The sequence below is a fragment of the Felis catus genome, chromosome C2 (genome assembly GCF_018350175.1).
Source record: "Felis catus isolate Fca126 chromosome C2, F.catus_Fca126_mat1.0, whole genome shotgun sequence".
In the NCBI taxonomy this organism is placed as follows: domain Eukaryota; kingdom Metazoa; phylum Chordata; class Mammalia; order Carnivora; family Felidae; genus Felis; species Felis catus.
This window is the reverse complement of record NC_058376.1, coordinates 893,228-1,456,141: the sequence shown is the minus strand read 5'-3', so window position 1 is coordinate 1,456,141 and position 562,914 is coordinate 893,228. Positions and strand designations below refer to the sequence as shown.

General features: G+C 54.9%; 6 protein-coding genes and 4 long non-coding RNA genes across 58 annotated transcripts in view; 5 read left to right on the top strand and 5 right to left on the bottom strand.

Annotated features, from left to right (window-relative positions):
- Window positions 1-10,249, bottom strand: part of POFUT2 (protein O-fucosyltransferase 2) — a 10,409-nt gene extending 160 nt beyond the window's left edge. The window contains exons 1-9 of the mRNA XM_023238628.2: window positions 9,984-10,249; window positions 8,377-8,627; window positions 6,068-6,212; window positions 5,374-5,484; window positions 3,636-3,702; window positions 2,847-2,972; window positions 1,992-2,172; window positions 1,661-1,784; window positions 1-947 (exon numbers count right to left, since the gene is read on the bottom strand). The exon at window positions 1-947 is cut by the window's left edge and continues 160 nt beyond it. Coding sequence (XP_023094396.1) covers window positions 794-947; window positions 1,661-1,784; window positions 1,992-2,172; window positions 2,847-2,972; window positions 3,636-3,702; window positions 5,374-5,484; window positions 6,068-6,212; window positions 8,377-8,627; window positions 9,984-10,234 — 1,410 coding nt within the window. The 5' untranslated portion in view covers window positions 10,235-10,249 and the 3' untranslated portion in view covers window positions 1-793. The remainder of the gene's footprint in view (window positions 948-1,660; window positions 1,785-1,991; window positions 2,173-2,846; window positions 2,973-3,635; window positions 3,703-5,373; window positions 5,485-6,067; window positions 6,213-8,376; window positions 8,628-9,983) is intronic.
- Window positions 10,250-13,541: 3,292 nt separating this feature from the next.
- Window positions 13,542-18,488, top strand: LOC109503261. The gene is made up of 3 exons (XR_002162139.3): window positions 13,542-15,516; window positions 17,481-17,573; window positions 18,198-18,488. It is a non-coding gene; the product is annotated as an uncharacterized LOC109503261 (long non-coding RNA).
- An 86,221-nt stretch (window positions 18,489-104,709) lies between these two features.
- On the top strand, window positions 104,710-196,106 carry COL18A1 (collagen type XVIII alpha 1 chain). Of its 5 annotated transcripts, XM_023238617.2 has the most exons (42): window positions 104,710-104,843; window positions 104,934-105,028; window positions 156,545-157,089; window positions 163,838-163,924; window positions 165,486-165,545; window positions 167,345-167,474; window positions 171,602-171,672; window positions 171,922-172,041; window positions 172,571-172,597; window positions 173,825-173,887; window positions 173,995-174,081; window positions 174,481-174,534; window positions 174,673-174,831; window positions 175,598-175,660; window positions 176,500-176,526; window positions 178,589-178,720; window positions 179,236-179,298; window positions 180,443-180,469; window positions 181,227-181,262; window positions 181,784-181,855; window positions 182,151-182,186; window positions 182,442-182,531; window positions 183,094-183,123; window positions 183,204-183,230; window positions 183,453-183,515; window positions 183,799-183,873; window positions 184,563-184,589; window positions 184,795-184,848; window positions 185,111-185,185; window positions 186,535-186,603; window positions 187,050-187,092; window positions 187,623-187,685; window positions 191,253-191,296; window positions 191,523-191,645; window positions 192,113-192,266; window positions 192,351-192,424; window positions 192,896-193,027; window positions 193,397-193,429; window positions 194,291-194,542; window positions 194,837-195,034; window positions 195,365-195,483; window positions 195,667-196,106. In XM_023238617.2, the coding sequence occupies exons 1-42, from the start codon at window positions 104,833-104,835 to the stop codon at window positions 195,878-195,880; spliced, it is 3,924 nt and encodes a 1,307-aa protein (XP_023094385.2). In that variant the 5' UTR covers window positions 104,710-104,832; the 3' UTR covers window positions 195,881-196,106. The 5 variants fall into 5 exon arrangements, with proteins under 5 accessions (XP_023094385.2, XP_023094383.2, XP_023094382.2 ...); XM_023238615.2 differs by lacking the exons at window positions 104,710-104,843; window positions 104,934-105,028 and adding an exon at window positions 145,008-146,433 and having other exon boundaries at window positions 192,899-193,027; XM_023238614.2 differs by lacking the exons at window positions 104,710-104,843; window positions 104,934-105,028 and adding an exon at window positions 145,008-146,433.
- Window positions 123,574-127,096, top strand: LOC109503259. Its single transcript, XR_002162137.3, has 2 exons — window positions 123,574-125,613; window positions 126,982-127,096. It is a non-coding gene; the product is annotated as an uncharacterized LOC109503259 (long non-coding RNA).
- Window positions 148,062-160,498, bottom strand: LOC109503260. Its single transcript, XM_045036497.1, has 3 exons — window positions 159,756-160,498; window positions 149,119-149,253; window positions 148,062-149,001 (listed from the first exon to the last, which is right to left on the bottom strand). Exons 1-3 carry the CDS (start codon window positions 160,187-160,189, stop codon window positions 148,905-148,907), a joined length of 666 nt encoding a protein of 221 aa, XP_044892432.1. The 5' UTR covers window positions 160,190-160,498; the 3' UTR covers window positions 148,062-148,904.
- Window positions 177,544-222,014, bottom strand: SLC19A1 (solute carrier family 19 member 1). Of its 25 annotated transcripts, none has more exons than XR_006584728.1 (11): window positions 216,906-217,633; window positions 215,311-215,456; window positions 214,552-214,787; window positions 209,780-210,551; window positions 209,510-209,702; window positions 206,927-207,039; window positions 191,229-199,259; window positions 188,582-191,100; window positions 187,032-188,014; window positions 181,001-186,793; window positions 177,544-180,317 (listed from the first exon to the last, which is right to left on the bottom strand). XR_006584728.1 is itself a non-coding variant. In XM_023238625.2 (6 exons), exons 2-6 carry the CDS (start codon window positions 214,738-214,740, stop codon window positions 198,987-198,989), a joined length of 1,569 nt encoding a protein of 522 aa, XP_023094393.2. In that variant the 5' UTR covers window positions 214,741-214,787; window positions 220,615-220,786; the 3' UTR covers window positions 198,841-198,986. The 25 variants fall into 25 exon arrangements, 3 of the variants coding, with proteins under 3 accessions (XP_023094393.2, XP_044892430.1, XP_044892431.1); XR_006584721.1 differs by lacking the exons at window positions 214,552-214,787; window positions 215,311-215,456; window positions 216,906-217,633 and adding an exon at window positions 211,380-213,180 and having other exon boundaries at window positions 177,544-178,012; window positions 178,315-178,404; window positions 179,640-180,317; XR_006584730.1 differs by lacking the exons at window positions 215,311-215,456; window positions 216,906-217,633 and adding an exon at window positions 221,868-222,014.
- Window positions 222,015-239,784: 17,770 nt separating this feature from the next.
- LOC123379834 lies at window positions 239,785-262,265 on the top strand. Its single transcript, XR_006584710.1, has 2 exons — window positions 239,785-239,987; window positions 257,432-262,265. It is a non-coding gene; the product is annotated as an uncharacterized LOC123379834 (long non-coding RNA).
- On the bottom strand, window positions 239,921-242,154 carry LOC123379833. Its single transcript, XR_006584709.1, has 2 exons — window positions 241,840-242,154; window positions 239,921-241,359 (listed from the first exon to the last, which is right to left on the bottom strand). It is a non-coding gene; the product is annotated as an uncharacterized LOC123379833 (long non-coding RNA).
- A 21,093-nt stretch (window positions 262,266-283,358) lies between the features above and the next one.
- On the bottom strand, window positions 283,359-354,846 carry LOC109503256 (nascent polypeptide-associated complex subunit alpha, muscle-specific form-like). The gene is made up of 7 exons (XM_045036448.1): window positions 354,654-354,846; window positions 350,636-350,708; window positions 287,498-287,649; window positions 287,064-287,327; window positions 286,175-286,830; window positions 284,834-284,897; window positions 283,359-283,705 (listed from the first exon to the last, which is right to left on the bottom strand). The coding sequence occupies exons 1-7, from the start codon at window positions 354,844-354,846 to the stop codon at window positions 283,608-283,610; spliced, it is 1,500 nt and encodes a 499-aa protein (XP_044892383.1). The 3' UTR covers window positions 283,359-283,607.
- Window positions 286,337-562,676, top strand: PCBP3 (poly(rC) binding protein 3). 21 transcript variants are annotated; one of them, XM_045036487.1, is made up of 18 exons: window positions 286,337-286,469; window positions 338,075-338,117; window positions 372,802-372,837; window positions 495,394-495,459; window positions 499,515-499,608; window positions 532,163-532,317; window positions 533,474-533,497; window positions 534,313-534,345; window positions 534,670-534,786; window positions 535,699-535,830; window positions 536,675-536,803; window positions 539,952-540,095; window positions 543,615-543,656; window positions 552,772-552,850; window positions 553,573-553,632; window positions 556,928-556,980; window positions 560,668-560,837; window positions 561,925-562,676. In XM_045036487.1, the coding sequence occupies exons 6-18, from the start codon at window positions 532,249-532,251 to the stop codon at window positions 561,959-561,961; spliced, it is 1,089 nt and encodes a 362-aa protein (XP_044892422.1). In that variant the 5' UTR covers window positions 286,337-286,469; window positions 338,075-338,117; window positions 372,802-372,837; window positions 495,394-495,459; window positions 499,515-499,608; window positions 532,163-532,248; the 3' UTR covers window positions 561,962-562,676. The 21 variants fall into 21 exon arrangements, with proteins under 21 accessions (XP_044892422.1, XP_023094376.1, XP_023094377.1 ...); XM_023238608.2 differs by having other exon boundaries at window positions 495,394-495,523; XM_023238609.2 differs by lacking the exon at window positions 499,515-499,608.
- Window positions 562,677-562,914: the final 238 nt, after the last annotated feature.

The following is a 562,914-nucleotide window of genomic DNA, read 5'->3' as shown; positions in this document are numbered from 1 at the left end:
CTTTGGACCACGGCCTGGGTGGGTCACCCGGGGCTCCCGGCCAGAGGGGATGTGGTGGTGACCACGCTGACGGCCTAGAAAGGGTTTCTGTGCAGCGTGACCCCAAGGCCCTTCTGAGGCCACAGCGATGGTGCCCCTCGTCCCCGGGCCCACCGCGCCCACCACGAGGCTGTGCCAGGGGCGTCCGCCCTCACACGCTCACAGGCGGCCAGGGCTCCTCTCTGCGAGAACCCGACAAACCGCTGGAGACTTCCAAGGAACCTTCCAGCACTCTGAGCGGGGGACAACAGGCCTCAGACCTGGTCCGCAAGGCCGCGGTTCACTTCCCGCCAACCCGTGGGTGGCTTCAGGTGGGCGAGAGGGCGGAAAAAACAGGACCAGCAGGCCGACGCCACGCCAGGTCCAAAGGCACGGCCACCCCGGCCCCCGGGACGGGAGCTGCCCGCACGCCACATCTGTACCACTCGCTGCCGGACGTCCCTCCAGACCCAGGAAACGAGGCCCGGCACCTTCTCCCGTCACGAGGGCCTTGCTGGCAGGCGGAGACCCGGTTTCTTGCCCGACCAAAGCCCCCGGCCACGGGTGGCCGACGGCGGGAAGAAACACCCAGCACAGACACACGCCGTGGCTCACGTGGCTGTGGGCTGCGTCCGTGACCCTGAAGAGGGCTTATCTGGTAGCCTGGCCGGTCGGACAGGGGCAGGAGCCACCCGAGGGAACTCGCGTGGTCAGAGAGAGCCCGAGAGTTCGCGTGTAAGGCGAGTCCAGGAGGTGGGGTCCACGGGGTGCCGGCTCAGTAGGCGACCTTCCAGTGCGTGGGCTGCTCGCACGCCTCCTCCAGGTCCCCACAGAACCGGTTGTACGTCGTCCGGGGGTCGAGCCCTAGGATCTCTCTCTCCTCGTGGATCCGGAAAGAAAACGTGGAGACCGAGGTCCCGATGAAGAACCTGCGAACCAGAGGTCACGAGAGGCGCGTGAGCGAGCTCACCCCCCCCAGCCCTGCCCGGCCTCGTGAGTCACCGTTGCCCAGGGGCCACAGGCCTGGCTGGGGCGGGGCTGGGGTGGGGGTGTGCTGCGGAGAGGCCCCAGGTCCTGCACGGGCGCCGACTTGAGTCCCCTGCAGGATTCTGGCTGCTTGAGGTGGGGGCTCAGAGCTGGGCTTGGACCTCTGAGGGCAGACAGGCGTCCCCACGCCATCTGCTCAGCACGGGGGAGGCCCCGGCCCGCAGCCCGGCAGGCACAGTTGGGACCAACCGGGGCATACGCCAGGTGGCTCCGAGGGTCCTGCAGACGGAAACTAACCTCCTCTCGGTTTCCCACCCCCCGCGGAGCGTGTGCGTCCCAGCCCTGCTCTTCCCCGGGGGCAGGCCTGCCTCTCGGGACAGTGACACAGAGCCCGCCCTCCCTTTCCGGAGGCCCTGTGTGTGCTCCTCGGTGACACGTGTGATCGAGGAGGTCACCGAGTCCAGAGGAGCAGGACCTCGAGGTGAAGGGACGCACAGGAGGGTCTGGGACAGAGCGCCGCGACGGGACCGGGGAGGAAGCCGGCGGGTGAGGACCGGACGGGGAGCACGACCCTCCACGCGGGGCCGGGGAACGGGGGGCCGCCCGCCAGAGGCTGAGGGGCGCGGGGCGCGGCGGGCGCGGCGGGCAGAGGCACCTGGCGTGCGAGCAGATCCACTGGTCGATGATGGCCACGCCACCGTCGCGGTACAGCTCCAGCTCCTCCCACGTGGGCTCGAACCTCACCATCTCGGGCAAGAGCCGTCTCAGCTCCTCGTGTTCTGCGGAGCAAAGGAGGGCGGACGCGCTGGGGTCGCGGCTCCCGGACGCGTGTGCTGCGCCGGCTCCGCACGGGCCGGCGGAAACGGGCAGGAGGACCGGCCGCGGGAGCCGCCGCTGCCCTCCCGGCTCGGGCCGAGGCTCGCGCGCGGGCCCGGGCCTGCCGCGGCCTAACCGGGGGCAGCGGACGCGGAGCCGGAGCCACGTACCCTTCCTGACGGCGTCCGTGGCCACGAACACCTTGTCCAGCTGGTGGGTCTTCATGAGGCCGCGGATCTTCTTCACGGCCCCGTCCAGACTGGGCACGTCCTCTCTGTGGCCCCAGATGAAATCTTTCCTCCTCAGGTGAACCGCGAGGTACGGACCCCCTAGCGAGGACCCCAGCTTGACCTGGCAAAGGACGGGGACCGCTGAGGGACCTGCGTGCGGCTGGCACGCGGGACACGGAGGGGACACGTTGTCCGTGTGGCAGCACCACGCTCCGCAGGCGTCGGCCCAGATGTCTCTCCAAGACCGCGAAGTGACTAATTACCACAGACCCTTTAACTGAGCGAAACAAAAAAGGTAAAGGAAACCCTGGAAAAAAGTACAAAACTAGGGAAAAGGGTCTATTCGCTACGGTGCTTTTCCAGTAAACATCACGTAACGACTGAGGGATCGCTGCCGGAACGGTGCCGCTCCACGCGCGGCCGGCCCCGTGGACAGCGCCACTCGAACGCGCTCCCGGGAAGTGCTCAGCAACGACGCCCGCTGGAGACAGCCACGTGTCATTTGTTGAAAACGAGTGACATGAAAACCACACCTTCAGAAAAAACTTTCTAAAACAAGGGTGACCCTTTCGGTGAGTCTGGTTTGGCCGCTCTCAGAAAAACCTCGCCTTTTCTTTCTCTGTTGTCCTCACGTCACGAGGGAAACGCTGACCGTCCCCGTCCGTGTTCGCCGCCCGGTTTTACTCCCGGAACTCGAGGAACTCCGGCGGAAACGGAACCGGGCCCTGGGCCGGCGCTGGGACAAGGGGACCCTCCTGACGCACATCCCCGAGCGAGAAAGCGTGGGGGCGCTACCTTCATCTTGGTCCAGTCCTCCTCGAAGGGGATCCTGTCGGCTTCGTCCGTGGAGTTCAGGTACTTGCTCCTGAACTCGTCCCCCACGGCCCGCAGGTGCTTGGCGAACACCATGCTCCGCCGGGTCTGCGGGTGCAGAGAGCAGCGCCCCGCTGAGTGCCCCACCCCGTCGGCCCCCGGCAGGCGCCCCGAGCCCCACCCGCATCCCGAGGCCGGCCCGAGAGTCCGAGGGGGCGCCGGATGCCGGGGACGCCGAGCCGACACTCTCGGAGGTCAACTGGGGACGGGCTCCTAAGAGGGTCTGGCGGTGACGGGTCACCAACCGGCAAAAGGCCGGACCGCGAGCGACCGGGACCATCACCACGGGCACAGGGTGAGATGCTCGGACAGGCGCCCTGCCTGGGGGGCGGGGCTCGGGTCAAGAGAACGTGGCCGGCCGGAGGGAGTCGGCAGTCTCACAGCTAACAGGGGACCACGGTGCCGACGGGAGGCGGAGAGCCACGAGGGCGGCCGTGACGAGGCACCTCTCTGCTTTGGAGACGACCTGCTCAGGGGGCACCCGGCTCAGGGAGCGGGGGTCTCTCCGGGGTCCTCCGGACAGGTGCCTAACCTCTACCCGGCTCCCCGCGGGAGCTCTATGCCTACGTCTACACAGGGCAGACCTCTGGAGCAGGGCAGGCATGGAACCCACTTCCTCAGGCTCCTGCCGCGTCAAGGCGACAGGGAGGCGCACGCGCCCAGCACGCACACAGGCCAGTCAACAGCACGGCAGGTGCGGGCGGCACTCACGTCCCAGTACTCCTTCCCGCCGTAGTGGTCGTGCAGAAGGTTCTCGGCTCTGTCCAGCATCACTGACCTGTTTCCAAACAAGAGAAAAAGCGTTTAATTTTAAGACAATTCTATTCGCCTGCTCCAGGGATTGTCTGGGAAGGAAGCCGGGAGCCCACCGGGACACGCCTGGGCCGGAGACCTCCACACACGCTCCTGCGGGAGACCGTGAGCACCGTGAGGGGTCTCTCCTGTCCCAGCCACCGCACTGGGGGTCAGCAACCCCGCTGTCACCACTGACGAAAGAAACACCACAGACAAAGCGAGCAGGTGGGACTAGTCAGCGGTTCTGGTAAAACAGAGCCCCGGAGACAGCTCACACAGGAGCACAGAAATGGCTCGATTTTGTAATTTTGGAAGATCTGCTATGTAACTGGCCACATGTGGAAGACAAAACCGCGTGATGACAGATACCACAATCGTGTGGTCAGTCAGACCACACTCCTGTTTAAAAAAAAAATCATTTTAACAACACAGGGCTCGGTGCCCCTCAGCACGTCTGCTTTTCAAGCCCCGAACTAGCACCTTTTTCACAGAACACTCAACTCCTTCCTTGCACAACGAGGGACAACGAGGGACAGAGCGGCCCCTTCCCGAGGCGATCAAAGAATCCCCAGTGTCAGAGCACACAGAAGGGACACTCCAGAAAGGGCCGCGTCCACTCCAGCCTGGACAATGCAGGACACAAGTCTGGGGAAAGGCGACCAGCCTCCTCCTCTCTCCTGGTCCCCAACCGTGCGTCCTGAGTGGTACGGGGCACCGGGGAGGCCACAGCCCCTCCTCTGACCACCGTGAGGTCCGGCTCCGAGAAGGCTGCGCGGGAGACCTGACCGCAGGCGGGACGGGAGCCCTCCAGGACCAGGCTGCAGTGGGCCATCTCGAAACCTCCCGAGCCTGCCACTCCTCTCCCGTCCCTGTTCTCACCCTGCTTCAGCCACGCCGGGCGGTCACCGGGACAGGTGAGGCAGGGGAACGAGTAAGGTCCGCGCTCTCTTCCAGTCGGGCCTGCAGCCTCCGGGCCATGCCGCCCTCGCCTCGCTGATGTCTAGCTCCACCCTTGCCTCAGACAGGAGAGCCAGACCCCTCCACCGCCTGCACCGGGACTGGAGACCCTCCCATCAGCTCCTACCGTGAAGTGGCTGAGAAGCCCGTGCGAGGCTGTACTGGCAGCACAGACCCCCAGAACACGGGTACAGCCAACCTATACCCGGGCCCTCCCCGGGGACGCGCGACCGCCTCTGCCCCAGCCCCACCTCGCTGTGGAAGGACGACCAGGTGCAGGGTGGGGACGAGCTCCACCTCTCCAGTGACCCTGCACAGGCCAGGAGGGCCTCTGATGCCAACAGGACAGTGTGCAGGCACACACAAGTGCATACACGCATACGATATGTGCACGTGCAGCACACATCCACGTGCACATGCACACACACACACATGCACGCACAGCGCACACGCAGCACACATCCACGTGCACATGCACAGTGCACACGCGACACATGTATGCAGGCACACACACATACACACAGTGCACATACAGCACACATGTACACACGCACCCACACACATGCACGCACTGTGCACACAGCACATGTGTGTGCACATTGTGCACACGCAGCACGCACAGCGCACCCGCAGGCACACCCACGCACGCGCTCGCCCATTCACTGGCCGGCCACGAGCGGACCCTGCAGGCACGTACCTCGCTGACGTGTTTCTCAAAAGCACAGGCGCCATGATTGAAGCCGAGCCTTGAACGGACAAACAGGAGACGTTTAAAGCTCTTGTCTCTTCGTAACCCCAAAACCATCCTCTGGAAAACAAGATCCCCGGTGCCTCCGTTCGTTGGTTTTCACACAGGAAACCAGTAAACCCCAGATGCACGTGTGTACGGCTCAATCTAGGCAGACCCGGCGATCTCGCGGTGAAAACCTCCCGCTCGTGATCACAGGTAGTGGCGTTCCGGTGAAAACTTATAAAGAACCATAAATCTCAGCGGACTTGAGCAGACCGGTGGGGCTCCATCTGGACGGCTGCCGGGGGAAGGGGGTGGTGGGGGGGCAGCTTCACGGTGCCAGAGGCCCGGCGGTAACAACCCTACGACGGCCGTGCCCCTCCGAGGGGCTCCCACAGCAACGAGTTTCTAGAACCCGGGTATTCTGGTGCTTCACCCACAGGTGCTGCCGAGGAGACAGCCCCTCCTTGGGGAAGTCTTCCGATGGCTGCTTCCGTCTGGGTGACCAGACTGCCATCTCCCCGGCCGCATTCAAATGCGCTGAACGCAGCTTAGCTGTGTCAAGGTGGCCCGGGTCCCCACGTCTGTAACCGGGGATGGGGGCCGCTGCACAGGCCAGGCGGGGAAGGGGACCCTCCCGCCGGGGGCCCAGCGGCCGCACCTGTAGTACTCGTGCTTGTCTTGTGCATAGAGCAGCGGGTCAATGCAGGGCCGCTCGTCAATCTTCTCCTCCCAAGTCCCCTCCTTCCACCCCTCCGCGTAGCTTTGCAGGACGAACACCTGGTCAATGAAGGGCCCGCCGGACTCTGGAAGAGGCCAAGAACTGACAGTGAACAGGAACCGGAAGCACACGTGTGGGCACGTGTCGGACGGCCGCTGGTACAGACAGGGAATTACTGCTTTACTTAATCCCACCTTCTCCCTGCAGGGCTGCAGAAAGCTTACAGAAGCAGAGACAGGACACAACAAGGGACAACAGGGACGAGGTCCCTAGAGTGGGTGAAAGGGGCTGCCTCAGGGCAGTGGAGCTCGTCCAGGCCCTGGCCGCTCCCAGGGGCCCCTCTTACAGCAGCGGGACCTGCCCTCGGCGCTCAGCCCTCCTCTGCCGCACCCCCCAACCCAGTCCTCACGACGGCCACTGGCCCCACACACTCTGTCCACCCTGCTGTCCCTCAAGCACGTCGGTGTGCCCCCTTCCCACGGCCCCTGTATGGGCTGTCCCTGCGTGGACCATCCTCGCCTGGACCGCTCCCCTTCAGGGCTCACACTGGACCCCTGTGACACCATTCAAATCGCACCTCCCGGGGACAGCCTCCTGCCCCACACCCCACCCCACCCCACCCTCTTTTTGTCCGCATGACACTTCACCGCCTTGGACACCGCGTGCTTCAATTACTTCTTCATCTGCCTCCACGCCCCCACAGGAGCTCCAGGAGAGGAGGAGTCTGTGTCCAACCTCCCCACGGCCCACCGCGCCCACCCGGACCCAGGACATGCCTGCCACACCCATAGTGCTTCATCAAGACGTGCCCGGGGTGGATCGATGGAGCCCAGTCACGAGACAGCCGCATCAAGAGGAATTCTGGCGTCTCTTCCACATTTCCCTTGCTCGGGGGCCGCACTGCTGGCGGGGCCTGGCCCCAGCCCTCCTGGGGCTCCTCTCGCAGTGACGGGAAGGGAGGTGGCACCGAGAGGCTAAGACGCCCGGTGCCCTGGTGCACATCCTCAATCCCTGCCCCCCTCTGCAGTGAGAAAGGGTGGAACAGTCGAGGCCAGCCGGGCGGGGTGGAGGCCAAGCCGTCCGCCTGCTCCGCGGCACTCAGGGCTCTCCAACTTCCTGTCCCCTCTGCTTCGGCTCCAGGCTTGGGGCCTCCAGAGCCGCAGGGTGGGCAGCAGCCCTTCCGCCCTGCACACCCACTCTCCCCGCCCCCCTCCCCACCGCTGAGCACGCTCTCACGTGGCTGAGGCCCGGCCCTGTCCTGGTGTCCACCCATCAAGAAACCCTCAGGCCACAGCCCTTCGTGGAGGTGAAGGGCAGTTTCTCTGGGAGGCTCCATGACCTGTGGGTCAGACGAAGGCTGACGCTGATTCCCAGACTAAGTCGAGTCAGACTAAACACCCAGCTGCATCTCTCGTCTTGGCTCTGAGAGAGATGCATTCCAAGAAGACGTTTTACAAGCCTCAGTTTGCTTCTTGCCCGTGAGTGAAGATATCAGAAAACACGGCCTATGTTGTTCCATGGCCGCAGCACTCCCAGGACTGACCCCGACACAGGAACGTTCCAAAGTGACCAGGTCTGCCGCGCAGGGAGAAGTGGAAAAACGAAGACGTGCCAGCCGCAGCCGTACGCTCCAGGGCCGACGCAGCAGGAGCTCCACAGACCATGGCACCCGCTCACGACGGCCTGCGCCTCCCTCTGCCAGACTAAGGTGGCAGCAGAAACTTGGCAGTGCCTTTTTAAGCTTAGGTCTAAAGAAAGCAATGCTAAGCTGTAAATACTCTCATTCTAAGAATATTTCCAGCTTCTCTCTCTTAAAAAAATGAAACAGACCGAGCAGGCCTAAGTGGAACGAGACGTTATGACGAGCGCTGCAGGGAGGCCCCAGGGTCAATGCCTGCCTGCCTGCCGTGTGGCGTCCTGCTTCCCCATCTTGCTTCCCCTCGGGGACACAGGGCCCTCCCTGCACACGAGCACGGCCTGCTGGGGCCATGCCTGGCCTCCGGACCAGCAGCCACAGCTCTGAGCGCCCTCCGCTGGCTCGCCAGCCGCCCCGGCTTTCAGAGACAAGGGGACACACAGCTCACGGAGATCTATCTCCCGAGATAAATTAGAGGAAGACCAAGGTCACCGGGAGCGCGGAATCGGGAAACAGAAGCAGGCCCCCCCTGCAGAGCGAGTGTCACCACAACGGGTGTGCCACACACAGCGGGCTGGCTGGTGCTCCTGCACCACCACCTCGGCGGCCTCACCTGCGATGAACTGCTCGTACTCAACCACGGGGATGTTTCTGTTCAGACTCGGAAGATCAAAAAAGTCGGACCACGGAATCCGGACCTGGTGAATGTCCGGGCTCTGCCAGTGATAGAGGCGGCCCCAGGGGGGCAGCACCAGCACCCACTCCTCGGTCTTCAGCAGCGTCTTCAGCAGGGAGGCAACGCGGATGTAGACGTCCCTGCGGAGATTGAAGCCCTCTGGGGGGTTGACGTCATACAGAAGATACCTAGAAGGGAGGGGCAGGAGCCAGGTTCTTCCCCGCTGAGGCTTCTGGACACAAAGCCCAGAGGCGCCCCCAATGCCTATGGGGCAGGATCTGGGCGCTCGGAGCGGCTGGTAGTTCACTGTCGCCGCCAACTCCTTTCTGTACAACCAATTACTTCTAGAGCCCGTGAGTAGGAACGGCACGCATCTTAGCAGCCTTTAACGGCCGGCAGTAATTCAGTGAGACCGGCAGTCTTACCAACCAGAGCCTGAGGATCAGTCCTCCAGCGGTACCCAGACGTTTTGGTCTACCGACCCCTTCACACTCTTCACAATTACTGAAGACCCCACAGGACTGTTGTTCATGTGGGTTACATCTACTCATCGTGCCAGTGTTAGAAGTTACGAATTTAAAACGCATGTATTATTCACTTGAAATCATGATAATAAGCTATTATGTGATGTGGTTCTTAATATTTTTAAATGAAAAACAAGTATATTTTTCTAAACAAAAAGAATTAGTGAGAAGAATGACAATGTAATTTTTGTAACTCTTTTTGGTCTAGCGATAACTGGATTTTCACATCCGCTTCCGCATTCAACCTGTTGAGCTATCGAAGGTCAGATGGCCTCAAGAAAACCCCCACTGTAGACTCACGAGAGAACGACTTAAAAAGGTGGATAAATAACATCCTGATGTTCCTACCAAAATGGCTCTGACACCTCAGGGCTCCCTGGACACACTTCGAGAACCACCGCACTACTGAAACACCTCTCCCTTCTTGGCACTGGTTTTTCCACAACTTCCCTTACTACCGATGAAACTGTGTTGTAACGCCCAGCTTGAGCCTCCAGATCTCCCCAAGACCACCCACAGAGGAGGGAACCCCTTTACCACCTCCACATCCAGCATGCAGTGCACGGTCTGTTTCGTCCAAACCCTCAGTAATTGCTGGACGGCACAGACACTTGTTTTTTTGAATCCCTGAGACTTTTATCTAGGGAACATCCACCAACTGGATGGAGCCTGGAAGATTCCGTGCAGATAAACAAGGCCGAGCTCTTACGAACATCTGACTCGGGTCTCCTCCAACCCAGGGCAACAACCCGCATCATCTAACAGGGGCGCCCGGGCCTGCCCCTTAAGGCTCACCCACAGCCAGCCCTTCCCGGGGCTCCGGAGGCCCAGCAGCCCGGGGCAACCCTGACTCGCGCACGGAGGCTGAAAACCCGGGGAGGGTCAGAGGGTAACGGGGTGAGGGGGTGAGGGCGCTGGAGGCTCCGCCCCGCGCCCCACCGCACCGGCCCGCTGTCCTCGGTCCCGATCCCCGCCCCCCCCGACCACAGGTGCCCCGCCACGGGAGTCCCACGCTTTTACCGTCTGCGGGACGCCGCCCCCGACAGGATGTCGGCCGCCGACTGGCCGGGCCAGAACTCCTCGCCCGAGGCCGAGGCCGGCGGCCAGGACACCGCTCCCAGCAGCAGGAGCAAGACGACGCCGAGCGCCGCCATGGCCCCAACGGCCACACACTTCCGGCGGCCGCGCTCCGCCCCGGAAGCGCACGCACGCCCGTCCCACCGGAGCGCGTCTCCTGAAGCCTTGGCAACGCCACGAGCGTCTTGCGTCATCCCGCGGATGGGAGTCTCCCGGACGGAAGATGCTGGGAGGTGCGTCCGGGAGCGCTGACGTCCTCGCCTGCGGGCCGCGTGGAGTGGAGACCGGGGCGGGGGCGGGGCTATGGGCGGGGTCAGAGGACCTGTGGGCGGGGCCTCGCGTCCGCGAGCGCGTAGTCTGGGGCCACGAGAGGGGTGGAGGCCCGGACGGGGCCGGACTTGTGGGCGGGGCCAGAGGACCTGGGGGCCGGTCGAGTCTGTGGGCGGGGCTGCGCGGACGTCCTCGCCTGCGGCCCTGCGAGGTGGAAGCCGGGGTGGTGCCGGACCTGTGGGCGGGGCCAGAGGGCCTGTGGGCGGGGCCGCGCCGCGTGGAGCGCAGTCCCAGGCCGGGTTTGGCAGGCGTTCTCAGCCTCTGATCAGCGACCGGGGGGGGGGGGGTGGAGGGGGGGGGCGCAGCCTTCGGGCTTCGGGCGGACAAGCCGCAGGACTGACCCGAGGGCCGCACGGCTGGCTAGGTACGACACCCGAGCCGCAGACCCGCCAGGCGCGGTGACCCGCAGAGCGGGCGATGCTCGGGCGGTTTTCGAGATGACAAGGTGTCTCTTAAAGGGAGAGGGTGGAGTGGAGGCCGTCAGGGTGGGTGTCTCACTGTGGAAAACCACAGTGCAAGGGCTGCAGAGTGTCCCCTTTGTGTTTGAAGAGCACAGCACATTCGAAGGGATGGGGTCGAAGCTGAATATGAGGGAGCCGGGACTTGGCGGTCACCAGACAAGCGGCTCCTGTGCCCTGACCCCTATTCAGCCCAGGTCTGCACCCCAGGTGCAGACTCTGCGGTGGTGGAGCGCAGGGGTCCCCTCAGGAACCTCATTCCAGGGCGAGGGGCCTTGCTTCGCCGCCCCTCACTGCAGCCCCTTCCTTCGCCAGCACCGCCACCCCTGCCCCGGGAGTAAGTGCCCAGAGCCCCTGCGCTGTGACAGGTGCTTAACTCCTGGTGGCTCCTGCGCGAGGGGGACCGGTGGGGGAACTGGAGCCTCTGTAGTTCCTGGCATGAAGTGCACCCTTCCGTGCCCAGGGGGCAGGCCAGCCTCAGCCCCTGCCAGCAGCGAAGGGACCTGGCGGAGAGGCGGGGCGGGCAGTGAGGGAGGAAGGAATGGTAGGAAGATGGGGACTGCAGCTCCTGCCGGCGCTGCCCCGGCTGCAGGCTCCTCCTTGCGTGGAGTCACTACACGTCTTTATTGTTCCGGACACTCTTAGTTGGAGGTGTCTAGCAGCAGGTGGGTCTGCCGGCTGCCCCTCCGCGTGCAGACCACACCCCAGGGCACTGATTTGTGCCGCAGGAGGGGCTTAGTAAAGACATCTGAAAACATACTTTTTTTGTCTTTCAGTTTATTTATCTTGAGAGACCGCGAGCAGGGGAGGGGCAGAGAGGAGAGAGAATCCCAAGCAGGCTCTGTGCTGCCACCTCAGCGCCGAACTCGAGGCTCCATCTCACCAACCGAACCGTGAGATCGTGACCCGAGCCGAGCCGAAATCAAGACTTGGATGCTTAACCGACTGAGCCACTCGGTGTCCCAAAACGTTTTCTTAAAGGAGTTTTTATCATGAGTTTTCAAGCATTCACGGAAACAGGAGGACGTGAGGGCCTGCATGCCCACCTCCAGATTCAACACTTTCTCAGCCCGCCACACTTCTCCAACCCTTTCTTCTTGTTTTTCCTATACTGTTTTAAAGGAAATGATTGACATCAAGTTGTCTCATTTCAAATATTTCCACATGTGTCTCTAAGAAATAGGACAGTTTTTCACACAGCCACAATATCATTATCCCACCTAAAAATTTATTGATTTTGCTGTAATATCATGAAAAATACTGTCCGCATGCGTGGGTCCCTAGTTGTTTCAAATGCCCTTTATTACAACAGATGTGTTCCAATTAGGATCAGGGTTGTCCAGAGACAGAAACGATAGAACATAGAGATATATCTGAGGACACTTATTACAGGAATTGGCTCCCTGGGTTGTGGAGGCCCGAGGCCTCGCGTCTGCAAGCTGGAGCCCCGGGAAAGCTGGTGGCGTTGGTCAGTCCTGCCGTCCAAAGGCCTGAGAACCGGGAGCTCCACTGCGTGAGGCAGGAGAAGACGGATGTCCCAGCTCAATAGGGAAAGAGAATCCGTGCTTCCTCCTCCTTGTGGTTCTATTCAGGCGCTTGAGGCACTGGGTGAGGCCCACCCACCTTGGGGAGCACAATTTTACTGGGTCTACCAATTCAAATGCTAATCTCTCCCGGAAACTTCGTCACAGACACACCCAGAAATGGATTTTTTACCAGCTCTGTGGGCGCCCGCCCTTAGCCCAGTCTAGCTGACACATAAAATTAACCACCACAAGCTCCTGGTTTTAATTGGCCCCCTGGCAGCTCAGCCCCCCTTTCCCCTCCCTCCCTCCTCTCCCGTCCCCTCCCCTCCTCCCTCTCCCTCCCTCTCCCTCCCTCTCCCTCCCTCTCCCTCTCTCTCCCTCCCTCTCCCTCCCTCTCCCCTCCTGCCTGTGCTGATTAACCCCTGGATTCTGTTCCTTACTGGGAATGACGCTGGAGAGGTTTGTGAGTTTTTCATTAAGAGAAAAAGGAAATCTTTGTTAAAAAAAAAAAAAAAGTAACTGAATTCCTTCTTGCCCTGCACATCCGGAGTCATAGTTAAGGTTTCCTGCCTCAGTGTGAAGTCAGAGCGCGCACGCCATCCCCCCACAGTGCACACTGGAGGGGACTTTGCCGCCAGAGGGCAAGAGAGCCCTTTGCCAGCGGGAATGGAGGCGGAGGACAGCCGCCCCTGCTCCCTGGGCCTGAGGGAGGGGCTGGGAGGTGCTGTGACTGCCAGAAACAAGGCCAGGCCAGGCCAGGCCAGGCCACGTCCTGCTCCTGCCCAGGGCCCCTCCAGCTCCCCTCAATGATGAGCCCCAGGAGCTGGCCCTGAGGGGGAGCAGAAGGAAGCCCTTGGCTGGGGTCAGCAGGTGTGGTGTGTGCGTCCTGGGGTCTCACCTGTTAAAGCCCCCATCTCAGGTCTCGGGAGGGTCAGTGCTGGACACCCCGGGCCCCAGCCTTGAGGCGGTGGAGACACGGAGGCCAGGAGTCTCTGAGGAGGGACGTAGAGAGTCTCCTGAAAGCCGGGAGTCCAGGCAAGGCCTTGCCAGAGCCGACAAGGAATAGGGGGAAGGGGCCGCCTGGCCCCCACTCTGGTCGGTGGGATGGGGTGGGGTGGGTGGGGTGGAATGGGAGCAGGGAGTGGGGCTGCCAGAGGTCATCAGTGCCCCTCTGTGGCCACAGCAAATTTGCAGTAAAGTAGCGAAAAGCTGTGAACCCCTCACGTGGAGATGTGGGAGGCAGACACGGGCTGGGGAGACAGCAGAGGGGGGTGCAGGTGTGGACTGGGGCCAAGAGCCACCCTGAGGAGTGGTTCTCCTGGGGAGCCACAGACGCCTCAGGGCACACAGCTCTCGCACGATGGACGCCCTGCTTGTCCACGCGAGAGGTGAGTTATCAGGATCCCCGTGCCGGAAGCTTCTGAGCCAGTGCAGAACCCCACCTCCTTGCTCGGGACAATTTCCTGGCAACCAGGGATTCAGAAGCAGGGGATTTCTGGTTAGGCCATGAGCCACAGGGATATTTTTCACAGGAGCTTCTGGGGGCCGCCTGCCAGGACTGCCCTCAAGGGACACCAAGTGACCGAGACATGAGGGCGTGCTGACTCCTGCGGTCAGCACATGGGCCCAGTTTCCCCTCGTGACCTGCCCACAGCGGGGCCCACCGCCTCAGGTGGTGGCTCACCAGGACCTGTGGAAGGGCCAGTCCAGGGGGTCCCAGGGGATGCGGGCCACCTGGCCCTGAGGCAAGGCCACAGCCTTTCCCCTGGGGGTGCACGGGGCACCTGATCTGGTCCTGCTGCCCGGGACACAGCCCCGCGGCCTCCCGTGGGGGCAGCCACCAGTCACCCTCACGACTCAGGTCACGTGGGGTGGGGAAGGCCCAGGGTGGGGGCCGCCCACGGGGGTGCTGCCTGGAGGCTTCCCCGGGGCTGGGGTCCCCTGGCTGGCCTGTGCATGGGATGTAAGGGCATCTCCCTTCTCAGGGGAATGAGGGGAGGCTTGGCTGAGAGTAAAAGTCAGCGCCTATGCAGCCAGCAGGGTCCTGAAACCGAGGGCGCTGTGAGGAGTCTAGGCTACCGCGGGAAAACAAAACTCGGGCCTCCCCAAGGCAGGTGACCCAGAAAGTCCTTCAAACATACTCTGGGTCCCTAGTTTTTGTCTCCAAATACTTCAGCTCCTTGTCTGTGCCGTCAGGGGTGGGTTTTCTGCTGGGGGTGAACCTGGCAAACAGCTGCTGTCCTGGTGGGAGCTCTCCTCTGCGAGCTGGGGTCCCCGGAGGCAGGCCCCCCCAGAGGCAGAGTCCCCCGGAGGCAGGGCCCCCCCAGAGACAGGGTCCTCCGGAGGCAGGGCCTCCGCAGAGACAAGGTACCCCGGAGGTAGGGCCCCCCCTAGAGACAGAGTCTCCCGGAGGCAGGCCCCCTCCCAGAGGCAGGTCCCCCCAGAGATAGGGTCCTCCAGAGGCAGGGCCCCTGCAGAGACAAGGTACCCTGTAGGTAGGGCCCCCCTAGAGACAGATTCCCCCGGAGGCAGGGCCCCCCAGAGACAGGGTCCCCCGGAGGCAGGCACTGTGGGAAGGTGCGTGAGTGTGAGCAGGGGCGGCAGGGCCACGGGTTGGGGGCCAGGACTGTGGGAATTGTCCACAGCCTTTCTGGAATCAAAACACTGGCAAATGTCAAAAAGTGCGTAATTTGTTTTACTGAAACAGGCTGCTTATTTATGTTTGGAAGGCCGGCTTCAAGGACCCGTCTGGGCCCTCCTTAGATGATAATGTCAACAGAAACACAAACAGATGGGGGGTGGGGCGGTCTGGGGGCTCCTCGGAATGAAGTGCAGACAGGAATTCGTGCTGGTCGCAGGCAGAGAAACTCCACGTGACCCCTGCTCTCTGGACCTGGCCACCGCGGTGAATGTTCCCAGCTGAGTTCCAGAACTTGCAGAGAGCAGATCGGATCCAGCCCAAGAGAACCGGAAGGGGGTGGGCTGTCCTTTATCCCGTGTTCCCTCAGCCTGATGGGCGGTAGCTGGGGTGCAACCCCCACCCCCACCCCGACGCCCAGGGTGGCCGTGGATTCAGGCAAGGCCCCGCCGCTGTGGCCGCGGCTTGTCTCGCTCCCTCCCTCACCCCAGATGGTGTGGCTGATGCTGTCCCTCTGTGTCACGGTGAGTACCCCATACCCTCCGGTGTGTCCCCTCCTGCGGGCTTCCCTTCTTAGCCAGGTGGTGACTCCACTCCCCAGCCTCTTCTGTGCCCCTTCGGAGGGTCCAGGCTCCCCTCAAGTTTCCCGCTTTTCAACAAAGTGGTCACAAACACACAACCCAGGTGGGAGCCGCCCTCCCATCTCTCCGGCTCCGCGGAAGGCAGAGGGCACACAGGCTGGTGGACGTGACATCTTCTTTTCAGAAGCACAGGCAGAGGCACGTGATCATTTCCTGCGAAAGGTGTCCTGTCTTTACTGACATGAAATGCTACTGTCGGCGTTTCTTCAATTCCCACAAATATATGGTTCTGTCTCTGGTCTTTGGGTCCTGACCCGCGGACCCGCCCTTGACACGGTCCACTACCTAGGATGGCTTTATCACCAGTTCCTTTTCTGTGTCCTTTTAAACACACCTCTCAGCTAATCTTGTACATTTTCTCCGTCACATAAAGTTTAGCGGTAGCTGCAAGAAACCAGTCCTGGTTTCGCACTGAGCGTATGGGCACATTTGGGAAAATCGACACTGATGTGCCGCAGAGTCCTGCTCAGGAATGGGTCTTGTGACTTATTGGGATCTCAGTGAACTTGTCTAGTTTTCTTTTATGTCAGATTTGCTCCTTCTCGGTTTATTCCTGGGTTTTATTGCTGTCGCAAACGGCACCCTTTTCCCCATAAAATGTTATAATTATACAGCGTTGTGTTTTTTTTTTTAATTTTTTTTTAAACGTTTATTTATTTTTGGGACAGAGAGAGACAGAGCATGAACGGGGAGGGGCAGAGAGAGAGGGAGACACAGAATCGGAAACAGGCTCCAGGCTCTGAGCCGTCAGCCCAGAGCCCGATGCGGGGCTCGAACTCCCGGACCGCGAGATCGTGACCTGGCTGAAGTCGGACGCTTAACCGACTGCGCCACCCAGGCGCCCCTAATAAATACTACATACTGACCTTAAAATTGGCCGCGTTGAATTCTAACGGCTTGCCGTTGATTCACCAGTTTGGATTTTTCTGGTCAAACAGTCCTATAATTATGCAGATGGTTGTCGTTTTATCTCTGCCTTTCTAGTACTTGTACACCGTATATATTTTCTCGTATTATTACGTCTATTGGGAGTCCACGATAAAATCGGGCACCTCCGTCTTGTTTCTGACTGCACGGATGGTTCCAGCCCAGGGGTCTGCAAACGAGTGCCAGGGGGTCGGATCCGGCCCACGTTGCCTCTTTTCCTAAACGAAGTTCCACTGGCACGAAGCCGCTCCTGCCCGTTTACGAACAGGGTCACGGCTGCTTTCGTGCTTTTGTGCCGCGACGGTGGCGTTGAGTGGTTGGGACGGAGGCCAGCTGGCTTGGGAGTCCTCAAAGGCTTGCCCTCTGACGGTTTGCCCGGGTCTGCTGGGCCCCCACTCTGGTATCCATGAGCGTTAGCCGGCTGTCCTACTATTCTTTGCTTCCTAAAGGTCTCGTGGTTGTACACGCTCGAAATCCAGTAATGGATACTCAGTTTTGCCACGTGCTTTTTGGGGAGCTGCCCCGTCTTTGGAGATGACCAGAGATTTGCCTCTTTTTGATCTCTTAATAAAACGCACTGTACTGTGATGTCGTACGTGTTGTCTGTACCGTTGACTCACGTTGCGTTCCTGAGATGAGCCACACTTGCTCCTGGCGTGTTGGATTCTGCTTGTCGGTGCTTTTATTTGGGGCAGTTGTGTCCTAATGGAAATAATATGTCCCTATCAGCGAGCGCGTGCGTGTGTTATCCCCACCGCTGGTTTTTGGCTAACCGTGTGGAATGAATTGTGATGCTTCCGCCTCTGTGTGTTTGGGAGCAGGTATCTCTCGGTAACAATTCAAGTGGATCGAGTTCTTACTATGCAACGGTCACAGTTGTACCCGTTTCACGTGCGTTCGATCTTTATTTTGCAAACCAGCCGTCAACGAGGTACTATTTTCATGTTCGTGGACGGACGAGGAACCTGAGGCACAGTGCGTCTGAGTAGCCCGCGCGAGGTCTCACCCTGCTGGTAAGACGGGAAGGTGGGATCCGAACCCAGCAGCTGGTGTCCGGAGACCCCGATCCTAAGCGCGGGTCTCCCACCTCTCCGCTGTGGAGATTATTCCTGAACGGTGGTGGAGACACAATGAAGCTGCCCGTGCCTGGTGCCTGTTGAAGGATAAACCTTTGGATATTTTTTGTCTGCTCCTGCCGCCCCGCCCCAGCCATTGGACTAATTACATTTCCTCTTTCTACCCGAGTCACTTTGTACTTCGAAAATGTATTTCCTGGGAAAATCATCCGCGTAATCCAGCTTTTAAAACTTACCGCTAGGAACTGGAAGGTGATAGTTTTGTAATTAAAAAAAATCCCCCCATTCTCTTTTCCCCCTTTGTTGTGGGGGATAGTGTGTGCCCTAGGCGTGGCCCTCTGTCACCTCCTCCCGTGGAGGCTGGGCGGCAGGGGCAGGAGCGGGCGCTCATTGTGAAGTGCAGGCCGCGGAGCCCCAAGCGGAGCCCCAAGCGGAGCCCGCAGAGGCATGCACCCCCCCCGCCCCCCCCCCGCCCCCCCCCCGCAGAACCTGGAAGGAAAATTGCCGTAATTACGGAGTTATTTGTGTTCTCCACCTTTATCCCCATTGCCTTTATTCCAGGGATTAGCTCGTAACTTGGTTTTCGCGCATCCAGGTGACAATGTGTCTGATGACACAGAAGAAAGATCACCAGCACAAAGTCACTGAACACTTCAAAATGATGACACGAATGCATTTTCAAGAATAACCCATCTCAAATTCTGTGGCGGGGCGCCTGGGGCGTTCGGTGCGTTGAGCGTCAGACTCTTGACTTCGGCTCAGGTCCCGATCTCAAGGTTGTGGGATCCGGCCCCACGTGGGGCTCTGCTCTGAGGGTGCAAAGCCTGCTTGGGGTGCCCACTCCCTCCCTCTCTGCCCCTTCCCCGTTTGCTCCTGTGCACACACACTCGCACACAATCCCTTTCTGTAAAATAAAAGTACAATTTAAAAAGTGGTGTGGAACGTCCCCTTCTCTGAGTTTGGTTAATTGATGGGAACGTGCTTATCGCGAGAGGCACATAATAAAGTTACACGCCCAACACCAGCTCAAACTCTGGGAACATCTAGTTCAGGGGTGATACTAACACGCTGGGAAGCCCTGATCTGGACAAGGTCTCCCCAGAGGTGAGGCGGCCCTGGAGCGTGTGACCCTGGAGCGTGCGGCCCCAGAGCGTGTGCGTGCGCATGGGGCCCCGGGCACAGTGCCGGAGGCAGACGCAGTTTGCAGGCCTCTGCTTCCCGCAGGAGCCGCTGGGCGGTGGGCGCCACATCCTGGCCCTTCTCAGTGGGAACCTTCACCATGTCTGTGCAGGTATTTCCAAAGGGGCTTAGAGTCAGAGCCCCAAATAGCACCTGGGGATGTGGGGTGCCGGGGTGATTCCACAATCAAAATGGAGCTTGTGTCAAGCATAGAATATTGAAGCGCAGCAAGTGAAGCCAACGCCTGGGGAGGCTCCCCGAGTCCCAGCTGGGCTGGTGAGCGCGCGGGGAGGCCCTTCTGAGCCTCTTCAGACCCTCGGAAGGTGGGCACCCGCCGCCACGCGTTGGGGGGCCCTTTGGCTGCAGCCACAGGACTACTTCTGGATTTAAGAGGCAAACAGCCAGTGGGGAGGGAGCCAATGAAATCTGGGGTCGCCCCCGATGCTCCCTTAGCCTCAGTATCTCTGTCTGTCTCTCTCTCTCTCTCTCAACTCCTGATCCCACCAGGCTGCTGAGCAAGGTGCACATTTTCTGAATATAAGAAGCTTCTGGAGGTCAAGATCTGGACCCCAGACTCCTCAGAGGTCTGGATCCAGGCTTTACACTCACACCCGTGCTGCCCACTGACCTTCCTGGGACCCCGCGGCCCCTCAGAATGACGACGGTCTGGATCTGGGCGAGACTTCCCACAGCCGGCCAGTCCACCCGAATCCCCTGGAGCCATCTGAGAGCACTCCCGTCAAGGCCGCAGCGATGTCCACGTCTGATGGGACGGTGCCCAGCAAACCACAGCTTCCTATCTTTGTCTCACGGAACTGGGGACGCCTGGGGCATGAGAACATCGGAAGAGCTCCTTTGAAGGCTGACAGCCACCCTCCCGCGGCCAGGGGATGGTCGGCGCCCTGGGAACCTTCTCTCTCCTGGAATCCGTCCCCAACCCCAGCGTCTGACCTGCCCCTGTTCCCCCGGGCCGGGCCCATCAGCCCCTCCCTTTCTGTCAGGCCCAGACTCCTCTCCGCCTTGCTCATGCGCCCGGGGAGCCCCTGGCCCCGAATGCCCCCCACCCCATCCTGCAGCCGATGCCCCTGGAGAATCTGAGGACCGCCAGATGGGACCCCCGCCCCGCCCCGCACACCCCGGCACCCCCTCCTGGCTCCCGTTCCTTCGGCCGCTAGCTCCCTCGCTGCTGACCCCTCTCTGCTAGTTGACCTCCCCCCACCAGCTCTTCTGCCTTGAGCCTGGCAAACAGAACCAGAAGGTGCTTCGCGCCCGCCCTCCACAGCCCGGCCCCGGTCCCCCGTTGTCCCCTCCGCTCTCCAGCTGTGCTCCAGCCCTACGTCACCCGCCCTGGACGGTCAGCGGCCACTGCCATGTTCTAAATCTCCTGGGAGTTCACCCCCCCCCACCCCCCCAACCGCTTAGTTTCCGCCATTTTATTTGGTTTGGGAGAGGGCTTCCCCCTCACGCGGGGCTCCCGCCCTGTGGCCACACCAGTGCTGCCCAGTGCACCGCTCCTGCCCCCTCACGGCGACCTTGTGGGGGGATGTCATGGGGACCCACACGAGGTCCCAGCCCCCTGCCTCAGCCCCGCCCGCAGGCTCACTGCCCCATCTTCCCGGGACTCCCACGCCCAGCCTCCCGGACCGCAGCGTCTTTGACTTCGGGGCAAACGCTGACCCAACCGCGTGGCTTTCCCTGGGTCCTGGGAGGCTCGGCTCCGACCAGGCCCGACAGCCGGGGGCAAGGTTTGGCCCTCGTCCCCACGGAGGCCCACGCTGCCTCTCACAAGTGTGCAGGCCTCAGTCTCCCCTTCTCCGGGACCCGCTGGCTCTCAGTGGCCTTCAGTGCTGTCCGGGCCCGGCACTGGCGTTCTCGGTCATGGAGTCAGCCGGGCGCCGCGGGGGGCCAGGGTTCTCCCTCGGCCCGGGGGTGCCAGGCTTCTCTCAGTGGCCCCCACGGCGGTGACCCTGCGTGGCTGGGCAGCTCAGACCCGCCAAGGAAGGCACGATCCTGCCTGTACCTGTGCTGGGCGACGGGGAGGGGATCAGCGGGACTCTGGCGGGGGGAGAGGGGATTTGGGATTTCTCGCAGCCATTAAAATATTTCCTTGGGGCGGGGGGACGCTGGGGTCCTGAAGCGCAGCCTCACAACAGCCCTGCAAATGGCAGGACAGACTGAGAACGTGTTTCTAGGCGCTTTTATCTCCAAATATGCGGCGGAGCGGCTGTCCTCCCACTCACAGGAAGTGGCTCAGCCGTGGCCAGGAAACGGTCTCCCCAGCCGTACTTGGGGCCATGATGTGACCCTGGGGACCGTCCCCAAATGCGGGCCTCACACCCTGGAGCGTGGACAGGCCCCTCTGGCCGGTCCCGAGGGAAGCAGCTATCACCCTGGTCAGAGGTGGACGGGCGGAGCAGGGCCTGCCTGGCCAGGGCCAGATGTACGGTCTAGAGGCAGGTGGGGAATCCATCACCGTCTCGGAGTCTGCAGGCTGGATGGCTTTTCCTGACATTCCCGTAATCCCGTAGCAACCCCCCGAACCAGCTCACGTCCCTGGGACTGGCCAGCAGACGCGGGGGAGGCCGGCTGCCGTCCACAGAGCGCTCGGGGCAGCTCCAGGCGGGCCCAGGGGACAGGCACGCCCAGAGCCCCACGTCCCGGGGGGCCCTGCCTCTGCCCATCCCTGTGATGTGGGGCAATGTCAGCCAACCTCTCGGGGCCCCTGAGTGGGAAGAGGTGGAGGTGGCCCCTCGCGGTGTTCTTGGGAAGCAGGCACACAGTAACAGGTGCATCCCTGACAGAGGCTAGCATTTAGGGACACACAGAGGTCCCGCTGTGGCATCCGGCCCGCGGAGCCCAAATCACGACTGCCTCCTTCCCCACCGTTTCGGGCACCCGTGAGCTCCTGCAAAGGTCCCCCGATTGTCTGGCGCTAGGAAGGCTGGCGAGTGCCTGTCCAAAGCAACGTGTCACCCCGGAGCCACCGGACTGGCAGAGTCAGCCCCGTGCAGGGGGCAGGCCTGCCCGGCCCACGCCACGCCTGCTTATTAGGAAGGTTTAAGCAGGGCACCGCGGCCACAACTAGCCCCTTGCCGTGAGGGTGTTAGGTGCGTCCTCCTACCCCAGGCGTTCCCTCTAGAAGGTGTCATCGGCCAAGTTGTGTTCCCAAGGCCCACAGGTTGAAACCCTGGCCCCCAGCAGCTCACAATGTGGCCGTATTTGGAGGAATGGTCTGCAAAGAGGAGGTCAAGATAAAAAAGATCGCTGGCATGAGCCCTGACCCAGTCCGACGGGAGACCACAACACAGACCCGCAGGAGGGACGACTCGGGGAGGAGACGGAGGACCCCGTCAGCACCGTCACGTCGGACATCCAGCCCTCAGGGCGCAGGGAACGAATGTCGGTGTCGGAGCCACTGGGTCTGTGGTATTTGTTACGGCCGCCCTCGCTGACTGATGCAGATGTCATACGTGTTTTGGTTCGCTGTTGACCTTAACCCTCAGCCACCGCACATTCGGCCAAAACGGGCGCGAGCTGTGCATCCGGGTCAAGGCGGCCTCTGGCGTCACAGGCCAGGCCTCCGGCAGAGGTCTCCTGGGCAGGCGTCCTGGGCTCTCACCTCGGTTTCCCCCCGAAGCAGTAATAACTTCCTGGTCTGGAGGGTTTACACGTTTTTACCCACTGGATCCTCTGAGCCTCATCCTGCACACTGTGGATGGGAAACCGAGGCAGGCAGAGATGTTCTGTCCTCCAGGTCACACGTCTGTGCGAGTGGCAAAGCCAGCCCGGTAATCTGCCCTACGTAGTGAAAGGTGCTAGGAGCGTTCGTTGAAATAAGGCCTGAACGGCGCCTGGGGGGCTCAGCCAGTTAAGCACCCGACTTTGGCTCAGGTCACCATCTCGCCGTTCGGGAGTTCGAGCCCCGTGTCGGGTTCTCTGCTGTCAGTGCGGAACCCACTTCGGATCTGCTCTCTGCCCTCTCTGCTCCTCCCCGACTGTGCCGTCTCTCTCTCTCTCTCTCAGAAATACTAAATAAATATTAAAAAAAAAAAAAGTCCTGAACAAATAAACTGGGCAAAATGATCACCTGTGAAATCGGCCACTGGGTGCGGCGTGAATGTCCCGGCGGCCTTTCCTGCAGGGAAGGGCTTGTGAGGCGTGGTCCCAGCTCCCCGCCCGCCAGGCCCCCCAGCAGGGCCCCCCACGCCTGCCCGGCCCGGGGCCCCACGGTCCACCCTCGGTGGCCGTGCTTCCGATGCCTGACGCCACTGTGTCCCTTTTGGTCTCAGAACCTTCCCTTCCGGCCAGAGAACCTTCCTCCGCCTCGACAAGGAGGCCGGGGACATGGCTTTCTAGCAGGAAGCTGCTGTCGAGCCCCCCGAAGGTGGTGAGTCGAGAGCCTTAAGAGACCCCCAGTCCCGGGGCCACCTTTGTCCTCAGGTGCACCTGGTTCCCAGCACCCAGCCCCCGGCCGGTCCTCACGACCTCCTCCTCCAGACCCCACGTCAGGCCTGTGAACTCTCACAGCACGGATCTGAGGACACCTGTACGGCCGGCACTTTTAAAGCCGTTAACGGGCTCGGGGCGCCCCTCCTGGGCTGACGGCTGTGTGGACGCGCACCTGTTCCAGTCACTGCCGCGTCCCCTGCGGCGGCAGCAGGGGCCAACCGATGTGGGCGATGGCAGCGTGTGTCTGTGGAAGGCAGGGGGGCCCTTGCTGCAGGGCTCAGCTTGCCTGAAGTGGCTTTCCTCACCCTCCCAGACACGTCGGTCCCCCAGCGTCCCCGCGCACCGCTCAAACCTGGAGCCCTTTCTGCGCGGATCTCCAGGGACCGTGCGTCCAGAACCGTGACGGGTGCAGCATCGTCCCTGCCTTCAGCTAACAGCTGGCCTGCCCCGTTTTCGTGGGTGCTGGTGGAAGACACGGGATGGCTGGGTCAGAGGCCAAGAACGGTTTATTAGGCACGCCTAGGACAGCCACCAGGGAATCCTTGTGACCGTTCCCTGAGCCCGATCCCACAGGTGAGGACGTGATGAAGGACAGTGACACGGGCGTGTGCAGCGGGCGGCTGTGTCACAAGAGAGAAGCCGGGATCGGGGGGCCTGACTCTTGTGGAGGGGTGCCCTGGAAAGGGCATCAGTGTCACTCACGGGTCACGCAGAGCCCGAGAGGCCCGTGGCCCCGAGCAGGCGTCTGCCACACGGCGGTGTAGACCGCGGAACGGGTTGGTGTCAGCCTAGCACAGGGTCTCGCAGGGCTGTGTCGGCCGCCTCGATGAACGACGGCCTCTCCCACTCCTGGCCCGCGGTGCCTCCGACCCGGCCGTCCCCACGGGCGTGCCGTGTGGGAAATCCCTTCCCCCATCGCCCCAAGCCCGACCAGGGCAGCGGTGCCCTCTGTGCTCGGCCTCACGTACAGAATCATCCACACTGAGCTCCAGGCCTCTCTAGCCACGCACCCTCCGTGCCTCCTGGGGTCTCGGGCTTCTGTTTTTCCACGGCGCCCCGGCCTGACTGCCCTGTACCCCAGTGAGGACGGGGAACACACGGCTTAGAAAACAGCATAGACGTGGTCAGATTCACGCATCTTTAAAAATTACACGTGGGAGTCCACGTGTGCGTGTCACACACGCATTCAAGAACTTGCACTTTTCTGGGTCTTGCCCAATCAGCAGCTCACAGCAGGCTGGAGGCAGGGGCCCCCGAGCCACGGGACAGGTGTACCATTTCAGTCACGTGTCAGGTACGTGGATGGGACTCATGGACGTGGTGTTCCAGTCATGTGTCAGGCACACGGACCCTGGGCGTAGTTAAAAACCACCTTTGTTTTTCAGTTTCATTACTCTTTGAGCGTTGTTCCAAAGGGACCATTTTTCTCATGCTCCAGTTTGAAAACTGGAGCTGGGATCTAGGACTTTCTAGTCATTGTGAGTCCTGCAATTAATGCAAGATGTTTATGTCATGTCATCGGTCCCCAGGGAGGGCACATCCCACGTAGGGGACAAAGCTGCACGTGCTGAGGTGTAGACAGTCTCCTTGGCTCCTGCTGTGCAAACTCCTTTGATTCCTCGGGGGAGACTCAGACCAGGTCCTCAGGTCACCGGCCGAGGGGTCACATGACAGACTGCACTGTCCCAATGAGAGCCTGATTCGTAGGCTCGGCTTGGGAGGTGGCTGTCCCCGAGGGCCGGGGCATGCATCCCAGCCCCCAATCTTCTCCAAGGAGCCCGCCGACCCGCCACTCGCACCCAGCCATGCCTTTCACTAGGGGCAGAGGCACGGGGTGGGGGTCCAGCAGCCTGTTCTCGGCCTCTGCAGGGAGGACTCCTCTAAGGAGACCGTGCAGTTGCATCTGGGCAGCTGCTGACTGTCCTGGGGCCACGGCACAAGTGTCCAACCCAACACCCTGTTGCAATTACCGCTGTGATCTCAAAAAATTTCACAGTTCTGACTCCATGTGGAATTAATTTGATAACTGGCAGAGACAGGAGTCCTTTGTAAAATATGTTTGCGAATAATTAGCTGGTGTCTCCAGTCTGGAGCCGTGGTTACGGGTTGGGGTCTCATCCACGAGCCAACAGCCTGGGGTCCGGGGAGAGACGCGGGGTCCCACACTGACCGCCAACCTGGGACCAGGGCAGGGCTGGGTGCGAGCTACAGTTAGGCGTCGTTCCTGCCCTCCCAGAACTGCCCGAGGGGCGGCCAGGAGGGGCCAGGCAGTGGGGCAGGACGTGTAGACTCAGGAGCAAGGCCGCTGTGAGCCACTTGTGGCTGTGAACCCTGCGCTGGGGCTCGGCCAGTTGGACCCAGCCTCCGGGAGTTGGGTCCTAGGCGGGAGGCCCGGGGACAGCGGGACACTGACCATCGGGCTCTGCCGGGCATGGTGGCCGTGGTGTGGGTGGTGGGCAGGTGGACCTGAGCCCTGCCGCAGGGGACGTACAGATAAGCACGTGGGGCTCCGCCTCCCCGGTGGGAGTCCACACGGCCTCCTGCCCCCCACGCCAAAGCCGTAGATCAGGGCTCTGGGAGGGCGGTGGGAATGTGGGTTTTTAAGAAGTCCTTGAGGAGAGTCTGACCACCAGGGAACTGAGGGCTCAGTTACCAGGCGGGTTAGGGGCTCCTCCTGGGTCTCTGAGGCTACCCCAATCCAGCCCATGAGTCTTTGGGTCCAGCAGGGGCCTAGGCGTGGTGTCCCTTCCACCGTCTGGGCCACCTCGAGTATGTCCTGTGGACAGTGACACAGGAAACCTGCTTGGCCTCTGGGGAGTGGTCCTAGGAGCCAGAACCTGGCCGTGCAGACGGGCAGGGGGGTCTCCGGCTGCAGGGCACGATGTCAGAGCCCTGGACGACCAGTGCTGGAGCCTGGGTGCTGGAGCGGGGCCCCCACGTGGGAGTTCAGGGTGGGCTTGGTCAGTGGCAGGGAGCAGGTGAGGGTCACGGTCGGGGCAGACTCCGTCAGCTCCCTGCTGGTGCAAGGGCAGCGCGGCAGGTGCTGGCTCCGAGGTCCCCGGCTCCGTGCTCCTGTGCGGGGGCAACAGCTCCCCCCTCGTCCCCATGTCTGCGGAGGCCCCGACCCGGGTCCTGGCCCCCGCCTCCCTGGGGGCCTGCGGCTCTGCTGTCTGTGAAGACGGGCGGGTGTGAGCAGGTCCAGACAGCAGCGGCTGGGGGGTGAGCACTGGAAACCAGCCACAAGAGGGGCCGCCTTTTAAAGTGATTTTCACGACAATTTCAAATATCGTCACAAAGTTGCAAGAAGAGGGTGAGGAATGCCGTATATTCCGGCCTGGAGACCTCTTCAAGTTTGCCAGTCGTCCCAAGAATGTCCTTCACAGCAAGACGGCACCGATGCCCAGTTACCACAGCTCCGCGGCCCCTCGGTCTCTCCCTGACTCCGGGACCACAGCATGTTCAAGACGGACGTGTCCCCAGCCTGGGCCGCCCGGTGTTTCCTTGACGACGCCCGATTGTTCCCAGGACGCTGGCTCCTCCGGGTGCGCCCTATGCCCGTTCCTGGTAGGTTGCTCCCTGACTGTCTGATGAGTGTGGGGTCTGCAGGGGGCTCCCCTGGAAAGCCGGCCCCTCTGTGTGATTCACAGGTTCATTCCTCTCTTACGGCCTGCTGGCCTCTTCTGATGGTTGATTTGTTTGATTATTACGATCGTGGCTGTCAAATAACGACTTTCTTTTTTTTTTTTTTAATTTTTTAATGTTTTTATTTTCATGAGAGAGAGAGAGAGACTGAGCCCAAACAGAGGAGGGGCAAAGAGAGAGGGAGACAGAGTCCCAAGGAGGCTCCAGGCTCTGAGCCGACAGCAGACAGCCCGATGCAGGGCTCGAACTCGTGAACCACGAGATCATGACCTGAGCCGAAGTCAGACGCTTCACCGACCGAGCCACCCAGGCGCCCCAAATAGTGATTTTCTAATTCCATCACTTATTGGCTGGAATTCTACTCTGAGGAATTTCTTAATTATTCATTAATTAAGTTTTCTTGATGACATGCATTTATTTTTATTTATTAATTACATTTATTTATGTCAATAGAGACTCACGGCGCCCCATTTCATGCAATGGACTGTCGCCCGCTATTGTCCTCATTGACTCGACTCTGATGCTCCAATCTGCCCAGCGGGAGCCCCCTCAGGCCCGTTTCTGTGTGTTTTCCACAGGCACCTGCTGTTAAGGCACTTCCTTGCCTTCCCCCCACCCACCCCAGCCTCCCAGGCTTCTCTCCACAGCCCCCAGCACCTCACCACCCCCTGTACCTTCAGTCTCCCCACCCCATGCCCGGTTGTCCTGTCTGCAGGCCCCCTCCCCCCAGGCCATCTTCCTGCCCCAGCTGGAGGCCCCGCCATCCCCTGGACCCCTCCCTGCCACGGGGGAAGAAGGGGGCTTGCCTCTCCCTGACAACAAGGGGAGCCTGGGGACCCGAGGGCAGAGGTCCCTCAAAGGGACCGAGCCCTGGGCCCTGCTGGTCCCTCGGTCAGCTCTCAGGCTGGGCGACAGGGGCGGCTGGAGGCTGGGGCTCCAGCCCGCTCTTGGGGTCCCACATAGGGGGAGGCAGGCCGAGCACCATGAGGCCATCGAGGGGCTCCCACGGACCCCAGACGGCTCTGCAGGCCCTCAGCTGCTTTTCCGCCTCAGGCCCTGGGACTCGGCCCCACCCCCGAGATTAAAATGATCCACCTGTGACTGTCCCGGCAGCTCTGAGCAGCTACCGGAAATCACCACGCGGATGAACGTCTTGGCCTGGAAATGTCCCACTAGGAGAGAGGGGCCCTTGCCGCAGCCGGTGTCCCCTGCTCCCCTGCAGGTCTGGGGACACGGCTTGGGTGACCGGGGGCCCCAGATGCTGATGTGACAAGTCAGGGAACTCTTGCGGCTGGGGCCGGCCGGGCAGCCAGACAGCCGGGCCCTTTAGCTTCTCTGTGCCGCCACAGCTGCTCAAGTGCACAAAGGGGCCTTGTTCTCAGCCGTCACGTGCTCCCAGGCCCCACTCCAGACCTCCTTCGGGACATGATTAGGTGTGGGAACTATTTCCCCTGGGGCTGCATTTGACATTTGCCATTCATCCCCGAGGCGGCGTCTGGACCGCAGAGGCCCTCCCTGGCCTCCCCCAGCCCTGGCTGCCCGTAGACGGTCTAGGAGACGCCACTGCTGACCTGAGCACAGGCCGTGGCTCGGTCCGGCCATCGTCACCCTACGGTTCAAGTCTGTGGCAGGAGCAGACCGAGATGGAGCTGGGTGACAAGTACAACCACACGCACGCGCACACACGCGCCGAGAACAGGTGCACGCACGTGTATGTGACACCACACGTGCGCACACACCAAGAACACATGCGTGCACGTGTACAGGACAGCACACACGTGCACACACATGCACATGCAAACACACCAAGAGCATAGGCGTGCACACACACAGACGCACCACGGCACACACGTGCACAAACACAGGCACAAATATACACACAAATGGACCGTTCCATACAGAGGGGTGAGGGGCGCACACACACATCGGCACACACGCACGCACGGCTCCATCAGCCCCAGCGAGCTGCGATCTTGGCAAAATCAGGAGGCTTGTGTCACCCTCGTCCCTTCTCAACACTGATTCCCTCTCAGCCCTGCTCTGTGCCAGGGGCTCAAGGGGCTGAGGTGGGTCCCCGCTCTCAGGAGTGGGATCCGAGATGCTGTCGGGCCGACAGGAAGGAATGTTCTGCAGCCGCTGGGGTGGGGCAGGAGAGGCAGGAGCTCCATGAGCTGCCAGCCTCCCCTCGGTGTGGATTCCGACACCGTCCCGGGTGACCACGGGGCCCGGAGCACATTGTTGGAGCTGTCCACCAAAACCACAATTACGCAGCCAGCCGAGAGCCTGGCGCTGCGTGTTTACAGCGCTCCCGGGTAACGGAAAAAGGCTGTTGTAAACATTGCAGGAGAGTTGCAAAATTGAGCTCTTCAGCATCCAGAGCGTGGGATGGGGCATTCCGTGGTGTGCGAGGGCCCCGGGGCCGGAGCCCCGGGAGGGTAGCATCGCTGCCGGGGCATGGCCCTCAGGACCGGGGGAGTCCCTGCCGCCACCCACAGATGATACTTGCCGGCCACCGCTACCCGGCGTAGCGAGTTACGGGGGACGAGGGTGGTGGGCAGGGATGGGCCACGGATCCGGTCGTGCCTGCCCCCTGATGCCCTTGAGCGATGGCCCCCCAGCAGCCCCCGCCCACTATCCGAGCCCCCTCCCCTCCCTCCGTTGGAGGCTTCTCGCCCGCTGGCAACAGGGCGTTTGCTTGCTCGTCCTCGGCCCGTGGGGGCCAAGAAGTTCCCCATCCGTGTTCAGCCCCTAGGACCTGTCATCGAGACCTTTTAAGGGAAAAGTATCTTTGTGGATCTGGATGAGCTTGACGAGGGGATCGTCCTGGGGCCCCTGGCGCGTCCTCAGCACCCTCGCGAGCGTCCTCCTAAGAGGGAAGCGCGGGGGACACACCGGGGGAGGAGGCCCCGTGGCCGCAAAGACGAGATTGGAGAGGCGCGGCCACAGGCCTGGGAATCAGGGCAGGCAGAGGCGGCCTCCCTGGAGCCTCTTGGCCTCCAGGCCCTGGGGGAGTCGCCCCCTCTGTTTCAGCCACGGTGTAGGGTCCTTTCCTGCAGCGGCCACCGGCCCCCAACAGCGTCTCACCTCAGAGCCCAAGGGACACATTTTGATCGAATTCCTCTAAAACCTAGGGTGACCAGACAAGCGGATATTCAGGCTTTGAGGGGAAAGGTCACCTGACTGTTCAGCAAGGAAATTAATCGCTGATAACCAGACCTGATTTCTGAAGTTTCCCCAAATACCTGGTTTTCCTGGACTTTTTAGTCCTCTCTGCACCGACCAGGAAACTAAAACAGGGCAACAGTTTGTGAGCAGCCCGGCAGCCGGTGTTTTCTCCGGTTAGACCAGCGCCGAGAGACCCCCGGGTCGGGGCCCCAGTCCAGGCACCGAGACTGACCCTGGGACACCCACCTGGCTTCGTGGACAGGCCTTCTGCACCTGGGGGGCCAGGCCAGGGACCCCAGCTCGTTGAAATCCACTCGGGGTGGGTATCTGAGTCCCTGCCCAGCCCAGCATCACGTCCCTCACCTGCTTGTCCTCAAACAAGGGAGAAAATGGGTCCCAAAAGGGACAGCGACCTGGCTGAGGTCGAACAGCTGCTCCAGAGAACCAGCCACCTCTCATCCATGGGCTGCCCCGCCCTCCGAGGGCTCAGGACTCCCAGACACTTCCAGAAAGGCCCAGGCCTGCAGTGACGCCAGCCTGGGGCAGGGACCGGAGGGGGCCGTCCTCAGCTGGATGTGGGGCTGTGCTCCCAAGCCAAGTGCCGTGCTGGGCAATGGAGCTGCTCCAGGGACACGCACGCACACACCTGCACAAAAACACGTGGAACACACACACGTACGCACGCTGACACGAAAATCACGTACGCGCATAGACACGTGTGTGTGGATGCGTTACAGACTCCTGTGCGTACCTGTACACGCGCCTGCAGACCAAACACACACTCGGCACGTTCACAGGGGTGGAGGCGGGTGCGAAGGACGCTCCAGGCTGAGCAAGAAGAAGACAGGTATGTGGGGTGGGGGCCGGGGCAGGTTAGGTCACATCAGGAGGCCCCGTGGGCCTGCGATCGGCCAGACCCCCGACTTCCTGGGTGCCACCAGCTGGCTGGGTGCCCTGGAGGAGAAAGACCGGATCCCGCGTGGGGTGAGCACCCCCGAGCCCTGGAGGCCCCCCTCGCAGCAGCCCACTCACTCCCGATTCATGGCTGGGCAACCCTGCCTGTCCCAGGGCCAGCAGAAGGACAGAAGACTAAACGGTTTGGTCCACTTCTCATTTCCCGAAAAATCCTTTCTGCCAAAATAGATGTCTATCAGCTGCTCGGTGGACCGGAGGAGCACCGGTCTGCGGCAGAGACGGAGGTGAAGTTGCAGACCGTGGGCGGGATGGGGCGGCTCACCAGCACTGGCTCCTGTGAGCCGTGCCGTTGCCTGCGTGGCCGGAGGTGGCCTCCCTGGGGTGCGCAGGAACCCCAAGGGCCTTGGAGTCGCCAGAGAACTGGAGGGGCGGGGCTCGCACACCAACCCTCCACGGCACCAGCTCTCGCTCCCCTCTGGACGTGCTCTGCTGGGGCTTGTAGACCCTGGCCTCAGAGCCCAGACCGTCTCAGAGGCCCTGCCCCCCACTGCCCCGCACCCCAGATGGAGCACAGGAACGGAGCATGGGCCCACCATTCCTAACCAGTCTGCAACTCGGGGGAGTCCCCGGGGACAGGGGTTCACAAACACACAGGTAGAACCCAACACCAGCCAGCCCAGAACTCTAGCCGCATGATGTTCCCCGAGATGGTTCTGTGTGATCCCTCCCTGCCCTTCCTTCAATGGGGCAGGCGGGCCGGTAGCAGAGGACTTGGGCACAACCTGACCCTGACGCTCAACTCTATGAAGTCAGCTCTCCCTGTACGCACACGGATGTGACAGGCAGTCTTAACCAAATTCCCAAAGGTTTTTGATGCAACCTGATAATCAGAAATAGTAAGTAAATGGGAAGAAACAAAACAGTTCTGAAAAATCACTAAGAAAGCCAAGAGGATATTAAAGGAGAACAAAGTTGGAGGACCGACACTACTGACTTCAGGACTCGCTGTAAAGCTACAGTGATCAAGACAGTGTGGTGGTGGAGAAAGGACACACAAATCGGTCCATGGGACAGAACGGAGAACCCAGAAGGAGAGCCACACGGAGACAGCCGACGGATCCCTGACAAAGGAGCAAAGGCAATCAAGGGGGCAAAGAGTCTCTTCCACGAGGGGCGCTCGAAGGGGAATCTGGACACAGACCTTACACTCCTCACAACAGTTCACTCACAACGGATCGCAGACCCAAACGTAGAATGCAAAACTATCGAACGCCTGGAAGATGACACAGGAGAAATCCTCGGGACCTTGGACAGGGGGACGACTTTTTAGATACAACACCAAAGGTACAACCTAACTGATAAGCTGGACTGCGTCAAAATGTAAAATCTCTGTTCTGCGAAAGACACTGGTAAGAGATGAGCAGACAAGCCGGAGACTGGGAGAAATATTTGCAACACGTTTACCTGATAAGATATATCCAAAATACACAAACACTTAAAACTCAGCCACAAGAAAATGGACGACACAGTCTGTGTGATCGCTCAGTGTGCCCCGGTCCCCACGATGTTAAGTGTAAACCCTTCTTAGCTCCAGGGCACGAGTGGAGCTGGCCAGGGGGCCTGCGGACGGGGCGTGCCGGCCCTGGAGCTGCCCGAGCGTCCTCTGCACCCCTGGGTGCAGCTGGAGGTGCAGCGCCTGCCCCACCCAGACAGAGCAGGAGTGGCACGGACGCGCTCTTAGAAGGCCCTCAGGGAAGGTGCTGGAGCGGTCAAGGACGGCCCTACACCACCTGGAAACCGCCCGGATGTCCGTCCTGTGGCGCAGGAAGCCCCGGGCAAGATCCCGAGGCCACAGGTCCGCCAGCCGAGATGCTGCAGTCCCACCGGGTGCCTGGAGGGCGCCGTGGCCGGCTGGGGGGACCACCTCCTGCTCCCGTCTGGTGCCCTCCCCCCCCAGAGCCCGCTTTTTCCCAGTGGCGCACCTGTGCTACAGGCAGGTGGGAACGGGATTGCTTGCCACTCGGGGGGAGCACGCTGTCCTTGGACACTGAGGACCTAATTTTGAGGAGGAGGATGCAGGACGCCATCCTGGAGGTGGAGAAGGACAGACCTCCCTGACGGTCACGGCCACAAAAGCTAACAGCTGCAGGTTTTGTCCTGTGGACTCACCCTGTTCCACTGGAGGGGATTTCTGTCGGTCCACGAGGACCCAGCTAAGCCTGGTTGCCACTTCTGCGCCCCAGATGGGACTCTTCTCTTCCAAGCAGGACCCGCAGAGGCTGGGCGTTCCCCAGGCCAGACTCCCCCGGCCCTGGCCTCTCAGGTGCCACCCCTGTAGAGGGGCCACCAGGAGAAGAAGGGGGCCGAGGCACCAAAGACTGTCATTTCAGGCTGGCCCAGGGAGGAGCCCACTGGAGAGGGCTGTCCCAGAAGGGGATCCCCGTGGCCTTCAGGGGGATCCCATCCCACTTGAGTGCCATCACCGGGCCGGTTTGGTAGGCTCAGCCTCGCCCCCAATCAGGCTGGGTACCGCCGGGCTCGGTAATGCCCCGTGGACGGTCCCCTGGGGACCACGGTGCCTCTTGTCCCCCTGAAAAGCTCTGAGGTCCTTGAACAGAGCTGCACACTTCTCAAGTTTGAGATGGCAGCAGCCGCTGTCCTCACCCCAGGGGACGTCCCGCACCCCCAGGCGTCTCCCCGGGGCCGGGGGTCCCACCTCGAGCTGGGGCAGCTTTCTCGTCACCCGCAGTGGCTGCTGGGCCGGGCTGGTGGTCTGTCGTGGCTGCCCAGGGCTCTCGGGGGCCCCGCTCCCACACTCAGGCTCTCGGGACGTCGGGACCTCCCGGGCTCCCCAGCATCCGCCTTTGCTTACACGGTCTTGCCCCACGCCCAGATCCCTGCCCACGGTGCCCTCCTGGTGCTCCCCCAGCCTGGCTCTGCCTGCATCCAATGGCCCCTGGGACCCCAGTCCAGGCGACTGCCCTCCTGTCGGGGGCACGTCCCTGGGGGCTGGGGGTCAGAGCTGCACCTGGGCTGCTTGGGGTTTCGGGGAGGCGCCGTCCCGCCCACCGTGGTAGGGCCTCCCCTGCACCTCCTTCCGAAGCGGGATCCCAACCTTCCTCCCCGGCTGGCAGCCGGCCCACGCCTCCCGCAGAAGGGTGCAGGCAGGTGTGCAGGAGGACCAGGTGGGGGGGCAGGTGCAGGGACGTGCAGCCCCCAGCGTCACCCACAGCTCACTACTGGGGGCACCCGGGCTTACTCTTGGTGGGGCGTCTAACATGGGGACCCCCTACACCACACACCTGCCTGGAGAGAGTGTGTGCCCTTGGGTCTCAGCCAAGCGGTGTCCACCAGTGGGAGGAGAGGGCCTGTCCTTTCACAGTGACACCCCCCTCCCCCCAGCATGCCAGGAGGAAACAGGACGGGGTCTCAGGTGGGCCTGGCTGAATGGGGAGGGAGGCTCAGCGGGGCTGAGGCCTGGTCGGCCCGAGGGGTTTCAAAGGAGGGTGGTGAGGTCGGGGCTGTGAGACCGGGCATCAGGCCCCCTCCCACCCCCACCCTTGCTCCCACCTCAGGCCTCAGCCCTGTCCCCCCTCACCCATCGCCCCTGCCTCCTCAGGCTTCACCCCTGTCCCTCTTCAGGCCTCACCCCTGTCTGCCTTCACCCATCACCCCTGCCCCCTCGGGCCTCACCCCTGCCCCCTTGGGCCTCAGCCCTGTCCCCCCTCAGGCCTCACCCCTGTCTGCCCTCATCCATCACACCTGCCTCCTTACACCTCACCCCTGTCCCCCCTTCACCCTCTGCCCCTTCCCCTCAGGCCTCAGCCCTGCCCCCCTGCACCCATCACTCCTGCCCCTCGGGCCTCAGTCCTGTCTCCTCTCACCCATCACCCCTGCCTCCTCAGGCCTCACCCCTGTCCCTCCTCAGGCCTCACCCCTGTGTGCCCTCACCCATCACCCCTGCCCCCTCGGGCCTCAGCCCTGTCCCCCCTCAGGCCTCACCCCTGTCTGCCTTCACCCATCACCCCTGCCCCCTCGGGCCTCACCCCTGCCCCCTTGGGCCTCAGCCCTGTCCCCCCTCAGGCCTCACCCCTGTCTGCCCTCATCCATCACACCTGCCTCCTTACGCCTCACCCCTGTCCCCCCTTCATCCTCTGCCCCTTCCCCTCAGGCCTCAGCCCTGTCCCCCTGCACCCATCGCTCCTGCCCCTCGGGCCTCAGTCCTGTCTCCTCTCACCCATCACCCCTGCCTCCTCAGGCCTCACCCCTGTCCCTCCTCAGGCCTCACCCCTGTCTGCCCTCACCCATCACCCCTGCCCCCTCGGGCCTTAGCCGTGTCCCCCTTCAGGCCTCACCCCTGCCTCCTCAGGCCTCACCCCTGTCCCCCCTCAGCCTTCTCTCCTGTGTCTATTTGGCACTATGCATGCTCCAGGACCCTTTCAGTGTCTGTGTGCACCCCTGACGGTTCTCCTGGGCCAGTTTTCCTGACAGTTTTCCAGGATGGCGGGTCCCTCCTGGCCTGGAGGCTCGTCGCTGCCCCCTGTCCTGCATGGCCATCTGGACGGGGGTGACCAGGCATCCCGCAGACCCTGGATGACAGGGCCCTTGATGAGTGGTGTCTGAGTCAGGCCGAGGTCGGAGGGCACCAGACGCCTGACCTTCCGAGGGCACAGGGACACCTCACAGAGGAGCACGCCGTTCGGGTCACGCGCAGAGAGATATGTTATTGCCGTGTGTCAATACCATCGTCTTATAACCCTTTGTGTTTCATTTTCCACATTTGAGACGTCATTCTGAACAAACAGGCTTTGCCAGACGGCCAGAGGCTGTGGCACCGAAAGGCCTAAGAGGCCGTGGTCTGGCCGGACGTGGGCAGTGACCCGCGGGCAGAACCAGCGCCTCCCCTCCCCCGCCCTCCCACCGGGGCCTGGTCGCCGGGAGGAAGGAAGCCGGTCTGAGTGCAGGCCTGACCAACTCCGAGCTGGGCGTTCTCCTCGGGGCCCTGGTGCCGGCCCGTCCGAAGGCCGGTCAGGCAGGCTATTCTGGGAGCTGGTGCAGAGGCCCCAGGAGCTCCTTATAAGGCTCCTTCGGCAGCGTGCTGCGGTCTGAACCCGAGGTCTGCCCCGCCACCCCGGCCTACAGCCCGACCCGAGTGCACGGAGCCCCCACTGCCTTTCCCCGACTGCTTCCTGGGGTCCAATTTCCTCCTGTCTCCAATGATGCTCTCCTGAGATTTCAATGAATCTAACCAACATCTCGGCCTTGGGGGGACTTGGGAGAGAATTGGGGAGCAGAGCTGGCTTTCCACTTCCTTATATGATGAAGTTCTTGGTCCTGGCTGAGTCACCGGCGTTTGGGGACTCGGCCATGGGAGCCAGTGATTCTGAATTATTTTTAGACACTCTTACCGGAACACCTGGGTTGGGCCCAAAAATACATGTATTTTAGTAGTTCAAAAATATAACTTTACAGCTAGTCATCCAATGGGGAGACAATGCCCAGCAAGATGTTTCCGGAGGCTGACGGGCCTGTGCTTCCTCCTCGCCCAGCCGTGCGGCCACCGGGAGGACCTGGCTCTGTCCAGCTGTGTCCCCAGGCAGACGCACACCTGCCCCTGCCACCCTTCCTTCAAAGGGAATCGGGAGAACGACTAGGTGCTAGAAACGTGGGCCCGGGACCAGACCGCAGCCGTCTTTCCCCCCAGAAGGCCAAGGCCAGGCACCTGGCGGGCGTTCTGGCGGCACTGAGTGCCGAATGCGCACCAACGAAACAATGAAGGAATGCACCAGCGAGTGAGCAGCTGTGCCAATGGCCCGGCCCGAGTCACCGGTACATGGAGCCAGCCGGGCCCTGCCAGGACCGGGGGGCCCGGGGCCGGGGGGCAGGCCGGCTGCGCAGGGCCTGGGACTCGGGGTGAGGACGGCAGGAGAGGGCTGGCGTGCTGGCCTCACCAGGACTGCAGGAGGCAGGCATCACAGGTCCCCGGGACACAGCAGGTGACAAGGAGCGTGGCCCTTCCCCCACCACTGTGAGGGCCTCTGCCCCCGGGCCTCGGCTGTGGTCCCTGACTCCACCGAGCTGGTTAAGACTGGTTAGGACTGGTTAGGACGCAGCCCCTGCAACGGCACTTGCCCCTGCCCCGGCTCTCTTGGCTCTCCCAATTCCCTTTGGAATTGGATCCAGCTTCCTTCCTGTGGGCTCAACCCCTGCACATCGAGGCTGTCCCGTCCCTCCCTCCCTGGCCTTGACCGTGAATGACGGTGGAGAGAGTCTGCTCTCCTGTGCTTTCATGGTGTCAGATCCCCTCAGCATAATCCATAATGTTCTTCTGAGATGCCCTTTTAATCACGCACATTGCCGCCGTGCTGGCTTTGTGACGTGAGCAGCCTCGGCCCCAGCCCTGCCCTGGAAGGAAACCCTCGGCCTGCAGCTCCTGGCGACAGGGTCCCCGTCTGCTGTCCCGGAGCTTGGCACACAGTAGGTGCTTAGCAAGGATTTTAGTGGAGGCTAAATAGAGGCCGGCCTTGCTGAGAAGCTGGCCCTGAACGTGTCTTTCTGGGACGACCACCAAAGGGGAAACACAGCATGAGAGGCCCGGAGAATCAGGCAGGCCCTGGCCCCCAGCTGCAGGGAGGTGGTCTGGGCTAGAGGGTCCCCGCCCCAAGCCGCTGAAGGGGTCCCGCAGGCCAAGGGCTAGAGGGACGCCTCTCCCTTCTAGATCACAGACTGCCACTCTTATTCCCCAGAGACCAGTGCTGGTCGGGGCCACTGGGGTCTCCGGCACCTTCTCACCTGCTTTTGCAGGAATATTCCACACGATCTTTCCCATGGCCTGTGCCTCTCCCACCCACTCACCCAGTCAGTCTCCAGGGGGATGTGGCTCCCAGGTCTGCACCAGCCGCCCCTGGGCCGCCCCTCACCAGCTACTCAGAAACAAGCCCCATCCCACCCCCACCCCCTACAAACTGCCCTGTTGGTTTGCTCGACCACTGACCGCAGGCCATCGCTGCCCGAGAGGCCGGAGATGGCGGTGACTGGGGGGGCCTGCGGGCAGGTTCAGATGGCCGAAGGTGGTGGGGGCAGCTCGCACTCGAGGTTCAGGCAGGGAGAGGGTGGAGCCAGGGGAACAGACCCGGAGGACTGAGGGGGCATCCTCGCAGACCCTGGGCAGGACAGGCACAGACCCAGGGTTTCCGAGGGTCGGGTCTCAGGAAGTCAGGGACATCCTGGAAGCAGGACTCTGAGTGCAGGGGACCTTCTGAGTGTTTGAGCATGTGCTGACTCAGTGCGGGAAGGCGGGAGCAGGAGCCCAGGAAGAGTAGGGAGGGGCCGGGTGTGGCTCAGGAGAAAGGAGCTGGGGGCACAGATCAGGGTGGTGGGGGTAGGAGGGGTGGGGCAGTCAGATTCCGGAAGGATCTGGGAGATCCAGCATCATGGTTTGCTGATGGCTTGATGGGGTGTGGGGGAGGTGGGGGAAGGAGAGGGTGTGGGTACAGTGGTCCTGACTGGCCGTGGTGCCCACAGGCTGTGTGTCCTGTGGGCCTTAGTTGCCATGAACTATGGTCCCCCATGGGCTGTGGGTCCCCTGTGGGCTGTGAGTCCCCCGTGAACTGTGGTCCCGTGGGCTGTGGGTCCCCCATGAACTATGGTACCCTGTGGGTTGTGGTCCCCTGTGGGCTGTGATCCCCCGTGAACTGTGGTCCCCCGTGGGCTGTGGTCCCCCATGAACTGTGGTCCCCTGTGGGTTGTTGCCCCCTGTGGGCTGTGGTCCCCCATGAACTGTGGTCCCCCGTGGGCTGTTGGTCCCCCATGAACTGTGGTCCCCTGTGGGTTGTGGTCCCCTGTGGGCTGTGATCCCCCGTGAACTGTGGTCCCCCGTGGGCTGTGGGTCCCCCATGAACTGTGGTCCCCTGTAGGTTGTGGTCCCCTGTAGGTTGTGGTCCCCTATGGGCTGTGGTCCCCCATGAACTGTGGTTCCCCGTGAGCTGTGGGTCCCCCATGAACTATGCTACCCTATGGGTTGTGGTCCCCTGTGGGCTGTGGTCCCCCATGAACTGTGGTTCCCCGTGGCACCCCTGTACATGTCGTGGTTGGGACTGCTGTCTCCCTGTGTCCTTCAGGCCCTGAAGCCCAAGCCCATCCAGAGCAGGCCCTGCCCCGGGACACCTCGCTGAGGTGGCAACCCTCACCCTCCAGGGGCCTGCTCTGGTGTTTCAAGAGGCAGAGCTAAGATTAGAGAACGCCATCCCCCAAAGATGCCCAGCAGCCTGGCCGTCCTTGTAGGCTTTTTCTGAATCACTCGCTTGCGTCAACCAGGCAGGCGTGCCCCCAGGAGCCATAAGGCCACGTTGGCCTTGAAAGTGGGAGGAGGGGGCTGGTGTTGAAAGGGGCTCTGTCCTCCACGGGGGCCTCGGCCCCAGAACAGCACACAGGGGCTTTGTTCTCCAGTCCCCGGGAGACCCCTCCTTCAGCTGGGGATCGTGGGGCGTCTGGTGGGACGGGACGCATCTCTCCAGGCCGCGGTGCGGGCCAGCTGGGCCCCTCCCGAAGTCACCGCCCGAGAATCAGCCCGTCTGCCGGCCGCACCCCTCGCCCAGAACCCTGGCCTCGGGGCCGTGCCCGTCTGACCCCTCCCTGCCCCTGCCAGTGGCCAGGCCAGGTCGTGCAGCGCACAGAACACACGCGGGTGGCAGCGGGGGCGCTGCTGGAAGAGCCACATCAGCCACGGCCTGGGCGGGAGGGCCAGCGCTCTGTCTTTCCCTGGGAGCTCTTTTCCTCCCCAGATCTCAGTGGTTTCTGAGGTTTCTTCAGGACACGCGCTGGGCTCTGTAACAAACATCGTGTTAAGCCTTAGCAGAAGGGCCCTGCTGGTCGGGTCCCCAAAATGCTACAGCCCCTATGTCTGGACCCCAGCCCCTACCCCGGCCCCCCCACCCCTCTGCCCCACACCGGTATTATTCAGAACCCTTTCCCCCAAGAGCAGGTCACATCTTCCCTAGGGGTGCTGCCTGGGGGCAGTGCAGGGCATTGTGGGAGAGGGGTGCAGGTGAGGGTCAGCAGGGGGATGCCCAGGTGAGACCTGGGGGCAGGGGTCCAGGGGAAGAATGGTGGGGGGGGGGGAAATGCAGGTGCAAATGTCCTGAGGCAGGAAGGAGAGACTGTAGGAAGAAGGAGGTCTGTGGAAGCCTGGAGGAGAGGCCAGAGCGGACTGCCAGGTGAGGAGCCCTGGAGACCCTGGGGTGTGTCCTCAGCAGGGCAGGGAGCCACTGGAAAGACCCGAGCACTCTGATGCTGGTGGAGGCCTGTGGCAGGGGGGCAAGAGTGTATGGGTCCAGCAGGGGGGTGAGTGGGGTTGGGGCCAGGTGGAGAGCAGGGAGGCAGGGTGGAGGGGCGTCCTTGGAGGCTGAGTGCACGGGCCGGACTACATGTGACAGAGGGAAGTGGGGGGTGTCTGCCTCGCCTGGGGGCTGGGCTCTGGGCGTGTGGAATTACAGGGCCCTGGGAGGAGGGGGTCAGGGGAGAGATGGGGCGTAGGTTTTAGACACCAGTGGGGTGTCTAGGCCGAGCTGCCCTCTGAGCCGGGGGCTCTACGGGGTCCAGGTACAGGGAAAACTTCGGCCCACAGGATGAGGGTGAGGTCGTGAGGTTCCGGGGTCCCAGACGTGCAGGAAACCCCCGACACCAAGTCTCGGTTTCTCCATCTGTGAAATGGAGGTAACAATGCCGGACTTTCTAGCCCTCTAAGGAAGGTGTGATTAAATGGGGTCAAGTTTCTGACAGCCCTGGGCCGTGTGGCTCATGGCAGGGGCTTCACCCCTGTTATGCCCTCCCTGACCTCTGCCCGGCAGGTCCTCTCCCCTTCGGCGCTGAGCCCAGAGCCCCCGGGGCTGCGGCCGGCCCGAGGCACCTCTGAGACGCCGGCCCGGTGAGGGTCCCTTCCAGGTGGGCGCTCGGCCCGCAGACGGGGCGGGTGGTGCAGCCGGTCCGACGGTGGCCGGGGTCAAGGAGGCTCGAATCTGGGGAGATGGTGCGTCTTCGAGAAACAGGAAATGAAGAAAACCACGTCTTCCCGACACACAAAGACCCCTTTGACATGAGACTCCGTGGCAACGTGTAGGACCCAGCGAGGCATTTTGCTCCTGGAAGGACATTCCTGATATTAGAGGGGAAAAAAAATGCTTTGGGACCCGGGGCTTTTCAGGCGTGAAGAATAATCATCTCATTGTTACTGAGCGCCAGGGAGTGGGAAATATTTTCAGGTACAATCGGCCAAATTACGCCTTGCGGCTCTTGGAAACACGAAATCCCCGTGGACAAGCCGTAAGTCTCCTGGGCCCACAGATGAGCCGCGGGTGTCACTTCAGCGTCACTGTCCTGAATTCCACAAGAACCAGCTAACTCCCCAGGGAAAGCGGTCATTGTCCTCAGCGCGTGTTGTTGGGAAGATCCCGTGAACCTCTTTGTGCTGAAACAGTGCTAGCCTCCCAGGCGGGCGGCCAAGACGTGGGGCTCCGCGTGCCCCGCCGTGGGTCCCTCACGGGGCCCTCGCCACCAGCCCCTTGCTGTTCACGAGCCTTCGCCAGCTCTCCCTGAGACCCTCTCCCGCCCGGATCCCGCGGGGCTCCCGTCCCCCACCCCCGTCTCCTGGCGCCCCCCGTCTTTCCTCGCCTCTCTGCTCCACATGCTTGAGGAGCTGGGCAGGCCCCCGCGGGACGACTGGCCACCGTGCACCCTCCTCGTGTCCCTCACGGTCGGACCGGAGTCGGGGGAATCTGGCCAGCACGCTGCAGAGCGGGGCGCCCTCTCGTCACGTCCAGCGGCAGCTCACGGTGTCATTTGAGCCCGGTGCTCTGACTCCTACCGCCCCGTCAAGTCCCTGTGTCCCCCGCCCCGCTTTCTCCCTCGGAAGCCCCTGGCAGGGAGTTGGGCCCCCACCTGCGGAGGGGAGGAGCCTCGGGGAGTGTGTGGCACGTGTTAAAACCAAGGGTGACAAGTACGGGTTTGGGGAGATACTTTCAGGCTGTGCGGCCAGCTCGCTTCTCCCGCCAACTTGGCCCCCGGCGCCCCAGAACCAGGGAGAGTTTGTTCTTCCTGCACATCCGTCTATCCCTCGCCCCACGACCCTTCTATCCGAAGCACTGAGGATGCCTCCAGTGTGTGCGTGTCCATCCTATGAGGAGTTCGTGTTCCGTGAAAGCTGACGCACACACAGATCTGCACGACCGCCGGGGCCGCACCCCGAAGTGCGCCTCCTCTGACCCGGGACCCCCGCAGTGCGGCCCGTCTTCCCCGTTGGAACCCGTCTTCCGGAGGTGCTGGGGGCGGGGGCTGCCTCAGGGCCTGCCTCGGACTCCGGGGTCTTTGATGGGTTCGGAAAGCTGGTGTTTTACAGTTTGTCCAGCTTTGTCTTGCCGTGCGGTGGCAGCGAACTTCCTCAGCTGGGCCGGAGCTTAGCCCACGCCGCGGTCCTGTGGGGTCACACGCTCGTCTGGCCCCAAATACAACACGACCCAGGACCGAAAAGGCACACCGATTGTGGACCGAGCCCCCTGAGCAGGCAGATACCTTTGGACCTCTGACCTCCCCCGGCCTGGATGGGCCTCACAGGCTGCCCTGCCCTGGGGGGCTCTGAACCACGCCGGGGACGGGCTTGGCTCAGGAAGGCACGAAACCGGGCTGGTGAGGGCAGTTTGGAGCCCCCACCGCCCAGGCTCTGAGCCGCGGCCTCAGGCCGGGCGCCGCGGCTGTGATGGAGCACTAGGTGACCCTGCACCGGCCAGAGGGGACTCGAGAGGGCTTCTCTCCCGGGGACCCGGGAGCACCGAGGGTGGGGGTGGGGGAGGCCTGGGCCCAGGGAGCCGGGGCCCATTCTGGGGGCCGCAGCCCTCGTGTTGGCTTCCATCCACAGAGAGTCACCCCATCCCGCCGGGCTCCCGCGGCCCTGCGGGGGCCCTCCCTCCTCCGGTCAGCGGAAGGCACTTGTCCCGATGCCCACGTGCTCGGGGCTCCTTCCAGGCCCAAGCTCCGGAGGACGGGCCCACCTTCTCCCCAGCACCACCCCGGCTCCCCAAGGGCTCTGCTGGGTCGGGTGGAACACACCTGAGCCCCTTGGCTCTCTTCGAAACGGGGGCGCTGCTGTTAACTGAAGGGGGTGCTCCCCTGAGGGGGGCGTCGGCCCAGGAGCAGGACAGAGGCCCAGACCCCCCCTCCCCCCAGCCCCCCGTTGCTCTGTGTCCAGTAGGGGCAGGTGGCTCAACGGGACAATGAGGCCAGAAAGAAAGAAAAGCAAGGGCCAGGGGGCAGGGAGGGGCGGGGATCAGGAGGGGGTGGTTGTCACGGCCCGTGGCCCATGTTACTCTGGTTGACTGTGCCGGCTGAGGACGCACCTCTGACCTCGCTGTTCCCTGAGTGCCCGGCCACGGCAAGGGAGAGGACAAGGCCACAGGGGCGCAGGGGAGCGGCCGCAGCAGGTAAGGTGCTGCCTCAGACTTGGAGAAAACAACTTTTCTTTTAGAGAGAAGAATGCCTGGGGCGCCTGGGGGGCCCAGTCGGTTGGGCGTCCGACTTCGGCTCAGGTCATGATCTCGCGGTCCATGGGTTCGAGCCCCGCGTCGGGCTCTGTGCTGACAGCCCGGAGCCTGGAGCTGCTTCGGATTCTGTGTCTCCTTCTCTCTCTGCCCCTCCCCTGCTCATGCTCTGACTGTCTCTGAAAAATGAATAAACCTTAAAAAAATTTGTTTTGGTCTTTTGCATTAATTTTGATGTTTAAAATATTCTGTTAAAGTATTGCTTGTTTTGATGACTGAGATTTTTGACATCTTTCCCCTTAAAATCTGCCTCCAGGCAGGTGTGGATGTGTGTCTCTCTCTGTGCACACATGTGTATGTGTCTGTGCACGTGTGTGCCTGTGTGTGTGCGCATGCATGTGCATGTGCATGCGTGTGTGTTGGTGTGTGTGTCCATCTCGTGCCCTACGGGGACGTGGAGGGTGGGGACAGCCCTGAGCCCAGAGCTGGAGGCGTGGCTTCTCTCTTGTTCCTGATGAACAGGGACGGGGTGGCTGACCCGCCAAGGTGCAGGAAGAAAGTGTGGGCCTCATCCACATTCAGGCCCCGCTGGGACAGACAGGCAGGCTGCCCCACTGTGTGCAGGGCTGTTGGCTTTATCGTTTGCCCTCTCCCTCCCTCCCCTCCCCTCTCCCTCCCCTCTCTTCTCCCTCCCCTCCACTCCCCTCCCCTCTCTTTTCCTCCCCTCCCCTCTCTCTTCCCTCCCCTCTTCCTCCCCTCTTCTCCCTCCCCTCCCCTCTCTTCTCCTCCCCTTTCTTCTCCTCCCCTCCCCTCCCTTCCCCTCCCCTCTCTCTTCCCTCCCCTCTCCCTCCCCTCTCTTCTCCTCCCCTCCCCTCCCCTCTCCCTCCCCTCCCCTCCCCTCCCCTCCCCTCTCCCTCCCCTCTCTTCTCCTCCCCTCCCCTCCCTTCCCCTCCCCTCTCTCTTCTCTCTTGTCTCCTCTCCCTCCCTCCTGGCCTCCTGTTACCTGTGGCAGTCCTCATGCCCACAGGGAGGCCCAAGGCTCTGGATGAGGAGGCCAGCGAGGAGTGGAGGCAGCCCTGGGTGCTGGCAAGTTCGAATGGTGGGGTACAGACTCGGGGTCAAGGACTCACAGTGGGCAGTGCCCCCATGACACAGCAGCTCCAGCCCTGAGGACGGGAGGTGACACTGCTGTCCCCTGGCACGGGGCTGCAGGCCAGGACTAGGCTCAAGCAGGGGAAGCTGCTGAGTCTGTCCCGAGTCCCATTCTAGCCAACTTTTGCAGACTTGGGCAGGTCCCTTCGACATGTGGCCTCCGTTTCCCAAGGACACAGCGTGGGCCAGGGTGGGGAGGGCTCCCTGCCTGGCGGGCAGGATCCTTCCTCATAGTGCAGACGTCCCCCTGCCGTGGGGCCCGGCTAGGAAGGGGGCAGCTGCGGTTCCCCGGGTGACAGCAAGCGCCCAGCCCGGACGATACAAGGGCTCCGGCACGTGGGGAAGATGCTTCTCCTTGGTCCTGGTGGGGAAGGAACCTGGGGGGGACGGAGGCTGAGCTCTGGCTGACCGGGTTCTGGGCTGAGGCCGGGCCTCCCTCCATCAGGATGCACCCGGTGCCTACAGGTGAGCCAGACCCTGAGCCTGGGCTGAGGCCTGAGAGCCCGACGCCGCCTCCCATGGTCCCTGCGGTCGACTCTGGTCCGGCCCTGAGTGTAGGATGCAGCGTTGGGGCCCGTGCAGAAGCTGGGCCATCTGGGGCTCTGGCTTTGGGGGTTATGCCAGCGTGGAGGCAAATTTCCTGAGGCTGCAAGGGAATGCAACGTCTTTCAAAAGTATCTAGAACTGGGCTGATGTCTCTGGGGAGTCCCTACCCACCGGGATGCAGAGAAACCTGAGCGAAATTAACAGGCATGCGAAGCTTCAGCTGTTTGGGTTTGATTTAGCAATGCTGGGTACTGCTCGAACCTTCAGATTCCCCCGTCCCCTGTGCCCACTCGGCACAGCCGGATCTTCCGTCCTACAGCTCGGAGGTGACCCGTTTGTCTCCTCCACGGACAGCAGGTCCCCTGGAACCGAGGTGTCGGGACCTGGGGTCAGGTGTGGACCAGAGTTGTCCCGGGGTCCGGTCCCCTGGTGTCAGGAGCTGAGGTCCCTCCCGGGCATTTCTTACCCTCGAAGTCCCCACTGGCCCTGCGTTAGGGCTGTAAAGGAGGAACCCTCTGGAATCTCAGATACGTAAGAGACTGCAAACCACCCCACGGAGACACCAGCTTCCTGCTGCCGAGCAGCCTGGAGAAGTGTCGCTGGCCGCGGTGTTTTGTGCCCAGCATGTTTCGGGGCCATGTAACCTGCCTTCCTTCCACAAGCTGGGACACTTCCTCATAAGACAAGCTTCGAGGGTCAGAGCAAACCCCTCTTTGTGGCTGCCACAGAGCCACCCCCTGTCTGCAGGAAATCCAGTGGGGGGCTGGGCGGGGGAAGCGGACCGTGTGTCCGGGACTGAGTTCCATTTTTTCTCTGCATCTTCCCCATAACTCAGAGCCTGCACATCGGATAATAAGACACCGCGTTTGTGGAGGGTCCTGTTTGTTCGCATGCTCATCAGACCTGCATCGCTGACTCCCGCCTGTGAGGGCGGCACCAGGCCCGGGGCCCCTGCAGGCGCGACCCTGCGGACCCCAGGCCGAGACGCTGGCCTCTCCTCTTGGGTCCCCCGAAGCTGGGACTCTCACAGCTGTTTCCCGGGAGCTGCCCTGCCAGGCCAGGCCACAGCCCGAGCTCACCTCCTCCCACCTGCCTCCCGGCCCGGCCCAGCACCCCAGACGTGCCTGTCCACCACTTTGCATTGGCTGTTCCCTCCCTGCAGTGCTGTTCCCCCAGCAATGCGGGCCCCTGCCTCACCTTCTCCAGTTGCCCCTGGGGCTCCTCGGGGAGGCCCCATGACGACCCGTGTAGAATTCCGGAGTCCAGAGACCATGACGGGTGAAGGATACGACCAGCGGCTGCCGGCCTGTGGGTGTGAGGGTGGGTGTGAGGGTGGGTGTGAGGGTGCCGCCTTCTGCATGGCCGAGGGAGGGAGGTTCGCGGGGGTGGGGCTGGGGGGGCTGGGGGAGGCTGGGGCATCGCGGAGGGAGGGTTCGCGGGGGTGGGGGCCTGGGCGGTTACGTTATGATTTGAAAGCATGCCCCTTCTCCCTCAGGAGTGAGTGGTGGCCGATTCACCCCGCCAGGCGCTTGGCGGTGGATTCCATGGCACAGGGTCCTCTGGCTGGTCCGATTTTCACAGAATCCGCCCCAGAACCTCTGCATCTGACTCCGCTCGCAGAGAAGGGGTATAGTCATGGGTCTTCTCGGGTCATCAAAGCACCTCGATTTGTGTTTGGGAACTCGCACTTTCTGAGAGAACCGTGCGTGGACCTGGGCTGTGTGACGGCGAAGCCGTGGCTCCCACCCACCGCGCCCCTGCCCACCCTCCACCCCTGCCCCTGCCACCCCCTGTGCCCCCACCTGCCTCCCCCATGCCCCCCCAGCCCCCCAGCACCTGTCCCCTCCCACCCGGCACACTCACCCCACCTGCCCCTCTGCTGTGGACAGCTCTCAGCTTTCCCCCCCAGGCTGTTCCCTGCCGACTGAGACTCCACTGTGAGTTTTACCCCATTTGTGTTGGTTTTTGTCTCCACGACTCCCATTTCTTGGACTGAATCATGGCTGCAAGAGAGTGTCCCAGCTTCGCCACCCGCCCGGGCACCAGCGTGTGTGGGATGTAGGGTTTCAGGCTCCCAATCACTCCCGAGAGGCTCTTTCTTGTCCAGGGGAACAGACAGGAGCTGGGTTGGGGAGGCAGCATGTGGGGGTCCTCCGTGAAGTCTCCTCTCGTCCCTGCCTACCGCCCAGCTCGGGGTCTGCGACCCACCCCCCACTGCCCGCGGCATACGTGGGGCCCATCCCCCCTCAGGGGCAAATGCTGATCCCGTCCTGCTTTCCAGGCGGACGGTTCCAGAAGGGCTGAGCGGAGCCAGCCTGTGCCTCCGAGGGACCTCGGAAGAAGCCCCACAGGCCCCAGGGACGGCAAGGGGTGGGGGGAATGAAGGACAGCAGGTGCCAAGTGGCAGGGCAGCCCACAGGCGAGGAAGCTCGGCGTCTCCGTGGCCCAGAGGGAGTGACTCCGTGACTCTGACCCCATGGGGTGAGGTGGGGTGGTGGGGGCAGGAGCCGGCCTGCAGTGAGGACCCCTACCGGCAGCCGGCGTACCTCACCCCTGCGCAGGACCCCGGGGTGAGTTCTCAGCGCCCGTCAGAGCCGCCCATTCAGAATGGCCCGGGAAACCCCGGCAAGGTTCGGGAGGGAGGAACACTCCGGAGGGTCCGATGGTGCGGTGGCCCCTGTGGTCTTGAGTGCGTCCCTGCCCCCAGCCCCTCTGCGGCCCAGGCCAGGTGCCCGCTCGTCACAGACCGGCCTGAGGGATGGTGGGCGGCCCGCCACGAGCCCCCGCGGGCCCGACTGCCGTCCGCTCACATCTTGGGTGGCAGCCTACCGCGGTCCTGATTCTGCCACATGACACGCCCAGGTGTCCTCCCTCAGACCCCACCACGCATTGTGACCCCAGGATTTCCTAGCTGGTTTTCCTTAGCTGCTGTCACACAGCTCCGAGCCTCCGGGCAAAGGGACCCACAGGGTTTTCCGGTTGGAGATGCTCATCTGGCCCATCCTGGCCCTTTGCTTGCCAGCGCGGGGCCTCGACCCTCCGCGCACACCGTGCTCCCCCCCCCCCCCCCCCGTGGTCCCAGCGCCCCGCGGAGATAGGCTTCCAGTAAGGGAGCAGGGGCTTCCTGGAGGAGGGGGTGCTGGGCGGGACCTTGGGGGGAAGGCGCCAACTCTGTGGGACCCTCTGCTCTCGTGGGCACGTGCAGCAGTCACGGCCCCTCTGGCCTCCGTTGTCCAGTGGACCGGCCATCTCCCCACGGTCCACGTGGTCTGGACTGGCTGCCACCAGGCGCCCCGCCCCTGAGGGTCAAGACCCCTCCCGTGGCTGCTGTTCTGCCGCCTGGCTCTCCAGGCACGGGTGCCGGGAGCCCCCAGGACACAGGCCTTGGCCAGCCCGGCTCGCTCACCTTGTGCTGCCCCCAGACTTCCACGTCCACAGGGTGTTCCCCGCGGTGGGGACAGGTGCGACTCCCACGCCCCTCCGGCAGTGAACCGCTCCTGCACTTGGCGAAGACCCCCAGGGGACGTCAAGTGCTCTCTGGTCAGCCTTAAATCTGTGATGTGTCATCAAGGCTTCCAGACAAATGGCCCCGAGTACAGTGAGTCAGGTCGTCTCCCCTCGAGGCGCGACGTTTAGAAGGCTCTGTGGTTTTCACACCTGGGAGGAAAGAAAAGACAAATCCCCCAGGTGTGTCCGTTGTTCCAAAAAAGGGGAGATTCGTGGCCGCAGGTATGTCTGGAAAGCCTACCACCTGCACAAACCTTCTTGTGGAATTTGCCAGGAATGTTCCGTGTGGCGGTGCCTAGCGGCTGGAGGAGGGTCGGCTGGGCCCAGATGGAGACCTGAGAGCGTCAGCCGGCGCGGTGCGGGCGGGGACCCGGCGGGGAGGCAGCCGGCCGGCCAGCGCCCGTCTCGGAGCCCCGGGCGCTCGTGGACCCGCTGGCCCCGGTGACCGGGGCGGGTGCTACGGCCTCAGCGTTCCGGCCGCCGTGAGGACAGGACAGGCGTGCGTCGACGTGGGACGGCTTGTGACACAGCAGGCAGCTAACACGCCCGAGGGGCTACACGCGTGCACACACATACATGCACGTGCACGCACACACACGTGAACACACGCACGCACACGCACGCACACACATGCACACGCGCACAAGCACATGCGCCCACTCACACATACGCAGACACATGCACGCACACATGTGAACACGTGCGCACACATGCAATGCACACGCGTGCACGTGCACACACGCACATGCACATGGACGCGCACACACACGCACACGCGCAGGGTCTATGTCACACAGACCCGCCCTGCCCTCCTGTGGGTTCACAGGACTCGAATGTATGGAAACACACGTGTTTGAAAGAAGAGAGGGCACCGTACCCTTGGTTCTAGGCGGTTCTGGGCCCACGTCGGCCCAGGGGCAAGATGGGGCCGAGGAAGCGCGTCCACTCTTTTCTCCTGGTGCCTAATTCGTTGCTGCCGCTCACCTGGTTCATCAGCCTTTTCCTCCTCAGTCCCTTTCAGTGGTTTTCTTATCAATGCTCACGTGCCTCCTTACACATGGTCACGCCCAACTGGTCCCCGCTTAGAGCAAAACCGTGTCTCGGGTAAGCACATCACGTGGGCGGCAGCTTAGACGCTGGTCACGTGGCCGCTTTGTTTCGGCTTCGAGAAAAACCGCAGTGGGTGGCAATGGGGCAATGGGAGTGGGGTGACGTTCCCGTGGGCCCCGTGAGGACGCACGGAACGTGAGTGACCGGGAAGGGGCCTCCCCAGCCCTGCCGGCCCCCAACCTCCGGCCACCAGAGCGTCGAGCAGCATGCTTCTGTTGTCGACAAGCCACCTGCCCACATGGGGCACTTTGTCACAGCAGCCTGAGGGGACCAGGGCCATTCAGGGAAACGGTTTTGTGCATTGTAATAGCATCTGAGCTCCTGCACATTCCTACTTCTAAGCTGAAGGAAAGGGAGCGGTTACGAGCTTACAAGTCATTCACAAAATGTTTGAGGACCCACATCAGGGAGCGAGATACCCAGAGCGGTGCAACATGCCCAGCCTTCTTACCCCATAGGACGTTCCCTAAGCCCGTAGGAAAGACTCCAGATCTGACGTTTAAAACGGTGAATATTAGCACTGGGAAAAGCCATGTGGGGTTTATTAAAGATGGGGAAGGGGTGCCCGGGTGGCTCAGTCGGTTAAGCGTCCGACTTCAGCCAGGTCATGATCTCGCGGTCCGTGAGTTTGAGCCCCGAGTCAGGCTCTGGGCTGATGGCTCAGAGCCTGGAGCCTGCTTCCGATTCTGTGTCTCCCTCTCTCTCTGCCCCTCCCCCGTTCATGCTCTGTCTCTGTCTTGTCTCAAAAATAAATAAACGTTAAAAAAAATGTAAAGACGGGGACTCGGTTTGGCCCCCTAAAAACTCTGCCGTTGGTAGACTTCATTGGTTTGAGGAGAAAGCGAGCGGCGCGTACGGGCCCCTGCCCCAGCCTCGTCCCACTGCGGCCCCGCGTCGGCCTGGAGGGCTCACCCCACCCAGAGCACACGGACACCTTGCTGGAAACCCAAGTCCACGGCTCCCGGCACGCGTCCCCCTTCGTGCCCCACACTCTGCGGGTTTTGACAAACATCCGCCAGTTTGGCTCCTGCCTGTTAGGTTGGAGATAAAACGGGGCCTGACAGACTGAGTGTGGGGCTAATAACCTCTGTTGCATTTTTCCTCCCGAAAACATGAACCTTGGAAGGAAACGTTTCAACAACCGGCCGCTGTTCTGCATTCTGGGCGCGTCCACGAGCGCGTTATCTTATCTGCTCGGGCTGTGTTGCCAGTTTGCAGGCGGGCAGCTCAGGGCTGTTTCTTCCTTCTGAGAGTAAGCTAATACTCCAAACGGAATCTTCGGTTCAGACTGCAGCTTGGCCTCCTGGGAGCGTTTCAGGCCTCCCGTGTGAACACAGGCACCCCCGTCCGTGCGCTGGCTCGTCTGTCCGTGCCTTCTGCCCAGGTGCCCGTCACCCCGCAGACCGAGGGCTCGGCCCCACGTCTTCTCAGAAAGCACGAGCGGAGGTGAGCTGGCCGCCGCGGTCAGAGCCAGCACAAGGCGCACACCCTTGTCACCTCCGGTCCCACCCCCTGTGGCTCGGGGCCGTCCCAGGACCGGAAAGGGGGAGGAACAGACAGCGGGAGGAAGAAACCAGCAAGTGGGGGACCCCCCTTTCATCCGAGAAGTCGACGGCCCCGCTGTCCCTGGGAACTTAATTTTTGCTCTTAAAACTTGCTGTTTTAATACTAGCATGGACACCAAAATCGTAAAATGTGCCATCTGTCTGAAAATTCCTGTATCGTTGACATCATTTCCTCCGTGAAAATCGCAAGCCGCGTACCACGCTTGAGTGGCTGTTCTTTCAGAGTCGTTTGCTCCCAGCATACCTGAGGTTGACACAGAAAAAGTATTTAGACACGGAAATGATGTTTTTCTCCTAATTGTTCCAGTCGCCGGAAGCTTGGGAAGCAGTCCGTCTACGGGGGCAGGTGTCCCGTTCTCAGAGGACCCCCGGGCATGACACCGTCCTGACACCAGTCCAGGTTCGCCCCCGTGGCACCTTCCCAGGGGACAGCAGCCGATGCTGCGCGTTGCCCGGGGACTTTTGACCCGCCAGCGGCACAGGTGGGGGGACAGGCTGGGCCACACTCACCCTGCCCCTCGATCTGCCCCTCCACAGCTGGCACATTTAATCTTCTCTGGGGATGGGGAGGAGATACACTGGAGACACCTTTGTCCGTGAGGCCCCAGGAGCTCGTACCGGGATCACCCCAGACTCCAGAATCCGTTCACATCTGCCCAACTCTCAATCCGCCCCTGAGACCCGGAGGCACCCTGCCACTAGGCATTCTGGAGCACACACGCGTGCACACACCCGGCCGCCTGCCCTGATCCGGCGGTGCCTAGTTTACGTCCGCACACGTGCAGACCCAGCCCCTCTCTCTAAGCCAGTCTGTTGGCCATCTCCAGAGGGACCCTTCTTACTAAAGCCACCCTTCTGTGGATTCCTTCAGGCTGCAGCACCACAAGCGTAGGTGGAGAGCCGTTGCGTCTGCAGAAAATCCACAAGAATCTGTAGATAAATGCTTAGGATTGAAAGTGAATGTAACATAGACACAGAGTTGGGGCGGTGACAAAAATGTTTTAGGATGAGTGGGAAGGTTGCACAATTCTGTGAATATACTAGAAAATGTTGAATTTTATACTTTAAGTGGACGAATTACACGGCGTGTGAATTATATCTTAATAAAGTTGTTATTTTAAGAAGTGAATTTTGCAAGGACACTGGATACAAAATAAATACACAAAAGGCCCGTTGTATTTATATAGACCTGCGACAAATAATCAGGGAAATAAAAAGAGAATTTTAGGGGCGCCTGGGTGGCTCAATCAGTTGAGCATCTGACTCTTGGTTTTGGCTCAGGTCGTGATCCCAGTGTTGTGGGATCAGGGTCCGGTCTGAGTTTGGAGCCTGCTTAAGATTCTCTTTCTTTCTCTCTCTGTCTCTGTCTCTCTCTCTCTCTCCCTCTGTCCCTCTCCCCTGCTTGCTCGCTCTCCCTCTCTAAAATAAAAAATAAAATAGGGGCGCCTGGGTGGCTCAGTCTGTTAAGCGTCTGACCCTTGATTTTGGCTCAGGTCATGATCTCACGGTTCGTGAGTTCTGCGGTGGCTCAGGGCCTGCTTGGGATTCGGTCTCTCCTTCTCCTTGCCCCTCCCCTGATTATGTGCACGCTTTTTCTCTCAAAATTAATAAATAAACAATAAAAAAATAAATAAAATAAAATAAAAAGACAATGTCAAAGTGACATCATCTCCATAGCATCAAAAACATATCATCTGTAATGAGTCCAATGAAAGGTTCTGGAAACTATAACACATTTATCAAGTAGGTTTAGGAAGACCCAAAGACAGGAAAGGAGATGGTGTCTTTATGGATTAAAAGACAAATGTTACAAAGTCATAAAATTGGTCTAGAGATGCCATGTAATCTCAGCTAAAATCCCGGTGTGGGGTGGGCTGGGGGGGAGGCACACTGCCAGGCTGATTCTAAGGGTCACGTAGAAATACAAAAAGGCAGAATGGCCAAGACAACCACGCCGGAAGACCGAAGAGAGGGTCTACACCACCGGTACGAAGACTTGATACAAAGCTTCGGTCGTGAACATTGGGCTACAAATAGACGAAAGAAATGGAACGAAAGGTCCAGAAACAGACACACATGTATGGGATGCGTGCTTCGCAACTAGTGCGGATTATAGAGCAGGAGAGAAGGAAGGTCTCTAACCAGTAGCCCCAGGTTAACGGATACCCATTCAGAAAATGAAACTCGTACCACACACAAAATATCCGTTCCCCAGCTGGCCTGTGCGTGTACACATGAAAGTCAAGGCCCAGACGCTTCCAGAACGTGATGTGTGTGTGAGTCCCTGGAAAGCCTCAAGCCGTCAGGAGTGACAGTCCTCTCAGGAAGCACTAAGGCCCTGGGCGAGGGAGGAAGCGAGGCGCGGGCTGCCCTTCCTGTTCTCAGAGCCTGAGACGCACCTGTCTCTGCTCACTTCTACATCGCCCGGATGAGTGACTCCTGAATTTAAAAACGAGGTGTGCCTGAGTGCATGCCATGTACACGCACACACATACACACACACATGCTCTGCACTGGTACACACACTCACATCCGTGTGCACACACACAAGTGTCACTCACCTCTGTGTTAGAGTGGCCCTGGCACGAGGCAGGCTGGAGACTCCCCAGTTTCAAACCGGAAATCCTACATCCCGGGTCAGTCCCCAGCCCCAGGGCGGGCCCATGGCTCTGGGTAGGCTGGGACGGTTGGTGGCCTGGCTGGGACCGAGGCGGCTTTCCCAGTGCACACAGCACACGCTAGACTCTTCTGTGCGCCCGCACGCTTCGAAGTTAGTGAGGTGCTGTCGCCGTTTTAAGGGACCGACCGGTTCTCCTGCCCCATTTCTGCCCCAGGAAAGCCCCGGTGAGGAGGTCGAGGGAGGCCCAGCGGACTGACGGAGTGGGGCTGAGCCACATGTACTTAGTGCACCCTCGCTCGGCCAGGACAAGCCTTGAAGAGTTGGGGCTTCTCTGGGCCCCCCCGGGCCCTCTGGGCAGGCGCGGCGTGTGTGCCGGGAAGCACGTCCCCGGGGGCCAGAGCCGCCCCCGGCACACTCCCTGGGCCTGGGACAGCCACGGCCGGTTGCGCTGCCCCTGCCCCACCGGGGCCGGTGCCCCTGCCCCACCCACGTGTCTGACGGGGGTTTCTCCGGTGGGGGGGGGTGTGCTCTGGGCGGGGTGCTCCCTCACCCCCTCCTCCCCTCCCTCGAGCCTCGATGGCTTCCCCTGCACGGGGCACCTGCTGGGGCAGGTCTGGCCGCACTCCCGTCGCGTGTGTGAGGTCAGAGAGGGAGCCAGGGCACAAAAGGTGAGGGGGTCGGCACCTGGGAAACAGCGTGCAGGGGAGCGGCCAGGGACACGGGAGCGAGGCCTTGTCCGCCCCCAGTTCTCCAGGACTTCTGGCCACACCGACCCCCGCTCCAAAGACCAGTCCTGAACGTCCTCAGGATGCGGCTGACAGTGGAGCTCCACCGATGCCACGTCCCCCGATGCCGCAGGTGACTGATGTCCGTGTCCCAGGTCTGGGGACACAGGGAGTCCTCCAGCCAGGCCCCCCGAAATCGAGCCACGTTGCACCCTGCGGGGCAGTGGCTCGCTCTGGGGCATCTCGGGGCAGCCGAGCCCTGCTCACACCCCCAGAGGGGACCCAGGTGGGGGGCGAGACGTCCCAGCCCAAACATCCAGCAAGGTCTCTGGCTGACCCCATGCAGGACACCAGCCGGACATGGGTGGCAGCTGGAGGCAATGTGGCCGGACAAGTGCGCATAGAGAAATCAGAGTGTAGGAGCAGAGTGTTATCCAAGGCGGAGGTTGCTAGAAGCCGGGAGCAGAGCAGAGGCCTCAGGTCCAGAAGCTCAGCTGCTGGGGGCCAGCGACGTGGGGACTGTGCGTGGGGACGTGGTGGGTGAGCTGGCTGCGCTCGGTCCCCTTGGCTCGCGCCGGCTCACGGCTTCGGCAGCCTGAGGGTGGGGACACGTCCGGACTCGTGCTGGACACCCGCCAGCCACGGCTCTTCCCCGACGGCAGGCAACCGGAGGCCCCGACGTCCTCGGGGCACATGGGGCCACAGGGTTCCCCACAGTGACAGGCCCGGGAGGGGCGGGAAATGGGCCTGGGCCGTGGGGACCAGGGCAGGGAGCAGAGCTCGTCTGGGGCAAAACAGGCAGGAGGGCAGGGCTCAGGGCACCTCGCGGGCCCCTCACTCTGTCCGGGGAGGCCGTGCTACCAAAATAAGAAACTCAGCCAACTTCTGCGAGTGTGGGTTAAAGACCCTCCGGCCCGGCATGCGGGATGCCGAAACCTCACACTGGACCTGCCTTCAGCTCACACCAGGGCCTCCAGAGCACTGTGGATCTGAGGCCAGCGGAGGCCCGGCCTCCCTGACTCCCCGCTGCCCACCCGCAGCAGAGCCCTGGGGTCAGGGGAAGATGTCCCCTCTCCTCCCCCTGGCCCCGGAGCCTGAGAGAAGGGAGCCCTTTCGTTGCGGGGGGGGGGGGGCACTCAGCCTGTGTGGGGCCTTGACGGGCCAGCTCACCTCTGCACCCCGCCCCCACAGGAGCCCTGGGGGGTTAACCTGGGCCCACGGTGTCTGGGGGAAGAAGGGCCCAGAAGGCGCACGCATGGCCCACCCTTCCTGCAGGGGCAGGAGGGCTTATCTGCCCCTCCCAGGACCACTTCCTTCCTCCCACACCGGTGACCCCGGGGCCCGGCCTTGGAAAATCTGACCAGCTGACGACAGCAGACCTCCCCCTTCCATACATCGGGAGGCTTACGCCCTGATCCCACTCACTAGCATCTGGGACCCATTTCCTGCCGGTCCACACCGCGTGCCCTGGGCCACAGCCAGCTGGCCCGTCCAGACCCTCCGTCAGTCCCTCGCCCGTTGGCCTGCACGGAAGCCACCCAGGCCAGGTCCCGCCTTCTCTCCAGAGTGGCTGCGTGGTGTGGAGACCCCGTGGGCCTCACAGATCTGCCAGAAAACACACACCGGAAACCGCCGCTCGCGGGGCTCGTGGGCAAGAGGCCCGGCCGACCCACTTGGCTGGCAGACAGGACAACCGTCCCGACCCAATGTCCCGGCTCCGCTCCCCTCCCTCTCTCTGTCCCCCTCATGGCCCGTCCACAGCCGGCCATCCGCACAGGGTCCTCAGCTGCCTCGCTCGGCTCAGCCCTGCAGCTCCGTCCTGGGTGTCAGGCAGTCGCCTCCGCCCGGTGCTCGTCCACGCCTCGTCCACGCCTCCGCCCGTCCACGCACGGAGCTCGTCCACACCTCTGCGGCTACAGGAGCTGCAGGTGGGTGACCCTCAGCCGGGGTGGCAGGGCCACATCGTCCTGACCCGGCAGCCCGTGTCAGTCACCCCCAGGAGGGGCAGGGGTGGGGTGGGCACATGGCCCCAAGTGGCCCTGGCAGTGGTCCCCTGTCATCACCTGTGTACCTTATACATAGTCATGCGGTTTACACGCACCAACACGCACACGTGGTCAGGTTAAGATGAGGTCACGAGGGAGGGCTCTAATCCAGTGTGACCGAGTCCGGAAAAGGACAGATTCCGGCAAGAGACAGATGTGCAAGAGGCCTGGGACCAGCACGTGAACACCAGGCAGAGACCGAGCGATGTGCGCACGGGCCAAGGAGCCCCGAAGATTTACCAGAAGCCACGGGAGAGCGGGGAGCAGACTCGGCCTCCCGGCCGTTGGAGGGAAGCCGTCCTGCCCACACCTGACCCCGGCCTCGGGCCTCCGGGACACTCAGGCCGCCCGGTCTGTGGGGCTTTGTTACAGCTCTAGCAAACTCAGGCGTGGACGTGCACGCACACAAGCACGCACGCACGCACACAGACACAAGCAGGGACACGCACAGGCACACACGCACAGGCACACGCGCACACACAACACGTTAGCGTTCAGAAGCCCTGACGTCACCTTCTGGTGGAGCTGGGCTCACGGCCGGCTGGCCTTGTTTCGCCCGTTTGACTTTTCTTATTTTTTAATTTTTTAATGTTTATTTTTGAGAGAGAGAGAGAGAGAGAGAGAGAGAGAGAGAGAGCATGGCAGGCAAGGGGCAGAGAGAGGGGGAGACACAGAACCTGAAACAGGCTCCAGCCTCCGAGCTGTCAGCACAGAGCCCGACACGGGGCTCGAACCCTGAACCGCGAGATGATGACCCGAGCCGAAGTCGGACGCTCCACCGACTGAGCCACCCAGGCGCCCGCCCATTTGACTTTGAACAGTTACGTACTCGTCCTGAGCCTCAGTTTTCTCATTTGAACGTGGGAAAAATAATATCCCTCCCTCGTAGGGTTGTTTCAAAGAGATCACAGGGCTCCGTCCAGGCACCCTGAGGGCCACACTGCCTCCTGGTCATCCCTCACATATCTGGAGAAGTCTCATCAGTCTGGAAATTAAACGGTACACTTCCAAATAACGTAGAAACGATCTTGAACTGAGTGGCCGTGAAAATACAACGTGTGATGACCTACAGAATGCAGCACAGGAGGCCGGTGGCTTGACGAGCTTGTGTTAGAAACCCAAAGAGGCTTCCTGTCTGGGATCTAAGTTTCCACCGTGAGAGGCTGGGGAAAGAGAAACTAAATCCAAAAAGTGAAGGAAATAATAAAATAGTGGCAGAAATTAATGAACTAGAAAACAAACAGAAAAATGTAACAAAGTGAAAATTGATTTTTTGAAAATTTGTAAACATTGGGGCGCCTCGGTGGCTCTGTCGGTTGAGCGTCTGACTCTTGATTTCGGCTCAGGTCGTGATCTCATGGCCGTGGGTTCGAGCCCCGCATCAGGCCCCACAGTTGTCAGCACAGAACCTGTTTGGGATTCTCTCTCTCCCTCTCTCTCTCTCTGCCCCTCCTCTGCTCGTGCTCTTTCTCTCTCAAAATAAGTAAATAAAGCTTTAAAAAATTAAAGAAAAGAGAATTTGTAAGGACTGAAAATGCTGTAGCAAAACTGATCAGGAATAAGAGACAGAAATCAAGAGCAGAGAAGGGAGGTGGGCTCAGCCCCTTCAGAGGTGACAGGACGGTGGAGAGGTGTCGGCAACAACCTTATGTCAGTAAATCCAACAACCGTGGTGGATGAAATCGTGAAAAGGGCAGCTTCCCAAAACTGATAGCCATGAAACAGGAAGTCTGAACGGCCCCATGTTTTGTTTTCTTTAATTGAGTTTATCATCAAAACTTTCTACGAAGAAAACTCATATCCAGATGGCTTCCTTGGCGAGTTTGATCAAAGATTGAGGGAAGAAATATTATCAATCCTACACACGCTCATTCGGAGAACGGGAGAGGGAACGATTTGCAGCTCATTTACACGGCGGGCATCACCCTGGGACCACGTCTGACAAAAGATGAGAAAAGAAACTAAGAGATCGATGTCCTACATAGATACTAAATGCCAAAGAAAATGTTAGCAAACCAAATGCAGCAAAACATGAGAAGGATAAATCACATAGCGGACCAAGCACGGTGTAACCCAAGAACGCAAGATTAGCTCGATGCGCAGAAATTGACGCAGAATAAAGGAATACTGCAGAAAAGTCCACCAATGAGAAGTCAGCACCCACTATGATAAAGGTGCCGCACAGACCAAGAACGGAACGGAGCCTCGGCTACCGCAGACTTCCACGGAACTCCTGCCATTCTGTCAAATTTAGTGGTGAAGTTTGGGAAAGAGCAGGGCCGCCTGCTGTGACCACTCCTGTTCCACGTTGTCTGGGAAGCACGGCCAATGCAATAAGACAAGACGAGGAAATCGGAGGCGTATAATCTGAAAAGCGCCCGCTCCTGAGGGGTTGTCTTTCACCCAAACCCACTCCCACCTCCGGGTGGCGTCGCTGGGCTAAGCTACTTTGCCCACTGACTCCCGTCTCTGCTCCGCCAACGCAGCGCCAGAGAGAGGCCACAGGGACACAGGGACAGACGGGCAAGTGCCCGGGGGAAATGAAACCCCGCGTGCGCCCCCGCATGGCACGCTCCATGGGAAGGGACGTAGGGGGGCGCTGACGAAGACGGGATGCGTGACGTCTCCCAGCTACTCCCCGCTGGTTCTATAAACTCTCCAGGGAGGGGCAGCGTGAGGGCCACGGGACAAGATGTAGAGGAGGAAGGTCTTCATGGAAAGCTCCCCCTCTATTCTTGCAGCTTTAATTTTCTTCAAGTTTACTTATTATTTCAAAATAAAACACTGGGGGAAAAATAAGAACAGTTAATTGGTGGGGGGAAAAAAGTCACCGTTTCTTTCCAAGGGAAGTGACCGCATGTTCACAACCACACCGAGCAAGGCCCCGACTCAGTTATGAAGCTGTTTTGCTGTCAGATATGCTGAGGCTGCACATTTCCAAAGCTGACCTTAGCTCCCCGGGTTGCACTTTTTCCAATCAGATGTTCTTTCACAGAGAAAGAATGTCCAGTTCTGCACTTGACTCTCGCTGATGCTTTCCTGATGAGCACTGCTGTGCCCTCGCGGCTCCAGCCCGCCTCTGTCTCTGCAGGAAGTTAAGAGCCCTCGCTCGCTGAGCACGTCGAGTGCGTGTGGCAGGCACCTCACAGGGCACGGGCATGTCGCGAGCCCTGCAGATGAGCTCTCTGCCCTTGGGCAGCCTCGGTCTGGTGGGCAGAGGGTCCCGTTCGTCTCCCGTTGGACACGGAATGAGCAGCCAAGATCACCGGGTCCTGTGGTTTCCGAATGTCCCATCCATCACGTAAACAACGACACTGGTGTGAGGGAAGCTCACTATAAATCACAAAATAGATGGTTCCAGCTGAGTGGGGGAGCTGGCCACGCCTCCGTGTGGTTCCACGGCCCCTCGAGGGAGCCCCATCACTTCAGGGCACGCGTGGGCAGCCACAGACGGGCCCAGGACCCCAGGAAGGGTCCGGTATTCAGAGTCGCGTCCCCTCTGCCCTCGGCCGCTGCCCAAATGCCATGCGACCGTCAGGCTCGTGGAGCCCAGTGGCCCCCTTCCCAGACCCTCCTGGCCTTCCCTGGAGTCCCGTCCTCAGCCGACTAAAGCCTAGTCTGCCCCCTCCTCTCTGCCCGGGGGAGTCCCGTGGGGGGTCCCGCAGGCTACCTGCCCCCCTCCCCCCAACACACACACCAGCCAGGGAACAGCGGGACAAAGCAGACTGTTCACGGCTGCAATCACCACGGCGCGGGAAAGAGGAGGCTCCCAGTGTGCGCGACCCTCCCGAGCTGAGTTACAAGCTTCCCGAGAGGCTCTGAGGCAGTGGAGACCTTGGCCTCTCGGAGGAGGGGTGACGGACCGGTCACTAAGCGCTCGCTCACACGCTCCCCTGCATTTATGAGGCACCTACCGGGCGCTGGATCGCGGGAAGCCTGGGAGACCCCGGGGGTCAGGCGACAAGGGTGTGAGAACATGGTGACGGCTGGGTTCAGGCTAGGAAGGGGGCAAATGGGGGCTCCTCTGATGGGGGTTGGGATGGCCCTCCAGGGAGGTGACGTGGCCAGGAGACCCGAGGACACAAAGATCAGGCACCAACTTTCCCAGCAGAGGGACAGCGGGGGCACAGGACTCCCTTTATCAGGAAGACAATCCCATGAGCTTGAAGTGATTGTGAAATTTACTGTATGCCTAAAACCTAGAGAATAGAAAGGAATATTTTAGCAGAAAGCACAACAAAGGGGGGCAGGCCCTATCGGGCGACAAGCACCCCAACACTCAGAGTGGAGCCCCGTCGTCCGTGGGGTCGCACAGAGAAGTCGGCATTCCGGGGTATCGTGGTGTTGGCTGTCCCTGAGCGCTCCGCCCCACTGCCCCTCGAGCCTGGGGTGCAGTGGGACACTGTGTGAGCGTCTCAAGGCCAGAAAGAGGCTCGGGGCTGCTGTGGGCCTAACGGACACCGGGAGGGACAGAGTGGACCCGCCCAGAAAGTGCCCACACGGTACCACGGGGTTCTGTTAGAACCTGGGGTAAGCGGGAAGGCGGTCCTTACCGACGCCCCACCGGGTCCCTGGAGCCTGTGGGGCTGGACCTCACAGGGCAAAGGGCTTTGCGGACCTGATGAAGGTCAGCCCTGCAGACGGGGGATTGTCCTCGTATGATCGCGGGGTCGTCGTGGGAGGGCGGTGGGCGCAGGGGGGCAGCAGAGGCGGCCAAGCCTCCGGAAGCTGACAAAGGCAGGGACAGAGCCCGTCTGGAGGCTGCGGGGGCACCGCCTGCTCGGCGCAGGGAGGCTGACCTTGGATACGCTGTCCAGTAGCAACCGTGTCGTGTTTGGTGGCCCGTGTGTGCCCACTCGCTGTGGCGGCTGCGGGAAACCCGTACAAACACCGGAAGCAAGCCCTTGGGGGGAACCGAGAAGGTACGACGGGAAAATGTCACACGAGGCACGTCTCGATCCCACGGCAGAGAAGCCGTCGGCGTCTGTGAAATAGGGCAGAGCTGGGCCACCACTCCGTGCGCCAGGGCTGGGGACGTCCCTCCACGGCGCAGGCCGTGACGCAGAGGATGAGGGCCCACGGGCGTCACCCCGGACACCCCGTTCTGTCCCTGGCCACACCTCTGACCCCAACAGGCCCCCACCGGAGGCGGCCGCAGACCATCGCGCCTGCCCGGCAGCAGACACAGCAGGTGGCGAGGGAGGGGACGGGGCTCTGCTGTTCCCACCGTGGGTGCCCCAGGAACCCTCCCGGACTGCTTGGGAGGCTGCGGGGGCCTCCAGCTCCTGGGCCGGCTCTCTCAGCCGCGTGCTTGCAGCGGCAGAGGTGGTTCCAGGGGCCCAGGACGCACCCTCACCTCTCACCCTCTGAGGTCAAGGCTTTGAGGACAGAGGAGGGACTCAGAGGGGGCTCCCCCACGTGAGGAGGGAGAGGCGCGGGGACGAAGCTCTGGGTCCGCAGGTTGTCTGGGTCCGTCCTGCTGCTGGGGGCCAGAGGACACGGCCCTGCAGGGCGGCCAGGGGCAGGGGCTGCGGAGTGAGAACGTCTTCAGGTGACAGCCACCAAGGGCGGAGCCGCTCGCTGAGGGAAGGAGCAGATTTTTGTTCCTCGAAGTTTCTTTGAACGTATTTTTCCTTAAAAACACTGATCCGATTTCAGATGGAAGGAGGTCAGGATATGACACCCCAGAAGACGTCACTTTGTTATTTTGAGCCGAGGGCGGTAAAGAAATCGCAAACGCAGGGGCGCTCTCTGCCCCCTCCTTTCTGCCTAAAAGTAGGGCACGCATTTCCCGTTGGTGAAGAAAATGTCCTTTGTAAAAAGGTGTCCTCAGGAGAGGACCCTTCGACTTGAGTCTGTGTGAAGAAGCTTACTAAACATCTTATTGTTTTTAGGTTTATTTATTTACTGTGAGAGAGAGGGAGAGCGCGTGTGCAAGCGGGGGAAGGGGAAAGAGAGAAGGCCCCAAGCAGGCTCCGCAGTGGGACCGTGGAGTCAGACACGGGGCTCGAACTCACGAACTGTGAGATCGTGACTTGAGTCGAAATCAAGAGTCAGACATTTAACCGACTGAACCACCCGGGGGGGGGGCCCACTAAACATCCTATTTACCATACATTTCCCACTCACTTTTCCTCAACCGCCCCTCTCCCCACCCCCACCCCCTCCACCCCCACACACAAAGCCCCGGCTCTCTTTTCTGGAAGCATCACCCTTTGTTAAAATGGCATAAGTCCCCCTCCCAGGCCTAACCCCCTCTTTGGAGTTTTCACTTCTTTTCTCTGAGGTCCCCCACATGCATATAAAATAAACCTTTTCTCCTGTTAATCTGGCTTTTCTCATTTTAATCAGCAGGTGTCAGTTACAGAACTTAAGAGGGTAGATGAAAGGGTTTTTTCCTCCCTCTCCTACAGGGTGTTTAGAGGCCAACCACCTCCTGGCGCTCTTCTAGCTCCCAGGCACCCACACAGGGTCTGTGTTACTTTTAAACTCTAGGAAGTGCTCAAAACTTTCTTCCGTTTCCTTAACAATCACTGTGGCCGACTCCCAGGCCAGGGAGCAGGGTGTCCCACGAGCCGCTGTGCTAACAATGCTGGCTGTGCCCGCAGAAATTCTGCCAGCTTGTCTTGACCCACAGAATGCGCTTCTCGAATGTTGGAGGCCGCTTCGTCGTCCCAAAGGACATCATGCCATGTGTCTGGAAGTTCAGTGTGAACTTTCACAGGAGGTAGTAGAAGAAAGCCGGGCAGTGCAGTGCGTGAGCCCTTCCGGGACGCCCTGCAGTCGGGGTGCGCATTCTCGGTCAGCTCGTCCCCCTCCGGGCCCAAGTCACGGCTGGCCGGTGTCCTTCCTTCCTGTGGTTTGATGAAAACTCCCGCGCACACGGGGCCGCGGCTGGGGGGACGGGATTCGTTGGGTGTTCACATTGGCGTGTCATGAAAGGAGCCAGCCCCGTTGGCGTTTCTTCCCAAAGACAGTGTGGCCGGAAGGGCAGTGGGGCCGCCGGGAGGAGCCCTCACCACCCTTCTCACCCAGCTGGGGAGGCGGGCAGCCACCTCGGGGGCTCGGGTCCCCGCGGAGGCCGGCTGTGCCCACCCGCGACCTCCCTGCCTCCCCTGCCGCCCGGGGCCCCGCTCCTCCCGCCGGCCTTCCCGGTCAGCAAACGCACCCTGGGCCACGCGGGACCCGGCGGGGCCACACCGGCTTGGCCAGGGGGGGAGCTCTGAGGCAAATGCAGATTTGCTCCCTCCTGGAAGAAGGAGCCCCAGCCCTCCCTTCTTTCAGAATGTCTGGGTTCCCTGTCCGGACGTGTGTAAATCTCTTTAATGGCTACGTCAGCCTCTGGCCAGCCTCCCGACTCAGGAATGTTCCTCAAGGCCTGGAAGCCAGCCCTTTGAACTGTAATCTGCAGGGAGATAGCACCCCCTCTCCTGTTTCCTGGGAGGGGAAAGGCTAACGCATCGCCTGACTCTCCGTTGCAAAACCTCCCTATCGACAAGAGCCAGGGTTTGGTCTGAGCTTGTGCTATTGTAGCAGATTGCCCGCGGTGTGGATCCCCCTCTGGCTCGATGCTCGTTCAGCGATAGAATCGTGTTCCTTCTCTTCTGCCTTTCTGGAGAAGTGTTCTGATCGGGGAAGACATTGGTTCTTAATTCTATTTCCCAGTAGAGCCCTGGTGGGAGACACCGTGGGAGGAGAGACGATCGAGGCAGCCCCGGGGCCAGGTGGCCTCTCACTCCCTTGCCCCTCAAGCCTGGGCTGAGCAGCTCCCGCCTGCCAACCCTGGCTACTACACTAGTCCTTGTAAACGGCCTTTTGTCAAAATCCCCTCCCCCGCTGGGTGTGTCTGCCTCGGCCAGGCACCCATCCGTCCACCAAGGGACCACCTTCTGGTCATTGTGTGGGCTGCATTCGGTCCTGGTGGTCAGGGACGGCCCAGCGGATGGGAGGCCACACAGAGGGCCGTGGGTCCCAAGGTCCAGGGGGCGGCTACGGGTCTTCCCCCTCAGCCACCCAGGCGCACACCCTGCAAGGCCGGACCCCACCCTGCCCCGCCCCAGCCTGCTGGGCTCACACACCAGGCTCAGGCGGCAGACTGCGGGACCCCAGAGACTGGGACTCTACCTTGTGCCTTACTGTCCTCAAGGGCAGACACGTGTCTTTTTTTTGTCCCGGGGCCCTTTTCCCATGCTGGTGGGTTAGCAGTTTAGACTAGCTGTCTGCACGGCGGGGTGCAGTGCTCCAGGCCCAGCCAGCCCCCCTGCCCATCCGGGACAGGCCCCAGACCCTCCCTCCCTAGGGGCCCCCCTCACTTCCTGAGGTCTTTGGTTGTGGGGAGGTCATGGGGCAGAAGGCGGAGACGGGGATCTTTGGTGGCAGAAGGACCACTCCACAGCCTGACCCTGGGAGCCAACCGCAGTGGCTTCCCACGCTCGCACGCACGCATGTGGGTCTGGGATGAGTGGCTGGCCAGGGCGCCCCCTGGACCGGGTGTCTGGGGAGCTGGCCTGGAGGACCCGGCCGTGGACGGAGGGCACCGTGGCCACCCTCGGCCGGAATGGGTAGAGAGGACAGAAGCCTCTGGAGACGTTGCAGATGTTGGGTGGGCCTGGGGTTCCCACGGAACTGGGACGTGGGCAGGGAGCCAGACGGGCTCTCAGTCTTCAAGGCCAGGACGAGGTGGCCGTCTGGACCCCAGCCCTGCGCCCCGTGTGAGAAGGGCCTGGACTGCACCCTCCCATGCCAGGCTGGGCCACGCACCCCCCGATGCCCTGTTCCCAGGCCCCCTGTCCCGTCGGGACCACTGCCCTGAGCCCGGTCAGCCTGCAGCTGACCCACAGCCTCCCGCCTCCCCCACCCCCCCGGGACCTCCCCAGATGGGCACAGGTGACCGGTATAGCCGAGGACTGGGCGGGGGTCGGGTAGATGGAGTCCGTTTTTGACCCCCCCTTTCTCAACGAGCTGATAACACCCCACGGTCCCTGTTGACGTCTAAGCAGCTGTGGGCCTGAGGGGGTTGCCGTCATCAGCAGGGAGGAGGCCCCGTACTCGTGGGGCCAAGCCCCCCCATCTCCCCTGCCCGCTCTCCCAGGCCTCTGACAACGTGGCAGGACTGATGTGCGCCCCACAGACAGACCCTCCCCACATCTGAGTCCACACCAGGCCTTCGGGCACCAGGAGCAAAGCAGATGGTGTGTGGCCTGTCCCTGCCCCTTGAAATCCCCACCCGCGGGGTCCTCTGTGGTCAGGTCACGGATGGAAGAGTCCCCCCCAGTGGCAGCAACACCCAGGAGTCCAGCTTCTCCTATGGGGGACGAGCCCCGAGCACCAGGAGAGCCAGACCAGGGAGGGCGCTATGCTTCCGGAACTCTAGAGATCCCGTGAAAACTCTCCCTGAGCCCCTCAAGATAAGAGGGAGCAAACAGACCACACCACCCGGTCCCGGGGTGTCTGCCACGGATGCTGGGGATCAAAGGCACAAGCGGAGCTCGACCACGAGGCAGCACGTGGTGGGAACGTTCTTATCTTCCTATCGTTGCCGCACCAGCGAAGCTCACGTGGAGGGCGCCCCCGTGGGCCCCAGGACGTGGACCGTTCCCACCGGGCGGCTCCTGTGTCCCCGGGCCGGCATCCGACAGACCCGGTCCTGCCTTGGGCTCCCCTACGGGCCTTCCAGGGCCATCTCTTCTGACTCGCACTGGGTGTCTTTCAGGTTAACGCTCTGTCCTGGGCAGGGCCAGGGTCTCCCCACCTGGGGTGGTGGGCGGCAGGCCCCTTGCTGGCTCTCAGCCCCCTCTCCCCCTGCGTCTCTGCAGCCAGGGAAGGGTTTGTCTGGGGGGGGGGGGGAGGGGGGCAGGTGGCTGCCCACGGCCCTTGTGTCTCCCCCCCGGGGGTCTGGTGCAAACGCTGAGTCCCGGCTCCGCCAGGACTCGGGGCCCAGAGCCCCAGAAGCCCCACAGGCCCCTCCTCCTGGCGTGGATACCGGCCCACGGAAACCTGGCTGCCTCCGCCGGCCTGGGACGGGCTTTGCGGAGAAGGGAATGCTGGGCAGGCCAGGGCCGGAGACCACGGGGGCCGCGGCTTCCACGGGAAGGGGGCTGCAGGCAGCAAACGCAGGAGCAGGAACATACTGGAAAACGCTTCCCAGTATCCTCGGTGCTGCTCTTCAGAGAGCACGGTGAGCGAAGGTGACCAGCCGTGACAGAACCATGGGGAATGCGGCTCCGGGGGGCCCGGCCGTGTCCTCGCACGTTCCGTGGAATGAGCACCCCTGCATGCTCTCCGAGAGGGAGGCACTCGCTCACCGTCCTGCGTCTCTCGTGGGCGCAGGTGGCCCGGTCCCCGCCAGCAGGCCCCTGGGGAGCGAGGCTTGGCTGTCAGAGCAAGTCCCCATCACCGCGCCTCTTGAGGAACACGACAGGGGCCGGGGTCCTCCTCCCGATCCCCAGACGCCCTTCCCCCAGGCGGCCCTGGACCAGACCCCGGCCACCCGGCACCCTCCGCGCCCCACACCGGCCCCTCGGCCTCCCCGCTTGGCCGCGGGCCTTCCTGGCGCTGGCCACCTCCCCTCTGCCCCACGCCTTCTCCGCCCTGGCCTCTCGGGGCCCGGCTCCTGTGCCTTGGGAACGGCGGTCGGGGCGCATCTAATTGATCGTTAGAGGACGCGCTGACGGGCTGATTTTGTGTGTCGGCCCGTGTCGCTAAAGATGCTCCAGGGACGGGGCCGCGTCTCGGGGCCCCGAGTAATGGGGGAGAGCTGGAACCGGGCCGCTGGGACTTTGGCCGGCCTCCACCTCATTGTTCATGCCTCAGCTCCTGCTTCCTCTGCTTCTAAATGAGCAGAAGTTGTTGGGGTCTGTTTACCCCATCAGAGTTCACATGGCCCGCGTGAGTCATACCGCGGCCACTTCCTCCTGGACGCGATCCCCAAATCCCCACTGTTCGCTCGAGGAGGCCAAGACACCGCCATCTGTTCAGAGCACAGAGTCAAGGAGCCATCGGAGCCCAAAGGATCTATGATTCAGCACAATCCCCGAGAGTTACTCACCAGCCCTGAGTCACCTCGGCCGTGACGCCTCGCGTCCACCGAGCTCCCTCGCCGCCGAGTCCTGCCGGGCACCGTGCGAACCGGCCTCGGCCGCCTCCGCCCCCAGGACCTCCCGGTCCCTCGAGAAGAAGCTGGCGGGGCTCCCAAAGCCCAGTGGCGGCCAGGGTGGGGCTCGGCGGGGGCCGCGAGCCGGGACCCGGTGCCGAGTGAGGGGCGCTCCCTCCCCGCGCCCCCCCCCACGCCACCTGAGAGGGGCCCCCGCGGCTCACGTCGTCGTCTCTCGGGCTGCCGTCCCTCAACCGCTCTGTGACTCGCGCCACGCTGTGGTACGGCGGTGGTTTGCCGTGCGCTGCGTGGCGCCCGTGGCGAGGATGTGCCCCAGCTGCCCCCTTCCACGGCCAGTTCAGGCTGGGCCGCGCTGCCGGGTCACCTCGCGCGCAGGGCGCCTCCCGCGCAGTGGAGACGCCGCCATAGGGGACGAGCTTGAACTTTTCAAGCAGTGATGACGTCTGCTGGAGCGCTGAAACCGTCGACTGGCCCACCGCCCCGGCGGCTCCGCGTCCTTGCCGACACCGGCACCCGTCACTCTCTCGGGGCTTAGGCGTCCCCGTAGGAAGGCATGTCATACTTACTTTGCGTGTCCCTGACGACCAACGAGGTCGGGTGCCGTTCTGAACGTTTTCTGGCCCCTCTGCTGTGAAGGCACGAAGTCCGTGGGCGTGTCTCTCGTGGGCTGTGGACTTGATCCCTCTGGATTCCTGAGAGCTCCCTGTATGTTCTTAATCCACGTCTGTCCCTGGTGCTGTGACCCCTTCTCTCCGGTGACCGACCCCTCGCTCTGCAAGTTCACGCTTTCCGTGCAGGCCTCGTAGCGAGTCTGTCCACGTGAGCGATTGCACGTTTCCCGAGGCCACATTCTGAAATCCCACCTCTCACCTCTGAGCACCCGGGGTTGATGTTTCAGTGCCATGTGGGGGGGGGGTCAAGGTTCTCTTGCCCTCCATAGGCGTCCCACCGCTGGGCACCCCCTGCTGCGGAGACCCCCCCCACTGTCCCCTGTGGTGTCGTGGACCCACCCACACCTCCATGTGGCCCCCCAGCGCTCTTTCCACCGGTGTGAACTTTGTATGCTCACGTGCCTTTTCTTTTTTTTTCTTTTTTTTAATGTTTTTATTTATTTTGAGATAGAGAGACAGAGTGTGAGTGGAGGAGGGGCAGAGAGAGGGAGACACAGAATCCAAAGCAGGCTCCAGACTCCGGAGCCCACGGTGGGGCTCGAACTCACAAACCGTGAGATCGTGACCTGAGTCCAAGTGGGACGCTTAACCGACTGAGCCACCCAGGTGCCCCCTCACGTCCCTTTTCTTACATGCTTCCCGCATTTTTTTCAGATGCAACCCCTTGGAGCAGAATATTGTTAGATTTTTCGCTCTTTGAACCCAGCCTGGCAATCTTTGAGAGTGTTTTGTTTATTTGCATCAACGGAATCTCTAACACAGCTGGGGTCACAGCCCCCATCCTACACCCCACTTGGCCGTATTCCCGCCTGTTCAGTGGCCCTTCTCTCCTCCTCGACTGTCCTCTTTTTACTGTATTGACCACCTTCTCGGTTCGTCCATATTCTCCTCCGCGAGCTTGCCTGCTGTACATTTTGTGCTGTGTTCTTAGTGGTTCCTTTCCAGAGTAGCCAACACTTCCGTCCACTCCCAGACGACGTCAGGACCTTTGAACTCTTGAATTGCGTTTATTCCCGGAGGTGGAGGGAACGACACCCCCCAAAGACGTCTATGCCCTAATCCCTAGGACCCACAAATATGTCCCGTTACGCAGGAAGGAGACGTTGCGGACGTAATGAGGTTACGGACGTTAAAATACAGAGATTATCCTGGATTACCCAGGTGGCTTCAGTCGAAGCACACGAGCTCCTGAGAACAGAGGGCTTCTCGAGCTTCCGCCAAGACGTTCAGGGCGGGAGGACCGGACGTGCGTAGCCGGCTGGAGGCGGAGGGGACCGGGACGGGGAGCCTGGCGGGCTTCCGGAGCAGGAGGCGACGGGGATGCCAGCCCTACGAGGACGAGGCCCGGAGCTCTGCCGGGACGGACACGAGCTCGGACGCGGACTCTGCCCCAGGGCCTGCAGACGGGAGCCCAGGCTGGCGGGGCCTTGACTCCGGCCGCGTGAGGGGCCACGCGGAGGACCCGGGCGAGCCCCAGGCCTCGGCCCCAGGAAGGCTGAGATAGCAGACTCCTTTTGCTTCAAGCCCCTGGGCTTGTGGTGGTTTCTTCCGCAGCAGCGGAAAACTAACTCCTCGCCCTCCTTTTCTGCTACCAGGGCCGTGGAGGTGAATCCCACACACACTTTAAACCCGCCAGACATTCTTCCTCCCCGTCTTCGGTCGGTGCTCTCGTGTCTGCTCGCCGCCCTGCGCGGCCAGCCCCTCCTCCGCTCCTGTGCTGCGTGGCTTCCGTCCCTCTTCCTTCCGGGCGGCTTCCTTGGGAATAAGCCTGACTGCCAGTTTGTTGGGGACAGATTCTGTGTTCGGCTGTCTGGAAATACCTTAATTTTGCCTCCGTTTGTGCAGGATGTTTTTGCTGGGTGCAAGATACTTGCAGATAATAACGGTATTATTGGCTCAGGGCCCAAAGAATGAAAGGAATACCCATGAGTCCATCTGGATTGAAATAACGATTGCAAATATGAATACATGAGCGAGAGAGGCAACCATTCCCTAAAGTAAATGCCAAAGAACAAGTGTAGAAGGAATGAGGGAGTAGAAAACTCGCCATCGTGACCCTGCTGTAGGATGGCCGGAGCTAAGACCCACCGGTAAATGCTGAAGCCAGGGTACTTGTTGGCTTGAGTGAGAGCCTCCCGGACAGAGATCACGTGGCCTCTGCCGCGGGGGAAGGGCCCCGCGGCTTCCTTCGCACAGACGTGTGCAGAGGGAACCGGTGCCTTCGTGCTGGGCAAACCACTCGGTGCCACCTCACCCGGGGGACCGAGGCGAACATCGCCGTCGTCAGTCATGCTGACGACCCGTCCCCCGGACACGACGTGTTGGTAAGAACGTGTTCCCAAAGCCCCAGACCCCACCGAAATCACGAGGAAACGCCAGACAAGCCCCAACTGAGGCTCATTCCACAAAACACCTGGCCGGTATCTTTCGAACGTCAAGGTCGTGAAGGACAGAGAGACAGAGACACTGTCCCACGCTGTGGAGACTGAGAAGGCCCGACAAGGACACCATGTGTGACCCGGGGACAGGGAAAGGACGTGAATGAAACACCAGGGGGATCTGACTCTGGCTTATTTCTTATAAGGCGTCAGTGGTAGTAAGTCAGTGTGGAGCATGGTGCCACGGTTATGTAACCTGCTAACGTAAGAGACACTCAGACGCGTATTCTTTTTAACAGTAACGTCTAAATTCACCTCAAAGTAAAAAGTTAAGCAAAGAAGTTCAACCTTTTTTTTTTTTTTTTTTTTTTATTTTGGGGATAGAGAGAGACAGAGCATGAATGGGGGAGGGGCAGAGAGAGAGGGAGACACAGAATCGGAAACAGGCTCCAGGCTCTGAGCCATCAGCCCAGAGCCCGACGCGGGGCTCGAACTCACTGACCGCGAGATCGTGACCTGGCTGAAGTCGGACGCTTAACCGACTGCGCCACCCAGGCGCCCCTAGAAGTTCAACCTTTGACGAGCCTCGGTTGGAACTTCTTTTTCCTCGACGTTTCAAGGAACCCGTTCCATTGCCTTCTGTCCTGCATCGTGTCCTGAGGACAGTTGGCTGAAAGTGTTGCTCTTCTTTGAAAGGAGGAAGCGTCTCCTGCTTTTAAGATTTTCTCTTCGTCTTCGGTTTTCAGTCGGGCTCTGATGTGTGTGGGTGTCCTTTCTTCGAATTTGCCCTGGTCCCGTCCACTCACTGACACGCAGCGGTCGGCTGGCTGGGGACTCAGCCTGCCGCACAGCCTCCCCCTCCTCCATCAGACTGGCCCCGGGCAGGATCTAACGGTGGGGGCAGGGGCACCAGACGGACACGTCCAGCCTCTGCTGACGCAACGTTCGTTGACACCCTACTGGCCAGAGAGTCGCAGGGCCAGCCAGCATCGGCGAGGGGACCCCGCGTCACGCAGCAAAGATGGGCATCCAGGGCCGGAGAGTGGGAGCCATCACTCCAATCCGTACGCCTGGCTCTCGGTCCCTTGCTGCCCACCACAGACCCAGGGGTGCCCGGGAACCCACAAATGACAACTGGCCGGGTGCAGGGGCGGCTGTGGTCTCTTCATCCCCCGTGGCCCCCAGCAAAGCAGGTGTTACTAAATGCCCCCATCATACGGAGAAGTTAGGTCACGTGCCCACGGCACACGCCTGTTTGGAGCAGGGCCTGGACACGGCAGTCCCACCCAGGGCTGCTCCCTCAGCCGCTACATTCTTCCAGGTGCTTCGCAGACGGGGGCCCGGCCCCAGAGCTCTGTGTGGGTCACACCCGAGCCGGCCCATCGAGAAGGGGCACCCACTGCATCCAAGTCCAGGGGTACTACCCCCCTTCACCCCCACTTCCGCTGCCCTTTATCAAACCCAGATGCAGACGGTAATGTGTGGATTTCTGCCCCCTCGCGGGCCACGAGTCCACGGGCCCGAAGGGCAAAGTCAGCAAGATCTGAGAAGGGATGGGGCTCCTTTCAACCCTCACTCCCCCAGTTCTGTGTTCATCACCCCCACCTGTCCTGGGCCTGTCCAGGGGCAGAGCCCTGGAGCTGGGTTTGGCTGGATGCCTCCCCAAGGGGGTCCCTGCTGATGGATGGGGGGCTGGGGTGGTGCTGGTGGGCTCAGTGGGGAGTGAGTGCCTGGAGCCCCCGGGGCTGAAGCCAGAGAAGCCTGCAGAATCGAGGAGGCTGGGTGGGCCACAGCCAGGTGCTCCGGAGCCCGGGCCTGACCGCCTGTGGGGTGAGGGCGTCTGTCAGCCCCCCTTACCCACATCCCATGCCCCGGTGCTCCGGGCTGCTGCGCCTCCTGCCGGCAGTCCGGCCCAGGACGGGGGCGCCCAGGTCCTTGGTGCACAAAGTCAAACTCAGCCTTACGTGGGGAGGGAGGCAGGGCCGGGCGGCTTTGAAGAAATCCGAAGACCCCCGGGAGGGTCTTGGTCTCCGGGAAGGCTCCCCAGCCCCAGCCAGGGACAGGGAGCTGGAAGGACTCCCTCCCGCCAGGAGCCCACAGCAGAAGGGTCACTGGAAGTGGGTGTCATCCAGACGGACCAGCGCCCCCCACGCCGGGAGCTCTGCTGCCCACTCCTGCCCCCACAGGGGCACGGGGAGCCCGGCTCACAGCTCAGCCCCGTGCGGCCTCCGGGCGCATCTTAACAGCAGAAGCCCCCAGGCAGCCCGGGAGACCACATCTGACCACAGGAGGCCAAAGGTGCCGGCTCGCAGGGTCAGAGGTAGGTGATTTCTTGCTGCATTTCTTTCCGGGGGGAGGGAATTGGCTGCAGCTGCCCGGAGTGCGCTGTTAGGTGCCCGCAGGCTGCCTTTGTTACGGTGACAGCCGTGTGTCCTTCGATCTCTGTTTTCGTTCTCTGTTACATCATCTCAGCTCCCGGGGATGGAGCCACCTTCTGGAACCGTTAGCTGCTCTCGCTGCTGTGGACCCCACCTTGGATGCGGACGGTGATGAGTCTGGGGGCTGTCTTCTTTCCCACCACACGACCTGACTCCCCACCAACCCCAGATTCTCCTGACAATGGTGCAGTGGGCTGGGAAAGCAGGAGACGAGGATCGAGTGTGTGTGTGTGTGTGAGTGTGCACCTGTGTGAGTATGCACAGGAGTGTGCACGTGTTTGTGCGTGAGCATGAACGTGTGTGGTGTGTGTGTGCAGTTGTGTGTGCACTTGTGCGTGTGTGCACTTGTGGGTGCCCGCATGAGTACAAACTTGTGTGAGTGTGTGCACTTGTGTGAGTGTGTGTGCTTATGTGAGTGTGTGTGCGAGCATGGACTTGTGTGATGTGTGTGTGGCATGTGCACGCGTGTGCACTTGTGTGTGAGTGTGCATGAACACGAACTTGTGTGAGTGTATGTGCACGAGCGTGCACTTGTGTGTGGGTGCACTTGTATGTGCACGCGTGAGTACGAACTTGTGTGAGTGTGTGTGCTTATGTGAGTGTGTGTGCGAGCATGGACTTGTGTGATGTGTGTGTGGCATGTGCACGCGTGTGCACTTGTGTGTGTGGGTGTAGTGTAGATGGAGGGACCGTGGGACACCAGCCGCTCTGTGTGGCTGTCACTCGCCCTTAGGGGAGGTGACCCATCCGTGGGACGGAGCCCATAGGCCTGGACCCCCTGCTCCCATAGGGCCACCGGGAAGAGCCCCAGGGGTTGGGGCTCAACAAGCCGGGCTCATACTTGTCAAGACACGGAGGTGACATCAGGCCTGCGGGGTGCGGGGCCCTTCCTTGGAGCTAGTGGGCTTCCGGCCCTTGTCGTCCAGAGGGAAACAGCAGATGGGGGGCTTTGGGCCAGGGTCGCCCCGGGTCGGAGGAACTCACACTCAGAAGTAAAAACTGGGAGACTGGCCCCGGGTTCTGAGGGCCCGGTGGTGGAGTGGGGAAACGTCCTGAGGTTTGTGACCTCCCTGGAAAATCCCACCTCAGGACCTACATTTGGGGAAGAAGGTGGGGGGCTCGTTTTCCTGCCTCCATTAATCATGAATCCTTGGTTTATTGTTGTAGTCTTTCCCTGACATTTACTTGTTGAGGGAAAATAAACATTAAAACATTTGCTTTGTTACAAAATAAAAGCTGTATTCCAGGAAATATTCCAGGAAGGTGACTTTGAAGGCAAGCCCCCCCCCGCCGCCTCCCCCCAGCGCGCACTCTGCTCGGGACATCAGCAAGCCCAGCCCCTCCTGTGCCTCGTAGAGACCCAGGGAAAGAATAATCCTCACCAGCAAACAGATGCGTCAACCCCAAAGCCGGACACTCACTGAAAATGTGATGAACCACCCAGAGAATCCCAAGCCAGTTCCCGGGGGTCGAGGGGTCGTGCGGTCCTGGGGTCCAGGGTCCCCACGGCTTTCACAGGGACAGCAGAGAGGGGCTGCTGGCCCTCAGCACTCTGGGCGTGGCGGTCGGACAGCTGTCGGGACCCAGCGCCCACAAAGCCAGCCCGTACGGAGGGCCGACCCGCCAGCTTCCCCCAGACCCTCCGGCCCCACCTGCCTGGCCCGGCCTGCGTGAGCCCACCGTCCGCACCTGCTCTGGGGCGGCCCCGGCGGGGGAGCCCCTGCCGCTCAGCCGACGGGACCCTGCATTCGCACGCTCAGTGAGGATGTCAGGACCCAGTTCCCAGGACTTCTGCGAGTGGGGAAACGCCCGTGCCGTGAACGCCGTGCCGACTCCATCCTGTGAGTCACGAGTAGCCCCCGTTCCGTGGCCTGAAGGCCTCAACTCAGCTCCCGAACCGGGACGCCCGGCTCCACAGCTCTGGTCCCACATTCGGAGCGCCAACCAGCCCCTCAGACCCAATAGACCCACGCCGAGCCTTGCCTCTGACCTTGAGCCCTGGGTCTGCTGTGTCCTGACCATACAGTCGTGGGCACGTCCCTCCCCTCACGCCCAACGCCCCATGCGGGGGTGAGGTGAGCAGATGTGGGCACCCGAGGCTAAGCAGGGCACGAGTACACCTTGGCGAGCGCAGAGCCCCCGAGGGGGCGACCTCACTCCATAGTTGCCAAACCACCGCCCCAGACTCCCGCCTCCCCGGACTCCCACCATGGGCGGCTCCTCCGTGCACTCCCCATTCCCCTCTGTGCCTTCTCCATTTCTGCTTCGGGGTCATGGTGCCCCACAGGCCCCAGACTCGACCTCAGCCTAAGCTCTCCCTCTATCTGCCATCCATCCGTCCGTGTCCGTCTATGTATCTGTCATCCGTCTGCCTTCCTGTCATCGTCGGTCATTGTTCATGCACCGCCACCTGCCTGGCCCGGACGCTGTCCTCCTTGTACCCTCGCCCTGTTGGGGCTCATCTCTTCCCAAGCACAGACCCGGGGATGCTGAGGAATATGGTTGACAGGCACTGGGACAGAGTGACGGCGGCCAGATGCGCCGGTCCTCTCCGGGTGTTCACAACTGCTCAGGGTCCCCGGGCCGCAGACCCCCGGGTTCCTGCCGCCCCTCGCCTCCCCCTCCTCTCCCTCCATCAGACACGTCAGTCAGGCCCCCTTCCCTCTGCTGTGCCCACCCCTGCCTCCTCGGCCCGTCCCCGGAACAGAACGGAGGCTCCACAGGCACGTCGGTGGCAGGAAGACGCGGAGACAGGAAGCGGGCCGGGTGAGGTCGGGGCACAACTCAAGAAAGCAAAGACAATGGGGTGTCTGGTGGCCCGGGGTCCGTCACGCGGGACACTCGGACTCACTGCACAGAAACCCTGCCTGGTGTGTGGGGACCTGCTTCCACCGTGGGGACATGCCGCCCGCACCACCCGCCCCATCCCCCGTCCTCCGTGTCAAGTTCAACCTCATGGGGGAGTACGCTCCCCTTTCCAAAGCCAGCTGCCCCAGCTGCCACCGTGTAGGCGGGAACAGGGGTCCCCGGGGCTCTGAAAGCCAGGCTCTGGAGGCTGTGGGTGTGCGGGACGCCAGGCCTGGGAGCCACGGCTCCAGTGGCCACAGGAGGGGCCACTGGGGGTCTCCATGAGTGAAGACCAAATGCTCAGCAGTCTGATGTGGCTCATGAACTGGTCCAGCATGTGAACCTGGCAACGGAAGCCAACGTGCCTCATACACCAGACACTCTCCCACATATGGGGCCGGGAGACGCTCCAGCCTTCCACCTGTCACTGACCCCTAGTCCCCACAATGGCGGGAGATCAGGGGGAAGGAAGGACACACAGCCTTACCCCAAAATCAGAGATAATCCGTAAGTCCACCGACACAGGGGTTGCTTCAAAACCCTGTCGGGGCCAACCCCATCCATTCCGGGTTAACTGGGAGGAAGGCTGACCCATCCCCCCACGCAGCCTGCCCCCGCGTGTCACTGTGGTCCTGTGTGGCTTGGTCCAGATCTGGAGACTCCCCGTGATCTCGATGAGTCACGAACAGTCTCAGAAGAGCCTGGAGACCCAGCGTGCAACACACAGTGGGTTTCCACCCTTAGCAAGAAGTGGTGGATGGAGACGCACACTCGGCATCAGTCAGGGGCTCTGTGCGACACAACGAGGTTTTAGCACCACCTCCGAGGTGAGCCTCTCTGGGGCGTGGATCGCCCCATCCTGGGGAGACGACCTCACCTCGGCCTGCGCGGTCTTCGGGGGCCCTCCCTCCGGTCCAGGGTCCGCGGCCCTGGCTCCACAGTGGGCACCTCGTCAAACACGCCAGGGCCCCTTCCCTGCAGGTGGGCCAGCACCAGTGGGTTTCAGCTCCCGCGTTCCACGGTGGCGCCGGGCCCGAGCGCGATGGCCAAGCTGGCTCTTGGCTTCAGGAAGGAAGGAATTTGTCAAGAGCAATCCGTAGAGGATCCCGGCAGGAGGAGGGTCCAACACCGCAAAGGGAGCACAGGCCGAGCAGCCCAAGGCTACTTTGCCTGGAGGGGGGGTGTCAGCCCTCCCGCTCCCCACTGCTCCATCTGTGAGGGTGGATAGTCCCTCCCAGAGTTCCCAGGAGGGTCAGTGAGGTGAAGTCCATACCCAGCACGTGATGGAAATTCCAAGAGTCAAAGAAGCTATTTTCATGCCTAAGAGGCAAAGTTTTTTGGAGGAATTCAAACAAAAAGACCAGACAGGGGTCAGAAATCTCTATCACCGAAGCCGGGGTGTCTGATTTCTCTAACTCAATTCCCAGCAGTGCCGACAGACACGTGGGGAGCCGTGCGGGCATTAGAAAGCCCAGAAACGCTGAACGATGAAGAACGTGTGCTCAGAGGCCCTACCCTCCTCTTGGGGCGGTTGGCCTGGGAGTCCTGGGAGCTTCGGATAAACGGAGGTTCGGGCACGTGCACACCTGGGGAGGTGGGTGTGGGGAGACGGGATTCTGTCCGGTTGTCCCAGGACGGGCCTGGGTGTCGTCGATCCGTCCACAGCTCCTGGTTGAATGAGCTTTCTGGTTTCCTATTCCCGTAACAAAATGTGCTTTCTCGGTAAAGACAAGAGAAAACTTATGTTCTAAAACACACACGACTCGAAAAGCAGGGAAAAAAGTGCCCGTCATCTTCTAAGGGCTCCTTTCAGCTGGGCCCGGGAAACCCTGCCTTCTGGGAGTCATGTGCTGCGGGCGGGGGGGACCAGTGCGGCCAGGGCAGGGACACTAACCGTCAGGCAGCCTGCCGCGCGGCCGACTCCTCCTGCAAGGAACTCCGGCCTCATTTTCATTTCTTTCTCGCCGAAGGCTTTCACTACAGCTACCTCCTAATTCTCTGCCCCCGCCGTATGCTGCCTCCGGGCCATGGACGTGGCCACAAAAGTCCACGTGGCAGGCGGGGAAGCGGTAGTCAGGACACCGGGGGACGGACGGCAGCCTGCCCCTTGGGGTTTCTGGCGACTGTGGGCGAGTCATGGTGGTAGGACTCAGTTTCCCAGGGGGCAGCTTGGGGGGGCCGCCGTAGACCATTTGCAGGGTCGGCCTGTGCAAAAGGGTGCGTGGACGCTTCTGAGGCCACTCAAAGCCTGATAAAGATACACGAGGAGCTGAAGATACAAAGGGAACTAAGGAAAGAGATGAAGTAGAATTAGATGAGATGAGATGCAGACTGAGAGGGGATGGGGGTGGGGAGGGGGGTGGGGACGGGGTGGGGATGGGGTGGGGATGGAGATGGGGGTGGCGTGGGGATGGGGGTGGGGTTATGGGACTGAAGACGGGACCAAGGAACAAGGCGAAGGCAGAGACGGGGGCAGGTGCAACCAGGGGAGTCTACTTCAGGGCCATCCCTACTGGTAGGGATACTGTCAGGCTTTCGTCCTAGGTGGGAGCGCACGCAAATTGAAAGGGAGCCGACTTTGTCCTTGGAGCCTTTCTGGCTGAAGCTACGGAGGCCCAAGGGTGAGGGGTCCGAGGCCGCTCCCGTCTCGTCCCCGTCCCAGTCTCCTCTCCGTCCCCATCTCCATGCTCTTGAGGGGCCCCTGCTCAGACGTGCCCCTCGGGGTGGATGGTCCCCGCAGAGACCACGCCTGTCTCCAGAGACGCTTGTGGACGCTCATGATGCCTTGCTGGGGGTGGTAGTTCCGGAGGGGTCTGCGAGCCTCGGAGGCTGGTGGTGAATGAGCCGAGAGCCCAGCCGTGCAGACTCAGGTGCAGGCAATCGGGTCCGTGCCTGGACCGTTCTCTTTCTCCATCAGTGGGAGACAATTTTGTTTTGAAAATTGGAAACACGAGTCGAGGGGCTAGTTCCCATATCGAGGCCGGTTTTCCAGGTTCCGCCTCTTCGTGCGTCGATCCCTGCGGATCCCGACAGTCAGCCTGGCAGTGGGGAGGGGCCCGAGACCCGTGGCACAGGCGCGAGTTTCAAAGGCACAGAAGTATTTCTCCAAGGAGGCATTAGTTCCATGAAAGCCAAATTCCAAGCCCTGGCCCTGCTCTGGGCCCCCACCCTCCCCGGGATCCCGCCAGGCACGGCCCCCACCGGCATCGGTGGCTTCCTCTGAGCACCGGCACAGCAGGGGCAGGGGCATCCTTTCAGAAGGAATTCTCCAGCCCGCAGATCAGGGCTGGGAGAGGTCACGCAAGCTTCCAGGCGGGTGTGCGAGCAGCCAGGCGGCCACCTGAGCCGAAAGTCCCCTGTGGGCTCGCAGCTGTGGGCTGGGTCCCGGGCACACCTGGCCTACCCTCGGGGGCACTTTCATAGGAAGGTGAAATATGTAGCGTTTCTGTCTTGTGTCCACACGGCAGCTCCATTGAGTAGTCTGCAGATAAGAGATGTTCCAAAGGACGGTCCAGGCAGGAGCCACACGGAAGCGTGGACGTCTTCGTGCAGAGAAGTGGGAGGACCTCACCGACTGACTCCGGCGAGGCCCCGTGTGCTATCTCTCCCATCTAATGTGGCACTAAAATAGCCCGAGTCACTGTGACCCTGAAAAAGTCCCAACTATTTTTAAATTAGCTGTCCCAAGGGCAAGTGGCAGATGATTCATGGTGACAGATCTTCTCTTTGTGTCCCTTCTGACCCCAGCATCCGGGATCGTGCAGCCTCGTGGGGAGGCCTGATGGGACTTGAGCTCAACACCACCAGCTAGGTCTCACCTGGGGGGACACTCGCCTCGACTTGCACGAAAGACCAACCGGAGGAGGACGCCCGGCCGAGCCTGGCCCCCTCGGCCTCCCGAGGGCAAGGCGTGGCTGGGGAGCGACTTCCGGAGAACCTGAGCGAAGAGTCCGTTTACTTAGAGCAGCGGCTGCAGTGACACGAGGAAGCTGTCAGCCACCAGAGTTCCTGCATCAGAATCGAGGCGGGGCCCAGCCGCCAGGCCCCAGCGGGCGCTGATGTCTTCCAGAATGTGGGCTCCGTGTTCCTTCTGATCTCAAGGAAAATACCGTCAATCTCATTATTGCAAAGTTCTGTATTTGCGAATCGGCTAGGGCTTCCTCGTAACCACGGAAGCGGCGCTGTGGTTCTTTCGCGGCCGTTCCTGGACACGTGTGGAGTGGCGGAAACACGAGTCCCCGCAGGCGGCTCCCGACGGAGGCCAAACCGGCCACGCCCTGGCTTCTTCTTCCAGAATGTGTCCTGCTCACTGTGTGCCTCCTGCCGGGTTCTTTGCATTTTTGCCCACGGCTCCCTTGTTTTCCGTGGCCCCAGGCGCCGGGTGGGGGTGAGGGCAGGGTCTGGAGCGCAGGAAGGCTGTGAGGTGCCTCAGGAGCGAGCGAGTCAGAGAAGCTTCCTCCAGGCGGGGGTCCCGGGCTGGTGGCTGAGCTCGGTGGGAACCAGCTGACAGTAGCTACTCAGTAAGGGGTCTTCCAACAACGGCACTTCGGATGGGTCGTCCACCGGTCAGTCGACGCAGATGTGACCAGAGGCTCATAGGAAACTGACCCTGTGTCTCCGCCAGGAGTGACGGTCCGGTGTTCGCTGATTCCGTGTTGGAACTTGGGCCCGCAAGTAACTGAGGCAACTGTGCTGTGAAATTCTGTAAACCTCACAGGTCTCAGTCTTCAGTCAGATTCAACATTTCGTGTTCTATTGCACTTTGACCACCCAGGTGTCTTGAAGCCGGAGGCCTGACGGGGTCCGCCCTCCGGTGCTCCGGGGTGCCCGCCCCCTACGGAGGGTGGCCGCGGCTGCGACTGGGCCAGCGGAGAACGGGGTCATGCGACACATGGGAGCTTCTGGTGTGGGCGAGTGTTTGAGCACGTGCTATGTTCTCGCTGAGACGCAGACACCTTGGGGCGGGCGGGCTGTGGCCCCAGGCACCTCCAAGCCCACATGGGCTCCCTGTCGGTGCTGGAAAGTTCTAAAGCAACGACTGAGGTGCTCACCAAATCAAATCGAGCACAAAAGAAATGAGAAATTTACCCCTCCTTCTGGGCCCAAAGAGAGAGTTCACATGTCAGATTATTCATGGTCCTCGGGAATGCAGACTTTTTCTGAAAACGGTGAGGCGTCTGGGCGGATGTGAACCACCTACAGACAGTGACAGGGGCCAGCCACGGGTGGTGCCAAGAGCTGGCAACCACTGCTGCCCGTGCTGACCTCCCGCGTCTGCCGGACACTGTCCCTGGGCCCCAGGGAAGGGGGACGTCCGGGCCGTGTGCAGCCTTCCGGCCTCCTGACCACGGGCCGGCCTCGTCCCCATCGAAGTATATCCACCCTCCGAGAACGGCTTGGCTAATTGTCCTTAAAAGGAGCCTCCCTGTCGACCCAGTCTTGGGAATCCCAAGCTGGAGGTGGAGGCAGGAATCCAGGCCCTAGGAGAATCCAGGCCCTGGCCCCAAGGGTCTTCTCTCCTCGAGGTCATGGCTTCTTCTGGCTGTGAGGAATTCTGGGTCTTTCCTAGGGCAGTCCAGCTAAGTCGGGCGGGATCGTCCCGGGACAGGAGGAGACCAGGGTCCACCTCCGAATGCCCTGTCCTGCCTTGCAGCTGTGGGGAGCGGAAGGGGCGCCGGAGCCCAGGAACTGCTCAGGGAGTGTGCAAGAGCGTGAGCTGCCCCTGCCTCCCCTTTCTTTCCGGCTGCAGCGCGCAGAGCTGGGTTCCCCCACAGCCCTTGGACCAGGACGCTCCCTCCCACCACCCACACTTGGCCGCTGCTGGCCGCGCTTGTTACCTTGTTGTTTTAAGCCACGTGACGAGTGTCCCCGGCACCGGTGGGGACCGCGCTAGCCTTCCTCTGACCCCTTGGTCCCGCCTCCGTCCCTGCCGCCCACCAGCATGGGTGCCGCCCATGGGGTCCATTCCTTTGCCTTCCTTCCTGCTTGCTGTATTGCATATTGCATTTTTTTAAAAAAAGGTGTTTTCTGTTTTAGCTGTTTTAACCGTATGGGAAGGGCATCACGCCGTAGGTGACCTCTGAGTCTATTTTCTTAACACGCGGTCTAGCTGCTGTGCACCACGGGGTGCGCGTCGCCGTGTCCTGATGGCCGCGCGCCGGTCCGTCGTGTCCTGATCTCAAAGGCTCTCCCGCGGGCTGTTCTCGGGCTGTGGCTGCTGTGAGGACACCCACCCACGTCCCTGTTACAGAACGAAGGTGTAGTTAGCAGTGGGGTGCGGGGCCCGGGCTCAAATTCAGGAACAGCATCGCACCGCTTCCCCCAGCGGCTGTGCTGCTCCAGCTCCCGGAGGGAGACGGGAGACGGCGTGGCCTCTTCAGGTCTTTAAGTTGTCTCCAAAGAAACGGGCCTGAAACGGCCCTGCTCTCCCCAACCACGCACAGTACCGAGGGTCTCACGGGCTTTGCACACGATGTCTCCGTGCTGGTTTTCCCGACTGCTGGTTGGCACACACGCTCCAGGCACCCTGGCACAGCCCTCCTTCAGGTGTGGTGTCGCGAGCATCTTCTCCCGGTTACCACCCGTCTCGCAACTGTCTTCAGGGCGTCCTTAGACTCACAAGGCCTCCCCCGTGACACGGCCAAGTGTGCTGACCTTTCCTTTCCAGGTGAGTGGCTCCCACCCCCTGCCACAGTCTCCCTTCGCCTTCTGCATCCGGTCCACGCTGGAGGCCCGGGGATGGCCTGCACGCTGCCTCTTGCCCTTTGGTTTCTGATGGGTCCAGCCCCAGGGAGGCACAGCAAGAGTGGAGACCGGGAGCCGTGAGTTTGCGTGTGGCTTCCCGGGTCCTCCTGCTCATCCCTGAAGTCCATGAGACCCTCCGCCAAAGGCCACAGCTCCATAGGGGCCCACTCCTCAGACCTCCCTCTGGATCCCAGCAAACGGGCCTCCCTGCCCCTCGGGTGCGGGCACCCTGTACTGGGTCCCTTAAACCCTGCCCCCACCTCAGCGAAAAATCTCTTTTTTAAAATTCTCCACGAGGGGCGCCTGGGTGGCTCAGTCGGTTAAGCGTCCGACTTCGGCTCAGGTCACGATCTCGCAGTCCAGGAGTTCGAGCCCCGCGTCGGGCTCTGGGCTGAGTGCTCAGAGCCTGGAGCCTGTTTCAGATTCTGTGTCTCCCTCTCTCTCTGACCCTCCCCCGTTCATGCTCTGTCTCTCTCTGTCTCAAAAATAAATAAACGTTAAAAAAAATTTTTTTTTAAATAAAATTCTCCACGAAATCTCCATTCTGAGCATGGCCTCCGTCTCTCACCAGGACCCTGACTGGTACAACATCCAAACTTTGTGTGCCATGTTTATGTAATCTTTTCCAACCCGATGTCTAAGAGAGTCCTGTATTTTTCTACCCAGAATTTACTGTTTGGTTTTTGACATTTGCGTCCTCAATCCATAGGAACTTCTTCCTATCTTTTCCATATGAATAGCCATCTTTTCCAGCTCCATTGGCTGAGGGGTATCCTCTCTCCCATAGACAAACCATGTCCTCACACTTATGTCTCTTTCTGTGTTCTCTTTCCAATCCTGGCACCCAGTTGTCTATTTTTGCAATAACCTCATATCACCTCAATTACCACAATTTCATGGTGATCCCAACATGTGGCAGGGCAACTCCCCTCCCTCTTCAGAAATGTCCTGTTTATACCTGTTTTTTTTATTCTTCTGAACAATTCTAACATGTTCTGTGAAATACCTTGTTAGGATTTTGATTAAAAAATGCATTAAATTGGGGTGCCTGGGTGACTCCGTTTGTTAAGCATCAAACTCTTGATCTCGGCTTAGGTCTTGATCTCAAGGTTATGAGTTCAAGCCCCATGTTTGGCTCTGTGCTGAGTGTGAAGCCTACTAAAAAAAAAATGCATTAAATCTAGACATCGATTTGGGGAGAATTGTCATTTTATAGCATATGTCCTATCCATGAATATGGTATACCATTCTATTTATGTTTTTGAAAAATTTTTCTTTTTTGTTTCAAAAAATTTTTAATGTTTACTTATTTTTGAGAGACAGAGAGTGGGGAAGGAGCAGAGAAAGATGGAGACACAGAATCTGAAGCAGACTCCAGGCTCTGAGCTGTCAGCACAGAGCCTGACATGAGACTTGAACTCATGAACCCCCAGATCATGACCTGAGCTGAAGTCAGCGCTTAACCGACGCAGCCACCCAGGTGCCCCCAAAAATTTATCTTAATGACATTTTATCATTTCCACTGTAGACGTCTTCACATCTTTTGTTAGATTTATTCTTAAATACTTGATATTCTGTGATTCTAGTAAATGTGTTTTCTCTTTATTTCTTTTTTGAGGATTGTTTGTAACTGGTATGCAGAAATCCAGCTAACTATTGTATATTAATATTATATCTAGTTACTGCACTAAGCCCTTTTTTTAAATTTATGTCTATAGATTCTTTTGGGTTTTAATCATAGCACCTGAAAATAATGGCAGCTTTGTTTCCTCTTTTTCAATTCTTGATGGTGTCACACTGAATGGGGCAGTTATAGGGTAGGGGCTTCAAATTCATACAGAAGGACCTTTCTGGCAATAAAAGCAGCACAAGACAGAGGGGACTGCCTCCATCAGTTGTGTTTTCTTCATGAAAAAAGCGTGAGTCAAGTTGGGGGTACCAATTTCTTGGGAAGCCAGAAATAGGCCGGGACACGAGGAAAGGCAGGTCTAAATGACACCAAATGCAGTTTACAGATTACAAGTAAAGTAAATAAAACAAGAACACATATCAAACCTACGTGTGGTGCCCCAGCCATGCTCAAATAAGAATGAAAATAAAAGTGGAAGAATTCAACACTAGAAGTTCCTGACAGAAGAACAATAAAACTAAGGAAGGTAAGAGGAAGTGTGGTTGATAAGGAAGAGGTTCAGGCCCTGTACGTCTCATCCAGAAGGACAAGCTGCTCATCTCCTTATAAGTCCTCCTCACTGTCACTAGTGACCTTTCTACATGTGGAGGTTTAGACCTCTTCAGTTGGTCCCTGTCAGAATAAAACTGCAACTTCTTAGCAGGAGCCACGAAATTCTGTGAAACCCAGGCTCTGTGCTGGTCTGCAGCCCGGGCTTCGAATGGACCGCCTCACACCAGGCCTGGCCCTTGGCAGACATCTGGAACACATGTGGTTTTTAATGGTTCCTGGGGTGTGTTTTAATCAGGAATGGTAAGAAAGGCCGCCATGGAAATGACTGTCATGAGGAGGAAGTTTATACCCACAGGTCCCGAGAAACAGGAAGCAGGCTACTCAGGACCCACGAGGAGCCCCAGGGTCAGTGAGCAGGCAGAGGAGGTGAGGGGAAAATGGGCAGGAGTTTTATTATGGTTTCCGTAGGAGGGCCAGGTGAGGCGGGGTCAGCTTTCAGAAGTTTGGCTAGCTTGAGTAATTTCAGCAGGCCCTAGGGCATAGGGGCTGTCCCTGGTTGTCTGGTCCCTGGTCCTGGGGTGACAGGGGGCAGGCGGACAGCGGCCCAGAGTACGAGAGCCCCACTGAGGAGGCGGTGGGGGGTGTGGGCTCTGAATCGGCTGGTTTGCTCCCGGGGTCAGCACTCGTTAACTCTAGGAGGATAGTCCCTCTGGGGTCAGCAAGGCCCAGATGTCAATGCATCGGACATAGAAACGGTACACACACGCACAGGCCCGTCCTCCCTCACCCACGGCAGCTCCTGTCTGGGTGACCTCGGGTGGGAAGTGGTCTACCACCAGCTCTGGCCTGAACCGCATGAGGCTGAGGGGCCCCCATGCCTCGTGCCTCTGCCCCTTCCAGACGCCCTTCCTTCTCTCTTCCTTCGTCTCTCCCCCAGGCTGCCCCGCCTGGGTCAGTGTGCTCTCCGAGACCCAGGTCAAGCACGACCCCTTGGATGGAGCCTTCCCAGCCACGACCAGCTGCCCTTCTGTGTGGTCTCTGTGTTACAATGTCTGGTGGCCCTGGTCTCCCGTCCAGAAGTATAGCTTCTGTCACAGGTGTCTGGGCCTAGACAGCGAGTTACCCAACCCCCTACCTGTCTACGACCTTACTGCAACACCCGCCACTCGGTCGTGGAGTTCTGTGTGAGTCTCTCCTAACAGACCGTGAGGGCCTGGAGATGGGGGTCCGTTCTGTTTCACTCCCGATCTCGGTGGCGTAGAGTCGGGAGACTCAGTAAATATTTGCCGAACGACAGCTGAAATGCCGAATATAATCCTTTGAGGTGCTCCCCTCCCCTCCTCGTTGTGAGGGAAGGGGTGTGGGGTGCCGGGGCAGCGCCCAGGTAGAGGGGGTGGAGGCAGAGAGGCCCCGCCGGTGCCACACGCAGAGGTCCTGTGCCCCGTGGAGTTTGTGTGCGTCCACACTTCCCTGCGGCATCGTTCACTTCCGTGTTGTTCCGTTTAATTTAATACGGAAGACGTTTCCCACACACGCCACAGGCCTTGTGCTGGGGGGGGTCTCAACGCTGACTGGCGCCCCCATTCCCAGACGTGCCCTCGCTTCCCATGTGACGGTTGGCAATTTGAGTTTCTCATGTGTTGTGTGTGAACAGTGTCATTCTGAACCTATTTTGTGTGCGTCTCAGGGGGCATCTGAATCGCTTCCTTCTGACTCAGCCCAGGCATGAGGTTACGGGGTCAGAGGATCTCCACATTCCTACGGCTCCTAATGTAAGTTGCCAAGTCGTTCTTGAAAGAAGGAAGAAAGAAGGAGAGTAGGAAGGAGGGAAGGAAGGAGAAAGAAACCAGGCCACACGGCCCTCGGGGAAGGTCATTCGGATTCTGGGTGTGGGCAGAGAGAGACTGCGTGCCCTAAAAGGAGGGTTTGAATTTGGAGCAAATATGAAAACAACAGAAAACAGTCACCCGTGCACACTTACGCACGTGTGTTCGCACAGGGTCCCCACGCAAGCATGCCCCCCACGTGCACACGCGTGGCCCTCTGATCACACGGTTTCACGTATCCCTGCATGGAACTCAGGCAAGCACCTCGGCCGTGTGCCATGTCCCCGTGGGGACCCTGGGAGCAGTGGCCGGGGCACCAGCAGGCCACGGATGCCACGGACTGCAGGTGGATTGCTCGTTTGTAGGTGAATTCACAGTTCTGCCCCTGAAGGTGGGGGGGGGGTGGTGACTGTAGGATCGGTAGTGGGGAGGGTGAGGCCCAGCGGTCCCCAAGGGGAAAGGGGTCACCGTTTACTTGGGGGTTCTGAAGCCCAGTGTCCCCCGCCAGGGCCACCTCGGTGGCCAGAGGGCGTCGTCCCTCACCCTGTCATTTGTAAGGGGCCAGCCTGACGGATGTTCTCTCACAGCTGCTGTATTGGTCTGTTCCTGAAGCCATGCGTGTGGGACCCTCAAGCAGGTTAACTGTCGGTGCCCGTGGTTCCTGGTCCAGGTCCCGCCAGCGGCTGGGTGCGTCTGTCACCAGCACACGGGGTGGAGCCCAAACACCCGGAACGGCGAGGAGAGTGGATCCAGAGAAGTTCGTACCTTCCAAACACAGCGTGGCCCGTTGGCCATGGGTCCCCCGCGGGCTCCCTGTCACCGCGTTGCTACAGCTCCCAGACTGTGACCTGGGGCTGGCAGCTCCCCTGGCCGGCTCCCTGTTCCTTCTGCCAAGATGAAATTGGGGCGACCTCGGGGCATCTCTAAGGGGATCTTTGCACTGACTTGTCAGAGGCAGACGGGGCCCTGCTGCGAGCATCTAGCCTCGCACACGGCGTCAGGACAGCGCGGTGACATCAGCAAAGGTGCAGACTCTTCTAGAACCAGGAGGCAGACAGAGCCCCAGTGAGTCCGAAGCAAAGCTGGCTGGGAGGAAGCCCCAAGCCCTGGAGACCTCCAGGCCCAGGTCTCTCCTCCACCCACCGGGCCTGCCCTTTTCCTTCCTTCATCCAAAGAAACCCCCAGAGCAGGGCTGAGGCAGAGAGAAGAAAAGCCTGACAGAAAACAGGAAAAGGGGAAGCAGATGGAGGAGCCAGCCAGGGCTCAGAGGAAGGGGGCACCATGGGCAGGGGAGGGGAGGGGGGGCTCAGAGGAAGGGGGCACCATGGGCATGGGAGGGGGGGGCTCAGAGGAAGGGGGCACCATGGGCAGGGGAGGGGAGGGGGGGCTCAGAGGAAGGGGGCACCATGGGCAGGGGAGGGGAGGGGAGGGAGCGGGGGAGGAAGGGGCACAGTGGGCAGGGGGGAGAGGGGGGGCTCAGAGGAAGGGGGCACCATGGGTGGGGAGGGAGTGGGGGCTCAGAGGAAGGGGGCACCATGGACAGGGGAGAGGAGGGAGGGGGCTCAGAGGAAGGGGCACCATGGGCAGGGGAGGGGAGGGAGCGGGGGAGGAAGGAGCACAGTGGGCAGGGGAGGGGGGCTCAGAGGAAGGGGCGCCATGGGCAGGGGAGGGGAGGGAGGGGCTGGGGGGGATGGCGAGGACACAGGGCCAACCACCCTGCTGAGCTCCGTCCCCACCCATCCCTCTCCCCGGTGACTGGGGGCCAGGAGCGTTCGGGGCCATGGCTCCTGAGGGCACAGGAGGCGACCTGGTCTGGATGCCGCTCTTCAACCGAGAACTTTCCCGGAGGGGCCACACTCTAGCTCAAAAGTCGGTTCGCATGTGCAATTCCGGTCTCACGGTTTTTAGTTACTCCCACGGTGAGAGGCGGCCAAGGTCAGAAGCGTGTAAGGCGCAGATGCAGAGTTCGAAGGGCAGCGACGTCAAAATCGCCCGAACATGCCCCTGGGTCCTCAGGCCGCTCCGGGAGAGAGGGAGGCAAGGATCCCAGGCAAGGAGGCGATGGCTGGAGTGACGGCACTGAAACGGCCGGCCGTCGCGGGCAGACCAGCTGCCCCGGGGGCCCTGCGGACATCTGGTGGACCACGGGGCTCAGCGACAGCCCGCACGGGACGCGGAGGAGCCGGGAAGCCCTCAGGCGGAGGGCAGACGCTGGGGGTGCGCTCATCCCCCCGGGTGGGCCCCAAAGTGGCCAGGCCCTGGGCGTCGGTTGCACCTCCCGCCTTGAGAATTAGAAGCTTCCCGTTCCCGTGAGTTTCTCAGTTATGCCTCATCACGGCCTCACCCCATGTGCGTGGACACTCGCGTATCATCTTTGCTCTTTGAGCTTTATAAAGTTTCCCCCGCACGTCTTCGGCCGAGGCCCATCGTGTTGGTGCACGTTCTCCGTGTCACCGAGGACGCGCTAAGGAAAGGGTGGGGAGTGGGTCCGAGGCGGCCAGGCACACGTGCGTGGCTCCTGTTCACACCTGCATGGTATTCCAGGCCTGGCCAGCCGGCTGGCTGCTTAGTTTTCCCCGTCAGCCTTCTCGTGCGTGCCGCGGCGTCCGCCCGCGTCCAGGCGCTTCTCCGGGTGGTGTTTCCAAACCTCCCGCCGCAGTTATTTTCATGCTGCCCCAGGGCACAAACGTACAGCTCACGCCAACTATTTTGAAGCAACCCTGCCCTCACAGTGTGCCGTGCGTGCTGACATCGCGATCCTATTCCCTGTGACTTGCTGTCGCGTCGTCACCACCATCGTAGACGCTTGCGTCCCACTCCGTTGGTTTAGTCACTCCCTAACGGGTATGCGGTTGGAAAACACGGCTCCGGGCTGCAGAGTAGGAGTGGCCTCGCAGCGTGACTGGGTGTGCAGAGCTTTAATTAAAACGGGCACGCAGAGGTGCCTGTGTTTTTCCACATCAGTGCCGGGGGATCTGGGGCTTTCTACTCTGTTTAGTTCATGTCTCTGACCCTCTGCCAAAACCACGCTGTCTTACTTCTTGTTGCTTTTACTACCTGTTGAACTAGCAGGGCCAACCCCCCACCTGATGCTTCTAGAGTGTCCGGCAATTCTTGGACGTGTGTTCCTTCGTACAAATCCTAGATTTAATTTCTGCCGTTCCATGTTTGGCATTTTATTCGAATTACGCTGAAATCGAACATCAATCACGTCAGAGACGGTAGCGCTTCACTTACTGTTACCGGTTTGTAATAACGGACGTTGTAACGGATACGGATGAACAGCCAGGTGAAGAGGTGCGCAGGGTGAGGTCTGGGAGGGTCGCTGGAGCCGGGGTGTGCACCCTCCGGCACTGGGATGCGAGCGTCAGGGCGGCAACTTTCCGAACCCTTTTGTCTCGGGTTTTGCGGGATTGCTTGAATCACTGGCCATTGACGGCTGGCTCAGCCTCCGCGTCCCCTCAGCTCGGCTCTGGGCTCCTCCGGGGACATCCCCCTGGGCCCTCCAAGAGCCACCTAATTAGCATAAACTCAGGCGGGGCTCAAGGGGCTTGTGATGAGTAACGGAAGGTAACCCCAGCCCAGGGGGTTGCGGGGTTTTAGAAGCTCTGCCAGGAGCCGGGGGCAGAGAACAAGGCAGGTGAAGCTCCTTGTGACAACCCCCCTCCCCCCCAAGCCCCTCTGTCTTCTCTGCCGGCTGGGTTCTCCTTCCCGCCCCACCGCCACTGCCCCCAAATCTAGGACCCCCCCTTGCCTGTGGCTCGACGGGGGACATTTGAACTTCTGAGGGTGGTTCCTGCTCTGGGTCCTGATACGTGATCCTCCTAAAGCACAAAGGTGAAGTCGCCTTTTGCTTGTTACTTTACTTTTTGAAGTTTAAATAAAATTCGCTAATTTTGGCCCCCACCACCGCCACCACTGCGCAAGGTGCCGCCTGATTAATCCCCAGCTACTACTGTTGATGGTGCCACGTGTGGTCGAGCAGGGCAACTAGCCGCTCGAGGGTGCAGATTAAAATAACCAACCCCTGAACTGTTCCAAATATAAATATATATTTTTTAATGTTTTAATGTTTATTATTTTTGAGAGATAGCCAGAGAGAGACAGCGTGAGCGGGAGAAGGGCAGAGAGAGACTGGGGCGCCTGGGTGGCACAGTCGGTTAAGCGTCCGACTTCAGCCAGGTCACGATCTCGCGGTCTGTGAGTTCGAGCCCCGCGTCGGGCTCTGGGCTGATGGCTCAGAGCCTGGAGCCTGTTTCCGATTCTGTGTCTCCCTCTCTCTCTGCCCCTCCCCCGTTCATGCTCTGTCTCTCTCTGTCCCAAAAAAATAAATAAACGTTGAAAAAAAATTTAAAAAAATAAAAATAAAAAAATAAAAAAAAGAAGGGCAGAGAGAGGGAAACAGAATCGGAAGCAGGCTCCAGGCTCCGAGCTGTCAGCCCAGACCCCGACACGGGAACTGAACCCACAAGCAGCGAGATCACGACCTGAGCCGAAGTCGGACGCTTAACCGACTGAGCCACCCAGGAGCCCCCCGGATATATTTTGAAACAGCTTTATGGATACATAATTGACATTCAATAAACTGCTTTTCAAGTGTACAATTTGATATGGTTTGACACCCGTATACACCTGGAAATCCATCGCCAGCATCCACACAGTAGACAGACCCCCGTGTGGTTTGCGAGTTTCTCGTGGGCCCCCGTGGGTCATCTGCCCGTCCTGGCCATCCGCACCCCGACCCCAGGCCACCACTCACCTGCTCCGTAACACCGGTAAGCTTGCATTTCCTAGGATTTTATGCAGATGTGATCGAACAAACAGTACGTGCTTCTCAGTCTGGCTCCTCACCTGGCACAGTACCTTGACGTCTCCTATGTTGCAGTGCGGATCGATAATCAGCACATCCATCATTTTCTCCCCGAGTGGCATTCCATTGTGGAGAAATCCCACAGTGTGCGTCTCCATCCACCTCCCGATGGACACTCGCTCCGCTTCCCGGGCGGGGCTCTGCAAATAAAGCCGCCGTGCGCGTTTGAGCGCAAGTCTGTGCTTGGACACCTGCTTTCATTTCTCCTGGGTCAACACCTGGGGGGGGGGAGGTCTGGACCACATGGCAGGGGCACGTTTAACGTTTTGAGAAGCTGCCGATCTGTCTTCGAGAGTGGTTGTTCCGTTTTTACAGACAGTCCCTGACTTTTGCTCGTTCGACTCACACTTTCTGACCTGGCGAAGGTGTGAAGGCAAGGTGCCTTCAGTGGAGATAGTCCTCCCGATTTTGAATGTGGATGTCTTCCCGGGCCGGCGATGCAGGGCAGCGGCCAGCCCGGCTCCCAGGCACCCGGTGGTCCCCGGGGTCCACGACCCACAGAGACACTGTGCCCGCGCGGCCCGTCTGTTCGTCACTTTCAGTGCAGTGTTGGGTCGACCACACGAGACACTCGCCCTCTCTTGTAGAATCGGCTTTGTGTGAGGTCATTCTGCCCCAGCACAGGCTAACGGGAGTGTTCCCAGAATGTGTCAAGCGGGCCAGGCTAAGCTGCGATGTGCCGAAGGCCAGCTGTTAATTGCATTTTTGCCTTACGGTGTTTTCCGCTTACGGTTCAGGGGATGTCACCCGCCGTAGTGGGGGAAGGTCTTTGCTCCGTGACTCGCGGCGGGTTTTGGTTCCTTCACACCCTCGCTAACACCTGGAACGGTCGGGCTTCTAGCTCCTGGCCGTTAACAGGCATGCAGGGCGTCTCCCCCGGGTGCTGGTTCCGGTCGCCCCGCGGACTGGGGTGCAGCGTTGAGCCCTCCCTCTGCTGACGGCTCAGCTGCCATCCCTGTCCCCCACGGCATCGCCCGGTCTTCTCCAGAGCCCCACCTGAGTTCCTCTGTTCTCTTGTCACTGATGAGGAAACTCAGGCACGGAGAGGTTAAGAAACGTCCCCCTGTCACGGACCGGGTGAGTCCCAGAGTCAGGGCAGGGTCCTCCAGGAAGAGAGCCCGAGCCGGGGAGCGGCAGGCCCCACGCCCCCAGCCACGGAGCATTCCTGTCCTCGGCAATCACTGCCCGAACACCTGCAGGGATCCCCAGAAGCCGCTGGCTACCCATCCCCCTGCACAGATGCGACATCTGAGCCGTCCTTGCAGAGCCAGCGATTTGTGCAACGGGGAAGGTTGGGGCCACCCGGGCTGGGGGTTACTGAGGTGGAGAAGGAAGGGAGACGTGGCCTCCTGTGGCTCCCCGTCAGCCCTGCTGAGGGGGGAGAGGAGTGGTGCCCGCTTTCGGTTAAGAAGCGCGTGGAGCCCAGTGGACGTGGACTCAGGCGCGAGACGAAGTCAGAAGAACGGAGACCCGTGGGCCCCGTCCCTTGCTTGTGTTGACTCCTTGCTTGCACACAACCCCGGTGCCTGCGTGTTGCACAAAGCTGTCAGCCGGACGGCCAGGCCCTCAGGTGCAAGGTGAGTCAGCGCCCCATTCCTCGTGACCCTGGGCGGTGTCTTCCTCCCCACCCACACCGCCTCTGGGCCCAGACTCTGAATCACTGAGCTGGCGTGCCACCGGGGGACGGCCCTCTGCAGGAGGATGGAGGGGTCCCGGGGAGGCCCGGCTGAACCGCGCTGTCGCCGGAGAAGAGATGCGGGCGGACACGCAGGAATGTGGCGACACCCGTCTCCGCAACAAAACTCAGCCAGAGGCTGTGCTTCTGGAACTCTCCGGGAGCCTCTGGAGACTGGCACCCTAAAATACACTAGCAAGGAAGGCACAGCACTAAAGCTGGATTATAAACACGCGCTGCGTGCAAAGCACACCCAGACCTGAGCCAGGCCGCCGCTCACACATTGAGGCAACCAGCGCACATCGCCAGACAGGAAAGAACGTAAACGACCGTCCGTGAGCTTTTCTAGAATCTACAACCCAGAGCAAAATCCACACGCGTGAAGGAGCTACAGAGAGAGGACGAGGACCTCCCGGGCATGGAGCAGCCCAGACAGGCCGGCGTGTGCCAGGCGCGGGGGCCGTGGGGGGTCCGCATCTGAGTCAGGGTGGAACACGGTGCCACGAGTGAGCAAGAGGGGCTCGTGGGCCTGAGGACCCCGCACGGTAATCTCATGGTGAGGAGAAGGCAGGCATCCCAACCCAGGGAACAGCGCGAGCAAAGGAGAGGAAGGAGGAGACAGACGAGGGGAGGCTCAAGGTACAACTGGAAGGAGGCAGGGCGTGGTCTCGGGCCACCGCACCAGGCTGTAGAGTGACACAGCCGCCACTGGCTCTCCAGCTGCCCTTCTCTTCAGGGTGGAGGGCAAACTGGAACAGGGGAGAGGGCAGAGAGCGGCTTTGTGACCCTCGCTTAGACTAGAGTGGTAGCAGTGGAGACTGAGATACGGTTGCGGTCGGGACACGGGATCGATAGAGCTGGGTGGGATGCAGGGGACGGAGAAGGGTGACGCAGAAGGCCCCACACAACTGGCCTGGTTGGGGCACCGCTCCCCAAGACAAGGAGAGCCAAGAAGATGCCATTCTGGAAAAAGAACTGAGTTCATGTTGGGACAGGGGTTGGGGGGATGAGTGTTGGATTCTGAGACCCTTTCTTTACTCGAGTCCCCTCCCTGCCCCGCCAGTCAGGGGACCTTGAGGGAAACGCCTCCCCTCCGCAAGACCCGTCTCGGACGTAGAACAAAATACCCCCTACACTCCTGTACTCCCTACAGGAGAGGGATCTCCTGCCTCAGCCTCCACATCCCGTGATGTTGAACTTGGAGACTGGGTCCTCACCTGGCACAGGAGGCAAATGGTGTTGTCGCCACCGTTTCACAGATGAGGTTTGCCAAGGTCCGCCCCGGAAAGTGGGTGTGGGCCGGCTGGCTAAATGCGTGTGCTCTCGCTTGTCAGCTCTCCTGGCCTTGGTATGAACCCTTCGCCGTGAATTTGTCGGCTGTCCTAGCTGGTTCCCCTGAACATGGGGCCCAAAATGCAGAGACAAACTGCAAACACTTTATGGGGACTGTGATCCAGGATCAGGAGGGGAGGCGATCACAGGACCCGTTCCTGAGCTGACCGACCTGGGCACCCACGTGGTGCTTAGTCCTCCTGTCTCTGACATTGGAAGGTCTTCTCTTAACCATTAGGCTCCACTTTTCTCAGAACAGGGAGGGGCCTCACACGGAGGTCTCCTTTCCAGTCCCCTGCTAGTCGCTTGTCATTTCGTCAAGTTGTATGCATGTCTTACTGGGGTCACCACTAGGCATTTCATGTGTTGTCCCTGTTGTGAGACACTTTCCCATCATATTCAAATTTATTATTGTTGACTTACAAGAAAACTATTTTTTCCACTTGCCTCTGACCACCGTCCTCAACTGTTATTTATTCTGATGTCTCTGCAGTGTTCTGACTGATCCTCTTGGAATTCCTAAATGGACAATGCTGTCGTCTGAAAATATTAAATTCCAATAGCTCTTCTTCATTTCTTTCCTTGCCCTGTCACATTGTCTAGGATCTCGAGAATAATTAAATGTTTATTCTTAGCAAATTTTTATCATTTTCTTTTTGCTGATTTTTAAAAAGAATCCATAATATTTCACAGTTTTAGATAGACGAGAGTAACTTTTAAAAAAATTTTTTAAAACATTTATTCATTTTTGAGAGACAGAGAGAGACAGAGCATGAGCAGGGGAGGGGCAGAGAGACAGGGAGACACAGAATCCGAAGCAGGCTCTGGGCTCTGAGCTGTCAGCGCAGAGCCCGACGTGGGGCTCGAACTCACAAGCTGTGAGATCATGACCTGAGCCGAAGTCGGATGCTCAACCCACTGAGCCACCCAGATGCCCCAGTAGTGTCTGTCTTGTTCTATCAGCCAAGTCTGGCGATGAGTCAAGGATCAGCACAATCCCTTATCGTCTGTATGGATGGGGTCGATACTGGTTTGCTTTCTCAGTGGGCTCCTCCAGAAGTCCGATAAAGGTGGACTACGGCCCGGGAAGGAGGCTGATGAGAGAAAGGACCCTGGCTGGCACAGCGCACCTGGACTTGTTGGTCTCTGTGGGCTCTTCAGCAGATACGGAGCCATTGGGATTTCAAAATTTTCTTTTTGTATCAGTGAGGACAATCTGTGTCTTTCAAGGAGTTCGTGTATTTTGTTTAAGCCGGAGGACATAGAAGCATCGAGTAACATTGTTTGCAATATTCCTTTCTTATCTTTTGAAAAGCTGCAGGATCTGTGATGAAGTGTGTGCTTTTGTCCTTGATGCTAGCAAGCGATCTCAGCGCTGTTTTCTTCACGCTCAGTCCGGCCAGAGTTTGTAAACACGGAAGAAATGGGGCGCCTGGGGGGCTCGGCCGGTTGAGTGTCCAGCTCTTGATTTCAGCTCAGGTCGTGACCTCACGGTTTGGGTTTGTGAGTTGGGGCCGCGCGTTAGGTTCTGTGCTGACAGAGCAGAGACTGCTTGGGGTCCTCTCTCTCCTCTCTCTGCCCCTCCCTCTCCTTCTCTCAAAATAAATAAACATTTAGAAAACAAATCAAACATCAGATTCTTTATTCGAAAAAACAGAATAAGCAAAAAAACAAAACCAAATAGCTTTGGTTATTTCAATATTTAATTATTTCCATACTTCTCATTTCATTGGTTTCTGTCCCGATCTGTTTGATTCCCTTTCTTCTATTTCCTTTGTGCTTAATTGAGTCTTTTTTTTTTCCCTTCCGGTTTTCTAAGATGGAAGGTGAGGTCATTTCTTTGAAATTTTTCTTCTTTTCACATACGGGTATTTGGTGTTACGAATTTCCCATGAAAGCACTGTCTCAGCTTGTTCCCACAAATTTCGATCTGTTGTATTTTCATTTTCAATTAATTTTGAAATGTTCTTGTATTTCCCTGAGATGTCTTTTTGACATATGGCTTATTTGGAATTTTGTTGTTTTATTTATTTTTTTAATCTTTTTAATCTGCATTTATTTTTGAGAGACAGAGTGTGAGCAGGGGAGAAGCAGAGAGAGAGGGAGACACAGAATGCAAAGCAGGCTCCAGGCTCCGAGCTGTCAGCACAGAGCCGGACATGGGACTCAAACTCACGAACTGTGAGATCGCAACCTGAGCCGAAGTCAGACGTTCGACCGACTGAGCCACCTGGGCGCCCCGGGAATTTTGTTGTTTTAAATTTCCAAATACTTTAGGACTTTACAGATATCTTTTTGATCACTCGTCTGTCATGACCTGAAAGCACATTTTGTATAATTTATATTCTTCTAAGTTTGCTGAGGCATATTTCGTGGCCCGGAAGAAAGGATATCTTGGCGATGTCGACGTATACCCGAGAAGAGTATATTTTTATTCTCGAGAAGGGTTGGTGGGTGGAGTGTTCTATACACGTCAGTGAGGTCCAGGTAGCTGACGGCGTTCATTCTTTCACTCCCTTATTTATTTTGTGGTCTACTTGTTTTAACAATGACTGAGAGTAGGGCACTGACATGTTCACCTATGACTTGGGATTTATTTCTCCTTTCTATCTAGTCAGTTTCTGCTGCATATGTTTTGAAGCTGTTTAGGTGCATCCTCCTTGACGAATGCTGTGTCCTCTTGGAGAATTAATGCCATCATCGTGTGATGTCCTTCTTTATGTGTGATAATATTTCTTCCTCAAAAGTCTCTCTGCCGTTCAGATAGCTACTCCGGTTTTCTTTTGGCTGGTGTGCAAGTGGTCTCTTTTCATCTTTACATTTTAAATCTATACATGTTTTACGTTTAATGTGGATTTCTTGTGAGACATAATATATTGGGGTGTTGCTTTTTTTTTTTAATCCAATCTGACCATCTCTATCTTTTAACTGGTATGTTTAGACCGTTCACATTTAATGTGATTAGTGATAAGGTTGGCCTAAAATTGTAATTTTGTTAGGTGCCTTCTATTTGTTTCATCTGCTTTTGTTTCTTTTTTTACTCTTTTTCTGTCTTCTCTTGGTTAATTGAGCATTTTTGTAATCATTTCTTATGTCTTCTTGAATTATTACTTAATGCTTCTTTTAAAAAGTTTTAGCGTCTGCCCCAAAGTTGATAATATAAATCTTAAATTACTCAGAGTTTACCTTCATATAGTCTTAGACCATATGTAGTTAAGAAACTTACAACAATATTCTCCCCTTCCCCTCATCCTTCCTGACGTTTTCATACATTTCACTTTTATGTATACCACCAACATGACACTATTTCCTGTAGGCAGCAGCTCTCATTTGTGGCAATTAAAAATAAGGGGAGAAAAGAGTTGATCTTGTCTTCCTTCCTTCCACTGGCACTCGTCTTTCCATCGTGAAGACCCAGTTAGGGGTCTGATACCATTCTTTCCAATAGATGGACGTCAGTTATTTCTTGCAGATTACATGCCCGCAATAAATTCCCATAGTTTTGCTTCGTCTTATTCTTAATTTTTAACATATATTTCCTCTGGTATACAATATTGAACTAACACTTCTTTTTTCTTTGAAGGCTACACGGATATCATTTCACTTTCATCCAGCCTACACGGTTTCTAAAGAGGTTTGTGTCATAATTCTTATCTTTTTTTTCTCTGCACCTAATGTTTCTATGTTGGTAGTCTGGTTGCCTTAGAGATTTTTTTCTGTGTCTTTTCCCCAGCAGCTTGAATATGTCGTGCATATGGAGTTTTTGTTTTGTTTTTTTGTTTTACTTTTTTTTTTTTTTTTTTTTGAGCATTTATCTTGATGCACATTCTCTGAGCTCTTATCTATGGTTTGGTGTCTGTCATTAATTTTGGAAAAGTCTCAGCCTTTTTTCTTCAGTTTTCTACTCCCCCAACTCCCGGATGTACAGCTCTGTCCTCCGTACCATTCTGTCTTCTCTTTGTGTCTCAATGCGGAGGTTTCCGTAAAGCTGTTTTCAGATTCCTGACTCTCCTTGGCTAAGTTGAGCTCACCGGTGAGCCCATCAAAACCATTCTTCACTTTTTCTGTGGTTTCCACGTTCGTCTCTTCCGTTTTGTTCTTTTTCACGGTTTCCGTATCTTTTCAAGGCGGTATAGTATTTAAAGCACGGAATTCAAAACCACCTAAGTCTCGCTAGTGGTGGGATTGCTGAGTATGCTACTTCCATGCCACGAAACATGTGTGTAATCTTTTAAATATATGTGTATCCACCGACGCGAAAACGCTACAACATACGTTGTGCTAATAAAGCAAGTTTTAGGGGCGCCTGGGTGGCTCAGTCTGTTAAACGTCCGACTTCAGCTCGAGTCATGATCTCAAGGTTCGTGAGTTCGAGCCCCGCGTCAGGCTCTGTGCTGATGGCTGGAGCCTGTTTCAGATTCTGTGTCTCCCTCTCTCTCTCTGCCTCTCCCCCACTTGTGCGCTCTCTCACTCTCTCTCAAAAATGAATAAGCATTAAAAACTTTTTTAAACAAGCAAATTTTAGAACCATGAGTATTATCTCATGTATGTTCTAAAATTTCCACAAAACAACTTTCTACATTTCTAGAGTAACACATATCTATAAAATTCATTTTAAAATAACCAGCAGAAGGGTCATGTCGGGGGCTATCTTGTCAGGAGATGGAAATGTAAAGGCAGGTCAGGCGGGACCTGAGCTTTACTAGTAGCATTTGGGGACTTTTATAACGAGTTAGAAGCGTATGTTAGTTTTATGTCTTCAAGTGGCTCACATGTTGGGGGAGACGGTGAGCAAAGGCTGCACAGAGGCCTTGAATATAAGGTGATGGGTACCGGAAGTCCGAGGTTGTGGTACGTGCGGACAGTTTCCACTGGGCGCCGTGCTCCTCGTGGGGAGCACCTTGGAGCGCCCGCGGGACTCAGCTTTCACATCTTTGCCTCCACTCCCTCCCCCCTTCCTTCTGGTCAGGAAGCAGAGGAGCTGCCCTGGGGGGGCCTGAATTCTACCCGTGGGGCCTGGGAAGGTCATGAGAAAGAACTGAAAGAGTGAGGGAATGAAGGAACGAGATTGCTGGGGAGCGATGCGGGCTCTGCAGAAAGATGGACTGGGGGTGCTGTTGGGGACGGACCTGAGCTCAAAGCACTGCAGATGGGGAGGGAGGGAGGTCGAGGCCACGGCCCGGCGTCGGTGGGGCTGGAGTAGGGGTTGGATGTGTGTTAGCAGGGATCCGGAGGGGTCTGGAGGTGTGGGGGCCCGCGGGAGGCAGGGGGGTGGCGTATGCATAGCTGGGATGGTTTTGCTCTGAGCAGTCCTCCCTGCTTATCTCGGGGGATAAGCAGGAGTCCTCTGAAGTTGCCTGGCCGGAGCCGGGAAGGAAAGGGGCTGGGGCCGAGCTGTTTGTGGTGGAAGGCTGCCAGGCTGGCAGGAAACGGGGATCACCTGGACCCCTTCCTTCCGGCCGCGTGTGTCGGCAGCACCTGCAACATACAAGGGCGGTGTGTGTTTCCCTTCTGGCTGACGCAGCCCAGCGCAGCCTCTATGGGGAGAGGGCGGTGCGGAACGAGAGCGCGCCAGGTCGTTAGATGGATGATGCACTTGAGAATTCGGGGACCCCTCCCCTTCCCTCCGCTGACTCAACATGGGCTGAGACATTTCCTTGCGGCACTGAAACGAGGAAACGGCCCACACGAAAATTCACATAAATGTTTACCGTCTGAAGCTTTGGCGAAGTGGAAGAGAGCGGAGAAGGGCCCGGAGCTCTGCCGCGATTCCGGCTCTCGGAGGTCACGACCGGAAGCGGGGCTCCACCGGAAGCGGGGCTCCTCACCTTCCTCACACGCCCGCTTGGCGCCACAGCAGCTGGCCGCCTGGGTGTGAGTCGCTTTTGCTTCTTGTTTCGTTAGATTTCCGCAGGGAGCGCAACATTCCCTCTGGCGGATGTCTCCCCATTCCCTGGCCGTTCCCAAATTCTGCCAGGAGGAGTCTCCCCATGGACCACGGGCCGCATCGCCTGGCTGCCCGGGGTCAGCGGGCCAGGGGCTCCAGTCCCTCGGAGCTGCCCTCCCTGGGCGAGGCCGAGCAGGCGGCCGGGGACCCGCAGGCGCCAAAGGCAGTTGGCCGCCCTGGTCTGCCACTTGGCAGGTGATTCCTGAGCACCCACCGGAGGTCCCCGGGAGCGGCGGGGACGACAGGACCGGGGAGCCACCACGGCGCACCGCTGGGCACCAGGTCGAGAGCGGCTGAGTGGGCAGCGAGCCTGGGGACCAGGAAACACAAGCCGTCACTTCTATGGTGGTGAGGGCAGTGGGGCCAAGTGACAGGTGGGGCACTTGGAGTCCACGGAGGCCGGAGCGTGGGGCCCCTGCTGGTCCTCGGCCCAGCCAGAACGCCTGTGGTTCGGCTGCACTGCGGACAGGGCCGCGGGGGGCGGGGGGGAACCCTGCGACCAGGGCCAGGGGACTGAAGTGTGGGGCGGGGCCCTGCACCAGACACGCTCTGTGCTTCCCACGGCCTGTTCTGCCAACACACAGCTTCTTCCTTTCCTGCTGAGAAGTTACTTTCCCAGCATACGAGAAGGGACGGCCTGGTAGGGGTCACAGGTCCTGTTTATTCCACATCCCTGGCCTCGCTCGGCTCACCTGGCCCGTGGCCCCTCTCTGTCTGTCCGGGTCTCTCTCCCTGCGCACACCCGGGTCCCCACCCCGACGGCCTGCCCAGCAGGAAGACACCCCCCGGTGCAGGCCCTGGACTTGAGAGAATCCCCTTCGGTTTTCCAATGCTGTGTGTCAGTTCAAAACAAAACCAGCCTACAAACAAAAACAACCCCAGCCTGTTTTCAGCCGTGGATGGGACCGTCAACGGAGCATGGGGGCCAGCACTCTGCTGGAAACTGCTGGACCCTCACTCTGCCTTTCGTGGGCCGGGCTGGGGACGAGCACGGCACTTCTCTGTCATTTCTGTCACCTGTCCCTGTGGAATAAAACCGTGAAGGCCGCCACAGTGGGACGAGACACAAAATAACACAAAGAGACAAAGCGGCCAAACCTGGGCTTCAGCCCGCTCCCCGTGTTCTGTCTCTAAAGTCCACAGCCACCACCCACGCTGCCCACAAACCTGCCACGTGTGTCCAAGGACCGTGCAACACACGGGCCCTCTCTCCAGGACCTCCACTCTGGAGGCCCCATGTCTTGGGCCCCTCCGCCTCTCCTCAGCCCGCCTGCCCAGAGCCCCCACCGCCCTCAGGCCTCCCCCGCTGCCCGGAAGACCCGCACCCCAGCACCAGGCAATCCTTTGGGGTGAGCTGACTTCTGTTGGCCCACCTGGGGGCTGGGCACTGGTCCTACCCGATGGGGGTCTTTGTGGACGAGGAGGAAAGACCCTCAGCACAGTGTTAGCTGAACCGGGTCTGGGGTCTTACTCTCCCCTGTGCATGTGTCTATTTTCCGTCTTTTCTACATCGATCACATGGGAATATCCCTTGCACGTAAAGGGAAAAGTCTCTAATAGGAAAAAGATGTGAATGCCATGGGATCGGCAGAGCAATGACCCTGTGGTAACGTAGTAACTGGGGGAAAAGGATGCAGAGTGTGTTTTTACAGCTATGAGTTGAGCCATCATGAGTGCTTCAGAGGACAAAGCCTATTTTTGTACTTTTTTGCTGTTAATAGCACTTTCATTGCACGGAATGAATGCCCTTTGAGGCTGGCCTTCCCCCCAAAGCCTGCAAAGGTGGGCTCATCTCTGCCTCTCTGCCTCGGGGGTTCCAACTAGAGGAGGTGAATCCTGGAGGAGGAGAGGAGAGGAAAGGAGAGGACAGGGGAAGGAAGGGGAGAGGAGGGGGAGGGAAGAGGAGAGGGGAGGAGAGGGAAGGAGGGGAGAGGAGGGGAGGAGAGGAGAGGGGAGGAGAAGGAGGGGAAGGGAAAGGGGGGAGGGAAGAGGAAAGGGAGGGGAGGGGCAAGCAAGGGGTGGAGGGAAGAGGAGAGGAGAGGGGAGGAGAGGAAGGGAGGGGAGGAAGGAGAGGGGAGGGGAGGAAGGGAGGGGAGGAAGGAGAGGGGAGGGGAGGAGGGGAGGGGAGGAAGGCGAGGAGAGGGGAGGAGGGGAGGTGAGCCCTGGAAGAGAGAAGAGGAGAGGGGAAGTGAACCCCGAGCCACTGATGCAGGGCAGGGACCCAGCACAGGCCCCGCTGTTCCAGCCACCACCTCCTGGAGCCACAGACAGGCCCCAGGGCCAGCATCAGTCACACAAGCAGAGGCTGGCCGTCTGACCGGAAGATACAAGGATAGACCAGGTTGGGTGGAAGCAGGACGGGCCTGCAAGGCAGGTGACAAGGAAGAGATGAGACCCTGCACTTCAGACCCCACCCGGAGCAAGGCTCTGGGCCGGCAGACAGAAGGATGGATGGATGGACACAGGACTGATGGGCCATGAGCCACAGGAGGGATGCATCGGGACCCAGGATGCTCATGCCTACCGCACACGCGAACACACCACACACACGAGTGCACATGCACACACAGACTCGCCCACCCCGCTGCACCAACAGCCATCAGATGCAGACACACCCCCTGCGTGGACCCCACCCGTCCCTCTGCAGGCACGTGGAACAAACTTTCACAAAACGGGACGCACTAATCATTTCTTCTCCACTCTGTTCTTCATTTTGAAAAGAGTGGGTCCCAAGCCTCCCACTGATTTCTCCCCTTGCCATGGACCACCCGCACCCTTTCCACCCAACCCGGAGAGGGGCCCAGTAGGGATGGAGGAGGGTGGACCCAGAACTTTTAGCTAGAAGTTACTAAGCCAGGGGCAATGGCTCTGGGCTCTGTTCTCTGCAAACTGGGAGAGCCCCAGGTCCAGGGAAAGGCGCGCTTACTTTGGAAGTCGATATAAAGGGCTCTCCGGTTGCACGGAGGGGTCTCTAGGGTGCCTCCAAGGGCAGGACCCCATAAGCACAGCTGCTGGAGGAAGGAACTGCAGGCCTGGGGGGGGGGGAGAGGGAGGGGGGCGGGTTCTGAAGGTCTGGCCAGAGGAAGGGGCAAAGGGAGGGGACATAATTCGGAGAGGGAGCCGGGGAAGGCTCTGGAGAGGGGCAGCTGGACCCCAGCAAGGAAAGGGGTGCTCTAGGCCTGTTCCCGGGGGCAGAAACCCACAGGAGTGGGGGGACACAGAGGGCTCTGTGGGTGAGAGAGACACCGCAGGAGGCGGGCAGTGGAGCCTGGAGGAGAGTGCTACTGTCCTGGGCCCACGCCCCTGGAGGCAGCCAGGCTGGGGGGGCCCACGAGGCCCGGACAGGAGTTCAGCTTCCTCTGCCTCCATTCGCCGTCCGTGGCAATAAACGGCTTTGTTCAAATCGCCCGCCTCCCCGCATAAACGCCTGTTGACACGCTGCGTGTCCCGTGACCTTGCCTCGTTTGGAGCCAGGACCCCACGTGCAGCCGCGGGCAGCGGCGGGAGGCGGCTTCCTTCGGAACGGGGGTGCGGGCGGGCCTCGAGCACTGGGGACCGGGGGCGGGAGCGGGGAGAAGCAGCCAGGACTCGGGGCAGCGGCGGGTCACTCGGTTCCGGGCCCGCATCCCACTCCGCGCCGTGTTTGTCCCCGCCTAACCGCCGCCAGCCCAGCACCCCGGTCCGACCCGGCGCCCCGCGACCCCGCACCCCGCCGGGTCCCGGCTCCTCCCCTGCGGGTCCCCGCGCCCCCGGCCCCGCCCCGCCGGGTCCCCGCTCCTCCCCTGCCCGTCACACCGCCCCCAGCCGCCCATGGCTCCGCCCCACTAGGTCCCCGCCTCGTCCCAGCCGGTCCCCCGAGCCCCGCCCCCGCGCCCCGCCCCGCCGCTGCCCGTCCCGGCGCCCCCGGCCCACCGCCCCGCCCCGCCCCGCCCCTGTCCGTCCCCTGCGGCCGGAGCGCGGCTGGCCGAGGGCGCACCGCTGCGGAGCCCGCAGCATCCGCGGCGCTGACGGTCCGGCCGGCCGAGCATGGCGCCGAGGTGCGGGGTGGGCAGGGGCAGCGGGGCGCACGGGCGGGCGGTGGAGGCGCGCGGCGCCCTAACCTGTGACCTGTGGCCTGTCGCCCGCAGGTGGCCCTGGCTGCGGCCGCGGCCGCGGAGCTTCCTGGACGTGCTCGCCCCCCTGGTCCTGCTGCTCGGGGTCCGCGCGGCCTCCGCGGACCCAGGTAAGACCCGGGGGCAGCGGGGGGAGGGGGGACGCGAAGGTTGGTTTCCCGGACCGGTCCCCCGCCATCCGCGCTTCGTGCGAGTCTCCGGCCGGTCCAGGCGGCGGCGGCCTCACCCCCAGCGCATCTCGGCTTGGTTCCCGGGAGGCCGCCCGGCTCCTCCCACGCGCGCAGGTGGCGGGCGGGGGGCGAGCGGAGGGGGACGGGGTCAGGCCGAGGCCGTGTGTCCCGAGTGTCCTGCGTCGGCCATTCATTCTTGGGCGGCGCGCCGCGGGGCCGAGACCGGGCTGGGCCGAGGGCAGTGCGGACCGTCCGGTCCCCGAGCCCCTGGCGTCCTGACCAAACTTGGCGACTCCGCCGGGAGGTTGGCGCGCTTGGCGGACCGCGCTGCCGGCCGAGGGCCAACGAGGGGCCCGGGCCGTGGTCGCGGTGGCGGCCGGTCAACGCGCACGGGCTCCGGAGACGCAGGTCAGCAGCCGCCGGCCCGCCGGGCCTGTGTCACCGTCACCAGGCTCGTCCCTCCCGGCGCCAGCACGGCCGCAGTGGGTCGCGCCCCCGGGCCTGGGAGTGACCGCGCGGGCTCCGGCAGGTCTCTGGGGCAGGCGCTGCAGAGCCGAGCGCCGCCGTCGTCGGTTTCCAACCTGTTGAGGCGAAACTGCCCGGATTTCCCAGGGCCAGCCTTTGTGCGCCGCCGGGGCCGCCAGGCCTCTGTCCCCGCGCCCGCCAGGGTGTCGGGTTGCGCGCGGTCCCCTTTGATGCGGCCGAGCGCCAGCGCCGGCCGTGGCCGGGAACAATGCTCAGAAGCCCAGGGCTTGGCCGGCACCCGCGGCTTTTCCCGCGTGGGCCGCAGCCCGTGCGCAGGGACGCTGTTCCAGCCGCCCTCAGACCGCCTGTGCCGCCAGCTCCGGGACCCCGGCCCCTGCCACGCGGTCGGCCAGGTCGTCTTCCCAACTGGCCCAACAAAGGCCGGGAGGAGGTGGCGCGGGAGGAAGGGGGGAGCCCCCCCCACCCCGAGAGAGCCCGGCGTTTTGTCACAGGTGGAAGTGGAATGCCGTGCGTGCCGCCCTCTTCTCCAGGTCGGAGGGAAAGTGGGAGAATGTTGACTGCGATCACGGGGCAGCAACACACCTGCTGGCCGCAGCTGGCCAGGAAGGAGGGTCGGGCCTGGAGAGAGAGGAAGATAATAGTTTGTTTCATTGTTTCCAGATGGTGGAGTCACCAGGTTACACAGCAGCAGAGACCTTTTTAAAAAGTAACCGCTCATGACTAGCTCTGCAGGGAGCACCTGTTTGTTCCCCAGCTGGGTTAACTCTGGGTTAACTCCCTCTCCTTTTAGGGGACAAGTTTGTCTCCACACCCCTTCCTGTCCCCGGTTCTTACCAACCACCCTCCTGGCTTCAGGGACCGTCCCCTGGGCTGCACCGTGTGCGCACAGGGACCAGACCAGGGCCGCAAGTGCTGGAATTTGTAAGCCTGGCGCCTCTTCTATAATCTGACCCTGGAGTTCCCAGCCCCCAGTTTATGAAACTTTGTAATCAAGTCTGTAATCCAGGTTGCTGGCTGTTGGCCGTAGAGTGGAAACAATATAATGTTATGTCAGTAAGCTTTGGGGAGCTGCGATCTTGAGCTCTAAGGGTGGGGTGTAAGGTGGACTTGGGGGTTCTGAGGGTAGTGACGGTGGGGAACCTGCTGGGTCTTCTGCCCGCTACTGTGGCTGCAGTGAGGTCGCCGCAGTCTCAGATCCTCTGGGGAGGAAGGAAGACCGCCGATGGAGCTCAGCCTTTTCTCACTCTGGAGGTTAAAGCAGGAAGCCGGCTCAGCGGGAACGCGGGTTCCTCCCGGCTGGGACTAAGTCCCCTTGAAATGGGATAATAATCGCCCCCTCTGGGTGTTACTGGAGAAGAGCTAATGTGTGTGAAATCCTAATTTAGCAGAGGCTCAATTTCTTCTAGAAACCCTTTAAAATCATCCTGGGGAATTAAAGGTTGAGGCCCGGTTTGCTGATTCGCACATTTTTTTCTGACCAAAAATGATGCATTTTTCCACGTCTCTGCTGCACCTGACCCTTCCCTCCCAGAGGAGAGCCTCCCGCTGTTTTGTCTAAGGGTTGGTCGTGATTCTGATGCTGTTAAATGGTTTGTGCATTCCCCCGTAACTAGAAACCTGGTGGCACTGTGGGCCGAGCCATCTGTGACCCCGGAGCTCAGTGCTGTCGGCAGGCCTGCTCTCCTGGGGGGGGGGGGGGGGGGGGGGGCGGGGTGTGGACTCACGTGGGCCAGATGGCTGTGGACATTCGGAAGTGTTTGTGAGTCACGAGTCAGGGCTGTGGACAAGGACCGAGTGTGGCAGGCGTTCGCAGGGTCTCCAGGACCCTGGTCTCCATCCACGCCTCTTGTCTCTGGCCTTGGCATCTGGCTCTGTCAGACGTCGCCCTGCCCTCAGCCCATGGGTCCCACCCCTTGTCACCACTTGGGCTCGCACACGAAGCTCACGGTCCCTCGGTGGCCCTACAAGGGGCCTGGGTTTGAAGAAGACACAGCCGACACCCTGTGGGCCCCAGGGTCTTTGAGCGTCCGTCATCCTGAGGACACAGTACCTCACACGGTAACTGTTGGGCCCAAGCAGGTGGGAAATGCTCGGCCCAGAGCAGCCTGTGTTTAGGGCCTGGTCCTCTCATCTGCCGGGGAGTCTTCAGGGTTCAGGTGCAGAACTTCATAAGATAGTTTTGAATTTCTGCAGAACTCGTTTTTCAGGGTACTCCTGTTTTCCTTTAAAAGAAGGAGGAGAGGGGAAAGTCCTGTGCAAGAAAACCTAGAAGGAGTGACACTGACCCCACCCGGAGTGAGGGCGCCCGAGAGCCCTGCCCCCCTCGCTTCACCTTAGAGAAGGTGCTTACATGTCAGGGTGCATGCACGCACAAATGCGTGTGCATACACACATGGACGCGTGTGCATGTATCACAAACACATACGCGCACACATACACTCACGTGCACATGCATGTACGCAGGCACACGCACCCCACACTCGCATGCAGGCACACACAGCCCACACTCGCACGCGTGCGTGTGCACACGCGTGTGTGCACACACTAGTGCTCTAGTTCCTCCCAAAGTGTTGAAAAGGCTTGGTTCTCTGGGCCACTGGGGGAGCTGGAGGGGCCCTGGGTGGGGTATCCCGCCCCCTCCGTGTCTGGGGTGAGCACTGATGCTGCCCCCAGGACAGCCCCAGGGCCAAAGGGGCAGCCAGGCTGGGAGGGGCAACTGCAGTCGTGTGTCGCCCAAGGGAGGAGTCTCGGTGACGCCCCTGTGCTCAGCGTCCACACGGGGCCGCGTTGCTGGCCTAGCTGCTGCTCTTCAGGAAGGTGCTGTCCACCCACCCCCCGAAGGCGATCCATTAGGTTCTCCACGCGGGAGGTCAGGGCACGCTGGGACCCTGCGGGGCCTGGTGATGAACACGCACTGGGGACCCTAGGCCGCCCTGGTGCCTTCCAGCTGGTGAGGGGTGAAACGGGGCAAAACCCATCTCGTGACGCGATGTCCAGTGAGCCTCACCCTCTCTTGTGGCCTGAGGCCCGCGGGGAAGGGCTGGTCCACCGAGGGGTGGGGTCCAGGATGGGGGGGTGGCCGCCAGCTCTCAGGGATCAGGTGAGGGTGTGGGTCGGCCTAGCTGCCCACTGTGGTTGACGAGCAGCCCCAGCCCCGCTCTGCCTGCCGTGGGCCGGCCGCTGCCCGCGGCACAGGCCCATCGGCAGCTCCGGTCACCCATGTTAGCTCTGCTGTCGGCTCCCTGCGGCTCTGGGTCACCGTTCTGTGAGGGAGAGCCAGACCGGGTGCCCTGACATGGGGACCCCTCTCCAGGGAACCAGGCTCCAGGCTCAGCCGATACAAGTGGATGTCACAGGACCCGACACGGAAAACTCACAGAAACCCGATGCTGTCCTTGGGGGGGAGGGGGGGGCGGGTAAAACAGTGGGGAATCCAAAAACCTGTTTGGTGTGCTTCTGAGATTATTCACTTTGGCGGTGGTGGCTCCGAATGACTCCAGTGTACTCTGAGCCTCCGTGGCCTCCCCTCCCGGTGGTTCAGGGCCTGGGACTAGCCCCGCGCCAGGCCCTCGGCCCCCCGTGCCCCACCCCGCTCCACGCCTGGGGTCCCTCCCCTCACCTGTGCAGGAAGAGCTGCTCTTTCCAAGTGCCGTGAGCGCACGTCGTCGTGTTATAAACCGTCTTTAGGCCACACACCACGTCCTCGCGCTGCACCGGGCCCTCTGCGTCCCGCCCCCCACACTGCCCGGCGTGTGCGGGGGGTGCGCAGAGGCTCAGCCGTGGCCGGACGAGGGGTGATGATCCGGACCGGGGGGTCTGGGCCCGGGCAGACGGGCTGTCGGAAGGAGCTTTTGATCACAGAAGTGCTGAGTCAGATGACACGCGGGGTTGCAGGCCGGTCCTGCGCTCCGCCTGCCTCCCCAGCACGGCCTCCCTGGCTGCTTCGCGAGAGCCCCAGAAAGGAGAACCTGTTCGCAGGCGCGTACGTCGTTTTGGGATTTTGTGCCAGCGCGCGGGGTCACTCTGGGCTGATTGAGCCCCTGTGACCAGGGCAAGGCAGGGGCTCCCCGCACTGAGCTAGGTGGTGATGAGGCTTTAGGCCACGCCTGGTTTCTGGAGGACCAGGAGGCTTTGGGGTGGGGGACGGCACTGCCTGTGGGGTCAGGTTGACCTTCTCAGGGCGTTTCCTCGGATTGGACGTCGGGCCAGAGCCAGAGGCTGGGGGGGGGGGGGGGACGTCAGGCCAGGAGATGGGATGAGATGTGGCATGGGACCTTGGTTGCTCCTCTGGTGGCAGGACCTGGGTTTGAGCCACAGGACCCGCGTGTGGCAAGAGGTGTCCTTCTCTTTCTGGGTGACTTGGGCTGGCGTGAAGGCGGTGCAGGGAGGGCGCGGCTCAACGGCGGCTTCACCCCTTGGCGCCTACCTGTGCAAAGCAAGTGTCGCCGTCCTGGGAACGTGAGCCGCGGGTTCCTCTGCTCGGGAGCGGGAGGCTGGCCGCACCTCTGCAGGGACCTGACCCAGGCGCCCCAGACCTCCAGGACAAAGGGAGACCTTTCTCCACATTTCCATTTATCCAACCAGGGACCTCACCTTGGAAGGAATCATGGATTCAGTACCTGGTGGAGAGTGTGGTCCCCACCCTGTGCTGTTGGGAAGGGCAGGCAGGGGGCATGTGGGGAGAGGAGTAACGTTCCCAGATCCCTTGGCGGGCCCTCTGGGTGGCAGAGACCCAACCCGTCCAGTGGGCCGCTTCCCTGCTGGGGGTCTGGGGGCTGAGGGTGGGGGGTTGGCATCAGTGCGGGACCTCGGAAAGCTTACTTGCCTCTGGGTGGTCCAGGGCTGGGAGTCACTGGGTGCCAAGGCCCTGCTGGTCACTCTACTGGGTCCGTCCGGGTGAGCCCAGCCACCTAGCCTCTTGTCCATTCATCGAGTGACTTCCTCCCTCCCGTGTGCATTTTTGAGCACCTTCTGTATGCAAGGCACCCTGCCTGCCGAGAAAGACACAGAGGTTAGCCCCCAAGTGCCTCCCCAGCTGGGACCTCCATCCCGAGGCAGGAAAGAGCTTCGTTTAGCGCTCTGTGTTGTCACCTCTAGAGCTGGCCCGCGCTGGGGCTGAGTGCAGGGCTGAGTGCGGGTCTGTGGTTGGGGCTGAGTGCAGGGCAGTGGTTGGGGTTGAGTGTGGGGCTGAGTGCAGGGCTGAGTGTGGGGCTGAGTGCAGCGCTGAGTGCAGGGCTGAGTGCAGGGCTGTGGTTGGGGCTGAGTGCAGGGCAGTGGTTGGGGCTGAGTGTGGGGCTGAGTGCAGGGCTGAGTGCAGGGCTGTGGTTGGGGCTGAGTTGGGGGGCTGTGGTTGGGGCTGAGTGCAGGGCAGTGGTTGGGGCTGTGGTTGGGACTGAGTCGGGGCTGTGTTGGGGCTGAGCGTGAGCCCCTTGGCGGGGGGGGGTGGGGTGGGGGGGGGGCGGGGGGCGTCCCTCCAGACGAGCGGCTGTCCGGCTCTGTGCACTGTCACTTTGAGAGTCTTGCTAATTTGATAAACGGGAAGAAGTCACGTCAGTGTCCCAGTCTGCGAGTTTTCGGTTGCTAGCGAGGTGGGTGGGCTGGCTGCCGCCGGGTTGCCCCTGGTGTCCGGTGCTCTGTGGTGCCCGGTCCCCTCGTCGCTTCTGTCTGCTCGCTCCGTCTGCTGCAGATGGGAGCACGTGGTGCGTTTCCTGCTTTGAGGTCGGCCCTAAGTGGGGACGTGGTGTTTCTTGAGGCACGGGGTTATTTTTTCCCTAATTTTTATGGCCTGTTCTTCTAGTTGGACGGCACCGCTCGGGGACCACACCGGGCTCGTCCGTACAGCAGGGATAGGAGAAGTAGTGGGGATTCTGTGGGTAAAGGTGTCCAAGGCCGTAACCAGTGCACGTGGGAGGGCCACGTGCTTCATGTGAGCTGGTGCTGTCTTTACTCTGCCTTCGTGGGCATGGACTTGGGGCTAGCTAGTCCTTGGAGAAAGCTATTACAGAGTCACTCAATCCTGGACTGTTGCAGCTGGCGGGTGGGTGGCCTGGCTGTCCACTTTGCCTTTGTGGGTGGGACCCCGTTTACGGCGATGGTTGAGAGCCCAGGCCCCAGGTGTTCATTGCAGCACTGACCCTGAGTGCTGTGTGACCTTGGACAGGTTACTCACCCTCTCTGTGCCTCTGGGTCTGACCTGGGACAGTGGGGAGGACAGTGGGGCTCTGTGGGGTTTAGTGGGACATTCCTTCATTGAGTGCACGTCGCATGTCAGCTTTCTGGGATGTGTCTGATGACGCCTCGCTGGGCCCAGGGGACCGCAGTGGGGATGGCTTCCACCCGGGAGTCTGGAGGGGCCTGGAAGGAGGGACTGGTGTGCATCGAGAGCAGGATGTAGTTCTGCGTTTCTTACCAGAAGGTGGGCTGTGTCTGCTGAAGCGATCGAGTCTATTAGAGTCTCCCACTCCCCCCAGCCCTCCCAACGTGCCCGCCCTGGCCGCCACGCCCACCCGCATGTCCCCTCCGAGGGCTCGGGGCCGCTGACCTGCCTCTGCTTGTCGGATCTTGTTCCCGTGCTGCTGTATTTTGAAAAAAATCCTCCTGCTGAGACGGTCTCTTGTTCCTCGTGAGCCAGCGAGCTTCCTGGACCAGGGCCCGTCTGTGCTTGTAAATCTGGACCAAGCCTGATGGAGTGCCGTCTGGGGAGCGGGCAGGGGAACGTTCAGCCCCTTCCTGTCTTGTCATCTCGGCCTGAGCTCACCGCGCTCACCTTTGGGCCTCTCCCCTGCCCTGGCTCCCCAGGAAGGTGAAGTCCCCTGGGAATTCACACACCGCTGCCTTCGCCCCAGGGCTGCCCTGTAGGCCCCCCGGTTTGGACACCTGCAGGCCCCCTGGGAAATCCTCTAGGGGGGATTGGAGGCGGGCAGGTGCCCCCTGGAGCCAGCTGGGAGCTGGGAGGGGCTTTTTCTAACATAAATAATTGTTTCAACGGAAGAGCTTCTCGCCACCCTAAGCAAGTCTGTGCCTGGTGCTGAACCGTTTCCGCCCTCCGAGCCTCTTGGCCTCCAGGAGGAGGAGGGACCCCTCTGAGTCCAGGTGCCCCCTGGGGCCCCAGGCCCTCCTGCCCTGCTGCAAGGTCCTGGCCGTGGCTTGGGTCCCTTCTCTGGGTCTGAGGCTAATCGTCGTCATGCTGTGGGGTCACGACACGCCCGCTGTAGCAGACAATGGTGGCGGTGACCTCTGGTCGTCTTGGGCCCTGGCATTTCAGTCTTGTCTCCCCACGGTACTCAGGGGGACCCAGCCTGATGCAGCCTGGATCTTCCTGTTTTCTGGCTAAAAGGAGCCTCCACCCCCAGGGCCAGGGCTGACTCAGAGTCCACGATGTTCCACACTCATAGCCTTGCGTTGTGAAAATAATTAAGAATGCCGCTGGAGGTTTGGAACCGGATGGAAGAAAGCACCATCCTAACACAGACTTATGTGTCATCATGGGGCGATCTGACATTTTAAACAGACTTGGGCCCCCCTCCCCGCGGCCCCGACCCCGGGCCAGGGAACAGCCCCGCCCGCCCGTGAGAGGACAGATGGCATTCTGGACACCTAACGTCCCCACGTTTAAGACTCATTTATCTTCTGCTTCCCATGGCATACGTTGCCCAGCGAGTGACAGTCTCCAGAGACACCCATGTCCCGTCCGCAGAACGTGTGAACGCTGCCGTGCGTAGTGGGAAGGAGCGTGTGGGTGTGTTAAGGCCCTCGACGGGGGGACAGGGCTCTGGGGGGGAGCGGGGGCTATGTGTAACCCTAGTGTCCTGACGAGGACAGGGGAGGCAGGGTGGTGGGGGGCAGAGTCGGGACACGGGGCCGTGGAGGCAGGGCGGCGGTCGGAGGGAGGGGGCGGGGAAGGGACTGGGCACCACTGGCCATGCGGGCGGCCGAGGGGCCACGAGCCGAGGGGCGTGGGTGCCTCTGGAGGCTGGACAAGGCAGGAAGCGGACTCTGCTGGAGCTTCCGGAAGGGAGCCCGGTCGTGCTGACTTCTGACTGTTAAGAAAATACGCATGTGCTGTTCTGTCACCACAGCTTTGTCGCAACAGCTACAGAACACGGCACAGCCGTCATTGGGTCACTGAAGGGGGTGGGATTGTGGTCATTGCAAAGGCCTCTCATCTGTAAAAAAGACCCTGATACGTTCAAGGCCTTGGTCCCCCACCTGTGTGGGGGGAGGGGGGGCCGGAATGTGCTTCCTGCCCCTCGGGCCCCCTGGGCGCGGGCTCCCTACAGAGACGCCCAAGGTGACGGTCCTTCCTGCCTCAGGCCCCAGCACAACTCCCAGGTGCCCTGGGCAGAGCCAGAGCTGGACTCGAGGGCAGAGGGCCGGGGGCCGGGTCTCGTGGGGCCTGAGGGCCCTCCCGCCCCAGCCCTGCTGTTGAAAGAAGGCTGTCCAGGTGTGTGCCAAGCAGGCTGGTAGCCCCTGCCTGCCGCTCCAGAGCCCCAGACCATCCAGACGCTGCTGCCTCCATTACCCAGAGCGCCCGGAGGCCTGGTGGGGGGCGGGTGCGGGCTGGCCGGGCTGGTTCGCTGGGGGAAAGGGCCACGCCAGCCACACCCTCGTGTCACCCCATCATTTGCTTGCGAGTACTGGGCGACGTTCCCCTGTTCTTTGGCCCGGTGGCCTTCTCTGGGAGCTCACACGGTGAGCAAATGTGGGGGGTGTCCAGGCAGGGAGAGCACCCCCCCCAGGCCTGGCTCTGCATCCTGTGGGGAGGGGCTGGGGACTGCCGTACCCGCTGGCTCTCAGAAGTGGGGGGCCTCAGGTCGGGGGCAACCCGTGCTGGCCAGAGGATGGGGCTTCCTGGCCCAACCTGCGGGGAGGGTGTGAAGTTCCTCCCCAGGGCGGCCTTTCTTCATAAAATGGGAAGCCTGAAGCCCCAAGTCCGAGGTCCCTGGGGACTGGCGGCCGCATTCCTCCCCTGCCGTCTGGTCCCAGCTTCCGACCTGTGCTCAGCGGCCTAAGGACTAGTTAAATTGGTTTTTGGTCCTAACTGGTTAGCAGACCCTCCCTTGTTGAACTCTGCAGCCCACGCCCACCCAGTGGACTGGAGATGCACAGCAGCTGCCCCGGAAAAACCGTGTCTCGCCTCAGTTTCCCCGTGTTGCCCAGGCCCCTCGGCTGACGGGCGGCAGTCCTGTGCTCGTAAGTTGCACTGATTCGCGCCGCAGGGCTTACGGGTCCTTTCGGGCGCTCTCACTTCGGGGTGTGGAGGCTCGTGTGACGTCTCCTTCACTCCAGCAGGAGCACCCTGCCTCCTTGCCGTGCTTCCGGAAAGGGCTCTGGAATGAAAGGGAGCTTCTGCTCTCCTGGTTGGTCGCGCTCAGGACTGTGTGTGCGGGGGTCACTCACAAGCAGCCCCGAAACTCGGCGGGGCCGCCCGCACCCAGCGGATTGTGATTTCTTCGCTCCCCGAGTCCGAGCTTCTGGAACCCAGGGGGGACACAGAGACGGGGGGGCGGGGTCCTCGGGAGACCCTCCCGCTGCACTCAGCTCCTTTCCTATTCGCCCGGGACCCCACGTCTGTCTTCCTCCTGCCGGGGCTGTGCCCGTCCTGTGGCGGTGAGCCCCCACTGCGTGCCCTGTGGGTCACGGGGCCGCCCTCCCTGCTTGGGCCTGTGGCTACAGGCGCCCTGCTGCGTGTGTCTGCCGGTCCGTGCGGAGTCGGGGTCCCACCAGGCCTGCCGCCCCCGTCCGTGCAGTCCCGCGTGCTCCGTGCCCTCTCTCAGGGGTCGCGTCTGCCGCCTTGCCCCCAAAGGCTTCACTCCTGGCTCACCCAGGAGCCGCCCGTGTCCCGTCTGTCACGCTGGGCCGCGGGGGCCGCAGGTGGGCTCTGTGGAAGTGCCGACTGGCACCGGGAGAAGTCTCTGCAGGAGAGCAGATGGCAGATGCGTGGCGGCCTCTGTCCCAGCCCTGCCCGCGTCCCCACCGCGAGACGGCCCCGGCCCCGGCCGTGCTGCTCTGCTCTGGGAGCCCCCTCCATCACCCAGGAGGTTTCCCGGGAGTCGGGCAGGGCGTGCACGAGTGTGGCGTTCGTGTTGGTGACCCCGTCACGTAGTGGAAATCCACAGTGTGCTACGTAGATGAAGGAGGGGCCCAGGGGTGCGGGCCGTCTGCCATTGTCTGTCTGTCCGCTTTCCTCAATGAAAAGGTCGGTGTGATGTGCATACAAGAGCTGGCCGACGTGAGGCTTCACGGGACAAGGCCCCGGGGGGCCGGGCGTCCGGCCCTTTACGAGACTGTGGACCCCCCGGGCCGCGCCCAGGTCGGGCCTGCTCGGCACCATCAACTCCATGAGCGGCTGGACAGATGACCGTTGGGATCCCAAATGCTGGTTTGGGAGGATTTCCCACCGTCCCTCTGGCGGGTTGGGTGTCTGCCGTCTGCCATGGAGATGCGTTCTCTCTGTCTTCCGTGAAGGATGGACGAGTCCACCAGGGTCCCCAAGCATCCCCTCTCCTCTCGGAAGATGGGCGGGCCCTGTCCTGGGCTGTCCAAGCTGCGTTTAGGGCACACGCGATCCGTCACCGAGTCTGGAGCATGACAGAGGACAGAGCTCTGGTGCCTCGGGCTGGGGTCGGGGGGCCCGTGACGCAGTGGGGGATGGGACCAGCCCTTAGAGGCCTGTACCATGTCAGGAACCAGTGGCCGCCCCTGAAGTTTGGGGGGGCTCCGGCTTTCCCAGGGCCACTGGGTGGAGCCTGTGAGGCTGGGGCCAACTGCCCACACGGCTGTTGGTGGCCCGGGCACAGGAGTTTCTGTCCCAGCCGACAAATGTCAGATCTGAGCCACTGGTAGTGTGGGTCGCGCTGGGGGGGGTGCCCTCCCAGAGTCCTCACCAGCCCGTGTTTGGGGGGCCCTGGTGGTTCTGACCACAGCATCTGTTGAGATGCTCCTGTGGGTGCAAAGAACCAAGAACCAGCTTCTGGAGAAAGATGGAGGTGGATGTACACGGCACGGTCCTGGGGCAGCCGCGTGCCGCCCCAGGCTCTCAGTGCACAGGGTCCCCGAGACCCCCGGGGGCAGGAGACCGTGGCAGGGGCGGGATGGACGCCGAGCACTGCCGGGTGCGTTCACGGGGCAGAGCGGGTCCCCGTGCCCGGCCCACAGGGACCACTTCCTGCGAGTGGGAGAGGCTGCCGGGTGCTCAACCTCTGGGTTCTTCCATTGCTAACGACGCGAGGGCCTCAGCTCCCCCACGCCCAGGGGCGGGTGGTGGATGGCCCTTGTGCCAAAGGAGTGTCCCCACAGGGTGCCGCGACAACTCCCTCCTTTCTTTCCTGTCTCAGCTCATGATGCCCGGTGATTTGGGTCCCAATTATATCTAGGAAGGAGGGGAAAGGTCGTGCTGTCTAGACACTAATCCTGCATGGTTTCGTTTCTACCCCTGCGAGTATCCCAGCAACAGGATTAGGGCTGGAGGGGATGGCATTCCCCCGGGGTCCGCTCCTGCTGCTCTCCGGAACCTTCTGGGGCCAGCGGTGGGGTATGGCATGGAGGGCCGTGTGGAGAAGACAAGCTCCCCTCAGGCTGGCCACCAGGGGACGGTGGTACAGGACTCGGGGAGAAGGGGCCACGGCTCCTGGGACCCCGGGGCTGGGGGAGCCTCAGCTGGAAGCTGGGCGTGGCCGCGTGCGGGCCCTGCTCGTGTGGCCTGGTTTCGGCCTGGCCGCGCGCACGGTCCTGCCTTTCTCCTGGAAGAGCTGGAGACGCTTCGATGACGGTCCGTCCCTGCTTCTCACCGGGTCCGCCCCTCACCGCGAGACTGACCTGTGAGGCTCGCCACCAGCCCCCAGCGGTGTCCACACTGGTTCCTACTCTGCACTGGGTTAGTCGGTACCTGTGCGTGTGAGGCTCAACCCCCTCCAAGCAGCTCGAGGACAGATGGACAGACAGGCTCTGGGCAGGACTGGACTTTGTCCGGGGAAACTTTCGCAGTCCTTGTGATCCGTCCTCACTGAAAGCTTACGTGACGTGCCTTGTGCTTAGTGCCCCTTGCAAAGGGACCCTGCTGTCCGAGTTCAAGCACGTGGACCAGGACCCTGGTGGAGTCACCATCTGTGCACCTGACCCCAGGACTTGATGGCGGCTGGGCCAGGAAGCAGGGCTGCTGAGTCGGTGCTGGTTGAGCCGCAGGACTGTCACGTCGCAGGGCCGTGTGGTCCGTGGAAGGGGCGCAGGAGGGAGGGAGGCCCCACTGAGCAAGGGATCCCCTGTCTGACAGCCATCTGTCTGGGGTCTCGGTGGGGTGAAGCACCTGCCACACTCCCGTGTGTGCAGCCAGTTGGGGGGGGGTCTCGGCGGGGACGGGGGCAAGGTGGGAGTCTGCTGTGCACGCACCCTCTCCACCCACCTTCCAGCCCTGAAGCAGTTGGGGGGGGGGGGGCTCCAGCACGCTGGGGGTTTGGAGCCATGGTCTGTGTCCGCCGGAGCCCTTTGTTCCTTAGAGGTGGCAGTAATTTGTGGGCTGTAAATTTGGAAAGTGCCCAGGGTGAGAAGCCAGAGTGTCCCGTGCTTGGCTGATCCTGCTGCCCAATGGGGAAACGTTCCCTGCTTCCCGTGGGCCTGGCAGGGTGCAACGGGGCTCACAGCCCGCAGGCTGCGTCTAGGCTCCAAGTGGCCTGGGGTGGGGGGCAGGGGGGCGTGTACCCGTGAGGCCTTCCTTACGCGGAGACCCACGCTCCCGCCAGCTCCAGGAAGCAGGCTACAGGTCTGCTCGGCACGCCAGGCCCAGGGACCTGCTTTCGCAGGACATAACAGACGCGCCGCGCAGATAAACGTCTCCACAGGCCTCGGGGAGCGCTGGCCCGCTCGGGATGACCGCGCCTCTGGAATTTCTAAGCCTGTCACTGCCACATGCGTGGGGGTGTCTGTACCGAGCCCGCTGGTCACTCCACTCGTGCGGTCGCTTCCTCGGTTCCCGAGGCTCCTCCCGTTTAGGGGGAGGTGCCCCGTCCCTCCCACCCCAGCACGCTCGCACACCTGCCCCCCACGCAGCCACACGTGTGCTCACACACGCTCACACAGGGTTCTGTCTCAGGGCACAGTGACCGCTCACGGGCTCCCCGCCCAGCCAGGTGCGGGTGCAGATGGCTGTCCTGTGGGGAGCCTCCCGGAGCCCGCTGGGTGCTTTCTAGAAGGTTCGAGAGGTCTTAGGTGTCTTACTGATGGCCCGCTGTCAGTGCGACTGTTTTCTCTCCCCCAGAGCAAACCCGGTTTGGAAACCGGTCCCTGAACGTGGCGGGGTGAGGACGGCCGCTTTCGTCCCGGGGTCACCAGGCCCCTGAGCGCCCCTTGCTGGGTGACGGTGCCTGTGGGGGCTCCTGTCGCCCCTGCTCCTCTGGGAGCGTGCTCAGGGGGCTTGAAGAGAAGGGCACGGGAGCCTCCAGCCTTGGGACCCCAGGGCCAGTCCCGCAGACGCCTGGACCACCTGCCTCGGCTGGGCTGGGAGGTGTGGACTTTCCACTTCCTTCAGGACAGTCGACCGCTCAGTCCCTGTCTCTGCAGGGTCGGCCCAGGTCGGCGCTGGCTGCCTCGTGGCACAGACGTCCCCTCCCCCGCCCCTCCGTGGCCCCTGAGCCACCCAGGTTAGGGCTGAGTTAATTATCCTGGGCTTGGTCAAACATTAACATGTCAGGCTGGACAGAGCACCCCCGCTTTCTGGAAGAATAACTTCGTCCTGGCCCAGGCCGCAGGAGGGTGCCTCCCTGCTGGCTCCACTGCCCGGGGTGGAGCCATCAGCCTGGGGCCATCTCGGGACCAGGCTCTGCGGGCGGCGTTGTCCCCACGGGCAGTGGCTCGACACGCCCAGCTCCCCCAGGCGGTCCTGGTCGGCATTTTGATTTGGAACCTAAGGCAGAACAGTGTGAGCAAGGCTGGAGTGGACGAGGAGTGGGCTCCCTCCAGGTCTGCAGGTGGGGGGCCCGGCGGCCGGCGGCGAAGGGACCGAGGCCAGGGACAGTGAGCAGCCACCACCAGGCCCTGGAGAGACAGCCCCCTGGGGGCCGGGCGCCTGGTCTGACCTGTGCAGGGGCACAACTAGCCCCTTACGGTTCACAGGGCATCTGAAGAGCACCATGCCCTGCTGTGTGGGGGGCCCTGGCGCCGTGGCCGGCCCTGTAGCAGGAGCGCGTGCTGCCCCCAGAGGATGGTGCTCAGGCTGCAGGGCGGGCACAGGGTCCCTCTCCCTGAGAGGCAGTAAGGAGGCTGGGGAGGGGGCGGGCTGCAGGTGAGCACAGCGTGGCCCGGCTCTGGCCTGTGTTAGCTGGGGGACCCCGGGGGAACGTCCTGGGGATGCCCCGGGAGGCGGCGGCCCGGGGCCGGCCCAGAGCCAGCCTGGGGTCCCCTGCAGAGACTGTCCCCTCCCGTGAGGAGCGTGGCCTCTGCATCTTGAGCTGTGAGGACACGGGAGGTGACGGTGGTGAGCCCCATCTCCAAGGCTGGACTCCGACACGCGTGCCCCTGAATTCAGAGCACGGGGGCCGTGGCCAGATTCGTGTCGTTTTTGCCTGCAGTTTGGAAGGACAGGTGCCACCCTCGCCCAGCTCCCTTGGCCACTCCCTCTGGAAGGTTCTGCTGGGGCTGAAGCCCACGGACACCGCTTGTCTCCCGTGGGTCTGTAGACCAGGTCTGACCCTGCCAAGGCTGTCCGTCCCCCTTCCTGCCTCATGACCGTCCATTCCGGTCACCTCAGGCAGTACCAGGCTCCTCCGGGGGGTCTCGGAGAAGCCCAGGGTCGCTGGGGGCCTCCAGGCGGAGATCAGGTGCTGATCAGTTCGGGGCGTCTCTGGGGGGGGGTCACAGGGCAGGGGCTCCGGTAGCAGCTGTGTGCTCTCAAAAGCAGGGCAGGGGCTCCCTGCCGGATGAAGCAATGACAGGGACACAAACCCGGAACTTTCCGCAGATGCCGGAGGCTGTGGTTGGAGGCTCTTGGCCTCACCGTCACTTGGGAAGAGTTTACGATGTCACCTCTGGCCCACACACCTTCATGTTAGGGTCTGCTGCCGGGTGTGTGGTCCTGTGTGGCCCTGTGACTTCGTGGGTCCTCAGCTGCACTTGCCCCGTAAGGCTGCTACAGCTCACCAGCGCCTCCTGAGCTTTGGTGCCTCCCGGAGAGAGGGGTGCCCTGGGAGGGACGGAGCCTGGCATGCGGCGTGGCACGCATGGGGCCGCTCACAGGGCTTCTGTTCCTGAAGCCTGAGGTCCCCGGGGCGTGTCCTCCTTCCGGCCTTTCCCGGGAAGGCACGAGCCGGGGACCCAGGATTGGTGCCAGGACGGGAAGGGTGGATCCCGGAGGGCTCAGCGGGGGCGGCCGTGGGGTCCGGTGGACCCCCATGCTCCCCAGGCGACTGGACGTAGGGGGCTAAGGGCTCTTCCTGCGCCCTGAAGGACGGAGCTGGGCCTCGATGTGAACTTGGTTCTGTTTGATTTTCACGCTAATGGCGTTGAGGACAGGAGCAGGTAGGGAGAGGGAGGAAAGCAGGCCGGCCGAGCATTCGAGGGTCCGGATATAATGCTCAACTTAAATCTGTGTCCGCACACGCCCCCTGTGCGCAGGGCCGTCCTTCTGTCCCTCACACGGTGCTCGCCGTCCCCACTGTCTTCGCTACCTGGGAGAGCCGTCTCTGTGCAGGTGCGCCCAGGCGTGACCCGCGAACAGTTGTTTTCGGCCGCTTATCTTCAGCGGTGCTGGCCCGGCACCCGTGCTGCTTTCCAGGGTCAGGCCGTAGCCGAGCCCCTTGTGCAGGGACAGGCCGGGTACCCCGGCCGGCTGAAGACAGCCGCTAGCCACGGGGTCCACCCCCACGTAAGTGCTGGAGGCTGCCGTGGCTTTGGAGCAGGACCCAGGCTGTGTTTTCAGGTGAAGGGTGTCCGTGACCCTCGGGGGCTGGGGCACGGCATCACCTCCTCTGCCCCGAGGCCGGCTGGCCGATCTGTGGACGACAGGTGAGGACCGGGTGGGCCGAGGCAGGGTCTGGGGGTGCCTGTTCCTCTGAAGAAAACCGTGTAGAACCAGGCTCTTAGGGCCTACACAGGCCAGACCCAGCGCCCACGCAGAGAGGGCAGTGGCTCTCATGTTTGCCCTGCAGGCGCCCTGGGAACGGCGGGGGTGTCCACGGCGCCCTGCGGGAGGCCTCTGAGCACACCAGGGCTTGGCGACTTTGAGGACCGTGTCGGGAGCCAGGGCCCCCAGCCCCTGGTTTGTGCGGCCCCGTGCTTTGTCCGCTGGGCTTTGCTGGCCGGCCACCAGCTAGGTGCCTCTTGGTCAGGATCTGACATCCCGGATGCAAGGCCCAGCCTGGACTCCCTACTTCTGTCGCCCTCCTCCCCGGCGCAGAGCCCTCCCCCACCACCCCGCGGACACCGGACGCTCACTCACAGGGCCTGCTGGTCCCGGGCTCCCTCAGGGGCTCGGGGCTCAGCTGGGGAGCCCTGCGGGGCCCCGGGAATGTGCTGGGGAGGGAGCTGTCCTGACAGAGGTGAGGGGGTGTGCCCAGCGGGTCTGAGAGAATAGGACACCCCCACTTTCACAGGCACCTCGTTACAAGGACCGTGCGTGTGCCGGTGGCATGCGATGCGTGTTTTAAACCAGGGTTCCTCTGAGCGTTTGCAAGCCTACCAGGCACCCGGACCCCGTGGGGTTTCTGTGCCCTCCCTCATCTCTGCCTCCTTCTCACCGGGGCGTCCACATCAAAATGTCACATCCCCTGCCTGCTGCCTGCCCCCACACGTGCCCAACCTGCCCAGAGGGTCCCTGGGCCCCTCCCTGCCCGTGACCCCCACTCACTTCTGGGCGTGGACCCCAGGAGGCGGGTGGGGACCCCCCTCGCCCACTGGCAGCCCAGGAGGCTTTTCATCCCCCGGCCCGACTGCTCCCGTGGCCCCACCCGGGCTTGGCGAGATGGCGGAGCCCGTGGGCTGTGCACCGCCTCCTCCGGGCAGGCCCCCTCTTGCCCCTGGCCCATCCCGGCCCTGACCTCACCCGTCTCCCTGCGTGTCGGGACAGCCCGTCCGAGCTGGCGGGAGGCTCCCGTGGGCCTGCCGAGGCTTCTGTGCTGCTGCGGGGCTGACTTACTCCCCAGCTCACAGCATTCCATTTGGCCCTCGTGATGCGGGCTTGCTTCCCTGGGACCTGAGCGTCCCGTGCGGGCGGTCGCCCGCAGTCCCACCGGGTACTGGGGTCGGATTTCTGTCGCCCAGCAGACAGTTCACTCTGATTGGGGGAGCACTGGGCCTGTGGCCGGGTACAGAGGGGGCGAGGCCGCAGGAATCCGAGGCCTCGGGATGTAGGCTCACACCTGGGCCATGAGCTCAGGTCTGACTAATGAGGCTCAGTGACTCACGGCCCCGGGGCCTCCCAGGCGAGGGCTGCTTCCCAGCACCGTGTTGGGAGCCCAGGACACCAGGTCTCATGGTCGTGTTCACACCGCCTCCCCCGCGTCCCCCACCCCGTCCCTCCTCGAGTGCCTCTGAGGGTACATTTCACCCCCGTTGCACAAGGGCCGGGCAGTGGCCGTTGGGGCTTGGGGAGCAGGTAGGGGTGAGGTCATGTGCCTCGCATGGGCCATGTGATGGGGCGGCCTCCGTGAAAAGGGCAGGACAGCCTGTGAGGAAGGCAGGCTGACCTTGGCGCCCCAGGCACTGGTCGTGGTCAGCGAGCATGGCCCGAGACAGGGATGGAGGTCAGGAGACTCTACAACACAAGGTGGGCCTTGTGGGTCACGTGCTGTAAATTCTGTAGGCCGGGGAGCAAAAGAATCCCTTAACGTTTTTTATTGGGGTAAAATGCACGTAGCCCAAAACTGACCGTTTTATTTGTATCTTTTAAAGTTTATTTATTGAGAGAGAGAGAGAGAATGAGCAAGGGAGGGGCAGAGAGAGAAGGAGAGAGAAGGGGAGAGAGAGAGAGAGAGAGAGAGAGAGAGAGAGAGAATTCCAAGCAGGCTCCACGCTCCGAGCTGAGCCTGACTTGGGGCTCCATTTCACAACTGTGAGGTCATGACCTGAGCCAAAATCAAGAGGACACCTAACCGACAGAGCACCCAGGTGCCCCAAGACTAACCATTTTAAAGTGAACGATTCGGGAACATTTGCTCCATTCACAATGTCGTGCAACCGTCACGTGTCTGGTTCTGGAACACTCATCGGGGAGGCCCCCGTCCGTCGGCAGGGCACCCCCATGCCCTTGCCCCAGGCCCGGCCACCACGGCCCCTTTCTGTCCGTGGGTTTGCCCGCTGCGGGCATGTCGTGTGCCTGAACTCCTGCGGTCCTCATGCTGTGGCGCCCGGCTTCTCTTACCCAGCGCGGCGTTTTCCAGGTCCTTCCAGGTCCTTCCACGTTGCAGTGTGGGCCAGTCCTGCATCCCTTGTGATGGCTGCATAGTAGCGCCCTGTGGATTCTTTAACCTCTACGTTTTTCATGGAACTGAAACGTCTCAGGACCGAGGACGCTGGCTTTCCTTAAAAACGGCGAGGGCAGTATCTGCAAACCCTCCTTCGCGTGTCCTGTGGGAAAGTGTGTGGGCAGCCTCCCCGCCGGCAGCCTCTGCCAGCACCGAAGGCGCGGCCGGGCGGTGAGGACGGCGAGACCTGGTTCTCCCTGGCTGGCCCTCTCAGAGCTCAGCAGGGAGGGCGGGGGGAGGGACGCGCTGCTGGCTGGGAGGGGAGACGAGTGCCAGAGGTGGGACACAGCGCGCTGCCCGAAGACCCCGCACGCTGGGCAGGGCGTTCACGTGGGGCTGTTCCTTCGTCCGTGTGCAGAGGGCTCCGCCGGTTGGGGCTGCGTCCCAGGAAGGCCGGTTCCGGGGTCCCCTCTCTCCGCGTCTCCCCTCTCCGTGGTCCCGCAGCGGAGCTGGAGTCAGCATACGGTTTCAAATTCTGAGCGGTGCCCAGGCCGGGAGCAGAGGACCCCACAGACGTGGAAAAGCCCCTGTGCCTGAGAGCAGGTGGGGGCAGGAGGGGGCCGCGGGGGTGTGCAGCCAGGGCCGCGGGCCCTGGCTCACAGTTGCCGTCGATGGCTGTCTGCGGCTGGCGGTTCCTGCGAGTGGCCAGAGGCTGCGGGGTGCCTTTCTTCCCACCACTCCGTCCCCCACCGTCGGGGTCTCTCTGCCTGGTCTCCGCATCCCCTGTGTGAGCCTCAGCCGTGTCCCTCCCCACCTCCCCGGGCCCGTCCACTCCTGGGCCTGGCTCTCTGGTCCTGCGAAGGGCTCCCGCCTGCCCTGCTCGAGCTCCCACGCTGCGGCAGGGGGCCCAGAAGCAGCATCGTGTCCGTGAAGAGAACATCATGTCCGTGTCCCTGCGTGCACCAGGACCCTGTGTGGCGAGTCTGGGCTGGAGTTCTGAGCAGGTAGAAGGTCCTCCCAGCTCCAGTCAGCTCGCCCTCCTCCTGCGACATCCTGAGTGGATTAACAGGGAGGGGAGGGCATGGGGGGCAGGGGGCTCAGCCACCTGCCCGGCTGCCCCCCAGGGGGTTGCAGGTGGGCGCCCCGGGCTTCTGCCCCACCCGGCTCGTGTGAGTACAGAGGAGGGGGCTGGGTCTGCTCGGGGCGGCTCGGGGTCACTCCTGCTGCCCCTGGGTCTGGTTACAAAGGCACATGGAGAACGTGGGTGGCTGCCTAAGCCTCTGGAAGCCCAAGAATGTGCAGAGGGCTCATCGTGGCCTCAGGTCTCCTGGTTGGTTGGGCGAATTTGCTTTTATTTCTAGGCAGAGACCACACGGAGAGACCTTTTATGGCCTGGCAGACGCGTCTGGCAGATGCCCCCGCCCGAGCATTTCCATCAGGCAGGCAGGCTGTGAGTGGACCGGCCGGCCGGCATCACCGGGCTCTGCCAGTGTGGACACCCACACGGGTCTGCCGGGCAGTGGGGGACCGAGGGGCCGTGTCTGAAGGACAAACAGGAACGTGAGGGGGCAGCCACACCTGCCATGGTGCACCGTCGGCAACCTGCGTGGGACTGTGCTGTCCGGCAGGCCCTGGGTACTTTCCTTCCAGGTGATTTATTTGCTAGGCGGGGGCGGGGTGGGGGGGTGCTGAGTCCCAGGCAGAGGTCACATTCCATTCATAGCGGCTTATCTGGGCTGTCAGGCAGGCCTGGGAGGGGGTCTGAGACAGAACAGAGCTCCCGTCTCTCAAGTTCCAGCTTGCTGGGGGCCAAGGTGGGTGTTTGCGAAGAGCTCCCTGAGCGCCCGCTGTGTGCAGGGACCAGGCCGGAGCCCCCTGCAGACTCCCCTCCCATTGCTTGCAGCCCCGAGGAGGCGGGCAGGACCCACCCCCCACAGAGCGGCCGTGCCTGGGGGTGGAGGCCAGGCTTCTAGGGCCTGGGGAAGGGGGACTCATTCTGATGGGGGCTCCTGAGGCCCCCAGAGGACGGTGTCCCTTGTCAAGGCCCAAGAGTTGTGCTGGGTGCATTTCCGGAACCTAAAGAATTCTCCCCGAGGCCCCCAGGGCACGCCCCCCAGCCAGCTCTGTGAGGCTTTCCATGTGTGACACATCAGTGTGTGTGGCGGGGGCGGGGGGGAGGCTGCTGGTAAGGCTGGGGGAGCCGGTGGGGCTGGGCTCTATGGGTCCAGGACAGGAAGCCTTCACCGAAGGCCTTGGGGACCCCACCCTTCACGTCGTCAGGTGACTTCCTCCGGTCAGGTTTCCATCAGTGTAAATGGGGGCCAAGGCGCCTTCTCTGCTCCTGGGCCTGGGGCCCTGCCCTGAGGGTCACGTGTCCAGGTGGGAGGGCGTCCTGCAGAGTGGGGAGCCCCCGGTGACGGTGACGGGAGAGGGGCCAGCCTGAGGCTTGGCTGCCTGGGGAGAAGCACCAGGGATGGGGGAGGGACCCCCAAAGGCAGCTCCTGCGAGCTCGTTCTAGGACCGGCCTACTTCACGGGCTGAGCAGTGGGCTCCCCCCGAAGCGGGTCCCCCCAGGTGGGCCCCCTGACAGCCTCCTGAGACTATCGTCCACACTCCCATACCTAATTCACCACGCACGGTCGCCGGGATGATGTCCAGTCTCTGTGCCCGTGTGAAGATGTGACTTGAGGCCTCTGAAGGGGTCCCTGGGAAGGGAACGGTCTGGTCCCCTCTGCCCAAAGCTCTGCACCGCTCCTCGGATGGAAGTCAGGGATGGCACAGTTACGCCGAACGGGCCGTGATGCCACCCGGAGACACGCCCCCGCAGAGCCCCCGTCCCTTCACCGTAATGACCGTGTGGGAAAGCTCCAGAAAGGGTCTGGAGAAAGACAGCAGCGTGCACAGATGTTAATCCTCTTTGAAACTGGACTTAATAGTTTAGCCAAAGAAAATAACAACAAGTTTCATTTTGAAGGGGGTCAGACTCTCTTTAATGTTTAATCTCTCTCCACCCTCAAGCATTCTGGAAGAACAAGGACAGAGAGCACATCTAGTTTGCTCAGATGTCGGGCGGAAGTTTGGATGATGGGACATTTCATACAATTCTTTTAATTAAAAAAATCCTTTGTTTTTATAAGTAGTTTCTTAGCTGACTTGAAAACACGAGGCCGTTGCCGCCTGCCGAGCACGGCTGGGACGGTCCCAGGTCCCGTGGGCGCCAGAGGCCATTGGAGCTGAGCCGGGGCTCCCCAGGGCCTCCCAGCCAGGCCCCCTCTGGGGCGCAGGAGAGCCACAGAGGCCAAGAGGTCTCACACGGACCCTGTCCCGTCCTGGTGTCTCCTCACGAGAGGTGCCCGTCTGCAAGAATAGGCCGGGGTGGCCCTTTGAGGAGCCAAGGAGGCCAGTGGCGGGGTCCGGGCCACTGCAGGACGCTCGGCATCAGCACGCCCTGCCCCCTCCCCCACCGCCCTGTGACCTCAGGACTTGGGTGTCTCCTCTGTGCCCCCTGCTGCCGCTTTTCCCTGCTGCGGGTGGGCTTGCAGTGGTGGTGGCCGCAGGAGGGCTGTGGGGGTGTCGAGATGGCACTGGGAAGCATTTAGCTGGGGGACAGGTGCCTCTCCGGGGCCCCCCAGGCCCCCCGGGTGAGTGCCCTGGAAACTTCTGGGGGTGGGGGTGCAGGAGCGCTTTTCCCTTTGACACCAGGCCTTGGAGAGCAGGACGGGACGGCAGGGCGACCCTGCACGGGGACGGATGTGCAGCCTCCTGAAAGCTCTGCCCTTAACTCAGAGACCAGTGCTCCCCCCGTCTCACAGGGAGCCTCAGAAATGCTCCCCTGCCCAGCCTGCCCCGCGGCCACACCGGGCTCTCCTGGGGTAATTCACAGCAGCTCTGGACCCCCTGCCTCACAGTCAAGGTGGACTTTACGTGAAAGATGTTGATGGGAAGGGCTGTTAGGACTACGTTTAAAATCAACACGGAGACGCAGAGGGAGCAAGAGACAATCTGCAACTCAGACCTTCTGCCTTCATACGTGTTCTTACCGAGTGATTATTTACACGCAGGTGGTGGTGGATATATCCGAGGGGCAGGCTGGTCACTGGGGGAGAGATGGGGCCTCCGCCACGTTCCGGCCAGGGGTCCTGGGGGCTCAGGCCCAGAGCTGTCTCCTGCAGACGCTTACCTCCACCGGGAGGTGCTGGAGTCGCTCTGGGTGTGGGTCGACCCCAGGGCCTTTGAACAGCCCATTCTGGAGTCAAAATCTTTGCTGTTGTCACTGTTCATGTCACACAGACAGGCTACAGTTTGAGAAGAGCTCGAGGCACGAAGACCCTTATCAAGGGTGGGGAATAAATTGAGGAGGGGTGTCTGGCCCATGTGGTGTTCTGGAGGGAGGTGGGCAGTGGGATTTGTCTCCGGAGCACCTCCTACCCTGCTCTCTGTCACCACAGGTCCTTTCCTGTTGGGCACAAGGTGGGGGAGGAGCTCACGCACACCCTGGGTTGAGGGCAGCAGCAGACGGACTAGCAGGTGTGGGTGGGTGAGCCCACTGCCTGGGTGCCGGTGCAGGTGCGGGTCCCAGGAAGTGGGGTGGAGCAGGAGGGTGGGAGGGAGAGCGAGGCGGTGGACGCATCTCCTCAGTGTCACTGCGTGCAGGGTTTGGGGGCCACATCCCTGCCAGGGAGGCCCTTCCCTGCAGGTTTGGCAGCGCCCCCCCCAGAGGGAGTGGTCAGGCTGGTGCGGAGCCCCTCCGCCCAGAGCGGTTGGGCTGGTGCAGAGCCCCCCACCCCACCCCAGAGCGAGCGGTCGGGCTGGTACAAAGGGCCAGCCGTTTAACCAGCATCTAGTGTTTAGCTGTGGCCATGAGGCCACAGGGAAAGGGCGGCCCCATCCTTGGTGAGTGCCGGGGGCTGGCAGAGGGAGCGTCAGCACGGACCCCACTGTCAGGTGGGGGGTGTGGGGGGTGAGGGAGGCCTGTTGGGTCTTTAGGGAGTGCTGGTGAGCCTGGTGGGGTGGGCAGGGTATAGACGTGGGGAACGGGGATCGGAAATGTGAACTTGTGTGTGGAGGCAGGTAGGGAGGGGCCGGCACCACCCAGGAGGTTCCCATGAGGTGAAGGGGTCAGTTCTAACCCGGGGCTGAGGCGCTGTGGGGACCTAGTGGGTTCCCTCGATGCCCCCCTTGATGTCCTCTCGGGCCTGCCCTCGAATGGGCGTGCAGGTGTTAATCAGGAAGTGAACGCTGGTCCCTTCCACGACCCGGGAGCCCCTCCTGGCCCCCGGCCCTTGAGAAGCTCTCAGGTGGGGGCAACGGGGTGGGGGTCCAGCCGGAGGCCCCCACGCGCCTCCCCCTCCCGGGGAGGAGGAGAGGGGCGCGCTGTGTGACTGCAGGATGAGTGTGGCCCTTGTACACGCCGTCCTGGCTGAGAAAGACTGTTTTCAAAGGGAACTCATCTAAAGCCTTGCTTCCTGAAGCCGGGTGCGGGGTGTCTGAGAGCCGGCCGGCCTCGGGGGAGACGACGCTGGTGCGTGTGCCGTCCTCCGCCCGCTGGACGCCCTCGTGGGCCCCGTCCAGCCGTGGGTGGGGGGGGGGCATGAAGAGGGTGCGTGCCCGGCGCCCCGTAAAACCAGCCCGTCTTCAGGTGAATCCGTGTTCAGCTTTCTAACTTCCTGCAGACCGCGTATCTTGTGACCTTAACGGGATAGCCATTTCCAGCTTCATCCGGGGGGAGAAGGACAGGGTGGCTGGGCCGAAACCGTGGACGGAGGCCGCTGTCCGGGCTGTGCTGGGAAGTGGCCGGCATGGAGAGTGGGGCACGCCCCGTGTCCGGCCCCAGCTCCTCCGGTCAGCAGGGGGCGCCGTCCCCCCAGACATTTGGGCCCGGTCAGCTGCCGAGCCCCGGAGGTGGTGGGTGTGTCACACGCGGCACACCCACTCCCTCTCACGCGGGGCCCCTCGCGGCCGGGTGCTCACTGTCCGATCGGCACGGCAGGAGGCCCGGCCCACGAGAGCCACGCGGTCACACGCATTACGTGGGGTAAAGCGGCCTCGTTATTCTCGTGGCGAGAGGGGTTCGCTTATTACGTGGCACGGGCAGGTTGTCGGCGCGGCGGTGAGAGGACAGACACCCTGCCCGTGGCGAGACCGAGGGTGCTTTCCCGGCGGCCGACCCTGCGCTCCTGGCCCCCGCTCGGCCTGTCGACGTCTGCGTGGAGCTGAGTTCAGAAAGCTATGGCGCCGGGCGCCGAGGACACTCGTCCCCGAGTCTGCCGGTCTGTGCGTCCCGCCTGCGTCTGCCGGTTCACGCGACCGGCCCCCGCCTGCGCAGCTTTCCGTCACAGCCTCCCTCCGGCAAGGCGCACGTCGGAAGCCTCCCCGAGCTTCGGGCCGCCGCCGTGGAGGAAGGATGGTGCCTCCGAGGAGGTGAGGCTCTCCCGCCGCAGAGGTGCGGAGGGAAAGACCTGGTCCTCTTCTGCCTGCCGGACTGGCCCGTCGTCCGCCCCACGGAGAGCCCCCCTCTCAGCGAGCGTGCCGGGACTCTGCAAGCCGGGCCGTGAGGTGCTGGGCCTCTGTGGAGTCCGGTCACACACCCAGCTTGGATCAACACGCCCAGGAAGGAAGGAGGCTCACCCTGCCCGCCACCCCCCCCCATCCCCCTGCCGGCAGGTGTAACCGGGAGCTTGTCCCAAGGTGATGGCACGCCAACAGAAGGTGCCGGCATTGCCTGCAGGAGCCCCTTAATCATCCGTGGCGAGGGTGCCCTTCGCCAGAGCCCTGCCTGTGGCGCGTTCCGTGGACGGAGCTCTGTGGCTGGTGCACACCTTCCAGTACGCGGGCGAGCGTGCGGGAGTCTGTCCCGCCGGCTGGAAGCCCGTCACGGACGATGGCAAGGGACGCTTCTCCAGACACAGCAGGGCCGGCAGGCGGGTGGAAAGCTTGGGCTCCTGGCCCCCACCTGCGCCCCTGCCTGGATGCCCGGGCTGACCCAGGAGAGGCCAGACCTGCCCCTCCGAACTCCGTGGTCTGTGACCCTGGAGGGCTGGGCCCAGGCCTGCTCACCCCCCCCCCCCAGCTGGGGCCTGGTGAACGGTGGCCCCCTCCCTGGAGCCCGCCTAGACGGGTGCAGGCCTAGAGACGGTCACTAAAGTATCAGACGGAAAACAGGAAAAGAAAGTGACAGCAGCTGTTTAGGAGCGTTTACGGCAACTCGGCCTCATGCGCCACTGTTACTGTACCTCGTGAAAGCATCTGCCAGGACGGACTGGGGGCAAAGCCAGTCCTCGTCCACAGCTTGAAAAGCAAGTGGCTCGTGGTGGGGACGCAGATGTGAGGGGACCCTCAGGAGACCAGAGGGACGAGTGGAGGCCCAAGCACGTAGAAGGGAAAAAGGCTGCAGGAGGAGAGTGGACCAGACGAAAGGGTTTGCAGACCTGTGACTAGAGGCTGTGTGTGCCTCTGGTGACAGAGGAGCCCCCAAAGGAGGGGGCCCGGAGGAGGGGGACCCCTGAGAACAGGCAGGACGTGCCCGGGGCCACACCGGGCAGAGGAAGCAGGAGCCCCCGCCCGCTTCTGTCCATCGGGGAGACCGCTTCCAGAAGCCCCGCCCTCTCTGCTGCTTCTAGGATCTGCACCTCCTTGACCCGATGCTCCCAGTTCTGGAATCTGTGCTCCACAGACAAGAGCACCCACCGGGCAGGACATCAGGTCCCGCGTCACTCAGAGCAGCCAGAGCAGACAGAGACCCACGGGGCAGCAGGGCTGTGCACCGTGTGGACTGGCCGGCGTGTGTTAGTGCCTCCCTGACCACCAACATGCACACCGTCAGCTCCGCTCGGGGGGAGCCCCGAGTGCTGGGGGGGTGGGGGGAAGGTCCGAGCGCTAGGAGGGGAGCGGGAGTGTGGGGAGAGCCCCAAGTATGTGGGGGGGGGGCGGGTCTGGGTATGGGGGAGGGGGAGTCCCGAATGCAGGGGGTGCAGTGTGGGGACCCCTGAGTGTAGGGGGGTAGCCCCGAGTGCAGGGGGCGGTGTGGGGAGCCCCGAATGCAGTGGGGAGGAGCCCCAACTGCAGCGAGGAGGAGCCCCAATGACAGCGGGGGTGGGGGCGGGTGGTGTGGGGAGCCCTGAGTGCAGGGTGGGAGCCCCTAGTGCGGGGTGGTGGGGTGGGTTAGCCCCCAGCCCGGGTGGACCCAGGGTGGCGGGGAGCACCGTGGGATCTCTGTGCCAAGGCCACTCCTGAGCGCGTGTGGGCAGAGGAGGGCCCGGCCTTTATCTCACAGTTTGCCCCTTTACACTCGAAGAAAGTCGGGCCCCTGAGGAGGGACATTTCGTGCTGGGGTCAGGCCCCCTGTGCCTGAGAAGCCTGAAGCCTAAGGTCTGCGCGGTCTGCGTCTCCCCCTGCTGGTCAGTCGGGCTGGACAGCCTGCCGCAGGCGGGGCCCCGGGATCCCAGTGTAGACGGAGAGCGGCGGGTCCAGCCGGTCCACGTCCGGGGCAGAATTTCCTCTGGCCGCTGCCTCTTTGGACGGTGTTGGGCTCGTGAAGCTCGTGTGGCTTGGGATACGGTGGGTCAGCACCGCCGGGGGGTGACGGCTGGAGGGTGCCCTGTGCGGTCACCTCGGCACCGGCTCTGTACGCGCCCGCGGGTGGGGGAGGGCGGCCCCCGCTGTGTGCGGCCGGGGCCAAAGCGTGTCCGGCTGCTCCCTGGGCAAAAGCAAACAGACATCGCAGGCTAGTTGGCGGCCTCTGACCCTGCTCCTTCCACGTGGCGCTCCGTGGCGCTGGCGGGTGGCGGCGAAGGGACAGAAGGCCCGGACCCCGGAGGGTGTTGCTGGCGGACGCCCCGTGAGGTGGAGACACAGACCAGGGCTCCCTCCCGGCACAGCTGTCTGCTCCGTGGCTGTCGTGACCCCCGTCCGTCCTAGTTACCTTCCCGGGGTTCCGAGTGGGATTTGTGGCCTTTCCCGGCGTGTGATGTTACAGAGGGGCCGGGGGGGGCTGTCAGTGAGCCTGCCAGAGACAAGCCACCGGAAGTCCTGAGGGGTGGCTCGGTGGCCTGTGGAGGGGCCCGAGTGGGGGCCCCGGGCAGGCCCTCCTCTCTGTGTGCAGGGCAGGTGGATTCACCAGACTGGGGACCGTGGCCAACCACCTCCTCCCAGGTCATTCTGCAGCAGGCCATCGAGTGCCCCTCCCCCTCTACGTCCTTGGACACCTTTCCCTTCCTGGCACCCCACCTGGCTTTGTCACCTGGAACAAAAACGGTCTTGTTTTTCTCGGGTGGGAGGTGCCCTCAGAAGTCAGTGTGTATCCACATCCCCCGCAGGTGCAGGGCAGAGCCTGGTGCCCCGAGCGCATGTGCATGGGTGGGAGGGCAGAGCCCCCAGGTGCCCCACGCAGGCGGCAGGTGGGAGAAGTGCACCAGTCCTCTCCCCCGGGTAGGGGTTCAGGCAGCCCCCACGCCCGCCGCTGAGACACAAACCCGGTGGCACTGGAGGGCAACAGGCCGCAATCTGGGGCCACCGTGTCATCTGTGAACAGGTGTCTTCTGTGTGACCGACGTGGGATCGTGTCTCCTGCCTTCCCAGGTTAGGAAACAGCTCGTGTTTGAGTAAAGATGGGAAATAGAGACCGAGAGCGGTCGCAGGCCCGGGCGTAGACTTGGGGCAGGCGTGCCAGGAGGCGCTGCCAGCTGGGAGCCCGGGGGAGGCGGCCTGGAGACAGCTGCCGGGTGCCGAGAGGGTGGGGGTGGGTGTGTGGCAGCCTGGAGGTCTGCACGTTCCCACGTCTTCCCCGAGTGGCGGGCACGTCTGCCCCTCTGCTTCCCCGTTCCTGCCTCCAGAATCCAAGCTGAGCCGGGAGAAGCCGGCGGTGAGGTCCCAGCCGGTTCTCGGGGCCATCTGTCACCTTCGCATCTGCCAGGCGTCTCCGGCCGAGTTTCCAGGAGCACGTGAGACTCGCCGCAGCCTGTGTCTGCGGGGGCCCCGGGCCCACGCCTCCCCTGCTTTCCCGATGCCCTGGAGCAGGACCGGGACCGGGAGGCCGAGGCCAGGGCAGGGCGAAGGGTGCACTGCGCTGACCCCCAGTGGGCGGCCGTGGCCAGGCTGAGACCACAGACCGCTCCCGGCCAAGGTCTGCGTGGGACAAGGTCACGGTCCTGTGGCAGTGGTGATGGAGCCACCTCCCCACTTCGTTTGTGAGTTTTGTTTTTATAATTAGCAAAACAAAACAAAAAAACCACCCCAAACCCCAAATTCACAAAACCGCAGTGTGACAAGGACAAGGGCAAAACTCCCGTTCTGCTCTCAGCGAACCTCATCATACTCCCCCGCGGGGATGTCCCTGCCCCCTAGCGCGTCCTCGCCCGCGTCCTTCCACTGGCTGCCTCTGCCATCTGCAGCCTCCGCGCGAAGATGGGACCGTTGTCGTGCATCACGGTGTCGACCCGCCTGCCGACCAGCACGCACAAGCCGGTGGGGGTGGGGGGTAGACGCCAGGTGAGCTGCGGCTGGGCCAGGCCCCGACCCCACAGGCCCTTCTCTCCCTGAGGGTGCCCCCCGGGAGGCGAGCGAGGTCCCGCCATGGACCAAGCGCTCTGTGCAGCATCTGGCCGCTTGGGGACGTGAAGGGAAGAAGGGGGGCTGTAGCCAGTGGGCGTCCCGCCTTGGGTGCCATGGTGTGAGCCCCGAGTGCAGTGCCCACAGGCCCTGCCCGGCCGGGTGCACGCTGGGTGTCTGGGGTGGCTTGCTGACGCAGCTGGCCGTGTGTCCCCCGTCCTCTGTGTCCGTGGTGGAGACACCCGTCACACGCGGGGCAAACGCCGCCGTGCCCCGTGGGTTCCTCTCTGTTAGACGGCTGTTTCTGGATCCTTGCTGTGCCTCTGGAGATCAGGACAGGGAGCAGAGCCGGGTGCTGTCCTCGTGGTGGTCCGGGGTCAGGAGGGGGTCCAGCCTGCACCGCCCTGGCCGGGCACAGGGGCCGTGATCGCCGTGTGGGACCTCGTGGGCATTGGTAGACCTGGGGTGTCGGCACACAGGCCGTGCTTGACCCATCACCCCGGCCAGACTGGAGCGTGGTCACCACGGATCAGGGGGCTGAACAAGTTAAGCACTACCCCATGTCCTCCCCATGGGAACCTGGCCTCACGAGCCTGCCCGCCAGCCTTCCATTAAAAATCCAGTTAATGAGCAACCCGTCAAGCCCTTAGAAACGAATCGGCCTGCTCACAGCTTAAATGGGTCTGAGGGTTCTCCACATCCCTCCCCTTCTTGTCCCCCCATGGCCCCTATCCTGGAGGTGCCAGGACCCCACCGGCCCCTCCCCGGCTGGGCACCAAGTCCTCCCCACGCTGTTGTCCCGGGTCCTGAGAGGTCGCGAGGCTGGGGGTGCACTGTGGCCATATTTGGGGTCGTGGGATGAATCACGGTCCATGCCGCTGAGGAGTGAAGCAGGGATGTGACGCTCTGGATGCCAGGTCCCCGGGAGGCTCTGCCGAAAACACCGAGTCAAATATTAATTTCCTGGGTCAAGAGCCTGTATGTGAAAGGCCCGTCGTGTGGCCCCATTCCCGGAAAAACACACACAAACAGCACATGTTGGAGGACTCTGCTCCTGGTAGATAACCTGCTAAACAGGCCTCATGGAAACACCGCTGCTGGTTGACCCTCCGGACCCCTAGCAAGGGCGCCGTCCTCCCTGCTGGCTGGCAGAGGCCGCCCCTTCCCCCCGAGGGTGGCCGAGCTACTGCCAGGTCCGCACAGAAGAATCTGGTGTTCCTCTGTGGGGAGGGGCTCGCATCGCCTTCCCCGATGCACCCTCCCTCTGTCCCGTGTCCTGGTCTGGGGCGGTCACCTGTGTGCCCTCCCGTGCCCTTTGCGGTGGACCTTCGTGCACCAGAGCTGATGCATCGTCAGCATGCGGGGCGGGGCCTGGACACCCAGTGGGAGCTCGGTATGTCCCCACGAGGTGAAGGGTTAATGCACAGGGACACAGGAGAGGGTTCCGTGGGGGGCCCCTGCCCGCCCACCCACCGCAGACTGGCCTGCCTCCTCCCCTGGGCTCCGGTTTTCCCAGTTCTCCAGCGCACGTGGTGGCAGCGGGTGGTGAGGTTTGCGCTCCACGCTCACGAGGACGTGGAACGTGATTCCAACGCGCCCCGTCAGAGTAAGCGCCCCTTACGTGGCGCCGCGAGCCCCCACGTGGCTCTGCCAGCGTGCTGGCGTAGAGAACGAGCTTGGGCACCAGCGCACACAGGCCACGGCGGGGAGGAGACCTCGTTCCCCGGGCGTGAGACGCAGTGTGTCTCGCGAGAGGCCAGGGGTCACCTTGGGAACCATCTTAGCGAGGATGACCCCGTGTCCATATCCCTCGTTTAACAAAAAAGTGGCAAGTACGTCCCTAGAACACCAAGTGAAGACACACAGGAATTTATAAAGGACAGAAATGCTGTCATCACCTGTACGAAAAAACCAATCTCGCCAACAGCCAAATTCATGCAAACTAGGTGGCATCTAATTTAAGATCGTGCGGTTTCAAGGCACGACATGACCTCCCTTGGTGCGTTTTTGAAACGTCTTCACGTTGGTGTAACGGACCCGGCGTACGATGCGCTAACGAATTTTGTACAAGGCGGAGGTTTCCCAGACACACGGCCGTCACAGCCCTTCGGGGCAATTTCACGGCCCCAGAAAGAAGCCCTGTACGACCACCGCAGCCCCGAACCACCACTGAGCTGCGTCCATGGATCTCTCTGTTCTGGGTATTTCATGTGAAGGGAGCCGGTCGTGTGGCCTTCCGTGGCCGGCTGCCCTCTCTCAGCGGGCTGTTTCCAGGGCTCCCTTGCGTGCAGCCGGCGTCAGAGCTCCGGTCCCTTTCGTGGCCGAGGGCTACTCAGTGCGTAGACGGACCACACTGCGTCTGTCCTTTGGCATTGGTTGTTTCCCCTTTGACCGTGATGAATTATGCTGTTCTAAACGTCGCGTGCAGGCTTTTGTGGGGTGCGTGTCTTCATTTCTCTTGGGTCTATTTCTTGAGTGGGATTTCCGGACACAGAGTCCGGCGCGATGGTTCATTATTTGAGGACCCGCCAGACTGTTTTCCTGGGGGCTGTGCTAGTTTCCCTTCCCACCAGCAGTGTGAGAGGGTCTGACTTCTCCACGCCCTGCCACCACTGTGACCCTCTGACTTTTCATTCTAGTCATCCTGGCGGGCATGAAGTGCATCTCACTGTGGGTTTGCTCTGTGCGTCCCTGATGACTGACGATAGCGAACGTCTCTTCTCGCGCCTGTCGGCTGTTTATATGTTTTCCTCGGAGAAGTGTCTATTCAGATTCTTTGCCAACTTTTTTTTTAAGTTTATTTATTTTGAGAGAGAGAGCAGGGGAGGGGCGGAGGGAGAAGGAGAGAGAGAATCCCAAGCAGGCTTCATACCCAATGGAGAGCCCGACGCGGGGCTTGATCCCATGAGCTGTGAGATCATCAGCTGAGCCAAAACCAGGAGTCAGACGTTCAGCCGACTGAGCCCCCCCAGGTGCCCCTCTTTGCCACCTGTTCAGTTGGGTGGCTTGTGTTTTCATTGTCGCGTTATAGCAGGTCTTTACGGATTCTAGGTACAAGTCCCTTATCAGACACGTGATTTGCAAATATTTTCTGCCATTTTATGGGTTGTCTTTTCACTTTCTTGATGGTGTCCTTTGAAGCACAGAAGTTTTCCATTTTTATTTAGTCCGATTTTGTTCTTTCCCTTGTTGCTTAGGCTTTTGGCATCATAGTCTCAGAGTCCTTTCTAAGTCCAGGGTCATGAAGATTTACTCTTATGTTTTCCTCAGAGTTTTACACTTGTAGCTCTTACGTTTAGGTCTTCGATCCATTTGAAGTTAATTTTTGTCAACAGTGTGAAGGGTCCACTTCGTTCTTTTGCCTGTGGCACCCAGTTGCGCCAGCACCGTTGGTTGAAGTGCTGTTCTCTCCCTGGATAATCTTGGCCTTCTTGTTGAGAAGTCGTTGACCAGAGATGTATGAGTCCACCCTCGGGCCGGCACCACACTGCCTCGGTCACTGTAGCCTTGTAGTAAGTGTTGAAATGGGGAAGCAGGAGTCCCCCAGTTTTGTTTGAACCCTATAAATGTTCTAGCCCAATGTGATGAATGGTTATGTCAACACATTGGACAACTGAGGTGGAATTGATGAACTCCTAGAAAGATAGGCGCTCTGGAGACTTAATGAGAAATACACAATTTGAATAGATCTGTAGCCGTTAAAAGAGATTGATTTAATGATCCAAAAACTACCCATAAAGAAAAGCCCAGCTTTGCTGTTGAATTCTACCGAACAGTTAAAGAATTAAAACCAGTTCTTCAGAAACTCTTTTAAGAAACAAAAAAAGGGAACAGTTTCCAACTGATTTTGTGAGGCCAGTGTGACCTGCACAGCAAAACCAAAGATGTCACAAGAAAGAAAACTACAGACCAGTATCAGTTATAAATGCAGATACAAAAAGCCTTAAGTACTAGCAAATCAGATCCAGCAACATAGAAAACTTATTGTATACCAGGACCAACTGGGCTTCATCCTGGAAACACAAGGCTGGTTTAACATCTGTAAATCAGTGTAATGCGTGACATCCATGGAATGAATAAAAGTTGTGTGATTGTCTCAAAAGACACAGAAAAGGCATTTGATAATTCAACACCCTCTTGTGATAAAAACACTCAAAAAACTAGGAATAGAAGGGCACTTCCTCAACCCTATAAAAGGCACCTCCTAAAACCCACAGCTGATGTCCAACCTACTGGTGGAAAGCCGGACGTGCCCCCCGCCAGGTCAGGAACGAGACGAGGGTGCCCCCACTCACCACTTCCATTCAACATTGTACTCTGTTCACAGATCACGTGATCTTCAAGATACAGAGTCCTAAGGAATCCGTGAAAAATAGTTATAGCTAATTTCAGCTGCAGGGTACAAGTTCGTTGTAAAAAATCAATTGCATTTCTATACACTTGCAACAAATGATCCAAAATGAAATTAAGGAAAAAAAATCCATTTACAAAAGCACAAAAAGAATAAAACACTTCGGAATAAATCCAACAAAAGGAGTGCGAAACGTATACTCTGGAAATTGAAAACAACGTTGAGAGAACTTAAGGAAGATCTAAATAAATGGGAAAACACTCAGTGTTCGCGGATCGGGAGACTTCCCACCGTTAAGGTGGCACGCGTCCCAAACCGTGAGCAGAGCCGTGCGACCTTACGGACCCCCGCGGATGCCCTGTCGGGACCTTCAAACTGATTCTACCACGTGTATGGAACTTCAAGGCACCGGCAGGGCCAATGCACTCTTGCATTGAGAGACTCTTGGGTCTCAGAAGAGTTTTTGGAGTCTATGAAAGTAGGTGTTTTGTTTCAGGGTGGCACTGGGAGGAGTCCTGGGGAGGGGAGTGAGCGCGTTAACATCTTTGGCTCCGCGTAAGTGAACTTCAAATTATAACATCGACTAAGAGAAATTCGGTGCCCCGGCCCCTCGGCGGCCTGCCTGGGGGTCTGAAGGCTCGGGGGGTCCACACCCACATGGAGCCCGGGGGACGGGGGTGGTGCCTGGAAAGCACCTGCCACCACCCTGTGCCGGGTCCCCCGGTTTCCAGAGGTGAGGCCGGCAGAGGACTCCCAAGAAGATGGCAGGAAGAAATCTGTCTTCCCTGCAGGCTCTTCATTTCAAACCCACAGAAGGGGTGGAAGGCCGGCGCTCTGCTGACTCACGTGCACCTGCACCGCGCTTTGGGCCGTTAACGTTCGCCGCGTTTTCCGGGCAGTCCTGTCCCCCGTCCACGTCTGCGTGCGCGGACACGTGTCCACACGCGGGAGCGTCTGCGACGTGCATGTCCACGCTCATCACACATCTGTGCGTGCGCACACGCGTGGCACACGTACCCACATGCGCGCACGTACACGCTTTCCCGCGGCAAAGTGAGGTGCGGCATCCTGACCGTTGCCCTGGCAATTCCGTGCATCTCCCGAAGCGAGGAATTCACGGTCTGTCCATACTCATTTGAGTCTGTCCATACTCAAATGTGCCCCGGTGCCCGGTGACGTCCATTACAGAGCCAGCTCATATCTTCGCTCCGCGGCCCCAGACCCGTGGAGGTGCACACGTTGCACTTGGTGGGGTGGCTCCTCTCCTCCTTGCTCTGGAACCCCCCTCCCGCCGTGTCTTTCCTGACGTGGACAGCTCTGGGGAGTCCAGCCGGCTGTCCAGTGGAACGGCCCAGGCCGACTTGACCAGCTGCTTCCCCGTGTTTGGACTCAGGCAAGTGCCCCGGGCAGATGGCCACGGGTCCTCCTGGTGGCCTTCATCGGGAGGTGGGAGGTGGTAGACGTGGCGGTGGCCCCGGCCAGGCCGAGCCCAGCGGGTGCTTGGTCCCCGCGACATTTGACACCTGGGGAATCTCTGCCCTCCGACCACATCTCACTTCCGTGACCGTGCTTCCCAGTGGGTGGCCGTGCTCTGTGGGGGTGGGGCTGCACAGACCTCCCCCCACCCCCAGGGAGGCCCAGGGTCCCCTCAGGCTCGTGGCGGGGACTAGCAGCCCACCCAGCGGAGCGCCGGGCGATGCTTGGCGTTAGCTGGGAGCCGAGATAGTTCCCTTGGGTGTCACTGTCCCCGTAGGGCATTTGAGTTTGGAGGCTGGAGGGTCATTCTTCCCACCAGACCGCCCCTCCCTCCCTGGAGGCAGGGACACCAGAGCCTTGGAAATGCTGGGGTACATCAGCCACAGCGGTGTTGGGGGAAGAGCTGAGAACGCATCGTCATGAACGTGGGGGGCCTCTGCCCTCCCCACAGTGGGGAGGGTGAGTTTGAACCACGCGCCGAGGACTGAGTTGAAGAGGGAGGACCGGACGCTCTGGTGGTCAGACATCAGGCGGGGCTTGCCGTGTTCCTGCCGCCGCCTGTCCCTTCGGGGTTGTGTGCTCAGCTCCCACGGGGCAGTGGGGCCAGGCGGGCTCCTCGGGTGACTGAGCGCCCACCAGGGAGGGCAGGTGCCTGTGGGCCCCGGCCTGGGCCCTGGCTGCCTGCCACCTCACGCCCCTTCACCTGGACAGTGGCCCCGAGGCCGGGCAGTGGCTGGTGGGGAGGCCCGGTGGGGGGCAGCGGCCCGCCAGTGAGCAGAGCCTTCAGTGGGCATCTCATGATGAGCCGGTCTTTTATCCTCGTGTTTGAAAAAGTCACCCACGAAATGCAGAGTTTGGGCAGAGCACTTGGGCGCGTTAGGCAGTTATAACCCAGTTACACCACAGGAAGATGAAAAGTCGTGTTTTCATTTAGAAAGAGCTGGAAATGTATGCACAGCGTAGGGACCTTTACCGGCCCTGCTGCCTCCTAGGAGCGTGGGTGCCCAGGTCTGCTCCTCAGGGGTCGGGGACACATGCCAGGGCTGGCCTGGGACCGTCCCTGGCCTCCGAGGGAGGAGCAGGAAAGAGGGCCCCAGGGTTACCTGAGGAGGGGTCTCTGCGTCGGGGGGCAGCGGGGATGGGCCCAGGGGAGGAAGGGGTGAGGACCCTGGGCTCTGGGCAGCCAAGGGGCCTCAGCATGAGGGGCGACGTGTGAGGTCACGATGGAAGGCTCTCTGAGAGGCGAGTGCACTCAAAGCCCTTCTCGGAAGCTCACACAAGGCTCGTCTGAGACCAGAGCGTTGTCTTGTTTCTTGCAGGCTGGTTTTTTCTGTTCACATGTGGGTGTTTTGTGCTTTTTCAAAAATGAAAATAAAAGACCACATTATTCAGGAATCCAGACCGGACAGACCAAAAGATGGGACAGACCCTGGTGTGGGGGGAGGGGGGAGCAGCTGCCTCGTCGGAGCCCCTGCTGTCCTGCGAGGTCCCTGTGTGTTCTCCGTGTGTCTGTCCATAGGGGCGCGAGGTTGCCCCCAATGCTGGGAGCTGCAAGGCCGCCCAGGCTGCCCGCGCTCTGGCCGGGCCAGACGGGGCCGCGCTCTGGGCTTCTGTGGGCGGCACCGGGTGCCCAGAGACCTTCTCAAGCGCGTGAAGCGCCTCCGTGGGCGCGTGGGGGTCAGTGCGCCTCCTTCCGCAGGGGTTGTCTCTGGAGTGCCGCCTGAGCCGTGTCCCCAGACTGCGTCCCCAGCCTGGGTGCCCTCACCTCGGGGCTTTCCGGACCCCTCCCTGCTACTTTCTGGACCTGTACGAACACACGAGTGACTGAGTCCCCCCGGGGCGTGACGAGGGGTCCTGCTGCCCGGGGCGGCTTCCCTTGGCCACAAGGACCCGAGCGCTGACCATCCGCGGGGGGGTTCCTCTTCTTTGACTCTTGGGGACACTGAGGCACTCGGACAGAGAGGGGTCGCTTTTCCCTGTTGACTAGCAGGTTTCAGGCCCGGGAAACAGACGTTGAGACACTTTACAGGGAGCGGCTCCAGTCGTGGCTCCGGCACCCCCCAAGGTGTGGCCTCCGCCTCAGGGTGGCCTAGTCGAGGAGCAGTGGTGCTGGGGGCGGGGCAGCCCAGAAGGAGCCTCGGTGCCCACAGACACCCCGTGTCGCCCAGCTGGGCGGCTGACCCCTGTTCCCCAAGGGTCGGGCCGCGGCTGCCCAAGCAAACTCCTGGGACTCCCCGGCCCGACCCAGCACAGACGGGTGTTCGGGTCTGGGGCTGCCACGGCCGCAGCGTCGACTAGATGGGGTGCTTTGCATGGACCATAAGGAGTGGCTTCCTGGGGCCTTGGCCAGCCAAGTGCTTTCAGAAGTGTCGCACCCGACCCAAAGACACTTGTGCCTCACCCACTGGAAGTGGGTTGTCCCCTTCTTCTCTGTCCCCACGGGCAACTGGGTGATTATCCAACCTCAGCGGGAGGCACAGGCTCCGGCCCACGAGCCGGACAGGACCCTTTACACGGAGCCGGTCGGAGCCCCCGGGCCCAGACCCCACAGGGAGCGTCCCAGGAGCTGGGCCTGCTGCAGCCGTGGTGGAAGAGGGGTCGAGGGGAGCCTGGTCTACACCACAGAGCTGTCTGTGCATGAGCCTGTGCTGTCTGTGCACGTGAGCCTGCATGCACGTGCGAGTGTACACACACGTGAGTGAGCGAGCGTGCTCGAGTGCGAGCGTGCGTGTGAACGGGACATGTGTGCACGTGCGTGCGCGTGCGTGAGCGTGCACCCGCGAGCGTGAGGCCGTGATGTGTGTGGCGGTGACCGGTAGGCAGCGCACACAGGCTGCTCCCCGGGGCCGCGCTGCTGTGTCCGGGGAAGGTTAACCGTGTGACGTTCTAGCAGTGCTCCCAGGTGACCGTGGCCTCTGGAAGGTGGCAGGAGGGGCGGGGTCTGGAGTGTGAGGGCACCGGTGGGGCGTGGGGGGTGCAGGGCCGCCTCCCGCTCCCGGTTCTGCCTGGAAAGGCGAGTCGGGCCAGTGGGTGCGGGGCTGGCCTTGCCGGAGGGGGCCCAGGGAGTAACTGAGTGCACAGGGCCACCTGGGGGGATCAGGGAGCTGCCCCCCAGCAGAGCAGCCTGGGGTCCCCTCCCCCCACGAGTGGGAGAAGAGAGGGCCTTGGAATTCCTGTCCTGAGATTTTCCAGAGACATTTTAGGCATAAAATCACATTAGTGAATCTTCAAGCAAAGAGACGATTCTCTGGGCATTTCTGAGAATTCGGAGCATCGTGGGGATTAACGCTGGGAACGCGGCCTCACAGAGACACAGATGTTTGCATATGGATGTCCCCGTCCTCGGGGGGACACGGCATTCCCCTGTCCTGAAACTCGAGTTCCCAACTCCGACAGCCGGGCTCTGCCCTCTGGACGGCAGTTAACTGATTGTGTCCTCAGTGCTCTGAGCTGGGGACAGTCGGGGGACACGTCTTCAGGGCTCTCACCACAGCTGCTAGACTGCTGAACCCAACTCTGGGGGAGGAGGGGTCCAGCCACAGCCTGGAGCAGACCGGGTTCGAGGGGACGTGGGATCTGGTGTAGAGTGTGGTGGTAAAACCAGCGTGTGGGGGTGTGTGTGTGTCTGTGTGTGTGTGGTTGTGTTGTGTGTCTGTGTGGTTTGTAGTGTGTGTCTGTGTGTGGTGTGAGTGCACGTGAGCGTGCATGAGCAAGCGTATTTGCACGAGTGAGCAAGGACATTTGTGTAAGCGTGGCCGGGGAGCCTCCCCTCCCCCCAGAAGAGGCCAGAGCACCAGCCCCGCCCCCCCCCCCCCCCCCCCGCGGGAGCCCAATGTGGCCCGGAGGCGGCGGCACCTCCAGCCTCGCCAGCCAGCCCGCAGTCCTGCTGCGCGTCCCAGGGAGGGGGGCGGGGCGCAGCAGCTCTCGGGGTAACAGGAGCCCCCACCCCCGGGGCCCCGTGCAGAGTCGGGGTAACCTGAACCACCCCCTCCCCAACCCGTGCAGAGACGCGGTAGTTGTGTCGGGCCCAGCACGTGGGCTCCGGGGAGAAGGTCGGAGGGGCGTCCCGGGGCACCGGTGGTCGGGGGGCTGAGGAGCGCGTGGCTCAGAGCAGGCGGGCGCCTGGCCCCTTGGTCCCCGACCACCCGCCCTCGGGGTCCTCCGTGGAGAACGTAGCCGAGGCGGCACTTGCTGCGGGGGAATTGGAACGTGGAGCACTTCTGAAGTTCCAGCGTCGCCACAGATTGGTGGCCCCGGGCCAGGCTCCTCCGGGGTGCTCTCCGCCGCGGGGAAGGCAGGCGCGCCCGGAGCTGCCCAGGGTGCCCTGCGTCCCCAGCCCTGCTCCCAGCAGACGGCCCCTGCCGGGCCGGGCCCCTTCTCGCGGAGGACACCCCCACGCCTGCGCCGCCGGCACGCGTGTCGGCGGAGGGCGCTGGGTGCGCCGCGAAGCGGTCTGCGGCTGCTTCCAAGACGGGTGACAAGTTCGCTGGGGTGCCTGTCCCCTCGATTTAGAGGTCTGAGCCTTCTCCCTCCGCCCAGGCTGAGAAGGTGGAAGGAAGGAGCCCCCTGGAAAGGCCAACCGAGCGGCAGGCGGCGGGCGGGCCGGGCGGGGAGGGCGGGGCCAGGCCAGGCCAGCCCCGCCCCTGGGACGCAGACACCGCCCGCGGCCCCGGCGGAGCGCACTGCACCGATGGCTCGCGACCCCGGCGGCCGCCTGGGCCTTCTGCTGCTGCTGCTGCTGCTCACCTATGGCCTCGCGGCCGCCCAGGTTGACCTACTGAACTGGCTGTGGGCCCCTAGGACCGCTGGGCCCACGGTGGAACCGGCCTCCGCGCCCCCGCGCAGCCCACACGTGCAGCCCACGGAGGAGACCGCGGCTCACGTGGCCCCCCGGGATGACCCCACGGAGCAGGGGAGAGCCCCTGACAGCCCTGAGCCGCCCCCGGGGAGGCTGGAGACCGGCCGGGACCAGGCTTCCGCCGTACCCACTGCCTCCACGGCGGGCCCGGACACGAAGGAGGAGAACATCGCCGGCGTCGGAGCCAAGATCCTGAACGTGGCCCAGGGCATCCGCAGCTTCGTCCAGCTGTGGGACGGCACCACTCCCAGCCAGAGCTCCACCGGGGCGGAGACGCCAGCCCCTGGGACCCCCACGGCCCCCCTCACCCTCCCGGGGCCCTCCGGCGTCCCCCCGGAGGACGGGACCACTCTCTGGCTGAGCAGTAGGGCCCTGACCTCTCCGGACACCCAGAGGACCGAGGCTGGCACCCTGCCAGTGCCCACCCAGCTGCCTCCCTCCCCCGGCAGGCCCCGGGCACCGCTCAGGGAGCCCTCTGTGCCGCCATCTTCTCCAGGTAGAGCTTCTCTCTCCTCTGTGCCGGGCGGGGCCCCTCCCCGGGGGACACAGCCGTCCCCGAGGCGGCCCCACGATCTGGACGGCGGAGGACCCTCCCCCGTGGCCGCCCGTGCTCGCCGGCAGCGCCGACTCGCTGACAGCCGCAGGCCCGCGCCGCATCTGCTTCCGCTGGTGACGGGTCTCCCGGGCGCCCACGCTGCCCCCTTGGCTCTGTCCTCTGACCTCCCCGCCCTGGTGTCTCCGATCCCACTCCCCGCTGTCACCGGGGACAAGGGTGCTTGGGCTCCTCACGTGGCTAACTCTGTGGGGCCTGGTCTCGCTAATAACTCCGCGCTGCCCGGGGCTGACCTGCCGACCCCCACCCGGCAGCCTGCCCGCCCCGCCGGCCGCTGCCTGCCCCTGCCGCCCTCCCTGCCGGTCTGCGGTCACCTGGGCATCGGGCGCTCCTGGCTGCCCAACCACCTCCGGCACGCCAGCAGCGAGGAGGTGCGGGCCGCGGCGCGGGCGTGGGGGCCCCTCCTCCGGACGCACTGCCACCGCTTCCTCGCCTGGTTCTTCTGCCTGCTGCTGGCCCCGCCCTGCGGTGCTGGCCCGCTGCCCGCCCCTCCGCCCTGCCGCCAGTTCTGCGAGGCCCTGGAGGATGCGTGCTGGAGCCACCTGGACGGGGGCGGGCTGCCGGTCACCTGTGCCTCGCTCCCGGCCCAGGAGGACGGGGTCTGCGTGTTCATTGGGCCGGGTGCAGGTAACTGGCAGGCCCATCCTCCCCACCCTGTCCTTCCTGTCCCCCCCAGGGGAATTTGGCCGTGCTGGTGTGAGCCTGGAGCAGAGGCCCCCACCCCGCCCACGATGCGAGCGAGAGGCAGAGGGGGCGTGATGCCGCTTTGCAGGCGGGAGGCTGAGCCCTGGAGTGGGAGAGAGGGCGTGTGACCCTGGCACGGTGCACGACAAGGGCCGAGGCTCGGGAGCAATCCCTGTCTGAAGGTCGTGGCTCCTTCCGTCCTCCCCATGGCTCCAAGATAGCCGTTGACACCCGCAGTTACGGGGGTGACGGGGGGGGGGTGGTGGAGACAGAGGCATGAGGCCGTGACCTGACCCGCCAGCCAAATTCTGGCTCCTCTGGCCCATTGTGGTCCAGTCTGCATGGCTGGGGGGGTTCATGGAGGCTGAGGGGGCCTCCAGGGTTCGATGCTGGAGGGAGGGTTCTTGCTGCTTAGAAGGTCAAGGGGTCACAGCCGTGTGAGCAGTGGGTTGTGGAGGTCAGGGGCTGCCCCATCCGGATCTGTGAGCTCTGGGGGCCGCTCCTGGGCCTCACTCCCCACGTGGGCCGTGCCCCATCGCCCCGTGGTGACAGGGGACAGGGCAGGGCTGTAACCTTAGAAAGGCCCCCCAGCTGCCTCTGTCTCCACGGGTGGGCCCCTGAACAGTGTGCCTACTCCCGTTGACCCTCGAGGCCCCGTCCCGTCCCCGTTGGGCTGTGTGTCCGGCTTCCCCTGCCCCCCACCCCACGCCCTCGGGAGCGGCCTTGACCTGCTTCAGTCCCTGGGGTCATTGGGCTTCAGAGCGGGCTGCACTGGACCCCAAGGTGGGGGGTGTCACGCTGCTGGTCCCCTCAGGGATGTGTCCCTGTGCCCACCTCCAAGGAGGAAGCATGTGGGATGGGATGGAGGGGGACCGTGGCTGCCGCGGGCGGACGAGCAGGCAGGCTGAGCCCTGCGTGTGAGTGAGCAGGAGTGGCCAGGAGGTCATCTGGCCGAGGAGCATCCTGCGTGGGGCCCTGCAGTCCCAGTGTGTGCAGAGCCAAGGGCCCTGTGGCTGCCAGGGAACAAGGGCGGGAGCTGGGGCTGGGGGGTTCTCATGCAGCAGGCAGGGCTGCGTGGGGTGTGGAATTTCTCTGACCGCAGCTGCCTCAGTCAGCCAAGTGGCCTGAAAGGGACTTCTCACTGGACATCTGCACACGTTGGCAGGGCCCCCGCCGGTCAGGGAGGCCGTGTTCCCGGTGGAATCCTGGGGAATTCCTCTGTCAGTGCTAACTGCCTGTGCCCCCTCAGGTCAGAGGTGGGGGTCAGGCCTCCATCACAGCAGGGACCCCTCCTGGGTGTGGTCTGGCAGGGCGAGGGTCCCCGGGGGAGCCAGAGCTGGGGGCTGGGACCACCCACTGCTAGGCCACTTGATGGGGGTGGGCAGGGCGGGAGGAAGGCCCTGATCCGGAGGGAAGGGACTAAGGGGGACCCTAGTCCCCTCCTTCGTGTTGGTAACTGGTCCCCCAGCAGTGAGTGTGAGGATCCTGGCTGAGGGAGGTCCTTGGGCTACCTGGCTATTGGGAGGCTGTGGGGGAGGGGGATTATGGGGGGGGGTGTGGGGGGGGCGGTTTTCTATAGCAGAGGGAGACCCGAAGGGTACGTGCTGCTTCTTTCCCGGGACCCCCACCAGAACTGCCCACGGAGGCTCCCCACCAAGGCACCGCCATTTCTGTCCCTTCTCTCGAGTGTGTCCTACATGGGGGCCACAGGCTCCAGGGCAGAGATGGCCCCCACTCCCCTCACGCTGGGGCAGTGGGGTGTGGACGGATCACTTGGTCCCTGCACACCAGCCCGAGCTGCAGCTCTGTCCAGCCCCTTGGAAGTGCCTCTCCTTATCTGCTTTCTTCTCATTCCCACAGGGAGAGTTGGGGGGGAGCGGCAGGCACCAGCCCTGGACTGGGGGTGGGGGGGGGACAGTGCAGCCACTGGTTGGGGCCCAGGGAGGTGGTCGAGAGGAGAGGGCTGCTATGGGAGCTCCCATGCAGGGGCTGGAGCTGGCCGTGGGTCAGCACGCCGTTGGGGACCTGTGTCAAGTCTGTCTCTGTGGGCTTGTCTCTCAGGACCCAGAGAAAAATACGTAGGGCCCCCACACAGGAGAGGCTCAGCCAGCAGGGGGACTGTCCCCTGGGAAAGGGGGCACCAAGTGGGGGCATCGCCACAGCACAGTAACAGGCAGCCTGACGGTGAAGACAAGGTCACGTTCTGAGCCTGGAGCAGGTGTTGTTACGCTTGTGTACAGGGGAGAAACTGAGTCTAGTGGGGATAAAGATGTGTGTGCGCTGCCCGGCTAGCAAGAGGGAGCTGGGAGCTGGACCCAGGCAGCCTAGCTCCCGGACTGGACCCAAGTGCCACATGGACGCCGGACAAGCAGAACCCCAGGCTGCGAGGACCCCAGGTGGCCGGTGGGGTCCCGTCACTGTGACGGTTCTGAGGCTGGCGCTGTCTTCTGGGGACGTCTGCCCTGGACCTGCCGTGTGCTCAGGCTTCCCCACTGCTGGGCTTTGCGTCTACTGTTTAACGAAACGTGAATTCGAAAACAGTGTGGTTTAAGTGCTTCAATGACTTGAGGCCTCACTTCACTTTAAGACCAGACCAGACCACCTTCGTGGAAAAATACTTAGGCTTACCTTTCACCTCTTGGCAACCTACAAATACCGTTTGAGGACGCCGACTGAACTTTGCACAGATGCACTTGCCGTGGCTTTGGTGTCTCATTCTTTCTTGCTGGGGTGTCAGGTGCCCAAATCGGTGGATGACGTTGTCTGCAGGTAAGGAGGTACGCAGCGCTTGGAATGGGGTTTCCTTGACCATCCACCCCAGGAGCATCAAGCTTACCGTTGTCTCCAGTGGCTATTCCTTCCTGCACTGAAGAACTGAGGTAGGACATCATGCAGACAGGAGCTCACCTTTGGCCTCACTGAGGAGGAGCAAGATGGCGGCTGCGATTGTGCCCATGTACTGGCAGGTTGGACCCTCCACATGGGGACTCATAGGACCATCTCCCTGACACTGTCCTTCCCCTTAGTGAAGGAGTTGTCCATCCTGCCACAGGGAAGTCATTTGTGACCGCTTTCCTTTTCAGTTGAGAAATCAAATCTTGAACTATTGTTACTATTATATTTCATGTGAGCAGCTGGTCCACCCACCCACTTTCATCCACCCATCCATCCATCCACTCACCCACCTATCCGCCCATCCATCCATCCACTCACCCACCCACCTATTCACCTGTCTATCCATCCACTCACACATCCATCCACCCACCCATCCATCCATCCATCCATCCATCCATCCATCCATCCATCCATTCATCCATCTATCCATCTACTCACCCATCTATCTACCCACTCATCTGTCCATCTATCCATCCATCCATCCATCCATCCATCCATCCATCTATCCACCCATCCCTTCACCCATATGTCCATCCATCACCCATCCATCCATCCACCCACCCATCCCTTCACCCATATGTCCATCCATCACCCATCCATCCATCACCCATCCATCCATCCACCCACCCACATATCCGTCCACCCACCCATCCACCCATCCATCCGTCCACCCACCCACCCATCCACTCACCCATCTATCTACCCACTCATCCATCCATCCATCCATCCATCCATCCATCCATCCACTCACCTATCCGTCCACCCACACATCCATCCATTCATCCATCTGTCCATCCACCCACCCACCCACCCACCTATCCATCCACTCACCCATATATCCACCCACTCACCCACCCATCCACCCATCCACCCACTCACCCACCCACCTATTCACCTATCCATCCACCCACACATCCATCTACCCACCCACCCATCCACCCATCCACTCATCCATCCATTCATCCATCTATCCATTTACTCACCCATCTATCCACCCACCTATTCATCCATCTATCCACCCATCCATCCATTCATCCATCTATCCGTTCACCTACCCACTTACCCCATCCATCCATCCATCCATCCATCTATCTATCCACCCATCCATTCACCCATATGCCCATCCATCACCCATTCATCCATCCACCCACCCACCCATCCACCTAACCATCCATCCATCCATCCATCCATCCATCCATCCATCCATCCGCCCATCCACTCACCAATCTATCCACCCACTCATCCATCCATCCATCCATCCATCCACTCACCCATCTGTCCATCCACACATCCATCCATCCATCCAACCATCCATCCATCCATCCATCCACTCACCCACCAACCTATTCACCTATCCATCCATCCACCCACACATCCATCCATTCATCCATCCATCCATCCATCCATCCATCCATCCATCTGGATATCGGATCAGGTTTACCATGTGAGAATGTGATTGTCACATGTAATATGCAATTTGTTTTTGTCTTGAAACCTGTCTGGAGAGAACCCACAAAGCAGGCAGTGGGAGCAGATGCTCAGCTTCACACGGTTGAGTTTTGTGTGTCAGTGATTCCAATGTAGGATCTTGTTTGGGATCATTTCTCTTCCTGGTATATGGGCCCAGCCTCTCCCCCACTGCCATGCTGGTTTCCCTCTATGTTCTCTTTCTGATCTCCTGATTCTTGGAGTATGCAGGAGGCTCAGCAGCCCCTTCCTGTACTGGGGCCATGCGCCCAGAGAGGCTGACCTTGTGACCGGCAAGAGTGGCTGTGGGTGCTGCCTTGTCCACTCCAAGCAGCACATCCAGTGTTGCGGGAGCCTCGGCATGTGTTTGAAGTACATAGAACTGTTCAGGGACGCCTGCCTCCTGACAGGGCTCCTTACACAGAGGTCTGTGGGCAGCCCCACTTGGAAGGAACAGGCTCTGCAGACATGGGCCTCAGTTCCGAGGAGGAGAGAGGGTGCAGAGCAGCTGGGGCTTAGAGTGAGCCTTCCTTCTCCTAAGCCCGCAAGTTCTGGCCCTGGGGGACCGTCTCTGCCTGCCATTCTCATCCCTTAGGACCACTCTGCCCCATCATCTTGTCCTCTGCTGCTTCTCTCCTGGGTTACATTTTTATCCCAGAACTAGCTCATGAGCTACACTGGCATTGAGATGGGAGTCACACAAGAGAGAGCTGAAGCCAGCTCCCGAGCCCCCTCGCTGCTGGTTTCCCGTTCCCTCTGTGGATTTGCGTACGTGCGTGTCTCCTGTGGCTGCTGTAACAAATAATCGCACTTAGCGGCTTAAAACAATACAGATGTGCAACCTGACGGTTCTGGAGGGCAGAATTCCGAAATCCGTCTCACTGGGCTAAGATCAAGGTGTCTGTCCTGTGTTCCTTTTGGGGACTGCAGGGAAGAGTCCGTCCCCTGCCTTCTGGGGGCTGCCCAAGTGCCCCTGGCTGGGAGACACACATGCTTTTAAGGATGTATGTCATTAGATCTGGTTAATCTCCCCATCTGGGGCCGAAACATTAATCACACCTGCAAAGGACCATGCGCAGGTTCCAGACATTGTGGAATGGACATCTTGGGGCCACAGTGTGTGCACAACGTGCAGACAAGTGTGGTTGTTAAAGGTGGAGCCCACGGGGTGAGAGCACGTCTCCACTTCCGAGGGTGTTCATTAGTCTCTCAGTCCACCTTTACAGCCTTTGATGTTTCCTGAAATGTTTGTTCTCAGTGTATTTTCCTCTTTGACATTGACCTTACGTTCCGCACTCACCCCAGACATTTTTTCCTTTTTGGTTGCGACTGTATGTAACAACATGACATGTCCAGAGCCTTCTTTAAACACTTCATTAGGTTCAGGGAGCCTCTGCACATGGGTCTCACTCAGGTCCTTATGTTCTAGTCTAACAAGAAAGTAGGATGAGACAGTGTCTCAGGGACCTTCTCCACCGTTGTTGGGTGTATGTGGCTGATAACTGGCTCGTCTCATCTCAGTGGATTGTCAAAAAGTGTCCCACTTGCCCCCACCCCCACACACGCACAGCCTCCCCCGCTGTCAACATCCTCCACCTGACTTGTGCGTTTATTGCCATCTATGAACCTGCACTGACACCTCATCACCCAGAGTTCATAGTTTCCACTGGACTCGCTCTTAGTGGTGCGTGTTGTGTGGGTTTGGACAGATGTGTAATGACAGCTGTCCACCGTCACGGCGTTGTAATGAGGAGGGAGTGTTTTCACTGCCCTAAAAGCCTCCGCATTCTACCCATTTATCCACACCACCCCCACCACCCCTGGCAACCCCTGACCTTGCTGTTGTCTCCATGGTCCCGCCTTTTCCGGAACGTCGCCCAGATAGAATCGTACAGGATGCAGCCTCTTCAGATTGGCTGCTGTCACTTAGTGAGATGCACCCACGGACCCTCCGTGTCTTCGTGGCGTGACGGCCCGCTCCTTCTTAGTGCCGAATACCATCCCGTCATCTGGACGCACCCGTGTGTTTGCCCATCGCCTCCCGAAGGGCACCTTGGTGGCTTCCAAGGTCTGGCAGTTATGAATAAAGCTGCCGGAAACATCCGCCTGCGGGTTGTCGTGTGGACGTGAACGTTCACCTCCTCTGGGTAGACCTCAAGGAACACGACCACTGGGTCGTATGGTCAGAGCGTGTTCGGTTTTGTAAGAAACCGGCCAACCTTCCTCCGCGGCGGCTGCCCCTCTCTGCTTTCCCGCCAGCAGTGAGGGAGCGTTCCTTCTCCGCGTCCCCACCAGCGATCCGTGTTGTCGGTGTTCCAGGTTGTGGCCGTTCTCACGGGTGCACGGTGACGTCGTTGTCGTTTTCATTTTCTTTTTTTTTTTAATATGAAATTTACTGTCAAATTGGTTTCCATACAACACCCAGTGCTCATCCCAACAGGTGCCCTCCTCATTTTCATTTCCCTGATGACGTGTGACGTCTGTATGTCTTCTCTGGTGAGGTGTCTCTTCGGGTCTTTGGCCTACTTTTTAATCGGGTTGTCCGTTTTCTTATTGCTGAGTTTTAAGTGTTTGTGTATTTTGGATATATCTTCTTTTATCAGATATACGTGTTGCAAATATTTCTCCCAGCCTCTGGCTTGTCTGCTCATCTCTTACCAGTGTCTTTCGCAGAACAGAGATTTTACATTTTGATGCAGTCCAGCTTATCAGTTAGGTTGTACCTTTGGTGTTGTATCTAAAAAGTCGTCCCCCTGCCCAAGGTCCCCGAGGATTTCTCCTGTATCATCTTCCAGGCGTTCGATAGTTTTGCATTCTACGTTTGGGTCTGCAATCCGTTGTGAGTGAACTGTTGTGAAGAGTGTAAGGTCTGCGTCCAGATTCCCCTTCGAGCGCCCCTCATGGAAGAGACTCTTTGCCCCCTTGATTGCCTTTGCTCCTTTGTCAGGGATCCGTCGGCTGTCTCTGTGTGGCTCTCCTTCTGGGTTCTCCATTCTGTCCCATGGATCGATTTGTGTGTCCTTTCTCCACCACCACACTGTCTTGATCACTGTAGCTTTACAGCGAGTCCTGAAGTCAGTAGTGTCGGTCCTCCAACTTTGTTCTTTTTCAACATTGTGTTGGCTATTCTGGGTGTTTTGTCTCTCTATAAACTTTAGAATCGGTTTGTCAATAGCTACAAAATGACTTGCTGGGGTTTTGATGGGGATCACATTCAATCTACAGACAGACCAAGTTGGGAAGAACTGACATCTTCACAGTATTGAGTCTTCCTATCCATGAACATGGAATATCTCTGCGTTTATTTAGGTCTTTGATTTAGTTCAGCAGAGTCTTATAGTTTCCCTCATGTAGATGTTGTACATATATTTGTTATATTTACACCTAAGTAACTAATTTGTGGGAATGCTAATGGGAATGGTATTATGTTTTGCAAATTCTGCTTGCTCATTACTGGCATAGAGGAAAGTGAATTTTGTATATTAATCTTGTATCTCATAACCTTGCTATAATCACTGATTAGTTCCACTCATTAGTTCCAGTGATTTTAGGGCCGTGGCCTTCAGAGGCTTACTCCCGATGGGAACCATGAGGCATTTCACGGAGAGAGAGAAGGAGCCGTCTGTGAGTCGCTGGTCTCCACGGGGCTGCCCCTGTAGCATGCTGCTGTCTTTCAGCCCAGGACAACAGCGGCTGGTGCATCTTGCCTTCTGAATTAATTTGGAGAACTTCTAGCCGCCCGGGAGGAAGGGCAGTGGTGGGCATATCCACGTGTAACTCTGAGGACAGCTGAGTCAGGGCAGCAGGGCCATTAGCACACAGGCCGCTGAGAGTCCTGTTTTCTTCATCTCAGAACATCTCCCTGAGTGCACCCTCAGGCCCCGGGGACTTCTGACGTGAAGGGACGATCACAGCAGCCACCATCTTGGTGGCCACCAGTGTCTGTCTTTGAGCGTCAAGGGACCGCCGTCCTCCCAGAGCCCGGCGTCTTCCCGGAGGGCCCCCCCCCGCTCCCCACTTCCCATCGGCATGAGGGTCTTGCCGGTGAGCCTCGGGGGAGCCCCGGCTGGCTGGTGGTGCTGCCTACCGGGCGCGACGTCAGGCCCGTGCAGAGTGGAGAGGCCCACCCCTGCCCGGGAGCACCAGGCCTGGCAGGAATCCAAAGTGCGTGTCCTCATGTGGGTGGTGTCTGCCTCTCTTCTGTTTTCGTTCTTTGTTCTCAAAGAGCTCTTTGAAAGACAGAACTTGCCTTAGGAAGTTGGGGTTCAGTATTTCTTCCCCCTGCTCTGACTGGGAAGTCCCAGGTCAGCCTGGCCCTGCGGCTCAGGGACAGACCCCAGGTCCCCGTCACACACACACAGACGCACACATATTCGTGCGCACGGTCACACGCTCGCTCGCCACGGTCCTCGGGACATCTGCGCGTCGGCAGCCCCTTCCCGGAAGAGCGTCTCCCCCGTGTGAGTCACACCTCAGAGGTCGACCACACCCGGACAGTAGGTGGGGGTCTTGAGAGAAAAGGCTTTGGGTCGGGGCCCATGGCTGGACTGTGGCTCCAACCACGGGGGACTGGGCTCCGCCTGGTAAAGTGGGTGTGCATGCAGGAAGCCACCGACGTATAGGTGTCTCCTTGAACGGGTGTGTGCCCCCTCCTGTGTCCGGCGGTGACCGGGCTCCCCGGACAGAGAGGTGGCACTCCTGGTCCGAGGTCGTCAGGCTCGCGTGCCTTGGAGGCGTTCTCCTCAGTTGTACACCTGCAGGCTCAGGCAGGTACAGGTGCATGGCCAAGTCAGGCCCTGCTGGGGCCCAGGACCAGGTCGTGGAGAGCGGGGCCTGTGTCCCTCCCCCGCCCCGACAGCAGCCTCTGGTCCCACCTGGAAGGATGAGAAATGAGGGAGAACGCCGGGCACCACGGCCGTGTCCCCAGCCTAGACCGGAGCTCACGTGCTCTAGGACACCGAGGAAGAGGGTGCTCGAGCGGAAGGGAGGGCCGTCCAGTGTGAGCATCCGTTGGCGAAGGCGATCACGGTTCTCCCCAGTGGCTCATCCACCACGTGGCCCCTCTCCAGGTCAGGGTGGCTGTGGCACCGCAGCGTGGACGCCGTGGGAGGGGAGGGAAGCCCCCGACAAACCTGGGGCACTTGAGTGGGATTCGCCTACGGGCAGGCGCAGGACACAGGACTGGTTCAAGCCAGGACGGATCCTGCAAGAGACAGCCCAGCCTCCCGTTCTGATTTTCTACCCCCAGGGCTTTGATTAGTTTCCAGGCCGGTTCGTAATGAGGTAAAACCACAGGGAGCTGCTTGGCGTTCAGCTTTCTCTCCTCTGTAATGCAGTCAGCACCCCGGCCAGGTGCCTCGACTGGTGCCGGAGTATTGTTCCCGCTGTCTGAGGGTGGGCGTGGGGGTCGTGGAGGTGGAGTGGGGCCCGAGCATGGGGCGCGGATGGGGCGCAGCCCCCGGCACCCTCAGCGGGCTGCCCCACCGCATCCTTGCCCCCCTGGTTGGGGCGGTTCCTGTGGCGTCCCCCTTGGGCCTGTGAGCCACAAGCCCCGGCCCCGGGAGGGTGCCCGGAGAAGCAGGGCAGGTGCCAGGCGGGTGGGGAGCCCCTCGTGACTCAGTGTCCCCCTGGCACCCTGCCTGCTTGGTCTCTCCCACGCGCAGCCTCACCGGGGTCTCCCTCCTCTTTGCAGAGAGCCTGGGCACGGAGGTGGGGCTCCTGCAGCTGCTCGGAGAGCCGCCGCCCCAGCAGGTCGCCCAGGTGGACGACCCTGACGTCGGGCCGGCCTTCGTCTTCGGCCCGGATGCCAACAGCGGCCAGGTGGCCCGGTACCACTTCCCCAACCCGTTCTTCCGCGACTTCTCACTGCTCTTCCACATCCGGCCCGCCACCGAGGGCGCGGGGGTGCTGTTCGCCATCACGGACGCGGCCCAGGCGGTGGTCTCCGTGGGCGTGAAGCTGTCGGCCGTGCGTGACGGGCAGCAGCACATCCAGCTCCTGTACACCGAGCCCGGCGCCACCCGCACCCGCACGGCCGCCAGCTTCCGCCTGCCCACCTTCACCGGCCAGTGGACGCGCTTCGCGCTCAGCGTGGACGGCGCGACCGTGGCGCTGTTCGTGGACTGCGAGCTGTTCCAGAGGGTGCCCTTGGTGCGCTCCCCGCGGGCCCTGGAGCTGGAGCCCGGCGCCGGCCTCTTCGTGGCCCAGGCTGGAGGAGCAGACCCCAGCAAGTTCCAGGTAAGCTGACAGCCACCGCTGGTGTGGGGACCGGCCCTGGTGTGGGGGTCTGGCCCCCGGGGACAAGGGACGGTCTGCCTCCTGCCTTGTGCAGCAGTGCCAGGGAGAGGACCGCCCGCGGGGCGGGGCCGCTGGCCGCTTGAGTGCAGGCCCCGGTTGGGGATGTGGTGGAGGTCTCGGAGGCCCCCCGGCACCGTCCCCTTCCCAACTGGACCCCATCTGCGGCACACGAGAGCCCCTCCATTGTGCGTGGTGCCCGCGGTGACCCCGGGGTCCGGGCCCCCCTGCCCCACGGGGCGGACGGGAGTCAGCGTCCCGGCCCAGCTACGTGAGCTGTGCACATGGCGTGGCCCTGAGCGTGGGCTGTTGTGGGGGCGGGCTGCACCCTGGAGGGCGCACTCACCCGCCCCATCAACGTGCCGATGACCTTATTTTCACCAAACTGCTCAGCAGGCCCTCAGCGCAGCTTCCGAGCAGCGAGGGCAGAATTTCGCCAGGGCAACTGGCTCGTGGCGGTCCCACCATGTCCTCGGGGAAGCCCCCACCCCTAAGCCTGGCCTCGGCCTTTCATTCTGGGGGCAGGCGGGTCCCAGAGCCTGGAGGGGGTCTTTCTCCCGGGCCCTCAGCGCCCACGTTTGTTGGAAACTTGAGCCGGACTCCCTGCCTCCGGTGAACATCGCGTGGACACCCTCCACGGGCACTGACCCACAGACCCCCAAACCCTGACACTGGAGCCAGCCGGCGGCTAGAGCGTCCCCGCTCAGCGGTCCAGACAGGGGCCCCTGTGTGTGCTGAAAGGGGCCGTGTCCCCGGGGGACAGAAAGTTAATTATTGCCCAGAGAAAGGCTGCTTCATGAAAGTTGTTCTAAGTCCTGGTGACTTGGGTGCTGAAAGCTGACCTTTTGCCTCTGGCAGGAACTTTAACCCTTGGGGTCTGGGAGCCAGCAGGACTTTGATACGAAACTGGGCCTCTTTGTGTTTTCGCTTTGATCCTCAAACGTGATTAACTGCAAAGAAGTCAGAGCCGTCTGTCGAGGCGGGGGCTGTGTCCACTGGCTGTTTGTTGTGTGACTTCCCGGGAAGCTGAGGACAAAAAAGCGTCCCGTGTGTCCCCACGTCTCTAACACTTCAGCAGAAAGGCTGCCTGTGTGCGGGTGGGGACAGGGTTGCCCGGGTCACCACTGTCGTGGGTGAGGACGCCCGGCGCCTCCTCCCTGTGCCTCGTCGGGGCTGCGTGTCACGTGTGCAAAACACATTCGCCACTGGAAATAGGCAGATGGTGTCTGGGTGTTTTAACTTGCATTTCTCGGTTGCTAGTGTAGACAGACTTAGATTTTTTTTTACATGGTTTTTGGCTATTTGCATTTCTTCTTTTGTGACTGGCCCATTTATGTTCTTTGCACTTTGGTCTTGGGGGTTCAATAATTTCTTACTGACTTTTACAAACTCTTTATATATGAAAGAAAATGGTCCTTGGTTTTGTGCACTTAAAATTTTAGCTCTCAGTTTGTCCATTTGCGTTTTCACCATGTCACTTTTTTGTTCAAACCGTTGAGATACTTAAAGTGTTTACGTGGAAGATGCCCATGGCGGGAGAAGATGCCCGTGGCGTGTAGTATCGTGGCCAAGTCTCTGAAGGTTAGGAAGACAGGACTCCTGGAGCGGGGTGTGGGCTCCTCCGTCGGCGCTGGGCTGTGGCCTGCCTGCCCCGGGTGGCTGCTTGACTTCCAGCTGACTTCGCTTGTGTCACATGCACCTGAGCCAAGTCTCCTTATGTCCCCACGGACTAGAGGCTTCAGGAATTTTCTGTGTGGGTGTTTGAACGGATTCCAGCTGGCCGAGAGAAGCTCGTAGAACAGGAGACAAATCGGTTTAGCAGCGGGTTTTGCAGACTTTCTGAATCGACGCTCCTGGAGAAGAATCACTCACGCCACGTGATTTACAAGGTTTGGCAGAAGCGAGCTCGGGGCTTAGGGCGCCGGGAGGAAGCTGGGCGGCGTCTCCTCCGGCCCCTCCCAGGCGGTCCAGGCGGGTCCGGACAGAACCTTGATTGTTTGCCTCTGGTCAGAAAAACTGGTCTCTTCGGGCTTCTTCTTCTTCATGAGTCACTTCTGGTAGTCAGCGTCTCCCGGGAAGTCCTGCCTTCCGTGCGGTTCGGACAGCGCTTGCCTTATCGCCAACCCTTTCGGCGGTTGTGTGCCTTTTAATTTTTTTAACCGTTTCTAAAAAGCTCTGCGGCCGCGTCTCCCTCGACCTGCTCCCCCTTCTCCCGCTCCGTGCAGCTCCTCCCTGGCCGCCGGGGGGCTTCTGCGGGTGCCCCCGCCGCACCCCTGGAGCAGACGCGGCCCTGCCTTCCCGGAGGCTGTGCTCCAGCCGCCGCACCTCATGCTGAGCGCTCACCTACCTTGTTCGGCGGGGACTTCCCCCCGCACGCGGCCTTGTGGGCCACGTTATACAGAAATAAGCGCCCCGTCCACTGAAGCCAGGAGGGTGCCCCGCAGCCACGGCAGGCTCGACGCCCGGGATGGCCGGGAAAGGGTCGTCAGGGGCCTGTGGCCCCCAAGCCCAGCACCCAGACCCGCCCCTCCTGAGCGAGGGAGAGCCGGGCGCCCCGGTCACTGCCATCCCCCGCCCGACACCCCTCCTGCGACACGCACCGTGCTCACCTGACGTGACGCGCAGTAGGACGGCCTCGGCGTGATGCCGCCGCATCCCTGCCATTTCCTGCCACGACTGGGGGAGAGAGAGGAGCAGCCTGTGATGGAAGCGCTTGCCCGGACGCGACCCCACGAGAAGGAACCAAGAGGAAGCAGACGGTGTCGTGCTGGCGGCCAGGAGCCACCGGGGCCGGGGCCCGAGGAAGCGGGGCAGCCACAGCGCAGCCGGCGTGGGTGACAGGGCGGGGGAGTCCGGCCCGGAGCGCCACCAGCCACCTCCCCCCCACGGGCTCACTCAGCCCCCCGCCCGCGACCAGGATGCAGCGCTTCCCGGCGGGGCCCCGAGGCCGGGTCAGGGCCACCTCCGAGAATCCGGGGGGCCCAGGGAGGCAGCCCGCGGCCAGTGACCTCGGTGACAAGCGGGCGCAGCACGGGGTTCTCATTGTGCGACTCGGCCGCGCAGCCGGCAGCGTGGCAGCGACGGGACACGTTCCAGACGGTTAACAAAGTGCGACGTCTCCAGATTCCACGTCTGCTTCCAAGCCCGTCTGATATTTGCAGTGTGTCTGTGGCTTTTGCACCACTGACGTCTTCCCCACTAAACGTGTCCCCGGGGAAGCGCGTGCGGCTCCCGGAGCAGCGGCCGGAGCCAACACTGCCCTCCCTGCCGCGTCCCCCGCGGGCAGCCCGGCGAACAGCCTCAGCTGCTGGCAGCTCGGAGCCTCGAGGGACGGGTCTGTGGGGACGGTCACGGCGGAGGTCTGGCCCCCTGGCCCCACCTGCCGGGAGCGCCCGTCCCTCCCCTCGTGGCCGCCACCCCCAGGGCACCCTGCTGCCCCGCGGAGAGCTCGACCTTCTAGAATTTAACACCCGCCCTGTGCTGTCCTTGCGTCTTCAAACTCGGTCACCTGGGCGACCCTGTCCCTCCTTCAACAGGACTGAGGTCGAGAACTTGCATCCCCAGCACGATGCCAGTGCTGACCCCTGACCTGACCCCTGCATTTTTACAGGACGGCCCAGATTTCCCGTGGGCGATGGTGCCCCCAGGAACCTGGCTGGTGGAGAGCACCTGTGTGTATGGAAGGACAGGGGCCTCGCTGCAACGCTCCCTGCTCCTGGTCTGCACACTTGTGCTCACGTGCTCACCCCTCTGTCACCACCCGCACACGTGTTTACATGCACACGCGTGTTCTCGTACGATGCTCTCACTGCATGCACACATATGTGCACACGATGCACACGGGCACACGCCTGCTCTCACACCCTTGTGCACACGCCTCACATTGGCACACGCTCTCTCACGTGCTGTCACTGCATGCACACATCTGCTCACACGCACACATGTGTACGTTCACACGCACGCACGTGCTCACGCATAACCCATCCACACAAAGCTCTCACACATGCTCACACACCTCTCCCGCGCGGCTTGGCCACCCTCCGTGGTGGTTGGACCGTCCAAGAATTTGAAGGGAGGGACGCTTGTCCCTCAGATATACCAAGCACTGTCCATAGCTGACTCCCTGCACCCGGGCGCGGACTTCCTCTCGCCCCGGGCCCAGCTCCGGGGACCTGCCTGCGGCCAGTCCCTGTGCCGCCCGTCCTCCCCCCGCCACGGTCCACAGGGAGGAGCTCTCAATAGTTGTGCCACGCGGTCGGGCAGGCCGTCCCTGAGTCCCGCTGATGGCTCTGCAGTGAGTTCCCCGGTGACCACTGTGAGGAAGGCTGGGCCCCACTCTGACCTTGCACTTTGCCGGGACGCTGCAGGGCGGCATTGCGCCTGGGGGACGGCGGCAGGAGGAGGCAGGGACCGGCGAGGGTGACTCCGGGTCTGCAGGGGCAGCAGTGGCTGCGGTGGGGGTGGCCTGCTGGGCTCAGGGTTAGACACAGGCCACTGTTGGCGTGGTTGAAACATCTCTGGCCCCTGAGACCGTGCTCTCTGTGCCGGGTCACCTTCTTCCTTAAAGAGATGGAGTTCTCAGCTCCACGCTTCCGGAAGGATGCCACCACCACCCTCCCGCAGTGAGGCCACCTAGCAGCCTGGGGACAGGCCCGTGGACAGCAACCCTGCCCCCGGCTCCCTCAGCCCCAGGGTCCGGCCACCGTCTGTCAGCTTGCCTCGGAGCGCCACGAGGCCTGGACATCACTTGGCACGTGCTGGTCCTCACACGGGTGCCCGGAAGAACCTTCTGGAACTGATGACCATCCTGAGTCCAACTGAGAACCAGGGCGGCTTCCTTCTGGGCTTTGACCGCGGAGCCACGGGCAGCTCCTGCCTCTGGTCTTCCAGAACACGCTGTGGCTGGCGGGAGAACGGTGAGGATGAGGTACGTGGTCCTGCCCACGGCCACGTTTTCACCGCCTTCCGAAGTCAGCCCAGCTGCAGGAAGTGACCCTCTGCCACTTGGCGCACCCCACGTCAGCTTGTGAGCCGGTGGCCGCTCTGGTGGCCCTGAGTCGTTCCAGCTGCCCGTGATGGCGGCTCTTTCGTGCATACCTGCAAAGGAGGACACCGCGTGTGTGCACAGAGCACAGATCACCCCCCCGCGTCCCGACTGCTCCCCACCCGCCTCCTCAGCCGCCTCCTTCCCCTGCACGTTGGGAAAACGAGGACCTCGCGGTAACTGGAGCCGAGGGTCTCCCTCCACCCAAGTCCCGCCTGGGCCCGACCACCCTCACTGGCCTCCCAGGAGCAGGTGTGTGTGCCTGAATGAGCACGTGTGTGCAAGGGCACGTGTGCGTAAGCACAGGGGCAGGTGCACACAGGTACGTGTGCACATGCGTGTAAGCACACACCCACACAGCATATGCATGCACACACACGGGCACACACACATAGCCACACATGGAGATGGGACACGGCCCCACAGGCCTCACTGTCAGCAGCTGGGGAGTGGAGCCGGGAGTACGGAGTCTGGCAGTACTGGCCCCTGAGGTGCTCACAGCCCTGGGTAGAGATCCAGGAGTGCTTCCTGGAGGAGGCGGCCTTGGAAAGCAAGTGGAACGCTCAAGCAGGGCTCATCTGGGGACCCACTGGGGTGTTGTTGGTTTGCTGTCACGTGCTCCTTGCTGGTGTGGAGCACGAAGGTCAGGGGATCGAGGGGTCACGTGATGGAGGGAGTCTGAAGGTCATTTGGAGGAATAAACGGAACAACCGAGGTGAGTCAGCACGTGGCCTGCGGACACATCTGGCATCGCCTGTTCTGTGCAGGTGGGAAAGGGTTTGTTTGACACGTTGAAACGGGCGAATCGGAAGGAGACTCTTGCGACGTGGAAATGACACGATGACATTTCGGTGTCGGTAACGCTCGGAACAGCCGCGCTCGGCCCTTCACGCGCCGGCTGTGGCCGATGCCGAGCAGGCGCGCACCAGGCAGCACAGACTCCCCAGACTGGCCCTTTACGGAGAAGCTCTGCCGACCCCTGACCCAGGCCCTTCCATGACGTCTCAGGATTGACCAAGTGTGGTTTCTACTTGGGAAAAAGGTGCCGGAGAAAATCCCAGTGGGTTAAATGTTGAGTAAAAAACAAAGAAAATACTAGAAACCACATGTGTGGACACTCACCGTTTCCAGGCAGGGAAACCTTTTAGAAAGCGGCCCCGGTGGCCTCTCGTGCTTGAGGGCGAGGTCTCAGCCGAGCCGATTCAGGGCTCGAAAGTCAGCGAGCGCCACACGGACTCCGCTGGGCCGCGCTGCCCACGCCCTGGGGCCTCTTCAGTCTTGCCTGCTGCTTTTCAGTCACGGGCTCTGCCGGTCCCCGAAGTAGCCGGGGCCACGCGCGGCTCTCCCGTCCCCGTCACCGCCTCCCCGAGGCCCCGTCCCTCCACGTCTGTGCTGGCGACCCTGCCTCACGTGGCACTGACCGGGAGAGCGGCCTCCGTTCCCCGTCCCCTCACGCAAGTGCCTTTGGAGCCCCAGTGGGAGCGACCCGAGGGCCCTCCCGTCTCCAAGACGGCCTCGTCCTGGACCTCGGTCGGCTCCGTGACCCCGCTGAGATCCTCAGCAGCGCCAGGCTCCGAGCCTGGTGCCGGCGTGGCCGTGCCGACTGCCTCGGGGCCTACGGTGACGGCTCTCTCCCTCTGCCTTTAGGGAAGGATCGCGGAGCTGAGGGTGCGCGGAGACCCCCGGGTGAGCCCCCTGCACTGTCTGGAGGAGGACGACGAGGACAGCGGTGGGGTGAGTCGCTGCCGTGGCCGGGCTCCACGGAGCTCCTTCCCCCTGCTTCGCCCCCCACCACGGGCGGAGGGCCCAGGGTTGGTGGGGACTGGGGACCCCAAAGTGGTAGGACATCCTCCTTTGAAGGATGTTATTTGGGTACCAAGAACCTGGGACGTTTTCATTTACCCGTAACATCAGAAAGAGCATTCATTCCCTGCCTAGAACTTTCCACGTAAAAACACATACCAAACATGGAGTAAGTGTTAAAAGCATCCCTAGAGTAGCCGGTTGGGTGATACGGTTGATGACGGTCACCTTGGCCAAAATGTGCACATGCGTCTGTGTGAGACAGCATGTGTGTGTGCATGCACGTGTGGAAGCGTATGTGTGAGGGTGCATGTGTGAGAGGGTGTGCGTGTGTGCCTGTGAGAGACTGTGTGTGCATGTGTGAGAGCGTGTGTGTGTGCACATGCCTGTGAGAAAGCATGTGTGCATGTATCAGAGAGCGTCTGTGTGCATACATATGTTGAGAGCATGTGTGCCTGTGTGAGAGTGTGTGTGCATGTATGAGTGTGCATGCATGCATGCCTGGGAGAGAGAGCATATGTGTGTACATGTGTGAGAGAGCATGTGTGCGTGCAGGCGTGAATGAGAGACTGTGCATGCACATGCCTGTTTGTGTGTGCGCGCACATGCATTTGTGAGAGACCGCGTGTGTGTGCATGTGCTTGTATGAGAGTGTGTGTGCATGTGTGCACGTTTGAGAGCATGTGTGTGCCTGTGAGAGAGCATATGTGTGTGCGTGTGTGTATGGGTGTGTGTACGTGAGTGACTGCGTGCACACACCTGTATGAGGAAACGTGCATGCGTGTGCCTTTGTGAGAGAGCATGTGTGCGTGCACACGCCTGTATCAGAGAGCATTGTGTGCACGTGTGAGAGAGTGTGTGTACGTGCCTACGTGAGAGACTGCGTGCACACACCTGTATGAGGAGAGAGCGTGTGTGCGTGCCTGTGTGAGAGAGCATGTGTGCATGTACACGTCCGTCTGAGAGCATGCGTGTGCATGTGTCTGTGTGAGAGAGCGTGTGTGCATGGGACCTAAGAAGATCCACTTCCCAGGGCGTGTGAGGGATGGAAGGGGAGGAAAGTCCGTGTTCCCAGGGAGAATCCAGATCTCAAAAACGCCCCCAGTGACCGCACGGTTGTGAACAGAATGAGGTCGTCGGCCATGTGCAGTGACCAGGGCAGGGACGATACGATGGCTCACGTTTCCTGTGGCCGCAGGCCACCTCGTTCAGCTCCGTGAGGCCGTCCCCCGGTGTGGCCTTTGAGTTGACAGATCCGTGCCCGGAGCCCCCTCCGCGGGGCCTCTCTCCTCCGGCTGTTTCCCGGGACAGTGTCCCAGGAGCGGGATGACGAGGCAGAAGGAAGGAGCGTGTTTCTTCACGGTTCCGTGTGTGTGGCCGGCGGCCGCACCGTTTCCCAGAGGGGCGTCCGAGTTGCTCTGATCGGCGTGCCTGCTGACGCCACCCGGGGACGGGGTTCGGTCACCGGCTCCTTCTTTCCTGTGGCCGTCAGGTGTCTGGAGACTTCGGGAGCGGGCTGGAGGAGAACCGGGAGCTTCTCAGGGAGCAGTCGGTGAGTTCCGTGAGTCCTGGCGGGACCCTGTCCCGACAGGCTGTGTGAGCGCACGGGTGCACACGCGTGGGGGACTCCAGGGGCTCCCTGCGACCTGAGGACACGTTCCCAGCGGGACACGGGAACGCGCCCTCTTGCTCCTGTCACCAGGGATATAAAATTCGGTTTCTGAGTCTAACCCCTCGTTGGATCTCTGGGGTGACGTTGATGTTCTGTTTACGCCTCCCCGTTAGCTTGGAGGGGCCGCGGAGTACTAGCGGGTTTGTAGCTCAGACACAAAGGGAGGGTGGGCGGGCCTTACAGCGAGGAGGTTTCTGGAGGCCAAGTCTGAGCTCGCCCAGGTCCCGACACCCAAAACAGCGAGCGGGGGGGGGGGGGGAAAGGCGGCTTGTTTGCATTTGCACCACAGTGTTGCGCCCTCCGCTCCTGCCGGCCCGGGGCTTGGGCATCGAAGGGCCAGGACAGGCAGGGTGCTGAGCTCCACCCACACAGGGGGTGCTGGGGACCCCCTGGCCCCGCGCCGGCCGGAGCAGTCCTGGGAGGCGTGCCCAGCAGGGCCCCGCTCACAGCAGGCGTCGGTGCACGGTGCCCGACGGCGGTGCCCAGGTCAGACGGGCTGTGCGTCCCCATAGATGCAGGTTGGATTTGGGCGCTCACCCCTTCACCCACCGAGCTCCCGTCCCTACCAGGGTGCCTGGGGGCAAACCGTTGCTTTGGGAGCGCAGAGACCCCGTGGAAACGTATCCGAGCAGTGCCGGGGCTGCGGCGGGAAGTGCCGAAGCTCTGCGTCCCGTCTCAGCGGGCTAGATGAGCGGCCGGCCCGGGGCGGATCCGCCCCACGGTCGGCAGTACTTGAACTGGGAACCCACACCCGGCCAGGCTCCCCTGGGGAAATCTGGCCAGCCGGCTGCTTAGGGTGACGGCAGAGGAACCGGGCCACAGCCTGTGCGGGGTGGGCGGGCCGGGCCAGGGCACGAGCGGCCTGCGGGGGCTCCCCTGCCGGCTCTCCGTGTTCTCCGCCCTCTCGCGCTCAGTGGCGCAGGGATGTCGGGGGTCCAGCCGGGGCTCACGGGTCCCAGGGGGCCTTCCCGCATGTGTGGCTGGGGCCTCGGGGGAGGCCTGATGTCCGGCTCCGGGCCCCCCAGCCCTCCGGCCTCGTGGGCACGCCGGTCCCCGAGTGCCTTGACCCGCACGGCGTCACCAGGGAGTTCCTGCCAGACGTGGGGCGGACAGTTGCGGGAAGCATCTTGACTGTGTGTTTGAATGTCAGCTGTGCCCACGTCCTTGAGGCTCCCGGGTGCCTCTGGGGACCAGGAAGAGGCATTTTCAGAGCAGAGCCGGTCTTGCCTCCTCAAGGGTGGGTGCAAGTCACCCGGCCCCGGCCGTGGAGTCCCCCGGTCGTGACCCCTGCCGAGGACAGGTCGCGCCACATGCCGTCTCTGCCGTGAAATGCCGGAGGCTCCCTTCCTCTGAAGGCCTCCGGCTGCCCTCGCCGGGCGGGTCCTGACCTCGGGGAGTGTCCCCTCGGGGCTGTCCCGGGGCCCTGGGCAAGCACAGTGGGTGCTGGTGCGTCCCTACCGCACAGGGGGACCTGCAGGCTGGGGTGTCCGGGGGCTCGCAGGGCCGGGACCCCATCCCCACGGCTGTTTCGGAGGAAGAAGCTATGGAGAGTCCCGGAGCTTCTTCAAGAATCCACGCAGATCCTGTCTTACAGACCACACGTGTCATAACCCAGCACCTGCCACGGCACATCCGCGTCTGCCACGTAACGGACTTGTCTCCCCCTCTCACCTTGCCAGGGTCTGTCCCCAAAGCCCAGCCTCCCCGAGGCTCCACCGGTCACTTCTCCGCCCTTGGCTGGAGGCAGGAATGTGGAAGATTCCAGAACTGAAGAGATTGAGGAAGAAACCACGATGTCTTCGTTGGGAGGTAGAACTGTTTACCGATGGGGTGTGCGTGTCAGTTTGAGTGTGTCAGCGGCGTGTGGTTGGGTGGTGTGTGTGTGTCAGTGGCACACGTGTGTCAGTCGTGTGCACGGCGAGGGGCTCCCTGCCGTCACAAATGCGCCCAGACTGGGGAGCGGTCAGCGCCCGTCCGCCCCCTCGTGGCCGCAGGAGAGTCAGGGCAGGGCCGCTGCGTGGCCTTTCCTTCCGTGTCTCGTTCCCGGCGTTCTTGTGCCGGTGGGTCCGTGGGGCGTCCTGTGCTGCAGGCTCGCCAGGAGGACCTGAGATTTGGTTTTGAAGGATGACAAATCATCGTACAAGTTGTCCGATGAATCGTGGAATGCTGTGGGTCGGCATTTGGGGTCAAGGACGCTTCCCGGTGGCCTTGGGGGTCTGCTGCCCGGGGGGTGCGGGGTGGACCTGCCCACGGCCGGGCCACTGAAAATGGAGTGTCAACGCGTCAGCCGTCTGTCACTGCCAGCAGACGGCCACACATCTGGCCGCTGGGAGGGTGCTCGTGTCTCACCTCGCATACCGAGGGCCGTGTCCTCTGCTGCAGGCCCCGCGGGGGATGGGCTCCCCGCCCACTCAGGTTGGCGGCAGAATCCAGTTCCCTGCAGCCGGGGGACGGAGGCTCCCGGTCCTCACTGCTGTCGGCCAGCGACGGGTCTCATGTTCTCGGGCCACCCACGCCCCTCTGTTCCTGGCCACTCCAGAGCCAGCCACGGCAGGTGGAGTCCTTCTCGTGCTCTGCACGTCTCAGACGCCCCCTCCTGCCTCTCCTCTCCCGCCTCTTCTGTTCCGGGGCCTCGTGTGGTTAACGGGTTGTACCCCAGTAATCCAGGATGATCTCCCTACCTGCACGACGGCTGTTTAGTAACCTGCGACACCTGAGGGGGGGCCTTCACAGCAGCGCCCAGATTAGCAACCGACAGGATCACCAGGGGCCGGCGAGCTCAGGAGACCTCCTCAGGGCTCTGCCTTCCATACTTCCGTCAAGGCTGTAGAAAAGTATGCAGACATTTGTTTTTATTTTAGAGAAAAACATTTATTGCTTTTGAAAAATTACTGAAATAATACATGCTCATTGCTGCCTCCGAAACTTAGAAAAAATAGGGAGAGACTTGGCATCGGTCCCCCAGGGCCCCACGGTCCCTGTTCTGGGCGCCCTTTCTCCAAGGACCTAGTTACGGCATTTGTCACAGACGTGCTTCCCAAGGGCCCGGCCATGCTGGATGAGGTTGGTGAAGAGTCTGGCCCCTCAGGGTCCTGAGTGAGGGATCCGGGCCCCATCAGGGCCCCAGGGTCAGCCCACTGTGCTCCGTGGCCTGGGACCCCAGCCCAGGGCTGACCCAGGACCCCTTGGGGGGAGGCTTGATGGGCCTGGGGTCACTTTTTGTTTTTGTTTTTAGTGTAATCAGCATACAGTAAACTGCACTTATTTGAAATTTGAAACACGCAATCTGATAAGTTTTGACCTGTGTGTCCACCGGTGAAAGTGTCACGATCAGGGCATGACTGCATCCACCAGCCCCAGATACTCGTTATACACTTTGCGGTCCCTCCCTCCTACTCTCCACACCCCTCCCAGGTGCTCCCTGATCTTCCTTCTGTTGCTGTAGATGTTGGTGTTTTCTGGAAGGTTCCGTACGTGGAACCATACGCTCTCTGCCTTCCTGTCTGGATTCATCCGCTCAGCACCGTTGTGTTGACGCTCAGCAAGGTGTGATTTTGCACTGTTGGTTCGGGCGCTGTTTCACCGTGTGGAAGGACCCGAAGTTGGCCGTCCACTCACCTGCCAGTGGACCTTTCTGTCATTTCCAGTTGGGGGCTGTCACAGCTAAAGGTGCTGTGGGGCTCCAGGGGAAGCCTCTGTAGGGACACCTGCTGCTGTGTCTCTGCTCGACACCTTGGGTAGAATGGCTGGGCTACAGGACAGGTGTGTGTTTGACTATCGAAGATGCTGCCGCAGACGACCTTTCCCCGCAGTTCCGGGCGGCGCTGGGCGTGGCCACGTGCCATTGCCAGCGTCCCAGCAGGTGCACAGGGCGGCTCAAGGCCGTGTGATTAGCCGCCCCCTGATGACTGATGACGTGGGGCATCTTTCCACGTGCTGATCTTGCCTGCCCTTTGTGCGTTGTTTTCAGTAAAGCATCTGTTCAAATCTTAGCGGCTATTTCCCAGTTCCTGACTTTTGAGAGTTCTTTACATTCTGGATGGGACTCCTTTGTCGGGTGTGTGTTTTGCAAATATTTTTTCAGTCTGTGGCTTATCTTTCCGTTTTGTTAATAGCGTCTGTACGAGAGCAGAACAGATTGGTTTTTAATTTGGATGAAACTCAATTTATCAGTTCGTTCACGCGTGGGTCTCGCTTCTGGTGTCAGAGCTAGAAAGTCTCCCTGCCCACGGTCCCAGGGGCTTTCTGATGTGTCTGGTCGTGTTATGGTTTTGGGTTTTACATTTGGTCCTGTGACCCGCTTTGAGTTAGGTTTCTGTGTGGAATGAAGCACGGCTGTCTGTTCGGCGCCACTTACCGGAAAGACGGTCTTTCCTCCCGCCGAGCCGCACGTGTGCCTTGGTTGGAGATCAGCCATCCGTGTACGTGTGAGACTATTTCTGGACTCTGCTCCGTGGGTCTGTCCTCACAGCAGTCCCGTTGCTGTGGCTTTGTAACAAGTCTGGGATAACACCGTGCCAGCCCTCCACGCCTGCTGTCCCTTTGTGATGCTGCTGTGATTTTCCGCGTCCTCCGCGCGTCCTCGCACACCGCGGACCGGGTTTGTCGGTTTCTGCGCGAAGAGCCAGCCCGAGCGCCGACCGGAGCGTCTCTTGCTCTGTAAACCAGTCCTCGGAAGGCACAGACGCTGAACGGAGTCTTCCGAAAAGGCTTCTTTCTTCCTTTGCTTTCTCTTAGCAAGGTTTTTGCCGTTTAAATGTTCACTGAGGCAGAGGTTTTAAGTTTGCCTTAAATCGTGCTGCATTTGGAATATGGGCCCGAGAGGTGTGCACCCCATGCTGGCCGCCACGGGGCTGGGGCCGGGCTGCCCTCCCGCACCGACCTGGGACTCTCCCTAGGTCTTCAGTGGGCATGGTCTGGCTGCTGGGCCCAGGGGCATCCAGGAGGCTCTGGCAGGGTCGTGGTCAAGGGCGTGGACGTGGCTCCGATTTCTTCTGTGCCGGCGGGGAGGCTGGCAAGGCCCCGGAACAGTCTGCGCGTCGGTCCCTGTTCAGCTAAGGGGCCTCAGATCCCGTGCAGTCCCCGCCCCCAGCCCGCTGCGCCGTCAGAGGGCCCAGCACGCCCACCAAGGGGGCGGTGGTTCCCCCCAAGTCCCCTCAGGAAACGGACCTCAGGAGCGGCGTGAGTCCCTGCGGTCTAACTGGGTGGGCCGACCCCCTTGGAGGAAGGTTTGGGGGAGCAGCCTTAGTTCACCCCACAAGGGGAAGGTGCCCATCCTGACCGTCCTGGGCTGGCCAGGGCGAGCCAACGGCCCATGCCTCAGGCATCTGTGCCCTGTGGCTCTTTGTCTGTGCGGTAGCCGCCCCGGAGCTCTGGGCCCCGTCTGCAGCTCTGGGGCCCTGCAGGGCAGGCCAAGGGCTGATTAGGCCAGACTCGGCCCGTTCTTCCTGGGGTCTGGAGCCTCCGCCATCAACCATCCCCAGAAGGAAGCTTCCAAGGACATCGCGGGGCCAGTGCAGACACTTGAATCTGGGCCGCGTGTTCAGTCACCGCAGGCAACAGCCTGAAACATCCTAAGTGTAACTGCCTGGTTGTCAGAAAACATCCTCACTCTCAGCTCTTAGGAGGCGTGTGGCGTGGGGGGTGAGGGTTGTGACAGATGCAACAAACTTCCGTGGTTCAGCAAGAGAAGAAATGATGTGTGTTTGCGTGTGCGTGCGTTGCGTGTATGCACGTGCATATGAGTGCATGTATGTGAATGTGTGTGTGCATGTATGTGAGCATGTGCATGAGAGTGTGTGCGCGTGTGTGTGCGTGGTGGGGGGACTGCATCCTGGAGCCGCACGCAGCCTGGGTCCGGGGCGGGGAGCCCAGAGTGGAGCCTGGGCCGTGCTCCCGGGTATGACGGGTATGACGGCTGCCTCTGCCTCCCCCAGCTTGGACCCTCCCCGGCTCAGACACCGTCACCGCATGGAGCGTTCGGAGCCCTGGGGGCGGCCCGGAAGAGGTGAGGCCCCTCCCTTGACCCCAGGGCACCCGGATGCAGCTCCAGCTGCCGCACCCCTTCCTCTGTGCTCCTCCTGCGCGCGCAGCCCCGGGAGGGAGCACGTGGCAGGGATGACCGGGCAGGGCCCACTGTGTGTCCCATGCCTGTCATGTCCACTCTGCACGTCCCCTGTGATACATAGCCCAGCCTGAGACTCAGGAGGGTGCAGCCGCGGCCCCCCAGCCTGTGCCCTCTCCTCTTCGTCCCCAGGGTCCTGCAGGCTCTGCAGTACAGAGCCCCGATATGCAGCCTGTACCCGGGCCACAGGGCCCCCCGGGCCCCCCAGGGCCACCGGGGAAGGACGGTGCTCCCGGAAAGGACGGTGAGCCGGTGAGTCTGTCTTCCCTGGGTTGGGCCTGGGGGGGAGGGGCTTGGACAGGAGGGGGAGGTGGGCCTAAGGCGGCTGAGCAGCCGGTCCCCGATGGAGACCTTGGGGTGGCCCTGACCTGAGGCTGCTTCCTCTCTCCTCGGGAGACAGAGGGCGGTCAGCAAGGCAGGGGGGGAGATCAGGGAGGTGAGGGGTGGTCAGCAAGGGGGAGTGGTCAGGGAGGAGGGGTGGTCAGCAAGGCAGGGGGCAATTAGGGAGTCAGGGGGCGGTCAGGGAGGGGGGCAGTTAGCGAGGCCGGGGGCGGTCAGGTCGGAAGGCTGGTTAGCAAGGTGGGGGCAGTCAGGGAAGAGGGTGGCCGGGGGTGGCCAGCGAGGCCCCGCAGGGCCATTCCGCGGTGCACTGGGAGGGAGGCTCTCCACACTCACACGCCACCGTTCGGGGGGCCTGGAGTGCAGCTCCGTTTCCGTGTTCAGATCAGGGTGGGGACGGGGTATAATTCTCTGTCACTAACGGTTCTCCTGCACGTTCCAGGGCGATCCTGGTGAAGACGGGAAACCTGTAAGTTCACTTTCCTTTCACAGCCAGGTCCCATGTGTGACATTTGTGTGAGACCCTCGGGCTTCTTTACCCCGTGGCACTCTGTAAACTCAGTGCCAATGCACTTAGCTTTGAATGCAACTTCACTTTGGTTGAGAAAATAGAAGTCTAACTGTTGATAGAAAAATACTAAGTTATGCGTACGTATTGAGAAGTTTAGGCTAACTACCAGAAAAAAAAAGGAAAGGGAAGAAATAAAAGGTGTAGCTTCCAGATTCTTAGAGGGAAAAACACATAACAAAGAAATAGGAAGCGTGTTTGTGGGTTGGGGAGGGGTGCAGCCTGTAGCTGGGTGGGGGGTGGGGGGGCAGGGTCCATGCAGACCAACCAGCAGTCACAACAGATGGGAGCTTCTATCTTGAAAACTATGGATTTTTAAAAATCAACAAATGCTATTTCCCAGAAGCACGGTAACACAGCGCGAGAAAGTTGCCAACTGAGATACGGGACATGACGCCCCGACAAGTGGTCATGGGGGCAGGCCGCTGACTAACCGCACACCCCTCTTGAAAACATTCGAGGGGGCAGAAAGGGATATTTCCTACTGACCCCAGACAGTCCCTACTTAACCTGGTGGTGGAGTCACTTGCGGGAATACCAGTGGCACCTGAGGAAATCAGCCGGTGCTCGGCCGGGCAGGGCCTGGGGCGTCCGGGACCCAAAGGACTCCAGGGACAGCTTGCTCTGGGCGAACGCACGGGAATCTGTAATCTGACAGGCCCCACAGTGAACGTGGACGTTCCAGCACACAGAAGCCTCCTGCGCCCACCAGGGGCAAATGTGCAGGCACTCTGTCCACAGCACCCAATGCAGGCACACGAGTGTATGGGACAGGTACACACACACGTACGGGGCAGGCACACACGTACAGGGCAGGTACACACACGTACAGGACAGGCACACACACACACATGTACGGGGCAGGCACAGGCATGTATGGGGCAGAGCGCCAGTGTCTGGTGAGGATATCCATGGGAAGTCGCAGGTCACATTTGTGTAGAAAGGTCCACGTGGCCCCTCAGGTCAGATCCCCAGTGGGCAGCGTCTGCCTTGAGTCCTGCACGGATGCCCTCTGTCAACCCCTCGATGGCTTGGCTGTCTGCCCCGGCCATGTGTCTTGGGCGGGACGGGTGGCGACAGCACAGAGGGGCCTTCTCCCTGACCGAGATGATGGTCTTTGTCTTCCAGGGTGACCCTGGGCCACAGGGCTTCCCCGGGACCCCAGGAGACATGGGCCCCAAGGGCGAGAAGGTGAGAGTCTCAGCTGTCTGGGTCTCCGTTCGTGTGCGTTACGCTCTCAAGCCCTGACCGCAGTGAGGGCCGTACGCCCTGATGTAACTGGTGTCTTACATCCCCAGGGGGACCCTGGGGTCGGGCCAAGAGGACCCCCAGGACCCCAAGGGCCTCCAGGGCCACCAGGACCCTCCTTCAGACACGACAGGCTGGTAAGTCCCGGCCGCAGCCTCTTCCAGCAGGGGGGCCGCCTGCTGCCCCGGGAGGGACCCTCCACACCTCGCTTGGCTTCCTGACGCCTCCTTCTTTGGACCCAGACCGGCCTTCCGGGAGGGTGTCCAGGCCCGGAAGTCAGCCCTGTCTGCTGGGCCACAGGGTGTTGGGGCCGCAGGGCTGTCCTCCTGCCCGGCTCTGCCTCCTTTTGTTCAGAGGGCGCGTCCACTACCTGCTCACGGCTTCTCGCCGTAAACCTCCCAGCTGTGGCCTGTGGGCAGTGCTCGAGATGAGCATCCTGCCAGGTCGAGCCCCCACCCCGCTGGCCTCGGGCGAGGGGAGGGCCGGGTGGAAGGACCTGGGCCCCCAGTGACATGTCCGTGGGCTCCTTCCCTCAGACCTTCATTGACATGGAGGGGTCCGGGTTCGGCGGTGACCTGGAGAGTCTCCGAGTGAGTGTCCTGGGCATGTGGACCCTGTGGTGGTGGTGGTGGTGGTGGTGGTGGTGGTGCCCAAGTGGAGGTGGGGGTCAGGGCTGTCCCTCGGCGGGTGCCGCGTGCCACAACCATCCTGCGTTTCTCTGTATCCAGGGCCCGAGAGGCTTCCCCGGCCCCCCGGGGCCCCCCGGCGTCCCAGGCCTGCCTGGAGAGCCAGGCCGCTTTGGGATGAACAGCTCCGACGTCCCAGGCCCCGCAGGCCTTCCTGGAGTGCCTGGGCGGGACGGGGCCCCCGGGCTTCCTGGCGCCCTGGTAAGGCCTGCCTCCTGCCCCTCCCTGCCCTTGACCCCCTCCGGGCTTGGCCTGGGGTGGGGGGTGAACACCAGTCCCCACCCGTACCCCCGCTGCCCAGATCATCGCAGAGAGGCGGCTCCTGGCTCTGGGCCCCTGGGGGGAGGAGCCTGAGTGGCCGACCCACTGGTGATGCCTGTGGCACCATTCAGCTCCGGGCCTCCGGCGGGTCAGTGGACCTCCCAGAGTCTGTCTCCAGGAGCGGGCCCTGCCTGCAGGCCCCGGGGGCCGTGAGGAGCCCGCGTCTGGGACTCACCACTCGTGGGGTGCTCAGAGCCCTGCCACCCCCGCTCCCGACGCCGGGGGGGCCCCGCGGCCTGGAGGTTCCCACACGTGTTGCTATCAGAGTTGCGCCACGTGAACCGGGTGCACGGAACGTCTTCGCTGGACGACCTGCTCTGGAGGTCCAATCCGCACGCTCGTGGCGTCGCACCATGGATGGCGCCCGGCTCTGTTCGAGTGACCAGTCCCTCACTCATGGTCTGGGGGCCCTTCTCGTCCTCCCCTATTCGATCAACTCAATGAAAAGGGAACAAACGTAGAAACCGAGCGGAGCCGCTGCGCCCCGTAGCCCGTGTGCAGGCTCTCCTGTGAGCCGTCAGGGGAGACACTCGGCGTCCTCGACCCTGGGGAAGCGTGCACACCCGGATAATCATCCGCTGCCCCGTGAATCTTTTTCAGCGGCTGAATTCCGTCTGGCCCCACACTCTGCTTTTCTCTCCCCCAGGGACCTCCAGGTCCTCCAGGAAGAGACGGGGGACCAGGAAAGACTGGCCAGAAAGGCAGCCCCGTAAGTCACTTCCCCAGAAGTCTGTGCGGGCCTGACCTGGTGCCACGTGCCGGCCGGAGGGCAATGGGTGTGGGGGTGCGGCCGGGCGGCCTTCCGCACGAGAAGTGCCACAAAGGAGGCCACGGGGAGGCAGGTGGCCCTGTCATCCCGTGCACGGCCACCATCCACCGTCCGCCTAAGTCATCAGGGTCTGAGAGCCTGGGGCCTCGGGCGTCCGGAGTTCGCTGAGAAGCGTGTAAAAATTCGGGACTCTGTGATCAGTGTTTCTGATGACAGCTGGACTAGGTGTTTGGGGTCGTGGGGACACTTCGCTTGATTTGGAAACTGCATCCCGAGCTTTCATTCTGGTTACAACCGGGGCCCGTGGCTCCACGTCGTTTATGGTAATGAACCAGGAGGGGTTTCGAGGCCATCCTCCGTGGGATACTTTCCGTGAGAGCCAGGCTGCTCGGGGCTGAGCGGAGGAGGCGCGTTTTCCGCGAACCCCGGGTGCTCAGGGCCTCTCGCGGGGGGAGCAGCCGAGCCAGAGGGGCTCTCGTGGGGGTGCTGGCCACTCCCAGCCCCCCGGGAGCCTCTGTCCAGGTCTGACACAGGGCGGTGGCGGGAGCAGCCCACGCTGTGCCAGGGCCAGGAGACACTCAGGGTTTCAGACGCGTGTCTTCCGGGAGCGGCACACGGGATCCCGGCTGCCCAGACACGAGCGAGGAAAGCCAGGCTTTGATCGGCGTGACTGGCAAAACAGCGGCCTCTCGGGTCAGGACGGAATGAGCACAAGTGTGTGCTCTCCTCTCGCTGGCTGCACGCGGTCTGGTTCAGCGATTGTTCTCTCTCCCCTGCAGGGCGAAGCGGGCGCCCCGGGACCTAAGGTACAGACGAGATGCCCAGACGCCCTGGAGGCACCTGGGGCGGGTGGAGATGGGCAGCTGGGTGCGGGGCGGGCTGGGCCACGGTCAAGGGAGCCGGTGTCCACTGTGGGAGCCGCCCTGGGGAGGCGTCCCCTTGGTCCGGCCAGGGTTCCCACCCAGTTCTGGCGGCCGCGGAATGAGACCCGGTGTTTGGATACAAGCTCCCGGTGAAAACTTGTCGGATAAAGCGTCGAGTGGGGGGGCTTCATGGGGAGGGACCGGGCTGCTGGGGGCTGGGGTGCTGCTGGGGCCCCGTGGGATCCCATGAGGAAGCGGGTCCGGGGAGGCCCCTTCTCAGCTGCACCGGGTGGGCGGGCGCTCACCGGAAACTTCCCGGGAAGTCAAGGGGCTGGTCCCCAGGGAAGTGCCCGCTGGTGGGCTGGGGCTGCGCTGGGCCAACCCCCGCGGAAGGGAGGACCAAGATGAGGACGGGATCGGGACACAGGTCATGCGGATTCTGAGGGATGGGGTGGGGTTCAGAGAGGAGCGTGTGCATAGGAGCGCACATGCACATATGCACACGCACACATATGCATATGCACACACGCACGTGCATGCACGCATACATGCACATGCATACGCGAGCGGACACATGCACACATGCACACCTGCATGTGCACACACGTATGCACATGTGCATATGCACACACATGCACATGCATACACGAGCATGCACGTGCACACACATACACGCGCACGCACACATCATGCACACATGCACGCGCACACACACGCATGAGCATGGGGGCACTGAGGGCCTTCTGGGAGGCCTGAAATGAGGGGCTACAACTGCAGGAAAATTCAGCATTGAAGCTGAGGTCAGACCCGCTGTGGGAATGAGACCCCGAGTGGGAAACTGGCTATTGAGACTCAAACTTTAAAACCGTCAGGAGCTGGCCTGAGGGGTCCAGATCCTACAGCCTGGTTGTAAGCTGAGTAGGAAACTGGGACAAAATAAACACAAAAGATCAGCCCCGATGGAGTTTTCTAGGCACAAATATTTACGTAGAAGCCTTTCAAAGATTGACCATTAGATGAGTTGTTTAGATATAATAAAAAGGCACTAGTATTAAAACCCAGAAAGTAAAACATAAGATCCTATTAAAATGAGCCCGTGGATAAAGTGGGTGACAATAAGTCAAAACTGCTGACTATCTGTTAAATAGACCGTAAAGGGGTTAACACCAGCCTCAGGGGCAGCTCACGGAGGGCCGGGGCCCAACCCCCGTAGGACAGCATCCGATGCCTATGGGAAGCGGTGAGGGGACCCCAGCCCACTCAAGGGGCCGGAGGAGGCAGTGGAACTGGCCGGGGAGGCCCCCTGGGGAGAGGCCGTGGTCAGCGCTGCCCGGGGCCTTCCGGTGGGCTTGCGTGCGTGGGTAACACGCCCTGCTGTGGGCCAGGGGCGCCTGTGCCCCTCACAGGCAGGAGACTGTGGTCCCTCCATCTGCAGATGAGGTTAGGTGGCCTTGGGTGGGGCCGGGCCAGGTGGTGATCCCGGCCTCCGGGCTGAGCCTGCACGGAGCCCAGCCCTCTGCCCGGGGGCCTCCCTGTGTCAAGTCCCCACCTCCCTGCCCTGCTCACAAGCTGGCGTCCAGGACCCTCGGGCCTCCTCAGTCCTTGGGCCCCCCTCGGTCACTCTCAGGGGCCCTCCTGCTCCCCCATCGCTGCTTCGGGGGTCCCCCCCTCACCTGCCACAGCTCGCCACCCCCCTCCTCCGCCGCGGGGGACAGCGTGCTCTGTGCGCACCTTGCACCAGACCTGGAAGGAGTATCTCCGGTGTGTGGGCCTGTGGGTCTCCCTCGGTAGTGTCGTTTTTAAAGTGGATAAAACCGTTTCCTAGAGTCAGAGGAAAAACAGGGGCTATTGGGTTTGCTTTGTGCAATGCCGTTTGTCTCCGGTTTCCAGATTTGTAAAAAGCACATAGGGAAAGCAGGTGGGCACGGCATGCAGTGGCTGTCTCGGGGTTTAGTGGACACCCTGGTGGCCGAAAGCAGTGACTTCTGTCTCTCCACCTGTGCAGGGAAGCAAGGGGGACCCTGGCCCCACTGGCGCTCCTGGGGAGACTGGCTTGGCAGGAGCCCCCGGACCAGCTGGACCACCAGGGCCCCCCGGGCCCCCCGGGCCTCCAGGACCAGGACTTGCCGCGGGGTTTGTGAGTACCGGTTGCTCCCGTCCCCCAGAAAGCCGAGTCTGCAGCCCCGTGCCCCCCTGGGCGCCCCCCACGGGCTAGCACTCTCCCTGGCCCCGTGTCTGAGCCCCGCCTGGATGGTGCCACAAGGTGGAACCGGGGGCAGTGGGGGAGCAGCCACCCAGTTGCACAGGTGGTCATGCCAGGGCCCCTGTCCTGTGCGTGCTGGGGAAAGACTGCTCCAAGCAACACCATGAGACAGCCAGGCCCCCGGCTGGTGCTCGGGCCAAAAATAAAATCCCCTAAATTCAGAGGAGGGCTGAACGGGGCGCCCCCCCCCCCAGCAGGGTCCTTGCAACCCGGCAGACGCTTCTTATGCCAGGACCAAGAATGGCCGCTTCCAGGCGACCTCAGCCCTTGGAACCCGCCCTGCTTAGCTGTGGCTGAGTCTCCCCCTCAGGCCAGCGGCTGGCCTCCGGGAGGGATCTCTTCCTGTAAGACACGCAGACCCGACTGTCCCCCTCGTGTGCTGCCCGCAGGAGGACATGGACGGCTCTGGGGGACCCTTCTGGGCAACTGCTCACGGGGCCAGCGGGCCACAGGTACTGCCCTTGCCGGCTTGATCCGCTCTCGGGGGGAGGTGCACGCGGGGCAGGGGATGCCCCTGGGACCAGCCCGCCGGTGGGGACCAGCAAGGCCGCTGATGCCTGGGCACTGTCCACCCTGGAGGCCTTCTGGAAGGGAGTGGACCGCCCATGTGGGGAAGTGCCGTTGGTGGTCCGGTAGATGGACGTGGGGCAGAATGAGCCCTAAAAGATGGATCTTTCTGGAAAATAGCAGTGCTTGAGTTCTCGTTACGGCTCTAACTGGGGCAAGCGATAAACTTTGGCCCTAAGTGCAATTGTAACTAAACAAAGATGGGTGCCTTCCTGTGAAATCCCACCTCGTTCTGCTGTTAACGTCTGCACCAGTTGGGCCTGGGTTTGGCTGAAGCAGCCGACACCCCCGCGAGCCCTGGACTTGGACCAGACGTGGGGGACACGTCCCGGGGTGGGGCGCTGCCTCTGCCATGGCCGGTGGATGCCCAGGGGACCCTCCTGCCGGCGCCCGCCGCGGCCCCAGACCCTCAGCCTGGTGAGAGTGAGCAGCGGGGACAGGTTTCTATTCTGGGCGGTGTTAGTGAGAATTTTCTCTTGGGCAGAAACTATTTCCCTGAGTAGCTAGAGCGGCTGTGCTAGTTTAATTTCGTGCTTTTCCTTTTACGTGTTAAAAAATCCTAGCCTTTGGCCGCATCGGGTAGCTGCCTGGGCACCAGAGAGGACCCGGTGGGGGTGGCAGCGAGGTCTCGGGCCCGGGGTCCTGTCCCCGCTTGTAGGGCCCTGGACCCGGGTACACAGATCCAGTGCCCCTTGACCCCTGGAGGAATCAGCGGGGCTGTTCCGTGACTTCGGAGGTGACGGAGACCCCCGGGGGTCGCAGCAAAGCCGAGCCAGCCAGTGCCCTGTACGGGCCAGAGGGCAGCATTCTGTCTGCTCCGACGCAGGCTTCAGTTACACAAGATGCAGATCCGGGTTGTGGAGGCACCGGGCACGCCTGCCCTCGCGTCTGGTCTGTGTGCTGCCTGAGGGGTAAAGGTGGTGCTGAGGACAGACCCCTGCTCCTGGGCTGCCCAGGGGGGTCCTGGCTCCTGTAGGAGGAAGACCTTCCCTTCGGGGGCTCAGGCTCTGTTCCTTCTCTGCCCCACAGGGACCACCAGGCCTGCCGGGGGTCAAGGTCAGTGAGCGCACCCCCCCCCCCACTAGGAGTTACCGTTTCAGCGGGGCCTGGGGGTAGCAGGAGTTCACCGCGGGAGATCGGAGAAACACGGGGAAACAGTCAGGCACCACCCACCCTGAGCTTCTGTGTTGGGGGGCGCTCCTCCCATCCTTCTAAAGCCGCAGGGTCCCCGGCTTCATGCGTCTGAAGGGGGCTTGCCAACCCGGGGGTACAGAGGAACCTGCCCCCGCCACGCCTCCCAGGCTCTGGGGCGGTGGGGGGTGGGGCGCCCCGGGACTCCCCCCACCTCCCTGCTTGGCTCTGCTGTCCCACCCTGTCCCTGGAGGACACCAGCCCCCACCCCTCCCCATGGGTGGCCAGGCTGGGAGGGCACGTCACGCTCCCCACAGACACACGGGTTCAAGGGCGCACAGGGCCCACCAGGCGATGTGTTATGGTCCTGTGATGAATGTTCCTTTTAGAGTGTTTTGCTTTGATTTAGAACTTTGGGTTGTGGTAGAAGATTGTATTTTAGAAAGACACACTCACTTCCTTAAAACGAAGTCGTCTGGTGGAGTGCTCCTTGGAGCAAACTGATGGGGCAGCTTCCAGAACAGTCTAGGCTGCACGTGTTAGCTGCCTGCACAGCTGGCCTGGTGTCCCTGGGACCCTCCGCTCTGGGCTGGCCCTGGAGGAGGAGAAGGCAGCATGGACGCCACCACTGTGGGGGCAGGCTGCCACACTCTCGCTCACAGAGCCCCTTCACCCGCTCTAGGGGGACCCTGGAATAGCCGGACCACCAGGCGCCAAGGTAAGAAAGAGTCTTTTCTCGGGGTCAGAGAATCCGTGATCTTGACCCGTCCCAGTCGGGAGCAGGCAGGGGCCCCCTCAGCCGCACAGCCCCGGTCCCCTGGAACCATGGTAACTCGGGGGGAGGTCCGCGTGCAGTGACTTCCAAGGCCAGGCCCAGGCTCACTCTCCCTCTGGTTCTTCCTGGTGCCGTCTGGGCTCGGCCTCCACTCCTCAGACTGCAAGACGTGCCTGTCCTGAGGACACCCACCCCCAGGACACCTGCCCGCCGCCCCAGGTCACAGGACAGGCTTCCTCCTGGCTCCAGGGTGGAAACCTTGGGAACCACAGGAGTCTGTCCAACCATAGTCCCCTCCCCCTCTGCCCCTTGAGGCTCCTAAGGAGGCTGGAGGCCGACTGGGCCAAGTTGCTGCCAGGGGCGTGAGCTGGTGACCCACAGAAGCCCCGGCCTGCTCACCTCCCCGGACGCCAGGCTTTGCTGGGCGGTGGGCTGACGCTCGTCTCCTCCTGTGTCGGGTGCAGGGAGAAGTCGGAGCCGATGGACCTCCCGGGTTCCCCGGCCTCCCTGGCAGAGAGGGCACAGCCGGAGCCCAGGTGCACGACCACTAGGAACGCTTGGGGTGGGGGAGCGGACCACCCGAGCGGCTGATGAGGCTGACACCTCGGTGTGGTCTCGGGGTCCTGACCAGTGCTCTGTACCCCACAGGGCTCAGAGACCCCGGCTCCGTGGGCCGGGGGTCCAGGCTGCCCGCCGGGCTTCCTGCCTGGCTCAGCCCCCTTTCCCAGGAAGAACTCTCTACGTCTCCATTCAGAGCCGCTGCTGGTGGTGTGGGGTCTCCAGGAAGGGGGCTCAGGCTCTGTTTGAGATGCGCTGTTTCCATCTTTGCAGGGACCCAAAGGAGAAAAAGGGACCCAGGGAGAGAAAGTGAGTGGGGCTAGGAGTCTGCGGGCCGGGCACGTGCGTGGCCAAGCCTTGAGGGGTGCTGGCTCGGAGCCTGCCCTGCCGGGAGGTGGGGCCCTCAGCACTGCCGTCCCCAGCCCAGGCGCCTCCTCACACCTTGTGGGCGCCAGGAACCCCTTCCGAGCCCTGGGTGGGCTTGGGGTCCCTTCCAGGGCCGCCCGGACAATCTGGAGGCCCCCGCGAGCCATCTGAGAGTCAGACACCGGCTTTCTCTTCCAGGGTGACCCAGGGAGGGATGGAGTGGGGCAGCCTGGCCTCCCCGGACCCCCCGGGCCCCCAGGACCTGTCGTCTACGTGTCGGAGCAGGACGTAAGAACACTGCGTGGGTGGGCAGGCGCTGTGCCCGGCCCTCCCCCTGGCACTGGCCACGGCGGGTGCCAGCCCGGTCCCTGACCCCACGTCGGCTCCCCCCCACCTCGGGTGCCCCCTAAAGACTCCAGGGTTTCCACTTGGTTCTATTCTGGACCAGCGATGGTGTCTCATTATGGTGAGACTTTTAAATTATTTGAATGAGAAAAAAGTTATGGGAGTGGGTGACCGGAGAGAAATGGAAATTCTATAGCAGAAAATCTAAATGGAGCAAGGCCTCTCCCACTGAGACCCTCGTGTCCTCAGCCTCTGAGCTGCCCCATCAGAACCCCCTGGGTTCCCAGATGCCGGCAGTCCGCTCTGGCCCCGGGGTCTCTGGAAGCTTCTCCAGTGCCTGATCTGAGGGACCTGAGGCCAAAGCCAGGACGGCGAGTGAAAGCAGTTTTTCTTGGGCATTAATTGCTGTGCTGTTTCCTTGGGCCCGTGAGGCGAGCTGGGCTTTAACTCTAACGTGTTTTCCCTTTTCCTCCTCCGGCCTGTGTTTCCGCCGGCCCATGGACAGAGAGCGGTGGCAGGCGTGCCGGGACCTGAGGTATGTGCACGCCGTCCCAGGGGGGAGCCACAGCCGGCTCCGCGCCCGCCCCGAGCTGACCCGGCCCCTCTCTTCCGCAGGGCCGGCCGGGGTACGCAGGCTTTCCTGTAAGTCGCCCCTCGGCCCTCCTCGCACCGGCCCCGAGCCCCTGGTGAGCCCAGTGCCGGAGGGTGCCCGCAGAGCCGAGGAACCTTCAGGCTCCTGCGCAGAAGCCCCCGGGGACCAGGGCGGGGTCTCGGGGTGTGGGTCAGGACGAGGAGGCAGGTGTGCCCAGGCGGCCGCGGTGGGACAGGATCCCTCGCGTGGCCCTCATTCCTGTCTCCTCATAGGGACCGGCTGGGCCAAAGGGAGATCTGGGCTCCAAAGGCCAGCGGGGCCCCCCGGGACCCAAGGTGAGAGGCTCAGGCACCAACGGCTCTGTGACCCTGGGGGGGCGATGGGGACACGAGAGCCCTGACCAAGTCTGATGCCGGTTCTCTTCACGGTCACCTCCCCGTGACCCATGGAGGCCCCGCAGAGACCACCCCACGGCAGAGCCCAGGGAGGGGAGGACCCCGCTCACCATGCACCTGCTCCGGGGTTGGTGTTCATGCCCCGAGTTGGGGCTTTCCTGTGGGAGTCGAGGGCCCTCCCTTCCCCAGAGCCGGCCTCATGCCGTCACCCCCGCTGTTCCAGGGCGAGAAGGGCGAGCCGGGCCCGGTCTTCAGCCCCGATGGCGGCACGCTGGGCCCTGCCCAGAAAGGAGCCAAGGTGAGCCCGGTGCCTGGGATTGCTCACCTTTGTCCAGGCCGGGGGCGGGGGGGGGGGGGGTGTCCTGAGAGGGCTCTGGAAACTTCTGTAGCCTGGGCCCCTCGCCCTTCCCTGTCTGTCCCTCTCTCAGTGCCGCACTGGGAGGGTCAGAGCCCGTACGCCTGGCTTGGCCACCACCCGGCCGGCCCCTGGTTATCCCCTGCCTGTCAGCCGAGCCCGCCCTGCCGAGGGGCCGGGGGCTCTGGAGGAGGGGGACTCAGCAGGGGCCTCACCTGCAGACGCCCCTCCCTGAGGATGCAGCTGCCCCTCTGCCTCTGGGTGCTGCCACCGTGGAGGGGTCCCGGCCCTCCTCCTCCCTCAGCCCCCACCCCCAGACAGGCCCTGAGAGGGTGTGGGGAGGACTTGGACCCAGATTCAGTGGCCGTGGGGGACAGGCCCGGAGGGGCCCTGAAGTCTCCCAGGGTTGTCTGGGACGGGCAGTGGGACCTTGGATCTCAGGGCCCAGAGAACTCAGGCCGGCCCCGAGGTCGGGGGGGCCCCCACGGCAGGCCCGTCCGTGCTCCCCGGGGACAAAAACCCCCGTCTAGAGCATGCTCCCTCTGCCGTTTCCTTCCGTCCCTGGCGCGGTCGGAGCCCCTCGGGCACTGCCCCGCCGGCCATCTGACGGCGCCTTCTGGTTTCTGGTTCAGGGAGAGCCCGGCTTCCGAGGACCGCCGGTGAGTAGGCGCACGCCTCCCACCACGAACACGCGTGCGCGGTGTGACAGAACACGAGGTGCCGTGACGGCCTGGCCGCTGAGCGGGCGCGGTGGCCCGAGCGTACATCCCGGCGTGCTTGGCGAACACGGAGGCAGGTGTCGGGCGGGAGGCCACCGCAGGTGCCGGCCTCTGCTCTCCTGAAAGGCGCTCCTCCTTCCCGCAGGGTCCATATGGACGGCCGGGGCACAAAGGGGAGATTGGCTTCCCTGGGCGGCCGGTAAGGACCCAGGATCTCGTTCGGGCCTGGCCCCTGGGGGCCTAGGGGGCCGCAGACCACAGTTCCTCCCCCTGCCCTGCCCCCAGGGACCACCCCGCCTGGGGACGGCTTCTCCAGGACGAAGCCTAGGGCTGCCCAGCCCGTTTGTGGGCGGCTCGGGCCAGAGGGGCTGGCGCCCTAGGAGACCCTGGGCGGGGACCGAGAGCTGGCCAGGCTGGCGTGAGCCAGCTCCGGCAGTGACCGCCCCTGTGCCCTGCCCCAGGGTCGCCCCGGGATGAACGGACTGAAAGGCGAGAAAGGGGAGCCAGGACACGCCAGCGTCGGCTTTGGTGTGAGGGTGAGTGTCCCCCAAGGGGCGGACGGCGTGGCTGGGACGCCCAGGGGCGTGGAGGGCCCTGCGCCGTGACCACACCGGGCCGGTCCTCTGACACGAGGACCCCACACGTGTGCGCGCACACTCCGGCTGAGCTGCGGGGACAGGGGCCCCGAGTGGCTCTTCTGGAAGGGCACGGCCGCGTGGGTCCCGGGCGTGACCCCTGCCCCCGGTGGGGCCCCTCACTCAGCACCACAGCCTGACTCTCAGCGCCTCACCGGCTTCTGAGCAGGGTTTATGTTGGTAGCCGGGGTGTTTTTATCCGTTTCTCCCTAAGAGGGGGCCTCCAGACACGGGACCTGCTCCCGATCCCGCGGCCGGGCACCCAGCCAGCTGCCAGGTGCACTTGGTGACTTTGCTCCCACGGCCCGGGCCGGGGCGTGGGGTCCCGAGGCCAGCGTGTCAGACGGTCCCCACTTTTCTGCTTTTGCCATCACTGCTGGTTCTTCATCGTGGCTCCTTCCTCCCGTGGCCTAAATGTGGCTGCTGCCTCGTGAAAAATCAAGAGGCAGGAGGTGACATCTCGCGGCGATCCGAAGTAGTGACACAAAGATGGGTCGCGGGCCTCGACAAGCAAGACAGGCGCCGGGATCCTTTCCGCACTTCTGACCTAAGGGCGGACGGCGAGTCAGTTCTGACCTAAGGGCGCATGTGTGCCCCGCGGAGTCTGCTGGGACAGGGCTCCGCCTCCAGCGGCTCCTCTGGGGGCCCGACACCCCACCTCTGTGCTGCCTCCAGTCCCTCTGTCCTTGGCCTCAGTGGGGCACTGCAAGGAGGCGACCGCAGGGCAGGCGGGGCCGGGTCCTGAGGTTCGCACGACCTCACTGGCCCTGGTCTCGCTCCTGACGCAGCGTGAGTTGCACAGGCTGGTGCTTTGTCCAGTAAGCAGGTCACTGCCAGAATGAGTGCTTTGCACCCCGCCTGGGTGGCTCTCTCTTCTCTTTCTGTGAATAAGTAAGTGAAAGTTCACACATGGGCTCAGCCTGCTGGCCTCTGGGCCTCCCGGGGCTCTGCCTTGAACGTGGAAATACACAGATGAGCTCCCAGACTCTGCGTTAGTCTCCGTGCTCCCCGCCAGTCCTGTCGCCCTCTCCACGTCCCCGAGGCACGTTCTGAAAGGGGCAGCTGTGCTTGGGGGCCCCACAGCCACAACCAAACTGGATGCTTCCTGATTATATGCTGTCACACACGTTCAGTTTTCTGATTTTAGTGAGATATTTAGTGAAATATTCCCCCTCACATCTGCTGCCCTGGTCACATCCACGGCCTGGCTGTGAACGTGACCGACCTCGTGTTCTGTCCTCCCCATGCAGGGCCCACCCGGTCCCCCGGGGCCTCCAGGACCCCCAGGCCCTCCCGGGACTCCCGTCTATGACAGCAACGTAAGTACCCCCACTCCCCTCCTCACAGGCCCTATCCACCAGCCACCCCCTGGAGGGGTCAGCCTCTCCCAGGGAGGGGACACCCCAATTTCTGGCAGGGGGCTGGCCAGTACTCCAGTAGAAAACAAACCCCACCTGGGGAAGTGAGGGCTCTCTGCATCTGGGAGCCTGAACCTCGAGCCGTGTGGTCCTGGGGGGCAGACACCCCTGTTTTACAAGGTTCGGCCACATGAAGTGACTCCGAAGGGGCAGGTCATATCACGATCAGGGCTCTTGATTCCAAACCCCCGTCTCCTCCCCCTCCCCCTCCCCCTCCCCATGCTCCTACGGGGGACCGGTGTCTGTGTGGCCTCACAGAGGGCTGGGGCTCCGGGCTCAGAGACCGCTGGGGGGGTGCTGCCCTCAATCCGCAGAGCCCCTCGCCTCACCGGCCAGCTTCTTTGCAGGCCTTCATGGAGTCTGGCCGCCCTGGACCTCCAGGATTACCAGGTGAGGGCCCCTGGGGCCTCGCGGTGGCTGGGGCGGCGGCTTCTCTTGGGGATGCTGGATGCCGCAGGACTTCGTCCTGTGAGCCTGGGCTCCAGGGGAAGCAGGAATGCCTCATCGGCCCATGTCCCCTGCTCCAGAGTGATCACAGGCCCCTCCCGGGGCCTCCTGGGTCGTCCCAGCACAGCCGTCCTGGCAGCCTCGCAGGGGACAGCCCCGGACACTGAGTAGACACCCACTTGCGTGCGGAATTTAGATCTGCCCCCCTGCCCTGGGCCTGCTCTGTCAGCCCGCGCCCGCCCCGCGGGAGTGGCGTGGCCTTCAGGGGCAGCCCCTTGGGTGGGACCCCCAAGTGCTTCTGCTCAACAAAAGCTCTTGCTCTGAAGGCTCCCAAACTCGGGTGGTGCTCCTCCCCCGTCCAGGCTAGTGCACACAGCACTCACAAGGGCTGGGGGTGAGCAGGGCACAGGGGCATGGCCCAAGGGCCCTGTCACAGCTCAATGATGGGCACTCCTGGGTCTCCGTCCCTCCAGGGTACCAGGGGCCTCCTGGACCGAAGGGTGACAAAGGAGAAGTGGGCCCACCAGGACCACCAGGTGAGTGTGCTCCAGGCGGCCCTGGGCTGGGGTGGGTCCCCGGCACTGTCCTCTGTGGTTACCCGTGCCCTCCTGGAGGAAGGACACCCCTTCCAGGCGTATGGAGCCCGACGGCACCTGTGGCAGTTTGATCCCTAGTTGGCCCAAAGCCTCAGGGCCCAGGGCTTCAAGGACAGCGGGGCTGAAGGGCGGAGCTGGGCCCCGGCACCCTCCGCTCCCACTGGCTGCGTGGAGTCCTCCCTTGGCCCGACTGCCCCGGGGCTGAAGTCTTAGCACCTCACAGGTTCCTTCCAGGGACGGTGGGACGACTCTGCCAAATTCTTCCACTGCTGAACGAGATAGAAGAAAACGACAGGGTGGCTGTTGGGGGCTAGCAGGACAGAAGCCCAGAGGGCCGGGGCGCCCAGCGCCAGGCAGTGACAACTAAAGGGTGGCCGACCGGGGCCCCCCCAGTGAGGGGCTGCAGCCCAGAGCAAGGGCGGGGTCAGAGACAGGCCGCCGGGAGGGGCTGAGACCCAGGGTTTTCCCTGAGGACCGCTAGAGGCAGAAGCCGCTCCCTGAGGAAGGTGAGCTCACCGGGGGCCTACGATTTAGGCTGAGCAGGTGAACAAGATGGCCAGAACGGACCGGAATGCAGGCAGGAGAGCAGAGGTGAGACAGGCCCCCAGGAGAGCCAGCCAGGGTGGGAGCTTGAATCACGACAGTGCTCCAGCAAAGGGAAGGTGGGGGTGAGTGCGGGGAGCCGGGACCCTGGAAAGAACCCGGTTCCGTTCTGGGACGGAGGGGCACGGCCACTGGACCCGAGGAGGCCGCGTGAGTTTCGGCAGACGAGACCGGGAGGGGAGCGAGAGAGGTCTGCGTGGAGGCCGCGGGCCGGGGCAGGGGCGGGGGCGCACCTGGAGGCGTCACGGCGAAGGGTTTTCTGAGGCCGAAGGAGCCCTTCGCTCCACCGACCAACAGGACCTCACTCCTCCGCTCGGAAGACAGACGCCAGAGAAGAGGCCTCAGGACGACGTAAAGATGGCCTGTGTGCGTCAGCGGAAACCCCCTTCCGAGCGAGGCCATCGGAGGACCCGCCCTGATGGGACGGGTCAGATGGCAAGGGCCCTTCGAGAAGGAGGCGATGCTGGAGGGGAGACCCCCAGGAGCGAACCGCTGCCCTCGTTCAGCGTGGCCGAAGCGGGACATACCTCGCCGCTTCCGGGGGTGGAGCCAACGACGGGCCAGGACCACGCAACTTAAGCATGCCCGGCGAGGATGGCACCAAAATTACCGGACCCTGAAGACGACACGAAAGGAGAGAAAAGGGAGCACAGAGCAGATGGAACCAGGCACATTTAACATAGTTGGTTCAAACTGACATCTGTCCGTAAGCGCACTGAACGGGAACCCACTGAATGCTCCGTTAAAGGTAAACGTCGGCAGTCGGATAAAAACAAAACCATATGCTGCTTACGAGGGACACTGCAAATGTGAGGACAGACACACACACAAGCTGAATGCGGGACAGGGGCAGGCAAACCAAGCCTGTGTGTGTGCATGTGTGCACCTGTGTGTGTGCACCTGTGTCTGAATGTGCACCTGTGTGTGCTCCCGTGTGCATGCGTCCGCATCTATGAACGGACCTGTGTGTGCACCTGTGTGTGTGAACGTGCACCTGTGTGTGTGCATGCCCCTGTGTGCGCGTGTGTGCATCTGTGAGTGCACCTGTGTGCTTGTGTGCTCATGTGCACCTGTATGTGTGAGCGTGCCCGTGTTCTTGGGTGTGCACGTGTGAGTGCACCTGTGCACATACATGTACCTATGTATATGTGTGCCTTTGTGTGCCTGTGTATCTGTGAATGCACCTGTGTGTGTGTGCACCTGCGTGCATCTGTGAAGGTACCTGTGTGTGTGCACATGTGCACCTGTGTGTAAATGTGCACCTTTCATGGGTGTGTGTCTACATGCGTCTGTGAATGCACCTGTGTGTGTGTGTGTGTGTGTACAAATATCTGTGTGTGAGAAATTAGACGAGTGTACCTTGAGGCAGGAAACATTGCCAGAAACTCGAAAAAAAAGAGTCCATTGTGAAAAAGGAGTAAACCCACCAGAAAAATACAGCAATTCCAAATCCTGTGCCTCTAACAACATAGCTTCAAGACGTAAAGAGCAGCAACCGACAGGAGAAGGACGACACAGATCCGTCCTCGTGGGGGTATGGCCGGCTCTCAGGAAGTGACGGCACCAGCACACAAAGAACAGCTCAGGCAGGAGACGGAGTTCCCGACCTGGCCCTGGGACCCTGGGGCCCTGGCAGCAACACGGGGACCCTGTCTTCACCACACGGGCCCTCGCCTGGCAGAAAGCGAGCAGGAAGTCAGCGTCACAGACACGCCTGGAAGATGACCCCAGAGCAGCGCACTTCCCTTCCAGATAAGGAGGAACCGCTCACAACCGGCAGGTGGAAGGTGGTGAGGCCCCGGCCGAGTCCGTGGCCGCAGCGGCCCCGCGGCAGCAGGACCGCCCCCCAGATGGGGGCCACGCACCCATCGGCCGGCCCAGCTGGGCCCCAGGCCACGGGTCCCGTTAACTGTTCAGGAACTCACAGCCTCAAGCGGGACACGTTTCTCAGCACTCAGCTCAAGAAGTCAGAAAACAAATAGCAAATTTACCTTTAACAAAAGAGATGGGCACTGAGGAGGGCCCTGTTTGGGATGAGCACTGGGTTGTACAGAAGCGGTGAGTCACGGGAATCTACCCCCCCCAAAACCAGGAGCGCACTGTGCACACTGTATGTTAGTCAACTTGACGAGAAATTATGTTAAAAAATAAAGTAAAATTAACATAGAAAAGCAAAGAAAAGGGAAGAAATGGTACAGCTCAGAGCTGAGTGAACAACCATTTGCAAGTCAAGGTAGTTTTTGGAAAGACCGCTAATCCTGGCACGCCCCCTGCAGGACCGAGAAAGGAGGGAGCCCTGCGAGCGAGCGAGCGAGCGAGGGGCAAAGGGCTGCTCCGCCTCCACCCTCGCTAGGGCTGCAGGGTGGCTGGTGCTCAGGGTAGTGGCCGCTGCCCCCGGAGGGTGGGGAGGGTTGTGAAGGAAGAAGTACCTGCCATTTGTACAGACGGGTTTGGGAACATCAACCACCCAAAAGAACATACCGTTGCAATTAATAGGTAGACTTACCAAGGTCACAGGGGCGATTCACAAAAATCAACTGGTAATAAACAAAAAGAAATTCTAAAAAGGTGCCATTACAAAAGGAGGTCAGACCTGTGGCTGCCAGAGGCAGGCGGGCGTCACGGGGAACCGTCCGAGCCGCCAGACGCGTCCTGGAACTCCCATCACGAGGTGACGCACGTCTTCCTGTGTCCTCACCAGTGAGGCCACGGGTGCGAACCAGCCTTACTGTCCGGTCGTGCTGCTGCACCCCTAAAACATTCCGGGGCCGCCATTAACAAAAGTGTAACAAAACTGCAGGGGGCCCCCCAGAAACAGACGTTCTAGAAGGCAACGAAGGCAGCTGTAGGTGGGGGGCATGGCGCTGCCGAGACACTCACCTTGGCGCCCCGTCTCTCCTACAGGGCAGTTCCCGCTCGACCTCCTCCAGCTGGAGGCTGAAATGAAGGTGGGCGTCACCCGCGTCCCCGTCGCCTGTCCCACCCTGGCTGGGCTCCTTGGGGGCTCAGAAGGTGGCGAGACAAGTCCTGTCCCGCAGGGTGTGCCGGGCCTCCTGGGCTCCAGAAGCTTCCGGCTGCCTCACCCTGCCCACTCGGGGCTTCCGGGGGTCGGCCTGCCCCTCCCAGGTCAGCAGCGGGAGCCGGGCTGTCTCAGACCGGCATTTCCATCCACAGGGGGAGAAGGGTGATAGAGGAGACCCGGGGCAGAAGGGCGAACGGGGTGAGCCCGGGGGTGGCGGATTCTTCGGCTCCAGTGTGCCCGGCCCCCCCGGCCCGCCAGGCTACCCTGGGATTCCGGTAAGTCTGGACTCCTGGCTGCCTGCAGGCCCGAGCCAGAGCCCGTGTCCCCAACGTCCTGGGCCAGGTCCAGCCCAGCTGTGGATGCCTGCAAGGCCCAAAAGGTTGCCCCCACTCCTGGCAGGGGGGGACACGGGGCAGGCCTGGTGGGTCACGGCCTGGGGCCCCCCCCAGCCAGCCGGGAGAATGGGGGGCATAGGGGCCCTCACCCAGCCCTCCCTCAGGGAGACCATCTGCCCTAAAAGATTCCAGGGGGCACAGGCCCCAGCTTCTGCCTGAGGGATGGAGGGGGAACGAGGGCCTTCGGGGGACCGAACCTCTGTCCAGGGTGTGCTCTGGTCCGTGTTCTGGGATCCCTTCCCAGCACAGAGCACACCGTGTGGGAGGCCACGTTTCCCCGGCCATCGTGGGGGCAGGCAGGGGGCTCCCCGCAGGGCCTCTGCCACATGTTCTGTTGTCTCCCCTAGGGTCCCAAGGGAGAGAGCATTCGGGGCCAGCCAGGCCCACCTGGACCTCAGGGGCCCCCTGGCATCGGCCATGAGGGGCGTCAGGGGCCTCCTGGCCCCCCCGGCCCCCCCGGGCCCCCAGGGCCCCCTTCCTTCCCCGGCCCTTACAGGCAGAGTAAGTCAAGCAGGGGCGGGTACCTGGTCTCCGGCCTCGTCCAGCCAGGGCCATGCGTTCCCATCTCTGGCTCTTCTCTTGCAGCGATCAGTGTTCCCGGCCCCCCAGGCCCACCTGGGCCCCCCGGACCCCCTGGAACCATGGGCACCTCCTCAGGGGTAAGGGTCCCCGTGTTCCTTACCGGTCAGATGCTTGCTGCCCAGTCGCCTGCCCGGCCGCCCTCTCCTCTGCAGACCTGTGGGTGGCCTGCTCCGGAGGGTCCCAGCACCGGGCCTGGCCCTGCCCCGTGCACAGATGCACGGCAGCCGAGATGTGGTTTGCAAAGCAGAAAACGGGGAGCCTGGGGGTGGCCGTGGGACTCGGGTGGGCAGGGGAGGACAAGGGAGGACAGCCATTAAGAAGGGTCCCCAGCAGGGCTCACCGGCCACGTGGGCACTTGGCATCCAGCCCTCCCATGGGGTGGCCTCACCGTCCGGGTGCCACAGAGCATTCTCAGGGAACAGCCTGATCGAGAAAGGAACACACTTAAGCCTTCAGGACTGTCCCTCATCCGGAAGTGTCCTCCCCCCACCCCCCATGAGCCCAGACGCTGTCTGTGTGCGAGGGCACCCACTGGGTCGGGCTTCCAGCAGGTAAGGATCTGGGCCACGTACCAGACCATGCTGGACAAGGTGCCGGAGGTTCCGGAGGGCTGGCTCATCTTTGTGGCTGAGACAGAGGAGCTGTACGTCCGGGTCCGGAATGGGTTCCGGAAGGTCCTGGTGAGTTACCTGCATGGGGAAGGGGTGGGAGACCTTCTCGAGCTTGCTTGGGGTTCAGGAGAGCATGTGGGGGGGAAGGGGGCCCCCCACAGCGAGCCTGAGCCTTGGTCTCGGTTGTCCTGTGGGGTGAGTGCCTCATGCAGTGACCGTGCTCCCTCCTCACGTTTCTTCATTTTTTAACTCGGGGCCTTCCGAGCAGTTTGGGGTTTACAGAGAAGTGACTCCTACTTCTTACAGCCGATGCACGTGAGGTGCTGTGCGCCCGCTGATGGCACAGGCACCAGGGTGTAGCCGTGCCAGCTTCCGCTGGGGCGGGGCGGGGGTGCCAGGCGTCAGGGTTGCTGGGGTGACCCCTGCGTTTTCTTTCAGCTGGAGGCGCGGACACCCCTCCCACGTGGGACGGTAAGGACGCAGCCGAGTTCAGGGCTTGGAGCCCGGGGGACGTCTGGCCGGGGCTCCACGGTGGCAGGCCGAGCACGGCCTCGCGTCCCCGACACGCCTGGGGCTCTGGGGGCTGGGCGTGGGAGGTGGTGTGCAGACCACGAGGCCGCCTCCCTTCGGGCCACGCTGCCCACCCCTCTCCGAGCGCGGGGCCCGGGGGATGGAGGAGCCCACATACTCAGGTTTCCCACTGCTGCCTCTCTTCTAAGCCAGGACTTCTTAAAGGGCCCGGGACCGAGGCTGCGTTAGGTAGTGTGTGTCCTGGGCTCCCAGCGAGTCCGCCCGCTCACGGAGCCCAGGGAGTCCTCCCTCGCTCGTTCCTTCCTTCCTTCCTTCATTCAGTGTGGTCTCGGGCCAGGCGCTGGTTTAGACAGGGAGGGACACACGAGGCCCCTGCCTCGCGGAGCTCGCGGGCTGGGGGAAAGGTGGCAAAGATGACAGACGATAGACAACCGGTTTTATCGTCTTAGCAGGGAAAGGTGCCTAGTCAGAGAGCACATGGGGTGTCAGAGGCACTGGGTGCTGGGGGAGGACAGTTGGGAAGGGGGGTCGGTGCAGCTCACCTGAGGTGGGCGCACGGGGCATAAGGAGCGGAGAACTTGGGTGTCTGGGTGGCAGTGAGGGGGGCTGGAAGGTCAGGGAATGTGGTCCTGAGCGGGGCGGGGTGCCTGAGCGCAGGGCCAGCCGCCCACTTTGCACGTCAGGCCGGCAGGGCGCCCCCTCCAGCTTACGAGAGCACAAGCCGCAGGTGCAGGAGGAGAGGGCCGCCCGGACAGGAGGGCAGAGCCCCCGCCCACGGCGCCTCTGCCTCTGCGTCTGCAGGACAACGAGGTGGCCGCCCTACAGCCCCCGCTGGTGCAGCTGCACGAGGGCCACCCGTACCCCCGGCGGGAGCTCACCCACTCCACGGCGCGGCCCTGGCGGGCGGATGACATCCTGGCCGGCCCCCCGCGCCTGCCGGCCCCCCGGCCCTACCCTGGCGCCCCCCACCACGGCCCCTACCTGCACGTCCAGCCGGCTCGCCCCACCGGCGGGCCCGCCCGCACCCACGCCCACCAGGACTTCCAGCCCGTGGTGAGTGCCCCACCAGCCCCTCGGCTCCCGCGGACTCCCAGGGCTGCCGGGATGGGAGGGCTCTCTGGGCCTTCGAGAAGCGGGAGAGCCCGAGGAGCCGGGCAGGGGTGGGGGCCTGACGGCGGCCACTCTGGACCCCCTGGCCCCCAGCCCACCGCGGTCCCTGCTGCCCTAGGCCGAGGGGCTGGGCTGGTCCTCTTGGGGCCCCCGGGGCCGGTCACGCGGGCTCTCTGTGCACGCTCGGCCCCTCGGCCGGCCCGGGGCTGGCGGCTGACCCCCGCGGCCCCTCCACAGCTCCACCTGGTCGCACTCAACAGCCCCCAGCCGGGCGGCATGCGCGGCATCCGGGGCGCGGACTTCCAGTGCTTTCAGCAGGCGCGCGCCGTGGGGCTGGCGGGCACTTTCCGCGCCTTCCTGTCCTCACGGCTGCAGGACCTCTACAGCATCGTGCGCCGCGCCGACCGCACGGGCGTGCCCATCGTCAACCTCCGGGTGCGTGAGGGCTCCCGCGTGGGGCAAGGGGCGGGGCTCCGGCAGGGTCCCCAACCCCCCACAGCCACCCCATCTCACGGGGCGCCTTCAGGGGCAGGAGGCAGGGCAGGGCCGGGCCCTCGCACGCAGCCACCTCCGAGCCGGGGCTGGGAACCGTCTCTGGGGTGGTCCCCATGCCTCTCTCCCACCGCCGAGTGCTTCCTGGGAGCTGGGGAGCACCAGCGCGCCTCGGGGCCAGAGGCAGTGGCCTCACCGCAGACCTGGGGGTGGAGGCCCCGCAGCAGGGCGTCCCTGGGGCGGGAGTGAGTCCCGTGACACCGCCCTCCCCAGGATGAGGTGCTGTTTCCCAGCTGGGAGGCCTTGTTCTCCGGCTCCTCCGAGGGCCAGCTGAAGCCCGGGGCCCGCGTCTTCTCTTTCGATGGCAGAGACGTCCTCCAGCATCCTGCCTGGTAGGCTCCCCAGCAGAGGCCGCAGGGGGTGTGTTCTGGGAGGTGGAGCCCCCAGGGACGGCCCCACAGGCAGCCGCACCTTGGGCCTTGGGGCCTTGGGGAAACGCCCTCCCCTGCCCAGAGTGGTCCAGATCCCGGGGGTCAGGGCTCGGGCCCGCGGCTGATGGCTGCTGCCTCCCGCAGGCCTCAGAAGAGCGTGTGGCACGGCTCGGACCCCAGCGGGCGCCGTCTGACCGACAGCTACTGCGAGACGTGGCGGACAGAGGACGCGGCGGCGGCTGGCCAGGCCTCCTCGCTGCTGGCGGGCAGGCTGCTGGCGCAGAAAGCCGCGAGCTGCCGCAACGCCTTCATCGTGCTCTGCATCGAGAACAGCTTCATGACCTCCTCCTCCAAGTAGGGGCTCTGCCGGCTCAGACAGGCAGATGGACAGTCAGACGGCCAGGCCGGGAGGCCAGCAGCAGGGGAGCAGGGAAGCCGCCCTTAAGGAGTGTCTGCCCCTGCCCGCCCCCAGGGTGGGACCTGGCTGGCACTCTCCGGTATGGTTCTGTGGTTCATGTTTCATGTAACCCCCGAGAAATAAAAGGAAACCAAAGAGTGTATTTTTTAAAAAGTTTAAAACAAAACCTGGTGCCCAGACTTTCTCTTGCCCCTCCCCACCTCGCACAAGGCCCTGCCCCCTTCCTCTTTGACCCCAATCAGAACTGGAGGGAGACCCCCCGCCCCCCGAGGCAAAGAAACATATTGACTTGGGGAGGTGTGCGTGCCAGAGGGCCTGGCAGGGGCCGGGTGGGGCCTCGGTCCCCAGCTGTGAGCTGCTGGGGCAGCTCAGGCCAAGGGCACAGCGTGGGGCCATTTCTCCTTGGCCTCCCGCAGCCACCCCTGGGCTAGAGGCAGCCCCAAACTCAGGGGCCACTGCTGCCCCCAGGCTATGGCCTTTACCCCAACACCACCTTGTGCTGGTGGCTGGGAGCCAGCCTGCACACGGGGCAGGTGCGTCTTCAGTTCTGTCCCACACCGGCTTCCCACGTGGAGCTCAATCCAGCCAAGGCCCTGCAGGGAGATTTTTAATCTCTACCCCCAGCGTGGGGCTCAAACTCACAACCCTGACATCAAGAGCTCTACTGACTGAGCCAGCCAGACGCCCCCAGGCTAGGAGTTGAGGGGCCCACAACCCAGGGATGGCAGTGTCCTGTCCCCGGGCCCCGCCCAGGTCCAAAACTCCTTTGCTGAGGCAAGGATTCCCAGAGCAGAGGTTCCCCTAGCCTTGCCCAGGAGCACATCCCGGAACCCAACTGGGCCCAAACCTACTCCCACTCCCAGGTGCCCGGCCACAACTCCTGCCTGCTGAGTCCAGGGCCCCAGGTTTATCTTCATGGGACACAGAGTTCAAAAAACCACAGAGGAAAGGGGTGCCTGGGTGGCTCAGTTGGTTAAGTGTCCGACTCAATCTCAGCTCAGATCATGATCTTATGGTTTGTGGGTTCAAGCCCCATGTTGGGCTTCACGCTGGGCACGAAGCTTACTTAAAACAAGGCACAGGGGCAAACAGGATCGCGACACCTGTCCTCAGCCAGGACACGGCTCACCTGAGACCGGCCTTGCCGAGCCCTGGGACCCGAGGCCGTGTAGACAAAGCACTCTGAAGGGGGCATTCTGGGGGCACCCCCAGGGTCCCTCCCCCCTGGTGGCTGTGCTGGGTCGTGGGCACGGAGCCAAGCACCTCAGGTCTGCTGTCTCAACACTGCCCTGTAAACCACGGCAGCCGGTCCTGCTAACTGTGTAATGTGGTTTCCAAACAGCCTCCAAATAAAAAACAGCGTTTTGCACGGACACTCGGTTTGGAAGCAGCCTTCGTTACCGTGAGACAGACCGTGGGGGTCTTTGTCCTGCTGGTGGGTCCCGCTGAAGGGGCACAGGTGGGCGTGGCTAGATGTACACGGATGTCAGATGCACACACGTGCACGGGGATGCTGGTGCCCTAAACCATGTCTCCGGAGCGTCCCTGGGGATGGCCGGCAGTCCGCACAGGCAAGCCGGGGTGTAGACCCAGCACCCATGTTCTCCCCAGAGCTGCTGCAGCACGCGGAACCCACCATGGGGCCAGGTGGCTGGGCCACCCACCAATGGGAGCATTCGCAGGTCAGGGTGGGGGCAAGAGCAAAGGCCTGCATCATAAGGTCAGTGACCAGCGGTGAGAGGCACTGCCCTCCACCCACCAAGTCCCGCAGGATTCCTGAGCATGGAAGGGGAAGAGCACTGCCCCTCCCCACGGGGTCCCTGGGGCATGGGGTGGGTGGGGTGGGGAGTCAGTGGGGAGGCCCCCTGTGGATGCCCCGCCCCCCAGCATCCTCCTGCAGCTTCAGGGCAGCCTCTTGAGACACCCTGCCCCCGACAAGCGGACCTCAGGGATCCCTGGGTGCAGACAGCTCCTCTCCAGGAGGGCTGCTCCAACCTCTCTGCACCAAGCTGGCTCCGAGCAGCTGGCCTTCCCTTCCCGCGGGGCGTGGGCGCTTCTCAAGACAGGGCTGTAGGAGAGGGCTGTGCTCAGCTCGAGGCCGTGGGGGCCTGGTTTGGGTTCCTGCCTGGGGCCGGGGCCCTCTTCTTGGCCTCCTGACCAGCCACCCCCACCCACGCCAGGTCAGTACAAGACCAGGAGCCCCTCCACGTGTGGGGCTTGTGGTTCGATTTTGGGGAGAGCCGACGGTCTTGCATCTGAGGCGGTGTGCTCAGGGTGGGTCCCGCGTGGGCCGGCACGTGGGCGAGTGACCCCAAGCGGTCTGCAGTCACCAGTGAGGTAGGTCAGGGTTAGCCCGCTGGGGGAGAAGCGAGGCTCCAGGGCCCCTGCGTCCCTGCTTCCACCTGACGGGCAAATGTCTGCCAGCGGCCAATGCCTGGCGTCTCACCTGGAAAGAGAAGCCCACTGAGGCTTCTCATTTGGGTCAACTTTCTTTAGGAAAGGGACATAGTCTAAAGCAAGTACCTGGACAACTGGCCTTACCAAGTTTAGCCACAGGCTACGGGAATCAGGGATCCCGGCCTGGCCCCGCAGGGCACAGGATACCCTGTGGGGGACTGAGTCCCTGAGGCTGGCATCTTGGCCCCCTCACTGGTCCCCAGGAACAAGCAGGACCTGCCTCTTGTGGGGGGCGGGGTGAAGGCAGAGTGGCCTGGTGGGCACATGAGACCCCCCTCCCCGCCACGGGGACAGCAAGCCAGCCCGCAGTGCCCCAGCAGGCAGCGGGATGGGGACGAGAACCAGTCCTCAGGGCCACCGCCAGACAAGCCCTTGGGGTGTGGGTCACAGGGATATCCCACCTAGGGTCCCCGTCAGTCCCTGGCTCCACAACGCGAACACTGGAATGTGGGCCGTGCCGGAACCCGGGTCCTGGGCCAGCTGCGAAGAGACATCCCTTCCGAGACATCGAGGCCCCAGGACGTGGAGCACGGCACACGGGCTGCCCCCGGTGCCAGAGGAGCCTGGCCTCCCGCTAGGCCGGGCTGGGTCAGGCTTTGGCCTCGGGCTGCTGGTTCTGTTCCCGAGGGGCCAACCCTGCCGTCCACACGCTGTCCTCCAGGGCCGGCGGGGGGGCTTCCGGCTTCGGGCCACTGAGGCCTCTGTCCTGCAGGCTCAGCACCTGCTCGGCCTTCTCCTCCTGGGGCGGGGGCAGGGCTGGGGGCGGGTGACGGCCCTCCCGGAGGTGCCGCAGGATCACCAGCATGGCCGCCGAGAGGTAGACAATGAACAGCACTAGGAAGTACACGAAGTAGACGAGGAACTAGAACAGAGAGGGGTAGGGGTGAGGTCAGCCCAGGCAGGTGAGGGGCAGGGGCGGGAAGGGGCCTGTGGATTCCTCCCCGGCTCTCCCTCCTCCCGCTGAGGCCACAGGAACACTGCAGGAGTGGGGCTGGGTGCCCGAGGGTCGGGGGACAGGCCGGGAGCAGGTCTCCACAGTGGGCAGGGCCCGCCCTCTGCCCTGCTCCAGGACGAGCCCTGGGGGGGGCCCCCACCGCTTTCCCACAAGCCCTGGCAGTTTTCCTGCATCGCGTGGCCCTTGTGATCTACCCCAAGATGCTCCGTTCGATTTAAGATAACAAACACGAGCTTCATTCTGTGCGCCAAGTTCCCACGGCTGCCGAGGGCACAAGGACAAGCGTGTGCGGGAACTTCCCACACGGCGGAGCCCAGACGCAAGCCCCAAGCCAGTCTCTGTCCCGGGGATCGGTGCAGCTGCGCGGAGCGCCCAGAACGTGGGAACGTCCCTCCTGAGTCTCGTGACCGCCGGGACAGGCAGTCCAGGCGGTTCCGGGCGTCTGCGGGCCAGACCAGGCGTGGGTCCTGCCCGAGACCTTGGCGCTCCGCTCCCCGCAGGCCCCTCTCCGTGCCTTTCTGGGAAAAGCTCATCTTCACAAGCAAAACCGGGAAACGAACCATGACGGACGCTGCTTCCAGGCAGATGGAGCGGATGTGTTCTCCCCACTCCTCCCCCAGGTACGGCTGACGCTCTGGACGTTGCACACAGAGCACACAGACGAAGGCAGTTCACCAGCTAGGAGCCCTGGAGGCTGAGGACAAACACCAATGTGTCCCCCGGGCTTTTCTAATTTCGTGCTGTAATTTTAGAAACGAAACCAGGGGCGCCTGGGTGGCTCAGTCGGTTGAGCGTCTGACTTCAGCTCAGGTCATGATCTCACAGCTCGTGAGTTCGAGCCCCGCATGGGGCTCTGTGCTGACAGCTCGGGGCCTAGAGCCTGCTTCGGATTCTGTGCCTCCCTCTCTCTCTGCCCCAACCCACTCACATTCTGTCTCTGTCTCTTTCAGAAATAAATAAACATTAAAAAAAATTAAAAAAAAAAAAAATCAGCAACCCAGAAATGCCAGCTAATGAAGGGGGAAAAAAAACAAAAAAAACAATAAAAGCTGTTCTTTCCAGCAAAAGGACTGGGACTGGAGAGGGACAGCCCATCAGGACAGGAAACAGAGGGAACAGCCCTACAATGGCTGAACCCCACCCTCATTACCCAGACTACAATGGGGCCCCCCCGTCAGATGGTGGTGAAGGCCCAGTGGGGAGCTGGAAAGTTCACCCCGGCAGAAACCACACAGAAAGCCTGGACTTTCACTCTCCCCAGGCGGTAACAACCCCCAAACCCCAGCCCTGTGGGTTGAGGACTTGTACCATTGCCCAGCAGCAGGGAGAACACCCCATCCCCGGTGGTGTCACTGGAGGCCATGTGGGAGCGGTCACAAGGCACCCCCCGCCTTGTAACCACTGGAGGCTGGAAGCCAGGTGGGGAGAACTGGAACCCCTGTCCTTGCCAGGCAGGCAGGAGGAGGGAGGCGCCCCCCCAGCTCCCTCTTGGTCAGGAGGTCTGAGCACAGAGCCTGAACTTCCACCCGCCTGGCTGTAACAAGGCACATGTCCCCAACTTCCTCTGCTAGAGCAGCGTCAGGAAAAAGCAGTTAAAGTGGAGGGTTTCAGTAAGATGCAGATCTCTTAACATAATCTCCGAAATGTCCAGGCTTTAATAAATAAATCACTTAGAACCACAAAGACCTCTAACTGAATGAATACAATCTACAGATGCCGTCACAGGGACGACAGAGATGTTAAAATTATCTGAGAGAGACTTTAACACAGCATGGTGAAACTGTTTCACCATGCATGAACACTCTCGGAATAGGTCAAAAACTCTAAGAAAAGAAATGGAAGAGACAAAGAACAGCTAGAATTGAAAACACAATAACCAAACTAAAAACTCACTGGTTTCAACAACAGAACAGAACAGACAGGACAGAGAAAACAATCAACGAACTGGAAGATGGGGCGATGGAAATCACCAAATCTAAACAGAGAGAAAACAAGACTAAAAAAAAAAAAAAAAAAAAAAAAAAAAAGAAATCCTAAGCAGAGCTTCATTCCCTTATGTGACAAAAGATGTGATGTTGTGTCATGCGAATCCCACGAAAAGAAAGAGGATAGGGCTGGAAAACTTGAGGAAATAGTGGCTAAAAATTCTCCAAATTTGGTGGGAAATAAACCTACAGATTCAAGATGCTCAGGGAACCACACACACAGGACAAACCCAAAGAAAATCAGACCAACACACACCATATTTAAACTTCTGAAAAAGCTGGGGCGCCTGGGTGGCGCAGTCGGTTAAACGTCCGACTTCAGCCAGGTCACGATCTCGCGGTCCGGGAGTTCGAGCCCCGCGTCGGGCTCTGGGCTGATGGCTCAGAGCCTGGAGCCTGTTTCCGATTCCGTGTCTCCCTCTCTCTCTGCCCCTCCCCCGTTCATGCTCTGTCTCTCTCTGTCCCAAAAATAAATAAACGTTGAAAAAAAAAAAAAAGATTTAAACTTCTGAAAAAGCTAAAGGCAAAGGAAAAAGAAAAGCCTTGCAAGTAGCCAGAAAAAAGCAACACCCTCAGGGAAAAGGGGACTTTTTCATCAGAAGCCACTTAAGACCACAAGGATGTGACACATTTTTCTTCAAAGTTAAAAGAAAAAACTATCAGCCTGGAAGCCTATATCCAGTATCATCTCCTTTGGGAATGAAAAGGAAATCAAGAGATTCTCAGAAAAAGGAAAAACTAACAGAAGAGGTTGTCACCAGCTGACCTACCCTAAAAGAAGGGCTTAAAGGAGAATTCTCTGAACAGAAAGGAAATCATTAAGAAGAGACCCTAGATCAACGGGGAAGACAAAACACAGTGAGCCAAATCACGGGTAAACAGAAGCCTTTCTTTCTCTTCCAGAAATTTCTAAATGTTTGAGAGTTAAAGCAAAATTTGGAACCCTAACTTATATGGCTGTAATGATACGTAGAGAAAATACTTGAGACAACCATACTATTAACAGCGGAAGGTAGGGGCGATGGGTGGCTCAGTCGGTTGAGTGTCCGACTTCGGCTCAGGTCATGATCTCCCAGTTCATGAGTTTGAGCCCCATGTCGGGTTCTGTGCTGACAGCTCGGAGCCTGGAGCTTGCTTTGGATTCTGTGTCTCCCTCTCTCTCTGCCCCTCCCTGGCTCATGCTCGCTCTCTCCCTCTCTCTCTCTCTCTCTGTCAAAAATAAACATTCCAAAAAAAAATTTTTTTTAATGAATAAATAAATAAAAACAGTGGAAGGTAGAATGACATGGTAGGAGATAAGATTTCTATACTTCGCTCAAATAGGTTATTTAACACACAGTCACCATCAAAAAAGCTATAGCAAGAGATACATTCAAAAACACAACAGATAAATAAAATGAAACTCTAACGAATGTGCAAACAATCCATAGGAAGGCACAGAAAATACAAAGGAGAAGAAAAGGAAAACAGAAAATGATATGGCAGATGTAAACTCTAGCACGTCAATAATTTCACTAAACATAAATGGTCTACATTCACCACTTAAGACAGACGTTTGCAGAATAGATTATAAAGCATGACTCAATCATATGTAGTCTACAAGGAACTCATTTCAAATATAACAATACAGTCAGGTAAAAAGTAAAAGGATATAAAAATGTGTATCACACAAATGCTAATTAAAGGAAACAGAGGGGCACCTGGTGGCTCAGTCAATTAAGCGTATGAGTTCAGCTCAGCTCATGATCTCATGGTTCGTGAGTTCGAGCCCCACGTTGGGCTCTCTGCTGACAGCTGGGAGACCGGAACCTGCTTTGGATTCTGTGTCTCCATCTCTCTCTGCCCCTCCCTGCTCGCTTGTGCACTCGCTCTCTCTCGAAAATAAACATTAAAAAAAATTTTTTTTAAGAAAACAGGAGTGCCTATGTTGATATTAGGTGAAGTAGATGTCAGAGAAAAGAAAATGACCAGAGGCAGAGAAGGACATTTCATAATGATCAAAAGCTCTATCCATCAAAACACACTGCAATCCCCACAATCCCCAAGGTGTGTGCAACAAACAAAAGACCTAAAAACACGTGAAGAAAAACACGATGGAACTGAAAGCAGAAACGATCAAAGCCACAATTAAGGATGGAGATGCCAACACTCCTCTCTCAACAATGGGATGAGACAAAATCCACAGGGAGACAGATTAAATCAATACCACCATCAATCAGATCTAACTGGAATTTATAAAACACTCCACCCAACAAAAGGAGAATTCACATTCTTTTCAAGGGTCCCACATAACATATAATAAGATAAACCACATCCCGGGCCAGAAAACAAACCTCAACAAATTTAAAAGGACTGCAATCAGATAGACTGTATTCACTGATCACAAAATAGAATCAAAATGGAAATCAACAACAAAGATAACAGGAAACTCTCAAAACACTTGGAAACCAAACAAGACCATCTGCAATAATTATAGGTCAAAGAGAAATAAAAAGACACACTGAGATGAACAAAAATGAAAATGCAGCTTCCCGATCTGTGGGACGCGGCTGAAGTGGCAGGAGAGGGGACTGCACGCACAGCACTAAATGCGAATGTTAGAGAAGAAGCCTCAAGGGGCACCCGGGTGGCCCAGTCGGTTGAGCGTCTGACTCTTAATTTGGGCTCAGGTCATGATCCCAGGGTCTTGGGACCGAGCCCCGTGTTGGGCACGCTTCGCGCGGAGCCCATTTAAGATCCCCTCTCTCCCTCTGCCCCTCGCCCCTGCTCGCGTGCTCTCTAAAATAAAAATAAAATAAAAAAGAAGCCTCGGGTCATTGATCTAAATTCCCATTTCAAGAACCTAGAAAAAGATGAATATGAATCCAAAGCAAGTAAAAAGAAGGAAACAATAAGGAGGAAGTCTGAGCCAGCCGCAGTAAGGCAAGAAAAGGAAAGAAAAAGCATATGAAAAACAAACCACTTCCTGGAACTAACGAATGGCCACAGCAAGGCTATAAAACACCAACAGCCAAGTATCGGCTGTATCCCTACGTGTTCTCAACGAGCACACGGTGCTGCTGGACCGAAGCCATGTGTGCAGGCCCCCACCTCCAATGGGACTGTGTTTGGAGACAGGGCCTTCAAAGAGGCAATTAAGGTCAGAGGGGTCATAACAGTGGGCCCTGATCCAATGTGACCCCTGTTCCTGGAAGCAGAGAGGGACACCAGACGTGCACACACACGGAGAAAAGTTCACATGAGGACACAGAAGACGACGTCTACGTGCCAGCAAGCCCTCGGGAGCACCCAGCTCCGCGCACACCCTGACCTTAGACTCTGAGCTTCCAGGATTGTGAGTTGCCCAGCGTCTGGTGCTTCCATATGGCAGCCCCGGCAGACGAGTGTGGACACGAATGTTAAAATACACTACCACTCACAATTGCTCAAAACGCAACGAAATACTTAGGCATAAACCTAAGAAAGCACGTACAATACTCGTTTGCCGGAAACTGCAAGATGCGGGAGGAAATCAAGGACTCTCCACACAAATGCAGACACACGCCACGTTCACAGACTGGAAACAGAGCGAAGATGCAAATTCTCCCCGAACAGACACGGGCTTACTGTGAGTCGCAGCAAAATTCCAGCAAGAATTTTTGTAGGTAGACAAGTTGACTCTAAAATTTACACAGAAAGGCTGGGGAGCCTGGGTGGCTCGGTCGGTTAAGCGTCCGACTCTCGGTTTCGGCTCGGATCATCTCACAGTTTGTGGCTTCAAGCCCCATGTCGGGCTCCGTGATGACAATGTGGAGCCTGCTTGGGATTCTCTCTCCCTCTCTCTGCCCCTCCAATGCTTGCTCTCTCTCTCTCAAAATAAACTGTAAAAAAGTTTTAAAAAAATAAATAAAACTTACAGAGAAAGGCAAGGAAACTAGAAGGTGGAAACAATCCTGAAAACACGCTTCAAAGCTGGGGCAATCAGTCTGCCCAATTTCAGAGCTCACCGTGGAGCTGGCGAGCAGGACGCGGTGGCGGTGGCGGACGGGCAGGTGTCCAGCTCCGTGGGTGGCCCAAGATCCCGGAAACAGACCCGCACAAACACACGCAACGCGATTCTGACAACAGTGAGGCAGCAGTTGGACAGAGAAGAGACGGCCTCTTTGACAAGCGGGGCCGGGCAACGGACCGTCCGGACAGAGGCGGCCTTTGACCTCACACAAAACTTAAGTCCGCGTGGGTCAGACTTAAAGGTGAACCCATGAAACTTTAAGAAAGAGATTGGGGAAGACTCTCGAGAGCCCGGGCCACGCAAAAAGTTCTTCCACGTGACGCCAAGCCCAGACCCATAAAGGGAGAAACAGGTAAACCAGAGCTGATCAAATCTGGAAGTTTTGCTCTGCAAAAACCCCGTCAGGATGGACAGATGGGCCAGAGAGGCACAGAACGCGTGGACCTCATACCGCCGGCCCCACAAGGCATATGGGTGCGGGGCCGCACAGAACTCCGGACGCCCCCCAACTTACTAACAACCTCTCGTGGCCCGGCAACTCCACTAGTAACACGACTAACGCACACTTCGGATGCCGGCCGCTCTCAGCACAGTCCACCACACAGAGCACACCCACAGGGGGGCGCTCGGCAGACAGGAGCAAGCGCTTCACATGTTCTCCTAACCAGCGTTTTCAAACCCCGCAGGCCGGTTTCCAAACAAGAGGGTCTGTCCCCGCCCGGCGCCTCTTTCCAGTCAACTCTGGGGTCACCAAAGTAGTGCCAACTCAGCTCAGAGGCTGGGACTTCTCCATGGAGCCCAAGCCCACTGAGGTCCAGGCTCCAGGCAGACGGGAGGCTGCATGCCCCCAGGCTCAGGGTACGTGTCCGGCCACTGGTGGGGTGGGGTGGTCCCCAGGAGCCTGGCTGCCTCCCTCCTGCGGGCCTGCCCTCTGGCTAATTCCAGCTTGCCCGAGGGGTCGCACTGTGGCCGAGACCAGCTAGAGTCACACGTGGGAGTGTCCCCCAACCTCACAGGAGACAGAACTCTCAAGCCCTTCTCAAAGGCATCGAGGACCCGCCCAGAGTTGGATGGAGGGAGGGACCAGACAGGGGCCCGCTGCACCCAGGTCAACCCCAGGTCCACTCTCCCGTCTTGCGGACAAAAAACAGCTCAAGCGAGGGTCAGGGCCCAGGCCGGATAGGTTTTGACATCAAAGGCAGAGACCTCAAACGGGCAGTGAGCTGTAACCACACAGGGAGGGGCTCACGACCATACCTCTGTCCTTCCTGGGACATTAGCCGGTGTGGGGGACGCCGGGGGCTGCTCAGGGGGGCCTGCATCTGGGCGGCCTCGGGGGCCCCAGCAGCCTAAGCAGGGCTGGCTGTGCGCTGCCCAGACCAGGGGGCCTGCCCGGCCCCAGCCTGGGCCCCTGGGACGGGGCAGCCCAACCACAGCTGACCCTTCCCTCCCTGCTCCTGCTCTGCCTCAGCCCACCCTGCCCACACCGCCCCTGCAGCGGACCCGCGGACCCAGACCCTTTGGAGGGGGAGATGCCGCTGGCCGAACACCCCTCCAGAGGCTTCCGTCCCCAGGACGCGAGGCTGAAAGGGACTCACCTGCGAGCGCACCGGGAGGCCCAGACACCGCTTGTCGGCAACGATGAGGATGACGATGGTCTTGAGGACGGTGGCGAAGAATGTGTTGACTCCGAACACCAGGGCACAGAGCTCTTTAGAAAGAGAGGACGCGATCTGAAAGCTGAATGGGGAAGCAGCCGAGCTCAGACGCAGCCGCGGCATGGGGCGCGCCCACCGCACAAAGGGAACCGGCACGACCGGCCCGGGACCCAGGCGCTCCGAGCCCTGCGCAAGCTGTGTGCGTGCAACACCGAGGACAACACACACCCCGGGAAGACGTCCAGAACATCTCCTGGTGATTCTGGGACAGAGTAAACAGAGCCCCGAGAGCCTCGTGAGAACAGGCAGAGATCACGAGGGTTCTGGAATCACTGTTCTTTCACAACTCGAGAAATTAGGGACAGAACAGAAAAACAAACAAGAAAAAGCAAGAGGAACGAACATGCACACGGCTCCCGGTCCTCTGCAGAAAAGTGAACACTTGAAGGTGCTTCTGCGAAAATCCCTGAGGTGCCTCTAAAAACAACTGGATAAAAAAACATTCCGAAGTTCTGAAGAATGAAGGAAAATACGCAAGAAGCCTTTCAAGAGGGTGACAGAAGCAGAGGGGCCGCTGTGCTGGGTGGGGAACAAGGAAGGGCCCCTGCCCGCATGAGCAGCAGCGCGACTGACGCAGAGTGAGGAAACCCAAGCTGGGCCGGGTCCCTGGCCACCTGCCCCGCGTGTCTCCTGTGTTCCACAGCCCCGGGTGGGAGCAATTGAGACGTGACAAGGGGCACACGGTGAGAAGCTCCCACCACATCCGGTTGCCCGAGGGACAGTACAGAACCCAGCAGGAGAGGCCAGATGCAAACTGTCCCTATGAAAGGCAAGGGGCCCGCAGGGCCACCATGTGCTCGCCCAGGATCTACTGTCTTCCGGGGCACGTGCCCCGGCCTGGCCAGTCCCTCCTGGGACCCATCTGCGGCCATCAGAATCTGGAGGAATAAACGCAGATGAGGGGCTATCAACCTCAGGGCTCTCAGTCGCAGGGAAACATCGCACGTGGCATCCCAGTCACCTGGGGACCAGCCGTACAGCATCACTGAGAGGACCGAGAGGACCGACTGCGTCTGCACCTGTGACACCGAAGCACACAGCTAAGTGTGCGGGGCAGGGCTGCAGCGGGACGAGCGTGGTCCCAGGTCAGCCCAGACACCCCGACGGCCGCAGCAGGCCTGGCGGTGGAGCCAGAAAGGCCGTTCTCCACGCCAGCCCACGTCGTATCCCACCCTTTCTGCGTTCCTACAATCAGCACAAACGTCCGAGGAGGAGATGTATCGAGTGCACAGCAGTCACAGCAGATGACCCGGAGCCCTTTCCGGTGCTGACCTGGTGCTCCTGGCCAACGAGATGCCCTGGGGACATTTGCAGGCTGAGAGAGGGCGAGGAGGGACAGGAGGCAGGGAGGACCAGTGGGCCACACAGGGGGCCGTCAGGGGAGGTGGCCCCGGCCACGGGGAGCAGGCTAGGCGTCTTCCGAGGAAACCGTCCCCGGGGCGTCTGGCAGAGCTCGGCCCTCCCCAACAGAAGAGGAGGGACGCCTGGGCGGGTGTGGACCGAGTGTGGAGAGCAAAGCTGGGGACCGGCACTTCCGTGAGGCGACACCAAGGAGCTAGGAGCCTGAGGATGCCATGTGAGCTCAAGATCGAGTGCGGACAGATGATCTGATCAGGGGTGACCAGGGGTGAGGCCCAGAGGGGAACCAGGGCCGGGCAGGGGAGCTGGTAACAGACCCAAGCCGACCTTGGGTGCAGGAAGCTCAGGGAGGGAGGGAGGGAGGGAGGGAGGGAGGGAGGGAGGCTCCTACACGTGTGGGGCGTGGGCACAATTGGTGTGAACATGTGTGGCAACAGCATACAGCTTCATGAAAGGGTCAGTTCAAAGGAATACACAGAGGATCTTAGGAGCAAGCAAGACGTGGGCTGGAGAAAGTTCTGGAAGGCACAAGTGGGCTGAGGGCAGCACCTGGCTACTCCTTGGCTGTGTGTCACCGTGCCCTGCCGCGGAAAGGGACAAGAAGGGCCTCGCGCCACAGTCAGGGCCACAGCAGCGCCCGGGGCCTCAAAAACAGGCCAGGGAGCAGGGAGGAAGGACATTACAAGGGCTGGTAACTGTGGACACCAAGTAGCCGCCACGGGAGAAGCAGGAGGGATGCCGATGCCACACGTGGTAGGCTCCGTGCCGAGCTTGGGGTCACGAAAGCCGGGACAAGCCGTGCCACGGACAAAGGACAGCTGGGCCCCTAGCGGGGGGGGGCACGCTAGGTTCACTGTTCCTCCCAGTAAGAGAGCACACCGCCCCGCTAGCTCCACACTGCCTGCACGTGCCCCCTCTGCTCCCCACAGAACATTCTGGAAGGGAGGCCTCTTAACACATGCAGACAGCCTGTCCATTCCCAGCGAGCAGGAGGAAGGCATGTGGCCCTCCGGCCACCCGCCACCGACCAGGCTGTAGCTCTGGCTCTTAAGTGGCCACCCAGACCACGGCCTCACACGGCCCGCCCCGCTCCAGTCGACTCACGTGGCGATGGGCACCAGGAACTGGTAGGCGCCACGGAAGAGCACAAAGGCCACGTAGCACAGCCAGATGCTGCTCGTGCTGTACATGAGGAAGACCAACGCAGCCTGCACTGCCGTCACGCCCGCGATGACCAGCTTCGCCCACAGCGCCCAGCGGATCTTCACGAAGCCCGCGGAGAAGGAGGTGATGGCACCTGGGGAGACAGGGCGCGTCACGGCCGCCCTGGGGAGGCGGGCGGGGCGGGCGAGGCCGGCGGGGCCGTGGGCGTACCGAGCAGGGTGGACGCGGCGTCCGCCCCCCCGTTGTAGACGGAGGAGGTGTCCGTGGTGGGGTGGACCACGTTCCACAGGATGTGCACGTAGTAGACGATCAGGTAGTAGGCGGCCGAGTTGAAGACCCACCAGAGGGACCAGAGGCGCAGCTGCGGCAGCCGCAGGTGGTCCCCCAGCTCCCGGAACATGCGCACCAGGGTCCAGTCCCGCCAGGCCCCCAGCGGCGCCCGGCCCGGCTTGGCGTCTGCGGGCTGGGAGGGGGCCGGGTTCATGCGGTCCAGCTCGGAGGGCGAGGCCCCGTGGCGCGCGGGGGCGGCGCGGTTGAAGAAGAGGCTGCGCTTGGGGCGCTTCAGGAAGAGGGCGAGGACCAGGCTGAAGGTGAGGAAGCCCAGGGAGACGTAGTTGACCGTGGAGAAGGGGACCCGGCCCACGGTGACCAGCAGCTGGCCCAGCACGGAGCTGGCGAAGACGCCCAGCAGCACGGCCGTGCGCGAGTAGCCGGCCATGCGCTGGTAGCGGGCCGGGCACACGAGCGAGAAGACGTAGGAGGAGTAGGCGATGCGGGCGGCCATGGTGAGGCTGTAGAAGAGCTCCATGAACTGCATGTGCAGCACGGAGTCGCCCAGCAGCAGCAGCAGCCACACGGAGATGTAGCTCAGGCCCTGCAGCACCAGCACCGGCTTGTAGCGCAGGTAGTCGGTGAGCAGGAAGACGGGCACCAGCACCGCCAGGTAGGAGTAGGACAGCACCGGCGTGATCTCGTTGGTGACCTGTGGGACGGCAGACTCGTGACACGGCGGCCCCTCGAGCGCCCCGGCCGCCCCCCGCCCCCGGGGCCGGGCCGTCGGCGTTTTCCCGCCTTACTACATCCAATAAAGACACACGGCCGTCGGGACTGCGCGCGGCGGCCCGGCGCCAGCCACGTCCACCCCACGGCACGCCGGCCCCGCGGGCACGCCGCTCCCGGCACAGGACGCCGGGGGCTGCCTCGCACGGGACGGCGGGCCCGGGACGCCGGGGACCGCCTCGCTAACGAGCAGTCCTGACGCGGTCACGTGCTAACCCAGCTTTGTTTGTTCCTCGTGATACAGAAACACGATGTGGCTTCTCCTTGGTCACAGTTGTGACCAACTTACACTCCGGTCTCAGAAGGAAAGGCCGCAGACGACGAGTGCGCACAACAGGTTTCACAGACCAGAAGGAAGGGAAGAAACCACAAGGAAAAGGGAACCGGGCCAGAGGCAACAGCAGGGCCCGGCCAGGCCCCCTCACGCCTGTCTGCTGGGGGAGGGCACCGGCCACCACCCTCACTCGGTCCCGGGGCACAGGGACACTGGGCGGGAAGCCCCTGCACCCAATGCCACTGGACCCCACCACGGGGCTCTGGCCGTGGCTCGGATCCACCGGGGCAGGCACAGGTGGGCCCCCAGAGGCTGCGGCCTCCCTGGGGACCCACCGGACTCAGGGCACCAAACCTGACTCGGACCACAGAGCAATCCCGGAGACAGCCCAGGGGGCCCTCGACCCCGAAAACCAGCAGGCTCCGAGGCCCCGGAGTCGACCCTGGGTCAGCACGGGGGGCCGTGCCCACCACCTACCAGGCTCTGGGACGCCACGTGGACCCAGCGCTTCAGAGGGTTCAGCCGGGGAGTTCTGCGGCCCCGGCGCCTGCCCGCCCAGGGGATGCTGCGTGATGGGCCCGGCTGGCCACAGACGGTCCCGGGCCGAGTGTGGAGACCTGTTTCTGCCCTCGTGCACAGGACAAGCCTCAGGGCCCAAGGAAGGCCGTCGGGAGACCCAGCTCTGAGACACAGGGGCCCGTGACAGAACTTCCCTGGCTGGTGGCCTCTTAAACACACATGGCCATGGGAAGCTGAGGATGACCCCAGGCCGTGGCCCCCGAGACACCGTGCACAAAAGCCCCAGGACATTCTGGGACACTCGGTGCAGGTGGGCCCCAGGGGAAAGAAGAACTTGCACTTGGTCACCAAGAACCACAGGGTCCCAGCTGCAGGGGGGTCTGGACCGTGTTTACAGTCTCCAAGAACATCAAACGGCCCTCACTTATGATGTCTCCTAACGACCCCCAGCCCCGCCCCGCAGCCCCACTCTGCTTCCCTTCAGGCCTGGCAAACAGCTGACCCATGGCACACGGGGAAGTTCCTGGAGGAGAGGGCACCCACGAGGTCCCCAGGGCAGACGGCAGCTGTCACGTGGCCCGGCCCTGGCACGAGGTCAGCCTCGTCCCGGCCCGAGCCTAGCATCTCCTGGACGCATTCCCATCCCGCTAGTGTCTGGTCCAGGCTGACGGGGAAAGCGCAGAAACCGTGCCCAGACCTAGATCCAGGTGGCTTCCGGGCTGCTGCTTCTCGGATCGGGCAGGCTCGGCCGGGCCCCACAGCAGCCGTGGGAAGGCAGGGAGGATGGGGCACCAGGATGGAGACCAGCGGGTTCTGAGGAGTGGGACGAAGGGGGCAGGGCAGAGCCACGGCCTACCCAAACTCCGGGAGGAAACACCAGAGCTGATGCCAGGCAGAGCCTGTACGGGCACGGAGAACCGCCTGAGGCGAGGGCAGGAAAGACACGGGGACCTTCACTGAGGAGGGCACCAGATGGTGTCAGCCCCGTGAGGATGGCGGTCAGTGGTCCCGGGCGGGGGCTTTCCGTGGGGGCTGCGGCAGCAGGACTCAGCCAGGCAGCCTGGATGCAAAGGAATGACAGGCCTGCGGGTGCAGAGCAGGACCCGTCCCCTCCCCAAGGCACTTCCTAAGTCTGCGGCGGAGGGGGGGCCATGTCAGGCGACCTCACAGCATGAACCGTGGACTATCTGGCCAGACTAAAGCTTACAAAGCGGGGGAGACCAGCCCAGACTAGGAGAAACACGTGACCCCAAAGGGCAACCAGAAGGCAGACAGCCCCGGAGGAGGACACGGAGGCTGGCCTGCGAGCACAGAGACAGCCAGGTGACAGCCAGGCCCCGCGGACTGCACGGAGAGCAGAGAAACACAATCCAGCAGCACACCGGCTGTTCGCTGCGATCAGATGGGCAGAAACTCGACAGCACCAATCAGATGCTGGCGAGGGAAACGGAAGCCACGTGTGCGTGGCCAGGCCCAGTACACCTGCCGGGGGCTGGGGTAGGGACAGCCTGGAGGCCACCTAAGCACCGGGTGAACGCTCTGCGGTTCCACCCCCAGGGTGCATGAATGTCACATCAGCCCGAGCCTGTGGGGACCAGCGTCCCCAGTCGGCCCGGCAGCGAGAAGCCGCAGCGGCTGTGCGGACACAAGCCAGCCAGCTCACAGCTGCGCCACCCGTGGGCCCCGCCGAGCAGCCGTGAGCACAGCCCGCCCGCCTCTGCTGCCCGTCTGATGGCGTCCACGGGGCTGGTGGTCTGGCTGAATGTCTGGAACCCCCCACAGCGGACACTTGAACCACAGTCTGAACTGCGTGGGTCCCCTTGTCTCCAGCTTGTTTTCAGTAAATATAGTCCAAGTGCCACATTGTTTTCTCTTCCTTACGATGTTCTTAAAAACACTTTTTTTCTCTAGCTTCCATTGCTATAAGGATAAAATATGGAACACACATGACACACAGAATACGTGTTAACTGTTCACGCTGTCGGCAAGGCTCCTGGTTAACGGCGGGCTATCAGTAGCTAAGTTTTTGGGAAGTCAAGTTATAGGCAGATTTTCAACTGCACAGGGGTTGGGCACCCCTAAGCCCCAAGTTCAAGGATCATCTGTATTCGATCAGTTCACGTGCAACTGGAGAGCGGGCAGATGAGCTTTATAACTTTGCTGCAGACATTTTTCTTGTTTTTCTTGTTATTTGAATGGAGCTTCGCATACGCAATTATTCCGATGAGGGCCGGCCGCCCCTCCAGACAGCAGTGCTCCTGAGAGCGACAGCCACCTGGCCCACCAGTGAGCGCGGGAGGAGGGCCAGAGAGCCTGAGTGGGGGTTGGGGGGGCACAGGGCCCCCCCCTCGGAAGTGATTGGCTCTGGGATCAGGTGCAGTCACATGCAGGGTTAGACCTCCCGCGAGCCGGTCAGGCGGGTATTTCCATCTTTCCCAAGGCGGCTACTTTGAGGGTCAGGCCTCATTTGGGCGGCAACGCCACTTGACTTAAACAAGTCTCAGGTGTGCAAGGGGACGGTGACAAGCTCTCAGGGAGCAAGGAAGGCAGCAGCTCAGCATGACCCACGGTTCAGACACAGTGACAGGGGACACAGGGGCTGGCGCACACGCTGGAGGGGACGGGTGGCCAGAGGCCGAAGGGCAGGGATGAGTGAGCAGGGAGCCTGGGCCGGGAACAGGTCGGGCAGGAGAGCCAGGCGGTGAGCAGAGCTGGCACAGAAGCCCTGACCGAGGGATTCATTGACCAACAGCCCTTGGGTTCTTTAGTTTTGTGGAGAAGGGAAGGCTGGAGGTGTGTAATCTGTTGCCGCCCCAGGGTGTAAGCTTATTAGTCAAGTTTCAAGGAGACCCTCTGTCCTGGCTGCCTCATCAAAGGGAAATTGCTCAGTCCTCAAAGGCTGCAAGCAAGCCGTCTCAGCAGGTGAGCCCGCGGGGGCGGGGTCCTCCCCCTCCGGCTGGGGCAGCCAGCCATCCCTCTCCAACTGGCCTGGCCAGTGACAGCCTGACCCTCGGTGTGGAGGCGGCCCTCGGGGGGGCCGGGATCGGGACCCCTGACCCCCATAGCCACCTGCCCTTGCAGGCTCAGCCACCTCGGGCCCGGGGCGCCCCCACATGCCGCGCCCACGCACCTGCTCCTGCGTGAAGTTCTTATCGGTGCCCAGGAGGTAGGGGGTGATGAAGCTCTCCCCGGGCCGCATCTGTGCCATGAAGCCATAGAAACACAGGTAGAACACCAGGCACCTCCAGGATTTGAGCTCAGGGTGCTGCCCAAGCTCCGGGGGCTCCTGCTTCTCCGCCACCTGGCCGGAGGGCACCATGCTTGCTGTCCAGGCCGCCCACAGCCCTGCAGGAGAGGAGGCTGTTCCTGAAACAGACGAGGCAAGAATCGGGGCAGCTCAACCGGCAGCCCGTGGACACCACCCTGCCTGCCCCCCAGAAACAACACCGAAGGGCATCCCCTTCTTTCACGGAGTTAGGACCCAACGTCCACACGGGGAGAAGAGCCCAGACGCCCCAACCCTGAGAATCCCCTGGAGCCCGTAGCAACCCAGATGCCGGGCGCACCCACTGGGCTGTCACCACCTCCGGGGGCTGCCGGGACGACCTCACCCCATACCTCGCCCACCACGGGATCGGCTCTTTAAACATCAGCTGAAGCCAAATACAACTTAAAATCCAGTCCTCAAGCACACCAGACTCATTTCAAGTGCTCACAGCGGCGGCAATGGCTATGGACTATGGGGTGGGCACGAATCCCTCCCCGGGAGAGGTCTCGGGGGCAGCCTGCTCCGGCGGCTGGTGTCACGGCACCCGGACACATCCCTGTGCGGAGACCCAGCTGCCCCAAGATGGCAGGAAGAGACCTTGCCGGGCCGCCTGGCACACACCTGGCCACAGTCAGCGAGCTGCAGCCTGGGGGCGCCGTCCCGTCGCTGGTGGGGGGGCTCCGTGCACAACACCGGAGGACGGGGCAGACAAGCCTGGCGGTGACACTGACTGTGGGCAAGGAGGGCAAAGGGAGAAGCAGGAGCCTCTGGAGGAGAGGGTGACAAGGTGACAGGAAGGGACCACATGGGACAGAGGCCTTCAGCCTAATGACCCTAGAGCCTTGAGAGGCGGCAGGAGGAGCGTGGGCTGCCAGGTGTCCCCCAAGGGCAGCCGCACCCGGGGGGGCACTTAGGGTTTGTTTGGCCCAGGTGTGAACAGCAGCTTCCCAAACCGGCTAAGCCTACTCCAGCAGAGAGCAGCAGGGGGTCAGACCCACTCCAGTTTCCGGTTTCGGTTTGCGGCTGTTTCCCTTTGTTACTATGTTTCTATAAGTCAAGTGACACTGGCTCTCCATTTAAGGCACTGATATACCCTTCTTTTTAAATAAGCAGGAAGCCCGGGAGGCAGGCATCGTGGGAGGGTGGGGAGGACACGGGTGCTAAGGAGCCACGCTAAGGAGCCCCGTGGCTCAGGCCGGGTAGGGATGCCCTGGGTGCAGAGGGTGGCGGGGCTGACAGACGGCGGGAGAACTCTGCTCCTGCGCAGCCTGGCCTTTCAAGGAGAGTGCGTAGAGGGTGTGGATCCGGGCGGGGACCCCCTCCAGTTCCCAGCGGGCGCAACAAGTTCCCAAGATGTGAAACCAGCCTTGTGGGGGGTGGTCCAGGGACCCTGAGGAAAAGCCACCAGACTCCCAGCACATGCAGCCCAGAGACCATCCAAGCAGGAAGTGCTCCCACACTCCTCCCAGGATGAGCCGCAGAAGAGCCAGGTCACTGCAGAGACCCCACCCACAGGAAGCACAGAGCCTCAGCAAAGTGAACTGTGGCCTCGTGAGCAGGCCTGTCCCCGCCTTCCACGCACCCATGCTTATTTCTGTGACACAGGGAAAACCAGGGGGACAGCAGTGAACCCCTCCGAAGCCAGGCTGGAGGGTCTGTAGGGGCTACGTGCGATGGCAGGGGCGAGGGGCAGCTGCAAGAATTTGAGAGTTTCAAAGGCGGGGACGGTGGTGGTCCCAGGAGTTACAAGGTCCTGGGCTGGCCCCTCAACGTTCCCAAGGGGCCAAATGAAACGGTCGGCCAGGAAGCAGAGCTGCGACTCCCCCCACCCCCGGAAAACCGCCGCAGGGCGCACAGACCAAATGGCTTCAGCAGACAGACTGGTATTCCCTCCTCCAAACCCACCAGGAGCTCATACACATGGGGGGCCCAGGGCCACAGGGAGAACCACCCAACCTCGGGTGCACCCCCAGGGACCCCATCCCTGCCCCAGGACCCCCTCAAGTTCACTCCCCCACTCCCAGGTACACTCCCTGGATGCCAGGGCAACCCACAATCACCTAGCCAGGCTCCCCAGCTCAGGGTGAACAGCCAAGAATCCACCTGAACCCAGGGTCCCCAGGGGCAGGTCCCCACCCTCCCAGGGGCTCAGAGGCCTTGAGGACTTGGCCATCCTGTTCAAACAGGTGTCATCTCCAGAAGCAATGAGAACTTACCATTACGTGGTACCCCCTGAGTCCTGGGGCAATGGTGCAAGTTTCAGACACGAGCACCCAACACGCTAATGCTTTTTGTTCTATATCCTGGACTCCAAAGGCTTCGGAAACCCAGGAGTGGTTCTTCCCTCTCTACAGTGAGAACTGCCAGGAGCTCCCCGTGCAGCTGTCTGAAGGTCTGGGTCACGGCCCAGGACTCTGCACCTTACACGTCCCGCGGGCAGGCCCGAGCAGGTGAAAGAACACAGCGCCCCAGGACACTCTGCCTCCGGTCCCTGGCTAGACGTGCAGGGCTACATCTCAACGTCAGGACTCCCAGGGAGTGTGGCCACCCCACCCCAACCATCGCTCAGGTGGGCCCCTGGGAGCCCTCCAGGGTCACAACACAAAGGTGGGCCAGCCTCAATGCCCAGAAGGATGGGTATGAAAGGAGCCAGCCCAGGTGATGGCCAGGGAGCCCCTACCACCGAGGAGCTCACGGAGAACGGGGGGAGTGTCTACAGAGACAGTGCATCAGAGAGCCCCTTCCCTGCCTGCCCATTCTCCAGTTCCATCCCTGAGATCTAGGGACACTGCCCTGTGCAGGGCTCAACCTGCTGGGTGGCCAAGGGCCCCAGCCCTTCTCCCAAGTTCCATAATAGCTGGGGTGAAGGAGAGGCCTCCCCCAGCCGGAAGAAGCCCTGGCCTCTGGGGTCGCCTCTGTTCTCTGACCACATGATGCTAAGTTCCCCCCCATCCCACGCCCCCACAGCTCACTCCAAGTCCTCGGCTCAGTGTCCTGCACACAAGTCTCACCTCTGGGGACCACGCCGTGTTCGCTCTACACTTGCGGCCCACGAGCTGGCCTGAGTCACCCCTGCACGGCAAGTCCACCTGAAGTGTCCGTGAATGTTTGCTCGAGATCGGTTCCCAGCAGGGGTCTCCGCAGAAGTGCAGCGGGGCCTCCCACCCACCGCGGGCACACCGGAAAGGGGAACTCGGCTCCTCAGCCCGGGCACCAGGGGCAGTGGAGACGCCCCCCTGCGACGGAGAGTACGTTTACTGTCCTGCTGCTGACCCAGCCTTACCCTGCCCCGTGCCAGGAGGCAGAAACAGCAGTGAAGGCGCAGAGGAGCATGGAAGGCTCCAGACTCTCAAGAGCGTTCCTTCAAAACTGGGCACCTGCATTTCTGCTCCAGATATTTCTCCCGACTGTTGTTTAAGAGCCCCACGCCTCCTCCAGCTCGGGGCGGGGGCGGGGGCGGGGGGGCCCGGTCCTGGACCTCCCCGTCCCTAGCCGCTGCCGGACCCCTGACGTGAGAGGTCCCACCGCAGGGGCACCCAGGGCTGAACTCAAGGAGGCAAGAGAGCCTACAAGCCGGGGCACGTGTGGCAAAGCTGACCCTCTGGTCACCCCTCACAGCTGAAGTGCCACCACCTGACCTCCCAGAACAAAGGACAGCAGGCCGCGGCACGACCCACCATGTGAAGCGGTCGCTGGCGATGCTTATCTGCACGGAGACACCCTGGGGTCATCAGGCTTGTGTCCACTTTGGAATGCGCCTCTCCCACACTTTGAACAGCTTCTCAACAGGCTGGGCATGTACAGGCTGGACAATTCAGAATCCAGGGAACTCTGAATTGAGCCAGGCAGGACAGGCTCAAGGGGAGGAGCTTGGTCCCCTCCCTGGAGCACGGCCTGCCACACAGAAACAGGAGCCAAACCTCCGGAGTCTAATTTGAAATCCATTTTTAACACTGGCCACTGTGGAAAAGGTGTTGACCACTACAGGACCAGTGCGTGTTGACAAGCCCTGTCACGCGGCCTCTCCAGGAGGAAAGGCAGCCCGTGCCCGGGACTGAGCATCAGAGAAAAAGGCCAACTCAGAAGCCAGGGGTCTCAGCCAGCGAGGCTGGGGCCCTGCCCACGTTCAGGTGGACTTCGTCTGCTTTGGGTGAGTTCACTCAACTCACCTGGGCTGGGTGTAGACACCAGCCCTGACGAGTGGCCAGCTGCCACGGCCAGGACTCAAAGTCCTCTCTTGAAAACACGCAGGCCCTTCCCAGGCTCACACTCCAGGAAGGTGAGGAGGGGTGCCACCACACGGGCACAGGTGCAGCACAGCCCAGAAGGCAGATGAGGCACTGAGCTCAGGGCAAGTGGGCAGCAGGACGGGCCTGGACCGCAAGTGCCCTGACCCCAGCCTAATGCCATGCAACTTCAGGCCCCTTCAGGGCAACCGAAGGAAACATCGACCAACCAGGAGAGTCGTGGGAGGGGACCGAGGACCCCAGCAAGTGCCCCCAAAGAGAAGGTTCTAACAGCCCCCACAGGGACACCCCCCCCCCCGACCACCCGTCCTGGGGGGCGGGGGGAAGATTCTGTACCTCCAGGACCCAGTCAGTCTAGAGACACAAAACCAAAAAAAAGCAAAATCCACCTGCCTTGTTTTGTGCTTTAAACCGGCTACTGTTCCCCCAGGTTAACGAGGGAGGTTCATTACATTCTTAGTGAAAAAGAAAGACCCCCACAAATCGCTTGACACAGTTCCCTGTTCCAAAGAGTAAAATTACAGTTTCTGGCCGTCACTACTGTAGACACCGAACCCACAAGTTGAAAACTGGCTGATCATCACTGCCCAGCACAAGTGACTAAAATATCCAGAGTTGCTGACATCCACTAAAGCCCCCTCGGTAAGAAAGGAATGAGTAGCACCAACTCGAAAGGATTCAAAGACAGAGCAATGCAGTATGGTGGGAGACAGCAGGGGGAGACACCATCTGGGGTCCTTCAGGCCTGGGCACTGGGCTCCCACGCCTGCAGAGTAAGGCCGTTCCCCCAGGCCAGAAAGTCCTGGTTCTGCTCATTCGGTCTGGACTGCAGGAGGGCCCTCCGGTCTCCCTTATGGAGAGGGTCTCAGCAGGGGACCCTGTTCCCAAAACTGTACCCTACCCGCACTCTGCGCAGCATGGGAACCAGCTTCCTCTAGATGCTCTGGACTTCTGAGCTGTCTCAGATCCTAACCTGTGCTCAGACCAGCGGGGCTGGGCGCCTTGAACATGCCGCGTGCGTCTGGGCCACAACCCTGGACTCTCCAGAACAAGCGTTTCACTCGCGGAGAGTAAACAGGACCCTGGAGGATAGCTTCCTCCTGCAGAGATGTACGGCAGGTCCACTCAGGGAAGGACCGCAAGCACAAGGCTCGGGTTCCCAGACAATCTCCAGCACTCTCTGCTGCAACCGCTCCTCCAAAAAAGATGGCCATCAGCACCTCTGAGCTCTGGGGCAGGAGACGAACAATGGGCCCGGCAGGGACTGGGAAGCGCGCCAAGGGCCCTCCGGGTCGCGTGGGTGGACCGGGGATCCCCCGCTGCCCCGCAGGCGGAGCACGTGCGCACGGGTGGTGCTGCCGGGGCACCGTGCCCGGCCGCCAGCGCCGAGTCCACGCGGTTCTGTCCATCCTGGGTAAGAGTCCCAGAGTGACGGGGAAGGGTCGGGGCGGCGCTCAGACCCCAACTAGCCGGACAGATGCTGAAGTGACCGGAGGTGAGCGAGTCGCGCCACAGAGGATCGGAGCGTGCGCGCACCGTGAGCACCGGCGGGAAATGCGGCGGGCGGGCGATGCCCGAGTCCCTCCCTTCACGGGACCCACGGCCACCGCGGGGAGGGTCACCGTGCGCCCAGGTCGCGCCCTGCACGCGCCGGCCGTGCCCACGCCCGTGCACTCACCCCGCAGCCCCCGGCCGTCATTCACCCCGCGGTCCCCGGTGCGCGCCTCCCCAGGTACCCGGGCGGGCGGGCGGCGTCCGCTCCTAAAGGCGCGCTGCAGCGCTGGGCGGGGGCGAGGACCCACCCGGAGTGGGCGCACGCGCTGCCCCGGCGCACACAATGACCCGCGGCCGCGGGCGCTGCCGGGAAAGGCGGCGGGACCACGCCCCCGGCCACGCCACGCCCGCGCTCCGACCCGCGCAGCCGCGGCAGCGTTCGCCGAGGTGCCCCGCGCTAGTTCCCAGGCTCGCGGTCCGCCCGCCCCGCCACTGCCTCCGGGTCACGAGGCCGCCTCTTGGCGCGGGCCTGGGAGCCTCCGTGAGGGGCCTGGCCCATCCACGGGGCGTCCGCACCACCACCACCCCCCCGCCCCGGCCCCAGCCTCCACTCGACCGCCCCTCGAGGTCCCGCCGGCATGCAGCCCCCTCTGCACCGTCGCCCCACCCCTGCCCGCCACAGCCCCCGCTGGGTCGTCCTCCTGCCCCCCACTCCTCCCGCCGCCTCCACTGGACTGTCCCTCACGCGCCCACCTGCCCCCCGATGTAGCCCCCACCGGACTGCCCAACACCTCCCCCACCCCGCAGGCCTCACCAGACAGCACCCGGGCCGTAGCCCCCCCATGGACCGCTCTTCCCACCCCCCCCAAGGCCCCCACTGAACTGTCCCCCCAACCAGCTCCGCAGCCCCTTCTGGATCATCCCCCTTGCCCCGCCCACAGCCTCACTAGACTGTCACCCCTCCCCGCCGACAAGCAGATCCCACTAGACTAGCAGATCCTCCCCGTGCCGCAGCCCCTTCTGAGCCGTCCTGGCCCTCACCCACCCTGAGCCTCTACTGGATTGCCCCCCTCCAGCCCCCACCCGACTACACCTTCCCCAGCCCCCGCCTTCTCATTGCATCCCAGGTGGAGCCCCTACTGGGCCTTCCCCCCTCCCTCTGAACTGTTCCCCTGCCGCCGGTGAAACCCCCATGAAGCCCCCACTGAACCACTCCTCCCAGAACCTCCATTGGACCACCCCTCACGGGCCCCCACTGGGCCGCGGCTCCCAGAGTCCACTGGGACCTGCGCACACCTACCGCCGGCCCTGGCTGCAGTGAGCCCAAGTCCTGGAGGCAGGCCCTCCAGCCCCCCTACCAACTGTGACTGCCTCTTGGAAGAGTGCCGGCCCCTTGACCCCTGCTGGGGCCTGCCCCCCCCCCCCCCCCCGCCTTACCCAGCTAGAAGTTCATGTGCTTTTCTTTTTGGCTCATTTTAAACGTTCCTTTTCTGGCTAAGCCGCAAGCTCAAGCCAGGGACATCGGTCACTGTGCCAGGCAGGACAGAACTATTGGTGTTTTGATTATCTTCCCCCTACCCCCACGCAGCACCAGCCAGTAGGATTCACCATGACCCACATTTGGTTTAGAGGCTGGCTGCAGCACCAACAAGACACAGACACCTGCTCTCGGGGTCACAGCAAGCAGCCTCTACCCGAATGCACCCAGTGCCTGAGCCCCACTGGTACTTCCTGGGAGTCCCCAGTCGGTGGTCAAGACTGACCAAGAACCAGCCAGGCTGCAGGGTGGTGAGAGGGAGGGGAGGGCAGGAAACCCAGAGAGGATGGGAGGGGCCATCTGGCCTCCTGGCCCCCAGTTACCCATCTCAAGCTCCCAGGAAGAAGAGCTAAGGGGAGAAGTGGTTGCAGGTCCCACAGCCCACAGGAAGCATGCAGAAAGGAGGTTTGGCAATAGGTCACCATAGGTTAACCCTAAAAATAAAACAGCTAGTTTTACCAGCACAAATGAGTTGATCTAGGAATGGCACAGAACTGCCCTTTAGGACAATGCAGGCGGTGGTAAAGCCATAGGCAAGTCCAACAAAAGACAGGGTTGTTGTGGGGAAGAAGGAGGAAGCGGGGGGCGTTGTTTTGAACGAAAGTCCCTTGGGGAAAAGCAAGGGCTCAGGGCGATGAGGGTTTCTCATTGGCCAAGTTGCAGGGGCCTGTAACCGGGGATTCTCTCCTGTGGAGGACTCTCCTGTTGGGCCTGATGGAAAATTCTTGTACTTGAGGTTGACCCCCAGGGCTCCTTCCGGCCGCCAGCCTCCACTTAGGTGAGGTTTACCTTTCACTTTCATGGGGAAGTGGAGGGTGGGAGACCGACTGCCAGTCCTTCTCCCAGGGAGCGAAAGCCCAACCCCCATGCACAGAACACAGGATGGGCTGTTGTGGTCACTTTTCCCTGGCCCCAGCAGGGCAGGACCCAGGTTTCATGCACCCAGAGAGACACAAAGCAGATGAGGGGAGGCACAAAGACAAAGGAATGACCAGGAGGTCTGTCTGGATAGAGCAGGAGGGCATCATGCCCAGGGACCTGGCAGCCACCCTGTGGGATCCACTTCCAGGGAGAGAACAGCAGATCCCAGATGTTGGGGCAATCACTCCTCTCACTCTGAGTAGGTGGCATGGTGGCCACTCGTCCAAAGGGGAAAAGAGCAAGCCCGCCTGGACCAGCCCATCGCCAGGCAATCCTCAGATGCAAGGACAGGAAGGAATGCCTTCTGCTGCCTGCTACTGTAACAAAGTGACAACTGTGGCCAGTTACTCTGCCAGCAAAATGAGTCTATTTGAGAATAACCGAAAAATTGAAATTCAGGATGTGCAAGATATGACAAAACCACAGGCAGGTCCAGAGAACACAGCGAAGTTGCTTCACAGACAAAAAGGAGGAAGGTGGGAGTGGCTGCTGTGAAGGAAAACCCTTCAAGGAAAGCAAGAGCCAGAGTGGTGGTGGTTTCTGATTGGCTGGGCCGTGACAGTCTCTCATTGGCTGATTTGTTGCCAGGGGTGGAGAAGATCTTCCCCTGCTGGGGTAGAAAAGTTGGGCTTTGTAAGGAGTCCTGGGTCAGAGCTCGGGCTTCAGGACTCCGTTCTGAAGGAGGTTTCCCTTTATTAATTTTCACATAGGTAAAGTTTCCCTGGATGCAGCAAAGTAAAATACTCTTCACTGCATATTCTAACTTTTTAACTTCTGGGTAGCTATTTTTTTATATATTCTATATATATAGAGAGAGAGAGAGACATAGATATATATAGATATATAGATACATATAGATACATATAGATAGATATATAGGTTGTTTTTTGCTTTTTTGGGTTTTTTTTTTTTTTTTGGTTACTTTTTTTACTGTGAGGTCATTGTAGATCCATATGCAGTTGTAAGAAATAACAGAGAGCCAGTGTCCCCTTCATTCAGTTTCCCCCAGTGGTGACATATTGCAAGCTTATACAGCAAGATCACAGGCAGGACATTATCAGCCTTATAATTTAAAGACCAAAAAAAACCTGCTAAGAAGGGAATGGGCCAGCAGACATTCCCCTTCCTCAGAACCTGAGGGAAGGGGACGGCTCAGCCCTTCAGTGTAGCCCACAGGCTCACTGCACCTCATCCCTGCAGCAGGTGGGCAGGATGGCTGAGAGATTGCACTCAGGTCGGCTGGTCGGGCAACCTTCTCCCACGCGGGCCCTTGCACGTCCCACCGCTGACATGCTCCTCCTTCTGGAACTCCCCGAGCACCGGATGGCTCGGGCCCTGAAGCCATGAGGTCACGTGGCCGTGCTCTGGTTCTAGCCCATGGTCAGGAGATGCTGACCAGGGCAGATGCACCAGTCAGACTTTCATCTTGGGCCCTGGCTCCTCCCGTGCCCACTAGAGCTGTCTCGTGGAGCAACCTGGGCAGAGCTGGCTGGGACAGGGGTCAGCAAAATGGGGTGGACTGCCTCTGCGTAGAAAAGCAAAATCCGTGAGGGACACACCTGTAGTAAAATGATGAGAAAGTGTGCGCGAAGGGCTGAAAGCGTCTCAGGCAGGCGCGGCGAGAGTGGCTGTATCATAGTACTAACACCAGAGAAAGACGAATTCAAGGTAAAGGAGCGAAGTGGGCGAGAGAGAGCCTCATTAATAACACCCGCATCCTCAGGGAAGCTCCGAGAGACACACACAGGGTGGCACTGAAACACGGTAATCCTGGGTGTGCAAGGGATGCAAGTGTGTGCACGGTGTGGAAGGGACGTCGGTTGACTTCTGAGGCAGAACTGGACAGATCACAGAAAATGCTTCATGATGATATTAACGACTTAAGTCCCATTACGTTAAATGCAAATGTAGTGATTTACATTTTATCATTAAAAAGAAACAGGCCCCGAAATGGAACCATTTGTGCTAAGCCCTCTTGTTTCAGCCTCTCCTAGGAGTGGAATTTTAAGCTAATCCGTTCCGAATTTCCTGGTCAGAACTAATCTTCCTGATAAGGTGAAAGGTAATGTGCCTGATAAGACCCCTGCTTCTCTAAGGAAGGTGACCTTGCCTGAAACATCCACCTTCACTTCCTCGTCCCCCTCCTTTGCCTGTAAGAACCTTCTATCTTGGCGACCTCGAGCTCCTTCCATCTGCTGGATGGGACGCTGCCTGAGTCACGAAGTGTTGAACAACGCCAATTAGATCTGCAAACTTACTCAGTTGAGTTTTTTAACATTTTTTTATAAAATGCAGTATGCATCAGGAGAATATACATATTCCCACCAAACACCATGAAAATAGCGTAAAAGACCCCAAATCAAGTTGCTTCCACCCAGACTGAAGCTCGCAATGATTTCAAAAAAGAAAATCACCTGGGCCGCATTCTCCTGTCTTCCGTCTGTGAAACTAGATGTCACGGAGACGAGAATCGCAGGGAAACCTGGCCAGTTGGAGTTCTGCAGCCTTCTGCCCCGGGGGTCCGGCAGGAGGTCGCCAGCAGGGCTCCTCGGGGCCTAGCGAACGCTCAGTCCACTAGGAGGGCCATGCTGCCCGGATCCGCACTCCCGGCCCCGCATTTACCGCAGTTCTGACCCAGATCTCAGGGGGGAGTTTTTGGCTTTTTGAAACTTGGCAAGTAAACTTTCAAGTTCATTTTAAGACTAAGACGAGATAGTGAAGGAAGTTGCGACAAGAACCCACCCTTCACGTCCAGAAATGTCACTTACGGGGCGGTCACGTCAACGGTGGGGTCTGGCACGTGAGGGTGCCAGAGTCAGTGGGGTCTGGGTGAGGACCCCTGCTGCCTCTCGGGGTGGGGGGGGCGCGGTGGGAGGGGGTCCAAGAGCTGGGTCTCTGTGGCGGACAGGGGAGGCAGCCCTGAGCCAGGGAGGTGACTCAGACCAGCAGGAACCACCACCGGGTGCCAGGCCGGCAAGGGGGATCGAGGAGGGACGTGCGGGGGTCCGGGAACAGAATGGGTGGCGAGGTGAGGACAGGAAGATCTCCACGTCATGCATGAACCACCCTGGCCATTCCTGGCCTGAGTGCATCACCCCGGGGTGCAGGGAGAGACAAACCCCCCAGTGCAGGAGGCATTCGGGGTCTGTAGCCCGGGGGGGCAGGCCTCAGAAGGGAGGCGGTCTCTGTGAGAGATGTGTGCAAAGTCACGCAGAGGCCTGTGTGGCTACAAGTGTCCCCAGCCCAGGGCACGCCTGACCCATGTCCCCATTTCGAGGCTCTGGGGCACGCCTGACCCGTGTCCCCATTTCGAGGCTCCGGGGCACTGTGCCTGACCTGTGACCAAGGGCCAGAAGCCAGCGCTCCGTCCACTTCACCCCTCCCCTGCAGGGAGGGCCTGGGCAGCCGCCCCTCCCCGACACCCAGGGCCTCTGCCCGCCCCAGCCTCTTGGTGAGGTGGAGCCTCCAACCGGAGGGAGGGAGATAAGGGAAGGCCCGCACTCCCAACCGGCCTTTTACCCACTTAGGCCTTTTACCCACCCAGTGCAGGCTTTCAAAGAACCAATTTTATTGGGGTGCAATTCACATGCAGTCAGTCACACCCAACGAACAAAAGTAGTTCGATAGGTTCTGACAACACACCCTTCACCGGCGTACCTTCCGGACACAGCATTTCTACCCAGGGAGCAGACAGCGTTTCCCGGCCGCTCCTCCCCGGGCCTCAGGGAGGCCCCTCTGCCTCCCACCAAGACAGTTTTACGGGTGGGGGATCCACGCAGGCTGGGCTCAGTCTCCCTCGGCAGTCTGTCCTGCTATTCTGAGCACTTTCCAATAAGGGTCTACCACACGTGTTTATCCTTCATTCTTCGATGGACACGTGGCTTGTGGCCAGTTTTAGTGATGCTGAATAAAAATGTTACAGACATCTGTGCACAAGTTTTAGTGTGAACGTAAGTTGCCACTTCTCGTGAGCAGGTGCCCGAGGGCGGACCGCGGGGCACGTGTAGGTGCGCGTTCAGCTTTGCAGGAAGCCACCGGCGGTTTGCAGAGATCGGACCCCGGCGCGTTCCACATCCTCGCCAACTCTGAGTATCGTCAGCTCCCTAAGCGTTAGCCTTCCTAGTAGGGGTGATACGATGTCTCCTTCCTTGATGACAGATGACCCCGATACCGAGCATATCCTCTTGTGCTCCTTAGTCGTTTCTACGTCTTGGCTCTGTGTCTGCTCAAATCTTTGGCACATTTTAAGAATGGGGTTATTGGCCTTCGGTTGTACGGTTATTTACGCGTTCTGACGCAAGTCCCGCGTCGGCTGGATGCGATGAGTGGCCCGTGTTTGCCAGACGGCGCACTGGAGCTGCGGAAGGTTTCATCTTGATCAAGTCTGGTGTTGCCAGTTTCCCTCTCGTGAACGTCATTTGGTATTTCCTGAGAAATATCTGCTCACCCCAAGGTCGGGAAAATTCTCTCCTCTGTTCTCATCCCTCACGGCACCGTCGGTGACAACGGAAACGTGGCATGTCTGAGTCGGCCTGAGCATGGCAAACGCAGCTAGGAACCGAATTTTTAACTGAATTTTAACTTAAATACTGTGTGTAGCTAATGACCACAACAGACAACACAGGTCTAGAATTTTACAGATTTTGCTTGTAACTTTAGGCCCGTCTCCCTTTGCAAGGCGCCGTTTCTCTTCGTTTGGAGACCGGCCGGTCACCGCCGTCCAGCGAGTGTGGCTGGGGAGGGCAGGCCTCCTGCTTGGAGTGCACCCGGGGCCAGCGCCCTGCACCCCGAGGCGTGCGGAGACCTGGTCCCCTTAGCGCAGGCCCTCCCGGGGATCCTGGTGGAGGGCCCAGCCGGTCCCCGTCATCCCTGGGACAGGAACCACACACAGGCAGCAGAACCCCGCAGGTGCCGATCGGGCCCCCTCGCTGCGCTCTGTGTGGGTCCCGTGCTCTGTCCTCGGAGGCGCCAGGCCTGGGCTGAGCGCGTCCCCGGCCGCAGGGTTTGCCTGTCACGGCAGTGTCTGCCCATCCACCAGCCCTGCTCCCGTGTTTGGGAAATGGACGGATGCTCCACAAGATACACAACTGCTCTGTGTTCGTTTCTACACAAGACCAGAGCTTTAAAAGCCCTTTTCCTCCCAGAAAAACGAGCAGATTCTCTCAAATGTGAAAGTCTTGGGAGGACATTTCAAGGAAGAGCCGCCCAACAGTGGGAATAAACCCTTCCCTCCACCGAGAGGCTGGGCAGTGTCTGCCCGGGGCCGGGTGATGGGGTGTCTCCTGGCTGGAGGCAGAAGGGGCCTCCCAGAGTGGGTGCTGCCTCCCCACTTAGGGGGCGGGGGGCACCCCGCTGTTGTGGCCGGTGAGTCATGAGGGTCCGTTTCTTTGGAGGGGTCCCACGGCTCCTACTGCCGCGTACAAGGACGAGGGACATTACGCGTTTAAGACCTGTCCGGGTGACGCGTTACCGCGTCAGATCATAATGAATATATTTGCGCCAATGCTCCTGTCCTCCTGTTCACCCAGGAGGAGGTCCCCGGGACAGAATCCCAGCTGGGCTGCTCCCGGGCTGTGCACCCGTCGTCCCCCCAACAGCGGGCAGGGTCACCGTCATATCAACAACCTGGGCCTTGCGATTATCATTTTTAAAATTCCGATAAAATATAGAGAACATGAAATTCAGCGACTTAACCACTTTTAAGTGTGCAGCTCGCTGGCACTTAGCGCTCTCACACTGTGGGGCAACCACCCCCAGCGGGCGCCTCCCGGTTTTCTCCTCTTCCAGTTGTCTTTCCCCCTGTCGCGATTACACACGGCGCCCCCCCCCCGCCCCCGCCGCCTGGCCCGGGTGCCCACCACCCTGCTCCCTGCATTTGAGGACTGCAGGACTCGGGTAAGTGGAATCCCACGATACTTGCCCTCCGTCTGGCTCGTGTCAGCGAGCATCATGTCCTCATGATGCATCCGTGTTGTAGCAGGAACCAGGATTTCCTTCCTGTTTAAGGCTGAACAATATCCTATTGTACGACTAGACCACGCCGTTTATCCACTCGTCGCGGCGGGCACTTGGCTTCTCCCACCTCTTGGCTGCGGTGAATGGGCTATTATCTTTACTACTATCACACTGTTACAGACGAGCTGACAGGTGACAATTTTTCTTAGTGTTTGGGATATTTTTCCTTTTTATCTTACTTTTCACCTACCACCCAGATTTATCAAATCCTAACACTTTGCCTTGTGTCCACCTTTTACTTATTTACTTTTCATTTTTTTCATGTTTATTTATTCTTGAGAGAGAGACATAGCATGAGTGGGGGGGGTGGGTGGGACAGAGAGAAGGGGAGACACAGAATCCGAAGCAGGCTCCAAGCTCCGAGCTGTCAGCACAGAGCACAGAGCCCGAGGCGGGGCTCGAACTCACGAACTGTGAGATCATGACCTCAGCTGAAGCCGGACGCTCAACCGTCTGAGCCCCCAGGCGCCCCTGTTCCCACTCTTTACGCAGAAAACCAGGGGAGCCAGCACTCCTGATCCATCCCTCCCCTCCCCAGAAGGACCCCTCACGAATTAAGGGTTTATAAGGCTGTTCTATGGTTTTATGCTCCAAAAATGTTGTATCCTGTTATTTGACTAGTTTGAAATTTTTTTATTTTATTTTATTTTTTTAATTTTTTTTTTAACGTTTATTTATTTTTGAGACAGAGAGAGACAGAGCATGAACGGGGGAGGGGCAGAGAGAGAGGGAGACACAGAATCCGAAGCGGGCTCCAGGCCCTGAGCTGTCAGCACAGAGCCTGATGTGGGGCTCGAACTCACGGACCGTGAGATCATAACCTGAGCCGAAGTCGGACGCTTAACCGACTGAGCCACCCAGGCGCCCCTGACTAGTTTGAAATTTTTGAGTAGCATTGTCCTGGACCACTGTTTCTGGAACCCTGTTCTTTTACTCCATTTTCTGGATGCCACGTAGGTGAGACGTGCCCGTGTAGGGGACGTGGCCACCAGGTGGCAGGCAGCTCCTGGCATCAGATCCCGGTTCCTTGGGCAACAACACGGTGCTGCCCTCTGGATCTTGAGGGCCGAGACTGGATTCGGGGGCCAGAAAGCCCGCCAGACCATCTCTGGCCGGGCAGGTGGGTGGGCAGGGGGGCAGAGCTGTCAGAGGGGCTCAGGCAGGGATCGGGCATGGTGTGGGAAGAGGAGAGCAAGTGGGGACTTGCAGGGGCACGTGACCATGCTTCTGCATTTCGGCGGGGCTCCATCAAGGGCAGGGAGGGTGGCACGGAGTGACCGGCAGGGAATTAATTCTCTGCCAGCTGAGGGGCCCAGCGACGTGTCCATCCCCGAGCGTAGACAAGAGGGTGGACTGGGTTCACACCACCATGATAGGCTGTCACCGACACGCGGGGTTGTCATGGGGTCCCCCAGGGCTCTGGCTGTGTTGGTGCCACCTGAGAAGAAGTCCAGCTGTGGGGGTCACAGACCTCGAGGCCAGATCCTGGTGGAAGAGGCCACAGGCCGGACTCTGTTGGCAGAGGGGGCGATGGGTAGCAGGTTTTGCAGAAAGAGGTGAAATTGGAAAGGTACAGCCTCAGAGTCCCACACGGCCGTCACCTGCCGTCACCTGCCCTGACTTTCCTTCATCTGCCCTCACCTGCCCTCCAGCTCTGGGACTGACACCGGGCTCCTGCCGTTCGGGGCCCCTGAGCAGGCAGTGGATTGACGGGCAGGCAGCACGGTGGCTGCAGGGGCGAGGGTGCCCAGCTCGGGACCCGGCTGCGCACTGACTCCCGGACTGCAGGTTCCACTGGCTCTCTGCTGTCTCTGGGCGTCACTGCATCCTCGAACCTGGCGGGGCCTCAACCGTGCTTTCCTGAAGACAGGGAAGGTGACGGGTGTCCCCAGAGGAGGGCGGCTGTGGCCACTGGGCAGTCACTCGGGCGGGGCTCTCCCGGCCCTGGGTCTTCGGGGGCACTGCCTAAACAGGGCGCGTTGGCCCGACCCAGATGGAAATAAGAGGCCGGCCCAAGACTGCAGGCTCCACAGATGCGGAAACAACAGGAAACGGAGGCAGGAGTCTGGATGGGGCCTGGGAAACCAGGCCCTGGATCTCCCTCGGGCCCCCCGCCCTGCCTTCCTCGGGCCCCCCCCATCCCGCCTGGCCTCTGCTCTGCTCGGGTGACCCCTACCCCACCTGGGAGGGGGCCGGGTGCTGCCGACTCCTCACGAGAAGCCTGGAATCGGACATTTTTATGTGAACACCCTGGTTTTTAACTAATTAAAAGTTTAAAATTAGCTAAAACTAATTAAAATTGATTACATCTGTGCTAATTAAAGCTAATGGAATTCTTTTCGAAACGCCACGCTGACGAAACTGCCTAACGCTGGTTTCCACCACCCCCCTGCCACCGGCGCTGTGGGAGCGAGTGATTTGGGACGCGGCTGTCACTGACCTGGCTCCTGGCTGCACCAAAGGACTTCCCTAGAGGCCACCAGCCTGGTTCCCTGGTCCCGGGGCGGGGAGGCCTCTTGGTGCTGCTGGTGTGTGCGGGCCGGGGGGTGACGTTCGAGGTCCTGCGCGGGGGGTGGTCTCCAGGACCAGGTGCCTTCCAGGAATCTGGGGCCACTGCCTACCCAGTACCCCTCTGTGCCCCACGTGCTGTGCCAAGCGGCCCGAGACATGCGAAGCGGCATCTGAACTGTCAGCATTAGGGGTTTAGGGTTGAGCCCCTCAATCAGGCACAGGAGCTCAGAGTAGCCAAGCCCTCAAGGGGGCGTGTGTAATCAGCAGAGCCGGACCTGGGCTGCCCCCTTCGTGCCCTCTCTGCACCCGCACCCCCTCTCCTGCCCGCTCTGCACCCACAGCTCCCAGGGGCCTCGGGTGCTGGCTGGGACAGGTGGGGCCGTGGCTCTCCACCTGACAGGTGCCAGGGTCCCGCCAGGCAGCCCTGTCTGCCCTCTGCCCTCACTGTCCTCAGGGGACTCAGGGACGCTCCCTGAGAAGAGGGGCCTGCTCACCACAGCTCAGATGAGGAGCCACAGCTTCGTGAGCAACACGGACCCTCAGCGACGGCACCTGCAGCCCGCGGCCTTGGCCCCCTGAGAGCCACGGCCGTGCCCTTGCCTGCCCCACTTCTGGAATGAACAGAGGCTGGCTGCCTGGGAGCCCTCCTCAGAGCGCACCCCGCCGGCCTTCCTATTCCAGGTGGTTTTAGGGCCCTGCCTTCCAAATGCTCCTGTGGTGCCCGTGGTGCCCGCCCTGTCTTAGCCGCTCCCAGGGAGCCTCTGCTGTGCTTGCCGAGGGGTCCGACAGCCTCCACCACCTGCGCAACTGATGGCCTCGAGGAGGCCCAGGACCACGGGGTAGGCGTGGGCTGGGCCTGGTCCTCCGGTGTGCCTCGAGGGGTGGGGGAAGGGCTCGCCCCAGCTGTGCACTGGGGTGGGGGCCCCGGAGAAACCCCGGGGGGAGGTGAGGGAGCCATGCAGCATGCGACAGAGGACAGAGTGGCCCGCACATCGTATGGGGTGGAGAGGTGGCACTGGGCTGATTCGGGGGATAACGTGAGCACCGCGGATGGTTCCGGTCTGGCTCAGCCTCCCCTTCACTTGCTCTCCCAGCTGGACACCTCTTACCTGGGACCTGGGCAGGGAGGGTGACGGCTCTATTTGGGCAAGGGTTTGTCTCGAGTCGCCCTGGTCCCAACACAGGACGCTGTCCCCGGAGACGGGGCAGCTGTGGGCGTCCCTGTCCTGCGGGGATGCTGGTCTGCCCTCCTGGCCAGGGCACCGAGGGGACCGTGGGGGCTGTCTCAGGGCACCACGCAGGGCACCACTGCCCTGGACGTGTCCGTGCCGTGGCGGCAGGCCAGTGACAAGCTGAAGGCTGTGAGCCCAGTCACCGGTCAGGGTCCCGTCCAGGCAGGAACGTGGCATCATTCGATTCCTCCTGAGATCCAGACAGGGTGGGAGTGGGGACTGGGTGGGGGTTTCACCACGGCTGGCCGTGGCCATGTTCTGCTGGCCCACCCTGGGCTGAAAGGGGGCCGGGGAAGGGGGCCCATTACCTCTCTGCCTCTGCTTCTGGGGTCTGTCCAGCTGGAAACGGTGCCGGGGAGATGCCCGGGCTTCCCGAGCATGGGGCAAGAGTCGGAGGGCTTCGGGGTCGCTGGGTTAGTCACAGTGGGGGGGGGGGCCCTCAGTAGCCACTGCCCACCTCCCCCGCTTGGGTGATGCCGGTCCAGCTGCCCTCCGACAAGTCACTTTCATTTCTCCCTCAGACCTCTGAATGCATTTACCAAAGTCATACCTGCACGTGGCAATGGTTCAAACAGAGAAGGAGGGCTGGGGGTGCAACAGACCCCTGAGGCGCCTGGTGTCCCTCTCCTCTAGCCCTGAGGTGGCCCCACTGTCAACCCAAGCAGGTGACACCGTCCCTCCACTGGCTCGGACACGGAAGCTGCACGTGAGGGTCCTCAAACCCACACCCCGATGGGGACCACGGCAGGGGTCGTCTGGAGACCCCGAGGTCGCGGCCCGGGAGCTGGACCCCAGGAGGCTGAGGACCAGCTGCCACCATCCATCAGGCTGACCGGCCGCAGTCCCCTGGGCGCCCTAGTCATGGCCCGAGGCAGAGGAGCCACGTCCAGGACTGGCTGCCAGTGGGAACAGCTCAGACCCCAGGGCAGCCCGGGCCGCAGCTGCCGCCCACTTCCCCCTCCTCGTGCGGAATCCAGCCTCCTGAAGATGTCCGGCCGTCAGCCCAAGCCCGGCTCGGCTGGGCTCCACTCACCGCGGTCCTGCCTCGGTCACCCGGATGTTCAGGGCTCCCCTACCCCCACTTTCTCCAGCAGCCGTGCTGTCCAGCATAGCGGCCGCCAGCCACGTGCGTCCTTCCAAACGAAATAGGACTGAGGTCAGCTCCTCAGTGGCACACACTGTGCTTTAGCTACTAAGCAGCTGCCGTGAGCAGTGCAGCCGCGGACCACTTCCTGTCACCACGGGCAGCCAGCCGTGGGGGCAGAGCTGACCCAGCTGATCTTCTCCAGCTGCCCTCGAGGCTCCCTCGAGGCTCGGGCCGCGCCAGCCGCTCCACTGCCCAGACCCAGGTCTTCCCCCCCCCCCCAAGCTGTGTGCAGCAGGAGATGAGAAGGTAGCAGGGCTGACCCCAGGACCTGGGAAGAAACAGGACACAGCCGCATCCCTGCCTCCAAGACTCGGGGCGTGAGCACAGCCATCAGTATCTGAAGACCCTGCCTCCACCGAGTCCGGCAGGGGCTTCTCCCTGGGCTGGGGTTACCCACCACGGTGGGAGCAGATGGGGTGAAGGTATCCTCAACGTGGCAGGACAGGGACACGGGGGAAGGGGACTCACTGGTGGGGGAGGGACGGGGGCGGTCCTGGGGGTGGAGGGGACAGTGTTGTGGGGCAGGGAGGTGCTGGGGTGGGGGAGGGGAGGGGAGCCGGGAGGGGGCGCTGGGGGGAGAGCGGACAGCGGAGGGGGGCAATGCAGGAGAGGGCAAGGAGGAGGGGACCTCAGAGAGGCAGCAGCGCTGGGGGCGGGGCCGGAAAGGGGGCGGGGTGGAGCACGATGCTGGGGCGGGGGGAGGGGGGATGGAAAGGACGACGGGGCTGGGGGGCAGCGGAGAGGGTGAGGCAGCTTGGGCTGGAGCCCATGGGGAAGGGGTGGCCACTCAGAGCAAGACAGAGTTAGATTCGAATTCCAGAGCATACAGGAAGACAATTCCAGAAAAACTTAATTGTAATGTAAAAGTCAAGAATCACATAAATTTAAGACTGAAATCCTGAAGAATTTCAAAGGCAGAAATCCTAAAGGAAAAGACCTTGGTGGCGCCTACATTCAACTGGGAGAGGGCTCGCACCTGGACAAGTCCAGGTTATCCAGGGGTCCTCACGTTACCAAGTACTCTACACGTATTTGCACGTTTATGTGTGTGATGGCGTGTTGTACCAACAAGGGAGCACGTGTGTTGAAAATGGGCAAAGGTGGGACGCGTGGGTGGTTCAGTCGGTTAAGGGACCGACTCTTGATTTCAGCTCAGGTCATGATCTCCCGGTTCCTGGGACTGAGCCCTGCGTGGCGTTCTGTGCTGACTGACATCGCGGAGCCTGTTTGGGACTTTCCCCCTCTCTCTGCCCGTCCCCGTCCCCCTCGTGTGCATGCGTGGGTGGTGTGTGCCCGCGCGCTCTCTTTCTGTCTCACTCAAAATAAATAAACATTAAAAAAAAAAAAGAAATGGGCAAGAGATACAAGTGACAGCTGCTCAAAATAAGAACTAAAAGTAGTCATGTGAAAATCAATGCCACGTTTTAACAACCCAACTTGCAAAAAATATTTTTAAAATTTGGGTTATTATTTCAGGTTGTTTTTTGTCTTTCTTTTATCGAGTAGGTAGGATATGCATACTTCAGATGTCAACAAATACAAAAGGTTATGCAGTGAATGTCTCCCTCCCACCAGCTCCTTCTCTGCCCAGGCCCCTCTCCTGTCCCGCCCCCGCCAGGTAGCCACCATCCAGGTGAGCGCCTACCCCAGAGGTGCAAAGCCACACACACCCACGTGTTCTCCCTCCTTTCCTGTGTGCATGCCGCCGACCACGGCACTCTCCATACCTTCCTTTTTTACCTTAACGAATCTTGGAGACTGCCCCAAATCCACTCGCAAAGAGCTTCCAGCTTCTTTTTAACCAGCAGCAAAGAACCGATCGCCTTGAATGTTCACCATCTCACTGGCACGCGTGGATATTTATAAGGTCCGTTCATGAGTTTGCTGTCACAGTGGCCAGGTGTGTGGCTCCTCTGAGACTCTACTTCCTCTTGACGGCGGGGGGAGGGGGGGCAGGGGTGACGTCCCGCACCGCACTGTGGGGCCCTGGTGGGGACTGAGAGGAGGCACGTGTACGCAGAGCCCCACGGGACTTCCGGTTGCCGTTGGGGATCTTCCCTGAACTTGGAAATGTGTCCATTTTCCATCCACGCGTGGTGTAGACCACGTAAAAAGGAAAGAATACACAAGTGCGCGTGCCCAGTCCACTTCCAGCGGCCACACGAACCGCGTGGCGTCTGTACGAGCCCAGCCTGTGCTTGTAAACGGTGAATTCACCGAGTGTCTTATTGGTAAGAGGAGGGAAGGTGAGGTCGAAATAATACACAGCTTTGGGCAAATGGCTTCTGATAATCATGACTGAGGCAAAGCAAGGAACAGACAAAAACCTTGTATATGTGCTGAAAATACTGAAGTATAGAACGAAAATGCAGGTGTTCTGTTTTAATACCTTACCATCCATCTGCAGGAAAGTAAATTTTGGCTGGGTTGCACCAGCGTGACCTGTGTCCTTTCTGTCCTTTCTTAGGACACCAGAACATTGATTCTGCAGGGTCCTCTTAATCGGGATCGTACCGGGTGAATCTGAGCACCTCGCTTGTCCCTGCACTTGGCCCAGTGGGCACAGCTGAAGGTCCGGACGCTGCACTAAACCAGGGGCAGGGGGGCCTGTGCAGCAGAGGAAGATAGAACTTCCAGAAATGTGCGCGGAACCAGTGGGACTTTCCTCCTGATCCGAAGCCAAATCATCAGAGAGCTCAGGCCTGAACCAGATGCTGTTTTGACACAGTCAGCCCTCAGCATACACGCAGCACACGGACGCACACACTGCCCCTCGGGCTCACACACGCATCTTAGAGGGAAGCCCCAATAACTATTTAGGATGCACGATGGCCCCTGGGGAGTTCTTCAAGAGGCCAGCTCTTCTGACTTCCAGTCCCAGCTAAGGCGCGGTCACAGAGCCCAGACTTCGTCTCACACGCCGAACAACTAAAACGAGAGAAATCTATGAGGCTCCTGACGCCGGACACCAGCAAGGATGGGACGGTGCGCCCCGGGGTGGGAGAACCGAGTTCCCCCTGCAGCCCAGGGAAGGGGAGCCCAGCTGATTTCCCATGTTGGGAAGAGGCTGGCAGTCTGAGAGGGAAGGCGGCAGGGATCAGAGGACAAGTCCCACAGAGAAAAGAGCCGCCCTAGGGGAATTCGAGAAATCTGCAGAGGCTCCCTGCCGTGTGCAGCTGAGTGCCCAAATCCCCAAGGCCAGGGAGGAAACCGCAGGAGAAGAGGGCGAAATCCCACCCCCAGAGCTCAGGCAAGGCAGGAATAAGCCTGCTCCCTCCAGCCGGGGTGGGGGTGGGGGGACCTCAGAATGCGAGGGGCCTGAGGAGAGCACACCGAAGGCTTTGGCCTCAGCAGGAGAGAAAACGCCCCTAGGCTAGCGCTCTGGTCTCGGGCCTTAAACGTTGAAAGCGAGCCTTGAGAAAAACAAACTGTTTCCAAGGAACTTAACTGCATTCCAGAACAAAGCTCAAGAATGTTTATAGGGATGTAAAAATATCTGTTATGCAACACTGAAAAGCCATACTTCTGGCACCGATTGAAAATTACCAGGCCTGCAAAAGAGCAGAAAAATAGGACTAAAATGAGGATAAAAATCAGTCCATAGAAGAAGATCCAGAAATGACAAGGAAGACTGGTTTAGTACACAAGGACATTAAAGCACTTATTATAAGTACAATTTTTACGGTCAAGAAGCTAGAGAGAGAGTGAGCTTTCACGAAGGCAGACACGGAAGAGACAAACCCCCACTCAAACTTGTGGAGACGAACCCTTGGCCGCCTGAGTTGAAAACGCCCTGGATGGGATGACAGTTCAGACACTGCAGAAGAAAGGCTAGTGAACTTGAAGACGCGGGGCCAGAAGCCGGGCAACACGAAACACAGACTTTAAAAAGGAACAGGGACGAGGGCGCCATGGAAAAGTCCCCAGAGACAGAGGGGGCAAATATTTGAAATAAGCCCACCGAGCCAAGACTGCCAACAAACCCCAAGCTAAGACCCATCACCATCAGCCGCTCAGAATGAGTGATAAAGAGAAAAATCGTAACACCGGCCGTGGGGAGGAAAACGCTTCCCACGGAGGCGCCAGGGTGAGAGCGGCAGCGGGCTCGTCCTTGAGACACGCACGTGAGGACGTGCGGGGCGACGCCTTTTTGGTGCTCAGAGAAACTCAACCTACAAGTCTACACCCGAGAAAGGGTCTTGCAGGACTGGAGGTGGAATAGACTTTTTCAGACGTGCAAAAATGGAAGGACTCCGTGCCAGTACGCGGTCAGAAATGTTACTATGTGCCGATTAGGAAATGATTTAGAGCGTTGGAGATGGCAGGCAGTCTGGCCGTGTCACAAAGGTGTAATGGATCCTCACTGCGGAGGGTGAGCCGCCGACCTGCCTAGGTAGGAATGACCAGTGTGAGGGTGAGTGGGGTCTTTAAGAGTGAAGGCAGAAGGAACCGAACTCAAGGACGGTGCTCTGGTCGATAACACGGTTTCCCAGGGGTGCGAGTTAATTCTGACACTGCCCACCCGCACGCGGGGACTGAACAGTGAAGGGAGCGGATGGCGGGAGGCGGGAGGCGGGGGTCTCACTCTTGGAGGAGGTTACGCGTAAGCAAGAGAAGGACGCTGGAATGACCCACCCGGTGATGGACTGGAGCTGGGAATGTCAGTGTGAGCTCGTGTTTAGCTTGCCGAGGACACAGACGGTTACACATGAAGGTACTGTGGGATGCGTGTAAATGCATGGCTAACGTACACGCGTAGATCTCCGTCTTCTTCAGCTGGGGAGCCCGGTGGTCACGGGCATGTCATGTCCCAGGCCTTGGCTTCTGACACCTTTCTCCCCTGAGACGGACCGCAGCCCCCGGCAGAAAGGCTGACTCCAGGGCCGGGAGAAAATGCCCCAGGTGAGCCTGGAGCACGCGTAGACCCAGACAGGAAGGAAGTGCCCGAACAACACAACGCCACCTCGATGGGCGTGTCAGGGGGGACACAGGAGCCACCTGAAGGGGCTCCCGGCCGCCAGAGCTGGATCGGTCCCAGCAAGAGGGAGGGCGTGTTGGATTATAGCCCACCGTGTAAAATACACATGCACACGTCCAGACTGACATCAGCAAACGATCCAGGCACGCCCTGATACGCAGACTGAATTTCTTCTCCGAAGGAGGGTCCCACATCATCTACGCGGCTGCTCCGTCCGCGGGGGGCCGAGCCCACCTCCCCACTCCTCGGGCGCGGGCTCTGCACGGCGACTCCCTTCCACGGGGGGCTGTGGGGGGAGGGAAGGAGTCACGTGGATGGGGACAGCCGGCAGACACACCTCCGCCGGGTGACCACGGCCAACATCAGCGGTGACAGGCCGTGCTGATGGCACCCGCCCGGGCCGGGTGGGAAGAGACGGGCGCTTCCCCCCAACGAGCCGCGACCCCAGTCCAGTCACGAGAAGCCATCATGCCGCTCCCACTGGGGGACATCCCCCCAGATCCCTGACTCGTCCTCCTCGACACTGTCAGGGTCATCAGAGAAACTGTCACAGCCCAGAGGAGAAGCAGAGGGATGGGATCAAGGTCATGTGGTGTCCTGGATGGGGTGGCGGGGCGGGGGGGGGGGTGTGGAGAACCAGGAAGGAAGAAGGACATCAGGGGAAACTGAGGAAACCTGAATATGAACTAAGGCTCGTTAGCGTAGTTGACAATAAAGTGTTCATATTGGCTCGTTAATTGTAACCAATATACCGTATTAATGCAAGAAATTTATAAAGGGACCGAGCTGCGTGTGGAAAATCTTTGTATTAGATGTACAATTTCTTAATAAATCTAAAACCGTTATATAAACAAAGTTTATTCTTTTTAAACAGAAAATACTGTGTTGGGGGCGGAAAAGCCAAGATTTTACCTGTGGCGGGTACACCCATGAGAAGCCGCCAGCACTTGCTAGGGAGACGCCCGTTAAAGCCAGCGGGACGGCACCCCACCCTCTGGGCCGGCTCCCGTTAGAAGGACTGAGCACCAGGTGCTCGTGCGGGGGCAGCGCATCTGGGACGGCCATGTGCCCCGTGGGGACGGGACTCCGCGCACTGGCCATGTCACGTGACCCAGCTATTCCTACGCGTTCGCCCCAGAGAAACTAAAGTTTGCATTCACGGCAGCTTTATTTAGAATCCCCGAAACCTGGCACCGACCCCAACGCCCGTCAGCAGGTGAGCCCGCAGCTGTGGTGCAGCCGCGGGGGGGGGGGCACGCAGCCGCAGGGGAGGGAACCGCCGCCCCCACACCAGCCTGGGAGCCGCAGAGTGGCTCCCTGGACTCATGCTCTGAGGCCAGGCTGAAGAGCGTGCGTGCTGACGGCCCCATTCGTCCTGGGAAAAGCAGGTTAATTGCAAGTGACGGAGCAGGTCAAGCGTCCCGGGAGATGACAAGGGGCAGGAGGAAACTTTGGGGTGAAGGCGTTCACGATCTCGGTTTCCTAAGTGCACGCACATCGAATTGTCCGCCTCAAACACGTGCGGTGTGTTTGTGTTCCCGGGAAAGCTGCAGGGAAAAGCGCAAAAGCAACCGAGACGCTGGGGTTGCAGGTTTCTGGGAAAATCTGTGAGTTGTCGCGTTCCAGCACGGGGGGATGGGGGAGCCGTAGACCGCGGCCCCGCCTCCTGCACTGACCTCAGACTTGCGTTGGAGTTCGTTCTGGATTTTAGAATGGTAAATGTACCTTGCCAATGCCCCCATCTGCAGACACAGTAATAACTTCGAGTGGCTGTGCCGAGGGAAGCTGTGTCTCCGCCTGATTCAATCCCGCTCAGTCTCCGCGCACAGAGAACCAGCCGGGTCGGAAGTGATTTCTAAGACAGACAAGTCTTCCAATTCTGCCTTTGAACTCGTCTCATGTTTAAAAAATAGCACTGAGCTAAGAGTTGACTTTCCCTTCACAGGCCGGGTGGAAACATGTCCCGATGACCTTCTTGGCAGGAAGGTGGCCGCCCTTGTCGCTGTCCTGATTGGGGGGGGGGGGTGGCCGGATTCGGTCCCCGGCACTTGGACGGAAATTTCCAGAGACTTCGGTCCTTTGTCACATCTTTAATTTGTCAAATGGGTCTCTCTTGCTCCCGTTGCCAGACTCACACCGCTGCCAAGGCCAGAGCTGGCGAACGTCCTCGGGGAGGCATCTCAACCTCTGTTAAGACCAGGCCCCGTATTCCATCCGCGTCACCGTCTCCAGACTCTGTCCGGAAACCAGGTCCAGTGGGAGTCTGAGGGCTGCCGGGCTCCCGGGACGCGCTAATTGGAGGGTTGCGGCCGCCCGTTTCCGCTGAGCGAACGGGCAGCGGCCCAGACGCGCTCCTCGTTGAAAGCCCGAGACTCCCCCCCACCCCCACCCCGTTCCAGCTCGAAGGAAGCGTGGTTGCCCTGCGATGCGCCTGCGCTCAGACGCCCGCTAAGGAATCTGTTCTGTTAGCCCTGCCCCTGGCCCGGGAACGAGCATCTTCTCTCTGGCCCCCAGCGTCTCTTCCCGGCATCCGGTCCAACCTCCCAGGGCTCTTTGCACCCTGGGGCGGGGAGAGGGTGTCTTCTTTTCTATAATGTAAAAGTAGTAACGGGAGTAAAAGGCTCCACGAAGCCGAAGGTCTCCCGTGGGTCTTGCGGCTTCGCCTCCAGGGAAAACAAGTAAAATCTTTCCTGACGCGAATTGTGCCACCCTGTCAAAGGTCGAAGGTCAGCCATTTGGCAGCTGCCCGAGCAGAGTGGCACCGGCCGGTTTTCAGCAGACTCAGGAGAGATTTCACTTGAACCCTGGGGCTGAGGGACGTGGTTTGAGAACCAGCCCCGGTCCTGGAGAGACTTCGAGAGGCGGAAGCCGAGTAGGAGGAGGGAAGCCCCCTCCCCCAGCCCTGGAAGCCCCGACCCGCTGGGCTCCCCCCATCTTACCGGGGGAGGGGCTGCACTGTGTGCAATCGGGCTTGCCGTCCCAACCACCTCCCCCTTCCTTTGCTAGCTGCCCCGGTTTTGACTGGGTGCCCACCCTCCCCCAAGCAGCCCATGACGGGGGACACTCACCCTCTGCGGTGAGGGTGGTGCTGTGATTAGCTGAATCAGAGTTCCCTTCTCCCCCGGCCCTGGGTGCCAGAGGGGCTGGCCACTTTCGCCACGGGGCAGGTTTGTGGTCTTTATCAGAAGTCTGGGATAGTAGTAGCCTGTGCCCTGCCTCTCACTCCCGCTATCTCGTCGTGTGCGGTTGTAGAGGCAGGAACTAGCAGCTGCTTTGACTTCAAGAGGGAAGCCGCTCTGAACACAGGACCGACAGGTGGGGGGGGGGGGGGCTGCCTTAGCAGGTATTTGTGGAGACGTGACTGGATCACACCTCACCTGAAGCCCGCCCTGTCTCTGGTTGCCTAGTTACAAGAGTCAATGTTTATTAACAAGCTCATGTTTAAGCTGGTTTGAGTTGGGCCTTCTGTTTGTTGACACTTAGGGGGTCCCATCCAATGGGAGCACTGGAAAGTGTGTTTTCTAGAACTGCAGTCTGTTGAACTCCCAGGTCACTGATGTTGATTTTGAGAGTCACACACAGAAAGGACAACAGTGTGAGAAACCGTGACTAATCCCATGGGGGCAGCAGAGCTGAGGGACAGGCCTTCCCTGTGACATTGTATGGCCAAGTTCTGATGCCCTCCACGTGAGGAGGGGACACCTTCCCAGGCAGGAAGGGAAGGCCAGTGGGTCTGCCAACCCTGAACACCCAGCCCCGCAGAATGCACATGGACACAGGGCCTGCCGGGCTGACTCCTGCCTCCTCGTCAAGCATTGTGTCCCTGTCCTGCTTTACTTTCTTCCTGGATGCACACAGGATGTATCTAGAATTCCTGGAACTGAACACGTTCCCAAGAGGCACCCGTGTTCCTTCGCTTGGACCCTAAAGCACGTTCAGTCTGCGTCAACAGACTCTCTCCCAGCCCAGGGAACGGACTTCCAGCCTCTCTTTAGTTATCTCTGGGGCCACTCAAATGGTTTTTGTTTCTTCCTCAGGTATATCTGCAGCCTACCTGAGGGACCGCGCCCCCCACCCCACCTCTCCTCTCCCTTTGCACCTGGGCGCTGGGACCGCGCCCCCTCACCTCTCTTCTCCCTTTGCATGTGGGCGCCCCGCCACTTGCCCTGTGCCTCCCACCTCGGTCTCTCTGGGCCTCGGTCTTTCTGCCTCCCTGTTCGCTCATCCCAGCAGGAGTGGGTAACAGCTGGCCCAGGCCCTGCGGGGAGAACGCCCTTCCCACCGTCCTTCCACGAAGGAAGTGCAGAGGGTTCCAGGCCGCCTGTCCCGGGGCGGTCTCCCAGGCCCTGAGCAGCCCGCACCCGTACTAAATGCTGCAGCGTCCTGGCCCCTTAGCCCTCTGCTCTTACACTGAAACATAGACACTTCCCTTGTGAACTGATCTCCAGCCCTTGGTGGCTTCTGACTCGGGCAGCTTGGCCCCCAAACCTTCTGTCCATCCCAGAGCTCAGCCGGGACCGCTCTTCTCCGTCGTCGAGGTTGGGTGCTGTGCTCACTTCCCCCATCCCCTTACTTTGGGGAAAGAAGCCGGGGCCTAGGGCCTCACACGCGTGTGGGGGCCAGAGCCCAGATGGTCTCCCTGAGGCCAGAGCTGGGGCCCAGGGGCTCCCACCCCATCCAGGGATGGCAGCTGGAGGTCAGCTCTGGGACAGGGCTCTGAGGTCAGGCCAGGCAGGGTCCTGCCGCACACGGTGGCCCCTCCTGGAGGCTGTCTCAAATTTCACACTGGCGTTTCACAGGCACGGAGGGAGCCTCAGATCAGGGGCTAGCTGTGGGCGTCTGGGGACTCATGAGACAGCTGCTGGGTGGCACGTGGGCGGAGCCCTGTCCCGGGAGGAGGCATCCCAGCGGGACGTGGCCTTGACAGAGGGCCTTGGAGGATGGAGGGAGGTGACGTGGGCACAGGTGTGAGCAGGGGCCTGGGATCCTAGGGCACGCTCAGACCTCCCGGGCTGGTGCAGATCCTGGTGATGGATCTTACAATATCCTCACAATCGCCCTCTGTTCACATGACTGGAAGCTTCGCCTGCCCTGAGCCGTCACCTCTAGGTAACGAGAACAGAGAGGGGCGGTGTGCTCGCGCTGGGCCCCGAGGCGCGACTGCACCAGGAGGCAACGCTGCACCGGATGTCTGTGGAAATGCCCGGCACTCCCTGTCTGTGCTGGCGGTGGCCTCGCAGATGCCCACACGGTGCCCACAGGGTCCCGCAGAGAAACAGAGAGCACCTTCCTCACCGGGGACACCCGCGTCACCTGTCCGGGCTGGCGGGGGTCCCCGTTCCCAGTGACACCTGGTGCAAAGACGGGTTCTTGAATTTCTTGCAAGAGACAACAGGTAGAACTTTGCCTCGCGGTCAATATGCCGAATCGAGGTTAATAAGTCCACGCTAAAACCTCAGATCCTAAGTGTTTGCTTCTGAGTTTGACAACTGTATGCACATGCGCCCAAAGTGAGGGGCAGAGCCGTGTCCAGCCAGCCCCTGCTGCCCTCCCCGCGTTCCCCCCCCGCCCGGGGCCTGTTCCCGATCCGGGAGCCCTACCCCGCCTCCAAGGACGTCAGCACTTGCTGGCATCTGTCCTGTCTCTGGCCTCGAGCCGGCGAGAATAATGTTGCTGGAGGACGTCTCTGCGAGCGAGAGCTTGTGCGGTTAGAGCCCCGCCTTGTTCTCCCTGCTCTTGGAGGACCTGGTCTCCCAAAGGCCCCTGAGCCTTGGGAGCAGGGCCTGGCACCCTGTCTGCCCCGCTACCTCCTCTATAGAGTGGGTGAGCCTTCGGCGGCTTGCTAACCATGCAGCCTCCAGGCCTGGGCTCCGTGTCCCCGCCCCGGGGCCCCGGGAGCATGCAGTCCCCAGCCACCCAGCCATCCTCCACACCAGGGGGTGCACCCTGCGGTCTGGCTCTGGCTCTGGCTGTGGTCTGTGGACACGCAGACTCTCGGTCACCGAAGTGAGCGGTGAGCAAGACGTTAAGTGCCCCGTCCTGTGTGGGCACAGCCAGCGTCACTCATACACCTGCCGGGCCCGGGCCCCTGTCTCCTGACCTCGATGTCCGCCTGCGGCATCAGACACCCCGACGTCTCACCGTGGCGGGTGGATACCGCAGTGTGCCCGCGGCAGGCAGACCGCCCCCCCCAGCACGTGAATGCCCTGGCGAACCCCTGCAGCCCTGGGGGAGACAGACCCCCCCCCCAGCACGTGAATGCCCTGGCGAACCCCTGCAGCCCTGGGGGAGACAGACCCCCGGGGGGGACGGCTCCTTGCAGGAGAGACTCTCCCGCAGAGAACATGCAGGTATGCGTGGCCTCTCCAGAACAAGTCCCTGGGTGACACTCTTGCTTTAAGTCCCTTCCACCTGCCCCCACCCCCTGACGGAAGCCCCTGCAGTCCAGCCCCTTTGGGCCTGGAGCCCGCAGCTGGCCTCTCGGGGGCCCACAAGGGGCTGACCGAGCTCTGTAGGGGCATCAGTGTGAAACTTGGGCAAGCCGGGACCTTGGCGTTTGCCTGGGTACGGTTGGGGGTGGGAGTGTACCCTTCTGGCCACCCTGGCCCCCAGGCATGGAGGGCAGGGGGTTTCCCTGCCAGGGCTGGCCAAGGGATTTGCATGGATGTGCCGAGGGCCCTTTGCATCAGGGGTAAGGCCCCGGGTCTTCCCGCACGTCTCTGGCCCTCACAGCCGGGGATGGCGTGCATGGGGCAGATGTGGGCGGCACCCCAGGAGCGGCCTCTGGGGGAGGGAGGAAACAGCGGTCCCTCTCTGTCACTTCGAGGCCGGGGCACGCAGCAGCAGGGGCACGGAGCTGGGCACTTCCTATGACCCCTGCCCTCATGCGTCCTGAGAGAGCCCAACGTGTGCCCTATACCTGGGCACCGTGGGGAGGGGGGGCTCTGGGGCCATTGTTGGGTTTCTCTGACCGGCCACGAGTCTTTCGTGGCTGATTTGTATTTCATACGAGAGGCTCCATCGTGCCCTGGCCCCAGGCTGTGTTAGCGTGACTCTGTCCCCAGCGTCACCCCATTAGCTGATTGCATCTGGTGTTGTCCTTCAGTTCCTGGGGACTGTAAGTTGGCACACTCCCGTGTTTTTGTCCTGCTCTTTTTTTTTTATGTTTATTTATTTTTGAGAGAGAGACAGACAGACACAAGCAGGGGAGGGGCAGAGAGAGAGGGAGACACAGAATCCAAAGCAGGCTCCAGGCTCCGAACTGTCAGCACAGAGCCTGATGCGGGGCTCGAACCCACAGACTGTGTGTTAAGCTGAAGTTGGACGCTCAACCGACTGAGCCACAGGTGCCCCTGTCCTCTTGTCGACAGCGGAAAGCGTCCCCGCTCCTGGGGACCAGCTCACTCTCCACCCAGGAAGCAGCTCCAACATTTGCACTGAGTGACTGAGGCAAAGCTCAGCGGCTATAGCCCAAGGCGACAGATCCAGAAGCCCTGGGGGCCCGGGGGAGCCCTGGGGGTGGGGGCTGCTGGGTGTGCAGATGGAGGCAGCTTAGCTGGCATCTCTGAGATGAGGAGGAAACTCCCTGGTTTTTCACGGTCATGGACAGCAGGGTCGTTTTATTGAAATCAGGGCAGCAGGGCTGAGGGACATTTTGTGGGGACCTGGATCCTGTGTGCCTCCTGATGAAGCTGGTCATCCTTCCTGGGGGGTGGTGAGACACCCCTTGCGTCCCCCAGGGATCAGGCCAGAGCCTCGAATGAGAGGTGACTTCTTGGGATTCATGCCTAGTGCCGGCCTGGTGTGAGATCATGGGAAACATTTGTACCCGTCTCTGCCCCCGTCCCCGGCACAGAGCTCCTGAAGGCCCCGTAATTTTCTAGGTGACAGGGGCACTGGGAACATCTTTTGGGCTAATGAGGTGACTCAGTGGGCTCCTGGATGGCTCCTGGGTCTTTCTGGGGACCAGCCGGGACTGGAAGCTCGGAAATTTCAGCCCCCGCCCCCAATTCTCCGGGGAGGGGAAGGGGCCGGGTATGGAGGTGATGAGCAGCCTCACTCCTGCGTGAGGCAGCCCCGCAAATCCCAGCAGGTGGGGCCCAGAGAGCTGCCGGGCGGGTGCACACGTCCCCACCGAGAGGGTGACGCACCCCAAGTCTGCGGGACAGAAGGTCCTGTGCTCAGGACCCTCCGGGCCCCGCCGTACCCACCCCTCCATCCGACTGCTCATCTGCAACTTTGTCCCCTCCTTTATCACACGATGACCCGGTGACCGTGTTTGGAGATCTGGGAGCCGCTCTAGCAAACTGATGGAAGCCCAGGAGGGTCGTGGGAACCCTGGTTGCAGCCGGATGGTGCTGGCATCCGAGAGGGGGCAGGGCAGTCTCGTGGAGGTCCGTGGCTCCAACGTTTTCTCCAGGTCGGTGGCATCAGAGACAAATTGAATTGTAAGACAGCCAGTTGGGTGGGAGAATCACTTGTGTGGGGAAAGAATTCAGACATTTGGGGTCGGAGGTGTTGAGATAAAGTATCGTGTAGGTGAGTGAATCAGAAAGGGCTGTTGCCCTCACAACTCTCCAGGACTACTTTCCTCCCCGGTGGTCGAGCGCCGGCCCCAGGGGAGTGGACGCTGGGTGAGAGCCCCGTACCCCCAGGAATCTGGGCTGCAGGGAAAGGCTTGGCCCCCGTTGGCATAGCCTGTGTCAGAGCACGCCCCTCCCAGCAAGGCAGCCAGCCCACCTGCCCTGGTCCTCCCTATGGGTCTGCGGTTAGACATCTCCTGGGGACTCCCTTGGGGACCGGCTTTGGTGCTGGTGCATCCCTGCTCATGAGCTGCCCCCACCCCACCCCCACACCCCTGCGGCCCTGAAGCCTGGGGGAGCCTGGGCACCCACCTTCTGGCTCTATTCCAAAGCTCCTGGCTCTGGACCCTCCAGCTATACCCTTCCCTTCCTCCCAGACCAGGGAGCGACCTCCACCTGCCAGAAGGGGCAGCTGTGACCTTGTCCCTTGGGGGATTTCGCAGAATCAGAAAGCTTTCCGATGCACACATTCAGTGCAATCCCAGTCAAAGTAACACCAGCAGTCTTCACAGAACTAGAACAAACAATCCTAAAACTGGTATGGAACCAGAAAAGACCCCGAATAGCCAAAGCAATCCTGAAAAAGAAAAAGCCGGAGGCATCACCATCCCGGACTTCAAGCTACACTACAAAGCTGTCATCATCAAGACAGTATGGTACTGGCTCAAAAACAGACACTCAGACCAATGAAATAGAACAGGGAACCCGGAAATGGACCCACAAACGTATGGCCAACTAATCTTCGACAAAGCAGGAAAGAATATCCAATGGAATAAAGACAGCCTCTTCAGCAAGTGGTGCTGGGAAAACTGGACAGCGACATGCAGAAGAATGAACCTGGACACTTTCTTACACCAGACACAAAAATAAACTCAACATGGATGAAAGACCTCAATGTAAGACAGGAAGCCATCAAAATCCTCGAGGAGAAAGCAGGCAAGAGCCTCTTTGATCTTGGCCACAGCAACTTCTTACTCAACACGTCTCCGGAGGCAAGGGAAACAAAAGCAAAAAGGAACTACTGGGACCTCATCAAAATAAAAAGCTTCTGCACAGCGAAGGAAACCATCAGCAAAACTAAAAGGCAGAATGGGAGAAGAGATTTGCAAATGACATATCAGATAAAGGGTTAGTAACCAAAATCTATGAAGAACTTATCAAACTCAACACCCAAAAAACAAATAATCCAGTGAAGAAATGGGCATGAACATACACTTTTCCAAAGAAGACATCTGGGAAATACAAATCAAAACCACACTGAGATACCACCTCACACCTGTCAGAGTGGCTGACATTAACAACTCAGGCAACAACAGACGTTGGCGAGGATGCGGAGAAAGAGGAACTCTTTGCACTGTTGGTGGGAACGCAAACCGGTGCAGCCACTGGAAAGCAGTGTGGAGGTTCCTCAAAAAATTAAAAATAGAACTCCCCTACGACCCAGCAATTGCACTACTAGGCACTTATCCAAGGGATATGGTATGCTGTTTCTAAGGGACACATGCACCCCAATGTTTATAACAGCACTATCGTCAATAACCAAAGTATGGAAAGAGCCCAAATGTCCATCGATGGATGAATGGATAAAGAAGATGTGAGATATATATATATATATATATATATATATATATATATATATAAAATGGAATATTACCCAGCAATCAAAAAGAATGAAATCTTGCCATTTGCAACAACGTGGATGAAAACAGAGGGTATTATGCTAAGTGAGATAAATCAGTCAGAGAAAGACAAATATCGTATGTTTTCACTCATGTGTGGAAGTTGAGAAACTTAACAGAAGACCATGGGGGAAAGGAAAGAAAGAAAATAGTTACAAACAGAGAGGGAAGCAAGCCATAAGCGACTCGAGTACAGAAAACAAACTGAGGGTTGATGGGTGGGGGTGGGGGGAGGGGAGAACAGGTGACGGGCACTGAGGAGGCCACTCGTTGGGATGAGCACTGGGTGTGGTATGTAAGTGATGAATCATGGGAATCCACCCCCGAAGCCAACAGCACACTGTATACACTGCATGTTAGCCAACTTGACAATAACTTCTATTTTAAAAAAAAGAAGAAGAATCAGAAAGCTTTTCCTGAAATCAGTTCAACAGGATTTGGAGAAATTCAATTCCACACGTGCCTTTTGGCTCCTGCCAGTGGAGAACCTGGGCGTTAGGTGGGCGGTCGCTGGCCGACATTCTGGAAACCCACAGGGCCCACACTGCCAGAACGCTGAGCAGGGCAGAGAGAGGCCGGGAGGGTAAGCCTGCGTGCGGGGAGGGCACCCAGGAGGGACGCGGGTCAAACAAGACCGGAGGCACCTTGGAAGTGGACCTTCTCCCATCGCCAGGCTTCAAGATGGTGAGCGAAACTGACCCCTGGGTACGTCCCTAAGTTACGGGGTCGTGTGCAATACGGCGAGGGACCCGGAGCCCCTGACAAGGACTTTGACGGGGAGCAGAGCTAGCGTCGCAGGGGTTCCCAGGGTCTGCATGTTCGCTGGCTCACTCGTCTTTTCCCGTGACACGCCGGGGGGCAGAGTGGCCCTGGGGAGAGGCACCCTCCGAGGGATGTCACGTGACAAGGATGATGGTTCCTTCCTAAACCGGAGACAGTGCGGGGTCTGCGTGCTCGCAGCCAGCCCAGCCCTGAGTGCCCACGGGCGCCTTGGTCAGGGTGTGGGGGACACTTTACCGCAACAGAGCCTGGGGCACTGGCTGTCAACCTGCACCACCCTCCCCACGGCAGGGCCGGAGGCACCCGTGTTCACCACGGGGCTGACCGGGGGACGGTGACCGGCTGCGGGGACTCACGGGTGCTAGGAGGGCTTTAAAGTCAGCGCAGGACGTCACACAGGCCTCTCCCGGCCCGGCGGTCCCCGTTCTTCTCTCCACGGGACACGGGCTGGCGGGGCTCATGCCGTCGCTGACGTGATCTGACGCAGTGACTGGGAAACCAACTGGGCACCGTCTGCAGGGAAAGCTAATCAGATTCCTGAACTGAATTTCCTCTTAAATCTGTGTAAAGCTAATGCGTGTGTGCGACAAAATGTAAACACCATGAGGGGAACACAATCAGAGACACGGATTTCTCTCCGTCCCCTGCACCGCCTGCATTGCCGTCCCCAATATTGCGACATGTGTGATCTTTCCGAAGACACAGAGGCCACCGGAATGTGCACACCTATGGATTTAAAGCACCATTGACACCGCACTCTAATGCGGCTCTGCGGTCAAGAGACCTCGTGGGTGAATAACATAGCAAAGAGATTTTCCCAAACACCCCGCTCATACTTTTATGTTCTTTCAATTTTTGGCTGTTGTGGTCGACTTGTTGCTGAGGAAGATGCATAAAACTCATGCTATGGTGGTGGACTTGTGATCCCATCAGAGAGTCACGCACACACACACACACACACGCTCCTGTATGCACACCCACACCCACGCATATGTACACGCCCCCACACGAGTGCTCTGCCTCCTCCAGGGAGCCCACCTTGGCTTCCTGCCTCCAAGCTCTGGCCTCCCTGCTCCCTCTGACGGCATCTTGTGCAGGGTTAGTGATCCGCACACCTCGTTCTCAACTGGCACCTTCTGGGGCGCGGAGCCCGGGGCTGACCAGAGTTCCCAACGCCCATCTGGAAAGTGAAAGGGTGAGTCTGTGAGTGAGATCGCTTCCCTCTCTCCCCAGCTTTGTATAATTCACGTGCCGGCGACGCCTGAAGGGGACAACTAAGCACCGGGTGGGCTGTGGCAGATGTGACCCCACTCCCACCGGCCCGGGGCACCAGCTTTCTGTGCCGCTGAGCAAGAGGGGAACGTGACCCTCGTTTCGTGTCAACTAAGACGACTCTTCTAGATGGAGTAGATGGGTTTTTCCGATCTCCCGGGTAGCCGGGGTGTTCTCGTCTTCGAACTGCTCACGTGTCTTCGTGCTCCGGCGTCCCTCTGCTTTCCTGGACATCTGGACTCTGGTTGTAATAACCGGTTTCATGGCCCTGTATACAGCTCTGTTATCTCTGTCCTTTCTGGTTCTGTTTGTACGGATTCACTGCGATCCCCGTCACGGGTCGTATTTTCCGGCTTCTTTCCACGTGTGGCAATTTTCAGCTGAATACCGGACATCGTGACGTTGACGTCATCGGGTGCTCGACCTGGGTGTTACATTCGTGTAGTTGGGTTCTGTGAGGGCTCTTCGGAAGCTGGCTTGGAGGCTTCACGGGTGTGGGTCCTCTCGTCTGGGGTAAATCCGGCCCCGTCACTGAGGGAAGCTTCTGAAGACCCGCTGACCCCTGTGAGCGAGGAGGTCTTTCCCCTCTGGCTTGTGGCACAGGAACGATCCCAGCCCGGGGTGAGCTCCCCGGCTGGCCTTTCCTGCTCCTTCCCGGCGGCTCTTTCCTGGGCACAGGTGGCTTGTGCACGGCAAGCAGAGGCGGGCGCTCAGTCCCGGACCCGGGGCACTCCCGGCAGGCCCCGTCTCGGCAGCGCCCTCCTCTCTGGCGCTCGGCTCCGCCGGTTCTGCCCCCCTCGGCCTCCCCAAGCTCCTGACTCCGCCCCCAACTCGCAGGCCGGTAAGGGGGCTCCGCGGTTCCTACCTCCCAGAGGTCACTACTCAATTCTGCCTGTTGACCAACGTCTGAGAAGCAGCTTTCACATTTTGTCCAGCCCTCCAGGTATTTACGGTGGGAGAGGAAATCTGGACCCCGCGGCTCCATTGCCGCCAGCGGTGGGAGCCTCCTTTTTTGTTTAACTACAAATGTCTCTGCTTCCTCCTCATTCATTTATTTTTTCTAATCTTGATTTCTTTTTTTTTTTTCAGCTTCTTTTTATTTATGTTGAGAGAGATAGAGAGCAAGCAGGGGAGGGACAGAGAGAGAGAGGGAGTCCCAAGCGGGCTCCGAGCTGTCAGCGCAGAGCCAGACATGGGGCTCGAACTCGTGAGCCGTGAGATCATGACCTGAGCTGAAGTCAAGAGTCAGGCACTTTAACTGGCTGCGCCACCCAGGCGCCCCTACCCTCGTTCTTGAAAGATAATTGCAGGGGATGAACAGTTCTTTCTCCCGGGCTTTTGAAAACATTACTGTCTCACGGCTTCCACTGTTGCCGTGGAGATGTCAGTTTAATTGCTGTTTAATTGACTTTCTCTTTCTTTTTCTCTCTAGCTGCTTTCATAATCTTCTCTTTGTCTTGGAAACTTTCCATTTCTGACACGCTGGTCTGGATGCACCTTTGTGTTTATCCTGCCAAGACCCACGAAACCATTAGAATCCGACAAAAGGGATCTTCTTTATTCAGTGTCCCTTAGAGTCACTTTTGACACTTTGATCTCCGTCTTTCATCCGGAGCTAGCCCCTAGACAGACTGCTTCCTATCCTGTACTCCTCTGCCCTGCACTCGGGTGACTTCCTCAAGTCTACCCTCCAGTTCACTGATCTTATACACATCTGCATCTAAATCACTGCTTAGTCTATTCACCAAGTTCATGCACCATTTGTCCTTATTTATTTATTTATTCATTTTTTTATTGAAATCCAATCCAATCCAATGATTCCAGGAGTAGAATTTGGTGATTCATCACTTACATATAACACCCATGTCCCTTTTTATCTCTGTATTTTTTCATATCTGCCTCAATGTTGATCATCTGTTACCCATCCATTTTCAATACCTTCTTTGATTTCCTCAAGCATATTAATCAAGTAACCACCAACCTGGGGCCATGTTGAGCCACATTTTTGTCTCTTGGTTGGTTCTCCACGAGGCAGCTTGGCCTCTGGCTAGCACTCACGTGAGCCAGGCTTCACACCGAGAGTTCCCGGAGCAGACCTCTCTTGTCCTTTTACTCTTTCGTTTTTTTCTTTTCCTGTTCCAGCAGACCCTCTTGACGGGCAGGGTTTTCCCTCTGAGCGTGTGGTTCCGCAGGAAACCCCATGTCATGTGGGGTCTCTGTCTGGTCTCCCCTGCCTGGCCACAGCCCTTCGCTGTCTGGGCTCCGGGTCACCGGGGCTCGCTGACCACTGTGAGCTCTCTTTCTACTGCCTCCTTATTCATGGCCGGCTCAGAGGGCTCTAACAATCCGTGAAGATGTTCAGGTGTTCTGTACAGGACAGACTTCTCAGCAGCAGAAGCAGAGATTCGTCTTCCTGGAAAATGTCCTTGTCCCACCCCCCATCTTCCCTCCATCGGGACAGAGAGAAGGGGCATTTGCTGCCCTGGGGAGGAGGCTGCTGCGGGGGGTCCGGAGTAGACTTTTCCATACCCATCTGTGACTGTGACATGGGGAAAGTGAGGCTCGTGAGGCCCCCCGGCCGGGGGGTGGTGGCTTCCTGAGGGTCTTGAATTCACCATCCTGCCGTGTGGAGCGGGCAGCTGCAGGGAGTAGGAAACCCGGCCACACCTGCCGTGGGCCTCAGGACTCTGTCCACTTTGGTTCGGCGTCCAGCAGCACAGCCAGGGCCCTGCTTATGTGGCAGTGACCGAGGCTGCCCTGGGAAGGATGGGGCTGTGCCGGGCAGAGGAGGTGCCTGCCTGCTTCTCACGGGGCCCTCCCCACCTCCAGGGGCTGCCGCCCTTCCTGGGGTGTCATGTTCTGTCTGGGTTTCGGGACGAAGCCCGCTCTCCTGCTCCCATTGAAGCCCCCGGGAGCCTCCGCTGCCCTGTCGGCAGAAACCCGTGGGGATCTTGGCCGAGAGGAGGTGTTCATTCTCTCCTCTGCCTCTGTCCCTCCCGCCTGCGAACGCAGCCCCGCGTGTCTGCACGGCCCGATCACGTGTTCACTGGGGTGGGACGGGGCCGCAGGACAGTCACCGTCCCCAGGACGGTGAACCACCCTGGGAAGGCACCCAGGCCTCTGAGAAGGAGGCTCTGGGGTGGGTGGAGGTGCCAAAGGCAGCCTCCAGGGGGCCCCGTGTGGGAAAAGACCCACCAGGACAGCGGGGGGCTCGTGGAGGGGGCTCCAGCCCAGGGGGTACAGCCCGAGCTCCCCGGTCCCTGGCGGGGGTCTGCTGCCCCCTCAGCTCTGGGCTACCTGCTGGTGCGGGTCAGCCAGCCCCTCCAGCCCGGGCCCTGCTTTTCACACTTCGTCATCACGTGCACACAGCCCAGGGCTCTTCAGTGAGGGTGCTGTGGGGAGGCCCGGGAGGTCACCCCCGGCACAGGCCTGTGTTACTGCCGCCGTCTCCACCCCCACCCCCACTCACCGAAGCCATCAAACGGTGGGTACACTTTGTGAAGCCCAGGTCCCGCCTGGCAGGCCGAGGACAGACGGGGGAGTGGGCTCGGGGTCAGGGTCGGGGTCGGGGTCGGGGCAGGCCCAGGAGGGTGGCCAGCAGGCAGACCGGGTTCAGTCCTTCACCACCGACTGGAGCACCGGCCGCTTCCGGGGTGGGGGCTGCTGGTGCTCAGGGAGCAGCGAGAAGCCGGCCAGGGGCCCCGTGAGCGGGACAGCAGGCCGGGAGGGGTGGCCTGGGTCTCCCTTCACGGGCCTGACATGGTGCAAGTGGGGAGGGGCACGTCAGGCCGGTCCAGCCGGCGCTGGGGCGGGGGGCCCTGTGGCCACAGGGGAGACGGAGGCTTCAACTCAGAGAACGGAAGATGTTGAGGGTTTGGGCAGAAGGCCGTCACCTGACCTAAATTTTTGGAAAGGTCTTTCTGGCGACTGGGCCATAGGCAGACTGCAGGGTGAGGTGCGGGCCGGGGAAGAGGGCAACTGTTTAGGAGGCTCTCGGAATAATCTGGAACCGTGATGGGGAATGGGAGGAGACTGGGGAGGGACAGCACGTGGAGAAGCTGTTAGGGACGGGGCAAGCGGTCACTTGATTGTCTCAGGTGTGAGAAATCGGGCGCATGGGCGGTGACCTCGCCTGGACCTCAAGGGCACTTGGGGCCACGCTGCGCGGGGCTGGATGCCGGGCTCAGAGCTGCGGGCTGATGCGCCAAGGAGCACAGAGGCGGCCAGGAGAGGGGAGGGTCCGAGGCTGGGCAGGAGGGGCAGGCCTAAGGGGTCCCCGAGGACCAGGGCGCAGATGTGTCCAGGGGGCTGGAGGGGTCAGATCAGAGGAAGGCCCGGAACCGGCCGTCTTCACACAAACGACCCATGGGGGCAAAGCCGCCTCCCCTCGTCCTCCCTGGGTGCCTTGCTGCCCATTTCTCTGCTTGGTGGTCTCACGGTGACCCAGGGACCGCCGTCGGCCTGCTCCGGTTCCGTCCACGTTCAGGTCTCTAGCCACGCGTGGTTGGAGTGGGGTGGTGGTGCGTCTGCCCTGCACACCTGAGGCTCCGGCCCCCCGGTCTCCCCGTCCCTGGTTCCCCTCCCCTCTGGGTGCGTAGTCACCCTGAAGTCCTCGGCCACCCCGACCACTCGGCTTTGGGAAGCGCAGGGCCTGCCTCCCGGCCGAGCGGGCAGCCCTTCTCCGTCTCTGACCCACAGACGTTTGGGTAGAGACCCCGGTGCGCGCGCAGCCCCCCACGGCTGTGCCTGCTGTTCTCAGCATCTGGCACATTCTTGGTCATCTGTAAATAAGGCCCAGATGAAGCCTCTTCGGGAGAGACACTTCCTCACACACGGGATTCGTTCAACAGCAAAAGAAACTCATCAGCCAATGTTACTTGTGAACAAGGGTGCAAAAATCTAAAATTAAAAGTAGCTACACGACGCTGACATGATTTAAAAATAAGACCTGCGGTCAGAGAAGGCATCCCAGGAGCGCGGGAACACCGGGTCCCCGTGGACTGCCCCGTGTGGCTGTGTCCCACGGCCGTGGTGGCGCTTCGCATGTCCACAAGGTGGCGTTTCACTCGCGCCCTCGGTCCTCGTGCTGACAAGCTACCTGGTAGGAGGGATGGTTCCAGTCTTCTGTCGCGACCACGACCCTGGATCTGTTTCTGCCTTTGACTCTGCAACGTTCGCTTTCTGCATCTGGAGGGCTGCCGCGGGCAGAGGGAACGGCACCTGCCCGTGCGGGCATCTCGATCTCGTCGCCGGGAGACCCCTGTCTGGAGCCTCCTGCCTCACGCACATGCACACATATCTCTGTGTGCGCTGCGCATGTGTCTGTGTGTGCACGTGCATATGTTTGTGTGTCTGTTTATGCAATGCATGTGTCTGTGTCTGTGTGCATGCACTGTGTGCATGTGCACGTGTGTCTGTGTGCACGTGCACATGTGTCTGTACCTGTAGGCACGTGTGCATCTATATATCTGCGTGTGCATGTGTGTCTATGTGTGCACACATATGACTGTGTGTAGGCATGTGCACGCGTGTCTGTGTGTGCACATACATGTGTGTCTGTGTGTGCACGTGTGTCTGTGCATATGTATACGCGCATGTGTGCCCGTATGTGTATGTGTGTCTGTGTGCGAGCACACGTACGTGTTTGTGTGTGTATGCAGTACACCTGTCTCTGTGTGCACACACGTGTGTCTCTGTGTGTGCACGCACATGTTTGTGCATGTAGGCACGTGCACATGTCTGCGGGTGTACACGCGTGCCCGTGTGTCTTGTGTGTGCACGTGTGTCTGTGTGCGTGCATGTGTCTGCATGTAGGCGTGTGCACACGTATCCGTGTGTGCATGCACGTGTGTCTGTGTGCCTGTGTGTCCTTCCCACAGCTCTGCTGCTCTCCGCTCCGGTCCCCTGGCTGAGCCACTACAGCGGCATCAGCGTGCCCGGTCAGCTCTTGGACATCTGGCACAGAGACTTCTGAGCAGAAGTGGACAGTGCAGGGCGGGCCCCCCGGAGGCACGAGGAGGAGGTCCGAGGCTCTCCAGGCAGCCACCGAGCTCGGGGCACTTCAGCCCACCTGGGCGGATGCCCACCAGGCCCACAGGGACCAGAGGCTGGGGCAGACACCTTGGAGCCAGGAAGCCCAAGCCGGGGGATCCCTGTGCTATCGGCTGGGCCTGCCGGCCGGGGTCTTTGCTGCAGACCCAGAGGGAGGCACACTCTGCTCTCCCGGGACGGCATAGGAGCCCACGCGCAGAGGCGTCGGCCCCCCACGTGTACCCTGGACGGCGCACCCCTCTGGGCTCTCCTGCCACACCGAGCAAGCACTCATTCTCATTTAATTTCATTTTCAGGCGATACCTTAAAAACGCAAAATTCTCACAACCAGCTTCTGCTTGACGGGACCGGTCATTCTGATTTGAGTGGAGGTCGCTGCGTCCTGCTCCAAAAAGAGGTCCGGGCAGCTGACAAGGACATGCCGTGCATTTGCCCTGAAGCCTCTGGGGGAGGAGGGCCCATGAAATACTTAGGATGTAAGTGAATCAAACGTCGAGGTGCTACACGGGCCGGGAAGAGCCCTCGCTTCCGTCTGGCCTGTGTGGTCGTCTGGGCCTTGGGAACAGAGCCACCGTCTTGCTTCTTCTGGACATTCATGAAGGAATCTGGCAACGAGTACCCCGCGTGTGGTTCCTGTTGGCTGGGCTTCCTGGAGATGCCTCCAGGGGTGAGGTTGTGGTTCCCCTCCCCCCCCCACCCCCGTCCTACCCTGGAAGTCCCCACCGTCCTCGCGCAACTGCCTCCACGCTGCCCCCTGCCGTCAGCACGTGTGAAATGCACCCAGATCTCAGGAGGCCGAGCTGTGAAAACCTCCACCGCAGAATCCACGAAATAGGGCCACATCCTGAAGCACTGACGTCATCTTTTGTCTCCCAAGTGGACATCAAAGTTTGGTTTGATTTCAGAACTACGTCATAATTTGTGGCTCTATATGGAGGGAAAAAAATCCCAATTGGGGGAAAAAGAGCACATTCTGGAAGACAAAAGGGTGTGGTATCATGTTCCTCGAACCAGGCCGTGCCTGACGGCCAGGAGCACATGGAACCTCGGGACAAGTGTGTCTGTTCTGCTCACAGACATGCGATCGTAAGCGATATTTTGACATGGGACAGCACGCACTGCCACGTGGTTGCATGGGGATTCAGGGCACGGCAGCCCTCCCGCGGACCCCCGTGCTCCCGGCCCATGGGCATCGCCCAGAGGATGAGGCAGGTCTGCGTGGGCACAGGAAGGTGTGGGGGAGCCCCGGGCTCGCTCTGGCTGCAGCCCCCAGAACTCGGGAGTTCCCCTCACGCAGGAAGAGGGCTAATGCCAGGACTGGCCACCCGGGGCCCCCCGCCTCACCCAGTCCAGTCCTCCTGACGCAGCTGAAAAGGCGCCCCCTCCCCAGCCAGGGGTGCTTCGGTCCGGGCTCTGGGTGGTATGCATTCCCCGCTGGCTCCACCAAGAGCCATCTCTTGGCTGTCCTGGGATGCACCCTAAAATTGGCCACCACGCCGGGGCACCAGGCAGCTATGTGGGTGCACACGTAACGCCACAGAGAATAGGTATCACTGAGGGCTTCAGTCTCCGAGTCTGGGGCCCGCCACGAGGCTGTGGCTGGTGTTCATGCCATCCTGTCCCCAAGACCCATTTCACGTCCCCCTTCCTTCCCCTCTGCCACTTAGGAGCCCTTGCAGAGGGAGTGGCCCATACCGTACTCCAAGGGGTCAGAGGGGTACCCTTCCTACGCTGACTTGTGGTGGTCCCCACAGACCCCTGGGGGGTGGGAGGATGCGCTTCAGGAGGTCCTCGACCCCACACTTAGGCTGCCTTGTCCCCCCGGGTGGCAGCACCCTAATGGCTAGTCGGTCACCCCAAGGAGCACTTTAGCCCCTTCAGGGGCGTGCACACCCGAGGGTGCTCACAGGCCATCTCAGCTTCCAGTTCTGGGGGGACCCGATCGTGCCTCGTGGTGGAACCCTTGCTCCCTTGGTACCGAAACTCCCATCCCCAGCAGGGCCCAGGCTCCCAGGGGCCGGAACAGCATGGCCTTCATGGGACGTCTGGTGTGGCCTTGAAGGTCACTGCATCCCTCCCTGCCACACACCTGCTCCGTGTCCCCCAGGGCTCTGCCTAGCTGGCCCTGTACCAAGGGCTTGCTAAAGCATTTTTACCATGCGGTAAGCCCGCCGGAACCTGAGCACACAGGCAGAACTTACGCCGACTCCTGTCAACCCGAGCCCGCGAGCAGGAGCAGTGTGTGGAAGAGGCCGTGCCTCTTCCTCAAACCCCCATGAACGGGCCCAGCTGCCCCATCCGCAGGCCACCTGCTGGTCCAGGATTGTAGCCAAACCACACACATCCCAGCCGCTCCCTCGGTGGGCGGGGGGCTTGCCCACAACTGTCCCGTCCCCTCCGGCCAGAGCAAAGCTGCCTTCCCGGTCGGCAGGGCGCCCGGAGTGGAGACGCACCTCGCAAGCACTCCTGCTGCTCGGGCCTGTCCCTGGTCGCCGCCTCGTCCTGACTGCGGGGCGCTGAGCACAAGGCCTTGCCGGCCTGGAGGTTGTGACAGCGGCCAGCGGGGCACACGGTGCACTGGCCTCGCGTCCTTAGTCGGCCTCGGATTCAGGACCTGGTGATGCGTGAGCCGCTTGCAGGGGGGCCTGGCCTTGCTCCGATCTTTGTTGTCCCCCAGCTTGGAGTCTCAGAATCTCCTCTCTGAGCCCCGAACGGCAGAGACCCGTGTCCTCGGGGGACTCACAAGGGAGCCATCGCTGTCAGAAACTTTGCACGTTAAACATGTGCACATCTTGAGGAAAGGACCTAAAATCCCAGGAAGGGCCAGTGCCCGCGCCGGGTGGGGGCCGGGTCAGCAGCCCGAGGACCTAAAGCTCTGCCCGCGGCTGCCGAGGGGCACACGGATGCACAGAAGCTTCCGCCCCGGTGTAAAAGAAAATGACCGACGGGCGCCTCCACCCTGGGCCAGAGCTGATGAGCAGAAGCCTCCGGAGACCACGTCTGTGAGGCGGCCAGAGGCACCGGCCTTGGCTCAGCGGCTGGCTCTCCACCGGCCTCGGAGTGGTTTTATTTGTACGGTGCTGAGGACGCGCGGCTGAATGGCCAGCCCCACGCCCCCACTGGCCTGGTTCTGGGTGTCCCGGCTGCAAATGGCCTCGCCCCTTCCCCGGGGACCTGGGAGGGCACGAGCAGCCGAGGTCGCTCCTTCTCCATGAAGCCTGAGCTCACCTGCGGGGGTTCGTTCTGCACGTGCCTGTTACCAGATTGCGAACCTTCTGTCTCCAGTTTGTGGGCACTTTTTCTGCACCTGTTGGGCTGATCCTATGGTGTGTCTCCTTTGTGCCGTCAAGCACGTGGACTGATTTTGAATGTTAAAACAACCTTCCCCTCCTGGCCTGGTTTCTCTCAGTCACTGGGCTCAACCTGCTCGAATTCATTTAAGATTTCGTGTGACGCTCACAGGGAGCACTGGCCGTGGGGTTTGGTACCACGGTTGGCCCCTGCAAGTCACTTGGGTGTGTCCCCTTGTTTGGTTTTTGCAGAGGCAAGAGCTAGATCATATTCATCTTCCCTGTGACCCCGCAGGGCCTGGAGTTCTCTCCGTGGGGAGGTGTCCGATTACCGGCTCGATCTCTGTAAGAGATACAAGACATTTCAGGGGTTTTGTGTCTGCTCGTGTCAATTTTGGCAGGTCCCGTTTTTCAAGGAACTCGTCCGTTTCTTCCAGCATGACACCGTTAGCGAGGTCCTGTCCACCCTTCTGATGCCCCGGGGTCTGCAGAGATGCCCCCTTTCCGCTCCTGAGAGCCATAGTTGACTGGTGAAGGGTTCCCTTTTCACGTCTCGATGTGCTGATCATTTGCCAGAACTAAGTTTCCGCTTGCTGACTTTCCTCTTCATTACACGTCTATGCTCTCACGCGTTTCTGTTCTGTCACCTCCTCCCTTCTGCTCTCCTTCAGTGTAATCTGCCCTCTCTTCCCTGGCTCCCGGGGGCCGTCCCTTTGCTCCTCCCCACCCTGTCTGTCCGCTGGCCCCACTGCCTCTTCACTCGCACTGGTTTGGGGCTGCGACTGTGTTCTTAGCGTGGAGCGTGCAGGCGCCTGTTTAGACCCGGGGAGGGTAAACCCCGAGGCTGATGGGAAGGAAGCCTGAAGCTGGAGGTGCCTCCCCGGCGGGTGAGGGACAGGGCGGCCCGGCTGCGAGCCGCTCCTCCAGGCCGGGGGCAGATCCGAAGCTCGCTCAGATGAGAGAGAGGCTCCAGCCCTTCCCAGACAGCGATTAGCTGAGAACGTCGCACACCAAGAACATCAAATTTTGAATAAGCTCAGAAGTGACTCAAATCCAGTCTGACAGAGGCCATCCCCTCAGACGTCCTAGAGCAAAAATAAGATGTATGCCACAAGTCTTCAAAACGGCACGAAGCCTTGGGGGTGGGGTGCACTGTGGGGGTTCCGGGGAGTGGAGTCGTGGCTCTGCTCACGCAGCTGGGGGGCAGAGAGAAGGCGCTTTGTGCCTCGTTCACGTGGGCAGACTTCCCTGGGCGCCTCCTGGGTTCTGTCCGAGACCATCTTCTCTGGGAGGTGGGGCAGTAGGAGGCCTGTTCTCGAGGACGCGAGACTGCCCGTCAGGGAGCTGCGATGAGTAAAAATAGCAGAGCTTCTGTTTCTGTATTTAATCTTCAACCATGAGAAAGAAACTAGCCTTTACTAACGCTCAATATGCAGACTGGCGGTCCAATGTGTCAGAGGGTCACACGTCCCATGTGGCCCCATCCGCCGAGGCGAGCGGAGGGTGACGGGCACCCGGGCCGGGTCCTCTCCTTCGACGTGACGAGCCACGGTTCACCTGGGGTCTGGTCAGGGATTTGCGGCTCATACGGTACAGCTCTGACTAAACTTAGTTCACGTGGTGGACAACTGTGTGGAGGACAGGAGAGGGAGGCGTGGAGAGACAAAAACTGGAAACTATAAAAGACAGGGGACAAAGCATAAATGGTAGTTTTAACAAATGTGTCCTCTGTGTCCCTGACGGGGGTAAAATAAGAGCCAAAGAGATAATGGCTGATCATCTCCCAAAACTGACGAAAAATACTGAAGTCTAGATTCAAGAAGCACCCAAGCAGGAAAATTAAAAGAAAATACTACTTAAGAAAATAAAAATGACAACAAAGAGAAAAAAATGAAAGTAAAAGAAAATAAACCCCCAAAGAAACAACGGATAACACTCACACCTTGCACGTTGGTGTTATTCACACAAGGGACTATCGTGGGAGACAGACACTGGGGGATAAGGTGGGATGCAGACAATGAAGAGGGGGGATACGTGGATAAATCCAAATAAGTGTGGACCGCACAAAGCAGTGGTAACTTCTCGTGGGGCTGAGAACACATCAGTATTAAATACATGACAAGAGCAGGAGCGGACGAGGTGACAGGGCCCTGGGGGCAAAGTCCTCGGGGTCGGGAGCTAAGTGAGCGGTTGCCGATTTCAGCTTTTAGGTTTGGGGGTGGTTTGTTACGCAGCAAAGCTGACTGATACGGGAATTGCCTCCTAGATGTGGGGGTGCCGCTGTCACAAAACCTCAATCCTCTGGCTGGCAGAGGTTGGGAAAATGAGGAGGCATTTATCACAGAGGCTGGACACGGGCAGCGCTGGGTCCTGGGACAGCTTGAAGGCAGAAAATGCATGTAATGTACTTGTCGGCCTCGGCGAGGCGTTGTGCAGGCAGAAGGCGGGATGTCACCCGACTTCCTTCAGCTGCCTCTGCTGATGTCCGGGAAGAAGAAAGTAGCCACAGAGTTCTCGTTTCGCAAGCACAGCCGTGGCTCGACTAGTTTTAAAACCCTCAAAATGATGGCTGGCTTCAGGGTCGGTGGAACCGAGGGGTAAAACCCTTGGAAAAATTGAAGGTGATGCTGAGTAGACCCTCAACCGGGTGAAAGGCCTTTGCGGCGTCTTAAGCCCCCCCAGAAATCTGACCCTCCGAGGCAGAAGGAGCGCCAGACAGACTGCGTGTGGGTCTGGGGGCAGACGCCGTCTCTTTGCTCCTTGGGTCTTTGCATTTAGAGGATCCAGGATGCAGGCCTGAGGCTACAGTCCAGTGAGACCCGGGTCCTCGAGGGAGTTAAGTGTGTTTACACGCGGGGGACCCAGCAGACGGACCGCGGAAACGTGGCCACCGAGTCCTCCGTCCCCCTCCCTGCGCCCCATCGATGTGTTTCTGCGGATGTCCCCCTTCAGGCCCTGGCCGCGGCTCAACATCTACTTTGGTCAACAGGGCTGTGGCCGAGGGGACACACACACGGACGGCAAAGCATTTGCATGCTGGGCTTGCTGTGGCGCTGTCCTGGAGAACCCCGTAACGGCCACTACGTGGCCCCCGGATGCTGAGAGGCATGTGGCCCGGGCACCCTGTGTCCCCTGCTGGTCAGCCAGCCCTCCCCAGAACGTGAGGAGGCGTGGCAGGTCACCCAGCCAACGCTGGCCTGCTGCTGCACAGACACATAGGAGACACTGCAGGGAGAGATCGGGAAGCCACCGCGGCCCAGAGCAGCGGGGCCATGAGCCAGACACATAAGTTTGGGAGCTTGCTATCTGGCAACAGCTGGCTGACAAAACCCCTAGTTTACAGCATCCACAGAAACCAATTCCGGAGAGACTGTGGAAACAAAAACGGAAGACAAAAAGAAGTTCCCTACAAGATAATACAGGAAACTATGTTTAGGATCTCGGGACGGCGAGCCTCAGGATAGAAATGTGTGGTCTCAGGATACGCAACCACTAACTACAGGCAAAGAGGATACACTGGCCCGTCTTAGAATTAAGGCCGTCTGTTATTTAAAAGACCTCGTTAAGGAAGTGAAAAGACAAGTTACAGTGTGGAGGGTGGTTCCTGCAGAAAGTCCCACAGATGGAAAAGGAGGCCCACACCACACAGCAGAAACGTGGTGACACGGTGAACGGTCCCTTCCCCCAAGAGGGTGTCCGGTGGGCGGTCAGCGAGTAAGAACGTACAGAGCCTCATCCGCCATCGGGAGAGCACGTCAGACCACACTGAGACACCAGCGCCCGCCAGCAAGGCTGGCGTTCCAGAGACGGCAAAGCCAAGACGTGGGGGATGAAGGGCTAGAAGGACGCCCCGCAGGGGCTGGGGGTGTAGGCTGGCCCGGCCACCACGGGAGAACTTTGGTCACTCGCTAAAGGTAAGCGTGTCCACCAGCCCCGTGACCCGACGATTCATCCCCTCAGCGTGTGCCCCGCGGAGACGAGCAAGATTGTTCACGGCGGCTGTATTTGAAATGTTCAAACGCAGGAAACAGCCCGACTGCCCGTCGGCGGAAAGCGAGTACCTAGAGGCCCGTGTCCAGGGTGGAGCGGGTGTCGTCATAGAAAGCAGCCCGCCGTGGCTGCTCTGGCGTGGAGCGTGGGAGCGAGGCGCTGGGACGCGGCCCTCTCCCTCGGTGGCATGGCCCCCGTGGATACCCCGACGTGAGGAACCACGCGCGTCTTCCAGAGCTGCATTAAGTATGAACGATAGAAAATACCACAGGGCACATGTGTCTAGCGTTTCCCGTGACCCATCACATTCTCTATCTTCAAACCCTCCGCCTCCGGCACCCCAGCCAGCCGACGGCGCCCTGCACCCTGGGCATCCCCTGCTGCGCCCATCCCTGCCTAGAGAGGCCGCGCAGACCCCCCCTGGCTGGCCCGGCGGCCCTCTCCCCGCAGCACAAGCACCTGCTGGTGACTGCGCCTGCCTGGTGCTCCCCGCTGCCGGAGGAAAGGAAGTGCTTCTCAGCGAAAGGTGCCACCATGTGACTGTTCTCGCGGGGTCTCTGGTTTCCTGCCAGAGAACAGTCTCCCGCTCCCGCCCCTCAGGGACCGCCTCCCATCGTGCAGCTTTGTCTCCATGTCAAACTGCACTTAAGGACACACAACGTCATAAAACACATTTCAGAAAAACTAGAAGTTTAAATGATACTTAAATGAAATGTTTGGATTAAATAGTCCATTAAAACACTGTTGAAGTTTTGGCACCTAGAGTGAGCTTCATTTTCCGGAAACTACACTTTTGTGCATTGCAGAATCCTCGTACAGAGGTGACCAGACCCCAGATCCCCGCTTGGAGCTGTGTGGGCTGTGGTCTCGGGCAGGTCACTTCCTTGTGGACACCTACTGACCTCCAGTCTCCCGAAGGGGCCGGAGCGCAGGCTGGGCTCCCCAGGGACCTCCACACGTTGCGTGAGGGCCTGTGTTTCAGAGTGAGTGTCCCAGCAGACGTGGGGCTTGTGAGGGAGGCGGTGGCGGAGAAGGACCTGCCTGCAGGCTGGGCGGGGGAGGGGCTGCTCCTCCCCGGGGGCCTGACAAGGGATCCCTGGAGGGAGGAGGTCTAGGGCTTCTGCTCAGGACGCTCCACACACAAGCCTGAGCCCTTCGCATCCGCAAACGCCTCCCTCGCCTCCTCCGTGCAGCGGGACGCACACAAAGGGTGTCCTCACTCGGGGAATCGGGAATCGGCAGGGCTGGGTGGCGCCTCTTTGTGGAGCGGAACAGTGACTTAAAAGGAACACAGTGTTTCAGCGTTTCGTGGCGGTCCTCACTGCGAGGTCACTCCGCATCCACGTGGCCCATCCCGCCTCCTCTCTGAGGTGATGGACGGGGCTGGGGTCTCGCGTGCACCCCCGGCCCCGCATTTACCGCCGTTCTGACCCAGATCTCAGGGGGAGCTTTTTGGCTTCTTGAAACTTGGCAAATAAACTTTCAAGTTCATTTTAAGACTAGGTAAGATGAGATAGTGAAGGAAGTTCCAACAAGAACCCACCCTTCACGTCCAGAAATGTCACTTACGGGGCAGTCACGTCAACGGTGGGGTCTGGCGAGCCACGGAGCCCACTGCTCACCCTCCCGCCTGGCAGCTGCAGCCCTGTCCCCGTGGTCGGGCGCCAGCCTCCTGGAGCCACCGGAACAAAGTCCCACACCCGTGGTGGCTCGCAGCCTCCAGAAGTTAGTCTCACACGCCTAGAGGCTGAAACAGGGCAGTCGGCCCACCCAGGCCTCAGCGCCCCCATTTGTAAGATAGTCCACGAAAGAGGACTATATTTAGGGACCCCTGCAGCCCACAGTCTGAGTCCAATGTTTCAAAGAATGAGCTTGAAAGTAGAGGGCAGAAGTCAAGAGGTCGGCGGGACCGCGCTCCCCTGGAGGTCCTCCCAGCGCCGGTGCTGCCCCCTGCCGTGGCCCGTAGCCAGTCCTGTGGTCAGTCCTGTGGTCTCCGCCCCTGTGGTCATGCGACCCTGCTCATACACCTGTGTTGCATCTCCTGTGGCCTGTCTTGGACAAGGACATGTGGGATTGCATTCAGGGCCCATCCTGATAATCCAGGATGATTTCTCATCCCCAAATCTTTTACTTAATCCCATCCACAAAGCCTTTTTTCCACATACAAGTTCACATTTACAGGTTCCAGGGATTAGGACATAGGCCACTTTGCGTGGCCAATATTCAGTGTGCAGCAGTCAGCACACTTCCGAGCGGAATGCCTGAGGCACTAAACTTTTCCTTCAGTGGGCAGGCAGGTGCCAGAATTCCAGAAACTTCCTTGCTCCTTCAGGGCAGCTGAGTAGCCTGACTCCAGCCAGGTGGTCCGTCTCCAGAGAAATGTCTTTAACCCTCACCAGCTTCTCCCTTTCAGCTCATTCTTCCAGTCCTTAGAATCAGAATGTGGGCTGCAGGGGGTCCCTAAATATAGTCCTCTTTCGTTGACGATTTTACAAATGGGGGCGCTGAGGCCTGGGTGGGCCGACTGCCCTGTTTCAGCCTCTTCTCCTTAGTGCAGGCTCCTAACTCACTGAGTCGACAGAAACCCAAACGGGACACTCATTCGGTGTTCCAGCATGTTCCAGCATGTTCCAGATGCCAGGCACACAGTTGCGGATGGACTGGAGCGCCCCTGTTTCCACTCTGGAAGGAGATCAGAAATCTGCAGATGGTGACAAAAACCATGGGGGGACCACACCCCACGCGGGCTGGACCTCGCAGGCCTGGCTGGGAGGGAGCCGCGCTGTGTTTGTGCTAGCTCCCTGGCGGCTGGGTCTGTTTGGGGTGTGAGGAGGGAACAACACGGGGGTGCCCTGGAAGCAGCCCCTCATGGCCTCTCCCCTCCACCTCCAATCGTTGCCTGCCTCCTCCGCACAGGACCTTAGGGACTCTCTAGGCACCTTCGGCGTGTGCCCGAGTTACTTAGATGGACGAGGGCGGCCACACGCTCACAGCCCTGGAGACGCCCTCACAGTCCGTGCCAGGGGCCTTCAGACCAGGATGGCTGCACCCGTACAAGCTGCCCTCCCCACCTCCACCAGCGCTCTGGGGCTGGCATCACTCTGCCCTGTTTCACATGCTCTCACGTAAGCTGTGACGGACGCCATTGGTTCCCTGCTGGCCCCGTGGCAGGCCTGGGCGTGGATGTCCCCTTCCCCTGGGTACAGAGGGAGACTGGGGCTTGCAGCCAGAGGTGGCGGGGGTCTCTTGCACCGCTGCTGCTGCTGCTGAAGCCTGCCCTGGAGAGGGGGGGAGGGCAGGGAGCTCCCTGAGGCAGGGCCCTCCCCCCTGTCCCCGGCACTTACCCGGGACGTTGTGACCTGACTCACGCTGTCCCACACGCGGGCACAGATCACACAGTGGCACCTGCAGGCAGGATCCGTCGGGGGGGGGGGACCCAGCAGCGCCTCGCACGTGCGCTTTGTTACTTAATGTGTCATGTAAGCAGGTCACTTGGAGGGGCACAGATTTTCCACAGCTCGGGGAATAAATATCTTCGCTTTGTAAAACCACTCTCGGGGCAAAGTGTGTGCCGGGCAGCTTAAAGAGAAAAAATGAGCTTAAGCCAAATACTTTCGTTTCAAGTGACAGGCGGCAGGAAGCGCGATGCGTTAGTTCCCAGGACCAAGAGTTTTAATCCAAAGCCCTCCCCACGCGGGCATATAAACTCCCGGAAAGGATCAGTCACTTCATCCCCATCAAAATTATCCGAAGGTTTTTTTTTTTTTTTCTCCTTGAACATTTTCATGCCGAGTTTTGTCCCAAAGTGAGTCTTGTTTGTTATCGCGAGTAACACAGTCTGGCAGGACAGCAGGGCTGGGCAGGGGGCGGCAGTTTCTGCCGAGATCCCGGGGGACGGCCACCCCCCCCTCCTGGGAGGTGTCACAGGACATCACAGAGCCCCTGCATTACTGAGCTGCTCATCCCGGGGCTTATGAGGACCTGTCCTCTCTCCGGGCTGATTAGGATTCTGCTTCCCTGTGCAGCAGCGTGGGGGGTGGCGGGGCCCCCCACACTGCTGCTTCTCGTGTTCGGAGTAACACGCAGGGGACAGCCCCCTGCCCGAGCTGTGGCCACCACGAGGCAGTGAGGAGACGTCCTTGGCGGCAGGCTCTCCTGAGAGGCCGTCACCGACTTCACGGACTCGAACACCCAACATCCCCTCTGTGCTTCTGGGGACGGTGAGCCCACGGTGGGTGGGCGCCCTGCGTCGCCCACACTTGGGTGCCCGGTTGTCCCTGCGCGCCTGGCTGCGGAGGCGCCGTGGCATATTTGCTGGGTCCGCCGTCACCTGCACGACCAGCACTGGGGGTGTTTGGGGACAGCACGCTCTGCCCCATTGCTGCCACGCTCACTCCTTGCCCCGACCCCGCCACGCGGAGCGCGGGCTTGTAGGTCAGACACGGTGAACACTGGCAAGTTCCCACAAGACAGCAGCTTTATCACGTGCGTGGGGCACCAATGACCGTGCCTGGCGACTCACCCACTGCCTCCCCGGCCCCAGAGAGGAGCCATCAAACCTCTGCTCTGCAGCAGCCCCTCCACTTGCTTCGTCCGAGAACTAACGGACAGGCCTGTGGAAAACTCTCGGCCAGTCACACTCTGTTCTCCGCCGTTTCCAATTTTCCTCTCAGGATTTTAAACATATTTTTTAGTTCTTTAAAATTAAAAAAAAAATTATTTGATGAGTGGTCTTTAAACATTTCTGATCACCCACCCGTCGGTAAAAAGCATCTGAGCAAATGCCCCTAAATATATGTAATCTATTTAATTAAAAATATGAACATGATTAACACCACTAACATGTTAAATATTAAATATACTACAAAACACACATGAAAATGAGATAAAATGAAATAAACAGTATTTCAAAATGTTCATTTATTATTAAAAAAGATTTTGCCCTCAATTTAAGATGATAAATAATTAAAAATCAATAATTTTAAAAGCACAAGGAGGCTGGTGTGAATGAACATGCCTCATGGCTTCTTACACCGTGGTCTGGCGTTCTCGCTGCAAACCCGGGACCGCACGGCTGTCGTCCGTGACGGGCTTGCTTCCACACATGGCTGTCACAGCTAAAAAGAACACCTCAGAAAAATATGTAAATTCGCAAATTCGAACAAAGAAGGGCACCTTCAGCTGTGCTTGCGAAATTGTGGCCCGTCAGCTGCGCACAGGCCTCTGTAGACCCCGTCCTCGCTGGAACCCATCCCTGGGCTGCGCTAGTGTGTCTTTAATAAAAGGGTTCAAAACTCACCGGAACGTTTGATTTGGGAGACCTTTTTCTTAACAGACTAGAAAACAGATTGAACAGGTTTTGGCAACAAAGTCACATGACATTAAATCAAGTCTCGGTTTTCAGAGCACATCACCTGTTTCTTAAAAAGAGCAGTGGTTTTGTCCCTGGTAACTCAGAACTTTACTCTCACCTGGAAGGGACAGGTCCCACGAGTTCTTGTGCTTTTTGTTAAATACGCGGGCCAGCCCTCGGGCCTGAGAAGGGTATCGCGATCATCAGCCTCCTGTGCCTTCCACGTGGCCTGTGAGCAGCTTACAGGAGCAGACCGGGGTCAGCCCCGTCCTGGGGCCCCTGGGGCTGTCCTCTGGTTGTGCGGCTGTGCGTGCAGGTGTGTGTGCACCGTGTGCAGGTGTGCGTGCACCACGCTGTGTGCACATGTGCGCGCACTCGGGTACACGACTTTCAAGCACATATCTACTTGGTGAGGGCTGGTTAGTTAAAATGAAGCCTCATCTGTAAACCACAGTGGTGGGCACAGGTCACCTGAAATGTGGTCCTCTCGGATCTGAGGGATCCCCTCCAACCTCTCAGGCCCTACTGTGCCACTCCCTGTGGAACCAGAACCCCACAGCCAGAGTGTTGTTTCCACCCAGATCCCACGCCCTCCCTTGTAGACCACACCCTGGGTCTCTGGTCCCTATAGTTCCCTGCCAGCCTTCCTAGGAGAGCTCCTAAGGCCTGGGGGGCCTCCCCAAGGCCGAGTGAGTCACCAGCATGTGTCCCAGGCCCATGCTGGGCAAGCGGGGTGGCTGTTCTCAAAATGTGGTGAACAGGGCTTGGCTGAGAGGCCTGGGTCGCCCACCCCCGGGGGGACATTGCTGGGGATGGGGCAGGAAGGGAGTTGGGGAGCTGGAGGCTGCCAAGGCCCCTGTAAGAGTGGGGGGCGGGGGGCTAGGCCTGCTGCACTAATTCTGACTGTGCCTGGAGAGATGAACTGGAGGGGCCACTCGCCTACCGGGCTACTTTGTGCAAAATAAAAGAGGTTCCCCTGAGGTGGGCGGAGCCTGCAGGGAGCTGCTCGCTGTGGTCCCTGCCCGGGAGCAGAGTGGACAGCACACGGTGTCCCGTGGCCCAGGGCAAGGAAGGCCCACCCAATCTCCGTCTCCTTGGGCGTCAGTGGCCTGGTGCCGCCACGGGGGCGGTCACTTGTCCTCCTGGTGTTGGGTCAAGAGGTAACTGTGGAGAGAAGCTCCAGTTTCTCCTGCACCCCATGGATCATTGGGGGGCGTCCTGTGGGGGGCGAGTCATTTGGGGGGCGTCCACACCTCACCTGGGGGCCCGAAGCTCCCTCCCTTTGTCCCACCTGACCTTCGGTGTCCCCAGTGAGTCACGGACTGCTGTTTTATGCCTGGTTGCTTACACTCAGCTGCCCGCTGCCTCCTGCACCTCAGCGTCCGCCGGTCCTGCTTCCTCCCCAGGGCCCTAGGGACGAGGACGTGCTCCCGGTCCGTTGGTCTAGAGCCACTCAGGCTCCCCATGGAGCGATAGTCCCACAGGCATCGTTCTCACTCAGCAGCGGGTCTCCGTCCGGACAGTGACAGTGTTGTCTTCTGCTCACGGACATCTGCGGTCACTGGCACTGCCCCTGGACGTGTGCACTCCCTCCGTCCTGTCTCCTCCACGGCTCCTCTTCGTGAGGATTCTGTGTTTTGGTTTTGCTTGAGCCTCAATTGCTGCTTCCACGGTTTTCATCCCTGGTTGTTTCTGTCATGGCATGGGTTGGATCGTGTCCCCAAACCCACATGCTGAACCTCTGACCCCCAGCGACTCAGAAGGTGGCAGTATTTGGAGACAGCGTCTTTAACAAAGAGGTGAGTAAGGAAGAACAGGGTCCAAAAGGACTGGTGTCCTCATAAGAAGCGATGAGGGGACACACACACTCACACAGAGGGACGAGTGTGTGAAGACACAGGGAAACATGGCTGTCTACATGCCCAGGAGAGGAGCCAGCCCTGACCACGCCTGGACCCTAGACATCCAGCCTCTGGACGAGGAGAAATCGATGTCTGTTGTTGAAGCCCTCAGCCTATGGTGCTTTGTTATGGCGGCCCTAGCAACCTCATACATGGCCCATTCTGGAAAGTTCTCAGTCATTATCTCTGAGCATCACCTCTTTCTCATCCTCTCCTCAATGCCTCCGGTGGATCATTTCATTCTGTTTTTCATATCTTTTGATGGCCCATAATTTAAGCAACTTTTAATCTTTCTGAGCTGTTTTCTGGATAATATTCCCTTCTCTATGTTCTGATTTGATGAATCCTGTTCCCGCTTGGTCTCATCTGTTTTAAGCTCTTCCCTCGAGTTTTCAATTTCTGTGATACTTTTAATTTCTGAGTTTCTAAATTACTTTCTTCATTAAAAGTGTCGCTCATTCTGTGTTTATGTTGCCTTTGGTCTCGTTGCATGTCTACGTTCTCAGGTGTCTCTGGTCCCAGACGCGAGTCCTGTTGTTTCCTGCTCGGATGACACTTCCTGCGGCTCATCTTCTAGCTTGGAGAAGTGTCCTTCCTGGAAAGCATGCATGGTTTTTCCTTCCTGGGCACCAGGGAGTCCAATCACGTGACACAACTTTTATTCTAATCCTTATCTTGAGACCCACACACCAAGAATGGGTAGAAATTCATACCTTGCACGGCTACATGTCACATGCTCAGAGTTTCTATTTCTTTTGTGAGCCTTTTCATGCTGACCTCCTGGCAGATGGAGAACTTCCTTGCTGGTTTCTTGGAACAGTGGGTAGAATTTCTCTAGTTTTATTTCATGGATGGGGGGCCCTTCAAGCTCCCGCCTGATACGGGAGGCTGTTGCTCCAGTGAACGCAAGCCCTTGGCCATATCTCTTATCTGAGCTTCACATGAACCCGTCACCACTCCTGTCCCTGTCCCTTGTTCCCTGAGGGCTGACCTAGCACCGGCTCCATGACCACTCTAGCTTTGACTTCTCATTTATTTTGGACACTATAAAGTTCTCCTTCTTTTTGTGAACCAGGCTGCGTAGTTAAAATTGTATGATTGTTGTTGTCTATTCTTAGTCTAGTTGCCCTAGAAAGTAGAGCCCGAGGCAAAGGCTTCTGTGCTAACGTTTCTCCTGGGGCAATCTCAGGGAAGAGGGGACTGAGACCAGAAGGCAGGAAAACCAATACCAAGGAGGCCACTGTGCGCCACAGGCTGATGGCTCTGTCTTCAGAGAGACCACGTGGAGCCCCTGGAGATCGGACCCGTCTGAGCAGGGAAAGCGAGAGGGTGGGATGGGTCTGCCGGGTCCTGTTGCTCACAGCCTGATTTTCCCTCCGCAGTTACTTCAGTTCACACTTGCGATTGCACGTGCGTGGGCGGTCACACACCCTGGTGCATCTCATCCCTCAGAGGCAGCGAGAAAGCCCTGAGAAAGCAAGTAGGAGGCCTCGTGGTGAACTTGAGGAAGGCTCTGTGGTGTCATTCACACTCGCCTGCCGCACTGGAAACGGCCGCCCCAGGGGACTCTGGGGCCTGCGGTGCAGCCAGGCCACCTGACGGGCCGTACCTGAGTCCTTTATGGCTTGTCCCCGCACACCCGCCCCGAGGAGGCACGCCCTTGCTTATTTCCTGAGGGCGGTGCAGGTAGGATTCTCTAAGATGCTATCTAGCTGCAATCTACTAAAAGTTTAGAAAAAAGGTTGTCAAGCCACGCACTGGTCCCTGCCACTGCAAACGGTCCCAGGGCTGAAATCAATACCCGTCCTCTCCTTCCTCCACCCCCCTTTCTGGATTGGTCTCCTTCAGCTAGAAGTGTGGCCAGTCGGATTTGTCTGTCCTGAGGAATGGAACCCTTGGTTGCCTTGCCCTGGAGGGGTCATGATTGCTGCAATTGTCCGTTCGTAGCTTATCCTTGGCGTGGACTAAAATGTCCCAGCGAACCTGTCAGTTCCAGATGTTTCCCTCCCTGTCCCCAGTGAGTATCAGCAAACCTAGCCCTTCAGGGTATTTGGGGTTGATTGCCCCTCCTATACAGTAAGTCCATTCTTTGCTTGCTTGTCCAGTGGCGTGGGAAGACTCAGGCGGCTGTATGGTAGTCGCGGCTTCCAGCGGAGCAGAGATACGGACAGAAACGTTCCCCAGTTCTAGCCAGGGAATCGGGATTCCCAACCCAGCACAGCCTTTAACAGCACTGGCAGGAAGGAAGCGCTGATCATGCTCACTGACGACGGTGGTGATGGGCACACTTGCTTCTCTGTGGTTCCTGGAGCTTGTATTTGAGGCCCTCGTGACCCAGGGCCACTAACTGATCATGGTTTCAGTACAAACCCTGGATCCTGGGGGACAGTGACCGAATCCTGAGAGGTTCTGGCCCAGAGTGGGCCCCTTAGCTCAGCCATTAACAAGCCTTTCTGTCGTTCTTACTAGGTTGGCTGTTTCTGGGTGATGGGGTCCCGGGTGACATTAGTGAATCCCGTGGTCATGTGCCAACCTTCATGCCTTCTTTACTTTGACATAGGTCTCTTGGCACAAAAAAATGTTGTATGGAATACTGTTTCGATTGTGTAATACAGCATAACAAACCACCTAGAAACTGAGTGGCCTAAAAACCACAATTTATTATGATTTACTTTCCTGGGGTTGGCAGGGTAAGGTAGTGGGTCTCAGTTGGTCCTTCTTATGGTTGCAGTCATATGGTGGCTGCGCTGGTCACATCTGAAGCCTTCTTCCCTGAAATGGCTGTAACCACTGGGGCTGCAGGTGGATCTCACTTCCCATGCAGCCCCTACCTGAGGCCAGCTTGGGCTTCCTCACAGCATGGCAGTCCCAGGGTGGTTGGATATCTACGTGTTGTCTGGCTTCCCTGAGAGCAAGCATTCCAAGAGTGAAAAATTGGAAGCCACTTGAGGCCTACCCCCAGAAACCAGCACAGTGTCACCTCTGTCCTAGTCTGTTGGTCAAAGAACCCACCCAGTTTCAAGGAGAAGGAGCATAGATTTCACCCTTTGATAGGAGGAGTGTCAAAGAATTTGTGGCCATCCTTAATCTTCTGCAGACAGTAGGTCAATAGATTGGGAGCTCTAAGCCACGGGGAAGACAGGAAAGAAAACCCATGCTAAAGTATCTATAAACTTCTGTAAGGATAAATGACTTCACTTCCAAGGTGGAGGGCGTTTGAGGTCATCGGCCTGCCTCCATCAGGCTGGCTGGTCTCCCCAGGGCATGGTGCCGTACCAGAAACTCGGCATTGGTCTGTGCTGCTGGCAAGCTCGGCACTCAGCAGTGACAGTCGCCACATCGGGCTTGATGAGGGGAAGGCCGTGCCCCGAGACTCGTGTGTGCTTTCTTCCCTCTCCTCATGGACACTCTGTTCATGGAACAATGGTATAAGCCGTGGACTTGGGACTTGTGGAGGACAGAGGCCGGCTGGGATCCACTGATGCGTCATCCTGCCCCCCTAGTGGCTCGGTGCCTCCTTCGCAGGAGACGCTTTCTAGTGTGTGTTAACACCAGACACACGGATCTTCAAGCATCAGGCCTCTTTTGCAGGCCAGCCACATGCCTGTTCTCCCCAAGTTTTTGGTTCTACTTTTCTGATCTTGCTCCTTTTATGTCCTGATCAGCAGCGCAAGCCATCTGCGTTGCCGACTTGGAGTCTGAATATTTCATATAAATGGAACGGTTACGTGTTGTGCCCACAGATCTTCTATTAAGAGGAGGATTTCCCTTCACTGCCTGCAGGGCCAGCCAGAGGGGCTACGATGTGGCAGAGTCCATTTCTGGCACTAACGTATTGTGCTGACGTGTGTGAATTTCGGGCTGGAACGTCCTCCTCTTGTATTATTTCTCAAGAGAACCTCTATGAGAGCACAAGCATAAGAAGGAAGAGGCACGTGACGGATTTCCAGTCATGACTCCGTGGGTCTGGTAACAGCAAGCTTGTATTGGTGGTCTGGCCACATAGCCCATCCATAAAATATCCCAAAGCACACCAGAAACTGTTTTTTCAAACGGGAAAGCACTTTTTTAAAAAAAATGTGTATTTATTTTTGAGAGGGAGAGTGAGAGAGACAGCCTGTGAGTGGGGGGGAGGGGCAGAGAGAGAGGAGGATCCGAAGTGGGCTCCGTGCTGAGAGCAGAGAGCCCCATGTGGGGCTTGAACTCACGAACTGTGAGATCGTGACCTGAACTGAAGTCGCACTTGACTGATTGAGCCGCCCAGGTGCCCCTCAAGTGGGAAAACTCTTGAGAGTTTCTCAATGTTGCCTGAGAACACTGAGGGTCTGTACTGCGACACCCACACTAGAATTTACCAGAAACTCTACCGTGTCCTCACGTCCATAAATACCTCTAGACATTGGCTCCGCTGATCACTTGGAACAAGGGCTTCAACACCTTGTATCCAAGCCTAGCCTTGCTGCGGAGTCCTGCTCTGGGCCCCACCTGAAGCCGGGAGCAGTATTTCCAACTGTGTCTCCAAAATCTAAGGAGGCCTACCAAAACTTCTGCCCCCGTCTTAACGGTAGAAGGCTTAAGGTGCAAGCACTTACTTACTTAGAGGCTGTGCCCTAAATCACTGGACCCCTAAAATCTCATGGGCCCTGAATCCTCACCGGGCTCAGTTCCCACCCAGTGGCACACGCATATCTTACCCGGGATTCTGGGGTCCCGGCCGCTTCTCACTCACCAGATCCAGTGAGTGTGATGTCATCAGCATTGTAGACCGTGAGGATCAAGGTTCCGGTGAACATATCACAACCAAGAGCAGGCTGATGTTGACCCTGGGCTGGGCTGTGAATGTGCACTGCTGTCTTGGCCATGAAGGCAAGCTGCTGTGATCCGCACGAGGAGGGGAGAGAAGGAGGCACCTTCACACTCCGTGTGCCCGGGGCTGAGTTGGTCTGCCCCGGGGAGGGTACCACGCAGCCGCAGGTGGGGGTTCCTCGGTTCTGGTGCCCTACCCTATCCTCCTCCTCCTTGTCATGTGCCCTTTGTCACTAAAACAGAGGCTGGTTTGAGGACTGGAGCCAGTTAATGACGACAGTGGGGTTGTGCTATTGTGGGTAACCTGTTGGGTAACCTACCGCACATCTGGTGGCTGGACAGGCAGTCGGCACGCAACTAGTCAGGTTGGGTGGGAGTTTGGCCCGGATGCCCTCTAGTGCCGTGGGGTCTCTGCCGTGCTGGCCTGGGCAGACGGCAGGCCTGCCACACAAACCGTTCTGGGTTGCCTTCGTGGCTCTTCGGTGTGGCCTTGGCCCGTCTGTGCCTGAGCTCTCCTCACAGCGGGGCAGCTGCCTTGTCTTCCTTCGGTCCCGTCTTTAGGGCAGCTCTTTCCCCATCAGCCTCAGCCTCCCCTCTCTCCACGCTCTTTCTCAGGCAGCCAGGACAGTCCCAGCCAGCCGGAGAGGTGCCCTTCCCTCCCGGGCTGCTCCACTCTGGGAGGTTCCATCCTGCCGGTCTGTACCCTCCAGCTCACCGCCTGCATCAGGGATCTTGAGCTGAAGAGTCAGCACTGGTCCGTGTCACATGGCGAGGATGAGCGTCCCACTCTCCTGAGGTCTCTCACCGTGTCCCACACAGGAAGGACGCCAGTGGAGGCTGGCAGTTTGTGAGGAGGGGAACCTCTTGTTCCAAACAGGGTCCTCCTGGTAAGGCAGAACCCACCCTGATCCTCTCCCCACATGGCTAGGGGCTGGGACAGCAGGCATACGTTTTTAGTTCTGGTCACTATCTTCAGGGTGTGTGTTTGTGTATGTGTGTGTGTGTGCACACTTGTGTATGTTGCATGTGGATGCATATGCGTGTGTGTGCATGTGCATGTATGGGTGAATGTGGGTGTGTGTGCATATGTATGTGGATGTGTGTGCATGTGTATTATGTTGATGGGTGCATCTGTATGTATGTTTCTGTGTACGTGAATGTGCGTGCATGTAGATGTGTGTATATGTGTATAATGTGGATGTGTATGCATGTGTGGGGATGTGTGGATGTGGCTGTGTGTGCATGTGGATATGTGTGTGTGTATGTGTGTGTGTATGTGCATATGGGTGTGTTTATGTGAATGTGTATGCATTTGCGTGCATGTGTGTACATATATGTGTGTATGTGTTCTTGTGTGTGTATGTGTATGCATATGTGTGGGTGTGTGTGCATATGGATGTGTGCGTGTGTGCATGCATGTGTGCATGTGGGTGGGTGTATGTGGATGCACGTGCATGTGTGTGTGGCTGTGTTGCATGCATGTTCATAATATGTGTGCATTGTGTGCGTATGTGTGAGTGTGGGGGGTGCATGTGGATGTGTGTGCATGTGTGCATGCATGAGCGCGTGTGTGGGTGTGTGTGCATATGTGTGCATGCGTGTGGATATGCGTGCATGTGGATGTGTGTGCGTGTGTGTACATGCATGCGTACGTGTGTGTGCATGTATACGTGTGTGCGTGTGTGTGTGCATCTGTGCCTGTGTTGTCTGTTTTGGGGGGGACCATGCTACCACTTTCCTCAGCGTGGCGTCTGAGAGGTCAGGAGGCCTGCAGCCCTGTTCACCAGTGTGTTCCTGTGTATAATGTGCTTTGCGAACACACTTCAGACTTCTGGCTGCACGCGGACTGCCACCTCCACGTCCTCCCTATGGGAACTCACGGCACGGAGCAGTGGGCCCGCTAGCATTACACAAGGGGCCAGTTTGTCGTATTCTTAGTGCAACCGAGCACCTTTAATTTGCACTTTGGGGGGTTCAGTCTGTCCAGCAGCCCGGGGCAGGGGGGTGATGGGAAGGGCTTCTCCTCTACCGTGGCTTCGTGATTTGGGAGTGGCCCGCTCTCCGGCTCGGTGCGCAGCGTGGCCGCCCCGCTTGAGAGAGCAGGGGGACAGAGAAAGAGAACAAGAACCATGGCACCTTGCGTATGCCCAGCACTCTGTGGTGGTGAAGCCCACCGGTGTCTCTCCAGCCCTGCTCGGAGCAGTTTACAGGCACCTGATGCGAAGTTCACACCAGCAAGGGGAGTGTTACCGGCCCTTTCTGGGATCTTCGGACGAAGACAGGGACGAGTGTGCGGCTCTGCGGGTGGGGGCTGTGGTGTGGGACGGCGCTGGAGGCAGGGCCAGCCCTGGGCTTCGAGGCTGTGCGGCAGCTCCTCCGTGGAGCTGCCATCGGCCCTGGGCAGCAGCGGGCATGGGACGTGGGAACACAGATGCAGAGACCCTGCACCACCTCCCTCGATGGCCGAGCTGGAACCAGCAGGAGATGGGGGAGAGGAACCATCTGTCTGAGGTGAGTTAGGTCACCGTGCATGGCACAAAGGAGGGACTGACCTCGGGCCTCTCTGGATGCTGGGTTGGAGGAGGAAGGAACCTGCCTCTGCACCCCTACCAGGTGCCGCTGCTCTGATTTCGCTCGCTCTGCCTGGTGTAAGACCCCTGGCCCCCCATCCTTGGGGAGGGCAGTGGCAGGTGCACTGCACCCAAGCCTTCTGATGATTTGCTTTGCTCATGGGTCTGCAAGGTCGTCAACCCCCCCACGGGCCTGGGGTAGCCTGTGTGAGGGGTGGTGTAGAGGGTACTTGGGAGAGGGGCCACACAGAACCTTCGGAGAACCCCATAATTTACATTTTAATGGCTTCTCAACACTTACACTCTTGAATTTCACCTTAAGATCAGAGGTCTTTGCCAGAAAGCAACTAAACCAATAAAGGAGAAAGGCAGTGCAATTGCCAAAAGATGCCATAGATGAAACCTAAGACGATGTGGGTCCTACAGAAATAAAGTCCTGGAAGGACTGAGCTGTGCCCGTCCCTTCTCACCTTGATTAGATATGATTTATATCAACAGAGAACTTTCACGTGACCCTAACTGAAAAACAGCCGACGGGTGAGTCCCCGGTAGGACATTAGATCCGTTTGGCAAAGACAGGCGTCTATAGTACCCCTTGCATCCAACCACCTACCCGGTGGCTCCTCCCTCCGGGTCTGGAAGGTCCACTTTGCCCTTCCGGCCTCTTCCTGCTGGCCCTGAGCACGCAGTGTGCAGGGTGGGGAGGTGGGGGGTGGTTGGAACAAAGACAGCAGTTCTCACTCTAGAGCCTTCCGTGCAGGCACGTGGCAGAGGGGTGGGGTTTCCACGGCCACTTTCCCTGTGAGGAGCTTTCCTAAAGGAGAAGGGAGGCCACCGGCTCACTCCTGGGAGGTGTGCCTGCCAAGTGTCCTTTTAGAGAGAAGGGAGAAGGCCACACGAGACCCTGTGCAGTGCTCTGCTCGCAGTGTCCCAGAGACCCGTCCAGGTGCCCCCACGGGGAGCAGCCCCCACCTGTCTCTCTGTCTCTGTCTCTGTCTTCTGTTTCCTTCCGCCTGTCTGCAGTCTCCCCTCCCATCTCTCTCTGTCTCTCTTTCTGTCTCTCTCTCTCTCCTTGTCTTTTCCCTCCCCCCCTTCTCTCTGTCTCTGTCTCTCTTTTTTTTTTTTTTTTTTTGGTTTTGCCCCGTCTCTCCCTCTGCCTCTGTCTCCATCCCCCTCTCTGTCTCTGCCCCCCTCTCTGTCTCTGTCCCCCTTTCTGACTCTGGCTCTGCCCCCCTCTCTGGCTCTGTCCCCCCTCTCTGACTCTGTCCCCCCTCTCTGACTCTGTCCCCCCTCTCTGACTCTGTCCCCCTCTCTGGCTCTGTCCCCCTCTCTGGCTCTGTCCCCCTCTCTGGCTCTGTCCCCCTCTCTGGCTCTGTCCCCCCTCTTTGGCTCTGTCCCCCCTCTTTGGCTCTGTCCCCCACTCTGTCTCTGTCCCCCTTTCTGACTCTGGCTCTGTCCCCCTCGGGCTCTGTCCCCCTCTCTGGCTCTTTCCCCCGTCTCTGGCTCTGTCCCCCCTCTCTGACTCTGTCCCCCTCTCTGGCTCTGTCCCCCTCTCTGGTTCTGTCCCTCCTCTCTGACTCTGTCCCCCTCTCTGGCTCTGTCCGTCTCTCTGGCTGTGTCCCCCTCTCTGGCTCTGGCTCTGTCCCCTCTCTGGCTCTGTCCCCCTTCTTTGGCTCTGCCCCCCTCTCTGTCTCTGTCCCCCTTTCTGACTCTGGCTCTGCCCCCCTCTCTGGCTCTGGGTCTGCCCCCCTCTCTGGCTCTGTCCCCCTCTCTGGCTCTGTCCCCTCTCTGGCTCTGTCCCCCCTCTTTGGCTCTGTCCCCCCTCTTTGGCTCTGTCCCCCACTCTGTCTCTGTCCCCCTTTCTGACTCTGGCTCTGTCCCCCTCGGGCTCTGTCCCCCTCTCTGGCTCTTTCCCCCCTCTCTGGCTCTGTCCCCCCTCTCTGACTCTGTCCCCCTCTCTGGCTCTGTCCCCCTCTCTGGTTCTGTCCCTCCTCTCTGACTCTGTCCCCCTCTCTGGCTCTGTCCGTCTCTCTGGCTGTGTCCCCCTCTCTGGCTCTGGCTCTGTCCCCTCTCTGGCTCTGTCCCCCTTCTTTGGCTCTGCCCCCCTCTCTGTCTCTGTCCCCCTTTCTGACTCTGGCTCTGCCCCCCTCTCTGGCTCTGGGTCTGCCCCCCTCTCTGGCTCTGTCCCCCTCTGGCTCTGTCCCCCTCTCTGGCTCTGCCCCCCTCTCTGGCTCTGTCCCTCCTGACTCTGTCCCCCTCTCTGGCTCTGTCCTCCTTCTTTGGCTCTGTCCCCCTCTCTGGCTCTGTCCCCTTCTCTGGTTCTGTCCCTCCTCTCTGACTCTGTCCCCCTCTCTGGCTCTGTCCGTCTCTCTGGCTGTGTCCCCCTCTCTGGCTCTGGCTCTGTCCCCTCTCTGGCTCTGCCCCCCTCTCTGTCTCTGTCCCCCTCTCTGACTCTGGCTCTGCCCCCCTCTCTGGCTCTGGGTCTGCCCCCCTCTCTGGCTCTGTCCCCCTCTCTGGCTCTGTCCCCGGCTCTGGCTCTCTCTCCCTGCTGGCAGTGGTGTGTTGGCTCCAGAGCCTGCTGTCTGAACTGGGAGACACAGTCAAGGGCAGCTGTGACTCACCTGCTTTTTCATGTGAAGGCCGAGAGGACGTAGGCCACCGACCCGAGTCCCTTGGGGATGACAGCAGCACTGGATGAACCCCAGGCCCCCATCCACAGCCAGACCGTGGAATACAGCCTGCTTGTCAGAAGCTAAAAGCAGGGAGCCCCACCCGGGAAGCTAGTGTCCCGGCAGGTGCCAGCAGAACTCGTGCTAACCTCCAGCACGTTTACCTTTGGGGTGGGAGCCAGATGCTTCCGTGCGTGGTTCGAGCCCACCTCCCCAGCATGGGGATGCCCTCTGTGCCTCCCATAAGGACAGCTTTTGCTGTCCCCCGGCCCCTCATCCCCACAGAGCAGCCTGCTGGCTGTTGTCGATATGCCTGGTTATAAGGTGATCCGGGAACACGGGAACACAGAAACGGGGCAGCACGCGGTTCCGGAAGCTTAGGACCCAGGGCAGCTGTAAAGTGCAGGTCAGTTTGCCAGCCCCAAAGAAGAGAGCGCCGGGTTGCAGCACTGTTGATGTGTGTGTCCTCTGTCTCGTCGTCCTGTATGCTCGTCTTGGACGCTCCGTGCATGCTCACCTCTCCTTGTGGAGCACATCTCCAGCCTTCGCCGTCATCCAGGCGGGGGCTCCTCACGAGCGTGCTTGGCTAGAGCTTCCCCTCTGCACAGGTGCCACCTCACCTCCCCCCACCCCTGCCCCAGCCACGGGCCAGGGACTTGGCCAGTGACGGGTTAGGAGTCGCTCCTTCAGCAAGGGGGGCACAAGGGGAACCCCCCCTCCCCCCCGATCACCTTGCCTGATGAAATGCAGTCAGATGCTTCAGCAAGCAAGCAAGCAAGCAGGATCAGGTGCACAGCTTTGGATTCCAGCACCACACGGGAGGAACCCTCGGCTGCTGTGTTGGGTGTATTTCCCTGACCAGGGCAGCGGGTGCGGGGACTGGTTTACTTGCTTTGATTTTCACTCCATCACTCTGGCCATCACACAATCTCCTCTGAGTTCAGCAGACCCAGCCGTGCTGCCCCCAGGCCGTGCTTTGTGACAAAGAGGCTGTGGGGAAGGAGGGCAGGCTGGCTGGCTCTAGCCCCCAAGGGTGTGGTCGGGCTGCCTCAGCGGTTTGTGAAGGGGGTGTTACAGCAACCCTGGTTCCCTAGGTTGCCGACTCGCCACCACGTGATCTGTGCCCTTGTGTTCTGGGCTGTGTAAGGGGTGGCTGAGGTGACAACGTGAGTTCTCCCTGTGGAAAGCAGGCCCCGCGTGGAGGCAGAGTCCTACTGAGGCCAGCAGATGCCCCACACTCCAAATCGGGCTCAGGTTGACTGCTCCAGAACCCTCTCCGTAGCTGGGGAGGGGGGCCTCTGTAGCTGGGGGTGTTGGGTGCCGCTCACGCCTGGGAAACCTGTACTCCCTGGAGGACTTGGACGACACAGCTGGCCACTGGGACTGCTTTCTGCATGCCACCAGTTCCCCGGCCCTTTTAGCCATCTACTGTGGAGACAAGAAGCCTCCCTGCCCCGACCCCACGCTCCAGCCGGAGATAACATGGCCACCAGCCCCTACTCTCTGGGGTGTGTGTGTGTGTGTGTGTGTGTGTGTGTGTGTGAGACAGTCAGGAAGGCTGGGCAGCATAAGGCTTCCCAGGGCTTGATCTGACATCATTCCAAGCGGATGATAATTCCAAGGCTGCTCTCTCTGCTCCCGTCATCCTCCAACAAACACCACGGACTTATTTATAAATGCAGGCCCCTGGGTGCACTTCTCACGGGAAGGACCGCGGTGACAGCGATGGAGAGGGTGGTGAATGGCACACACAGTGCTAATGAAGGGGGAAGTGCCTGGAACACAGTGTGTGGGGAATTCGAGGCAGGCCGGTCCCATCCAGGGGGAGGATCCCGGCCCGCTCCAGGCCCCGGCCCAGCTGCTGTGGTCTGCAGTTTGGCTCTCAGAGATCTGCTAACGTATGATAATATGCCAGCAGACGTGGATTGTCTCGTGTGTCAAGGGCGGGGGCATGAGACGAGCTGCTTTTTTCCTCCCAGGGCTGGCAGGAACTGGAAATAATTGAAAGTTGTTAGGGTCCAACATGCTGTCCCGAAAACACTATCATTAATTTCCTAATGACTAACTGTGTCTTTCAGGAGGCAACGAAGGCAGCTGAGGGGACGAGGGCCCCTGGCGGGGACGGGGAAGTGGGAGGCTGGCAGCCTGTAATCTGGGGGTGGACTGAAGGTGTTGTGCTGCGCCTGCACCCCACACTCTGGCCTCGGGAGCGGGGACCCCAGGGTCCTTCTGTCCCCTCTGCCCACAGAGTCAAGGGGAGGGTGACAGAGCCACGCGGTCAGGACACGACACGTCCACGTCCTGCAGGGTGCTCTGCCGCTGCTCCTTCCCGTTCACTTCTCAGCACCTCCCTCCATCCTTCCGGCTGCGAGACCACCCAGCCAGGCCCCCCCCTCCCCTGCCTCCACATCCTCCTTCCTACCCCCAGAGCACACGGTTAAGCACGTCTCTCCGCTCCAAGTGACAGTTGCTGCTACACTGCTGCGTGGGCGCCCATGTCCCCTGCCTCTGTGACCCCCTTCTTTGGAAGGACTCACAACCCAGGTGTTGTTTGTATTTCTGCTTCCCCCAGTGCTGCCGCCCTTCTGTGTGAACCCCACCCACAGTCCCTTCTCACCCGGTAGCCTGGCGCCCTTTCTTTTTTAGAGGTTGCCTTTGAACACACAAGTGACATAAGAAGACAAATGAGACCCAGCTCTTCCTGACCCTCCCCCCCCCATGCCTGCACTGACTTCTGTCACCCAACCTGGCCAGTCTCTGAATGCCCAAGGGGCCCTTCGTGCACTGTGGTGAGGCTCTGGGTCATTTTCAATGTTCCCACAAAAAGAAGTGGTCATAACTGTGACCTTTGTGTGGGTGGGCTTCCAGTGGCCCACAAAGGAGTAGGGTTCACAGGGGAGAAGCCTGGGAAATGTCTCCTGCCCCACTCTAGGGGCAAAGGGTACAATAGGGCCACCAAGTGTCACAGCTTTATCCCCAGGTCCATCTCACAACCCCTGTCCTGACAGCCGGTGGACCCCTCTGGGTCCTCAGGGGCCTAAGAAGGCCAAGCAAGGCTGAGTTTCTTTCGTGTGGGGAAGGGTGTGGGGTAGGAAGTCCCAGGACCCCTGTAGGCCTACCTGGGGTCACTCCTGGGCCATCGGAGGTCACTGCGGTGCCTGTGACCGCTCGTGCTGTGTGATGCTGCACTGGAAGAAATAATCTTGCTAAGGATAGGCCCCAAATGCACAGATGAGACAGAAGGGTCAGCTTCACGAAAATGACCCTAATACGAACAAAGCACAATGAACGAAGCCCAGGAAGTCTGGAGAAAGGGTAATAAAACAAAAACACCTGAGACATCGTGTCTTCTGAGGACAGCCTGGTAGCTCTTCAGACAGTCTTGGTCACCTGGGTATTCGGACCCGCAGACTGGCACATGGATTCCTCAGTGGGCAGGAAAGAAGGCGCACCTGGTGAGGAGCCGAGACAGGTGCTGGGCAGGCTTGCCCAAGGCTTGCCCAGGGCCGGGACTCGAGAGGGACAGGACAGGAGACTGTCCGCTTTGCTCTCCCGGCAGGCCAAGCCCTTCCAAGCCCCGCGGGGAGAGGAGGGGGAAGGGCGCCAGCCCAGGGAGGGTCCAAGTCCAGCCAGGTCCACTCGGCCCATTCTACGCCCAAGACCAACCAGGCCACCCCCAGGCTAGTGACCCGTCCCCTCTCCACCTGTGGCCTACCCCCTCCGCCCCACCCCGCCACAAGCCACGCCCACGGCTAGTTATCCACCCTCCCTCCAACCGCCAGCCCTACCCATAGCCCTGGGACGCGTCCAAGCCAACCCCCTGACCTCTTTCCCTCTAGAGGCTCGCCCTTCCCCGCCCACTTGTGGCCCGCCTCCCTTTTTCAATGTCCCAGCCTACGCCACGCCCTCGACACGCCAGGGACCTGCCTTTCCCCACCCACCCATCTACGACTCCGGCCCGCCCCAGGGCTTGCCTCTGCCACGCCCAGGAACAGCCCCAGGCCACGCCCCGAGCCAATGACCCGTCTCCTCTCCTCCCCATTGTGGCCCTGCCCCGCCTCTGTCAACCCGGGAGGCCTCCCTACGCCCCCCACCTCGGCGAGTAGCCCGCCTCTTGTTCTGCCCCTTTTGTGGACTCGCCCCAGTTTTGGGACCGCCCACTTGTGGTCGCGTCTCTGCCCCCGCCCCCAGCCAATAACCCTTTCTCCTGGGACCCCGCCCCCTTTATTTATGGTCCCGCCCCTCCTTGGGACCCGCCTCAAGTCTGGCTCCGCCCTTGCTCAATGACAGGTTCATGGCCCCGCCCACCGCCAGTGACTCGCTTGCCCAAGACCCCGCCCCAATTTCCGTCACGCCCCCGTCTCCATAGGTCCCGCCTCACCACCTCCCCTTCGCTCCGCGACGCTAATTGGTTTCTTTCCAGAGAGCTTTCCCGGGCTCCGATAGGCTTCATCCCTTACCGTTCCTCCTTTCGATTGGCCCGCCGCGCCCGCTTTCGCGAGGCCCAGCACTTGGACGGGGCGGGGCCAGCGGCGGCGGGCGGCGCGGGATTGGTCAGCAGCGCAGAAGGGGCGGGTCCGCGCCGCGCGCAGCGCCTCGGCTGGAGCGCAAGGAGCGGCTACCGCCGCCTCAGTCGCCTCAGACTCGGTCGCCTCAGGCTCCGCCGCCGCCCGGATCGCCCGGTCGTCACCAACCGTCGGCCCCACCCCGGGCTCCGGCCGGCCAGCCGGCGGGCACGCCCTCCTCCGCGGACAGGTGAGCGGTCGCGGGCGGAGCTGGGGCCGGGGGTCCTGGCCAGGGTCCAGGGGTCGGGCCGGGGTCAGGGCCGGGGATCGCGGTCGGGGGTCGAGGACAGGGGCGGGAGTGCGGGAGCCGGGACGGGGTGGGGGGAGGTCGCCGCCGGGGGCCGAGCGAGGGTCCCGGCCGCGGCCGGGGAGGGGGAGGCGACCTCCCGCGGCCGCTAACTTTGCCCGCGGGGCCCGGGGCTGGGGGCGTTCGTCTCGGGGAGGCCGAGGAGCCTGAGACCCTCTCGGGCCCCACCAAGTTGGCGGGCTGCGGGGGGCGGCGCGGGGCGGGGCGGGCGGCGCGGGGCGGAGTCGGGGGCGGGGGTCCGCGCCTCAGCCCGCGCCCGGCCGCCCTCCCCGCCCCCCCCCCCTGCCGCGGGGTCTCCGCGCCCCCGGCCCGGCGCCGGGAGCTCCCGGGATAGCGGGGCGGGACGGCGGCTGGACGGAGGGAGGTCTGCAGCGGCTTCCGGGAGGCGCGGACCCCCGCCCCGCTGCCCCGAATCCCGAAGTTACCGGAGCTGCGCCTTCAAGATCAGAGTTGACGGCCCCGCTTGCGGGCGCGCACCTGCCGCGATTTCGTGCGGGAGTTTGGTGGCTCGGGACCGGGGCGGACCGGCGCGGAGACCTCGGGGCGCTCGCGGCGGGCGGGACGCGGGCGGCTTGCGGGAGCCGCGGTGGGAGCGCGCGCCGGCGGGCGTAGGCGGCGCCCCGCTCCTGGGAGCGGGACCCGGGCTGCCCGCGGCGGCCCCCGGCGCGCCTCGGTGCCCCCGAGTCGGGGAGGCGCGGGGCGCGGGCAGGCTCTGTGGGGTCACTGTGTTTTCTCCTCTCACTTGGGGTGCGTCAGGACGGGTGTATAGTCCGCACGGTGCGGCGCCTGGAAGCGTCGTTTACTCGAGCGTTTGTTTTTCCGCTTTTCCTTCCTGTTGAGAAGCGTGTCGCTCGCGTAGCAAATCGGAAAGTCAACCAGAAGTCGGGTCAGAGTCGCGCAGGCTGGGTTACCTCTCCCGCCGCCCTTCCCTCCGGGCGACGTGGACTTGCGGGCGCCTTGGGCTCTGCGCGCGGGCGGGCGGCGCTCTCGTCGACGGGAGTCGCGGCGCGTGACCCGCAGAAGGCCAGTCAGGGCAGCGGGGCCCTGAGCAGACCTCTGGGGGCTAGACGGGGCCCAGACCCTGCAGTTCCAGCTCCCCCTGTGGCACGGCCGTCGCGCGCCCTTCCAAACTGTAACTCGCTTTCAGGGGCGGGGGGTTGCCCCTTGTCTGTGTCTGGAGCCCGGGTGCATGTTGGAGTCAAAGGAAGTGGTGGAGGTGCGTCCGCACGAGCGGAGCCGATTCCCAGCCCCTTCACGCGCGAGAGCAGCTCGGCCTCCCGATGTCTGCATTCGGTGTCTCCCTCTCTCTCTGCCCCTCCCCCTGCTTGTGTTCTGCCTCTCTCAAGAATAAATAAACATTAAAAAAGAGAAAATATCCAATTTATGGTTATACTTTTTTTGGTGAGTATGAGACAATTTCAGCACCTGGCTTCATTTTTCTAGGTGTTTAAAAGGAAGCGGTCTTTTTTCCTCCTGTCGTTGGAGTGAGGCCGTGAGCATGCTGTGTTTGTATTTGCGAAATCCGGTGAGGTCCTTGGAACAGTTCAGCCGTTCAAAACTGGACGTTGGGTTTCAGTTTGAGCAACTTCATTCCTGGACCTGTAGCCGATTCCTGGATTGGTTGCTCTGTGTCAGTGGCACAGTCATTCCTATTTTCACAGAAACCTCAGGGCTTTATTGTAAAGTCACCACTGAAGCAAATCTTGGTAGATGGGAATTGTACATCCCTTTGATAAAGGTTGGCCCCTTGGGCCCAAACCAAGAAAAATGCCAGCTAATGTACTGGAATCACTCTCAACTTAAACACCGATGAATGAATGCCGTAGGTTTTGGGCAGCCCTGATCCCTCTGAGCTCTCAGCCCCAGTGGCGAGTCCCCTGCGGCCCGTTGGTGTGCCCACTGTCCATGGTGCTGAACACGTGTCCTCTGTTTCTTCGTCTTGAATTTCCAGCGTGAGGGGGTTTTTTGGAATATGTTTAAAAATCATTTTCGAAATTTACACAATTGAGGAAAAGTTGAACAGGGCAGTTCTGTTGAGCCTGGATGCAAGCATATCTTTTAGAAACTCAAACCATGTTTTTGTCTCTTTTTTTTCAAATGGATAATCGTGCTGACTCAACATTACCTTTCCCTTACTTAGTCTCCTTCTCACCAGGTGGGAATTTTCTTGCTGGAGTGTGGACATCAGGTAATAAACCATTGAAATTAAGTGAGAGCCTGTTTCCTTAACAGCCACCCTCTTAAAAAATGTACCTTTACTATAATATGTACACATATTTGTACGAGAGGCGGTTTGTTTTTCTCTAAACAAGGTCAGTTGTAGCATCCCTCACACTCATGTGGTACTTCCCACCCTTTCCAGAGCGGGGCTCAGGCCCTCTGTGTACGTGGTGGGCCTGTTGGGCAGGAACCAGGCATTCTTGCCGTGTTGGAGCAGCATCTCCTCTCTCGTCTGTAATTTTGAGGACATCTTTGTAAACCATTTTAGATAAATTTAGGTAAATTCTTTATTCTCTTGAGGTTAATTTTCTGTTCCTTTAGAATTGCCCCATAGGTTGGCAATAGAAAATAACGGGTGCAGAGATTCTTCCATATGGTAGTAAATTGTGCATCAAACTATGCACAGCTGTTGAGGTGTTTTGTTGTGAGTATCTGAACTAGTTCTTTGGCCCCATCAACTGAATACTTAACTCAGGTCACCCCGTGAAAGAGTCGCCTGTTTTGTTGAGGGAAACCCAGGGCTTCTTTCTGCCTCCTCCAAGCTTCAGAAATGGTGTCTGAGTGTCCACTCTTTGCCAAGGCCCCTGCTGTGATCTGGAAATGCACAGGGGAATGATACAGAGTATTTCTCATTGAAGGACTCCACTTTGGATTGAGGAAAGGACATGCAAACTGATGGTTACAGGGGGCCACACTCAGTACTGCAATTGGGATACATAAAAAGTTGGGTTGGTGTGTTGAAGAGGGGTAATTAATTTAGGCTGAGAATCAGGGAAGGCTTCAGAGAGGAGGCAGCCTTGGTCTGAGACCTGGAGGGTGAGTTGTAATTGTTTGGGCACCGATGGGTATAAATTCATTACAAAAGGACAAGAAGGTTGGTGTAACTGGAGAATAGGATGTGTGGTGGTTGAAGGTGTGAAAGGCATTGTGGAAGTGTTGGGACTCAGAGGTGTGGGGGCGAGCTGAGGGGAGGTTGTGTGGGAGGCAGAATAATGGCCTCCCACATCCTAATCCCCAGAACCTATGAATATGCTATGTTATGTGGCAAAGAGAATTTAAGGTAGCAGATGGAATGAAGGTTGCAAATCAGCTCATTTTAAAATAAGGAGATTATTCTGGATTACCCTGGCGGGGGTGGGGGGCAGAGCAACCACAAGGGTCCTTAAATATGGAAGAAGAGCTAGTGTCAGAGTGCTGTGGAATGAGGAAGACTGCCCATCATTACTGCCTTTGAAGATAGAAGGGGTTATAAGCTAAAGCATGTGGGCAGGCTCTAGAAGTGAGAAAAGGTGAGAAAATGGATTCTCCCCCAGAGCCTCTTGAAAGGAACACAGCCCTGCCGACACTTTGGTTCTAGCCCAGTGAGACCTTGTGTCTCACTTCTGACCCCCAGAACTGTAAGGTACTTAATTTCTGTTGTGTTAAGCCACTACATTTGTGGACATTTGTTAGAGTGGCCTTAGGAAACTGATACAAGTTGGGACTGCTCTAGAAAGTTTTAGCTGGTGAAGTTTAAAGAGGAAATAACATGGTCAGATAGGCTGTAGAACACAAAACAGTTCAGCTGCTGTTGGGAGGAGGTGGCCCCAGGTAAGCATGGTTCTGATCCCTCGTTTCATCTCGGCAAGATTGGCATATGATACTCTTACCTGGCCTAAGTCTCACCTGAAGTCATTCTCCTAGTCGTCTGTCCAGTCTCCACTCTTGCTTATTGCCATCTCCCACTGGCCCATTTCCTTTGTGCTGGGCACTAGGAGAGAGTGGACCAGGTCTACATCTGTAAGTGGGACTGTGGGGTCATGTAGGATGGGCCCAATTCCAGCCTCAGAGCAGTCATCCAAGTGTTTTCCAAACAAAGGTTTGTTTCTTCACATCCTCTCTAATCCTTTGTATCTTCAGATGTCTTAATTTTTGTCAACTAGGTATGAACTCACTGTTTTAGTTTGCATTTTCTTGATTATTGGTAAGTTTGAAGATTTTTACATCCATTTATTAGCCACCTGGGTTTCTTCTGTAAATTGTATTAATATATTTGTCCATTTGTTACCTGGGTTGTCCTTTTTAAAGCTTTTTAGAAGTCCTTTAGATATTCTGGTTTCTATTTGTGCCCTGTTTTTTTTTAAATCCTTTTAAAAATGCTGTTTTGATGAAAAGATGTTTAATTTTTATGTCAAATTTATCAATCTTTTCCTTATGGTTTGTGGTTATTAAGTCTTATTTAAGAAATTCTTTGTTACCCCAAGTCATAAGATATCCTCATCTTTAAAAAAAAAAAAAAAAGGCTTGAACATTTGCTTTTTGTATTCTACTCTGAACTTATTTTTGTGTGAGGTGTAAGGTAGACATATAGTTTTAGAACTTTTCCCAATGTATAACCAATTGTACTATACTATTTATTATACTATTTATACCATCCTTACCCCAGTGATCTGCGGTGCTTCCTTTGAAACATACAAAATTTTACAACTATATGGATCTGTTTCTGATTTCTCCATGTAAATAATGATAATTCCGTTTCTTCCTTCCTAGCCGTTAAATCTTTTATTTGTTTTTTGTCTTATTTCCATCGTTTGGACACTAGGCAAAGCTGTATAGAAATCTTGATAAGGCTATGCTAATACTGTTTTACATTTTAAAAGCATTACTTTTAGAGCCTTAAATACGAAGTTCGTTATTGTTTTTTTGGTAGATTCCTTTTATTAGGTTAAGGATGGTCTCCTCTGCTAATAGTTTGATAAAAGATTTTAAAAATCATTAATAGATTTTGAATGTTAATAAATGTTTTTCTTGATGGTTTTATTTTTTTCTTCTTTAAATTGTGACTAAAATGAAATATTTTAATCTTTTAATTTTAGACCATCCTTGATTTTTTGGGATAAATTGTACTTTGTCATGACATACTACATTAAAAATTATCACTGGATTCAATTTAGGATTTTGGCATGTATTTTCATAAGTATTGACAATAATAATCTTTTCTTGTATTGCTTTTATTCAGATTTGGTATCAAGGTGATGCTTTATCATCTCTGTAATAGTTTCTGAAAGGGAGGGATTTTTGTTCCTTGGAAATTTGGCAAAATGGATTCTTAAATATTCTGGATCCTGGACCCTTTTAGAACATGGAGACTTGGCACCAGCAGTTATGGCTTTAGAAGGGTTGCGGATCCATTCTTCTCATGTTTTGTTGGCCAGGAGGAGTCATTCTGGTCATACTTAGTTTCAAATGGAGCAGAAGGTAGAGTTTTCCCTGTCTCAGAAGTCCAGGACAACTGGGTACTGGTAAATATGAGTAATATTTACCAAACTATGGAGGTTAATTGATGTCACTACTGCACAGCTAGTCAAAACTCAAAACTGTCTTCCTCTCTAGGTCTTGTTTGAAGGTTTGCAAGTGTGCAAGGTCTACAAGTGTGTTGGTCATCAGGGGACTGATTAGAATGTGAAGCTAGACACGTTGGTTTTTATTTGCTGTGAACAAACCATCCTATTTACTCTCCAAAATCCATCTTGGGAATTCTTGCCTATTTCTCCTTATCACAGAGGAAAAGTCTCCCTTTCCACTAATGTAATTCTGTTTTTTTTGGTTTGTTTGAGAGAGAGACACAGAGTGTGAGTGGGGGAGGTGCAGAGAGGGAGACATAGAATCTGAAGCAGGCTCCAGGCTCTGAGCTGTCAGCACAGAGCCGCATATGGGGCTTGAACTCACGAACTGTGAGATCATGACCTGAGCTGAAGTCAGATGCTTAACCGACTGAGCCACCCAGGCGCCCCTCCGCTAATGTAATTCTTAACTATCCTTCAAGGCTGGAACAGTTCCCACCTCCCTGCTTAAATTCTGTGTTAACTCTGACTTGTGGTGAATTCTCCCTTCACTTTTTACAGTACCATTCTTTGTAGAGAAAGCAGGGTTCAGATTTGTCTGTGGGTAGTCATTTGATCAGAAGAGTCTTCATATCCAAGCACATGTTTCCTTCCTTTGCCTGGGCTCTGCCCTGGGAGGCCAGATATAGTGGACAGTTGTATGAAGGTGGCCCTACCATGATCCACATGATTCATGCCTTTGTATAATCTTTTCCCATTGAAGTAGGATTTGCTTCTAATCAATAGAATATGGCAAAAGTAATGGGATGTCACTTCTGTGATATTGTTACATTATATAAAATTCAGTTTGCTAGAAACTCATTTAGAGACTCTCTTTGCTGGCTTGAATAAGTGGCTATGTTGGAGCAGCCCACATGGCAAGAACTTTAGGTGGCCTCTAGAAGCTGAGGGTGGCCTTCAGGGATAGCCACTAAGAAGCAGGGGCCCTAAGTCCTACAGCAAGGAAACAACCTTTACCATGAACCCAAGTGAACTTGGAAGTGAATTCTTCCTCATTTGAGCCTTTTAATGAGAACGTGGCCTGGCCAATACCATGATTATAGCCTTGTGAGACCCTAAGCAGGGGACCTAGTTAAGCCTACTCAGACTCCTGACTCATAGAAACTGTGAGATAACAAATGTAAATGGTCTTAAGTTGCTAAGTTTGTGAGTTTGTTATGCACCTGATGTATCAGATTTTTACTGACCTCCCATCTACCCTCACTAGAAGTGAATTTGGGTTGATGAAGGATAATTTGAATCTAATTGAGATAATCCATTCTTTATTTTTTTTAAAAACTTTTTCCTATTTTTAAAAGTGATACAAATGTTTTGTGTAGAAAAATTGAAGCAAGCAGAAAGTATAAAGGACAACACAAACATTCATAATCGTACCACACGGGAATAGGCAGTGCATGGGACGCCTGTGGGGCCCAGTCAGTTAAGAGTCTGACTTTTGATTTCGGCTCACAGTTTGTGAGAGAACCCTGCTTCTCTGGCTCTGTGCTGACAGCGTGGAGCCTGCTTGGGGTTCTCTCTCTCCCCCTCTCTCTGCCCCTCTTCTGCTCACGTGTGTGTGTGTGTGTGTGTGTGTGTGTGTGTGTGTGTGTGTGCGCGCGTGGACGTTCACGGGTGTGCTCTCTCAAAATAAAAAAGTAAACATTAAAAAAAAAAGTAGAACAGCCAATGTGTTTTTCTACTTTTATATGTGGTATGGTATACATATCCTAAGTTCAGATTCATTCCATAATGTTTTATGAACAGCTTTCTTTCTTTGTACTACATAGTGAGAGTTTCCTTGTGTCATAATCATATTCTTCTAAGATATGATTTTAAATGGCTGCATACTATTCCAGTGGGTGTCCCAATTGATTGAGCCACTTCCCTATATCTGAACATTTATGCTGCTTTAAACTTTTACCATGGTAAATAATGCTTTGATCAATGATCAGTAACCTATACAAAAATCATTGTATCACTGATAATTTATGAAAGATAAGTTTCTAAAGGCAGAATTATTAGGTCAGAGCTTATAGATGTTTTTAAATCTTTTGATACTTAACTATCCAGCTTCCAGTGTTTCTATAAAATACCATAAAGCTCAAACCTCTGTTTCTGTAACTCACTAGGTTGGGATAGGACAGAACTATTGATTTTTGAGCATTTAGGTTCCTGTTTTCTTAACCCTGTTTGCAAAGTGCTTTTAAATTATTCATTAAAGTGCAGTATGGATTCTATTTATAGACACATTTGTGTATGAGATCGCTCCCTTAATGCCTGGGCAAAAAGCCTACGAATTGCTATTATCACATCCCTATCTTTGTAAATCCATTTCTACTCCTATCCACCCTTTCTTTGTTCTAACCAAATAACGACACTGAGACACATAAGGTCTTGTAGCCTTGTGATTGCTCAGAAGTGGCTTTTCTGATCTAGCTTTTGCTCTGTTCTTCTTGCCATTCGTGAGCTAGTTGACTTCATGACTATGAGGGATCAGCAGAAAATTATTAATTTGAAAATATTTTACAAATACATTTTTCCTGATTCATTAAGTGAGTGTTTATTTAGAAAATTTCTAAAGTAAATGTTAGTATCAAAAGCAAAATGAAACTAATTCTGTCACCTACAGGTGACTACTGTATAAACATAACTTGCTCATAATGTTTATTTATTTTGAGAGAGAGAGAGAGAGAGAGAGAGAGCAAGTGAGGGAGGGGCAGAGAGAGAGGAAGAGAGTCCCAAATCAAGAGCTGGATGCTTAACTGACTGAACCACAGGCGCCCCATACTAGCTTATTCTTCTATTGATTAGATTTCAGTGACTAATGTTTTGCGTGGGATTTTTGCATCCATGTCTCTGAGTGAAATTGGTCCATGATTTTCCTTTTCTGTAGCTATTTTCTCTCTACTTTGAGGTGAATACTTGATTTATTAATTTGCAGCTTTATTCTAATATGTGTACTTAAGGTGGTACATTTCCTGATAAGTAATGCTTTAGCTGCATCATACAGAATTCGATTTGGGGTATTTTTCGTATTGTTTACTATATACTGTACATGGAATTGTGCCCCTCTCAAATTCATGTTGAAGCTCTAACCCCCAAAGATGGTACTTGGAGGTGGAGCTTTAGGGAAGTAATTAGGTTTGGATGAGGTCATGAGTGTGATGACCTTATGATGGAATAAGTACCTTATGAGGAGAGACCAGAGAACTTGCCCTCTTTCTCTCTCTCCTCGCCATGTGAGGATACAGCAGGGAGACAGGTCTCTGCAAGGCGGGAAGAGCCCCTGACCAGAACCCTCCCATGCCGGCGCCCAAAACTGTGAGAAATAAAAGTCCATTGTTTAAGCCACTCGCTCTGTGGTATTTTGTTATAGCAGCCCAAGCAGAGTAAGGCAGTTATATTTTCTAATTTCTGTTATGATATTTTAAATTTATAAGTCATTTAGAAGCATATTTAAAATTTTCCAAACATATGCGTATTTTCTTACCCTTCTCCAGCATAATTGCATTGCCCCAAGTCTTGCTCTTTATGATTTTAATTCTGAGAAATTTGCTGATGTACCTTATGGCCCAGAATATGGACTGTAAGTTTTCTCACACATTTCTGTGTGCTTGAAAACAATTAGGTGAAATGTTCTATACATTCCATTCAGCTAACTTGTAAGCATACTACTCACATCTTCTGTTTTCTTACTGTTTTTGTGTTTTTTTTTTGGTCTGGTGGTTATATCCATTACTAAGATAATTACCCAATTTCATTATGATTATGGATTTGTCTTATTTCTCCTTGAAGTTCTGTCAATTTTTATTTATATACTTTGAGACCATGTTGTTAGGGGTGTGCAAATATAAAATTGTTATGTCATCCTGAGGAACTGAGACTTTAATTATTATGAGTGGTTCTTTTTATCTCTAGTAATGAATCTTTGCCTTTACGGTATCATATGCAATGCTAAAATAGCCATAACAGGTTTATTTAGGCTCATATTTGCATGATACCTTTTTTTTAATCGTTTTAATTTCAGCCTTGCTGTATTCTTAAACTTTAGGCATGTACCTTGCAAAATAATCAAACAATCAGATTGTTTTTCATCCAGTCTGACAATTTTTATCTTCTAAGTGGAACATTCAACTCATTTATATTGAATGTAATTACTAATCTATTTGAATTTAAGTCCATAGTCTTATGGTATATTTCTCTTGTCCCACATTTTCTGTGTTTACTTTTCTTTCTTTTCTTCTATTATTTGAGAACAGTATTAGGATTTTTAAAAATCATTCTACTTTTCTACTCTCTTTAGTGTGTTGGAGGTTACATTTTACTTTTCTTTCTTTTCGTGGTTACCGTGTAAATTAGATTAACAGGCTATTAACTTAGCCAGATAATGCAGTTATACCTGCCTCGTGGATCATGCAGAGATCATAGTGTCTTAGGCACTTGAACTCCATTCACCCTTTCCAGACTTATAAGTGCTTATTATTGTGTTTTTTAATCCATGTGCTCTATTTAAGCTCAATGAAATATTAACAGTGTTGTTATTTAATGTACAGTCCGTCTTCACTTATATTTATTCACATCTTCATCCACTTTTTTTTGCTTTTTGTTGCTCTCTGACATTTCTGATCTTCATTCTGGGGTTGTTTCCCTTCTGCCTGAAGAGGCTTCTTTAGAAATTCCTTTACTGCAGATCAGCTGGTAGTAGAACGCTCCCTCTTTTTTTCCTTCTAAAAGTATTTTGATTTTACTTTTGTTTTAAAAATTCTTTAAATATAATTAAATTTTGAGGGGGGAATATAATTTACATGCCACAAAATTCACCCTTTTAAAGTTTCTGATTCATTGGGTTTTGCTATATTTACGAGGTTATGCAACCGTCATCACTACATAATTCCAGAACATTTTTGTCACCTTAAAAAGAAGCCTTATAACTGTTAACAGTAACTCCCCATCCTGCCATCCATTAATCTACTGTCTGTCTCTAAGGATTTGCCTATTAGGGACATTTCATATGAATGGAATCATAAATATGTGGCCTTTCTTATCTGGCTTCTTTCACTTAGTATAATACATACTTTTTTTAATTTTAGAGAGAGCACGAGCTGGGGAGAAGGACTGAGGGAAAGAGAGAGAGGCGGAATCTTTTTTTTTCTTTTTTGAGAGAGGGAGGGAGAGAGAGAGAGATAATGAATGAATGAATGAATGAATGAATGAATGAATATCTTAAGCAGGCTCTGCCCAGTGTGGAGCCTGACTCAGGGCTTGATCTTATGGCCATGAGATCATGAACTGAGCCGAAATCAAGAGTCTGATGCTCAACTGACTGGTCCATCCAGGTGCTAAGAGAGAGAGAAAGAGGGATAGAGTCTTAAGTGGGCTCCATGCTCAGCACGGAGCCCAAGGCGGAACTTGATTCCACAGCCCTGGGATCATGACCCAAGGCCGAAATGGAATTGGTTGTTCAACTGACTGAGCCACCCCTAGTATAATATTTATAGGGTTCATCCATGTTCTATCATGTATCAGTACTTCATTCATTTTTATGGCTGAATAGTATCACGTTGTATGGGCATATCACATTTTAGTTTTCCACTCACTATTAGATAGACATTTGGGTTGTTTCTACTTTTTTGCTATTATCAATAATGTGCTATGAACAGTCAGTGTACAAGTTTTTGTATACATACATATTTTCAGTTTCTTTGTGCACATACTTAGGAGTGGAATTGCTGGGTCATATAGTACCTGTATGTTTAACTTTTTGAGTAACTGCCAAACTGTTTTCCAAAGATTTTGCACCTTTTTAATTCTCACCCACAATGTATGAGGGTTCCAATTTCTTCACACCTTCACCAACACTTGTCATTTTCCAGTTTTTTGATTATAGCCATTCTAGCGGACGTGAAGGGGTATTGCATTGTGGTGTTGATTAATATTTCTTTAATAACTGATGCTGTTGTTCTTTTTGTGTGCTTATTGGCTATGTGCAAGTCTTCTTTGGAGAAATGCCTATTTAAATCCTTTGGCCTTTTTTTTTTATTGGATTGTTTGTCTCTTTATTTTTGAAGTATAAGTTTTGAAATTGGGAAGTGAGTCCTCCAAATTTGTTCTTCCGTTGTTTTGGCTATTCCTGGTCTCTTGCTTTTCTATATGAGTTTTAGGATTAACTCATCAGTTTTTGCATGAAAGGCAGGTGGAATTTTGATGGGGGTCGTGCTGAATGTGTAGATCAGTTTGGCACTATTGCCATCTTAACAATATAAGTCTTGCAGTCCACGAGTATGGATTTTATTAGCCATAAAAGTTTTTTAGTGGATTCCTGAGGAGTTTCTTTATGTGAAATTATGTAGTCTGCATATATAGATACTTTTACTTCTTCCTTTCTAATCTGGATGCCTTTATTTCTGTTTCTTGTATAATTGCCTTAGTTATAACCTCTTGTACAATGTTGAATTGTTCTGGCAAGGGTGGACATTCTACTCTTGTCCCTGATTTTAGGGGGAAAGCTTTCAGTCTTTGACTATTAAGTATGTTTTTAGCTGTAGGTGTTTGTAGATGCCCTTTATTAGTTTGAGGAGATTCCTTTCTATTTTTATTTTATTGAGTGGTGTTATCAGAAATGTGAAAGAGTGCTGGTGTTGTCAGATGCTTGTTCTGCTTCTATTGAGATGATCATGTGTTTTTCGTTCTTCATTTTATTAATGTCATTCATTATATCGATTGATATTTTTATGTTGAACCAACCTTGCATTTCTTGGATAAATTCCAGTTGGTCATGGTGGATAATCCATTTTCTTTCTTTTTTTAAAATGTTTATTTATTTTTGAGAAAGAGGGAGAGTGTGTGCAAGCGGGGAAGGGGCAAAGAGGAAAGGAGACTGAGAATCTGGAGCAGGCTCGGCACTGTCAGCGCAGAGCCCAAGGTGGGGTTCAAACTCACAAACTGTGAGATCATGACCTGAGCCAATCAAGAGTCAGACGCTTAACTGACTGAGCCATCCAGACGCCCTGGGGATAATTCATTTTATATATCGCTGGATTCAGTTTCTTAGTATTTTGTTGAGAATTTTTGCATTTGTATTCTTTTTTTTTTAACAGTTTTTATTTAAATTCCAGTGAGTTAGCATACAGTATAATGTAATATTAGTTTCAGGTGTACAATGTGCTGATTTCCATACATCACCTGATGCTTATCATGACAAGTACACTCCTTAATATTCATCTCCTATTTTACCCATTCCCCCACCCACCTCCCTTCTGATAACTATCACATTGTTCTCTATAGTTAAGAGTCTATTTCTTGGTTTTCCCCTCTCTCTTTTTGTCCCTTTGCTCATTTGTTTTGTTTCTCAAGTTCCACCTGAGTGAAATAATATGATATTTGTCTTTCTCGGACTGATTTATTTCACTTAGCATAATACTCTCTAGCTCCATTCATGTTGTTGCAGGTGGCAAGATTTCATTCTTTTTGATGACTGAGTAATATTCCAGTGTGCACACGTGTGTGTGTGTGTGTGTGTGTATGTGTGTGCGTGCGCACGCGTGCGCATGTGTGTGTACACATACCATGTCTTCTTTATCCATTCCTCAGTTTATGGACACTTGGGTTGGTTCCATAACTTGGGTATTATAGATAATGCTGCTATAAATATTGGGGTTCATGTATCCCTTTGAATTAGTATTTTTATATTCTTTGGGTCAAAACCTGGTAGTGTAATTGCTGGATTGTAGGGTGGTTCTGTTTTTAACTTTTTGAGGAACTTCCAAATTGTTTTCCACAGTGGTTGTACCAGTTTGAATTCCCACCAACAGTGCAAGAAGGTTCCCCTTTCTCCACATCCTTGTCAACACCGGTTGTGTCTTGTATTGTTGATTTCTGACAATCTGACAGGTGTGAGGCAATATCTCATTGTAGTTTTGATTTGCAGTTCCTTGATGTTAAGTGTTGTTTAACATCTCTTCTGTATCTGTTGGCCATCTGGATGTCTTCTTTACCCAGAGCAATCTACACATCCAATGCAATCCCTATCAAAATACCAATAGCATTTTTCACTAGAGCTAGAACAAACAATGCTAAAATGTGTATGGAACCACAGAAGACCCTAAATCGCCAAAGCAGTCTTGAAAAAGAAAAGCAAAGCTGGAGGCATCACAATTCTGGACTTCAAGTTATATTACAAAGCTGTATTAATCAAAACAGTATGGTGTTGGCACAAAAATAGACATGTGCATAGATCAGTGAAACAGAATAGAAAACCCAGAAATAGGGGCGCCTGGGTGGCGCAGTCGGTTAAGCGTCCGACTTCAGCCAGGTCACGATCTCGCGGTCCGGGAGTTCGAGCCCCGCGTCAGGCTCTGGGCTGATGGCTCAGAGCCTGGAGCCTGTTTCAGATTCTGTGTCTCCCTCTCTCTCTGCCCCTCCCCCGTTCATGCTCTGTCTCTCTCTGTCCCAAAAATAAATAAACGTTGAAAAAAAAAATTAAAAAAAAAAAAAAAAAAGAAAACCCAGAAATGAACCCACAACTCTATGGTCAATTAATCTTTGACAAAGTAGGAAAGAATATCCAATGGGAAAGAGATGGTCTCTTGAACAAATGGTATTAGGAAAACTAGACAGCAATATGCAAAAGAATGAAACTGGACTAATTTCTTATACCATACACCATCCATTTAATAAGAATGAGTCAAAAACCTAAATATGAGACCTGAAACCACAGAAACCCTAGAAGAGAACACAGGCAGCAACTTCTTTGACATCGGCTTTAGCAACTTCTTTCTAGATATGTCTCCTGAGGCAAGGGAAACAAAAGCAAAAGTGAACTATTGGGACTTCATCAAAGTAAAAAGCTTCTGCACAGCAAAGGAAACCCGTCAACAAAATTAAATAGCAAGCTATGTAATAGGAGAAGATATTTGCAAATGACTTGTCCAATAAAGGGTTAGTATCTAAAATACATGAATAACTTATAAAACTCAACACCCCCAAAATCAAATACTCCAATTAAAAAATGGGCAGAAAACACGAATAGACATTTTCCCAAAGAAGTCAGTTGTATTCTTATTTAAAAAAATTTTTTTTAACTTTTATTTTTGATATAGAGAGAGAGGGACAGCGTACAAGCTGGGAAGGGGCAGAGAGAGAGGGAGAGACAGAATCAGAAGCAGGCTCCAGGTTCTGAGCTGTCAGCACAGAGCCCACTAACTGTAAGATCATGACCTGAGCCGAAGTCGGCTGCTTAACTGACTGAACCACCCAAGCACTCCGACAGCTGTATTCTTAAGCCATATTGGTCTATGTATTTTTTTCTCATGATGTCTTTGGTTTTGATATTAGGGTATTACTGGCCTCATAGAATGAATTGAGAAGTGTTCTTTTCTATTTTTTGGAAGAGTCTGTGAGGGGTTGGGGTTAATCCTTCTTAAATGTTTGGTAGAATTCACTAGTGAAACCATCTGGTCCAGGACTTTTGCTTATGGGAAGTTTCCAATTACTAACTCAATGTCTTTTCAGACTTTCCATTTCTGGTTGAATCAGTCAGTTAAACGTCTGACTTGGGCTCAGGTCATGATCTCACTGCTCATGGGTTCAGGCCCCATGTCAGGCTCTGTGCTGACAGCTCAGAGCCTGGAGCCTGCTTTGGATTCTGTGTCTCCCTCTCTCTCTACCCCTCCCCTGCTTGCACTCTGTCTTTCTCTTTCAAAAATAAATACACATTAAAAAATTAAAAAAAATGTCCTTTGTCTCTGTAATAATTTTTGTCTTAAAGACCATTTTGCCTCATGTTAGTATAGCCACTCCAGCTCTCTTTTGGTTATTGTTTACATGGCATATATTTTGTCATCATTCCATTTTTAACCTATTTGTGTCTTTGAATTTAAGAGTGTCTCTTGTGGGGCGCATGGGTGGCTCAGTCAGTGGGTGTCTGACTTCTGCTCAGGCCATGATCTCTCGGTTTGTGAGTTCCAGCACCAAGTTGGGCTCTGGGCTGATGTCTTGGAGCCTGGAGCCCGCTTCAGATTCTGTCTCCCTCTCTCTCTACCTTTCCCCAATTCACGATCTGTCTTTCTCTCTCAAAAATAACTAAAAATAAAAAAAAATTTTTTTAAAAAGAGTCTCTTGTATACTGCATATATATAAATGGATCACTTTTTGTTTGTTTGTTGTTTTTTAAGCAGCATTATCTATAATAGGCAAACTGTGGGAAGAGCCCAGGTGTCCATCAACTGATGGTAAAAGAAGACGAGAAGATGTGGTATATATATATATATGTGTGTGTGTGTATACACATATATTTATACATATATGTATATATGTGCATATTTCATATATATACAAAGTGTATATATGATGGAATATTACTCAGCCATCAAAAAGAATGAAATCTTCCCATTTGCAACAACATGAATAGAGTTAGAGAGTGTTATGCTAAGCAAAATAAATCAATCAGAGAAAGACAAATACCTTATGATTTCACTCATATGTGGAATTTAAGAAACAAAACAAACTAGGAAAGGGACAAAAAAGAGAGAGAGACAAACCAAGAGACAGACTCCTAATTATAGAGAACAAACTGATGATCACCGGGGTGGGGGTAGATGAAATAGGTGAGGGGGATTAAGGAGTGCACTTGTCATGATGAGCACCGGCTGAAGTACCGAAATGTTGAAGCACTACATTGTACACCTGAAACTAACACTATAGTGTATGTTAACTAACTGGAATTCAAACTAAAACTTAACAAAAAAAAAAATCCATCGACATAATTTCTGCCTTTAAAATGGAGTTTTTATTCCATCCATTTATATTTAATGCAATTCTGATAATGTGGGATTTATTCCTGCCATTTTGCTATTTTTTTTCTGTGTCATGTCTCTTGTTTTCTGTCCTTCATCACTACCTTCTTTTGTAATTAAATATATATATTTTTAGTGTGTTCTTTTAATTTCTTTGTCATTAATTTTGCTATTTTTTGTTATTTTCTTTGAGGTTACCTGAAGTTTCTTACTGTTAGCAACTTGTAACGATTCGGTTTGTATTGAATTTAATATCAATGGCACATAAAAACTTTGCTTCTGTATGTGTCCGTTCTTTTCCTACTTTGTGCTGTATCGTCATACAAAGTACCTCTTTATACCTTCTGTGCACATCAACACAGATTTCTAGTTATTGCCTTGTGCAGTTATCTTGTGTTTCAGATAGGAGAAAAAACAGAAATATTACATTTATTCTGTCTTTTCTTTTTACTTCTGTATTTACCTTTACTGGTGCTCTTTATTTCTTCACCCAGATTTGAGGTACTGTCTAGCTTCCTTTCATTTGAGCTTCGAGTCCATTTAGTGTTTCTTGTAGGACAGGTTTTCTAGAAACTTACTCTGTCAGTTTTTATGTCTGAGGATGGCTTAATTTCTCTTTTGCTTTTGAAGGGTAATTTTGCTGGATGTAGAGTTCTTGTGTGACAGTCTTTGTCTTTTATAATTTTGAATATGTCATCCCACAACCTTCTAGTCGCCACGGTTTCTGATGAGAAATCATCTGCCACTTTTATCGAGGATCCCTTTTAAATGATGAGCTGCTTCTCTGGCTGCTTTCAAGATCCTGTAATTGTCTTTACGTTCCATTAGGCTGATTATGATGTGTCTCGGCATGGGTATCGGTGTGGGTATCGGTTTGGGTGTCTTGGAGTCTGTCCTTAGAGTTCATTGAGCTTCTTGGATGTGTAATTTTTTTTTTTTTTTACCAAATCTAGTAAGTTTTTAGCTATTATCCCTTTAAGTATTTGTTGTACTCCTTTCTTTCTCTTCTCTCTTTCTGAAACTTTCATTACACATATGTTGGTACGCTTCAGGGTATCCCACAGGTCTCTGAGGCTGTTCTTTTCTGTTTTTTGTAAGGAAGACTTTGTGCAGTTTACACAATGGAGTTGTATAGCAGGGGAGAGAGGATGGGCCCAATTCTTGCTCTGTTCATTTTGCTTCCTACTTTTTACTTTCTGTTCCTTGGACTGGAAAATTTCAGTTGACCTATCTTCTAGTTCTCCAGTTTGTTCTTGCCTGTCAAATATGCTGTTGAATCTTTCCAATGAGTTTGTCATTTCAGTTACTGTACTTTTTAGCTCCAGAATTTTTATTTGGTTCCTTCTTACAACTTCTGTCTCTTTATCAGTAGTCTCTATTTGGTGAGACACTCTTGTCATACTTTCCTTTTATCTTTTAGACATGGTTTCCTTTAATTCTTTGGACATATTTAAAATAGGTTATGTATAGTCTTTCTCTTTTAAGTCTCTTTAGGGCTTATCAGGGGCAGTTTCTACTGATTGCTTTTTTTCTCCTGTGTATGGGCAATATTGCCCCCCCCCCATCGGTCTCATAATGATTTGTCAAAACCTACACATTTTATATAATACATGTAGCAACTCTCAAAATTTGATTCTCTTTCTCCCCTGGGATTTTTGGTACTTCTGCTTGTTGTAGTAGTTTTTGTTGGTTTAGTGACTTTTTTGAACTGCGAAGTCTGTATTCTGTGACATATATTTCCACTCCTTTGTGAGCAGCTAATGATTGGACACAGATTTCCTTAAATGCCAGGAATCAGTAAGTCTCCTACACTTTCCTGAGAAGCTCTGAGTGTATATTGGAGTGTGCTTCAACATTTAATCAGGCAGTTTATGACTCTGAGTCTTCACTTCTTGCTTGTGCAGAGCCCTCAAAGTCAGCCCAGTGTGAGTGCTCAAAGCCGTCTCAGGTCTTTCCTGGGCATTCACACAACCTTGGGTATGTGCTCAACTCTGCATATCCACGTGATCTTTTAGATTTCCAGGAACGTATTGGAGTTCTTCAAATCCCTTATAGACATCTCATTTCCCAGCTTTTCCTTTTAAGCTTTGGGTTAATGTATTCTTTACCCCAACTGTTGTCTACTATTCAGGTAGTTACACAGCCAAACAATTGATTCTAACTGTTTTGACATACAGCTTAGAGGAAAATGCTTTTCACGTTGGACATACTCTGATACAGGTCAAATAAAGGCATCTTGGCAAGTGGAAATGCCACTGCCAAATAATGGCAGTTCTCTGGAAATAGGGCTTTGAGGGAGTTCCAGTCTTGTTCTGTCCTGTCCCTTTCTGTGACTGCCAGCCTGCTGGTTTCCACTATGATTGCAAGCTGTTGGTTTTTAAGACAACTATAGAACTGAGGTGGCATTGGGGGAAAATGAGAATAGGGAAAGCTTACACACCACAAATATGCTGTTCTTAGGGAGACTAGATTGTTTTCCTTTAACAAATACTCCCCAGATTGCTGTAAGCCTTTGGTATCCCAGATTTCTGACAAAGTTGAATCTGACAATTTTTGCTATTTTTTTCATTGCTTTTATGGAAGAGGGGATTTTTAGAGGTCATTACTTTGTTATTTTCCCTGACATTACCTTCTCACCTTTCTTCTTCTTCTTTTTTTAAATGTATGTTTATTTTTGAGAGAGAGAGAGAGAGAGAGAGAGAGAGAGAGAGAGAGAGACAGAGCATGAGTCGGGGAGGAGCAGAGAGAGAGGCAGACACAGAATCCAAAGCAGGCTCCAGGCTCTGAGCCATCAGCACAGAGCCTGACGCAGGGCTCAAACCCACAAACTCTGAGATCATAACCTGAGCCAAAGTTGGCTGCTTAACTGACTGAGCCACAGGTGCCCCTTACCTTTATTCTTAAAAGACTCTCCCCTGTATATTAAATTTCATGTTGGCATTATTTTCTTTCAGCGTGTTGGAATTTTCTTTCCTCTGTGTCTGGCTTTTGTTTTTACTATTCAGATGTCATCAGTCCTTGTAACTGTTGCGCTTCTGGAGGTAACCTGTGCATTTCCTATTGCTTTTCTCTTCTCATTGTTCTTAGGTTTCTATAGTTTCAGTGAGTTCCATGTATCCCTACCTACATTATGTTGGCTTCTTGTATTTGTGGCATGAGGTCTTTCAGAAGTCTGAAGATTCACTGTCATTATCCTCATAATTGCGTCTGCCTCATCTTTTCTTTCCTGTTAGGAATGTAGTTAAATGTGTGTTAAATTTCTCACCATATATTCTCATGCCCTTTGTTTTGTGTTTCCCAGAGTTTGGTCTCTCCATGCTTTAGTTTGAGTATTTTCTTCTGATCTGGTTTCCAGTTCGCTGGTTCTCCCTTCAGCAGCACCTGATCTGCTTAAAAACCCATTCAGAATTTTTTTTCTTTTTAGTTCTAGATTATTTTGTTAATAAATTTAAAACTGTGTTATTTTTTCTAATCTTCTAAAGCTTCTGATCTTCTAAGCTTCTAATCTCTCGTTTATGTTTTTGGCCATAGTAAGTGTAGGATTTTTTGCTTGTTTGTTTTTTCCAATTTTTTGATTGTAGTAAAATACATATAACATAAAATTTAACATCTTGACCATTTTTAATTGTACAGGTTAGTAGTATTGTATACCTTTACAGTGTTGTACAACCATCACCACCATCTATCTCTGTAGCTTTTTTCAGCTTGTAAACTAAAATTAAAATTAAAAAAAATTTTTTTCAACGTTTTTTATTTATTTTTGGGACAGAGAGAGACAGAGCATGAACGGGGGAGGGGCAGAGAGAGAGGGAGACACAGAATCGGAAACAGGCTCCAGGCTCCGAGCCATCAGCCCAGAGCCTGACGTGGGGCTCGAACTCCCGGACCGCGAGATCGTGACCTGGCTGAAGTCGGACGCTTAACCGACTGCGCCACCCAGGCGCCCCTAAAATTAAAATTTTTTTAATGCTTATTTATTTTTTGAGAGAGAGAGAGAGACAGAGCATAAGCGGGGGAAGGGCAGAGAGAGAAACAGAGGGAGACACAGGATCCAAAGCAGGCTCCAGGTTCTGAGCTGTCAGCACAGAACCCAACATGGGGCTTCAACCATGAGATCATGACCTGAGCTGAAGTCACATGCTTAACCGACTGAGCTACCCAGGTGCCCCTAAACTGAAATTTTATACCTATTAAACACTGACTCCCCCAGCCCTTGGCACCCACCATTTTCCTTTCTGTCTGTATGGTTTTAACTGAGTACCTCGCGTAAGTAGAATCATAAAATATATGTCTTTTTGTGACTGGCTTATTTCACTTAGCATAAAGTCATCAGGGTTCATACATTTGCAGTGTATGTTAGAATTTCTTTTTTTAAGGCTGAATAATATTCTGTTTATGTGTAGACCACTTGCTTATTCACTCATCTGTCAGTGGACACTGGGGTTGCTTCCATGTTTTAGCCATTTTGAGTAATGCTGCTATAAAAAAGGGTATAGAGATATGTCTTCAAAACCTGGTTTTAAATCTTTTGGGTTATACTCAGAAGTGGAGTTGCTGGATCATATGGTAATTCTACGTGAAATGTTTTGAGGAACCACCATACTGTTGTCCATGGTAGCCGCACCATTTTACATCCCCACCAACAATATATATAAGGAACCCAGTTTCTCTACATCCCTGGCAGCACTTATTTTCCGTTTCTTTGATACTAATGGGTATGAAGTGATATTTCATTATGGTTTGGATTGGCATTTCCCTTATGATTAGTAATGTTGAGCACCTTTGTATGTACTTATTGTCCATTGGTATATCTTTAGAGAAGTGTCTATTCAGGTCTTTTGCCCATTTAAAAGGGGTTGTCTGTTTTTGTGTTATTTCAAGTGTAGTTTTTTTGATAGTCTATATTAGGTAATTCTAACTTCTCATGTCTTTGTGGATCTGGTTTTTTGTTTTCTGTTGTTTTCTTTCCTTGTGATTTCTATTTCTTGCTCATGGTGTCTTACTTATTTGTGTGTGCTAGACATTGTATTTGCAGAATTATTTTGAGGGAATAATTTGAGACTTATGATGATTGTATCATTTTTGGAGAGGTTTTAGCTTGTTATCTCTAAGGTTCTTCAGTCTTAAAGGAGCCATCTTAATTCCATTGTAGGCCTAAGGCCAACTAGCTGAGCTGATCGAGGCTGTGGTTCTTGGGAGGGCTGGTTTGCTTTTTAGGACTTCTCACCATTAGGGTTTACACATTTGTGGTTCCAACACAAGTTGAGGGCTGGTTTCTCAGAGTCCAATCATGCTTTTACTCTGTGCCTCTAGTCCCCAGTTTCTGGATTATTTGGGGGTAATTTCAGTATCTCCCAAATGCTGGGACTTCACACAGAAAATTTACTTCTCTTTCAAGTAACAGTCCACTGTGGATGTTCCTCATCAGTGGTGATTTGGGTCTGGCTCCTTGTAGCTCTCTCTGGCCCTGCCATCTGCTAGGTTGGTGGCATCCTCTAGGGCCCGAACTTCCTTTTTTCCAGCTGGCAGATGGGGAGTACAGCTTGGAGGAAGCACACATACTTCTTATCCTTGTTGGCCTGGACATGACACGTATCATAACTGCATACATTCCACTGGGGAGATCTAGTCACACGGCCCCACCTAAATGCAAGTGTAACATTGGCAGTAAAGTCCCCGATTGGCAGCTGCATGTCTGTTTGGCGGTCAGTCATTTTTGTCCTAGTCTTCTCCTTGGCCCAGAAATACCCATCCGCGTCCTTCTTTTCTGACTGTAATACACTCCCCCAAGGAGATAATCAATCAAATCTAGATGTGACTCATGGTTTGGTGACTGAACTACCCACAGGTTATATGCTGCTTACACTGTACAGTAGTGGTGGAGCTGACAAGGGCGGTTAAAAGCAACCTTCCGTTTTGAAAGGGAGGAAATGGAAGATAAACATCAGTCCTTAGTCCAGAGCAAAGTGACACCCCGTGGGCAGGTATTATGAAAGTCTCTGTCAGTGACTGCTAATCAAAGGCCACCAGGAACTCACCTGGCACCTATGATGGAGTAGGTTGGGACCATACACCATGGGAAACCATGGGCATCGAGGTGAGAGATTGCTAGAAGGAACGTGTTACAGCATTTGGGCTTTGGTTGGGTCATTTGGGGCAAGGTCCAAGAAAAGGAGTGCTGTCAGTAAGTGGGACCATTCTATGAGCATCTCAAGGAATCTTGTCTGTAGGGAAGTTGGGCTAGGACAAGGCTAATGCCGTGATTGGTAAAGAAGCTGCTGTCACTCACATTAGGCAGGAGGGAGCCATGTCTGGTGTTTTATGGCTTAGACAAGCTTCATGCTTTGTCTGTGCTCTGATGTGATTTTGGCAAGATCTTTGTTGTGATCCATCCTGGTCCCAGTGTGGCCTGTGTCTGATTTATTCATGTCTCTTAGAGTGTGACAGGAAGAACTTTTGGCTGTTGTCCTTCAGGACTCCTTGCCCTGCCCCTGGGAGGCTTGTCCTTGTCCTTTGTCTTCCATGGACACATCTGCTCGGGGCCTTGGAGAATGTATAACTTGGGGGTTGGGAGTTAACACATATTCCATAGCTTGCTTTCTGCTTGTGAAAGTTTGGGGGAGACCTGGGATGTTTTCACAGTCATTGACTTTATTCTGGGTTCATTTTTCTTTGGCAATACAACCCCCCCCCCCTCCGCCCCCATAATTCCGATTTGTGCTTCTGGCAGTTCCATGTGCTAATAACTACATCCAGAGTTCTGACCTAGTCACCATTCTCCAGCCTACTTCATACTGTTTGCTTTCTCGTACCCGTACCTGTGTCTCTCTTTCTACTTAGGGTTATCTTGAAGCCATGGGTATGGGTGGGAGCGAAATCCTGTAATCTGATCTGTGTGTACAGCTGAGCCCTCTCTTAATTGAGGAGTCTTTGTGGGCCTTTGCTTTCCAGAACATTTTCTACCTTATATCTTATACTTGGGGTACAGAAAGGGTGGATTTTCCCACTAGGTGACCCCATATTTTTGCACTGTCTCTAGATGCTTTCCTGTCTCTCCCAAGTTGGCCAGTTTTTGCCTAAGGTCATGTCTTTCTGTGATGTGACATTAACTAAAGTGGGTAACAGCCACTCCAACTACTTGGCACCCTTTCTTCTCCTTGGGCTGTGACGTGCCTTCAGGTGATCACAGGAATTGCTTTGTAATGCACAAAATGAGGCTTCTTCATTACCAGCTGCCTGACAGTGGTTTTCAATATGGCATCACCCCTCTTCAGAGGACCCATTTTGGTCTTAATTCATTTCTGTCGAAATATGAAAACACTTAATGGTGGTGAACTTGAAAGAGGAAGATTTCTGATGTAAACTCTTCCTTTGGGAATTATTTGACCCCTTTTCTATTTCTCTGTTTCTCCACTGCTTGGAAATGAAGCTGTACACTCGTGGCAGCTTTCTAGGCTGACGTCATCACAACTGCGTAGTGCGGCAGTCCCCTCTCTCTCGCATTTAACTGTATTCATATTGGAAAATCAAGACTTTTGTGAATTCTTACAAGAAGGAAAAATAAGACACTTCAATTTTGGGGGAATAAGTGGGGATAGAAAAGGTAAATAAAATCGATGAGGAAACAATTTTGAATCCGAGTTACAATGATGTGGGAGACTCACAAGGACACCCTCTTGGCCTTGTGGTAGCCAGAGCCCTGAGGCCCATCCCTCGCTCTGAGTCTGTTTTTGCTTTGAAAGAAGGGGGAATGTCAAGACCTGGCCTGTATTTCTCTTGGGGCCCTTGTGGAAGTGAAATGAGATGATTGACATGCAAACACATTCAATAGTGAAACTCTCTGGGTGGATAAGGCATTAGCATTTCATCCTGAAGTACTTTGGTGGGATTAATAATTTATGCAGCACACTAAGTTCATCCTTTGAGGCCAAGTGCTCCTGATGTAAGGCACTCAGGTCAACCTTGAAAACTTACAGCATTGCAGAAAGAAGAGGGCCAGTGAGCATGTTGCTGCGTAATTTTTACTGAGTCGGGTGTTTTTCTAGAGAGTTCTGAGCTTTATTCATAATTATCCTTCAATGATTAAGAAACAGTCCAAAGGGGCAACACTTCCTAGAGAGTGCAGTTTATAGTTATCTGTAGTATGACACAGTTAATAATTGTGTATGATACAATTGACCCTGAACAACATGGGGTTAGGGGTGCTGACTGCCCTCCCCAACCGTCAAAACTCCGTGTATAGCTTGACTCCCTAAAAGCTTAAGTGCTAATAGCCTACTGGTGACTGGAAGCCTTCCCAATAACATAGCAGTCGATTAACACGTATTTTGTGTGTTGTACGTATTATATACTACATTATTACAGTAAAATAAGGTAGAGAAAAGAAAACATTATTAAGAAAATCACAAGGAGGGGCGCCTGGGTGGCTCCATCGGTTAAGCGTCCGACTTCGGCTCAGGTCATGATCTCGCGGTTGTGAGTTCAAGCCCCGCGTCGGGCTCTGTGCTGACAGCTCGGAGCCTGGAGCCTGCTTTGGATTCTGTGTCTCCCTCTCTCTCTGCCCCTCCCCCGCTCATGCTCTGTCTCTCTCTGTCTCTCAATAATAAATAAATGTTAAAAAAAAATCACAAGGAACATACATTTATAGGACTGTACTGTATTTATCGAGAAAAATTATGTATAAGTGGACTCACAGTTCAAACCCATGTTATTTAAGGAAAGTGTCAATTGTACTTAGTGTTCCAGACACTAAGTTGTTTGAGTTTTCATGGAATTTTAAACATTGGAGATTTTAGAATAGAACCGTATTTCTTACCAATATCTTCGTAACTCCTTTTGATTAAACTGTTCCTGCATTTTCTAGACTTTATTACCTCATTAATTACACAGAGAACAATGAAGTAGGCTGTTTTGCTTACTAAAAAATTGTTAATCTTGAGGCAGCCATACTTCTGTGGGTCCCCTTAGGAATCTGAAAGTGTCCGCTTAATGGTGTTTTCAAATTCATGTATTGTCCGTGTGATTAACATGGAGGCTGATATTGAGAGATGTCATAGCTGCTTTTATCTCAGGGTGCTGGAAGGACATGTGAATGTCTGTGACCCTTGTTTTGGTTGCCTCTCTTCCCTACCTCCTGGAGCTCCCAAAGCTGGGCTCCAGCCCCCAGATGGCATCCCCCCTTCCCCTATCACAGGTGGATCCCCTGGGGTCTCTTGCTGTTGGACACACCCCACATGGCACCCCACGTGGCACCCGTATTTGTTTCCCCTCCTCTGGGCATCATTGCACCTTCTAGGCACAGCTTCTCCTGGGCCAACAGTGATGCCCTGGCGCCGGTGGAGCATCCCTAATGCCTGATGCTCAGTGGCAAGGTCCCAAGAGATTCTGTCATGTCTGCAACAGAGCCCAGTGGAGGGGAGGCTCTGCGCTTTACTGGATTTGCTGAGATGGCCTGGCTCTCAGACCCCCGCTTCCTTTAGGCCCGCAAGTGCGTGCCTGGAAGAGGGGGATGTGGGTCAGTTCAGTGAGCAGGCACTGTGGTGCCTCAGAATCCCCCCACCTCCTCTCTGACGCTGGGGCCGAGTTGCTCGGTGGGGCCTGTCTGTCCGGTGTCCGATCTCGTTCGGGTAGGTGCACCCCGACAGACAGGCCCCCGCACTGTCGCGGTAGCACCTACCAGGCAGAACAGCAGTTGCAAGGTAGAGCTGGAGGGAGTCACAAGCCCCTACTGAACAGATGATTGAATTTCACCCTGAGAAGGCGGGAATATCCAATGAGTGGTCATGGGGCTTTCGGTTCTGAGCCCCTGCAACGGCCAGGCTCAGGGCCAGGGGTGGCAGGCGTGTCGCTTTGCCCCAGAAGGCAGACCTCGGACTCCGGCCCTCTTCTTGGCTCTCAGGTGCCGCGCCAGGCCTTCGGGTCTGTGATGTGGGCCTTCGAGATTCTCTGAAGCCCTTTCAAGGGGGTTGGTGAGGTCCAAACTGGTTTCGTAAGGGTACTGAGCCATTGTTTCCTGTCTCATTGTGCTGACATTTGAGCTGATGACACAGAGCAGTAGAGGTGCCGCTCCTGGCGCCTGAGCACCGCCTGAGCACCCACACGGCCGGGCTGCACTCTGCCCAGAGTCATGCTGTCTTCACCCCTGCCACTCGCATCTACACAGCCAGTGGCATTTTGTGTTGTTCTTGATGAAACGATTGGAATTCTTTTATTATTTCTTGATCCTTGAGCATGTCTTTTTAACATTCTGAGAGGCAGAACTGGAAGTTGGCGTGAGGCACGTCTGCAGATACAGTTCCGTCGCTTGTTTCCAGAAGCGCGGGTGCTGTTTTTGGGTCGCGAGCGGGACCGGCTCCTGTCTCACGGAGCACCGTTTCTACGTTACACGGAGCACTGTTTTTATGTTAAAGGGTAACTGACAGACAAACTCTGGTTATTCAGACCTGGTTTTTGGCAGACAGTGTCTGAAAATTGAACTAAATGAGCCAGTCACTTCAAAGGAAATAACTGCTTGTATTTGTTGCAACTTATAAAATTTGAATTTTCAGTCAAAAATTAGAGTTTTGGAAAATTTGTGACTGCCTTGGTGAGCTTGACAGCCTCCTGATCCTTAAAGATGTTTCTAGATGAACTCAATGGTTGATACTAACAAATGTGATTTTTTTTTTACCTTATATATTGAAATGTGTTAAAATTTGGGAGATCTGCATAACCCAATGGACCAATATTTTCCAAATAACTGATGCATGGTGTTAAAACAATCAGGTGTGGGCAAAATACCTGTTAAAGGCACAGGTTGATAGATAATGGGTTTTAATGTAATATAGTCCTAACAGTTTATTGATAAGCTTTCAGATTTCATATTGCAACTAACCTTTAAGAAATGACCACTTGTCAAGTTTTGATGTTTTATCAAAGAAGAATGTTCAGTGAGCTGATAAACTTATAAAATGTTCCTTTTGTTTCCAGCCACATGTCTGTGTGAGGATGGGTTTTCTTCACATATTTTAACCAAAACGATGTATTATAACAGATTGAATGCAGAAACAGATATGAGAATCCAGCTGTCTTCTATTAATCTTGACATTAAAGAGTTCCAGAAATTCTTCTCACCAATTTATTTTTGTTTTGGAAAATATAGTTATTTTTATTTAAAAAAATGTTATTTTTGTCATTATGTAATGGGTCTATTATTCATTGTAAATGAATTACTAAATAAATAATTTTGAAATCTGTCTGTGTTAATTTAAAGTATTGTAAATATCAATAGGTAGAATGCACTTAAAATATAATTTGAGGAAAGGAAAGGGGTCCTGGGTCCAAAAAATTTGAGAACCCCTGGTTAGTGTCACAGGATATTGTTGTGCTTGAGTAGAAATGCAGGAAGTTTGGTGAGAACTCAGAAAACTAATGAGATGTTTAGCTGTCCCCAAACCCTGAATCTGGGAGAAGACTGAGTTGTTTATTTGTTTTTAGGTAAAAGTTAGTAGGAAAGTAGGTTCAACAGAAAGACTGACTTTGGAAGGAAATTGTCTGAGGGATTAATTTCAACTTTAATATTGTAAATTTTAGAAATTGACATCAGAATTAGATTTTCAAAACAAAAACACTATAGGTGGTTCTGCTCTGTAATGAGAGATCTATCTAACCTGGACTGCTCTGTTATTTAGCAACATTTATGAATGTTTTTAGGGAGTCTGGACCTCTGCACTAGGTGCTAAGGAGGAGGTCAGGGGTATAGTTTTTCTGTACCTAAGGTTTTGGTTGGTTGGTTGGTTTGCTTGTGTGTGTTTTCAGGAATTTATGAGGGAGAGAAGGCTGGTAGGACAAGCTTTCAACTGAGAACTGCCTAAGAAGAGAGAAGACAGGAGGGACAGGACAGTGGGGCAGAAGGGCCCTGTGCCAAAGGGAGGGGTGACTACGGAGGAGGGAGTGACCCGTGGTCTGGGCCTGGAGCCGTCTGGCAGGTTAGATCCCCTGGACAGAAATGTGCCTTCGTGGCCTGGTGTCAGGAAACAGGGCTTGTTGGCGGGCTCGCTCACATTTACCAGGTGCCAGTGGAGAAACAAAGGCAGGGAAGCCTGCCTCTAGGCACCAGGGAGGTCATCATGGCTGGGGGAGCCGTATCTGCAAGGAGTCGCCCCTGTGGAAGTGTGGGGACACTGGACCCATGTGTCTGTGGTGTTCGTCCCTGCTCTGTCTCAGCACCTCTCCCTGGGTGGGAACTCGGGGCTGCTTCCAGAGCTTTTTATGGAAAGAACAGTAAAGCTGCTTCTAATGGGAAGTAGGCAGCAGGGAGTTCTGGTTAACTGCATTTCCCTTCCAGTTTCTAGACTATCATTAGAAAAAAAAATTCAGGGGTGCCTGGGTGGCTCAGTGGGTTAAGTGGCCGACTTCAGCCTAGGTAATGATCTCGCAGTTCATGAGTGTGAGCCCCTTGTCGGTCTCTTGTTGACAGCTCAGAGCCTGGAGCCTGTTTCAGATTCTGTGTCTCCCTCTCTCTGCCCCTCCCCTACTTGCTCTCTCTCTCTCTCTCTCTCAAAAATAAATAAACATTAAAAAAGATTTAAAAGAAAAGAAAAAATTTAAAACCATAAGATTAAGTTTCTGATTTATTACCTAGAATATGTTAAACATGATTCAGTCTTTCTAAAGACAGGAATTTGCAGGGCCTTAGGGCGTCATTGACCATAGAATGTTAGTGATTCCAGGCTCCTTCCAGATCTTCTGGTTTAGATGTCTTGCCTTGGAAGCAAAAGTGCCTGCAGGGCAAACACTATCATTGTCATGAGTGGATCCTGTCCCTCAGTTCCTTGGGGGTAGAAATGAAGTCAGACACTTGGCTTCTTGTCCCCAGTATGACAAGCTTTGAACTTTCTGAATGCCCGTGTCTCTTTCTGGAAACGGGGTGTTGGTGAGGTTGAAGTTAGTGACCAACAGAAGAGGGGTGTGTGGTTGAAATCTCTGCTGGGGTGGAGTGGAGGGAGGGCAGATTGAATTCCGGCTTGCTTTCTCAATGCCATTATCAGCCTCCCACCCCACCACACACAAGTCTCCAGAACAGGAATGAAAATGTGGACAATGACGTGATATTGTTAGCCTTTGGGTCTTTTGGGACAGCCCGGTCACTCCTGCCTGGAGATTTATTTTCTGAAGCCCTCAGAAGTGTGGTTGGGTGATCTCTACCCTGTTTAATTCCCTGTAATGTCTTTTATTTCCCTGGTGTATGAAGATTTTGCTCTGTTTGTGGGCCATATTTGAGTTGCTACATAAAGCGCAGGACTGTGGCAGGTGACGTTAATGAGCTAGCTAGTCTTTAAATAGCACAGCTCCTATAAACAGAATCACCTATTTTATAGCCTGATATTGAAGAAGATTGCTCACAGAGGATTCTGAATGGCTGGTAGAACATTAGAAAGGCAGTAAAATGCTCCTCACCCCGCCCCTGCCTTGAGGCAAGACAGGCTGAGAACACACACACCACATCAGAGGTACTTCCTTTGGGTTGGGCTGGAATCATTCCTCTCTACGCATTAAACTCAGGTTGCATCAGAATGAAGAATGGCCAAGCCAAAATCTTCTCCTTGATTATCGGAAACTTAGTCATTTGTTCTCTGAGTCAGCTTAATGGCGTGTAATGTTCACATCACATTCTTTTGGGGCCGGGCCAAGAACCAGTATGCTTGCCAGCATTTCAGCAATGAGCTAATCAGCCTTTTGGCTCCCACGTTCCTGGCCCAGAGCTCCACTGGAATTAATACCGCCACTGCAGCAGACTGGAGCCCTTACAAAGACGGTGCTTCCTTTTCCTATGGCTTTCGTGGGCCCTTGCTTTATAAGTGAGCCCTAAAGCCCTTGTCCTTCAGAAAGCTTTCCCGGGCTGAGGTTCTGAGATTCGATGCTAGGAATTCAGGCAAATCGTTTATCGAAAAGCCCTATCCTGGTGGCTGCTGAGGATGTAAACACAGGTGCAAAATGGCCCCCACCCTCAAGAAGCATGTAATCCATTGTGGCGGACAGGTAATGTACAAACACATATGTCCTCAGTACCATGAAGTGTCACTCACGTGTCATCAGAAAAGAGCAGAAGAAGGATGTGGAGCTTCGGAGAGGCGGGAAGGGAGGGATGGAAGAAGGCCTTGCAGAGGATGGCACTTTCAGCCTGATCTTGGAGACTATAGGATGGGACCGGCGAGCTGTCTCTCTTGACTGGGCGGTGGGGGGGGGGCCCTAAATGTAGGGCAACCCCGTTGAGTGGAAACCTGTGGCAGGGGTGGTGAAAGAATTCACCTGAGGCAGAACAAAAGTGATAGAAATTTATTGAATGCACTGCAAGGGAGCAGTGGGTAGGACAGGGAAGCAGACTGTCTGCCACTGGGCAGTGGCAGGGGGCTGGCTGTGTTGTAAACGGGGGTGTGTGGAATTTTCCCTGTTTTGGTAACTGTGCCTGGATGTAAGTAGCCTATTGGTTAGTTAGGGCCTGTGGATTTTTGAGGTGGGTCACCAGATGGGCCTGTGTTGAGCCAAGAGGCTGGGGTCACTGTGGGCTTTTTTTTTTTCTTTAATGTTTATTTGGTTTTGATGGGAGGGAGGGGCAAAGAGAGGGAGACAGAAGATCCGAAGCTGGCTCCTCACTGACAGAGGTGAGACCGACGTGGGGCTCGAACTCGTGAACCGTGAGATCATGACCGGAGCTGAGGTCTGAGGCTCAGCCTACTGAGCCACTCAGGCGTCCTGTAGGTTTTTCTACCTTACTCGGGTTTCCATTGTTCAAGCCTGTTGCCCCAGAGCGGCCTCTGCAGCCGGCGCACAATTAAGTGTGCAGTAAGTGATAGCTCCTGTCCTTCTGTGGCCTAGACTTCTGTTTCCTGCTGAGTTCAATAGGAAAAAAGTTGTCTTCCACGTCTCGCAGGGATTAGCTTGTGAGGCCCAGGCTGAGCTGCCAGGGGAGCAGTGTGTGTGTGGGGAAGGCGGGTACCCGCTGCCTGGTGCACAGGGACCAAGATGTCTCAGCCAGGGTGCTATCCACCTTCGGCCTCTTCTGCTGCCACAGAATGGAGGAGACACCTTCTGGAGTTTGCAGAGGTTGACAGTGCACATCTGATGAAAAAACGAGCTGTGCCTACGTCTCCTGCCTCTGCCTCACTGATAAGCAGGGAAACAAGCCCACAGTGATTTGTTTAAAAAGTGTTTAGTGCGTCAAAGTGGGGTGAGGGAGGGGAGTCGATAGAGTGTTCTCAACAAGTTTGTGCCAGAGCAGGAATTCTGAAAGATGTTTAAGAGAAATCTTTATGTTGTGGCTAGTAGTACTCCAGTGTTTGTACGTTGTGGCTGTGCAGTACTCCAGTGTCCGTACGGCTGTGTCGTATTCCAGTGTCCACATCTACCACAAGCTGCTTGTTTGTTCGGTTGTCCCATCGCTGGTGGGCGTTTGGGATGTTTCCAGTTTGGGCCTATTAAGAATATAGCTTCTCTGTGCACCTGAAAGTAATATAACTCTATGCTAACTAACTGGAATTAAAATAAAAGCTTAAAAAAAAGAATCAAGTTTTTCTGACTATCCTCGTAATCTTTTGGCTGACATATGGCTCGTTTCTCTTGCATATTTACCCAGAAGCAGACCTTTTGCATCTCAGGGCTGGTGGATGCTTATTTTTAGTAGATAAATAAATGCTAGACAGTTTTTCCAAGTGGTTGAACTGGTTCGCATCTAACCAACAATGAGTGAGAATTCAGTTTCTCTACATCCTTGCCAACTCTTGGTTTCTTTTTCATGTTTGCTTCTCGGAAGGTTATGTAGTGAGTGGCATCTCATTGTGGTTTTTATCTGCATTTTCCTGATCACTGATAAGGTATGTTTTTTCCCATACCACCAAGCAATTCTCTGACACCAGCAGCTCACCTCAATCCTGACACCATCTACCTGGGGATATCATCAGATCCCCAGGGCTCAGTCTCTGAGAAATAAGCCCACTGACTCCCAAGAAAGGAGGGACCTGGAGACTCGGAGCAGAGTGAAGTGAAGCTTTAATCAATGTTCTTGTAAGAGCGGGTGTCCAAAGGAGAGGCACAGTGGGGGCAGTTACAGCAGACAATTTATCTCCTAGAGTGAAAGTCCCTCCCCTGGTTCCTCATTGGCTGAGCACTATAGAGGTAAGCCCCTCCCCTGGTTCCTCATTGGCTGAGTACTATAGAGGGAAGTCCCTCCCCTGGTTCCTCATTGGCTGAGCACTTACAGAGGTTACAGTTTTACCTGGAGGTCACCTATGCAAAAAGTAGTCTGATTGGGACAAATGTAATTTCCTGAGGTGACTTTCAGTCCCTCGTTTGTTCTTTGCTGCATGCTCATTGCAGAGCCCTTGAAAATAAGCCCATGAAATGGGGAGGGGAAGAAGAACCAGGACATGAAGTGTCTAAGGGTTTGGGACTCCATTGTGGGAGGAGGTGGGGTTCGTTCATATTTTCAAAATGTTGTAAACTTATTGTTAACTAGACAGTACAACTTTTATTTGGTATTTCTGAAAGCAAATCATCTACCTTCTCACAAGTCCTACAAGACTGCCCACTGCCCCCCATCACTTTAGATTCCAGTCGAAAGTCCAGGTTGTTACTTGTGCTTCTGACTTACTGGCTATAAGTTGGAGGGTCCCCCCCACCTATCCCCCGGTTCAATTAGTTTGCTAGAATGGCTCACAGAATTCAGAGAAACATTTACTTACATGTACCAGTTTATTAGAAAAGATATTATAAAGGATTCGGATGAATAGCCAGATAGCAGAGATGCATAGGGCAGGGTATGTGGGGAGGGCTCAAAACTTCAATGCTTTCTGGGCATACCGCTCTCCCTACATTTCCAGATTCACTAACCTGGAAGCTCCCTGACTTCTGTCCTTTTATTTTTATTTTTTTATTCATTTTAGTTTTGAGAGAGAGAGAGACAGAGACAGCGACAGAGAATGCATGCACAAGTCGGGGAGGGGCAGAGAATGAGGGAGACCGAGAATCTGAAGAGGGTTCTGTGCTGACAGCAGGAAGCTCGATGCTGGGCTCCATCTCATGAACCCTGAGATCATGACCTGAGCCAAAGTCGGATGCTTAACCAACTGACACGTCCAGGCCCTCTGTCCTTTTGGTTTTTGAGGCATGCTCTATTATCTAGGCATGACTGATTAAATCACTGGCGACTGAACTCAACCTCCAGCCCTTCTTTCCTTCTAGGATATCTGGGAGTGGGATTGAAACATCCAAACCTCTAATCACATCATTGGTTTCCCTGGTGACCAGCCCTAGCCTTAGGTGGTGTAGGGTTTTTCAAAAGTCACCTCATTAACATAACACGTGATGAGCCCTTTATCATTTTAGGAAATTTAAAAAGTTTTAGGATCTCTGCACCAGGAATGCTGTGAAGACCTAAGATATCTGCATCAATATAGATACCTCTTATTATATAAACCACAATATCACAATTGATAGTGTTGAGCACTTCTTTTATATTATTGTCCATTTGGAGATCCTTTTTTGTGAAGTGACTGCTCAAGTCTCTTGCTCGTTTTTGAGTGTCTTTTAAAAAAATTGATTTGTGGTAGTTTTGAAATGTTGGGTTTAATTATTCCATCTTGCTGTTTGTCTTCTTTTTTCCCACGGATTCTTTGTTCCTTTATTTTCCATTTCTTGCCTTTATTTGGCTTGATCAGGTATTTTTTATTCTGTTGTTTTAATCTCTTAAATTCTTATTTATTCATTCTTGTGTTATATTTTTAGTAGTTGCTCCAGAGATTTCAGTTACATCATGTCTTATTAGAGACTGCTCTGATATTGTCATATGTTTGTACTTCTATGTGTGTTATATAGATCCAACATGGTATTATTTCTGTTTTAAGCAGTCAATATTTTGAAATATTTGTTTATATATTTATCCTTCCTGGTGTCCTTCATTCTGTCTCGCAGTTCTAAGCTTGCATTTGGGAATATTTTCTTTTACCCTGAAGAACTTCATAGAAGTATTCTTACAGTGCAGATCTATTCACAGCAAATTCTCTTGACCTTTGTCTGAGAACACATTATTTTTTGCCTTTATTTTTGAAAAATATCTTCACTGGGTATAGATTCTAGGTTGACAGTTGTTCCCCCCCCCCCCCCGCAACATTCTAAATATGTCAGCATTTTTACAATGTTTTTATGTCTTCTGGCTTTTACAGTGCTTGTTGAGAAATTAGTGTTTTGTTTTATTGCTATTCCTATAAAAGTAATTAATGTGCTTTCCCCCCCAGTTTTAAGATTTTCTGTCTTTGTGCCTATGCATGTCCATGCATATATGCATGTACATGGGTTTTGTACTTATCCTATTTGGGGTTCATGGAACTTTTTGGAATTGTGCAGTCTTTAATCAGGTTTGGAAAATTCTCAGTATTCATTCAAATGCTGCTATTGTCTGTTTTTCCCCCATCTTTCTTACTACACATTTGTGATACTTTTTGACCCTGTCCTACATATCTTTTATGCTGTACAGTTTTTTTCATTCTTTTTTATATTGTTTCTGCCTGGACTTCAGTTTCAGATCCATATGTCTGAAAATTTGGATATTTTCTATTGGGTCTGCCTGAGTTTCTCTAATTGTGCCTTCAGTTCTTGCTGCTTTACTTTGAAGATATCCAGTAAGTTCTTAATTACAGATTTTATGTTCTTCAATTATAGAATGTCCATTTTATTATTACTTTTCTGTACATTCCAAAACTGTTGAAATTCATCTTTTCACCCCTTTGTTTGCTTCTTCCTGTTTTTACACAAATGAATCATTCTTTCCTATCAAGTTTATTGAAAAATGATGTACATAAAATAAAGTACATCCATTTAGAGTGTACAACTGAAGAATTTCGACAGTTGTGTACCACAGCCATGAGACAGCATTTTCATCACCCCCAAAAGATTCCTTGCGTTCCTTTACAGGCCATTCCTAGCTCTGCCTCTAGGTCCCAGGAAAACACAGACATCATTTTTGTCATTTTAGAATAGTTTGTGTTTTGCATTATGTAATCATGCACTGTGTACTCTTTTTCTGTCTGGCTTCTTTCACTAAGTGTGATGGTTTTCAGATTCATCCATGTTGTGGGTATCAGCACAATGTTGAACAGCAATGGTGAGAGTGGACATCGTTGCCTATTTGCTAGTCTTAGGAGGAAAGCATTCCGTATTTCACCTTTAAGTGTGGAGCTGGCTGTAGGTGTTTTTAGGTGCCCTTTATCAGATTGAGAAAATTTGTCTGCTCCTGTATGAGAATTCTTAACATCAGTGAGTGCTGAATTTTGTCAAATATTTTTCTTCATCTATTGAGATAATCATTTGGTTTTTATTCTTTATTCTGTTATTTTGGAGGAGGTAATCAAGAGGACACGACCATGTATTGACCCTTGGGCTTGAGCTGGGCAATCAGAGTCTCCCGTTCCCTCCTCTGTCCTTGGAATGTATGCTCTGCCTACCGTTCCCACTGTGGGAACTGCTTCAAGGACATAGCCTTGAGAGAGTGAGGTATTGTTGAGACCATCTGGATCATATATGTGACTGCCATGTATCCAGGTAAGGCCTCCGTATAAACTTTTAAGGTTCTGGCAGGTGGGTGTGGAGATCTGCCTGTCTGATGTCTGCCCAAGACAGGCTCCATAAATAAGTTTCCTTGCTTCTTATACCTGCCACCTACCAGTCTGGAGTGCTCTGCCTCTTTCTTTGGTCTCTTCTAGTTATCCATATACAGGGGCCAGTTTGTGAACTACTGTGTAGTTTTGTAATTTATTTGGTAAATTACATTGAATGATCTTGAATGTTAAATCAACCTTGTGTTTTATGGAATAAACCTCATTTAGTTGTGATGTTTTATCCTTTTGAAATATTTCTGGGTTTGGTTTGAGAGTGTTGTAAGGATTTTAGTGCCTAGTTACATGAGGGATATTGGTCTGTAGGTTTGTTTTCTTGTAACATCTTCATCTGGTGTTGGTATCGAGATAATATTGCTTCATAAAATGAGTTAAGATTGTTCTCTCCTCTTCTGTTTTCTGGAAGAATTTGTGTAGAATCGATATTATTTTTTTCATAAATATTTTGTAGAACTCACCAGTGTAGCCCTCTGAACTTAGTGTTTTTAACAAGGAATTGAATTTATGTAATAGATATAAGCATATGTAGGCCATCTGTTGTTCCTTGAATGGACTTTCATTGTTGGCTTTCAAGGAATTTTACCAATTTTTCCAAGTTGTTGAATTTGTTGGCTGAAGTTGTTCAGAATATTCTTTTATTATCCTTTTCTTGTCTAGGACTTGTAGAGGTAATTCTTTCATTCTTTTCTTTTTTAATTTTTTAATGTTTATTTATTTTCGAGAGAGAGAGCGCACGCGTGCGCGCGCACAAGTGGGGGAGGGGCAGAGAGAGAGAGAGAGAGGGAGACAGAATCTGAAGCAGGCTCCAGGCTCCCAGCTGTCAGCACAGAGCCCTACTCAGGGCTTGAACCCACAAGCCGTGAGATCATGACCTAAGCTGAATTTGAACGCTTAACTGACTGAGCCACCCAGGTGCCCCAATAATTCTTTCATTTCTTGATACTGATGATTTATGCTCTTTTTATCCCTTTTATCTTGATCATTCTACCAGTGAGTTTGTACATTTATACATTTTATTGATCATTTCAAGGAACCAACTTTCAGCTTAGTTACTTTTTTCTAAGTCTGTTTTAAATTTTGTTGATTTCTGCTCCTTATTATTTCTTTCCTTCAACTTACTTTGACTTTGCTCTTTTTTTTTAAAGTTTATTTTTGAGAGAGACAGAGAGAGAGAGAGAGAGAGAGAGAGAGAGAGAGAGAGAGCGCGCATGAGTGAGCAGGGGAGGGGCAGAGAGAGAGGGAGACCGAGGATCTGAAGCAGGCTCTGCACTGACAGCATAGAGCCTGATGCAGGGTTTGAACTTATGAACCCTGATATCATGCTATGACCTGAAGTCAGATGGCTTAACCGACTGAGCCACCCAGGTGCCCCTACTGTACTCTTTTTTTGTTTGTTTGTTTTAAGCTCCTTCAGGTAGAATTGAAGTCCATTGTTTAGAAACCTGTAGTTCCTGATCTCGAGAGTGGCCTTCCTGGTTTCTTAGTTGAGACACAAGTCCCTATCTCCTCAGTCTTGAAGGTTCAGCGAATTAAAGATTTTGAGCTTCTCATAGGGTAGTTCTAATTTTAACTTTTTGAGGGACTTCCATATTGTTTTCCAGAGTGGCTGCACCAGTTTGCATTCCCACCAACAGTGTAAGAGGGCTCCCCTTTCTTCACATCTGCACTAGCATCACTTGTTTCTTGTGTTGTTAAATTTGGCCATTCTGACAGGTGGGAGGTGATGATCTCATTTTAGTTGTGATTTGTATTTCCCTATAACTTAACAATTGCACCAGTAGGTATTTACCCAAAGGATACCAAAATGCTTATTTGAAGGGGCACATGCACCCTGATGTTTATAGCAGCATTATCAACAAGAGCCAAATTATGGAAAGAGCCCAAATGTCCATTGACTGATGTATGGATAAATATGCGGTTTATATACACAATGAATATTACTCAGCCATCAAAAAGAATGAAATCTTGCCATTCACCATGACATGGATGGAACTGGAGACCATAATGCTGGACAAAATAAATCAAAGAGAGAAAAATACCACATGATTTCACTCATATGAGGAATTTAAGAAACAAAACAGATGAACATGGGGTGGGGGGGGGGAAGAGACAGAAGCAAACCATAAGATAGACTCTTAACTACGGAGAACGAACTGAGAGTTGCCGAAGGGGAGGTGGATGGGGGGATGGGCTAATGGTGGGCATTAAGGAAGGCACTTGTGATGAGCACTGGGTATTATATGTAAGTGATGAATCGCTAAATCGTACTCCTGAAACTAATATTACACGATATGTTAACTGAATAGAATTTAAATGAAAACTTGAAACAAGCAAACAACAAAAAATAAGATTTTGATAACAGAAAATAAAGACCTTGAGCTCTGGCCATGCATTGAGTGGCGTCAAATCTAGCAAGACTTGAGGAGTAGATGGACTGTGTACTGTTGAAGGGTCTTTTCCTTTTGTGTGACTCTGTCCTCTGAACACCTGGAGACGTCGGGAAGGATGGCAATGTGTCTTGCTGGCCCAACCCCCTGCCTTTTTGCACAGTGCCAGAACTCCATTGTTGGGTGGGGAGAACAGGCCTTGTCTTGGGGATCCTTAGTTTCCAGTCCATTGCAGTCCCCGTGACTGCAAAAAAGTTCTGCTGGTTTGTCTTCCCTCCCCTCGAATTCTTTAGCTTAGACCAAGCCTGATTCTTAGCCAATGTTCAGAATTAGTAACTTATTTTTAGCTTGATCTAGAAGGGCTCTTCCTTGTGTAGAATTTTAATTCATATAGTCTTCATTGTTTTGATGGTTTTAGAAATATAGGTTTTGTAATGTCTCATATAAAAAAAAGTCTGCTTGTTCCACTGGTAGTGTTACCCTGCTCTGACCTACAACAATCTAATTAGGGCAGAATTTCCCCTCCCTTTGGATAATTTATATACAATCAAATGCATCTATTTTAACTGTACAGATTAATAAATTTTGATTTATGTATACTGCCATGTAATTACCACCACAGTCAAGGTATAGAATGGAGAACATCATCCCCAAAGGTCCATGGAATCCATGGAATCATATGGTTTGTACTGACTTCTTTTTTATATTTGGCTTCTTTCTTCCCACACCTATGCTTTTGAGCTTAATCCGTGTTGTGTGGATGTATTTTGTTGCTTTTCGTTGCTGACCAGTATTCTATTGTATAGTATGTTTGTTTACTTGACTATTCATAGATATTTGGATTTTTTCCAGCTTTTGAATATTATCAATAAAGCTGCTACGAACACTTGTATACATATTCTTGTGTGAGAATATGTTTTCATTTCTCTTGGGTGAATATCTAGGCTAGATGGTATGGTAAGTGATATAGAAAGTGGTTTTATAAGGGTCTGTGAAACTGTTTTCTAAGGTTCTTGAATGATTTTTACATTCATTCTAGACATATATGACAGCTTACTGCCATTTGTTTCAACACTTGTTCTTTTCATTCTTTGTTTGTAATGATTTATTTATTTGAGAGATAGAGAGTGCAGGTTGGGGAGGGGCAGAGAGAGAGGGGGACAGAGGGTCTGAAGCAGGTTCTGTGCTGACAGCGGAGCCTGACACCTGGCTCGAACCCACAAATTGTGAGATCACGACCTGAGCTGAAGTCGGACGCTTAACCGACTGAGCCACCCAGGCGCCCCTGTTATTTTCATTCTGTTAGCCATTCTGTTAGATGTATCTTGATATCTCATTGTGATTTTTAGTTTTTATTTTCCTGAGGACTAATGATGGCAAGCATCTTTTTTGTATGTTCCTTAGCTGGTTTGTATGTCTTCTGTGATGTCTGTTGAAGTATTTTGCTACTTTTTTTATTGCGCTGTTGTTTCCTTATTACTGAGTACAAAAGTTTTTTGTATATTCTGAATATTAGTCTTTTTTTCAGTTATATGTTTGAGAAATACTTTTTTTATTCTGTTATTTGCCTTTTCATTTTTATAATAAGTGTCTTTCAGTTAGAATTTTAAAGTTTTGATGGAACATAAATGACCATTTGCCCCTTTGATTGGTATGTTGCCTTTTTTTTTTTTTTTTTGATGTATCAAAGAAATCCTAGTCTATCCCAAGGTCGGAAAGACTTTCTCTTTTGTTTTCTTATAGAAGTTTTATGCTTTTAGTTTTTATATTTCAGTTAATTGTTGTGTTAGTTATCTGTTTCTTCTGACATACTTTATTGGAAATACTTTCCTTTCCTTTCCATTTCTGTTGAAATGCCTTGGCAACTTTATCAAAAATCAGTTGATCGTACATGTTTGGTCTATTTTTAGACTCTCTTCCTTTCATTTATAAGCCTATTCTTATGTTAATATCACACTATATAGATAACTGGATATTTGAAATCAGATAAATTAAGTTCTCCAACTTTGTTCTTTTTCCAAATAGTTGTGGCTATCCTAAGTTTTTGCATTAAAAAAAAATTGGTTTTAGGATCAACATCTCAACTTCTTCAAAAAATTTCTAGGGTTTGGTTGAGATTGCTTTGAACATATAGATCAATTCAGAGAGAATTGACACCTTAACAATAGTAAATCTTCCAATCAGCGCACATTGTAATCTCTCCTTTTATTAAGTCTTTAATTTGGGGGGGGCAATAACTTGAAGTTTTCTTCTGGTATACAAATCTTGCACATATTTTGTTAAATTTATCTCCTCAAATGTTTCATGGTTTTGGATGCTATTATCAATGGTAGTTTTAAGAGATTTTCATTCCTTTCTTTTCTTTTTTTTTAAGTTTATTTATTTTTGAGAGACAGAGAGAGAAAGTGAGCATTAGTGGGAGAGGGAAAGAGAGAAACCCAAGAAGGCTCTGCACTGCTGTCAGCGCAGAGCCTGATGTGGGACTCTATCTCATGAACTGTGAGACCATGACCTGAGCTGAAATCAAAGAGTCGGAGACTTAATAGACTGAGCCACCCAGGTGCCGCAAGAGACTTTCATTTCTAATTGTTATCTCATGTACAGGTTTTGTTTTTGTTTTGCCTGTATATTGAACTTTGAGGATAAGTTAGGTAGTCACATTAGTTTTAATAATCTTTTTCCCCATGATCTTGTCATCTGTGAATATAGTTTTACTTACTGATTTCCAGTATGTATACTTTTTATTTATTTTTTCCTACCTTATTGTTGAGAACTTTCACTATAATACTGAATAGCAGTGGTGAGAGTAGATCTTGCCTTGTTCTTTAATTTAGGGATAAAATGTTTAGTCATTCACCATTAATTGTCATGTTAACTGTAGGTTTTTCATAGATCACTTTATTTGCTTAAGGAAATAACCTTTTTTTTAATGTTTATTTATTTATTTTGAGAGAGAGACAGGGAGAGAGAGAGAGAGAGAGAGAGAGAGAGAGGAAAAGGAGCAGAGAGAAAGGAGAGAGAGGATCCTAAGCAAGCTCCACACTGTCAGCACAGAGCCCAATGCAGGGCTCCATCTCACAACTCTGAGATCATGACCAGAGCTGAAATGAAGAGTCAGACACTGAACCACCCAGGCACCCTGGAAGTTCCCTTCTTGTTTCCTAAATTGTTAATATTTTTATCCATGAGTGTTTGTTGAATTTTGTCAAATGGTTTTTCTATATTTATTGAGATAGTCTTAAGTTATTTTTCTTTTGTTCTGTTAATATATATACATTTTAATGTTATGTAAAAGAAGAGAGAAGGTAAGGAGGTTCTTTATTTAATTTTTTTAAGTTTATTTATTTATTTTGAAAGACAGAGAGTGTAAGTGGGAGGGGTAGAGAGAGAGGGAGAAAAAGGGAATCCCAAGTAGGTTCTGCACTGTCAGCACAGAGCCCAGTGTGGGGTTCAAACTCATGAATTGCAAGATCATGACCTGGGCTGAAACCAAGAGTTGGATGCTCAACTGACTGAACCACCCAAGAGCCCCTTCTGCTAATATTTTAAATCGTTGAGGCACCTGGGTGGCTCAGTCAGCTAAGCGTCCAACTTCGGCTCAGGTCATGATCTCATGGTTCATGAGTTTGAGCCCCATGTCAGGCTCTGTGCTGACAGCTCAGACCCTGGAGCCTGCTTCGGATTCTGTGTCTCCCTCTCTCTGCCCCTCCCTCACTTGTGCTTTGTCTTTCTATCTCTCAAAAATAAATAAACATTAAATTGTATTTGGCGAATTTTGGATGTTAAAACAAACTTCCGTTACCATGTTGAACCCCACTTGGTCCTGATGGATTGTTAAAAACTTATGTATATATGTATGTATGTATGTATGTATGTATGTATGTATGTATGTATCTAGCTATCCATCTATCTATCTTCCTGAGTTTGATTTGCGAATACTTTCCAAGAACTTTTACATCTGTGATCATAAGGGAAATTGTTCAGTTTTCTTGTCTGGTATTATCTTTGCCTGGTTTTGTGATGGGATCAAAGCTGATCTCATTAAGTGTATTGGGTGTGTACCTTCCTCTATTTTCTGAAAGAGTTTGTATTGGATTTAATTATTTCTTAAACTTTTGATAGAATTCATCCAGGCCTCAAGTTCTCTTTTTGAGAAGATTTTTAATAAATAATTTAGCCTTTTTGGGGGCATCTTGGTGGCTCAGTCAGTTGAGCATCCAACTTTGGTTCAGTTCACCATCTTGCTGTTTGTGAGTTTGAGCTGCTGCAGTCAGCCTGTCAGCATAGATCTCACTTCAGCTCCTCTGTCCCCTGTCTCTGCCTCTCCTCCACTTGAGCTCTCCCCAAAATATATAAATATTAAACAAAAAAAAAAGAATTTAACTTTTTAAAAATTAGAATCATTTCATTATTTGGCATTTTATTTAAATGTTGTAGAGTATATGCTTTCATTTCTATTAAATCAAATATTCATACAACATTTTGTTTTGTTTTGTTTTGTTTTACAGTAAATTTTTAAATATTTATTTATTTATTTATTTTTATTTAGATTCAAGTTAGTTAACATATAGTGTAGTATTGATTTCAGGAGGAGAATTTAGTGATTCATCACTTACATATAATACCTAATGCTCAGCCCAACAAGTGCCCTCCTTAATGCCTATCACCTATTTAGCCTATCCTCCCATCCACCTCCCTCCATCAACCCTGTTTGTTCTCTAGATTTAAGTGTCTCTTATGGTTTGCCTCCCTCTCTGTTTTTATCTTATTTTGTTTTTCCTTCCCTTCCCCTATGTTTTGTTTCTTAATTGCCACATATAAGTGAAATCATATGTAGAACTTGTCTTTCTCTGATTGATGTATTTCACTTAGCATAATACACTCTAGTTCCATTCACATTATTGCAAATGGCAAGTTTTCATTCTTTTTGATCTCTGAGTAATATTCCATTGTATACATATACCACACCTTCTTTATCCATTCATCAGTCGTCAGATGGATATTTGAGCTCTTTCCACAATTTGGCTATTGTTGATAGTGCTGTTATAAACATTGGGGTGCATGTGCCCCTTTGAATCAGCATTTTTGTATCCTTTGGATAAATACCTAATAGTGCAATTACTGGGTTGTAGGGCAGTCCTATTTTTAATTTTTTGAGGAACCTCCATACTATTTTCCAGAGTGACTGTACCAGCTTGCATTCCCACCAATAGTGCAAAAGAGTTTCCCTTTTTTTGCATCTTCACTAATATCTGTTGTTTCCTGAGTTGTTAATTTTTTTAGCCATTATGACAGGTCTCATTGTGGTTTTGATTTGCGTTTCCCTGATGATGAGTGGTAATTGAGCATATTTTCATTTGTCTGTTAGCCATCTGTGCATCTTCTTTGGAAAAGTGTCTATTCATGTTCTCTCCCCTTTTCTTCACTGGATTATTTGTGTTTTGGGTGTTGAGTTTGATAGGTTCTTTATAGATTTTGGACACTAACCCTTTGTCATTTCCAAATCTTCTTCCACTCTACCTTTTAGTTTTATTGTGATTGTTTCTTTCACTGTGCAGAAGCTTTTTATCTTGATGAGGTCCCAGTAGTTCATTTTTGCTTTTGTTTCCCTTGCCTCAGGAGACATATCTAGTAAGACTTTGCTGTGGCCGAGGTCAAAGAGGTTGCTGCCTGTTTTCTTTTCTAGGATTTTGATGGTTTCCTGTCTTACATTTATGTCTTTTATCCATTTTGAATTCATTTTTGTATATGGTATAAGAAAATGGTCCAATTTCATTCTTCTGCATGTTGCAGTCCAGTTTTCCCAACACCATTTGTTGAAGAGACTGTCTTTTTCCCGTTGGATATTCTTTCCTGCTTTGGTAAAGATTAGTTGATCATATGATTGTGGGTCCATTTCTGGCTTCTCTCTTCTGTTCCATTGATCTATATGTCTGTATTTGGGCCATTACTATACCATTTTGAGGTTTACAGCTTTGTAATACAGCTTGAAGTCTGAGTTGTGATGCCTCCAGCTTTGGTTTTCTTTTTCAACATTACTTTGGCTAGTCAGGGTCTTTTGTGGTTCCCTACACATTTTAGAATTGTTTGTTCTAGCTCTGTGAAGAATGCTGGTGTTATTTTGATAGGGATGGCATTAAATGTTTAGATTGCTTTGGGTAGTGTAGACATTTTAACAATATTTGTTCTTCTAATCCATGAGCATGAAATGTTTTTCTATTTTTTTGTCTTCTTCAGTTTCATTCATAAGCTTTCTGTAGTTTTCAGTGTACAGATTTTTTACCTCTTTATTCCTAGGTATCTTATGGTTTTTGGTGCAATTTTAAATTTTAAATGAGATCAATTACCTGATTTCTGCTTCTGCTGCTTCATTATTGGTGTATAGTAATGCAACACATTTCTATATGTTGATTTTATATCCTGTGACTTTGCTGAATTCATGTATTAGTTCTAGCAATTTTTTGGTGGAGTCTTTTGGGTTTTCCATGTAGAACACCATGTTGTCTGCAGAGAGTGAAAGTTTGACTTCTTCCTTGCCAATTTGGATGACTTATTTTTTTGTTGTCTGGTTGCTGAGGCTAGACATCGCTGTCGTGTTCCTGATGTTAGGGGGAAAGCTCTCAGCTTTTACCCATTGAAGATGATGTTAGCTGTGGGTCATTTGTATATGGCCTTTATGATTGTTGAGGTATGTTCCTTGTATACCTACTTTCTTGAGGGTTTTTATGAAGAAAGGATTCTGTATTTTGTCAAATGCTTTTTCTGCATGTATCGAGATGATCATGTGATTCTTACCCTTTCTTTTATTAATGTGGTGTATCATATCGATTGACTTGCGGGTATTGAACTACTCCTGCAGCCCAGGAATAAATCCCATTTGATCATGGTGAATAATTCTTTGAATGTATTTTTGGTTTCATTTTGCTAGTAACTTCTTGAGAATTTTTGCATCCATGTTCATCAGGGATATTGGCCTTTAATTCTCCTTTTTAGTGAGGTCTTTGTCTCGTTTTGGAATCAAGGTAATGCTGGCCTCATAGAATGAGTTTGGAATTTTTCCTTTCATTTCTATTTTTTGGAATAGTTTTAAAAGATTTTGTATTAATTCTTCTTTTAATGTTTGGTAGAATTCCCTTGGGAAGCTATACAGCCCTGGACCCTTGTTTGTTGGGAGATTTTTTATTATGGATTCAGTTTCTTTACTGGCTATGGGTCTGTTCAAATTTTCTATTTATTCCTGTTTCAATTTTGGTAGTTTTATGTTTCTAGGAATTTTTTTTTTCAATGTTTTTATTTATTTTTGGGACAGAGAGAGACAGAGCATGAATGGGGGAGGGGCAGAGAGAGAGGGAGACACAGAATCGGAAACAGGCTCCAGGCTCTGAGCCATCAGCCCAGAGCCCGACGCGGGGCTCAAACTCACGGACTGCGAGATCGTGACCTGGCTGAAGTCGGACGCTTAACCGACTGCACCACCCAGGCGCCCCTGTTTCTAAGAATTAAAAAAAATTTTTTTTAATTTAATTTCTTATTTTTTTTAATTTACATCCAAATTAGTTAGCATATAGTGCAACAATGATTTCAGGAGTAGATTCCTTAGTTCCCCTTACCCATTTAGCCCACCCACCTCCCACAACCCCTCCAGTAACCCTCAGTTTGTTCTCCATATTTATGAGTTTCTTCTGTTTTGTCCCCCTCCCTGTTTTTATATTATTTTTGTTTCCCTTCCCTTGTGTTCATCTGTTTTGTCTCTTAAAGTCCTCATATGAGTGAAGTCATATAATTTTTGTCTTTCTCTGACTGACTAATTTCACTTAGCATAATACATTCTAGTTCCATCCACATAGTTGCAAATGACAAGATTTCGTTCTTTTTGATTGCCGAGTAATACTCCATTGTATATATATACCACATCTTCTTTATTCATTCATTCATTGATGGACATTTGGGCTCTTTCCGTACTTTGGCTATTGTTGATAGTGCTGCTATAAACATGGGGGTGCATGTGTCCCTTTGAAACAGCACACCTGTATCCTGTGGATACATGCCTAATAGTGCAATTGCTGGGTCGTAGGGTAGTTCTGTTTTTAGTTTTTTGTGGAACCTGCATACTGTTTTCCAGAGTGGCTGCACCAGCTTGCATTCCCATATGTTTCTAGGAATTTATCCATTTCTTTCAAATTGCCCAATTTGTTGGCATATAATTTGCTCATAATGTTCTCTTATAATTGTTGCTATGTCTGTGGTATTGGTTGCAACCTCTCCTCTTTCATTTGTGATTTTATTTATTGGGGTCCTTTCCTTTTTCTTTTTCATAAGTCTAACTTGGGGTTTGTTGATTTTGTTAATTCTTTCAAAGATTCAGCTCCTAGTTTCATTGATCTGTTCTATTTTTTTGATTTCAATATCATTGGTTTCTGCTCTGATCTTTATTGTTTCCCTTCTTCTGCTGGTTTTGGGTTTTATTTGCTGTTCTTTTTCCGCTCCTTAAGGCGTAAGGTTAGGTTGCGTATTTGAGACAGTTCTTCATTCTTCAGGAAGGCCTGGATTGCTATATACTTCCCTCTTATGACCACCTTTGCTGCATCCCAGAGGTTTTGGACTGTGGTGTTTTCATTTTCATTGGCTTCCATGTACTTTTTAAATTTCCTCCTTAATTTATTGGTTAACCTATTCATTCTTTAGTAGGACGTTCTTTAACCTCCAAGTATTTGTGGTCTTTCCAGATTTTTTCTTGTGGTTAATTTCAAGTTTCATAGTGTTGTGGTTTAAAAATAGGCATAGTATGATCTCAAACTTTTTGTATTTGAGGGCTGATTTGTCCCAATATGTGATCTAGTCTGGAGACTGTTCCATGTGCACTCTAGAAGAATATTCTGCTGCTTTAGAATGAAATGTTCTGAAAATATCTGTTAAGTCTATATGGTCCAGTGTGTCATTCAAAGCCATTGTTTTCTTATTGATTTTCTGCTTAGATGATTTGTCCATTGTTGTAAGTGGGTGTTAAAGTTCCATATTATTATTGTATTTTTATCAATGAGTTTCTTTATGTTTGTTATTAATTGATTTATATACTTAGGTGCCTTCAAGTTGGGGGCATAAGTATTTCCAATTGTTAGATCTTCCTGATAGATAGACCTCTTAGTTATGATATAATGCCTTTAAGAATTTAGCTCTTTAGATCTTTCAGAGTTTTGTGTCCTGAGTCAGTTTTGGTATTTCATGTTTTATAAAGTATTGATTTTTTCTAAGTTATCAAGTTCAGTGACAAAATTTCTTTTTTATATTGCTTTATTATTTTTCATTATTGTAAGATCTGTAATGATGTCTCCTCTTTCACTACTGAAATTTATAACATGTATTTTTTCTCTTTTCTTGATCAGTCTAGCTAGCAGTTAATCAATTCTATCAACTTTTTCAAATATACAGATTTTGCTTTTATTGATTTTCTCCATTTTTGTCTGTTTTTCCTTTTATTGATTTTTATTCTAAATTTATTATTTTCTTCCTTCTATTTACTTTGGATATACTTTGCTGTTACTTTTCTAGCTTATTAAGGTAGAAGTTAAGATAATTGATTTTGGATTTTTTTTCTCTTCTGATATTAGAGAAGCTAAGATAATTTATTATGGATATTTTTCTCTTCTGATATTAGCATTTAGACTTAAAAATTTCCCTCTAAGCACTGCTTTAGCTGTATCCTGCATGTTTTAAAAATGTTTTATTTTGAAATAATTATAGACTCATAGGAAGTTGCAAAAATAATATAAAGAATCCTGTGTATCCTTCACCCACTTACCCCCAAGGTGACATCTTATATAACTGTAGGTCAATATGAAACTTAGGGAATTGACATTGATATATTGATATATTGACGTTGATATACTGTTTACTAGACCACAGGCATTCAGCTTTCACCGTATTTGTTTTAATTAATTTGTTTTCATGTTTATTGATTTTTGAGAGACAGAGAGAGACAGAGCGTGAGTGGGGGAAGAGCAGAAAGAGAGGGAGACACAGAATCTGAAGCAGGCTCCAGGCTCTGAGCTGGCAGCACAGAGCCCAGTGCAGGGCTCGAACTCACGAACTGTGAGATCATGACCTGAACTGAAGTCGGATGCTTAACTAACTGAGCCACCCAGGCATCCCAGCTTTTACCATATTTTTAACCTGCATATCTGTGTGTGTGTGTGTGTGTGTGTGTGTATGTGTGTGTGTGTGTGTACAGTTCTATGCAGTTTTATTCCCTGAATAGATTTTGTGTAATTAATACCACAGTCAAGACACAGAACTGTTCCCTCACCATAAGAGAATTCCCTGTACTTCCTCTTTGTATTCACAGTCATTCTCCATCCCACTCCCTGTCCCTGACCCTTGGGAACTACTAATCTGCCCTTTACCTGCATAGTTTTGTCATTTTAAGAATGTTATATAAGTGGAAATTCACATAATATTCAGTGTTTGGGGATTAGCTCCTCCCTAGCCCCAAGTATAATGTTCTTGCAAGTATTTCCAGATTGTTGCAGGCATCAATAGTTTATTCCCCTGTATTGTTGAGTAGTATTACATTGTATGGATTTATCAGAGTTTGTTCAACCACTTACCCATTGAAGGGCATTTGAATTATTTCCAATATTGCTGTTAAGAGTAAAGCTGCTAGGAACGTTCGTGTGTGTGTGTGTGTGTGTGTGTGTGTGTGTGTGTGTGTGTCTGTGTATGTATGTAAACATAACATTTCATTTTCTGGGACAACTGCTCATGAGTATAATTTCTGGGTCATGTGATGGTTGCAAGTTTAATTAGAAGCTGCCAATCAGTTTTTCCAGATTTTACATTGCCACTGGAAATTTATGAATATCTGACATTTTTACTGTCTTGTATGTTCATTTTCAGTCAGTTAAAAATATTTTCTAAAATTCCTTATAGTATCTTCTTTGTCTCTGGGTCTTTTAGAAATATGACATTTTACTTACAGATATTTAGAGTTTTTCTAGATACTTCTTTTGCTGATTTCTAATTTAATTTTTTGTTGTTAGAAAATATATTTTGTATTATTTTTAAACTTTTACTTGTTCACTTGAAATTAGTTTGTATTCTTCAGTTATTGGCTGGGGTGTTCTAAAAGTTTTAATTAGGGGTGCCTGGGTGGCTAACTTGGTTAAGTGTCTGGCTGTTGGTTTTAACTTAGGTCATGATCTCACAGTTCGAGCCCCACATTGGGTTCTACACTGGCAGTGTTGTACCTGCTTGAGATTCTCTCTCTCTCTCTCTCTCTCTCTCTCTCTCTCTCTCTCTCCCCCCCTCCCCCTCCCTTTCTCTCTTTGCCTCTCCCCTGCTTATGTACACTCTTTCTCACACTCAAAATAAATAAATAAACTTTAAAAATAAAAGTTTTAGTTAGGAAATTGATTGGTGGTATTAAGTCTTCTTTTGTCGATTTCATGTCTATTTGCTTTATTTCGTTCAGAGAGAGGTGTGTTGTCTTATTTCTATTTTTAATTCTGTCAGGTATTGTGTACATTCACATGTAGGATTAGTGTGTCTTAATAGATTGACATTTTTATCACTATAAGATGTCCTTCTTTGTCTCTGGTTAGTGTTTTGTATCTAGTATATCTTTTTCTATTCTTTTTCTTTTAAGGTATTCGTGTCTTTATTTAAACTGGGTTTTATTAGAGACAGCATATTGTTAGGGATTGTTTTTCACGCTGTCTTTGCCTTTTTACTGGAATGTTTTGGCCATTTACATTGATTGTAATGTAATTATTATATGATAATTTTTATATCATTGGGTTTAAATCTACTATCTTGCTATTAAAATTTTATCTGTTTATTCCTCTCTTTTTTCTATTAGAAAAGAAAGTATTTGTATTTTTCATATTCCACCTTATCTCCAACACTGACAATTCCTATCTGTTTTAATTTTTGTTTCTATTGTTTTGTTATTTTTTTTTTGGTGGTTAATTACCTGGTATCATTTTAATTCCTTCTGAAGAAATTCCTCTAACATCTCTTGTTGCTTAAGTTTGCTGGTGACAAATTCTTTCAGTTTTTGTGTATCTGAAAATGACCTCATTTCTCCTTAATTTGGAAGAATATTTTTTGGACGTAAAATTTTAGGTTAACAGTCCTTTTTTCAGCACTTAAAATTTTTTAATCCATTGTGTTTTGGGTATATAATTTATGATAAGACATCTGTGCTAATTCTTCTATTTCTTCCTCTTCGATTACTCTTTGATATCTCAGTATGATTTTCATTGTGTTTCTCTTTCTTAAATTTCATTAAGTGTTTTCAATCTGTGGGTCTATTGGTTTTATTAAATTTGGAATATTATCCGGTATTTTATGACATTTCTTCATATATATATATATATATATATATATATATATATATATATATTTGTGTGTGTGTACTTTCCTCTTCACTTCTGGAACTTCTGTTTATGTTACACTACTTGATATCCCACAGGTAACTGGGGCTCTTTCTTCCTAGTCTTTTTTATCTCTGTGTTTCACTTTGGGTATTTTCTATCTCTGTGTTGCCAATACCATTTCTTCTGCCTAATTAGCTGTTAATCTCATTTATTGAAATTTTCATTTCCAACCTATATGTATTTATTTCACCTCCATAAGTTCTATCTGGTTCTTTTTTAAATCTTCTGTTTATCTCCTGCTGTGTTCATGTAGCCTTTGAAATACTTGTACATATGCATAATAGTTGTCTTAAAATCCTTATTTGGGGGGCGCCTGGGTGGCGCAGTCGGTTAAGCGTCCGACTTCAGCCAGGTCACGATCTCACGGTCCGTGAGTTTGAGCCCCGCATCAGGCTCTGCGCTGATGGCTCGGAGCCTGGAGCCTGTTTCCGATTCTGTGTCTCCCTCTCTCTCTGCCCTTCCCCCGTTCATGCTCTGTCTCTCTCTGTCCCAAAAATAAATAAAAAACTTTGAAAAAAAAATTAAAAAAAAAATCCCTATTTGGATAGTTCATCATCTCTGCCTTTCAGAGTCTGTTTCTCTTGACTGTTCTTTCTCTTGTTTTTGGTCACCATTTTTGTTTATTTGCTTGTTTGTTTCTTTGTAGGTCCAGTGACATTAATTGGATGGTAGACATCATAAATATTACAGTAAGTGTCTGGATTTTGACTTTTTTTAAAAATAAGAATGTTAGACTTTGTTCTTTCAGACAGATGGGTTACTTGTGGATTGCCTTGATATTTGTTAAGGTTTAATTTTAAGTTTTTTTGGGTTGACCGTAGAGTATGTTTTACTCTAGGGCTAATTTAGCTCCATTATTGAGGTGCAGCCCTACTGCTGTTTCTATTTGTTGCTCTGGTAGTTCAGCTGGGGCTTTCAACTGAGGCTGGTCAAAACTGTAAATGTCTCTCAATGCTTTATTAAGCAATTAAAAATGTTTATTTTGTAATTCTCTGGTCAGTTTTTCCCCCTCATGTCATTGACTTTCTTGTGTTGCTTAGAATTTGGCAACAGATGGAGGGGACCTCCGTGCAGATTTTTGGAGCTCTTTTTATGAGTGGCTCTTCTCTTCAGAGCCTTTCTGCATATCTCCTCTTCACAATCTCCAACTGCCTCAGCCTCCCTGAGCTCTCATGTGTTTCCCCAGCTCAGTATGCTGTGATGTTCTGCTTGAGTTCCCCCCCCTGCCATGCAGTCTCGAAAGTCCTTTTTTTTTTTTAATGTGTATTTATTTATTTTGAGACAGAGAGTGGGAGGGAGAGCAGAGGAGGGGCAGAAAGAGAGAGAAAGAATCCTAAGCAGGCTCCACACTGTCAGCACAGAGCCTGACTTGGGGCTTGATCCCACAAACTGTGAGATCATGACCTGAGCCAAAATCAAGAGCTGGATGCTTAACTGACTGAGCCACCCAGGTGTCCCAGTGGAAGGTACTTTTATTACGACAGTCAAGGAAATTACATGGCTTTGACACTCTTATGCAGCCTGTTGTCTGAAATCAGTTGTTTCATATGTATTTTTTTTTCCAGTTTTCTGGTTGTTTACAGCAAGAGGATAAGCCCTATCCTGGTTACTTCATCATGGGCATAAGCAAAATTCTCTTTCCTTTTTATAAAAAGTTTTTCTTATTTTTTAGAATTGTAAAATACCTATGACATAAGGTTCACCATTTGAACTACTTTTAAGTGTATAGCTCAGTGGCGTCAAGCATTCGTGTACGGTTGTGCAACCATGACCACCATCCATCTCTAGAGCTCTTTTCGTCTTGGAAAACTGAACGTCTGTACCCATTAAATAATAACTGGCCATTTCCCCCTGCTGCCAATGTGTAGAAACCACCATCCTGCTTTCTCTCTGAGTGTGACTGCTCCAGGCACTTCATACAAATGGACTTGTATAGGATTTTTCCTTTTGTGACTGGTTTATTTCACTTCTTTTTCTTTTTCTTTTTTAATTGAATTTTAGTTTTAATTTTATTTTTTTAAGCCACTTTATTGATGAATGATTGACATACGAAAAGCTATACATATTTAATGTACACAAATTGGTGAGTTTAAGATGCAGCTGTTTTTTTGTTTTGTTTTATTTTTTTAATTTACATCCAAGTTAGTTAGCATCTAGTGCAACAATGATTTCAGGAGTAGATTCCTTAATGCCCCCTACCCACTTAGCCCATACCCCCTCCCACAAACCGTTTAGTAACCCTCTGTTTGTTCTCCATATTTAAGAGTCTCTTATGTTTTGTCCCCCTCCCTGTTTTTATATTATTTTTACTTCTGTTATGTTTCATCTGTTTTGTATCTTAAAGTCCTCATATGAGTGACGTCATATGATATTTGTCTTTCTGACTGACTAATTTCGTCTAGCATAATACCCTCCAGTTCCATCCATGTAGTTGCAAATCGCAAGATTTCATTCTTTTTGATTGCTGAGTAATACTCCGTTGTATGTATATACCACATCCTTTATATCCTTTAATCCATTGATGGACATTTGGGCTCTTTGCATATTTTGGCTATTGTTGGTAGTGCTGTTATAATCATTGGGGTGCATGTGTCCCTTCAAAACAGCACACCTGTATCCCTTGGATAAATACTTAGTAGTGTAATTGCTGGGTTGTAGGGTAGTTCTATTTTTAATTTTTTGAGGAACCTCCATACTGTTTTCCAGAGTGGCTGCACCAGTTTGCATTCCCACCAACCGTGCAAAAGAGTTCCTCTTTCTCTGCATCCTCGCCAACATCTGTTGTTGCCTGAGTTGTTAATGTTAGCCATTCTCACAGGTGTGTGGTGGTATCTCATGGTGGTTTTGGTTTGTATTTCCCTGATGATGTCACTTCTTTAATTTTTAAAGAAAGTATATCATTTTGGGTTTTGATTGTAATGTTAAGATGATGGTTTGCAATACTCTGAATGTTGAAGCCAAAAAACAACTGATGCTGGCAGAGTGGGAGGGAGATGTTGGTGTGTGTGTGTGTGTGTGTGTTTAATTTATTATTTTTTTTGTGGAGGGATAGACTTTTGTTTTTATTTCATAGCTTGACATGCACTTAACTGCATGTAAGATTTTTTATAAATGTTAAGAATGAAGAATATAGCACTGCCCACTTGTATTCTTTTGGCTAAAAGGACACTGTATGTTCACTGAACTCAGTGGTTGTCCATTTCTCTTATGACTTAAAGTTAGGTCTTTCTCTGCAAGTGACACCATCAGAACCGATCAAGTTTCATTAATTCTTCCATCTTAATTACACATACTTCTGCAGGACCTTATTTTCAAAAAGCTTTTATGCAAAGAGCTTTGCTGATTCTCATGATAGCCCTCTTTAAGACATAGCATAACTTCCTTGGAGAATTCTGTCCTGATTTCCCATCCAGTATAGAATTTGCTATTCCATTATAGTATTCTATGTACTTGTCTATGATCTCTTATGAAAATCCAGTGTACCTACAACTTCTTTTCCCTAGATCTCCTTACTTTGCTGTATCTAACCCAGACTAGAGATTCATTTAAGGAAGAAAAGGCACCATTATCCTCAATTATAGGTGAAGTTAGTGACTCACCTAAGTCTCAGGCCTACATTTATTGTCAGCAATTCCTTCCCATTCGTTCTTGAACCCACTGCATCTGGGTTTTTTCCCTATTATTTCACAAAAACAGCGTCATCAGAATCACCAAAGACCTCTTTGACTTTGTCAAATTCAGTGGTCAAGTTTCAGTCTTCCTCTTGCTTGACTTTTTAGCAGCATCTGAATCCAGGTTTTTGCTCCTTTCTCCTTAAAACACTTTTCTTTACGGGGCATCTGGGTGGCTCAGTCGGTTAAATGTCTGACCTTGGCTCAGGTCATGATCTCACAGTTTGTGGGTTCCAGCCCCGTATCGGGCTCTGTGCTCGCTGCCTGCTCAGAGCCTGGAACCTGTTTCAGATTCTGTGTGTCCCTCTCTCTCTGCCCCTCCCCCACTTGTGTTCTGGCTCTCTCGCTACCTCTCTCTCTCTCTCTCTCTCTCTCAAAAATAAATAAACATTAAAAAAAGACAGAAAGAAAAACACTTTTCTTTACTTGGCTTCATAGGACACACTTCTAACTTTTCTCCTAGCTCTTGATTGCTTCTTCTCAATATGTTTTTGCTGGCTCCTTTCCAAATCCCAGTCCTCATTGGAGAGCCCAGAGGTTACTGTTCTCTTTCTACCTCATTCCCTCACTGATCTCACCTGGTTTCATGGCTTTAAATACCACCTATACCCTGATGACTTTAAATACATCTTTCCAGCCTGAACCCCAGTCCCTAAACTCCAGGCTCATATTCATCTCCATACCTAACACTGCTGTTTATCTGTATCATGGGCATTTCTAACTTCACACTTGAAAAACAACTCAATCATCATTCTTTCTCCCTACCTGGCTTCTTCCTCAGCCTTCTCTATATCCATTGGTGGCAACTCCATTTTCCCACTCATCAGGCTAAAGCCCTGGGAATCATCTTTGACTCCTTGGTTTCTCTCATGCCCGACGTCTGCAAATTTTGTCTGCACTTTCTTGACAATATATTCAGGATTTAACTACTTCTTACCACCTGTACTGCTATCAGCCTGGCCCCTAGCCACCTTGATCTTTCACCTGGATAATTTCATTACTCTTTAATGGGTCTCTTTGCTTCAGTTTTTGTTTAGTTACAGGTGATTATCCCCACAGTGGCCAGAATGATCTTTCTCAAAGTGTAGATCGACTTCCCTTTCTGGGAGGATGGAGTTGATGTGCTTCCCCTGTTTTTCCCACTAAGTGAAACTAAAGACCTTGGACGTTATGTATAAAACAAATGCAGAGTCTGACAAAGGATGAGAAGGAAGACCAGCTAGGGGCCTCAGAACACAAGGAATGACATGACAGTGATTTCTCTGAGTGTTCTTTTAAACACCCTAGCCTCAAACTTGAGAAGCTGGTAACCCATAAATACCACAAGTGTAGAAAACGGAAACAAACCAACAAAGAGACAAAAAAAAATGCAACAGAAGTCTGCTTCCTCCAGCCAAAGGGCCAGGAAAGAGACAACACAGCAAAAGAGAAAACATTTAGACAGTAACTGCTCTACTCCAGACAAACAGCACAAAACTTTTAAGCCATTATTTCTTTAAGTACTTTTTCAGCTCTGCCCATTTCCTCTTCTGGGACGCTGATGACATGATTATTGTATTTTTCAGAAGACAGAAGAGAACAACTTACCAATTCATTTTATAAAGTTATTATGGCCTGGATATTAAAATCAGAAAAAAGACATTAAAAAATAGACCGTCTGTTATGAATATAGATGCAAAAATCCTTAGCAAAATATTAGCAAACAGAATTCAGCAATACATACAAAGAATTGTATAATTTTAGAGATGAAAGCCTGGCTCAATATTTGAAAATTGGTTAGTGTAATATACTGTAATTAACAGGCTAAAGAAGAAAAAGTAAATGATCATATCACTCAATTTAATGAAGCATTTGACAAAATCCAACATCTGATTAAAGACTCAGAAAACTAAGAATAGAGAGTTAATTAACTTGATAAACAGCATCTACAAAAATCTACAGCTAACATCATACTTAAAACGAAAGATTAAATGATTTCCCCCTAAGATTACTAACAAGACAAGGTTACCTGTTCTTATTCTACATAGTGCTAGGAGTTCTAGACTATGCAGTAAGACAAGACAAGAAATAAAAGGCTTACAGATCAGAAAAGAAAAAATAAAATTGTCCCTATCTGCAGATGGCATGATTACATAGAAAATCCCAAGGAATTTACACAACAAAAATAAAACAAACTAGAATTAGTGAGTTTAGCAGTGTTGCATCATACAAGATAAACACAAAAATCAGCTTTATTTTTGTGTGTTATTATTAATGAACACGTGGACACCAAAGTTAAGAATACAATTCCTGAAAAATAAACACACAGGTATGAATGTAACAAAACATTTATAGAACTTTTATACTGTAAACTACAAAACCCTGATGAAAGAAATCAAATTAGATCTAAATAAATGGAGAGACGTAGCATGTTCATGGATTAGAAAATGCAACATAGTTGTCAATTCTCCCCAAACTGTTGTACAGGTTTAATGTAATTTCTGTTAAAATCACAGCAATTTTTTTTGTAGATATATACAAGCTGATTATAAACTACATATGGAAAATAAAGGAACTAGAATAGCTAAAACGGTTTTGAAAAGGAAGAGTAAAGGGAGAGAGATCAGTCTGCATAATTTCCAGATTTTATAGCCACAGTAATCAAAACTATGTGGTATTGTCAGAAAGATAGACACTGCGATCAGTGGAACAGTACAGAGAACCCAGTGTAGAAGATAGTGTAGAGAATCACACCAATATGCCCAAATGATTTTTGAGAAATTATTTTCTGAAATGATTTTGAGAATTTGAAAAGCAATTCAATGGAGAAAGGATAGGTTTTCCAACAAATGGTGCTGGAGGGATCAAACATTCATAGGTAAAAAATGAAACAATCACTAAGTCTTACATCTTATACAAAAATGAACTTAAAATGTATCACAAACTCAGATATAAAATGTAAAACTATAAAACAGGAAAAATAGGACCATGTTTGCATTTTTGGGCAAAGGTTAGGCAAAGAGTGCCTAGACTCCAAACGTCATCTATAAGAGAAGTAAGAAGTTGGACTTCATCAAAATTAAAAACTTTTCCTACAAAAGAAAAAAGAGGATGAAAAGACAAGCTACAGACTGGGAGAAATACTTGCAAAGATCACATATCTGAGAAAAGACTGGTGATGGGATATATAAAAAACTATCAAAATTCAACAGTAAAAAAAAAGGAAAACGATTCAACTTGAAAGTGCACAAAAGACATGAAGAGAACTTTCACCAAAGAGGACATACAGATGGTGGACAAGCATGTGGAAAGATACTCAACATCATTAGCCGTTCAGGAAGTACAAATTAAAACCACAACGAGACACTACTACGCACACATCAGAATGGCTACGATAAAACAAAAATAGTGATAATAGCAGATCGTGGTGAGGATATGGAGGAACTGGATCTCTCACAACATGGCTGGTGGGAATGTAAAATGGTACAGGCACTCTGGAAGACAGTTTGCCAGTTTCTATAAAATTAAACTTGTAACTACCGTACAATCCAGCAATAAGAACTCCTGGGCATTTATCCCAGAGCAGTGGAAACTATGTTCACACAAAAGCTATTCTCAAACGTTCACAGTAGGCTTATTTAAAATAGTGAAAATCTGGAAACGACCCATATGTTCTTCGGCGGGTGAACAGTCAAACAAACTGTGGCACGTCCCTTCCATGGAGTGCTTCTCAGTGATGAAAAGGACTGAACTGTGCGCACGGAATGACCTGGAGGAATCTCCAGAGAATGAGGGGGAGTGAAAAAAGCCAGTCCTGAAAGGCTGCATACTGTATGATTCCGTTTATATAATATTCTTGAAATGAGAAGATTATAGAAATGGAGAACAGATTGGTGGTAGCCAGGGGTTCGGGAAGAGATGGGGTGGGAGGTTGTGGCTGTAAACGAGAAATGTGAGGGATCCTTGTGGGGATGGAAGTGTCGTGTTCCACATCTTGACTGAATCAATATCAGTATCTTCGTTGTGATAATGTTCGATAATTTTGTAAGATGTCACCATTGGGGGAACTAGGGTACGGGTCCCTGGGTTTCCTCTGTGTTATTTGTACAACCACAACTACATGTGAATCTACGTTTAGCTCAAAATCAGAAGTTTATTTAACAAATATAGGTCAAATCATGCCATCCCTCTGTCCCAAACTATCCAGAGTCTCCCTGTGCCCCTCCTAGTACAAGGGGAAGTGCTTCCGAGCCTCGTGTGATCTGGTCTCTGCGGGCTCTGGGGCTCACTCCCTGCCATTTGCCCAGCTGACTTTGTTGAACCACATCGGCATCCTTGCTGTTCCTCACACGTCAAAGCCATAGTCAAAACTGAAACTCATTTTACTCCCCCTTTTATTTTGGTGTCCAGGAAACTCACGTTTTGAGACCAGCAAGTTTTAAATTCAAATTTATGGACACCTTCCAAGTGCCAGGCCCTGTTCTAGGCGCTCAGGCACTGCCAGTGAACAGAACAGGTAGACACCTGCCCCGAGGAGCCTTACATCTTGTCAGGGGGAGACAGACATGGTGAACGGGAGCTGTAATAAGGGAGCAGGTTGTGATAGAGGGTAGGGCAGGGGAGGGGAGTTGGGGAATGCTGGCCGAGGAGGGCTGGGCTGCCCTCCCTGAAGCAGCAATGTCTAGGGGTAGACTTGAGGCAGGTGAGGAAGTTAGATGAGTGGATATTTGGGGAAGAATGTCTGAGAGGCAGGGACATGACAGCAGATGCCAAGGACAGATAGAGTGGCTGGGTGGTGGAGCAGAGCGGAGGGCGAGGAGACGATGGATGATGGCCAAGAGCCGAGGGCAGTGCAGGGGGGGAGGGCAGGGAGGGTGAGCGGGTCTTGGTGGGCCTTGTAGGCTAGTGGGAGAATTTGGCTTCTACTCTGGGAAATAGGGAGCCGTTGTAGGGTTTTGGGCCGAGCGGTGACATGAATGGACTTAGGCTCTGACAGGATGACTCTGCCTGCTCTTTCAGGGGGCAAGGGCAGAAGAGGGAGCCCACTGGGAGGTCAGTCCATTGACCTTGGAAGGGTGATGGTGGTGTGCATCGGGGCGGTGGGGTGTGAAGTGGTTGGATGCTGGATATGGTTGATGGTAGAGCTCACAGGCCTTGCTCACAAGCATAGACATGTGACATGAGGAGGATAGCCTGGAAGGGTGCCATCTGGTGACCAGGGATGGGGAAGCCATCAGGGGTCTCAGGTTGGGAGGGTGGGAGGCTGGAGGTTCTTGCTTGGACATGTCACATTGGAGATAGGAACAGGACATCGCGTGAAGGTCGGGGTTTGGAACTGGTGTGCATTTAGATGGGTGGATGGGGTTTCTGCAGGGGGCACAGAGGGACGGGGACCTGGACTGAGGCTGATGTCAAGAGGTCAAGGAGAAGACCCCGCTTCCATCAGAGTACCTGAGAAGAACAGCTGGTCTTGTGGCAGAGAACCAAAGGAGTCCTGGGCGGATAGGGTGACATGTGTCAGATGCAGGGAATGCCCGAGAGGACACTGGCGGCAGGCCTGGGCGACATGGAGTGGCCGGTGGCTGGCAGAAGGGCAGGCGGAGCCCCCATTGGAGCGAGAGGAGACAGCGGCGACGGTGGTCCTGTTTCCCCGCAGAAAGGGAGAAGGGCACGAGATGGCGGATGCCCTCGCTCATGACCGCGGTGGTTGGCCAGCCTGCTCCCGACCCGGGCTGCGGGGGCCCTCCTGTCCTCGCCCGCCCACACTTCCGGCAGAGGCGCCCGGAGGGGCTCTGAGGGAGAGCTGTCTGCAGACGAGGCCGTAATCAGATAGGGGAAGGAGGCAGGCATGGAGACATAAAACACTGTCTGAATGAAGGGCAATCGTATTTGAAGTAATTTGAAGATTGACAGGAAATTCATAACGGGAATATGGAGCTCCATTTACAACAGCAGGAGATTGCCTTGTCCATAGCTTCCTGACCTCTGGAAGAACAGGAGTTGCTGCTGGCAGAGTTCCCAAACATGAAAATGTAAAATGGAATTGAATAATCTCTCCTAAATCAATTTTGTGAGCCAAATGACCTACAGAGGGCTGTGATACAGTGCAGGTATACGACACAGCGCTCCATCTGCCGAATACGTTATGACAGTGGATGCTGGAGATGACCAAATACCACTTGCCTTCGGTTCCTGGGTGCCTGGAAGCGCCCCGGAGTAGCCCGCGCAGAAGCGGTCGTCGGGAAGCGGGCCTCTTGCCGGTTGGTGAGCTGACCTCGTCTGTCAGTGGGGCCGCCTGGCTCGGGTGCGGAGGGGCGCTCTGGCTGGGCGGGGAGGCCTCCGCCCGCACTCGTGTTAGTACCGGGCGCTGCTGTCCGCGAGGCGTGGTTCCGGACTTTGCTTCCTGCCGTCCTTTCCGTGGCCAGCCCGGTGCCGTGGTTGACCACGGGAACGAGCAGGGACGCTGCCGCTGGCACTTAGTCCCGGGATTGTCTTCGGCTGGAGGCTCACCTGGGCCAGGGCCGTGGGCATCCTGGTGCTTTCCGTTACAGGGAGACCACGCACAGTGGGAGTCAGACTGGGGGCGCAGTGGGCCTTAGCAGGCAGGGCCCCTCGCCAGCCAAGGTGCCCCCGACACTTGTGTTGTCCATCCAGAGCATGCTCGGCTGGACGGTCCCCTCCACCCACCCCCGTGCACACGGAGAAAAGATTTCTCGGTGTTCCTTAGGGAGCTTGGCAGTTAGTGGCTGTGTTTTTATTAGATTCCTAGGATGACTGAGCACATGTTTCCACCAGGTTTCACGCTTTCAAGGCATCTCGGGGCTTTCTTGGCTGTGTGTTTGGCAGAAAAAATGCCTCCAAGGGTGGACCTGCACCGGGGACACCTGGAGCCTATGGTTGCCACAAGCCAGCAGTCTGGACGTGTTTTCTGGAAAGGTCCATATGGCAAATATTGTAGGTGTGTGGGCTACACGTAGCCTCTGCCGTATGTTCTCTTTTTTCCCCCTCAACCTTATAAAATCCCCAAACCAGTCTTAGCTCATAGGCGGTACAGAAAGGGCAGCGGGCTGTGGTTTCCTGACCCTGCATTGGCCCGGCAGGCAGAAAATGTGGGCTTGGTCTTAACCTCACTGATTTGGTCCACTGAGGAGCGGGAGAGGCACAGAGAATGTTCGGTGTTGGGACTGACTGTGGCTTTTGCACGTGTGCATTTGTCTGCCTGCCTGAAAGCCTCTGCCGCCGCTCCGGACAGCCCCTCTCTGAGTGGTCTGCACATCTCGTGAGCAAATCGACCTCATTACTTCGAGACAGTTGTAAGGAATTTCAGCACATTCTTTCTCCTGGAACAGAGCTTCTGCACCCTGACTGCACAAGAGGCACCTGGGGGCTTCTGCGGTCCGGCCCGTCACCTCTAAGAGATGGTTCATCCTTCTGTTGGGCGCCGCCTGGGGGCCTTATCAGTCAAGTTTCGTAGTAGCCGGAGTCTAACATGGTGTGGGAGAAGAGCTCACTGTTGCCACTGGGGTGGGCTTTTCCTTTCTGTCCCCATGCTGGCCCCTCCTCTTGCCCCCCCTTTTCTCCAGCCCCCTGCAGTAAATGCTCTAGAATGAGGGGAGTTTTGGCTTGATCAGCAAGTGCTGGTTCAGTTAGCACAAACCCCAGGTAGCATGGGCGGGCCTTTCATTTCAGCAGCTTAGATTAAGAAGCTGAGGCCCAGAGGAGGGCGGCAGCGCGGGTGACCCTGAACTCAGGGGTGAGCTCACCGGCTTCCAGAAATTGTCAGAAAACACCAGTGAGTTCCTGTTTTCTTTCTTCTTCAGTGTGATGCTGTTCTAGTTCCCAGTGGGGCTTACAACTAGAAATTGGATGTTTGTTTGTAAAAACGCAGTATTTATCTCTGCAAACTTTGATCCAACAGAGGAGAAAGCGCTTAGAGGGGTTTGGCAAAAAGATGATAGAAAATCTCGTGGTTATAAGACTTGTCAGCACACTTATTTTTTTCCTTTTTTACAACTTTTATTTCTAGGCCCCTGAAGCCAATCTCTGTTTACTCTTCCTGCTGACTGAATGTGTATACGTGTTATTAATAGCCAGAGTGGGAAAGAAGGCGTGCTTTCTGCTCTGAAATATTCCCTCCTCGAAACCTCGAAATTGAAATACTTTTTCATCTCTAGGGATCTAGGCCAGTGCTTCTCAAACTTCAATGTGCACATGAACCACTGGGATTTTAAAAATCCGGATTCTGATCCAGTAGGTATGAGGCTTATGAATCTGTATTCCCAGTGAGCTCTTCTGGCCCCATTTTGAGAGGCTCTGGGCCACTGCACGTGATCCTCCTGTGAGGCATATTAGATGGATTCCAGAGGGCACTTGGCAAAGATGATCGTGTTATTAGGAGCATGGAATCTAAGTGATGGCGGCGATAGTCCTGCTTCACCCTGTGCTGCCTGCCTGCTGTTAGGCTCCTAGAGGGGATCAGAGAGCGGGGCTGTCACTGGTGTGTGCAGACAGGTGGGGTGCCAGAGGAGCGGTCCCCTGCGGCGTCTGCTAGGCCGCAGTGCTGCACACGCACGCGTGACTGCTCACGCAGCCCTGGGAGGCCGGCTGCCGTGGGTGAGGGGGACCTGGAGATACAGGAGTCAAGAGGCTTGCCCGAGGTCGTTCCCCTGGTGAACGTGTCAGGATTCAGCCCCGGCTTCTCCGACTGCTGAGCCTGACGCTGCTTCACCACTGAGTGGCAGCCGTGGTGGCTCTGTGTGGAGGGAGCATACTTAGTAGGACCACAGCGTTGCTCTTCCTGCCAGGGAGGAAGTGGCAGCACACCAGGTGTCCCCCAAGGGGCCTGGCGGCCTTGTGGGAGGATGCCCTCCTGCTGTCAGGTTAGGGGACTTCTAAGAACCCCATCTGATTCTCTTGGGAGACTTTGGGAGCCCTGCACACTAAAGGCCGTGTTGATCAAGAAGCCAGGGAGGGACCAACACTGTTTTTCTGCTTCAGGTTTGGGAACTGTGGAACTGTTGGAAGCTGAATGAGGATTTTCCTAATATTTGGTAAATGAAGGGAAAAGGATCACTTTCAAAAACAGTCTTATCTCAGTAACCTTAGTGAAGATAGAAAAATAAAATCAGTGTCTCATTTGAGTGGAAAAAGAAAAGCCAGCAGTTCTAGCTCATGTGAGTGCGGGGGCTTTAATATGGTAAAGGGTTAATCCTTTCAAAGGTTCAGAAATACTTTTAGGGAATTAATGTCCAGGATCTAATGGCATATTGATGATTGTGATGCATGTGGTTCTGTAAAAGCTTTTAGACCCTGGCTCTGTTTCAAGGGCATAGATTCAGAATGACTCCTGATCTTTCTCCACGTAGGAAGAATCCTCTGCTCTCTCGGGAGCATTTGCACTGTTCACAAAAATGTCTGCTTGACCAGTGGGCTCTGCTCACAGCCGGGCGAGGCCTCACTGCAGGCCACTTTGTTGTATACCTGGCTGTGTGCAGAGAGGCCAAGGGGCCTGGGGCAGAACCCGGCCTGGCAGGGTAAGCCGGTCCCCGCCTTGGTACCTGGCAGGGGGTACTTCAAACACTGCCTCTACTGCTTGCTTGCTGTGAAGTTTCTGGACCTCAGCGTCCACATCTGGAAGGTGGAAACAATAGTCCTGTCTTGGGAAGTTGGTGTGAGGGAGAGTGGCAGTGTGTGCACAACGTCTAGCCTGGTGGCAGTGGTCAGCACAGGAGGCTGCTGCTAAGGCAGTGGCCAGCAAGGCAGAAGAGATGTTCACCGTGGCCAGAAATGATAGCCCGCCTTCTAGAATATTCAGTTCCCTACGCCTAATATTCAATGTAAGAATTAGAAATGCGGTTAAAGCAAAACTGGCACTGTTCAGCTTCCGTTACAGCTAAGCAGATCACACTCTTTAGTCAGAGAGAAAACACTTAGCGCCTCAGATATACCGCAGGTTATGTGGTGGCCCCAATGATAAAATCTTGAGTGTCTCCTGTGAGCTTGGACCTTCTGGCAGAAGCACCTTCTCTGTGACTCTGCAATGTCAGTGTCCGAAGTGACATGACAATCTTTCTGAATTTGACGACGCTATGAGAAATTTGCTGTTTTCCCACCAGGGGCAGACAAATGACAACTTGGTGACCTTGGTCTTTTTTTCACCTTTAATTGCTGGCTTTCTTCAAAAATAAGCTGCTTATTTTAGAACAGTTTTAGATTTGCAGGATTAATATAAGAGTAATACAGGGGCGCCTGGGTGGCGTAGTCGGTTAAGCGTCCGACTTCAGCCAGGTCACGATCTCGCGGTCCGTGAGTTCGAGCCCCGCGTCGGGCTCTGGGCTGATGGCTCAGAGCCTGGAGCCTGTTTCCGATTCTGTGTCTCCCTCTCTCTCTGCCCCTCCCCCGTTCATGCTCTGTCTCTCTCTGTCCCAAAAATAAATAAACGTTGAAAAAAAAAAAAGAGTAATACAGAGAATCTCTGTATACCCCACACCCAGTTTAACACTATACAGTACATTTGTCATAATTAATGGACCAATGTTGATATGTTATTAAGTGAAGTTCCTACTTTAGATTTCTTTCGTTTTTCTCTTTCTCTTTTTTAAACTTTATTTATTTTGCAAGGGAGAGAAAGAAAGAGAGAGAGAAGCAAAGAGAGAGGGAAAGAGAGAGTCCCAAGCAGGCTCCGCACTCTCAGTGTAGAGCCCAATGCGGGGCTTGAACCCACAAACCGTGAGATCATGACCTGAGCTGAAATCAAGAGTCAGATGCTTAACTGACTGAGCCACCGGGCGCCCCTCTTTAGTCTCTCTCTAATGTCCTTTTTCTTTCCTGCAATCCCATCCAGAACACATAACATTTGGTTGTCATACCTCTTTAAGCTCTTCCTGGCTGAGATAGTTTCTTAGACTTCCCTTGTTTTTGATGACCTTGATAGTTTTGAGGACTACTTTAGGGACTTTGTAGAATGTCCCTCTATTGAAATTTATCTGATATTTTCCTCGTGATTAGACTGGGGGTGCAGGTTTTGGGAGGAAGACCACCGAGGTGACGTGCATTTTCATCCCATGTCAAGAGTATATACTGTCACCTTGACTTATCACTGATACGATGGTGCTCACGTGGCTGATGTGTCCAGTCTACACCTGTTCTTTCCTTTCCCACACTCTTCTTCAGGAGAAAGTTACTATGCACAGTGCATGCTTGAGTCGGTGGGGGCGGGGGGGACATACGCTCCCTCCCTGGTCGCAGAGTAGCTACAGAAACGATTTAGAACTGTCTTCTCAGGAGATTCGTTTGCTCTCTCCCATTTACTTATATTTTCAGTCATTTGTTCATATCAGAATGGGTCATGGATGTTCATTCTGTACTCTAGTTTACATTCCTGTGCTGCTGTATTTGCTCTGTCGATCAGACTGTTCCAGCTTAGGCCCGTGGGAGTCCTTTTAGTTGGCTCTGGGGTCCTTCGGGTGGGCCTCATCTTTGTGTGTGTTTGTGTTTGTTTTGCTCTGTTCTGTGTTTTAAGTACCTCTTTTCTTTCTGGTACTAGAAGACACTCTGGGCTCCTATTGTATATATCCCAACACCGGCCCTAGAATCAGGAGCCTGGTTCCTTTGGTTGGAGAATATGGTATAAGAAACCATCATCTGGGGCGCTCTTGCTGGCAGAGCAGAAATATATGTGTATATGTTACCCTGTGTAGGTACACATTTCTGTAAGTACCTCCATGTGTAACCGTCTGTGTCTGCGGCAAGCTAAACACGAGTTCACACTGACATTCCCAGCTCCAGTCCATCACCGGGTGGGTCATTCCAGCGTCCTCCTCTTGCTTACACGTAACCTCCTCCAAGAGTGAGACCCCCGCCTCCCGCCTCCCGCCATCCGCTCCCTTCACTGTTCAGTCCCCGCGTGCGGGTAGGCAGTGTCAGAATTAACTCGCACCCCTGGGAATCCGTGTTATCGATCATGTCATTCAGTTCCTCTGCCTTCAGTCTTGCAGACTCCACTCACCTGCAGAATGACTTAGGTCTGCACCTTACCCCACCCCCTTCGGGGAGCCTGTTCCCTACATTTGTGATGCAGTTAGCTTCCTCCACTGCCTTCCTTCCATATGCCTTCCTGGGATTCCCCTGCCATCCTGAATGACTTTTTTTTTTCAAATTGCATACATTAAGGTTAACTTTTTGTGCTGTAAAGTTTTATGGTTTCTGACAAATGCTTACTTACAGTCCCCGCTACACTGTAATACAGAATGGTTTCACTGCCCTGAAAATCCCCTGGGCTCTGCCTATTCAGCCCCTTGCCCAAGCCCCAGATAACCACTGATCTGTTTTATATCCCTACAGTTTTGCCTTTTCCAGAATGGCATATAGTTAGAGTCATATAGTATGTAGCTTTTTCAGACTGGCTTCTGTCACTTAGCAATTTGTATTTAGGATTTGTCGTGTGTGTGTGTGTGTGTATGTGTGTGTGTGTGTATGTGGCTTGATAGGGCATTTCTTTTTACTGCTGAATAATATTCCATTGTATGAATGTACCATGGTTTCTTTATCCATTCACCCGTTGAAGGATGTCTTGGTTGCTCCCAGTTTTTGGCAATTGTGAATCAAGCTGCTGTAAGCGTTCGTGTGCAGGTTTTTGTTTGGTCAGAAGTTTTCAGTTCATTTGGGCAACTGCCAAGAAGCACCATTGCTGGATCACGTGTAAGACCGTGTGTGGTTTTGTAAGGAGCTGCCAGACTGTCTCCCAGAGCAGCCTCGCTATTTTTCATTCTCTCTAGAAGTGAACGAGAGCGAGTTCCTGCTGTTGCACACCCTTGTCAGCATTTAGTATTGTCAGTTTGTTAAATTTTAACAATTCTAATAGATGTGTCATTGTATCTCATTTTAATTTGCAATTCCCTGAAAACCTAAATTTGCACTTTTGCCGTGTTTTCATTTGGTGAGTCAGTTTGGAAGACTGACTCTCCCGATCGTTTCAAGGAAACTTTTTCTTTTCCAAGCGATCGGTGTCCAAGTTTTCCGCTGACAGTATAAACATCGGCTTAGTTTGTAACTGTTCTCAAGATCTACATTTGTACGCTGATTACAAGGATACATTTTTAGCTGGCGCTGCTTCTGTGCGTTGCCAGCTTGGCAGTGCCACGCTGCCGCCCTCTCAGCCGCGTGTCCCCTCCTGGCAGCACGTCGCAGTTTGGAGATAAACGTATTGTCTAGACTTTAGGAACTTCCTCCAGAAGTAATACAATTCCAGATCTCCATATGCCACCGCGGCTCTGAAGCGTTCCTTGGCATTCATTCCGTTATCTTTCCGATAACACGCGAGCGAGGGAGCCCGTCAGCCGCGCGGTTCGGGTTTTCTGGCGCCGGCCCGCACCCCGCCTCCTAGTTCGGCTTATCGCTTCTCCCTTGGCTTTGTTCAGCTTCTGTTCCAGCCGCCCGGCCGAGCCCCCGACCTTGTTCCTGCCGGGCCCGCCGCTCCGCAGACGGCGCCTCCAGGCCTGCCCCGAGCCCTGTCTGCGCGCGCGCTCTCCTTGCCTCACCTGGGAGGAGCCGGTGTCTTCCCGAGCTGTAGCTCACCTTGGCAGTCAGACACCGCTCCCGGCCGCTCCCCGGCTTTGCGGCTCTCGGGCCGCGTCTGCTCTTCCTGACACAGCGCGGGCTCCCCGAGGCTGTGCCGCCCCCTGCTGCCTCCGTGCCGTGCCTTCCGTGGAGGGCCCAGCCCGAGAGGCGGGGGCCGGGAGCACGGTGCAGGCGGGACCCCCCTCGGCATGCCGCCAGTCTGGATGTGTCAAGAGGGTCCTCTGCTGAGGGTCTGTGTGATCTCAGCTTCCGGGCTCTTAGAGACGCCGCCACCCGTGAGAATGACAGTAGAGACGTGCGGCCATGTGATGCCGTCTTGACCTGTCAGCAGAAAAACATCTAGGGGCTCAGCCCGGCCGTCCTCCCGCGTGCACAAAGGCACCTGTACCCATTTAGTCAAGTGCACGTTGCTCTCCTCCTGATCTGGCTCTTTATCGGCCTCGGCGTCTCTTCCCGAAACCTTCCTGAAGGGGGAGCCCACGAGACCCTCGTGGCCCTGCCCCTGGTTTCTGGTTCTTTTTTGCTTGCGCGCCGTGTCCTCCTTGTTAGCTTGGCTTGGAAGGGGCCTGTCGCCAGGGCAGCCGCGAGTGGGACGCGTGTGGAACCGCTTGCTCACACTAGTCGTGTTCGTACTTTGTCTCGGGGTCGGGGGGAGGGAGTATAACGGGTGTATGTTTCTGCCCTTTTGCTTTCTTGCCCCTAAAGGGCTGGCTGTCTCCACCCGTCCGGACGTCCTATCTGCCCTGTTGTGTCTCTGCTCACTTCAGCGTGGCTTCTTGCACCTCCACGCCCCTCCTCTGGGGTGGGGGGGGGTCTCACCCTTTCTCTGTTCTGATGGCTCCCTCCCTGGGCCTGTACCATCAACTCCGGACTCAGGTGTCTTGTTGTCTATTTGACATCTCCGCTTGCAAGGCGAATAAGCATTTCAGACTTACGTGTCCACACACCGAGCTCTTGAGCTTTCCACCGTGGCTCCATGTTCTGGTTGTCTAAGCCAGAAGCCTTGGAGCCTCCCTGATTTCCACTTCTTACCTCAAACCCCACATTCAGTGCTCCGGGAAGTCCTATGATTCGGGGCACCCAGCAAGTTGATGAGGACATCGGGTCTGAAGATTGGATCTAAAGAATACAATACAAAACCCACCCAAATGCTTCCGAGAACATTATCTGGGAGAGAGTTTGATGGTTTATGTGAAGTAAATAGACTAGGCAATTAACACCAGCGAAACTGGTGCGGCTCCATCAATATCAGATGAGTGTGTGTGGCGACAAAGGCTTTGTGATGTAAAATGTTGCTTCTGTATGATGATAAAAGAAAACAATCATAAAGAATTTATACATATGCAATAACTAAACCTCAGAATATATAGAAAAATTGGCCGATTTACAAGGAGAAATTGATAATTCTGCAACCGTATGGGCTATTTTAATATTCCTTTCTCAGGAATTGATGAGTCAGCTACAAACAACAGTGTACAAAATTTGAACAAGCTCTAGTTCTCGGTCATATAATAAAACAACAAACAATTAGAGAATACATTCTCTCTCTCTCTTTCCCCCTTTTTTTAATGTTTATTTTTGAGAGAGAGAGAGAGCAGGAGTGGGGAAGGGGCAGAGAGAGAGGGAGACCCAGAATCAGAAGCAGGCTCCAGGCTCTGAGCTGTCAGCACAGAGCCCGATGCGGGGCTCAAACCCATGAACTGTGAGATCGTAATCTGAGCCCAAGTTGGCCGCTTAACCTACTGAGCCACCCAGGCACCCCCTAGAATACATACTCTCTTGAGGCACATGAGACATTTTTTGGTCACAAAGTAAATCTCAAGTTCTTTCAGACCGTCTTCTCTGACCCAACAAAATTAAGTCAGAATCAATAATAGAAGCACAAAAAGGAAAGTTTATGTATCTGACATTTAAAACATACACACAAAAATTTCAAATTAAAGAGGAGGTCACAATGGAAATCTCCAGAATTGACTGGTGGTAACAATGTAAATTAAGGTCTGTAGAATGTGACAGTGCTTGGAGGGAAAATTATATCCTTAGAGTTATGTATTTGGAAAGAACAAAAGTTCAAAATTGTTCAAATAAGTGCCCAAGTGAAGAAGTTGAGACAGCAAGGGACACCTGGGTGACTCAGTCGGTTAAGCATCCTACTCTTAATTTCAGCTCAGGTTATGATCCCAGGGTCGTGGGATCGAGCCCAGAGTCGGGTGTGTGCTGATCCTACTCTTAATTTCAGCTCAGGTCATGATCCCAGGGTCGTGGGATCAAGCCCGGAGTCGGGCCTGTGCTGACGGCGTGGAGCCTGCTTGGGATTCTCTCTGTCTCTCTCTTTCTCTCTCTCTGCCCACCCCCACTCACATGCGCACTCTTTCTTTCTCAAAATAAATAAATAAACTTTTTAAAAAAGTCAAGAGAGCAAAAGAAAATAAAAGGAAGGAAGTGATAAAGGTAAGAATAGAAACTTGTGAAATGGGAAACAAAGAAAAATAGATGTAGTAAAATAAAAAACTGCCTCTTTGTAAAGGCAAACAAGATTTTTAAATTTTCAGTAAGATTGATCAAAAAAAAAAAAAGAGAAGGCAGGAATCACCTATGTTAGCTACATCTTGTTAACGATGGGACTGACCAGCATTTAAAGATGGCATTTGTTACCGGAGTGCCAAACAAGTTCTGACAGGGGTTCTCATGGGTTTTGAAAAGTTGATCTTAAAATACAGATAGAAGAATAAAGAACCAAAAAGATAAGTAATTTTGAAAAAACAATACCAGGAGGCTTGCCCTTTCAGATGCCAAAGCTTATTATAAAGGTGTGATATTCAGGATTTGTGTTCTCGGACAGATAGGTCCATGCAGTAGACCTAGGGAGCATACTCACACCATACACCCTCCCCACACTGCCGCACCTCCACACCCTCACACCCTGCCACATCCTATACTCACCCTCTCTTTCCTCCCACATCGTACCCCCTACCCACCCACACCAGCCCACCTTCTATCCTCACGACCACACCCCCCTCCTAGCCCCCTACACCCTATTCCCATACCCTCTCACATACTCTAACACCCTCCGCCTACACCACACGCCCCACATCTCCCACTCTCACACCACTTACTCCTCCATACTCACACCCCCGTACCCTATATCCCTACCCTTTCACACCCCCCCACATCCCACTCCCCACATCACACCTCCTCGCACCCAGCTACCACCTGTCTATACCCCCCCCATACACCTCCAGGCTCATAGCCTCCCACATCCTATACCCATACCCTCTCATATGCCCTAACACCCCAACCTACCCTACACACCCCACATCTCCCACACCTACACCCCCACTCCCCTTACCCCTCACGCCCACACATACATCCCACAACCACATCCCCCTGTCCCCCCACACCCACACTCAAATCCCCACATCCCACACACCCTATACATCCCACATACCCTGTGCACCCCCACCCCCCCACCCCACACCCATACTCATACACAGGAATTCGTAATACTAGAGGTTGTATTATAAGTCAGTGGGGGAAAGGATGGACCTTTTAGTCAATATTGCTGGGATAATCTTCTACCCTGTGGTAAAGATAAAATTAGGTCCCCAGCAAATGCTTCCTGTATGAGACTGAATTCTAGATGGAATAAAATCCTGAGTGTGAAAAGCAAAACTAACACTTATAGATGAAAAGACAGAAGTCTTTCTGTGACATCTGGGTGCAGATGAATTTCTTAAACCGGGCACAAAAAGCACTAACGATAAGGAAAAGGGCTGGTTTATTTGACTACATTATATAAAAAAATCATCTGTATGGTAGATTTTTATGGTACTAAAAGACAGAAGGAAACACTTGAAAGTCATATAACATGAAAAGGATTAATATCAGAGATCTAGAAAGAATAAGCATACAATGGACAAAGGCTGTAAGAAGGCAATTCAAAATGAGGAAACCAGAAACGTTTTTATAAACCTGTGTGAAAACTGGTTTTTCTATTAACTCATGAAATATGAAGTTCAACAGTGAGAGACCATTTCATAGTCACCAAGTTGGCAAGCATGAGGTCAATTAAATACTGGTAAGGTATGGGGAAACTGGGAACTTGGTTTCACCTTGCTCTTGGGAGTACTGGCTGGTATAACTGCTTGGACATGAACTGGTTACATAAGTAAGTTGAAAATGTGCACCTAATATGACCCACCAATGCCATTATCAGGTATTTGTGCTAGAAGATGCGGTCCTACTGGGTTTGTACTAGTAAAACAGTGGAAACTACCTAACTGGTCTCAGTAAAGGGACCCAGGCATCTGTTTTATTCCTGTAGTCAAAAAGTATTCAGCATTAAAATGAATTAGATCTACATGTATCAAGATGCATAAATCTCAGTGAGTGTTGACTGTGAAAAACCAAGTTAGCAAGTAGGGGTGCATTATGGTACTGCTTTTGGATATTTACATAGCCAGTGAAGGTATAAACACCTGAATTAAGTAAATATGGTTTAGATTATGTCCTTACCAACCTATAGGGAAGGAGGGGTTATCAGTTTGGTCTGATGCATTAGTGGTATCCACAGGCATTTTGAATAGAGATCTGAAGCAAAGAAAGCAAAATGTTGACTATTTCTTCTTCATGGTTTTACATGGATACCTATTATATTTACTGTTTTGATTTGAGATATAATTAGCATACCATAAAATTCACCCCATTAAAGTGTATAATTGAATGGTTTGGTATGTTTTTGGTGTATTTGCAGAGCTTTGCAGCCATCACTGCTATCTAACGTCAGAACATTTTCTGCAACCTAAAAAGAATCCCTGTGCCCATTCGCATTTCTCCCCGTATTCTCCTTTCCACAGCCCCTGAATACCATTGATTTACTTTTTGTCTCTATCGATTTGCCCACTGGGAACATCTCAGGTACATGGAATCATACAGTATGTGGCATTTTGTGTCTGGCTTCTTTCACTTTGCATAATGTTTTCGAGGTTCATCTATGTTTTAGCATATATTACTACTTTATTTCTTTTTATGGATGAATTTTCATTGTACGGATACACAGCATTTTGTTCATCCCTTTATCCGTTGATGAACATTTGAGTTGCTTCCACTTTTTAGTTACTACGAATAATGTAATTATGAACATTCATGTGCTAGGTTTCGTGTATTTTCAGTTCCCATGGGTATGGAGGAGTTTAAATTGCTGGGTCATGTGGCAATAACATGTTTACCTTTTTAAGAAACTGACCTTGTTTTCCAAGATGGCCTTCCCATTTTACATTCCCACCAGCAATTTACGAGGATTCCAGTATTTGCACATCCACACTAACACTTATTATTGTCAGTCTTTTTGATTATAGCCAGTGGGCGTGAAGTGGCATCTCACTGTGATTCTGATTTGCATTTCCCTGATGACTAGTGATGGTTAGAATTTTTTCTGTGTTTATTGGGCTGTTTATATGCATTCTCTGGGGGCAGGTATATTCAAATCCTTTGTCCATTGTTTAATAGAATTATTTGTCTTTGTATTGTTGAGTTGTAAGGATTTTTGATATATTCTGGATATTTTTCCCTTATCCGATTTACAGAAATTTTCTCCCATTTTGTGGGTTGTCTTTTCACTTTTTTGGTAATGTCTATTGAAGCACAAAATTTTGTAATTTTGACGAAGTCCTGTTTATTTTTCATTTTGTCACTTCTATTTTTGGTGTGACATGTAAGAAACCGTTGTCTAACCAAAGGTTCACATTTATTTTAAGAGCTTTATGGTTTTAATTCTTGCATTTAAATCTCTGGTCTACTTTGAATTAATTTTTGTAGATAGTGTGAAGTAGGGGTCCAAAGTTGGTCTTTTGCATGTGGATGTCCAGTTGTCCCGGCACCATTTGTTAAGACACAGTCTTTCTCCGTTGGTCTTGTCCCTCCCAGTCAGAAACCATTGACTGTGTATGTAAGGGTTTATTTGTGCATTTGTAATTCTATTCCATGGAAATGTTTATATCATCTATAGTATATCCTCTGCATCTGTGACTATATTCAAATTTTCTATTTCTATAGTTTCTATAGTTTCTATAGTTTGTATTTATTTCCAGGCATTTGTTCATTTCATCTTGTTAATCGAATTTGTTGATGTAAAATTGTTCATAGTGTTTCCTTATAATCCTTTTTATTTCTGTAAGTTGGGCAGTAACATTTCTTCTTTCATTCCTAATTTTAGTAATTAAGTCTTCTGTTTTTCTCAGTCAGTCTAGATGAAGACATGTCGATTTTGTTGATCTTTTCAAAGAACCCACTCGTGGTTTGTTTTTCCATTCTGGATTTCACTTGTTTTTGCTTTGGGCTTTATTTCCTTCCCCTGCTGACTTTGGGTTTAGTTTTCTTTTGTTTTTCTAGTTTCTTGGTGGAAGTTGAGGTTATTGAGTTGGGATCTTTCTTCATTTTTGAAAGCAAAGTATTCACAGCTTTGGAGGAGCTCCTGCCCAGTCCTGCCCCTTCTGGGGCTGTGCCAGCTGCTCTGCTGGGCTGGCGAGAGGGGCTGGGGGTGGGCCAAGTTAAAATGCCCTGAGCTCACTGCTCTTACAAAGATCCAGTTGATTTTCTTGCATAAATAAATCATCCTTGGATGCTGCAGGCCTCTGGTCCATTTCCAGAGTTCTTAAGTTCATCATGAACGTGCTGTCATCGTTCTGTTCTCCTTGCAGTTACGGAGGAGTGAGCTGTCAGTGGTTATTATTCTGCCGCTCCCAATGATGTCATCTACCTGCCGTGTTTTATGATGGAGAGATTACAAAAAATGAATGTGATTGCAACAGGATATTTAATAGAAATTGGTTAATCACTTCTAAATGTCACGAGGAAGGAAAATGTGTAGAGGTGGCCAGCATGTTTTAGAAAAGCACAGAGGTGCATGACAACTTACCCTATTTGATATCACAACTTTGTATAAAAGCTAAAGATATCACAGCAGCTAGTATCGCCGCTAAGAGACAAACAGCTTAGCAGAACCAAGTAGAGACTCCAGAGCCCAGCTCGTGAACAGGGGATTCGTGTGTGAGGATATTCCTGGCTGGCAGTAAACCCCGCCTACTGAACTCACGGAACCACTCATATTTGTGGGAATGCTCAGCTGTATCTAGCTAGCCGTCCAGTTTCTCCCTCTGAGGTCAGGTTGATTTTGCCTCAGGGTTAGGGAAGTGTCGTCAGCCGTGTGAGAGAAGGCTGTGGGAGAAGGGTGGGCTTCACGGGGGTTGTGGGGAGACTCGCTGACAGCTGTTGGGTGCTCACAGCCTAGTGAGGGACGCCATTCTCAGGGTGGCCCAAGGGGCCATCTCTGGGAGAAGGAAGGGACGACAGCGGAGGGGGCCCCGTGGGGTTCGGAGGCCCCGTCCCCGGCAGCCGGAAGTATGGGTTCGACCTCTCCAGTCACGACACCAAACCTGGAGAGTAGAGAATGCCTGATTTCAAAACTTCTGTAGAGCACAGTCACCGCATACTGAATTCAGAGGCCCGTGGAAGGAAGTGGAAACATGGGCTAGCCAATGGCTAGTAGAGAGGGCCTCCAGACCGCTAACCAGAAGGAGAGCTGGTGCAAGAATGGTGAGGGCTTTAACATCTATAAGGCTTTTGTACCTGAAGAGAAACACTTGGTGTTAACGTGTTTTTTACTTAAGACTTAATATGTTAAATGTGTAGTCATTTTAAAAATAATCTAAGCAGTGTTAGAAATTTTTAAATACATTAACAGTAAAACAAAAAAAACTCGCTGAAATACAGTGATTACAAAATATATTACTACACGTAAGCCTCAAAAACTAAGCGTCCCATAGTTGTAACTAATTTCCCATCGCCATGCCCCTTGTGGGGTCACAGTGACTTTACAGGGGCACGGCGGGGGCGGTGCTCCAGACCAGCGGGACCGGTTTGCTGGGAGACTGGGAGACTTGGTCGCTTGTCTGAGATGATTTAGATCTGGAGTTCACCCTGAGCTCCAGTTTCAGATTAGAATCTAATAACGATTCTCCCTTGTGCGGATGCCCACAGGCTGGCTGGGCTCCCTGTTGCCCAGTGCCACCCCCCATGTGTGGGGCGTCTCTGAATTGTAGGTCCTCTGCCTTCTTCTGCCTCAAGTCATGTCACTTTGGTTTTTGTTTGTTTGTTGGGGGAAAGGAGTGTCAGAGGCTAAAATCTCAGCTCCGGGGCTCCACTTCTCTCGAGTGACCTGGGGACGAACCTGAATTTCTTCCTTTCTACAATATATTTACCTAAATTTGTTGAGCCTTTGACCAGAAATTAATATGCATTCCTCTTTTTTGTTATCCTCATGTGTTTTATTGATTCACACTCGATGACTTTGTTGCTGAATTTTGAGCAGGCAGTTTATGAAAGGAACAGAAATACCAACAAACATGGAAGGATGCCAACCCTCGTTGCTAATGAATAAACACATGTGCGTCATCCTTTGACCATCTCGTTGGCATGTATTTTAGGAAAGTTTATGATACAGCGTTTTGGCGAAGAATCCCAGAGACTAGACTCTCAGAGGATGACTGGAGAGGGGAGGGGGTCTGGGGGTTCTTCATCCTTGAGTGTCAGGGGCTCTGAAATTCTCAGGCAATGTGGCTGAAAATTCTCTCAAGAATTCGTCTTCAAGAAACAGTCATGGGGGATATTCGTTATAGCCTTAATTTAAATAATTAAATTAATTGGAAGCAGCCCGAAGGCCCAATAATAGAGGATTTAGTAAATCAGTTATTGTTCTTCTACAACACAGAGGACATTAGACAGCAAGTAGCATTTATAGGAATGACTCATGACGTGAAAAAATGCGCTTAGCATATGAAGTCAAAATACACGTAAAAACAGTATATACGACATGAAATATAGGGCTGTGTGTGGTATACGTGCACACCTGTGCCTGTGTGTGTGCTCACGTGTGTGTGTATTGTAAAGGCCTCCAGGAGATACAACCAAAAGCTTATGGTATGTTTCTGAGATCTGGAATCACTTCTGGTATCTATGTTCACGCATTTCTGAACTTTCTAAGTTTTTCTAAATGAATATATATCACTTTTATAACAATAGGGGAAACATATATGCTTTTTTTAGTTAGAGAAGAATTATAGGAAAATTAGTCTGATCTTTGATATACAGAAGCATTTTCTAAGCATAAAAGCAATGCAGGTAATTTCAAATGGTAGGTAAGTTTCATTTTTGTGGACAAATTTCTAAGGGTATCAATAAACATTAAAAGGCTAAAAGCAAGCTGTTATGAATGTTTTCCACAGATATTACAGACACAGCTGTATTACATTGTTCTGAAAACATATATAATCTATATCATTTATTTAAAAAGTATATAGGTAAATGTTACAATGAGAAATTTCTAGAAGAAAATACAGTTTACTGCTATTGGTGTTTTTGGGTGGGAGTTGGAGATGCTTTTATTTATTTTATTTATTTTATTTGCATTTATTTATTTGGTTTTTTTTAATAGGAAATTTATTGTCAAATTGGTTTCCATACGACACCCAGTGCTCATCCCAGCAGGTGCCCTCCTCAATGCCCATCACCCACTTTCCCCTCCCTCCCACCTCCCATCAACCCTCAGTTTATTTTCAGTCTTTAAGAGTCTTTTATGGTTTGCTTCCTTCCCTCTCTGTAACTTTTTTTCCCCCCTTCCCTTCCCCCATGGTCTTCTGTTAAGTTTCTCAGGATCCACATAAGAGTGAAAACATACGGTATCTGTCTTTCTCTGTATGACGTATTTCACTTAGCATAACACTCTCCACTTCCATCCACGTTGCTACAAAAGGCCATATTCCATTCTTTCTCATTGCCACGTAGTATTCCATTGTGTATATAGACCACAATTTCTTTATCCCTTCATCAGTTGATGGATGTTTAGGCTCTTTCCATAATTTGGCTGTTGTTGAAAGTGCTGCTATAAACATTGGGGTACAAGTGCATCAGCACTCCTGTATCCCTTGGGTAAATTCCTAGCAGTGCTATTGCTGGGTCATAGGGTAGATCTATTTTTAATTTTTTGAGGAACCTCCACACTTTTCCAGAGAGGCTGCAACAGTTGGCATTCCCACCAACAGTGCAAGAGGGTTCCCATTTCTCCACATTCTCTCCAGCATCTATAGTCTCCTGATTTGTTTGTTTTAGCTACTCTGACTGGCTTGAGGTGGTATCTCAGTGTGGTTTTGGTTTGTATTCCCCTGATGAGGAGCGACATTGAGCATCTTTTCATGTGCCTGTTGGCCATCTGGATGTCTTCTTTAGAGAAGTGTCTATTCATGTCTTCTGCCCTTTTCCTCACTGGATTATTTGTTTTTGGGGTGTGGAGTTTGGTGAGTTCTTTATATATTTTGGATAGTAGCCCTTTCACAATTGCACCAAAAATCATAAAATACCTAGGAATAAACCTAACCAAAGATGTAAAAGATCTGTATGCTGAAAACTATAGAAAGCTTATGAAGGAAATTGAAGAGGATACAAAGAAATGGAAAAACATTCCGTGCTCATGGATTGGAAGAATAAATATTGTTAAAATGTCAATACTACCCAAAGCAATCTACACATTCAATGCAATCCCAATCAAAATTGCACCAGCATTCTTCTCAAAGCTAGAACAAGCAATCCAAAAATTTGTATGGAACCACAAAAGACCCCGAATAGCCAAAGTAATATTGAAGAAGAAGACCAAAGTGGGAGGCATCACAATCCCAGACTTTAGCCTCTACTACAAAGCTGTAATCATCAAAACAGCATGGTATTGGCACAAAAACAGACACATAGACCAATGGAATAGAATAGAGACTCCAGAATTAGACCCACAAAAGTATGGCCAACTAATCTTTGACAAAGCAGGAAAGAATATCCAATGAAAAAAAGATGGTCTCTTTAACAAATGGTGCTGGGAGAACTGGACATCAACATGCTGAAGGAAACTAGACCACTTTCTTACACCATTCACAAAAATAAACTCAAAATAGATGAAGGACCTGAATGTGAGACAGGAAACCATCAAAACCCTAGAGGAGAAAGCAGGAAAAAAACCTCTCTGACCTCAGCTGCAGCAATTTCTTACCTGACACATCTCCAAAGACAACGGAATTAAAAGCAAAAATGAACTGTTGGGACCTCATCAAGATAAAAAGCTTCTGCACTGCAAAGGAAACAGTCAACAAAACTGAAAGGCAACCGGTGGAATGGGAAAAGGTATTTGCAAATGACATATTGGAGGTGTTTTAAATACATTTCTTGCACCTTTCTGCACTTTCCAAACTTTCTGCACAAGAAGCAGCCACATGTCGTGCTATCACGGGATGCACACTTGCTGTTGGGAAGAGCAGAGTCTGTGCGCTTGGCCGGTGTCTGTGCTGGGCTTGTCCTTGCACGGCAGCATCTCTCATCGAGGGTCCCAGGACAGGGGCGTGCAGAGCTCACTCTCTATCATGGATTGCAACTCTTGTGGTTGGTAGTTGCCTAGAAAGTCTACTGGATGTATTATAGGCGATTTCAATATCTGGTGAGAGCCCAGACAGATTTCCCGCTTCCGATTCTGGTAATGAGAGCCACTCAATCAGAAAGCCAAGGAAGTAAAAGTAACAGTTTATAATTTTAATTGAATAACCCCATATACTAACTGAGATTGAAACAAAAATCCTTTTATATATTATTGCAAGTTCATAGTGAACAGAGTTCATCGACATAATTTGAAATGATTGAAACATGCGTGTGCATATCGGTATTTGCACCCACGGAGTATGATCTATTAAATGGGAAAATGAAACAAAAACTACCCCCTCCCCAGGCAGGGGTGGGTGCTGGGAGACAAGTCTGAACTTCTAAGAGGTGGAAGCTCATAGTCTTGGTGTGCGGCAGGATGAAAGGGCCTGCTGTCCCAGGCCAGGAGGCGAGGCAGGCCCACCATACAGGGGCTCTTGGGGTCTCTGCTCCTCGGCCTTACTGACCACATCACCACCGTGCGTTGACCCCCAGATGCTATTTTTTGAGGTGGAGGAGTAAAGAAGTTCAACGCCCTGGCTACCTCCTTCTCTTCTCTGCTGAGACCATCACCAAGAGTATAATTACTTAGAAAGGCTAATTGCATTGGTGGATTCTGTGATGGGCATGAAGCTGAATCATCCTTGCCTGTCCTCCCCCCTACAGAAACTCTTTTAAACCCTCATTAGCCCTGGTTCTTGTCGGCACTGCAGAACTTGGAGTTCCTTCTGCTGTGGGGGCCGGGTTCATGCGATACTCTCCCCCCCAGATCTGGAGCGATTTGGAGTCAAGGTTGCCCTCCTCCCGAAGTTGGATCTTTGCTATGGCCCATTATGGGCGTTTGCTCTTCTTCCTTTATTGAGGTCCGTCAGTGTGTGAGCTCCTGTTTGGCAAATGTGGAACCTCTGAGTGGCTTTCTGGGAGCTGCATTTCCAAGTGCGTCCTGCCGCACACCCACCAGCATTGTCCCAGGTCACCATTAAGTGGCCTTTGGAAGTGGTGGCTCAAACATTCCACATGGTGGTCCACGGCCCCTGCCTGTGTTCTGCTGGTCTCTGCTCACCCATCCTCCTCCGATGGGGGTGCCTTCCTGTCAGAAGGAGTGGCTCTACGGGGAGCCCGTGAGGTCCCGGTGAGGTGGGACAGCAAGGAATCTCCCTGCCTTCCTGGCCGTGGGCTGGGCCATTCCGTCACATGAATAGTAAAACTCTGGTGTAAAATGTCAGCGGTGTCCATGTGAATGTGAAGATGACTGAGGGTTTCAGACAAGTGGACATGTGTGGGTGTCTGTGGGAGAGGGAACAGGCAAACGGCAGGGGTCCTCGGGTTGGGACGGGGGCCTCAGTGGGATCCAGAGCATCCTCCCGCCCGGAGTTGTCTGCCGGGTGTTCTCAGGCTGGCACGTGGAGGCAGCTTGGGTCTGAGGAGGCTGTGGGAGAGCCACCTTTAGGAAGGGAGGGCTTCCATTCTTGGTAGATGCTCTGGTTGGAATGCTAAGACTCTGTGAAACTCCTCTGCACCTAACAGTAGGAACATTAGAAATAGTGGCTCAAAGAAGAACATAACTAATATTTGTATCTATGGCCGAATCCACAAAAGGAGTAAAATTTTGCCTCCTTTCTAGTCAGTGCTTTTAAAATGTGTTTCTAATGCCAAAATTCTGGCGTGGCTGCGTGAGGCTGCATGTGCGATGCCGGCTGTCCCGTGTAGACCAGGGATGCTGGAGAGGGCCCGCTCTCTGCGCTGTGGCTCACGTGGCCCAGGCGTGGTCAGTGGCGGCCGCGCACGTGAGTGTTGCAGTGCCTTGAACTCTGAACGAGGGCTGATGTCTGGTCAGACACACTCTGACTGTGGTTTTTCCTGAGTCACTGAATCGCAGGCCTCTCAATTGCAGTCGACGAGACAAAAATGTCTTCCCTCTTTTTTTCTCGCTATCCGGAAAGTTTTATTTTATTCTGTGCTTTTTCATGTAGAGGAACGCACGTCCTGGGCCTCCCGGCACACTTAGAGTTCTGCCTGTTGGCCTTCGGAGTCTTGCCCTCAGGGAGGGGAGTCCCGACCTGCGGCAGGTCCCAGCACCGTGCAGCTGCCTGTCTGTCCTTATGTCACTTCACATGTGCACCCGTCTGTCCAACATGTACAGGGACCCTGCCTCCACGTGCTCTTCCTGTAACCTGGTTCCTGACACGACGGGGCTCTCTTCTAGTGGGGGTGAGGGACAAGAATCAAGAGAAATAAATTAAAAATACAGTGGTGCCTGCAGGTGGGTCAGAGCAGGAAGACCACGAAGGAGTGGGGGAGCGCCTGCCAGGTGGTCCAGGAGGCCTTTTAGAGGAGGCGGTGGTCTAGCTCACGCTCAGTGAGTCACAGTGTGACTGCAGCAGGAGCTGGGTGGTGGGAGGGCAACGTGGGAGGGCAGCAGGGGCGCTGAGCAAGGGGTGGGTGAAGATGTGCTGGGGAGAATAGTGGCAGCTGTCCCCCCCCCCCGCCCCCCGCCTGCCCCGGAGATGAGTTGTTGCCCTCCACCACCCCCGCCCCGGCCCCGGAGATGAGTTCGGGTGTTACTCCTCGCACAGTGGGGCCTCTGAAGCTCCCTCTGGCTGAAGGCCTGCAGGGAAGGCAGGCTTGGTTGGGAGGCTGCAGCCTGCAGGAGGGCAGTTGGTGGGCCTGGGGGCTGTTGGGGGTAGGTCAGAGGCCGAGCTCAGGCAGAGCTGATGCACTTGCTGGAGAATGGATCAGGAGGCTGGTGCAGAGGACTGGAGTGAGCACCTGAGGTGAGATGACCTTGGGATCATCAGGGATCGGTCTTGGACTTAGAGCTAGACATCCTGGTTGCTTGTTCAGGTGGGCAGTTGATGCAGGAGCCCAGGGGAGAGGGCAGGACAGGGAAATGGATTTAGGGAATCCACTGGAGGGAGTGTGGTCAGTAGAGAAGAGCAGAGCTCCCCTGGGTCCAACCCCAGGAAGCCCGAAGCTGGAGCGCCTGGTGGGGTTGGTGCTCTGGCCCCAGGCCCTCCCTGTGTGCCCACCCTGCCCACACCCCCAGTGCCCTGCAAGCTGCCAGGAGCATGTGACCCAGACCCGACTGCCTGTCCCTGCCCAGCAGGTGGTGCAACCATTTTTGACATTTAGGTCTCCCTCTTGGAAGTTTGTGTGTTTTCACTTTCTCCTCCCGTGGCATTCAGGATTTGGAGAGAAATGTCTCCGTGTGACCTGCACACGCCACTCCTGTGCCAGGTGCTGGCCTGTCTGCATGGCACTCTCCCCTTCGCCTGCTGGACCATCTTTCCGTGTGCCGGATGTGCCATCCGTGTTTTCTTTGAAGTATTTGATCAGATAGGTAGGCCATTTGGAAATTATGTTGTTTGTTTTCTTGAGAGCTTGTTTGGAGGTTCTAGCAGGGGAACGCAGCTACTCGTATACCCTTGACCGAAGAACGATCCTCCTCTATCGGGGAAGGTGGTCCTCTTCGACCGAGCGCGCAGCTTCCGGAGGGACGCACTTGGAGTGGTGAGGGAGGAAGGGGGCCCCCGCCTAGCCAGCCAGATCAGCCGAATCAACCCTGGTGATCAGTGGGGTGACAGATGTTGCAGCCAGATCGCCCTCACATCCTATGTTGTTTGTTTTCTTACTAAGTTTTGAGAATTGCATGTATTCTGGGTGCAGTCCTTTGTGGGGTACGTGTTCTGCAGGTACTTTCTCCCAGTCTATAGCTTCACTTTCATTTTTATAAGTGTCTTTTGAAGATCAAAATTTTTAATTTTGATGACATACAGTTTATCCATTTTTTACTTTTATACATCATGTCTTTTGTATCATACTTAAGAATTCTTTGTGAAACCAGGGGTCTGTAAGATTTTTTGCTATTCTTTCTTTCACAAGTTTTATAGTTGTGATCTAGTTTAAATAATTTTATACAGAATGGGAAGAAAATGTCGAGATCTTTTTTTTTTTGTATATGGTATCTAGTTGTGTTAGCATCTTTTGTTAAAAAGTTTTTCCTTTCCCCATTCAGTCGCCTTGGAACCTTTGTCACAAATCAATTGGCCATGTATGTGTGTGTGTGTGTTTTCAAGGGTACCTGGGATTTATTTTAATCAGGAATGGTAAGAAAGGCTGCCATGGAAATGACTGTCATGAGGAGGAAGTTTATACCCACAGGTCCCGAGAAACAGGAGGCAGGCTACTCAGGACCCACGAGGAGCCCCAGGGTCAGTGAGCAGGCAGAGGAGGTGAGGGGAAAATGGGCAGGAGTTTTATTATGGTTTCCGTGGGAGGGCCAGGTGAGGCGGGGTCAGCCTTCAGAAGTTTGGCTAGCTCGAGTAATTTCAGCAGGCCCTAGGGCATAGGGGCTGTCCCTGGTTGTGTGGTCCCTGGCCCCAGGGTATAGCTTTATAATAAATCTTGAAATAAGGCAGTATATTTCCATACACATTTTATTTTTTATTTTTATTTAAAAAAAATTTTTTTTTCAACGTTTTTTATTTATTTTTGGGACAGAGAGAGACAGAGCATGAACGGGGGAGGGACAGAGAGAGGGAGACACAGAATCGGAAACAGGCTCCAGGCTCCGAGCCATCAGCCCAGAGCCTGACGCGGGGCTCGAACTCACGGACCGCGAGATCGTGACCTGGCTAAAGTCGGACGCTTAACCGACTGCGCCACCCAGGCGCCCCTCCATACACATTTTAGAAGCCACTTAGCCTATTCTGATTTCAATTGAGATTGTATTGATGGTAGATCACCGTTGTGCGATTGAGATCTGGTTGGATAGATGCGCTAAGAGGGGACATCCTGAGCTTTGTTTCTGATCTGGGGGGTATCCTGCCCCCTTTCACCCTAACGTGTGACGCTAGCTGTGTGGTGTGACTGCAGCTCCTCTATCAGGTGCACGAAGTGCTGTTACAGTCTAGGTTTGCTGAGAATTCTTTTCATGAGTGATCATGAATTTTGCCAAATGCTTTTTCTGCATCTATTGAGACAATCACGTAGTTTTCCTTTTTATGTCTGTTTCTATAGTCCATCCGTATAAACCAAAATCTGTGAAACTGACTTTTAAAAACGTATTAAACCAATTGCATTTCTGGGTTGAAATCCATTTTGCTAGATTATGTGATTTGATATGCTAAAATTTAAGAATTTTTGCCACTATATTTATGAGAAATATTTTGTGTTTACTTTTAGTGTATTTTTCTGGTTTTGGTATCAAGTTAATACTTGCCTCATTGAATGAGTTGGGAAGTGTTCTCTTACATTCACCCTTCAGGATGAGTTAGTAAGGAATTTGTATTATTTCTTCCTCGAATACTTGGTAGAATTCACCACGGAAGCCATCTGGATGGGCTCATTTTTTGGTTGAAGGTTTTTAACTTGAATTCAATTTCTTGAATACATGTAGGTTATCTGTTACCTTCTCGAGTGAGTTTGGATAGCTTGATTCTTCTAAAAATTTGTTCCATCTATATTATTAAATTTATTGCCATGCAATAGATCCTAACATTCCCTTATTATATTCTGTGTTTTTTTTTACTTATTGGCGTGAAATTCACATAACATGCAATTAATCATTTTAAAGTGTACAATTCAGTGCATTCACAGTGTTGTGCAACTACCACCCAGTTTCAGACTTTTTCAAAACTTTTTTCTCATCCCTAAGAAATGTTCCACACTGATTAAGTAATCACTTCCCATTTCCTCTCTCCCCATCCATGAATCTGCTATCTCTATGGATTTACCTGCTCTGGGTATTTCATATAAACGGAATCATACAATATACGACCATTTCTTTCATTTAGCATAATGTTTTCAAGGTTCATCTGAGTTGTAGTGTGTATCATTACTTCATTTTTTTCAATGGCTGTCGAATATCCTGTTGTGTGGATATGTTACAAGTTGCTAATCAGTTCATCCATTGATGGATGCTTGATTGTTTCATATTTTGTGTCCTTCCTTCAGGGATCACTGTCCTGTGCTGCCTGTTGTCTCATGTCTCAAAACCCACAAACGCTTTGTCTCATGTCTTTTGTCTGTGTTTTCGTTGTCTGGCTGGAGAGTCGATTTGGTCTGTCTTCTTCTGCCTGGGCTGGAAGTGGACGCCCTCTGTCTGGGGTTTGTAATGTTCCTCCGGTCTTTAGTCATCCCTGCGTGGGCCTCGGGCTGCCCGTAAGAGCCTCTGGCGGAGCCACTTACCTCCACACTACGTCTTCACACAGGCACCGCCTTGTCCTGTCGTCCTGGTGAAGTGCTCTTCGGACTTGGAGCTGAGACTACATGGTGGTCCCGCCTGGGGGTCCCGCCTACACCCCACCACGTCCTCTCCTTACCCCTCATGGGTCCAAGGGATTGAAAATCTACACTTTCTATCAGCTTTACGACCATGGGTCAGGGATTGGGGTCTAGGGCTCTGAGCATTTATTGGTATCTTAAGTTCCAAACTCAGTTTAGAATCTAACCTCTTTTATGGAATTTTTTTCTCTGGGAAACTGCCTTTGACTTCCTAAATAACTGATTTATGAGTACATTCTTTTAATAAGTTCCTTTGGTTGGTAAAATTTGGCATCTAAGGTGATAGATTATTCTTTGGGTTATTTTCTGTCTCTGATTTCCAATTATAATAATTTTTTTAACCCGTTTACAGGGCTGTCTACAGAGAGAGATCCTCACATGGTTTCATGTAAGTAGTGCTTCTTACAATGCCTTTACACAGGTTATGTCTTTAAACTCAGCGATTCTTGCTACGTCAGTTGATTTTTAAAGTCTCGCTTGCCTATGAAGCCATGTGTCTTGCTGTCCTTCCTTGTGGCCAGGTTTCCTGTCACACAGGGGACCTGTGACAGGTCAAAGTACACCAACAGCATCAGTGATTTGCATGATTTCTTTCTGGCTTTTGTAGAACCAAGATTTTAAAAGAAGCCGTTTTCTCCTTTTCTGTTAAACCCCTTTCACCAACTTCACCTGACCAAACTGTCCAGCAGGGGGCCTGAGGGCCGGTGGTGAGTGTGCGGTGTGGGCCACATGCCTTGGTCCCACGCTCCACCAGTGCGGCCCAGCCGGGCAGGGACAAGTGTGTGCTGTGGCCACGGTGGTGTGTCCATGCTGTGTGGGCATCTCTTTGTGGCCTTGACTCCAGTTTTGCAAAACTTACCTTGAAATGATTCCTTTCAAATCCTTAAGATGTCTTTTTCTAAAGCTTACAAATGTTGTTTTCTATTAGTTTTCAGCAGGGAATTTGGTTTTTAGCAGTCTCGCATGGAATCCTGATGTCATGACAGTAGCTAATATTTATGAAGTGCTTGGTTTGTGCCAGCTTTGCTGATTTGGATTCTTCCCGTCTAATTCCTCACTCCATCCTCACAGTGCCCCGTGGAGTAGTGCCCTCTGCTCACTTTCCAGGACTCAGCGATGTGACGCCACTGTGTTGTCGGTGGTGAGACCAAGATTTGACCCTAGGCCGCTGACCTCATGAGCCTGAGTCCCTGCACGATGGTAGGATGAGCAGGAGGTGACTTGTTGATGTGACGCGGGCTCTGAGTTCAATGTCTGCCCTTTCTGGTGGTCTTGATGGCAGACCCAAGTAGCCACCCTGGAGTCCTGTGCTCAGCTGGTCAGAGAGCCAGACAGGCATAGCCCACCGAGCTTACAGAGCCTGTGGCCTGCAGCAGGGACCGTGATTCATCAACAGCCCCCCCAGGAGAGACGGTGGTGGTGGTGATAGAGGCAGTGGAGGTGGCGGTGGTGATGACGGTGGTGGTGGTGGGGAGGAGTCAGGAAACACATGTGCATAGGTATCTAGGGCTAGAGGGTAACCAGAGTCCTAACTGATGTTAGAAGAGGAAAGTCCTTAATTAACAAATTGCTTGAACAAAGACCTTGTTTGCTCTTTCATTCATTCAGCAAATATTTGCAAAATGTGCCAGGCGCTCTTCTGAAATCCCAGCTTCCTTTAGCTCATATCTACGTGGGGCTTACAAAAAGAAATGTAGGAAGTAAACACGCCACGGTGTGTCAGGTGGTGACATCTGCCGTGAAGGACGTGAGGAGGAGCGGGAGTGTTCGGATAGGCCCACCTGGCAAGGGGCATCTGGGCAGAGCCTCGAAGGAGGGGCAGGAGTCAGCACCGCGGGTGCTGGAGCACGGAGGGCTCCGGGCCAAGGCGAGGGACGTGCCCGGGGTGCTCGTGGAGCATCGGGGAGGCCGGCGAGGCTGGAGCAGAGTGAGTGAGGGGGCAGGAGATGAGGTCAGAGAGCAACAGGGTGCACCTCAGGGGCCTGGTGGGTCACCTTGAGGCCAGTTGTCACTCTGCAGGGTATAGGGGCCGCGAGTCAGGTAGTCTTTTTTTCTTTGGGTGTTGGATTGGTAAATTAACGCCATTTTACCACTTTCTTTTTAGAGGACGTCCAAATCCCTACTGGCTTGGGACCATCTTTATAATTGTGTAAATCTGGATCTAATTTTCACAGACATCCCCAAGGGAAGGGCCGCTGGAATTCAGGCATATAAACAACGCCTTGTCTGCGCTGGGGCTGTTTTGCCTAGATTTGGTGTTGTCCAAATTTGTCCTCCTGGCAAATGGGGAACCTGGCCTGCAGTTCTGGAAATAAACCAGCAGGCTGGGGTGGGGTGGGCTGGCCCAGAGTTACCCACCCCGTCTCGTGTGCACAGCATCTCGGGCTCCCCGCTGGAGAAGGCCTGGGCAGCTGGGCTGAGAGGCCCAGACAAGCGGGGCAGCGGGGCCGTCAGGACTGGGATTCCGGGGGTTCCCAGAGGCCTGCTTAAGTGAAGGCGGTGAGCTTTCCACAGGGCACCCGTGGCCTCTCCCGCAGGTGTGGAGGGAGCCGTTGGGCGCACTGAGCTGGTTGGAGCAGAAACGGCTCTGACTCCAGGGGCGATCCTGGCCGGGTCCTGCGGCGCCTTCCCGTGGGGTTCCCGGGTGGTGTGACGAGCCAGAACAGAGCTCCTCTGCAGTGGACGTTTCCCAGGGGAGGTGGCAGCTTTGGAAGGACTTGGTTTTCCATTTGCACGTCTCTGAGAACTTTCCACACTTCCTTAGAGTGAGGGGAAGGGCAGTCTTCACAGCGAAGCCGCTTCTGTGTGATGCCTGGGCTTTGCCGCGGCCGGGATCCCTGAAATCCCACTTTGTTTTGCAGGGGGGACAGAGTTCCCACAGCCACTGAGTGACAGAGCCCACTCCCTGCCAACTCGGAACTGGGCACTTAAGGAAATTAAGAAGCAATGAGAACAAAACAGTTGAAATTTTTATTTACTTTGAGGTCTTTTATTTTCTGTAATACCGACTTGGTTATTTGATTTATATAGGTTTTTCTTCTGTGCTGCCTTAAGATAACAATTCTCGCTATAGAATGAGAGGATTTGGCAAATATGAGAAAGAACTGGAAGGCTTACCTGCAGCGACTACAGACAGGAGGACTGCAGATGAGCCCCCCACCGGGACACCTCCGTCAGGGGCCTCCTGCCCCGCCACGTCCTTCTTGGTGCCCCTTGTCGTCACCCCACAGACACCACTGCCTCCTTCCTGTCTCGGGTGTGCTGCGGGGAGGCGACGTAGCCCTGTGCGCTGGCCGAGGGACTGGGGTGGCCTCCACGCCCTCGTGTCTCTTGTGTCGGAGGCAGTTCTTGTGCATCTGGCCTTTCTTCTCAGCTTCCTCACTTCGTCAGATTTCACTCGGCTGATGGCCGGGCCTCACAGTTCGAGAAAACAGGCGCTTCGCTTTCCTTCCCGAAGCTGCAGTCCCGCCGTCCTGCCCTCCGCCTGGTCTCCCTGCCCTCTGGCTGCTCAGGGCTCTGCTCCTGCCTCAGTTAGGCCGCCTGTCTCCTGGGTCTCAGTTCCTTGTCCCTGGCAGCCACTTCTAGTAGCATCAACATGACTCGGTAACTCTCATCTTAAAATAAAAAAAAAACCTCCTCCCTTGATTTTCAGCCAAAATGGCAGATTGAATTCACAGTGACCTCTGCTGCTTCTTAAGAACCACTAAAGTGACAGGTAAGATATTTTTAAAAGGAAGAGGCCACCAAGAGATTGAGAGGAGATGACAGAATTGGGGAACTTAGACAGCAGATGGACAAACAGAGGGACATAGCAGATCTGAAAACAGAAAGCTCGGGGGTGATCACACTTGTGCTGGGGGGCCCGGCGGGGAGATGGATTGCATGGCAGACAGCCCCCCCAAGTCTCAAGAATGACATTGCCATGTACCTCTGAAAATGAGGAGGGCAATAAAGATGGGGCTGAAATAGGAAATTGGTGGAAAGCCGGTTTAGGAAGCAAGCCAAACCAGGCCGGTTCTCGGCCCTCCTCCCCCACCCTGACTTGTCCCCTGGAGGGTGAACTGGGAGCCTGAGGGCGACGGAGGGGGCTGGTCCGCAGGGACGTGGGGCTGCGCTCCAGTGGGTCAGGGAGCACCGTGAGCCCAGCCTCCACCTTGCCGGCCCCTGGAACACGGAGAACCTGGGATGGCTTTGGGATGCTGGTGAGTGGAGCAGCCGCTCCGATGGTGGAGCAAGAAGCGAGTGGCTTGCTTGGAGGTGATCTGCGGCTGTGCTGGAGTGATCGGGAGGGGCTCATCCCCGGCTGAGCGGGTGGAGGCAGACCAGCAATGCAGACACAGAAAACTAAGCCAGCGAACGAGGCCCTCAGTCGCTCCAGGAAGCACACACCTCATGCAGAGGTCTGGGGGGTACAGGAGTCTCTGGAGCCTCCTGGGGTGGAGGGGGCAGAGGGCCAGGGAGGGGGATTGTTGAGTTTCCCAGTAGGAAGTTAGTAGAGGGCACGGAGGAGTAATGATCCGATGGTGGAGATAAATACCAAAGAGGGTAAGAACCCAGAAAGATTGCCCACAGGGCCCGGAGCACAGGGACGGCAGGGGCCCTGTGCTCGCCGTCAGCTTTGTGGATTCTGTGGTTTTTAAAACTCTGTACATTTATAATGTGGCGCAAAGTAAAAATGAAACGGTTACATAGCAGATACCGTTATAAAAGCGTTACGAAGGCTGCCCCCCTCCCGTCTCTGCTCCTGCCAGGGCCCAGCTCCTCTGCATGGCCATCTGGTCCTCCCCAGTGGGGCTTCATCCTCACCACCTGGCCAGCGTTCGCGGCCTCTGCCTCCCTGAATCCGGTAAAAATGTTTCTCCTTGGGAGCTGGAGCTCCGCAGCTCTAGACCTGTAGAGTGGCCCCTCCCGGTGGTGTGTCCTTTCTCAGGCTCCCCCGGCCCCCACTGTCCTGGTCCCGCGTGCTAGTCGAGTGTCATCTCCTCTGTGTGCGAGCCCCTCTGTCACCTCCCGTCCCGGTGCTCCGAGAGGGCCCTGCTGATGGTCGGTGCCCAGGGGCTCCTGGGGACGAGACACTACTGCAGACATTTGGTCCCTTTCATGCTGAACTTTGCCTCGGGGATTAAGATACACACACACTTCTGGGCCCTGCGTTTATTTTTTATCTTTATTATTTTTTTTCCCTGGGCCCGCTTTTAAACTGAATGCCATCCTGCACGTTGTTCTGTGTAACCCAGTTTAAGAAAGAACATTAAAAAAAATTTTTTTAATGTTTGTTTTCATTTTTGAGAGAGACAGAGACAGAGCACAAGTGGGGGCAGGGCAGAGAGCGAGGGAAACAGTCCGAAGCAGGCTCCGGGCTCTGAGCTGTCAGCACAGAGCCCAATGCAGGGCTTGAACTCATGAACCGTGAGATCATGACTCGAGCAGAAGTCAGATGCTCAACTGACTGAGCCACCCAGGTACCCCTTAAGAACACTATTTGTAAAAGTTTACATAGTTCCCACTCTGTGGATGTACAGGTAACCCTTGAACTCACAGGGGTTAAGGTTGCTGACCTCCCACGCAGTCGAAAATCCACACATAACTTTGACTCCTCCCGAACTTAACTGCTTACTGGTGACTGGAAGCCTTACTCATAACATAAACAGTCGATTAACACATATTTGTATGTTATATATGTTATGTACTGTATTCTTACAATAAAGTAAGCTAGAGAAAAGAAAATGTTACTAAGAAAATCGTAAGAGAAAATACATTTAGAGTACTATACGGTATTTATCAAAAAAATTCATGCACAGGTGGACCCGTGAAGTTCAAGCCTGTTCTTCAAGGAAAAGGGTCTTCAAGGAAAGGGTCAAGTGTAGGTATCAGTCATCCCCTTTTTGTTTAATATGGTTGGGTGTTCTTCACATCTGTCATGCTGTTGGTAGTAGTGAGGTGAGCACCCTTGTGCGTGAATCAGCTTTCCCTCTTCCTGAGGCAAGATTGCATTATCCGTCCACGTAGGATTCCTAGGTCACGGGAGCGATGCACTTCAAAAGAGGCATAATGTGTCATTGCCACTTGTGTCCTGCTGGCTGGGCCCCACCAGCACACCGTGTCCCCAAGAACGCTGGAAGGGCGTGGTGCGATCGGACTCCGCTTCGCCACTGGCTGGTTTAGTCTTCCTTCTCCGTAAACGTCCTGCCTTAGTGAAGGTGCCAGCGGGTGTCTCCCCGGGTGGGTCATTCGCCTTTTACTTGGGCACTGGTGTTTTGGGGCAGTTTGACATTTAGAAAACCCCTTCCTGGCCTTCAATGTGTCCTTACATTTTCTTTTCTGTTTTTACTTTTTGCATTGACTTGTGTAATCCGCTTGGGATTTAATTTGACGTATGTGAAAGTGTAAGTTATTTTCTCTTACAAGTTTGAAAGCACTGTTGAGAAATACTTCATTTTCCCAATGATTTGTGCTGCTAGTTTTGTCCTAGAAGTATATCTCACATGCAGATATTGTATATATTCGTGTCTTTTTGCATTATCTAATTGATCTGTTAATTCTCACACTGGTACAACTGTTTTAATTTTTCTAGTTTTATGGTATATTTATCCGATAACCCCATTATTAAAAAAATATTTTAGCTATTCTTGGCTACTCGCTTGCTAGATGAACTTTAGAATGACTTTCAAGTTAAGAAATTAATCACATTAGGAGGCGCCTGGGCGGCTCAGTCAGTTAAGTGTCCAACTCTTGATTTCAGCTCAGGTCATGATCTCATGGCCTGTGAGTTCTAACCCCATGTCCGGCTCTGTGCTGACAGCGCGGAGCCTGCTTAGGATCCTCTCTCTCACCCTCTGCCCCTCCCCGGCTTGCACGCACGCTCTCTCTCTCTCTCTCTCTAAATAAATGCTTAAAAAACCATATTGGGATTTCTTTTCAAGTAGATCAAAGCTCTAATTTGAATTGAAAACAGTTGCTATTTACAGTATTCACTTCCTAATCTAGGAAGGCATTCTGTTTTTCCATGTGTTCCAAGTCTTCAGTTACTGTATGTAGCTTTCTTGCTGTAGATTTTCTCTTTTGAAATCTTTTCCAACTTATTTATGTTATCTGGTTATTGTAATTGGGATTTTTCTCACTTCACCCCTCTGATATTGAATAGTGTATGGGAAAGCCCTCGATTCCAGTGTATTTGGACGTGGCCATGTGTCAAAGTGCTTTAGCTGCAATAGGTTTCTCAGCTGGGTTTGGACTTCTTCCTGACTTGGCCCAAAGGCTTTCCCTGCGAGGCGTGCTCGCTGTGGCTCCGGTCAGTGCCCTCTCTCCCGTGTTACAGAAGCTTGCTTCTGGTGCTCTTCTGCAAGTTGTTTTTCAGGATCAAAAGTGAAAGTTGAATTTTACTCCATGTGTTCGTTGCTGCTGTTAAGATAGTCTTGTGATTTTTCTCCTTCCATCTCTTAATGTAGAGAATTCCACTGATGAAATTCCCAGCATTGGCTGTTGGAATAAATCCTGGTAGATCTTACTGATACTTTTTAATACTCTTCCAGTTGTAATACCCTCTCGGTATACCGATCATTCATAATTTTGTTCACAACCTAATTTCTCATTTTAATGCATGTTTTCTTTTTCTTTAGGTTTACACTGTTACCTTTCTAGTTTCTCAAATGCATCTTTTGTATATTTAACTTGTTTTCTAATGAATGCACTTCGGCTTTCAGAGTTCTTTCAAGATACTTTGAACTGCGCCCCACTGGTTTTGATATGACCTGTAATCATTCAGATGCCTGTCATTTCCAGGCTTCGTTCTGACATTTTGTAGGTGATTGATATTTCCCACCGTATGTTCTGTTGTTAACTTTCTACTTTGAACGCTTCACATTCAGAGAGTGCGGCCTCTCTGGATCCTTGAGGCCGGGCATGCGGGACGAGAGTCTGCGGGGCCGTGGTTGCCGTGTAGGAGCGGTGACCAGAGCTCGGCCGGGGCTGGTGGTCACGGGGCCAGCAACTCACGGGGGTGGGTTCTCTCACACAGAGCGGGAGGAAGAGCGACGCCGAGCGGCCGGGGAGATGGAAACCGGGTGTACGGCGAGAAGAGGGCCTAGGGCGTGGGGGCAGAATAACTTCTTTGTGGGACCCGAGGGAGAAATGCCCCAGGGGCTTTGGGGATCCTTGCTCGGAGCTGAGGGGAGGTCGTGGGGCTGGGCCCTGGGTGACAGTTGTGCCCGCGGGGCTGGATGACCCACGGAGGTCAGGGTTGTCTCTCCGTGTAGCCAGGCTGGGGGGTGGGCTGGGCCCCCGGAAGCCCCCTGCCCCGGAGGATGTCCCGGCGGGGGCTCCAGGTGGCCTGCCATTCCGTGAGTGGTGTATCTCCTTCTGTCGGGAGGACCTCCGGCTGAAACGGATGCACGTGCGTCCGGTGTGTCCTCAGGGAGGGGCAAGGGCACGATGAAGGCCAGCAACTGAACTTGCGGGGTTGGAAGGCCAGGTCAGGCTGGCTTGTGTCCGGGAGTGGGACCTCGTACCCAGTGGTGCTAAGCAGGAGCCGGCCTACCCGCGGTGGGGTGTGGTGGCCTGGCGCCTGCCGCAGGGGAGGCTGGGCCGGGGTGGGGGTCCCCTCAGGCAGCCCTGTGCTCGGTCACAGTTGTGGTCACGCAAGAGAGAGATGGAATTTGGGGGGGGCGGCCAGCTGTCAGCCACCGGCACCGATGAGGACTGAGATCCTGGGGTCACCTGTATCATTGATGGGGGGGTGGTCCTAGCAGAAGGGGGTACTTGCTTCAAAGGTGCCCGTGTAGCTGTGCGCCATTGAGTCTAGGAGGGAGCTAGATTTGGGGGTGCTTCCCACACTCACAGAGAGGGAGCTGCCACAGGCCCGTCTCCCACACTGAGGTCCCAGTGTGTGCGGGGGTGGGGGGCAGGGAGGGGCGCCGTCTCGTTATGGAAACGTGGGCCTCGCGAGCAGAGGAGAGGGACGCCGTGGAGGCGGTGGCTGCGTGGGGAAGGCTACCTCGCGTCCTCCCAGGGAGAGATGGGCGAGGGTGAGTGATGGGCTGGTAGCTGCGGAGGCCTCCCGCCGGCCTTCCCTTTCTGCCCTTCACATAAGGGCACGGGACGCCTCACTGACGGGCTCTCATGAGAATCTGCACCACGATGATGCGTGAGCTGCCCCACCGGGCCCACAAAGACCTCGAGGCACCTGTCTCTTGCTTCTGCCTCCGTCTGGCTTTCCTTTCTGATTTGGTCGAGTGGTTTTTATTCTGTGTCTTTTTCCTCTCGCGTGGACGTAGGAGAGTGCTGTCCTCCTGGAGGCTCGGACGCATTGCAGCCTGGCAGGAAGGGGCCGATTGCGTTTCACAAGATGACTCATTCATTCCTCCCTCTTTGCCACGTCGCCAGGCCGTCTGGCGGCCCCGCATGCAGAGACGGTGATGGATCTGGAGCGCTGTTATCACTGGTCCACGGTGACCAGGGATGGCGTGTGGGGGTGGCGGACCAGCCACCTCTAGGTATACGTTTAGACAAGTGGGAGTCAGCCTTTCTGGATGCTTCCTTAATAAACGTTCCTCGCGTTCGGTACAGACACGGGGCCTTTACTGTCTTTCTTTAGGCACGATGGGCCAGGTGCGCCCAGGTGTGGCGAGCTGCGCTGCGCTGCGCCTTCAGCTGGGCTGAGGGCGGCCTGAGGTTTTCTCCCTGGGGGAATGTCACGCCTGGTCCCAGGGGCCAAGGATGCTTCTACTTCTCGGGTTGAACAGATTCACTCTGCTTATTTCACGCCTCTGTGTTTTCTTTCTGAGACGCCGGCGGCTTTACAGGTTACACCATTCGATTTAGTGCGCACTTGCTGCTTGTATTGCGGAGGCCGCCGTGTCTTTGGATGTGAAGGGTGCCCAGCGGGACACTCCAGTGACAGCCGGAAAGGGGCTTTCCGTGTGGGCCGCTGCCTTTTCTGAGTGCTCCGGCTGCTTCGCTCTCGCAGGGCAGAAGAAGGTGACCCTACGGTTTTGTTCTCCCCCTGACTGAGGAAATGGGTTTTTTCTTACACGCTTGTCTCCCGGCTGTGCTTCACAGCAAGCCGGTAGGAGCCTGCGTCTCACCAGCACTGCATTCCCCCGCCCCGTCTTTGCAGAGCCTGGGCCTCGGGCCAGATCTCGCGGGGCTGGCGGCAGCTGGAGAACAGCTGCTGCCGGGGCACAGCTCCCAGCTCGCCCCTGTGTCGGTTTGGCAGAGCAGGGGCGGAAGTCACGGGAGAACTTTCTGGCAGGAGGCCTCCGGGCCGGTGGAGTCAGGCCCGGGATCCAGAGGCTGCATTGTTTCCAGTTCCTCTCCCAAATCGCCCTGTGACCTTGGCGAGGTCACCGTCCCTGTCTGCACGGCCTCTCCATCCGTGAGACTGCATTTCCTCACCTGTTCCTGCCTGGTCTCGGAGCAGGAGCAGGGGCAGAGAGGCGGCAGGGATGGGAGGCCAAGGCTGGTTAAGTTTCTACCGGAGGGCGAGGCACGCTGCTGTCTTTCCAGGAATACGGGAGTGCACGAAAAGATGGCTTCCATAATAATTGCTTTTTTCCAGGGGGAAGTCGGAAGGTCCTCATTCAGTCCCCGTAAAGCTCCAAGGTCTTCAATTATCCTATTTTATGAGCCAGGAATCTCTAGTCAGCTCCAGAGCACAGGGTCAAGTCTAGAGCTCCTGTTCCAGAACCTCCTCCTAACCTCTTCACTTCATTGCTGTTCAGTTGTGAAAAGTTCAGATTTCAAGTACTCATGACCAAATCGCTTTCAGGAAATTGGACTGTTTCCATTTTCACAAGCGGTTTTGGCGTAGCCACGGTAATACTGCTTCGTCACCAAATGTGGTTTCCTTTTTCCAGGTGGAGGAGGGAGGAAAGTACAGTGAGGTTCGGGCGACGTGTCCGTGGATTTGGTGGGGCAGAAAAGCAAAGTCGCTGGGTATTGGACAGCTTGAAGTGAGAGGGAGGGAGCGGGGTGGCTGCCGGTGACTCTGAAAGCCGGTGTAGGAGAGAGCCGTCTGTTGCCACCGGGGGCGATCGGGTGTGCTGGGGGTGAGCAGGAGCTGGCAAAGAGGCAGGTGTGGAGACTGAAGACTGCCTAGGCCCCGGAGTCCTCCCCGGAGCTTGTGTGCAGAGGAGGGGAGAGGCCCCCGTGCTAACGCCAGGAACTTCGCCCCCGGCTCACACGCTCCCCCTGTCCGTGGCCCCGCGACGTCTTCCCTGGTCTTCCACGGTGTTCTCCCCGGTGCAGGTGCCAGACCCAGTCTGTGGCAGGCTTGCACTTGTTGCTGTGAGTCCCTGGTCTCTAACTGGTACATTTGTGCAACCTTCCCGTCACTTTTGTGGCATTGACGTGGTGAAGAGCACGGCCCCTTTCTGAAAATAGTTTCTTCCTTGTGGGTTTGTCTGCTAATCGGTCCCCACCGTGAGAGTCCCTTGTGAGCTGGGCCGTACTTCTCAGGGCCTCGCGTCTGGATGGACAGTCCCTTTTGGGGACTGTTTGCTCAGTCACACACTTGCCCCTCCGGCCCAGGACCCTTCCTTCCTTCCCCCTTGCAATGAAGAAGCAATCTGAGGGAAGACATTTTATTTTAAGACCAGGCAGCACACTGCCCGTCGGGAAAATTTCTCCTGGATTTGGTGTCCACTGGTGGCTTGTGCCCACACCTGTCTTCACTGTGGTGGTTGCAAAGTGACGTCTGTCCTCTGTGGCACTCCCCACGCATGCCTGTCAGCCCCGGGCTAGTTGCTGTGGGTGCGTCCTTTCCTCCCTTCTGTTTACTTACCTGTTTACTGTCAGTTCCGCGTGATGGATTTTAGTTCTTTATTTCACTGATGAGGTTTTGGGGTGATGGTGGGGTGGTCCGGAGCTGACGGCCGGGAAAGAATTCTTGAAGACATCTCTGGTGCAAAAAGGTGATTTTTAAAGTAGTGGGACAGGACCCGTGGGCAGGAAGAGCTGCCCTGGGGTTATGAACAGTGGCTCATCATATACTATGAAGTTTGGGGGGGGGGCGGGGTAGAGTCAAATGGGAGGCCTCCAGAGGGACTTTGATGTACTGAAGACCACTCCTAAGATACCTGAGGCCTCGCCATTGTCAGCTAAGGTTGTTTTTCCCTCTAGCAAAGCATTAACATGAAGACAGTAGGGAGTTCCTGGGGAAACATTTTATGCTGCTGGCTTCAAGTGTCTGTCATGGGCTGCAGGTTATAAGCAAATTTAATTTTCTGCCATTTCCTTCTTGCCTTTGTTCCCCACATCACTGTGGAGGGGTGATGCTGGGGCTACAGGTTTCTGGAGATTAGGCTGTTGATAAGATTATCTTTTTCTTGTAATTTGCTAAGACCTTGGTAAGCTGTTGGAGACTCCTGTCCTGCACGACTGGGATCTCTATCAGCTAACCATTGGTTTTCCCCTTTCCTTTGCCCTTGGGCAGCCGGGAGAGCCTGAGGAGTGTCACACGTATCCCGCCGGGGGTGGGTGGGGGCCCGGTGCCTAGCTTGCACTTTGTCCTCAGCCCGCCCCACGCTCCCTCCTCATCATCTATGCACTGTTCTAGTTTATAATTCTCCGCAGTTCTCAGTTGATTTGGGGACTCGCGTTATCCCCAGCCAGGCCGCTGCCAGTTCCTGTGGGGTGCCCCTATCATTTCCCTTCCTGTCTCAGTCCTGCCCTAGTCTGCTCTGGCTGCTATAACGAAGACCATTGACTGGTGGCTTATCCACAACAGAAATCTGTCTCTCCCATTCTTGAGTGCCAGCACTGTAGGGCTCCGGTGAAGGCCGACTTTAGGGTCACCGATGGCTCCTTTTCTCTGTGTCTTCACAGGGCCAGAGGGGCAGGGGGACTCTCTGGGGTTGTCTGAGTGAGAGCCCCATCCTGAGGGCTCCACCGTGTGGCCTAACCACCTCCCAAGGCCCCACCTTGAAGGACACGATTTTGGGAGGACACAGACATTCAGTTCGTAACACCCATCTTTCCTCCTTCCCTCCCTTTTCTTTCCTCTCCCCTGTTTTTGAAATTAAAAAAATTAAAAAAAAATTTTTAACATTGCTTATGTAACGTTTCAGGCTCATCTTGTACCTAACCTGCCCAGCCCTACAATCAGCATTTCTTTGAAGGGCTCTAGTTCCTTGTAATGTGGAAATGTTATGGAACAGCGAAATCTGGGTGCTAGGCATGCTTGTTGCTGTTGGGGTATCTTCGCTTCTTTGCTCCTAACCTTTCAGTAGCCAGAGATGAGAAAGATGTGCATACACACGTATATAAACATGCGTAGACACGCATGCACATGTGTAAGTGTGCATACTCTTTATGTGTGGGTGCACGTATGTCATAAATCTGGTTTTGTGTTTGAAATATTACAACCCTTTCTCTTCCTTTGCCCTCCCCTCATCAGGGACAGTGCCGTTCGAAAGTAGGCCTCTCCTGCTCCTGAGGGCCAGGTCTGCACACTCTTCTGCGCTGCACGTGCAGTGACATCATGATGGTCGTTTGATACCACCCGTGGTGAGGGTTCGCACGTGGGCTGGGCAGACACGACAGACCAGGCCTTTCCTCCCACCCCCAAGAGCCATTTGTTAAATATTCGCCAGCATGCCCTTCTGGGAAAACAAAGTCTCTGTATGCGCACCCGAAACTAGTAAAACACTGTATGTTAAAAAAGAAAGAAAAGAATCCACTCCTTTGGCGAGGCTGTGGTTGAAAAGGGCACGGGAACCCGCTGGTGGGTGGAACAGAAGATGGCGAGGAGCCCCGGGAAGGGGAATGCGGGGAACCAGGGCAAAACTGTAGACACACGTATACACGTATATATGTATATGTGTACATATGTGCATCTGTGTGTGTAGTATATATTGCTACATATGCTTAAAGTTTTTTTAATATGTTAAAAAGTATGATTTGCTGTCTTTACCATTTGTAAGTGTGTAATTCAGTGGCATTCATTACAGTCACAGTGTTGTGCAACCATCTGTATTTACTCTTTTGCACAATCTGTTTTTCATTTAACACTGTTTCCTGGAAGTCATCCTGTGTTGAGTCGTGGGGAGCTTGCTCATTCTTGTTTGTTTGTGCCGTTTGTGTTGCTCCATCGTGTAGATATCCCATAGTTGTTCAGTCCATCCCCTGTGCTGCTGGGATGTTTAAGTAGTTCACACTATTTTGCATTGCAGACCCTGCTGTGATGAATAACCCTGTGAGCTTGTGTTTTCGTATCGTACCTGGTGGGTGAACTTGGGGAAGTGGGATCGTGTCTACAGTTTGGCCCCGGTTCCCGCATTCCCCTTCCCCGGGCTCCTTGCCATCTTCTGTTCCGCCCACCGGCGGGTTCCCGCGCCCTTTTCACCACAGCCTCACCCACCGAGTGGATTCTTTTCTTTCTTTCTATTTTAACACACGGTGTTTTATTAGTTTTGGGTGTGCATAGAGCGATTCAACAATTACACACATCGCCCTGTGCGCATCGTGGCACAGGGTGGACTGTTACGCATGTGAATTTTTGCCAGAGTGGGGGGAGGGCACAGGTTCAGTGTGTTGTCATTGGCATTTCTCTTCCTTCGAGTGAGGCGGGACATCTTTTCATGGGTTTAAAGACTTTGTTTTTAAATCATTTTCGTGTCTTTTGCTTGTTTTTCTTTACAATTTTTTCTTTTGCCTCTCAATCTAAAAAGGTTTTTTGTACATTAGAGATATTTTTTCATTTTTCTGTGATACATGTTGCAAATATTTTCTTCCACTTATTATTTGCCATAAGTATTTTCTCATGGTGTTTTTGCCATGCCAAAGATTTGTATATTTTCTAAAGTCACTTTTGTCTGTCTTTTATTGCATTTAGATTTTTTAGTCATAGTGAGCCTTTCTATACTCAGATGAACAAGAAAATACTCATGTTTTATCCTACTACTTGTACAGTCTAGTTTTTTATTAATTTAATTTTTTAAATAAAATTTCACTATGTTGATTTTTTTCCCCAGGATATTTAGTTTTCTATTTCACTAACTTCTGTTCTTATTTCCTTCCTTGTTTGGTATTCATTTTGCTGTCTTTTTTTTCTTAATTTATATTGGATGTTTGCTTACTGATAATCAGCTTTCTTTTCATATACGTAAGCATGTAAGCTTTCCACTCTGATTTCTTTTTTTGACTTAAAAGTTACTTGGAAGTGTTTCTCAATCCCAAACACATGGAGTTTAAAACAATATGTATGCATCATGCTAAAAAGATACATTTATATCTATATGTACAGTATTTTAAAGTCTTTTAATTTCTTGGTTCGTTGCATTGTTGGCAAGGTGGTCTCTATGTTCGCGGTCTTTGACATATGTGGAGGGTGGCTCACGTGTGGTCCAGCATCGTGAATGTTCTGTGTTTCAAAGTAGAATACATTCTGCTGATTTGGGGTATGAGCTTTCTGTATGTCCATTAGATGAAGCTTGGTGATCTTGTTTACATTCTTTCTATGGTTAAAAAATAAATAAAAATAAATACATAAATAAATAAATAAATAAATTCTTTCTGCGGTTATAGATATTTTTAACTGATGTATTAATCATTGTGATGGTTGTGTTTAAATCTGCCAGTGTGATATTTCTGTTTTGTATAAAATGTTGAGACTTTGTTTTTGGGTGCATGCGAGCCTGGAATAGTATCTTACTAACACATTGAACACTTTTATCTTTGTGCAGTGTCATCTATAAAAAGCTCTGATAATGCCTTTTTTGCCTTAAAGTGAATTTTATGTCTGATGTATTTGCCCAGTCTATATTTCTTTCAGCCTCTCTGTATCTTATGTTTTAGATATATCTTTCATGGTATCTAATGGTATTTAATGGAGTTTTTGTTTTTCCTCTTTGACAATCTTTGTCGTTTAAAGACTGGAACATTTTGTTTACTTTCATTTACATTAATTGCTTATAGATTTGAACTTCTTCCTACAGTCTTATTTTGGGCTTTCTGTTTAGCTCAGCTTTCTTACATTTATTGTTTTTTTCTCTTCACATTTTTTAAATGTTTGTTTTTGTTTTGAGACACACACACACACACACACACACACACACACACACACACAGTGCGAGTGGGGGAGGGGCAGAGAGCGAGGGAGACACAGAATCCAAAGCAGGTTCCAGGCTCCAAGCTGTCAGCATGCGGGGCTCGAACTCATGAACCATGAGATGACCTGAGCTAAACCTGGACGCTTAACCTACTGAGCCACCCAGGTGCCCCTTCTCTTCACATTTGTTTGATTTTGTTCTTCATTAAATGTTCTTCACTACATAATTTTAGTTTCTCTTATTTTCATATTGTCTTACACATATACTTAATTATCAATGTCTGAAGTTAATGAGTATCTTAACCACAATTCAAACAATATAAGAATCTTACAATACTTTATCTCTGATTGTCCTCTCTTGACTCAAATGTATTTTCAACGCCATGCAACCTTACTATTTTATACTGTCATTGCCCTTTTAGATTTATTCATATCCTACCACTTTGTTCTTCATTTCGTCTTGTACCTGAGATGCTGCTGCCTCTAAACGCATCATGGTGAGAACGTTAGTAGGAAACAAATTTTAACTGAAAACTTCTTTATTTTCCTTTTATGCCAGGTTTTATTTTGAGCGTTCAAAACATATTCAGTCATTCTGAAGTGGTTTTACCCAAGGCTGCTCTCAAAAATGAACATCAGGAGCACCTGCGTGGCTCAGTTGGTTAAGTGTGCAACTTGCACTCAGGTCGTGATCTCTCGGTTTGTGAGTTCGAGCTCCGTGGTGGGCTCTGTGCTGACAGCTCGGAGCCTGGAGCCTGCTTCGGATTCTGCGTCTCCCTCTCTCTCTGCTCCTCCCCTGCTCTCACTTTGTCTCTCTCTCTCTCTCAAAAATAAACATAACAAAAAATGAAAATTAATTTTAATGGGAAAAATTGGCATGTGATGTACACTTCTTTAGAAAAAAGCTTTGCTTGGAAGTTCAGGAAGAATGACATATTTTTGGCTTGTTAAACACGTATATAGTACTGTAACAATGAAAAAGGGATCTCATAGGAATAATTGAAGTATTTAGCAAAAAATTAATGGGGAAAGACCAAGAAAACATTTCTGTTATATTCTGGAAATCTAATGTGTTGACTGACTTGTCGTGTAATGCCGGTGGGATTTTGTTTTGTGTTTTGTTTTGTTTCGTTTTGGGCATTAATTTTTCGCTGACTATTTCTTTCTCTGTGGTTGTGTAGTTTTCTCTTGCTAATCTACCAAAATCTGCCAGTGTCACTATTTATGACCCCTAGAAATTATCTCAAGTTTTCAGCAGCCTGTTTTAAAATTTCCCCTTTTTTTCTTGATACAGCTTACAAATCTTCCTGAGTTTTATATTTGGCATCTTGTGTCTTCTTGCTGCACCAGAAAAACTGAGATGGAAATTGGCAAACACACCTTAGGCTTTAGCAGAGTGGCTGGAAACGCCATACCAGAGTGGCCAGTAATACTTCCCACTTCCAGGCAAATGAAAAGTTGTTTTGAAATAACTTTAAAATGACCTTTTACTTTACTCTTAAAAGGATTTAAGAAAGATATTTCTTTTTTTTTTTTTTTTAATTTTTTTTTTTCAACGTTTATTTATTTTTGGGACAGAGAGAGACAGAGCATGAACGGGGGAGGGGCAGAGAGAGAGGGAGACACAGAATCGGAAACAGGCTCCAGGCTCTGAGCCATCAGCCCAGAGCCCGACGCGGGGCTCGAACTCACGGACCGCGAGATCGTGACCTGGCTGAAGTCGAACGCTTAACCGACTGCGCCACCCAGGCTCCCCAAGAAAGATATTTCTTAAAGGTCTTGATGGAAAGTTATTTTCTTGGACTATGGTGAAGGCTCTATACAGCCGTTTTTGGTTTCCATTGTTGTAGAGAAGCCATCTTTCAATCTAAGTGAGATCATTTTAAGGAATTTTTAAAACTCTGATAACTTTAAAAAAAATTTTTAATGTTTATTTATTTTTGAGAGAGGCAGAAAAAGACAGAGAGAGAGTGGGCACACTGAGCGAGCGGGGGAGGGTTAGACACAGACGGAGAAACAGAATCTGAACAGACTCCAGGCTCTGAGCCGTCAGCGCAGAGCCCGATGAGGGCTCAAACCCATGAACCACGAGACCATGACTTGAGTTGAAGGCAGACGCTCAACCGACTGAGCCACCCAGGCACCCCATAAAACTCTGATAACTTAAGGGGCGCCTGGGTGGCTCAGTCGGTTGAGTGTCTGACTTTGGCTCAGGTCATGGTCTCATGGCTCGTGAGTTCGAGCCCCACATCGGGCTCTGTGCTGTCACCTTAGTGCCTGTTTCAGATCCTCTGTCCCCCACCCCCCCGCCCATCCCCCGTTTGTGCTCTCTCTCAAAAATAAATAAATATATAAAAAAAGAAACTCGGGGAATTTTTAAGATGTCTGTCTTCAGTGTTTTACAGTTTCACCATTATAGATCTAGGTGTAAATTTCTTTATGTTCATCCTGCTTTTGGGATCCTTTTTTTCTTTTTTTTCCACATCAAATTTATTTAAGGTATAATTTATATAGTATGAAATTCACTCTTTCTAGATACAGTTTTAGAGACTCACACTTTTTAGAGATAGTTTTATGAGTTCTGACAAACACATGCTGATATTAAGGATGAACGTAATCATAATAGAGAATATTTTCAACATTCCCAAATTCCCTCAAGCCTCTTCTTCTGCCTTCACCTCAAACCCCAAACACTGGGTATGTTTACTGTAACTGCCATTTTCCTTCCTCAGAGCGTCCTATAAATAGAATCACAGTATGTGGCTTTTGGAATCTGTTTTGTTTTTTTTTTTTTTTTTTTTCAACATTTATTTTATTTTTGGGACAGAGAGAGACAGAGCATGAACGGGGGAGGGGCAGAGAGAGAGGGAGACACAGAATCGGAAACAGGCTCCAGGCTCTGAGCCATCAGCCCAGAGCCCGACGCGGGGCTCGAACTCACGGACCGCGAGATCGTGACCTGGCTGAAGTCGGACGCTTAACCGACTGCGCCACCCAGGCGCCCCTGGAATCTGGGTTTTTTAACGTGAGATGCAGCCGTATTGTTGTTGAGTCATATCTAGTGAACGTACCACATTGTGTTTGGTCATTCACCGATTGATGTAAATTCGGAGATCTACAGTTTCAGAGATTATGAATAAACTTGCTGTAAGCGTTCTCATACAGGTCATGATGTGGATGTCCATCCCCACTGTTCATAGGCAAATACCCACAAGTGGGCTGTTGTAAATCGTGAGAAGTGTATGTTTGTTTTTGTAAAAAACTACCAAGTTGTTTCCCAAAGTTACCGCCCCACTTTGCATCCCCTTAAGTGTTGTGGGAGAGGACCTGTTGTTCTTGTAGGTCAGCACTTAGTGTCAGTTTTTACATTGTATCCTCTGTAATGGATGTGTAGTGGTATCTTATAGTTTTTATTTGGATTTTCCTGATGAGGAATGATGTTGAATATTTTATGTTTATTTGCCATCTGTAGGCCTTCTTGTGTGAAGTGTCCTCAAATATTTTGGCCATTAAAATTTTTGTTACCGTTGAGTTGTGAGGGTTTGTTATGGCATCTAGATAGCAGTTATTTATCAAGATACTCGTTTTCCAGATATTTTCTTCCCGAGTATGGCTTAAATATTTATTTTCTTAACTGTGTGTTTCGAAAGAGCAGAGGTATTTAAAATTGATAAAGTAAGATTTGTCAGCTTTCTTCTCTCATGAGTTGTGTTATGTGTCCTAGTTAAGAATTCTGTACTTTCCCCAAAGTTGCAAAAATTCCCTAAAAATTGTATGGTTTTTAGGTTTTACCTTTTGGTCTCTGATCCATTTTTTTTTTTTTTTTTTTTACCCCTCAGATCCATTTTGAGCTATTTTTTTTTTTTAATATGGTGCAGGATACAGGTACAGTTTCTTTTTTCCCCAGTGTCTGTACCTTTCTTTCAGCCTTATTTGTTAAAAGACTATTATTTTCTCCTTGATTATCTTTGCTACTTTGTAAGTTGGCTACACATGGGTGGATCTATTTGTGGACTCTATTCTGTTTCGTTGCTCTGTATGCCTACCTTTTGCTGCTACCGCAGGGTTTTGGCTGCTGCAGCTTTAGAAGGAGCCGAGAAATCAGGTGGGATGGATTCTTCAGTGTCTGTCTTCTTTTTAAAAAATTGTTTTCTTACTCTTAATTCTTTGTCTTTCTACATAAATTTTAGAATCAGCTCGTCAATTTCTACAAAAAAGAACTCTACAAAAACACTGGCTGTGTTGGATCTGTCTAGATCAATTTGGGGGTAATTGACATTTATTTCATTTTTTGTTTATTGAAGTAAAATTCATATGCACCATTTTAAAGTGTAAAATATAGTGGTTTTTAATATGTTCACTAGCTTGTGCAACTATCACCACTATCTAATTCCAGAACGCTTTCATCATCCTCAAAGGAAACCCCATACCCATTAGCTGTCACTCCTTATTCCTCCCTCTGCCCACCCCTGGTAACCACGAATATACTTTCTGTCTCTATGAATTTGCCTATTCTGGACATTTCATCTAAGTGGAATCATATAATATATTGCTTTTTGTATCTGGCTTCTTCCACTTGGCGTAATATTCTAAAGGCACATTTACATTGTAGTATATATCAGTATTTGACTCCTTTTTTGTGGCTAAATAGTATTCCATTGTGTGGATATGCCACATTTTGTTTATCCATTTATCAACTGATGAATATTTATGTTGCTTCTACTTTTTGGCTATTAGGAATATTCATGTATAAGTTTTTTGTATGAATATGTGTTTTTTTTTAAGTTTATTTATTTATTTTGAGAGAGAGAGAGAGAGAGCGCGCGCTCGAGTAGAGGAGGGGCAGAGAGGGACCGAGAGAGAATCCCAAGCAGGCTCCATGAAGCCACCACAGAGTCCAACGTGGGGCTCAATCTCACGAACTGCGAGATGACGACCTGAGCCGAAATCAAGAGTTGGGTTCTCGAGCGACTGAGCCACCCGGGCTCCCCGAATATGTGTTTTAATTTATGTTGGATTTATACCTAGGAGGGGAATTGTGGGATCATATGGTAACTCTGTGTTTAATTTTCTGAGGAAATGCCACGTTGTTTTCCGAAGTGGCTATACCATTTTACATTCCCACCAATGTTTGGGTATTCAAATTTTTATCACTGGCTGCTTTCTGGTTTTTTGGTTAGAGCCATTCTAGTGGGTAGGAAGTGGTATTTCACTGTGGTGTTGATGAGCATTTCTCTAATGACGAAGGATGTTAAGTACCTCTTCATTTACTTATTGGCCATTTGTATGGAGAAATATCTATTCAGATTCTTTGTCTGCTTTTTAATTGGGATTATTATTGTTGAGTTGTGAGGAATCTTGTCCTTTTTTATGTTTATTTATTTATTTTTGAGAGAGTGAGATACAGAGCATGAACGGGGATGGGACAGAGAGAGACAGAGAGACACAGAATCTGAAACAGGCTCTAGGATCTGAGCCGTCAGCACAGAGCCCAGTGTGGGGCTCAAACCCATGAACCACAGGATCACGACCTGAGCCGAAGTCTGACGCTTAACTGACTGAGCCACCCAGGTGCCCCAAGTTGTGAGGAACCTTTATGTATGTTGGATACTAGACCCTTAGGTATATAATTGATATAAATATTCTCCCATCCTTTGTATTGCCTTTTCCTTTTCTTGGTACGTGTGCTTTGGCACACAAAAGTTTTCACTTTTTATAAACTCCACTTTATGTGTTTTTTCTTTGGTTATTTTTCCTTAAGAACTGTTGCCAAATGCAATGTTAATGGAGCTTTCCCCTGTGTTTTCTTCTAAGAGCTTTATAATTTTAGCTCTTATATTTAGGTCTCCGATCCATTTTGAGTTAATTTTTGTATCTGGTGTGAATCTAGGGTCAAAATTCATTCACTAGCATGTTGATATCACCAGTTGCAGCACCATTTGTTGAAAAAAAACCAACTACCCTATTTTTTCCCCATTGAATGGTCTTAGCATCCCAGTCAAGATTCCTTTGACCATAGATGTATGGGTTTACTTCTGAACTCTCAATTCGAATCTATCATCTATATGTGAGTACTTTTGCCAGTATTACACAGTCTTAAAACCTATAGACTTATAGTAGGTTTTGAAATTGGCAAGTGTGAGCCCTTCAACTTTGTTCTTTTTTCACAATCGTTTGGCTGGTTTTTTTGTTTGTTTTGTTTTATTTTGCAATTCCATATGAATTTTAGGATCGGCTTGTCCATTTACATAAAAAAGGACAGATAGAAATTTGGCAATGATTGCCTTGTTAAAAAAATGAAGTCTTTCAGTCCAAGAACACAGAATTCCAGTCTAAATGCTCATTTCTTTTACTTCCGTTGTTGTACTTAGGGTTTCCGGTATGACGTTGGCTAGAGGTGGTAAGAATGGACATCCTTGCCTTGTTTCTGATCCTGGAAGGAAAGCATTCAGTTTCTCACCATTAAGTATGATGATAGCTATAGATTTTTTAAAATGCCTTTTATTAGGTTAAGGAATTTGCTGAGAATTTTTATCATGAATGCTTGTTGAGTTTTGTCAGATGCTTTTCTACATCTATTGGAATAATGGTTTTTCATTTTTAATCTATAAAAATGGTGAATTACATTGGTTGAATTTTGAATGTTGAACTAACATTGCTGGGTTAAGTCCTGCTTAGTTACGCTGTATTATAGAAAGGGGATTTTGTTCAGGGGTTTTGCATGTATATTCATGAGGGATTTTGGTCTGTAGTTTCCTTTCCTTCAAATGGCTTTATGTGGTTTTGCTGTTAAGGTACTTTTGACCTCATAAAATGGGTGAGGAAGCGTTCCCTCCTTTTTTTATTTTCAGGACGTGTTTGTGTGGAATTGGTATTCTTTCTTAATTGTTTGTTAGAATTTTCCATGAAAGCCATTTGAGCATGGAGTTTGTTGGAGAGTTTGAAACTGTCAGTTCAATTTCTGTAATTGTTGTGAGACCTTCATTTCTCTGTGTGGGTCCAAGTTACTGTTAGATGCCATAACCCACTCGAGCAGCTTCTTTAACATTTTACGTCACTCATTTCGCAGTTATTACTCCTGCCGCAGTTTACTCTTCTCCAAAACCCCGATTACATTGTGACAGACTTTCTCACCCTCCTCTTCTTGTCACCTCTTTGCCATCGGTACCATGCTTCTGTGGCGGCTGCCGTCATCTACAGCAGTTATCCGGAATGCAGCACAGAGACACGAAGAGATGTAAACAGCGAAAAGAGGAGAGGAGACTTGGAGACAGATTGATAAGACATAGCAGAATTCATCAGTGTTCCAGAAGGAAAGGAGAGGGGAGGAGGGTAGAGGTAATATTTAAAGAGCTAGCGGTTTTCCGGAATTGATGAAAGCCACCACTGTACAGTTTTAAAAATCCTTACAAATACCAATCAGGTAAGTTGGAGAGAAATCTGTCTGTGTCTAAACATAGCATGGGGAACCTCTAGAATACTAAATACAAAAGATCTTAACAGAGAAAAAGATACCATTCAAGGAAGAAATGTTAAGGCCGTCAGATGACTTTTACCTGTACCAACAGAGACAGGAAGACAGTTGGATCTTCTGTGTGATGGGAGAAAAGAAATCATCCGGCATTCTGTACTTAAGGAAGAAGTCTTTTAGGAACAAGGGTAAAATAAACACATTTTCGCATAAACTGAAACTGAGATAACTTGATGCCTGTAGGTCTTTATTAAAAGCATTTGTGAAGGATCTGTTTTAGGAAGAAAGATAGTTGCCTCATATGGAAGGTCTGAGACTTTAGAAGAAATTAAAAACAGAGAAAGCTGTATGTGTGTGAGATAATCCGAATACACATGCAGTATTTAAAGCTATGGAGCCGACGTCTTCCAGGGTTAACCACAAATACTGGAACTAAAAATACATGTCAGTGGGGAGGGAGTAGAGCTGGGGGTTTTAAGGTCCTTGGGTTGCTTGGGTAGAGTGTGAGGGTGGCAGACTTGGATAAGTTAGGGGCTCGTGATTATGTCTGGGGTAAAAAAGTAAGAAGAAAACATGTATAAACTAGTGGAGGGGAAATCTAAAAGAGAGCAAGAAAGGAGATTTAAAAGAAACCTAGAAATGTAAGAAAAGTAGAAAACACAATATAAAATGGTACCTAATCCAGAGATAACAGAAGTTTCTATGTATATTAATCTAGATGCTTAAGAAAGTTCCATTGAAAGAATTTTCACTCAGAGCCCTGTCATCTCTTAGCATTCCATGTTGCTCTGTGGATTTTCTAAATTGATTGAGACTATTGTCCATTGGTCCTCTGAGTTCATTCCTTCTGGAGCTTAAAGATTCTTCTTTAAAAAAAAATTTTTTTTTAATGTTCATTTATTTTTGAGAGAGAGAGACAGAGTACAAGTGGGAGAGGGGCAGAGAGAGAGAGAGAGAGATGCACAGAATTGGAAGCAGGCTCCAGGCTCTGAGCTGTCAGCACAGAGCCCAACACGGGGCTCGAACTCACGAACCATGAGATCATGACCTGAGCCGAAGTCAGACGCTCAACCGACTGAGCCCCCCAGGTGCCGCTTGAAGATTCTTCTTACTATCTTCATACTGTCTTTCTTTTTCCTTTCACTCTGCATTCTGGAAAGTTCCATGGCTTCATCTTGCAACTTTGCTCTTAAGTTGTGTCCATGTACCCTTTAGGTGAGTTTAGGTTTTTATTTGATGGTTTTTTTCTCTCAAGGTGTCTGCTTGTCTCTAAGTACAGAGTATCGTGTCCATTACCTTGTACATATCGACTGATGCTTATCATTTGCTTTATGATTTCTCACATGACCATTCAGATATCGTTTGGTGTCTCTCCTGTCACGTCGGTTTTCTTCAAGTATGGCATCTTTGTTGGTGGGTGGGATTTGTGCTTTGCGAATGCTCATCCCTGGTGACTGTGGTAGGAAGTTGTGACAGCTCGTCCTGCGGGGGGCGGTGGAGGGGGTGCCGTCCGTGCCTTGAGGGCTGCAGTGACTTGGCCGTGGAGCCTCACCATCCGTCTGTCGGTCAGCAGCCCTGGAGCAGACCCCACCGCCCAGTGGGAATGTTGCTCCTGACAGCACCTCCCCCCTCCTGCCTGCGGGTTGTGCCCACTTCCTCTCTGGGTGACTTCTCCGTGGAACTCTGTGGAGCTCCTGGCATTCCTGACAAAGGCTCGCATTTTGTGCTCTGGCTTCCCTGCAGTCCTTTCTCCATAGATGTCACCCCATCTGTTCTCTTTCTATATTGTTTTCTATTGCTGTGTAACGGCACATCGACCCACAGCTGAGTGGCTTAAAACAACGAATATGTATTGTCTCACAGTTTTTGTGGGTCAGGAATTTAGGAGTGGCCTAGCTGGGTGGTTCTGAATCTGGGTCTCACAGGCGGCCGCACGTGTTGGCCGGGGCTACGGGCGCCGCTTCCGCGTTGGCTCCCGTGTGGCTCCAGGCAGGGGGGCCTCCGTTCCCTACCTCGTTGGACTCTCCACGGGGCTCCTTGTGGCCTCCCACACTGCACTTCACTTCCCCGAGGTGCGTGTGGCCCAAGAGAGGGAGCAAGGAGGAAGGCACACGCCCTGTATGTCCTAATCTTGGATGGCACGCAGCGTCCCTCCCACCCTGGCGTACGTACGAGTGCACTGCTAGGCGCCGTCCACTCTCGGGAGGACTGATTGTCTAGCTTCGAGGGAGGAGTGTCGTAGGACCCGCGGGCGCATTGGAACCACTCGCTCTCGTGGAGGAGCTCCTCCTGTGTTGTCGCGGACGGAGCCAGGAAGCAGCCTTGTGGATCCGGCTCCTCGCCATCCTCCTAGACCAGACCAGCCACGAACCTTCAAAGCGTTAGCATCAGCCTGGCTTTTCCATGTCTTATAGTTTTGTGATTATTTTCATTGTCCTTTTGTCATAGGCTTTTGTCTAGGCAATTTAATTAAAAGGAGAGCAGTGTGTGTCCAACCCCTTTCATGCTTGCTTTCTTGCTTATTGTTGGGTTTGGCACATATTTCCAAGTTTCCAAATTAGGTCACTCTTGGGCAGACTGTGCTGCGGCAGGGCCTAAATCTGCCCTCCCTCTAACAACTGCCTAGCTGGCCAAACATACAGGTAGCAAGAGTGCTTCTGTTATTTACGGTGCGTTTTGAGGAACTGGGGTTTGGTAGTTCCCTCCATTGAGTGAAATCACATTTCCGTTTCTGGTTGAGGTGACGTATTAGATGGCAGTTTATTTATTTGACACGTAGTCAGCTCTCGCTGTGCTCTGATCACAGACCAGGCCCCGTGGGAGGCGCTGGGCACAGGGCTTCCGACCCGGCTCCTGACCTGCAGGGACGAGAAGCAGGCACTTCCGTGTCCATGCTGTTGTAACCGTGATGTTCGGGGGAGAGCCGTGGAGAGGGCCTTCCGAACGTGGGTTTCCTTACTGGCTTCTTTTCACGTTGGCTCTTTGCTTTCTTCCCCTGCGCTCTCTCTGCAGGGGAAGGGTGACTGCCTAGAAGGGGGCAGAAGTCCCTGCAGAGACTCCGGTTGAGTGTCTGTCCGAGAAAGGCAACAGAGGGCAGAGGGGCCTCCCTAGCCCGGCGTGTTCCCGACGCAGGAGCAGAGGGCTGTGGGAGGGACAGCCCCACGCACACCTGCCCGGCCTCCTTCCTTGCACCGCTTGACCTCGGGCGCGCCACGCGCTTCACGCGGTCTGCCGTGGGGGGCTGGCGCGGCACGCCGGGGACGCAGCTGTCCGGCACAGCTACCTTTTTCTTGTCCCCCATGGCTCCTTGTAGGACCGTCATTCTTTCCTCCCCTGTTCATTGTGCTCTTGGAGGTCTTAGTCTGGTCGCCGGTTCATTCTGGTCCGGTCCTACCTTACTCAGGATTTGCTCACAGATAGGTAGACTTGCTTTTGTCTGCATTAAGCCACCGACCGCTTTAGCTTAGAATTCTATAACGTGTCCGATGCTCTACGTGGCTGTTGTTATTGCGATAACTACAGAAAAATGCCTTATTACCGGGAGTGTGAGACTCTGGCTGGTAAGCTTCTGCCCCCTTTTTCTCTTATTGAAATAGTTGTTTCTGTCATGCACGCTTTTGTGGATCCAGTTGTGCTGCGGCACGGCCAGGTGGCTGTCCGCCAGCAACCTTCTGTGTGGCAGGGGGGCTGTTCTGACCTTGTCTCTGACTATTTTGGTTCATTTTGTTGCCACCACGAAGCCCCTCTCGGGACCCAGCTGGTGGTGGGGGGGGGTGCGCAGGGTGCTCACGGCACAGCTTCTAACTGATGTGGCTGTGCCCTGGCAGGCAGAGAGCCCTGAGAGAGTTTATGGGAGGAGGCAGGCACGTGGGGGACACGGAGGCAGGCACCTCAAAGGTGTTTTCATGCTTTTAATTTAAACAAAATTATAGAACGCAAAAGTGAGCTTTAACATGTTAGTTTCTGTTTGCCACATTCTGGCGAGGGAGAGAATGGTGTCATCGTTCTGTGCTTGCTAAGTGATAATTACAATGATGCGTGCTTCCTGGGGGCTGGCTGGGGCCGTACCAGGGATGCTGCGCTCCGGAAAGGGAGGAGGTGTGGGGAGCTTGGCCCGCTGACGGGAACGGGGCCCCAGAGGCTTGGAGCTGCCTGGGAAGGATCGGTGGTGGAGGCCCAGGGCGGGCTGGGCAGGGCAGGGCATCCGTCCCTGCTCTCCATGGGCCCAGCCTTCCCTGCCTGGAGCGCCTCGTCCCCACAGGGAGCCATGTGCCCAGCGCACGGGGAGCTGCCGGGAGAGCCCAGTCCAGGGAACCATGGGGACCCAGGACCAGCAGACCCAGTGCTGACCTGGGCAGCTTCCCAGGGAGGCCACGGATTTGGGCTAGGTTGGGGCCTTCCGCCTGCTTCCTGGCCTGTCTTGTCCCTTGCAGGGGGCAGAGGGGAGGCCTGCTGTGGGTGGCAGCCTGTCCCACCCAGGCGGTGGGGAGAAGCCGGACGTGCATGTGCCCTCTCTGTGTGTTGCTCCTGTGCAAACTCGTGCTGGGCTCTCTGCGGTCTCACAGGGGGTGGGCAGTTGTCCGAATGGGGTCCCTGCACCGACCACATGTGACTGGAACGACTTGCGTGGTCTCTCCGAGCCGCGGCCCCGGAGCCGTGGGAGTAATCGGGTGACTCAGGCAGAGGCCTCGCCCGGAACCTGGTCCACAGGGTCCCCACCTTCCGTGCGTGCAGGCTCCTCCCCTCCATCCCCCGGCCCACGGTCCTCACAGGAACAGCTCCTGAAGGAACATGTGAGTCTCTCCTGCGCCTCCTTGGGCCTGGCTGGCTTCAAGGGGAGCAGCCCCGTGTGCGGGGCATGTGGGACTCACGGAGCCAACTCTCGTTGGTGCCGTCTCTGCCCTCCGGCCCTGTGAGCTCCTTTTCCCTGGCAGCATTGCCATGCTCCGTGGGCCTGCCCGGGTGCCCTGCGGCACGAGACTGGCCCAGGTCGGGGTGCTCTGCCCAGCTTCCCGGGTGAGATGGATGTTGAGGGTCTGCAGGGCATCTTCTCTCTGTGGGTGGAGCTCCTGGTAGCCCCTGTCTGGTTACTGATTAGTGCTGGACCAGTGCCCTCAGTTGGAATCCCAGCTTCTGCACACGTTCCCTAGGTGACCTTGACCCAGGGGTATCCTCCCAGAGCCTAGACTACCCTTCTGGGAGAGGGAGGCTTTTTGGCACCTCCCACAGGGGCTGGTTGAGGGTTCAGGAGCAGCTGCGTAGAGGTGGAGGAAACTCATCTTCTAGGATTCCTTTTAAAGGAAAACTAAGAGAAACATTTAGCGTGCAAATTTTATGTGAGGTAGCGAGTTGATAAGCATTAGAGATTTAGACAGGTTTCCAGAAGCCAACTGGAAGTGTGTGTGCTTGGGCTCTCGTGCGTGAGCTAAGTCAGGAGCATGTGTGGAGATCAGGTGTGTCCCTCGGACGGTGCTCTCCTGCGTGTACCTGCACACATGCTTGCACGCGTACGTGTGCATACACGAGCACACGCGCGCTTCTCACCTGCCCCCCAGCCCGGACTCAGAATGGCCCTGGCCCTGGCCCTGGAGGTCCTGCCGCCCCCGGGGCCCCCTGTGCCTCTCTTTGTTATTTCGCCAGCTCTCGGCCCAGGTCTGATGCCGGTTTATTTTGCGGGTCTGGGATGGCGCGTGGTGCCGAGTCCACGCTTGGCACAGGGCCGTCGACTTGGAGGTGGTGGCTCCATAGGGGTGGTGAGAGGCGGGGCGCCTGCTCCAGCTGGAGCCATGTGAGCTGGCGCCCAGGCGGGCCGGTGTTTCTGTGCCATGTGACCATGCCAGGGGAGTGGGAGCCAGGCTGGGGCCCAGAAGACCCTGCCAGCGGTGCCGTGCGTCATCCACAGTGAGGGCCTCGAGCTGTCTCTGCAAGCCGTGAGGGCAGACCCTGGAGTCGTTAGCGCCACGTTTGAATCGTTCACTTGGCTCGTCCGGAGCCTCTTCTCTCCTCGGTCTCAGAAACCAGGTGCTCTTGGCCAGATTCCCCCTCCCCACCTCTCGAATTCATATGTCAAAGCTCCCCCTGCCCCGTGACTGTACCTGAAGGTGGTCACGTGAAGTCCTGGGGGTGGTGTTGTGGCCTTATCAGAAGAACAGGAGACACCAGTGCTCTCTCTTCCCCCCAAGTGAGGGCTCGGTGAGAAGGCAGCCCGTCTGCAGGCCTGGACCAGGGCCCTGAACCAACAACTGACCCTGCGGGCCCTCTGGTCTCAAACTTCCAGCCTCCAGAACTTGAGAAATAAATATCGTCACTTTAAGCCACCCGTCCACGGTGTTTTGTGGTGGCAGCCTGAGTAGACCAAGACACCGTATTTTATGTATGTGATGGCAACATTTCGGGGGAACGACATGCATCTGACCTGTCTGCGTCCAGGCCCAGCCGAGTCACAGTCACATACTGGCTGCTGAAGAGGTGGGAGGGGACACTGACTTCTTGTCGGCCTGAACGGGGTGTGTTGCCAGAGTTCTGCTCAACCCCAGTCTTCTTGCCCTCGGGTCTCATCCTCGCTGGCCTGTGCATTATTAACAGCCGCTTCTTTTGTTTTGTTTTGTTTTGTTTTGTTTTGTTTTGTTTTGTTTTAAACTGAATGGGAAGGCCAGCACATAATTAACAAGAACCACAAAAACAAAAACAAGAATGTCATTACTGTGTGTCAGGCACTGTCTACCTTCCTCCCTCTGTCTGCATTGTCTATCTACCCATCTACACACACACACACACACACACACACACACACACACTGACGTAACACACCCTTTTGATCCTAACAGCAGCTCTGAGGTGGCCACTTTCCCCCTTTTTTATTGAGACGTAACTCACATAATCTGAAAGTAGCCATTTAAAAACGTACAGCTCAGTGGCATGGAGCACACTCACAGTGCTGCACAGATACTACCTCCGTCTAGTCTCTCACCACTGTCGGTGCTCCGATAGGACACCTGTCCCTGTGAGGCACTCCTCCACCCCTAAACCCTGGCCACCAGCAGCCTGCGTGCCGTCTTCTAGACTTGCCTGTTTTGGACGTTACACACAAGCGGAATTGTGTGGTGTGTGGCCTTTGTGTCTGGCTTCTCTTATTTAGCGTGTTTTGGGGTGTTTCCATAGCACAGCCTAAGTCGTAATTCTGTTCCGTTGTGCGGCTGAGTACCGTTCCTCTGTATGCACAGGCCACACTCTGATTATCCGTCTGTTGATGGACCTTAGGGTTCTTCACCTTTTGGCCCTGTGAACAGTGCTGCTGTGAACATGCACATACAAGTTTTTGTGTGAACACCAGTTCCCACTTCTTTTGGGCACATCCCCAGGAACGGAATTGCTGGGTCATGTGGTAATTATTTCCTGAGGAGCCACAGCTGCACCATGTTACCTTCCCAGGTGGCACTCTTCCACCCACATTTTACAAAACAGAGGGCCTGATGTGTGGGGAAGTGGACTACACTCGGGGTAGCACAGCCCTCGGAGGACAGAAGTGGGTCCATGCTGGCCCGTCGGGAGGCAGTCGCCAGGCTTACTTGTCGCCCGGCCGGGCACCCTGCGCGCTGGAGCATTGCGGAGGGGCAGTGGCAGGGGCTCAGAGAAGAGGGGCGTTCGTGCCTTTTCAGGAGCCACAGTGGGAGCAGTGGCGCAGCACAGAGTCCCAGGGCGTTCGGATGGCCTCTGGCGGCCGTGGTTTTTGCCGGACTGCTTGATAGCGTGCCTGGAGCTTTCGGTCTCTGCCGCCACCCGGGTTGCCAGAGCGACGCCGGCATCCTTGCCCGCCAAGGTGCACGAGCTTCTATCTTCCAAGCTGCTCTTTGACACTCACCCTGGTGGGATTGTCTTCTCACCTTTTTATGGGGAGACCCCTGGGCCGGGGGGACCCTCTGTGTGTGGTCTGCCCTGGCCCTGACCGAGGCCCCAGCAGCCTTCACTGTCTCTCCTCGGGGCCACCCTCATACTCCTCAGCACAAAACCTTCGACGAGGTGAAGATCTCCACCATCGGAGGTGCTCGCTTTTAGAATATTGTTATTGACTTTGCTTTTACTTACAGTAAATTGCTGAAGGCATTCCAATTACACAGTGAAAATCATTAGCAGAATTCTTGTTACTTAGCATCAGACTGTGGGGATGTAATCGTGGTTTCTTGCGGGTTGCAAAGCAGATGCATTTGAAGGGAGAGTTATTCAAGTTCCCAGTATATTATTATCACATTCTTGGGTGATAGTTTCCTGGCAGTTCAAGTAGACTTAGTATAATATATCTGGAGACTTTTTTTGGGAAGTTGTGGAGATTTAAATTTGTTTAGCAAAAGAAACACTGAAGGCTGCTCAAAACACTGCTGTTTGATGTGTCCGTCGCACGAGAAGCTGGTGGTGCTACCTCCTGGAGACCTCATTCCGCTGCCCAGCAGGGGAGCCAGGAGCTGGCAGGGGCCTGGGGAGACCCGGGTGTGGACGCTTGCGCCTCGCGCGCCCCGCCTGTGCCCTTGTTGCCTCCTCTCTGCAGGGACCACAGGTGGCACTGGCACCTTTGCTGTCTGTGCTCCATGTTTATTCTGGGATTTGAATCCAGTGGAAGTGTGTCTCCACCGCTGAGAGTGTTGTAGAACCTTCTCCTGTGGCTGGGGGAGCCGCGGTTCTGGTGGCGGTACGGGCCACGGTCAGAAGGTGAAGGTGTGTGCGGGCTCCGACCGGCCCCGTGAGAAGGGCTGGTGGCCGGTCCGTGAGAGCCCCCGCGTGGACTTGTCGCCGCCTACTCAGGCAGCCGGCGCGTTCCCATCACGCGGATGGGTTAGTAACTTCTTGTAGGCTAGCCGCTGGGTCCACTCCTTCTCTGTCCCGGGTTCCCCCTCAGCCCCCAGAGCCCTGCGTGTTTTATGGTTTATCTGGACTTTACTTCGTCGGAAGCTGTTCTAAATTCTCTTATCACTTTGTTTCTTGATATCTTATTTCCTTCTTGTTTTAGACTGCTGTCCTACCATTCCTTAATACCTCGTTCCACGAGTTTTTGTCTTCTTACCTGCCTCTGAAAGCACATGTCAGGCCACTGATGGAACCTGCGTATGCTTCTTTTGTACATATTTCCGAACATGTGTTCTTTGCCCTCCTACTGTATTTTTGTTTTCTTTACGTGGCAGGATTTTTTCATGGCTTCTGTGTTTCTTTCTTTCTGTTTGCTGCCCCCTGAAGAGGTCAGTTCTATCTTATCTTTGCTCCAAAGTGTGTGCACATATTCTGGGAGGCCCCCATGTCCCTCGCCTGGATCTCGTCTCAGGTCCTTGGATGTTGGGCTGCTTAGAGTTCAGGTGGGCTGCGCCTTGAACGTTGGGCCGGTTCTCTGGGAAGCAGCATCTTCATACGGGGTGAGAGGCTCTGTGGCCTCTGGTTGCTACATGGCACCCCATGTGACTGGGGCCCGCCTTCTCCACCAGCCAGCCGTGCACCGCACCAGTGTCTCCCCGCTCCTCGCCTCCGTGACACGCTGCCTTTCTGGAAGGACTTCAGAGGGGCCTCCAGACTCCCAGCCATCCATGCTGTCATGTGGGAGTTTGCAGAAGGGCCTCCCCGTTCGTGGCCGCCAGCGGTTTGTCTTCCTGATCTCTTCGCTCTACTTGTTGGGAGTCTGGGAGATGGAGAAGAATGGGCATGCCGGGCCAGCAGCCGTCTCTACCAGCTCCCCTGCCCGGCTCGAAGTGCTCGTTCCTCCCTCCGCCGCGGCCAGGGAGGCACGCCGCTGTTGCGGACAGAGCAGAGGTGCGCCCTCCTCAGGGCACTGCTGCCCTTGTGGCCGTGAACCAGGCTTTGGGTTTTGTGATATTAAGCTTTCCTCTTGACCTTGTGCAGTAGGTGGTGCGTCTCGAGGCTAAGACAATGGGCTCACATCCCACACAGGGTGCCAGGGGTGAGGCGGTCGGTGTGTTCACCGAACTTCTATTTGAAGCACACGGTGGGTGTTCAGTAGGACAGAGAGATTCTGCTTGACCTTAAACTCAATTAGCAGGGTGGTGTGGAGGGTAGTGGTTTTGAGCACTCTCAGAGCAGCAGATCGTCCTGAACACAGGGGGCCAGTGTCACTGGAAGAGTGTGGCCACACACCCGCTGCAGTCGTCGCTGGTCTCCGCACCCCAGCCGGGCGAAGTGGAGCAGTAAGCATTGGGTGAGGCCGCCACACCAGGTCGCGTGAAAGGTTGTGGTCAGTCCCCAAGACTCGAGCCCTACGGAGTGTGGGTGGCGAGTGAGAAGGGGCTGCGTGCAGTGTGACTGGGACCACAGTAGGGACAGAGGGATCCGGAGTAGAAGATGCAGAGGTTTCAGGGTCGGTCAGGAAGGGCGTGAGGCGGGGTGTCCTCTATTAGCGGAGGTACAGGGGCCGTGTGGGTGGCCCGGTGTCTGAAGTGAGATAGGGGTGGTCGAGCGTGGTGTACCTAGAGGACTCTTAAGGTCCCTATTCAATTTTTGGGTCATGTGATTATTTGAAATATTTTAGATGACAAATTCCGTTAAAATCACTATATTCATTGCCTCTGGTAAAAGATATTTGAATTTAGTTTTATTTATTTTTGAGAGCGAGAGCAGGGGAGGGGCAGAGAGAGAGGGAGAAAGAGAATCCCAAGCAGACTCCACGCTCAGTGCAGAGCCTGATGTGGGGCTCCATCCCATGAGCCGTAAGATCATGACCTGAACCAAAATCAAGAGTTGGATGCTTGGGACACATGGGTGGCTCAGTCAGTTAAGCATCTGACTCTGACCACGATAGAGTTAAATTAGGAATCAGTAGTAGAAAGGTATCTGGAAAATCCTCAAATACCTGAAGACTAATGACATACTTTTAAATAACCCATGGGCCAAGAAAAAAACAAAAGAGAAATGAAAACTATTTTGAAATGAATGAAAATGAAAACACAACATATCAAAATAGTTGGGATGCAGCTAAAGAAGCACCTGAAGGAAAATCTGAACACTTTATTGGCAAGAAGAAATGTCTCAACTTAGTGACTTCAATTTCCACCTTAAGGAGAAGGAAAACAAGATCAAATTAAAGTAAGTAGAATAAAAGAAATAGTAGCAATCAGTGCAATATAAACTAGACACAGCGATAGAGAAAATGGATGAAAACAAATGGCATTTCTTTAAGAAAATCAATAACATTGATAAACCTTTAGCCAGATATAGGAAAAAATGGATATACTGTGATCAGCCCTATGCCAACACATTCAATAACCTAGATGAAATGTATACACTTTTTGAAAAGAAGAATCAAAGCTAACTCAAGTAGACATTGATTGTCCCAATAGCGCTATATGTGTTAAAAAATTGAATTTGTAGGAGTGCCTGGGTGGCTCAGTTGGCTACGCATCCACTTGGGCTCAAGTCATGATCTCGTGGTTTGTGGGTTCAAGCCCCACATTGTGCTCTCTGCTTTCAGCAAAGAGCCCTGCTTCGGATCCTCTGTCTACCCCTCTCTCTGTCCCTCCCCTGCTCTCTCAAAAATAAACATGAAAAGAAAAATAAAAATTGATTTTGGATTGAAAACCTCCTTTTCTTGCCCAGGACCCAAAAGGCTTACTAGTGAATTTTACCAAATATGTTAAGAAGAAATAAGGGGCACCTGGGTGGCTCAGTTGGTTAAGCGTCTGACTTCAGCTCAGGTCATGATCTCACAGTCCATGAGTTTGAGCCCCGCATCGGCCTCTGCGCTGACAGCTCAGAGCCTGGAGGCTGCTTCGGATTCTGTGTCTTCCTCTCTCTCTGCCCCTCCCCTACTCATGCTCTGTCTCTCTCACTCTCAAAAATAAATAAACATTAAAAAATTAAAGAAAATAAAGAAGAAATAATGCCGATTCTATGTAAACTCTTCCAGAAAATTAAAAAGGAGGGGACACTTCCTAATTTAGCTTACGAACCCAACATTACCCTAATAACAAAACCAAGCAACAATATTCTAAAAAAGGAAGACAGTAGACAAATATTCCTCATGAAAATACATGAAAACTTAGCAAAGTTTTAGCAAATCGAATACAAAGTATAGAAAAAGTAATTGGGATTTATCCCAGCAATGCAGAGTATCTTGTACATTCTAAAATTAATCAGTATCATTTACCATATGAACAGACTAAAACCAAAACACAGTGTCTTCTGAATGCATGGTAAAAGCAGTTGACAAAATCCAACACCTGTTCCAAATAAAACCTTTTAGGACACTAGGATCGGAAGGGAGCTTCTCAGATAAACAGCATCTGTGACAAAGCCACAGCTAATACCATAGCAATGGTGAAGGACTGAACGCGTTCTCCCTTCAACCGGGAAGAAGGCAAGGAAACATGTTCTCACCTCTTCTAGCAGATATTTTCCAGGAGGTCCTATCAGGTTCAATAAGAAATAAAAGGCATGGAAATTGGAAAGGAAGAAGGAGAACTATATTCTCAGTCAACGTGTTTGTCTATGTAGAGTGTCCTATGGATTCCAAAAAAGGAAGCTAGAACAGGTGAGTTTCGCAAGGTTACAGGATACAAACTACAAGAACCTATTGTATTTCTACTAGCAACAAATAATTAGAAATTGAAAAAAAATTTTTCAGTAGTACAACATTGCCGAGAGGAATTATTGAAGACATAAATAGATGGAGAATGATCCATGCTCACGGGTCAGAAGACTCGATATGGTTAAGATGTTAATTCTCTTCAGATTTATCTGTAAGTTCAATGGACTTCTCGTCAGAATTCCAGCAGTTTGGGTAGAAATTTGACAACTAGCACCACTTGATTGCATGACACGTTACAAGCCACGGTAATCAAGACTGTGCTGTTGGTGTTAAGACAGGCAAGTAGATGAATGGGTCAGAATAGATACTCCAGAAATAGGCTTACACATATATGGTCAATTAATTTTCAACAACAGTCCCAAGGCAATTCGTTGGAAAAGTGATATGATAGTTTTGTCAAAAAATGGTGCTGGAATAATTGTACATTCACATGCAAAAAAGAATAAAAGATCTTTGCTCCATATCTCCTATCATATGTAAAATTAATCAGAAATCTAAATCTAAAACTCAAAACTACCAAACATCAAGAAGATAGCATGAAACATTCTTTGGTGACCTTGTGTTAGGCAAAGTTTCTTAATTATGACGTAAGAAGCATTACGTATAAGATGAAATTTGTAAATGGTACAACATTAAATTTAAAATTTTCAAAATTTTCTGCTCTCCAAAAGACATTGTTAAGAGAATGGAAAGACAAGCAAGCCACAGACTGGGAGAAAACATTTGCAAATCTAAGGTATCCAGAAAGTACGAGGAACTCTTAAAATGCAATACTAAGGAAACAAACAATGTAATTAAAAATGACCAAAAGGGGGCGCCTGGGTGGCTCAGTGGGTTAAGCGTCTGACTCTTGATTTTGGCTCAGGTGGTGATCTCGAGGTCCTGGGATTGAGCCCCCTGTCTGGCTCTGCACTGTTGGGGCAGACCGTGCTTGGGACTTCCTCTCTCTCTTTCTCTCTCTGTCTCTCTCTCTGTCTCTCTCTCTGTCTCTGTCTCTCTCTCTCTCTCTCTCTTTCCCTCTCCCCCTCCCGACCCCCCACGTGTGCGTGCATGCTCTCACACTCAAAATAAATAAATACACATTAAAAAAATAAAAACAAACATAAAAATGACCAAAAGATTTGAACATCCACTTCACCAAAGAAAATATATGGATGGCACGATGGGTCATACTAAGAGGGGTCTCGTAATGGACTTAATTTTTATTTCCATGATGAACATTGATGTGACTTATTAGCGATTTCCCAAATTCTTGATGTTTTCCGCCACACTCCGCAGAAAATATGGAGGTACTGTCATCCTCCACATCTGGAAAGATGCCAGTTTGTGTGTCTCGTGAGAGAGGCTGCCAAGGTGGCCCCTCCGTCACGCTCTGTTCCGCCAGGCGGCTATTTCCACGTGTCCTGAAAGATCCTCGTGCTGAGCCGTCATTTTGTCCTAATGGTGTTTTGCCCTGCTGTTACTGTTTGTAAATGCACTCAGAGTGCACACAACCAGGAGCCTCTGGAAGGTTTATAAATTGGTGAAGAAACAGTGCAGGAATAAGAACGCGCCCTCCGACGAGGGACCTCCTGGCACTGCTTTCCAGCCGGCACCCTGGACGTCCGTCCTCCTCTGGCGCGTAGCATCGGCCCTCCTCATCACGTTTTGTGCAAAAGCCAATAACGCTTACTCGGGCTTGTTACTTTTCTATGTTTGTTTCCACCGTTTGCTTGTTGTATTTTTCTACCTGTGAAAATTGTTTGGTTATCTTTGGCCGGGATTGAACACATCAGAGTGTTTGCATTAGTTAGTGGTCTCATCTCCTGTAGCGCAGAAGGGTTTTCCGAACGAAATAATAGCCTGCCGTCTCGGCACCCCCAGCGCTCCCCACGCTCGCCAGAACTCGGTGAGGCTCTGCCAGACTTCTACAGGCCAGACAGTCTGGTGAGTGCATATGGACCTGTGTTTTGGCTTCAGTTTGCATACCTTTGATGACTAATGAGGCCGAGCACCTCTTCGTGTGCTTCTTGGTCATTTGGATCTCTTCCTTGTGAAGTGCTTTTCTCCACGTTTACCCATTTTTCTATTTATGTCTACATCATTTATAAAGGAGAGGGAGTGGGCTGGCTCCAGATGTTTCCACGGCGGTTTTTCATGCTAGATGAAAGCGTGGCAAGGTATACTGAATCTTTAGGAAAGAAATTTCTCAGTAATACATTTTCAAACATGTGCGAACTTAGGGAGAGTGATTCTCACAAGCCCTTGCTGAGAGACTCCAGATAGGGCAGTGGCCCAGGGAGTGAAAGGACAGAGAGAGACTGGTGGGGACCCCCGGTGCGCAGAGCACAGGGAAGGGAGGACACTCTCGAGTACTGCAGACCCTGATAAGGTGGCCCGATGGAGGAGGCGACGGGCGCGGCGCGTGCGCTTCGTGCCCTTCCAGGCCCGTTCATCAATACATCGGGATTTAAGAACATTGTTCAGGGACTATCAGTAAAGGAACTAAAAATAGCTAGCTACCTGCTCTCGCGGGGGAGGTGGGGGGCGCAGCTCCGCGCCCTCTTGGGTGAATCACCATTTCTGCCTGATGGACAAAGGCTGTGAGGGAGAGCCTTTCACGCACACGCACAGTTCAGTAAACATAAAAAGGAGCTCAGCCTCGCTGAAGACATCGCCCCTTATCCAGTCTTAAACAATTAACCTGATGAGGGAACATTTTTTACCTCTCCATCTGTCGAAGATGCAATGTTTGAGAGTGAATCCCATAGGTACCAGCTAGAGAAAGAACACTCCTGAGTGTGATGGGGTGTAGTTGCCAGAGCCCCGTATGGACAAGATTCGGGTTAAGTTCTCTGACATGCAAAATGTACAGCATTTCACTTCTCATGCTGAGGTACCTTGGAGCATGCGGGTTCAAAACGATTCTGAGATGTATTGCTGTAAAGAATAAGATGCCGGGTGTGGAACAACACCTGTGCGTTTTCCTCCCAGGGGCACGGAGAACCTCCGGATGGGCCACCAAGGAACGTTAGCAGTGACTGTGAGCTCAGAAATAGTAGGAGTCTTATTTTTCATTGTTTACATTTTTACTCTTTATATTTAAATATCTATAGCTTTGAAGAGTTATGAAAACCACCCAAGACCAAGAAGAATCTTAAGAGTTACTGTTAATAAAAGAATCTACGTATATTGTCAAGTTTATTCCAAACTCATGGTCTGTTCGTATGATTTAGAAGTTTAAGAGCCTGAACCGCGAGCCGAAGTGATTCGCCCCCCACTCCGGAGAGCACAGCAGAGCAGGGAGTGTTCTGGCATCACCGCTGCTCCTCCACGGAAGGGACACGGAATCATAGTCATTAAAATGCTGTAAATAGCAGCGCGTCCTAAATTTGCCCACACCTCTGAAGGGAGTATACCTCCTGCTTCCTCCCCGAGAACGCTCGGGCCCCAGAGAGGCCAGCAGCCCACCGGATGGATTCGGGAGGCCTGCTCCGGACCTGCCCAGTAGGATTCACTGGACGTGCGACCCTGCCAACTGCCTTCCCTCTCTGAGCCTGATTCCTCCTCTATAAACATGGTGGTAGCAATACCTGCTTTCTAGTCTGGCGAACGTTAGATGTAGGAGAGAAAATGCAGAAGTGCTTGAGAAGTGTTAGTTTCTTGTCCCTTTAAAGATTTTGCATGTGTTTGTTATCCAGCGCTTATTTCTGGAACATAATTCATCAGGTGTGATTAGGAAAATGACTGCATCTTGCAGTTTCATCTGACTTTTCTGGAAGTGTTCCTCTGCCGCTTGGCTTCCACTGAGGAGCCCCTGAGATCCGGGCCCCTCGCCAGTGGGTTGGGGGCTGGCAGGCACTGGCATTACTGCCCACGAAGCCGGAGCCCCGGGGAAGACCCGCTCGGCAGGTAATGGCCGTGCATGAGCGGGCCTCCGTCTCGGTTGCTTTGCTCCGTTAAAGTGGACTGTGAGGGGCGCCTGGGTGGCTCAGTCGGTTTGGTGTCCACCTTCGGCTCAGGTCATGATCTCAATGTTCGTGGGTTTGAGCCCCGTGTCGGGCTCTGTGCTGACAGCGTGGAGCCTGGAGCCTGCTTCGGATTCCGTGTCTCCCTCTCTCTCTGTCCCTCCCCTGCTCATGCTCTCTCTCTCTCTCTCTCTCTCTCTCTCTCTCTCTCTCTCTCAAAAATAAATAAACATTAAAAAAATTTTTTTCAAAAGTAGACAGTGATGCTTGGCTGGGACACCTCAGCGTCACCAGATTTTAGTGCGGGTGTGCGCACGCCTTTCGGATGATAAACTGTGAGTCAAACGCCACACTGAACAGTCGAAGCTTTGAGGCGAAGCTCAGGGTACACTCACTGCAAGTAAAGGGTGAAGGTCTTTGAGTCGCCCGGAGCAGAGGCAGGGAGGGGCGGGGGGCACCCTCGAGGAAGCGGGGCACAGTCAGGGCACCCGGTGTCTCTTCAGGGAGCAGCTCCGGGACTTGCCAGATTACCGATGGATGCAGACCAAATCCCAAGTGGACAAGGTGCCCGCAAACCCCAAATGTGAGAATGATGAGGGTTTGGGGTCAAGCAGGATTTCGGGGCGCGTGTGATGTCGGCCTTCCTGAGTTGCCTGGTAACGTGACGCTTTTCCCTTGCTTTTTGGTAGATGATGGACAGTGTCCTCACCCTCGGGGAAGCAGGTGGGCTGGCAGGACAGGCGTCCACGGGCCGGGAGAAGGAGACACTCCCAGGTACTCTCTCGTCTATCCCTGCTGGTGACCTGCCTGCCCGGCCCCATCCTGTTCCGGATGATGACTCACCTGTGACCCCTGCCTCCCCCGGCCTGCTCTGCCCACCTGTGCCCTGCCTGCGCCCGACCTCAGTGCCTGTTGGTTGACCCACCTCAGCCCAGATCTTGACCCTCCCTTCTCTCACTCGGACTCGGGGCCTCGTCCTCACTTCTGGTTGCTCCCTTTGCTTGACCGTTTCTTTTGAGGTCCCTAACCTTGAATGGCACCCTGACTCCCGTTAACCTCACTTGGCCAGCGGCGTGTGGAGAGGGCCTCCTGACGGGGATGCACGCCACCTGCTGGTGCTCCCGGCCTCTCAGACGCAGACCTGCTTCTCAATCTGTTCACTTCCCTTAACAGGGTAATTTGTAGTGAAACGAGAAAGGGCATCTCACTCCTTCGGTAACGCGGTCTGGAGTCTGTGGTGACGGTCACTCTTCGCCTGCAGAGAATGTTTGCCCTTTCTCTGGCCACCAGCGGTTCTCTTCAGGTCAGAAACACAGGGATGATGAGAGCTTCAGATCAGAATTGATGTGAGGGATGATTCTAAAGGAGGATGGAAGAATCGAATTGCTCCCACAGGTTCAACAGAGTCACTCAGCAGATAGGACAAATGCGCGCTCTGTGCGAGGCCCTGGTCTGGGCCAGAGCATCAGCAGACACTCCCCAGGGAAGGCCATCACGGGTAGACCGCACGCCTAAGGTATCAGAAGCTGATGAGCTCCGCGGATGAGGAGAAGAGAGGGCAGGTGTGAGCCAGTGTGTGTGTGTGTGTGTGTGTGTGTGTGTGTGCGCTAGTGCATACACGTGCATGTGATTGAGGGTTATCGTGTGTACACACATGTGCTGAATCGGGCATCAGTGTGTATGCATAAACAGATGTGCACGGTAGGGAGTCTGTATGTGCGTACACACTAGTTGCAGTGTGTGTGTGTGTGTGTGTGTGTGTGTGTGTGTGTACACAGGTGTGGGCATTTTGGGTGAGGGAGTGTGTGTGTGTGCATACTTGTGTGTGATCGATGGTTATTGTGTATACATGCGTGTGCCCAGTTGGAAGTTATTGTGTGTCTGAGTACATAGGTGTGCACAACCGGGGATATCGGTGACCAGTAGAGGCACGAGAGTTGGCCTCATTGAGAAAGTGACCCTTTAGTCAAGGTGTGAGAGTGATGGGTGGGGACGAGGGAAAGGCCGGGGCCAGTGTGGCTGTGGTGAGCAGGGGCAGATGTGAAGTTGGATGGCCTGAGAGATCGTAAGAGCCTTCACTCTGAGTGGGCGAGGATGGGCCTGAGCAGAATTAGGGTCCTGCAGGGCGATTCAGGCTTCTGGGTGGAGGAGAGGCACTCAGGAGACCCAGGGTGGGAAACGGGTATGTTAGGAGGTGGCCGCTGCCTGAGCCCTGGGCAGGTGGTCTCGGGAGGCAGTGAGGTATGTTTGGAAGGTAGAGCCAGGGGGGCTCCTGGTGGAGGAAAGTGACCGATGATAGGGAGGCAGGAGTGACCACAAGGTGTGAGGCCGGCTTGGAAGGATGGCAAAGGCTGAAAGGAGCTGTCCTGTTGCTGGCCATCGGGCAAGTTTGGGGCAACATCGACATTCAGGTGACACCTAAGCACACAGTGGCTGGACTAGCCAGGAGGAAGCAGAGGAGCAAGGACAGAGTCTGGGCGTCCTGTCCCCGACTGGCTGGGATGGACTGCAGGGATCTGAGCCAAGGGATTGAGAGGACAGCCACGTGGGGAGCCAGAGCCGATGCCACGCCTGCCTTAGGCTGCCACCGGGTGGGAGGGCTGGCATTCATGTAGGTCACCGGTGGCTTGTACGTTGTTGACGGGCAGGTGGGGACAAATGCCAAAGTGGGCGCAGATAAGAGGGAGGAGGAGCAGTGAGGGTGGTTTTGAGAGCGCTCGGGAAGAGGGGCCGGGAGGAGCCGTGTTGGCAGAGGCAGATGCGGGGCTTTCTGTGCAGGAAGAGCCTCCTGCAGAGCTGTGGAGGGCGGGTGGGCAGGGCAGCGGGCCCCAGGGATAGAGGGCCCGCCTCCACGGAGGAGCAGGCCAGCCTGGGGGGGGGGGGTGTTTGTCCCCATGAACTGCCAGTATTCACCTACAAGAAGAGATACTACATATGGTTCGGCTTAAGATCCACGCAGGAATGTTGGGGGATTTGGGAGCGTGGCCGGACAAGGGAGACAGGGTGTGACGATGCTGTTCGTGCGGCCTGTGTGTGCTCTGAGGTGCGAGCTCAGTTTGTGTTGTCCTCCAGGGACTTGTGCTGCTCTGTTACAGGAGCGCTCGCCAGAGCTGTACTTGACAGTGTTGTGGCTTTTGCCAAGCAAGGGCAAGGAAGCCAGTGAGGCCGGAGGGAACCACTGAACGCAGCAAAGAGCAGGGGCTGGTGACTGCATGGGCGTGACCCCGGAAAGGGCGGGACCGAGAGTCCAGAGGGAGGAGCTGGGACAGCAGAAACAGCAGGTAGCGTGGCTGACTTACTTACTTTTCAAATCGGTGGCCGATGTAAATCTCCATCAAAGTGGAACACAACGAAGACATCTGTTAACATACGACTACTTTTTCAAGTTAGGGAACGGTACTTGTTTCCATGGTAACTGCCAACCGTTGAACTACACAGAGAGTGTCCTGTGGTGACACAGGGTAATTACAGACAACAGGGAAATTGCAGGGTAAGTCTTAAGTAAATACAAAGCAACTGCGTGGTTAGGTCCTGCTCCTGAAAGTGAGAAGGCAGCTCATCTCTGGCCCCGTCCGCTCCTGAGCCCCGCCTCAGACGCCAGCAGCCCGGCAGGGCACGCTCTTCGGCCACGGCGTTGCTTCGCTCCAGGCGCACGGGGGCGAGTCCTGCGTGTCCCCTCCTCTCTGTCCCCAGGCCCACTCAGCCTGTACCTCTGAGGGCCACCCTGCCCAGGGCCAGGCTGGGAAGCCGACCGAGGACACACACACGGCTCCAGACCGTGGCTGCTGAGAAGAATTTTATCAACTAGATCTTTACAAAGAGTGTCTCTAGACTTTGGGTAGTTGATCAACTGGCTATGAAAAGAAAACCTAAGTAGGAGTTGTTTTGTTTTTGTTTTGAAGACAGTACGGCTCAGTACATAGACCAGATTGGAACAGGATGGTTACCTGAGAACATTCGTCTGTTGTCATCCCGTACCAGAATCCGCAAAAGGGCAGACATCTTAAGACAGCAGCGGCACGGAAATTCAGGACATGCGAGGAAACAGGGATAACTGCAGTCAAAAGATCAGACGTTTTGATTATTAAGAGATAGAAATTGATAATGCTTTTGGAATAAAACATCCCAGAAGACAAGTGGAGAGGCCTGATGCAGGGAAGAATGAGAATTTAGACACTCAGCTCAGGATGAGCGGACGCCAGGAGTTGCAGAGGAGCAGGGTCAGGCGGCCCCTCCAGACCCTGCAGTGTGTGCAGCGAGGTCAGGGGTGTGTGCACCTGACTCCCACTGCAAGTGTGTGTTCAGGCCCAGGGCAGTCGAGCGGTGTGTCCAGCCAGCCACCAACTCCAGAGAGGGACGGGGAGCTGCTCCGGAAAACAAGATGTTGGTACGTGTGGTACAAAAGTTCCACCCCTTCAACACCAGAGACAGACCAGAGTAAACAGAACTGGTGACTGTGACAGCCAGATCAAGCCTCTTGAAGGAGAACTGTGGGCATAGCCAAGACTTCCGTGCGTCTGAGGGGATCCAGTAGCAGAATCACTGAACAGAACAAGAGAAGATGCACAAGGGGGGAGTGAGTGACACAAAGAGAAGAAAATATTGCTCCTTCAAAGAAAACCACCAAAGAGTTTTGGAAACTAAAAGTCAGTCAAAGTAGAATAATCAGGATGACTTGAAGAACAGAAATGAAGGAAGAATGAGTGATTGGCCAAATATACCAAGGATCATTCCAGAATGCAGACCTAAAAGACCAGAGCTATTCCAGAACACAGATCCTTAGGTACTGAGAACTATTCTAGAATGAAGATGTAGAGGACCCTGAGCTATTCCAAAATGCAGATCCATAGGAGTAAGAGCTGTTCAGGAACACAGATCTGGAGAATTGAGCACTATTCAGGAACACAGATCTGGAGGACTGAGAGCTATTCTAGAACAAGGATCTGGAGGACCAAGGGCTATTCAGGAACACAGATCTGGAGGACCAAGAGCTATTTAGGAACACAGATCTGGAGGACTGAGTGCTCTTCTGGAACACAGATCTGGAGAATTGAGCACTATTCAGGAACACAGATCTGGAGGACTGAGAGCTATTCTAGGACAAGGATCTGGAGGACCAAGAGCTATTTAGGAACACAGATCTGGAGGACTGAGTGCTCTTCTGGAACACAGATTTAGGGGCCTGAGAGCTATTCTGGAACACAGATCTGGAGAATTGAGCACTATTCAGGAACACAGATCTGGAGGACTGAGAGCTATCCTAGGACAAGGATCTGGAGGACCAAAAGCTATTCTGGAACACAGATCTGGAGAATTGAGCACTATTCTGGAACACAGGTCTGGGGGGCTGAGTGCTGTTCGGGAACACAGATCTGGAGGACTGAGATCTATCCTGGAACACAGATCTGGAAGACCCTGAGCTATCTGGAATGCAGACCTTAAGGACTTGAGAGCTGGAACGTGAAAGAACAAGGTGAGACTGAAGTGAGTGTGAGAAGCTCCATTTTCTGGTTCATAGAAGTCTGGAAAGTAGAGACAGAGAAAGTTGAGGAAGGGTAATGGGAAAAGAACCCTTCTCGGAACTAGAATGCATCAGACACTAAGTGATGAGCAGAGGTGAGAAACCGTACTGCCTGGATGTATTCAGGCAGATTTCCAAGATACCACCAAGTAAAACACCCCAAAGTGGTCAGCAAAGGGAAAGTCTGGTTTTCAGTTGGCATCAAATTTGTCAATGATCAATTTATAGTCTAGAATTAATTAGGTCAGTATCTTCAACGTACTTGGGAACAGTGATTCTAAACCTGGAATTTTATTTTATTTTATTTTTAATTTTTTAAGTGTTTATTTAGTTTGAGAGAGAGAGAGAGACAGAGCGTGAGTGGGGGAGGGGCAGAGAGAGGGGGAGACACAGAATCAGAAGCAGGCTCCAGGCTCTGAGCTGTCGGCACAGAGCCTGAGGTGGGGCTCAAACCCACGAACCATGGAATCCTGACCGGAGCTGAAGTCGGCGCTTAACCGACTGAACCACCCAAGAGCCTCTAAACCTAGAATTTTAGACATACCCAGACTAAATTCAAATAGAAGGACAAAGGAAAGGTATTTTCAGGTGGTCAAGGACTCGAAGGTTACCAGACTCCCTGCTAAGACTTTGACAAAGTGGAAAAAAGACAAGCATCTATAATGACGATTATCCAGTGTGACGTGTAGCTAGCTCTAAATAATTTTTGATGTATATTTGTATGCAAATTAGAATAATAGTTGAAAATGATCTCATGTGTGTGTACTTATACGGTGATAAGAAGGAGAAAAGTGCAAGTGTCCTCACCTCCAGGTCTTTCAGGGGAATATGTGGGCCCTGCCAGAGCCCACACTTACATGAATGTGTGTCGAAGCGTATCTCAATGTACTTGCAGCCACCAGTCAAGGCATAGATTGGGCATCTTCAAATCTTGTAGAGGAAAAACTCTGGAACAAAGAAGACCTGATTTAGTTTCCGAAAGGTAGAACAGAAAAGAAAAATTAGAAGTACAAATCATAGAAAATATACAAGGCAAGGGGCGCCTCGGTGGCTCAGTCGGTTAAACATCCGACTTCGGCTCAGCTCATGATCTCATGGCTACTGAGTTTAAGCCCTGTGTCAGGCTCTGTACTGACAGCTCAGAGCCTGGAGTCCCCTTTAGATTCTGTATCTCCCTCTCTCTCGGTCCCTCCCCTGTTCACACTCTGTCTCTCACTCAAAAACAAACATTAGAAAAATAATAAAAATAATAAAATTCCTTTAAAATATATATATGGCAAGACATTATGTAGACGTTAGCTCATATATATGTTAAATTTCTCTATTAAAAGGCACAACTCAGATTGTCTTAAAAATGACACAGAAACAGAAAATTTATTAATGGGAAGGGTACTAAGCAAATGCTGATCACAGGAAAGCAGGCCTAGCAACATTGTTTCCGAGAAAAAGATAAAACACGTTAAATGGGATAAAGAGAAATCTTACCATTGGCAACGACGTGGATGGAGCTAGAGTGTATTATGCAAAGTGAAATAAGTCAGTCAACGAAGGACAAATATCATATAATTTCACTCATATGTGGAATTTAAGAAACAAAATAAATGAACATAGGGGAAAGGAAGAAAAAATAAAATAAGATAAAAAGGGAGAGGGAAGCAAACCATAAGAGACTATTAATGATAGAGAACAAACTGAGGGTTGAAGGAGGGAGGCAGGTGGGGGGATGGGCAAAATGGGGGATGAGCGCTGGGTGTTGTATGTAAGTGACGAATCGCTGAATTCTACTCCTGAAGCCAATACTACACTATATGTTAACTAACTTGGATTTAAATAATAAAAAATAAATGTTAGAGAAAGAATTATGAGATAATTAAGACCAAATAGGAGAAATTAATGAAGGTGAAGGTAGCGATAACTGCAGTAGAACATGAAAACGTGCTGGTTGGTGCCGTCATTCTGGAGAAAGACCACGAGGCCCTGAAACTGTGTTAGCAACTTTGATCAAGGCAGGGAAAAGGCAAAACTTTAAAACCGGGGCAACCAGAAAGTAGATGTCACCGCATTTGCGAAAGTTATGAAAACTTTCAGAGTCTGCTATCTAAACTCTGTGTGAAGGAATTGGAAAATCTAGATAAAATGAATAATTTTCTAGAAAAATGAAATTCACAAAATTGCCTCAATATGATGTAGAAAGTCTGAACAACCTGTCACCGTGGAAGTGACCAAGGCGGCGCTCAGAGACCCCTGCTCGTGTGCCCCTGGAACGGCCCTACACATCCTGGCGTATACAGGAAACACAATTTTTGAGGCACGTAAGTTGTCTTATAGTACAGAAGAAAAGTAAGAAAGTTCCCCTCGTCATTTTATGAGATCAGCAGGTTGCGATATGAAAATAGGGCAAGTAATCTTAAAATCATTTCTAGGTAACTTCCTTCTGAAGACAGATGCGCCATAAACCGTCCGCGGCTCAGCCCCGACGACGCGTTTAGTGCTAAGTAAGCCCCGTGTGATTTCAGAAGAGCGCGTTGAGCGGTGACTGCGGGCCGCCCTCCGCTCTGCGTGGGCATCCGCCTTGGCCTCACGGTGCTCGTTTTCCTTTCCGTTTCTGAAAGTTTTCTGTCTGCTGTCTTCCTCTGTTGTTCATTCAATCTGGCGTGTCGTCCAATTTCATCTAGGTTTTTTGAAATAAGGTTTCATTCCGATTCTTTCCTGAGTTCTGTGACCTAATTTTTGAGTTTTTCCGAGTGATTTTTCGTCTCTCCCCCCATCGTAAGTCTTGTTGTTGTTAGCATGTCTCTATGGTATATGTTTAATGCCAGTAGGGATGTGATTTTATTTCTTACTTTATCTTTACAAAATTTTTGTGTGGGATTTGACTTCACCTGAAGTTCATTTTCCTAAACTTCTGAGAAGGGAGGCATGATTTGTGATAGCGTTGCCAATTTCACGGCTCTAGAATGCCCTCTTCTGTTATTTTTATGAAGTGTTAACACACACAGGCTTAATGCCTGAAGCCGGAGTGTGTCTGGCCGCAGGGCCTGGTGAGCGGGTGGTCAGGGAATCGGGCGACAGCATCGTATCGATGTTAAATGCTCTGGGTTTGGTCTCCGGACTGTGGCTAGCCGATGTCCTTGTTTTTAGGAAACATACACTAACGTATTCGGAGTCAAGGAGTATGCTTGCAATCGCTCTCGGGTGGTGTGGATTAATGAGGACAATGAACGAATAATGAATGAGTGAGGACGTGGGGAGCAACCACAACAACCAAAGGATGTATAGAAGTTCTTGGGAATAATTTAGAAAACTTTTCTCGAAGTTTGGGATTATTATATCATGATAAAAAGTTGTCCGACAAAGAAGTACAGTGAATTCTTCAGTGGAGAACATGATGGCCCTTCTCCTTGGGACAGATCTCCCCCCGGCACCTGGGGAGTGGGGCCAGATGGGGGACCCACAAGCAGGCCGGGGCAGAGGGCCGGTGCCCAGATCACCGTGAGAGCCACCTGCAGCCGGGGCACTGGAACTAGGCTTTCTCTGTTTTTGTTTCCCATTGTTACCTTCCAGCTGTCATTCCAATTAAAATAAATACATGCCTGAGAACATAATAAAAAATGTAATGACAGGAGGACAAGCAGCCTCTTGGAGTCACGTCGGGTTTCTGAGCCCAGGGGGCCTGGCCTGGTGTCTGGCGGAAGGTCGGCCGCCTGGGCGGTGCCTCAATGTGGCCGGAGTCACCCCTCTCCACCGTCTGCTGTAAACCAGCCACAGCACCCGTGTGCTTCTCCGTGGACTTCCGGTTCACGCCCCCGAGTGGCTTGGTTGCGGCAGCACCGACGACCGTGTGGCGAGGAGGCCCGAGGGCAGGGGGCACGGAGAGAGGGGGTCGAGCTGAGCTCTGGACAGCCCGGGGCCAGACACACCGCACTGCGGCTTCTCATTTGGAGCTTTCTGCTTCCACCCCGAGCACAGCCAGCCCCTGGCAGGGGTCACCCCGTGACCACCAAGAGCGGGACACAGGAGTTGGCCTGTGGGCTCTGAGCCCCGTGGGCCGCGTCCTGGCGGCGACCTCGGACCAGCTGAAGGAGAGACGTGGCCGTGGCAGAAGAGGAGTCGTGCAGTCTGCAGACCCTGGAAATCGTCACCTCGGCTGGCCGAGGATGGAGCGGTCCATGTGCGTGTTTTGTGCTCAAGAGACTCTGAGACAGGACTCAGGCCTGGCCGCACCGACACGGGCGCTTCTCGAGACGTGGGCTTGACCGTGACCTCGAGGCCCCTCCGCGCCACGCCTCTGCCCCACCTGCACGGCCAGACCTTCCTTGCTCTCTGCCGCCCGTCGTGGTCACCGGCGGCTGCCGCGCGGTGCCCTCGGGCCCGGCACCTGTGCTGCTGTGCGCGCGCCCGTGTCCCCTGACATGGACCTGCCCCAGGCCACTGCCCAGGAGGGAGTCCCTTCTTTCAGGCCACACTGTCCCTCTGCTATCGGCTCTCCCTACGGTTCCCCTATCCCGGCCCTTGTGGCTGACAGCTGACTTTCCCTCCATCCCCACCCGGGATCTCCTTCTGGGGGATGGGGCAGCTGAACACAGAAGCCCCTGGACCTGGCTCATTCTTGTTGTCGTGCCTGCTCACCCGAGCCTGAACCTGGACGTTCTCATCTGCCCGCGGCGCTGCCTTCCTTACGCCCTTGTGTCTTTGTCACGCCTGCGCCTCGGGACTCTCGTCCTGGATCTAACTGCCGCTGGAGGCCGCCTCGTGGACTGACGCATCTGTGGCATCCAGCCTCGTGTGGACCCTCAGTGCTGCCCCAGGCCCCTGGCCTGGCCTCCCTGGCCCCTCCGTCCCCACAGCACTGGCTGCAGTGGCCTCCTGCTGTGGAAGGGGCGAAGGTGACCGCGGGGGAGGGAATCAGCCCAGGCAGGGTTGCAGACACCCCGCGTCCTCACTGCATGTGCTTTCTCCGCGAGGACGGGGACCCCCCTCCACCCCCGGCGACGGTCGCCTCTAGCTTTGTGCTGGTCGCGATCACTTTGTTTACTCTCGCTTCACGTCACACGTTTTCTCATAGGACCGATCCCAGCACGCTGCCCGTGCTCCACTCCGCTCGTAGGCTGCTTGCACGTTTTCTGCTTTTGACTTCGTTTTCTCTGCAAGGATTCTGGACGGTGTGTGCCATTCGGGGCCCATCACTGCCTGTGCTGACTGCTTACGTCGCAAATGTTTGGCTCGTGCCGGCAGCACAAGGTGACCTAATCCCGTGGGGAAACGGCAAAGCGGTATGTGAACGTGCAGACCCTCATGTCCCAAAGTTTGAAATCATCTTACTCCAAAAAGTAACCTTGTTTGTGACTCTCAGGGTGCGCTTCCCTCCCGTGCCCAGCAGTGACGTCTACTGGGCCGGTCAGTTGCCCCGCGGTGCCAGCCGGCCCTCTGGGAGCTCCCTGGGAACTCCCCCTCCTTTTCCTTAAGGGCACCCTCACGACCCGGCACGACCCCCAGCTGGGTGGGGGGAGGAAGCTCCCTGCTGGGGTGCCTCCCGCCAGGGGCACAGATGCTGCTTGGCTCCCGCTGCCCTCCTCCGCCTCCTCACAGCGGCCCCACGGTGGGGCTCTTCCTGCCCGCTTTGCGGCTCTAGCAGGGCGTACGGCCCCGTCGCTGGGGCTGGTGAGCTGGCGTTGGAGGTCCCTGCCTGCCGGTCCCTCGCGACCCACGGGCTGGTCGCCTGTGGTCAGGTTGATCTTTCAAAGCATAAAATAGCTCTGATGCCTTACCCTCCTTCGTTTGCCTCTTCTTGGCTTCGTGTTCATGAAAGATCTTTGCATTTCCCAGTCTCTGCATGGACGCAGGGCTGTGATGGCCGGGGGGACAAGGCCTTTGTGAGGCTCAGGGTGGGGTGCAGTCAGCAGGGTGTGGGGAAGGGATGGAGTGGTGTGGACGGTTTGAGGGCAGGGGAGGGCTCAGCTAGAGGACGTGCACTTTCTCCTGGGCAGCGGGAGGCCTGAGCATTGTAAGGGCAGATGGGGTTTGTGCTTCTGGAGTGTTCTGGCTTCAGAGGGAGGGGAGGCCTGCAGGGAGGTGGGAGCAGGAAGGGTGTGAGGATCTGGGCAGGGCAGGGCAGGGCTTCTGGGGAGCGGGTGGAGGTTAGAGAATAAAGCAAGGAAAGGTCGGAAGGTGCCAGAGCCGGCCAGCCGCAAGGTCACCAGGGCAAAGTCTGTCATGGTTGAAGCGTGGCTAGACTTTCTGTCTCTAATTAATACTCGGATGTTTCTCTTGAATCCTTGAGTTCTTTGTCACTTTATTGAAACAAGTTTTCTTGTTTTCAATGAAGAGTAAAAAAATCTGCATCAGACAATTATAATGGGGAAACAAAAATCTTTATTTTGTTTGGAAACTTTTGTTGTATTGAGCTTCTCCCGTGAGCTAATCAGAGTTACTTGCAGAGCCACTTCAAAAAATAGACCGAGTTTTACTTTCTGTTTCCTACCTCGTGACTGTACCTTCAGCCTGAGGCTCGCCTGCCGCCGCTGCGTGAGAGCGGTTTGTGCGGGGCCGCCGCGAGGCTCCAGGCCGGCAGAGCTCGCCTTTCTTCTGGCCGCGGTGACCGTGCTAGTAGGGTTACGTATTGTTTTGCTCCTGCTGTTGGACAGGCTTTTAAAACAGTTCTTGTTTTGGGAGTGCCTGGGTGGCTCAGTCGGCTGAGTGTCCCGTCCGACTTTGGCTCAGGTCGCGATCTTGCAGTTCTGGAGTTTGAGCCCCACGTCAGGCTCACCGCTGTCAGCGCGGAACCTGCTTCGGATCCTCTGTCCTCCTCTCTGCCCCTCCCTGGCTCGTACTCTCTCTCTCAAAAATAAAAAATATTTTAAAAATTACTTTGATGAAACGGTCTTATTTTTAATTTTGCCTATGTTTTTATTTTCTTTGTGTATTTTTTTTAAAGTTTATTTTTGGTGGGGAAAGAGAGAGAGCAGGGAGGGGCAGAGGAGGAGAGAGAGAATCCCGAGCAGGCTCCACACTGTCAGCCCAGAGCCCGATGTGGGGCTTGATCCCATGAGCCATGAAATCATGACCTGGGCCAAAACCAAGAGCCGGATGCTCAACCGACTGAGCCACCTAGGTGCCCCTGTGCATTTCCGGTTTATTCTGTTCACATGTTTACTTTGTTTATCGTTTGCCCCTCAGAACGGTTTCACCCCGGACAGCAGTAGTTTTTCTTGCTCCTTTACTTAGGGAAGAGGTAGGGTTCCTGAGGGGAAGTCTGAGGAGAGGCCATAAGGAGAGGCCTGAAGGGAAGCTATGAGGGGAGGCCCTGAGGAGAGGCCCTGAGGGGAGGCCCTGAGGGAAGGTCAAGAGGGGAGACCCTGAGGGGAGGTCAAGAGGGGAGGTCATGAGGGGAGGTCCTGAGGGAAGGTGAAGAGGGGAGGTCAAGAGAGGAGGCCCTGAGGGGAGCCCTGAGGGGAGGTCCGAGGAGAGGTCAGAGAGAAGCCTGGATTGGTTTTGTGCTGGTGCAGGGAGTGAGGTGTTGTCACCATCACCCTCTCCGCAGAAAGTTCAAATGCAAACATGAGCCAGGGGCAGGAAGCTGTGCGTCTGGGAGCTACACAGCCTTGCTCTGTGGGCCTGGCCTGGAGCCAGCACCTGGGGAGCTGGCAGGGATGGAGGAAGGGGTGAAGGGAGCTGTGCATGTGGTAGGGGAGGGTCTGAGACCCCCCGGGAAAGGCTTTGTGTAGGACAGGGGTCATTGCGGGGGGGGATCAGAGAGCGGGGGCGAGGGGAGGAAGAGTGAGGGGCAGGAGCAGCACTAGGGGTCATTTCCCCAGAGCCGCACCTTCACGGACGCCAGGGTCGGGCTCCCCGGCCGGTCCTCACTGAAGTGCAGAGCTGGCTCCTTGTCTGGAGCCTCGCTGTCCTGCCGCCTCTGCAGGTTCCTCGGCGAGCTGGGGCCGTCTGGGTGGGGCGCTCTCGGGGCGCCAGGGCGGGAAGGGGTGGAGGGGTGACCAGAGCCGGTCTGGTGGCATTTCCCAGGAGGGCCACGGCCGGAAGGACCAGCTCTTCCCGGCAGGCCCCCGGCCCTGCGCGCTAGCGGGCGGTCGGGGACGCTGGGCTTCCCAGAGCACATAGCACAAGGCCGCCTTGCCCCCCGGCCCACCGGCAAGCACATCAGCAGATCAGCAAGTCCTGGCCTTGTTCGACCTGGACACTATTTGTCAGGACTCCTGCCGGGAGAAATAATACCGTGAATGCCTTGCACACGCTTTTCTCTGTTCCCTTCTCTTAGCTCCTGTTCCTACTCTAGAATTATCCTGGAAAATAAGGCTGAAAATCCTTCATTTGTATATAGCACTTGGCAAATTACAGAGTACTTCTCACAACACTGAAAGGTGGGTATTTTCTGGTCCCTATTTAGAATGAGGAGCTGAGTCTGAGAGCATGAGTCATGGGGATTAGCCCAGGCCATCGAGTTGAGGGTCCTCTGAAGAGCAGCCCCCCAGGGGCAGGATCACAGGCCGGGGAGTCCCCCCGCCCCAGGGGAATGTCCTCTCGGGGTCTGAGAGCAGCCCGCCTGGCGAAGGCGCGGCTGATGGAGGTGCTGCCGTCCCCACGTGTGCCTCCTCCCGGAAAGGCTGCTTCGTTCCACTTGACCCTGGGAAAGGGAGCCGCCCCCGCCCTGGCCCCCTCCTCCTCCTGCCCCGCTGGTGCCCCCCTGATGTGCCGGAGGAGGGAGGCCCGCCTGCCCCTTCTGCCTCTGGATCGATCCCCAGGACCCCTTCCTGGAGAACCTAACACCGAGTCGGGCGACGACTCGCGGTGGGCAGAGTTCTAGGGCGGCGGCCCCCTCAATTTTCACCCTGGGACGCAAACCTTGCTGAAATTTCCTCCTTGAGCACGGCCGGGACGTGGGACGAGACCCCTGGTTGTGTTGTGTTACCCGGGAAGGGGATTGCGTGGAAGTAGTTAAGGTTTCTGAAGGTGATCACCTTCAGAAGGACGATGATCTGGGTGGGCCTGCCCCATGGCATGCGCCCGCTAAGTCTGGACCTACAAGTCGGAGCTAGAGGAAGTCGGACACCGGAAGCACGACAGGAGTCGAGATGAGGGAGATTTTCTGTTGTCCTGCGCCAGGGATCACAGCAGCGTCGGAGGGAGTGGGGGGCACGGGGAGCAGCCCCCGCCTGACGGCAGGGGGGCAGCTGGGGCGGCAGTCCTCCGGCTGCACAGAACTGCACTCGGCCCGGCCTGATCGAGCCAGGCGAGGGCCGCCGCTCCGGTGGGCGTGCAGCAGGCCGACCGCTGCATCGGGAGCCTCGCTCCCTAGAGAACCAGTTACCGCGTGTCCACGCCTCGCCTGTGAGCCGAGTGGGTAGAGGAGGAGGAAGCCGGCCTGGCCAGTGAGCACCTGAGAAGCGCCCCCCCAACCCTCCCGTGGCCCCAGGTGAGCCGAGTAGAACAGGGAGGTCGTGGCTTCGCTGGCAGACATGGGCCGGAGAGACCGAGGGCCCCTGGACACCGCTGGGGGGCCCGGCCGGGTCGCCCCCTGGGACGGCAGCATGACAGGGTCCAGGGAGGTGGAGGGCTGCCGCACCCCTGCGTCCCGGCCCCGCCGCTCATCACACGCGACAGGAAAGCGGGCACGTGACACGTGAACCGGTTCCTGTGCAAAGATCCGGAAATGCCCGGTCTACACGGGACCGGGCACCTAAGTACACCTCACATAAAGTGAAGAATTAGATCTGCACGGGTCAACATGGAAAAGTCTCGACCGCGTGACGTGGGACGCGAGTAGCGGTAGGACGAGTGCCTACCGGGCCCTTTGTGCCGGGTTTCACGACACCCACCTACAGAGCACGTCTCGAGTTCACCTAAGGACAGGCTTTAAGATTAGAATTTGCCCCTTTCTCTCCGTCTGCCTTCGGCGGCAACTGAGGCTCTGAGCGGGCCCTCGCTCCCAGGCCGCGCAGCCTTCGCTGTCGAGTGCGCGTGGGGCGCGCAGGCGGGCTCGCGAGTGGACTGCCCGTGTCCGGGAGAGTGGGGTGACAGCCCAGACGTCGTCGTCACTTGGCGGTCAGAGGATGTCAAGTGAGAGCTCCAGTGAGAAAGTGCGGCCGCCCCTCAGGACTTAGCGCTCTGGGGACGGTGTCCTTCCCCCCGGAGGACAGGACGAGGGCACTGTGCCCTGGGTGCGGCTGGACAGCGGGGTGCTGAGCCTGAAAGCCCGTGTGGTCTCAGTGCGGTGGTTTTCACGAGCGTGCGGCCAGGGCGCCATCCGGGGACCAACGTGGCGTCCGTCACGGGGTCGATGCCAGGGCTCTGCTGCTCACCCTGGGGTTTTTCTTTTTTTTTTTTCCCACTGTCCTTGCCTCTTCCCTCCTGTCGTCTGTCTGTCTGCCTCCCCTTCGCTCTGTGCCCCTGCCGGTGTGTCCCTCTCTCCCCTGAGACCTCGGCGCTGCAGCTGGTCAGGGCTGTGGGATGGTGGAGTGTGGGACGCAGGGTCAGGGTCGGACGGCCTTGGCCTTGGGTTGCTCCACACACTCAACCCGAACCGCCCTAGACCTGCCGCGTCCCGTGCAAGCCTGACAGCTTGTCCCTCCCTGAGCCTCCCCGGGGCCGGCCTGCCACTCACACACCTTGTGGAACTTTCCAGAAGCACAGCTTCTAGTGGCCCAGGGGCCACCGGGAGCGCCGAGCACAGGTGTGGCTGTGAGAGTGCCTGGCTCAGCCTGGCCCCAGGCGACCGTGGGGGACGTGGCCCATCCTCTTTCTGCCACTTTTGCTGGCTCCCTGTAGAGTCAGGACCTTCTCATGACTATCTGCGGGGTCTGAAGAACTGCTCACAGGGCTCCGTCTCGCCTCCCGGCCAAGGCCCCGTGCCACCAAGAGCTGTGCCGAGGGCTTGCCCGTGGAACTGCCGGCTCCCTGCGAGCTGCTTTACGGCAGCCCTGTCCCCTCCCCCCACCTCCGGCCCAGCCCCGCCGTCGGCGCTGCCTCCCGGACACATGCGGGCCACGCGGGGAGGCTGGCACCACGAACCCGGACGCACCGCGTGGCTGAGCGAGAACTGGGGGAGGTTTGGGAGCAAGGCCGTACCCTCTCCTGAGGGGCCGGCGTCCCGGGCTGCTGTGGGCCCACACAGCTCTTTCTGGCTCTCAGATCAGCAAGTCCTGTGGCTGCTTTCAGTCACAGAATAGTCACCACGGTAACTAACGTGTCCAGACTGGTGAGCTCAGTTAAAGCAGGGAATGCTAGCTGGCCAGTGGACAGACATGATACAATTTTCCTTGTTTCCTGATCCTTGACGATGAGGGCAAAAGGTCCCGTGTCACGTTTAGATCCTATCAGAAACAGGAGTTAGAAGGAAAGAGAAGGAGTATCTTCCAAGTTCCTGAAGAAGGTAAGAAACAAAATATCTAGGGACTAGCTCAGTATTTTACACCTGAAACAGGTGAAAATATACTTCATATGAACCAAAACATTAAGAAAACTGCAAAATGATGTAAGAAAGAGTTGGCAAGTAGGATTGATTATATAACTGCTGATAAGTGGAAATTATTAAACTATCCTATTCCAGAACAGAAGTTCTCAGATTGATCTAGAAAACTGAAACAACTCTGCCATTTCAGGAAGATATACGTGCATGAGGGTCGGGGTGCTTGGATTGTGTCAGGGGACAGACCCGCTCACACATCGCTGCTGCTGGAGAGACACGGCGCAGGACTGGGCTGAGAGGTGTCCCCCAAATTCAAGTTGAAGCCCAAGCCCCCCCATCTCGGAATGCCATCTGATTTGGAGATGGTCTTTAATGAGGTGATTAAGTGATAATGAGGCCGGTAGGCCCAATTGACCAGTATCCTTTAAGAGGAGGAAATTTGGACATGAGCCTGACCTGTACGCACAGAGGGATGACCGGGGACGACACCGGGGAGGACGATGAGCTGCATGCCAGGGGAGAGGCCTGAGCAGGACCCAGCCCTGCCCATGCCTTGACCTCGACGTCCAGCCTCCGGGACCGTGAGAAAGTAAATCTCTTGTCTAAGCCACCCGGGCTGGGCTGCTTTGTTGTGGCCGTCCCAGCTGAGCCCGTGTTTGTGGAGGGGAGTTTGTGACTGTTCAGAAGAATTTCATTTGCATTTACCCTGTGATCCGGCAGACCTGCTCCTAGGCCTCTATCCCAGAACGTCACTGGCAACAGATAGGAAGCGAGGTGCGCATGAGGGTACTCACGGTGGCATTATCTTCATGGCAGAATATGGGGGTGACCCAGCTGTCCGTCTGGAGGTTGACGGCATTGTGGTTCATACCGCGGAGGACTCCGCACCTGTAGAAGAGAGACGGGGGTATTTCCACGTTGTGATTCAGAGTGATCTCCCGAACACAGCAAGTGAAAGAGAAAACCAGCAAGGCGCAGAACCTTTGTAGTACATTCGACCCTTTTAAAAGGTGGATTTATACACATACGAACTTGCGTGTATGCAATGGATTCATTTATGTTTCCTAAAAGAAACAATGGAAGAATATACCAAAACCTAGTTTTCTGTTACTTATGTTACTTATTGGAAGGAAGGGACCAAAGGGGATAGAAATGGGAAGATGTCTGTGAATGAAAATCTTATGTAATTTTGAGCATGGAGTCATGTGAGGATTTCGGGTAATAAAATAAAAAATAAACATTAAAGGGTTTCTTAAATCAAGAAAAAAATGAGGAAGTCCTAAATATTGAAAATATATGGAAATTAGTTAGTTTATGTGTATAAATCTGCCAAGTCAGACAAATAAATTACGACCCGTGACTTTGCAGTGTGGCAGCCACACTGTCTGTCACGAGTGGAATGTATCCCAAGGGAGAAAATTCTTCTATGGAGTTATTACCAACGGTAATAATATGATCACTGTTATTTTTAAACTATTGTTTATACCTGGGTAAATCTTTTCAGTGTATCCCCATCTGTGTCCTTTTCTGTTGTTTGTTTTTTCCTAGCCTTTTTCCCTTCATTTTGACCTTTTCTGTTGACCACTTTCAAGGGCACTAACCCGGGCTTCTGCTATGTCCACACATTGAGTTCTTCCTTTCATATTTTGTAAATTTTCAGTTTTAGATGTATTTTTTCTTTAAATTTTCATTCTTTGTTGAGATATCCCGTGTTCATTTTGCCCACCTTTTCCTCTGCTTTCTGTCGCATGATCCTCACCACCATTGTCTGGACCGCCTCTGCACACGCTTGTCCGACTGTTCTATTTCCTTACCCAGGCCTCCTGTGGCTCCTCAACTGCCCGTCTGGGGATTCTCTGCCGTCGACAGGCATCTTAGGTGGGGCGTCGCAGGGCTCCCCGTGGGTCCTCTGCGCTCTGGTAGGGACCGAAGTGCACGTGTGTCACCCCGGTCCTCTTGGGGCTCAAGTTTTGTTAGGACACATCTGTTTCCATTTTGTCTGGATCCCAGGCCCCTGCCCTCCCTCCCAGTCACCTTTGCGTGACTTCAGCCGAGAACCTGGCCTGCTCGTCCGTCAGCCGGGGTCTCTCCACTCTACTCCAGCTGCCCACACTGGCTCCCCTTGAACAAGCAGTGTGACCCCTGCCATCTGGTGATGGGCTCTGAGTTCCAGAGTCTCACTTTATGCTGGCACAGTGAAGGATTCACCAAAGACATGAGGAAAACTTCACACGTGTTTTTAGGGTTCCTTTTCCAGAGCTGACTTAGCAGCCCCTAAGCACAATCTCTGTACCCCAGGCTAGAAGACATCCTGATTTTATTATTTATTTACTTATTTTGTAGACAGTTAGTTACTGCCTCTTTTTTTTTTAATTTATTTATTTTAAAAGAGAGAGAGAAAGTGCTCACATGCGTGCAAGTGGAGGAGGGGCAGGTGGAAAGGGAGACAGAGGATCCGAAGCCGGCTCCGCCGTCAGCACAGAACCCAACACGGGGCTCCAGCGCACGAGCTGTGAGATCATGACCTGAACCAAAATCAGGAGTCAGACGCTTAACCCACTGAGCCACCCAGGTGCCCCCAAACACCCTGATTTTAGACTCAGGAACAAGCGGGGTAAACGTGGGCCTCACCTTGGGTATCTGCCTACCTGATGATGATGGCCCTGTTTGTCATCCGGCTCTTACTCCCTGGTTGTGGCCCAACCCAAAGTGTCACCACCTATGCTGGAGGATCAAACAAGTCAGGAATCAGACTGATGTCATTAGAAAACAGGATTTTAGCTTAATAGGAAAAGGTGTGTTTGTTGAAGATTTTTATCATGCATGTATGGAATTTTGTCAAACGATCTTTCCTGCATCGCTTGAAATGATAATTTTCCGCTTTATCCTGCTAACATGGTAAATTATGTTGATAAATTTTGGAAATGTTAAACTATTCCTGGCGTAAGCCTACTTGGCATTGATTCTTGGATATATTTTGCTAATATTTTGGTGAGGAGTTTTATACACGTCATAAGAGAGATGGGCCGCAGTTTTCATTTTTCTCGTATCTTTGTCAGATTTTACAATCAGAGCTGCACTTGCTCTGGACAATGACTCTGGAATGACTTCCTGTCTGTCTGCTCTTTGAAGGAGACTGTGCGAGGTTGGGCTCACCACCTCTCAGTGCTTTGGCGGAATTTCCCAGTGCCTGGCATCTCCTTGGTGGGAAGGTGTTCGACAACAGATTCCATTTTTTCAACATCCGTGGGGTTTGTGCCCGTTTTAGAGTCGTGGCTCCAAATTTGTCCAGTTCATCTAAGCTGATATACGTGTTGGCCCGAAGTTGTTCATCATAATAATCCCACATCATCATTTTAGTATCTGTAGGATCTGTTCTGACACCTGATCTTTCCTATTTGTTATTTGGGATTTTTGTTTTCTTTCTTTTTTTCTCTTCATCTGTTTTCCATTTGTTTAAATATTTACAGATTACTAGATTTATTTTATTTTTTTATTGCTTGTCTATGTTTTCGTTAACTCCTGTATGTATTTATTATTTCCAGATGTATTTGTTTCCTATGACTGCCCTAAAATGTCACTGCAGACTTGGTGGCTGAAAACCACACAAATTTATCATCTGAGGCTCTGCAGGGCAGAGCCCCACAGGGGTCCCACCGGGCTGGAATCAGGTTGTTGTAGGCCTGGGTCCCTTTATGAGGGCTCTGGGAGACTTTGTTCACTTGCCTTTTCCGGTTTCCAGAGGCTGCTCATCCTGGCCCGTGGCCCCTTCCTCTGTCTCCACCCTCAGCACTGTCTGTCTCTCTCTGAACCTTCCTCCCCGTCACTTTTCTTTCTAACCCAGCCTGGAAAGGCTCTCCACTTGGCAGAACTCATGCGGTTTTCCTGCGCCCTCGCAACGATCCAGCTGACTCCCCGTCTCCGGGGCTACAACCTTCACCACGACCGCAACGCCTTTCGCCCTGCGAGGTCATGAGCCCACGGGCTCCAGGGAGCAGGGTGAGGCTCACTCTGCCTGCCACACCTGCCTTCTCCTTACTTTGAACTTAATTTGCTCTACTTTTTCTTAAGGTAGAAATTTATATCACTGATTTTAGACTTTTGTTCTTTTTAAATATAATGATATGCTTCTCTCTAAGCTCTGTTTTGGCTGCACCTCACAGATTCTGACAGGTGGTATTTTTCTTCATTTAATTATCAAAATGTTTCTAAATTCTCTTACAATTTTTTTCTTCGACCCATAAGTTATTTAGAATGTGTTTAATACGTGCTCGCTTCGGCAGCACATACAGAATGTGTTTAATTTTCAGATATTTGGAGAGCTCATGACATCTTTTTGTTACTGATCTTTAGTTTCATTCTGTTGTGGTCACAGATACACCCTGTGTGATTTCAGTCTTCCTAAATTACTGGATCTCTTTGTGGGCCATAATGTTAGAGGGTGCAGCTTTTTCAGATCGGCTGCTGTCGCTTAGCGATATGCATTGAAGGTTCCTCCGTGATGGCTCATTTCTTTGTAGCGCTGAATATTATCTCATTGTGTGGATGTTCCACAGGATTTACTCTGAAAAATGTCTTGTAGCACAGTTAATGGGAGGAGTTCTAGGAGCAGTCACAGACTAGTAGTTATGAACTCCCCTGATTGTGGTCTCTAGGTACGATTTTTATTTTACTAACGGCAGGCTTCCTGGAGAAACGGTTTCATATACAAACAAGGACCGTGTACAGGATGAGCCTCTAACCTCTGGTTTTGGCTACAAGTGAGGAAGCTAACAGGACTGAGGAGGGACTTCCCAAGTCAGGCGTGGCCTCCCTTGACAGGCTCCGGGTGCCAGGGATGTGGCATTGTGGACGTCAGAAGTAATAGGTACTGCAGCAGATTGAGATGCAGCAGGTCCCTAGCAATGCCCGAGTCGTAACGCATCTGAGGAACAAGAATACAAGCAAGTCATTCTTTTCCAGAGCTTGTTAGGGTAAATCTACACAGTACTTCCATCATCAGTAAGTGACAGAGAAGGAATCCACCACGCATCCTTCCTGTTCTGCGCAGACTATGTTTTCAACGGCATATCGAACGGTGGACGAAGTAAAGTTCTCACTCACGGAAGCTCATTGTTCCAGACAGAAGTACAGAATTAGAAAATCACCATTTTGGAATCCCTAACGAAACATAAGATCTAGACACTAATCAATGGCTGTTAACCCACGAGGTAAAAAGGTTCACGGGGAAGTTTACAGTGGAGGCCTCGGGCCGACACCGCTGCACCTGCTTGGAAACCCCGGCATCACACGAGGAAGGCAGGGCAGGCCTCACGCAGCTGTGCTTCGCGCTCCGCTACTGTGGGAAGGCCACCGCGGCAAGTGCAGGGGAGGGATCGAGCCCGTGTCCCAAGCAAGCCTCTGGAGCTGACTGCTAGTTTGCAGAAGTTCAAGGCCAGGGGACATGCCAAAATATCCTGAACAGGCTGCCAGCCGAATGTAGACTTTGGAAGATTCTCACACAGATAACTCATGCGCCTAACAAACAAAATGCGTGTAGAAAGAGAGGGCAGTTACAGGACAAAATAGGAGACAGACGTAAAGAAAAGTCATTCGGGAAACCTTATTTGGATTATTCTTAAACAGAGCAATTGTAAAAAGGCAGCTTTGAGACGATTGGAAATTTGAATGTCAGCTGGCTGTTCGGTGACATTAAGGAATTTTTCTTGATTTTGCTATGTGTGGGAATTGCATGGTGGTTATGAAAAATGTTTCTAGATGAAATGTATGCTGAAGAATGTGTTGGCGAAATGGCATGATGGCTAAATTTCATGGCACCCAGATTGGCCCCCTGGGTTCCGGTCTGTTCTTTGCCTTCATTGTGGGCCTCCGGCCTAGCAGGTTAGAGGGGCACGATGTGTGCTTCCTCTCCTGCCCGTTAAGGCCCTGCTTTCCCAAACAAATCGTGTGAGGAGGCACAGGAAGGGAGATGCTGGAGGGCACTCCACCTCCTGGAGCCTCACCCCTGCATTGTGTTATTCTGTAAGCAGCCGGAGGGTGAGGTGGGGAACAATAGTCTGGACTGTCACAGATCACAGAAGAGTGGAGGAATGGGGTGACCTACGCTGAACTTGAGACCTTGCACACTTTGAAGATCATGTTACATTGTTGGAAACACAATGAGTTGTTAAGCTGGCAGTGTTCGTTAATTTTTCCTTTTATTTCGAGTACAGTTGGCCTTGCATAGTTTAGTGCTTGCTCTGTGGTGGAAACAGGTTCTTCTGTCCAAATGAAATAGCCGTCCTTGCTTGACTTTCTGTCATCATTGCTTCTGATTCATACTTGCTTTCCTCCGAGGGATTTATGGTTGAGTCATGGACTCTGGTTTTTTGTTTCTCTCATCTTTCTTTTTCTCATTGTTAACTACATCCTGTCCTCCACGTTCAGTGATAATGTTCCAGAGTTTTCCAAACAACCACTGCAAGGGCAAGGCCGGCTGGTTGCCTAATCCAGATGCCTGGATGGACCGAGGACAAACATGAGACCTTAAAGAGGATTGATCACAAGCCTGGGGGGTCTGGGGGATGGACGAGGGGGGCATTCCGTGCTCTTCTGAACACAGGCCAGGAAGGAGGAGCCGCAAGGTGCTCCTGGAGCAAAGCCACGAGAGGGAGGTGGGAGGAGTGGGTGGGGGCCAAGCCCCACAAAGCTGTGTGGTGCAGCAGAGGAAACCGCGATGGAAAGCCAGGCTGTCTGCACACGCTTCCTGGCTCTGCAGCTCCCAGCTGAGCACGGGGCAGTCACTCAGCCAGATGGTAACTTGCTTCCCCTCCCTGGGCTTCAGTTTCGGATGATAAGAACGTCACCTCATACAAAGAATTAACACGTATGAAGTGCTTAGCTCAGTGCCTGGCACGTAGCAGGGCCATTTGCTATTCATGGGTTCCCTTTAAGCTGGATGCTCATTTAGCCACACTGCCCCCTTTAAGCCTTCCCAAATAGACGTGCCAAAGGAGCAGCTTGTTTAATTTGCCATGATAATTCAAAGGTGGAAGAGAGCTTTAGTAGCTTGGAAAATATGGGATAGCTTTACAGAGGTGGTGGAATTTGAGCTGTGTTTTGAAAGATTTTAAGCTGAAGCAATAGCTTAAGCAGAGTGTATCGGTCAGGTTTTGCTACGCAACAGACAGCCTCATAACGGCTGTGGCTTGCAGCAGTAAGCCCATGCGTTTGCAGTCTGGCTTGGCCAGCCTCTAAGCCTTGTTCTCATGTAACAGTAGCTGCCTGAGGCATGTTCTCCTTGGGATGCCAGCGGAAGTACAAGGGAGAGATCTTACACCCATAAATGTGCTGAAGCCTCCTATGCTCTCATCATGTCAGCCAGCATTCCGTTGGCCAAATGTCATCAAGGCCATTGTCAGTAGGGCAGGGAGATGTAAGGGCAGGGGTGCAGAAGAGGTGAGGAGTTGGGAACAAGGGTGTGTGTGTATGGGAGCAGGTGTGAGGTCCCCATATCAAATATCAGAAGTAGAGATTCAGACTGTGCATAGTGAGCAGGATATGGTTCAGATAGTTTTCAGGAAGGAGCAGGATTCAGGAAAATGGGTGACAGCAGAACGGGCACAGAGCCCAGCTAGGAGTCTGATGTGACCCCGAACATCAGAAAGAACCACTGAAGGAGAGAAGGAACGGTTCCAGTTCCCTGTTGCTGTGTAAAAAATCACCCCCGGAGTTAGCAATTTAAAGCAACAAATACTGTCTCAATGTTCTATGTTTGGGCAGCTCTTGACTCATGCAGTTGCTCTTTGAAGCCTTGAGTGGTGGACATTCAAGATGGCTCATTTGCATGACTGTGGTTGATCCCGGCTGTATCACATCTGGTAACTCTTCACCAAGCCCTGGGTCCTGAAGATTTTCTCCTTTGTTTTCTTGAGTCAATTTTGCTCAAGTGTGAAGTATAGTTGTAGGTTCATTTACTGACTTACCTCTGAATGTCCAATTGCTCTACCATCATTTGTCGAAAACACTGTCCTTCCTAGACTTCATTGGTTTTGCACCTTTGTCCAAAATCTGTTGACTGTTATTGGGTCTATTTCCAGGTTCTCCATTCTTCTGTTCCATTGATCTGTGTGCATAGGCTTTAGCAATTGCATACTGTCCTGATTACTATAACTGTATAGTAAGTCTTAAAATCAAAGTGGTTTCTCCTACTTTGTTTTTTCAAAACTGTTTCACCTATTCCAGTTTCTTTGCCTTTTCATATACATGTTAGAGTAGTCTTTTCTATATAAATAAGAATATTGTTGGGATTTTGGTAGGAAATGCATTAAACTTACATATCTGTTTGGGGAGAATTGACATTTTTACTGTGTTGACTCTTCGATTCTTTGAACATATGTGTCCCTGCACTGTTTAGATCTTTGATTTGTTTCATCAGTGTTTTATAGATTTCAGCATACAAGTACCGTACATATTTGTTAGACTTACATCAAAGTATTTCATTTTCTAAGTGATTGTAAATGGTATTATTTTTACTTTGTTTCCATGTGTTCATTGCTTGTCTGTAGAAATACAATTGACTTGTATATGTTGATCTTATATCCTGTGACATTTATAACTCACTCAGTGGTTCTAGGAAACTTTTTGTAGATCCTTTGAGATTGTCTATGTAGACTATACTGTCATCTTCAAATAGAGGCAGTTTGACTTCTTTAACCATCTATATGCCTTTTATTTCCTTTTCTTGCCTTATTGCATTGGCTGGGGCTACACTGCTGTGTTGAATAAGAGGGATGAGCCTGGACATCCTTGCCTTGCTCCTGATCGTGGGGGAACCACTGAGTCTTTCATTGTTAAGTGTGATGTTAACCCTAAGTTTTTGTGGATGCTCTTTATCAAGTTGAGGGAGATCTCTGTTTCTAATTTGCTGAGAGTTTTTGACATGAATGGGTGTTGAATTTTGTCAAATGCTTCCCATATACCAATTGCTATAATAATGTGATTTTTCTTCTTTAACATTTTAATATTATGGATTATATTGATTGATTAAAAAAATTTTTAACGTTTATTTTTGAGAAGAGAGAGACAGAGCATGAGTGGGGGAGGAGAGAAAGAGGGAGACACAGAATCTGAAACAGGCTCCAGTCTCTCAGCTGTCAGCACAGAGCCTAACGCGGGGCTTGAACTCACGGACCGTGAGATCATGACCTGAGCCAAAGTCGGATGCTTAACCGACTGAGCCCCCCAGGTGCCCCTACGTTGATTGATTTTTTTATATATTTATATTTTTTCAACGTTTATTTATTTTTGGGACAGAGAGAGACAGAGCATGAACGGGGGAGGGGCAGAGAGAGAGGGAGACACAGAATCGGAAACAGGCTCCAGGCTCTGAGCCATCAGCCCAGAGCCTGATGCGGGGCTCGAACTCACGGACTGCGAGATTGTGACCTGGTTGAAGTTGGACGCTTAACCGACTGCGCCACCCAGGCGCCCCTGATTGATTTTTTAATACTGAACAAGTTTTGCATCTCTGGTGTAAATCTGTCATTGTCATGATATATAGTTATATTTATGTATCGCTGGATTGCATTCACTTGTATTTTGTTGAGAATTTTTACATCCCTGTTCATGAAGAACATTGCCTGTCGCTTTCCTTCTGAGCTCTGTATTTGCTGGATTTGTTATTAGGGTAACATTAACCTCCTGAAATGAGCTAGATGGGGTTCCCTTGTCTTCCTTTGTCTAGAACAGATTGTGTAGAATTGGTGTTAATTTCTTTCAGTATTTGGTGGAATTCTCCAGTAAAATCACTGGACCTGAAGATTCCTTTCTCAGGAGTTTTTTTTTAATTTTATTTGTTTAATTTACATCCAAATTAGTTAGCATATAGTGCAACAATGATTTCAGGAGTAGATTCCTTAATGCCCCTTACCCATTTAGCCCATCCCCCCATCCCACAGCTCCTCCAGTAACCCTCTGTTTGTTCTCCATATTTGTCTCTTATGTTTTGTCCTCCTCCCTATTTTTATATTATTTTTGCTTTCCTTCCCTTATGTTCATCTGTTCTGTGTCTTAAAGTCCTCATATGAGTGTAGTCATATGATATTTGTCTTTCTCTAATTCCGCTTAGCATAATGCCCTCTAGTTCCATCCACGTAGTTGCAAATGGCAAGATTTCATTCTTTTTGATTGCCGAGTGATACTCCATTGTGTGTTTATATATATGTGATACACATGTATATACCACATCTTCTTTATCCATTCATCCATTGATGGACATTTGGGCTCTTTCCATACTCTGGCTATTCTGGTAGTGCTGTTACAAACATTGAGGTGCATGTGTCCCTTCAAAACAGCACACTTGTATCCCTTGGATAAGTACCTAGTAGTGTGATTGCTGGGTTGTAGGGTAGTTCTATGTTATGTTTAGTTTGAGGAACCTCCATACTGTTTTCCAGAGTGGCTGCACCAACTTACATTCCAACCAGCAATGCAAAAGTGATCCTCTGTCTCTGCATCCTCGCCATCATCTGCTGTTCCCTGAATTTTTAATGTTGGCCATTCTGATAGGTGGGAGGTGGTATCACATCATGGTTTTAATTTATATTTCCTGCTATGATGAGTGATGTGGAGCATTTTTTCATGGGTCAGTTGGCCATCTAGATGTCTTCTTTGGAGAAGTGTCTATTCATGTCTTTTGCCCATTTCTTCACTGGATTATTTGTTTTTTGGGTGTTGAGTTTGATAAGTTCTTTATAGATTTTGGATACTAATCCTCTGATATGTCATTTGCAAGTATCTTCTCCCATTCTGTCGGTTGCCTTTTAGTTTTTCTGATTGTTTCCTTCACTGTGCAGAAGCTTTTTATTTTGATGAGGTGCCAATAGTTCATTTTTGCTTTTGTTTCCCTTGCCTCTGGAGATGTGTTGAGTAAGAAGTTGCTGTGGCCAAGATCAAAGAGGTTTTTGCCTGCTTTCTCCTCGAGGATTGTGATGGCCTCCTGTCTTACATTGAGGTCTTTCATCCATTTTGAGTTTATTTTTGTGTCTGGTGTAAGGAAGTGTGCAGGTTCATTCTTCTACATGTCGCTGTCCAGTTTTTTCAGCACCACTTGCTGAAGAGACTGTCTTTATTCCATTGAATATTCTTTCCTGCTTTGTCAAAGATTAGTTGGCCATACGTTTGTGGGTCCATCTCTGGCTTCTCTATTCTGTTCCATTGATCTGAGTGTCTGTTCTTGTGCTGGTACCGTACTGTCTTGATGATTATAGCTTTGTAATACAGCTTGAAGTCTGGGATTGTGATGCCTCCTGCCCTGGTTTTCTTTTTCAGGATTGCTTTGGCTATTTGGGGTCTTTTCTGGTTCCATACAAATTTTAGGATTATTTGTTTTAGCTCTGTGAAGAATGCTGGTGTTATTTTGGTAGAGATTGCATTGAATATGTAGATTGCTTTGGGTAGTATCAACATTTTAGCAATATTTGTTCTTCCTATCCAGGAGCATGGAATCTTTTTCCATTTTTTTGTGTCTTCTTCAATTTCTTTCATAAGCTTTCTATAGTTTTAAGTGTATAAATTTTTCACCTCTTTGGTTAGATTTATTCCTAGGTATTTTATGGTTTTTGGTGCAACTGTAAATGGGATCGATTCCTTGATTTCTCTTTCTGTCGCCTAATTGTTGGTGTATACGAATGCAACCGATTTCTGTGCGTTGATTTTATATCCTGCAACTTTGCTGAATTCATGAATCAATTCTAGCAGTTTTTTGGTGGAATCTTTTGGGTTTTCCATATAGAGTATCATGTCATCTGCGAAGAGTGAAAGTTTGACCTCCTCTTGTCCGATTTGGATGCTTTTTATTGCTTTGTGTTGCCTGATGGCAGAGGCTAAGACTTCTAACACTATGTTGAATAACAGTGGTGAGAGTGGACATCCCTGTCTTGTTCCCGACCTTAGGGGGAAAGCTGTCAGTTTTTCCCCATTGAGGATGATATTAGCATTGGGTTGGTCATATATGGGTTTTATGATCTTGAGGTATGCCCCTTCTATCCCTACTTTCTTGAGGGTTTTTATCAAGAAAGGATGCTGTATTTTGTCAAATGCTTTCTCTGCATCTGTTGAGAGGATCATATGGTTCTTGTCCTTTATTTTATTGATGTGATGAAACACGATAATTATTTTGCAGATATTGAACCAGCTCTTTATCCCAGGTATAAATCCCACTTGGTCGTGGTGAATCATTTTTTTAATGTATTGTTGGAGCCGGCTGGCTAATATCTTGTTGAGTATTTTTACATCCATGTCCATCAGGGAAATTGGTCTATAGTTCTCCTTTTTAGTGCGGTCTCTGGTTTTGAAATCAAGGTAATGCTGGCTTCATAGAATGAGTTTGGAAGTTTTCCTTCCATTTCTATTTTTTTGGAACAGCTTCAAGAGAATAGGTGTTAACTCTTCCTTAAATGTTTGGTAGAATTCCCCTGGAAAGCCATCTGGCCCTGGACTCTTGTTTTTTGGCAGATTTTTGATTACTAATTTGATATCCTTACTGGTTATGAGTCTGTTCAAAATTTTCTATTTCTTCCTGTTTCAGTTTTGGTAGTATATATGTTTCTAGGAATTTGTCCATTTCTTCCAGATTGCCCTTTTATTGGCATATAATTGCTCATAATATTCTCTTATTATTGTTTTTATTTCTGCTGTATTGGTTGTGATCTCTCCTCTTTCATTCTTGATTTTATTTATTTGGGTCCTTTCCTTTTTCTTTTTGATCAAACTGGCTAGTGGTTTATCAATTTTGTTAATTCTTTCAAAGAACCAGCTTCTGGTTTCATTGATCTGTTCTGGTTTCTTTTGGTTTCAACAGCATTAATTTCTGCTCTGACCTGTATTATTTCCTGTCTTCTGCTGGTTTGGGGTTTTATTTGTTGTTCTTTTTCCAGCTCCTTAAGGCGTAAGGTTAGGTTGTGTATCTGAAATCTTTCTTCCTTCTTTAGAAAGGCCTGGATTGCTATATACTTTGCTCTTATGACCACCTTTGCTCCGTCCCAGACGTTTTAGGTGGTGGTGTTATCATTTTCATTGACTTCCATATACTTTTTAATTTCCTCTTTAACTGCTTGGTTAGCCCATTCATTCTTTAGTAGGATGTTCTTCAGTCTCCAAGTATTTGTTACCTTTCCAATTTTTTTCTTGTGGCTGATTTCGAGTTTCATAGCGTTGTGGTCTGAAAATATGCACAGTATGATCTCGATCTTTTTGTACTTACTTAGGCTGATTTGTGTCCCAGTATATGGTCTATTCTGGAGAACGTTCCATGTGCACTGGGGAAGAATGTATATTCTGCTGCTTTAGGATGAAATGTTCTGAATATATCTGTTAAGTCCATCTGGTCCAGTGTGTCATTCAAAGCTATTGTTTCCTTGTTCATTTTTTGATTAGATGATCTGTCCTTTGCTGTGAGTGGGGTGTTAAAGTCTCCTACTATTATGGTATTACCATTGATGAGTTTCTTTATGTTTGTGATTAATTGATTTATATATTTGGGTGCTCTCACATTTGGTGCATAAATGTTTACAATTGTTAGGTCTTCTTGGTCTATAGACCCCTTGATTATGATATAATGCCCTTCTGCATCTCTTGATAGAGTCTTTATTTTAAAGTCTAGATCATCTGATATACGTATGGCTACTCTGGCTTTCTTTTGTTGACCATTAGTATGATAGATGGTTCTCCATCCGCTTACTTTCAATCCGAAGGTGTCTTTAGGTCTCAAATGGGTCTCTTGTAAACAGCATATAGATGGATCTTGCTTTCTTATCCATTCTGTTACCCTGTGTCTTTTGATTGGAGCATTGAGCCCACTGACATTTAGAGTGAGTACTGGAAGATATGAATTTATTGCCATTATGATGCTTGTAGAGTTGGAGTTTCTAGTGGTGTTCTCTGGTCCTTTCTAATCTTTGATCTTTGTTGCTTTTGGAATATATATATATATATATATATATATATATATATATATATATATGTATTTTTGTTTTTTCATCTTTTCTCCTCTCAGAGAGTCCTCCTTAAAATTTCTTGCAGGGCTGGTTTAGTGGCCACAAACTCCTTTAGTTTGTGTTTGTCTGGGAAACTTTTTATCTCTCCTTCTATTTTGAATGACAGCCTTGCTGGATAAAGAATTCTTGGCTGCATATTTTTCTGATTCAACACGTTGAATTTATCCTGCCACTCCCCTCTGGCCTGCCAAGTTTCTGTGGATAGGTCTGCTGCAAACCTGATCTGTCTTCCCTTGTAGGTTAGGGACTTTTTTTCCCTTGCTGCTTTCATGATTCTCTCCTTGCATGAGTATTTTGTGAATTTGACTATGATATGCCTTGTTGATTGTCGGTGTTTGTTGAATCTAGTGGGGGTCCTCTGTGCTTCCTGGATTTTGATGTCTGTGTCTTTCCCCAGGTTAGAAAAGTTTTCTGCTATGATTTGCTCACATAACCCTTCTACCCCTATTTCTCTCTCTTCCTCTTATGGGACCCCTATGATTCTGATGTTGTTCCTTTTTAATGAGTCACTGATTTCTCTAATTCTTAAATGGTGCTCTTTTGCCTTAATCTCCCTCTTTTTTTCTGCTTCATTATTCTCTATAAGTTTGTCCTCTATATCGCTGATTCTGTGTTCTGTCTCATCCATCCTTGCCACCACTGCATCCATCCATGATTGCAGCTCAGTTATAGCGTTTTTAATTTCATTCTGGCTATTTTTTACTTCTTTTATCTCTGCAGAAAGGGATTCTAATCTATTTTTGACTCCAGCTAGTATTCTTATTATCGTGATTCTAAATTCTGGTTCAGACATCTTGCTTGTATCTGTTGGTTGAATCCCTGGCTGTTGTTTCTTTGTGGTCTTTCTTTCAGGGTACATTCCTTCGTTTTGTAATTTTGAAGGGAGAAAAGGAATGAATAAGGTAGAAAAATTAAAATTAAAAAATAATTAAAAGTATTAAAATTAAAAAATTAAACACACACACAAATCGGATAAATGATGCTAGGTCCTATGTGTGTTTTGGTCTGGGTGTTGAAAGTGGTTTGACAGATTAGAGAAGAAAAAGGGGGAGAAAAGAAAGAAATAATTGGAGAATTTGAATAAATGAATACACTGAAGTACACTAACATGAGATGGTGGGAGTAAAATAGAATTAGAAAAAATTTACATAAAAGCAAAAAAATGTATTTAAAAATTAAAAATATTTTTAATAGATTGAAAGTAAAAATGAAGTTTTTCTCCTTCTGCATTCAAGAGAAAGAAAAGAAACAAAAAGAAAAAAGAAAAAGAAAAAAGGAAATCGTTTGAAAATTTGAAAAGGTGAATACACTGAAGTAAACTAAAATAAAATGGAAGTAAAATAGAATTTGAAAAAATTTACACAAAAGTAAAAAATATAGTAATTAAAATTAAAGAAAAATATTAATAAAAATTGAAAATAAAAATGGATTTTTTCTCATTCTGTATTCAAGAAAAAGAAAAGAAATGTAAAAGAGGAAAAAAAAAAGAAAGAAAATTGGATAGATGAACCTGCTAACAGATTGAAGGTGGACTGAAATTACTTCATTTTCCCCTAGAGGTCAGTCTATGTAGTGCTTTATAGTCCATAAACTAAGCTGGCGGGGAGACTTGTGTTCTTGAAGAACAAAGTTGGCCCAGTTGGGCGGGGTTCAGTGTGATGACTCTGCTCTTCACTAGATGGCGCTGCTCAGCTCACTGGGCTGGATCCTTGTGTGTGCGCCTGCGCGGGAGCAATGAAAATGGCGCTACCCAGCTACCTAGTCTGTTCTCCAGGATCAGCAATTGCACGCCGGTCCTCTGTCTTCAGCTCTTGTCCACTCCCCGCTTTTTCACTCTCCGTGACCAGGTCCCAGGCAGTACCTCTCTCCCGAGTTTTGTCTCAGATGCGGCTGTTTTCCCCGGCCCCTTACTTCCGAAGGACTGCAGCTTTGACCTGTTCCACCCCTCTGTGGGAGGGTCTCACTGAGCAATGGCCGAATATCAGCTGCACCCAGGAATGCCCGCTGGACCCTGCTGTTGCTGGTGCTCTGGCTAGGTGCCAGTCCACTCCAGAAAAAGTCTGTGAGATAGTGTAGCAGCAGTGTTTCAGGGATTATGGAAAATCACAACACACATCTGGCACCAGGCTTCACCCTTAACGACCTTGTTCCAGCACCAGTGAATGTGGCTGTTTTCTGGGGTCTGCTGGGACCAGGTGGCTTCAACAGTCTCTACCAAATGTCCTTCTAGCAATGGAACCGCTTTTCTCCGTGTGGCCTGAGAACCTCCCGGACCCCACTCTGCTCCTGGGGATTCGCCCTTCCCACCAGAGCACCGCCAGGTAGGGAGCTGCGGAGTCGCAGCCTTTGCGCTCCCCTTGTTTACAGTCTCAATGGAATTTAAACCCTCTCCTTTCTCCTTTCTCCCTTTTTAGTTTAGTCCTTGCAGCTGTTTCCAATTTTCCAGCTTCTCTCCAGCTGCTTTTGGGGAGGAGTGCTTTTCCTGTATTCTCCCCCCTCCCCAGTCTCCGTCCTCTCTCTGCTCACAAAAGCACCTCCCTTCCTGCACCTTCTCACTCCCCAAGGTCACGTCTCTGCACCACATACCTACTGAATTTTGTGGTTCAGGTTGTGCAGATTGTTGTGTTAATCCTCCGATCAGTTTTCTAGGTGTGTAGGATGGTTTAGTGTTGGCCTGGCTGTATTTCATGGACGTGAGACACACAAAAAACTTCATGCTGTTCTGCCATCTTGGCTCCTCCCCCTGTTTTGTCTCTTAAAGGCCTCATATGAGTGAAGTCATATGATATTTGTCTTTCTCTGACTAATTTCACTTAGCATAGTACTCTCTAGTTCCATCCACGTAGTTGCAAATGGCAAGATTTCATTCTTTTTCATTGCCGAGTAATACTCCATTGTATATATATATACCAAATCTTCTTTATCCATTCATCCATCGATGGACATTTGGGCTCTTTCCATACTTTGGCTATTGATGATAGTGCTGCTATAAACATTGGGGTGCATGTGTCCCTTTGAAACAGCACACCTGTATCCCATGGATAAATATCTAGTAGTGTAATTGCTGGGTCATCAGGTAGTTCTATTTTTAATTTTTTTTGAGGAACCTTCATACTGTTTTCCAGAGTAGCTGCACAGTTTGCATTCCCACCGGCAGTGCAAAAGAGATCCTGTCTCCACATCCTCGCCATCATCTGCTGTTGTCTGAATTGTTAATGTTAGCCATTCTGACAGGTGTAAGGGAGTATCTCATTGTGGTTTTGATTTGTATTTCCCTGATGATGAGTGATGTGGAGCATTTTTTCATGTGTCAGATGGCCATCTAGATGTCTTCTTTGGAGAAGTGTCTATTCATGTCTTTTGCCCATTTCTTCACTGGATTATTTGTTTTTTGGGTGTTGAGTTTGATAAGCTCTTTATAGATTTTGGATACTAATCCTCTATCTGATATGTCATTTGCAAGTATCTTCTCCCATTCTGTCGGTTGCCTTTTAGTTTTTCTGATTGTTTCCTTCACTGTGCAGAAGCTTTTTATTTTGATGAAGTCCCAGTAGTTCATTTTTGCTTTTGTTTCCCTTGCCTCCGGAGACGTGTTGAGTAAGAAGTTGCTGTGGCCAAGATCAAAGAGGCTCTTGCCTGCTTTCTCCTCGAGGATTGTGATGGCTTCCTGTCTTACATTGAGGTCTTTCATCCATTTTGAGTTTATTTTTGTGTCTGGTGTAAGAAAGTGTCCAGGTTCATTCTTCTGCATGTCGCTGCCCAGTTTTTTCAGCACCACTTGCTGAAGAGACTGTCTTTATTCCATTGGATATTCTTTCCTGCTTTGTCAAAGATTAGTTGGCCATACGTTTGTGGGTCCATCTCTGGCTTCTCTATTCTGTTCCATTGATCTGAGTGTCTGTTCTTGTGCCGGTACCATACTGTCTTGATGATTACAGCTTTGTAATACAGCTTGAAGTCTGGGATTGTGATGCCTCCTGCTCTGGTTTTCTTTATCAGGATTGCTTTGGCTATTTGGGGCCTTTTCTGGTTCCATACAAATTTTAGGATTATTTGTTTTAGCTCTGTGAAGAATGCTGGTGTTATTTTGATAGAGATTGTATTGAATATGTAGATTGCTTTGGGTAGTATCAACATTTTAGCAATATTTGTTCTTCCTATCCAGGAGCATGGAATCTTTTTCCATTTTTTTTTTTTTTTTGTGTGTTTTCTTCAATTTCTTTCGTAAGCTTTCTATAGTTTTAAGTGTATAGATTTTTCACCTCTTTGGTTAGATTTATTCCTAGGTATTTTATGGTTTTTGGTGCAACTGTAAATGGGATTGATTCCTTGATTTCTCTTTCTGTCGCCTAATTGTTGGTGTATACGAATGCAACCGATTTCTGTGCGTTGATTTTATATCCTGCAACTTTGCTGAATTCATGAATCAGTTCTAGAAGTTTTTTGGTGGACTCTTTAGGGTTTTCCATATAGAGTGTCATGTCTTGATGGAGAGACTTTTTAAAAATTATTATGTAAATGTTACGGTTTTGGAGTGATGGTGGGGGGTGGGGTTTGGACCTCATGGCCAAGAAAGAATTCTTGAGAAGTCTTTGGTGCAAAAAAAGGTGATTTTATTAAAGCCGGGTACAGGATCCAAAGGCAGAAAGAGCTGCACTGGGGTTGTAAAGGTGACTGGTTATATACTATGGAATTGGGCGAGGGAAGGGCAAAAGGAAGGTTTCTAGAAGGAGTTTCATATGATAAAGAAAACTCTTAAGATCCTGGAGGCCTAGCTATTGTCAAGCTGAGGTTGTTCTTCCCTCTAGCAAAGCATTAACTATAAGACAGTAGAGAGTTCAAAGAAATTTAATTTTATTTACCATTTCTTTCTTGCCTTATTCCCCACATCACTGTGGAGGGAAAGGTGATGTTGGGGCTCCAGGAAACTGAGTCTACAGGTTTCTGGAGATTGGGCTGTTAAGATTGCCTTTTTCTTATAATTTGCTAAGACATTGGTAAACTGTTTGAGACCCCCCTCCTGCATGACTGTGATCTCTATTAGCTAACCATTGGTTTTCCCCTTTCCTTTGTCCTTGGGCAGCCTGGAGAGCCTGAGGAATGTCACAAGTACCCCATGAGTATGTGTGGGGGGTGTTATTTTGTGCTTTGTCCTCAGCCTGCCTTCTGCTCCCTCATCATGACCTTCTTTGTCTTTGCTTATCATTGTTTTTGCTCAGAAGTCTGCTGTATCAGGTATTGATGTAGCCTTTCCTGATTTTTTAAAATTAATGTTTACTTAGCATATAGTTGGGACATATTTTTTCTTTAATCCATTCTGCCAATCTCTCTTTTAATTGGTGTATTTAAGCCATTTATATCCTAACGTAGTAATTATAGCTATGTTAGGACTTAAGGCTGTCCTTTGTTTTGTGTTTGTCCACTCTGGTTTTGTTTTCTGTTTACTCCCCTTGCCTCCCTTTGGGTTACTCGACCATTTTTTTTTGGAATTCCATTTCATTTATCTATAACATTTTTCAGTGTATGTCTTTGTATATACACTGTCTGTACACCGATCTTTAAATGGTTCCCTTAAGTATTATGCCATACGTATTAACGTGGTATACTTATCACATGTGGTGTCAGTATTTACTAGTTTGAGCAAATGGTAGAAAACTTCCACTTAGATCACTTAACCCTTCTCCTTTATAGAATCCTTGTCATGGCTATTTCTGCTCCATAAATTGACATCCACATTCAACGTTTTGAGTTTCTCCTCCAGCTGCCTAACACAATTTAGATCACTCACAAGGAGAAAGACAACCTACCACATTTACACACACTTCTGCTTTTTGTGTTGTTCTTTCTCCATTCCCGGGCTTCCACGTCCTGTCATGTTCCCTTTGTGCTTGAAAAGTTCCTTTATCAGTGTTTTAGGAGAGATCTGCTGAAGACAAATCCTTGGTTCTTTCTTTTTAAACTGGAGAACGTGCACCTCATTCCTGAGGGACGGTTTCACTGGCCAAAAGACTCCGGATGACCGTTCTTGCTTTACACACCTGAAGAAGATTGTCCGGCACTTTCTTTCTGGCCTCTGTGCTTGCTGATGAGAGACCCATTGTCATCAGGGTCACTGCCCCTCTGTAGGTAGTGTGAGCATTTCTCCCTGGTTGCTCTCTAGAATTTTCTCTCTTCAGTATTCTCAAGGTCTTGGTGCAGATTTCTTCAGGTTTATCCTCTTTGGGATTTGCAGACCTTCCTAAATCTGTAGGTTTTTGTCTTTCATCAAATTCGGAAAATTTTCAGCCATTCATTTCCTCAACTGCTTTTCAGTTGTATCTTCTTTCTCTTCCTCTTCTGGGACTTCGATGTCACAAATATTAAATCATCCAATCATGTCTTTTTTCATTTTCTTTTCTCTGTTGTTCAGTTTGGTGATTTCTATTGTTTCGTCTCCCAGGTTCACTGATTCTTAGCTCTGTCATCTCCCTCTGCTATTGTGCCTGTCTGCTGAGTTTTTATTTTAGGTTTTATATTTGTCGGTTCTACGTTTCCCATCTGGTTCTTCTTTTGGCCCTTCTATTTAGTTGCTGAGCTCTTTCTTATTCCCATTTGTTTTAAGCATGTGGATATTGCTCATTGAAGCATTTTTATTACGGCTGCTTTAAAATCCCATCAGATCATTCCAACATCTGTGTCATTTCAGGGCTAGCTTCTGCTCATTCTCTTTTCTTATTCAAGTCGAGATTTCCCTGGCTTGGGTGGGACGAGTTTTGGGCTGCTTGTCCCCTGCACATTGGGTATCATGTCCTGAGACCCTGGCCCGATGGTCCAGGTGGGGCTGCTATTCAGCTCCACATCGAGCTCCTCTGGCCTGGGTCCCACAGGAGGACAGCACTGCCCCCCCCCCTCCGGCCTCCACTTCTGTCCCTCCTCGCCCGGCTCACCACTCCTGTTTGGTTCCCTGCTGCACCCCAGACGCCTGCCTTGTTGCTGCTGGGTCGGGGGTGATCAGGTTTCCACTCTGCTCCGCTGGCAGCAGGGAAGGGCGGGCACCTCTGTTGCCTGTCCCTGCCTTGATGTGCTTCATCACCCCGCGTGAGGGTGGGAGTTCTGCTCCCCGGAAGCCCCACACGCAGTCACCAGCATCCTTGTAAGAGAGGAGGAGGGAGATTTGCTCACAGACTCCGGGGAAGGCCATGTGAAGATGGGGCGGAGAGAGATGAGAAGAAGGTCATGTGGCTGCCAGCTCAGCGGGGACAGATGCTCCCTCGCGCCCTCCGGAGAGCGTGTGGCCCTGCCGCGGCTGAGCTGTGGGCCCGGAAGCCCTGACTGTGGGCTTCGGGCTCTCAGCGCCATGAGAGAGGACGCCGTGCTTCTGTGGCCTCGAGTCCTGTCCTTGGCGACACCGGTGGCCGTTCGTTACAGCAGCTGTAGAATGCACATGGGGTTCTTTTTCTTTTCTGTCTTTCTTGACTTCCGCTCTATTTACGTTCCTTCCATGAGTATTTTCTTCACCCTCCTTAGCCTCCTTATGACAGTTTCTCCAAAATCCTGTCTGGGTATTCCAGCAAGTGGCCACTTTGGAATCAGTATGTCAATTCTGGGTTTTTTCCCGTGTCTTTGTACGCTGAGTGATTCTGGCTCCTATTCCGAACGTTTTGACGTCCTGTTGCGAAGACCCTGGGTTCCGTCGCCGACTTCGTCCGCGGGCGGCCGTAGCCACGCACCACGCACCGGGCGCTCAAACCACGAACATTCGCTCTCACAGCTCCGGAGGCGGGGGCCCAAGACCAAGGTGTCAGCACGGTCGGGTTTGGTGAGACCTCTCTTCCTGACCCCCTGTGTCCTCCCACGGCTTTCCCTCCCCGCGTTCCTGTGGGGACAGACGGGCAGGAGCCTTGGTGGGGGCACAGGGGGCTCTCTGGTCTTCCCTCTTATCCGGACAGTAACCCCATCGGATCGGGGCCCCACCCGCGGGACCCCGTTTGACCTTAATCGCTCCCTTAGAGGCCCCGTCTCCAAGTGCCGTCACGTTGGGGGTTAGGGCTTCAACATCGGGACCGTGGGGTGCCGCTCGGTCCGGGGCAGTCACGTGTCCCCTGACAGTGGGGCTGGCCCGTCACAGAGGTGGGTCCCTCGCTGGCCCCACATTGCCAGCCGCGGGCCTCCTGGGGTGGCGGCAGCGGAGCCCGCTTAGTTCTCTGAAACCGCAGCGCCCGGGGCCTGCCTCGCCCGTGTGCGATCCCGGAGCCCCGCGTGGGGGCAGAGCGGGCGCGCCCAGGGTTGGCCTCGAGTCTCGCGGCCTTTGCTCGGCTCTCACCGCGCGCCGCTTGAGCGGGGCCGGAAGGAAAGCCAGTCCCGTTTCTCCGAGGGGCTCCCCTGAGCCCCCGAGGCTCGCAGAGGAGCCCAACCGGGGCTGGGGCGAGACGCGCGGTGTGCGGCGCCCCGAGCAGCGGCCGGCCCGTGCCCTCCCGCCGCCTTCGGATCCCGCGTGGTTTGGTGCGGTCCTTCGGGCTCTGCTCGGTAGATCTCGTCGCCTACAGCCTGGGCGGCGGGGACGCGCCGGCCTCCCGGCCGGGCTCAGGGCCGCGGGAGATGGCAGGGCGGTTCTGAGTGCGGGGTGGGGGGGGGGGGGCGCAGCAGGAGTAGGGGAGTAGGGCAGGGGCGGACAGGGTGGAGTCTGCGGGGAGCGCGAACCCCTAGACGTCACCCCCCCCCGCCCCGCCCCCCTTGGTGCTCAGGGTGGGCAGCCCCTGCCGGGAGCTCGTGTTGAAAGAGTTTCTGTCCTGTGACCGGGGCGGGGCTCCTGGCACAGGCTTGCCGGCTGGAGGGTCCCCATCCGCATCTGTCCTCCGGTCTGAATGAAGCGCGGAAGAGCTTGTGTCTGTCTGTCTTCGGCCCGGACGGAAGTCAAGGACCGGCACCCTCTCCATGTTCTGAATGACAGTCTCAGGCCTTTCCTGCACCGGCGCTCTCCCGCGCACAGAGGGTTGAGTGACGTTCTGCGGCCCTGAAGGTGGCCGGCTTCGGCCAGCGCTCAGGTTCTTCCTCGCGAGTCACGTCCCGGGTCGTGTGTTGATTGTGGAATGTACTGAAGTCTGGTTTCTTCTGACGTAGGAGAGAATAAGTGTGTTGGGATTCACCTCGCCGTCGTGCCCCGTAGCACCAGCCGCGCACACCGGGCTTCAGGGGACCGTGTGCCTTTGGGTGCTGCCGTGTGACAGACCGTTTTAAAGTGAAGATAGAGACAGACAGGAGGTCTTTTGGGTGTGACTGGATTTGAGAAGCTGTGAGTAGGTGGGTGCTGTGGCGGGGGGGGGGGGGCTGGGGAGCTGAAGCTGACACTGGCAAAGTCACAGCGCCGTGGTCGTGTGGTCCCGTGTGGGCCCCTCACGCCTGTCGGTGGCCTTGAGGGCGGTCTCCTTGCCATCCGGGGCCTGGGACCTGAACCTCCCGGGGCTCCGTGAGCCTCGTGAGCCTCGAAGAGCCACGGTAGGAGAGGGGACGACCCTGAAGGGCGACTTCCGTCTGCAGCCTGGAGGTGTCTGGGGACCCGGCGTGGTCCTTGCAGGTGCCCCAGCAGGCTGCTTTCCTGCCTGTCTAGACCTGGGTCCCGTCACACCTTCCTGCCTCCAGCTCCGGCCCCGGAGCCCAGCTCACCGGACGGCGGGCACCCGGCCTGTGGATCGAGGCCTCCTGCCCCCAGTCCTCTTTGTGTGGTACCGAGGCCCTGAGGCCGAGGGTTGCGGGGGTCCAGGGTACGCCCCACCTCGCCCGTGGCCCTGGGCACCGGCTGGACCGGGGGTATTTTGCCAGCGTCTTCGGGGAAACCATTTCACAATACGTTTTACTAAGTGTAGTTTATTTGAATGTTATTTGTGGGAACAAGAAAGACAGACTGCAGTTTCCATAAAAACTAAATTATGTTTTATTTCCTTGTTGAATTTGTTTTCTTTGAAATGAGCCGGGAAAGAGCGGGAGCATGGATGCTGTGCTGTGTGTGCTCGGTTCAGAGCCTGTGTTTGTTCCTCTGCTCCCTGGGTCCTCCCCGGAGACCTTCAGGAGCAGAGCGGGGTTCCTCCCACAGTCCGCGTGGCACTGCTGCTCCTGGGGTATGGTCAGTGGAGCTGGGGTGGGCCTCTGGTCCCACTTCCTCCTCTCGCCCCTGCACTTTCTGGAACCCGTGGCAGGGCCGTGAGGTGGCCTCTGGGTCCCACTCAGGCGTCTGCTTCATGTACTGGTGTTTGCGGAGAGTTGTGTTTAGAGAGAGGGTTCCGTGGCTTGAAGAAGTTTGAAAGCGACCGCTATTCAGAAGAAATCGTCGTTTCAGAACCACCTGTAGACGTGTGCCACAATGTAGAGCACTGGGGACCCTCCAGGGCGGGCCGGGGACCGGTCCAGGGACCTGGGGACTGTGGCTGCGTGCTGATAAGACTGACACCCAAGGTGGCTCTGCCTATGCCTCGTGGTGGGGCGGGGGTGGAGGGGGGCTGTGTGACATGACCACCGGGTCTCCGAACCCTTGGTGGGCTGTCAGGACGGCCTGGATGTGGGGCAGAGCAGCTGCCTGAGGAAGCTGAGCTTGAACCGCCCCCACGGCAGCTGTGCAGGGGTGTCAGCAGCGGGACAGTGGGGCGGGGTGCCGCGGGGGGTGGGGTGGGGAGTGGGGGCTGCTGAACGGAGAAGGGAGAGCTAACTGCAGGTGACTGATGGGAACCGTTTTGCCTGAAGTGACAGCCTCTGGTGACCTGGGAAAACATATTCTCGCCTTGGCTTCCAGCCTGCTCCCTGCTTCTCCCAGGCATGTTGGGAGCTGCGTGGGGGGCCGCATGTGAGGGCCGGAGGGGGCAGTCTGTGTGTGCACTTCCCTGTGGAGTTGTGTCACATGGAAGCCTTGTCCACACCCCTGTTACACGTGTGTTGAGACCCATCACGTAGGGCACTCCGCTGCAGGAGGAGGGTGCGGTTGAAGCGGAGGGAGACGCCTGCCCTGTGGGAACCCTGGCCGCAGGGCACTGGCCCGGGGGCCTGCGTGACCTGTGTCTGCTCCCAGAGATCCGGACAGGCTCCTGGTGCCCAGGTGCCCTCGCCGGTCCCTCTGTGTCAGGTGCTGGGCCAACCAGCCCAGCCCTTGGCTGCTGCCTGTGGATTGCGTGTCTGTACCTCAGGGCCCTTCTCCCCATGTCTTCTGGGACACTGATTTCTGGGAAGAAGTATATATTTGGTCTTTGTCCCTATTCATGGCCCAGGGGACCAAGGGCTTTAACCTCAGATGGTCCCGAGCGAGGAGAGCACAAAGGTGTCTTTTGTTACCTTAGACAAATGTGCTTTGGAAAGCACCCCGCTGACGGGGGGGTGGGGGGTGGGGGGTGGCAGGGAGGGGCTGGGGACGCAGAGAGGAGCTGAAGGTTTCATCAGTCGCCAGTGGCCAGTGAGTTGATCATCATGTCTGTGTAATGAAGCCTCCATAAAACGCAAAAGAGCTGGGGTTTGGGGAGCTTCTGGTGGGGAGAGTGGCCCCCAGCACACGGAAGCCCCACACCCCTTCCCTGTTTCTGGTACAGGTCTCTCCATCTGACTGTTCCTGGGTTTCATCCTTTTCTAATGAACTGGTGATCTAGTGAGTAAAATGTTTCTCTGAGATCCGTGGGCCGTCCTAGCAAATTAACTGAACCTGAGTCTGGGGACCTGGGAACCTTGACTGGTAGGTGGTCGGTCAGAAGCACAGGGGACGGCGGGACTTGAAACTGGCTTCTGAGGTGGGGGAAGGGCTGTCGTGGGATCTGACCTCAGTCTGGGTAGACGGTGTCAGAAATGAGTTGGATCGTAGGACGCCCAGTGGGGTTGGAGGGTTGCTTGGTGTGGGAAGTGCTGTGCGGGGACCGCTGTCAGAATCCCGTGTTCGCACTGCGGGGTCCTCCCCTCCCCACAAGCTGACTCCGGTTTGCTTCCCCTCTGGGAGCCGGCCACCTGGAGCTCTCTGCGGCCATCCGATGTGTGAGTCCCGTTCAGGGGCGACATGGGGTCTGGGCCACCTGTCCGTGCAACTTGTTCGAGCCCTTGGCCCTACTCATGTCCGGGGCCCAGCGTGCCTGGCCTAGGTTGTGGTGGACCCGGTGGTGCCCGCATGGAGCTGTCCGTGGCCACGTGTTCACTTCTTGTCCCGGGAGTCCGCGGGAGCTGCTTTGTGGAGTGACGGATCCTCTGTCACGGGAGGCGTGGCCTTGCTCTAGAACCCGGGCCGTCTGCATGGTGTCGCTGGCAGTGGGACTCGCCGGGGCCTCTGCACGGCCGGCCCGTCCACCCCGGTTCCTCCAGCAGCTGTGCGGGCGAGGCTGCAGGACTCCTTTGGTGCTTGGAGTGGTTTTCCTGGGGCAGCGGAGGTGGCCCGCACAACCCAGAGGTTCCCCAGGAGGTATGCCCTTTTCTGCGTGCTGGCGGGCATAGGGCACAGTGGGTCCTTCACTTAGGGGACCTGTCCTGGCGGCCGCCCCGTCGTGCACGCGGTGCTGACACGCGGGCCCCTGAGCCCTTGGAAGTTACTTTCCACCCTGAGGCCGCTGCACCTCCCAAAGCATCCAGACCGCTTGCTATTGCCTGTCGCCGTGTCCATTTAGAAAGCGCCAGCCATGAAGTCATCCAGCCTGACGTCCGGGTCGTGTTGCGACGCGGTCAGGGCTCCCGAGGAGGGTGTGTGGCAGAGCAAGCAGTTCCCGTAGCTCCCGAGGGGAGCCGTGACTGTGCTCTGCTGTCCTCCGACGGAAGGCTGACCGAGGTCGGTCCTCTGTCCCGGTGGGACCGAGATAGATGTGTCCCAGGCAACTCGCTGGGACAAGTGTGGGGGCCACGCGACACTGCCACTGGGCCAGTCACTTGGCTGGGACCACAGCGGTCCGCTGTCATGGGCCATGATCTGTCTGGTCTTTATGGTGGAGAACAGAAAGGGGTGCTCCTGGGTCCAGCGCCCTGCAGCCCCGAAATCCTTCATGGCGGCCCGACTGTGGCTTTGCTGGCATGCCACCTCGCCTGGAGTGGTGAGGTCCCCAGGAATCCTACTTGGCCATTTCTACTTAATGTAGAAATTTCTACTTAATGTAGACCACAGGGAATGTTCCAGCAGCTGCTACGTACCTCGTCCACTTATGCTTTTAGGGATTGGGTAAATCACCCCAAGTTGCGTGGGGTAAAATGTCCCTAGTTGCATGTGCAGACGTGCAGGCCAGGGCCCCATTCGCTGTGTTGACTGGGGTTTTGTGGTGGCGTTTGCGTCCCGGGAAGGCCTGGGCGTTCTCTCTCCCCGGCACCCCGTCATCCCGTCCGTCGGGGTCCGGTGAATGCCCGTTCTGTGCCGTGGGCTGTCACAGGGTCTCCCTTCATCGTGGACTCTGCCGAGTGGGCAGCTCGGGCCTGGGGGCTGGGCGCGCCTTCCAGACCCTCCCGGGAAGTCCACCCTCCTTCCAGCCCTCAGGTCCGGCTAGCGTGCCGGGTCAAGGGCACCTCCATTCCGGGGACACACTAGTGTGCTTACTGTGGCCCTAGAGCCCTATGGGTCAGTGCACCCGCCGGCCCCTGCCCTGCGGCCCGTTGCATGGCTCTGCCCGCCTAGCCGCATCTGCTGTCCCGGACCCGGGTCTGCCCCGCAGCCAGTACTGAACTCTGCTGCTTCCAGTTCGTCCCTCATCACCTCCTCCGGGAAACGCTGGCAGGACACCTTCCGCCCCACTCTGCGTGCGCACCCCATTTACATTTCGCTCGTCTTGGGGCGCCCAGGCCCTACTCGCACAGCGCTGCTCACAGGCGCTGCTTCCTGCCCCTAAAGGCTCCCGTGCTTCCCCGGAAGGGGACCTGTCCTCTGGGGGCCACTGCCCCAGGCCGCCCCCCCCTTGCCCCTTCTCCAGCACACAACTCAGCGGCTGCACCCCACTCTCCACACTGTCCACCGCGGCCCCGGCTCACGGGCGCCCCCCCGGGCTGGCCTGGAGTTCTGTCTTCGGGCCTGGGGGCTCTGGGTGACTCGGGGCCAGGTCAGCTTGTTTTCTGAGAGGAGTGGGAAAGCCACGGGCTCCGCCGCCGGTCCCAGTGAGCTGCGGCCTCCAGGGGGTGGGGGAAGAGCCCCGGCCCCGAGACTCGGGCGCACGCAGCCGGCGCCTCCGTCAGCTGCTCCTCCAGGAAACCTGCGGGGGCTGTGAGGACCCGCCTGCTGCGGACAGGACACCGCTTGGTCGTCAGGAGGGAGGGACACTGGGTGCTGCCAGGACACCTGGAGACCCTGTAGGCATGGGTCCCGGCAGGGCCAGCAGGTGCTCTGTGCCCGCGAGAACCGTCTCAGTTTTGTGGGTCGTGGAGTCTTTGTGGCACCCACTGCGCTCTGCCCTCACAGCCTGAAGCCAGTGAGTGGGAGTGTGTTCAGTGAGTGTGTGGGTGTGCCCACGTGCCCATAAAACTTGAACCGCAGAAAAGGGCTGGGGCTGGGTTTGGGCCCAGGAACACATTGTGTTCCAGAGAATGTGTTGCTGCAGCCGTGCGGTGGGGCCACGGACCTCTGCTGCCCCCCAGTGGTGAGGATGTGGCTAAAGGAGGCCAGCTCCTTTTCTCTACGCGTACCTCTTGGGATGCCCAGATTGGAAGCACACTTGACCCTTGAACACGCGGGATTAGCGCCCCCTCCCCCCCTCCACACAGTCAAAAATATACGTGTATTTTTTTAATTTAAATTTTAGTTAGTTAACTATAGTGTAGTATTGGTTTCAGGAATAGGTGTCAATGATTCATCACCTACATACGACACCCAGTGCTCATCACAAGTGCCCTCCCTAATCCCCATCCCCCATCTAGCCCGTCCCCCACCCACCTCCCTCTGTCAACACTCGGTTTGTTCTCTGTTGTTAAGAGTCTGTCATGGTTTGTTTCCCTCTTTTCTCTTTTTTCCCCTCTTCCCATATGTTCATCTGTTTTGTGTCTTAAGTTCCACCTACGGTATGTCCTCTGACCGACTCACTTCACTTCACATAATACACTCTAGTTCCATCCACATTGTTACAAATGGCAAGATATCATTCTTTTGGATGGCTGAGTAAAAAGTAAGCAGGAAGTCCCTAGGTTGTGGGACTGGCCGAAAAGCATTAGGACCTAGATAGGAAAAAGGAAAACGAACCAGGGGAACTTGCTGAGGCAAAATTATGTGGGTCTCAACTATATGTCACTTTATATGCTGTGGCACAAAACGGCCATGGGCTCCACTCCTCGCTGTGAAACATCGTGTGTGATACTGTGAAAGACCCTTTGTGCCTCTTTCCCCGTTTCTGAAACAGAAAGTACAATGTTTACAGTAAACGGTTGCTTGCCCAACAGGTGAGGTAACACATAGGAAGCTAGCATTACCGTACAAGTGGATTGGATTTGTTAACTGTATTCCGTTTTTTCATTTACATATTTAAATGTGTCATTTCATTTACCTTTATAATTACATCTCTAGCAAGAGATACTGTTCTTGAATTTCAAGCGGGTACATCAACTTTGAAATACATTTGAGTTAAGAAACTGAAAAAAAAAAGAAAAAAATACATGTGTAGCTCTTAACTCCCCCAAAACTTAACTACTAATAGTCTCCTGTTGATCAGAAGACTTTTTGACAACATAGTCGATTAACACGAGTTTTGTGTGTTAAATGTGTCGTATACTGGATTCTTGCAGTAAAGTAAGCTAAAGAAAACGTTATTAAGAAAATCACAGGTGTCTGGGTGGTTCAGTTGGTTAAGCGTCCGACGTGGGCCCAGGTCATGATCTCACGTTTCGTGGGTTCGAGTCCCCCATTGGGCTCTGCACTGACAGCTCAGAGCCTGGAGCCTGCTTCGGATTCTGTGTCCCCCCTCATGCTCTGTCTCTTGCCCCGCTCATGCTCTGTCTCTCTCTGTCTCAAAAAAAAGTAAACATTAAAAAAAAAAAAAAAACAAAACAGAAGTCTTCAGCTTCCAAGAAAGAAAATGGTTAAAAAAAAAAAAGAAAAGAAAAAATCATCAGGAAGAGAAAATACTCTTACAGTACCGTGTTTATCGATAACATAAGTTTATGTTGACCATTTATAAGATGAATTGACTGTCAGTACGTACGTCAGTATTATCTTCCATGATACAAAATGCTGTCTGTGTTACTTGCACTATGAGCACCAAGCACCAGACTGAGAGATAATGTGAAAACTACACTCGTGGGCATTCACAGGTGTCCCGAACCACGCACCGATAACGAAGCGGCAGCGATGGGATCGCTTTGTCGCGGCCATCAACGCAGTTGCTTCACAGGAGCTCAGCCTACACGCTAATGAGCGCGTTGTCATAAAATGTTTATGTTATACGGTATTACGGTCCTATTCATAATACAGTGTTGGAAGCGTTGTTACTTTTTTTAAAAAACACTTGCCTGTGACGCTAGGCTGACGGGTGGTGTCTCCAAGTAGGAGACAGGCATAACAGCACAGTAGTGTAATTCTTTGAAAGCAGGTGACACAAAAAGTTATAAAACAGAAAGGAAACCAATACATTATTCATTTTATGTGAAATGTCACTCGTGTGACGCCTGTGTAAGGGATAGGCTGTCCACTTCCACATGAGTCTTGCCCACGATGTCCTACCCAATGAGTACTCAGGCGATGGCGCTGATGGTGACACACAATCATGGCCTGCAGTTCCTGGCACAATGACTACATTTGCACATGGAGACACTCACAAATGCACAGCAGATGAGTGTGTTACCTGTATGACGGGATGGTTATTTACTAGTCACTGAGTGAAGGTGGGTCATCCTCGAAGGCCTCATTCTTGTCGTCTTCACGCCGAGGAGGCACAAGAGGAGGGAGAGGAGGTGGTCACCCTGTCTCGGGTGGAGGAGGGGGAGGGAAGGCAGCAGAGCAGGCACACTCAGTGTCATTTTACCAAAATACATCATAATTTCTCTCTTTTTGCTTTTTCATTCCTCCAAAAATGTTGTCTACGGCACCAATCCTTCTTCCACTGTTTGCTTTGGTTTCAGTGCCCATATCTTAGAAGGGTCCGTGTCATACGAGAAGTCGAAAGCAGTCCCGAGTCATTGGCACCCACCTGCCAGATGGTCATTGTCAAAAGTGACGGTGTCTTCCAGCACTGCTTCTTCTGCGTCTTCTCCCTCATCAGTCTGGCCCTGGTTCGGAGGCTCTCATCTCCGCCAAGTTGCCTCCGTTCATCCCCCTGGGGTGGTCTGTTAGCTCTTGAACTTCTCCAAGATCCAGATCTTGAAACTCTTCCCCCCTCACCTTTTTTGCACGTCTACGATCTCATTTGTGATCTCCTTGATTGGCTCTGTCATAAATCTAGTGAAGTCACCCACAGCATCTGGACACAGTTTTCTCAGCAGGAGTTTGTGGTTTCAGGCTCTGTGGTTTTCATGGCTTTTTCTCTAACAGCAATGGCATCTTCAGTGGTGTAATCCTTCCAGGTTTCCGTGCTGCTCTCTTCCCTGGGGTTCTCTTCCGTAGCGTGGGCAGTCCTTTCCATAGAGTGCCGTGTGTAATGAGCCGTAAAGGTCCTTATGACCCCTGATGTAGAGGCTAAATTAGAGACGGTGTTTGGGGTCAAGCAGACCACTTCAGCAGCTTTGTTGTTGACCTCATGGGGATCTGGGTGGCCGGGATATTGTCCAATATCAGAAAAACTTTAAAAGGCAGTCCCTCACTAGCAAGGTACTTCCTGATTTCACGCACAAAGCATCGATGGAGCCAATCCAGAAAAAGGGTTCTCGTCCAGCCTTCTTGTTGTACAACCGGAAGACTGGCGGCTGGTGTTTATCTTCTCCCTTCAAGGCTCGGGGGCTTTCTAGATAAGGGCCATCCAGATCATAAACCCGCCTGCGTTTGCACAAAACAGTAGAGCCAGCCCATCTCCCCCGCCCATCCTACATCCCAGTGCTCCCTTCTCTCCCCTCCTGACGGATCTGCTTTGTGGCACTTCTTGTCCAGGATAGGGCCCTCGGTCTGCATGAAACATCTGTGCGGGCAAATACTCTCTCCTCGGTGATTTTCTTGGTGGTGGCCGGGAGCTTGTCTGCTGCCTCTTGCCGGCCCAAGTTGCTGCTCTGTTACCTCAACACTTTGTAAGGCAAACCTCTTTCTGAAATTATTAAACCATCCTTCGCTGCCATTAAATTCTCCAACTTTAGATCCTTAACCTTTCTTTGGCTTTAAGTTTTTATATAACGACTTTACCTTTTCTCGAATGATTTTGGAGTCTGTAAGTGTGCCTTTCCTATGCGCCCGCATAAAAGTGGCATTTTCAATATGAACTAAAAAGATACCTTGCAGAAAATGCGAGGTTTTTCACCCCTGCTGGCATAGCTGCGGTGCCGGCCTCACGAGTTTCCTTTTCTTCTTCTTCTTCTTTTGTTTTGTTTTTTTACAATGGTCTTTATCCTGGATTCATTTATCTTCAACGAACGGCAGCCAGAGTTGCAGACCTCAATCTGTGGTGCATAGGAAGCAATTCGGCTTTCTCTTTTAATGTCATGACTTTTCTCTGCTTCTTGGGAGCGCTCCTAGCACCACCGGTGGCACTGGGTACAGGCCCCATGGTGTCCTCTGGGTTTACAGCACTGCTCCAAACACAGCGCAGAATACCTGAGCCCTGCAAGAGATCGCTTCTCGCTGGATCCGCAGTTTACTGGAGAAATGCTCTGCTCACGCAGATATTAGCATCCGCGTCCGCGGTGCTTGGAGCAGACGCTGGCCGCACGGGAGCTCCCCACAATAGCAGCAGCGGGTGGCCATGAAATTATTGCAACAGTGCAGCTTGTACTACGGTGAATTTTCTGCGGTTGTGATTTAATTCTGCATCTTAATTTTTCAATATTTCTCTCGATTGCACAGTCTGTGTATGTGAGTTTTGGTAAATGCCAACTTTTTGTCACATATTTGTGTGTATTTTATGGTAGTAAATGATAAAATAGAGTAGCATCTACATGTATTTCATACATTCATGAGATACCTAATTTTTTTGATAATTTCTAGGCTATGCAATTTGCCTCCAAGTTTTTTTTTTCAAACTGTTAGAAATCTCCAAACAGCTTCCAATATATTTATTGAAAACCATCCACGTATAAGTGGTCCTGCATAGTTCAACCCATGTTGTCCTTGTTAAGTTTGGGAGGTGCTGTTGACCCGCGTCCTTGGGGCCATCGTGGAGCCGGCCCTGCCCTGGGCGCCGGGAAGTACCTCCCTGCACAGGACGCGGTGGGACGGGCTGGAGCCGTGGGTCCCCCGCAGCTGCGAATCTGGGGAGTACCCTTAGGGGAGAGAAAATCTGCCCCTTGGTTTTGTCTAGCAACTTTGTGATGAAAACCCCTTGTTTCAGAGCTGCTAGCCCTTGGGTTACAGTCTAGGTTTCCGGGGCGGTTTCGATACTGTGAGCAGCAGACGCCTCCGTCGAGGAAACGCGTGGCTCACGACGGCCAATCCCTCCTTGCCGTATCTCTCTGCTTGGCTCACTGACCGCCAGCCGTGCCGCCTCCTCATCCCCCCGGGCCTGGTCCTGACTGCCGAACCTCACCCCTGCTCGCTGTGAGCACCCAAGGAAGGGGCTCGGCCGCCGCCACGTTCCATCAGGATCGGCCTCCGTCTTCCTCCCCCCGGCCCTCCCCTCGCACTAGCGGTTGTGCCCGTCCCCGCGCTGATTCAGTCCAGAACAGTTTCTCGTGCCTTGGGCCTGTCCAGCGCGGGAGAGCGAGGTGTGAGGACACCACGTGCAGGCCTGGAGCGCACAGAGTGGCTTGGAGGGGAGGCCCGTGGTTCCAGACTTCTGTGACTCGATGCCTCAGACCCGGCCCCCGCGTGGTGCTCCTCATCCTGCAAAGCAAGTCAGATGTTGAAGACATCCTTTGACTACACTTGTGAGCTGGCAAGGACGCGAGGAGCCGCGTAGGCTGCAGGCGAAGTGTGCGTGGGAGCTCGGGAGAGGGGCGAGCCAGCCTGGGCGCTGCTCCTGTCGGGCCCACCTGGGACTGGAGCTTCCGTGCATCGGGGCCGACCTAACAACAGATGGGGCTCAGGGCTACTGGAAGTGGGGACCTGGGACGTCTCACGGAGCTGCCGCTCACGAGGCAACCCCCTCCGTGCAAGGCCGTGGGACGTGAACCCGCCCCGGAGAAGGACGGTCACGGTGTACCATGTGATAGCCTGCATCCCGGTGTGGGCGAGTCGTTCTCCCAGAAGAGTCTAACTCTGCTCTGACCCCCACTTGACGCATTGACCCGTGGTCGATACCTGTCACGGAAAGAATGTCCTGAGTTGGCAGCGACCCAAGAGATGGGCCAATTCATGCCACCTGCTGGCCATTTGGCTGGGAGGTCAGGTCTCCGAACAAACACAGTCAGAAAATTGGTGACCGGGAAGTCGGGGTGAGTCTACACTGGTCACGGGGTCTTTCAGTTCTGAGGCAGGCATTTGACCTTTGCTGTGGATCCCTGCCAGCCTTCCCTGCCCTCCATCCTTGTCCAGTGGACTTGAGGACCGCATGTCCTAAGGACAGGCATGGGTTCCCCTCAGCAGGCTGATCGGGCTGTGGCCCTACCGAGTGCCAATCCACCAGCGATGGAGACCCCCGGCCGAGCCTGCCTTTGACATAACTCGGGGCGCCTGGCCTGGCCGGGGCTGGTGACACGTGGGCCCCACCCACCCTGACAGGGCATCTGGTGGGAACAGCCCTTCCCCGCCAGTACCTGCTTCCGTCTGCAGACCCCTCAGCACCTCCCCCACCCTCACGGTTTTCACAGTGTCTGCGGACAGCGCAGCGCACTGCAGCAGAAGGGACAGCCGGACTCTTGCCCTCAGCGTCCCCGGGCCGTGTGCCAAGCAGGGGCTGGGTGCAGACCCGAGGACCATGGGCGAGTTAGTGCCCAGAGATGCGCACTGCGTGAGGGGAGTTTGCACTCAGGAAGTCCCCGTGTCCCCACCCAGCAAGGCACAAACAACTGTGGGTGATGATGCTTCTCAACGGAATAAAAGTGACAGTGGCACAATAAATGGCCAAACCGGGAGGAAGTGTGATACAGGATGGGGCGCTGCAAAGCCCCAACGGCAAGGGCACAGGACACAGTAAGGACACCGAAGCCATAGGAAAACAGCCAGTACGTGGGATTCTGCCGCTTTGAGAAGATGGCTCTCTCCGAGGGTGGTGTCGGCGCCTGAATCCTGGCCCGCGGGCTGCAGGTTCGGGGGGTTCCAGCCGCACCTCCGGCTGCCAGTGAGCTCGCACCTGTTCTTTTCCTGAAGCCCATGTGGCAAATATTTTCTCAGGTTATTTGCCCTTACGTCTTATTGAAATACATGTTTAAAAATAGACTTAGGAACCATTTTAGATTTACAGAAAAAATTAAATGACGGCACAGGGATCTCCCACCCACCCCGGAATAACAGCTGTGTCGGGGGTACGTTGCTTACGGTTGAGGGACCAATATCGATACGTTGTCATTAACTACAACCCACACTGCCTACAGATTTCCTCAGTTTTTACCTAACGTCCTTCTGTCTCGGAATCCCATCCAGGACACGTGTTACATTTAACCCTCAGGCTCTTCAGAGTCTTCTTCACTGACAGTTGCTTAGACGTGCCTGGTTTTGGATGAGCTTGACCGTTTGGAGGAGCACGGGTCAGGGATTTTGTAGAATGTCGCTCTGTTGGGATTTACCTGACATTTGTCTCCGGCTTAGACCCGGAGCGTGGCTCGTTTCCGGGAAGACCACGGCGGGGGGGAAGTGCCGTGTTCGTCACATCCGGGGTGCCCGCTCTCAACGTGGCTCGTCCGTCGACGTTGACCTTGAGCAGCTGGCCGGGGTCCTGTGTGTCCGGTTTCCCTGCTCCACAGCTGCTGTTCTTCGCTGCCCTTCCAGGCCGTCCTCTTGGTAGGACGGCGCTAGGTGCAGCCCACACTTGAGGAGTCAGGTAGAAACAGTTTTGTTTTCTAGACTCTATTTCGGGATTGTGTGTGAGTGTGGAATCAGTCTTCACGTTTTTTACTTTTTGGTCTAAAACTAACTGTGCCAGCACCTGTGTTAAGCGGTGACTGTCAGCTTCCCGGTGACCCTTGCTGTCACGTCAGCTTCCCCTGCTTGGTTCCGCTGAGCTCTTTGCATCGCGGTGCCTCGAGCCCCCGGCTGTGGCCAGGTGGCTGCAGAGCAGAGGCCAGGCCAGCAGTCAGGCCGAGGGACCCAGAGCGTGGTCCCTGGGCTCAGCATCGGCAGAGTGGCAGCAAACCGCACGGCTGGGACCACCTGGCTGCTTGATTTTGTGTTCCCCACAGTTGGATTGCTGCTGACAGATTGAAATTTCCTTTTCACCGAAAAGAACCACCTTTCCGGTGGCCCACTGCCTGCACGCTCTGTGACCCGTCACTCTGAGGAGGCGATAGGGTTTGTCGCTGCCCCTACAGGGGCTTGTCTGGGAGCAGCCACGGCTCACCAGTGAGCTCTTCCCGCATCTGGTTTCTCCGTGGGTTTCATCGCACAGAGTTACGCCGCCACCGCGTGCACACGCCACACGCACCTGTGCACGCACACGCGTCCGTGCACGGATGCGCCCACACGTCAACCAGAACAGGCCGGTTGTGGCCTGGGATCACTGGAGCCACCTGCCGGTGCCGTGACCGCGTCGGATTGTCAGATACGGCCGAATGCAGGAACTCTTCTGAGTTTTGTGCGAGCTCTCTGCTCAGTGCTCCCATTTTTATTTTTAAAAAAGGCTGAATTCCTAGGGGTGGGTGGTGTGGGCAAGCTTGTCCCCACCCGGGACGGTCCGTGGTTGCACCCTGCAAACGTGGCAGAAAGGCGCCCCCGTTGGCCATAGGGTCTGAGGTGCCGTAGGCTTTCTGGAAGAAATGCTTCTCAGCTTTTTTTTTTTTTTTTTAATTTTTTTTTTCAACGTTTATTTATTTTTGGGACAGAGAGAGACAGAGCATGAACGGGGGAGGGGCAGAGAGAGAGGGAGACACAGAATCGGAAACAGGCTCCAGGCTCTGAGCCATCAGCCCAGAGCCTGACGCGGGGCTCGAACTCCCGGACCGCGAGATCGTGACCTGGCTGAAGTCGGACGCTTAACCGACTGCGCCACCCAGGCGCCCCAACTTCTCAGCTTTTTTATATGCCTTTGGTTAATTTCCAGCACCCTGAAATGGTTACTTCTGACACTTTGGTCTAGTTTTGTCATTATTTGGGGAGAGACGATTTGGCAAGCCCCTCATTCCACCTTCCCCCAGCCCCACGTCCCTCATTCTTTCTCTCAAGTATTTTAGACATTTCCGGAGATCGCTGATCTGAACCGCAAGTCAGTTTACGAGCATCTGGGGCTTCGAACACTCAGATTCTCCCTACACTTTTTGAATCTCTTGTTTCCTTTTTTCCCCACCGTCTTTGTATTCTCTGAGGGAGTCTGAGGGCATTCAGCCACATCCAGAGTTCTCAAACTCAGTCATGGAAGCAGAGAGCCCCATTATGGCATCCATATGTCCCGCAGTCAGATTTTTCAAACCAGGTTTGCTTCTTCACGGCGACGCATCACCGAGGGGCCTGGCTTCGTGCAATAAAGCCCCGTTGCCGCTACGACCGGCAGTGAGCACTCCCCTCCCTGCCTGGGCTCTGTCTTCACGGCCTGCGTGGGCGTGGGGTGGGGCAGGGGCCGGCCACCCCGCTGGGCCCGCTACTTCATCCTGTGGTCAGTTCTGCAAGAACACGGATGACCCCATGTGTGTAGGAGGGGCCTCAAGGAAATGGTGCAGATTTTAGGGGCCATCAAAAGAGAGCAGACTAGGGGCACCTGGGCGGCTCAGTCAGTTAAGCGTCAGACTTCGGCTCAAGTCATGATCTCGCAGTGTGTGGGTTCAAGCCCCGCGTAGGGCTCTGTGCGGGCAGCTCGGAGCCTGGAACCTGCTTTCGATTTTGTGTCTCCCTCTCTTTCTCTGCCCCTCCCCCGCTTGCACTCCATCTCTAAATAAATAAATAAATAAATAAATAAATAAATAAATAAATAAATAAAATTCAAAAGAGAGCAGACTGTCCCCAGCCGTAAAGATCTGAACTTCCTGAGGGGCTGCCTCAGGGCTGTGTGTTTGGGTCTGAGTGCAATCGGAAAGGAACGTGCTTCTCCTAAGGAAATGTGCAGACGTCCAAGCCCCGAATTTCACAGGCGGGCGACCCAAGAGGAGGCATCTCTGATGCATGGGAATGTCCGAGGCCAGGCGGCCTCCTCAGCCCCACCCCCCCTTCCGGGTGCACACAGGTCCGGCAGCTGTTACAGATCCGATGCGGGGCTCGCTTTGGGTTCACACTGATGGTTTTGGTGGGGTCCCCCTGAGGTCCGAGGGCCCCCAGCAACTCTGAAGTGGCAGCCGGGATGAATCATTGCAGAGTCCAGACAAAGACGTGTTGCGTCTGTGTTCACTGGGACACCGGCTGCTTTGGAGCCCGGCCCCTCCTGTTTCAGAGGCTCTGCGACTTGGGACAGGAGGAAAGGTGGTGAGGGACAGGGCATGACCCTCCCTTCTCGTGGGCAGGGTGGCAGAGGTCAGCAGGGCATGCTGCTCTCATGGGGGGGCCGTGGCCCTGAACACACAGCCAGCCCGGGACTGCGGACTCTCGGAAGGTGGGGTCTGTCTTGCCAGACTGCGGTCCAGTGTCACCGTTGGTGAGGGTCCCTGAGGGAGTAGGGGGTGCCCTTCTTTATCTTTCAGGGGTGGTACAGGCCATGCCTTTTGTCTGCCTTTCTTTTTGGGTTTCAGTAGGATTTCAGAGGGAAGTCTGAGATGGCAGGAAGCACAAGGGGAGGCTTGGACTCCCCACCTCACTGTCCGAGTGTCTCGGCTGGCACGCCCACGAAGGGGTGTCTGTGTTGGGGCGTGGGGGGGGGGTCTCTCACGTCACAGGGAAGAGTGAATACACGCACTCTAGTGTTGGAGATAAATATGACACCCTGGAAGTGTAAGCTGATCTATAGGGACATAAAGTAGGTCAGCAGACTCCTGCTTCCCAGAAGACACAGGAGCTGAACGCAGCCCAAACCCTGGACGTTACACACAAAACAAGCATAAGACACTCCAAAAGGTGGAGAGAACCGAGGGAGGGCATGGTGGTGAGTCCCCTGGCGTTTCCGTTCGCCTCAGCCATCCTGGACTGGAGGCTGGACAAGTCAGAAACCTAGAACACCAATAGGTGCAGACCCAAGTCAAAACAAAAACAAAATCCATGTAAACCGTGCTCTCTCTAAGCAAACCAGCCTGGCCAGACAGAACCCTTTAAACAAGAAGCATTCGACTGGGGCCAGACAGCCCCCAAAGCTGGGAGCAGCCCGGCCAGACTGTAACAGTCACTCCAGCCCCCACTGTGCTGGTGTCAGACAGGCGGGGGGGGGGGGGCGGTGGGTCTGTGCTTCCATCCCTCTGGGCCCTTGAAGACCCCCCTACTGCCCGGTCAGTGTGGGCGGGCGCTCCCCCAGCAGCCCACGAGTAAAGGGGCCCATACTCGCTATCGGCGGAGGCCCAGGCGGAGAACCTTGTCTTCTGCCCTTTCCGTGCTGCATTGGTGTCCAAGGAGTTCAGAGCAAACACAAGATTTAAATGAAGTCGAGGGGTGCCTGGGTGGCTCAGTCCTTTAGGATCCGGCTCTTGATATTGGCTCAGGTCATGATCTCATGGTCTGTGAGTTTGACCCTCCGGGCTGTCAGTGCAAAGCCTGCTTGGGATTCTTTCTCTCCTTCTCTCTCTGCTCCTCCCCTGCTCGAGCTCGCTTTCAAATAAATAAATAAACAAACAAATAAATAAATAAATAAAATGCAGAGGTTAATAAATTAATACAGAGTGTCCAGATTTCATCCAAAAGCCATTCCACATACAACCAGGAAGATCTCAACTTGAGTGACAAAGACGATCAACAGACACCAACACTGAGATGACAAATTTATGTTGAAGTTATGTGACAAGGCTTAAGGAAGCGTTTATAAAAATGCTTTATAGGCAATTGCAAACACTTGTAACAAATGAAAAACTAGAAAGTTTCAGCAAAGAAATAGAAGTTGTAAGAAAGAGCCAAGTTGAATTTATTTTTTATTAAGAGTTAATTTTTTCAGACTACTTTTAGGTTCACAGCAAAATTCAAGGGAAAGTGCTGAGATTTCCCACCCCAACCCCCCCATCCCCCCCACACACACAGCCTTCCCCGCTGTCAACAGCCTGCACCTGAGCTGTGTGTGTGTTACTGTCTGTGAACCTGCACTGACACCTCATCACCCAGAGTTCATAGTTTCCACTGGACTCGCTCTTAGTGGTGCGTGTTGTGTGGGTTTGGACAGATGTGTAATGACAGCTGTCCACCATCACGGCGTTGTAATGAGGAGGGAGTGTCTTCACTGCCCTAAAAGCCTCCGCATTCTACCCATTTATCCACACCACCCCCACTACCTCTGGCAACCCCTGACCTTGCTGTTGTCTCCATGGTCCCGCCTTTTCCGGAACGTCGCCCAGATAGAATCGTACAGGATGCAGCCTTTTCAGATTGGCTGCTGTCACTTAGTGAGATGCACCCGCGGACCCTCCGTGTCTTCGTGGCGTGACGGCCCGCTCCTTCTTAGCGCCGAATACCATCCCGTCGTCTGGACGCACCCGTGTGTTTGCCCATCGCCTCCCGAAGGGCACCTTGGTGGCTTCCAAGGTCTGGCAGTTATGAATAAAGCTGCCGGAAACATCCGCCTGCGGGTTGTCGTGTGGACGTGAACGTTCACCTCCTCTGGGTAGACCTCAAGGAGCACGACCGCTGGGTCGTATGGTCAGAGCGTGTTCGGTTTTGTAAGAAACCGGCCAACCTTCCTCCGCGGCGGCTGCCCCTCTCTGCTTTCCCGCCAGCAGTGAGGGAGCGTTCCTTTTGCTCTGCGTCCCCGCCAGCGATCCGTGTTGTCGGTGTTCCGGGTTGTGGCCGTTCTCACGGGTGCACGGTGACGTCGTTGTCGTTTTCATTTTCATTTCCCTGATGACGTGTGAGGTCTGTATGTCTTCTTTGGTGAGGTGCTAAATTAAAATTTTGGAACTGAAAAACACAATAAATGCAGTTTAAAAACTCAAATTGTATACTTTAAATACATGCAGTTTTATGTTAGACCCCAATTAACCTGTGAAACGAAAAAACTCCGATTTGGTCCTAGACAAGCCTAGTGACGTTCTTTTTATAAGACACTTTAAGTAAATGATCCAGAAAGTTCAAAATGAAAGGGATGGAGGAAACGACCAGACTCACACTAACTAAAAGAAAGCAGGAATTTGAGCAACTGGGTGGCAAGGCTGGGCTAAAGCTCGCACCGCTCCCTCTCCCGGTCTGGGGACCACACCGAGAAGCACAGTGGGGACTTCGCAGGGTCTTGGATGAGCTGCAGGAACAAAGGGTCCTCAAATCTCAGCGGCTTATATGTTCAAAGTTTATTTTTTAGTCACTTGGGTCAGCTGAGGCCCTTTCTGTGTCGACTTCTCCCCCCATCCCAGGCTAATGGTGCAGCCTGTCTCTGGAATATTGTCACGTCACAGCAGGAGGAAGAGAGCAGGAGAGCTGTGCACGGGCCGGTAGGACTTCCTCCCGCGGGAGACATGACATGGCCAGGCCTGACCTCTGGGCTTGGCCTGTGTAGCATTGTCGCGGGGACGGGAGCAGTAGATGATACAGCCTCTCTGCTCACCACCGTTCACTCCGCTCCTTTACCTCTGCAAAACGGGCCCTGCCCGAGATGACCGATCAGTCCGTCCGCGGCCCGGACTGAATGGCCAGGACTGAATGGCCAGGATCTCTTCCTGTTTCCTCGCTAGCCCCCAATCCGCCTCTTCTCGCTCTGGAGACCTGAAGCCCCAGGAGTTGCTGACCACCCTGTCCACCCTGCTGGACACGGGTGGGTCGGTGTGCAAGGCCTCAAACAAGCCCCCTTTCTGATGGAGCTGGGGCAGGAGACCCCAGCGGGCCTGCAAGCACGGCCCCAGTTCTCAGACCCGTCGAGCAGGTGGGCATTTCTGTAAAAGGCCAGAGAGTAAATATCTTAGGCTTTGTGAGCCGTGCCTGGACCGACTACCCAGCCTCTGCATCGTAGAGAGAAAGCAGCCACGGACGGTTCACGGGCACAGGCACGGCTACATGCCGGTAAAACTTCTGTGTGAGACCACGTGCTGGGCCGGGCTGTGTTTTTGCAGTCTGCACACCCTTGCTCCAGGGGTCTTTGTGAAGAGGGCTCTGAGGAGTATGTGCCCCTTGGGGCCTGGGTGGCTTTCCCAGCCTGCGCCTGCCCCTCCCAGGTCTGACGGCCGCTGCTCCTCATCGGCCCCCCGTGCCCGTGCGGCACAAACTCCACCTTCTGGCCCCTCACACAGCAGCCTGCGTGTGCCGGTGGCCACACTCCGAGTGCTTTTGGTGGCACGTCTCTCTCTAGACTGAATTGCTGGCACCTGGGGCCTCGAAAGCTCCATTGGGGGTTCCAGCCTTCAGCCTCCCCCACTTCCCAATGGGAGTGTTTGTCAGCAGTTTGGATAGAGGGTGTTGTGGACTGATTTGTTTTACCCCCAAATTCATAGACTGAAGCCCATCCCCTCAATGTGACTGTGTCTGGAGATGAGGCCTTTAAGGGGTTAATTGAGGTCTTGGGTGGCTTGATCCAGTAGGACTGGTGTCTTAATAGGAAGAGATTGGGACACAAGGCACGCACAGAGGGACGACCACGTGAGAACACAGGGAGAAGATGGCCACTACACGCCCAGGACACAGGCCTCGGGAGGAGCCAGCCTGGCCAGCACCTTGACCTGGGACGTCTAGCCTCCAGCGCTGGGAAGAGGCAGCGTCTGCCGTGTAAGCCGCCCCCTCTGGGGTACTTTGTTACGGCCCGGCCCGCTGGCAGACTGTGTGTGTTGGCCTTCTGCTCCCTTAGCCCCTGGTGGTAAAGTTAAATTTCAACAAGTGTCTGTTACTCAAAGGCAGTCCCGGCTTTACCTTCGACTGCTGTGGTCCTTAGAGAATGGTCTGTGGACCCCTGTTGGGGTCCTGCGACCTTTTCAGGGCATCTGTGAGGTTAAAATTGACCGTTTTCATAGTCCTCCTGATCTGTGACCTTGACTTCTCGCTGTGTGGCTTTTGAGCTGATGGCGGACTCTACTGCTGGCCACTGTACTCTTAGCCAGACTCACTTGTGCTCAAAGTCAAAAGCCAGCCACACTCAGTGATGTCCTCGGTGAAGCAGGAGTTACTCACTGAGCCTTCAACACTGTGGGTAGTGAGAGGGAATCCGGAATCGCCCCGCGGCCGCCATTGTGAGCGATGCCCGCCTTAGTTCAGACACCATTTATTGTGTCCACATGCCTTCATGCTCGTGGACTGGCGGACGGTTGTTTAGACTGGGTATTCGGCAGACGTGTTCTCAGAAATGACTGTCATTGGCCCGTCGCTTCAGGGAAAGCAACGGAGGTGTTTGTTGCCATCGGTGATGACCTTTGAGCTGTCAAGCAAAAGTTAGAATTTTCCAAAATTTATATCTGCCGCTGTTCACAGCTCTCTAAGATGTAAGACTTTTCCGATGAACTTGGTGATGACAGTCACAAATGTGATTTGTTTTTCACGTTGGGTAGTAAAATGAGTCAGTATCTGGAAGATCTGTGTAACTCACTGAACCAGTATTCTCCAAATGACCACTGTTTGAAACAAAAATCATGCGTGGCTAAAGTTGTATTCAACATTTAGGGTGGGCCAATGGCTTTTTAAATAGAGTTTTAAATAGAGTCAGGAAGTTCCTTGAAGTGGTCGTGTGGTTTTCAGACTGCACTTCTCAGCTGACCTTTAAGCAGTTACCACTGTTGAGTTTCGATGCCGTGGCAAAGAAGAATGTCCCCAGTTGTTCGAAAAGGCTGTGGAAATACGTCTCCCTTTTCTGGCTGCATGTGTGGGGGCCAGTGGGTTTCACACATTTCAGCCAAAATGAACGTATCCTAACAGATTAAACGCAGAAGCAGATACAAGAACGCAGCGGTCTTCTCTTCAGTCAGGCATTAAAGAGACTGACAAAAGGGCTCCTGGGTGGCTCAGTCGGTTAAGCATCCGACTTCGGCTCAGGTCATGATCCCATGGTTCGTGGTTTCGAGCCCCGCGTCGGGCTCTGTGCTGACAGCTCGGAGCCTGGAGCCTGCTTCAGATTCTGTGTGTGTCTCTCTCTCTGCCTCTCTCCTGCTCGTGCTCTTTCTCTGTCTTTCAAAAATGAATAAACGTTAAAAAAAAAGAGAGAGACTGACAAAAATGTGAAACAATGCCATGCTTCTTTTTAGTTGTTTTGGAAAATATTGTTATCGTTCATGAAGTTAACTTTTATTAACTGGTATTGAGCTGATTATTATCCTTACAAGTGAATTAATAAAATATTTAAAGTTCTTAGTTTTTATTTCTAATAAGGTAAGTGATGATAGATACGACCCACATTAACAAAAGCACGTTGGTGTCCACACCGATTTTTATGAGACCAAAGGAGTCTGGAGACTAAGAGTGTTGAGGACCACTGCCCTCCTGGTTGTGGGGACCGGAGGCTGCTCCCACACTCCTCCGTGACATCAGCCTCCTTCTGTCCTTCTCATCCCCGCTCACACTAGCCCACCCCTGACTCCCCCCCTGGTTTCTTTGCTCTCTTTCTTGTTCCTTCTCAAACACAGCCTCTGCAGTGAGTGTCCCCTTCACTCTGCCTGCAGCCGCCATCTCGTTCAGAAATCGTCTGCCTCTGCTCCCCTGCGCAGTAATCCTGCCTGTCGTCTGTGTGCGCTCTGGTCCTCCCAGTCTCCGCCGTCACTCCCGCCCACTGCTGTGGTGGCCTCCCAGCCCCCAGAGGCTTCCGTAATGGTCGGCATGGCCTGGGCTGTGCTGTGGGGCCCTGTGAGTCTCTGGTTTCCATGGCCCACACGGGCCACCTGGGCCGCCAGTCTTGGGTCAGCTTCTCCCCTGCTGGGCATCATCGGGATGTTTGTCACTGGGGCCGAGAAGTGACTGTGCCACCTCTGCTCACCTTTGGTTGGGTAGAGCAAGTGCATGGCGAAGTGTGACACGGTGGGCCAGGAAGCAGTGGGAGCCCGAGGGAGGAACGAGGCTGCGCTGAGCACACACAGGTGCTCTGACCGGAAGGCACGATGTCTGTCTGGCACAGAGAAAATCCGTCTGCCGTCCTTTGGCCCCTCGCCCTCCATCCTCCATCGCTTCTGCCCTCCCTGAGCCCCCGTTTGGGGCCTGCCCACCTCCTCTGAGCAGGCCCTCGGCCATCGGCTGGAAGGCTGTCTGCGTATATGTTGCCAGCACTAGGACGGGGCAGGGCATCTTGGGTCTGACTCTGGGGAGGCCGCTGGCCACCATTAGCCCCGCTTGACTCTGGCCTTCCCTCTGGGTGTCGGAAGAGACGGCCCAGCCCCTTCTACAGCTTTGCCCCTGCCAGGGGGAGCGATGGCCCTGGTCAGGGCGCCTTGGGGGTCCTGGGGCACGTCGGGCAGGCCATGAAGAGAGGGTCCAGAGGTTCCTTCCTTACCAGCCACGTGGCCTGCCCGGGACGCTGTGTGGGCCTCGCCCCGCTGTCAGGGTGCACCAGACTTCTTAGTGTGATTCCTCATCTCCTTATATTCTTACTCATCCAGAATAAGTGCATTATGGCTTTACTCCGGGCTTGGAGTTACCTTAGGCAGTGGGGACATGGTGCACTCAGCATTTAGAGGAGGGGGACAGGTGGGCAGAGACGCGGCCTCTGCGTGCTGACTGCAGTGGTGGCGGCCTGCGAGGCTGCTGGGGAGCCAGGGAAGCAGTGGCTGAGCTGTGTCTTGGGCCGTGGGCAGGAAGCCATGTGCCGGGGATGAGCTCCAGCAGAAGGAAGACCGCTCCATGGTGCAGGGCGCATGCAGGGGGACGACATGGTGCAGGGCGCATGCAGGGGTGCAGGGGGACGACAGCAAGCAAGGCCTCACGGGCTTGAGTCAGGCTCCCAGCTGTGGCCTCAGGCGTGTCTCATCGTTGCTTCACGGTCCCCTGTCGTCTCTTGGCCCTTGTCCATGCCCGTCTGCCCAGCAGCATCGCGTCCCCTGTGCTCCAGGAGGCAGGCTTCTCTGGCAAGTGGGGGGCTCCAGCCCCAGGCACCATCCCGAGCTCTGGGACTTCTGTGTCCCTGGGCTCTTTCTGGGTGTACCCATGCCCATGAACCCAGCTGTGATCCACACTGTCCCCAGGGCTCAGATCAGCACTTCATTGGAGACAGACAGCCACACCCGTGCCACACACAGCCCTGTAGCATCTGCGTAAATGTGGGCCGTGGGGACCCTGCGAGCCTGGGCCCACCAGCCCCACCCGTAGCGATGCCGGCTCATCAGAGCCCCCCTTTCCATGCGGACTCCGGGTACCTCCTCCGAGCACCCCTCCCCGAAGGTTCTGGAACACATGGCTTTCCCGAGGCTCTGCAGCAATACCAAGCAGGCTTGTCACTATGCTTCAAGAGGACCTGTGCAGGCCCACTGACACCAGGGTCACTCAGAGTGTGGGGTGGAGGGAACGGGAAGGCTGGGGCAGGAACCTCCAGACTGTGCTGCTGGGAACAGCCCGGGGACGCGTCCCCTGAGGTACTGGGGCTCAAGCCCCTCGCTGGGGGAGAGCACAGGGGGACAGGACAGCCTGTCCCCAGTGGAGACAGCCAGGCCAGGGTGGCTCCCCACACTGCTTGTGAAAATAAATGCCTGTTCTTTGACAGTTATGTAAGTCACATTTTTAGTGAAACAACATAATTAATGATTTGGGAGTATGGTATGCTAATAACTTTTACAAGCCACCATTAAGATGCTACAAATATTTCACGACTAGGCTTAACAAAAGGGAAAGGACTCAAAGGAGCCTAATCCCCATCTGCTTGATCACTGCAGTACAGGAATCCGGGGGTGCCTTCCGCCCTTCTCGGGTGGCCCGCCTTCCTGGGCCTGCCACCTCAGCAGCCCCTCCCTGTTGCCATCCAGGTGCCAAGCTGAGTCCCCCCCACCCCTGCACTGTCTTCTCCTGGGAGTCAGGTTTCCTCCCCACCCCTCCGCCCCCCACCCCAGCCTCGTGGCTTCACAGAAAGGCCTTCCTGCAGCCTCGAAAGGAGGCTCCCCCGAGGAGTCTGTCCAGGTGATGCTGGGGCTTGCCCCTTTGTGACAAATCTCCCATCACACGGGCTCCCTTGTGTCTGGGCCCATCCCGTGGGGTCTTGGAGCCTGTCTCACGGTCCTGGCCCACTTTTCCTCTCATCCCTGCAAAGCGAACCATGGACGTTTCTGCCACTACCGGAAGCGCTGTTAGTAAAGGCTCGGCTCGGCCTTTCTGGAGTGCAGACAGCCCTCTGGTCCTCTCGGCTGTTGTTCAACGTTGCGTGGCCCGCGGCCCACGAGGCCAACACGCCCCTGAGTGCGAAGTGCCCGGCTCTGCCCGAGAGACGGGGGTTTGTATTTACCTCTGTTAGATCTGTTCAGAGAAGGGAAGGGCCAGATATGTTCTGGAGTCATGTTTCATTTTACAAAGTTTGGCAGAACTGATTGATTAGTAAACTTAGCTTGTCTACTTACTCCCGCTTACAAAATTAACTTCAGGCAAATCAGAGAGTTTTCTATGGGTACAGATGGTAGGCTGGTCGCTGAAAGTCTGCTTGTAAGTAACGTGGAAGTCGAAGCAGAATCTTCTAAATAACCCGTTTCTCACCCTGAATGATATCTTATTGTACAAGCTTGGAGACATGATGGCCCATCAGAACTTCAGCTCCGGGGGATCAGCCACCTTCAGCCTCGCAGAGACTCTTGCTCGTACCCCTGGCACGTGTCACAGTCCAGGGTGAGTCATGGCCCCAGCTGTCCGTGGCGGTTCCTCAGGCCATCGAGTATTCTGGGGACAGGATGAGAACCTAAGGGGCCAGGTGGAGTCTAACGGGAACTCGCGCCAGCGGGACTCGCTGTGGGGCAGGTGTGTCGAGCACGTGCTGCCCGGGGTCTCGCCCAGGCCTTGCAGGCGCCGGCCAGAGTGGCCGTCCCGTCCCACAGACAGAGGCCAAGGGGCTCTTGAGGCCCTCAGTGTGTCCACGGTGCCCCACGCCTGGAGCTGCTGTTTTAAGCCAACTTGGCAGTGAGGTTATCACGCGTGAATAGAGTTATCATTTACCCTCGACATCCATAATGTTTGTGCGCTTCTCTCGTGAAGTAATATAGAGTCGCAGGCGGGAAGAACCCTTAGATCATCGGTCCAGTGAAGGACATTGTTATAGAGAAGGAAATGCCTCGGGCATGGTTATTTTCCAGGTCGCCTGATGCTACAGCCTGAAAACTTCAAAAATGTAGTAAAACCGCTACTTGTATATGCTTGTGCAAGCTCGGTCCTTTTTTTTTTTTTTTTTTTGCTTTTCACTTTGGCCTCCGGCAGCTTATTCACCCAGACTGGCGGGTTCGGCCGTGGCCTGAGCTGGGGGACATGAAGTGAGGGAGGGAGGGGTCCTGGGGCCAGAGCTGCTCCTGGCAGGAGCCACATCTCTTTCTCCAGGACTCTCGAGGACTCACAACTGGGGTGCCAAAGCCTGGCGTGTGTGGCTATCAACGTGGATGCAACACGTGGGGGCAGAGGTCCAGGGCAGAGGGGTGCTGAGCGCCGGCAGGCGATCTAGGAGCAGGAGGCCTCTGTCCCTGAGCGGGAAACCGCCCCAGGGGGTAGGAGCACCTGACGTTTGCCGGGCCTGCAGGCCCAGTGCTGCGGGGCTTCTGCTCCCTATTTAAAGTCAGAAAGTGAAATTTGAATACGATATCTGATTTTTAAATGTTGGAAACAAATTCAGACCACGCGGATCAGTCCGCTCACACTAGGCGGCCACTGTCTGGGCATCAGAGTAAAAGCCCACACGCGGAGAAGGCCCAGGCCGCGCCAGGACATGGTTGGTGAGCAGAGGGAGTGGGGACTGTCCTCGCCCTCGGTGCAGAGGCGGACCCATGTCCCTGGCTCTCAGAGGTTGGTGATCATTACAGCGCCCTTTCCACTGAGGAGCCTGAAGCCACGGGTCCTGAGACCGTGGGAGACCTCTGAGACAGAGGGAAGCAGTGAGGACCCCGCTGAGGGCTTCTTCCTCTGGGCCGGCCAGTCCTGGTGCATCCGGAGCGTGTCCCCGACGTCACGGTGCCGGGCACAAGGTGTTGCCGCTCCCTCGGCGTATCGCTCGCTGTAAGTCACCGCTAAGGATGGAAAGGCTTTGCTTTTCTGCTAGCCGGGGTCTGTGCCGAGCCGGACATCTCCCAGGTCATGCAGACTGCCGGGCACTGGCCGTGGTCCAGTCGGCGGGCAGGGGTGATAGCTCTGGGGCCAGGCTCTTGGCTGCCCTCCAGCGCAGTCTGGTTAGTGTCCGCTAAGGATGTGCCTGACGGGTGGCGTCTCTGCGGAGCACGCCCGTAGCGGCCCTGTCCTTCGCTCGGTCACAGAGTCCCGCGGGTTGAGCAAGAGAGCTTGTGGGCACAGAGCTCGAAGTGACAGCATCTCTGAAACTTTGCACAGATGAAAGAGAAAACTGTGAGCAAAATGGGCCACCGGCTCCAAAGGAAACCCTGTTTTTAAAAAGCAGGGATGGTCTCTCATAGTGTAGTCCGGAGACAGCCGCCGCAAAGGTTTCCTTAAAGAGGCGCAAAGCAGGACGGGGGGTGGTGGAGTGCACACTCACAGCAAACCTGGAGCGCCAAGTGAGAGCCCAGTGTGCCGGCACCTGCGCGGGAGGGCGAGGCAGCAGAGACAGGCCAGGCCAGACACGGCCGTCCATTATTTCTTTTTGAAAATCTGAGTAAAATATGAATATATTTATGTGTAAAATACATATACAAGTATATCTGTGTATTTCTTTTGATTTTTAGGAGAGTTTATATTTTCCTTGGCTTTATAGTATTATCTGTAAAATTCACAAAAATCCCTCTTTTCTTTTCTTGTGTGTGTGCGTGTGTGTTGATGTGCTCTCACGAGCAAGTGTACGGGTAGCGGGAAGCCTCTTACCCTCCCTCCAGACCTCTCCCAGCGTTTCATGTGCTGCCAGGTTTCTCCCTCTTGGTGGCTGTAAGCCTCACCCCGCTTACCCTCCCACCTCTGCTCCTACTTTATAAGCCTTATCAATTCTTTATCTCCAATCTCCAGCACATGTAACATTTACACACCATTTTGTGTCATTCACCATGAATTGTGTCATTTAGTCCTGGTTCTGGAGTTAAATATATCTGCTGCTTGTCACCGTGTCTTATGACGAAATTTCTCCACGTGTTTTGTGGTTGGCCGAGACCCACCCTGTTCAGTTCTTCGCAGTAGAAATCCCAGATGTTCTTCCCCAGGAAGATGTCTCCTGTGTCCCCGCATATTCCTGTTGTCATATCTGTGGCCTTTACCATGCAAGTGTCGTTTAGCTGCATAAATGGTTTTGCTTATATTTTTTCCACCTTAGTGTCTTAAGAAGGTTGCTTTACTTCTGCAATTGCTGTTGAGAAGCCTGACCTCCCTCCGGTGTTCTTTTCATTAGAAGCATGTGGGACCTTTTGCTTTGGATGCCCCCAAAGACTTCATCTCTAATATCTAATTTAACATGCGATTTGCTGCTATTTGCTCAGGCCTGAATTTCAGTAACACAGTGTGAGCAATCACGAAGGAGATTCAGACTCTCTTTTATTTCAGGCGTGTTTGGAATGTACACGCGTATGCGTGAAGGCGCAGCGGGTTGCACTTACGCACGTACCCTGGCTCTCTCTCGCCCAGGTGTTCTGTCTGTCATGTCTTCTTGAACCTTCTTCCTGCGCATCTGTTTCATTTTCTTTCCTTGTTTCTGTTCTCTATGTTCAGAAGTGCTTCTCACTTCTGAAAAACATTCGAGTTTATTCCTGAGCTCTATCAGCCACCTTTTGGTATCTTGCTGTTTTCTTGTCATTTCACCTTGAGATGCTCTAATTCCAGATGGTTCTCTGTCCAACAGTGAATATTGTTGTATATTTCTGAGATTCCTGAGGACTTGGAGCCCTCAGCACTGTTTAAATTTCCTACAAGCTCCTAAATGGTTCCTTGCTCCTTCCGGCCTCCCCTCCCTCCCTCCTTTCTTTCGCTCTTTGTTTTCACTTGCCTGGAACTTGGGGACTCGAGTCAGCACGTGCTTCCTGGGGTTTCTCCATTTGCTCTCAGAATATTCACCTCGATTCCCACCTAGTGTGAGTCTCTACTTCTTTGTGGAGGGTTACTGTCTGTGGGGAATTTCTGAGTTCTGTGGCTCAAAGGACCGTTCCCCGCTGAGCGTCTGTTTACTACAAACATAGTTCATCTGGTGCTTCGCGTGGACTCTGCTCCTGTGTTCGGGCCACATCTACCCCCGTTCTTGGAGTCTGACAGACCCCTTGACATCCGGTTCTTCTGAAGAGGTCTCGGGGTTTTTTCTTTGTTAATCTTGTTGCTATGTATGGGAATTTTTAAGGAATTTAGAAAACTAAAAGAAAAAAACTAACCTGTTGCCATGACCATGGTAGTGAATTTTGATATATATTTAAGTCCCAGGAGACTTGATAATTAATTAAATAACAAATCATTATTAGTGTCCTACATGGTTGATATTCATTTCCTTACATTCACATTTTTATAATTTTTATTCTATTATTTCGTCCTGCAAATCCAGTATTCTTTCTGAGACCATTTTCCTTCTGCCTGAACGGCATCCTTTATAATTGACTTTAGAGTGGGTCCACTGAAGACGAGGGTCCCCATTTTCCGACCCTGGAAACGCTTTCAGTCACCTTCATTTGTGAAGGATGATTATATGTAGCAAAGAACTCAAAATGGACAGTGATTTTCTAGCTGTAGCTCTAAATCAGTTCTGTTCTGGTAACCCTGCTTATTGTTGAAAAGGAAGCCTTCGGTCTAACTACTGCTCCTTTGAAAATCATCTCATTTATTTCTTTGTTTGATTTTAAGTTCTCTTCTTTGTCTTTGTTTTCTTGAGACTCTATTATGATGTGACTAGTGCGAGTTGCTCTGTGAGTCTTGCTTGGGATGGGCTAGGTCCCCGAGCGTGCGGGTTTCGTGTCCTTCACCAGCTCTGCCTCTTTAGATGGAGCCCGGGCGCCAGGCCCCCCCCCCTCCTTGGAGCCCGACGGGAAGTAGGTCAGCTGCCTGCGCAGTAGGAGCCGTCTCTCGTCTCTCGTCTCCCGCACGGCCCGTCTGTTTCTTCGTGTCGTACGTTTCGGACCATCTCCTGTGGCTTAGTTTCCAGCTCATGAATTCTCTTCGGTGGTACGCGGTTCCGTTGTTAAACTTCCTCACTGGGTTTGAAACTTTAGGTGTTGTAGCTTTTTATTTTAGAATTTCTCTGTGCTTTCTTTCAACTTTTCTGTAACGTTACTTTTAACTTTTATTTCGAAAGAATCACAGGCTCGTAGGAAGTAGCAAAAATAGTACAGTCTCCCGGAACATTCGCCCAGCTTCTTCCAGTGGTAGCATCTTACATAACTATAGCACAGTGTCAAAACCGGGAAAATGACACCGGTGCAGCACTCCTAATTAGACTGCAAACGTGATTCCAATTTCACCCCTTCCTACCTGCACTCCGTTGGCTGTGTGTAGTGGTAGTAGGAGTAACAGGAGTAATGGTAGCGGTCGCAGTGACCGTAGAAGTGATGACATTGGTACTGACAGCAGCACTGGCGGTGGCGGGAGCGGCAGTGATCGTGGCGGCGGCGGCAGTGGGGATGGTGGTAGGAGCGGCGGTAGTCGTAACCGCAGCCGTAAGAGTGGTGGTAGTAACGGCAGCGGGAGGAGCAGCGGGAGGAGCAGTTGTAACAGCGGAACCATGGTTGTAGCGGCAACGACAGCGGTAGCGGTTGAGTCGTGGTCGTAGCAGCAGTTGGATTCTGTGCAGCTTCAACCCGCGCCCGGGTTTGCATCACCACCCCCAGGATGCAGGTCTAGGATACAGGACCGCCCCCTTCACCGCCACTCGCAACTGCCTCGGGGCGCCCTGAAATATTCACCCTCCCCCGCACTCCCATCTCTGCCCCCTGGAAATCAGGAATGAGTTTTCAGTCTTTATAATTATGTCATTTCCAAATGTCCTATAAACGGAGTCGGTTTGCACCCTCTTAACATTGGCTTTTTTCACTCCACGCAAGGCCCTGCGGATCCGTCCCCGTTGCTGTGTGTGTGTGTGTGTGTGTGTGTGTGTGTGTGTGTGTGTGTGTGCGCGCACGCAGGTATCAGTGGTTTGCTCCTTTTGATGACTGTGTAGCATTCCATGGTGTTGGGTGGACCACATTCTCACCACCCACCCACTGAAGGACATTCGGCTTGTTTCTACTTATTGGCTTTTGTAAATAAAGCGGCATCGTGAGCTCATACACAGGCCTCCGTGTCAACGTGTTTCTAGTTCTCTGGCATAAATGCCCCAGAGTACAATCGCTGATTCTATAGTGAGTGCGTTTTCACTCTATAGAGAATGATTTTTCCAGAGTGGCTGTACCGTGTCCCACTTCTACAGAAATGTAGGGGACATCCAGTTTCTACAACTCCCTGCCAGTATTCGGCACGATCGCTATGTTTCAAAGTTATCCTGGTAGGTATGTAGCGATACCTCTTTGTGGTCTTAATTAGCATTTTCCTAATAGCTAGCGATGTTGAACAATATTTTCCTGTACTTATTTTTTATCCGTATATTTTCTTGGAAGATACGTCTGTTATGACTTTTCCTTCTTTTCTAATTGATTTTTTTTAATCCCCCCTCTCCCTCCACCCATCTCCTCTCTGGTAACCATCAGTTCTCTATAATTAAGAGTCTGTTTCTTGCTTTGTCTCTCTCTTATACTTTTCCCCTTTGCTTGTTTGTTTTGTTCCTTAAATTTCACATATAGATGAGACCTTTTGGCATTTGTCTTTCTCTGACTGATTTCGCTTAGCATTTATACTCTCTAGCTCCATCCATGCCGTTGCAAATGACAAGATTCCTTTTTTTTTTAATTGCTGAATAATATTCCATTGTGTGTACACACCACATCTTCCTACCCGTTCATCCGCTGATGGGCACTTGGGCTGCTTCCGTAGTTTGGCTGTTGTAAACAATGCTGCTATGAACATCGGGGTGCGTGTATCCCTTTGAATTGGTGTTCTTGTATCCTTTGGGTAAATACTCAGTAGTGCGATTGCTGGATCATAAGGTAGTTCTATTTTTAACTTTGTGAGGACCCTCCATGCTGGAGTGGCCGCACCAGTTTGCATTCCCACCAGCAGTGCAAAAGTGCTCCCCTTCTTCCACATCCTCACCAACATCTGTTGTTTCCTGAGTTGTTAATTTTAACTGTTCTGACCGGTGTGAGGTGGTATCACATTGTGGTTTTGATTTGTATTTCCCTGATGATGAGAGACATTGAGCATCTTTTTATGAGTCTGTTGGCCATCTGGATGTCTTCTTTGGAAAAGTGTGTGTTCATGTCTTCTGCCCATTTCTTCACTGGATTATTTGTTTTTTGGGTGTTAAGTTTGATAAGCTCCTTATAGACTTTGGATACTAACTTTTTATCCAATATGTCATTTGCAAATATCTTCTCCTATTCTGTAGGTTGCCTCTTAGTTTTGTTGATTGTTTCCTGTGCAGAAGCTTTTCATTTTGCTGTAGTCAGTAGTTTAATTTTGCTTTTGTTTCCCTTGCCTCGATGGACATATCCAGAAAAATGTTGTTATGGCTGATGTCAGAGAAGTTACTGCCTATATTCTCTTCTAGGATTTTTGTGGTTTCAGGTCTCACATTTAGGTCTTTAATCCGTTCTGAATTCATTTTTGTGTATGGTATAAGAAAGTGGTCTAATTTCATTCTTTTGCATGTTGCTGTCCAGTTTTCCCAACACCATTTGTTGAAGAGACTGGTCCTTTTCCACTGGATAGTCTTTTCCTGCTTTGTTGAAGATTAGTTGACCATGTGGGTTCATTTCTGGGTTTTCTATCCTGTTCTATTGATCCGTGTGCCTACTTTTGTGCCAGTACCATACTGTTTTGATGACTACAGCTTTGTAATATAATTTGAAGTCCTGAATTGTGATGCCTCCAGCTTTGCTTTTCTTTTTAAAGATTACTTTGGTTACTCGGGGTCTTTTGTGGTTCCATACAAATTTTAGGATTGTTTGTTCTAGCTCTGTGAAAAATGTTATTGGTATTTTGATTGGGATTACATTAAATGTGTAGATTGCTTTGGATGGTATAGACATTGTAACAATATTTGTTCTTCCAATCCATGAGCATAGAACGTCTTGCCGTTTCTTTGTGTCTTCTTCAATTTCTTTATCAGTGTATTACAGTTTTCAGAGTACAGGCCTTTCATCTCTTTGGCTAGGTTTATTCCTAGGTATCTTACTAGTTTGGTGCAATTGTCAATGGGATTGTTTTCTTAACTTCTCTTTCTGCTGCTTCCTTATTGATGTATAGAAATGCAACATATTTCTGTACATTGATTTTATATCCTGTGATTTTACTGAATTCATTTAGCAGTTGTAGTGGGTTTTTTGGTGGAGTCTGTCGGGTTTTCTGTATGTGGTATCATGTCAATTGCAAGTAGTGAAAGTTTTACTTCTTCCTTATCAGTTTGAATGCCTTTTATTTCTTCTTGTTGTCTGGTTGGTGTTGCTAGGACCTCCAGTACTGTGTTGAACAACAGTGGTGAGAGTGGACATCCCTGTTGTCTTCCTGACCTTAGGGAGAAAGCTCTCAGTTTTTCCCCATTGGGGGTGATGTAGATGGCCTTTATTATGTTCCCTCTAAACCTACTTTGTTGAGGGTTTTTATCACGAATGGATGTTGTACTTTGTCACATGCTTTTTCTGTGTCTACGAAAATGACCATATGGTGCTTACCCTTTCTCTTATTGATGTGATGTATCACATTGATTGATTTGCAAATATTGAACCACCTTTGCAACCCAGGAATAAATCCCACCTGGTTGTGGTGAGTGACTTTGGTTTGTTAGTATTTTATTAAGAGTTTTGACATCCGTGTTCATCAGAGATATTGGCCTGTAGTTCTCTTTTTGAGTGGTGTCTTTGTCTTGTTTGGTATCAGGGTGATGCTGGCCTCAGAATGAATCTGGAAGTTTCCCTTCCTTTTCTACTTTTTGGAATCGTTTGAGAAGAATAAGTATTAACTCTCCTTTAAATGTTTTAAGATTTACCTGTGAAGCCATCTGGTCTTGGACTTTTGTTTGTTGGGGTTTTCATTTGTTTGTTTTTGAGAGAGAGCGTGAAAGTGAGAGTGAGAGTGAGAGTGAGAGAGAGAGAGAGAGAGAGAGAGAGAGAGAGAGCATGCACACACATGTGTGCATGCGGCGGGGACAGAGGGAGAGGGGGAGGGAGGATCCAAGCCCCATCGTGGGGCTTTATCCCCTGACTATGAGATCATGACCTGAGCTGAAATCAAGATTTGGATGCTTAACTGACTGGGTTTTTTAAATTTTGTTTTGTTTCATTTTGTTTATTTTGTTTTATTTTATTTTATTTTATTTTATTTTATTTTATTTTATTTTATTTTATTACTGACTCAGTTTCTTTGCTGGCTATAGATCTGATCAAATTTTCTATTTCTTCCTGTTTCAGTTTTGTTTCAGTTTATTTATTTTTAGGAATTTATCCATTTCTTCCAGGTTGTCCAATTTGTTGGCATACTGTTTTTCATAATATTCTCTTAGGATTATTTGTATTTCTATGGTGTTGGTTGTGATTTTATTTATTTGAGTCCTTTCTGGTTTTTTTTTTTTTTCTTGGTATGTCTGGCTAGAGGTTTATCAATTTTATTGATTTTTTTTCAAAGAGCCAGCTCCTGGTTTTATTGATCTGTTCTATTGTTTGTTTGTTTGTTTTAGTTTCTGTATCATTTATTTTTGCTCTTATCTTTATTATTTCCTTCCTTCTGCTGGTGTTAGGTTTTATTTGTTGTGTTTTTCTAACTTCTTCAGACGTAAGGTTAGGTTGTTTATTTGAAATTTTTCTTGTTTCTTGGGGTAGGCCTGTATTGCCAGCTTGTAATTGATTTTTTTAAAATGTTACTGTTGAGTTTTGACTATGCTTTATATACTCTGTATGCTAGTCTTTTGTTGAATATGTGGTTTTCAGATATTTTCTCCACGTTTATAGCTTGTCTTTTCATTCTCTTAACAGGATTTTGCATAGCAAAAGTTTTTAATTTTCATTAAGCCCAATTTATTGATTTTCCCTTTCATAGATTATGCCTCTGCATCAAGGCTAAGAACTCTGCTCACCCTAGATTCTGAAGATTTTTCTCCTGTGATTTTTTTTGAAAAGTTTTAGTTTCTTGTTTTATTTCTAAGTCTATGATCCATTTTCAGTTAGTGTTTGTCTAAAGTATGAGACCTAGATCAAGATTCATTTTATTGCCTGTCCGATCGTCCCAGGACCATTTGTTGAAAAGACTACCTTTTCTCCATTGAATTGTTTTTCCACGTTGTCAAAAATCAGTTGCGCATATTTGGATGGGTTTATATCTAGCTTCTCTGTTCTGTTCTGTTGGTCCATACTATTTTGAATACTGTAGTTACAAAGTAAGACTTATTATGGCATTGAGTGATTCTTTTTGCTTTATTCTTTTTTATCCGCCAAGATTTAAAAAAAAGAAATTGTTTTAATGTTCATTTTTGAAAGTGAGAGAGACGGTGTGCAAACGGGGGAGGGGCAGAGAGAGAGGGAGACACAGAATCTGAAGCAGGCTCCAGGCTCTGAGCTGTCAGCACAAAGCCCAACTCGGGGCTCAAACTCTTGAACCGTGAGATCATGACCTGAGCTGAAGTCAGACGCTTAACTGATTGAACCACCCAGGCGCCCCTTCTCCAAGATTTTCGAGGCTACACGAGGGTCTGCACCTTTCCGTATAGATTTTTGAATAAGCTTGTCTGTGTCTACAAAAAAACATCGCTGGGATTTTTATAGGACTTGTATTGAGTCTTTAGATCAATTTGGAGAGAAGTGATATTTTTACTATGTTGAGTCTTCTAATCCATGGATATGGTATGTCTCTCCACTTATTTGGGTTTTTTTAAATTTATTTCATCAGAATTTCACAGTTCTCAGCATACAGATCCTGTACATGTCGAGTGTATGACTAACTATTTCATTTTATTTTGAATGATTTTAAATGATACTGTGTTTTACATTTTGGTTTATTTGTGTTCACTGTATCTAGAAGTGCAGTTAATTTTTGTGTATTACTCTTATATTCTGCCTTTCTGAACTTACTTATTAGTGCTAGGAGGTTTGTCCTGTTTTGTAGATTCCTAGAGATTTTCTACGTAGAAAATTACCATCTGCAAAGAGAGATAGTTTTATTTCTTCTTTTCCGGTCTATAGGTCTCTGGTTTGTTCTTCTTGCCTATGGCAGTGGCTGGAACTCCCAGTGTGCTGGGTAAGAGTGGTCACTGTGGGCAGCCTTGCCTTGTTCCCAGCTGTAGGGTAAAGCATTCCGCCTGTCACCATTAGGTATGATGTTAGCTGTTTGTAGATGCTGTTTATCAGATTGAGGGAACTTTCCTATATCCTTAATTCACTGGTATTTTTTATTGTGAATAAGTGTTGAATTTTGTTAAATGCTTTTTATGCATCAATTAATATGACCATATGGTTTTCATGCTTTAGTTTATAGATATGGTGGATTATATTGCTTGATTTTTTTTTAATATGGAGCCAGCTTTGCATACCTGGATAACTCCTGATTGGTCATGGTATGTAAATCTTCTATACATTGCTGGATTCATTTTTCCAATTATAAAAAATTAGTTTAGTTTATTCATGTCTATGTTCGTAAGGCAAATTGCTCTGTAAATTTCTTTTTCTCTACTGTCTTTATCTCTGGTTTTGGCATCAGGGTGATAGTGACCTCACGAAATGAGCTGGGAAGAATTCTCCTTCAGTTTTCTCTAAAAGATTGTCTAAGGTTGGTGTTCATCTTCTTTAAATGTTAAGATTCTCCAGTGAAACCATTTGGGCCTAGAGATTTCTTTTCCCGGAGCTTTGTATTACAAATTCAGTTTCTTTAATAGGTATAGAGATGTTGAGGTTGACTGTTTCATTTTGCCTGATTTTGGGGAGTTTGTTGGTTCTTCATATCTTCTGTCTCTTTGTGAAGCTTCAGAGATTTGGTTCAAGCACGTTCATAAATGCTCATGAAGCATTTTTACGGTGGTTGCTTTAAAATCCTTGTCAGAGGATTCAGACACCTTTGTCGTCTCCGTGTTTAGCATTTGTTGATTTTCTTTTCTTTTTCATGTTGAGATTTTCCTAGTTTTTGGAACAATAAATGATTTTTACTTGTATCCTGGAAATTTTGGGTATAGTGTTAGGATATTCTGTATCTAATATAGCTCTCTTGTCTTATATGAATCTCAGGCCTCTGCTGACCCCATGTGGGGCACCTTGTTTACAACAGACTGGAGTGGAGGTCCAGGCCTCTCCCTTGGTCTCACAGGTACCTAGGCAGAAGGAGGGGTGCCTTGATACTGCTGGGTAGGAGTGGGAGTCTAGGTTCCCCATTAAGGACAGGTGTGTGTGTGTGTGTGTGAGTGTGTGTGTGTGTGTGTGTGTGTGTGTGTGTGTGTGTGACTTTCCTGTCGTCATCGCTGCCTGCAGTAGAGCCGGTATTGTCAGAAGCTCTGTGGCATGCTAGCTTTCCTGTTCCCAGTCCTCTGCCTGGAGGGGGAGCAGACTCTTCTGGAGACTTGTTTGTGCCTTGTGGTGCTTTTAGGTTGCAGGCTTTCCCAGTGACCAATGTGGAATACATAGGAGAGAAACAAACCAAGTGGTGAGCTCACTGCTGGGTCATTCTTCAAACCCTGAGCACCGCAGCCAGCCTGCCTTCCTCTCTCCCCTTCCCCAGGCTTTCTTTCTTTTATTTCATATTTAATGTCCTGAGTTTTTCATTGGACTCGGCAGGAAGAATGGGGGAGCCGCATCTGCTCCATCATGTCCAAGACCAGAGGCCCTGTCTTCCCTACAGCTAATACCGTCTGTGCCTTCTTGATTAGTTTCCTTTATCAATGTCATCAGAGGGCTGGGTATTTTTAGACCTTTTTGGAAGAACTAAATTGTATCTTTGTTCATTTTCTCAATTGGCTCATATCTTGTCTTAACTTCTGATCTATCCTTTGTTATTACCTTCTTTCTACTTTCTGTGGGTACTTTCTATTATTTTCTAAATTCTTTTTTTTAACATTTACCTTATTTATTTTGAGAGAGAGACAGAGACAGAGAAAGAGAGAGAAAGAGCAGGGGAGGGGCAGAGATGGAGAGAGAGAGAATCCCAAGTAGGCTCTGTGCTGACATGGGCTGGAACATGAACCAGGAGAGCCTGACCTGAGCTGAAATCAAGAGTCAGAGCTTAACCAACTGAGCCACCCAGATGCCCCTCCTATTTTCTAAATTAAGCTGGATTTTTTTACTCCCCAATGTTTGATTTTATTCTTAATATAGGCCTTTAAGGCCATAAGTTTTTCCGTAAATTCTACTGTAGCTACTTGCCACAGTGTTTGGCGTGCTGCGAGTTTATTGGTCTAGTTATTTTCTAATCTCATTGGTTCACTCCATCCATTTATTATTCAGAAGCTTTTTTAAAAATGTTAGGTCCAGAGGTATTATAAAGCTATCCTTTGCTAATGATTTCTAATGTAATTGCCTCGTGGGTGGAGAGCACAGTCTGTGGATTCCGCATCTTCAAAATTTGTTGAAATCTGCCCCGTGAGTTAGAGCATCGCCAAGTTTTGTTCTGTTCCCCGAGAGCTTCGGGAGAGCGCACAGCCTCCGGGCGCGGGGCGCGGGGTGACAGGCACACACGGCGCGCATCCGCGTCCCGTGCTCCGCGTCCCTACTGCGACCTCACCGGATCTCGGCGCAGCTGCTGGGGCGCTGGCACCTGTGAGAGGGGCAGCTTGCGGGTCCGCTTGGGGTCCCCGTCGGACTGAACCCCCAGTTCTGGGCCCTCCTGGCGTCTGAGGGCTTCCCCTCTCACGTGGACTCCCACGGTATCTCTGGCTGCATCTGGCTGAGCCTCCTGAACTTTCTCCCGGCTTTTCTCCTGTCCCTCTTCCCCTCCGGTCTGTGGGCCACAGAGAGCCAGGCTGCTTGTGTGAAAACTTCGGGGTTTATTGTTTTTGTCTGATTTGCCTCTTTTTGTCTCACAGCCCGCACACACCCCCGTCTTCCCCAGACCCCCCCCCATTCTTTCAGTGGCCTCAACCCCCCTCCCAGGGTGGTTCCTGGCGTGTCCTCCACTCCCGCCCTCCGCCCTGTCCCCTCCTCACCCTCTCCCGCACTCCTGCTGCCGGCAAGAGGCCAGCGCGGTGGAGGCCAGTGGGCAGGGAGGAAGGGAGGAGAGCACTTTGCCTCTTAAGAGTCTGACGTCGCCTTCTGGAGAAGCCCAGTCCCTTCTCTGAGCACAGACAGCAGCGTGAGCTGATTAGCCCCGGTGCACGTGTGTGCGAGCGCGTGTGAGTGTGTGTGCACGTGTGGAGTGTGCGGCTAAACGGGCTGCTGCTGTCTGCTCGGTGCCCAGGAGGCCAGGGACGCCCGGCGGCACTCGGCCTCTGAAGCTGATTTGTTGTGGCGGCCTGCTCAGTAAGACCCTGGCTTCTGTTGTTGCTAAGTGGGTCGTTCCGGAGGGAAGGCGTGGAGGTGACAGGAGGCACGTCCCTCACGGCACCCCCGGCTCCCTCCCTCCCAACGCCGGCTGTGTTTTGGACGGGCAACTGCAGCGTGTTTCCTCCTGGATTTCTGTGGAACTCCACGGAATGCCTGGCGTCCCGGCTCCCTGAGTGCCGTGATGTCGGGAGAAGTGGGTCACTGCACGAATGGGGCTGTTTGTCACGCCACTTCAGAGATTTCTGGCCCCACTGTGTTTCTTACCAACCTAGGGACATTTCAGGGCTCTCTACCTTGATAGACTGGTTCCCTTTACGTATGAAGTTAGATACGAATTTAGACTAGTTCCCTAAAACGATGTGAATTGCGGACGGGATGTCCTTTGGGTAAAGGTCACTGATTTCTGGTTTTATTGCGTTGTTATCAGAGGCGCTGCCTCTGCTGCTCGCATGTGCCTTACCCCCTGCTCACCCGCCTGCTGGAATTCTGAGAGCCGCTGGGGGGAGGGGGCAGGAGTTCTCCTCCCATCTGTTTCTCCCGGTTTTCATGTGGCCTCTCACTGTCTTCAGACCGGCTTGTGGTTGGGTCTGTATCCTGATGGTCCCCTCTGCAGAGGGGAATCCTCCAGTTGTCGTGAAAGAGGAGAGCCAGAGGATTTCTGGGGGCCTGACGCCTCCTTCCAGAAAAGTTCGATCATCCCCCTTGTGTTTACACCTGCCTGCAGCTCTTACCTTGTAGCCATGATTTGCCTTTGGAGCCATTCTAGAATCCTGCATGAGTTCCTCATGGCTCGGGTTTCAGCTTTCCTGGCTTAGCCAAATTATTTGCCACGTTTTCATCCACTTTCCAGATTCCAGTGTTGTGTTGACAGCTCGTGTCGGTTGTCCTCTCTTCTCCTGATTTTTCGGTCTTACGAGTTTGTGCCTTTTGGTTTTGCGAGTGTTATTTACGTGCACTTTCTGTGAGAGCGGAGGTAGACACGTTCTGCACGTTTCATGAGAGGTTTCTTTCGCTGCTGTTTTTTAAACTTTTGAGTATATATTGCCTTTGGTTTTTTTTAATTGAACATAATTCACATATCATAAAATCCACACTTCTAAAGTGTACATTTTAGCCATTTCTAGTATATTCACCAGGTGCGCAGCGATCACCGCTGTCTGACGACCGCACACGTCATCGCCCCCAAGGAAGCCCCGTACACATCGCTAGTCACATCACTGGCCCTGTGCCCCTCCTTCCTCAGCCCTAGGAACCGTGAGTCTGCGCCCTGTCTCTGTGGACACCTCATCTGCATGGGGGTGTCCAGGGTGCGGCTTTCTGTGCCTGGCTCCTCTCACTCAGCATCACGTTTTCCAGGTTCACCCCTGTTGTGTTTATGAAGGCTTCATTCCTTTTTGTGTGGCTGAATGATATTCCATTGTGTGGCCAGACCACATCGTGTCTATCCATTCATCCGCCGATGGGCATTTGGGCTGTTTCCACTCTTTGGCTATTATGAATATTGCTGCTGTGCACACTCATGTACATGTTTTTGGGTGAACACGTTTTCATTTCTCATGAAATGAGACTCACTCTCATTAGAAGTGGAATCGCTGGGTCATACGGTAACTCTATGTTGAACATGGCTGCACCATTTTCTATTTCCACCAGCATAGAACGAAGGGTCTGGTTTCTCCACATCCTGGCTGGCACTTGTGATTTCCTGTTTTCCTGCCCTCTCCTCCCCCTCCTCCCCCTCCTCCTCCCCTTCCTCCTCCTCCCCCTTCCTCCTCCCCCTTCCTCCTCCCCCTTCCTCCTCCTCCCTGCCTCCTCCTCCCTCCTCCCCCTCCTCCTCCTCCCCCTTCCCCCTCTTCCCCCTTCCTCCTCCTCCCCCTTCCTCCTCCTCCCTGCCTCCTCCTCCCTCCTCCCCCTCCTCCTCCTCCCCCTTCTCCCTCCTTCCCCTCCCCTCCTCCTACTCCCCCTTCCTCCTCCTCCCCCTTCTTCCTCCTCCTCCTCCCCTCCTCTTCTCCTCCCCCTCTTCCTCCTCTTCTTCCTCCCCCCTCCTCCCACCTCCTCCCCCCTCCTCCCACCTCCTCCCCCCTCCTCTCCATCCTCCTCCTCCCTTCCTCCTCCTCCTCCTCCTCCCCATCCTCCTCCCTTTTTCTCCTCCCCATCCTCCTCCTCCCCCTCCTCCCCCCTCCTCCCCTCCTCCTCCTTCCTCCCCCCTCCCCTCCTCCTCCCCCCTCCTCCCCATCCTCCTCCTCCCCCTCTTCCTCCTCTTTCTCCTCCCCCTCTTCCTCCTCCTCCTCTTCCCCCTCTTCCCCCTCTTCCTCCTCCTCCTCCTCTTCCTCCTCCTTCTCCCCCTTCCTTCCCTCCTCCTCCTCCTCCCCATCCTCCTCCTCCCCCTCTTCCTCCTCTTTCTCCTCCCCCTCTTCCTCCTCCTCCTCTTCCCCCTCTTCCTCCTCCTCCTCCTCTTCCTCCTCCTTCTCCCCCTTCCTTCCCTCCTCCTCCTCCTCCCCATCCTCCTTCTCCTCCTCCTCGCTATTATTGATGTCATCACTGCTACCATTCTTACCGGCACTGCTATCCTAGTGGGTACGAAGTGGACCTCGCTGTGCATTTTCCTAGTGACTAATGAGGTGGAGCATCACGTGCTGATCTGGCCGTCTGTCCATCTTCCTTAGACACATACATACTCAAATCCTTGCACGTTAAAAAAATGCATTTATTGTTGAGTTGCAGGAGTTCTGTCTGTGGTCTGGATAGTAATCTCTTCTCTGATACATGATTTGCAAGATTTCCTCCTATTCTGCTGGTTGTATTCTCTCTCTCTCTCGTTAGTCCCCTTTCATGCACAAACGTTCTTAATTTTGGTGGAGTCCGATTTATCTGTGTTTTGTCGTTGTTGCTGTGCTTTTTGGTGTTGTAATCACACCTGGGATTGCCCAATCCAATGTCATAAAGATTTTTCCCGAGGGTTTCTTCTAAGCGTTGTAGTTTTAGCACCTAAGCCTAGGTCTTTGGTCCATTTTGACTCAATGTTTGTATGTGTTGTGAGGTTCGTTCTTTGCACGCGGGCGTCCAGTTGTCCCAGCACCACATGTTGCAAAGACCATTGTTTCCCCCATTGAATTGTCATGACATCTCTGTTTAAATACTTCCATTGCTTTCTGATGAATTCCCACCGACTGACCTTAAGACCTAACTCGGCAGACACCGCCTCTCTGGCCGTCCAATCAGTAGCACACTGAACCTTTTCCTGCACTCATGTGTGAGTGTCATTCCAACTGAGAACGCTGTGTGCCCATATGGAAGACGCAGGTTCTATTCAACAGTACTTTTCATGGAATTTCCTTGCATTTGGTGTTTTCCAGTTTGTTTTGTTTTGAACGTCGGTGTTCTGCACAGATAGGACCTTTGAGCTTGGAAGAAAGTCACTCAGTGCTGTGGTTTATTGCCTAAAGTGGTTGCCTGATTGACTTAGAGAAAAGCAAAGACCTTGAACATAGGTTTCTAATTATTTTTGGTGCCATGACCTCACAATTCCAAGTGTTGGATGCTGTTATAAATAAGCCTTTTAAGATGTTTATCACAATAATTCAGGGAGGTCAAAATATACACCTACGGGATAGAGTTATAACACAGCAAAGAGGATTACGTATGAAAATAGCTACTTGTGACTGGGGATTAGATTCCCAGTTTGGGCAACTAAAGTGAATTCAGAAAGTAAAAATTCAGGGAACTTAGAGCCAGGTGAAACTGAGGCTGCCTGGAAAAACACTGGTGGTGAGAAAAGCAGGTCTGCCTGGACGAGAGTGTGTGCCCCGACGGATGAGCACACTTCCTGTGAGGGTGAAAGCCAGCAGTGCATTTCAGTTAATGTGCAATTTCATGAATGTTCGAAAATCAGTGTTGCGGGAGGGAGAGGGAGAGAACGGGACCAGACGTTGTCAGTGGAAGGTGGACTGTTTCGTTTACGTGCTCAAAAGTTGGTATAGTTTTACCAAATAGCTTATTTTGGACTTCTCATTTATAAAACGGAAGCCTCCTCATGTTCAGAGCTGCCTCATTGGGGGCGGATAGGGCAGTGTTCCCAGGATACGTTCTCCCGGGCATTTCGTCTCCGTTTCTCGCACGTGCCTTCTACTTGAATGCTTAAGACATGTCTACTGCTCTGTCAAGTGCAAGAAACGGGTCTGTGGAAGCTCGGTCCTAACGGGCAAGGTCATGACTGTGCACACTCACCTGCTTGTGTTCTGCGTTTCAGGTAGGTGAGCCTCGGACGAGTCAGCCCTGCCTGTCACCAGCTCCAGCTGTGATGCTCTAAGTCACAGTAAGTCTGAACACTTGCTGTCTATGGACCTGCTCTGACTCTTAGAGCCTGCTTATGGGGGAAGGTGAGTGACTGCAGATATGTTTCGTCTGCCCGTCTGTCAGTGTACCGGGAACACAGGTAACAAGGCAGACTCAGCCTCGAGAGCAGTGAGGCGGTAGGTGTTTGACCCTCTTCGTGTAGGAATAGCTTTCCTGCCTGAGCCCTGAGGTGGAGTTTGAAGAAGCAGTCTAAGCTGAGGCAGAGCATTTGTCCATAGCTTTTTCTCTTGAATGTGGGAGGAGTGCGGGAACCCTGAGAACTATGTTCCCCTGAGTGGTCCCTGCTTTGACCCCTCCCGGCCCTCCTGCCACCACTCTGTAAAGAATGCCGGGTGGGGACTCTAAAGAGCTGGGTCTGTTGTCGCTTTGTTTATTTGTATCATAAACGAATGCGAGCCACGTGCCAGGCCCCCGTGCTGAGCACTGCATGCGAGCCTGGCCCTACGACGGTCCCTCCGTGTGCGAGAGCGTGCGGCACCCTGGGTGTGGGTGTGCACGGGCAGGTGTGTGTGTGACAGGGGTAGGGGCATGTGCGCACGGGTACAGGAGCGTGTGTGTCCCACACATGTGTGTGTGCGTGTAGGAGCGCGTAGGCAGCGTGGGGGCGTGGGTGGGTGTGCATGTGTGCAGAGCGGGTGTGCGTGTAGACAGGAGTGTAGGGGTGTGTGCACAGGTGCGAGAGCATGTGTGCTCTGTGCCCCTGTGCACTCCAGCACCCTGAGGTCCAAGTACTCTCTGACCGGCCTTACAGGTTCTGAGCCTGCAGGACGGGCTTTCTCCGGCCTCAGATCGAGGCCTCGGGTTCCTTCCATGACACACGTGCCTTGGTCATCCCCAAGCCGGTTGTAGTTTATTCATCCGTGTGTTGATGTTACACGGGCTTTGCCGAGGCCTCGAGGATATATTCCAGTGTGCTTTACTGACCCAGAGACACAGAGGTGGCCATCGAAAATCTTTAAGCTGTGTGATTTATTAATCCAGATTCACGACAGAAACATTATATAGGCTCTGAATTAACGTACCTCCCAGGTGGCTGTCAAAGAAACACGAGCGTTTTGTAAATGTCACAACTTAATAGTAAGGGACACTGAGCTCTTCACCGACTTTCCGAATGTTTTCATTGTTCTCGGTACCAGCTTCTCTCTGCCCTGCCCGCATGTTGTCTGTCTGAATTTGTTTGTTTTATAATTGCAGCTCAGCATTTTAATCCCGTGGCGCTTGACCCAGTTCTGTAAGCCTGTGTCCTGTGTCGTTTTGCTCTTTTCTTTTGTTCTTCCCACCGAGGATGGTTAAAACCATTTAACCTTCCAGGTGTCCGGTCGGGCTGAATGTCAGTGACTGGTCACAGTGGACTTGAACTCTGCTGGATTTGGACGCGAGCCGGATGAGAAACCTCCTTTGTCACAACTGGTGTGTCCCAGGCTGTGGTCAAGAGTGAGGCCAGTTATGTAAACTAGAGCCGGGGCCGACCGGGGTTCTGTGGAGGGCAGGCCAGTAGCAGCACCAGGCTCTCACCAAAGCTGGGAGCCGGGGGGGCCCCCACAGGGCTGTCTGCCTCCTTTCCAGCTCGTGCGGATGGGCCCTGCCCTCTGCCTGGCCATGCTTGCCACCTATCTGTGTGCTAGATGGTCTGGACCTCTGACCCCATGTCAGGCACGGGCCGTGGCTGCAGACGCAGCAGCTGGAATCCATTGAAACAGAAACACATGGCTATCCGGGAGGTGACTGGCCACTGAGCCCGACACGTCCCAGTGAACCCGAACCCGCGGGGTGCCCACGGCTGGCCGACTCCAGGGAGATGTGGTGCGAGCAGGGGGGGTCTCAACCCTCAACCCCCGTCCCATTTGCCACGCGCCCTCCACCCGGAAACTGCCCGAGGTCACATCCTCACTTCTGCCCCTGGAAGCCGGGGTGCCCCTGTCCCTTGGTTTCTCTGGACCTCTAGGCTGGACCCCCTCTTCTCCTCTTTGGCCCCCACACCCTCAGCTCTTTCTCTGTGGCTGGTGACCCTGGTCCTTTGTGTCCCTCCTTCATACCGCTTCCTTTCCATCAGGGCTCTCTCTGCTTCCTACGCACACCAGACAGGCACACCCCTTGGCAGTTTGCCTGCTCATGACGACCACCCACCTCTCTGTGCCCCGGACGGAACAGCTGGCCTGGCCGTCACCACTTGCTCACCATGCACCAGACCTGCCTGGCAAGGTCCAAGGCCTGACCCGGGCCGACCCCCAGCCAGCGTTCGGTCCCTACCCCCACCCCGGCTCTCAGCGGCACTTCACGCCGTCGGCCGCCCGGTGGGCAAGAGCCTGTTTTGATGGCCTGAGCCTTGTGACCGGGAGCAAGCCACGTGTGACCGTGCTGCTCTTTCCCGTCCATCAGGGAGTAAGGACAGTCCTGGACGGGGACCTGCTGCAAGGCGGGAATTAGCCAGCAGCGCCAGATACGCAGCAAGGGCTGTGCTGGCTTTCAGCACCCTCCTTGCTTGGCTGCGAGCGGTTGACATCCCGGGGACTCCGTGCTCCATGGGGCCCTGATGACAGAGCCCGCCCCGGGGGGGGGGGGGCGGAGCACAGGAACGGCCCCTGTCACGGCTGGCTTGCCACTTTGTGCCAAGCTTCAAATACATGTGTCCTTCCACCCAGGAATTATATCTGTAACTGTGTTTTCCAAGGAAATATGAGAGGGGCAGAAAGAGGTCCACCCAAAGATTATTGTGAGGACATTCTTTAATACGACAGTTCAAAACCTGGGAATACAGGCATTGCGGACTGGTTACGCTCTTCTACATACAAGTGCGTAAGATGTCATGCGTGATAAGAATAGTGAGAATACCACGGGGAGTATGATCACGGTTATGTAGATTTAAATATATTGACATAAAAATATTTCATATGTAATGTTAAATGAGAATAACAGGATGAATGTGGGTGGTTTGGTCCTATTTTTGTAAAAATACAGTGACGCACACGTACTAGAGAAAAGTCTGACTAGGCGGACCTCGAAGTGTCCCACTATCAGGTGGTCTCCCTGAGTAATGATATTACAGGTGATTTTTTGCAGAAATGCATTTTCTACCTTTGTCTGTAGTGAGCATCCGATATTTGTGCTGCCTTTAAGTTTCTTCCCCGTGCTGTACAATCAGGCTGACCTTGGTCAGTGGGACCCGCAGGCCTCCACTTCCCGTGCACCTGTGTGGCTTGGAGAGCCCCCGCCTGTCTTCATAGCCAGCGGTTCCTCTCTGCATCTGTGTTTTTATCACGTGTCCGCATCTGATTTCACGTGAGGTGGTGAATTACGGTGATAAGTACAAGGTGGACCGAGGGTGGCTTTCTCCTGCTCGGTGCCCGTTCGGGCGGGTGGACGGACCACCAGCCACCTCTCGCGGGCCGAGTCAGCCGTCCTGCCGGTGCCGCCCACACCGGAGCCCGCCGTCGGGATGGCTCTCCAGGACACGCAGCGCTCACGCATTTCCAAGCTTATGTGTGCGGCTGGCTTTTCAGGCCTGGACCCGGCAGCTCCAGGTGACAAAGAGAAAAAATGGGGAAAGGAGAGAATTGGCGGTTGGCGCCGCCTCAGGCACCTCATCGTGCAGCTCCGGGACCAAGTGTGTGTGTGTGTGTGTGTGTGTGTGTGTGTGTGTGTGTGTGTGTGTCGGCGGGACCGGCTCCGTGCGGGGCCGAAAGCAGCGGACGGCTGAGAGGGGCAGCGACAGCTCAGGGCCCGGGAGCTGCATTTCCATCACTGGGGCCCCGCCCACGCCTTCCTCCCGGAGCGGCTGCCGAGGTCCGTGGCCTGCAGGCGCGCACACTTGTGCACTGGCCCCTGTGTGGGGAAGGAGTCATTGAAATGACAGCACATCAGTGCCGGGTGCACCCCTCCAACGGAGTGAGGGGAGTTGGGCGAAAGTAGGTCACATGTGCCCGGTCCCATGTCACGAGGTTTCCAACCTGAGGCCAATGGGATTTGTAGCCTCCTTTGGTTAGGACAAAACCCGCTCTGGTTTTTCTCCTTTAGCATTTCATCTTCTCTAGACAAGGAGAGTGGCCATCTGTCTGATCGCTGCATCCGGCCGGCCCCTCTCGACCTCCCAGAGCCGCTTTGTTCTGAGGTAAGGCGTGCCGGGGCCCGGGGAGGCCACTGTGGCCGGGAGAACAGGCCGTGTGTCAGGTAGCGGGGCGCGCACAGGTCGCCGGGAGGTGTTAGGAGGGCCTGCTGTGGCCAGTCCAGCACTTTCCCTGGGACGGACAGAGTGGAACCGGTGTCCTATCTGCAGTCATTCCAGACGTCCGGGCGACGATACTCACCTTAGGTTCGTTTTTAAAACCCGGGCTCCTCTGTAGGGATCAAGGTCAACTGTTCATAATGTTAAAGTGTTACCATGTAGAAAGATGGGTGGTGCGATTTTACAGCCCTCGGTGACTCTGGGGCCAGGTGTAGGACTAGGGCTCCCGCGCGCGTGCTGGCCGCCCTGCGGTCTCGGGCCCCGCACTCTCAGTGCGGCCAGCACCTTTGTGTGCGGACTTCAGCCTCCGCGCTGAGCAAGTGAGCTGCTGGCTTCCGTTAGTGCGAGAGCACCGTGGAATCCACGTATCAGAACCAGGTTGATCCGCATCTGCTTTCCGTGTACGGACAACGTGCGCTTTTGGAGCTCATCACTTACGTTGAGAGATGGCATCATTCTCTTGTGTGTGGGAGCTCAGGGTGTGAGTCCTTCGTGATAAAGCAGATGTAGAATGTGTAATAGTTTAAACGTGTTTGTAAAGCTAACAGGAGTTTTAGAGCTTACAAACGACACACAGTTTTTAGCTGTCCTGTAAATGAGCTGAAATACCCAGTAGCTCAGGATCCTTCTGACGGGCATGTTTTGGCAGGTCACGAGTGGGCTCTAAAGCGTTTGTGGTGTCTGTGCAGTGGGCTGACCTCTGGAGCCATACGTAGACAAAGACACACTCCTCTCAGGTTTGCTGGAGGAAGATGCTTCCAGAATAGACTTTCAGAAGCAAAGTCATGATGGTATTTGATTCGAGGATGTTCTGCAGGAGAAAAGCCTTTTACCTTTCTGAGATAAAATATTTAAAATTTGTATTTTAAGTAGCTTGCCAGGACACGTGGGCGCGTGGCTAAGCTCACGGAAGTGTGGATTATGAGTTACTCTACTGTTAGAGGTAAAAACGCCAGTGGTACCCAGGGTGGCAAGAGAAGCTTTTCCCTTCGTGAAAGTAGTTCTTCAGCGTAGGGCGATACCCATTTCCCCTCACCCGCAGCCTTCGAACAACTGCCACGTGATATTTCTAAAAAGCTCTCTCTTATTCATTTTGCAGTCTTGAAGAAAGAAAAAGTTTTCTGCTTTTTCATGAAGATAGGGCAGAAATTTTCAAAAGTTTTTAACGAATTTTTTTAACATTTGTTTATTTTTGAGAGGGAGAGAGAGAGAGAAAGAGAGAGAGAGAGACAGAGCACAAGCAGGGAAGGAGCAGAGAGAGGAGGAGACACAGAATCGGAAGCAGGCCCCAGGCTCCGAGCTGTCAACGCAGAGCCCGAGGCAGGGCTTAAACCCACGGACCGTGAGATTATGACCGGACCCAAAGTCGGGCGCTTAACCATCTGAGCCACCCAGGCGCCCCTCCAAAGTTCTTACTATCTGTGATTATAAATGCTTCCTTTATGCCTGGGGAAAGCCCCATGCACATCGGTACCCTGTTTAACAGCCTCGTTTTTCCTGTCCCGCTGGTGTGCCTTCCCATGATGAGGGGTCGTGCGCGCATGGTCACCTTGGGTGGGAGCCAGACTAAGAGGCATGAGGGTGACGAGCGTGTATGTCGCGTTAATGAAATTATGAAATCATACCTCCCTCCCCAGTTTATCGCCTTCAGGAAAAAATGAGAACTATCTCTAGAAATAAAACCAACATTCTGACTAGTGTTATGGGATGTTTATTTTCCCTTACTTATCAGAGGGGGAGATGATTGTTTTTCCAGAAATAACATAACAACGCAGAGGCGACAAGGCTGTGTGTGTCCCTTTGTACTTCTCAGAAGAGCGTCCTAACGCAAAGCAATGAGGTGTGGCGCTCCAAATCCGTCCACGCGGTCCCGCACTGGACATGCCCTTCTCTCTCCCGCCCACCTGGGAGGAGAACATACAGTGGGCAAGGGGACGTCTGCCCAGCACACTCGGCGCCTTGGCCTTGATTCATGTGGGGACGGCAAGGGCCGCGCTGGCGTTGGGCCTGGCTGGCCTGCAGTGCTTGGTCTGCCCGGGACACGTCCCGTGTCTGTGAGGGCCCGGCTCTGCCTAGGGAGGCAGAAATCCACCCGTCGAGCACAGAAGCCTCAGGGAAGATTTGGAGTCCCGCGTGCCCCACAGCTAGAGGCTGTGGAAAGACATCTCCATTCTGGCTGAGGTGGGGGCTTCGGAGGTCAGGGCGCTGAGGACCAGCAGGCCTCCAGAGCGGTCCGTGGGCAGAGCCCGTGCGTGTGTGGCGTGCCTGCGGGGGGAGCCCTGGGTTTCCTTCTCCCAGAGCATCGGCTGCGTTATTTTAATGAATAGTGCAGTGCAGTCAGTGGTTGTCGGAGAAGGTCCTGGACCGTCATCACCTTCACCTAAGAACTCTCTGGAGACTCGGGTTCTTAGCCACGCCTTGCCCTGGCCATCTGTCCAGACCCCAGGTGAGCCCAGGCTGCGATTTACCAAACCTTCCAGCAATGCAGACATCCATGTGGGTGTGAGAGCCACTGGTACCAACCGCACGGGAGTGAATGTGTGGACAGTGGTCACGTGGCACGACCGGTACAGTGAGCGACCCGTGGACGCGGCCAGATCGGAGGGTGAGAGTGTCCTAGCCGAGCGCCTATGCTCCGGAGCTCAGGGGTCTCGTGATCTGTCAAGTCAGACAGGAGCCAGACCCGCCTGTGGGGAGCCGCCCGGTGTAGCTTCCTGTCCTGTGTGGCGTGCAACCCTGGTGTGCAGGTCAGTACTGTGCTGAGGTCTCACGGGACCTGTTCTGCCCGTGCCTCTGCCATGCGGCAAGACCCCACTGCCAAGCAGAGGCCTCGGGACCTCCGCACACCCTCGCCTGCTGGCTGGCCGGGAGACCCCGGGAGCCGCCGTCATGGCCGGCTTCTCCAGGGGTGTGGCCCGAGGCGGGGGATGAGCTCCAGAGACACTGAGGATGGCCAGCTCGTGAGCCAGCCGTGCACATCCACCCCCCCACCCACCACCTGGGGCCCCTCCCCTGAGCAGGCAGCCCCCATACCAAAGTGTGGAGGCGAAGGGGCATCATTAAAAACATCTGAAAGAACCCAAAAGTGGAAACGGGAAACCCGTCTGTATGAAAACATACTCCCGGGTGCAGGTAGTGAGCCTGTCAGACACGAACAGGTGGGCGGGGACACAGCTGGAGGGAGGGGCTCGTTCTGTTCTGCTTTCATGAAAGTGGCATTTGAATCAACGGATGGATGGACTGTTCAATAAATCGCATTGGGTTAGGTACTTATTCTAAAAATACACCACTCTTGGACTTGACGTTACACCGACACCAGTGTGTTTGAGAGGGCCTAAGAAGCTAAAGGGAACAAAACCATGAAGGTCGAGTTTTTTTAAGTCTCTTTCAGGCCAGGCACCTTCGGCAAAACACACATCCCGCCGCCGCAAGCGGAGGGGGCGCGCTCACGTGGCACCTGCACATGCCTGGCCTGCGGGGGGACAGGAGCAGCCCGGTAGAAAGCCACAGATGTGACAGGGACCACTCGGGATGGGGGCCGCAGCCGCGGAGAGATGCCTGTGTGCTTCTGAAGAAACACAGCCCGGGAGCACGGCGAGTGTCCGCGATGACGGGCAGGGCAGCCCGCAGGAGGGTGGCGTGCCGGCGTCTATGCAGACAGACGACGCCTTCCTCCGGGAGTCTGTCACCGCAGACGTATGTGCGGTGTTTGTAAGGGAGGAAAGGGCGCCTACGGTGGGCACTGCGTAGACATGAAAGGGAGGCGTCATCCCATGCGGAGGCCTGTCGGGTGCCGGGCGAGGTCTGAGGCAGCCCCGTGCACACCCCCAAGCAGGGCCCGTGTCCCTGCACCGACTTGTCCCTCGGCCCCAAACCGGAGAAGGGCCAGCACGAGTGCCCACGTTGGCCCCTGGCGTCCTGGGAGGACCCGACTGTGGCTTTCAACAGTGCAGACGGATCTTGGGGATGTTGTTCTGTGTGAGCAAAACCACCCACAGAGCGTGGGGGTCCCTGTGGGCTCGAAGAACAGTGAAGGCGCCGTGTGGACGGCAGCCAGTGGTGCCGGGTGGGCTGGTGAGGGCTGCAGGACGCGGCCAGAGGCGCCTCTCCTCAGGTCTGGAATGTTCCATGCTGTGAAGTGGTGGTCACGTGGGTAGGTGTGTGTGTGAAAAGCAACGCGTGCACTTACGATTGGTGCATTTTCATACCTGTGAGTTACACCTGCATTTGAAAATCAGTCACAGAGCACACACGGTGTGACATTTACACAAAACAGAAGGTAGTGTGTGTCTGGAAATGCTAAGGAAAGGGTCCTTCGGTGGGCAGGGCGTTCAGGGTCACTCTGTCCCCTCTATCTGCTTGTGTCAGAGCCCGAGGGGCCCTGCTCTCTCACACCCACTCACACCCCGGCCCACCAGCTCTGCTGGCATTTGTCGCCTCTTGATTTCATCCTTTTTACTGGTTCTGAAAAGGATGCTGCTGCTGTTACAGCCAAATCTTTGAGAAATCAGTGGCCCAGGTGACCGGGAGATGTGTGTCTGTGACTTTCTGAGCCCCTGCCTCAGGCCGGGTTGGAGGAGGGAGGGGGCGGGGCCGGGGGACACTCCCGCTGACCCGTCCCCTGGCTGTGTCCACGGCATCTGCCTCCGGAACAGCCACCTGGCTGGGTTCCAGACGCACGATGAAGCAACCGCCTGGTGTCTGGGCATCGCCAGAGCCCCCCGTCCCCTTTCTGTGACCCCTGTGTGTGCAAAGACCCGGCCCACGATGGGACGCCTTGGCTGAGCCAGGAGGAAGCCTGGAGCAGCGTGTCCTCACTTGAGCCTGGGCTCCTGCCTCAGGTGCGTCCTGCCAGGAGACCCACGGGTGCTGGGTCAGCTCTGGCAGCTCACTGGGAACCTCTCCATTAAATGTCAGGCTCTGCTAGAGTCCCTGGAAAACAGAGCTCGCGTGACACAGACTCGGCTCCCTCGGCAGCCCACTCTGGTCGCTCTGTTGGGTCTACCTGTGCTGTGTCTATGCACGGAGCTATAAATCCAGCTTTGTGTTTGGGCAGGTGGGACCACCAAGGTGAGAGACCACACGTGACCGTGTCTTTCTCTGACACGCCCTGAAATGAAAGCTGGGGTGCTTGGGGGGTTTAGTTGGTTGAGCATCTGACTCTTGATTTCAGCTCAGGTCATGATCTCACTGTTCCTGAGTTCGAACCCTGTGTCGGGCTCTGTGCTGACAGCACAGAGCCTCTTGGGATTCTGTCTCCCCCTCTCTCTGCCCTCCCCCACGTGTGTGTGTGTGTGTGTGTGTGTGTGTGTGTGTGTGTGTGCACACAGGCGGCTGCAGGTTTGCGGGATTAAGGGGCCATCAGGGATTGAAATCCAGGGGATTAAGGCTCATCAGGAGCATCAGCTAGGGGGAGGGATGCCCATGGTCACTGCCTCAGGAAGCTTGTGGCCTCGCTGCCCCCACCCCCATCCTGCTGCTGAGGCTACCCCCGGCCCCTGCACACGGCCAAGACCACTCAGGTGCCCAGGGGGCATTTTCAGCTCCTCCACCCACAGGGGGAGTCTGGCAGAGGGAGGGGACCACCCCAGGGGCAGCCCTCTGTAGGCCGTGCAGCGTGGGACACGTTTGCAAGTGCAGACCCCTCAGCACAGCGAGGGGTTCGTGGGGGCAGGCCTCCCACTGGCACCACCTCGCCGTCCCCTGATCCGTCCCACTCCTCCCTTGGGCTCCCAGGACACTCGGCAGGCCGCCTCCGTGGGCAGGCAGCTCCCCCAGCAGGGGACGCGGGAGGGGGCTCCAGCGGCCAGACCACAGTGTGAGCCTGTATGCCCCCCAGAGCCTGTCCCCAGCCGCCTGTGCCCTGAATCCGCAGCTGGACCTTTCACACGCGTCCTCGGCGCCCCTGCCTCCCGGAGTTCATCAAAGACGCTCTCGGGTCAGCTGTCCTAGGTTCAGGTTCCAACTCACAGTCTCTGTAGGTTTTCAGTCTGGTTTTCTGTACGTTTTAGTCATCCTTTAAACTTGGATTTTCTGGTCTAAAAATTTAGTTTTCTAACTAAGTTCCCTTTTTCCCCCTGAACTTATTTTTGTTTAATTTTTACTTCTCTGGTGCTGCCTCCTGTGTCTGTGTCGAGCTTGTCTGCTTTTAGCTCCTGTGTTGCCCGTTTTCTCTTACCTCGTTTTTATTCCTGTAGACTTTTACCACGAGTGTTGTCTTCAGCGTTTCCTCTTTTCCCCCAAGTTTCTTTCCCTTCATTTGAGAAGACTCTTAATGGTTTTAGTTGCTTTCACTTATATCTTTTTAAAAAAATTATGGTATTTTATTTTTAGCAGGTGCCCTTTCTCAGCATCATAATGATGTTATTAAAATATTAAGACACTGAAAGAGATTATCTAATTTTAGCTTATTTTTCAACATAGTTGAGAGCAATCAGTGGTTTTGCCTGTGCTGCTGGATGGATCCTCTTTTTTTTTTTTTTAATATTTTTATTTATTTTTGAGAGAGACAGGGCATGAGCAGGGAAGGGGCAGAGAAAGACGGAGACACAGAGTCCAGAGCAGGGTCCGGGCTCTGAGCTGTCAGCACAGAGCCTGTTGCGGGGCTCGAATCCACTAACCGTGAGATCATGACCTGAGCCGAAGTCGGACGCTTAACCGCCTAAGCCACCCAGGTGCCCCTGGATGGATCCTCTTAACAACTTCCGTCCGTGCATCCAGGAGACCCGCCAGCATGGCCGCAGGGGGCTCGGGGCTGGCGCAGGGGAGCCGGGGCCCACCCGGGCCTCATGAACGCACTGCCTGCTTCACGGGGCAGCCACGCCAGGACCGGCTGGGCCCGGAAAAGCCGTGAGCTGGCCAGATGCTGCTGAGCCCTGCGGTGACCAGGCCCCGGGCCTCCTGCTGCACACGGCACGGTGGGCCAGGCTGCCTCTGGCTGCCGACGCATCCCCACCCGCCCTGTGACCGTGGACACGTCGCTCGAAGCCTCTGGCCTTGTGTCCCATCTGCGTGCCATACAGTTGGCGATTCTGTTAGTGGTGCTGTTCCATCTCTGTGCCCGTTAGCTCTCTTATTCTGGAGGCTGAGGCGACCTAGGTCCTTTGGGGGAAGAGCAGCCAGCCCTCACCATAAGGAGGACCGTGCACCTGTGCACCCTGGGAAGACTCCTGCCAAGGAAAGGGGCCCCGGACAGCTCGAGGCAGAGCTGGTGCCCTGGACCAGGCTGGGCACCTACTTGTCTCTCAGGGCCCCTCAGGTAAGAAGATCCCCCTCTCCGTGGGGCCAAGGCTGCAGAGGTGGCTCTGAGCTCCCCCTCTGAGGTTTGCTCCTGTGGCCCATACAGGTGCTTCCCCCACCCTTCCTGCCAGCTCGGTCTGCCTCACCCCTGCATCCCAGGACACTGCTTTGAAGGGGGCGAGGGGTCCCTGACCCCAACCAGGATCAGAAGGATGAGGGGCGGTCGCCACCGCACCTGACCCTTCGGGGCCACTTGTGACCTGTCCTCATGTTGGGACTCTGGGAGACAGCGATTCCCAGGACCGGCTCCCGTCCCCAGAGCCTGGGACCTGACAAAAGAGAGGATGGTCCTCACCGCACCTTTTCTTTTGTTGTTTTTAATCTAACATTCATCCCTCCCAGATTCTCACGGTTCTTGGTATGAATTGCCACTTTGTTGTAATAAAAGCGGGAATTAAGAGCTCCATGGCCTGCCTCCTCCCCAGTAAAAAACGGTCATGAAAACGCAGATTGGAGTTTCTAGGGATGAATGACCTTTACCTTCCCTGAGCTGCTGCCCCTGTCCCCGCATCCCCTGGTCCTGGCGGCTCTGGAACTTTACTGATGGCCTTTCCGGCACCTGCTGAGAAACAGGCCTGGAGGAGGACGCCCTTGGGGTCGGGGTTGCCTGCTTCCCACTGTGAGCTGCAGGCTCCTCCCTTGACCCCTGACCGCCGACCTGCCCTGGGAAACAGAGATTCGCCTTCCCTGCAAGGCTGTGGGGAGGGCTGTGCCCGGCCCTGAAGATGCTGGCAGTGTCGGGTGTGGTTTTAACTGTTTGTGCTGTTCCTCCGCGAATTTATTCTGTGAACAGAATTCCTGATAGTAAGTTACACACATTCCAAGAATAAATCTCATTAAGGTAGTGCGTGTTACCAGTCTTTGTATGTTTCTGGTTCTGTCTGTTAACATTTGATCAGAACGTTAGTTAGAACTTCTGGCTGATCAGATGCGTGTGGCCGGCCCCCCGGGTGGGACCGGCTTCTACGCTTCCAGTGGGGGGTGTGAGTGTGGGAGGCAGTGGCCGAGCCCCCCGGCGGTCTCACGCTCGCCATCTCTTGGAATTAGGGTTTGAGTTGTGTTGTGTGAGTTCCTGCCGTGCCGGTGCCGCACTGTGACTGCAGTCTGCACTTGGCTCGTGACCGATGACACCCATTGCCGTCTGATGTTGTTGTGAGCCACTTGGGATGTGCCCGATTTTCCGTGAGCAATTCGGAAGTGTTTTCTGGATGGGAGCCTTGAGTGGTTAAATGAATTGCAAATATCTTCTCCCCCATCGTGGGCCCCTCTTCTCTCTCCTGTCTGTTGACAAACTGATTCTGACGTGGCCCATCCCGTCAGCCTTTGTTTACCTGCTTGATCTCTTCGTGTCTCTTAAGCCTTCTGTCCTTCTCCACACTCACACAGCTGGTGTCCTGTGTGGTCTCATTGAGGGACACAGCCCCTGGAGTTCATCTGTCGACAGGGCGTGTGTACTAGGGGGACTGGGCTCTGCTCCCTGAGAGTCCAGACTCTGCTGTGTCTCCCGTGCCCCTGCCACCCGGGCTAAATTGCACTTTCTTGTAAATAGGACTTCTCATTTTGTTATTTTTCTTAAGGAAAGGTGTAGCTGCTCTTGGCCTGATGAATTTTTCACATATTTCAAAACCAGCTTGTCTATAGAATTGAATCTGCAGATCGATTTGGGGAGAATTAACATCTTAAGTAATGAGTGTTTGAGCCTATGGGCGTGGTATATTTTCTGATTCTCAGGTTTTCTTTAATTTCTGTTAATAATATTTTATAGATTCTACATAGATGCTTCACACACCTTTTGTTAGATGTATCCCAACTGATTTTTTTTTTTTTTATGTTCTTGTAAATCGTATCTTTTTTTAGAAAATTTATTTCTGGGCGCCTGGGTGGCTCTGTCGGTCGAGTGTCCGATTTCAGCTTAGGTCATGATCTCGTGGTTCATGAGTTCAAGCCCCGCATCCAGCTCACTGCTGTCAGCGTGGAGCCACTTCACGTGTCCCCCTCTCTGCCCCTCCCCCGCTTGTTCTCCCTCTCTCTCTCTCTCTCACTCTCTCTTACTCACAAATAAATAAAACATCAAAAAAAGGAAAAAAATGCCCCCAGCCGCTTCAGGGCATCCCCACCCCTGTGCTGTTCCCCACACCTGGCTCCCAGGTGGGACATCACTACAGACACCTCAGTAACCGGGTCAGGCATCATGTTGCCATCCTTGAGAGTCTGTGGGGTCAGCAAGCTTAGCTCTGTCCCTGCTGTTGTCCAGTGGACTGAGTCACAGGACGTCAGGAAGCGGGGTCGTTCCTCGACTGGCGCCTGGAGAGTGCTGAGCCGTCAAGCCGCTCAAGAGGGGGGCTCCGTGTGTTTCTGCCATTGTCTCCAGCTGCTCCGGGCCCGATTTGCCCAGGCCCGCCTCTCCCTGCGGTCTGAGACATCTGCCAGCAGCGGGCCAGGTGACATCCCTGATCACGGCAAGGGCAGGAGGGAGGGACGTGCAGTGGAAGCGTGGGACCATCCCCCAGCCTCTCCGGCTTCACGTCTCACGGACCCTGAAGCCATAAGGAGCTGTCCTTTTATCCACAAGAGGAACCTTTGGATCCCCGACCTATGTGGAACGTCCACCTGAGGGGTGAGATAGGGGTTGCATGTCGATCTTCAACCTTTTGGCTGGCCGGCTGGCCCAGTCTGTCCTCTGGTTTCTTCATCACACTGAGAGGCACTCAAGGACCGTGCGCCCTCGTCCCGCCCCGTGTACCGGGCACGGCAAGAACCGGGAGTCTGGTGGAATGGCCGGTTGCCGTAGGCCTCCCACTGTGGCCAGAGGGTCTGTGGGAAGAGAAGACGGGTGCTAGATGTGCAGAGAAGCCAGGGCTCTGTCAGCCGTGGCCTCGGGGGTCAAGTTCACACACAGCTCAGTGCTGCGGGGCGGGTGGGATGTCAGAGACAGGACCAGACACGGGTCTCAGGGAGTCCTGCCCTGTCCTCACGGCAAAGATGTCATTAATCTTGGAATACGCAGTTGGCAACGGGAACATTTGTACAAGATACTCTGAGGTGGGCCGTACCCCGGGTCCCGGGCACTCTCCTCGAAGGTAGGCCTGAGACGTCTCGCCATCCCTGGATGAAGCCCACACGTTGCCGAAAGAGAAAAGCTTTGCGTGATTCTAGACGTGAGGCTGACGCGCCGTGGCCGCTCGAGCGGGGAGAGAAGGCGAGCAGGCTCCCCAGCCCCATCACCTTTGTCTCTCTAGACGCCCGAGTGACGAGTCAGCAGGCCATGTAGAATGTTCACTGATGTCAGGGTTGCATAAGCCCTGGATGTCTTTCCAGTGTTAACCGGGACTGGCAAGAGAGTTGCATTCCAGAGATCTCCCCTCCCTACATGGCCTCGAGGACTAACGTGCGTTGTGAGTCTCTCGAGGAGCGGAAAGCAGCTAATAGGCTCTGTCGGTTTCTGCTGTCCTGGCCGCCTGCAGCTCAACGGGGCGCTGAGCTGTTAAACTCGATACATCGAGTCTGCGCTCGCCCCCGAGGCCCCTTCCAGACAGCTGAGGCCCTGGGTGCAGCCCCGGACCAAGCACCGCCGACCGGCCTGCCTGGCACACACCACAGCCGAGTGGCCTCAGCGGGCGGCTCGCCGGCAGGACTCTGCTCCTGCTCTGGGAGCGAGGTCTCGTGTCAGAGCGAGTGGACGCCGGCGGTGAGTGCGATTGCTGTGGTGCATTCCACAGCCGTAAAACTTCCACTTCAGGATCCAAATCCGTCTATTCTTTAAGGAAAAAGCCTTACAAGGGGACGTTACATGCCACTTTCAAACATGAGACTCTTCCCTTCACGTCTGAAACCAACGCCGTCTTTGGTTTTCGTGTTTGACCAGCATGAAGCTAGTCTGTCTGGTGGTCGGGAGCGTGAGCTCTGGAAGGAGTTTGTCGCTGTTCACCGTTGTGTGCCTGCTCTTCTCATAAAAATAGGTGGAAGCGGCCCCCTCCGGTTCTAGCCCAGAGCAGGGCTACGTACGTAAAAGCACTTGGACTTCCGCTCTGTTGGTGCTACTGCATCTTATTATGACAGTATTTGTTTTACTAGAATTCTGTTGAGTTGAATATTCTTTTCAAAAAGAATGATTTGGTGGAGGTGGAGGGTCTCCTGGGTGGCTCAGTCAGTTAAGCATCTGACTCTTGATCTCAGCTCAGGTCTTGATCTTAGGGTCATGAGTTCAAGCCCCACATTGGGCTTGTGCTGGGCGTGAAGTTTACTTAAAAAAAAAATTATTTTTAATGAAAATTAAAAAAAAAGAATAATTGGAAAATTTGTTATATCGGGATCTCTAGGTACTGGTTATAAACAGATTTTGTTAATTTAATCAATATGAAAGACTGAATGAAGTTTTGGTTCTGGTCAAAATGGAGTAAGCTAATACCTGCCAACTAACATTATAGTTGATGGGCAAGACTAAAGCTTCTCCCTAAGGTCATTAGCAAAACACAGGTGTTAGTTCTCACCACTGTGTTGAGCACAGTGCTACCAGTTTTAGCCAGTTCGGTATGGCAGGAAAAGGAAATGGAAGGCAGACAGATTTGGAAGGAAGAAATAAACCTGTCTTCTGTTTGCAGATGACATGATTGCCTACATCGAAAATCCCATTAAGTCTACAAGAAACTCCTAGAACCATTAAGCAAATTCACCTGTTTATGAATGAAAAGTCAGCACACAAAAGACAATACTGCTCTACAGACCATCAGTGAGCAATCAGAAACCAAATTCAAAACCCAACACCATTTACAGGAACTCCAAAAAGTGACATACTTGCTCTATGTCTAATAAACACGCACAGGATTCATATACTGAAAGCCCCAAAACATCAGTCTGAGAAATCGAGAAGACCCAGGTCACAGGCATCCACGTTCATACATTGCGATGCTCAGTGTAATAAAGATGCGATGTCTCCCGAACAGGTCTGTAGGTTTAATGCAGTTCCTGTCAGAATCCCAGCGGCAACGTTTGTAGATACAAACAAGTTGATTTTAAGATTTTCGTGAATACACGAAGGAACTAGTTAACCCAAGAGAATTTTGAGAAAGAATAATTTGGAGTAATTTTAAGACACGGTGACCCTAACAGTCATCAGGACATGGTGATGTTGGCGGGTAGTTAGGCACGTACATCAGTGAAGCCCCCCAGGGTCCCGGGGAACACCCACCTGAGTATGGACAATGGTAATAAAGCAATTTTATACAGAAAGGGTAGTCTTTTCATAAATGGTATTGAAACAATTGGATATCTGTATAGAAATAACAAAACAAAACAAAAAAGCCCTTGCCTTAAACATAGCGTGTGCAAAAATTAACGAAATGGATCAAGTGTCTGAATGTAAAATGTAAAACTCTATACTCTTTAGGAGAAAATAGAGGAGAAGGAGGCACATCTGTAAAAGATAAAATTGAGTAATTGACCTTTGTCACAATTAAAAACGTTTGCTCTGTGAACAACCCTGTCAAAAGTGAGAAGACAAATCCGAAGCGCAGAGGATCTTTGTAAGTGACAATGCAACAAAGGGCGTGAATCCACAATGCGCAGGGAACGCTTCAGACTCTACCGCAAGAAAGCAAGCTCTCCAGGTAGAAAATGGACGAAAGACCTGAGCAGGCGCTTTTCCAAGCAGGGTGAGTGGATGGGAAATGAGCACGTGAATAGAGGGTCAACATCGGTAGCTGTTAGAGAGAGCAGGTTGAACCGCAAGGCGGTGTCACTGCCGCCCGTCAAACTGGCTAAAGTGAAAACCCAACAGCCCCCAGTTCGGGCGAGGACGCGGAGCAGCCGGGCCGTCCCACTGCGGGCACGGGAAACGGTGCGGCCACTCTGGCCCACAGTATGGCAGTTTCTTATCGAGCCAAACATACACTTGACGTGTGATCCAATGATCACAATTCTGGGTGCTTATCACAGAAAAATGAAAAAACTTACATTCACACAGATACGTGCACAACATTACTCCTGGCTGCTTTATCTGTAATTGACAAACACCGGAAGCAACCCAGATGTCCTTCATGGGGTGACTGGATACGCAAATCGTGGAACAGCCGTGCAGCAGACCGCTCGGCATCTAATCGGAGTGAGTGCAGCTGTGCGAACCCTGGCAACCTCGAGAGCATCCGTTACGTTTGTTTGATTTGAGTCACACAAAGCTCTCGGAATAACAAAATGGTGGATTACATGAATGTGGAACAGATTAGTGGTTGCCTGGGCTTGGGGCGGGGAGGGCCTCAGGAGTCTCTTTATGGTGCGCACGCTTTGTAAGCGGTTAGGGAAACCTGCCATGGACAGTTCCGCTGTATGGAGAAAAGTGCACATAAAAGTGTATTTTCGGGGCCCCTGAGTGGCTCAGTTGGTTAAGCATCCGACTTCAGCTCAGGGCATGATCTCGCGGTTTGTGGGTTCCAGCCCCACGTCGGGCTCTGTGCTGATAGCTCGGAGCCTGGAGCCCGCTTCTGACTGTGTGTCTCCTCTCTCTGCCCCTCCTCTGCTCTCTCTCTCTCTCTCTCTCTCTCTCTCTCTCTCTCACACACACACACACACACACACACACACAACTAAATAAACATTAAAAAAAAGCAAGAAAGAAAATTGTGTCAAGAGACCAATTAAATGTGAGAGATTTTCAGGGGTGCCTGGGTGGCTCAACTGGTTAAGCGTCCGACTCTTGACTTCAGGTCGGGTCCTGATCTCACAGTTTGTGAGTTCAACCCCCACGTCGGGCTCTGCGCTGACAGTGCAGAGCGTGCTTGGGATTTTCTCTTTCCCTCTGTCACTGCCCCTCCTCCCTTTCAAAATAAGCATTTTTTTAAAAGTGAGAGATTATCAGAATGTAAAAAATTAAGATCAGACTATGTGCGATCAACAAGACACCCACATGAAATACACTGTTGTAAGTTAAAAGTTAAAGGACAGAAGATGTGTCACGTGAACACTAATGAGAAGACCGCCGGAGAGGCTACATTAGGATCAGATGAAGTAGGCTCAGAACGAGGAAAACCACCAGGGTAAAGAAAGACATGGCGTTAATATAAAATGACAAATTCACCAAGAAATATCAGTCCCGGGGTACCTGGATGGCGCAGTCGGTTAAGCGTCCGACTTCAGCCAGGTCACGATCTCGCGGTCTGTGAGTTCGAGCCCCGCGTCAGGTTCTGGGCGGATGGCTCAGAGCCTGGAGCCTGTTTCCGATTCTGTGTCTCCCTCTCTCTCTGTCCCTCCCCCGTTCATGCTCTGTCTCTCTCTGTCCCAAAAATAAATAAATGTTGAAAAAAAAAAAAAGAAATATCAGTCCCAGATATATGCATATTGAGTAACAGGGCTTCAAGCATTCAAAACAAAAACTGACAGAATGGAAGGGCAGAGAGGACAAAGCCACAGTTACAGTTGGAAACAGCCTGTAGTGGTGGGACAGGCAGACAGGAAGTCACGGACGGAGAAGCAGGGACTGGTGCGGTCCACCAAGTAGGTCTCAGGGACCCGGACGGGATGCCCCACCCAACGGAAGGTGTACACACAGGACACTCGCAGGTGGACCATATTCTATGCGAAAATGAAATAAAAGGCTAACAAATGTCAAACAACTGAATTCTTTTTATTTTATTATTGTTTTTGGGGGGGTGCAAGTGAGTGAGGGACAGAAAAAGAGGGAGACAGAATTCCATGAGGTGGAGGGTCGGGGGGAGAGAGAGAGAGAGAGAGAGAGAGAGAGAGAGAGAGAGAGAGAGAAGCAGGGTCACCTGGATCAGGGCTTGTGCTCATCCAATGTGGGACTCAGACTCACAAACCATGAGATCATGACCTGAGCCGAAGTCAGATGCTTAATAAACCATCCAGGAACCCAGAAATCGTATATTTTCTGACCAGAGTGGAAATAAACCAGGTATCAGTAAGCAAAGGTGACTAGAATTTTTCCAAATGCTTAAAAATCAAAACATACACCTCTAAATAATGTGCTGGTCAGAGAGGAAGTATCAAGGGAAATTGTGAAGTATTTTGAACTTATGGAAATATTTCTATGTATCAGCACCTCTAGAGAAATTTGTAGCCTGAAATGCCAACATGAGAAAAGGTCTCTGGGCAATAATCTAAGGCTCCACCTTCAAAAACTAGAAGAAAAAAACAATGAAAGAAAAAGGAATAGAAGGGAAGAGATAATAAAATGAGGCCAGAAACCAATGAAATTGAAAACAGAGCTTTTTCACACTGGACTGGACTGAGAGAAAGACGCAAGCAGTCACGCCTTTCAGGAGCTCAGAAGAAAGTGGGAGTTGTTAGTTTTGTTCCACAGGGTCGGAGTCAGTACTGTTCGGGTGGTGTTCCTCTGCGGCCTTCTGTTGTCCTTAGCAAGACCTGTTCCTCTATGAGTGTCCCCTCCACCCTCCACTGGGCGCCGGCAGGCTGAGGGGACAGATGGGGACAGGTCCCGGGTGTCCCTCACACCCCTGCACACTCAGCCCCCCAGCAGACCCTCAGTGACCAAGTGAGTGGGCGAGGAGGTGAGGGTCTAGGAGGAGTGGAAATCGAATCTTGGATGCTTTGTGAGCGTCCAAGTTTAGAAATCACTCCATTATGATGTCGAAACGTCCCGTGAGGCCGGAGACGGGCCTGGGTGCGGTGTTCGTGGTACGTGTTCACCCCAACTTTGAGTAGGTGCTGAATTTACTCTACCCTCCTGTGAGCCCAGAGTGGTGCTAGGAACCGAGGGTTCAGCGTTGAATGGAGAAGGTGAATGTGTCCTCTGCCCGCAGTGTGATGGGGCCAGGGCAGTGGGAGAGGACAGGGCCCAGGAGAGACGGGGGTAGGCAGAGGCCTGGCAGGGAGTGCCCTCGTGGACGGCCCATTCGGCAGGTGCCAGAACCCAGCCGGTCCCAGCAGGGGAGGCGCCAGGGCGGTGGGGGGTGGGTTTGGCACCAGGGGCCTCGGGGGCGGCGTTGCGGGAGGGAGGGAGCCTGGGTGGGATTACGCACGTAATGGGAAGATGCCCAGGAGTTTCAGCAAGGGGGTGACGGCCTGACCTGAGGTTCTGCAAGGTCCCCGGTGATGCGAAGCAAGACGCATCCTCCCCGTATTCCAGTGAGAGCGCCCTGGCCAAGCAGCCAGCCAGTGGCCACAGGGTGTGACTGTCGGGAGGCCACATCCTCTGCACTCTGTGTCCAGGACCAGTGGGCTCCACCTGCCCTGGGGGGAAGCGGTGCAGAGTGCCCACGTCTCCCAGGGGCACGGGGGATGGGCCCTGCACCGCTGGGCCTTGAACTCCATCCACGCTTAGGGGAAGGGCTTTTGTTTGTGATGTTCGGGGGCACGGTCACATCGCCACCACAGACCCGGGCAGAAGGATCACGGTCGTGAGCAGTTCTCGGAGCCACGGCTAGGCTGCGTGCTCCTGAGCTGTGCAGAATGGTGACGGCACGTGGCCTCCTCCGGCCGGGCCCCGTCTCCCGGGACGGCCAAGGCCAGGCTGTTACTAGAGGGTCTCAAGGGATGCGTCTGCCGTGCCTCCTGCACCGCACAGACTGGTGTGAAAGACCCTTGTGTGTGCAAGTGTGTGAGCAGATGTGTACGAGTGGACGTGTGGGGGCGAGTGAGCGTGTAGGTGAGTGTGAGTATGTGTGTGAGTGCGAGCGGGTGGTGTGAATAGGAGCGAGTGAGAGGCTTTGTGAGTGACTGTGAGTGAGTGTGGGGTGAGTGCGGGAGTGGGAGTGTAAGCGTGTGGGTAAGCGTGAGAGGGTGTGTGGGTGAGCGTGTGAATGAGTGGGGGTGTGGCTGAATGTGTGAGTGCGAGTGGGTGGGGTGGGAGCGAGTGGGTGGGTGAATGTGTGAACTAGTGGGTGGGCGTGTAGGTTAGGTGCGTGTAGCAAGCAGGTCGGCGTGTGAGTGGATGGGTGTGTAGGTGAGGGTGTGAATGGGCGAGTGGGTGGGTGGGTTGTGAAGGAACGGGGTGTGTGCTCTGACTTAGCATCAGAGCCAGGGACTTGGTCGAAATGCTTTCCCTCAAAAGGCGCTCGTGAGTTTTTGCTAACTTTTTTCTTTTAAGTAATTTCCATCTCGTCATACAGTGTCAGGATTACCTGAGGAGTATTTGTCTTCCTTACTCTCTCGCGAATTGAGAGTTGCCTGATACGATCTCAGGTCAAAACAGCTCCTTCTTTTTTTAAATTAAAGTTTGTATTTGAGGTAACTGTTAATTCACGTGCAGTTGTAAGAAATAACACAGAGGGATTCCACGCGCGCTTTACTCAGTTTCCCTCGATGGTATCTTGCAAAGCTGCAGTGAGAGTATCACCGCCAGGGTGTTGACGCTGATACAGAACATTGCGTCCCCGCAAGGACCCCCTTGCTGCCTTTCCACAGCCTAACGTGTCGCCCCGCTGTCCCTACCCCTCCTTAGTCCTGGAGACCAACAACCTGTTCCCCACTTCTGTCATTTCGCCATTTCAAGACCATTATATAATGGGATCACACAGTGTGTAATCTTTGGGGATTGACTACATTCGGCCTGATTCTCTGGAGGTTCATCTCGGTTGCTGAGTGATCACTAATTTGTTCTGTCTTACGGCTGAGTACTGTCGCACGCTGGGTTCATTCCCGGTTGCTGCTGCACATGTCCCACGTCCCATGACTATTGAACCAACTGCTGGTTGGAAGCGTTTCCAGTTTGGGGGAGTTCAAATAATTAAAGCCACTGTGAACATCATGTACGGGTTTTTTTGAGGATGAAAATTTTCATTTTTCTGGAATAAATGCCCATGGGTGCAATCACTAAGTGGTCTGATAAGTGCATGTTTAGTTTTTAAGAAGCTGCCCAACTGCTCTCCAGAGCGGTCGCCCCGTGTTCCGGTCCCGCCGGCCACGTACAAGGGATCTGGTTTGTCTGCGCCCATGCCCGCATGTGCGGTGGTCACCGTTTTGTACGTGAGCCGCTCTCAGGGGTGTGTGGGGGTGCCTCACGTGGTTGAAGCTGCACTTCCCCGGGGCTGACGGTCGCGGACCCCCTGTCGTGTGCTTACTTGCCATCTCTCTCTATCTTCACCTCTATATCTATAAATCTGTATGTTCTCTTTGGTGAAATAACCATAGCTTTTGCCCATTTTCTAATTGGATTTAGAGTTTTTGCTATTTAGTGTGATCATTCTTAGTATATTTTAGAAACTAGTTCTTTGTCAGAAATGTGGTTTGCAAATATTTTCTCCCAGTCTATCTATGGCTTGCCTTTTCATCCTCTTAATATGTTTTTGTTTTGTTTTGTTTTGTTTTGTTTTTTTGCAAAGCAAAGGTTTTTACTCCTGGAATGCCTGATTTATCAGTTTTTCCTTTTGAATATAATGATTTTAGTGTCAAATCCAAGAATTCTGACTTGCTCTGGATGTTTTAGAATTTTTTCTTTTTTTCCCCCAGAAATTTCGTAGCTTTACATTTTACACATAAGTCTGTGGTCCATTTTGAGTTAGTTTCTGTATAAGGTATGAAGTTTAGGTCAAAGGTTATTATTATTATTATTATTATTATTATTATTATTATTGCCTAAGGACATCCGATTGCTCCAGCACCATTTGTTGAAAAAGCTATCTTTCCCACCTTGAACTGTTACTTATTACATCTGTCAAAACTCAGTCAAGCATAATTGTGTGAGTCTATTTCTGGGTTCTCTGGCTGTTCCATTGATCTGTGTGTCTCTCCCTCTGCCAGTACCAGACAGTCTTGATTACAGTAGCTGAATAGTAAGTCTTTTAAAAAAAATTTTTTTTACACTTATTTGTTTACACTTATTTGAGAGACAGAGAGGGACAGAGCACAAGTGGGGGAGGGGCAGAGAGAGAAGGAGACACAGAATCCGAAGCAGGCTCCAGGCTCCGAGCTGTCTGCGCAGGGCCCGACGCGGGGCTCGAACTCGCGAACTTCAAGATCGTGACCTGAGCTGAAGTCAGACGCTTAACTGACTGAGCCACCCAGGTGCCCCACCGAATAGTAAGTCTTAAAATTGGGGAGACTGATTCCTTCCACTTTATTTTTTCTTTGTCAAAATTGTGTTAGCTGTTCCAGTTCCTTTGCTTTTTCATATAACTATTACAATAATCTTATCTATATCCATGAAATTATTGCTGGAATTTTGATAAGAATTGTGTTAGAACTGGGGCGCTTGGGTGGCTCAGTCGGTTGAGCGTCCGACTTTGGCTCAGGTCATGATCTCACGGTTTGTGGGTTCGAACCCTGTGTCAGGTTTTGTGCTGACAGCTCAGAGCCTGAAGCCTGTTTCGGATTCCATGTCTCCCTCTCTCTCTATCTTTCCGCCCTTCCCCTGCTCGTGCTTTGTCTCTCTCTGTCTCAAAAATAAACAAACATAAAAAAAAAAGAATTATGTTAAAACTATATATTAACTTGGAGAGAATTGACATCCTTACTGTGAGGAATCACAGTTCATGAACATGGTACGTCTCTCCATTTATTTAGATCTTTCATTTCTTTCATCAACATTTTGTACTTTTCGTCATGAAGGTCCTACACATGTTTTGTTAGGTTTATACGTAAGCATTTCATGTCATCTACAAATAGGGACAATTTGGTTTTTTCCCTTCTCATCACTGTGCCTGTTATTTCCTTTTCCTGCCTTGTCATACTGGCTAGAGCTCCAGCGTTATGTTGAATCACAGTAGTGAGAGGTGACGTCCTTGCCTTGTTCCTTGTCTTCAGGGGGAAAAGTTCAGCCCTAAGTGTGATGTTAGACGTGGGCATTTGTAGATGCTCTTTATCAAGTGAAGGAAGTTCCCTTCTATTGCTGCTTTTCCCCTGAGAGTTATTATAATGAATGAGTGTTGAATTTTGTCACATGCTTTTCTGTATGCATTGATACGATCATGCAGTATTCTTCTTTAGTCTATTAATATGATCAATTACATTAATTGATCTTCAAACAGTAAAGCAGCCTTACATCACTAGAAGAATGGTCATAGAGTATAATTCTTATATTTTGCTGAATTCTATTTACTAATGTTTTTAAAGGATTTTTGACCTATATTCTTGAGGGCAGTTTTTGTTTTCTCTTGTACACTTTGATTTTTGTACCAGGGTAATAGTAGTTTCATAAAATGTTCCTTTTTTTCTTCTATTTTCTGAAGGAGATTATGTAGAATTGGTGTGAATTCTTCTTAAAACTATTGGTAGAGGGGCGCCTGCGTGGCTCAGTCGGTTAAGCATCCGACTTCGGCTCAGGTCATGATCTCACGGTCCGTGAGTTTGAGCCCTGTGTCGGGCTCTGTGCTGACAGCTCAGAGCCTGGAGCCTGCTTCCGACTCTGTGTCTCCCTCTCTCTCTGCCCGTCCCCTGTTCATGCTCTGTCTCTCTCTGTCTCAAAAATAAAATAATAAAAAACGTTAAAAAAATTTTTTTTAATAAATAAATAAAACTATTGGTAGAATTCTGCAGTGAAACCATCTGGGCCTGGAGATTTCTTTTTGGAGTTGTAAAACTATGAATTCAATTTCATAATACTAATGTAGGGCTATGCAAATTGTCTATTTCATATGGAATGATTTGGGGTAGTTTGTCTTTTTCCAGAAAGAGGTCAGTTTGTCTAAGTCAATTTATGTGTGTCGAGTTGTTCTTAGTATCCCTTATCCCTCTGATGTCTACCAGGCTCTTTGTGATAGCTGCTGTTTCATTCTTTGTATTATTTTGTCTAACTTTTTTTTTCTTTGTCACTCTTTGTATAAGTCTGTCAATTTCATTGATCTTTTCAAAGAATCAGCTCTTGGTTTCATTGATTTTCTTTAATTTTTCTGTTTATAATTTCAGTGATTTCTTTCTTCCCTCCTTCTGTTTGCTTGTATCTATTTTGTTCTTCTTTCTCTAGAGTCTTAAAATTAGAGCTTAGATTATTGATTTGAGACTTTTTTTTCTCTTTTCCAATGTATGTATTTTGTGCCACAGGCTTTCTTGTAGGCACTGCTTTCGTTGTGTCCCACGATTTTTGGTGTGATTATTTTTATTTCCATTCAGGACAATGTATTTTTTTTATGATCCTTGAGATTTCCTCTTTTTTCCCAAGGAGTATTTGGATGTGCGTTGTTTTAGTTCCCAGGTACTTCAAGATTTTCTTGCTATCTTTCTGTTACTGATTTCTAGTTTGAGTCAGTTGTGATCAGAGCACACACTATATGATTTTAATTATTTTCAACTTGTTGAGGTTTGTTTTATGGTGAACAAACTGTTAATGGTGAACAAACTGTTTATGGTGAACAAATACCGTGTTAGTATATTTTCTGTGGGTGCTTGAAAAGAACGTGCATTCTTCTGTTGTCAGAGACGGTGTTCTATAAATGTTGACTAGGTCCTACCGATTGATGGTGCTGCGAGTTCTTCTCTATCCCTGCTGGTTTTATGCCTGGTTCTTTCCATTGTTGAGATAGAGTAGTGAAATCTTCAGCTCTAATTGTGGATATGTATATTTTTCTTTTTTGTTCTATCAGTTTTTGTTTCGTATATTTTACAGCTCTGGTATTTGATTTGTACACATTTAGGATTGCTATTGCTTCCTCGTGGATTGATCCTTTTATCATTTTATAATGTCCCTCTCTGATAATTTTTGATGCTGTGAAGTCTATTTTTAATTGAAGTATAGTTTAGATATAATATTAGGTTCAGGTGTATATAATCGTTTTAATACTTAATTTGATGAATAGGTTTACATTTTTTTGGATTTAAGATTTCTGTATGTTACAAAATTATCCACATGATTAGTCACCATGCCATTTTTACAATGTTACTGACCATACTCCCTATGCTATACTTTACATCCCCTTGGCTTATCTATTTTATAACTGGAAGAGTATACCTCTTAATCTCCTTCCCTTAGTTTGGTTCCCCCCCTCCAGCCCTCCCCTCTCTGGTAACTGACAATTTGTTTCCTGTATGTGTGAATTTATTTCTTCATTATTTTGTTTGTTTGTCTTGTTTATTAGATTCCACATATACATGAAGTCATACAGTATTTGTTTTTCTCTGACTTATTTCACTTAACGTAATACTCTCAAGGTCCATCCATATTGTCACAAATGACTAGATTTCATTCTTTCGTATTGCTGAGTAATATCCCACGGTGTATGTATACCGCATCTTTTTTATCCGTGTATCCATCAGTGGACGCTCGGCTTCCTTCCGTGTCTTGACTATTGTAAATAATGCTGCAATAAGCCTGGGGGCGCATGTATCTCTTTGAATGGCTGTTCTTATTTTCTTCAGATACTCAGAAGTGGAATTATTGGATCACATGGTATTTCTACTTTTAATTCTTGGAGGAAGCTTCATACCATTTTCCACAGTGGCTGCACCAATTACGTTCCCACCAACAGTGCACGGGTTCCCTTTTCTTCACATCCTTGCCAACCCTTCTTATTATCTGGTATTAATATAACCCCCCCCCCACTTTCTTTTGATTAATGGTTACATGACACAACTTTTCCCATGATTTTTTACTTCAATCTACTTATATTGCCCTGTTTGAAGTGAGTTTCTTATAGGTAGCATATGACTGAGTCGCGTTTCTTAATCTACTCTGCCATTGTCTGTTTTTAATTGGTGTATCTAGACTATATTTCGTATAATTTGGGGGATGTTAGGGCTTAAACTTGCCATTTTATTTATTTTTTTTTAATGTTTATTTACTTTTGAGACAGAGCAAGATAGTGCAGGGGAGGGGCAGAGAGAGAGAACATAGGATCTGAAGCAAGTTCTGCGCTGGCAGCAGAGAGCCCAGTGTAGGGATTGAACTCACGAACCAGGAGCTCATAACCTGAGCCAAAGTCAGATGCTCGACCGACTGAGCCACCCAGGTGCCCCTGCCGTTTTATATTTTGTTTTCTGGTTTTTTCTCTCTGTGTTTTGTTTGTTTTCTTATTTCCTGCCTTCCTGTGGGTTTCTGAATTTCTTTTTTAATTCCATCTTGGTTTATTGATAGTGTTTTTGAGTATACCTCTTTGTGCAGCCTTTTACAGGTTGCTCCAGATACTACATTATATCTGCAACTTATGGCAGATAAGGCACCCCAATTCTCTTTTTTTCCAGTCTATTTTCACTCTATTATTCAGATGAAAATTATTCTCACAGTTCACTGGTTCTTTCCTTGGACCCCTTCATTCCTCTACCGTATTTTTCAGTACTGTCATTTCTATTTAGTTCTTTATATCTTCCTTTGTGTGTGTGTGAGAATCTTGTTTCTCTGCTGAGACTTGATATTTTTTTCATTTGATAAAAAATATTCTTAATTGCTTATTGAAGCATTTTTATCATGACTGCTTTGGAATTTTGTCAGACGGTTCTAACATCTCTGTCATCTCAGTGCTGGTGTCTGCTGATCATCTTTCATTTAGCTTGAGATCTCTCTGGTTCTCGGTGTGAAACCTAGATATTTTGGATATTATGTCACGAACCTGACTATTACTCAAACCTCCTGTTTCCCCTGGTTGCCTTCGACACTACTCCGGCAAGGAAACGGAGGGGTGCTGCCTCATTACTTACAGGAGGGCGTGGGGGTGCAGGCGCCCCTCTGTCGGTACCTGGAGATTGAGGAGCCTCCCATTACTTGTGGCGGGTGAGAGTCGTAGCTCCCCACTGGGCCTCTGCTGACACCTCCTTGGCCAGGGCACCACGGGGTAGAGCGGCCTGTTACTGCCCGGCGGGGATGAGGTCCCTGCTCCCCTGCCCCTCTGCCGACACCCAGTATGGTATTAGAGAGCACCGTTCCGGCCTGGTGAGGCCCCCCACCCAGCCTCTGCTGGCATTGGTGGGGCTGCTGGAGCGGAGTCATTGTTGTCTCAAGTGTTCGTTCTTGCTGGGCTGTCTTTTCTGGTCCTTTTGCTGGAGGCAGTGGGCTTTGTTGATGCTTTTTTTTGGACTGTGTCCATTGGTGTTTCCAGGTTGCTGGTCTCCTCCCCCAAGTCTGAGGTCAAGATGCAAAGAGAAAGCCGGAAATTCAGCACCATGTCACTCTGTGGCCCGCCGGTGTGCTGCTGTCTCTTTCTCTCAACTTTTCGGGATCTTCCTGTGTTCGCTCTATACGTAATATCCAGAGTTTTCGTTGTCATTAGGGGAAGGTGCTGTGCTCCGTCTTCCCGGAGGCAAGATGCCTCGCCGCCCCTCTTTAAGGCATTTCTGTCAAGAGCACGGATGCTGGGGCCGGCTGTGTGGGCCCCGCCTGTCCACATGCCCCGGGCAGGTCCTTTACCTCATAGAGCGTCAGAAGTAGAGGCATCAGCAGGTGCCAACCAGCAAGGACAGGTCCAGCCAGAGGACAGAGGAGGGCTCCAGGGGCCAGCAGGCCAGAGCTCCCCCCGTGGGGGTGCCATCCCAACGGCCCGGCTCTTGTGCTGTGCACACGCGGCGTGTCCGTGCAGAGGACGGTGGGCGGGCTGTGTGGCTGGGGAGCAGGCCTCCAGGGAAGGGCCCTCAGCGAGCATTCCCGGGCACCTTCCCTGTTGCTGATGCTCGCTCAGCGTCAGCACCCCGTGTATTGTCGGCATCTGCCGGCCTCCTGAGTACAGACCGCGGCCGACTTCCTAAAGCCGTCCTGGATTTAAAGGGAAATGTTAATGACTGCATCGCATGCGGACAGAATCTATACACGGATGACTGTCACGTGTGCACATCGGGTGACCCTGGCATGTTTGCTTCCTGCGTGTCCCCACCTGGGTCCGCTCCATCTTTGCAGACAAAGCGAGTGCTGCCAGGGAAGCTGTGAGGGGCTGCGGGCCGCGGAGCACGAGCCCCCTGGGCTGCCCGGGCCTCAGCACAGATACCAACACCTTCTGCTTTGTGTTCCCCTTGACTAGAGAGAAGTCATCACGTGACACAGAGCCTGGGGTCGGTTTAGCAATTGTGAGGACTTTCCTTTTCACCTCCCTCCTCGTGCCTCCCCTGCCAAGACGCGCTCCAGCCATGCAGGTGGGGAGCTGGGGGTCTGGCTTCCCGGGAGCCCCACTCAGGGGGCCCCTCTGGCTGCAGACTGGCCCGCACGGGAGCCGAGGAGCAGAAAGTCTGGCTGTTAGCGTGGGCCGACCCAGCAGTCCCCACAGGCAGCGTGGCAGCGTGGGGACTCTACCTGCTCCCCCAGTGTCGCATCAGCCCCTCCCCTGACCTCCCGGCACCCCCAGCCCCACCCCTGCAGCAGCTCCCACGGACCTGGTGCCGTGCGCTGGCCTCACGACTGCCGGCAAGCAGCCCGGTCACGGCCGCCCCCTCTCCCACGGTGCAGGTGGTGCTACTTCACGGCCACAGATACGTGCTGTGGGAGTGCTCCTCGGCCTGATGAGGGAAGAGCCGTTCAGTGCCCGCAGGGCTCGCCTGGACACAGAGCACCACAGTCTCACGACCCTCGCCCTCGTCCCCAGATTCTCCCCGGCCTGGCACTGAAGGGCGAGCACCTTTGAAGAGCAGGGTGCCCTTGCGACAGATGCCACACACGAAGGCTGCTGAGTGAGTGAGGCCAGCTCCAACCAGGGGGCCCACTTACTCTGGAGGCGCTCCACACGGGGCGGCGGGTCCCGCGCAGAGTCCGGGCCACGTGACTCTGCATCTCAGCCCCCGGCCCGCGACCCACGCCGGGCTGCCGGAGTCCGGGACTCCGGGAGCGGTCTGTCCCTGCCTGGCGGCAGGAGACACGAGCTGTGTGTGTCTGGAGCCTTCGCGGGGGCCTCATCTCCAGGCTTTCCCCACGGGAGCGAACGGAGCACGCCGTGGCCTCCCATCGCCAGTTCTTGCTCCTGCAGCCCAGCCTCACCCGCAGCTTCCCTTAATGTGGGTTCCAGGATTCCCACCAGCAGCGTCCCCAGACCGGCCGCACAAAGCAGTTTGGGATGGATTTCTGTCTCCTGTGCGCTTGGAAGCCAGGAAGTTTCAGATCCGGACTGTCGATTACAGATCAAACCGTTTCTGCCCTCGCACCCCGGCCGTGTGCCCACACACGGGACAGAGAGAGCGGCCGAGCTGGAAGAGGTGGCTCGGTCTACGGGCTCCCGCGAGGCAGCTCTCCCATGTCCCTGGTTCCCGGCTGGCTGGCCGTGCGGCCCCGGGAGACCAGGTCCGACCGAGGCCTGCGGAGCACCTGCCCGCTGAGCCGCGGAGAAAGAGCTCTCGTCACAGCCAGCGGTGGTCTGTGCTCCCCCCGCTCGGTGTTCCCCTCCCTGACCTAGACTCGGCGGTGACAGTTGTACACCTGCGGGACGTGGACGTTGAAGCCATTATCAAAACTGTAAACCGCATGTCAAGAAGCAAAGGGTCAAGTGCGTTAAATGGGGACGTGGAAGACACGACAAAGGACGCAGGTTGAGTTTCTGGGGTGAAAAGTCCAGGATCTGAGATGGAAAGTGCCCTGGGTGGGTTTAGCCACAGAGCGGGAGCTGCAGAGCAGATGAGTAAACTCCCGGACAGAAGTAGAACCTGTCCACGCGAGACACGGACAGAGGGCAGGAGGAAGCGAACAGAGCATCGGTGAGCTTGGCTCAACTTCAAGCAGCCAACAGACATGCGTTTGGGGGCCCTAGAAGTGGGGGAGAGGCAGGGCCAGGAGTGTGTTTGAACGAGCAACGGAGACCGCCAGAAGGCACGTGGCGAGTGAACCGTTCAAAGCCAGCGATTACGAGAAGCCCCTAAGTGTGCTGTGGAAGAGGGCATGTGACCGAGGGAGAAAGGAAGAGGGCGCGGAGGGCTTCTCCCCGCCAGCAGCCTAGGCAGGGCGTCGGGCCCGGAGAGAGCGCTGCGGCCCCGGGGCTCCGGGCGGGTGAGACTCCTTCACGCTGAGTGACAGTGACGCACGCCGTCCACACCTACGGAAACAGACTCAACATGACCACCAGCACACTCGCGCTACAAAAATTATTAAGAATTATTAAGGGAAATGCTTCACGTAGAAGAAAAATGGGAGCAGCTAGAAATCTGAGTCTACACCAAGGGATGGGCATCACATGGGTAAGTATGAAGTTGTTCTTTCCTTATCCTCTAAATCCCTCTTTTTAATGTTTTTTATTTTGAGAGGAGGGAGAATCCCAAGCAGGCTCCATGTTACGAGCACGGAGCCCAACACAGAAGTCGATCCCACGAACCGTGAGATCATGACCTGAGCTGAAATCAAGCATCAGAGACTTAACGGACTGAGTTAAGAGGCATCTGCCTCTAAGTTCTTTTAGGAGATAATTGAGTGTTTACATGAGAAATTGTAATGTTGGTTTATAACCGAGGAGAACCAAAGTATGCCACAGCAACGGTGCAGAGGACAAGAGGGGAGACAGAGGCACAGTTACCAATCCGTGTGAGGTTTTTACACATCACTAAGTGGCAGTCGGACTGCACCGTGATGAATTAAACGTGAGCAGTGTCAGCCCCAAAACAACCGCTGAGGTAACGAAACAGAGAGTTGTAACTAAGAACTGAACAAAGGAGGTAAAAGTGGAATCATGAAACGTATGCGATTCATTCCAAAGATGGCAGAGGAAAAAAACAATAGAAATGGGGAAACAGGGGCGACTGGGTCGCTCAGTCAGTTAAGCACCTGACTCTTGATTTCGGCTTAGGTCGTGATCTCACCGTTCATGAGTTCAAGCCCCGCACGGGGCTCTGTGCTGACAGTGTGGAGCCTACTTGGGATTCTCTCTCTCTCTGCCTCTCCCCCACTTGCACTCTCCCTCTCAAAATAAATAAATAAATTTAATAAAAAAAGAAGTGGGGGAACAGAGAACAGACGGTAAAAATAGAAAACAAATAGTAGAATGATGGCTTCAAACTCGACCACCTCAACAGTCACTGTCAATGGTCAAAACACCCCTAGTTAAAAAGCAGAGATTGTCGAATAAGATAAGAAGGCAAGGTTCAACTGCCTGCAAGAAACTCACTTTAAATGTAAAGACACAAATAGGTTAAAAATAAAAGATGGAAGGAGATACGTCATGCTACACCAATCAGAAGAAAGCTGGGTCACTACACTAATAACAGACAAAGAAAATTTCAGAGCTGAGAACGTGGCCGGACATAAAGAAATCTCTCACAATGACAAAGGAGTCTGTCAGTCCATCCACCGAAGGCCACGGCGCTAGACCGTGCAATGCTGATGACAGAGCTTGGGGTGCAGGAAGGAGGCGCGTCCCCGGCGCCCCCAGAACGGGACAGGACCACGGAGGACTGGCGGTGCTACCCCGGGCTTCGAGAACGCTCCCCCCCGACACAAGAGTGCACGGTTACCAGGACAGACCATGGTCGGTCCATAAGCAGGTCTTAGTACACAGAAAGGATCTCAGGTGTCATAGGTGTGTTTTCTAACCATAACAGGTTTAACTAGAGATCAACAAGAGAAAGATATTCTAGAATATCTCCCAAGTATTTGAAAATTCAGTAACATACTTCACAATTTCCCATGAATCAAAAAAGAAATAAAAAGAAATTTGAAAGTATTTTGAAATGAGTGAAAAAAGCACGAATATCAAAATCGGTGGGATGCCGCTAAAGCCACATGCAGAGAGAAATTTTATAGAACTAGACACCCATATTAGGTAAGAACTAAGGTTTTAAACTGATGGCCTCAGGCTTTTCCCTAAGAAACTAGAAAAGATGAATTCCTTAACTCTGCATCCGTGTGTTGGGATTTGCTAATGAATGCGACGAGGGCCAGAGAGGGGAGATGCGGAACCCCCAGGTTTGGGCCTGTGGCTGGAAGGCGGGAGCGCAAACAGACGGATGACCGGGAAGGCCGGCTGGGTCAGACGTGCCATGGTGGCTCACGTCGGCTGTGCCTGGCTGTGGGGGTCAGGCGTGGGCTGTTTCAGCCAAGGCACATCTGCGGACGGTGTCGGCACAGGCAACCCGACCGGCTTCCTCCGGCGGGTTCAGCCGGGAAAGAAGGGGAGGGTCCTTCCTCGGCCCTCGGCCCTGCAGGGGACCGTGCCTGTGTCTCCTCTCCCTCCCACTAGGTGGATTACAAATATACTAGGTTCCCAGCATGCACAGAACACAAGGTGGGGTCCTTGCTGGCACAAGAGATCTGCCTTCTGGAACGCCACGTGTGGGGACGAGTGAGTCACACAAAGAGATTTTTTCTGGCAGATTTCCCGTCAATTTGGTTTTGGGTGAGTATGACCTGAGCGCTGCTGTGCACTCAGGGGCAGCCCACAGTACTGCCCCTGGACCCTGCTGCAGGGGTGGCCCCTGAGATGAGCGTAGGCCCAGGCACTCTGGGGGGCCGCCCCTGATGAACTGGTGTCCCAGGGCCCCGCAGGATGGCCAGAGGACGGCCCCCCATCTGCCAGAAGTCATGACCCCGGGGGATCCTCCAGCGCAGGTCCCTCGGCCGCTGACACAGGGTGGGTTCTTCAGGGTTAAGGGCACTGAGTCGCAGTTGACTTTAACTACCACCGGGGGCTGCTCCTCGTCCCCAGCAGTCTGCAGAGGGCACTGCTGCTCACTGTCGGCCACATGACAGAGGAAGGCACTGGCCTCTGCAGCAGCTCACTGGCCTGTGTGACTGATGGCAGTCGACAGCCTGGAGCCTGAAGGCCCGCTGGCCCTCGCTGACCCACTTTCTCCACTGCGGGCTGGAAACATTTGCGTAATGGAGGCCGTGGGGCCCCGCTGTCCCCCCGACCCGGGAGATGTTTCTAATTACAAAGGAGGCCGTGCGTCCCCGCCTGGCCAGCACACGATCTGCCCGGTTGGTGCTGGTGCCTCAGCTCGCTGCAGGGAGGCTGTGCAGGAGGGGCGCCGTGTATTTTCGGTGCCCCTGGGATCATCTGAGCCGGGTTGTCTCCTCTCCTGCCTGGGCTCTTTCCTCCGCGGCGCCCTCTGCCAGCCAGACCTGCCAACGCACCCACACGCGCCGCGCCGTCCAACAGAGCCGTGCCCTGGCGCTAGTGTCCTCTGCCGTGCTCTCCCGTGCGCAGCCACCAGCCACGCGGGGCCGTCTCTTCAACACGTAGCGTGTGACTCGTGGGCTTCTAGTTTCAGGGGTGAATAGCCACAAGCAGTAGTGGCTTCCACGTTGGACAGTGGAGATAGACTTCTTAAAACCTGTCTTCGCTACGCCCTACGCCTTCGTGTCAGAATCCGTGTTGCTCAAAAGCGTCGTTTTATCACCCATAATTAGGACTGATGGTTAGAGTTGTTGAAGTTACCTGTGGATACATCTGCACGGGTAGAATAGCACACTATTTGTGAGTGTGGAAATGTGTCAGTGGCTGTCGTATGGACACGTCGATTGCACGCATCACCCAGAGAGTGAGAATGTGCGGTTTCTGTGCTTTATTTTTGTATTTTCCTTGTAGCATATTTTTCAGCAGAAATGTTTTGACGAGGAAAAAAATATTTTTGTACCCCCCAAAACCTAGAAGGTTAAAGGAAAGTCTTGCTTTTTTAACTTGTGGTCTCTCCTGTATGTGGACGGAGCCTCACGTCCTTACGGCTTACATCGGAGGGCTGGTGTCCAGACGCCCAGGCGGGGGGCACACGCAGGACTTCTGTTCCTGAGGGCCTCAGACCTAGCGTGGGGCTGTGTGTGGGGAGTGCTGGCCGAGTTCACCCAGAGTCCCCCGGCCTCATCCTTCACGGCCCAGCCAGCCCCGCCTACTCCCAGGTGGGCACTCGGGCAGGTGTATGTGGGATGCTCTCTATTCTGCGGGGTCTACCCGGTGCCCCTCTTGGGAGCCCCTGGGCCCCAGGTCATCCAGAACCTCCCCCTGCCAGGCCTCTTTCCCTCTGTCCTCCAGGTGGCATCCTCATGCCAGACACTAGGGCCACTGCCCCCTCCTATGGGGGCTGCTCGTGCCCCGTGTCCTGTCCTGCCCTCATTCTCGCTCCTCCCTGACACCTGTGGGACCCCAGTGCCCGGCGACTTCCCCACACCCTGTGACATCCCCACGGCCTGCACCCCGAGACCCCCCTGTGTGCAGTCAGGCAGGCGGCTCTCCAGCTTCCGTGTACTGCCCTGACTGATGGCCCCCCGAGGAAGGCCACCCAAACGGCCCACCTCTAGGACCCCTGCTGCCTACAGAGCATCAGGTCCGGTGAGCCCACAGGGCCTCCAGCGCCCGGCCTGGTTCCGGTTCTGCAGGCCTCTCCGTCTGTCCTGAGACCCTTCCCGGTCCAGCCCCCGCCCCTGGCTGTGCCCCTCTCCCGGCCCGCCTGACCCGCATTTCTCATCCTCACTGGCGCCCGTCTCTGAGACCACCCGGTACGCTATGGTCCAGCCTGGAGGAGAAGCTGGGCCCTCCCTGAGAAGGGCGACGGCAGGACAGTCTGGTCACTCTTCCTACTGTCATCATGAGTGCCTGTAAATCATAAAGTGAAGCCTTAATTATATCGGGGGGATGAAGCGCTGGACCCGTTGTCTGCAGAAATTAGATGTAGAATAGTGATACCTAAAGCATCTTCTGGAAAGACTTTATAATAATATAATGCCAAAGCATCAGCCATTCAGTAGCTTAGTTAATAGACACTAGATCCACTTTAGAGACGGGGATTACCAAGGAACCTTGACTCTAAGCACACAGGAAACACCAATACCTGTAATGTCCTGGCTTTTTAAGGGCGAGGGGAGTCACAGCCAGAGGGCGGGGCTTCTGGCACGGATGTGATGGGGTTTGCACAGAACTAACATAACAGCAGAACAGAACGGACACTGCAGACCCACGCGAGGATCCGGGGCTCACTTGACCCCTTTTCCTCTCCAGGGGAGAGGGCTGTTCCTGTTTCCCTCGGTGCAGAGGCGGAAGCTGAGGCCAGAGGGCTTGCGTGACCTGCTGGGGGTCACACATGAGTCAGCGGCGGGGCCTGGGTCGGTCCCTGCCAGGTTTCCCCTCCAACCTGTGTCCCCCACCGCCATGTGCCCCAAGCCCCAGCAGGTCAGGCAGGGTGGGTCCCAGGACCTCACCTTCTGGCTGACTGGGCCGCCCTCCCGGAGCCTTTGCCCCCCGTGAGCGTTGGTGTGTCACCAGAGCAGGAGTGAGGGCGGCACCCTCCCTCGACCTGTCCCACCACCCACCCGTACCCCCTCGCCCCTCCAGAGACCAAAGGCACTTGTAGGCCAGGACACCCCGACCTGTGGTTGGCCACTGACGGTGTTCTCGGCAGCAGCCGTGCCTTCTCTTTCCAGGTGACACCATCTGGGCCCCATCTGTCCTTCCTCACGGCGCCCTCGGCACCTTGAGCCACTACCCCCAGCCGCATTTTGGGAGAAAGATGGAGTCGAAGGTCTCAGAAGGCGGCCTGAACGTGACCCTGACAATCCGTCTGCTGATGCATGGGAAGGTACAGAGCCCAAGGCCACTGCGTCCCACCAGCTGGGAGGCAGGGGAGGGTGTGCCCTGGGCAACCTCAGGTTTACAAAGCAGTGACAGCCCGCTCCAAAGCATGTTTCTCCTGGAGACCCTTGAGGGTACTTGTGACCTGATGTCCTGTTACCGGACGCCTGAGTGTGTGTTCCCTACAAACAAGGGCATAGTGTCCCATCCACGTCAGGATGCCGACACTGATGCATCCCAGCTGCCCGACCTCGGGCCCCGTTCGGGCCACCCGTCGCCCCAGCCCTGCCCTTCACAATAGGACGCGTGGGGGGTCAGGGTATTCAGGCCTCCACATCCCGGACACGCCTCATCTTCAGCCTGGGGGAAATCTCCTTCCGTCCTTCCTCAGGGAGGCTTTCCTGACGTTTCCTCACCATTGGCAGCAAAGTCACAGGAGCTCTCGCATCAGGGGCCTGACACTGGGCCTTTGGTCCCTCCCCACAGTGGGCCCCCACTGTTGTCAGACTCCAGCACATTCATTCATTCCTGTCTCCGTGGACTCAGTTTGCTGCTTTATTCAGATTATCCCCGTTGTGTCATTACTCATGTTGATGCCCGTGGTGACCCTGACTCGGTCACTGGGAGCCTCTCCAAGCCGGCCCCTGTATCCTCCTGACTCCCTCGCACTTTGCCTGCCTCAGTCCTGGAACCAGCCATTTCTCCAGGGAACCCTGACTCTTATGAGTGGGGGGTGGTGTTAGAAGCCCGGGTCGGGTCGCATAGAGTACTCATCCTTTTTTAAAAGGTGAAAAGGCAAGTAGCAGTGCTTAATTATCTTTACATCACAAAATTGGGGAAGATTTTGTGTTTTATCTGTTTCTTTCCTGGTTTCTTAAGGCCCTAAGAGCATAGAAATGCCTCCTGACTTAATTGTATGGAGCCGGCCGCTGGCTTCTGCTTGTCCATGTGTCTGTCAGAGGCAAGGCCTGGGTCTAACCAAGGTCAGACGGGCACCCGGGAGCCCCCAGACCCAGGGCCTCACACAGGCGGCCCGACTGCGCTCCTTCCTGACAGTCCTGACACCCTGTCCTCGCTCCAACACAGACGGGTCTCGGTGTCCATCACGGGCCTTTCCCGCAGCTGCTCTATGACATCAACTTTGTGTGATTCTTTTCCTGTAGGAAGTTGGAAGCATCATCGGGAAGGTAACTACTGAGCGAGCTCTGCCTGTGCTGCGGTCCCTGAGAGGAGGTGCCAGGGCCCCGGGCCTGTGCTGGGCGACGTGCCACGAGGTGGTGTGTGCCCCGCCCTGAGGATTCCAGCGGAATCCTGAGTCCCCGTGAGGCTGGTCCAGGGCCTCCCGTGCGATTCTCTGAAAGCCCAGCAGGCGATGTCCCCGGGCCCCGTCCTGGCCAGGCCCCGGCCAGTCACCATAGCAGCCCGCCCCGCTGCCCTGCGGCCTGTCCTTCTTCCCGGGCGTGAGGGCCCAGTGAGCACGATTCACTGGCATTCTCCAGAGCAGTCTCCCCTCTGGCCAGTGGGTGGTGGTCTCTCTGGAATCTCCCTTCCAAAATAAAAGACACGTGCCTCGGGGAAAGCAAGAGTGGATTTGGAAGCCTCAAGCATGTGGGAGAGGCTGGGGTGAGGCACCGCCTCCCGTGGTCGGCCTGTGACCGTCTCTAGGCCCCCTGGCGTCCAGGTCCAGATCTTTCCACGAGAGCCTCGGGGCACCTGCCCTGGCCTGGCTCTGCTTTGCCTGTGACGAAGATGAGGGCTGTGAAGACCTCTGCGGGGCAGGAGCCCAGCCGGCGCCCCGGCCCCCCTCCCCGAAGGGCCCCTCGCAGGGCTGTGGCGGGGGCTCAGGGAGCCACAGCGTCAGGCTCTAGCCCCACCGTGAGGGCTGCTGCTCGCTGGTGCACGAGGCGGGCATCTGCGCCCCGCGTACTCCCACGCCAGAGCCTCTTGCCCATGGTGGAACCTCGGAGCGACGCCTTGACTGTTTTCTGAATCTTTATTCCAGAAAGGAGAGACAGTGAAAAAGATGCGTGAAGAGGTGAGCTGGCTGACACTCGGTGGCGTCCCATCTGCGGGCGGGGGGGAGGAGCGAGGCCAGCAGTCCTATCCTGCAGGAGCCCCGGCCACGCCACCCCTGGAGGCTCAGAGGCCCCTTCCCTCTGCCGTGTGTGCCCCCGCGTCAGGGCTTCTGTGTCCAGGGGCGGCAGGGGGCACGGTGGCCGACCCCGCTCTGAAGGATGGCCCCGGACGGCCTCCCCGTTTAGTGTGGAGGTTTGCACATGGCTGTCAGAAGGCCTGGAAGCCCCAGCCAGGTTCCACCCGTGGCTCTAACCCCGTCCGGGCTGTGCTCACCTCCTTCCAGAGCGGTGCGAGGATCAACATCTCTGAGGGAAACTGCCCGGAAAGAATTGTGACCATCACAGGCCCCACCGACGCCATCTTCAAGGCCTTTGCCATGATCGCCTACAAGTTTGAGGAGGTGAGATGTGTCCCTAGAGACCCCGCGGCGGGGGGCAAGGCACAACCCTTCGCCCCGTCACCTCCTCACCGCCCGGGGGCTCCCGTGGCCGCAGGCCACCTGGTGACAGGCCAGCCGTCACGCTCCGTGTCCGTGAGCCCGGCCCTGAGCGAGAGCCCCAGCCGTGCCCCGCGGCTGCTGCCCTGGCGTGTGCGCTTGGCCATGGGGGGACCCGTGGACTCTCCCGTGGATGCGTATAAACACGCATACACTTGCGTGTCTGTGGCACGTCTATGCGCCCTGTCAGTGAGCTCAATCAAGGTTTTCATGTGTTTCCAATATTGTTCAACTTGCCAAAAGTTATTCAGAGATGCATTCGGTATTTTTATTCAGAAGGTGGTCAAGCCAGGGAGTTAAGTTTTTCTGTCCAAAATGCGCCTCCCTGCCTGTCCAAGGCCCTTCGTGCCCTGCCCAGCCTTGAGGACAAAGCAGGGCCTGAGTCCGGGTGTCACCTGGATCTGCGTCGCGCCCTGTCCACGGCAGCACCACGGCAGCCACGACCTGCGTGTCTGCGAGTGATTGGCACGTGTGGGTCCCCTTCTGCAGACCCAGCTGTCCTCTCCTTGCTTGTCCTCCTGAGCCTGACTGGCCTTCAAGCCTCTGCAGTCCACCAGTCCGTCCACTGTGTCCTTCCTCTGGACGCTCAGCCGTTTGCCACGGTGTGTGTGCCAGGCGCCTCCATCTGGGGACACTTGAGTCCCCACACTTGTCCTCTCACTGCCCCCGCCGCCCCTGTGCCCCTGGGGGCAGGAACCCTGCCCCGCCAGCCTCTGGAGCACATTCAGGTGCTTTCCCACCGAGCCTGGCCTTTGCACTCACTGGCGTGTATGCGGCATGCTGTGTAGGCCCACACGTGTCTTTCTCCCTCCCCAGGATATCATTAACTCTATGAGCAACAGCCCTGCCACCAGCAAGCCCCCGGTGACGCTGAGGCTGGTGGTCCCCGCCAGCCAGTGTGGGTCCCTGATCGGCAAAGGCGGCTCCAAGATCAAGGAGATCAGGGAGGTAACAGAACCTTCTCCGGCTGCTGGTGCCCGCTGCTGGGAGGGTAGAGCCCGCCCCCCCCCCCCCGGAGGCCCAGCACTGCGACCCCTGCCAGCATGGAGCTTACGGTAGGGGAGGGCCATCCAAAGAGCAGAGGGTGGGACGTGGGACCCTCTAGAACGTGTACAAAGGTGTCGCGCAGAGGCGCTGGGCGCCTGTGAGGGGGGCTGTGCACCCCAACCGGGGACAGGCAGGGCCCTCCTGCCACCCGGTCATGCGGCTCTAGGCCACAGAGGCCATGGTCTCTGCCCCCAGGCAGGTGCGTCCAGGGACTGGCCGGCCTGAGCTGTCCCAGCAGGGAGGGAGCCGGTGTGAGGGGTGGACTTTATGCTCACACGTTGCCGTGTTCAGAGAAAGCCTAACTCCTTCCGTCTCCCTTAAGGAGGGTGGCCACCCTGTCGTGATTCCGTCAAGGAGAGACAGCTAAAGAGTTTAGGCTTTCCTAGTGTCCGTCATTCTCTGTGACCTGAAACTCCGCAGGGGAGATAAAATTCCATGTATTTGAAAAAAGGGACTCCATTTCTGTCTCCGTCTCTACAAATGCCACTTGCAGGTTAAAATGCCTCTTGTCCAGCGTCGCTGTCCCTGTGCCAGGCCACGCTGGGCAGTGGTGGGCTGAAGGCGAACGGCCCCGCCCCATGGGCGCCCAGGGAATGGGCAGAGGGCTGGGGTGCCAGGCGGGCATGAAGGGGCACCGTTGGGGGGGGGGGGTGTCCGTGCACCGCACCCTCAGCACGCCCTCTCGAGCTCCCAGGAGCGCTGCCCTGGCTCAGGCCGCGTCCCCTCCAATGTCTCATTTCTGCAGTCCACAGGTGCCCAGGTCCAGGTGGCCGGGGACATGCTGCCCAACTCCACGGAGCGGGCAGTGACCATCTCGGGGACCCCCGACGCCATCATCCAGTGCGTCAAGCAGATCTGTGTGGTCATGCTGGAGGTACAGTCTGGGCATCCAGGGACCACCGCCAGCCTGCCCCGCGAGCCACACCTGCTGTGGCTTCTTCGTGTCGGCTGCGGCACGTGGCTGGGGCCGTGCGGGGGCCGGGGGTCGGGAGCGTGACCGGAGCGAGAGCCGTGCCGGGGGTGCGGGCGCCGGGGGAGGGACAGCTGCCGGCCGCCCGCCGCCCGCCCCCTTTGGCATGTCCCTCCTCATGGCTGGGGAGCCGGGGAAAGGGACGTGTGAGGAGACGCTTGCATCACCGGTCGTCGGTCTGTGGCGTGAGGGGCATCCAGTACGAGGGCGGCCGTAAGCACGGCCCACGGACGAGGGGGAGGCCCGTGCTCACCACACCCGCAGGCGTCAGGGTCCCACCAAGGCACAGAGGAGGAAAAGCACGCTGAAACGCCCAGTTGTAAGAGACAGACAGGAAGTAAACAAAATGGTTAAAACCAAAGGAGAAGCAAAGAAGACAGCTGAGCGAGACAAAATCCTCTCGACATTTGGGGGAGAAACCCCTGAGATTTAAATGTCAGCCTCTGCCCCAAATGCAGCAGGGCTCCCTGAGGCCGCCAGCAGTTGCTGGTCTCGAAGCTGAAGTGAAGCGTGTCTGCGTCACGCGACAGCCCCCGACAGGCGTTGCGGGCTCGAGGGCCATGAGGGAGGGCGAACACCAGGCGCCCACAGCAGTGGACTCCCAGCCTCTGTGCCCTCGCCCCTCTTGTCCTCGGCTCGGCGTTCGGATCCACCCCCAAGTCTCTAAAAAATTTGCATGGTTTCTATTTTCCTGAAGTACGATATTTTGTGAAGTCGAAAATATTTTTCTAAATGTTGGTGCCCAGCCACTGGCCATGGTGACAGTCGGTGCCGTTCTGGGTTCCCTTCCATCCCCTGCTGCTGGGACCCGGGAGGCGCCACGTGGACAGACGGAGCGGGCCGGGTGCTGCCTGCACCGGCGGATGCCCGAGGCGGCGAGGAAGTACGCGCGTCTGGAGCTGCGGTGGCCCGTCAGAGTGCTGAGTCCGAGTGCTGAGCCACACGAACGGCTCCGGGAGGGACATGGCCTCCCACGTTCAATAACAAGGATTGGACTAAAACTCTCGGCCTCCTCAGGACTCCTCCCAGGTGGCATGGCCCACACCGTGTTCACGGTCAGGTGCGGCCCCGCAGAAGCAGGCTAGACCCCTTTGGCTGCGGGGTCTAGACCCCCAGGGCTGTGGTTAGAACCGCCCGGTCTTCCCGCGGGCAGGGAGGCCGACGCGAGACTCGACCAGGAAGCGCACGTGGCAAATGTGACCCGCAAATGGGCTGAGGTGGGGCCTCGCCCTTACCAGCCCGGAGCTCTCAGGGGTCAGGGGAACCGCCGTGCTTAGGGAAGTTGGGCCCATTTTTAAGTGAAAATGAGCTGGACGAACAGAGCAAAGGTTAGCGGACTTTCAGACTCTGCTCGGGGGGCCCCGCACCCTTCAAGTGGCCACTGAGAGGCCTGCCCTCTGGTGCGGGTGAGTCAGCGGGGCCCCGTGGAAAGCACAGGGGTCGCCGCAAAGCCCACCCGTCAGTGCCTGCCGCACCCCGGGGGAGCCCCGAGGGCTGTGCTCAGAAGCCCTCTGTCCTATCCGAGGACATCGGCATGCCCGGGAACCACAAGCTCACAGTGTTGGAATGGCGGGCGCTGCCGTCGGTGGGGTGCCCAGCTCAGGGACAGGGCACGGCCAGACAGAGGTCTCTGCTGGCACCGTGAGAACGCCACTCCCTCGAGCTCCATTTAATCACGGTTCTGCCGCGATGAAGCGAGTCTCATCTGAGGCTGCAGTGAATCCCAGCTGCACAGAGACGTTTCTGGAGGCGTTCGGTCCTACCTGCAGAAACACTGAAGACTGGCCGACCCCAGGAGCCCATCATCACCCCAGACATGAGTCAGCTCGCAGGCCCCACAGCAGCCCTTCCTGCTTTATTTACAGCGAGGCTGCAGTGTTCCTGAGGTCACACAGCTCGGCCAAGGCCATACAGATTTCCCAAGGTCATACAGAGTGGCCAAGGGTGCAGAGCATCATGTCAAGGTCAAACCTTGTGCTCAAGGTCACACAGTGTGCCCACGGTCACACAGCATGGCTTGGACTTGTAGTCCAAGTTGAAGCTGTCATCCCCTCTACTAAGCCTGTGCCCACATGACTTTGTGTCTCAGGTTGGGGCACTGTGAGGTCATACCTGGTAGCCCAGGGTGTGGGCTGGGCCTGAGTGGGCCATGGTCTCGAGAACTCCCAGCAGGGACACTGCCCTGGCCCCCACCCTCTGCCTCTGGCAAGCGGTGTTGCTGACCTGAGCTGGGCCCTGTGGCCTCTGCTCCCAGGGAAGACGGCCACCTGGCCAGACAAGGGAGGACCTTGGTTGCCTCTGACCAAGGAGTTGGGTTGAATTTATCAGAATCTGGCAAACTTCTGGTACTTGAGAATGTCATCCACCCCAAGGTAAAAAGCCTGTACTTTTGGACACAGAATAATCAAAGGAAATTCTAGCAAAGCTCATCAAGACTGTAACATACTTCATTTGGACTCTAAGTTTTTTTTAAAAAAGTTGCTCCCTTTTGTTAATAGTGAAATTGGATGTTTCTGACTGTCCCGTGATGATGCCTACTGAGCATCATGACCCTGGCCAAGCAAAGCCTTTGGGGCTCTGAGCAGGACCCCCCCATGGCGGAGCTGCCCACAAAGGCCAGCTTCATCCTGAGCATGAGAGAGAGGGACAGATTTTCCCAGAGGACAACACCCAGGCTGACACAAGTGGCCCGCAGGCAGCCACCTGGCCATCTGTGCAGGCCGTGGGGGCCCCCAGTGCAGACTGGGGCTTGGTTTCCATTCTTACTTGTCAGGGAGTAGCATCCCACACCGCCGTGGAGCCCACCACACCCTGCGGGCGGACGGCGCCTGTGCTGGGGTGTATTTAGGGCAGTAGTTATGTGGAAGAGGGGGCCCTCCGGAGGGTCCCCATCAGGCAGCCCTCCCGCCGCGGGGTATCCCCTACCCTCTGGCACTGCCGGGGAGGGCGGGCGGTGCAGCAGGGTGGGCTCGGGAAGGAGGCCTCCCCGTGATCAGATCCTGACGCGAAGCTGCTCTAATGCTCTCTCTCCCTCTCCTGTCCCTTTTCCTAGTCCCCACCGAAAGGTGCCACCATTCCCTACCGCCCAAAGCCCGCCTCCACCCCTGTCATTTTTGCAGGTGGTCAGGTAAGAGCCGACCCGCTCGCGGCCTCCACTGCCAACCTCAGCCTTTTACTGCAGCCCCCGCCGCTGCCCGTTAGTGCACTCAGGTTTTCTCCCTTCTCACGTGCACGTCTCCCACCCCACCCACGCTGGGCGCAGAGCTCTCCCGGCCTGCCGCCGGGCACGGGGCGAGCTGGGCAGTGTGGGGCAGACAGAAAAGGCCAAGGCAGACGTCCCGCAGAGCCTGGACCCCGGAAGCGTCTCCTCCCTGGCCCGGCACAGAAGGACCCTGGTCCTGCCTAGGCAACATTGGCCCAAATCTACTTCGTCGAGTGTCTAAGGGGCTTAGCAGAAGGGCCGGAAGCGTCACGGTGACCCTGTGGCTCGAGGTTGCGACAACTGGAGCTGTGGGAACAGGGTCCCGTCTCCCCCAAAATGCACATCCCCAGCTCCCCACAGAGGAGTCTCTAGGAGCACACAGGGGAAGGGAAAGGTGACTTCCGGCTCACGGCGATGGCCCGCGCACTGCGCCCTGCCCCGCACCGGCCAGGCCGGGACACCTGCTCTGCACACCTGTTGCTGGGGCAGGAGCCGCCCACCTCCTTCCTCCCCCTTCGGCAAGGGGCCCGGGAGGCCAGCAGCTGCAGAGATTAGCATCTGAGGCCAGCAGCTCATCAGCAGGGCCCAGAGAGAGCTGAGGAGAGGGGCTGCGCCCGCCTCCTGCCATCAGGCACCTGTGCCACCCACCTCGGGGTCACGACAATAGGTAGAGGACCTTGGGAGGTGCCCGGCCAGGGTGCCTGGAGGAGCTCTGCGTCCAGTTGGCGGTGACGTGTGTCTTTGTTCAAGGGAGAGTGAAGACTGAGCATTCCCAGAGGCAACCCAGGTCAGGGGAGAATGGCCATGACTTTGTCGTTAACAAAGGGGCAAATGAAAATTTTCTCCACATTTTAAAGGAATCTTATCAGATCCTCCAGATTGACTCCCACGTTAGGTGTTTCCAAGAGCAGCATGTGGGCTGTTTCCCACCGGGAGGGACCCAGTGGCTCCCACAGGGCTGTGTGGTTCAGGGAAGGCCACTGTCCACTGTGCCTGGCTTCTGCACGCAGCCACTGCGGGCCCGTCTCCCAGCTACCACAGCCCTCAAGTCACCCAGTGGCCCTGCCCTTTGTCTGGACCCTTCACGTCCCTGCACCCTCCCACTGCAGCCCCGGGACCTGGGCACGCCCCCATTTTACAGGTCAGAAAGCAAGGCCAGAGGTAGTCACGGGGGCACACAGACACAGGGGGCCTTGTTCAGAACACGATGTCCTTTCCCCTGAAGTCCTAGTGAGCTAGCAGGTTAGATACATGTGTGGCCTCGACCCTGACATGTGAACAGACCCACGATGCCACCATGTGGTAAAGTGCGGTCTGTCTTCAAAAGGGAAGCACAGTAACACCCACGAGAGCCGGGGAAGCCGTGTGGGCCAAGGCCAGCGTAGCCCCAGCCAAGGAAGGCCGTCCCGGTCATCTCCTCTCAGGGCAGCGAGGTCACCAGCATCGTGGGCGCTTGTCCCGAGGCTGTTCCCAGTCTGCAGGCACCTGTGCCCCCCGAGACAGGTCTGGCCAGTGGCTCTTCGTGGTTGTGTGGAGACCGATGAGGCACAGCACAAACAGAAATGGGGTATGAATGAGATTTAGCAGCAAGGGGGCCCTTCAGAACCCAGACCCCACCTGCCGCAGGACCTAGGCCTGACTCCCCTCTGGAGACACCCCTCACTGTGGATCTCCCACCTGCACTGGCTCTCGCCAAGCACTGGTACCCGAGGGCCAGCAGGTACCCCACCAGGGAGCGCCAGCCTGCATTTCAAAAAATGTTTTTAATGTTTCTGTATTTTTGAGAGAGAGCAAGCGCGGGAGGGCCAGAGAGAGAGGGAGAGGGAGACAGAGGATCTGACTTCGGCTCCGTGCTGACAGCAGGGACCCCAATGCGGGGCCCAAGCTCACAAACTGTGAGATCACGACCTGAGCCGAAGTCAGGCACTTAACTGACTGAACCACCAGGCGCCCCAACCCAGCCAGCCCAGTGTTTCAAGCAGGTCGCAGATGATGAAGGTTTCATCCGGAGAACCTTTGTCTGTCTTCCCAGCTGTACCTTCCCTCTCTATCCATGGTAAACTGCTCCCATAGTTCAAATAAAACCGAGAATGCGACCACCTAAGTGAGTAAAAACGTGTGGGATAAAGAACTGCCCTGTCTGGAGGTGTGTGCAGTTCCACTGGGGCGACCGGGGCCGTAGGACGGTGTGCGTCCCAGGCCTGTGACGCGTGGTGACGCGCTGGAGCGTGTGCCTGCTGGCACCTCCATGAAACCTAAAGACAAGCCACGGAGCTTGTGCACAGAAGTCCAGAGGGGGAAGGGCGGCCCCATTGCCTTCCCTCGGACACTTGCAGCGTCTGATAAGATTCCTTTACTTCCCCGTGGGACACCTGGATGGCCCCCGCCTGGTGGCCTTTACCTCCCCGCTTGGGTTGTTTATGAGGAAAACCGTCAGACGCCACCCTCGGTGCAAAGTCCACAGAAGGGACGCTTGGACTGGCCTGTGGTCTCCCTCTCGGTGCACATGTGCAGACACAGGTGGGCATCGCGTGCCCGCTTGGGATGTGGCACGGGGACCCCACGTGGCCAGGTGCCGGAAGGCACGTCCCTCCCCACCTGTGCCACCCATGCCCGGGGCCTCGACCGTGGCTGCCCAGAGCTGGCGTGGCACGTCCCACATAACAGCACATGAGGCCTGACAGCAAGTCTTTGGTCTTTGCTCTCCCTTGACACCTTGTGGATCGTTTGTTTTTGGCCGTGAGTTTCTGGGAGCGTCTCAGCCGGTGGACTGTTGAGGTGGGTGGGGGCGGGCAGGGGGGAGAGGCGCCAGGCCCACGCCCGCTGTGGCCACCCTGAGTCACCGTCTTGAAGGTGAAGCCTCAGGGACCACGCTGGCCCCGGAGAACAACTGTTCGGCCCGCTGAGGCTGCAGGTCAAGACCATCCATCTTGTGACTGATTTGGGCACGTTTCTTACTTAATCTGCTTTTGCAAAATTGGTTTTGAGTCACCTTTTAAAGGTCCTTTGGTTTGGTTTTCTTGGGACAAGTACTTTGCAAAAGTGTTCACTCTGAAAGCTGATGAAAATTGCCAAAGGCTAATAATGAATCTGTAACGGTCAGATCACTTGCGGGGGGTTTCTGTTAAGAACCCCCTCGGGGGGAGTGGGGAGCCTTCCCAGCTGCGCCCCTTCCCGCCCTCCCAGCCGGCCCCGCCAGTCTGCACTCCTGCGGCTCTCCAGGAGGTGGGGCGCGGCTCGCCTGGCCCACGTGTCCCGCTGTCGCGCCGGTGAGGCTTGGCCCCGCGACACCCCCAGTCTGCACCTCCCGCCGCCCTGAAGGACTCGCCTTTCGTCCTAAGCTGCCGGCGGAAGGGGGGATGCGCTCTGTGAGGGCACGCTCTCTCCAGAGGGCCTCGGGCCCGTTCCCACGAAGCCCCACCCCTGAGAAAGCCCGTGTCCCCCGGGGAGGGCCGCCGGCGGGCACAAGCGTGGCCGCCGCTTCGCGAGCTGACCGTGTCTCTCTCTTTCTAGGCCTACACGATCCAGGGACAGTACGCCATCCCCCACCCAGATGTGAGTCTCCACTCTGCTTCCCTGGCCTTCTCTTCTCATTACCGTTACCCACCTGCATGCTGCTGTACTTGCTACTAATATTAATATTACGCAATAATATTAATACCGTTCTCTCAATGTTCCCGACCTCTGTCGTATCCATATGACCTTGAATAACCTTTAACCTCTTAGCACTAATTCTACTTGTGTGGAGGACTTGGCCTGATGTCAAATTGTTCTGGTTGTTGCTGCGCTCTGGGGCTTTCCTCTGCACACAGGGCCTTAGGCGGTGGCCGCAAGGCTGCTCTGCCGTGGCACCTGCCCCATCGGGTGCCCTGCAGCCACCTGAGAAGTTAGGTGACGTGCTATCAGACAGGTGCTCCAAGAGATGCTGGGAAGGATGTTTGAACGTCCGGTAAAGCCACACTGTCCCCTGTGGGGCCCGAGTTGAAACAGCAGCCCCTACACCCTGAGTGCAAAAGCCAACAGACGTGGCCTTGGTTTTCTTTCTAGGGCTGAAGCCCCTTGCTCCGCCATCGGGGCCTGCTCAGACGTCCCTCCGTGTGTTCCAGTCTGAGTGTGGTATCCGAGTGGAGAACGGGGCCATCCAAAGAGGCACTGTCAGTGGCCCAGGGGCCGAGGGGCCAGTGTGCAGCAGGAACAGGGCAGCAGCTGTGATCCAAGGTCGTCTCTCCACAGGGATCCGGACGCTCGGGCAAGGAGGTCCTCACTAGTTGATCCGGAAGGGAGGGTTGGGGCAGGAAGGCGGGGGGACGGGGCCAGGGGAAGAAGGTGGAGGTGCGCTCGGCCTCCGTGCTGCTTTCTGCAGCGGCAGCCAACCTGGAGCTGGTTTTGAGAAGCCGTTTTCTTCTCTAAACCATTTCGAGACCTGCCGAGCTTCGCGGGCTCTCCAAGAAAGCGTTTTCCTGCGTGTTCTCTGGGACCCGGGACTCACGTGGGAGGCGCTGCCGGGTTGATGGGTGCTCGAGTCTCCTGCCAACCCCTACACGGTCCAGCTGGGCGCGCAGGACGTGGTCGGTGAGATGTGCAGGCAGATCACTCCCGTGCCCCGCCTGCCCGCTGGAGCCCACAGACCCCTCAGGGCCATGGCCACCTCCATCTCCCCTTTGAGGATACGTGTCAAAGCCTGGCCTCCGCTAGTGACCTCCACACCCCGTTCCGTGTTATCGGGGATGCTCTTCATTCTCCTGTGAGTTGCTTAGAGATCCCAGGAGTGGGGGAGGTGGTGAAGGTGTGAACCTACTCAGCCTTCTCGAAAGAACCACCGGCAGCTTTAAAAGTTAAACGTCTTTTACCCCAAGGAGGTTGCCGGCAGTGCCCACGAAAATGACAGAGCGCTGGAGATCGGTCCGTAGGAGCTCCCGCGGCAGGCAGGGGCAGGCCCCGTGGCTCAGAGGCCTTTCCGGTTCCAGGCGGGTGACGCCCTGTCCCTCATCGTCTCAGCCGACCGCCGACTGTGACAGGGGGTGCAGATGTTAGAGCCTGGGGGAAGGGGCGGCCCGTCCCCAGCGCAGGAGTGCGCACGGAGCGTAGGCACACGAGGGGGTGGGCTCCACCGCTCCTCTCAGAGGGCCCCGAGTGGGGTGGTGGCAAATCAGAACAGAGGCCAAGTGGGTCACAGGCCTAATTCCTTGGGTGGCACGATCTTCATTTAACGGGGGGCCGCTGGTCTTGCTCCTCTAGAAGTGCGGGTGCGTGTGCAAGAGCAGACTGGGAAACCCGGCTCGTGGGCTTTTCTCAAACTCAGGAGCTCAGGAAACACAGTGGTCTAGCCCCTGGCGAAGGGCGGTCGACCCCAGAGAACAGCTCTGAGGCCTGAGATTTCCTGCAGCCCTAGGCATGGCCTCTGAGCTCACGGAGAAGAGTTTCTGGCCTCAGGTTCCCACGGTCGTGGGCGCACACCTGTCTCAGGCTGAGGAACTTCCGTTTGGCTGATTGATTTTTGTATCAACTCGTCATTATGTCCCTCCATGTGATTTTCTCACTATCTCTTGAAAGCGGGTAGTTTCGCAGGCATTTTTGTCAGATTGTTTAAGCTGACTTATAACTCAGGGTTGCATAATTGCTTCATTGCCTTTGGTACGTCTCATGAGCTGGCGCTCTGTGCGGGACCCTCCCCTGTGTAGACCGGACAGGGTGGGGGACGCACGGCTGCCAGGACTCTGTAGCGAGAGCTCTGAGAAGTGCGCTTTGCGCGCTGGCGACACTGAACGCCAGACGATCGTGTTGATGCTCCATCCGAAACAAAAATAAACCAGCCGCCTGGGGACGTGGGTGATGGTGGCCAGGAAAGGGAACTTTTAACTAAGCTTAGTATTCAGTAGGGACTTTAAAGGCCTCGTTTCTTAGAACCCAAATACAATAGTGATGGGAAATCCTACTTTATTTTAAAATATAACTGAGTGCACAGGTTGAATGTTTGAGCCACGGTGGCTGACACACACACCTTTTAACAGCCTGGTAACTTATCTGAATCAGGCCGAGACTGTAAGGAAACCTGTTTCTTAGATCTGAGTGTTTCTTCATCTAGAACTAAACTGTACGTACTTCTTACATGCCCTGCTTCGCCCTCCCTGGAGAATCGCCAGGACCCACCTTGCCAGTTTTCCGGTGGCACCTGCCACTCGCTTGTTTTGCCCGAATCCCCCCGGACTCGCCCAGGAGAGGCACCGGGGCACCGGGTATGGGAGGATGTCCCCGGCCCCAGGCTCACCTCCAGAGCTCTGGGGGCGGCTCCCCTCACCTCCACAGAGCCTCCGCGGGGCCACGCGGCTTCAGACATGGGGGGTGGGGGGCAGCAGGGACTCAGACGTGGGAGCCATCCAGTCCTCCCGCCCACCCAGTAACCTGTGTCTCTTCACTTCCGCGGTGTGATCAGCCAGCGGCAGGCCAACCCCTGCGTGTGACTCCTCTCTGCTGGTCTTCAGACTTTCCGAGTGACTCCCTCACGTGACATGCCCCTCGTTCAAGGGGCCAAAAGCAAGCAGAAAGTAAGCCAGGCGTTCCAAGTGACAACAAAGGTTCGCCACCTCTGCCTGCTCGGCTGCACCTGGCTCCGACTGCAGGGCGGCTCTCAGGACGGCCACCCAGTCTCCAGCACGAGGAAGTTGTCGTTTGGAAAGCTCGCCGCCAGAATAAAGAGCCATGGCTTCCAGCAGCGGCGCCCAGTAACCGGGGGTCACAGGAAGCGTGTTCTTTAGGAGACGGTGACACGGAGTCATAACAGAGGGAGGAGGCATCAGCGGGAGGGTGCACGTCAGGTCCTGCTGTCCACTCACAATTTGTTGTGGGTGCGGGGACTCCCCCGGTGGCCGCCGTGCAGTGGCACCTCGTACTGGGCACAGTGGAGACTGGCCGGCACTCCGATGCCAGCCAGCTTCTGGGCCTCACGTCCGTCCTACTCCTCCCAGGACCCTGCAGCTCAGGCTGGTGGGGAGGTGCCCGCGCCCCACCCGCTGCCAGGGCACCTCCTATCCCTGCCCCTAGGCCGGCTTGCCGGAGATCTTCTCTGCCTCCCTGCCCCCTCAGAGGCCGAATCTGCATTTCCATCACACAGGGTGATGACGATTCTATGAGATGAGCACTGAGAATTTGTCAGAATTAACAAAAGAAACCAGTCCTCACGTTCAGGAATCCCAACAAATCCCAAACAACGTAAATAAAAAGAAATCCATCTCGGATCTGTCAGAGTAAAATTGAATGACATCAAGACCAAAAGTAAATCTCCAAAGTAGTCAGAACAGGAATGTCACAGAGAGCGAGAGAGGAAGGAGGGGACGTCTCGTCAGCAACTCTGGAGGCCAGAAGGTGGTGGTGTGATAAGAAAAAGTAATTGTCAACCCAAGTTTCTATCTTAAGAGGATCTTCCAAGGACCTAAATCCAAGCATTTTCAGACAAATAGCTGTGACCAACAGGCTTGTGACGGATGCCTTCCGGAGAAGGACAGAGATTGTGGAGGCGAGGCCAGAGATGTAGGAACCGGGCTTGTTTCATTAACATAAGCACGGGCCAATGAAATACCAATGATTTTAAACTACACAAAAATGTATACATTTGGGCAAAGGAAAGCAAAAATTGTAAAGTCAACATCAAAGTTGTCTAATTTGTGGGATTAACAAAACAGAACAAGTAGACAAAAACAGACCTACGATTCAGATGGACCCCGGGGGAATGAGAACTTTCTGTAGCTTACCGTGTCATCCCAGAAGAGGCAAAGAGTTTAGACTTTAAACGTATGTATTAAAATGTGAAAGTGACCACTGACAGAAAAGAGTTTAATTCTGTAACCTCTGTAAAGGTATAGAGGGAGAATGCATGACAGAAATTAACCAGTACAAAAGGAGAAAAGGATGAAAAACAGGAAAGACGCCTGAGAAGATCAGGGCAATTACAAGTGCAAAATAAAACGGCAGAAATTAGTCTATACGTACGTGTAATTGTGATCAAAGTAAAAGTGTTCCAGTTAAAAAATAAGGTTCTCGGACTTAAAAAGCAAAACAGAACAAAAAACAAACAAATAGACAAGCTAACAAAACAGGAAAAAAACCCAAAAACATAGCATTTTCTTCCCCTGGAGACACACCTAAAGAATAAGGACCCAGAAATATTGAAAGAAGAGAAAAAGCTATTCTAGGAAAATACTGACTGAAAGAAACCTTGTATGTCAACATTCATGTCAGGGGCAGGGGGGGCGGGAGTCAAGGCAAATGCTATATTTAGTCACTTAGACGTTGATAAAGAAGTCAACTTTAGTTGATATTTAGTCACTTACATGTTCACCAGAAGATATAAATTCATAATTTGTACACACCTTAACCATATCTTCAAATACATGTAAAGAAAAAATTAACAAACCATAAAGGGAATTTGACAGACATTGTAGGTAGAGCCTTCACCTAACTCTCTTTCAGTAAAGAATACAGAAGGTATTGATGGTGCAGTCGGTGAGCCTGGTGAGATATAGATTGAGCTCTATACAATCCTAAACAGCCATGGAAGTCATGGAAACTTAGTAAGACTTGATCACATATTATGCCATTAAAAAAAAACACCCCACCCTCTATAAAAAATTGGAATCCTGTAGGCTCTATTCTCTTACCACAAAGCAATTAAGTTGAAATCAATAATTAAAAGATGACCTTTGGAAAAAAACCTTGTATTTACTGAAAGTTAAAGAAGACCAAAAGGCCAAAATAAATGGAGAAGCATACCAAGTTCACGGGTAGGAACGTGAAGTTATCTTTAAATGTCAATTCTCGGGGCACCTGGGTGGCTCAGTCAGTTGAGTGTCTGCCTCTTGATCTCAGCTCAGGTCTTGATCTCGGGGTCGGGAGTTCAAGACCCTCACTGCAGCTTCATGCTGGGCATGAGGCCTACTTTAAAAAAAATTTTTTTTAATAAAATGTCAATTCTTCCCAAATCGAGGTACAAATGCAGTACAATTCCAATCAGAATCCTGACAGGGGCTTAAGATGCTGTTTTAAAATTTGTGTTCAAGAGCAAAGACCAAGAAACACCAAGATATTAATGAAGAGGCCGTATGCTAGGGAGAGCAGTCCCGGAAGATACTGAGACTTGCTATAAGGCCGAATGACTGGAGACAGAGTGGTTTGGGCACAGGGACAGACACTGGACCAGCAGGCTATATCAGGACAGTGGGTCATCCACATGGGAAAAATAATTTAAACACTACTTGTGTGTCAAGAACGTCAACACAAGAGAGGAAAATAGCACCTTTAGAAGAAAATATAGGAGAATGCCTTTCTTTTTCAGGTCAGGAAAAGCGGCCTTAAGCAAAACATAAAGCAAACCATGAAGAAAATATTAATGAGTTTCACTACATTAAAATTTTAAAATTCTGTTTCCCTAAAGACACCAAAGGGGAGTGGGGGAAATGATCTTTTCAGCATAACAGCTGAAATAGGATTAGTATCTGAAATACAAAAGGAGTTTTTGTGAATCAGCAAAAATCAACCCAGTAGAAAAATGAGCAAAAGATGCACACATTTCACGGGAGGAAACGTGACCACCGCCTAGTCCCCCATGGCAGGCTGTTCCAAGAAGTGACGTAGCTGCATGGTGCATTCGACTCGAGATAACTCACTGAGTTGTGGTCTCATGGATACTTAGGATTTCAGCCTTTGTCTGCGTTTAGTATTTGTCTGTTTCTCTGTTCCAACCAGTATCCATTGGAAAAGGCAAGAGACAGAGAGCTGTCCATTTCACGACACCCTGGCCCCCCTCCCCCTCCCTTTCCTTCTCCCCTTTTCCCTCCCAGCCCCGTGGAGGCCCTTGTGAATACTGAAAGTGATTATTTTTTGATGGCAGAAATACTTCAAAAAGCAGGAATCCCCCTAGCCCTTTCCCTGCTCTTGCCTTAGAAAGCGTAGAAGTTGTATTCCGAGGAGATGAAGTGCTTGACTGATTAAAGGCAGAGCCAAGACCAGAGGGAGGCCAGCTGGCATCTGCCATCCGTCCACCTCTCTGCCCACCCACTCCCTGTACCAGTGTTTATCCAGGCACTGCCGTGTGCCCGTCCAGGCTCCCCGGGACATCACTTTACATTCATGTGCGTGGGTGGAGGGGACTCATCTGTTGGTGTGGCCATTTCTCCATAAAAAGCAGCCCGTGCATGGCAGCCAGAGACATTAGGGCTGGGACATCTGAAGCCCCTGGGGGCGGCCGTTCTCCGGCATCGGCGTGGCTGGCCTCAGGGAGTATTCATCTGGTCGTGCCCGGGCTGTGCCCAGAACACGGGCGGCCGGGCTCTGGAGCACACCCGCCTAGTGCACCCCATCTGCCTCCCTGCCGGGGGGGGGGGGGGTGGAGAGACCAGAGGAGCAGCCAGGGTGACGGAGCTGTGGACGGGCGGGTAGGGAAGCCACAGGTCGTTGGGGATGGCGCTTCCCCCATCCTGCACATCGGGACCCGCCGAGCCCACTCCGCAGAGCTGGGCGGTGCTGGGGCTAACCCAGGCTGGTTCTGCCTCCAGGGCCCCGCTCTCCACTGCCGTCCTGACCGGCACACAGCTGTGTGCTCTCGGGGGCTCAGGACAGATAGGAGAGGGCCCTACTGTGGGCGGAGCACAGAGCAGCCCGGCCAGGGCTCCCCAAGCCCAGCAGGTGCCAGCAGACCTCGTCGCACCAGGGCCGCCCCTGGGCCAAGGGCTGAAGCCCCCAGGGGTCCGGTCACACGGCAGGCCGCTCTCCTAGGTGAGCACCGCATCTGCATCGAAATCCGAGCGGTGGTCAGAGTGCACTGTGCGCCGTGTCCCCACGTGCACGGCCTGTGCTCCAGCTTCCCGCTTGCCGTCTCCGGAAGTGGTTCCCTCCTCCATCCTGGGAACTCATAGTTAACTGCCTGGTGGAGAAACCTTAGCCCTGTTTCCAACTCCCCCTTGAGGTGGGTTCACACCCCTGTCGGGTGTCCTCGGTGGCCCGTGCTTGCTGCACGCAGGGCCCACGGCCCCGCGGCTCCCGGTCCCATCGGCTAGAGGCAGATTCATGGGACCGGTCTGCGGTCCGGCCCCTGGGCGGCGCCTCAGCCATGGACGGACGGTGTCACCCCCTCCTCAGCCTGCAGGGACTTGCTGTCTTTCTTGCTCGTCCCTGAAAGAGGAGGCTTCGCTAGGCTGCTTGCAATGTGTTCTGCAGGCACGTTCCCCGCAGGGTCATCCTGCTGTGCCTCAGGCACAGCCGGTGCAGGCCATGCATCACCTCTCGTCCCTTGTGACTCCGGCAGTGTCCCGTGACGGTATTTCCGGGGTGTGTTCTTCCAACACCTTCCTCGGGGGGCTTCGGTGCAGAGCTGCTCAGGTCACGTCAGGCTCAGCGATGTCAGGGCTTGGGCAGGGGGGCGGGGCAGCGGGGGCGGGGTCAGCCCCCAGTCCCAGGGACAACGTTGACCTGCACCACCTCGTCAGGGACTCTTAGAGCTGAATCTGAGCCCAGGTCACCACATCCCCTGACCTATTTCTCAGGACCCCTGGGCATGATACCTGCACCCAGAGCGGCCCCACTGAGTGAGGTGTGGCCAGTGCTCCCTGGGCGGGCCCACCCCGAGTGCCACAGGTCAGGGAGCACCCCAGAAGACAGGCAGAAAGCTGCATTTCGAGGCACTCCCCCTTTCCAGGAAGGGAAAGAGAACAAACTCTGATGGCAAGGTCACAGGAGCCGGCCAGGAAAGATGGGCCGGGTGTGGCCACCTCCGCTGCAGGAGCCTGCCTCACATCCCGGGGGCTCACACGGCGAGGGGTCCACCTGAAAGGGACGACCAGGAGGCCATGGGTCGGTCACGGCTGGGCCCCCAGCTGTAGCTGGGGTCCACGCGGTACGTCATCCTGTGGGGGCCGGAAGAGCCTGGACCGCACGGCCCCGCGCACGGTGAGCCCCGGTGCCCACCACTGCGGCCACGGGGCACGGCAGACAGGGCAGGGGCTCTCCAGGGCAGGCTGTCAGGGACACCGTGACCCTCCCCACAGTGGGAAGGGGCCCGTGGTGTTTGTCTTAGCTGCCAGCGACCCGTTCCTCTATCACCGTGAGGCCCATCTGTGAAGGCTCTTGAGTGTCTCGGGTGTTTGCGCCTCGGGCACCACTGCTGCCTCCCCGACACACTTGTGTGGCACTGGGGACGCCTGCTCCTCCCCGAGGGCCCCCTCCTGCTGGCCTCCGGGGGCTCCGGGAAGGGCCCGTCCTTGCCTCCAGAACGGAGTCCAGGGCCGGCCCGAAGCGGGGCCGGGACATGTTCGCGTGGGCCCTGCTGTCCAGGGGAGGCTGGGAGCTGAGCGCGTTGCCCAGAGTGTGCGGTGCAGGCCCTGAGCCTGAGCAGGCCCGAGGACATCCTGCTGGACGTCCGGCGCTTGGCTGTGGGCTGGGGGTGGCCGCCCGCCAGGCCTGTGTGAGCTGCCAGGGAGTCGAGGAGAGGAAAGGAATCGGGTGCGCCGCCCAGAGGCCCATTGGTTTTCCCAGGCCAAGTCCTTGAGTTCTGCGTCTGCCATGTGTCCGCATGGCCCCTCTCTATCTATTTGTACAACGTTCTGTTACTGCCTTTTTAATTTGGTGTGACTTGTGCTCGATGACAATAATCTTCTTAGCTCTCGTGTCCCTCCTACCCCAGCAGTTGACCAAGCTCCACCAGCTGGCCATGCAGCAAACCCCCTTTCCTCCCCTCGGACAGACCAACCCCGCTTTCCCCGGTACGTACCCAGCTGCCCTTTCTGACCTCCTCTCTTCTCACCTGGGGACTCTCTTTCTGAACGGTCTTATTCAGGGCGGTGAGCAGAGCAGGTACAGTTGTAGTTGCGGATGCCAAGGGCACAGTGTAGCAGTGTGCACGTTGCAGAGGGCCGGGCGGGGAGGTCTGCGTGTGTCTCCTGTGGTAGGGTAGTCACCTCACGGCTGGCCTTCTTGGGAAGAGATGTCCCGTCTGCCCCCTCGGGTCCATGCCTGCTCTCCACTGCACACAGGCGTCCTGGAGGTCCCTCCTGCTGGACGCACCACCCACTTGGCCAGCCCTGAAGTCTGTTCTCCAGGAGCAAGAGCTCAGACGAGCAGACGGATGCCCTTCTGCAGGAGGCCGGTGCACATCCCAGGAGTGACGCCTGCCCGGGACGGCACCCGGCCCTGCCCCGGGGAAAACTGAGATGAGCCAGCCCCCGGCCCGGGGCGCGGTCACGATCGGCACCCTACTTGGCACAGGGGCGGGGGTGGGCCTTAGCCCGCACTGTCTGGCCAGCTGGGCGTGCGTTCCTCCCGGATGACGGCAGGGCATCGCCTCGGTGGCCGAGTGGGTGACAACACACGGCCATGCTGGTCTGCCGTGCATGCGCCAGTCAGATTTTGAGCTTCCCTAGTTGAAGTGACCTTGCTTATCTCCTTGAGGGCAAAACATTAAATCTGTTTCTTCTTTGCTCTCCAGGAGAAAAGCTGCCTTTACACTCCTCCGAAGAAGCTCAAAATCTGATGGGCCAGTCGTCAGGTAAAACAAAAGCACACTAAACGGAGAGAGAGCAGGCCCAGAAGGCCATGCGTCCGCCCCTGCTCGGGCTCCGGGTCACTGACCTGGCGGGAGGAGGGGCGAGGAGGCCCGATCGCGTCTGCCACGGGGACTGCGAGCGCCTCAGCGAGGGGCCAGTGCCGTCAGGGGACAGAGCCCGAGCGGCCGGCGCCAGGCCTGCACGTGCAGTTCATAGCTTCCGTGTCCGCCAAGTGGGTCAGTCCCAAGTCTCTGATGGCCACTGAAGGCCCCACACGTGGTGGGCCACCGTCTGCGTTGCCACATATTCTCTGGGTGGCACGGCGCGTGGGGGCCCGCCGGAAAGAATTTACCATGACGTGTGCTTTCCGGGGACGCGTTTTGTAGGAGACACGGCCCGCCGTCAGGGAGCAGAGGCCCCCGGGCCCGATCTGTCTGCACCCGTTGTGGCTGCGTGAAGATGCGCCTAGGCTGTGGCAGGGCAGACGCGGGTCTGCGGGTCCCGGTACCCAGGGCGGGTGGGGAGCGAAGCCACTTGAGAGCTTGCTGCGGGCGGAGCGGTCTCCCCGTGAGGCGCCACCCGCTCCCCCGTCCCGCTCAGGGTCGGGGCAGAAGAGCAAGTGTCCAGCTGAAAGGGAATGCAGGAGGGCAGCGCTCCCGGCGCGAGCCTGCTGTCACCCCGTCCGTGTGTTCTGGGCCCCAGAGCCTAGCTGTGCGCCTGGGGCTCTGGGGGCGTCTCCGGCCGAGACGCCGGCTCTGATGATCAGAGCGCCCCACGTGGGTCCATCGCGGTGCAGCCTTTAACTCAGTTCATGCAGAATTTAGCAAATGGGAATTAGAGACAAACTTTTACAGGATGTAGATACCGACCCTTACTGAGTTGCACATCTAGGTGGTAACGCACGTGTGCCTGCGAGCCCTCTGCCGTTTATACGGGGTTTTGTACCGCTGCCCGGCGACTGCCTTCCAGAGACGGCCGGGACCCAAGGGCCTGGCTCACCCGGGACCCACGGCCCCCATCCTGCCGGCCACCCACCTCCCCTGTCACGGCTCCCCCAGCACCGCCTGCGGGCCCCAAGGACACGGGGCACATGTGCACACGACCTCTTTAAGGGGTCCCTGTGATGACCTCCCACCCGAGGCCCCGTGGGACCCACAGGGAGAGCGTGCACACACACATGTCCCACCATGGCAGCCAGTGGAGTAGGATGTGTGGTGACAAGGGGCGACGTCCCCGCTGCTCCCAAAGCCGGCTCGGGCCCGCGTGGCGAAGCTTGACTCATCCAAGCACGTGGAATGTCAGCATATCGTGAGAGAGGATCCCTGCTGGGGCACGGGGTCCTGAGCCACAAGAGCAGATGTGTCTCCAAATCACCAGCTTAATTTCAGTACCTTCTTAAAGAGAAGTCTAATACTTTCCTCCCCCGGATCAAAATATACCAAGGTGAACCGATGGGACTCTTGTCGTTACGTCCGACCCAGATGAGGCTGTTCAGGAGTTCCTGTAAGGATGCAGACAGGACTGAGGAAATCTCTTAAATGACGTTTTGGGTGTCACTATTTATGGAATGTGTATAGACGCTTGAACAACCAAGTGATTGTACTGGAAGCGCCTTTGTGAAAAGAACGCGATAAAGAACAGAAACTTGATTTGGCAAAAGGAGACGACAATTTGGGATGAATTAGTTCATTCAGGACATGCCAACTGACCGCCCCCCCCTTCCCCGCCCAGGCAAGACGGACCCCAGTAGGGTCTCTCATGGCAGAGACTGAGGACCGCGGTGCATCTGGTGTTGGGGACACGAGTGCCATAGGAGATGCAGGAAGAGGGGAGGAGGCCGTGGTGGGGGCAGGACCCTGCCGGCTGGTCTGGGACGGTCTTGAGGCATCTGACCCGTGTGTCCTTAGGACCCTCTGGGCCCGTGGAGAGTAGACCAAGGGGCAGGGACAGAGGCAGGAGCCAGGAGCGGGGAGACAAGAGGTCTGGGGCTCTGGAATATTCTGACGGTACCAGCCGGGCTGCGACGGTTGGCTGCGTGTGCAGACTCCGGGGTCTGGGCCGCGCTCGGACGTGCGTGGGGCCTGCCGGGAGGAAGGGGGGTGTCCGCTGTGGACTCGGTGCTTGTGATGCCTCCAGACAAGGAGACAAGTGCTGAGGGCAGGGAGCCTGCCCAGCACGGGCTCTGTTGACCCTGTTTCCAGAGCAAAAGCGGATCCTGTCCTGTGAGTCATCTGAGAAGTGGTCTTTGATGTGGCAGGCCCTGAGCTGACACTGGCAAAGCTAAAACTTGGGGGCCTGGAGACCAACTAGGCCTGTGTCTGCACTTAGAACACCGATGTCGGCTCACCGCTGCATCACAGGGCTGTCTGGGCCGCAGAGCAGTTCGGGGCAGAAGGCAGTTAGGGGCAGCTGGACCAGGGGTGCAGAGGGGGCCGAGAGCCCAGACACACACACACACACACACACACACACACACACACGACCAAGGGTGCAGAGGGGGCCAAGAGCCCAGACACACACACACACACACACACACACACATACACACACACAACCAGGGGTGCAGAGGGGGCCGAGAGCCCAGACACACACACACACACACACACACACACACACACACACGCACACGACCAGGGGTGCAGAGGGGGCCGAGAGCCCAGACACGCATGCACACACACACACACACACACACACACGACCAAGGGTGCAGAGGGGGCCGAGAGCCCAGACACACACACACACACACACACACACACACACACACACACGACCAGGGGTGCAGAGGGGGCCGAGAGCCCAGACACACACACACACACACACACACACACACACACACACACACGACCAGGGGTGCAGAGGGGGCTGAGAGCCCAGACACACACACACACACACACACACACATACACACACGACCGAGGGTGCAGAGGGGGCCAAGAGCCCAGACACACACACACACACACACACACACACACACACACACGACCAGGGGTGCAGAGGGGGCCGAGAGCCCAGGGACACACACACACACACACACATGCAAAGAGCCGCTCAGCACGGGTCCCCCAGCAGTCTGTGAAGGGCATCCCGAGCCATCACGCACAGGAGTAAAACCACGAGGTGCCCATGCTCAGGCATTCTTTTCCTTGTTTCGAGAGAAGCTGGGGCTCCAGCGGTTGGTTGCAGTTTGGGACTGAGCTCACTCACAGAGCCTGGGCCCATGTGAGCCGTGTGGGCGGGTGCTGGGCTTGACATGAGCCACCTGCTACCAGGCTAACCGTGTCCCCTTGGTGTGCCCAGGTCTGGACGTCAGCCCCCCGGCCAGTACTCACGAGCTCACCATTCCCAACGATGTGAGTATGCCTGAACCCTCGCCCGCCCCCACCCTGCCCGGGACCACTCCCCACCTTCCCATGGCTAGGTGCAATGTCCACAGACGGCATGTGATGTCACACCCCTGAGATTCTAGACAGGAAAGGGGGGTAGGGTTTTATTCAGGATTCAGATGCCAGAGCTGGCCACCGGCCCAAGACCCCCCGAGTCTCCCATCTAAAGAGCCTGCTTCAGCGTTGGCCCTTAAGGAGCAGGTGGTCCAGGAATGCTCTGGAGTGGACCTGCCCCGTGCACCCCGGGCCTCAGGGGGTCTGGGGTTCCCGCAAGCAGGGTGCCCCGGGTGTGTCTGGATGCCTGTATTTGGTGCCCACTGCCTCTTCCCGCCCAGGGCTCAGCTGAGCCACATGCTCAGCCCTACCCACTTTGTCCTCTGAACCCTTGGATTATCCTAAAGATGCAGACTCTGATCCCAAACCAAGACACCGGGGTAGGTGTGGGCCACGTGTCCTGGAGGGACAGCTGTCCATGCCCGCAGAGGAGGCTGCTGTGTGGGCGACGTGGCCTTCCCAGCTCACCTGTCATTTGGCCTCTTCAACCCTAGAACTGAGGCCTTTCCTGAGGATCCTTCACTGCTTTGCCCCTTGAACCAGCTGGGCAGGAAGTCCCGCCTCTTCCTTAAGAGAAGCACGGAGTCGTGACTTCAGGGGATGGTCCCTCGTGAGTGTGGACAGAGATGAGCAGTAGGGCAGGAGAGGAGTGAGGCATAGGGCCAGAGGAAGGGACCGCCCCCCGCCCCCAGGACACACCCCCTCGTCGGGGCCCTGGTGGCCAGCCGCAGGCCCAGAGCCTTCATGGGTGACGTGCTCCTGCGTCCTCCAAGGGAGGGTGTTTCTGCTCCCGGGGCTCCCTGCTCCGTCCTCCCGCGTGACGATCCTTGCGCAGCCCCCAGTCTTCACCCACGTGGTAGCTGTAGGGACCACTCTCTGCTGTGGGGCTTCTCCTCCCAGCCGCTGCTGAAACCATTGCACTAACGACAGGCGCCTTCCTCTTGTCCGGGCCTTCCTTCTAAGCAGAGATGAGCCCAGGGGGCAAACGGGACAGGATGAGGCTGTCTGGGAGAGCGGGGTGCATCCTGGGCACACACGTGCCGCCTTGCCCACAGCGCCGTGCTGCCAGCCTCCTCCGGGGGAGGGTGTCTTCTTGGATCCGCGTGCTCTGAGGGGGCCCATCCTGGGAGGAGACCTTGTGACAGCTCTGCTGGGGACTTTCTCGTGCCCCCCCCGCCCCAGGGGAGGCACCTGTGCCCAGAGCCCATGTCCAGATGCACGCCTGCCATACCGCACATCTCTGTCCCTGGTCAAAGCTAGACTGCAGAGGGAGGTCCTGCCCACACCGACATGTCGCCACAGCCTCTGGATGGCAGGCACGTGCAGTGACCTAAGTCACATGTAGGTTCCACAGTCCGGCCACCTGCCGGCGAGGCCACAGGGACCCAGTTGGGGTCAGGGCCGGCAGCCGTGTGTGGGGCTGCCTGTGGTGGTGGTCCTGTACTCCCCTGGCCTTGGTATCATTGGCCTTGGGCTGGTGTCACTTTAGGTGCTCACTGCCTGTTTCAGAACTCACTTGGCCCGTGCTGTCGCCGTGCATGTGGTTACCCTACACTTGGGCCCTGTCCCCGGTCCCCACCCACATCACCCAGAGACCTAAGGTTCAGACAGCGGTTCCTCTGGGGTTCAGCTTTGGATGCAGTTAGGAGGGACCGTGTTACTTGAAAGCATCTCTGTCACCTTCCTTTGGGTTCCTCTTGGGGCTCACGGTGAGAGCAGAGGGCTGGGCGTGGGCTGGGTGCCCGCAGGGTCAGGAGACCCAGAGAGGCCAGGTGCAGGGCCCCTAAGCTGCTCCCGCCAGATCAGGGAGGCCTCTTACTTGTCGCATCCCTTTTCTAGCTGCTGAGGACACAGCCACCAGCCACGAGAGCCGTGTACTCAGCCCCATGTCCCTGTCGGTAGCGCTCGTGCTCTCAGTGTTGTCTGGAAGAGGGACGTGTTCCACCTGAGTGAGGAGTGAGGGGCGGCTTCGGGGCTGAGCCCCCAGCCCGGCAGAGGGGAGCTCGGGGCCCCTCAGGTGTGAGGCCCCCGGGAAGAATCAAGGGCTGGGCGTCAGGACGTTTTCAGCAAGAAAATAGGAAGAGGAAGATATTTGAGAGAAGGCGGGTCTTCATGCCAGACAGAGATCATTTCCTCAAATAGGCTTTACTGGAGGAGAAGACAAGCCGGTTCTGCAGGAGGCTCTTAGCTCAGCTGGGGCTACTTGCACTGAAGGGGGAAGGTTCTAGAAGGGAGATTGGGCTGCTAGTGGCCAAAGTGTGAGGATGGAAGGGGAGGAAGCCCAGGGGCCCTCCTGAGCACTGGCATCTTCTGGGGACTGGCCCCACACGCTCCCTCCATCAGGGGCCGGTGCTGCCCCCATGCCAGCCCACATGCCCAGCTGTCACCTGCCTGCCCCACTGGGGAGCCGCTCTCAAGATTCCTCTGCGGCCGGGGAAGGACAAGTCAAAGATCCAGAAGGGTGACCCTGGAAGTCACTCTCACAGACCTCGAGGGGTGGGGCCTGGTGTGCAGTGGGCGGGGCCTGGGTGGGGGCAAGGCCTCGGGAGATGGGGGCAGGAGGTAGAGGAAGCCGGGCAGCTCTGGAGCAGATGCGTCTCTCTGGACGTCTGGAGAGACTGATGGTGCAGTGAGACAGCCGACCTAACCCCAGAAAGGAGAGCAGAACTGAGATGCTGCAGGTCACCTTAGGGGCGAGAGCGAGTCGGGATGCACCTGTGTCCCCACGAGCTGCGGTCACTGCCTAGGTGCTGAGGTGCGTCGTGTGTAAATGGGCTTCCTCCCCGCCCACCGTCCCACACCGTCTCCAGCCCCTCCGTCGGACGGCTCTGAAGCTGGAACAGGAGGCTTCCCCACAGGGCTGCCCCGGGCCCGCCCCAGCCCGTGTGTGCTCTCAGAGCTGCCCTCGGCGGCCCCTGGCTAAGGGCAGCGCCCCGTTCTGCCCTTGGTAAACACCCAGAGGTGCCAGCTGCCCCCCTGTGGAGGCCTCTCTGGGGCCCTACTGCCCCCACACTGCAGGGTGGGCCCCCACAGAGAGTTGGTTTAGACCCCAGGCTGCCGTCCGGCCCCATGCGTGGCTGCCTCTGTGTCCCAAGGGGCCCCGGCTCTGGTCCTTCTGACTGCTTGATTCATGATGACTGACTACTCCTTCAGATGGCCCAGAGTGCCCAGAGGTCACTGCATCCCACCTAAACGGGTCACACGGTGGGAAGGAAAGGGAACATCCGATGCGTCCTCAGACTTTCACCCAGGCTCATCAAGAGACAGGTTTAGGCAGCAACAAGCTTTAAACTGGCTTCAAACACTTCTCCAGCCGAGGACGCGGCCAAGAGGGCCCTGGTGCTGGCATCTGCGTGCTCCCCGGTGCCCAGGCCCTGAAGGACACCAGGGCAGGTGACACAGCAGGTGCCTCTCGGCCTGCGGACCTGTCAGGACTGTGGCAGCAGGGGCACCAGGCAGGGCCCAGCCGTCGGCAGCCTGGAGTTCGTGGAGTGGGGCGCAGACCAAGGTTAGGCTGTCCAGGAGCCTCCCCAGGGCCCTGTGCACACTCAGCTGGGGTGGGGTCCCTTCTCTAAGGAAGTCCTCTGTCCTTTTTTCTAGCTAATAGGCTGCATAATTGGACGCCAAGGGACCAAAATCAATGAAATTCGACAGATGTCTGGAGCTCAGATCAAAATCGCCAATGCCACAGAAGGGTCATCGGAGCGCCAGATCACCATCACGGGGACCCCAGCCAACATCAGCCTTGCCCAGTACCTCATCAATGCCAGGTGAGTGTTCACAAGGCCCTGCCCAACGTGTTGCTGGCAGACAGGGTGCTCAGGGGGACTGGAGGGCTCTGGTGGGAGCCCGGACCCCTGTCCCCTCTGGGGGCTTCTCTCTCCTGGCCAGGGGTGGGGGTGGGCGTGATGGAGACAGTCACCACACTGACCCGGGCCCCCACACCCCCTCTGCACGTTCACACCTGACCGTTCACCATGGAGCATCTCCAGTGCAGGGCTAGGTCGTTACAGGCCGGAGCGTTTCCGGGAAGGCCAAGGGTCAGCCACACACTTGGGTCGATTCGGTTATGTGATTTCAGAGATCACAGTACCGGGCCATTCTGCTCCCACGCGCCCCTTCCCCGCCACCCAGACCCCGCTGAGCAACGGATCCAGGGACTGTGTGAGGGTCAGAGGTTAGGCCGTGGGGCAGGTGAGGTCCTGGGGCTGGGACGCTCACCTCAGCTGCCCTGCCCAGGCTCATGTCGGAGAGCACGTGACCACACCCGGGGAGGCAGGACCCTCCTCTTTAACTCGGAACGTCTGGGCTCTCAGAAGGCGGTCTCCACTCCGCGGTGCCCCTCCTGCAGCGGCTGCGTACAGATGGTTGTGGTGGCCTGTGCTTGTCCATGGGGTTATTGTCACTCCGCTGATGTGGTGACAGGGAAGGCAGACCCCGCCGACCTGGTCGCCGGTGGGTCCTCCTCCCTCTGCTCTGCTTTGGTCTCCAGTCATGGCCACACATCTGTCACAGCCAAGAGGGAGACGGACACAAAGGCTATAAGAACACACAGGGCTGAGCGCCTGGATGGCTCCGTGGGCCGAGGGTCTGACTCTTGATTTCAGCTCAGGTCATGATCTCACGGTGCGTGGGTTCGAGTGGGTTCGAGCCCCGTGTCGGGCTCTGTGCTAACAGCGCAGAACCTGCTTGGGATTCCCTCTCTCCCACTCCTTCTCTCCCTCCCCTGCTCCCTTTCTCTCTCCCAAGATAAATAAACTTAAGAAAAACAAAAACACACGAGGTGAGCCTTTCGCTTCTGGAGCCGTTTTATGAGAACATTGTGACCCGTCTCCTCTGTGCTTCTGTGTCTTCCAGGCTGACGTCTGAGGTCACTGGGATGGGCGCACTCTAATCCTGCCCTTCGGCCTCCGCTCCGTGAACCTGACCTCCACCCGGCTCGCACACTCTGTACAGACCGCCCACCTGCCCTGCGTCGCAAATATAAATAGAGGTTTTCTTTACTAACGAAGGTTATATGCCGTAGACATACACACCAACAGAGCAAATCTATATTCTCTCTGTGTCAGCTCCAGGCTCTGTCCCCGATACCTCTCTGGGAATTAATTTATGCTCGTCTGTTCATGCATTGGCATGCAGTGTTAATTATTTTAAATGCTTTGGGGGCATTCCCATCTGTGACATTTTAGAAATACTGTCCCTTAGTGTCAGTGTACCTGTTGAAGAATTGGTTTGACATTCCGACAGCACTTCCCCCAAGCCGTCTCTCCCAGAACCGTGGTTGCTTTGAGCGGGTTCGCTCCCGCCCAGCTGTCCCCCCACCCCGTGCTGACTCTGCTCCCTGAAGCCTGTGCTCGCTCCCACGTGCCCACCGGGCCTGCGCTGGGGGCAGGGGCGCGCTCCCTCTGTTGCGGGGAAGGAGAACGGAGGACAGGGTCCTAACCCACTGTGCAGGTCAGGCCGTGGGTGCTGGAGTCTTGACCTCACTGAGTCGTCACGTCACGTGCTGGGGACGCACGTGTGGGCCCCCAGGCGTCTTCCGGGGTGGCTGGCCAGGAAGCGCCTCTGCACCATGGCAGAGTTCAATAAATGTTGTGCGCTGCCCCCCACTGGCTCTGACTCCTGTCTGTGCCCTCCACCCGACCCCGCCCCTGTGCGCACGTGCAGCCCCCCCTCCGCCACCCCCACCCCACCCCCGTGGCCAGTCTGCTGGCTACAGAAGCTGGTTCCTTCTCACATGGATTAGAATCTCATTCCCTCCCCAACTCTTCTTAAATATCTGGCTTGCAAGGTCGTTCTAGTGTTGCTTGTGCCAAACTTCCTAAAATGACAATAATGAAAACACCA

Bases quoted from the DNA above. Each gene is read 5' to 3' on its own strand.
- COL18A1 (XM_023238614.2), top strand. From the start codon at position 145,026: ATGGCTCGCGACCCCGGCGGCCGCCTGGGCCTTCTGCTGCTGCTGCTG. The intron at 179,299-180,442 runs GTACTGCCCTTG...TCTGCCCCACAG, and splicing joins ACGGGGCCAGCGGGCCACAG to GGACCACCAGGCCTGCCGGG. The intron at 187,686-191,252 runs GTGAGTGTGCTC...TCTCTCCTACAG, and splicing joins GGGCCCACCAGGACCACCAG to GGCAGTTCCCGCTCGACCTC.
- SLC19A1 (XM_045036495.1), bottom strand. From the start codon at position 211,712: ATGTCCTGGGGCTTTTGTGCACGGTGTCTCGGGGGCCACGGCCTGGGG. The intron at 210,552-211,379 runs GTAGGTGGTGGG...GCCGTCCCACAG, and splicing joins ACGTGGCGTCCCAGAGCCTG to GTCACCAACGAGATCACGCC. The intron at 207,069-209,509 runs GTGAGTCGACTG...TTCCCCATTCAG, and splicing joins TTCCTGGTGCCCATCGCCAC to CTTTCAGATCGCGTCCTCTC.
- LOC109503256 (XM_045036448.1), bottom strand. From the start codon at position 354,846: ATGCCGAGGGGGGTCCCGCCTGCACCGTGCTCCCGGCCCCCGCCTCTC. The intron at 287,650-350,635 runs GTACCAAGGCGG...GGCCCCGTCTAG, and splicing joins TTTGAAGTACCCCCTGCCAG to CCCCCAGAGGTCTGCTCAGG. The intron at 286,831-287,063 runs GTGCGCGCCCGC...GCGCGGGCTGAG, and splicing joins CCCGCACGAAATCGCGGCAG to GCGCGGACCCCCGCCCCCGA.
- LOC109503260 (XM_045036497.1), bottom strand. From the start codon at position 160,189: ATGAGAACCCCGTGCTGCGCCCGCTTGTCACCGAGGTCACTGGCCGCG. The intron at 149,254-159,755 runs GTGAGCACGGTG...CCTTACCTGCAG, and splicing joins CCTACTGCGCGTCACGTCAG to ACAACGTCATCCACCGATTT. The intron at 149,002-149,118 runs GTAAGCCTAAGT...TTCGTTAAACAG, and splicing joins AGGTTGCCAAGAGGTGAAAG to TAGACGCAAAGCCCAGCAGT.
- PCBP3 (XM_045036486.1), top strand. From the start codon at position 531,823: ATGAGTCAGCGGCGGGGCCTGG. The intron at 534,787-535,698 runs GTGAGATGTGTC...CTCCCTCCCCAG, and splicing joins TCGCCTACAAGTTTGAGGAG to GATATCATTAACTCTATGAG. The intron at 535,831-536,674 runs GTAACAGAACCT...TCATTTCTGCAG, and splicing joins AGATCAAGGAGATCAGGGAG to TCCACAGGTGCCCAGGTCCA.